Raw genomic sequence first — 576,716 nt, 5'->3', positions numbered from 1 at the left:
GTTGCTGTGCTCAGAGGTTCAATGTCAGCTGCAGAGATTGCTACAGGAACCCTTGTGGTTAAAGACACCACAAAAATAGAAACCTTTTGTTGTTTGTAAGCATAGATATGAGCAGCTGCACAAATTGCCAGAAAAGGCAAATTTAACTCTGAGAATAATTGGGATCAGAAAAGATCTTGTTGCTTTGCATTTAGAAGGACAAACAGAAAAGGCTGCAGCTTAAGGCTCCCTTTACGTGAAGGCAGCATCATCAGCAATGAAGGCATTGCCAGGTTCAGCTCATTAACTGCTTGATTCTTAACTAAACACACAGCTCAATTCAAATGGACAACTCACGCTGCAGGAGTTTGGGAGCCTCTGGCGAAGTGTCACCAAGTACATGGTATATGGGGTTGTTCTCTCTTCCCTGACACCCTGCCCTGAGTTCAGGCAGCTCCCCTGAGTCAGGTCCTTCTTCCTCCAGTCTTACTGCAGAAGGGGAAGATTCCTTGAAGCCTCTGAGATGGACAGGCTGTGCTTTGTTTTGTCCCTCTCAAGGCAGTCTGTGGCCACTTAGGACAGTGGGGTGCCAGTTCCCTGCTGGGTAGCAATGTGTTTCCCATTGACAGCACCTCAGGTTTGTTGGGAAGGATGGCATTCTGGGGCATAGGGACTCCAGCAGATTTAATGTATTACAGACATTGTGTTTTTTGACAGTAGAAGTATGAGTATTCCTATTGTTACCTGTGCACATAAACCTGGAAAGTGAGCAAAAAGGCTTCAACCCACCCCAAAGTGGAATTTTTTTATGCCATAATATATTGACTGAGCCTTCTGGAAGTGTTCTGTCTTGTTGTGGTCAGCCTATCCTACCTGTTGACTTCCTTGCAGTGAATTTATTAAGGAAGGAAAGAATCCTACCCAATTAGATGTAGCAATACATTTGGAGACCTGAAATCTGCCTTTCTGCTGTTTTTCAGGATCTCTTCAGGAGGGAAGACAAAAACCATTCTGGATTTCTTGATGTATCTGAACTGAAGAGTGCAATACAGGCAGCAGGTATGTCCAGGTGCGCTGAGCAGCTCCTGTCCCTGCAAAAAAGGGTGAAAAGAAGAAAGGGCTTCAGGACTAAAGCAGTTTGGAGTGCACAGAAGTGCCAGTTAGATTCCCCCTGCTTACAATACTGCGTTGTTGCAGGGCACTGAGACAGAAAGCTCATTTTGCACAGAAATCTTTGCTGCATGTCTCTGTGCCCACCTGCCCCCACCCACACAGGAGCATTCGCCCTTCAAATCACAGCAAAGGAAACAGCAGAGATGCAGAGAAGCACAGCCTGCAGGGTCTCTCTAAGTCATAGACCAAACACACAGGCGGGGAAAGGAGCAGGGAGCTCACACATAATCCAATTCCTGCAGTTTCTCACGGAGGCAGTGACTAAGTCTATTATGGAAAGCCACAGTGACAGGCATTTATTTAGTTTGCACTGACCTCTGTTGGCTACTCAAATGCTGAAACTTGCAGTGAGTGCATAGTGCCCCTTTGCACAAAGAAGGCGTTACTGCTGGCTTATCTCTCCAGAGACTTTGTGCATAAAATATAACTCACAGACAGCAAACCTGCTGGTACAGCAGAGAAGCTCCCATTTGTGTACTTGGGAGCTTGGAGTGGGTGCAGTCCCTGGGAGGAACACAGTGAAGAAGCACTGTCCATTGGAATCATCAGATCCTAATGGATGCATAACTTTTTTGTTGCTGTTGGGTAAGCAGAGCATTTGCTAAGTCTGAGCAGTGCAGCACTAATGTGCCAAATGTCAGTGAAGAAGCTGCCCGGTCACTTCTGCTAGAGCATGAACTGGGAGAAGTGGTAGCCAAAATGGTGCAGCTATTGGAAGGGATAAGCACAAGTGTATTTCCATTACGTAACTATTGGACATTGTATGTGCGATTCCTGCTGGAGACCTCCAGCAAAACAGGGTTTGTCATCATTCTACCCATCTCCATCAGTTGCATCACCCCCCATAAAGCTGTGGAGAAACCATCCCCTTCTTCTCTGCCTGCTCAGCTAATTTGGCTTCATTACAAGTTCATCTGAAACCAAAAAGTCTAGAATTGGTTGGTAAAAGGGGGAAAGGCACTTGCTACTGAGATGGTAAAAAAAAACATGGGGGTGAGCAAATGAGACTTTCTGGAGTCACAAAGAACACATTAACCTGAAGCTATCAGTGCATAACATTTTTATTTAGTAAATCAGCTTTTAAACCAAAAAAATATTTAAATCATGTCTTAGGTAGCCAGCATGTTTAGGGCGGTTTTATTTAACTTACAAAAGAATCATTCTAATAGGCAACTTCTGTTCATTCAGTTGAATACTGATTTCCATCCAAATAGACTGTGACACAAATACTGAATAATCAGCTAATAATAAAAAAAAAATGAAATGCACCTTTCACCATTTTCTGATATAAGAGAAAATGTAAAAATTAAGAATCCTGGGCATGCTGTACTTAATAATAGCAGTACGCCCTATTCCAGCTTAGCAGGAAATGCCGGTGGTATTGTGAGTGCTACGCTCCGACTTGAGCAGTTATGCACCGTAGAAAAGAAAATCACCATTTATTAAAGAAAATAGAAGCTAAAAATGCAAAGCAAGACAACCCTAGAATCTTTAATTCTGCAATAACCACAATTGGTGTGATGAGAAGGGCTTGGATTCCCCACCGCCCTGCCCCAGTTCTTGGTACCACAGCTGGGGGAAGGCATGTTGCTGTGCGGCGGCCCAAAGGGCACCCAGTCTGACAGAGAGGAGGGTTTATCTGTGGGAGCACGAGGCCAACGGGGCCAATCTGTCACCCTCACATGCTGTCCTGCTCTCCCCCACAGGCCTGCCCGTCAATGAGCAGATCCTGCGCCTGATGACCCTGCGCTACGGCGACGTGTACAGGAGAATGGGCTTTGCTGACTTTGTGAGCTGCATGCTGCGCCTCGAAACCATGACCTGTGAGTCCTGGAGCTTTATCACAGGGTGCCTGCAAAGCCAGGCTGACAGCAAGAGGCAAGGGGGAAACTGCCAGACGCCATAATACAGGTTTCTGGAACTCCATGGGCCAAAAGACTAGGCCCAGCCATCCCTTTGGGCTTAGGCTTATCCTGAGAACTCCCGTGCATGAAGGCAGACTAAGTTTGCATTACAGCTTCCTCCAGGTGGCATTGCCCATATGCCAGGAGGGAGACTGCATTCATTCATGCCCAATGAGGAGAAATGAGGGAACTGTTCAGGTTGGAAAGACCTCTAAGATCATCTGGTCCAACCATCAACCCATGCCTGTGACCACTCTAGACCATATGTGCCACGGTTCTTGAACACCTCCAGGGATGATGACTCCACCACCACCCTGGGCAGCCCATGTCCCACTGCCTCACTTTCTGAGAAATTTGTTCCTAATACCCAACTTGAACATCCCCTGCTGCAACTTGAGGCCACTATCTCTCATGCTATCACTCTTACCTGGGAGAAGAGACCAGATCCTGCCTTCCTACAACCTCATGTCAGGCAGCTGTGGAGAGCCATAAGATCTCCTCTGAGCCTCCTCTGAAATGGAAGGCTTTCTCTCTTTTACATTTCTATTCTTTTAACTAGAGACAGATTTCCTCTGTCTTCAGCACAGTTCTCCCAAAGTTTTGGTAAGGAGAAGGTGTGAGACCCTTCTCAGTGGAAAAACAAATGCATTTCCTCTGTTGTGTCTTTGTATTGTCTGGCAAGGAAGGGAGTGACTGTAAACAAAAGTGCCTACAATTAAAGGATATTCTGTTTTATAAAAGCATAGTTTTTACTGCTATAATTATAAGCATTTTGACTGGGAAATAGCAGTAGTTAAAGGAATCCAGCAATTGTAACCCATGTGCTAGAACACCGCTACAGCAATTTAGTTCATCTTTGGAGCGAGCTGTGTTTCAGCAGCATGTGGAGATAGGGGGTTAATTTTTCACCCATGTTTAGCACTGATCCGTCAGCAGATCTGCCTGGGTGATGACACCGCCTAAAATTCCTTTTCAGCAGAACACAGAAGCAGCTCAGATAGTCGGAGCATGTCCCGATCGTAATGCTTCCACTGCAAACACACCTCTTAAACATCTTTATTTCTACGATTATGTCACTTACTGTAGCTGGGAATTCTTATGCCTATTGCAGAACCGTAGCAATTTCTTTTTCATCATAAAAGATGTCCTTTTAAATTTTAAGTGCCAGTGTAAAGACAACTCCTTTAAATCCATTTGGACGAGAACCTTTAAAATTTTCATTGCCTCCTGTAATGAGTGTCTAAAGATGCTCTCGAGCCTTTCAGTTATCACTTTACAGAGGGTTTAATGTGTAATGCATATTCCAAATCTTTTCAATTCACTGTAAGATTTTGAGAGGAGTGGATACAGGAGCCAAGTGGAATGGATATGGGAGCCAAGTGGAAAGAAAAGACGTTCCACCTTTATGGGGATGTGAATGCAGCAGTGGAGACAAATCTGTCTCACTGAATCATTACTCATCCTTTCAGGATCGTCAGAGATGAGACCCAAACCAAAAGCAACAGCTTCTTTGCAAATTCTATTTAACTGGAGGTAATGAAGCAGAAAAGGGGCGCTTCTGCTCAGAGAAGGCAACTTCAGCACTGCATTTTTTTTTCCTAGAAAGACTGCTGAACATAAGCTGCCCTGCAAACACAGCGTTGCCAAGGAGCTGGGTGCGATATGGGCATTTCTTTGTTCTATGTACTTTCTTCAAAGCAGTAAAGGATGGCTGTTCTATGTTATGCCGGCTTTCCTCCCTCCCTTCTTTCTGCTCTGGGTTGTATAGGTAGCTCTAGTTGTCTGTGAGCCCAAGATGCCTTCTTGTCCTGAGGGGCTGATGAGCAGTGGGGCCCTGTGCCCTGTTCCTATGCTCTCCCAGCAACCTTCCATTTCTCTAAAGCTGGGTATGTTTTGAAGTAGGCTCCTAGAGCAATGTTTCATTCAAGCACAGGCAAGCTTAGATTTGTTTTAACTTTTCATTCCTGTTTATAACAGCGAATTTCTAAGAGAAAAGTAATCTCGAAATAAATAGGGGCTCATAATGCCGTGTTTTCGTTTCATCCAAACACTTGGGTTTGCAAACGCTGCTCGTAGACAAACTGAAATAGAAATGCGCTTTTAGAACATCAGTGTTTGAATGAATTCAAATTTTCTGATGGCAAAGGGTTCTGTCAGAAAACTTTAAGCAACGTTAATTTCAAACTCGAGATGAATAACAGCAGCATCTGCATTTCTATTCCCTGGAAGAACCTCGTAAGGCATACTAATGACATCAAGAGAATCGTTTTCCTCGGGGTACATTGTAATCACTCACTGAAAGGGAGGATGGAAAAGGACCAACGCAAGTTTCCCTGGGGGGAGATGTTTCATTAGTCTGCTGTTCTCTGTCATCCTTCAGGCAGGAGGTTCTACTGAAACAAAACACGGGAGGAGATGAAGCAGTCACATGGAGCGCTCCTGTTCCTATATTTCTGCTTAATTCTGGACGTGTGGTTAAGATGCTTTCCTTGCTGTGATGCAAGGGCTGAGGAAGAGGGGGTACCCAGCACAGAAATATGGCATGGCCAGACAGGACAGTGCATGTGGACACCTGAGCAAAGCAGAGTATTCCAACAAGAGGACCACAGCTCTGCTCCAGGCCTTATTTTGCAGTTTGTGTTGCGTTCTTGCTTCCTCCTCCTGAAATAAGATTTTCTTTGTTCTACTCCTAGATGCATTTCAAAACTTAGCCAAAGATGGACCGCAAGTTTTGATGACGATGATGGAGGTAAGGGTGCTCCTTCCTTCTCTCCAGCTCCACAGCAGGACCATAGAGTTAAGTTAGCAGGAGGATGATACTAAGGGTGCTGTGTCAGTGCCGTGGGTGTTGCCAGGAGCTTTGCTGTGGCATGGGTTTTAGTTGGCTGGGTGTGCATGATGGAACCCAAAAGGTATTACCTGGGGCTCTCTATTCACACAGCCTTAGTGGTATGAGGACAGCTCAGTGGTGGCCATCCACATCCAAAACACTGTGCCTTCCTGTGCGCTCCCAGCTCTGTCATTGGTGGAAATAATACTTGTAGTGGCTTTGAGGGAATGACAAAAACAAAAACAGAATCCATGCCTCGTTTCATGCTGCCCCATCTGTTAGTTCTGGACTGCAAAACATCTTGCTTTTATGAAAGAAAGATCAGACAAATGCTTGCTGCTGCTGTTTGTCTTACAAAGCGCAGCCTAGATAGCTAGCTGAATGGGGATATATTGAGCTTTTCATCAGCCAATCTGAAGCAAAAATCCCGCTGTGCTCTATAGTGATGTGCCTGAGTGCTGCATTTTATCAGTCTGGAAGCTATTTTTTTCTGACAAAACAGTGTTTAAAAGGTTTTATTAAAAGGATAACCACATTCCTGGAGCCTGCTACCTCTTCTGCTTGCAGCCATGCAGGTGCCATCCTTTCCCAGCAATTGCTCCCACTGCAGCTGCTGCAGTAATTTGTCATGGAAAGTAACATATGGAAGGTGTTTCTGGGTCTGAATTGTAGCAAGAGAAAAAGACAGCTTTATAACCCCTTAACTGTTCAGTGCAGGACAAAAGGACCACAGTGGCTGGGTGTGAAGGTACTGAGACAGAAGACTTAGTGCAACATCACTATCTAAAAGTGCCTTTTCCTTTTTACAGTGGCTGACTCTTGTCATGTACATCTGAAGAGTTGTCAGAGCTCAATGCACTGGTGAGAAATCTCCTTAGTACTGTACACACTGAGAAGAAAGGGGTAGGTGCCCTTACTTTGGCCATAGGGAACACGAGTGGGGGGGCTTTACAGACAGCTCATCCTGGGCTATGGTTGGATTTGAGAGGAAGGAGAAAGGTGAGAGCTGCAGTTTGAGGGTGCTGGGGGAGGAACTGCGATGGCATCTGAGGGCTGCAAAGGGAACTGGATGGCAATTGGACGTATGGCATTTTTCCTTGGGGAATTGCTGATGGCACTATAGGTTGCTCAGACTGCCAATGGCTCAGTTAACCACAAGACCTCTCTCTCCACCTGAGGTGACACGTTCACAATAGATCAATTAGTAAAACTTAGCTTTTTTGTCTGCCTCTGAGGCGTGAAATTGCTCCCTCTTATTCCTCTTGCCTAGAAGTGGCAAATTTAAAACCAACTAGAGTGTAGGAATGTGATCTTTTAGTCAGTTTGATAGCCTGTTTTTAACTGTGTTACATAATTTAGTTTACTTTTGAATGACAATCTCCAGCTTGACGCTTCCTCCCTCCACGTCAGGCCTGTAGAGAAGCATTAAGTGCCCTCAAAGTTTGTTTAAATCTTCTGGCTTTGCTAGTTGGTTCTAGAGAAGGGCTGTTCCTTTCCTACACAACTTGCCCCATCAATAAACCACCTTAGCCATCATACTTTAGCTAATCCACTGGGATGCAGCTGTTCCCAATTGCAATGGTAAAGCGTTAGTGCTTGTTCCAAACAGCTAGCACTGAGGAGAAAACAGATGAAAATCAATCTATAGAGAAAGAGCACAGTGAAGAACCAGAAGTGCCTGGCTGATGTGCTGAGGTTGGACCCAGAAAATAAACTGTTCACCTTTGGACAAAGTCACACACTTGCCTTATCAACCCTGTTCAAAATCTGAATGGAAAAAAAACCAACAACCAAAACCAAACCCAGGATCTTCATTGGAATTCAGAGACTGCATCCGTGTGAGGCTTTCTATAGACAGATTTTGTGATCATAAATAATACATAAACAGAACGTCTGGTATCTTACATCCTGTTTCTGAAGGCAGTTGACTTTGGATGCTAGCTTCAATGAGAAATTAGAAGGGGAAATACATAATAAATCCCAGTCCCTGGGGAGGCAGAGAGGTGGATTCAGACCCGAGGCTCTGTGCCTTTCACTCTTGGCTCCAGGACAATGTCCATGTCCAGCTGCTCCCCTGCCTTGGCTGCTAATTGCAGCTGCTGTGCTCAGCTGCAGCAGGAGCTGGGCCTCACTGCTCAGCGCTGTGATGCTTTCATCCCTCAAGTGTGCTTGTAGTTATTTACCTGAAGGTTTGCCCTTTGCAGACTTGCCTCGGACAGCACACCGTCCCTTTGTCAACAAAGCTGTATTTTGGTGCATTCATGCTGGGTAGAAACAGGTTATTAACAACACAGAACCCACCCCTTGCACCACACGGTGCTATTAGGTAAATCTGAGACTAGAAGGATCTCACTTTGGGGATTAAGTTGCTTAAATTACTGTCTGCAAATGATATTCATAGTCTATTTAGTCTCCTTTTCTCCTTTCATGAATCATTCATAAACCGATCAAAACTTCTGCAAATAGATCATTAATCATAATTTTCACTTACCAGTTTTGAATGAAATTCTGCCTGTAGGGTGTTTGTAAGCTTTCACTTCAGCAGTTCCCCTCTTGCTTGCAAATGGTGATTGGGCAGCAACAGCACGAGCCCCTCAGAGGACAGAAACTCTTCCAACTACAGCTGGATAAATCATGAGTACTGCAGAACAACACATGTGGATTGTGTCATTAAAATTCTGATGTGCAAAATAATCCCTATGATTCCCAAGGCCTGACCTCCAGCTGCCTGTGTTCTGAGTCTCTTTACCTCTCTTTCAGGTGGCTTTTCTCCTCTTCGGTACGAGGCACGTCCAGGTCATCCCATTCAACATCCATCCACCGGGCTCTAGAAGAAGCAAGCACTGGAAGCGTGAAGCTGTGTTTTCTTATTTGCTTATGTGTCACAGTACTTAAAACTGAAAGATAACTGTAACTTATGGGTAACCCCCACACAAACTTCACCTCCATTCCTTTAGCACAATGGTAAAAGTGATCTGGTGTTCCATTCTGCTCATTACTGGGGCCATCCTGGCATTTTTCAGGCAGTGGGGATATCCCCTTTTGTAGCACCCTGAGGAAATGTTATAGAGCCTTCCCAGCTCCCTTCCCCATAGGACAAACTGTGCCACGTGAGGCTGATGCTCATTAAACAAGGAACATAGCCGTTCACTTTAGGAAATAGCATTTCCTTGTTTTATACGTCATATATTAGATTCAGTGCTATTCAGCACCAAATGCCAAGCTGCTGCAGAAACACCTCTGAATTGAAGCCGGTTGTGTGAGAAGAAAGATCACTGTGCAAATAACAATGTGTGTTTGAAAGGAATGCATTTTGGAAAGGAGATGGGGGATCTCTTTTAATGTGCATTTAATAGAAGTGAGTGCTAAGGAAGGCAGACGTCAGCACTCATCTCAGCTGCTCGGAGGTGGAAGCATGACATTGCGGACACTTCTTCATAGATGGCAGATGTTTTCTAAAGCCCAAGTTCAGAGTATGGGATAGAGGAATTCAATTTCCATTAAATCACAACAGGAAAAAAATCACTTCTGCTTTTCTGGTGCAATTTCACTTGTTCCAGCTGGGAGGGGGGATGTGCTGTTGGGCACTGAATGGCTCAAGACAGTTTGTTGTCCATGCAGGCACCCCAGGATGTGCCCACAGTGCTGCTGGGCCAACAGTGGCCACATTCCCAGTGACCAGTGTTAGAAACATTCAAGAGTTGCTCATAAAAGTATAATTTTCCATATGAATAGACTGAGGTGGTGATTTTGTGAGAGACGTGAAGCACAAACATCTGGATGTTTCAGTATAATAATGTGTTTCTGCCATACCACTAATGAAGAAGAGCTGCCATTAGGCACCTGTGGCTTTCAAGACACTGTGGGTGAATTGGTTCTGTTGTCTCGGTGGGGGAGCTGAGGTGTAGAAGAGTTATTTCTTTTTCTTTGTCGATAGCAGAGCAAAAAAAGGGTAGGATTGCTGGAATCCCCATTTAATTTTGACTGAACAACTGGAGAGCCTGTAGGAAGGCCTAAGGCTCAACCGTATTGATAGGGAGGGACAAGGTTAGTGGGGATGGTGGTTGGACGCTGTGATCTCAGAGGTCTTTTCCAGCCTTAATATTCTATGATCCACTGTCTGGAGAAACAAGCGAGCTCCTTAAGGTCTTCCTGGACAAAACCCCACAACCAAAGACATACAGGCCCTCAGCCAGTTGGAGTTTCTGGACCAAAGCACCTGAATGAAACTTTTTCTCCTTTTCAAGGGCTGGGTTGGAGAAGAACCCTTGAGAAAGAGCACAGCTGTAAACCCCCCTCCACTCCTGATAGGGAAGCCCTCCCATGAGCGTAATCTCACGTCAACTTGTGATTTAAGGCGTGTGTTTTAACGACTCAATTATTAGGGAAATATCTTTCATTTAATCTCTTCATTCCTCTTCAAAACTCGTTTATCCTGTTCTCACCTCTGGGACGTTTAAGCACGTGCAGTTCAGCTGAGCAGGAAGGGGCTGTTAAAGGAAGGGGCTGCTTGCCCACCCCTGCTGTTGGCACGCAGCGGAGCCTCCCGCAGTCCCAGGCACGGGCTGCAGGTGGCACGCTTGATCTGCAGACTCTTTTCGAGGTTTTCCGAAGCAGCAAAGCCGAGGCATCTCCGTGGAGCATCCAGCAGGTGGGCCTCGAGATGCGGGGTGTGGAGAACAGCACTGAAAAGCTTCAGCTGAGGACTAACCTCGAGGCTTCCACCATCCCTCAGGTACCTCTTAGGAACGAAAGCATTTGATGCGGTGCCTTTCTCAAAACCTCTCTTCCCTTTGAGGAAAAGCATTTATTTTCCCCTTTTTAATGGCTTAGATGGCAGCTTGGAAACAGCCCTAATTTGTAGCCTTGATGTGGCAATGCTAGATTTTCCCTTTCCCTGTTTTAAATACCAGCCCATTCTCTGCCATCAGCATAGCAAGAGTGAGGAGAGCATCTGCTGCTAAAGCCAGAAGAGGAGGCAGCAGAGGATCTCATACTGCACTGAGAAGTGCTGAGAGATGAAGGGGAGCTTTTGGCTGTTGCCCATGGAGAAGGGCAGCTTGGCCCAGGACAGGGTCCATGCAAACGCTCTGATAGATGACAAGGATACCAGGACTGTTCCTTCAGCAGCAGGCACTGGCCCTTCTCCAGATCCTTTGTAATTTCACGTCTAGTGTCTGATGTCTGTTTATCTTAAATTTGCTCAAATCCTGGGTATAATTCTGCACTGGGGTAGAGGTGTGTAATTCTAGTCATTGAACTACTTCTCCCTAATTGCATTTGCCCACAGCTAGCTCTTTAATCTGCCTCTCCCTAAATCCCTACCAATCCTGCTGGAATCCACTTATAGCTGCATATGCATGAAGGGATCAAATCCGCAGGACTGGGGGTGGGGCAGGGCACAGGGATGCTTGTGTCCCAGCTGTCTCATCCCATTCCACTGCAACAGAGTGAATGGCATCAGCAGGAACCATCTGCTTGCTGCAACACCAGCATCATACCTACGAGGCACTCGTGTTACACCTTGCCCCCCTTTTTCAGCAGAGGGAGCTGAATCACAACCTTTGTTGCAGGTTTTTTTAACATGTTCTGCTGCACGAAGAAGTTCAGATAAGGAAGCAGGATTTTGGCTTCTCACTTGTCTCCAGTTGGCAAGTCCAGGAGTGAGACTCCATCCTGGAGGTGTTCAAGAACCACAGAGATGTGGCACTGAGGGGCATGGTTAGTGGGTGTGGTAGGGATGGATTGGTGGTTGGACATGATGATCTTAGTGGTTCTTTCCAACCTTCCTGGTTCTGTGGTTCTGCAGACAAGAGCTGTGCTTTACAGGGAGCTCACTCTCACAGCTCCTCCATGTTGCCCCTTTCTCAGTGCAGGAAGCCATCAGCAGCACCTGCGGGCTGCCAGCTCTTCCTGCTTTGTTTCAAGCACAGCTCAAAGGCTCTTCAAATGAAGTAATCTTCATTTTTGACAGCCACAACCCAGCAGGAAAAGACACACAGCAGCTCTCCTTGAATTGCACAGCTGCTCTTCTGCATTTTTGAGTTTGGTACCCAGGGAATTAGAAATGTCAGTAGTTCCATTTAGTTTTTCCTATGGTAATATTAAAGTATTCCAGCTGTGGGGGTAATTTCACGTCAAAAACAAACAAACTAAAGAGTTGAATCACAGTTTTGTGATCCTGTGATCCCCCTATAGGATAAACCAAACCTGGTCTACACTAAAACATTCAAGGTGTTTCAAGGATATTGTTAGAATAACTTGCATTGCAGGATCAGGCATCTCCCTGGGCACGGGAGGAAGAGGTGTTCTAGCTGATCCAAAGCTGAGGTCTGCTCAATACACATCATTTTCATACTCCTTCATCAGTCCATTTTCCTTTTCAGCACCACCCTTTTGTTGCTTTTCCCTTATAACTGCTCCAGACTGTGGGGAACCAGCCACAAGCACTGCCCCTTCCTGCTCAGACACTCAGATGGGAGTGAGGTTGGAGGTGTGAGTGGGGTTGATGCAGGGGTAGAAGATGAGTGCTGGGACAGAAACTGCAGAGAAATGTGAAATCTGGAGCTCTGAAGACTCTGCCTGCTATTATCAAGGGGAATCCAGGGCGGTGAGCCTGCATCACGGTGGGCAACAGCAAGAGTGAGGGAGCATGTTGGTTTTCTTAAAGGAAAAAGTGAGCAAGAATGACCTCAATGGAAAAGTATTTTCTCTCCCTCTCTTCCTGCCTTGCAGACAAATATAGGGCTCCGTGTTATGCAGAGGCAGTTTTCAAGCACGGTTGGAATGAACAACTTTGGAGGCAAATTGCTACCGCTCATTTTTGCCTTTGGTTTTGTGTTTTTATTTCCTTATTTCTTCTTGCGGCATGACACATCTCTGACAGCTGTTGCATCTCTGAGCCATGATAGCTCACACAGCATCTGCCCTGACACTGGCCCTGTCCTCAGAGCTGTGTCAGGCAGCCACCAGAGCATCACTGCACTGCAAAGGGCTGGAGCTCAATGTGGTGCCCATCCTGAAACCTGTATGAGGTAAAATCCTCTTGGGAGCACCTGGCACATGATACCTAGGCTGTGGTGGAGCTCAGTGTAGAGCCAGCAGCCCAGCAAAGGGTCGTGGGCTTCCCTGGACTAAGATAAGAGGTAGGACCTTGGGCAGGGTCCTACCAGCAAGTGCTGCCCATTGTGGGGCAATGAGAATAACCATGGCTCTTCCAAATGTGACCAGTGGGGAAAGATAATCTCTAGGAGTTGGTTCGACAATACCTGTCCACAAAGACATGTAACACGGGCAATTCTCTCTCTTGGCAGACTGACTGTCTTACATCAGCCCAGATGCATTTCTTGCTACATAATGTATGCATTGGGAAGTGCAATGAAAGCGCCAGTATGAAAGTCACAAAACATTTTTGCCTGCAGTCAAAAGGCTGCAAGGACACGGAGCTGCTCAGAAAAAGAAATCATTTTCCTTTGTTTCCTGAACAAGCCGTGGTGCCAAACGCATGGAAGAGCATTCTTCTCCACCAAACCACTCAGGTCTGACTTCCAGAAAATCAATCGAATGAGACAAAACTGAAGCAAACAGATCAATCTATAAACAGAGTGGCTGTGTTTGATAAGATAAATAAATAAATATAAAATGCAACAATTGCCTTCCCTGAAAAGTAACAGCGAGCGCCATCCACCAGCACTGCTGTTCGCACTCCTGCTGGGGAAGCAAACTCAGTGCTCCCAGTTTTCCCGTGAATGGGCTGCAATGCAAAACAATCAGGCAGACAAGGACTAGTGGTTCATCCAAGCACAACAGCCAGCAGTTGTAAGCAAGGTCAGTGCTCCCACTTCTGCGGGGCTTTGATTGTTCAGCTCATCTGACAGCAGCGCCAAGGCTGTGAGCAGGACGATGTTCCGCGCATCCACCTGCCCCTCTGTTCAGAGCTGAGATTTAGTTCCCAGGAATAAGTGTGGCAACAATGGGGCATTCAAAAAATATTTGTGTTTGCAAAGATTGTTCAATATTCATCAGAATTCCCCGAGTTTCATTACAAAGTCTGCTGCCTGTCCTTGCCCCTGTAGTCTGGGTTTGGCTGACAAGAGCTTGGCTGGAGTGGTGGCTCTTGGTTGCTCCAGATGTGCCACCAAAGGTCCCATGCACATTGGAGCAGCTGCATAATTGTAACAGCTGTTACCTTTGACTCAGTTTTCAGTCCAAGACATTGCATCAGGAGGAAATGCTGAGCAGTCCAAATGGCGCTGCTTGGTCCATACCACCATGGGACTGTATCAGTTCTGCAAGCTGAGCAGAGGCATCGCTGCAGATGCAGTTCCTCCAAGAGGAAATAAGATGGCCAGATGGGTTGGGATGGGACAGGAAAGAAATCATAAATGCAATTTGTTAATGCCCCTACAGAGGTAGAAGAAATTTGGAAGAAGAAATGAGAGAGATTCTCTGTTCATTACAGAGAGGTGAAGGGCATGGGGAGAGAGAGCTGTGCTAGCCAGTTAGTCATCTAGGTGACACTGAAGAGGTCTTTTAAAGGCTGCCACAGCCTCTCCCAAGCGCATGTCAAGAGCCAACAATAACTTTTGGTTCTGAGCACTCACAGCCTCCCACAGATTTTGTCAAAGTATTTTTCTTCTTTGAGCAAACGTATGGTTGTGCTGGAGGAGCCCAAAGCCAAACAGTGACAGATGATTTTCTGTTGCCATCAGTCATGTGGAAGAGCTGTTTGGAGGCTGCTATGGCTAAATAACACCCCACACATTTGAGAACTGATTATACGGAGATTCAGCCTGTCTTTGGCATGATAAATGATCAATATCTCCTTTCAGATTTCTCCATCTTCCACTGATCTACGTGGACAAACTTTTCTTCTGCTTCAATATAAAGAAACACAGTCTTCAGCAAGAAGGACATTGCAGATTTTTATCATTTCCTGGTGCAAAAATTCAATGTGATGACTGTAAACAAGGATTCAATACTCTTCCTCTACTGCAGATGCCCCACAAAACAGCAAACCCAGCCAACTCTGCACAAAGATCAGACCTGCAGCTTCCCTACGGCACTGAGCTGTGATGCCATGAAAGGCAGACCTGATATTGAATATATATCAAGGATATCCAATATCAAGGATATAGGGCATTTGGAAAAGACTATGCAAAATCAAGAGGGAAGGCTGAGACAAAATCACTTAAAGGTGCCTTCTGGTTTCCTCTAGTCTGTATTACACAAAACAATGACAAGATTGAACACTATCGAGCCTCTAAAAACGAGCTGTGTATCTTAATGCCCTGAGGAGGGCGTTTGAAGGAGATAAGCTTTATCTCTTTTCCTGTGTGCACACACACAGCATCACGCTGATGTCACAACATGTCCAGAAAATGAAAGAAAATAGACCAAAACAAGCCCGAATCTCGTAGGCGCATCAAAGGAGTGCAGCCAGCAGAGGAAACAAGCACAACTCTTACATCAGCCTGCATCAGGTTGCTATGCAACAGGGAAGTCAACACGTGTTGCCATGACGATGTCACTTTATCGTCATTCAGTGCACAGCTCAATGGAGGGCCGCAGTGGAGCCAATGCGCACATGCCAGGACAGCAAAATGTGGCCTCAAAGGGGAGTGTGTAGGCTGGCAGTGTCCTTTCTCCTCTTGCTGTTTGGAAGGAAGGGCAGCATCTGGGGAAGATTGCGAGGGAGAGTGGATGTGAGGGCAGCAAAACCCCAAACCAACCCCATACTGCAGCACACAGATGGGGATACCATTGATCCATCACCAGTGGTCACCAGAGCCCCAAGGAAAACAGCCATTGTGGCCAACAACCGCTTATCAGTATCCTCCTCCACCTTTGGCTTTTGCCACACAGACTACTGCTCATGTGCAAAAATGAAAATAAATCAGCGGTCAGAAAATGTTTAGGTTGGGGAAATCTATCAATTCCAGCTGTTGCTCTGCTGCTCTGTATTTTGACAACGTACCCAGCATAACATTTGTAAATCTTTCTCCTTACTTTTTTCCCCCCTAAGGTCACTGTGCCTGCCTATGTGGTAAACAAATCCCTAGAAGTAATATTAAGTGGAAAAATGCAGATTGCTCGCCAGTCTGCTGATGCTTGGAGCAGCACCCTGCATTTGGGTTCAAAAACAACCTTTACATTTCATTTGAAAACTGCTATCCAAATGCTGGCTGAATTCTGGCAAATCTTTTTCCTTCTTCCCGCTCGCTACACGTGTTGAGCCTGCAGGAGGAATGACAAAACACGGTCATTCTGGACCATAGTGCACATCACATGAAAGCCCAGAGCTTACAGAGGTTCCTGGCTTTGAAATATCCCACTATGGTGGCTGCTATTACCTGTGTAAATTAAATTATATGTTTTATATACACCAGTGTTCCTGGCATACCTATATTCCCTGTAGTGAGCTCATATGTTAATTCATCCCCGTATGGGCCAAGCCTATCAAGTTGCTAATGCAGACCAATGGCTGATAAAGAAGGAAATATTCATTTCCATTTTCTGGCAGCAAACAGATGTAGCCAAGTGAGTCTGACATTTCAAGTAACTACTGAGATCACATTACCAAGATGATATTTAATATGGACGGCCAAATCCTTCAAACAAAATCAATGTTCTTTTACTTAATAATACCCTCGCCACATCTTAATGACGGCTCCTCCAGCACGAGGCCCCTATTTTTCTGCAGTCATTTCATTCTGTGACATCGCTGACTGCATCAGATGGCGCATAATGCTGTTTTCCTCCCTTTCAATTGGATTTTGAATTCCCATTCTCTATTTGTCAGTTGCGACATCAATTAATCAAGGGGTTCTTAGGGGAGAAATGTTTTGATTGCTGAGAAGGAAAGGGAATTTATTTAAATTCTGATCTTCCTACAGCATCCAGTGTATTTTATCCAGTCTCCCCACCAAACATGGACAGGAGGACAATGAGAGACTTACAGATCAGTCCTTTTCCACCTCTGGAGCATGAGGAGTGGTTGCAGCAGCTGTGGGTGAGAAGAGGAAGATGTTTATCATCCCAATAGATTCACTTTCATTAGCAGCGCCTGGAGAAATCGAGTCAAGACGTGCTAAGCACTTGTGCAATTAGAGAACCTGCTGTAAGCCTCTTCAGAAAGCTGGGGGGAAAATGTGCATTTCTGTATCAGCTGGTGCCTGTCTCAGGGTGAAGGATCACTCAGTTGGGCACATTTAGCATCCTGGGCATTTCTGGCAAGGTTTTTGCAGCAGACGTGGCTGTAGTACCAAAAGCACATTCCTGGCTCCAAAATGAGTACTGGCTGCAGCATATTTTCTCCCAGTCACCACAGCACAGCACCATTCCTTCCCATGAGCAGGCTCCCATCACTTCCCATATCTTTACATGTACCATGGCAAATTCCTCTTTGCTTGTGCTTGGCTTTGCGCTTCAGAAATGCTGTGGAGAGCTCAGGAGCCCTCCAGGTTTAACTTCACCTTTCAGCCTGAGGAGTAAGGGAAGGCTTGCCAAAGTGCCTTTGCATTTGGAGACTCTACAGTGAATCTGGGAGCTCAATAAGCCACCTGGGAGCAGGTGCCACCAAAACTCAAGCCCAGAACACTAAGTTCAACACTTCTGAATGGCTGGGTTCTTATAGCCAAGCCTGAGTGCAGTGGTCTGGTTTTCTCTCTTGACTGAGGCTTCACTAATATCCTTCCTTGCATGATGGCCTGTGGGCCCATATCTTCCTTAGCAATATCCCTGCTTTGGGCAGGGGTAGGGGGGTGGGGTGTCAGGCTTCCTCTCAGTCCAATTTATCATATGCATCTCCTTGCACACAGCCAACTGATAGATGAGAGTCTGCTGGGGTGGGCTGAAGGATTTTAAAATAAAAAGGTTATTTAAATTGTGTCCCAAACCAGGGAAATAACATCACAAAGCCCATAATCTAGTTTACCATCCCATTAACTCATTCTAAAGGGCCCTCTTTGTTGCCAGCAGAAAATCTGGCAGGGTTTATGTGAGCCCAGCCCCTTGCAGTCCTCGCTTAGAGGAGCAGCTGTGGACACGCTGGGCAGCCATCTCCATTTGGTTACCATTACTGGCTAAATGAGGATGTGTGAAGCTACTGGGGCCACAGGTGGATGATCAAGGTCAGGTATTTGTGGCACAGGGCTTAAAAATGAACAGCAATTGCAGCAGCTCCTGCAGGATAGAGACTCACAGCCAGGGCAGGAGAGAGGAGCTTGGAACAGCACAGCGATCTGCATGGAGGATGGAGGAGAGCAGAAAATGTGCATGAGGAACGCTGCCAGAACTTGCTCTCTTCCAAATAAATTACCTTGCTTAAGAAATATGCAGTGCGCAGAGCAGCTCCATAGTTAATTTTGGATCAGTGCCTTTCCTTGGTTGCTGTGCAACAGAGCTTCATTTCCCAGGGCTGACCAGTGCATCTATGCTGGTGGTAGGGTGGACAAGTCACAGCCAGGAGTGGCAAGGAGCTGCCCCCAGGTGCTTGGAGCAGTCGTTCAGGTAGACTAGTCTAGTGCCACCAATGGGTGTCCAGGTCACTGGGGTGGGCTGAGCAGCGACCACAGGAACCCCACAGGCAAGCATCCAGGTGTAGCTCATACAAGGAGTGCATATAGACATCAGTGCATAGCATAAACAGATGGCAGCCTGTCCCTCCATCCTGGGGAAGACCCTGAGCTGCTGCACCTCCTGTCTTCACTCTGCTCATTGCTTCCACTGTCCCCAAGACTCTGCTTCTTCTCATAGCACACAGCTCAGCAGTATCCCTCTTTCAGGGCTAAATTAATGCTGCCTGCAGCAGTCGGGAAGCTCTACAGCTCATTTAGGTAACCTCAACCCTGACATTCACAGGAGAGAGCTGTTCTTTGGAAGCATGTAACAATAGCAGCGAGAGAACACTTTCTGATGAAGCTTTTCCAAACCATAACAAAATGCGGAGGCTCCAGATGGGTCAGAGTGAGCCCTGGGGATTATTTTACTTGAATAAGAATGACTGCTCTGTGGATGCTACCGAGAGGCACATTGACCATGGTTGTGATGGGTCACTAATTCACTGGCTTGGCACAGTTTAACCTCACTATCATTGTGTTGCATTTCAAGTGGATTCACTGTATGTGTGAACTGCACGTTCTCCTTTTGTGCCACCTTTAGCAAACACACACGCTGTATGGAGCAGGATTCTAAACTAGGTGATGCTGGGGACCAAAGGCACTGCAAGGAGGTGAAGGTGAGGAAACATTACCACTTATAGTGGTAAAAAACAATCAAGAGACTATCCATTATTCTCCTCCAGCTGTTCTACTTGCCTAGGATATCTCTCCTTAACCACTTCTGTTCATACACAACAGAAGAAACACCCCTCAGGCTGTCTGACCACCTTGCTGTCTCCAGCCACATGCGGCAGGATCTCCAAGCAAAGCTGAATCTGTGTTGACTTCCACTTTCAAGATGAAGCAGCAATAGTGGTCCTCAAAACATCTTCAGCAGACCCCTGTGTGGGTCAGGAGTCTTCTTCTTTTGCTCAACACTGGCTCAACATCAAACACCACAGCAGAAGTAAGAAATGAGGATCCAGCAGAGGTCCTGCTCTCTCGCAGGCAATGAGTTTCTGAATGTAGCATCCCGATTACAGCCAGTGCCTTTGGCTCCCTGAGCTCCAAGACATGTCCTCTTAGAGCTCAGTCATACTTGTAGGTTCTTCTCCCTGATGATTCATTACGAAAGCTAATGTTTTCCAAATTGCTGGGCATCCAACCCTTGAGGTGGGCACTCCATGCACTTCTGATAAATATAGACCACTTCAATTATATAAAAGCCTCTAATAGGCAGCATCTTCTCTGGAGTACTTTGTCTATAAAAGAAGAGGCTCAGGGGAGACCTTATTGCCCTCTACAACTGCCTGACAGGAGGCTGTGGTGAGGTGGGGGTCGGTTTCTTCTCCCATGTAACAGTGATAGGATGAGAGGGAATGGCTTTAAGTTGTGCCAGGGGAGGTTTAGGTTGGCTGTTAGGGAAAACTGCCCTGAAAGAGTGGCCGGGCACTGGAATGGGCTGCCCAGGGAGGTGGTGGAGTTACTGTCCCTGGAGATGTTCAAGTAATGTGTGTATGTAGTACTAAGGGACACGGTTCAGTGGGCAACATTGGTGCTATGTAGATGGTTGGACTAGACGACCTTAGCGGTCATTTCCAGCCTTAATGATGAATGTCTCCAGTGTCTCTGACTTGTTGCACCCACTTGTATTGGGCAAAGTTTTAGTTAGACATATTTTAAAGTCTGAAATGGAGTTGATCTGCAGTTAGAGGCTAAGAAGCAAGAAGGCTGGGAAGTTTTGGTGTTAGAGTGGTGTTAGCAAAGGAAGCACGCAATTAACAGACATGAGAAACACTTACATAAATGATGTTTTTACACAGCAATTTAGCCCTTGGCCTCTGTCTCCTTGTGGCACGTGGAGCAAGAGCCCCGTGGACCAGAGAAGGCCTGCTTCATGTCAGTGGGCTTGTCTTGATGTCTCTCCTCAAGGAACATCCAGGGACCTGCTAATCATAAAACAATGAAAGCCCCAGGGGACGGAACATGTTTGCACATATTGTTTAGAAAGAGGAGGAGCTGCGGCCATTAAATGCACTCAGTGCTGGCTGTTTGTTTGGCACTCCTCAACCAAGCTGGCCATGAGCTGCATAATGATGGCAGGGAGGTCTGCTGCGGCAGATTGAGGGATATTTATGACAAGGACTGTTCTGCCTATATTTGTTGTTCTTACTGTGCAAGCATACATTATGTCCTGTTGTAACTTTAATAGCTTTTATGCAACAGCTTAGAACAACGAAGCTAATTAAAGATTATTTTACCTCCCCAGCGTTCTCCTTGTCTTTACCTAACAGTCAGTGATCCAACCTCTTCCAGTCACCTGTGCTCCTTGCTGGCAGCTTCATCTCTGAAAGGAAAGGAGGCACAGTCCCACAATAAAACAAAGAACTCTGCTTTTGTTCCTGGACCAGCCCTCTCCTGACATGCCACGGCCTGCAACCAGGCTAAGAAAAAGGAATGTGTGTGCCAAAGCACAAGGGCATGCCGCTGTCATTGGAACCCCTTTGACCCTCACATAGGTTCTACAAAGTAATGTAGTGTCCCCATGCTGACAAATCCACAGGATCACAGGTCTGTGGTCTGCCAGAGCCTGCAGTGGGGGATGCTGAGCACTGCTCCCTCCTCCACCTCTGGGCCTGCTAAGGATTTTCCTTCTATGAGGACTCAGCAGGAAGCAGCTAATGCAAGCTCTCCTGCTCATCCACAGAGCTCATAGCCAAGAGATAATAAAACCACAGGCTCCTTTCTCATTAATCCCTAATTAGGCACTCTTCACTTACATTGCATTTTCCATCATTAGCTGAGGTAGAAAGCTGAGAGACTGCCTTTAACCTTCATACCTCACGTAGAGGCAGACCTAAGCCCTTGCTGTGATCATACCCACACACTTCCTTATGTTTGCTTTTTGGGGACCCTGGCAAAGATCCTCCTCTTTCCACATGGAAAGATATAAAAGCAAAACCTTCCTGGGAGGTCAGCATCCATCCTGAGGAGGCTGGAGAAGGCACACACTCCGTGGATATACCACCATCGAGCGACTGCAAGGTCAGGTTTGCCCTCACCCAGTGTCAGGGCCCAAGCAGCTCTGCTGGAGCCCTGAAACAGCCGCTCTGCAGATAACCTCAGTGTGGAAATGAAGGCAACAGATGATATGCTTCTGGCTGGGCTCCCGTCTCCATCACAGCAGGAAAAGCTTGTTGAGTGCCCCAGTGGGCTTTTAAGCTGCTGTACAGTCGTGTGGTTGGAGTGTAGATCGAGACACCTTGAGATGAGAGTCCTGAGAGGTCCAGCAAGGACAGACACGAGCCCTCTCTGCCTCTGCCGTGCCTCAGCACGACCGTTCCCTTCCAACTGCACTCTAGGACCAGAGAGTCACTCCAGCACATTACAAGCACCGACTGTGCCAATAATTTCTGGTCAAGGTAACTTGCCATCTGATTCACAGTCCTCAGGAAGTAAAAGTGAACCTTCTGCCAGTTGTACTGAACCACACGGAGCGCTGAGGGCAGACAGAAGGTGAAAGCTTTAGTCTTCTTTACAATCATTTTCTTTAGTGCCAGGTAAGACAGGCAGTATTTTGTTCAATGCATATTTGAGCCCCGAGGAAACAAAAAGGAAGTGACAACAGCCTTTTGAGAGACAAGCCACTGAGTACAGCGTAGGGCACACTTCCACTTCTGGGGACTGATTAGATTGCTCAGAGCATACACAGCAATCCCCAATATCATCTCCAGCTGTAAAAACAACTGCCAGAGTCTCTGTTTATTAAGCTCCTTCTGACCACACTGAGGCAGTCCCATCAAAGGACTTACCCTTGTTACTCTGTTTGGTAAAAGGGCCACAGCAGCTCCTAAGAAACACAGTTCTTACTACACCAAATTAGTTTCCAGACAACGAAGAGACAAATCACACAGCCTGCAAAGTCATATAAAAACAAGTCCTGTAAGTAGGTGAACCTTGCCACAGACCACTCTTCGTGACAGTAATTACACTGGTGGTAACAGGTGAGCAATTACCTGCATATCAATACCTAACATGCTTCTACAAGCCAATTCTTGAGCAATACTGGCTAAGAACCCAAGCAAGTCTAATACTGAGCCATAGTTCCGGCCTGCCCAAAGGCTTCTGCATCACTTTATGGGAACAGGCTGGCAGGGAGTGTACAGTCTTTTCAACTTCCTAGAAACAGAAGGGAAGTGCCACCTCAACAACCATAACAGCCATAAACCACCAAGCAGTAGCTGCAGGGACACCACCTGTACCAAGTTAAGAAAGCAGTGAGAGTGAAGACAGGGTTCCTTAAGGATGCACACAGAGTATGTCACACAGTAAAATGAAAACAGTGAAACTGAACACATGCAATGCTTCAAGACTTTATTGTTGCTGTAGAGTAATTGATACATGGTTAAAATACCCTAATATAATCAATGAACTTTGAAAACTAAGGCTTTCTGTAGGTTTGTAGTATCCTGGCATTTTCTTTCAAACAATGTACATATAAAATCAAGTTATAAAAACACTCATCTTTTTAAACAACAGAGATGTATGCAATGCACAGAGCTAGAAACTACATTTCATATGATCAAGACAACACCTCACAGACCAGCTTGGAGCCCTGCAGCTTTAAACACAAGAGAAACGTCTTGGCTTGATGTTCTGTTAGCCAGATGAGTTTCAGGACGAACATAGATTGGAGGACTTCTACTCTCAGCTTGGAGCAAAGAGAAAGAAACCCACAGCGCAGATGAGGAAACATCAAGAAAAGCAAGTCATGTTTCTCAAACAACATCAGCAAGACAGCAGAGATGGAGGCCCAATAGCAGGAGCAGTTGTGGCTGAACAACACGCTCTGTCTACTGGGACTGTGAGAGGACATAAGCCATGAGAAACTGGGCTAATCAGTAAGATAAGCCTTGGTGCCAATATGAGGCCCACAAAAGGTAGGTGTGTTTGATTCCTGGTGTACTAGCACCTTTAATCTGACAGCATTGAAAACACTTCAAGTGATTTACCCAGCATGTCTTACTAAGTGGAGTCTGAATATGGAAACAGTGAATAAGAACAAAGTATTCTCCTCGAAATACGCGCATTAAAACCTTTTGAGTAAAAGCTCATTTTGACCAAATAGGAATAGAGCACACACAGAAGGATCTTCCTCATCACTTTAACGACTTCTTAAACACAAAAGCTGTGCTTTTTGTCTTGCATTTCTACTTCAAAACTCCTGCCTGGCTCAAAGTCAACATCCTTCCCTGTGAGGAAGATTCCTTGCTGACCATGGGCTCCCTTACTTTATGCAGCCACTTCTAAGGCTGTTGGTGTGGCCCAACCATGGCTACTCCTGGTGCAAAAGCACAGCCACAGCCACAGCCTCAAAGCCTTTGAGTCTCCTCTGCTTATCTATGAATGCTGATTTTATTTTTTCCCTTGTGGTGACTGTTATGTGGACATATGCACCAAAGCAGAGCATTAAGGGAAAAACATCAGCTATGCAGATCTAGGCTTTGTGTAAACGCCTTTGATATCACAAAATTACATGAAGGAACGTCGCCGTGCCACAGAAGAACTGCAACAAAACAACAGTTTTTAGGGACTCCAATATAAATATGAAAAATCATTTAGAAACATAACCCTAAATATAAATCTGCTTTTATTTAAGAAAAAAAGGATTAAAAAAATTAGAATAAAACCGATGGCTTCAAGTACTTTCCGCATAATAAAACAGTTATTATAAGCACGGGTTAAAAAATACTTGTCACCTTGTGAGGGACAGTCGGATAGAGGCTGGTGATTCATTCAGAGAATGGCCTTTGATACCAACACATGAGACAACATGTGTGGAGTTGGAGAAGAAACTAATGTAGCTACAGTGCCGACCCAGTGCTTCAGATAGGCAGCTCCCGTGTCACAGCAGAACAGCTCAGCTTACAGTCAGGCTGTTTTGGTTTAGCTCAATTAAGCCTCTGTGCAATTAACAACAAATGTTCAGTAAGTCCAGAAAGTTTTGTAGCAATGCATTTGACCAAGTGATCGAACATTTCTGAGGCTGAACAAGCCTAACCTGAAGTGTCTCCTAGGTGCTGGCAATGCTTGTACCTTCTACCATGGATATTACATTCATTACAATTGCAAAGTGCATTGTCAGAGTTTAATTCAGATGTTGTGATATTCAGAAACCCTCACTATCATAAAGAGAAGGAAATGTGTTACAGTGGGAGCCTCCCAGGACAATACAGAATTGTAAAGAAGTACGGAATAAGATTGATGCAGTCAGGCAATGCGAGATAATTCTGCAAAAAGAAAAAGAGGCTGAAACTCAATTTCCCTGTGCTGCAATAGCCTGAAACCCATCTCTTCTGAATACTCATACAAAGACAACCATTGCATCGGATACATTCCAGAAGGTCTGGCTGGCTTGCACAGAGGAGGCAACCTTTGTGCATTTGGACAACTGAAATGTCTGAAGAAGCAATGTGAGAGCAAACCAAAAATCCTTCCAAAAATAGTTACGTTGCCTTCTAAAAAAAAAAAACAAAAAAAACCAGCAAATAATGTCTATAATGAGACCTCTTTGTAAAACCATTTACCAGCCACTCGAGAGCCAGACACATATTATTGCCTCTACTAGAAAAACAAACCGAACAATAAAGCAACAAAACCCAGCACCCCTACCCTGCAGCTCTATGTACTACAGTAGGAACACGTCTCCCACAGCTGAGAGAGACACCAAACCAGTATGAACAGTGAGAACTCACATCTTAGCTGCATAGATCTATTAAATAATCAGTTTAGACTTAACTGGAGGCAAAGCCAGCACTGTTTCTTGTACCACAACAAAACACCAGCAGGCCTAAAAATCCTTTAAGTTCTGACTGACTGCGGTAGAACAGGGTGAATAGCAGGGTAGGTTGAGTAGTGTTTGAAGAAGCTCAAGACAAAGTATTTTGAAGTGTGTGTGACTACCTGAAATAGCAAAAAAAAGAAACGGAATGTCCTCCTCCAGCTTCCACCTACCATCAAACCACTGTTAATCATAGCGGCTCTTCAAATCCGGTGCTTTATGACAATATGATTATACAGAAGTAACACATCTGTCTTTCTTATCTGGACAGTTGGGATTTGTACATGAACTTTCAGTGCACGTCGTATTTATTAACACCCCTTTGATTGTTCAATAATCCAGCAACGTGTTTCTTAATTACAGCAGAATGCAGTCACTAGGCTGCTTGCAAGAGCAATGTTGAAATTACATTCAGAGATAAAAACTACCATTTTCACGCGCAGTGATAACTGTTTTCTTTCTTCTCACAGAATTAAGTGCAAATGTCTAGCAAACAATGACAATAGTAAAAGACAATTCTCATGCAAAACTTCTTTTCTGTTCATAAAATGTGCAGTATGTCCCAAGGCCACACGTTACGATGCCCTTCTTTACGCAAGAACTACTTTGTTTTAATTTCTGCATCGTTATGTTTTTGTCGCCTTTTAAAATATTGATGACAAGCGAGTTCAATTAGTTCCAGCCCACCGAATATCTTTTGCTGCACCACAAAAATGACTATCATGGCTACAAAATACCATCGTGCAAAGCTGTACAGGTACAGCAGTGCAAACGTACCCATTGGGAACACTGTCCAATACAGGAGTGAGATGCATTTGACTGCGAGGACCCTGAGCTCAGATTTACACGGGGGAATGATGCTTTGCCTCGTCTCATCAAAGCACTTTCCACCTTCATAGAAGCATCGAAGTCTCTCCTCTTTCTCTTCCCAACGCTTCTGGCACCAAAGCTGCAACTCCTCCTTAGCAGCGGGCACTGTCTCTATGGGGTATCTCTGGACGTGAAAGTGAATCTCCTTTGGGAAGTTTCCACTCAAAAGGTGCTTCTCCGTCTGAGGAATGTTTTGGGGGTACGCCACAGTTATGTCATGGATAGCATCAAGATTGTTACCTGGAAGAAAGATGTGGGGAAAAAGATCAATACAGACCATATGACAACTAGAACACTAATTCAATTCAAGGCACACCAAAAACTGCCGAGATTGTGGAAGGAATCCCTAAGAAGTGTTAGCAACATAGAGATTATTTTATATTCTGGAATCCAAAGGCTGAGAGGTCAGAGATTTCCCATTCATTACCTCTTCTGAACCTAAGCAAAAACATTTGGAAACAAAATGACACTCCCTTCCACAAACTAATGTAGAATTACAACACAGGGAGTAAGAGGATAAAGTCAAACCAGAAGGAGAGAAGATGCAAAACTGATATTGGAGGAAGAACAGAGTCTGCACAACTAATCCACTGATGCACATTTCCAAAACAGTCATATGTGTGTTGCAAACTTATCCTGAACTCATCAAACATTACCTACTATGTACTCCTGTGAGCAGAGCAAAATATTTTGTCTGAACAGTGATCTGGAGCAAACAGCACACACAGCCCTAATTTACCAAAGATCAATGAGGACATACATGAAGCACACACCAGGTAAATACCACTAGGCTCATTAAAGTCTAGGGTGCCTGACAAAGGCTGAGGAGCCTCTCTGTAGCTTGGCCAGCTTTGCAGAGCACTCCATCTAACACAGTTCTTTACATTGGACCAGCTGGTAATCTAATGGGGTGAGCTGCATCTTGCTTTGTTCCAGAGCTGGTAAACACAAAGCGCAGTACAAACAGTGGAGAAGCTGAACTTTATGTAAACCACATACCACTATCTGGCCAGAGTTAGCCATTTAAAAAGCAACTGCAGATTAGAAATTCAAAGTAACACTGATGAAAAAACAGATCTTCATTACCATGCCTGATCAAGCCAACGCTCTCAAATGGACAGCACTATTGCCAAAGTTGGTTTTACGACCGTATCTTTATGCTAACCATTTTTACATGGATGCTCTTCTAAATATCTTCCTTGCCCTCAGCCTTTGACTAGACATTCTTTTCAGATTTCATAATCTAAATTCTGCTAGTATAAAACTGATCTAAAAATAGGTGCTTGGTGCGCTGGACATTGCATAACTGTTAAGTTCTGCCAGCAGTGATTTATCCTGTGTTGCTGTTTCTATTTTGCTGGCTGTCTCAGGGCAAAATAGAATTGGAGACTAAATGCTGTCTGTAATTGCAGTATATGGAGACTTTTTTTTTTCCTCATAGATGATGATAATTCTTGCAAAAACAACCACAACCTTCTTCTCAGCTCTGTTCTCCCTGTCCTTTTGCTCTCCTTCTTCACAGCTCCAAAAATGACAGGAACAGACCAGAGACTTTCAATGGCCATGTTCAAAATGATTTATCTAAAGTTCAACTCCAACTATCACAAGAGGGGAGGAAAAAAAAAAACCTATGCTGTCCTTACATTCTCATTGTTTTCATTCTGCAGAGTTAGACCTAAGAACAGTATTTTGTCCTACACTTTACGGAAGTGCTTCAGAAAAAGAAAGCTTACTACTGTGCTCAAGAACGATTATACAATTCATCTGTAATTATTGTTAAGCAGCTATAAATACAAGGTGAATGATTAATACATGTTGCAATCTCTATGGCACAAAAGCACTGTTATTTTTCTATTTAAATGCTCTGTCCTCCAGTCAAAGTGATTGATATTTCAGGATATGTTGATACACAACGTTAGCTTACGCAACCACAATGCATACTTGGTTGCTTTGGGCACCGCAGCTATAGGTGGCATAGGAAGAATTTAGCAGGATCACAGCCAAGAGAAAAACCAACATCAGAGAATGATTCCTTCCTTAAAAAAGAAATGGAAAATTTAGGACATATTCTCTCACCACACCAGCTTTTCCATCAGAATTTTTCTTCTGTGTTACAGTGTCGGGTGTAGTGGTCCAATAGATGTGAGGTTGCCCTCTTTTCCACCTTTTTTATGCAGAGACAGGCATACATACAGCCTGGTCTCAGCTGACCCCAGATCCTATGCTGCTGGGATGGACTCAGCCGTGCTGGACCTTTTGGTCCTTCTAGTAGCCATCTTGTCACCATCTGATCTTTCCAGCATCTAACTCATATCTACAGCAGTTTCAATAGCTGGATCCTGAACATCCTACAAATCCTGTATAATCCCCAAACGATCCCCTCTGCATCCCACAATGATCCCTAAAGTCTTGCAAGGATTAAACCCCCTTGGTCTGTAAGGTGATGGGCAGGAGCCTCCCCCATTGACACGCTGTGATGGATGTTCACCCCAGCTCATGGCTGATGGCTGCCCCATGACAACCCTAGGAAGAGCTGGGACAGGGCTCTGTTTCTCTGTCTGCATTTTGGGATTTCCCTACTTGCTATTACATCCCTGCACTCATTTGTGTGTGCACAGATCAGCTTTTTATCTCACAATCCAATATTATAAAACATTATAACCAAGAGCCTCTTATTAGGTTCAAAGTAAAGATATCACAGGTAAATTTAGAATTCATTTAATGATGTGTCTTAAAAAACCCAATGCCAGCACAATACTTCATTTCTAGGGGAAAAAGGTAGCTTGAATAAAAAGCCAGGATTAAACTAATTTAAGCTTCTTTCAAATACATTTGAAACTGCAGTTGGTGAAAATTGCCAGAACTGGTGCTCAGCCCAAGAACATAGTCCCAAATAAGAGGGCTGGTTGCACACCCTTATCCCTGCAATGTACGGATTGCTCCGCAGCTCCAGCACTGCTCATTCCTCAGCAATGATTCACATCAGTGACAAAGACATTTTCTTGCTCATACCTGGGACGGAGCAATGCTGAGCAAGCTCACTGTGAGATGTATATAAGCAGTAACTTGAGGGCCAAAATGATGATTCAGAGCAGCAGCTCTTAAAAACTAAAATGACCATCGTTGTGCCAAAAATGAGGTAAATTCATGTAATGCACTACTCAGGCTTTCAACAGTCTGGAAGGTGAACAGGTAGCTGAGTCTCCTCAACATTAATAGTGGTGGCTATTATCCATTTCCACTCCTAGTGAGGATCTAAGCAGCTGGACTTTGTCCCACTTTACTTACAGCTGACACTACCTTAAATCGCACAAAGATTATATGGTCACTTCACTTGCATTAATTCAGTAGAGAAGATGCTATTCTTAACTGGTATATCACAGAGCAGTGAGCTGATGAGTGGTGGAGTCAGAACAGGGAGAGGTATGCTAAGGTGCTTTCACAACAAAATAGTGACGATAAACTTAAGCCGCTCTGTGAAGAGTCTGGCCAATACACAAGGACCCTTGTCCCTCCACCACAGTGTAACTGCACCTTTCTCCTGCAGAGCAGCACACCTATCCCATAATCACACAATTCTGAATGCTTCACACATCTTCAGACTTCCATAAATATCACCTGTAGCAATTTTAACCTCCCTTCACTGTCACAGAATAGTTTGAGTTGGAAGGGATCCTTAAAGACCATCTGGTCCAGCTCTCCTGCAATGAACAGGGATACCTACAGGTCCATCAGGTGATCCGAGCCCCATCCAGCCTGACTTAGTGTCTCCAAGGATAGGGCATCTGGCATCTCTCTGGGCAACCTGTGTAAAAAACTTCATCCGGAATATATTTATATATATTTCCTTAGGAAAGTAGGCAGGAGGAGCTCAGCATCTGTAAACAAACATAATCAAAGCAGAGCTAGAAATGAGAAGAACAGATTGCCTGTGTTGCTCAGTACCTGACTGTTTTACGCTAGGAGACAAAGATACATTTTTGGACATTAAAACAAAAGCTACCTAAAACAGCTTACTCTGAAATATTACTGTGTGGGCTCCTGAGATTTCAGTCATTTTTCTTTGAGAAAAATAGATTCCAGTGTATCGAAATGGAGCAGATTCAACAATTTACAGCTACTCCTGGGAAGCATCATCCTTGCTGAGATTTAAAACTTCAGGCAGCCCTCTCTAAAGCAGCAGTGTCAACCACGGCTCACCTAAATCACTTTCAACTCACGAACTATTGGAAATCTCTTTTGGCAATCAAATAAGCAAACAAAAAAAGACAGAAGGATAATGATGACCTTGATTAACAGAGAACAGTGATCCTGCATACCAATTCTTACTCCAGTCATCCCTTTTTCTATTGGTGCTGTGATAAAGGAAGATACAGAGGCCTTCCCCCAGAGAAGATGGAGATCAGGCATCAGCACCTCTTGTCCCTGAAGCTGGAAGCCAAGGGAAGGGATCGTGCTGGGTTTTCTGGTCAGCAGCAGGAAGAGGCAGTGCTCTGGGTGCTGTGCATGGGAACAGAGGTCTGCTGGGAACCGTCCCAAAGTACCTTTCACTTGATAGTACAGAGATTAAGAGGTCTAAGGACATCCTCCAAAATGTCAGCATACATTACACAAGCTTAAGTGTTTTGTTCAATACATTCAAACCACAGTTTTGCAGTCCGATGCCACGTGTCAGAATTGTGCAAGAAAACATCATTAACTGAAGATGTCTGGGGAGGGAACTGTCTTTACCTCTTGACCACACAGTTCTGTTAAATGAAATAGGTCGTGCAGTGCTAGTCTGATCTACCAGCCTTGTACATTGCTCTAGAATCATCTAGATATATCTCTGGCACTGAGATATGATTTAGCAGAGAGATCTTAGAGTTAGGGAACTATGGTTAGGCTGTGGTTGGACTTGATGATCTTTGAGGTCTTTTCCAACCTGAGTAATTCTATGATTCTATGAACGAGAGGTGTGCAGGGGAAGCGAAGGACCCAGCTATCATGACAGGGAATGCACTGACCACAAAGCTCCATCTGCAAGGCTGCCAGATGGCGGCTGCCCTTCGGTCTTCTCTCCCAGGATCCGGAGGGTTATTTAGGAATTGCAAAGCAAAAGCTTCTTGAGCTATTAATAAAATACAAAATATGTGGAGAGGAGGGAGGAAAGGGATAAAAGGGTTGGAATAATAAGTTATTTTCAGTCAGTAGGGATGACCAGCCATAACTGACTCACCACTTTTTACTCTATCATTCCTGAACTATATTTATCAAATCCAGATAACAAATATGCCATATTTATTCCCCTGCCTGCCCAGCTTCCCACACTTCATGTCTTCTCCGCATACACAACATGAAATTCAGTTTCCAAAGGCATTTTACATGTTAGAAAGGAGAAAGCATAGTGTTTCTAGGCTTATTGTACACTATTACTTAGTTGTAGAGTAAATGATGTTTCATGTAAGAGACAGACACTGATGCCCTGGTACGCAACTCATCAGCTCCACTGAGCTTTAACATGAATTTCCTGGCAAACGGACACGAAAATCACAATTATGTTTGAAATAGAGATAATTTACTGTACTGCAGTGAAATCCTTCTAGAAGCATCACATACAGTCTGCCTTGTCATAGGGGATTTTTGCAGAAAGACAAGTTTACATTCATCAGGAAAACAGCTGAACAGCTGTCTGCCTGTTTGTTAAAACCAAAGAAGTTCAATTAGTCGTACAAGTACTTCAGTAAAGCTAAGCATCGTAACAATTAAGCAAGAGTAAGGTAACATATATCCTTAAAATACATCCCATCTATGTATAATGCATGAACAAACAACTCAAGCTGATTCTTATCTTGTAACACAACAGGCTATCCACCTAATTTCTCTGTTATTTAGTAGGCATTTGAAATCCCTGAGAATCTGAGCAAGAGGCAATCCATCCACGTGCATTTCTTTGCTCTCAGCCTAGATGAACAATCTCTCTGCAGTACCGATGGAATTCAGCATCAATCTCTACAACCAAAACCATATCCTTACTGGAGGCAATCCAGTCCTGCTACAGTTCAGCTGCTGCATCTGAAATTTCCACTGTCATGCCGACTGGCCTCACTGAGTTAACAGTCAAACAAAACACTCTGGAACAGTTTACATACACAACTGCCATACCAATGATGTTCAGAATTGCAGGACATCACTGATAGGTAAACAATGCAGCTGGCTTAAAGTCTGGGAAACAGGGAATAAAAAGCGATACGTTCCTAAAGCTGTCAAAAACAGCAGTATGTATGAAGTGTCACGTTGTAGCTTTCAGCATCCTAACTCAAATACAAGCATTAAATGGGCTGCCCTTCCCCATCTCACTGTTCAAGTTATTTATTTCCTCTACATCTTCCAAAGCCTTTGCTTATATTCTTTTCAAAACACTTATTTTTTTTTTAATAATTCTGGGGTTAGCCAGGATATAGAGCAGGAATTTCTCATGATTTTCTCACAGCTTTTAATCTTTTATCCTTATTGTTTTACATGCAGGAACATTAGACTCCAGTTGACCTGCAGACTGACCTAGAGTTCTGAGTCTTGCCCTTTGTGAAGTCGTTGCAATATCAGCACGAGATGGAGTGTGAGGTTTAGAGCAAAATAATTCACCGCAGATATCCAGAAGAAAGCATATGTGGCAGCTGCTGCACAGTAATGATGGATCAAAGCGTATCCTGTCTTTTTAGGAAAGCCATGGAGTGGTCAGACCCTTGGTTCGTGCCAATGGAACGATGACACTGAGTAGCATAACGTCATCCAACTGTATTGCAATGGGAGCAATAAATAAACAAACAAGGGCTTCTACCAAATTACATTCAATCTCTCCTATTATCAAGATAAAGGTTCAGCTTAATTGCCTTCCTTTACTTCTCCCTTCTTAATTGCTACAATCTGTTAATTCAGTGCATGCTGCTGTCTGCTCTTATCACTACCCAGAACCAGCCGCTAGAGAGTACTCTTTAGCTGCTCAGTGACCTCCTGCTTTTAGACAATACCCTCTTTAAACTGTCCTCAGCATCACTCATGGTCACTGAGCCTCCAGAAGCCCCAGTTGGAGCAACCTGGCATTAGAAATAAACTTCAATTTGAAGCAAGGCTACAGGTAGGCTAGATGACACATCCAGAGCCGCTGTATCTGGGATACAGGAGAAGAAACTCAAAACACATTCAAACTTGTGAGAGATTCAGCATTACAGATACGGCTCATACCAATCCAAAATAATTGATGAAAATGTACCCTGCCACAGAAATAGAATATAAACTAGATGCTGAAAAAACACCTGCTAGCAGCCACCTCAAATATTTGAACGGAGTGTTTCTACAGACATCCTGAGCCAATTTCTCCCATTTCATGCCTCACCGGTCTGTGCTATTGCCATTCTTGGTCACAGTGGTTTGTTTTCCTTTCAGCGCACAAAGCAAAAGGAATGCAGAACAGCACCAGCAGTCTGACAAGAAGATACAATTTCAGTACAGAGAAAATCGTTAGGCTTATAACTTCATTCTGATTGATACATACACAATAAGGCCACATTATCCACGTGCTCCACCCTGTTTAAAATCCAGGGCAAGGATTTTGCTCTGAAAACATTTCACACACTTCCTTTAGAGGAACTTCTGCCAAGAATGTGTGTTTTATGATCTAAATGTGCAGCTGAGGTATATTTACAAACAAGCTCACCTATACACCACAATAGGTGGAACCAGTCTAGGGCAGAGGGGCACTTGGGCTTCAATTAACCAGCGCAGCCTCTTGAATTAATCGACAAAACGCAGACTCTAACCTTATACGTTCAGTTATTTAATGGAATGTAACCCCTTGAGATTCAACTCTAATACCACTAATTCCATTTCCACGCTTTTTTTCCCCTGCTGACCAACAAAACAAAACATAGACCCCTAACACAACAGCATATGGCACTGCAAATAACAGGCATGCAGGCCCATGGCAGCGCGCACTGAGAGATATGGATGTATTGTTCCCAATCCCCTGGTGCTAAAACAGTTTCCACCAGACCACAACACACAAGTGGACAAATCTCATTAAATTTAATCAGCCCAGTACTTGGGGGAGCCATCTTAATCAGTAAGGGATTTAATGAAAAGCCGCAACTCCTATGAATAGTCTTTAATTACGACTGACTAATATTTATCCACAAAGAAGAATTTGTTTCAGGATTAGTCTGAGGACCTGGAAGAAGCCAAAGACATCAATTTAATAATGGAATGCCTAATTAAAGTATAATGGAAACCTAATTGTGATATGCTGCTTTGTAGCGCACATGATTTATTTAGAACAATTGCTTTTCACTGGGCTCATTAGGGAAAGTTAAACAAAACACAATGGTAAAAAAGAAAAGGAAAAAAACAGACAAACTGGAACTTCGATGATGATTATAATCAGCTGATGAAAGATAGTGACATGCTCGTCAGATAAAGCACAGCCATGCCTTCGCAGGCTGTGGTTAAAAATGTTTTAGAAGGGTAATAATGATTATACAGTTCCTTTTCTTCCTAACGACGTGGGATCAGACCCAAGCCCTACTGCAGCAGCTTGGTGGAGTTCTGCTGGTGGAAAGAAGCCATCAGGTTGAAGGGTCTTTGGATTCTCTGCAGTCAGAGTAACCTCATGTAACACAGACACCGCCTCATAGAATCATAGAATGGCTTGGAAGGGATCTCAAGGATCATGAAGCTCCAACACCACTGCTGCAGGCAGGGCTGCCAACTTCCATATCTAATTCTAGACCAGGCTTCCCAGGGCTCTACCCAACCTGGCCTTGGACACCTACAGTAATGAGGCATCCTCAACCTCTCTGGGCAGCATGTTCCAGCACCTCACCACTCTCTCAGTAAAAACTTCCCCCTGATATCCAACTGAAATCTTCCCTTCTGCTAGAGCTGAAATAAGATTAGCTTATGGTTTTGTTCCAATTACTGTTGTTCATAGGGATGCTTTGGAAAATTATGCCACTCAGTCCTCCAAACGAAAATGAGCAAAGACTACAGAGTGCTGTCACAGACATTCCCATGTCTAGATGGGTGCTGACTTCTTAATACCCATCTTTGTACTTACATGTATATGATGCTGTCAGTCTGCCAGTCTGAGAAGTAAAACCCAATTTTTATCTCAAGCAGAAGTGGGGCCAGTGGTTCATCTTCAGATCTCATTATTTCCACAGCAAAGCATCCCAGTTCGCAATGACCCAAGTATTGAGCCAAATGTAGTATTCTGCCCAAGGCAAGAATGAACAGGTTGAGGTTCATAATCAGTATGTTCGACTTTCTTGGTAAAGCCATGGGTGACAGTGGTCTGCTCCTTTTTAATGCAGATCAGAAAGTAGCTGTAGAATAACCCAAGTTGGAAGAGACCAATACAGACCACTGAGTGCAACTCCTGGCTCTACACAGCACCACCCAAAGCTCACTGACCACAGGAGCTGTTTTGCAAGGCAGAAGACCATGGTGTGCCTTGCAATGAGTCCACAAGATGACCTACAGCCTGTCTGTAGGCAGTGCAATTACATTTGGTCTCTCTGTCACCACAGTTGTGATATTTTCTTCACAGGTGGGTTGAGAACATCACATTTCAGTGCTGCCTGTCCTGGAAGCAAGAAGTGTGGGAAAAGCAAAGAGCTATGGTCATGTAATGCCATGCTGGTAAGTGAAAGCAGTTGTCCCTAACATTCTGAATATTGATTTTTTGACACAAATATGGGTATGTACATAACTAATTCACTAAGAACAAATCAAGGCAGTTCGGTTTATTTCATAGGATATTCAGAAAGAAAGTCCACTGTTGTCGACAGGCAATTGTTATTCTTCAGCATTTTAATTCAGAGAAAAATGAAGGCCCCCAAGCTTCATGCATTGAGAGGACAATGCTTAATTAAGGGAAGAATATTTGCCATCGCAGGAAATTCCTTTGTGCTATGTTTTCCCTAAAGACACTTCGCTATAGGAAACAAATAGATCTAACACACTGGAGTTCAGAAACACTCTCCCTGAAGGTTTCCTGAACAATTTCTCACCACTTTGCTTACCACTGCAAGCACAAAAGGCATCACGTAGTTCTTACTCCACTACTTCTTCCACTCTAAGATCCAGGTACAACTGGATGTCTCCCTTTTCCCAGCCCAATGGGAAGGAAAAAGACTATGCTTACAAATGGGAACAAAAGTTGCCACAGCTTCTCATGACACATCAGCAAAGGTGGGAGAAAAGTCTGATTTAATCTGAAGAGCACCAACCATCTGAGGAACAGCCTACATTAAACTTTTCAAGGGTTCCAAAATGATAGAGCACAAGTTGGTCTTTTGCAAATAAATGATGGGGTGAGGAAAAATCCATTGCAATTTAACTGAGTTCACAGACAGCTTAACTGTAAGAGCTACTTGGTAGAAACTGAGCTTGCCCAGCAAGACAAAAGAACTTCAGCTGCGTTGCTGTATATGGAAATCATGACAAATGAATGCTGAAACCCAAAGTCAATCCGTCTCAGTATGTTTTCTGCCTAAGCAACAGTGACAAAAACAAACTCCCAACAACTCTTCCAAACACACTACCTTCCGAAAGCAAACAAAAGAAACAATAAGCAATCACAACATGAATACCTCTGCAAAAACACAGTTAGTGACCAAGACAAAAGAAATGCAAAACAAAGCGAGACCTAATATTTTTCTTCTCCCAAAGCAATGTCAACCTACAGTCACAGTTTTGTTCAGTGATGAAAGCAATTTTAACTGTGGTGGTTTATGGTAGAAATGGCATTTCAAATATCAAAGCTGACAACAAAGTTCATTCAGCAAGCTGACAATTTCTGTTCAAACACCTGCAGTGACACATGTTTAAGTGCAGTGCATACCAGAATTGAAGCATTCTTTGGTTAGTTTATAAGATATACTGCATGTCAAATTAAATATCAGTGTTAGAAGAGCGAACACGCTGCTGTAATAATAGCTGATATCACAGAATGACTATAAAACGGAGTATTTTTCTAGGTCAACCTGCAATCTGAGAAGTCATCATAATATCACTTCATTCTCACCAACTGCAGACATGAATGAATAATTCCATTGATAGAGTAAGACTCTGGCACACACTGGCAATTTCAATGGACTGGTACAGTGAGTTATGCTGCTTTCTGTGATGAAACAACTTTGTCGACAATAGCCCCAGATGGAAATGAATTGGCTTTTGTCCATTGGTCTTTGTTGACTTTCTAAAGCTTCTTCCTTGATGTGAGTGATAAACTAGATACCAAGATGTTTTTAAGACGCATTGGTAAAATTATTTCACCTAATCTCAAATGCGAAACTGATGAAGGTCCTGAAAGTTAATTTTGCTGTGTTCCAGTCTTTTCTTTAAAGTTATGTTGGTAGCTTCTCAGTCAGAATTACAGGGCACGTCCTTATGTCCCTCCCTAAGCCATACGCCTTCAAAGACAGACACCGCAGCCATCTAACACAGCCGTATCTACACTCCTCCCCAGCCATGAGTGTGCCATGAGCGCTACCTGACTGCACACTGGCATTCCTGAGATGGGCAACTCAATCGCCAGCGGCTCCTGAGAAGTCTAGACCCCGCACTTCAGTTTCAACATCTGCAATAGGAATATAAATTACATCTATCTATAAATAGCATCGGCATACTAAAGCAGAATTAGCTTGTGTAACACGTTGAGGAGCCTAAGGTTGCTCAGACTACAACGAGGAGGGATCTGAAAGCTAATGAAAAGTCTGTCATTTTGTCCTGACAGAAGCCTGAAAGAATGATGACACCACAGCAGATCTATGTAAGAAATTCTGATTTACTTCACCACACTCAGGATCTTTTATCTGAGATGGTAAGCCAGTAACAATACCTGCCTCCTTCCCGAATACCAACAAAGGGAACGGCATAACAAACGCCACTAAACACACCATGCCCTGAATTCTTAAGTATACATTCTCAAAAGGCTGTTTTAAGAAAATATTTACTTTTTTGGTTGTTATGGTGATCTTTTAACGGCAGTTTATAAAAATAGAAATGGCTAAAAATAATTAAAAAAAAAATAAATCCAAAGAAACCTAAGGAACTAAAAAGGGAATATGGCATGCAGATTTGTTTGGTTCCGAATAAATCTGCATATAGTGTCTTGCAGCAGCACGCTTTACAAAGGGAATTAAAGCCATGAAATTAACATTTTAATGAAGTAGAGAGACCATTGACGTCAGGACTACTCACTGATTGCTGCTTCCAGGTGGCCTAATGAGATGAAAATGAAGTTTATATCTTCAGCTAGACTAAGCCAGGCTTGTTTTGTGACTGTGATTGAATTTAAATGAGAAGATACTGCTGTGTACAAACAAGTCTAGGCTGGTAAGTAGCCTTATCAAATCTAGGCATAATAAATGCTTGATTTGAAATATTTTATGTTAAGAAAAGAGATTTCATTATTACTTTTGCAATTCAAAATAAATACAAAGCCAAAGTTTTCCCATTAATTCTATAGCAAGCCACCACAGCTTTTGTATTGGCTGCTCCAGGAACCCACATACAGAATTTTTACAGCAGGATGTGCTTGTTTATCTATCAAGAAGAAGAAAACATTCTGGATTCCGATGGTGAAGCAGGAAATCATAAATCCAGTGTAGTCTGTGGATAACTCATACTGTGACTTTTTCTTTTTTGGCACCAGAGGCAGTTAGACATTGAGGTCAATCAATGGAAATGCAAGACCACCATATATTGTGAAACACTCCTGAAAAGGAATTAGTGCATACCATTAATTCCATGTTTCTAAGTGTCACCGAAAGAGTGCATTTTATTTTCTGCCTTCACTGTAAGCAGTGAATAGACATGCATAAATATTGTCCATTATTTCCCATTAGAGTAATGAAGCAACACTGGTTTTGCTTTAAATATTGTATTTCTACTTAGAGAATGAGATAACCATAATGATGGGGACATTCTCTCAGAATGTCTGTGAAATCCTATGAAGAAGTTCAGTATCTTCCACTTTCTACCATCGTTTCAATATTGAAAAACAAATACAAATAAATAAAATAAATCTAATTCTCACTCCACTCATGTGTTCGTACATCTGTAAATTAGACTTCCACAGTCCAAGTTCTCATTTCATAAGGTGTCCTGACATAAAGCCTGCTGCAGATGGTATAATTGCTCAGTACTAGAGAATGGAGCAGGGCAGAAGAAATGCAGAAAACACAGAACTGATCCTCCAAACTCAGCTCTTCCCCTGAGCCTTTAACCTAGAGCTGAAGAACAGCAAGGAGAGGACGTGTTTTATTTCCCTTGCTTGGAAGGATATCAAGGACCACGCACCATGCCCTGCCATGGGAATGCTGGAGCAGGAGGAACAACTGACAAACACAGCTTTGTGATGTCCATGTGCCACCAGCAGAATGACCCATGTTCTTGTGGGAAAGTAAACACCCCTGATCAGAACTGCCACCTGGCCTCTGGGACAGCCTTGGATATGGAGCCTCCAGATTTGCTGCTTGCATTATTCATAATATTGAGCTGACTGACCTGGACAAAGGGCTGGGTACCAACCTGCATGTTCAGTATGCAACCTGTTAAGCATGGCAGCAAACATCTTTCTATACTAAAGCTGTCTGTAAACCACTTTTATTCTTAAGATGCTGATGACATGGCTAAACCAAACCAGTAGAAAACCATCTCACAAGAAGTGAGCTGGCTTGACCAGTGCCTCCGAGTGGGTGCTCCCAACACTCCCTGGTGAGCCCTTGTAGCAGGTGGAGCCAGCAGAAGCTAGTCCTGCCAAAGACATGCTGGTACTGGTGCTGCTGGGGGATGTGAACCCTGACTGCTGAAGGAAACGAGACACTGGTGTTCCTGCTGCTAGTTCAATTGGGAAAGCTCATCAGGCTATACTGGATGCACCAAACCTTCATTCATTAAATAGGATCGGCACTCTCTGCTTCCCCTCCACCCAAGAGGTGGGTGTAGGCATGTCTTCTTGGGGCAGGAGACCCAACCTGTAGATCACAGCTGTTATGTTGGTGAGATACAAAAACAAGATTACTCAGAACACAGCGTCCCTCCTGTAATTTGTATGAATTCTGGGCCAAGGGTTGGAACATTTTTTCTTCATTATTCTACCGTTGCCTAGTGCGGCATTTTCCTCTGTTAGTTGCTATTACCTCGAACAGCATCTGGAAAAAGTTAGGTAGCCAGAAGAAAGTAACAGACATGAGCTCAGCGTGTTCCCAAGACCTGATTTTCAGAGATACAACACACCTGCAGCTTTCAGCAAATTCAATGCAGAGTTAAAGGGCTCAAAGCTTTCTGAAAACAAAACAAAACAAAAAACCAAGCCCATGATGATTAAACCCACTCAGCAAGTATGTCCCTGCTTTCTACACACGAGCTAAATGCTCTTGAGGCTTGTGAACGTTTGCTCCAAGCATGGATTGCAGTACTTCATTCTAGGAGGTGACAAAGATGTGAATAACCTCAGTAACATCTACATCTGAGAAGGATGCTCACAAATTCCTGGCTAGAAACAGATGGAAAAAACAAAGGCATGGAACCACAGCTGCTCCTTCTTTGAAACGTGAAGGACCCAGGAGAACCTCTGAGCTGCAAACTCCAGCAGAAGCAAGCAACACAGCCTCCCGACTCTCTGGAAGAGCAGGCACTAACCAAGCTTTGCCAGTTAAACGATCTCCGTCCATCAGCTGGACACACTGCTGCCATTCAGACCCAAATTTCTTCATCGCTAACAAAGCACAAAATTACCTAGATTATGGAAGAGGTAGGTGCCTTGCATGCTTTAGCACAGACAACTTCAAGGAAGGTGAGAATAAAACAATTGTGTTGTATACAAACTGAAGTGAAATTGCGGTTTTCAGCACTTCTTAAGTCTCTCCCTCAGTACCCTGATGCATTTATTTATCTAGAACAGCAACAACTTCAACAGACTGCTGAAACTACAAACTCCCAGGCAACCACACTGTGTGTCACTCTCCACCATCAGCTGGTGCTTGACATCCTCACACACTTAAGAAATTAGGCAGTACCTCAGGAGAAGAACAGAAGGAAGCCACGACTACACAACCTCCTCCAGCTGTGCAGACTTCAACATCTGGATACCCACATTTGAGCTCATCTTGAAAACAGAATCATAAGTAGAGGCACTCCTTAAGTTTCTCACTCCTCTGAACTACCAAAAGAAGTCAGAAATGGCTTCAGTTTATAATTTATTATTATTATTATTATTATTATTATTATTATTATTATTATTATTATTATTATTATTATTATTATTATTTTGAGAGGGGAGGTTCTTTGTTTTCTTTCTTAAAGTTGAGTTCCTGTGTTTTTCAAGATGTTTCCTGCCTGCTAACAGTCACCCAGCTCTTTCAGGATGATTTTAAGTGATGAGGAGCTCACAAACACCTACCCTTCTTATTTCCATATGAGATCCATAAAGCCACTTTGATGACACACTATTAGGCAGTATTGTCTTTAGTAAATACTGCATTTCAAGCTTCCAGTGCTTTTCAGTTTCCAACGAAGAATTTCTACTGAATGCTTAATGCACCCATTTGTAAACTGACAGATCAAACAGTGCTAAAATTTGACGCAACGTAATTACTTCTGTTAGAGGAAATGCTGTTGAAACAGAGTAAACACTTTCATTGAGAAAATTAAAAATAGCCCACAGTACATCAACTACTGCATCTCAGACAAGACTTCGCATCATTCTTTAGTCTTGCTTCCCTGACTTTATACTGCCTTACAAATGGTAAAGTGCTCGACCAGAGAAATAATTGCAGACAAAAATAATACTGAATCCCATCATGGGCTGTTGATAAGAAACCATGTCAGGTACCTATTCCATATTGAAGCTCTGAGTAAATGTCCCTGAAAAGGAACTGGTTCAGTTAAAGAAAGATTTGCCATCAAAATGGCATAAAAATAACAGCCTTCAACAAGACGGGGCACTTTCCTCTATGACTCTTGCTGCAGTAAAAGGATTTATAAATAGTAGCTAACATATTTTTCCAAAACAAAGTTGCAGTTTGTTCATTTAATGTCTGGAATTCACAAGATATTTTAGGAGATCAGTGCATGTTCTCCATACATAACAAGCACAAAACCCATGCATGCTTAAACCTGTCTAATTATCTTTTCTACCTTTATGAAACGCATCTAGAATTTCCATCCTAAATTACACATGAGATTCTTTATTATAAACGACGTGACTCACCCATGTAAATGTAATCTGCCGAGAACTGCTTACCGTAGTCAACTGTATGGCAGGCACATTACTGGCAACACCGTATGTCGATGACCTCAGTCCCTCCTCTGCCACCCACCACCCTGCTCTCCAAAGCGGTAAAGCTGAAAGACGTTGTTATACTGCGTTTTGGGAATGCTTGAGCACAGCACAGAAAAATTCTGTATGGAAAAGATCATCTTCTAGCAAGGATTTGTATCACTTTGTGAAGTTGTTGTGTATTCACTGTGTTCGGCAGATACGAATCAAACGCGTCAGTCCTGGTTGAGACCCGTACAAAGTTATTACAGCGCCATCCTTTACAATGACTTTAAGTTTTACGAATGCATCTCGAGACTGCCCAAATGGATTCCAAGGATTCCTCTTACTAAGGTAGAGGACATCATTTACCTTAAAAAATATCCATGCTGGCTGCTGAAAAAGCTTCCTTCAGACATTTAAAGAGTTCCTGTGGTGTTTCGCTGATTGCTTATGAACATTAGCTTCTTGGTGTAGTAGATCCACTTATTTCTGTTGCTTAACTAAGGTAATCAACAGTTTAAAGATGTCATATTCAAGCAAATCCTTAGCTTGTATTTTTCCATTTCTTAAGTGGAAACACTGTCACAAAATGACAGGTTCACTTCTTGTTTCACGCACAGAATTGCAATTAAATGTTAACCTCATACAGTTATAGGTGAAATCATCCAAGTTCTACATTTCACTCCAAAACATAAAGGGAGTATTAAAAAAAAAAAAAAAAAAAAAAAAAAAAAAGAGTAAAATAAAATGCAGACATTCTGAAATGAGGCTGATAAGAGTATAAAATGTACTGCATTTGGTTGGGTGCAAGTCTTTGTTCCGTTCTCACATGACAGCATTGAACACCCTGTGCATGAAGGAGACCTCCAGCCAGGCACTGCACAACAAGATGTCTGATTTTGGTTTAGAGAAAAAAGCACTGACACATTCAAAGTCCTTGGGCAATCTGAAAATAATTTTTCCATACAGCAAAAGCTACGAAATTAGAGCCTAAAAAAGCATTAAGTCAAGTATTTGAGGTTTACCATTAACAGTATCATTCTCTGATGTGATACTGTACATATATGTATGTGTGTACATACATACATATATATATTGCTGTACCTTTATTCATGCATGTTTTTAAAAAGCAGGTTTTAGGCTTTTCCTGTTGTTTTCAAGTAAGAAATGATTCAAATTGGAGAGAAAGTGGCTGCCAACAGCAGTCTATTAAATCTGCAAAATCCATTTGGTGGAAAAATATGATAAAGCAAAAATCAAGCATGTTTGTTTTAGTGCACTGGGTAAGTAATAAAAATATATTGTGCTTCAACATGTTTGAAAGAAAGAAGATGCCTGCAGAAGATGTATTACATAAAGAACGCTGTTTGGATTTCATCTAAATTACTTATTTTCAGAAACCTAATGCACTAACAGTGCTGCAATCAGATTTGCATAGCTTACCCTGTGTATTTGTGCAGTCCCTTGACCACAAATGAAATTGTTAGATTAGGATCTAAAAGTTAAAGGACCTTCTTTAACCTCTTATGCCCACATATTCATATATACAGGCACCAGTGCCTTGAACAATTTACAGCCCCACTGTGCATGCTTACTCATTTTCACTGAGCCACCAATACCTTTCATTTCTCCTTATTTCCTGCAATCCACAAATCACATTCTGTGCAAGCAAAGGAAGCCATAAAGTGGCCAAATAAGATTGCTGAGACAGTAAGTGAATAAGAGAAGCACCACATTATACAACAGAATATTATATAACATGTTATTCTCTTCTCACAAATATCACTTGATTTTCTGAGGCACACTAATACACAATGAGGAATACAGATCCAATGGCACTTTTTGTTTGTACATGCTACTGCTGTATCTGGATGCAAGGCAGCTGAGTGCACAAATCCAAGCCCATTATGAAAAATACATCTTCGTATACCTACCTACATCAAGCTGGACCCCCACAACAACTCCAGGCAACGCTACTGGCTTGGAGCAGAGTGTCTGGAAGAGTGTGCAGAGGTAAAGGACCTGGGGGTCAATGCTTGGCCAGCATTGTGCCCAGGTGGCCAAGAAGGCTAATGGCATCCTGGCTTGTATCAGCAACAGTGCAGCCAGCAGGTGATTTAGGTTGTATCTTTCAGTCTGCCTTTAAGCTCTCACTAAAAAGTGATCATATCACATTTCCATGCTATTTGATGCTGATATACAGATCCTGAATTTTATTCATGGAATTTAGTGCGATCAAAATCCCAGTAGGGTACGCTGACATTACTGTCCCTCCACCCAAAACGCTCTCTAGTCAATAAACAGGAAAAACTACTGAAAAGCTGACACCATCATATGCTGTGGACACATATATCCTTGCAAACTTCTAGCTTATAATACCAACAGCTGCATGGAAGAAAGAAGAAGGAACATTTCATAATAAGATTAAGAAAACCTCACCCTTACGAATTCAACAGTTTCTGGTTGAGAAGCATAAATTCCTCAACATCCATATACAAAACTATCAGAAACAAAGATGCCGAAAGATGGATGTAACGCTGCAGATGGTGCGACATGCAGAAAACATCCATCTTCATGTCAACCCAAATACTACTGAGGGTGTGCAGGAGGCGTCATCCTCTTGCCAAGTGGATAGGGAAGAATTTCAATATGGGATGTGTCCAGAGATAGAGGTCAGAGAGAAGAAAAAGGAGAAAAGGTCATATTGAAGCTTTTAATAGACAATAATATTTCCTGGAGGATATAATTCCAAAACTATTTGGCAAAACCTCAGGACATCCATCAGCACAAGCAAAAACGAGGGTCAGTTGGTTATTCTGTGAAATATTGAGCATTTTATGAGTCATAAATTTAAAAAATGTGGATATGCTAAATTTACTTCACTCCCAAGTCACACCCTTTTTTGGTAACCTCTGTCCATGATATTCTTTAATACATCAATAATAGGAATCCAAAAAAACTAAACTGAAAGGAATTAAGACTGAATAAAACCAGACAATACACCAATACTGAAGTCCCATTTAAGGTAACAAAAGAATAGAGAAAAAACTCCAAACACAGATACCACAAAAGGTTTCAAGTATTTGTTTCTTTATGCAATTCACAGTTGGGCTGGATATTACATAATTTCCTCGAATCCTTCCCTGAAGCAGCTGCTGCAGAACACACTCGATGCACCGACTGTCAAGGTTTGCCTACCAGGTTACTTCCCTATTAAAAAGATGCTCAGCAGTACTCTCTAATGCCTTCTCAAACCTGATCCTCTGCTTGGATTTCAGTCTAAACTGAAGCAGTTTCAGCAGGCAGTGCTCTGCTTCCCAAAGTCTTCATACTGAGTATAGGAGACACCCTGTTACCCCATCTCTTCATGCTATTCTGTTTGATGCCTCATCTTTTTATTTTGACTGTGAGCTACATTTAACACTGAAGCAGAATGGAGGAAAAACCACCACCAGATAAAGAACAGTGTAATGGCCCCCAAACGCATCATGCTTTCCATGACTTATTAAGATGAGGAGTGGGAAGATCAACCAGTTTTCAAAGGGCTTCACAGATACGTTTCACTGCAGTTTGAAATCAGACCTCGACAAAAGACAGTGGAGAACAATCTGTAGAGTCCAATGCTTTTAGAAGGTAAAAATTAGCTTGAAGAAAACAGCTGGGTGGAGTAGCAGGGCAGGGGAAGCAAGATCTAGTTCAAGAAACCACTAAATACATGCTCTATCTTAACCAAACGCTTATATGTTCCCTTTCCTAGAGAATAAGAGAGAAAAAGGAGGAAAGAATGATAATCAGAACTGAAACTGGCAAAAAGCCATTTTCCCAAGCAAAATCTCCACGTAAGAAATAGCACCAAAACTTTGATGGATTAACGGACTTTACAAGACATTGTTCTGAGGAGGCCCTTCTGCGGCCCGGGCTTTGCATTTTAAGTTTCTTCAAAGAAACAAAAGCAGTGGCTGTTTTGAAATTGCAGAGGAAGACAAGGGTTGTCACTCTTCTTCAAGGATGAGTTAGCTTCTCTTTTGTTGTACTGCAAAAACTGCAACTGCTGGTGAAGCTACCAAACAACCTCACTAACAGTACATGAGGTTATGTCATTTCTCTCCAAGGAGTTTTGTTTTTCTGGTAATATTTGTAAATGAAATCACATACACGAAACAAGTGATGATTCTTTGCAATGTTGCTAAGTATCTTTTAGTATTACTAGCACAGTCATTTTCAAAGAGAAACAACCTGGAAATGCAGACTAGAGGTATTTTACCCAATTTATTTCATGCTAAGAACACTGCTTTAGTTAAGCATATGGATTTACTGATTTATTTTGCAGCCCAGAGGATGTGTCATACAAGGATGGGGTGCTGAGGAGGCCTGGACTTGCCAGATGCCTGCCTCCCACTAGGCCTCAGACCCTTCAGGTATGCCAGACAGAGTCAAGTATCCACTTACATCCATAAGGTTTAATTATTTTTCTTTTGTCACCTGGCCCAATTGCCCTGCTGCCTACTTTAAGCTGTAGTAATTAGTCTGACACTGGCATTAAAATGAAATGGCTCCCTGACTCTGGCATGCCATGACTCCTTCTTCCCCCGCTACCACTGCTGTGACACAAGCATTTGCAGGCCAAATAGTGAATCATATAAATATATATCTATACATTGCTTGGGAAAAAAAAAAAAAAAAAAGGAATTCTTTTCCTGTATTTTTTTCCCTGGTGGCAATGCTGCTTTCAAAAGGCATAAATCTGCAGCGCAGGTTACAGAGACTGCGTGGAATAAAATTGCCTTCCATCATCTCTCCCTGAGTTGTGCAACTGGTTAAGAAGCAAACTAACTTGAGAAATGCTTCCTGCTTTGTTTTACTGAAGTTCAGCTGGAAAATCAAATCCTGAACTTCCACAGTGCAAACCCAAACATTCTGGTTAAAATAAATGCATCCTCAGTTATGTGAAAATACTTGACTGGATGTAAATCAGCAAAGCTTTATGTACTTCTACTGAGCATCCAGCTAAGGAACCGGTCTTAAAGCAGGCAAACAGAAAAGCAGCAGATCTTCCCTTGAGTTGGTGACAGCTGCATTCATCTCAGAAAGGAGCAAAATAACTTCACCCACAAAGGGTAAGATGTTATTAGTAATAAAATTCCTCACATTCTTTTCACAAAAAGACATTTCATATTGCAAGATGATATCCTAACAAACTAGCCTTAGATGGTTGGATTGAGTCTGCACAGCGTAATGTCAACATATCGTACATTCTCCTGATCAAGCAAAAATCAAAGTAGGACAAGTTGTCCATTCCAAATTGGGTTATTTGGTCTAAAAATAAAGTCCTTGAACACCAATTTTATGTTATTATGAAACAACTCAGACAGCAACAGCCAATTGCTTTTCCTGCAAAGCAGAGTTAGTACCTCCACATTACAATTTACCATGTCTCTCATTACAATACGCTACTGTAATTGTTATGTAGAACATGGTGTTTAAACCACTTGGACTGAAGTGGTTTAAATTTCCAGGCTCTTTGAGCCTCAGATTAATTTAGCTGATGGGAAGAAAGGATACCACAATCACGGCTAAGCAATTCAGCTCTATTAAAGACTAAGGCTATGGAAAAGATGGCCTTGTAACTTAGAAATAAAATAATAAAATCAGATGGTTTCTTCTTTGGAGAGGACAAGCATCCCCAAACCCTAGAACTGGGCCTTAAAGCTTGGCAGGAGATGCTATTTTTGTTAGTAATATGCTTTTTGCCAACTTCCAAGAAAACATCCCAAATTTGGCCAACAACTACGAGCCTTTGAAGTATCTTAATTTTGCACAGACTTCAGCAAACATTTTTGTATAGTCTATAGCTGAAATTAAGAAGAATCTGCCCTTATCAAGTATTCCCAACTTCCAGACTTCAGTTCATGCACCTCTCCCTGCAAGTCAAAAAACACGCTACAACCCCGTATCTTCCTGTGTGACCACCCATGCAGCTTGGAGGAGGAGACAGCCTGATTCAAACACAAAAGGGACAACTGTTTAATAGCTCTTGGAAGAGAATTTGGTAATCAAAGAAGAAACACAGACTGAGGAAGGACGGCAGCAGTGTCTGTTGTGTGACCATCTGTTGATTTAGCATTCAGAAATACTTTAGAATAACACAAACCATAGCAGTAGGAAAGAACATTAGGTTGTAAAGTTCAATGCTGAGATGTCGGAAAACACCAAATCTAAGGTCATCTCCAACTGCACAGTGGACATTATCTTTTGCTCCATGATGATACACTACTTTGCCCCGAGATCTGAACTTGCAGTGAGTCAGGGTTATGTAACAACAGACTGCAGGAGCTTTGCTTCAGCTGCTGCATAACCAGAAAAGTCTGCAGTGAACAAAACAGAGTTGGGGGGGGGGGAACAGAACAAGTCAACACAATCTCAGCACTAAATGATGCCCTGAAGAAGTGCATACTATTACTGCTTATTTCATAAATAGCCTTTATTCTAATCTTCTGATTTGACTAACTGGAAGTTCCTAAGGTCAGTTTTACGGTGCTGCTGACCATTCCCAGATGCAGCCAGGGGAAGCACCATGGCTGAAAAATAAGCTCATAGGTGTCTAAACCTTTTTTTCATATACTAAAACCAGGTAGCAGATTGACCTTAGCCTTGCTGGACTTCCATTTCCCACATGTATGAGATAAATACAGACACACTGAAAATAAATTCCTTTAAGAATGTGAAGCACTTTTGTACTGGAGCAGCAAGCAGCAGAGATGCTTATAAGGAAATTCTGTTTTCATAGAAGAGCTTGAATCTTGCAGCACTGGGGCCACACACTGAAGATGAGAACAAAATATTTTGAAGTTGTTCCTTCAGTGAGTGCTCAGTGGGGCAAAGAGCCCATGTGGGGAGAGAATGACACACAGTCATTTAGTTAAAGACCAAGTTCATCTCATATATACATGTAAGGAAGCCAAATTAAGATTCCACAAACAACTTTATGATGTTAGTAGCCTTCAGAATGCCAAATTTTCCAAGCATTCTGCTTTTATTATTATTTTTTTTTTCCTTTCTCCTTTGAATTTTGCTCTTGTGGTTGGTTTCATCAGAATAAATCTAACAGTGCTCTAACAAATGGAATAAATCAGTTCTTTACCATTTAATGAGCCAGCAATGTGCTCAGGTGGCCAAGAAAGGCCAACAGCATCTTGGTTTGTATCCAGAATAGTGCAGCCAGCAGGAGCAGTGAGGTGATTGTCACCCTGTACTCAGCTCTGGTGAGGCTGCATCTTGAGTACTGCGTTCAGTGTTGGGCCCCTCTTGTTCAATTTCAAGACGTATATCTAAAATCAGTGATGAAAATATTCAATTGAACTGCTTCTAAAATACAGCCCTGTGTGGCCCCACACTGTCCACCAGCCTGATGTAACCCCAATTATTACAACCCCTTGGGTCTGACCCATCAGCCAGCTGCTCACCCATCGCATCATGCCTTTGCCTACCTGTATGCTGGGTATCCAGAAGGATACTGTGAGAAACAGCATCAGAACAGTTGCTGAAATCAGAGATCATATCAACTGACTTCCCTTGGTCAACCAGGTAAGTTATCTTGTCACAAAAGGAGACTGAGTTGGTCATACAGGACTTTCCCTTGTGAATCTGTGTTTGGCTGTGAACAATTGACTGCATTAACTCCTTATCACACTGATTCAATCCTAGCCCCACTAATCGCTGCAAGGGATAAATGGTGACATGACACCCAACACAGAATTAAATTAGCTTTTAAAAGGTGTACCTGTCTGCTTCTGTAAAAGACTATACTTTTGAAGACCACAAATTTAATATGTATAGAACAACTAATATACATATATAAAATATATATAAAACCTACTCATGGGAAGAAGGCTTAAGAAGAAAGGATCTATTTCAAGCATAAGTTTGCTAGTTTGTTCTATTCAAATGGAAAACAGTTCTGCTGCTTATTATGTTGCCACTGTAAAAACTGCTTAATTAACATAAAAACTAGGCTCTTCCTCTGCAAGCATCAAGCATTCATGGTTAGCAATTTATGTATATTTAATATATTTCCATGTCACTATTAATTGCTAGATAATTATTCATGCAACTCTTACCATGTTTCAAACAGTGAAACAGAAAACGACTTTATTCAACATCAAATTTCCATTCAACAGATGAATAGCAACTTCCCACCCATCTTCACCTCTTCCGTGTTTTGATACTTTCTCCTGATGTTTTACACATGAAGGCTATGCACATTTCATTTACTGAAGATACAGCTCTTAGGCATCCAGTCTATTGAAGTTAAGCCAGCAATTCAACACAAGTGATGAATTGCTGACCTTCTCTCACCCCTTTTATACTACCTTTTAATCCAAATCATACTACCTGTTACAACACACTGACATATAAACCAGCTGCACTTACGAAGTCTCACTGAGATTAAGAATTAAAGCAGCTGTTTGAAACACCAGGATTTCAAACATTTGGGGGTAAAAACATGACACTACCATAGGGCAGTGGTAACCCATACCACTACCCCATTCAAAACAGTCAGTATTCCATTTCCAACAAGCGATGGATGTAGCCAGAACTGAACAACAACAGAGACACTTAGAATTATCTTAATGTAACCTTGCACCAAAGGCTGCAGAGATTCTTGCAAAGGAATTCTGACCTAAAACGTGAAACAAGACAGAACTGTTGTATTTTCAAAACAAACAAACACCTCCGCCCTGCACATGCCTGTTCTTTGCACGCTAAGATAAAGCAGTACTGAGATACTGCAACAACCAGGGAGCCAAGCACAGGTTTGAAAGCAACAACTTTACCATTTCTGCCCATTAGGATACTTAGAGGTTACAGCTTTGAGGTTAAGTTCTGCTCATTTCTGCTGCTCTCAGGCTACATGCTTGCGAAGTTGCTGTTGTTTTCTTTCTTTCTTTTTTGATAACCGGGATTAATTTATATTTCTATTCTAGACTTGCTGTTACAACCATTTATTTTCAAGTCCAAGCTACAGCGGCATGCACAGCTAGGGCCGATCAGCCCAGCTCTCTGCACTCCACTCTGCGTGTAGATCTGGTGTAGATCTTCCTGTCCCTCATAATTCCTTTGGCAACTTCCCTCAGCACTGACCTGCCTTCAGATCTGACGGATGTGATCATCTGAGCCCATAACCCACTAGAAACAAACTGCTTTGAGAGCCACCAGCTGGCCCAATGTCATCCAGGCTGCAAGTTTGGCAGTCAGGTCATTATTATTCATGACTGTTTATTAAATAGAAAACAGCAATTCCAAACTGGCTCTACTATGTAATCTTGACCGTCCTCTGTTGGTAAACAACAGGAAACAACTGAACTCAACCAACCCCACTTATTAGCATTTTTGCTAATTGAATTTCAATCAAAACGCCACACAGGCTTGAAGTACAGGGTTGTATAATTTCTTCTGGACAATGAAGGGCAAGAGAAGGATCCAAATATATCTGGTGGGCAAAGCAGCCAAGTAAGAAAGCCCTCAGTAACGCTGAGTTGGAAATACTGCTAAGATAAAGGCACAGTGACCATGAGATGGTAAGAGTTCTCAAATCCCTGGTGAAGCAAGTGGGGTGGTCAGCAGAATGGCCACTGTGGATTTTCACAGGGCAGTTTTTGGCTTATTTATAGAGACTCAGTCGACAGATAGTCTTGAGAGGGAGCTCTAAAGGGTAACGAGCCCAGTAAGGCCGGACACTCACGGGAGAAGGTCATCACTATGTGCTCAAAGACAAGCAAGTAGAGAAGACAAGCCTGGCTGAGCAGACAGCTTCTTCTGGAACCTGGGGAAAGAAAAATGATGAAGAAGGGGCAAAAAACACAGAACAATCACAAAGACGGTCTGAGGTTTTGCAGGGAGGAAATTAGATGGGCCAAAGCCCAGCTAGAACTTAACTCACCAACTGCAGTAGAAGACAATTTAAAATGCTTTCATAAATATGCAAATAACAAAAGGAGGACTATGGAGAAGCTCCATCCTTTATGGAATGCAGGATGGAAACATAACGCTGAGAGATGACAAAAAGGCTGAGGTACTTAATGTCTTTGCCTCAGTCTTTATTAGTAACACTAATTGTTCCCAGGGTGCTCAGCCTGCTGAGCTGGAAGACAGAAACAGGGAATAATCCAAGGTGAAATGGTTGATGATATAATACATCACTTGAACATACACAGATCTATGGGGCCGGACAAGATTAACCCAAGAGTACTGAAGGACTGGCAGAAGTGTTCTCTAAGACACTTTCAAAGACAGAAAGTGCATAAGGAAGAGACATACATGGAAGAAATGTCCAGAAGACAAGTTGATGAAGGCTTGGAGTCTTCTTTCTTCTCTTGGACATCAGAATGGAAAGTTTCCCCCTTCAACTCTCAGACAAAGACAAAAACAAGCACAGAGTGGCACAGCAGAGAAGGAACCTGAAGAACTGACTTTGGCTTCTGGAGAATTGGTGAGGCAACTTATGACACACAGAGGATAAAACTGCAATAATTTAGCAAAGGAGGAAATGAAGTGCATTTTGAATGCATACTGAGGGGATGTGTACAAGGAAATCCTTCAAAAAGTCAGAAAGGTGGAAAAGACTGAATTGGATGATCCTGAGTGTGATACTGCAAACAGTAATTCACCAAGAAGAAATTGTAGGCTGATAAAGATGTAGCTGGACATCAAGCTAGAATCTAAGCACAGAACTCTGGATGGGGTACAGCAGTAAACGCAGTGAGTTCTAAAATTACCGTAGGCTGCCAGATGGTCATCTCCATTTCAGCAGAACGGCACACACTGTTTTGAAGGCTGGACTAATTTGACTGTTCTGATAACACAAGTGCTCCAATGTCTGAAGTGACAAAAATTACAACAAGGCATACTGCTTTCTCATCTATCCATTCATTAACTTGCACCTCGTAGCTTCCAATTAACCTCTCTCAACTCCAAGGTTCCGCTGATAAGCACCACGTCCTCCAAATGTATCTCATTTTATCTTGGGTGATAAATCAGAATGTTTGTGATCTTCATCTATACGTGACCACAGGTATATCAGCATGCTGGTTAACTGCTCATTGGTTTTAACTAACGTAGACTATCATGGAAAAAACAACAGAAAGGGCAGTTTATTATAATCTATGCCAGTATTTTAGTTCTCTCGTAACTTTAATTAACTTCTGGCTTATTCCTGTTTAACCAGACTCTCTGCTGTATTTATTTGCTTCCGAACATCCTGCTGTATAATAAACCAATCTGAACGTAGCATCTGAAGAATTACAACGACATCCTAAGAAAGGTATTTTATACCTACACTGTACATAAAAACAATGTGGGTGTTTTCTGAAATTCAAAGGACATTTTCAAACATGAAATTTGCTTCCCCACAGTCGTTGGTTTTTTTTTCTAATGGGCAAGCATACCCAGTTCTCAGAGTTCACTGGAATGTTAATGCAACCCCCTTTTCACGCTGACTTAGTTGAAGGATATCCTGTCCTTCTGCTGCATTATTAATACCACCAAACCACTGGAAAACTAAGTGCAAATGCCAATTCACTTAGTGCTATCATTCAGCTCTACAGAACTTTCCATTTCAGCTACAGTGTGTGCTGAATATCAGACAAAATATACCTTACATGCAGTTTTCAACAGCTTTTGTTTGTCTCATGACCAAAAACTGACCGGCACATTGCTCACATTCTTACTTGTTTATAATTCATTTGTCAATGCGTTTATTTTTCTAAGAGAAAAAATTCTGTCAAGTGTTGTACTTATGGGATTGCAACCACACTGATGTTCCTTTTCAAGATAACCGCTCTTTTATTTCTCCACACCAGATATGCATGGCAAGTTCCATGGGGAAAATGACAACATGATGTTTTTGTTCCATAAAGTAGAAGTGCCATTTGGAAAAGTGGGAACTATATATATATATATATATATATATATATATATATATATATATATATAAGAAGATGAAATTTGAGAGATGGACAACACTTATTGTGTAACCTATTCAAATATCCCATCTAATAATACAGCACTGCTTTGCTAAGTTTACTGTGGATTACATATAGATATGAAACATTACATTTATAAGATCAGGGTTTGAGAATCTCCTGCCACAGTACACATCCTCAAACCCCTCCTGCTCCTTTCAGCTATTTATCTCCACAACTTCCATCCTTTTGTAATTGCCACAACTTTTCTACTAATATAATGCAGTTACTAGGCTGGCAAAAGCACGCTTGCCCTCCCGTTCTAAAGCATACACCACAAGAGGGCTGCATTCATTCTTACTTATTGAAATTCCTGTTTCTGGGCATTTCAGCATGCAATCTGAGCATTCAACGCTTCTCTGCTATTTCACTCTGCAATGCCTTATGAAGCCATTTAACTTATAGGTCAGGAAACATCATCTAGATAGTGAATCCTAGAATCTTTTCAAGCCAAGTATACCTACTGAGTTCCTCTGTCATCTATGAGGAAGCAATGGAGCAAGAAGTCAGTGAAATTCCTTCTGAAAAACAGCTCTGATATTCTGGCTTGAGGACGCCCCAAGATATTTTGCAGATGGAGTGACTTCACTTTGCTTGCATTCTGGGCTATCTGAAATCTACATTGGCCTCATTACCACAATCTTTTAGCTTCGAGTGTAAAGCTGCCCTGATCTTGTGATGGAGCTTTCAGTCAGCTCAGATTCTTACTGCATAAAAACACAAAGAGTTGCTGTTCTAACAAGATTTTAAAATGCAATCTTCATCCTAGGCAGTTTGCCAAGTAAGACAGAAAACAGCCACCAAAGCCCCTACATATATGTATACACATCTCTCTCTATATACAGTTTTATAGGTACATTATATAGTCTACCTTACACACAAAATATGCCATGCACGTCATGGACTCATTATATTCTATCAGCATTTGTCTGTTCTATTTTCATGAGTTCTGTACTGTTCACTGCTACACAAACGAAGATATTAATAAGAATATGCCACAAAATGTGTCAGATAACACTGAAAGGCGCGAGACTGTAAGTCAAGACAATTCATCCCTGCAAGGAGGTGAATAAGCCTTCAGAATGTTCCTTCCTAATGTACAGCGGTCCTACTATAAATCAGGAATTGTGTATGTATTTCAAAATTGACTGTATGCTTATGAGCAAGTCTTAGTGTGTAATGTCAAATGAATTAATTAGCACCACAGGTAGCAGAAATCCTAATAAACCTCTGTGGCTTCTCAGCATTGTTAACAGGTTTGTTAAGTATTTGCAATGCTGTGGACATGCAGAATGCACTGTTCACAGCAGCTGCAGCTTAACTGGTAGATGCTTCAACAATACTAACGTACCTGTGTGATGGTTGTTTCAGACACAGTCTGAACAGATATGTGAAGAATGAGAAGAAAAGAAGGAGCCACATAGCCGCTGAGCATATATTTCATTTCATTCTCTGATTCACGCTGCAAGAAGAGCAAAGCAAAGAGTTCACGGAGAAAGTCAAGGAGCTTTCAGGGCTTTTGGAAGGCATACTTTCTTGGGTAAGTAAAGACAGAACAAAAAAAGGACCGGTTAAATCGCAATGGTGCTGCTGACAGGATGAACCTGGAGAGCACTTAGGCCAAAAATCCTTTTGAGGAAGGCTTTTTTAAAAGCATCCGAACAGATTTAAAGAACAGTCTTTCTTACAGGATTTTAAATGGGACTTATGTCCCTAAGGTCTGCTCTCTGTGTGTTTGGCTTTTCAACATCAGTACCCATAGCAACTTCCAGGCAACACAAACGCGCCATTGCTCACAAATTCCAAAGAGTCTGAAGCATTTCTGAAAATGTCTCTTTTTATTTATGGTGCGTGTTATGCTTTCCTCCTAATAGATGTGCTTACTGTCCGTGCGATGCCTTAAACCATCACGACAGGCCAGCTCCTTTCAGAGCAATGAAGGACTGGTTATCAGAGCAAGCCAACCAGAAGGATGCTCAGGTCCCTGCTTCTGCAACTGCTTTATGACAACTAAGAGCACTCACTTTTATTGCTGTACTACAAGGTCAACAACGACGAGCAATGCAAACAAAACCAAAGACTTGCATTCGTCTAAATGCGGATGATAAGCATTTCAGAGAGGCTTTTTCTAAGATATGTGAAGTAGCTTTTAACAGTATGAAATGGGACTGGGGAGAAAGATTGCTCCAGAGAATGTATATCAAACAGTTCTGCAGTTCCCAGCTGGCAGCCGTTCCACAGGAAAATGAAACGATGGGAAAATCCATTCTTACTTGAATCTGTCCATGTTATAACTAACTGTATATACTTCAGCTAATTCACATTGTATAGTTCTTCAAATAACTGGCACAGAACATACACATTGCGGGGAAACCCTTCCTATATCTATCAATGTTTTGTGAGAACACTGACAGCAACGCCCTCCAGAAAGACAACAGTATTTCAGATTACATACAAGGTGATGAATGAAGCAGAGAGTTGAGTTTATGCTGAAGTTTGTGTCTTGATAAAAATCTATTTTAAAAAGCATTTGTACTCTACTACAATTTTTCCCAAGCTCCTCTGCCCTCTTATGTTTTTCAGTTTTCAGTATCAGTACCATAGCAACATCCAGGGCTCATGAATGTGGCACTGCTTTCAGTCTCTGGAGTAGAGCCTGACAAGTGCCTGCCAAACTCAGGGATACGAGTCAGCCCGGAGAAGTAAGATGCTGGGCTAATTTTTGTATACCCTCAAAACAGTGACAGGGGATTGGGAGGAGAATAAAAGGAAGGAGTTAAAGCTGCAACAGCAGAGAGGAATGAAATAATAAAATCTGTTCATAGTTTAAAAATATATAAGCAGCAAATTTCATAACTAGAGGAGATGTAAAGTTTCATTACTGTCTTACAGATTTGGTGAATGCATCAACACTGTAAGGACTCCAACATTTTCAGTAACTGAAGTGACTCCACGGATCTTCTCCCCTGCCAGTAATTACTCATATAGAAATGTGATATCAGAAATACACAAAATACATTTGCAGCAACTTTAACGCAGCTGGAAGTGAAAAGAGCCAGAATCTGCATAAAGTGGAAGAGTGGGGAATCCATTAAACATGATTAAGAATCTCCTCTACAATGGAACACTGATTTGGGATTAGTCTATTCAGCCTGTAGATGCTGCTATTTTTCTAATATAACACATCAGGAAACATCATCTCCTAACTGAAACTAAAGCCATATTTTGTCCTGGGAAAGAATGCACTCAAGACTGCTTGAAGATAGTATTCTCCTTACTAATAAACAGAGCTGAGAGAGATTGTATGGTATGTACAGAATCTGGTAAGGCCCTGTGAAATAAATAGGTAACAATTACATTCTTCTGTTTCAGGGGAATTAATTTTAACTTCAGCAATGATTAAGTACGCTACTAACCCAACCAACATCACCTGCAAAATCATGGGTCATGAACTGACAAAAACAAGTAGTAACTAATAAACCCGACCTTCATCTGAGGCTCACCTACAGTCTGCCCTGCCGCCACAAGTCTTTTAACACAAGCAAAACATTCCACACACAGAGCCACAAGAGGGACTGCTTTTTGTTTTGTGCAGACTCAGTGGAGCATCAGAAGTATGTCAAGGCTCTGCGCTGCGCTGACCTTACTGCACTGCTGTGAAGGATGTTACAGGAAAAAAAAAAACCAAACCAATTAAATGCTCCAAGCAGATGACTGACCTTTTTGAAACCTACGCCCAGAGAGATGCTGACCAAGCGTAGACCAGTAGATATACCTTACTTCACACATTCAGTCCTCCATCGAGCTAAAAAGCATTTATAACCAGAATAACCTTTCTTTAGAGTATCCTGAAGAGATGACAAACATTAGATAAGGGATATCAAGAATGTGTTTAATTCTGAAGCTTTAGTTTGCATTTAGTCATTTTTTCTGATCTATGGACAAACAAGAGCTTCAGCTCTGTGCATGTGATGTGATGGTCTAACATTATTCCATGCCTGCAATTGGAGAAATTAAAATGTTCACCTTCATTAAACGTTAACACAGAGTTACCACAGATACTGTGTATCCCGAGGTAATGGAAAACGCTGGAAACTTCTAATACCACTGTGGGTTAACTTCTGGCAAATAATAACTTTTTAATATAGTTTCTACAGCAACTCCTAATAACCTGCAAGGACACAAATGGAAAACAATCTGCCACATGTTATATCTGCTTGTCACAAGCCACAACTCACATATAGGAGTGTTTAAGAAGATTGCTGCAGTTGATGGGTCTTGATAGGCTCAGGGTCATAAAACCTGAAATATTTCCAATTAGCTGCGGGGATGTGCAGGTAACAAAAATTTGTCAAGCTGCAAACACCACAGATAGTGACTCCGGTACAAATCTACTGTAAATACTGCAATGAAATACTGCACTTGATTCTCAAAAGCAATGGAAGATGAAAAGAATGGCACCTGAGAGAAGAGCGTGGCTTGGAAACAGCCAACTCCTTCTGAGGACGACTGAGAGAATGGGCTGCCTGCCACACAGGTGAGGTGAATACCGCTCCAGCAATACAAGAAAGAAGAGAGAGTATCATTTAACAACTACAGAATCACCACAGCGGTCTGTAGCTTACTGTATGATCTGTGCATAGTGAGGACATCTGGATGCCACTTTGCTGTGTAATTGCTTGGCTGTATTGAATACCTGAATATAATTTTCCTGCCCTAGCAATGAAATACATTGGGATGTCTGCAATTACTGAAATGCTGTAGCTCTGTACAACTCAGATTTAAACAATGTTTTATGCATAAACATTTACTTTGGGGCAAAACTATCAATTTTGAATGAATAATGGAAAAAAAAGATGAGAATTAATGCTTATTTCTGTCACTAAGAATACACAATGAAGGCAAGCATGTTGCATTTTTCTCTCTTTCTATTTTAGGATGCCGAAGTTGGCAGCTCTGTTCTGCAGTATTCTCTTCTGTTGGCTAATTTACGACCCCAAAATAAATCTGGAGCTGAATGAAGTAGTATAATAATCCGAATACTTCTGACTCTGTCATACTGTAAAACCAGTGAAATGCAAACCCTGTTATAGGAACACACAGCCCACTGTATCCAGGTATTAAAGGCTGTTGATGGATATATAGAAAGTGTCAAAAAGAGGTCAGTTCAAACTTAGTGTTGACAGAAATTACTGCCTCCAAGAGTATGAACAGTCTTCTAATGACACTTTAAAACCTCGGTTCTGTCTTCACATGTACCGTTTATACAGTCCTGAGACAACGCTTTAAAGCCAAGAAGCAATTTGAAGAAAACATTTATCAATGGCTATTTTCTCCTGACAGATTATTTGACTTCAACTGCAGATATTATGTCAAGATAAGATGATACGTAATTCAATGGATTCATACCACATTGAATCAAATCAACTGGGATTATTTTTCCCACCCTTCTGAAAATGAACATTTGAGCCATTTGAACTTTCAATGTCATTTGGCACATCAGGAAAACTTTATAAAATGCAACCAGGCCTGAAAGCCTACACTCAATTTCTGAGTAACTTCCTGCCCTTCCAGATCTCTGATCTCTGACAAACCAGATCATCAAGAGCACTATATAAAGTAGCAATGTTTTTCATTAACTTTGCTAAAGGAATGCTTTATAAATGCCTTCTTTAAATTCCTGCGTATTTCTGTCATTTTCGAGATTGCACAGGTTATAAAAGGGGATGATTTCCATTAAGCCGAGTCCTGCCAAAAATGACTCCACACATGGCATCTATTCCAAGGCTCAAGCTTGAAAGGATCTGATATGAATTAAGGTGACCGTTAAAGAGTGGTATGTAATGATTATTTATTTTATTATATAAAATTATGACCAATATTCATTTTGATGTACAGAGTTCATTTTCCACTGCTTATTCATATCAAAACATACTTTGACTGTCTTTCCAAAAATGCTCCCCTTTGTTATCCAAGGAAATGTAGTGAAAAGTACCAATAATTTTTCACCACGTGCTGACTGATACTAGGATTTGTAGCAGCTGAGGCAAGACTAATGATACACTTAATCATGTGAAAAGAGTTGGAAAGCAGCAAATCAACTATTTCATTTCTCTTTGCTTTCTATCAATAGCCAACTAAGCTGATGTGAATAAAGTATATGGGATTGCAAAAGTCACTTTGGTCAACCAAGCTCTGGTCTTCCACAGGATAATTCTTATGGCGGTCATGACAACCAAACTAATGGGCTTCAGCGCTGACAACGTGTAGAATTCAGCAAGTTCATACACTTGCAGTATTTTGATAGACAAATGACAGAGAAGCGTAGAAGGAAAAAAATGCTGGTACTATTCTAAGCAACACGCATCAGTAGAGATTAATAAGAAGCTCACAAACCTGCAAATAGAAATTCAATAACTGTTCCCACAAAGGAACACCTTACAAGGGTGAAAGATGTATATATTTTGTTAATCTATATTTAGCCTAGGTGTATTTAATGCCTCTCCATCTATATTAGTCCTTGCTGAGATTTCTTTTCTGCTCTTATTGACCTCCTACATCCTCAGGTAACACACCACTATCCTGCATTATTAGGTAGCAACAACCACGTGGTCTTTTACTCTTCATCTTCACATGTCCATACTGCAGTTTCTCTTACCACACACAAGCAACACCATGCTAAACCATCCCATTTAAATTTACTGCTGAGCCAAAGGAACACACTTCTCAAAAAATAAAATCAATGCCAAATCAAAATTATGTCTTTCTCTTGCTTAAAAAACAGCAACAACTGCAGTCCTTGTTCTACTCTGTATATTATTGATTACCCATCTAAAGCACGCTCGTAACCTGTGCTCACTCTTGGGTGGTTCTTTGGTTTATAGCAGTGAAAAACTGTAATTTGAACACTACCTGCACGTATTTTCATTATTGTGGCACCTGAGCACAACCAAAGGAAAACACAGTCAGCTTTTATCTGGGTTTCTATTTAGAAGAGTTAGCTCAGGGGGGTAAGCACTACCACTCACAGTGAGCCAGGATATGGGGGGAAGCAAATAAATTAAAAAGAGGGAGTCAAAAGCCAAGGGAGAAATGTACTGCCTGAACTATTTTTATTACCAGCCTGTTTGGGGGAAGCTAAATAGATTTTATTATTTTTTAAGCTTCTTTAATCTTAGAAATAATTTGACAACCACCTTTGCAGCATCTCTGGGCAAAAGAGATCAAGTAGTTGAACTAAAGGCCGCATGAGTGAGAAGGTGGTCACCAGAATTTGTGTGCTGATCATCACTGGCCGAAATCCATTCAGGTGGTTCAGGAGGTTGTGCTACCTATGGAAAGCCAAGGACTGGTAACTGCTAGGATTACTGTCAGCGTGCAGATAGTGCCTCCTCCAGGAAGAAACCCTCCCAAAAAGATACAAGCAACATTGCGCTGAAGGTCATTTTTTCATTTCCTATTCAGATGGGTCACTTCTGTAATAACAGGTAATTCTTTCATGCTATAGCTCGTGATGCATATTAATCAGTGTTCTTGCATAATTACAGTTTCTTTCAACATTCAAAATGCAGTTAAACTACTAATGACATTTTCCCCCCTCGCTTCAGCAGCCTATTTTGGGAGTTAAGGCCTGAAGTAAACACTTGAGCTTTGGGAATGGAAAACAGCCAGGAGCCAGAATGTATTCACAGTAGAGCTGCAGGGCAATAAGGTTGTCATCTACGCACAAAGATGCTTCCAAACATGTAAATATGATGTTAAAGTCACCACCACTCCCTCCTCAGTGTTAAAGCCACATAAACCATCATCTGCTGGCTGTTACAACCGGTAAAAAGGAAACGACACTGCCTTTATGATTACTGGTACTACTGTAGCACAAGGACATTCCTGAGACACGGACACAGTGCGGACATGTTATCCTTACCACTCCTGTTGTGTTTGTTTTTATTACTGCTGGTATCAGAAATTAGTATTGTAAGAAAACAGTACAAATGAGCTGCATGATAATGCTAGGTATCGAATGTGCCATTTGTATCTGAAAATCCACCCGGACATCAACATTTTGCATACGAAATGATGAAGCCATGCAGATATATAATACTCTGCAGTGCTCTAATGTAAAGCAGCAGCAGCTTGGTTGTCTGTAAAAATATTTCCACACACGTTCTGTATTTGGCACCCTTGCAACAACAGAAAAAGTCTTACATGAGGAAGTAATAATCCAGCATTTGAAGATGCTTGTTGAACCACCTTCTCACACTTACAATACTATATAATAGACTACATTCATCACATACGTAGCGTACAATGCCTAGCAATGTACCAAATTCTAGTGGGACATTTATATTTCATATAACGTTTGCTTGCCATAAATAAAAGCAAGACTTAAAACATTTGAAAGCTTTAAGTAAAACGTGTTTTGAAATTTCATGTATGATTTTCTACTGCAGCCAAATGAATAATAAACTTTCAAGATATGTGAGAAAATCTAAGATGTCCACCACACAATATTGGATAAATATAGATATAAGTATTGGTCATATAGATATACAATCCTTCCCGAAGATATCAAGTTGGACAAAATATCAAAGTGTTAACAGTGATTTTAGTGCTTCAGCTCAAGTAGGAATCCGGCAAAATGCAAGTCAGCTCTGCTTCTAAAATCCAAGCAAGGATTCCAGAAAGGAAAAAAGAACTAGCATCAGGATCTCATTCTTTTTAGTAATCTCAAACTTCTCCCTTTGGCAGACAGAATAACCAGCATGTGCTGAAGATCTGGAATTGCTTATCCCAGAAGAACTAGCCTATAAATAAGTCACTTTACATTCACTGTACACGTTTATTTTCTTCAATCATACATTCATACATCCTGAGAACATGATCTCATTTGCATTTGAATCACTGCCATATCAGTACTATTACAACAATTACACCATTATGGCCTAAAGCCTGGCAGAAATCTCATCAAAATGCCCATTTCCAAAACATCCCCCAGATGTTTCATTCTAACAAGCAATCGCATCTCTATACCATGTTCCCCTGACAATATGGAATCAGCCTCTTAACACCAGATTAATACAGGAATGGAAGACCATTTCTAGTTTAAAAGCGAGCATCACATGTTCTCTCACCCACTGACATGCCAAGCAACATAACTCATGTTTTACACAGTTTCTCCACATCAGCACTGCCTGGAAAAGCTGACAACACTGGGCAGCCTATTTGCTGCATATACATGTTGCTCAGCATTTCCCATGTCCACTGAATGCAGCAGTTTTTTCACTGATGAATGTGGAAGCTTTTGAGAGAGGGCAGTAATACATGTCTGCGTGTTCAGTGTCAACCCCATGAAGGTTAAGGACTGGTACAGAAAATAAGGTTGAAATTCCTTGGGATCTTTTCCACTGTTATCCTGAAATAAACTGCCAAACAAGCTATACTATTTGACAAAAAATGTAAAAACATTGTTCTCATCCATTACGCCTCTACAGTATCCAATATCGACTCTCAAATCTATCCATGTTACAATCATTTTAAGTACAACGGCAAGCAATGGTCATCAGTATACGTGCCATTTTGGGAAGAGCAGGTATATTCAAGACAAAAATGTATGTAGAAATGGAAGCAGGATTACCTTTCCTTAGACATTCCACCACAAAAGTGAATCCTGTAGTCCGTGGATGTAAGACGTACTCATACTTTCGAAGTCCGTTCTTTTCAGCAAAGTCATTACTGCGAGCTTTGGTATTGGCTGCAGGAGATAATAAAAAGCACAGTTTCCTATGAGAGTGCAAGTAGGCCAAGAATATGACAGGAAAACAAGTAGAAAAACAATTCACACAGAACAAATGTGCAACAGCTTTTCAGATGGGGGCCAACTGCAAGATGCTTTTGATTTTTTATATATATATATAAAAATATAAATATATATATACACATATATACATATATATGCAGTATATGTGTGTGTGTGTGTATATATATATATATATATATATATATATATAACGATAAAGAGGAATATGTATTGCAAGAACAGCCTTTCGACTCGCTCGTTTCATCTAAGAAAATACTTAGCAAATCCTTCCTATTATCAAATGCAACTTGAAATCTAGAAACTGATATTTAATGGTTCTTCAGACACTTCAAAACCCATTTTTAAAGTGGAATGTATTGATGAGCTCACTGGTGTATTTTTAAATTAAGAAAAAAAACCATAATGTATAGTAACACAGGTTTGATTTTATGTCAGTTTAACCACATAAAACTTATTTTGGAAAGAAAGCATTAAGCAGAAGAAAACAATTAATCAAATACAATGAAGCAGTACTCTAGTTCCTCATTTTGAACACGGTACATGTTATTCATCACCCAGCTCTACACATACACTCCCCATTTAAAATTTTCTGACCTAGTGTGCAATATCACAACACATGCTTGTTGCCAGACACAAAGAACTGGCGAGGACCTGGAAGGCCACCAGGCCAAGCCTCACAACACATGGATTTCACAGAATCATAAAGGTTGGAAAATACCATTAAGATCATTAATTCCAACCTCCAACCCATCCCCACCATGTCTACTGACCACGTCTCTCAGTGCCACATCTCCATGGTTTTTGAATACCTCCATGGACAGTGACTCCACCACCTCCCTGGGCAGCCTGTTCCTCGCTTCCCTTTTTGAGAAGAAATGTTTCCTATTAACCAATCATCTGAGCCTCCCCTGGAGTAACTCACAGCCATTATCACTCATCTCATTTCTATTACCTGGGAAAAGAGATCAACCCAACGTAGCCACATCCTCCCTTCAGACTGTTGCAGAGAGTGATAAGGTCTCCCCTGAGACTCCTCTTCCAAAGACCAGACAATCCCAGTTCCCTCTGCTGCTCCCCGTAAGACTTGAGCTCCAGACCCTTCACAGGTCTTTACAGGACTTTGCTGTTCTTTCAACACACTCCAGGGCTTCAATGTCTTTCTTGTAGTGACAGGCCCAAAACTGAACACAATATCAAGAGCTGGTGCAGCTTCACCACCTATTCAAAACTCTGGCAGTGAGAATTCTATCCAGAGCAAACCAAAACAAAGTTTTTAAGAACCAATTGCTAACAGAGCCCACTAAGGGAGGGAGATGTAGACAGAGTGGAAACTTCTCACAACAAGTGTAGAAGATGCAGTTTGTTCTCTCCTACACATAGGGAACTTGAAAGCATAAGTCAAACAGCCCTGGGGGCTGTGCTTATCCTTTGCTGAGGGTATGTCTGCGCCTCATCGTGGGCCAAAAGGCAAAGGACTCATACAGTGATCCCAGGGCAACAAGAAATCATTTTACATAACTAACGTATTAAATAACTAGTATTTATAGAGTCCCACATGGCGTTTTAGAAGATGAAATCCTAGCACACATCTGTGGAAGAAAATCATTGCCTAAGCAATTCGTAATCTCTCTCAAGCAGAAACAGCTCTTTTTTTCTAAGTGCCCACAGTTAACCTTACCAGAGATGAGAGATAAACTATTGGAAAATCATACCACTGCTTAATAATTCAACAGAACTGCTACACACAGCCAAGTTCTTTCCCTTACACTCAAAATTTCACCCTATAGAGGGGCAACAGAACATGGTGACAAATCAGCAACAGTAATACCAGATGCCTTTTTTGCATGAATGCATCTTTCTAACTCCTAAACTGTACGAGCTCATTGTTTATCAGCAAATGTGGGTCTCTCTTTTATTGGAAAAGCTATCCATTAGTAAGTGCTACATCACATCAGTATAATGAGGTATTTTTCCACTGTAACCTATTGTTACCTGTATAAGGTAACACGCTACCTATAGGCCTTACAACAGACGTGTACTCCTCAAGGTTTGCTGCACAAGATCTCCTGATCTTGTGACTTGGAGGAAGGGGAAAAAAAACTACTGCACTGTAGCCAAGTGGTTCAACAGAGAACAGCCACAGATTTAATTCCTGCCAAGCTGTCAAAATCTACAGAAACTTGAAAATATTACATCTTATAAAAGCACTGCAAAAAATACAGAATGTGTGAAATTCTAAAATTACAGTTGGCTACATAACTTAAACTCATCTTTCCTTGAGCGTATGTATTATGTCTCTTGTGACTGGAGAGCCTATTTTTGTCTGCTAGACTGCTATTTCAGTGTTGAAAACAGACTATTGTGAATCAGTGAAGGGAACTTGCCTGTAGGATCCTTGCCTCTGTTGTGGCAAAACTTGAAAAATGAGCCATAAGCGAGGCTTCAAATGGCAGAGAAGGAAAGAATTACCCCCTAAGTATTAAATGTTCATCTGAAAAGCTGGATTCTATCTTGCAGCCATAACTGTATTGTACTATTAGGACAACGATCGCTAGTTTTGCTCTGAAAAATACACAAGTCCAAAGCTCTAAAGCTCTTCTCCAGATTCTGTGGTGATTCAAGGAAGGTGCTTAAAAATAATTTATCAGAAGGTTTTTAAGCAACTGTGCTGTTTCTTCCAAAAGACACTGTAAGTTTCTACTTCATTTTCTGCATGTGTAAATTAAGACTGCAAATCTGCAAATTGAGCTAGTCAAAGCTTTGAGACAAAAGTGCTGTGCAATTCCACATTCGCTTAGCAGTTTAAAACAATCAACACCTTAAGCATCTCAAACTGCACACAGCTCATGTGCACCCAGAAACAACTCTATATGCCTGCTCAGTGCACTTCTGTTATAGAGGGCAGCATGAAAACAAATTCTGTGTGCTGAACACTTCTACCTGAACCACATCTGAAACAATGAGTAAATGGGCAGCTTATTTTTCTGAGCAAGAGCTACTTTACATTGTAAAAAACAGTCAGAACCTCTGCTGCTCATTGCATTGAAGTAAACCTCACACTCACCTCCTTGTACTTGGAAAGATATCATTGTAAACATCTGCAAAGCATCTTCCTCATTTCCACTTACTACAATGCCTTTCTAAAAATGTGAACAGCTGGACACTGGTGCTCCAGCCAACAGCTGTCAGCTATTTCCTGATATTCCAATTGTTTGTGCCCCTCTTGTCTCTGGACTGTAAGTTCTATATTGTTCCATCCTCCTTTTCATGAGCGTAGTGTAATGGGATTTTAGAAGCAAAGTGACACTCACAGCTAATGCAGTGATCACTGTCATGTGGAACAACTATTTCCCTCTTCAATTTGTAACATCTATCAAATCATGGGGCTTTCTGCATTAAATTTATGATTAGAATATTGTACCACAGAAAGTTAATAAGGTCAAAGGGTTTTTGATGCTATCCTGAAAGCACAGGACGTACTTCGCATCACATTCTTCCTCCCCATCCTGCCTCTCTTGGCATTTCTTTAAAAAAAATAGTATGTTCTTTTGATATTATTCCTGCATAAATGCACTGACTACTCCATTATCTGATGCAACAACCTTGGTGTGTGCTGCTGCTTGCGATCCCTGCATGAAACGCTCATGCTTAAACATTCTGAGCAAAATTCAGAAGACTCCTGCTTAGTACAAAGTTCAAACAAAAGACAGAAAATTGGACGCTCTGTATTGCATGAAACCTGGAGGTCAGAATTGTTTTGATGCAGGAAATTAAAAATACATTTGTTTTATATCCTCTCCAGCCTAAGTGAATTTACACAACAGTCACCTCTTAAAAAATCCCTTAGTCAGCAGACACTGTCAACACTATGGTACTTGTGTAGATGATTCATTATTCTGCAGCCAAACCTGTAACACTTGTAGGTGGATGCAAGAAAAAGAAATTAAATTGTAGGATGCCTTTGCAAGCCTGTTAATGAAAACACTTCCTTAAGAACGGGAAATGTTCTGTGGTTTGCTTCCAACCAAGCATAATGCGAACCGCATAAAGGAGCTCTTGGAGCAGGGACTGGAACTGAACCTGGCTTAGGTCTTCCCAGTCCCAAAAGGCCACTCACATCATCTGGTAAAAGGTAATGCTCCATTTTGCTCACTCACAAGCAAAAAAAAAAAAAATAATAAATGAATAAGTATTGCTTTTTACAAACAAATATTTCTCTTTTTCTCACTGCAATTAAGAATTGAGCCAAAGTAAATCTACCTCAGAAGTTCTCACTCATCATTCCTATTAGCTGAACTTTGCATTTTATTTTAACTCTTTGGTTCCAATAAGAAGGAATAAGGAAAATAATCTATTTTTATGAAAAAAACTTCATATATGCGTTTCAAAAGGAGTGCAAATTATAAAGGCAATATAGTCTGGTCTGATCTATTTCCTTTGAAATGATCTATTCCCTGATAGATCAGGAAATATTGCTTTTTACCCACGAAATCCAGAGGAGTAAAAGCGAACAAACTCCTTTTGAAATCAAATTATAATTTATGGTGTAGTTTTGAATTAAAACAATAACCTCTAGAATTTGACTCTGAAAGGAGCCGTAACGCAGTAATGAACTGTGCTTGCTAATGTAAAGAGTATCTGGAACTACAGCTCCATAATCTGTGCCAAAGAAGGAGGTACCTCTGCGCTTCCCAGAAAGCATGTAAGCAGCATGAATTCACCTCAAAAGAACAAGCTCACATGCTTTTACTTCCAACATTTTCCAGGCTGATGTGTTTTGCTGGACATCACCCAAAAGAACGATGCATTGCCCTCATCATCCTACTGGAATGCTAAGTCAGACAACTTCAATACAGTTGCTTCTGATCGACTCTCAATTCTTTTCTTCCTTTTTCACTAGCACTGAAATCTGAATATCACTAACTTCCTTTTCTTTTAATTGGGCTTGTGATAAAAGCACACACGTACTACTATGGCTTCAAGTACTCTCAAAGGACACCGGTACCGGACAGTGAGAGAAGAATTGGGTAGTCCAAAGATCTCTTTCTTAAGCAATTGCTCATTCATCTATTCATCAGAAGTTTGCATAGAGAGCATAATGGCTATATTAGCTCACAGTTATTATTTTAACAAAAAGTTAAGCAGTTGTTCTTGCTTGCACTGTTTTCAAACCATTATCTGTTAAACTCTACCAGTGCTTCTGAATAATAGTTTGTGCATCACCATAGCACATGACATTTACTACCAAGGAGAAAATCCAACTGCAGCACTATGCTACCTTCTAGATAAAAATACTGCTTCACATCACAACTGCCTAAACATTGGCATCGCCAAACTCTGTAGAGTCACAGTTTGGCATAGAGAAGAGATTCACAGACAGTTAAGCCCAAAGGAGTTTTTAGAAAAAGAAATGGCAGAACAAAGAGGAACTGCCAACAGTAGAGATCTTAGTCATGGGAAAAGCTGGCATCAACTCCACAGGCAGTAGTGGGCCTGCTGGGGCTTTCAGCACAGCATGCAGCACTTAACACAACTACTGGTAAGGAGAAGCCACAGCACACAATGCCTCCTGCAGAGACAGCAGCAATAAGGATTTGTGGGAAAGTCACGTGAAAGGAAACCCAAGAAAAAGGAAAGATTGGAGTAAAGTAGAAACCATGTTTAGGGATACAGACAAGTCCATAGGCAATGGGTTCTACTGAACAGGCCCGGAGCAATAAGGCAACTTATTTTGTTCTCTTACTGCTCTGTAGAAAATTACTTCAAGAGTCTTACACAGAACACTAATAAAAACAAAACAATAAGCAAAACCGTGGGCTGCATCAGCTGTTTGTTTTCTTCAAGTCTTCAGAAAGTTTGACTTTTTAAACAATTACAACAAAATGCCTTTGGTGCATTTAGCTTTAAGCTTCAAGCATCCCAGAGTGAAAAGATGACCAACCTACTGGAAATAATGATCAACTCCATACACAGTCTGTAAATACCTTGTTCAGAGTTCAATGACATCACTGCTTTTTAAACTTACTCAAGTAGCATCTTCCAATGCAAAGTATTTCAACAACTTGAGCTCAGGCAGCGGACCACATATACTTTGTGTTTCTTTTAGATCTTTCATTCTTGAATACTTGAAAACGTTATACAGGAACAGTAAATCTGTCTCTGCCATGTGGTTTGAGAGGATAAGAATTACAGTAGCAAAGACCTGCACAACAATACTACTCTCTAGCGAAGTAGTACCACACAGATGACAGGTAGTCAAGAATTCAAAGGAAGAAAAAAAAAGATATAGTTTCCATCCCTCTTCCTAATTTTAGATATACAATTACTAATTCAGAGATATCATGTGATGCAGGCCAAGAATGTTTAATGATCTATCCTCCTGTAGGAAGGAGGATCGAGTGACAACAACTCCCCACAGTGTGATACCATCTGAACATTACATATCCGTGTTTAAGGAACACGAAGAAGAAAATAGCAGTTTACATTATTTATTTTCACACTGTGCCCAGTATTTACGATCTGGCATTGCGATAAGGCATGACTTCAGAATATCTGCCAAGGAAAGTATAGTAAAAATCTAAAATAAGCTAAAAGGTGAAAGTCTAGTTGTCACTGGTTTCCTGTTTTAAAAATGATGCTTATCAAATAATGCTGCAAGCAGAAAGAACACTCATAAAATCCTTTCTGTTACTGGAATTTAAGCCTTTTTCAACAGCGGTTAGCAGCTTGCTATGGATGCTGTACAAAACACCTGCATTAAGGCAGGTATCTAACTAAGAAGTAAGCAAACGCTGTAGAAGTAACTCATTAAATTTACTACAACGACAACACTGACATTTGTTTTCAAGAAACATTTTTTCTTTCAGATACAGACTAAGACAGCTCATGTGGCCTAATGATGAAGCATATCCATTTTCTCCTCTTAAAACATTAAGCAAGAAATGTAATAGAATCGGTAGCTCTTATCTACAACTGCCTTGCACAATTTTGCACCATTCATCCCCATCACATGGAAAATAAGAACATAAAAGTAATTTATTCCAGGTCTTGCAAACTATTTTTCCAATACAATACAAAGGTAGAAATGACTGATGTTAAACTCTTCCAATTATAAGATGCTTTTGAAACTTAACAGTTAAACCTCTTAGTGTGTTTCTTCGGTATATTAACACATCAAAACTGTTAACTACAATTTCTGCTGTCTGAGAGAATGCAGTATTGCTCCTAGCTTAGACATTTCTTCAATTATTTCCATAAGCAGCAAGGAATTTCCATATCCATCACTGCACAAGACAACAACAAATTCATCCTACCTGTGAGATCAGTTCCTTCTGGAAAGATGAGGAGTTGTAGTGGCTCATGAATGTCACAGAAATAATGCAGCATTTTCTCAAAGTGACTCCTGTCGTCTTCCCATTTCCTCTGAATGAAAATAAAGGCAGCAACCTGCATGGCCCAGCCTGCAGTTTAAAAACACACCTTTAGTAATACATCACGCTCATGCTTCCACAGTGTCTGTTATCCCAAAATACTGCACAGATTGTGTCAGGAACAACATTTTATCTAAAATCAGCTAAGCAGATGGAGCCCACACAGCCAACATGTCTTCTGCAATCTGGACCTAATGAGTCTCAGATACTCACATTATGAATGATATCCAGAATAGCTGAATCCTGCAAAGGGTTATGCGAACTAAGAAAGGAAATGCTTGGGATGCAGACTCAGCAAATCTTGGCAAATTTCTAGACTGCACTCGTTAGAAAACCTTTGTACGCAAAGCAGGATGTTTACCACCAAATCTGACGAGCAGTTCTGCACATATTGTGAGCCCATATCTGTAAGCAACCGTCCATACAGCTTTTTCAGTATATGCCATCCATATTTGAACAAATCATTTGCAGGAAAAAAAAATAAAGATCAATTTCAAAGTAATGAAAATGTGACTTTTGTTGTCAGTATTCCACATCAGAACCACAAGAATATAAAGCATGGGTAAACACCGGAGCCCAGTGCACTCTGATGCCCTTGATTTATAAAGGGACAGCACTGATTTATATCTCTGGAGTGACTGGGCTGTGTTGGAGGCAGAAATAAGCCACACTGGTAAAAACATCCTACTGTGAGTGGGTAGGGGGCTCCATGCATACTTGGTATGAATCATCATAGAAAGGGAGCATTCCAAGGATCCCAAGGGATACTGATGGGCTTTTGGAATAGCTGCTCTAGATACAAACAGCATTAAGCAGCTGTCGGTCTTGTCTGGCCTGTCAGAAGAGCTGTCTGTTGTGGGGTTACTACAGGTAAAAGAGCAGCAGGTACCAATCACTAGGAAAATGGTGCACAGACAGCAGTACTGCACCAACAGGGATGCCTTGCTCCCCATCCACAAGCTGATTTGTCAGCTAGAGGAGTCAGGGGGTGACCAGCAGAACCCACTCACCATTTAACAGCCCCATATGGCCAGAGGGTAAAGCCAGTGGAGAATGGAGGCTAATGGTGGATAACCATGGTCTGAATGAGGTCACACCCCCAACTGAGCGCTGCTGTGCCAGACATGTTAGAGCTCCAGGACAAACTGGAGTCAAAAGCAGCCAAATAGTATGCAACCATTAACACTGCCAATGCATTCTTCTCCGTTCTGCTGGCCATAGAATGCGGTTTGCTTTAACTTGGAGGGGTGTTCAGTACACATGGAACCGTTTGCTCCAGGGGTGGAAACACAGCCTGACCATTTGCCATGGGCAGATCCAAAACACTCTGGAACAGGGCAATGCTCCTGAGCACCTGCAGTACATCGATGACGTTGTGTGGGGTGATACAGCAGCTTTCTATAGAAGTTGAACAGTCTTCCTCATTTGTTCAGCACTAAAGCCTCCAGTGGAGTGTGACATGAATGTGAATTCCTGACTTCAGTCAGAGCCCTGGTCCATTCAATGGTGATGGCGATGTCTGTTTGCATGGCTCACCATTCTACTAGATTCAAGAGAGGAAATGTGGCACAGGCTGGCAGACAAATGTCTTTAAACAGAATGAAAACAGGCTCCTGCTTTGATTTCCATGCCACAGTCTGTCTGCATCGTGCTGCTGGAAAAACAACGCATAACCAGTCTGAGACATGATGTGAGGTCCAAACAGGAGGACAAAGGAAGGTAGAGGAATTCAATATAGCACTGAACAAAAGGAAAGCTTTTGCCAGTAAGCAAGATTTAAAAACGAGCAGAAGGAAGTACCTTCTCATGTGCTGCCTGCAGGGAGAGATGCTGTTCACCTGATTAAGCTTAGGACAAGATATTGTCTGATGCAAGTAATTACACTGTGCTTGTTTGCACATTGGTTTTCATCATCCAGAAGGTGCTGGGTAACAGGAATTTTCCAACCAAAGGCAGCATTTACTTGAATGGGGAAGAGCCATTCTCTTTTTGGTGGCAGATTTTTGATAAATGCTGGATTAGGAAACTATCTTGTAACACTCAACATTTATGATAAGCAGCACAGCTTGGAAAAGCATACAAAAGGAGATCTCTTAATGAAATCTGCAAAATGGTAAGCGGCACAAAAATTTTCCTAGGTAGAATACCTAACCACAGTGACATTTAAATGCTCTTTTTGAGCTGAAAGCAAAATAAAAGATGCACCTTCAAATCTCTAAACAAGAGAAGTAAGATGCACCTAAGAGTTTCCTTACTACCTTGTGGATACAGCAAATTATAGCTTATACGGCTTGTGTGTTTGCAGCACTGTATTAAAAATGCTAGCAGTAACTGTGAATTGTTTTTATTCTAAGACTCTACACTTCTATTTCCCCCAAACCTTGGTCTGCTGGGGGACACTGCTGGCTCACATTCAACTTGCCATCAACCAGAACCATCCATTGTAATTCGCCAGTCACAGGACTCTTCCCAGTAGGTTTCAGTTACGCCAAGGATGTAGTAGCTCTGGGACTGAGCCAAGACTTGTAGCTGTTCTTGCATGTTCCTCATGTTGAGTACACTGGTATAATAACATTTCCTATGTGCTTCATGGTAACCAGCAACAGTATCCATTTAATTCCTACAGCAGAGCAACTGCTAAACTAAACCACACACACACAAAGTTAATCAATGATTCAGAACTATTAAAAAAAGCAGGAAAGTGTAAGGCCTAACTATGGGGTCTCCTCACTATACCCATTCATCTTCCCTCTTTTCTTACATCATATTTTCCCACTATTTTTCATATCAAAAGTTCTCTTGGTCAAATGAAAGCATTATTCAGTGAGTATATTCAGCAGAGATGTGGCCTTGCTTGGCTTCTGACATAACAGTGAACCTCATGTCTAGGCTTAGTAAGAGAAATCACCTGAAGTTCGTGATCATGCTGCATACAAATCACAGGGTGCAATCTGTTACTCCAAGTGTTTCACTGCATAAAATACAAGGCAGCTACCAAGCAATTCCAAGTACTCCTTATTGTGCAGATCTGTCGGTACTGAAAAGATGTCAGCACACAGCAAATTCCACTGGAAGACAGGGTTAGTGTTATTGTATACACAAGGTTAAGTTTTGATCTTCACAGCGCTGAACAGGTTTCTGAAAGTTCAATCGGGCTCATTCATTTCACTGCATTTCTCTGGATAGTTTTATGTCTAATAGCTGAAAACAAATTAAAAAGAGCTTTTTTCATATGATGGTTTAAGTGCATAAACTAGGAAAGTAATTAAAGAAATGCTTCTTGAAATAACCTTGCAATGCACAATTTCCTCTCCTTGCAATTGTTTTTAACAACGCTCATTAACAGTAACGTAGTTAATAGGGGTGTGAATTGAACTGCCATCTGATTTGGTGCATTCTTTGAGCAAATTAGAACTATAAAGCTAGCTAAAAGATAAAATTCACAGATACCCATTCATGATAACGCTCCCAGCTCCATAGTGAAAGAGCTGATTGAGTTGTGTTAGTGTCTATTTAACACTGGTATGCTTTCACTATTACCTTGCCCTTTCAGATTCTGTATATCAGTATCCTACTTATTACGTGGGCCAAATAACAATCCATTACAACACGTGTGAAACAAGCATTTCACAACTGAGTGAACAAACGGTGATGCTCAAAATGCAGAATTTAATACAATTAAAAACAGGATCCAAATAGATGCACAGCATACTTATACAAGGGCTTATTTCAATATTCATTCCCTTCAACATGGCTCAGAAATATCCCATTTGGACACTTAATACTCAAATATTCACTCTATATTTGCTAAATTATTTTTACTTAATACAGACAATCAGGTAACCTATTAAATCTACTACTACATTTGTGCTACTTCCAAATGATCCCTGCACTAAAATGAGATAGCTACTGTTAAGGAACATTAAACCTATTCAGTTACAACATCTATCTTAAAATAACATTTAAAATTTGATTTGATGATCTGTATGAAGTCATAATAACATGGTGTTATTTGCAACTAAAGCAAGGGGTTAGTATCTGGAATGGCAGAAAGGCTGCTTTTTCTAATGCTGTATAAAAATACAGTGATACCGTGAAATAGGGCATGAAAACTTAAGTATTCAAAAGGATGAGAGAGATTTTCCTCTTCACAATTCAATGCCTTTTCCTTTGGCTGGCATCTTCTTCAGATGCTCTACTTCCCTATGGGAAAACTGCAAAAGTAAAGACTACAGAAAGTACTGGCTGCCTAACCAGAAAGCAGAAAAGGGCATAAGGAACTTCTCAAGCTGCATCTCTGCACTGTGGTCCCACAAAGGTGAGTTTTCTCAGCCCATGTTCACAGTCAGGCTGGTATCTATTGCTGCCAGGTGGGGGTAGAGCCAGCCAAGCTGAGAAACGATGGGCAGAGAAAGACCTTACCCTCAAGTAACTGAGCCTGAAGAGATGATCCATACAGGTGGAGCAGCATAACCTAAAAGGAATGTAAATCAGGATAACAAGCCATGCAATTTTGTGCTGTATTTATTAGGCGAGCTCAGACAAAGTAAACACTCTCTCCACCAACTGCCATTTGTACAATAGAGAGAATGAGAGAGGTTATAATCTGATCTCAGTCTTTTGATGTTTGTCTGGGAGAGGCAAAGGTGGCAGAGAGAGACCGGAATATTTATTAAAGGATAAGGAAAGTTTTAATGGAAATAGAACAGCATGTATTTTGCCTGATAGAGTTGGGAGAATTTCTGTTGCATACAGCTGAAAATATTCCTATGATTTCTTCCCTGAGTAATCCAGTAAAAACCAGATCCAACTGTGGATAGGACACCTAAGGCTTTTTTTCTCCCACATGAGAAAAAAAGGCATGCAGAGTTGAAAGCAAATTAAGCTACATTTTTGCTTTAGCTCCCTCACTCCTAATAATGCTGCTTCTTCAATAAAGTTTTCCATATTTGTATTTTTAGTGAATAAATCACAGGATCATAGGGCTTGGCAGGAACCTCTAGAGATTATCAACTCCAACCTCTGCTACAGCATCTTCCTACAGCAGGTTGCACAGGAAAGAGTCCAGGCAGGTTTTGAGTATCCTCAGAGAAGGGGACTCCACAGCCTCTCTCGACAGCCTGTTCCAGTGCTCTGTCACCCTCACAGGAAAGAAGTGTTTCCTCATGTTCATATGGAACTTCCTCTGTTCTAGTCTGTGCCTGCTGCCCTGTCACTGGGTACTACTGAAAAGCACCTGGTCCCATTTGCTTGACTCCTGTCCATTAAGTATTTATAAGATCTCCCAGTCTTTTTCAGGCTGAACAGATCCACGTCTCTAAGGCTGTCCTCATAAGGGAGACGCTCTGGGCCCCTAACCATCTTCGTGGCCCTCCACCAGACCTTCTCTAGAATTCCTCATCTTTCTTGACTTATGGAGTCCAAAACACAGTACTCCAGATGTAGCCTCACCAGGGCTCTGCAGATAAGCAGGATCGCCTCCCTCAATCTGCTGGTCATGCTCTGTTTAATACACCCCAGGCCAACCTGTTGTCCACAGAGCTCATCTCCAGCAGGTCATAATAAAGAGCAACTCCACTGCAATGTCCCACCATGTCTCTATGACTGCAATGAGATCATGAACTTCCAGCTGCACACCAAGCTCTAATTCTTCCTGTTTATTTCCCCTGCTGCATGCAGTGCCTCCCGGTCATTTCAGAGAAGAAAAGAGAGTAGAGGTTGCAGGTAGCTCTAGCGGAATGCAAGAGGATCCCCATTGCCACACTCACCCTTGAATAACAGCTATGCTATCCTTTAGATAGCATACTCTCTAACTTCCACTTTTATCAAACCACCTAGGATAAAAACTAGAAAGTAATTAAGTCTGGCAACTCATAATTGAATTGCCACAAGATAAAAATGTCACAACTCTAATTTCAGTCTATATTATCATAACAAAGATATCTGAAACATGAGCTATACTAGAAAGTTCAATAGGTTATAGTTTTAATTTTTAAAACCAGTATGCTCTATTGATAAGAATTTGAATGCCAATCCACTGCAGCCTGAACAAACATGTTTTATGCTGAAGTTTTTACACTCTCACCTACAGAAGCAGCTGCAAGTAGCACAAGCACCTTGGTGCCAATATAAATGTGTAGAGATTCCCTGCAGTGTTCTGCTTTATCTATGTTTTGGGTTAAGTAACATTTTCTAAGCTTACATACACCAATATTTTACTTCATGAGAGCTGATCCATCACAGCTGACTGTGTGTATGCTCGTAGCCCGTGGCAAAGGCAGGATAATTGGAGTTGTTTTGTCCTGCTTCATTGAAAACTAAGACGGCTCAAATTACTTTGAATTTGCTTCCGGCTAAGCTCACACACATGGACAGCAATAATGGATCCACAGACGTGAAGCAGAATACTGGTGGGGCTAAGCCTGGTGTTGAAATAGATCACAAATCCTCTTCTTCTCTGATACTTAAAAAACAAGAGCCAAATCTAACTAGTCATACCATACTCGCATACGAAGATGGAGATCTGTGCAGAGTTAGTCAGTTAACTCTGATCCTAATTACTCCAGGTTTATCAGTTTTGCTTATTTTGTTGCTTTGTTTTGTTTTTTTCCCCTATCACCTTGACCTTTCCTGTCCCAATACACTCCAGCTGTAGCTCGCTGGCTTATCAGCTTCAGCAAATATTTTTTCAAATGGCAAGTCTTCAAGATCTGTCCATCGACAGTGCTTAAAGCACCTTTGTACTTTACATTTCTGCATTCAGGTACTTATCTTTTCCATCCTGTTAAGCAAAACCAGGACGAACATTATCTCACATAACAACCATGAACTGTTATGTTACCTCAAGTTACCCTCTCATTTTTCCACCCATTTATCTGAGAGTGATCAAATCTAATGAAAAAAATAATTGATTTTTGTTGGACAAATGCTGAGGCACATTTAGGCACTAGAATGATGTATTACTGCAAGCCCACTAAGAGTTAAAAATCCGAGTTGAAACAATGAGCGCATCCAAATTGCCAATCACTGAAATACATCTCCAGTTCCATTGAAATTCATATCAAATCAAGACTTCTACCAATGAAACCATTAAGAAAATATGAAAGGATGCAACTAGCCCATCACTTTGTCATTACCTGGTCATCTGACATTACTGTGTACGTCCCTTGGTATCTACTTGGACATTATGTATTCCGTAACGTATGTTGAGCACAAGAGCATCACAACCTCTATCACTTCCTCTGCTATTCTTTTTTTAATGGAAAATATAAATTGCATGTATCTATAATTGTAGGAAGGTCCTATCTTGTCAGCTGTGCAGGAAACTGACAACGCTATTAGAAATTCTCCTTGAAAACTGACACTGCAGAATGTATCAGTAATTGCTGATGATGTCATATGAGAAACTGCAGCAACAGCTCAGCGCTCTCCTGAGACTCCATCCTGGGCAAGTTGTACAGAAATGCTGCAAGAATGTTTCTGCAATTTAATACCACTTTTCAAAAACTTTACTGCACACAATTTATCAAGCCAAAGGTACAGTTCCAGGAAGAAAGGACCATCTGTTTTTCTGCTGGGTTTCTTTAAGGCTCGCATTTAATCAAGTTAAAGTTTTTGGATATATTGGAATGCAAAGAATTAATAATTTAACAACTAGATAAGTGACTCAATGCTTCTCCTTGAAATACTTTCTCTTCTGATTTTAATTATAACTAACTGGAAATAATTGCCTACTTGTAACATAGGCTTATTAAATATGATACCTTTACACTTTTCACCTACAAAGGAGGTGATGAGGACTCTGGATCTATTTCCATTCACAGCCTTGCTTTACCTACCATATACACCACTTGGAGCAGCATAATCTTATACATACCTTAATGATCAATACCTAACGTACAAATCATAGCTGCAGTGCACTGAAACTGTCCACTTGATTTTCAAGCTATGTTCTGGCCTTAAAACTTTTAAGATGAGCAAAACGTTTATGCAAAAACCAAACCACAGAACACGCTTCAACAAACAACATCTGACAAATGCCTACTGAAAGTCTATCACATAACACAGCAGTGTCATTAGGGCTAAGTAGGAGAAACTCTTACTGATTTGATGCAGGGTTGTTCTTTATGGACACCACTTTCTGCATCAGCATCCACCCCAAACACCTTTTTCATGATGACATCTTCTTTGGTCAAACTTAATTTAACCCAAGAGTCTCACCCCTTCCAGTTGCCTCTATTGGGAATACTTCATTTTTGTAAGAATCTGCTACCCAAAATACAGGCTGACAGAACAGGGAGACTTGAATTTCTAAGGCCTCTTTTTAGATATACTGCAGTTGATAGATGCTTATCATTCCTGACTTAGACTATCAAATTATGGCTTGAGTTAAGGATGCGGTTTGGATGAAATTCCTCCTGTGATAAATGAGGTTAATAGTTTACTAAAAATTAAGCTAAAATACTCAACACTACAAGCAAAATTACTCAAAGCACATGTTCTGCAGAGGATATTTAGGGATTTGGCATGTAACTAGCAGTTACAACAGATCCAGGCACCCACTCTACTGCCAGAAACTGTCATCCCACAACAAGAACAACAGAAGTATCTATTTGTACCACCCCAACCACTGCACTTAACAGTATGGAGTATGAATCCAGAATGCCACTGGAGGCTTAAGCACCTAAGGCAGACTTTGAACCAAGAAGTTATTGTGAGCAGGTAACATTGATCTGCCGAAACTGTGTTTTCCAGAGCTCATTCATCACATCTCTTAGATATGCGAAGTTTATGTACTGAGGATTGAAAAACTTGAATGCAACTTGATGCATTTTCAGGAGCCGAATTTTGCCAGGCATACATAACATCCCAAACTCTTGAGCTGACCTTCAAACTTTATTAAAGGCATTCTAATACTAAGCAGGCACACACATGCTTAGTTACAAAAAATAGAGAGAGAGAGAAAAACACGCTTCTTTTGAAGAGATTAATCCATCAAACTTGCAGAGTATTATCCTGCATTCCATCTTCCAACATTTCTTTTAAAAGTTGCCTATGCAGCCGATTCCAAGACTTCAAAACATCTCCACTGTGTTATAAAAACATTTATCTAAACACATATTTTCTCATTTCCTGCAATGCTAGAGGAGATGTCTTTTGTCAAATAAAACTGACCACGTTTGAATATTAGGAAAAAAAAAGTAGGTTACCTAGTTGCAGCTCTTACTTAGGACTAAATACCCAGCAAGTGAATGCAGTATCAGCACAACAGTACAAGAGTTCCTCCTTATGGAATCCTGCCAGAATTATCTGTTCAGATAAATGGCCTGACAAAAGGGAACCATAAATAAGGTTACTCGTTCAACATCATAAAGTTGATGCATGTCCTGCCCAAGCTGGTTTTGCATAAAATAGCAAATAAATCTAAGAGAGAAATAAAATGCAAAAGGGATGTTTTTATTTCAGATAAGTCTGTCGATTTGTTCAGAAACCATTTAGGCAGCGATTTTTGGCTTAAAATGGTTTCCCTGAGCATGTGCAACTCAGATCCGTTCCCATCCTATGCCACTATAAATACTGATCATTTCATGTCCTGCACAGGGTATTTTAGGCAATCAAGTTCATTTTAAAATTACAGCTACTGAAATTAGTATCAACGTTGCAGTTGCTTGTGGGGCTTTTCCTTTCTATTTTCTAATCTTCTCCATAGTATAAACTGGTTAATGAAGAAAGAAGACTACAGTGAGAGAACGTGCAGTATGGGATGATTGGGAGGATATACCACCAAAGCCAAAGTGTTGAAGAAGACCTTGAAAAGAATTTTAAAATCTTTTCTCATAACTCTGAAATCATCAAGTTTACAATGCGAAATTTACTTTCAGTAAGTAAAGTTGCAATACTCTGACAAATAAATGCTTGAGCATGCAGTCCAAGGATCCTTCTAGGAGACTTCGGATTTTGTATACTATTTAAAAGGAGATCTGAAAAAAATAACACTGAAATAGAATTCAAACTTGGGTATAAACAATGCTGTGCAAAAGCATTTCTGAACAGATCTTCCCATTAAAGGATTTAGTAACCTACCAAATCCTGGAATGCTTTTGAGACTGGATTTGAGACAGATTTTTTCAAGTCTGAGGTAGCTGTATCGCAGCAGGCAGTTCCACAGGAACATCCAGTCCATCCGTGTGCGATGGTTCATAATAATGACACTTCTTTCTCCAGGAATAAATCCATCACCGGTGACAACCACCTTGGCACCAAACACCATTTCCAGCAACGCCTACAAATAATACATCTCATTTTATGACTTTACTCACAGAAGAAAAGCAACAGTCTATCACCAAGGCAAATTAATCTCAGTGACATCACTTCATTTGATCACATGTGCTATCGTTGGTAAACAAATTTGTTTCCTAATGAAAAAAAACAGCTTTTCAACAAGGATCAAGCTTGTGACACTATCAGTACATCACATCAATACATCACAGCAAGAAATAACATTCCCTAGATTGTCTTCACTGATAATTGTTGCTTACCTCTTACTTTCATTGCATTTAGTAAAGGAGATAAGGACAAAATTGTAGAAGATGAAGCACCTCACAGCCCTTCAAAACACACAGAACAGAAACAGAAAAAACCCACAATCTGATATGTAATAAACCTTCATTTATGTCACAAGATACGTACTTCTGAGTACCAATATAGTATCTTACTTCAGAAAAACAAATCTTAAAAGGCAGAGGAACAAAGTCCCTTGATTTCTGGAGAACAGATGAAGAGAGAGACCTTATGCATGTCACCTTTCTACAGGAAGAGTTCAAAGAAGAGACCCCCAGCTGAAAACCTGAAACCGTTTGTCTCTAATACAAGCAGATGAACTAAATTCTATGAGGATTAAGTAAGAGAACAGTGAAGGTCAGCAACGGCATACCAGACAGTAAATAATTTCTGTAATTAGATAGCTGGAACACAGTTGGAAGCAGAAGTTTATAAGAAGAATCCTTTAGGAATCTCTGCAATTTAAAAGAACCTTTTGCTTGTTTGTGTTTCACCCACCTTTCTCAGATCAGTATCAGACAGTGGATAGAGACAACGTGAAAAGGCCTTTTCAAGAGCACAATCAACACATAGCGGTAATTTACTTATACATTAAACTGCAAAAGAGAGGGACCGTATGCAGGAATACAGCCAACATCCACTGAGCTAAGGTATTACCCTTCATAGACTGTTAAGAAAGTTATGGTCTGTTTAAAATAATATATATATATCTTAAAAAACATTAGTAAGCAAGATGAACAGTTGCTCAGAACTCGGTTCACACTGTAACTTACCACTGGAAGCGTGAGCCATGTTGCCACAATGCGGTCAGTGATCCAGCGATACCAGGCCGGGGAGATAAACATCAAAGGTAGAAAAGGACCGAGCATGAAAATACTTCCAAAAAAACTTCCCAAAAACAGTGCAGCTACAAAGTATATTCCTTTCCATGACACCATGGCTCTGAAAAAGAAAGTTGGCATTGTGTTATAGGGGCGAAGTAATTATATAACTCTCCAGACCCGTAGGTTCAGTTTGAGGTAGTATTCCTCCTTCTTTTCATAACTAACAACACAAAACGACAGTAAAAGCAAACTAAGTGTTCTGCCTCACAAGTAGCTTTTGGAGAACAACTACATAAACACAGTAATCTGTAAGACACACTAACATAGGGGTCAAACATAATTTCTACCACTTAATGCAACACGCAGTTCCATTCTGAAATCTTAAGAAGGGTACTTTTTTAACATGGAAAGGCATAGAAAGGTGATCTTACTGCAGAATAGTTTAGGTTAGAAGGGTCCTTTAAAGCCCACCCAGCCCCTACTTCTGCCCAGGGCAAGGTTACACCCAGCCATGGACCATCCAGACTGGTCTTGGGCACCTCCAGGGATGGGGCACCCACAGCTCTCTGGGCAACCACCACCCTCTAATAATTTCCACCTAATATCCAATCTAAATCTTCCCTTCTGGCTTAAAGCCATTCTCCCTTATCCTGTCACTATCAGGCCATGTAACAAGTTGGTCCTCCTCCTGTTCCTAAGTTTCCCTCACATACTGGAAGGCTGCAATGAGGGCTCCCCAGAGTGTTCTCTAGGCAGAACAAGACCTCAGCCTTTAAGCACAAGAGAGGCACACCAACTCTTCAGTCATTTTCATAGCCTCCGTTCCAACTGTTCCTAGTCCTTCCTGCACTGGAGATTCTAGAGCTGAATGCAGTGCTGCAGATAGGCTCTCAAGGGAATGAAGTAGAGGGGAACTTCCCTTGCTCTTCTTTTAGGATACAGATGGCTTTCTGAGCTGCAAGCACACGCTGCCAGCCCATGTGCCATTTTTCATCAGCAAACATCTCCAACTCCATCTCCTCAGAGATGTTCTCAGTTCACTTTCCAACCGGCCTGTATCTGTGCTTGGGATTACCCTGAGCAAGGTGCAGCACTTCACACTTGGCTTAGCTGGACTTCATGAAGTTAATATGGGCCAACCTCTCCAGTCTATCCAGGTCCCTTGGGATAGCATCCCTCCTCTCCATTGTGCTGACTACATCACAAAGCCTGGTGCTGACAGCAGACTTGCTGAGGGTACACCCAGTCCCACTGTTTGCATCACCAAAGATGTTGTATGGTATCAGCCCCAATACCAACCAGTGAGATATCTGACATTAGTGAAGTACATACATTACCATTTTCTGAAAATAAGGAACTTTTTTTACTTCTCCGTCTTGTTTCTTCTTGTTAAGCCCATAATTACAGAAGTTTGCCTTACTGTAGAACCAGGGTCAATGTCTGACCCCCTTCAATGCCTGATCAGTCGTTTTGAACAAGATTTTCCCTTTCATCACAACAAAGCAGGCAAGCAGCATCTGCAGTCACCCAGCTCACTCTTAGTGCATTTGTGACTTCTTGAAGTCTGCTGTACTTCCACTGTCCTTCTCAGTTATTTTCCAAAAAGCCAATAGCTTTGTCTTGAGACAGTCGCTGAGACTTGAAGTAATTCAGTGCCTATGCTAGCAGCTAGACTGCCTTATTATAAATGTACAATGCATATTGCTTCTGAATGCATTATGGTAAAACATGCAGCGATCCTCCGAGCAGCTGCAATAGCTACGAGCTTTCATAATTTAGCAACTACTACCACTTATGACAAAGCAAATGTGGAAATATCAGTTCTTTAAATTAGGGCCTAAATATAGACTGTTTTCAACTATTTGTGGCTCAGCCAATTGTTTATAAAATGAAAGGTTAAGTAGAAGTCACTTTCCAGTCACTTCACTGAATTCTTGTTTTGACAGGCTATTTTAGAGATCCTAAGAGCTCAGATGGACAGGACTTCAGAAGAAGAAAAACAGGAAGCTGGTGTTCTTAACTGAAAATCAGCAATGGAAAAGTAATCCATTAAGACTTGTGTACTCTAACATACAAGATTTATCTCAAGCTTGCTTTGAGCCACGTCTGTAGCGATACTGTTTCCACAGCAAAGTATTCTGAAGTCAAAAATTGCAACCCAACAGTTGCTAGCACAGAAGGGGGGAAGACTGAAACAAAGGTAGCTCTTCGAAAGGGCTGACAATAGCAGGACATGGGGAAATGGTTTTAAGTTAAAAGAGGGAAGATTTAGGTTGGATGTTAGGGGGAAGTTCTTTACTAGGAGAGTGGTTAGGCCCTGGAACAGGCTGCTCAGGGAGGTTGTGGATGCCCCGTCCTTGGAGGTGTTCAAGACCAGGTTGGACGGGGCCCTGGGCAACCTGATCTAGTAAAGGTGTATGTTTGGTGGCCCTGCCAGGCAGGGGGGTTGGAACTACATGATCCTTGAGGTCCATTCCAACCCGGGTCATTCTGTGATCTGTGTGATTCTGTAGCTGAGGGCAAAAGAAATCCAGAGAATAAAAGTGGGATGCAAAGGAAAGCACTCATTGCATTAGGACTAGAAACACTCTTCCTAACATACCAAGACTTGAGGCCTGCAAAAGGGAATTGATAGCATTAAAATTCATTGTCACGGGTCTAATCAGGCACGTACACTTTCTGAGGAACAAACATAGCAAAACAACTGGAAACAGCTTTCCAACCCACTTGCAGCACAAGCACAGCACTTGATCAGCTTCAGCCAGCTGCAGTGGCTCTCTTGGAGGCACCGCTCAGCACAGCAGGTGTACACAGATCTGTCTGGCACCCCGGCCCCAGGACACTGCAGAACAGCACACACATACCCACAGCTTTCCTAAGAGGAGACGCTGCTCTGCCACTCTCCCCAGCTCTTTTCAAAAGCAATCTAGGTCACTCGCTTGCAGGCTGAGCTTTTCAGTTTACATTAGTCCTTCCCTCAAATTTACAGCACGGAGCCAAATATTTAAGAAAAATCCTTTCTGTATTTTATATAAAAGACTGACTTGTAAACAGACTTTGTTGTTTCTTTTTTTCCAAGATTGAAGTATGTGAGCTATGGTAAAGACTTGGGAAGCTCTGAAGTTTCTCTTCTTTAACCTGCTCTGTAGCAGCACTTTGTTCATTATACATGGCATACAAATACATGTCATATTGCACCCCACTGGGCTAAATGCTGCCATGCTTATTCCTAGACACAGAATATCACAGAAACCACAGAATCATTTGAGTGAGAAGGAGCTTTTAAATATCATCTAGTCCGACTCCCCTGCAATGAACATAAGAGAATAACCATCCAGCTGGCCTCCTGAATGCAGCAGTCAGCAAGACCATTTTAGTATCCAGGTGACATTGTTAACAGTCTCAATTCATTTGATCTTGTTTGTGGGTACACATGATGGAGTTACAGCCTGGACAACAGGTTACATGATTAAAAATGCACCTGACTGCATGTGTCAGTTGAGAAACATTTCTACTTATTCTCATTCAATACATTGAATGGGTATTCATCACACAAACTTCTGGGCATGCTGGCTGCCAACAGCACGTGTGCTTGACTAGCACAGAGGTCAGCAAGAGAGCTCTGCAGATGTTTATGGCAGGGAGTGAAGAGGGTAAAGAACCCAACTGGATTTGACATGCTCAGCAGGGAAATGTCTGTATTATCACAGAATGGTTTGGGTTGGAAGGACCCTTAAGATCATCTTGTTCCAACCTCCTGCTATCTGCAGGGGCATCCCACTCTAGACCAGGTTGCTCACAGCCCCATCCAGCCGGGCCTTGAATGCCTCCAGGGAGGAGGCATCCACAACTTCTCTGGGCAACCTGTTCCAGTGTCTCACCACCTTCATAGAGATGAATTTCTTCCTAATATCTAGATTGGATCTACCCTCTTCCAGTTCAAAGCCATTTTCCCTCACCCTATTACTACCTGCCCTTATAAAAAGTCCCTCCTCAGCTTTTCTATAGGTCCCCTTCAGGTACTGGAAGGCCACTGTAATGTCCCACCAGAGCTTTCTCTTTTCCAGGCTGAAGAGCCCCAACTCTCTCAGCCTGTTCTTGTATGGGAGGTGCTCCAACCCTCTGATCATCTTCATGGCCCTCCTCCAGATCCACTCCAACTGCTCCACGCCCTTCTTGTTCTTGAGGCTCAGAATAAGAGCAGAGCAGAAGGGCAGAATCACCTCCCTCGACCTGGTCACACTTCTCTGTGTATCCAAGAACACAGTTGGCCTGGGCTGCGAGTGCACACTGCTGCCTCATGTTGAGCCTTTCATCAACCGACACCCCCAAATCCTTCTCCTCAAGGCTTCCTTCAAGCCATTCTCTGCCCAGTTTGTATTTGTGCTTGAGATTGCCCCCACCCAGGTCCAGAGTCATCATACTACTATCTCACACCTAGCTCAGAACCATGTTGTTCTCATACACACACATCACCCACCCTACATCTAGCATACACATTTAAAGAAGAATGCAAAAAATATATACATCAAGAGTTTTCAAAACATAATTAAAAAAGCAACCACACCGGAAAGGTGCACCTAATGAGAACCCGTACAAATGCCCTAATGCAAAAGTGAAAATCCGAAAACAAAGAAAACCCACAGCTGATTCATTCAACAGATGAGATACCCAAGAAATGAATCAAACCATTACACGGAAAGCCTGAGCAACAGACACCAAGCATTGTCAAAGTACACAAGTACTTCCTTATTGCTGTTGACAACTCTGTCTTCCTATAGCAGTAATTAATGCTGGATTTGGAATACATAAAGACTTTTGCGCATTTAAAAGCCACTCTCTGTTGGCTGCGTGTTTCAGAGCTACAGGGAGATGGTCAAAACTATTTTAAGAGTTGGGCTCAAAACTGCAAACAGAAAGACAGCATCCACATACTGGGTTTGGAGCTCTTCATCTGCTTTGTGGCAGAACTCCAAGTTATCGAGATACTCTTTGCGTGCCCTTGTTGCCATAGCAGAAGGAAAACACGCTCTGTCTCCAGGTAACAGGAAACAGTAATTCTTAAAATACAATTTTTGTTTTACATTTCAGTTAATTCTAAAAATTCTTGGCTACGATGGGATAAATTATTTTGCAAAGCAGTTGCATTTCTGTCCACCTCATCTCTATTAAAATATTTCCTTGAAAATATTTCGCTATTCCGTGCAGTTTATGGAAAGTAACATAAAGCAGAAGCATCCTTCCTGTCATTGTATTTTGGTTCGATTTATTTATCATCTTTGTGATTTTAGTCAAGATACAGATGGAAAGGAAGGCAAACCATGGCTTGTTATGATGCTTTCAAAAGGCCTTAAACAGGAGCTGTGAATTTGCTGTAGAGATCAGGCTTTTAAATTCTTTTTTTCCCCAACTCTTTCTATGGCTTGGAAGAGTGCAAAAGATGCGCACAAGTAAACCTGGTTAGAAACAAGCAGGTTCCTCTAAAATTAAAGCTTGAAGTTTCACAATAGTAGAGACTCACCACATGCTTCACATTTCCTGAACAGTTTCAGGACAATTTGAATTTCCTGTACACTTCAGTTGTCTTCCAAATCCAATTAGAAAAACCAACAAGATTTAGCCTACACTACTCAACTGGAATCTTAGAGTCAGTGGTCACTTAAGGCCATTCTCTCTTGTCCTGTCACTGCTACTGGGATAAGAGGCCGACCCCCACCTCACTGCAATCTCCTTAAACAATAGCACAGGATACTACCCGGCAGAGCCAGCTGCCTGATAACTGGAGCAATTTTCAAGTGTTTAGTATTACACAGTCAACAAATCAGGGTTTATTACACCACCAAAATAAATGGCAAATAAAACAATGCTGTGTGGTTTCTCGTCAGGACAATCCCATTCAATAGCCACAGGCAATAAAGTTGCTTGTTCAGTAGTCTTTATGAGCTGAATGAGGAATACCAGGCATTCGGTTTAATTTTTTTTCAGTCAATTACCAGTGGAAAAGGTAAACATGACTTTCAATTAAAATCAAGCAGAACCTCATACAGACGGCCTTTATCCAATGCTCTCACAAAGGAAAATACTCCCAAGTCAGAAGATAGGTTTTTAAAACCTTTCATCTAAGTGAAGTGAATTGGTCTTCTTAATGACTCAAGTTGTCCATATCCTTAAACCAGTGAATGCACAAACAGAACTGCCTGGGAAGGAGAGCACGCAGACAGAAAACCCTTCTCAGCTTGCAAGGCAAACAACACGGGTGCTGGCAGCCCCTGCCCAGGTGGGTCAAGTGACAGACCACCGGGTAGGCGGAGAAGCTGGAATGGAAATGACACATCCTAGCACAATGCTCCTGCCCAACAGATTGCCTTTTCTAGTTCAGCATTTTACAGTTTTTCTCATACCAGTTCAGTGGAAATTTTCACCAATTCTTGCACTCTGAACAAGAAATTAGTTCCTAGATAATGCTATTTTAAAAAGAAAATTGCTTACAGTGACCTGTTACAGATTGACTCAGTCTTATTTTCCAGATCTCCAACTCACCCCATCTCTGACCGCATAATTTCTCACTCATCCCTCAGTTAAAAGAACTTCAGAAACAACACAAGTTGCAAGGGAAGAAGCTGAATTATCATTTGGATAGATATCCACCCTAATTAGTAGTGCATAAGATACACATAAGAAGACCCATCAGTTTTCACACACCCATTTATGAACTACATTTTATTTCTCATGCCTCCCTTGTGTACTTCAGTACTGAAAGGAGCATGCACATATGGCACAGATCAACACCATATGTGAGGGAATGGGCACTTGACTGTTAAAACTATTTCCCTTTCAGTTCCTGCCTTTAAAAAACCTTCAGGAGATTTAATATATGTGTCATAAAATGATATAGAAGAGGACAATAAAAGATAATTACAATCACAAACCACATCCCTGACTCTCTCCAACAATAACATGCACAAATAAAAAGCACAATAATTAATCGGTAATTTCCATAAATATTATCAGCAAAATATGACTGCTGGTGCACACCTTACCATTCACTATCTCTTTGAATTGCCCAGACTTAATCTGACTATTACACTTCAATAAAAGATGTAATGGAGTCTTTTATTTGCTCTCCCAAGTAGTAATCGTGCCTCTCCAAATGCAAAAAAGCCTGGCTGAAATTCTCTGCAGAACAGTTCTCAGATGCTGTAAGCAGGTAATTGAGTCAGGGTACAGACAGCAAATCAGGCTGATGATTTTTCACTGTAGTTACCTGTGCTATTACTTCCATTGTTGCTGTAGACAACCACAAAGCCAGCGAAGCTTGAATGAGAACACCAGCAAAGGTGCTTATAAATGCTTTGTAAGAGGGTATCAAGTGACAGCTATGGTTATTTCCAGAAAATACATACATAATATATAACAGTATCCCACCATTTCCTTCTCTCTATGCATACATCCTTAACTCAAGGCAGAACTTTCTCATTGGGTTAACAACACAGAAGAGAAACAGGAGACAAATATGTGAGCAAAATCCAAAGAGCCTCTTTCACAAGCTGTGTAAACTACCAGCCATCACCGGGTTAATAACAGCACAACAAAAAACCCACACCAATCCATATTGTTCTGAACAGATTGGTTCTGGGAACAAAGGGGAAATGTAAAGGCAAGCTTTCAGGCCTTCTGCAAGACACCCAGCTTGGAGAAGGTTCCAGTGAGAGGTATGTTTTGCAGCCATCCTCCGTAAGACCTTTCTGCTTTAGAACATTATGTATTAACTCAATTCCTGCTTTTCCAGTTATCGTGTGTGCTACAAACACACATTGCAAAAAGTGAACTTCATTCTGATGCACACTTAGCATTCTTTATGCTGTGAGAGCCACCACCTATAAAACAACTGCCAAACTACTTCATTTCCTGGCAGCATGTTACAGGCTACAAAACTTCAGCAGGGCCAGCCCCAGCCATTCCAGTGGCAAGCACCAAAGCAGTGAGGCCTCACCTAGACTCAGCTGTAAAATCAGCACCACTGGAGCCTTACCTTCATTTCCCTACCCTTTAAAAGTGCCAAAATTGACAAAACAGAATGGTCACAGAGAATGTTTTGGGTTGGAAGGGACCCTGAAGACAACCCAGCCCCAACCCCAGCCATGGGCAGGGCTGCCCCCCACCAGCTCAGGCTGCCCAGGGTCCATCCAGCCTGGCCTTGGGAACCTCCAGGGATGGGGCACCCACAGCTCTGGGCAGCAGTGCCAGGGTATCACTAACCTGAGTGAAGAATTTCTTCCTAACATCTAACCTAAACCTCCCCTGCTTTAGTTTAAAGCCATTCCCTCTTATCACTATCTCCCCATGTAAAAAGTTGTTCTCCCTTCTGACTATAAACACCTTTTAAGTACTATAAGGACGTTAAGTCCTTAAGTAAGAGATGGAGAACTGTGCCTACAAATGGATTTATGCCTTCCCCTTTCTTTTTTTTAATAATAAATTACTATTATCAATCACAGAGAACTCTGCCAAATCTTTCAGTCTGTGCTACTGCCTCTGGCTTTTCTTTTTTTTAATATACTTCCAAGACAAATATCAACAAAAAAACACATTCATAATCAATGTTAATGATGTTCTAGTCACATCATTGGAAAATTCCATGCAAAAGAGAACTTAAAATTTAGCAGTGCCACCTTTGTATCAAGAATACGTAGCACTTGGGAGCATACACAAGCATCAGCAAATACTACATGTTTCTAATAACTTTAAGAGCCACGTAAATAGTAATTTTCTGTTCTGTTTGCTTACAGGCTGGCTGCTTTGCAAGGTAAGCATAGCAGAATAAACAGATCAGTTACCTGGCAGGCTTGAAAGCAAAAGAGGAAAAACGCAGTAGTTCTGCAGCCAAAAAATTACCATTCCATTCCCACCAGAAGCAGCAGAAACTGCCTATTTACATTTGATCCATTTCTGGACATGAAATCCTGCTCTCCATTTGTTATGTTTTGGTGAAGATGGAATATCCAAAAAACACCCAGCCAAGACACACAATGCCAAACTACCACCCCACCATTAGTTAACATCGTTTCCAATTCAGGACTTGACAGCAAGAGGGGAGGTTCTGCTGTGCTTTCCAGAGCTCTTTGCATGTACACTTAGCAAGGTCATCCTATCCCATAACAAATTACCAGTGCAGGATGCTGAACACAGAATTCACTGCTGAAGCAACAGAGGAAGCAAACTGCCAGTGCTTATGCACTGTTTTACCAAGCATCTAGAAGATAAATGGAAAAAAGCAACATCTAAGACTAAGAGCCATAGATGAAGAGCCTCCCAACACACAAATTGGGCACTGCTAAAGAACAGCTGGCCGATTCCAGCCTCTGTCTCAGCACCGTTGATGTTGCTATGAAAGTGCCTTAAAAGCTTCAAAGTGATTGGGAAAGGAACAAAGTGAAAGGACAACTTTTAAAAAGGCAGCGACTGCTGAAGCAAAAACTCTGGATGGTTAAGAAAATTATGCTGCTTTTAACTTGGCCAGGAAATGCAAAATACCCAGAGCTGGGATTGTTCAGCCTGGCTAACGGGAGACCTCATTGCTCTCTATAAGTACCTGAAGGGATGTTGAAGTGAGCTGGGGGTCAGCCTCTTCTCTCATGTAACTGGTGATAGGACTAGAGGGAATGGCTTCAGGCTGCACCAGGGGAGGTTAAGGCTGGATGTCAGGAAATACTATTGCACTGAAAGAGTGGTCAGGCAGTGGGATGGGCTGCCCAGGGAGGTGGTGGAGTTGCTGACCCTGGAGGTGTTCAAGGAACATTTGGATGTTGCGTTGAGGGACACAGTTTAGTGAGAACTACTGGTGATAGATGTTGTAGGTCTCCTCCAACCTGGGTGATTCTGTGAACATGATATACATAGTATAGAAAAGGTTATAAGTCCATCATGCAACCAGAAATATTTAAACCAGGGATTTCCCCTATCAGTCTCTGTAGTTGTGGAACATGGTTAATATCAGCTCTACCTGGAGTAGAATACCTACATTTAACCCCCTAGCAATTCATTATTTTCTTTAGAAGAGTTTCTCTTCCAAGAAAATCTAGAATTCTTATTTCCAAGTGGGAACACAATCTGACACAACTGTGTTTCAATCTGCACCAAGTGCCCCGGCCTTTCATTAAAACATTTACACAAAGAACACAGAATTCCTGGAAAGGATCTGTTCTTTTCGATTAGCATAGTAATACCTCTGAAACAGAACTCAGAAGAGCTTATCTTGAAGCGACAAAATAAGCTCATTAGTAAGGATATGCACAGAAAAACATGTACATTTTTTGAGCCGTGTTTGCAGAAGAATTCCCAGATGCAGTCACGGATCTCTTTAAGGGCTTGAGATGCCTCCAATAAGCGCCATGGAGGTGATGCTTTCATTTGGGAAATTAGGATTTCTGGACTTGTCAAAAAACAGACACTAATGACGTTCCATTTCCCTCTCTTTCTCATCACTTTGATGCTTCTCTCTGCGTCTAATGAAAGTGAACACACTGCTGAAACACTTGCTACTCCTAAATAACCAAAGCAGGGTACATCTTTTCATACTGAGACGTTTTCCTTTTACGTATTATGGCCTGAAGAGAGATGATACAGAAATTAGTCTGTACTGCAAGGGATGCTAAGTTAGGAAAAAACATCACAAGCATAGCCACAAAGTAGAGCACAGAAGCAAGAGAATTAAAAACAACAGAAGTGACTGTGAAATATTCTTGTATCCCAGAGCTAAGTGACGTTTTTCAGATGTATGTGGAGCAGACAGTTACATTACCCTCAGGCTGCGTCACCACCAAAGATGTTAAACAGTGCTGGTTCCAATACCACTCATCACTGGACATTAAGCCACTGACCACAACTCTTTGTGATCATTCAGACACCCATACACCCATGAAATCCACATAACACCCTTGTCTTAAAGATGGAGATATGTGGGATGAAATACATAATTTAGATTAGGATGGTAAGCAACATCATTTTTAGTTTTATGCAAGTCTGCCTAATATCCAAAACTTTCTTCTCACACACAAATCATTTTCACTTCCTCCTGCTGCTGTCACAGAGTGGACAGGAGGCACCAAAACAACACAACAGTGGGAACACTGGAACACATTCTGTCACAGTGAAAGCTCATGGCTACTTGAAAGCACTGCATTACAGCTAAGGAAGGCCAAACAACATGCCTTCTAACACAGACAACAGCAGCTCCCTACAGCAGGTGGCAGAGGAAAGCATCCAAATGGGTTCCAAGTATCTGAAACAGCAGGGACACAGAACCTCACTAGGCAACCAGCTCCAGTGTTCCCTCACCCCTCACAGGTAAGTTCTTCCAGCTGGTGCCCCTTGTCCTGTCACTGGTTATCTCTGGAAAGAGCCTGCCCTATCCTCTTGACACTCAACCTGTGGATACTTAGAAGCACTCATGAGTTTCTCTCTCAGGTTTCTCTCATCTATGCTCCTCCAATGCCAGTAACAGGAATCAATCACTGGACTACGTGATGTCAAGAATTGCAGAGCACTTAAAGCTTATTACTAATTCTGATATATTGATGAGAACATCAGAACATTTAGCTCCTTTTTTATTCTTTTTAGTTAAAAAAAGCAAGAAAAACCACCACTTCATAAAATCATCAGCAATTTTCCTTGGTGGGACAGAGTAAGAAATTCACACAAAAAGCACTCATCAAGGAGAGGATGATTACATGCCTTGTTAAATATGCATTTTCTCACCTTAAAGATATTTCACTGGAACATTGTGAGCGTAAGAGGAAGAAGCTATGGGCTCTTGGCAGCACATACAAGCTGCCATTACTGTGATGAAACATCAAACCACAAGCAGCTCCCAGCTCAGGGCATTCTTATGGAAAGGAACATGTTCCCTCAAATATTTTAGCTTAAAAAGCCAGAAGAAGTAATTTTAAGAATCATCCTCTAAATCAGCTTCCACCTCTTTGTACATATATTACAATTACATTGCCATGGTTCCAGACGAGCAGTTTGGCTGCATTCCCCCCGTCCCCCTATTCTCCTGTCCCAAGTCTCTCCATTCATTAAAACTGATCCTGTAATCACATCTAAGAAAAGAAATCTCCACTTTCCCTTTGTGTGAAGCACCAAATACATACACAGCTTATTTTTGTGGTCACCTGATCTTAATATTAAGAACTTCTGTGCAAAACAGGCGAGCACAATAGGAAAAGCTAAAGAGACGCTTGGCCTCAGGGACTCTCCTTGTGCCTTCATGAGACACAACATCCTTCCATATGTACAACTCTATAGATTTTCCTCTGAGAAAAGGGAAGAAAGGAAAGGTGTACAGGATGCCCTGGAAGAGTTCCCACTAATGAATGAAGGTTTTCCTACAAAACACATCACTACTTCTGTCCCACAGAGCTTGTTGTCTTCAAACAGCTGCAAAAAAATGCACCTTAGCTCTGTCAAGTTGTTTTTGAGATCAGATCAAGATCAGAATTGAATCAGAACCACAGATACTCATATATGAATAATGGCAATGAAAACTACTGTTTCTTTTTGCATACAAGAAACAACTACACATATGAAGAATAATAAAAGGCTTCAGTAATTTAAAAACCTGTTCAAAAATGAAGCGCTTTTGCAAACTTTCCCACCCAAGCAGTTTTCTTTCAGTTTGTTCCTGTTGACTTTTATATAAATAAGAAAATTCTTCTGTCAGTTTCACCAGAAAACATTTAGCAAAGCTGTACTTTTCAATTCAGACTATATTTTAGTCACCACGGGCTTTGCCTTCTCTAAAGTATAAAAGGATGATACCAACAGATCCTCTGAACAAGTGTTCAAGGAAGGCTCTCAGGTGTATCCAATCAGTCAACAATAATTTGTTTGGAATAATCCCCTGAAAAGTGGTCCTGCTTGAAAATACCTGCACATGGATATCTAACATCTCCCACCGTTATACTACTGACCTTTCTTCTAATTTAAGAATTGTTTCCTGAAATAAAACTATATTAACCACAAAAACTCAGCCTTCATTTAGATGAAAGGGACAAACATAACACTACATCATGAACAGCTAAGTGAAACACATTACAAATGCCACCCAATTCCATCAACCAATCCTGCTCTTCTATACAGTTGTATATTCAAAGGCTATTCAAAGGCTACCTTAGGTGCCCTTAGACTGTTATGCAGATGCACGCTGGGCCAATATCACCACGACCACCAGGACTTCTCTCAGCTAGTTCTCTTTACAAAAAAGAGCCTGTAAATTTAGAAGAGCAGCCTGCAGATTATAAAACATACATTGGACAGAAAGATTCCCTGCACACAACAGTTAACTTGTTATCCTCCAGAACTCCTAAGAGCGTAATTTATTTCTAATGCCATGAATATCTCAACTGTTACGTATTTAATGCGTTAGAAATAGGACACCGATCCTTAATAACAAACTATGCAGTACCACCAGTCATTACAGCAGTAACATTGTCCAGTAAGACTTTGAGTCTAGTCATGTTCTTTGTTCAAACACATTCACGAAATTATTTCCCCCCCAATTCAGAAACAGCGTCATCTGTCTGCAGGCAAATTAATTCTCACTTGAAAGAGCAAACAGCAACCAAACTGGGAACTTGTCTAGTTTATGTGGGGACTTTCCAAGCACGTATCTAACTTACAAGAACTTGGCCCTCCAAAATCTGCCTGTCATTATTCCTACATTCAAAGACAAGAGTACAAGAATAGGATTGTAAAAAACACAGTAACGAGTTTTTGCTCAGGGTTCCTACCTGGTTGAACAAACTGTCAAATATCTCACATGCAGAATATGTGAACTCCAGAACAAGCCAAGCATTTACACTTCATACGTGGAGATGCACAAACGTGCTTACATAGAAAGCAAGCTGCACATCTACCTAATCCTGTATGGAAAACTCCCTCTATCTCTGAAAGGGGAACTAAGTCAGTACTGTCATAGCTGAGGAAACTGCCACTTCCTCCAAGATCTGAAAGGTTACTCATGATGTAACAGCTGTAAGTTAACATAGAGAAGATTGCTCCAGTTATATTCCATGATGATGTTGGTTTCGTTTTATTTTGTTTTTGGGGTTGTTTTTTTTTAGGTTTTGGTATAATTTCTCTACAAGCACGTGTTCATACAAATCAAAGACACTAACAGTCCATAAGTAGATCTGAATTGAATTAATCTGTGCATGGAATTTCACTCCTAGCATTAAGTTTCGTTTTTCAACAAATGAATCATTTATAAATTAAATGGTTTCATTAGGGAGACCCTGCGTGGTTTTTCAAAATAGTGGATGGTTTTGTAAATAACAGCATATCTGAACTCTGGAGGTGAGAGCAGTATCAGGTTTGCATGGCAGTTGCGGTGTGTATTCATTTCTCTTTTCCCCACAAGAAGAAATCAGTCATGCAGTGGTGAAGCCAGAAGGCAGCTACCCTCACTCTGTAAAAGACATCAGCTGGCACTTCAGGGAGTGAATTCTAGAGATGTCTGTATCCCAGCAGAAACAGAAATCAGTACGAACTGAAAACTTAAGTCAGAAGCCACAAAATCCTAACAAATACTGCCCCTCTGTCAATACCAGACTTCTACAACCATCAAAGAACACCTGCTAAAATAAAGCCTCCTACTTCCCCCACAGCTATTCCCTCACACAATACACCTCTGATTAATAACAGTTTTCCTTCTGAAGTCAATTCCTTACTTCCGATCTTTGTCCACAGGATAAGAAAGGCTATAAAAAAAAGTGAGCATCTGTCCCTATGGAGACCAGACTACAATGCCTGATCACTCAGACGATATGGAATAACACCAAACATCCACACCTTTGCAAAATCTGGGCAGGAAAAAAAACCTACCTACTTGTCTAAAATCAGCCCAAACCATGGACTTAAAAGGAATCATGAAGGATGTGAGTCATGGGGAAAATTTCAGGGAAATTTCACATGAAAAGGAAACCCACAAGCCATTTCGTAGAATTTTCCATGCTCGCGGCCCTCCCCCCACACTCTGCTTTTTCTTCCTCCTCCTTCCTAGAGGCTCGATGGCAGAGGATAGGCCTTCAAATGCTTTTATTCATCCTGCTGCTAAAGAGAGTGAAATAGAAAATAGACCACTCTGATGTCCTGAAGATTTGTCGGTTGCATATTTTCATTCAAGGAATTAAAAAATAAAAATAACACCAAAAATAACCCCATAATGTTTAACAAACTGGTAGTGACAAGTATTCAAAAACCATGATTCAGACTGTCAGAATTCTAAACACATTAAGTAACCATTCTACTTTCTGTTTTCAGACACATCAAGAAATGAACATCCAGTTTGCCTATATATTCTTTCCCATCCTACATAAGTGGGCCGGTTAAAAATTTCCCATACACATTCTTCTTGCAGCAGTGTTTCCAACCAGTTGTAAAGCAAACATGTCAAAGTCCCAATAAGGTCATTTGGAAGTGATGCCAGTTCACTCCCTGAACCTTTGAGTCAGCCTTCTACCTTTGCTCCAGTTTAAGAGTGGCTTAGCCTCAGCTGGGGCAGAATTCCCACTGAGATTGGGGTGGGAGCATAGTCCTATATGTGAATGGAGGTCCAAAGCATCCCTTCTACCAACAGGCTTTATTCAAGCAAATTAGCCTCCTTCTGCTCTCAATATGTCAGCACTTAATTAGAGAAAGAGAAAAGCAAACTGCTTCACTGTTCCAGGTCAGCATAGCTTTATTCCAGATAGCGCAGCACAGTGGAACTTCCAAGAAGACCAAGTCACAGTGCTCTCTGCTTGATACAATTCCTGGCATACACACTTTCAGTCTCTGCAGCTTCTGAACATCCAGCCAGATTCGGTCTGGATTCTGATTAGGGTTCCATTTCCCAGTAAAGTTTAACACAAAGAACGTTTGCAGGGTAATTTGTCTGAATGCGTTCAGAGCAAGAAAAATTGAGCTGCCATGCAAAACATCTGTTTCTAGTAGGCTCATAAAAGGATTCAGCTACCAAAATGATATCATGTTTGTCTCTAGAACAAGCATGTTTTCCAAGAGCCTTCCACTGAGACCTTCCATGGACTTTACCAGATTTTTTTAGCTGTTACTCCCTTCATAAAGCAAAGGATGTGCACATCTAAGGCTGCAACACTGAAGACTGCACTCTTGATGGAAAAAGATCAGGTTAGGGAATACTTATGCAGGCTGGGCTCTGATGGGATGCACTCACAAGTGCTAAGGGGAGTTAGCAGAAGTGATTGCAAGACAACCTATAATCTCTGATCAATCACAATGACTGGGAGAACTGCCCAAAGATGAGAGAACATCTTTGTCACACCTATTTCCGAGAATGGGCAAGGAGGACCTATGGAATTACATGGAATTACAGACAGGTCAGCCTCTCCCCAAACCGTGGGAAGGTGAAGGGGCAAATAATCCCAGACACTATTTCCAGGCACAAACTGAAGGACAAAAAACATCATCAGGAGTAACCAGCATGGTTTCACTGAAGGGAAGTCACACTTGACCAACCAGATAAGCTTCTACAATAAAAATGACCAGCTTGATGGAGCTGGAAAGCAGCCCTGCAGAACAGGAACTTTGAGTTTGGAGAACACCAAAACTGAAAATGAGCCAGATGTGCCCTTGCCACAAGGAAGCCTAATAGTACCCTGGTCCACATTAAGCAAAATTATTGGTAGCAGGTGAAGGGAGATGGTACTTCTCTTTTCAGCACCAGTACTGCTACACCTGGAATGGTGAGCAGTTCTGGACTTCCCAAGAGAAGACACAGATATATACTGGAGAGAGTCCAATGAATGGCCATGAAAGTGATGACAGGAGTGGAGCATCTTCCCTGTGAGGAAAGGCTGAGAAAGTTGGAACCCTGTAGCCTAGAAAAGAGATGGCCTGGGGGCCATCAGTGTCTATAAATACCTTAAGAAGGGACACAAGGGGTACAGAGCAAGGCTCTTTTCAGTAGATCCCAAACAAGACAAGCAGCAATGACTTGTTGATATAAAGCACCTTTTGGAAAAAAATAAAAATAAAAAATAAAAAAATCCTCTCTCTAAACTTTCATAATACTGAATTCATTGTAACTCCAAGAATGTAAGCTAAGAAAATAAAAATAAAGACCTGTAGAAAACAGCAACACGTTTCATCTGAGCAAAGCTGCAGCCAGCATTCCCAGAGTCAGCTGTCCTTGTGGCTGCCATTAATGGTTGCCACACACATCTGGTGTAGAAGAAACTCAAACAGCTATGCCGTAATTGCAGAAAACATCCAGGTTATTGCTCTAAAAACCTGCCTCCTGTCCCTCTGGCTATTGTTCAGCTTTGGTTTCTGATCCTACTCCTCAGCAGCAGCCCTCAGCACTTCAGTCCTATCAACTCTTCCCACCTGCTCTAAGCCCTGTCTCTTGTCCACTACTCAACACCACCTCATCCATCTCACTCCAAACCACACCCAGTCACTCCAGCTTCTTACTTCCTCTCACATCACTGAAACCAGATAAGAAACAAGCAGTTGTAGATCACAGGCTCTCCAGACAGAGGTTCCTGGAGCTTCTATCTCTCTTTTTTCCAGTTCTTCATCACAGTATTTCATTCCAGTCTTCCCATAAATTACAGGGTTTGCTCATTCAAGCCCCCATTAAGGTTCCTCTCAATCAATTAGAAGAAAAGCACTGAGCATCTAACTGATGCTCTAGCAGCAAGAGTAATGGATGAGCATCAAAGAGCAAGCATATGCCCTAAGATTTCCTGCAGCCTTAATAGTGAGATCAGGTACATGTTCTTGCTCCCTGGCATTTTTGTCATTGCACCTACTGTGAATTCAATCAGACCTGAAAGAGAGTCTGGTTTGTTCTAAGAATTCTTTGGGAAGCTTTGTTGTTATTCTGGGATGGGGAGAGCAACACTTACACAAAACATGGAGAGAAGTGGCAACTCTCTCTTTTCATTTGTTAGTTTGGCCCCCACTGCTGATACTTGTGGATTTTTATTCTGGAAAAAGGATAAAGATGAGGAATTGTCTGTGGGAGTGTTTGCTGGGCTTCCTGCCCTCTGTAAATTGGAAGATTGCCCACGCTAAAGAAAGGACAGATTCTGTAAATCCTGATCTAATCTGTGCTTAACAGAATAACATTTATAGAAAATGAATATTTACAGTGCCTTGACCCAAGATACCTTGTATCTTGTATATGATGCTGAAAAAGAATTACCAGTGGAAGAAGCACAAGAACTGCCCAACTGAATAACAGCAACAACAGCAGCCCACCCAGTGGTCTGCCTGCCTGGGTCTTGAACCATCTCCTTCAGAAGAAGGGGCAGGAAGAAAGCCTGCAGTAGGCAGTTATGGCATGTTTGTTCTTAGTCTGTTGACATTAGTCTTTAACCATAAAATACACGTTCTTATATCCCTCCCAACATTACTCATTCATTAGCAGATGGATCTCGTTTTCCATAAGAACAAAGGGATTATGTCTGCTTAAGCAGTATACTTTGAAGCCTTTTTCTTTGTTGCTGAGCACCCAAATCTACAAACCTAAGTGACTGACAGCAGGCAGACAACTTGCCCATTCTGGCAACTAAGGTACAAATCCCACCCAGTCTTACTCAACTACCACTAACAAACAGGTAGGAAGAAGTGAGGAGAGACCCGTGTTAGCTGTGAGCAGTACCTCAAATTATGTAAAACAACTTAAAGGCTTAAAGGGAACAAACTATTAGAGAAGAGAAAAGTAGAAAGGAAATAATTAGACCTTACTTCTAAGATTGGATAGTTATAATAGAGCAAGGGGTGCTCATGAGAAGCAGCCTCTCCAGGCCAGGAAGATCTTGTTCAGCCTGCCAGCAGTTCTACGTGCCAAGATTTAATCATCCTTGAACTGCTGGAAGAAGCTTCCAACCAACAACACTGAAATAAGAATTGCAACTATCAATCATTATTTTATACAAGAACAACGTATATATACTATGACTCACTTGCACTAAGACAACATATATCACTACCTTTAAACAGAAAATGAACACAATAATTTAAAACCAGAAATAGAAATACATGGATGTGATGTACCGACTGTGATTTTCTCCTCGTTTAAATACACTTATTTTACCTTTCATAGAACGGCCTGGGTTCAAAAGGACCATAATGATCATTCATTTCAAGCCCCCTGCCACAGGCAGGGTCACCAATAACCAGACCAGGCTGCCCAGAGAAACTGTTTTTGCAGGTGCTCACCAATTTTGCTGCTCCATTCTTTTGCATTCACACTTGCTTTATTTTTCTTTTGTTACTGACAAGCATGTGTCCAGAATTTTATACAAAATAGGACTGCATCAGTACCGCAATAAGCACACTGATATGAAATGGAGGTGCCAATGTAGCTGAAGGAAAGCAAATGACAAAGAAGATGACAATGAAATGCACGGTAGAAAATACCTGAATAAACCCTTTATAATGAAAGAAACTAGTACTAAAAGTCTTCTAAAAATGTCAGCCAGTGGAACTCAATAAAGGTCAGGACACTTTGAAAAGGAGAAGAGAGAAGATCGTCTGTATTTACATTCCTTTGTTCCATAATTCAGTACAATGTATTCTAGGTTACTTTAATCTAAGATGTGACCTTTATTGCCAACATTCACTGTTCATTATCCAAGAAGACTCAAATTTGCCTGAGGAAGCCAAACTTGTTGATATGTAAGCTGTCTAAACCTGCATCTTCCAGGATACTTACTGATGTCAGCCTTCAGACTCACTACTTAGATGCCGGAACTTCACCATCAGAATTAATTTTCACTATTCTCGCATAAATCAATATAAACAACAGCTGGGAAATGACTTCACATATTTTACAAAGCCTGTTACGTTACTGATCCCACCACTAACAAGTGAAAACAGGTGAGGAAAGTGCTTTTGTGCCAACAGAAATCTTTCGTTTAACCACAAGAACGTGCCAAGACAGTCAAATAAAATACACAGGCACGTTTTGAAGTCACTGAATTTACAGGCACAACAAAATTGTGAAAATAAGTGAGCAGTTCAAAACAGGGAGCACCTGTCATTACTAAAAAGGTCGCGCAGATTTCCTTCAGCTAATAGAAAGTCACGCTCTCATCGTTTTTAGAACTGTCACTCCCAAAACAAAAGCAAAATCAGGAATGATAAATTGTTTCTGATACCACACATGCTCCTGAAACCTTTCTGTTGGCGGTGGTTTAATAACCACATTTTCCTGTGTTTTAAGTGCATCTGTGCTTTCTTACAGTGCAATACCATTACACAAACAAGAGTACATAGCAAGTGCTTCTCTTTCCTTCCTCCCCCAGGAAGGAACATTATTTCCTCTGGAAGCCCAGTTACAACACACAGAAACTGCTCTAACAGCAACAGACTTAAAAACACCACTGTGGTTCTCAATTCACAACCTGCCAAAGACTTGAAAGAAGAAAGGCACCTTCTTCCAAAACAACATCCCTTACTTTGCAGCTTACTTTAAGCTGAGTATTTAAATCCTCCAATGCAGATGAAAGCTTTAAAGGAATTAAAGTAAGTTACCTTTTATTTTAATGAGAATCACCTTCCCTCAAGGAGCACCTGTGGGTGATCTCATATCAATAGACAGTCTGGGTAGCCTGTTCCAGTGCACCAGCACTCTGACAGTGAAGAATTTCTTCCTTGTGTCAATATGGAACTTCCCATGTTTCAGTTTCTGCTCATTGCCCCTCATTTTATTGTTGCTCACCTCTGAAAAGAGCCAAACCCCATCAACCTGACTCCCTCTCTTTAGATATTTACAAACAGTGATGAGATCCACTCTCAGCCTTCTCTTCTCCAGACTCAAGAATCCGAGGTCTCTCAGCCTCTCCTCATAAGGGAGATGCTCCAGGTCCTTTATCATCTTCATGTCCCTCCACTGCACTCCTTCTAGAAGAAATAAGAAATGTAAAGTGATCTAAAACCTCTAACACCATCACTGCAAGCCTTTCGTACTGCTAACGGATTCGAAGCTTCAAGTCATGTTTGACTCTATCAGTCACTGAGCAAAAAATGTACTATTTCCTGATACTTAACTGAAATTCTTCAACCCATCTATAACAAAAATAAATTACAATCCCTTTTAGAAAGAATGTCCTAAAAGAAATCTCTAACAGTTGCTCAGGAACCGCATACATTTAAAATACTTTAAATTTTCTGGCTGCAATTCAAAACAATGCAGCTGGGAATCATCTTATCAATTGTCCCATAATACTTAATGTAGATGAATCATTTCTCCTTGCAACTTTCCATCTGCTGATTCTCAGATAAAGATATGAAGCACATATATGGAAAGTTACATCAAGATATGTCATAACTAACCCTTTCAAACTGAAAGCAGGTTTTGCTGTTTGTTAAGTATAAGAACCAAATCTCGAATTCCAATTACTTCAGCATGGCTGCTGGATGGTCTGTCAAAGAATCATCATGTGTACAGCGATGCATAGTAACAATAATGCAAAGATGATACAAGAGAGGTGATGATAAGTATCCAAAAGGTTATTTAAAGGAAAGACTCACCCAACAGAGGCCTTCAGTCTGCTGGTGAGTGCCAGAGCAAACTCCACCAAGGAGCAAACTCCACCAAGGAGCAAACTCCACCAAGGAGCAAACTCCACCAAGGAGCAAACTCCACCAAGGAGCAAACTCAAAGAGATGCTGCTTCAGTGGTGGTCATCCCTTAAATGAGGTCTAGAGGAGGTGGACTCAAGCTCCACCCCTTCCAGGAGCACAGCTGAATTACCCTCACCTGTGCTCCCACAGCGGACCCAAAACTTGCCTCAGCAGATTAATGAGAGGTTCAGGCTGTGATTACCAATTTCCCATACATCATAGAATCACAGGGTTGGAAAGGTCCTACAAGACCATCCAGTCCAACTGTCATCCCATAGCCGCTGCATTCAGGTGATAGCCATCAATCCCTTATTCAATTCATTGTTCAATATCAAGCACATACAACTGGTAAAATGGGTTCTATGGCTCATATGCTAATCCTATGATTATACGAGTTTGTTCTTCCTGGATTTCCAGCAAATTGTTATAATGAAAAGGTTGGACATTGTCAACAGAGAAAGACAGACCATCTCCATGTGCAATATTTATGTTTTTCTAAGTCAAAACTCAACACTTAGTTAGGTCATATAACTGTAATACCAAAGCATCCTCTCCAAAGTCTTAGTATAAATGACTGAAGCCTGATCTGAAGAGGTAACAGGCGTAAGTTTTCCTGCATTTATTATTTCTGAAAGGGAAAATCTGTTATCAACAGATCAATGAGAATAAGAACAAAGCTCTGAATTTAATTACCACTTACAATTCAAACCATTACAGTAAGTCTGTACAACTCCTTAAAGCCAGCAGGCTACCCTGGATTAAAGAGTAAATCCTATCCCATTTAAGACTCCACATGCCTGATTCAGGTTTCTTTTACACATGCTTCACTACTTCCCTCTGGAGAAGCAAAACAATGCCTCCTACTGCTATTAATTGCTCATAAAAGAGCTATTTTTTTTTTTTAAATAAAAATTTAATATGATAATTCTGAAATGCAGTCTATTTTCTTTTCCATATAAATCACATCCATTAAGGAGTATCTATGAAAGCGAATTTTAACAATTTGAAGATAATAAAGCATAATGTCTGTAAAATTTTTTCCCCCCCACACTAATTAAATTGAAGTTAGAAGACTTCTTTATTCTACATTAGGGAACAACTTAGGGAACTTTACTCTGAAAAAAGTAGATGTGGTTTTGAAAAAGAGATTTAGTTTCAAATAGGTACATATGGAACTTCCCTGACTCTATTCCAGAGCAAAAATAGCTTAAAATGTTTTAATTAATCCACTTCTCCTTGACAAACAGCTCCTTCACAATGTTTCTAATACAACTCAACATTGGCTGCATCTTTCCTGACAGCTGGTATTTCCTTAGCAGAGAATGTCTCAAATGGCTTATGTATAACATTCCTTCTAAAATTCATTTCCTTTCTGTGTAAGATGTTAATACAGCAGGAAAAAAAAAAAAATAGCAGGAATGTTTCATGCCATGTGGGACATAACAGTTCTAGAGTTTTGCTTTAAATTAGCCCAATAACTTTTTCTCGGTAGAAATATTATTAATGTGGCTGTAACTTAACATTTGGTAAAAGGAAAAATTCCTGCCCACAACTTTGCTTCTTTCCAGATCATATTCCAACATGAACTTCATTATTATGTTCTAGCTCTTCAGTACATGCTTGGTGGAAGTCTGACAGGACCTTAAAGAGGTAAGAATGAAACAACTGTCTTGTTCAGAATCAAGAGACTGATAGTTCCATATCAAATAGTTTCCTAACCAGAAAAGAAAGCTCTCAATAACTTTGCTCTAAACATTAAAATCATTCAAGCTGTTGGAATGAGAAGAAAAAAACACCACAGCCACTCTCAAGAGAAGGACACAAACTACAGTCTGACAAAAGAAGATGCGACTCCCATGGGTGGGCCGCTCCTCTGTATTAACAACAGATCTGCTGTCCTTAAGAGCTGGGAGACTCACAAGAATTGCACGCAGAAGAACTAAGGTCTCACATGCACAGAGCCCTGGAAATGCTCCTACAAGGATACTGCACACAAACAGAGGCGTTTAGTCTCAAGTCAGTGCCTACACCATTGAGAGGTAGTAAAACCTTACCTGAATGCCTGTCACTGCTGTAGCTCTCCAGAAGTCTTCAAGTGATTAAGAAATACATCTTGATAATTTCCTTCTTCCATCACGCTATAAAGCCATATATTGCTATAAATCACAATACTATTCTGGCAAATCAGATCGTTTTCAGTACCACAGACAATTTTCATTCTTCAATACTCTGCAGCCCATACAGACAGATGCACAATGGTATTTTTGCAGCTACTCTCCATTTGAGGGAGGTACCTCCTAGCCAACGTGTCCTTTTGTGATCATCCCTGGTAATAACTGCACACATAGAATGCTGAAATTCAGTCACCAGGAAGCTCCCCTAGAAGTTAAGGTTTGCTTATCTTACATTTATGAACTGGCACGTTTCTAAACTTAAGCAAAAGCCTGTCCAAAATATTCCCTCTTCAACTAATTCTATATTTCAAGTTACAGTGAGAGAGGATGGATTCAGGAAACATTCTCTTTCTTTCTAACAGGAAAACTCATTTTAGCACCCTGTTCACAAAAGTAATACCTTTAGTTCTGAAAGCAAGATTAATTCTGCATGCCTCAGCACTCATATCAAAGCCATGAATAAGACCTGCAATGCTCATTTGCTTAACTGAGTTTATGGATGCCTCACGCAAAGCTAAAGCAAGAAGAAAAAGCCAAACTTACCACTTCTCTCTGCCACCACCTACACGTAAGAAGGACAAGTATCTGAACACTTTGGGGGCCACAGGAAACAAAGGCATCATTGAATAGCTTAGAGCTTTTATCCTTATGAAAGTATTTGCTGCAGCCACTTCAGAGGCATAATGCCGTTCCACAAGAGCAACGGTTGGCAAAGCTGCGAAGGCAAAGAGAAGGGACAGGCCCTAAGGAAATCATGCTAACATGTGACTGATGCAATCAAAGATTGCTAAATCCTCTCAATTTTTCATAATGTTTCTTTTATTGGTTCAAAATAACTGCCATTCGTGTCTTTTCAGGCATGGTTTGCTGCACAAGGGGCTGTGTCTCACACGGTGTTGTTCTGCAGATTTGCCTACTGCAATTACTTGAAAAATAATTTTATTTATTTGTCCTGTAAGGAAGAGATAATATAGATTTTGGCAGTATTTAAATGAGATATATTACTTACTTCAAGCACTGACTTAAATTTGGGGTGTTTTTCTTGCTTATTAGAGCCAAAACTGCTCAATTTGTAGTGCTGTATCCAGTGGAAAGTTGCAAAACCAACTGTATTTCAACATTTAAGAGACCAAGATCCTTCCTTCAGAGTAGTACCGAGATACACAAAGTACAACCACCTGCACTGTAACAGAAGTGGAAACATTTCTCAGTGAACAAAGTCACACACATGACTACCCCAAGTAAATCATGAAAATGGATCTCAAAGATACAACCATATATGACAAAATAGCGAAGCATTCATTTTGTAATGTACAGCAGACCAATGCAAACACTGAAAATAGTGGAAACTGACAGGGTTATATTTAAAACTTGGTATTTGAGTGAGAAAATTTAAACCTGATGTTCCCAATAAAAGAACCCATTGCTCTGAGAGGAGCCGTAACTCTGGGACACACTGTCACTTCAAATGGTCAGAAAGAGATGGATGAGTCTGCAGAACACTTCCTGTAAATCACAGTGACACAGGAGGATTTTTCTAAGGAAGCTACAGTGCAAAACCTGCCTGTCTCCTGGAGAAAGCACCAACTGCAGCGAGTCTGAACTTTCTGCATTCCCTTTTCCTAAAGCAGTCCATCCCAAACTGCAGAAGGATCAAACACTCCCAGAACACTACACTCCATCTGCCCAGATATTTGAGATTAAACCAGTTCAAACACCCTCTTTCCAAATATGAGATGTCTGTCAGTTCCCAGAACATTACTTGTTACCACTGTCTAATGACGGATTACAGCTAAGAAGTTCCTTGGCGATATATTTACTTGTTGCAAAGACAAACCTGGGCAAAAAACCTTGGAAGAAATGCCTAAAACTGTTTCCTGTTTAAAGCAAATCACTGCTCGAGCTGACAGATTTACTGATGTTCTCACACTGAAGAGGGAAATGTGAAAGAAAGGTCCTGTCAAGGCAGGTCACTACGAGGAAACAACTCACCTTACTTATAACTGCTCCATATAAATTCTGAGTAACAGTCCTGGTTATGAGAAAAACCACAGAATGAAATCCAAAAATATTTATTCCATCTACGTTTAATAGGACTCAGTGTAGCAGTACAAGCTGCAGCCATAAATATGATAAAGTTGTTCTTGCTTACTATTCTTGTAATATTATCAGCTTTCTCAACAAAGCACATTCATTACATTCTAGTAGAGTGTAAGTTGCAGGAACAAAAGTGACGTGACAGCAAATGGAATGAACCATCTGAGCAAACCTACACTTGTTCTAAAATTAACTACTAGGAAGTAGAAGCAAACTGAAGACCATACAGTAAAACATCTGAACAACCAAGTTTTACACTTCCATGTCCAAACCCGGACAGTATTTCACATCTAAATCATTCTCAAAGGAACTGCAGGTCAAAGTTAACCAGCAAGTCTCAGAAAAGCACTGCACTCCCTATAATGGACATCCATGCTACTCCCATCTCCCTGTCATGACATTTGCCTTCACCGTTCTCTATGAGAGCACATCACCCTGAGTGCGAGCACTGACAAGGGTTAACCTGAAACGATGGCTGCTGGCAGATCAATGCCCTTCATCTCCATACACACCTCCTTCTCCACATCCCCCATAACACCTTCTTAAACTATATTTGGGTAAATACAAGGGGTATAAGGTTGGCAGCAGGTTGTAGTTTTAAATACTTCTCTAGAGAAGAACCTACCAAATTTCTAGCAGCAGTTCATGGAGCTGCAATAACCACCTTAAAGTCAATTTTGGCACCAGACTCTTTCTGTACATACTCAGAAACAGCAGCAATGTTGTGTACTTCCAACACAAAGACTAACATCTGCTAGAAACCCATTTACACCTTCAGCACATCACCACAACGTGGTAGTGACACCTGGTCCAACGAGGTACAAGACAACCCACCCCCAAAACAATGCCTGCATTACACTCTGTTTTGACACCATAACGTGGCTGTGTGTTGAGTCAAATTTACAAGGCATTTCTAAACAGCCACCTTTCAACCTTCAGAAACTCAGCATCAAGTGCTTTCAGTGGTATTAATTACATGAAGAGTACCAGTATCGAGTCATATTTAGACAGTCCATAAATGTCTTTAAGTTATAAAAACACTTCAAAAGCATTCATCAGCTTAAAAACATTCATTGCCGCATACATCTCCCTACATATGTTCAGTCACATTAGGAGAACACATCTTTTGCAATATGGCTCAAGCTAATTTTAAGCATGGTTGGAAAAGTTTGGCCTGTGTTGATTAAAACCTATATTTAAATGAAAGGAAAATTTAACCACAGAAACTGTGCTCAGTTTAGAAAAATAAGCGTATCACTGCCAAAGCGCTGTCCTAAGTTTAGATTGCTGCATAAGTGAAACATTGCGAGAAACTAAAATGGATTTTTAAACGTTTCAAGATGAAACACCCGTTGTGTAATCTGCAAGATATCCAATTATCTTCTGAATTCAAACATGGAATGCTAATGCTTGATGGGAACAAATGCAGTGTGTAGTTTGCTGCTTGTGAGGAAAACGAGCAAATAGATGTTAAAAAAGAAATCAATAACGGCACTAGATTAAGGTAAACCATAATGAAACACAGGAGTAAAATTACCAAGTGATGCGGAATTAATTACTCAAATACAGAATACTGTTTGAGGGGAGGGGAAGGAGCGTTTTGATCTTCATCTCTTGCTTCTATCTCTCAGAGAGCTCAACAAAATCACAGAATCACAGAGTGACCCGGGTTGGAAGGGACCTCAAGGATCATGTAGTTCCAACCCCCCTGCCTGGCAGGGCCACCAAACATACACCTTTACTAGATCAGGTTGCCCAGGGCCCCGTCCAACCTGGCCTTGAACACCTCCAAGGACGGGGCATCCACAACCTCCCTGGGCAGCCTGTTCCAGGGCCTAACCACTCTCTTAGTAAAAAACTTCCCCCTAACATCCAACCTAAATCTTCCCTCTTTTAACTTAAAACCATTTCTCCTAGTCCTGCTATTATCAGCCCTTTCGAAGAGTTTACTCCCCTCCTGGGAGTAAGTTCCCTTCAGGTACTGAAAGGACCTGAATATGAAAAAATGAATAAAGGCTGCTCAGGTTTTCCCCACTTTTAAAACCGCATCAGTGCCATGTGAAGTATTTCATTCAAACTCCCATGTGTAGCAGGGCAGAAGTGCTTTCACCTTTGAACACCAGTGAGGGTCTTTCTAACATATCTGAGAATACCAGGGAGGGTCTTTCTAACATATCTGAGAGATCACCTGGCATACTCTTTTCCCTTCCAATTCCTATCTGTGTCTGGGTGAAATCGTTAACATACCATCCACATAAGAAGTTAAAGGAAATAATAAAAAACAACACTCCACACACTAACCTCAGATCTGCACGTTTATTTTATGTACAATCACAATTCCAAGTACCTTGAACAGCTATCTAAATCTTCACCTGCGACAACCGCTGCTAGACTGATTCTCAATCAAGATTCCAGGCAATGAAAGTAACTCCAAACCTATTTAGAACTGATCAGGACTACGTGTACACATCAGAACCCACACTGCTTACTATTGGTTCTGGTTGGATTAGCAAGACATATGAAGTGTTTGCTTTTACTACTCGCTTTCCTGTAGAAGCCTGGGTGTTCTGTTGCTTTTTGACTCTTGTAGTTACAACCACCTCAGCCTGATGTTACAATCACATCAGACTGATGTGATGAAGGAGCACAAAACAGTCCGTAAGCACGTCTGTGGACACAGCAGTTTGTAGGATGCTGCCACAGTTCAAAGACTTAACCACATCCTCAAAGACTTAACATGATCCTTAATGGTGCTTTTCAACCCAGACCATTCAATGATTCCATTCTATGATATAGATTCATCAGGCAGTCTGTTCATTTAGTGCTAGAGCAAATAGATACGCATTTATTTTACAACAAAATGAATTAAAGATAAATATATGTATATATTAATAGTAGAACAAGTTCACGAGGAAATGAGCTCAACTTGAAAGAAAGAAATATCTAGAAGAAGAGATTATATCTAGGCTTAAAGAAGTCTGCTCGTGTTTCTCGCTAGCATCTCACTGTGCCTGCAGCAGCAACAAGGGCCGTTACATAGCAGAACTGTCTACAGGGGTGGTTAACTTTTCAGACAGAACAACCAAAAGGCACATAAAAACAAACTGCAGGCCTTCTCACGCACTCAGAAGGGATCTGTTACAAAAATCAATTCTCTATAGATTTCATTTTCCCACTTAATAGCTCTAAGCGTTGACAAACACGCACAGGGCAAACAAGCCTGCTGCCTCCAGTCCATAACTAATAAAACATCAAACCAAATTTCACAACTCGGTATCAGATACAGACAGTGGGGAATCTTACCTGCCTGTTCTCAACGCCACAACCTGAAGAAGCAAACGAACAGTGGGTAACCTAGAGCATGAATTTAGAGAAAAGGACGAGGGAAAGCAAAGATCACCTGTACACAATCAGCACAAGCTGGGACAAGTATCCTGTGTGTCCCAAGGAGTTACAGTGGAAGAAAGCATAAGCAATGAAGTGCGTGTTCTGGCAACGCAAGACGATGTGTGGGGCAAGGGAGATGACAGCCTGCCAGCCAAAGGACACAACAACTGTCAGGGAAGAAAGAAAATAAATTAAGACTGATAAAGCAAAAATTAGGAAGTGAAATTCCACCAGGAGAAAACTTGGACAGAATCAAATCAGAAGCCAGCAGAAGAAGAACAGGATTTGTGCTTAGGACAGCTCAGGTGATAAAGAATTTAGTTTGGCATCATTAGAAATATCAGCTGAGGAAGCAGACTCTACAGAAACAGATGAAATACATGCCAATCTCCCACATACAAGACTGGAAAAAAGATTTGCTGGATCAAGTAACCTTAATGCTGCTAAAACTCCACATAGAAGTGTTATGAGACATCTTCACGTTCAATTTTCTTTCTGGATTACTTTAGTGAAAAGAGCAGAGAACTCCACTGTAGCTAAAACTAGCTAAGACTGAAAAGTCAGAATGTACCTGAATCAAGGTGTCCGCTGTGTAACTTCACAGTGTATTCATGCTTAACCGTACCTTAACTTGCCAAGGAGCTAAAAAGGTGCAGCTGCCACTGAAGCTTATTCCCAGAGCATTAATAAAATACAATGAAATATGACAAAAATGTCAGCCAATGTCTTTCAGCTTTCTGTGTTCAACTTAAGACACGCTTTTTAATCCCAGTTTCCCCATTTGTACGGTAAGAAAAACATTTCAATCTGTGTTAAAGCAGAATTAATTTGTACTTTAATAAAGGTTAAAACCCTGCTGTGATAATGACTACTGAAAAGTCCATAGTTCCAAAAGCAGTGCATAGGTGGTGTTTCTGAAATGAGAAACACCTACTACAAAGTAAATGAGTTGTGGAGACACTTAGCAATCAATAAGCTGCCCGTTACATAAGCACGCTCTACTCCATGAATTAGCATAAGTATAACACGAAAATGATCGGGGGCTGGAGCACCTCCCCTATGAGGACAGGCTGAGGGAGTTGGGTTTGTTCAGCCTGGAGAAGAGAAGGTTGCGGGGTGACCTCATTGCAGCCTTTCAATACCTGAAGGGAACTTACTCCCAGGAGGGGAGTAAACTCTTCGAAAGGGCTGACAATAGCAGGACTAGGGGAAATGGTTTTAAGTTAAAAGAGGGAAGATTTAGGTTGGATGTTAGGGGGAAGTTCTTCACTAGGAGAGTGGTTAGGCCCTGGAACAGGCTGCCCAGGGAGGTTGTGGATGCCCCGTCCTTGGAGGTGTTCAAGGCCAGGTTGGACGGGGCCCTGGGCAACCTGATCTAGTAAAGGTGTATGTTTGGTGGCCCTGCCAGGCAGGGGGTTGGAACTACATGATCCTTGAGGTCCCTTCCAACCCGGGTCATTCTGTGATTCTGTGATAAGTACAGCTTAAAAATAGACCAGTTACATCCAAGCACTGTATCACAATCAATACACACAAGCAGCAAAATGAGCCAGCACACACAGCTTAACTCCAGGACTCAGGTCTCAGCAGGCAGTTACGTTGCACATCATCTGACTGCCACAGCCTTGTTCTGATCCCTATCATACACTTCTTACATTAGAGCCCGTTCAGGTCAAAGTTGAGCTTTGCTACAGAGCAAACACAACTGAGACAGCAACACAGGAGCCAGCAGAGACAACAGGCTCAGTAACCACAGCACAGCACTCAGTTACAGTTGGCAAAACCGCACTTTCTCCAAGAGAAAAAGCACCAAGGATCAGATTCCACCAGTAACCACCAGTTTATTCCTCTAGGTGTAACGAGCAATACCGAAGGAAGCCTTCTCACACACACACAACGCATTTACACACCAACTCAAGCCCTTCCCTTGAGCCCCGTCCCGCCTGGCACCTCCTACAGCGCGCCGGCCCCACCTGCGGGGAAACGGGGGGCAGCTGAGACGGCGGCACGTCGCACCTCGGCCATAAGGAGCCGGCCTGCCCGCTGCTGGAGCAATAACCGAGGCCCACAGCTCCGGCACGCCCCGACCGAAGGCTCCCCGGAGCCCCCCCCTCACCTCAAAAGGGGCAGCGCCGCGGCGGGCGGCTCCCGCCTCGTTCACGGAACCGCCGCCCCGCCGAGCGCGGCCACTACAGCGCCCAGCGCCGCCATGGCCGCCGCCGCCGCCGCCGCCGCCGCCGCCATGTTCCCGATGCCACCGGCTGTCAAGCCGTTGTTATGGCGGCGCTCCCAGCCTCAGCCAGCCTTAAAGGGGCAGCGCTGCTAATGGCAGTTTTTATCATCAAATAATCTGCCAAGAGCCACAGCAGCAGCAACTTCACTGCTGCTCAGTTAGTCATTTCATACCCTTTCTACGCGTGTGTTTTTATAAGGTAAACGGATCTGGTGAGACACCCCCACCCCCCCAATCACAGAATCACAGAGACTGGAAGGGACCTCAGGAGATCACTGAATCCAGCCCAAGCCAAGAAGGAAAACTCCAGGAGTCTCCAAGTGAAGTTTTATGCTGTGTTAGACCAAAGGGAACCTGTGTGTGACTCCATGGATGTGCTGCATTAGGGCCAGCGTGACCCCCTAGGGCTCTATCTGACCCCCTCAGCCATTTTGTGTGCACACCAAACAAATCCCATGGAAAACCTTGTACAAAGAACAAGTGCCAGGGCAAAACCTGACCCTGTAATCAACATCCAGCTCTTGGTATTTGTAGAAGAGAAGCCGGGGCTCTTCATGAGCTTGATAAACTAGTAATGGGCAAAAATGCCTGTGATTTAATGTCATAGGATGAAGTTCTCTGTGAATAAACAGATGCTAAAATGGGTTAAATACAATTTTGTAGTTAAGTGACTCTTTTTCACACAGCAGCGTTTAATTCGGGGCCCAGACACTTAGCGTCTCACTTTGTCATTGTGGCCCTGGACAAATGGCTCCTTCTGCCTCTTGTACAGGAGGAACAGTAACACTTTCTTCTGGGAGTGCTATGGGAAGATACTAGTTAATACTCATAACTTGATAAAATGGGAAACATTATGCAGTTTTTCTTGTTACAGTGCGAAACACTTAGCTCTACAAACTTCCAGGTAAGACATTTTACTTAGGCCTGTGGAGAAAACAATTTGTTGGCACAGATTATAACACGCAATTGCATTCCTGTTTTCCTCAAGGACACCAAAGCCATTCAGTGCAGTTTTTAGAGGCATCATTTTGTCATTGAAGTGCAGTCTCCTGTGAGGAAGAACATTGCTCTTTTCAGCTATTCACCGCAGCACTCCACTAGAAAATGCATGGAATTGCATTTTCAGCCACAGCTACACAGGCATTGTATATAAGCCCTTGAACTTCTCTGAGGTGACTTAACATAGCCATTTTGTTAGAAAGCAAAGAGTCTACTTGAATCTATGCATGCAGTCATAATGCCCCTACAGTTTTTGTGAAAGTGGAAAGTGCGATTTCTGCAGCCAAAGACAACAGTGAGGGGAAGAAAAGAATGTTCAGTATTCAGCAAAAAGAAAGGCTCTGGCTGACTGGAAATGTACGTACATTTTAAAAGGCCTTGTTAAAATAATATTAGGTGGCTTTACCTCCACAAAAATAATGCAGTTTAAAGCTGTAGTCAAGCTTTTGACATGTTTGAAATAAAACAACTTAGATTTAATTTAGGCCCCAAACAATTCCTGTGTGGACAGCTGGAAGCAAGGAGGCCTGATTTCTGACATATTTATTCCCTGCATCCCTCGGCTCACCTCCTTCCCTACTACACTGATTTAAACTCCTCCCCACACTGATCAACAGCCCCGCTAGGTAAGAAGTGGTAGGTGTAGGTTACCCAGAGTGTACCAGCTGCCAAGAACAATAATGATGTTTTCTCACCAAGAGCACAAGTTTATTTCTTTCTCCTCTGGGATGCTGGTGGCATTAACAAATCTTCTAGGAAGGTAATTGTTTCTGAAACCCACCGCCCTTCCATCAAACCTGGCAGACATTTGTCACTCAACTATTGGAGGAGGACTTGCAGCCAGACTTAAAGCCAGCATGGCTGCATGATGAATATTTGTGTGGAAAAACAATAGGAAAGAAACGAGAGAGAGAGAGAGAAAGAGAGAAATTAACTGTGGGATAAATTAAAATCTTTTTGGATGGGTTTGAAATTAAAAATGATTCAGGCTTTGTAGTTGGGCAACACCTAAAAAGTAGAAAGTGAAAAGAGATGAGTCAAACTATCATACATCCACTGAAAGGGCTTGGAAACGTATAGATGAAAGAGGTAAGAATTTAAGACCTCAATACTAACACAGCAAAAGGATGTTTGGGGGCTGTAGCCAGGGCAGGCTTTGTAAAAGGTTTGCAGTGATATGATTTGCTGTGTGCCCCTTCAGTCTGTCATGTGATAGCACAACTCACCAGAGGTTTACAAGTAGCATCACGGAGCTCATAAAAAAACACTAAGAAAGTGATGACAGAGAGGAGGAGAAGCTTGAAGCTGGCTTCTCTAACAACAGCAACAGACCTATAACATTCTGCATTTTAATCATTACTGCCTAGTTCTGTCTTTTACTTGCAGATAAAGCCCCCTTGGGGCCTCTATCAGTGCCCAGGGAAATGACAGACCATGTGGCACACAAGAAATAAAAAGGAACAAAAGATAAGCAGTGTGGAAAATATCTTTATGCAGCCAGTCACACCTCCCTAGAACTGCCAATAAACAGCAGATAAAAACAAACTCATGTTGTCCCATTCCTTGCAAATGCTTCAGTGACTTGATTGAGAAAACACTCTAGCAGCTTGTGCTGTATATGGGCTATGCTGGCATCAAAATGTCTCCAAATTGTGACCCACAAGCACCTTATGTGTCTGGCAAGAACCTGCTGTTCACATCACAGAATCACAGAATCACAGAATTACCCGGGTTGGAAGGGACCTCAAGGATCATGTAGTTCCAACCCCCCTGCCTAGCAGGGCCACCAAACATACACATTTACTAGATCAGGTTGCCCAGGGCCCCGTCCAACCTGGTCTTGAACACCTCCAAGGACGGGGCATCCACAACCTCCCTGGGCAGCCTGTTCCAGGACCTAACCACCCTTCTAGTAAAGAACTTTCCCCTAACATCCAACCTAAATCTTCCCTCCTTCAACTTAAAAGGAGTTAACATGGAAACATGTTATTTATGTTAACATGGAAACATGGTTATTTCCACCTGCTAAATAAGATCAGAATGTATTAAATGTTTTCCTAATTATCTTTTGCCATGTAATCAACTGCAAAGTTAGACCCGAGTTATAAAATGGTAAAATGAAGAAGTGGGAAGAAGCAGAAGAGGAAAGGACTGTGTGATAGAAAGGGAAGGATGAGGAGGGATCATAAATGCAACAGGTGAAGGGCCATGAGATGCTCTCCCCAAAGACTTCCACTCCAGAGAGCAGTGGAGATACTGCCACCAAGGCTTCCATGCACTCTGTCACCCCTTTAGGATGGCTCAGTGCCGATCCCTGTGATGTGCCCTAACACAACTCATGTGGCTCATTTGCAAAAACTTCAGTACTCCACCTGGATTTTTCCTCTGTCTTGAGCTTCTATGCAAATTTAACTGCTTGTAAGGAGAGCTGAGTTACTGGATATCTGGTTCACTCACCTTCTTGCCTTCGTTTTCCTGCTTTTCTGGAGAGCTAGAGATAAGGAATTGACAAGCCAACATAAGGACTTCCACTTCTCCATCTGCTTATAAAGGAAACCAGATACCAGAGCCCACATACCCTCTTAGGTGTGGAAATTCATTAGCTGCTCATAACATGCCTAAGCTGCACTTGTTAAATTTTTCAAGAAGGGGCCCTGACTCAAAGGGTATCAGCACAGCAGTGAGCATCGAAACGAGAGGCAGTGACAGCATGGAAAGACTGCACTGATTTAAGCTAGTACAATATTTCTGGTGCCAGTAAGGTAGGCGTATATCTCTGGAGACAGACTAAACTTGTTCTTTTGCACAGTCCCACAATCAGCAAACAACAAAGGCCGCTATTTACTGCCCTACAAATATAGTAACGGGCACAGGTGATATAGTGAATTTAAGTGATTTGTGGAACACCGTGAGTTTAAATGCTTTTTGCTCTCAAATTCAAAAGGCATCTGCAGGCGTAACCATGAAAGGTAATTCAATAAAGTACTGGTTTTGTGGGCTCTGTGTGTGTGTGTGTGTATTTTTTTTTAACTCCTCAGAGCCTAAGAGAAGATGGATTTAATTCAGAAATATTTGTTTGATTTATTGACTGTTTGGTTCACTGGAGACATCCCACAAGGGCAGTAAAAAGCAAGACTGCCTTTTTACAGTACAAAGATTTTACACTGCAGCCCTCTCAGTCTTTTTAAACATGCCTCCCTCTTGTTTAAAATACTAAAATATTCCATTCATCATGACTCAGAAACTTCAGAGATGGAAATGATCTATTAAGTCTTACGTTCCATCCCCTGCACACTGCAGAACGGCTCTGTGCATTGCCTTTGTATTTTTAACGTTGTCCATCAATTTAGAAGGTCACATTACCAAAGTGTTTTGAATCACATTTCATGTCTATGTAAACATATACACGTTTGCTGTATTTCGGTGTGGTCTTACAGACGTGCCGTAGAAAGAAGGCAAGAAGTAGCCAGGATAAATGGCAGGGGTCAGTATTAGTGGTTTGTTTTGATGTTAAATGTGATCGGTGCTGTGTGCAGAGGGCATCCAACTATTCCCCTTTGGAAAGCAGTCACTCTAATGTCAGTCACTAGCAATTTACTGCTGGTCAGTTGGGAACGGCATGCTTTCTACAAATACCTTCCATTAGTCACTGGTTCTGGTCAAAATAGCTGGTTAGATGGGAGAGCGATCCTGTGTGACACAGGAGTTAACAGGATGGCAGAATGTATGGGTACGTTATCATAAGACACATACTTAACGTGTTTTGAATGCCAAAAGTTAGCCAAACAGGCTCCAGTCTCTTTTATGTTGAGGTCAGGCTGGAGCTGCACCACTGACATCCAATGGAGCCTTTTGAAAAACCAAGGCTAATGCACATGAGATCACTGTCTGGCAGCAGTACAGAAGTACATTTTCTTGTCTCTGAAATGCAGTCACCTCTGGCTTGAAACATGGCAGCTGTTTAACATCAAATGGTAAGGATGTTGACCGGTATGTTTCAGAAACAGAGAAAGAGATGGAGGGGGAAGAGCATGGAGGAGTCGCACTAGTTTTGCATTCCTGTCACCAGCCTGTTTAGTAGAAGCTCCTATGACAACTACGTGTGCTGTCAGTTCAAACACTTTCTGTTTTGACAACCTTTTGTCTCACTGAAAATAAGCGTTTGGGTATGATAGAAAACAAATGGAACAAAAAATTATAGCTGTGTTCTAAAGAGAAAAATGATGCGGCAGGGAAAACATGTCAGAGTAAGCGGCATTCACCTCAGTCATTCTTATCAGGGTCTTCAGTTTTCCCGTCATACAGAAGGTTGCTTTAAGATCATACAAGTCATTTTGGAGCCTCTGAAAACATATACTGGGACTCACGCGTGGGCATGTTCAGTAGCAGAACAGAAAGAGAAGCAGTAACTTTTGAATACAAAGCTGCTTGTTTCTGGAGCAACACAGAGGGGACTGGGTGGTTGTTCCCCAGGGACTGGGTAGGAGCCTGAGGGTGTTACTGGGAAACTGGGGGTGGATTACTGCTGTCCCTGGAGGAGACAGCAGAACCCAAACAATGGATGGGGATCAGAAAGGGGACAGAGGAGCCTAAGTCATTTCTCAAAGTTACACAATGGAGAATAATACTAATGCGCTTTTATAATGCATTCCTACAGAGATTTAAAATGCTTTGAAAAGGTAAGTAAATATTATATCATAAGATGACAGATGGACAATCTGGAGCGATGCAGAAGTAACTGACTTCCTTGTAGGTGTATGGAGAGTCAGAAGGGTGGTGGGGAGCAGAAGTAATGTCTCTGGAGCCCTCGGAGAGCTCATGTCTGCTGGATAGAAGAAAAACTGGCAAGTTGTGAAGAAATTTCCCCTAAATCAGGAAGCAAATCAGAAGAAGCACATTTTTCAAGATGGGAAAAGATGTTTGGTGAAAACATCCCTAGGATTTTATTATCTTTTTCTAATGTGAGCCAAAAAATCGTATCCAAGTTTCCAGGATTGATTCTTCACAGGAAAAGCAGAGGCTAATAAAAAGCATAGCAATTGCACAGTAAAAACAACAGCAGTTACAAAAAAAGATGCCTTTTGTTTAACCACCTGTCCAGATCCAGCATGATGCAACGTGCATACATTTTGTCCTCATCTTTCATATATACAGCTGTGACCTTCCTATCTATGCTACCTTCTGGGTAGAATGGGGTGCCTGACTCCGTATCATGACTGCATGATGTACACACCCCTCACATTTCTCATTTTGCTAAGCAGAATTTCTCCCTGTTTTCACTTTCCAATCATCCTGTTCACTGTTTGGAGGGGCAGAGCAAAGCAAACACTCAGGTGCTGTATTCAGGCCTCCTCCCAGTTATAATCCCTCCAAAGCATTATTGTTGCCAGGGCAAGACCCCAGGAATGCCCCTGGTCTGTCTCAAACTGCTGTTTTCCTCTGCTCTGTCTCATTGCAAACAGCTGAGGCTGGCACAGAGGGGACCAAGCTGGCTGCAGGAAAAGCATGTGGCTCTCCAAACATCTTGCAGAAAAAGCAAAACCAGCAGTTCTGACATGCTGTGAGCAATAAACAATGAGTTTTGTCAGCATGTCTAGAGGAAATGGTAATTCTTAGAGTGTGAATGATGAAATGTGAACCAAGGTGGAGGATTTGGACTGCACTGAAGTTAGAAATGCATATGTGCATCACTGTGGAAGAGCTGACACTAAGGCAAAGAGCTCTTAACTAAATCATTACATCTTCATGGCTTCTCAACCTACTCTCCAGTGGTGGTTTCTTCTGCTCCCTGTGTCAGGGGTAAAGCATGTCTTCTGCAGGAAGGGACACCTGTATCCAGCACCTGAATCTGCCTCCCTCCCCACATGGATCTTTGTCACCAAGCACTCCTGTCATTCTGACCTCTGAGACACACAAGTCTTGGTTCAAGTCAATTTACTATTGAATACGCATTACAAGATTGGCTAACTCTCTTACCCATTCTTTGTAATGACACACAACTCTGATTGCTCTGGTCTTTCCTCCTAAAGGTAAAGCCTACTTAATCAGTGGGAGATTTTTTATAGGTGACTGTAGCCTTGTCAGATACCTGGTAGCCCAGGATAGTTTCAGGACCAATAAGAGTATTTGTCCCCTATGCTCAGAGGAGATTAGAACTAACCACTGCAAACCATTTGACATGTTTCCAATCACTCCAGCAGCAGATACCACCAGCGTGCATGTATTAGAAGAAAGCAAGAGTAAGAACAACTGAAATCAGAGACAATAACACAATTATTCAAACTAATAATACTGATTTCATTATGTCATTATTGTAATGGCAAAAATAACCGCAAGATTTATTCTAGTGTGTGGGATGGAGGACTTATATGTACCTGGGTGTACATGATCTGATTAGGCAATAACTTGCTCCCAGTGTACCCTAGGAAACATAGATCTTTGATCTCTCTCTCCAAGCACCCATCTTGGGGTTAAGAAAAATGACAGCTGTCCCCGTTATTCAATGCTCAAGGGAAAAAAAAAAAAGAAAAGAAAAGAAAAGAAAAGAAAAAAAGAAAGAAAGCAAAATAAGGCAAAGCCCCAAGTGTTCTGCTATGGCTGGTGTTACCCTCAGGCATTTCTGGTATGTTTCTGTTATAAATTAATTTTATATGTGGCCAGGAAGCACAACATCTTATTGCATCATGTAAGAAAATACCCTATTTCTTCCCTGTTACTCATTTCCAGCCTCTATAAGCATCTGGTGGGAGCGTGTCAGAAGATCTGTCATTAAGAGTTTTGTCTCTCAATGCAGTTTTATGCCTGGGCCTCATCTTGAAAGAATAAAATCAAATCATACTTTGGTTTTCTCCCTTTTTAACTGTGTCTTTTTGTTGTGCTTCACTCTTTTAAGTGTGACATCCATTTTCTTTCCTACCAGTAACAGCTTTTGCCACTTCTATCTCTGGGCAAATTAACCCTGCTGCTTTCCAGGAGAATCCTAGCACTGTCCATTACCACCAAAGGCTGGTCAACAGTTTAACATCTCCGAGTTTTGAGGCACCCTTAGGATAAAAAGAAGAAAAAAGCCCAAAACACAAAAGAAGGAAAAGCATTAAAAGACCACACAGTCCAGCTCGTATGAGTGATAATACAAGGCCTGAGATGATGGCTTAGCAATACTACAGTATTCACCGGAGGAGGGCAGATTTCTTAGAGAATGCAAAGGCTCATCTGTAGTATGATGAACATGGCTTCTCTCCCACTTTTCATTCTCATTTTATTTCCCCTATCTCCTGATCAAGCCAACATTTGCTCCGCTGCTTCCGTCCTCTTCCCAATGACAACTCCAAAACATGTCTGCTAAGCATTAGGGGAAAGATAGCAAGCCACTTGCACAGCACAGAAAAGACTTTCATTGTTCCTACAAAGCCAAGGTCCATGCTGCAGTCTGGAGCACTGTCTACTAGCATAGGGCCTGTCAACTCACTACCCCACACACACAGAGATTGAGCACTGCAGCAACAGCGTTGGATCAGTTCTGCCCTGCTCTAGTCTTTCATCATATAAAGCCACAAGCTGCCCATTTCTGTCACTGTGCCTTGTCTCCCATAAGTGTCTCTTTGTCACCTAGTTAATTTGGGAACTAAGATATAGATAGGAGAAGTTATGTTTCCTTGTGGTCAGAATAGTCCCTCTGACATAAGCCTCACAACTCATAATGGAAGCAGGAAAATGTGACAGAATGCATCTGATGTAATTAGTGTAACCTTTCTGCCAGGTGGTTAACAGCAGAGAAAATGTCTGGATTTAATATACCCATGGCTCCCCTTGATAAAGGACCAAGTTCCAATCTCCACTTAGAAACCTGAGAAAACTAAACATACCCTCCCTAAGAGCTCTTAAAGAGATGGATTTCCACCACTCATATGCATTCCCAGCTCTTTATTAGGCTCAGGGGAGCACAGTCATAAAGCCAGGCAGAACCAGCAATGGCAATATATATCCAGATAATGAGTAGAAGACCTCTCTTTCTTGGTTTAGTTGGCAAGGGTCCACCTGCCTCCACTCCTTCCCTCTAGTGAAGGTGCCCCAGGAGAGCTCCATAGCTCCAGCAGCATGCCAAAGGTCAGGACTGGGGAGCAGTTTCACTACAGGCCATGGTGGAGGACCCCAATTTCACTGCCTCTGTTACTGATAAAAGAGTGGCTGCTCAACCACTAACTGACCACGTACACTGAGGTGCCACAACATCCTTGGGACGCATCAGTCCTTGTGTGGTGCAGAGCTGCGGAGTGGGGGTTTAGGCAGCAGAACGCCATCAACCCCCATCCCGTTATCAGCAAAATAGTGTTGGAGTCACTATCATAAACGTGTCCACATTAGTATGCCCTGGGGACAAAAGTCTCTGAGGCTTCCTGGTCTTAGGTGGCTGGAAAGAAATAGCTGTGGTTTCCAAAAGTGATTTATTTCCTTAGTTGTGCAGGACTGGGAAGTTGCATCATCCCAGCTTCAAGACTGGACCTTCACTTTTCAAAATACCTTCCCCAGATATGAGAAAAAGAGGAGGCTCTTTCTCCTTTCCTTAAATCCCTCACTAAAACAATACAAGGCCTCAGCTCCAGAAAACAAAGGAGCTGAACAATAGTCAGGACCAAGGAAGGAGACAACAGGGAAAAGACAGAGATCATCCTTGAGAAATAGTCCAACCAGTAGCAAAGAAACAACAGGAGTTGCCCACAGGCAGTTCTCCAGACAGATCCGCTCATCCCTCCATCCACACACCCAGATGAGGAGAGCTGGGACAAGTCAGTGCTAACAGCAGGGCTGTGCAGAGTGTTTGGATAATGCAGCCAGCCAACCTCCTGACTGTCCAAACACATCTTGTGACGTGGGCTGAGGCAAGAGGGGCTGTCTGGACAGTTTCAGAGAGGACTCATCTTTCCCATCTGCATTGAAACAACTCCATTTAGTTCTGTTCTTTGCTCTCTTTCCCCCTACCAATTCTTTCCATCTCTTTTTTCTTTCCGGAAGGCCCATCCCCATGGCCATCTGCAGCATAGCAGTTTTGCACTGAGCAGCATCAACCCGCAGCAGGGGAGCTCAGCGAGGGAAGCTGACGTGAGCAATCCAGTGCAGAGTTTGTCTAATGCTGTGGGAACTCCTGGAATGAGCAAGAGTTCTGTAAAGGGGAGATATTCCTGGGGTCATTACACATGGTGGGATGATCCTCAATCCCATGAATTGCTTTCATTCATCTCAGCTGATGTCAACAGTCCAAAGCAATTTTAAGCACTTGGACCATACAGAATATATCACAATCCGATGATAAGTATGGCTCCCCGGTGAACGAACAGGATATCACAGACTTGTTTCATCATCCGGATGAGTTGGAGTTGATTCCTTCTCTGGGTTTTCACACATTTTCTCACAGTAGGTTAGTTTTTTCATGGAGAAAGCATTGCTACAATACTCAGGGTCATCATAAGCGCACAAACACCTCCGGATCTTCTGAAGATACTTAAGCTGAACTTTTTATGACCTGCAATTCATTTTCTCTTTCTGATGAACACTTTCATTTTTATAGACAGGGATCATTTTGGCTCATGCACTCAGCCCATATTGCACATCTGTGCAACCAGTAACCTTGAATCATTACGTATCCTCTCACACTTCTCTACAGTGAATCAACTTTCAGAGACAATCTTGGCCTTTCCCATGGTATTCCTATTAGAGTACCAATTCTCTTAACTACTGACACTGTATTCCTTGTTTCAAATAGACCATTTACAATACCAAAATAGCCTTCGTAGGAGACAATAAAAAATGCCTACATTATTGTACAAGAGGAGCAATTTTGTATTTTTTAAATGATTCTATTCTACATTTTTTGTTTTAAATTTCACTTGCAAATGCTGCAATTCTCATCTGGCAGCTGCTTACAGAGAATGAAAACCACTGAACTGAGCTCAAGAGTCAGATTATTTTGGCTGTGTGTGTGCGTGTATTTCTTTAGGCCTTAAAAATAAGACAGTGAGAGAAAACAAGCTCCAATCTTAGCTTGGAGAGTCTAATATGGGTTGTATTTTCATTCACATGGACTATATTGTCAGAACTAGGTGATGTTTAAGCTCCCTTCCAACCCAAGCCATTCTATGATGCTGTTTGGACTTGGAAGGACATGTGTGCAAATACACACGTGCTTGTACATATACATAAATCTAGACCTAAATCTGTGATTACAGAATGCATCATTTGTGCTGATATTGTAAGTGATGCCATGGTGAAGACTTCCAGTCAAAGATCTGAATCTGTTCTGAAGTCATTCAAGAACCACAGAGTCAATGGGTGTAGCCATGTGCTACAGGTTGCCTTGAAGCACTCTCATTAAAGCAGACTGCTTGTCAGAGAACCAAGTACGGTGCTCAGCAGCTGGGTAAGCCCCAGCAGAGGACCACAAGGTTTCTGTGAGAGGCTTTGAAGAGCAGGGCACAAAGCAATCAGCATCCCGGATCTGCTCTGAGCACTACGGGAAGGAAAACAAAGTTCTAAATTAACAACAAAAATAAAAGAAATCCTGTCAAGGTTAATCTTCCAAAAGCATTAGTTCAGCTGGGTGCCCTGCTCCTCAATATTAATTATGAAGACTCTCCCTGCAATCCATAAAAATGAAATACGAGTGAAACGTAAGCTCACTGCATTTAATATTTTGCTTGCTAAATCCACCATGAGCAGGAGTTCATCAACTCTCAGGGGCTGCCTAAAACACACAATCCCATTCAACGAGTGCTAATCTCCTCTGCTGAATCTTCAAGCTCATGAAGCGATGCTAAAGGCTCATTTGCTCCCAGGGTTGGAAGGGCCGACTCCAGGTGCAGCAGTGAGCACGGCTCTGAGATAAGTGCATCCAAAGGAGCCGATTCCAGGCAGTTTGATGTTGGAGGCACAGAGCACTGGGCTGAGTTTGTCAGCTGTGGGAATGCTGGCATAAAGAGCCCCCGCTAACAGTCTTGAGCAGTGAGATCAATAATCATTTCCACAAACGGCGCTGTTTGCAGAGCTCCTTTCACATCCCCGTGGGACACACAGCTGGGCTCTGGGCTGACATTTTGCAGATGGGGCTCCGGGAGCAGCGGTGGAGGCAGTGGGAGAAGGACACAGGAGGGGGAGAAGCGGCTGAAATTCATTACTTGGAGAGGTCGCTGGGGTCAGTGACAGTGGCACTGAATGGATTTTTCCAGTCATTTTGAGCTGAGATTTGCGCTCTGTAATCTGAATGCTTTTATCTATTTCTGAAAATAGACAGGAATTTTTTCCACAGGCTGCTCCAATCTGGCCATGGAGATGCAGGGAAGGATTACAGGGATAAATTCAGGTTTTGTTAAGCAAGCAATGCTTTTCCAAACCAAACATAGACAGCTTCCTTGCAGCATAAACACACGTACAAGAGCCCCCTGTGAAACAGATGCACTGCCGGGTGCCCTGCACTGCCCTGCAGTCCCTACCTCCTGCTTTGCACACTGTTGGTGCCCCTGGGCCAGCTGTGCTGGAACCAGAGAGAGCTCTCCAAGGCTGCAGAAAATGCTCTGCATTTGTTTCCCCTGCTGAATGGACGAGTTTACTCAGTGATTATTTTCTGTTTCACTTGCCTTACGCTGCATCTAAGCTTCCTCTCTTGCTTAGTCATGTCCTCTTCTGGCAGAGGTTTCTTTGAAAAGAGAGCTGGTGTTAGAAATCACGGCAAAAACTATTCTGGAGGGGGGGGGGGAGGTATAACACAGCAGTCTCAGGGGTGAGGAACTGATAAGAAGCCAGCTCTATTCACTAAGTAAGTCTTTTCTATCTATCTGGAACAGACAGTACAATGCTAGGGCCTAGTTCTGGTGTTACTAAAGGACTTTGAGCTGGAAACTAGAACATGTACTTGGGTATCTGCATGCCAATACTTTGGGGTAAAATACTGTGGAACAGCACAACCTGCAACCTCACAGCATCAATTCTTCTCATGAGATTTTACCTCTTGGCTCACCAGCCCTGTCCTTGTGCAACTCACCTACCACCAAGGTCTGGGCTCCTTCCAAGCACCAGTGATGAACAAGCTATATTTTCTTCTTCCTTGTCTTTTAGCCACCTCTCTTTACACACACAAACAAAAAAAAGTGTTTATAATCCATTGAGATGCCCTTTTTGTGTGGCAAGAGTTAAGGACTGAGGTATGACACTGCTGTCTCTGTCTGCAGGCTGGGCAGCAGATCCAGACTTGTGTTTCCCATGCTGCCATCGGGTGGCTCTGCCTAGCCATACCCACAAAGGAAACACCCTTGAGCAGTAATTACAGGGTGAAGTATAAAACAAAAGGTAATTCCATTAAGCATTGCAATTATTAATGACTTTAATTAAAAAAAAAAAAGCTTTCAAGTGAGGAGGTATAGATCTGCAGAGAAAACAGCGTATGTGGTTATGCTCATCAGGGCCACATCAGGGCAAGCAAGAGTTGGAAGGCCATGCCAAGAGCTGCTAAAGCATCCTGACAGCTCTGAAAGATGGTGATGGCAAGGGACTGTCTCCTGGGAGTCTCCTCAGCTGGAGATTCAGAGCAGGGAAAGGGTCTCCTAGGAGGCAGCCAGAGCCTCTGAGCTTCAGCTGGTTGACAATAGAGGTTTAGATCAGCACTTCTCTATGCTATCCAGCATGCCCATCAAAACAAAGCAAACACACACACACAAAAATCCACAGCAAGTGCAAAAACCCACTGACATTCATCCATGTCATTAACATTTACACATTTACAGGCGGTCTCTAGCCACTCTCCTGTCTGTGCACCCTGCCATTTGCCTGAGATCAGAGCATTCTCATCTCAAGCCAACAGCGAACACTGTCCTGGGAGCCAAATGCCTTCAGACACAGCCATTCTCTGGCACTGAGGAAGATACGTCAACCATTTCTCCCAGCCAGCTAATGCTGACAGTAAAATTACTTGAATACATTATTTGGAAATTAAGTTTCTGCGATTTCCCGATCTGGCCAGATTGGAACTTTTGAGATCCCCTTCTCCTGGGCAAGGAAAGGGTCTGAAAACAAGCTTTGAGGAAGCATTCAAGGGAATCTGCGTGTGGGGCAGGAGGTCTGTGCAGAAAACACCCCAGTGCCAAGAATATTAGCACAGTGCTTGGGCTCAGAGGACTTTGCACTTGCTCCCAGGGATCCCACCAGGTAGGGTGCCCCACACATCAGCCTCCCCACACCAACATGGATGGGCTCCGTGCTATTGGAACTCCAGCTGCTCTTCTGCCTTTCTCTCTACCCTCCCCAGTAAACAAATAACAGCAGACTCCTGTTTAGCCTTGTCTATTTTGGGATCTCTAACAGCCCTAGTGATAATCACTGATATAAATGTTTACACTGATAGGAGACTGGCCCGTATTGTGCAGAGATAATAACAGCACAATTTGATATTCAGGAGGTGCTGATGATCTCCAAATATAGAAACTGAGTAATTATTGGTGGCGTTGCAGGCTGGAATTCAAAAAGCAGATAAATGGAGAAATGGATATGCTGTTTTTCGCAGCTTCGACAGTTCACAACAGGAAAGCTGTCTTGATTAGGCAAGGGCCAGACTGCAGAAGGCAGAGCAGAGGGGTGAAGCACTGTGATACTCAATCAATGGGAGAGAAAAACACAAAAAAGCTGAAAATACACCTAATGCCAAACTCGCTCTTTTGTGCATGACTGTGCAAGGCAGTGACAAAGCAGCTTGACAGTTCCATGAAAATCTATTGAGTAACTGAATGGGAAAAGCATTGCAGCCTTTACTACCAAGCCCACTTCAGGCAAGGCAAAGCCTTTGGCCACCACATTCATGTCTGCAGCGAGAGCAGCCAACAAGGCTGTGGTGAGGACATGCTCAGCACCAACCCTGACCACCTGCACCACAGGCTGTGGTCAGTGGGCAGGTACAATAGCATAATGAAATCTCTGGTTTTGGATAAAGCAACACAGTTCTTTTCTCAGTGAGGTCTTAGGAGAAAATGGTCCTGTGATCTTTTCCCTTCACATAGTGAACCACACACATTATGTCCAGTAAGAAAAGGTCAGTGTTTCAGAGACAGTCATATCATGGCTGATAACGGCAGGAAAACAAACAAACCAACCAAAAAATACCACATGGGTTCCTAGTCTGTCATCCTTAGATCCACTATAAGGGTATTTATCTCTTACTGACAACAACAAAAATAATGGGTGCTCGGGGCTTTTATTATACAGGCTGCTGGCTGACTACAGAGTCCTTACACACAGGTGTGAGCACTCAGCTTCACACTTGTAGACTGAAACCACTGAATGACTTCCTGGCAGAAGCCCTCCTTTGTCAGAAGTTGTGTGTTTGTGCATTTGAGAGTGTGCGTGTTTGGGGCTGTGCCCTCCTCCCATTCTCAAAAGGGTCCTGTAGTATTAGTTACCTAAAGACTGGAAAGATATCCCTCTGTCTGTCCTTTGGAGTTTCCATGCAGCAGTGGTACCCACAGGGCTGAATGCTGTGCTGTCTGGACTGCCAAAGTCGCTCAGGATATAAAGCTATTTTGTGCAGCCCTTCCCTGCCACACAGACAAAGCCGGATCCACTTTGACTTTGACCTTTATTGCTGCTGCTGAAGACAGCACTCACAAGCTTCTGTTGCTAGAGAAGAGGACATAGAGACCATAGCCCGCCTGTTCTGCAGTCCTAAGAGTTAAGCAGCAAACTGGAATTGGTGCTTGTGAACTTCACTTGAATGAAGAACTAAAGTTTTTCACATGCCCTGCTGCTCTGCCCATCCTGTATCTTCTTTGTGAGTAGCCAAAGAGGGAGAGAAAGAGAAAGAAGGAGAAAAAAAGTGACTAGAGTTTTAAGTGAGGAATAAATAGACATAATGTTCCATAGCATGTATGTGGCATTTAGTATGTTGTTACAGGCTTATTAGTGTTGGCCAACTTCTGAACTGTACTATAGACTATGGAAGTGGGTTATTCTGTACTGTTGGAGCAGTGAGGATGAAAGTCCCCAGGGCTTGTACAGCTTTCTGTCAGACAACACTAGAGGATCTTTACCCAGATTTTACAGTCAGATAAACAAAAGTGATGAGAAGTTGCATGTCTTGGCCAGGGACCCACAGCAAGTCACTGGCATGATTTCCCTGGGCACTCAGCCTTGCTCTTGGTTAACAGCAATCTCAGACAAGAAGCGTTTTGGTTCAAGTGGACAGGCGTGGGGTTTCACACTAGATCTCCCCAGCAGCATGAACTACATGTGTCTGGGGATACTTTCATGTGTTTTGCTTGGCTCTGTATCAGTGATGAAGAAGGACGAGAGACTGCAACTGGCTCCGTGTCAGTGCCCAGAGGTCACAATGACTTGTCCAACGGACCCTGACCTCTCCAACCAGGTCCAGACTTGTCTGCAACCAAGTCAAGTCCCACACTGACAGATTCATCAGGCATTTTGCTCAAAAAAAAACTGGCAGGGGATGTTCTTCTTGTTGAACATGTGTTTCAGTTGGACAGAGATTGCTCAGCCTGTAGGGAATCTGTGCTGCGGCAGAGGCAGATGAGAATGGTATTTTTTAATTAAAACAAAAAACAAAACAAAACAAAAACATTTCAAACATAGTTCCTACTCTGCTCCGGGAGGAGCTCTCTGCCCTCAGGGAGTTTTCAAGATGCTGAGCTGTGACAGCAGCTGTAGTTCTCCACTTCCTCTCTTAAACAATATATTGCTCTCCCAGGCAGGTGATGACAGAGGCAGAGCAACACCTTCCAATAGAATTGGAAGCTCCTAGTAACTATTTATGTCTGAAGACCACCAGAGCCCTACAGCAAGAGGCAGGGTTTCTCACCAAAATCAGTTATCTTCACCTGAGACCTCCTCTGCCCTTGCATAGTAAAATCATAGAATCATTTGAATTGAAAGGAACACTTAAGGACCATCTATTCCAACCCCCCTGCAATGAACAGGGACACCCACAGCTCCATCAGGTGCTCAGAGCCCCATCCAGCCTGACCTTGGATATTTCCAAGGATGGGGCATTCAGCACCTCCCTGGGCAACCTGTGCCAGTGCCTTACCACCATTACTGTAAAAAACTTCTTTCTTATATCCAACCTAAATCAATCTTCCCTCTTTTAGTTTGAAACCATTTCCCCTCGTCCTATCTCAACAGACCCTGCTAAAGAGTGTCCCCTCCTTTCTCACAGCCTCCCTTTGCACACTGAAAGGCCGCTCTCAGGTCTCCTTCTCCAGGTTGCACAGCCCCAGCTCTCACTGCCTGTCCTTGTAGTGGAAGTGTTCTCTCCTCTGGGTGCACTCCAACAGGTCCATGTCCCGCCTTTGCTGAGGACTCTATATCTAGACACAGTACTCCAGATGAGGCCTCACAGTGCAGAGCAGAGGGGCAAGATCACCTCCCTTGCCCTGCTGACTGCTCTGCTTTGGATGCAGCCCAGGATCCAGTTGGCTTTCTAGGCTGTGAGGACACATTGCTGGCTTATGTCCATATTGCCATCCACCAACACCCCCGGGTCCCTTACAGCAGGGCTGTGCTCTGTCCTTAAATCCCCTAGCTTGTACTGATCAGTCCTGTTACCTGAAACCAAGGGATTAAATAGAAGTGAAATAGGATTGGAATGAGTATAACAGGCCCCGAGAGCTACTTTAGCTGTGTTTTACTTGTTGTATTTCCTCTGCTTCATAGTTGAGGCTAAGAGATGGTAACTTCTAGGGCTTGAAGTAACTCATCATTTTTTAAACATCATAACCATGTAACTCCTTTGAAGCACAATGCAGAGAAGTCAAGGCATGTACAGGAGATGAGAAGGGAATTCAGAAAATAGGAGAGAGTTGGGAAGAAGAAGGTGGAAATCCCAAATCTTCAGTTCTAACTAATTACAGAAAAATACATCAAAAGCATGTCTTCACACGCAGCAGAAAGTCAGTTTGCTGTTTGGGACAATGAGGGTGGGAAATGGAAATAATCATTGTTTTTTAGCTCAGACTACACATCCAAACCAAACCTCCACAGCTATCTTTCCTCATAACTTTTTCCACTTCCGCTACCTGCAACCCTCACTTTGGAATGAATGGTGGAAACAGTCCTTGTGGGTCATGAGAAAGGATCAGACCTCTAAACATGTTGTAATTCCTGTTTTCCAGCTCTCAGCAACCACCAAAACAGACGATCAGATAGAGTAGGTAGCAGTCAACTGATCCAGCTCTCCCAGCAGGTAAAGAGCATTTTCTGCCAAGAACAAAACCACTGGAGTCAACATTCTCCCTGTTGAAAATTTCTTTATGACCAAATCCATGCACATGCTGCAAAGAAGCATCAACAAACTCATGAGCGAATTAGCATCTCTCTTGCTCAAACAGGGCAGGGTTGTGGAGTTCTTTTTAAGACAAGGCTCTTTCTTACATCTGTACAGGAGCTACATTGCATACATCTAAGCTTACATTTTACAGAAGCCTTGTCTTTGATCCACATTTCTGTCCAAAATAATAAGAATCACTAGTAACCACACACCTGTTATCTAGTACTGGCATTTCTGAATTTACTGCAGTCTTACCCCTTACAGAAAAAGAACCAATAAAGACCGTAAGTCTATGTCATTCCTCTCACAGAACCTTGGAGTCTATTGGATACCAATGCCAGAGCCCATTTCCTGTTGATGCACCATCCTCCTCCTCAGTAAGCTGACTTCTATGGTACTTTTAACATTTAGACCTTTCACAGCAGTGCTGTTTGCAAAACATACTTGTGTTGAATGGAAAAATAAACACTCAATGGGCATTAGATTACCCTGTTGCTCATCATAACTTCATCTGTTGAGTAAGTTCCCTGGCATCTGCTGGGACAGGGGATGAAGTCACTTATGAGGCCAGGCCAGGGAGAGGACTCAAAGGCCTTTCCTAGCGGAGCCCTCTCCATGGGAGAGTCTGAAAAAGATGGAGAGGTTTCAGAACAAATCAGTCAACTTTCAAATTAAGAATTGCTTAGGAAGTCCTGAAGATAAATTCCTGCTCTGTTGGGATACACCCAAGTGGCCAGGAGAGCCTTTAAAGAGACCTAATACAGCCTCCTCTCCACTGAGCACCATCTGCTCCCCTGAAATGGAGTCACAGAACTATGAATTATATATATAGCAATTCCAGCTCCACAACTGCCTCAGTCACCAAGCCTGGAGTAGAAGGTTCAGCAGAGGGTGTTCTGGTGCTAAGGTGGGGCAGAAACCAGGGCAGACATGTAGGACATCGGTCTCACACTCTGGCAACACCTCCAAACCAACAGTATGGAAAATGAATTATACCAGCCCTTAGAGATGAAGCCTGGAGGACAGTCTAGAGGTTTCCAAGCAGAAGTACATCCCATGATGACTCCACTCCCACTACACTGCCTCAATACTCTGTTACCCCCACCTTGGACACAAAATACCTCCCAGCCACTGTGAGTGGCTGGCAGTGAAATTTGGCTGATATGAAATGCATGGCCAGCCCATGAGACATGTTCTTTTACTTCAGAAATACCAATGGTGTTCTCAGGGGGCCAAAGCCATCCCAGCCCTTAGGTATGCACCCCTATGGTGGCTCACTGGGGCCACCAGACCAGCTGATATAGGAGAGGTGGCCTTGCTCAGGCCCCCACCTACAAACACTTCAGTACAGTCATTTCCTTGCACTACCTGGATAGAAAGCCAAGGTCTGGCAGCCATGGGAGATGAGCAGTCAGGATCACTCCACAAACAGTGCTGCAAATACAACAGCCCTGGTTCCAGAGGGGCCTAACTAGTGGCAGCGTTGCTCATGTACATATACAGCTGGGAATCATCCCTCTACAATGGGAGAGTTAAAAAAAGCCAGACGTTTTCCCTTTGTCCTTCATTTTTCTGCAGTGACACGATGCAAAGGGCGATGTTACACAGATGGTCAACAATGAAGCCATGTCACAAAAGAGAAAAGGAATTGGCCTAAATATTTCACAGGGAGCCATCACAATTAATCAAGGAGCAGAAATAAAAGTGACCCACGCAGCACTGGTAGGGATAGCTGGGATTTGACTCCCCAGTGTGACTTCTACACCATACCGAAAGTCTACCTGAAAATCTCTCACTGGAGTCAGCCAAATTATTCAGACATATTCAGGGACCTCGGCCAACTCATGTAGCTTCTGGTTTATGAGCTTTGTGGACATGTTCAGTGTTCCTATACACTGCAATGGATTCAGACTGGCTCTCTGCTATCTATATTTATCATGATCCCCTCAGGAAGTGCTTTGGCAGGGTTTTGTAATGAAAACCCTGCCCAGAGCACTCTTTGGCATGCAGTGAGCAACCTTAAAATAGTGCAGTGACATACTGCAATAATTACTCATATTAACACTCTTTATTTTGCAGCGTGCTGCTTTGTTCCCGTTGCCTGGCTTGTTCCGCTGCCCGGCGCCTGGTAGGAAGGCAGGGAAGAGCTGGCCCTTCCTAAAAGGCAAAGTTCAGTGCCAGGCTCTGACCCAAAGTCCTGAGAATGACGCCAACCCAACCACGCTCTCCTCCATTACACGAAAATAGCCAATGACAACACTGCAGTTTTCTTCCAGATCCAAAGCTCGCAGGTGTTCAGACAGGATATCTTGGCTCCTCCGCTATTTAAGGAGAACATTAAAAAAAAATAAGCATAAAAACCAAACCAGAGAATGACTGCAAATCCACATTGTAGGAGCTGGTTCCTTGCTGGTTACTGCTTTTAGCCTAGCCCACATGTTCAGGTTCTATAGCTTTACAAGTCATTTTCACTGCACTGTGCTAACTATACACCTCATTTTGCCTTAAAAGGTTGAAGAGAAAAAACAAAATTCAAACTGCTTGCATTGTGCATCTTGAACATCTGCAGTGTGTCTTTTTTCCCCCCACTGATGACAAAATGAGCTTCCAGGAAACAACTTGTCACTCATGAGTATATGCCTAAATTTACTAGATATCATGAAATCAATCTAAAACTCATCCAAGTCAGTACAAAGAGTCCTAAAGACTTAAACGAGCTTTGATTAACATCTCAAGGCCTATACAATTGCTCAAAGTTCCCAGGGTCATGGGACAAATGTTTCAAGAACACACAGCCCTATAATTACATGGGCCAGGATCTCTGAGCAGATACCACTAACTGCTTAATTGCTGCTTCACTAGGACAGATAATACCGCGGTCTCTTCAATATGCTCTGATACACAGAAAGATAAGTTACGGCATGACAGCAGCCATTCCTTTAAGTTTTTAATTATCAGCAAGTCTACTGTCATTCTGGGGAAGATTAGCACCTGATAATACACATTGCTTGATTTGCTGGCACGTGATGCAGTCAGTATGGAAAGACACGCCACATATTCTATTTGTGTACAGACTTTCATAATGTTATCTAAGGATCTCTAAGCACTTCCTGAATCTTATTCGTGCTTACATAGCAGGTTGCTGTCACACTAACACTTCCAGTCAGCCCCCTTTTTAAGATATAATAATATCAAAGATGCGGAGATGGAGCAGTTGCTCAACATCTCAGAAGATCCCAGAGGCTGAAGTTAAAATGCATAAGTGGGGCCCAGGCTGAAACCTCATGTGTCTGTATAGGATCCTTCTGCTGTCAACAGGGAATGGCAGGAAACCCACAGCAACAAGACCAGAAGATAACTGCAAGAAATGTTACTGTGGGACGTAGTCAACAACAGACTGAGACCTGAATTACATGCACCAGGCAGCAGTCATCCCAGGATCTGTTTCTTGGTTCCACACTCAAGGTCGCAGTTCTGCTTCCTGGTTGACTCACTGAAACCTCCTAAGGAGAAATGAATAACAAATGGCCCCAGCGAGCAAAGCGCTGGGGATAAGCAGAAGGGGCAGTTCCTTTCCTGGCCACCTCCCGAATGTTTTATTGGCTGAGCATCTTTCAGCATATTTATGAACAGCAAAACACACCTGAAGGGACAACAGCAAACTGAATCAACACTCAAGGCCATTTTCTTCACAAAGAAAACTAATTCAGGTAACGTGAGTGAGTGAAAGTTCTCACAACCACTTCTGTAGCTATGATGCCATGGAAGAAATGCTATTCCGAGAAAGCATCTGGCTAAACACAACAGGCTTCCATTAAGCGTTCCGACACTTTTGCCAAACTGCAGAACATCTTTCAGAACACATCCAAGGACATTTTCCAAAGCTGCCATTCTCTAGCGTGTCGTCAGATCTACCCGTAAAGCGCAGCCTGGCAATGAACTCAGGATCTGAATTTGTAATGGCATAGGTATCTGCCAAACATATCGTCACCACTGAATAATGCACTCGTCATATGGATTTTTTTTTTTCCCATGCACCAGCCTTTATTTAAACTTTTCTCATTAATTCCATGGTCTCTGGGACCTTCTGCCAAGGTCACCATTCATGGCTGAAAGTGCTCCTCACTGAGTAATGAACACTAACTTCTCTGGAGACTCTTTTGCAAGACGTAATTGAACGCAGTCTTCTGTTAATTGCTTACACATATTTGGTGCATTAACAAGAGCATTAACATACTAACAATGTATATATACACCCTAACACAACTGAGGAAGGCAAGGCTTAGATATTAGCACCATAAGAGGATCTTGTTGATGACTTTTCTATTAAAGCCGGATCTGATTAGTGACACGGGGGAAATATTTTATTTGGAATAAAACCTTTGTTTCAAAGACTATCTCACAAATGCAGTGCTGGGTGGCTAGTGCTGTTCTAGCATAAATTCTAGCCTGTGGGAAGAGCTTAACAATGGACTCTTGTCCTAATTACTGCTCTAGGACAAGCTGTCAGCTGAAAATTCACTCCTGACCATCTGGAGTGAACCTGAACAACACTGGGTTGGTTAGTCACAAAGACATCTCCTTTCATTTCTGACTCCTTAGGGCACAGCCTGCCTCCCACTCAAAAAAATAAGAGGCCTGAGGAAGTGCTGCCATGAGCAAACAGGGTCTGATCAAACCAAAGCCACCCACTCACCCAACATCCCACCCATCCATACCACAGGGCTATTCAAGCTCGTGAGAATGGTATTACTTAAAAGTCATCAGCCAGCTTGGCCATGACCAGGGATGGCTCAGCCCTTTCTCAGCACAGCCTCTGGTAGAACAGAAGCTGATCAACCAGAGGCTGATGGCGCAGCTGATGAACCTGTTCTTGAGCTAAGTCACAAGAGATCTCCTCTCCCCAAAACCCTCCTCAGCCTGACTGTTGACCCAAAGGAAATAATAACCCCTACCAAAACACGGAGCAGAGCAGGACACCATCACAGAGAGCTGTAGGTATTAGCAGAGCTCAGCAGGAATCAAGGAAGGGTCAGTGGGCAGCCAAATGCCTGTCCTGATCTCCTAAATGTCCAACTGACAGGAGGGGGCTTGCACAATGCCTGCTTCCTATTAAGTGTGCAGTGAGGCAGTCTCTGGTCCTCAGGAGGAAACTGGACAGTATAGTGACAGATGACTATCAGAGCCTACTAAAGACATGTATCTTGGTCTCTTTATCACTCTTTTCCTTTTAGGCAATGGCACATGAGACCTTTACTCTCCAGAGAGTAATTTCAACAGGTAATACAGCTCAGAAAATCCTGGAGAAGCATGAATTTGATCTCTAGGCCTCTTCTTGCTTTTATTATCCTTGTGCAGGTTAACATGTTTTTCTAGGTATGCCACAATTCATATTGCGTTATTTTTCCATTGCTAGTTTCAAATTATACTGCTTCTCCCTCTAAGCCCATAAAATTCTTTTTAAAAGCTCATAAAATTTCACCTGCATTTGTTTATGGCTCTCAGGATATGAACTAAACTCAATTGATTTAGCTATATTTACCATTGCTGAAGTTCACTCTGTATTTTACTGCACTACCTTGTCAGGTGCCACTTCCCCTTCCTTTCCTCTCACTGAATTCTCCCAGCATGGCCATTGAATCCAATTCTATTTTTCCTTTTGTTGGAAACTCACTGATACAATTCTGGCTTAGAACATAAATAAGCATGTCTACACTGACAGATAGTTTAATAATTTCCCACCTCTCTCCTGCACCGTAAGTTTATGATCATCCAGAGGACACATTCACTAGTTGGCTCAAAGTATTTCCTTCCAGAAAAAGCCATAGCAGAACTCATGGGACCATTACTCCAGTTTTGCCATGGCACTAGGACTGTAGGTGTAGAAGACTCTACTTCTGGTTCCTTCATCTGAGATGAGCCTGCAGTGCTCATATGAGACCCTTTACACTGACCTGCTCTGAATATTCTCATGATATCCCAGAGCAGGCAACACATTCTATTAGTAACATGTTAGAAAAGCACCAACCTACCTGCTTGCAACATGTTTCTTCACGATTTCCAAACAAAAATCAGAGAAAAGTACAAGTGATGAGTCAAGCACATCACCTGTGGCCCAGGAAAGACCAAAGCCAGGCTGCTCCAGAGGGAGTAACCTGCAGCAGCATTGACACCAACCACTACATACCCCTCTGGTCTTGGGACAAAGGATTGCCTTTACAGGTGTCCGCCTTCAGCAGAACAGATACAGCACCTGAGAAAGTTCAAACATGAAGCCTAGATCTTATAAGAGCAATGGCAGTGTTACACAGATCTCAGCTTGGAAAAGCCTCAGTTCTGGAAAGCCTAGGTCTTGTCAAGGTTAGGCAAAGAGGCTTTATCCAGCAGGAGTCCAACAACAACTTTGCCCCTCATGCTGACAGAAATTAACACCCATACAGTAACGTGGTAACCAGACATAAACCCAAAACTGGAGGCAAAGTTTATCTAAACACATCTGAGTTGCCATGATTTCTTTTCCCATTTTAGACAGGACCGTGAAAACAGTTTTGATCTCTAGCCCTTTATTTCCTTTATGGCTGGAACATGAAGTGAATCAACATTTCAGGACCACCAAAATATTTTGATTTGCTTTCGGTATTTGCTTGTAAAAATGATTGGATTTTATCAAAGGGAGTGGAAGAGCGGGGTTATTTTTTGCTACATGGGGAAGGAAGGAATTTGCAAAGGGTACAACAGGAACTGGCTCCAGCCTTTCCAAGTCTGTGAGTTTGTGGCTCATTCTCTTTCTTAGTTTCAAAGTAAATTGTTTCAATGGGCTTGAATGATCCAGCCCCCCTATTTCTCACAGCCTGGGACATTGAAGTAATCATTCAACTCTGATAGCCTCACTCCTTGACAGAGGTCATCGCTACCCTTCTCCTGCATGGACCTCATGAAGAAAATGCATGCAGAGATGTGGGAGGGCAGATGGCAAATGTCTCCAGCAAGCAGAAGCGCACCTGGAAAAACTTACAAGCACACAGACCTGGCACCATCCCCTCCCCTTTCTTCCTTCCACTGGAAACTTCTTTGACACATTTAAATTAATAAAGTCTGCTTGATAGATCACTTACCACTCATGTTCCTGTCCCCTAATCACTTCCATGTCTCATTGCCACCCTGGCTGAAGACTGATGACCGTTCTCACTCACTGCCATTGCTGAAAGTGCCAGACACCTGGTGCCAAGGCTCTGTGAGCTCCATCCGTCGAGCACCCGTGTACCAAAACTCAACTGAAAATGGCTCATTCTCCTGGGAGATGGATGGTGGACGTTTTCACCTTAAAATAGCCTTGTATTTTTAGAGCAGTGGAGAAAATCAACAGTGAGGCTTCACAAAGACTGGCTTTTTTAGAGCAGTGCCAGGCTGCTCCATGGGATAGGTGAGGAGCATCCTGCTCCCACCACTGGCCTCTGAGGCTTGGAAGTTTAGAATCATGCAATATCCAGAGTTGGTAGGGACCCATAAGGATCACTGATTCCAACTTCTGACTTGACACAGGACCACCCAAATCACCTAGAGCATCTAGGCAGGGCCAGGACAAGAGTGTGCAGGCCATCCCTGGGTGCTCTGGGTGCCCACCTGGGTTGCAAAGCACCCATTGGTGGCTGGCAGAACTTCTGCAGAGGAAGCATCGAGCCATGACCTGACTTGCAGCCACCGTTAGTGGGGTGAGCTGGCCCTGCCTGGGGGAAAGCATTTGAATCTCTGCCCAGTGAGTGTTTGCACGTTGTTGCTGCTATGGTGGATGGTTGCTACAAAGGTGGGGTTGGTGCCCCACCATGAGGCATGCAGCCTGCCTCCCTCATCCTGCAGGTTCCTGTTAGGGCAATGCAGTTCCTCACCACACCCTGCCAAGGATGTGATTTCATGCACATTTTCCATCTCAGCAGCCCCCTGATATCAAAGGGAAGAAGCAGAACTGAAGAAAAATCTGATCTGGTGGGGATGGTGCTCTGCTCTATTAAAGACCATCTGGCAGTGGACAACATGAATGGGGAAGCACTAGGAGGTTCCTATGTGCTGTAGTGGCAGTGCAGATTCTATGCAGAAACATTTTCTTGCATGGGAGCTTGAAAATTAGAGCTGCTGGAGACCCATCCGAACCTGCATGCATCTGAACTCTGCAACATGATTTGTTTACTTGCAGCACTTATTAAGCCAGAGACAGAATCTTCTTATTTCAAGCAACTCATCATATATCATGCCCTGCTAAACCTGTTCTGGCATCGAGATGGGAGTCTCAGAAATCAGAGTTTCCAAACAGTGGGTCCAGTTCATAGGGGCTGTATTTGCCTCCCCACCTGCACACATGGGCCAAGACAGAGACAGAGCAGTTCCTGCAGAACATGGCTCTGCTGCAGTTCCTCTCCTCTAGCCAAGCACCTGCACCTGTATCACTCTTCACTTCAGTTTTTCTGTCCCGCTTCCCCTACTTAGATGAGCACACTTCAGCTGTGGCCAGTTTGGTAAAAGCTCGTGTGCACAGGTGACCCCAGCCATTAAGTTTTCTTAAGTCATGTGGAGGGAAGGACAGTGTTAATCTCCCAGACCTCTACTCTTTCTCACCTAAACGCAACTGTTGTTTCTCTTTCCCTCCTCTTATTTTAGTCCATTCTCTTTTAAAACATCTTTCCCACCAGCCAGGAGCTGCTGGTTGCAGCATAGGGAAGGGCTGCTGGGAGAGACTCCTGCAAACATCCCAAGGCAATGCCTGGTACCACTACCTGCTTTTCTAAGGTCACCCTGCATGCATGCTGCTGGAGAATCACCACGCTGTCCTGCTGCTTGCATTTGGAGAGGTGTTGCCATGGCACCGAAGGACAATTTGCTTCTGAACTTCACTGCAAGTCCTTCCCAGCGGAGATGGGCTCGGACCCGCGAGCTCAGCTATTTTTAGCCACATGCTACATAATGCACAAGTTGATGAAGATCTGCACATCTTCATCAGTCAGCTGTTCCAAGGTGCCTGCAGATAGGAGCAGGGAGCTGGAGAGTAGAGGAAGGCAGGAATCAAACACAGAGATGGCAGCTGCTTGCTGGGCCTTTGGGGGAAAAGCTTGGTCTTGATTTCACCTCCAGTCCACCAGAACAGAGATTGATGGGAAGGAACCTTTGCTTCCCACAAGCCTGAGGACCATAGACATATCAGCTTCTTCCCTGAGCTGCCCGAGACACCTGAGCACAGTATCCATATGCTGGCATCCCCCCTACCTTCCCCCATTCCAAAACCTGCTTGCAAGTCCACCTGCTGCTTGCAGCCCTGGCAGGGGTGGACCCGGACAAGAGATCCTGGGAACCAAATGAGGCCCTTGGGCAGGGAATGTTCCCAGTCCTACTGATTTTCTGTCCCTGCACATGCCTCAGGCACACCCAGGGCACATCACTCTGAGCCAGCCAATAACTGGGTGACAGCACAAACCACTACAGGTGTCTGAGGCTGCAGTGAAAGCGACAGCACTCTAAGTGCCCTTAGGAAAGGGTCACATGTCGGTCTTCAGGAAACAAATCAGAGATGATCAAATGCAGTAAGCTCAGATACCTGCTCCCCAGCAGCTCTGGGACACAGACTGCCAAGTAACAAGAAAACCTTGCTATTAATATAAGGACAGGCATCAGCTGCAAGTCACTGTCAGAAAGAAGGCACTGAGACTGGAGCTGCTCCAGCAGGTTAATACCTCCCAATGCCTCCCAGCCATCACACAGCCTAAAGGCAGCACAGTGGCATTTGCATTGCCTGAGACAGATGTGCTCCTCATGCTCACCCTGTTCCTGCTTTGCTGAGCATGGCCAGCTCACAAGGAAAGCGGAGCAGAGGCCAGGCAGAGTGCCTGCAAAATTAAACATTGCTGGCTGGGTCCTTGCACGAGGTCTGACAGTAGGAGAGAGGTTTTAGACCAACCTTTTGCACATGGTGGGGTTGAGGGGGAAGAAAAGGGGTCACAGCACTTCTGGCTTTTAAGGTGCAACTGCTGAAACCAAGGGAGCTGTGCTGATTTATACCAGCTACAGATTTGATTACTGAGGAGCAGCGCTGCCTCACTCCATGCTTTTCCTATTTTATGTAATGTTAGGGGGTAAATCAAAGCCACATTAGGCTCTGCTCTAAGTCACTCGCTGCACTTTGGGCAGGGATACATAGGCATGTGCAACTGTACTGAGGGACCAGTGGGACTCTGAACAGGGTCAGTGGGTCAAAGATGGTATCCAAAAACATAAATCACAATCACAAACAAAACCAAGCAGAACATCCAGGTGCTGCAGTGTGGCCACATCCAGCTTGGTGACCCCACCAGCAGCAGGACTTCCTACCCACAGGAGATTCCCATTCCCAAGGACGCTCCTTTCAACAAGGCAGAATTGCAGCACATCACTGCCCCAGCCCTGATAAACCACAGCTGTATCAGTGCCCCGAGGAGGAGAAGCAGCACCCCTCCTGTTCAGAGAAGGGGACCTGATGACCAAAGAGCATCTGGTTGCTGAGCTTAGGCAGCTAAAAAATGTTGGAGCGCAGCTTTCACCACTGCGTGTTGGAATTGTTTATCTTCCTGCTTCCTCTGAAAAACAACTCATCCCAGCTGGGTCATAAGGAAAGGAACAATAGCCATATATTTTTAGGCTCTATCTGTGAATCACTGGTGACCAGTTTTTCCATTTTGTCATCCAGAGCATTTTGTTTGAGCAAGAAGCCTTGTGAAGCATCTCAAGGCAGGAGCAGACAAGGCTGCAGCGGGGGAACATGGTCTTACTAGTCTCTATTAAAAAGGCAAGAGTGTCTCTTCTCTATTTCAAGCCCAAACACCTGGGCTAAACTTGCCTATTTCCCTTCCCCTCCTGCAGCCTCATTGACTATACAGCACAGAGAAACTCCAAAGCAGCTGCAGCCCACACTCCACTCAACAAGTAATTCACCTGCTCATTGAGCAGCAAGTTAATGGTGCAAATCTACAGCCTAAATATAGCACGCAGCTGAGCCTCAGCCCAAATGCAGCCATGTGGCACCTCAGGCAGTAACAGCCTGGCCATGATGCATGAGCAAAAGGACACAGAGCACCTTGTTGGCATGACCATCCCCTGGGCTCAGAGTTCCTATGCACTGCTAGGCAGTGTTTGTGCTGCTGCAAGCTCTCCAGCCAACTTCACGCTTCTCCTCCACAATGTTGTTCTCTGCTTCTGCTAAGCAGCGTTTTTGGAGGAGGCTATGGGTGGATTTAAAAAGCCCTTCATGAGCTTTGAGCAGAAGTTCTGCTGCCTGTGAATCAGTAAATAGTGTGGGAATCATTTCTGCCTAAAACAGAAGGGAAAATGGAAATGACTCAACATCAGATTGCCAATCACAGGCTGCCTCGCACCCCGATCTCTTCCCCCCATCTCCTTCAAAGCGTTAGCTCCCTGTGAACTGCAGTTAGCCCACAAGGCTCCCTTCCAGCAGCAATTCCCTTTCTCATGTTCATAGATGAGGTAGTGTAGGTGCAAAAAGGGCAAGATTTGTTTTGGCTTGTATGGAAAACCATGGGAAATTCTTCCTCCTTGTCCTTAATCATAAGCCTATATCAGCAGTCATCCAGACTCCTCATGTTGCTTTCTCATTAGCCCTGGGGACTCTTCAACCTGTGTTTTTCCCAGGTCTCATACATAGCATTAGTGCCTCCTCCCCAGGCCTATAATAAAGGTTTTTTATCTTTTCCATGCACAGGGGCAGGTCTTGAGTTCTCATCTCACACAGACTTCTCTCCCTTTGCATAAGCACTGATTCATGTGAAACACAGATACCTGTATTTTATATGAATACTTCCCTCTCTAGCTCACGTTCATAACAATGGTGTTTTTGTGGAGCAGTTTTGTTATATTAGCCCACTAAAAGCCCCATTACTCAAGCCTTCCACCATTCATCTAGCATGTTTCTCTAGGAAGCTTTTCCACTGTGCTGCCTGGTAATAAATTCTTTCCATGCAGAAGAAATGTTTCTGTCAGTAAATGGATGGGCTCGTGCAGTCATTTCCCAACACCCTATGCTCAATATTTCTGAGGATGCATATATGGATAAGAGCAAGTAGAACAGACAAAGCCCATAAACGCATGTTTCTTTCTTCCTGTATACATGCCAGTGCAGCAAACAGCATTCATCTGTGCAGTTTGATATGTATGCACACCTGCACACATGCATACAGATACACAGATGAGACCAGCCACAGCCCTGCTCATCCTCCCCACCTGTCCCACAGGTATGCACAAGCAATGTCACACAGGCTGTCATGTCAACTTGTGCCTCTCCAGACATGTATATCCTATAGCAGCCCTGCAAAGAGTGGGAGAGAATACGCACCCTCCTCAAATGGGCTTCTGGATGAGACCTGTTTCTTGGACAGAGCTGGATTGAAATGAAGAGGATCAAAGCAATGTCACTTGCTGGTTTTACTATGCCCAAGAGAGGAGCCTGGTTTTATCCAAATGATAGGAAACCACATGTTCCCTAGAGCATAGGCAGCCAAGCCATGTGGCCAGAGTGCTCTCAGGATGCCAGGACAACCTGCTGTGCTCAGCAGTATAAACAGGGAACATGCTCAGAAGCTACTGCAGGGCAGGTTGCACATCACGAGATAAAAGTTTTGCCATGGAATGAAGCAGACCTCAGCCTTTTGTCCCACCCCTCCTCTTCTCCAAGCTGGAAGCATTTCCCCACTGATGCTGGGTCTCCCACCCCACTGGTGTGGTGGGCAGCCCAAGCGCAAGCTCCAAGGTAAGGCCCACCTTGGCATCCCATAATACCACCCCCTCCAGCAAATCTTCCAGTTCTTTATGCCCTTCTAGGAGAAGGAGCTCTCACCTTAGGGCCATCTTTCCACATATTAAATTGAGACGTACTGGGTTTCTTTCATCCTCTCCCAACACCACATCCTCTTCCCCATCCCCACTAAGAAAAAAACCAACTATTTATGAGCTTTTTTCCAAGGTCATAAAACAATGATTTAAAGGACTATAAATTCACTACAAGGTACACTTTGAAAGAAGCTTTTCTTCAAGCAGAATATATATATATATATAATAGACATAAGAAGAGGAAAAAACTCTCTCCCTCCCCATCTTGGAAATACCCTTCCCTGTATTGACACACATTAAGGAAGGATATGGGCCTCTACATGCTGCCTTGTCTCCTCAACCTAAAGCAAGTTCCTGCAGCTCCAGAACTGCAGGTACAAGTTAGCTGCAGCCAGGCCTTGAGCTCATCTCAGGACTGGTGCTCTTCAACATTTTCATCAATGATCACGTGCATGGCACTACCACTGCACCCCTATCTACATCTTACAGCCTTTATTCAGGCAAGTCTTCTACTGATAGATATTTCTATTCTGCAGCCTTAATTGGTTTATTTGAAGTTAACTAGGCCAGCTGAACTGGCCAGCTGAGTCAGCAAGAAAGAACGGGGTTGGTTTTGTTTCCCCCTAGCCTTCAAACAGGCTGTGAAGGGAACAAGTCTCATCTGCTCCCAAGGCCATGCAAGCCTTGACTAGGCTCCAGATTAAACAAAGCCTGCTGATGGGACGGGAGCATGGCTGACTAATTCTGAAGCTGCAGCCACACCACTTGTAAAATGCCTCAGTGCTGCTGCAGGCTCTGGGTCATCTGCTCCAGCATGAGATCAGCTGCTGACCCCAAGCATATGCTCTGCTCTTCCACACTGTCCCCACCGCCTCGTGCATGTGTTACTCCCTCCCCACAGATCGAAGAGGGGATTTATGAATTGCAGGGCTGAGGGCAAAATTTCTGCAAGGCAGCTCCATTGCCTTCCTATTATCACTGTTGCTTTTAAAAGCAACAATTGTGCACAAGGAGGAGGAGGAGGTCACTTGAAGGATGCCTGAAATTCTTTCCAAACCACAGCCATTTCTGACCCATCACAAATTTCCCCGCTTGCTCTGGCCTGTGAACTCTCTAAAATGCAATTAAAACAGAAAAAGCAGAGGCCTGAAACCTCTGATTCAGGCAGTCTCTTTGACATTCATTAATGAGGACAGCCATGTGCAGTGCTGATTCAATAGGATTGACTGTCTGCTTCCAGCCCCAGTTCATCAAAAGTTCATTAGATCTCCCATCCAGCAGGAACCCACATGAAATTAATGCCACATTCCCAGAAGCGAAGGGAGCAGCTTATTTAATGGAGGCAACTCACTCTCTTGCTCAAACCCTGCCCTCACGGCTGGAGCATCCAAGCAGTGTGAGATGTATGAGGCTCAGTTAGGGAACCACTCCCTGTCGCAGCACCTTCTGTCTATAACCACACACTCTATGTGCCCCAAAACCCTGCTGCCCTGGTGAGGGGGTGACAGTCAGACACAGAAAGCAACATGAGCTTGAAGAGTGTTCATGATGAGTATTAAAGGTTTAATCACATTCAGCCCCAGGGGAAGTTGGCCCAAGGCCCATTGTCTGGGCACCGTGTAACTGAGCTAGCATGAAATGAAACCTTTGAGTTGAAGGAGAAAGGATGCACACCTAGGAACAATTGGGTTTAACAGTGAGCAGTGCATGCCTTCCCCCTATGGGGCTTCAGCCTCCTTCCCCAGTAAATCTCCTACTGGGTCCCCTCAACACGTAAGGCCATCTGTACAAAGCTCACAACCTGATCCCTGCAGTAACATTATCTTCTGCTGTTTAATAACAGTAGATAGAACCACCTGCATTGGGCCACCTGGGTAACTTGAGAAGCTCCAGGAGGTCCCCTTCCAGCCACCCAACAAGGACTGTCCTGGGAATAAACTCCCCATTGGTTGGGGCTGCTCCAGTTGTTGGCAAAGCAGAATCCAGCTCCATCTGCCCAGGGTCTGCACTTGGCTATAGTGACCTCAGACAGAATCACAGAATGGTTTGGGTTGGAAGGGACCGCAAAGCCCACCCAGCTCCAACCCCTGTCATGGGCAGGGCTGCCCCCAGCAGCTCAGGCTGCCCAGGGCCCATCCAACTTGGCCTTGAGCACCTCCAGGGATGGGGCACACACAGCTCTGGGCAGCAGTGCCAGGGCCTCACCATCTCCTGAGTGAAGAATTTCTTCCTAACATTTAACCTAAATCTCCTCTCTTTTTATTTAAAGCCCACATTTCCTCTCGTCCTATCACTATCGGTCCATGTAAAAAGTCATTTCCCCTCCTGCTTGTAAGCGTGCTTTAAGTACTTGAAGGGCACATTGAGCCTTCTCTTCTCCAGGCTGAACAAGCCCAGCTCCCTCATCATGTCTCCATAGGAGAGGTGGTCCAGCTATCTGAACATCTTTGTGGCCTTCAACAGCTCCACATAGTTCCTATGCTGGATGCCCCATGCTTGGACCTTGTTTCTTTCTTCATTGCAGCCTCACGAAATACTCAAAGCACATCTTGATAAAGATGTTGAAGAGCTCAGGTCCCAAGATGGATCTGTGTGGGACACCGCTCATTACTGGCCTCCACCTGTGCATAGAGCTGTTAACAACAACTCTCCTGCTATGATCATCCAACAAAGTCCTTATCTTCCTGATAGCCCTGCCTCCTAATTGTCCAGGCTTCCAATCCATCTCTATCCAATTTAGAGATGAGGACGTGGTGTGGGACCACGTCAAAGGCCTTGCAGAAGTCGAGGTAGATGACATCAGTTGCCCTTCCTTTTCCACCAATGCCGTCCATCATGGCAGGCCACCAGATTGGTCACACCTGGCCTTCCCTTAGTAATAGTAATAGTCTCGTGCGGGTTGGAAGACTTGGTGAAGCCATACTGACTGTCTTCGATCACCTCCTTGTCTCACATGCACCTCTTTGTGTCTATTGTAGTTTCCATGAAAATAAATAGGAGGCGTTACTTTCAGAGTGACATACACACACGGTCTCATGAGGTGATCTCAGACTTGCTCTTCTCTTACAGTGGGAGGGATTTTGTTCCCCCCATCCCTGCCTGGAGGCTCAAGGACTTGAGAGATCTGGGAAGGCTGACTGACAGTGAACACTGAGGTACATCTAACACCAATAGTTGGTATCCACAGCAAAGAAATCCTGAGTCCTGACAATTACAATCAGCAGGAATATTCTGCCCTTCAAGATTTCATCCAGTGCAGGGCTAAACTGCTGTGGGAAGAGTTTATTTTTTAAGTTTGCACCGGTCCAAAATTATATAGCTTTTAAAAAACCACCTCCTGCCTTCTTCCCCTTCCCAGCCCTCCTCCCCCCACACAAGAAAAGTGGAACATTTTCATGCTTCTCTACTTCAAAGCACAGAATTACAAAAAGGCTGCCATGGATTTGAAAAATACACTCTCACTCAATGTGGAGCCAGACCACTGCCTGGTTTTTACCCTGAGCTCTCAAAGCTTGTCTTAAAAGAGATTAAGCATCAAAGTCCATTTTACAGATGGGGGAACTGAGTCATATCTTGGATAAGCATCTCAAAGCTGTAGTTAGGAGCAACATTGGAAAAGCCATCTGGGGCTCCTGACTTCTGTACTGGTTTGTCATGCAGTGACAGAATGAGCAAAATACCCTTCAAACCTGTCATAAGGAAAAGCAAGAACTGCAGATGAAATGCGCATTAAAAAGATATTAATTTGTACCCTCCTCCAACTGCAGTTAAAGTGATAAATTCCTTCAACGGACTGTGAGAAACCATTTTGAAACCTGTGTGTTTAATGGCAGATTCTTTCCTGTGACTTGCAATGAGAAAACACATCAAAGACATCATTGCCACCTCAGATGAGGGTGGCTTACCGTGGCTTTGCATGGCAGCAGGCATGGAAAACCATAACTCACCCACCCCACATCCAGGCCTAAATGCAGTCTAGATGTGTGTGGCTCCACATGCTTCCTCAGTGATTTCTAGACAGATTCCCTCAGCTCTGAGCTGGCCAGGATGCACTGCAGCAACGAGGATGACCACTGCATGGATGCTTGGCTCCGAACCAGCCTCAGAACAGACCCATGGAACAAAACACACTGGCAACCATCAGAGGAGAGGAGGTGGGATCTGAGGAGGGTCCTGCCATCCTTGCCATGGAAGAGCTCTCATCATAGAAGAGCCCACTGATGGGGATTCTAGCACCTCCCTGGGGAGATTATTCCAGTGATGGATTGTTCTCAGTGCAATATCTCTCCCTGTGCAGCTTTTTCCCATTGCCCTTTGTCTTCTACTGAGGGCTTCTTGCTCGTGGCTAAGTGCTACTCTCATTTAATACATCCCAGATCAAGAAAAAGGCAAAGCATGCACCTATAACATGAAAATCAATATGTAGTTGACATTTGGGACTGCACGGAACAAACTCCAACAATTCTAAAGGACCTGGTAGTATTTTAAGTTACACAAGCTTGACTTTTTTTCCCCCAGATATCTGTCTGTGGCCATAATTAGATTTGCTGGATATAACAGCTGAGTGACAATCATGTTTCCAGGGAGAAAACAGTAGGTACAGCTCATCCTCTAATGTGCTCTTATCTCCAGCATCCTCAGAGGCTGCTGCTGCCTGAGAAGCTCCCTCCTGGTGAAGACGGAGCCTGAGGAAATAACTGTGAACACAGAGACATGGCACTCTGCATCCCAACAGCCTCACACAGGGGGCTGAGGAGTCAGCTCCATGCCACATCCCTGCTCCTCAGGGGCTGGAGGGAAGATGCAGAGGGTGTAATCAATGGCAAGCAAGACACACTCTAATTACCCTTTTTATAATGCAAACGTGACTGGATTAATAAGCCCTGCAAACCACAGGACTGCCTTACACAACTTCTAATTACTCAGGGAACTCAGAATTTCTGTTGTAGGATGGTTGGCTATAAGCTTGTATTATCTTGACGGTACATCAGGCCCTGCAACGTTAAGAGAAATACTTTCTGTCTGAAAGCTTTGTACCGACTCCAAGATCTTCATGTTTCCCTGGCCGTTGTTTCCTCAGGCCAGACAGCCAGAACATCACCCAAACACACTGTTATTGGGAAGCAAACATGCACGGAGCCGATATAAAAAGAAATAAATAAATGAAAAGTCCTCTGTGTTGAAGGGCTATTTCCAAGGAGCTGTCTATGTTACACAGATAAAAGATGAGACTAAAGGGCGTTCAACATGTTGTATGGAGCCTGACCCTGAAAAGCACTTAAGAAAGTGAATAAAGCTCTTAAGCACATGTTCTCGATGACTGGAGCTTACGTTTTATTAAGCACTAACATGAGTAAATGGGTGTTTGCAGAAAGGGGAATTAGGCTCTGACCTGCAATCCTGGATCAATCAGATTTTTTCCAGTGGCTTTAGCAGTAGCCAGCTAAAAATCTACTCATCAGCCACAACCAAGTGTCCTCATTTGATGGGACTGGCATGCCAAAAGTTCTACACGGGACCAGAAGCAGAACTCCTCTGTCCCCTCACACTTCATGCCATCAGTAGCACATCAGTAGCACTCCTTAAGTTTCATTGTTCCCCAGGTCCTGGAGGGTAAGCCTCACTGCATGTCATTCCCCTTCTCCTCAAAGCAAAATCTATGGGCCACTGATTTTATGGGCCTCAGGATAACACTGGTTTAGCACAGCACAGATCTCATCAGCATTACAGCTGGTATGTTATCTGCAGAACCACAACCAGAATCAAGCACAAATAAATAAAAAAATAAATAACAATAAAAGAAGCAAAATTTGGTATTTAAGGCATTTGTGGATTCCTCCCATTTCACCGCTCTTGGGCTTTTATGTGCAATTAGCTCTCCAAAGGTCCCGACTGGGGACCATCGCATTAAATAATAACGCTGAATTACAGAAATGGCTCTATAAAATCTTACAAGGCACGTTAAATGATGCATGAAAAGGTCAGCTGGGGAATAGGGATTTCTGTTCTCTGAGGTCACGAGGGAGATTACAGCAAGCACAGCTATGCTCAGCCTGCCCTGCTGGCCCAGCCTGGTGGCATTTGCCCTGGCCCAGCAATTACAATACCAGGAACACAGGGAAAAATATACAAGGTAACTGTGGACGGACACAAGAGGTATGGTGGCACGTAGTGTTAACAGATCCCTATGTATGTTTGGTTCAAAACCACAACATCGTGGTGCCCATGGTCACAAAAAGACACAGTAAAAACAAGAGGGCAGAAACAGCCCACAGAAGTTGCTTTAGAGATGGAGAAGGCACCTATAGGGAGGCATCTGAGAGCAGTGTCTTATTGGGAAGGTGGATGTGATTACAGTGCACGAGTCAGGCACCAAAAGGCTCTATCTACAAAAAGGGGAACAAAAAGCAAAAGCTTCAGACCGAAGCTGGCCAAACTAAGTCAGAACACAAACAGCACAAGCGCAGGAGTCAAAGACCAAGCACCAAAGGAAACAAAAAGCTGGGACTTCATCTTTTGAGACGGTCAAAGTAAGCTTGGAGAGCTGCCTAGAGGAAAAGATTTAGCCAGACAAACAGTCCAGCTGACTCAGTGCAGGGTTTGTGAGGTGAGGTTGTACAGACTTACATGAGGAGAAGGTCAGGCTGTCAGTGTCTTTTAAACTTGTGGACAGTGTAAATCAGGCCATACTGTACAGTCTAAATTATTTCCAAAAATACCACATCTTTTCTAATAGACTTCAGTGATATAAAAGCCTACAGCCATCAGACCTCCCTGAGGTCCCATGCTGTCACTGCAGCCCATGTCCCTGCCTTGCTGACACAGGCACCAGGGTCCTCAGAAATGCTAAGGATGCAAAAGACTGTATTTGTTCAAGGATGCAGAGAAGAAAAGTCACCACTCAGCCCTGACCCCTGTGCGGACAAACCAGGGAAGCACAAGTGAATTTCTCCTTTAGTTAGTTTTAGGCATTAAAATAGTTTCCTGCTTCCATCGGCTTCTCCTGATATAGTAATTAGTGTGCCTTCCTGCAGAAGGAATCCCAATAGAGATGAAGCCATGACCTGGAGAGAGCTGGGCTTCCAAGGAAGTGCTAATTAGTTCTCATCTGAGAACTACAGTTAAGGCAAGTGAGGAGGTGTTGCTAGAAACTGGAAATAATCTGTACAAACATGTTCTTCCCTATGTGACAGCCCAACTAATTACACCTCCTTGAGTTTGCTCCATTCTACAGAATCTCACTCTGTCCGAAGTGTATTGCTGCCAGGTCCACAACTTTAACGCACTGTGTCAGTGCTGGATTAACCTTTTCATCACTGCTTGAGAGGACAGATGTTGCTATCAAACAGTCTCACTCCAGGGACAGCAAAAAAAACTCTTCCAGGGCAGGTGGTCAAAAACAGAGACCAGTCTGGGAAAGCCAGTATAGCTCCATGTTCAGTGTCCAACTGATGAAAACTCCATAGAACCTCTTCCTCTGCTATCTACCTGGTGGCCAAACTCATAATCAGGCCAGAAGCATTCAGGACACTTGGCCCTGCCACCACCCATCAGGCCGAGGTGCTCTGCAGGACATAATCCTGTGCCTGCTGTAAATTCTCCAGCCTATTTGTCTCACCTGATGTCAACACTAGAGTGGTTTATTCACGTTTACCACATTCCACTTCCATGGCATGCAATCAAAGCTTTGCACCCTCCTGGAAAATTAAAATGTCCCCTGAGGGAAGATGGTAATTAATACACTGAAAAAGGATGATTCCACAGCAGTAATCAGAAAGCTAATTATTTTTTATATAAACTGTTCTGTGTGCAGGCTTTCACAGGTACAACGGTCTCATTCCATTGGGTTGACTGGGGGCCACTGTGATGTGTGCATACAATCTGAGAGCTGAAACTGGGAAAAAAATGGAAAGCACAAGCTAACATAGGAGGGGAGCAGCCAGCTGTGTCTTCCTTTGACAAGGAAGAGTTTTCTAAATGAGAGTTTTCTAAATGAGAAGAGCACCCTCCCCAAACCAAGCATTTGCATTATTAAGTCTGCATTATTAAGCAGCCATCCCACAGTCTTAATTCCTGGTTCGCATCTCTATGAGGAGACAGAGGCCAATGCATCTAACAGGCAGTCAGCATGATCTTCCAGGTCTTCTCCAACCTTAGTGTTTCTCTTATCCTAAGTATACATTTATTGTAGGGCTCATAGTAAGCTGCCACTACCGGCAGCTACTTTATAGCCCAGTGCAAGGAATGAATGGTCACCATACATGACTCACTGAAGCCTTGAGGCCCTACTTTATCCATAAGTCATGGAGCAACCCTTACCATGAGGTAGAAACCTGGCCAACAGCAAGCAGCTGATGCTCAGCATGACTTTCTGGGCACCCTGCCTTTGTTACATGGGACAACAGTGGCCAATATCAGTCTGAATTAGTTGTGCTTATGAGACAAAGGGTACAGAACAGGCTTAGCAAACTTGATGTGAAGTGTGGTTTCAGGCAAGCCTTGTGATCTAGCTGTTGGTGTGTGCATGAAATCTTTACCAGCATTTCTTGCTCCTTGGTCCTGACAGCTCCTATCTGGGTTGCACGGCATCTGGCAAAGAGCTGGGAGGCAGATAGGACTGGAACTTGGGACTGGCCTCTCAGGCAGGAGAAGATCAAGGAGCAATCCCTCTGCCTCTCAGGACTGCAGAGGCAGATAAAATAAAAGCACCCTTTCTATTGGGCAGACGCCTTCCAGCTGTGGAGAAGTGCACTTTTCTCCTGCAAACAGAATCTATTCTGCCACCTCTGATGCTGTTTTAGTTTGCAGAAAAAAAGCTGCTAATGTACGTGCCTGTTGACAGAGCAGATTTGCACGATAGTTTATGACACCTACTGTACTCTCAGAGATGTAAAACAATATCCACTGCAGCTACTGAAAAGGCTTGGCTAGAACAGCCACATCCAGAAGTAACTCAGAAAGAAAAAAAAAACAACACAAAGCTATTAAAAACACTCACACACAAGCCAGGAAACATCTTATTATAGATCTGAGGAAGGGAAATTAAAAACCCAAACCCACACTCAGCATATGCCCAGCTATATTTGTTTGATCCATTTATTATCTTTGCCAGTACCACTTAAAAGCTGCACTACTCCAGAGTTTCAAGCTAAAAAAAAAACAACAAACCAAAAACCCAGCACACAAGATGACATTGCTGGCTTACAGCTGAGGCCTATCCTGTTTCCCTGAACATTTGCTGATCTGGCATCAGCACAACACCAGGGGAAGCAGGGGGTGGGGGCTGTGATCTGACTGGAAGATGCAGATCACAGAAAAACAGACTCTTTCTGTATTTATAGCATTGCTCTGCTGGAAGGGCAGCAAGTGGTGATCTTTAAAGCTGTGGTGGAGAATGTGCTGCTTTGAATGGGCTCCTTTGCTGACGATGTGCCTCCTGTCTGCACTTCTAGGTCTTCTGTATTTAAAATAAAAACCCTGGGAGTGCTACACCACACATACAAAGAGAAATGTGAAACAGAAAACATTACAACTAGCTGAGTTATTGCTCCCATAGTGTAAAGTCTGGAAATCAGCACTATAAGTTCTTCATTAAGAAGCACAGCTGCTGATGGATGGTAGGCCAAGCTGACCTGCAGCTGGGAGGGCTTCTGTCCTCGGAGCAACCAGCCACCCCAGGATCACAGAATCTGGAAAAGAGCTGCAAGATCATCCCATCCAACCGTCCACCTACCACCAATATTTCAACACTGAACCATGTCCCTCAGTACAACATCTAAATGTTTCTTGAACACATCCATGGATAGTGACCCCACCTCCCTGAGTAGCCCATTCCAGTGCCTGACCACTCTTTTGGAAGATGAATGTTTCCTAATGTCCAACCTGAATCTGCCCTGGCGCAGCTTGAGGCCATTCCCTCTAGTCTTATCTCTGGTTATGCAGGAGAAGAGGCTGACCCCCACCAGGGTGGGGCCCAAGGTATCATTCCCCTTAACTTAGAAGAAATTTGGCGCCTAGGTGGACAGGGAGCTACTTATGTGTCCCTGATACAGCAAGCTTACACAGGGCTCTGAAACACTCACTTTTATTAATAGCCTGGATGTCCCAGGCATTTTTCCTCTTTGGTTCTCATGAGTTATTTTCACTGCACAGCCTCCCATGATCACTCAATTTTGGGAGTTGATTAGACCAACTGGCGGGATAAATCCCCACATTTGGAAGGAGGAAAAAAAAAGACCCAGAGAATCAAGGGTGATTCTATAAAAAGAGAGGAACACAGGCACGGCATTGTGGGTACAAACAAGACTCAAGCATGTATCTGCCTTTCCGCTGCCAAGAAAAGCTCATTCAGTCACATGGAGTTTTAAATGAAGAATATGTTGGTTGAGCATCTTGTGCCACTTCTCACTTTTGATGGCACCTGGTCCTCAAGAAGCTCTCTTGGGCAAGCACACAAGGTATTACTCAATGGGGAGAGCTACATTTTAGTTCTAGAACTGCTCAACAGCAGCACCTTTGTCTTGGGAAAATCAATAGCAAAGGTCTTCTGGATCCTGAACTCCATCCAGATTGTGGAAATGGCAAATAGTGCAGGTATGAGCTACAGGAGTCAGCACTCAACATGACCTCCCAATGGCCTTTGAGGTTATTTCCTCCAACAAGGTATAAAAGGAGCTGGTAGAAAGGTTTTAAACAGCTTAAGCGAAAATTGTACAACAAATGAGTCTTCATAAAGGTCCAACACAGACTGCTTAGAGGTACGGGGACATGTGCATTGAATTCACACATAACGCTATCTCTTGCACACATACCTGCAGGACCAGCTTTTATAAATACATACCCATGTTTGCACATGTAAAAGATTCCTGTATCTACTGAAATATAGGGTCCAGCTGTACAAATCTCGGGGGGACGTGCATGCCAGGTAAATCATCCCAGCCCACACTGAAACACAACCTTTTTGCTGAGTCTATAACGTGAAATACTATGAAACTTGCTCCTTAACTCATTGTGTAGGCAGTACAGCATAATCACCAATTGCATGATTACAGACTATTTCCCCCCTCCCACATTCAGTTCCTACTCTGGATGGTGATTACTCACTGAATGAAAGTTTAATCTTTATGCCCCCTCCTTTGTCTTTTTACTGTACAAGCCTTGTTCTGAAGGTACATCTATCAACATTCTCAGGGCTTTCTGTTTGATCTTGGCTGTGGTCTGTGCAGTAACAGATAGAACACTAATGACACAGGAAGAAAACCTTCCTGCTTCCATCTCAGGTGTCTGGATCTAGACTTGGTTTGGGCTTGCTATGGGAATATAAAATCTTCTGACAATTTCCCTGTAAAACCTGCATGAGCATATGCAAATCGCTTTGGGTTTTTGTTTGTTTTCCAAAACTTTACCATAGCGAAACCTAGATTGACCAGGCTGGAAGATAGACCAGGCTCCATCAAATTTTGTAATTCCCAGAAGAATGAATATTAGAGCTGCTACTACAAAATTTGCTAGAATTTTTACTGGGGGAAAAAAAAAAAAAAAAAAAAAAACACTGAGTTTTCACCATCTTTATTTTCAGCAACGTTGGAATATCTCTAAATAAGAAAATTTTAGCTGGAGGTAGGAGCTGTCAGTGCGAGATATGTCAGACTGGTGGCTGAGTCTAAAGCAAGTGGAAAGTGAGTAATGGTACCTACACACACCAGCATTCAGCCTTGCAGTATGAGACGGTGCCTCCAAAGCAGCAATGGATCCTCTCATCACAGCCCCTGTGGGACAGGCTCTCCACACCTCGGTGACAGAGCATTAAGGGAATCTTGGGAAGTGGTGTACCTGGTCTGATGGACTGAAGAACAGTAACACACAAAGCAAATCTGTCTAGTGCCCAATCTGCTGGACTGTGCTCTCTCCATGACATATATGACCATAGACATACATGTGCTTTACATGGGTTGTGTATGCATCTCTGTGAGAAAGGCAGGAGAAACTTCATCTGCAACAACGTTCAAAGCTGATGCTTTTGCAAATGGAAAATGTGAAGATACTCTTTTCACAGTCACTAACAATGCGAATGTTTTAGCAACTCCCTCCACATAGCTGAGTTAAAAAATAATCTTTCTATAAAAGCACCACTGTATTCTAAGGTCAAATAAGTCACTCCAAGGCGTTCAGAAAACAATTTGCTATTTATCTTGCTGAAGAAAACAGCTCCCTATTTTTTCCTCCTCTTCTCTTTCCAGGGTTCTAAAACCCCCTGGAGGATAACTATTTTGATAAATTGCATAACAAAATTGTATTTCAGGGCTGCACATCTCCGTCACAGAGTATGGAATCAGTGTAAGGCAGCCTGTTTTCATGAGCTATTTTGAGACACGATGGCCAACACTGGCTTTCTCAGAATCCATCAGCACTGCAGGACATGTTTTTTTCCCAGGCACGCACATGTACACGCATCGCTGCATGTCTCCCATTGAACCAATAGTTCCCACATACCCCCACTCCAAACAGAAGTTTCTGCTCAAAGAAGAGGACAGCTGAGGAGACACTCAGCTCTAGAAGGCCCAGTAGCCAAAGAGGAAAAAACAAAATCAGCTTGCCCTATGATGGTTCTCCTAGCTTTGATCTTGATAACTACTGCATGTAGTGACCATCTATGGTCAGGAAGAAACTAGGTTTACCCTGGGGAGGTCATTTATTATTAACCGAAACCTTTTCCACCTTGGTGTCTGAGAAAACAAGCGTATTCAGCAGAACTGGTCCTTGAGAGTCAAAGCGTGCTATCATAACCCCATGTTACTTTTGGCAAACAGACCGGTATCACCTACTAGCCCAGGCTCGTCTGTGTAACAGCGCGGCTGCCAAAAACAGGATGAAGAAAAGGATGACACACTGCTAATCTGTAATCATGCTTGTTCAAAGTGCGAATGGAAAGAATGGGCACCCTTGACCCTGCAGTCCCCTGTTTATCACTGGAGTAAGTGAAGCCATGGCTGTGGCCAGATAACTTCCATAGCATGAATATGTCTCAGTCCCAGGCAGAGGGCCAAGGAGAGAGCTGTCACTCCTACCTCTATCAGCTCCAGAGCTTCTCGGCTGGGACTGCTGATGACAGCAGCAGCGGCAGGGATGCAGGGACACTGAAAATGGGCTGCACCAGATGACCAAACAGCTCCTGCTGCAAGAGAACAGAGAGCAAGAACTCACTGTCTGGACTCTGTCTATGGCTCAAGAAGACCTAAAAGAAGTAAAACCCAGGAAACGATAGGAAAAATAAAATAAAATCTTTCCCACATCCTTTCCTCCCCCTGCTCAGTCTGGAGAAGTGGAAAGAAGTGGGGAGCACTGCCTTGCCTCCTTTCCCCACCTGCACCTCTGTGCTCTGGTAATCACTCCGCTTTGTCTTTGAGATGGCAGAGCTCAGATGCTGCCCTGCATCTGCTGCCACATGCCTTGTGCAGAGCGGCCTGTGCAAACAGTGCACATCTTGACTGTACATCGAGAAGATGTGCGTAAATGTCTGAGTCATGGCTCTGGTGTGATTGACAGCACTCTGCTCCAGAAGACTGCAGAGTGCTTAAGCGGTGGGAACTTGGTAGGCAAGGATGTTATGTAAGCGCGTGGTTATTTTTGTTCAAAGTTTAGTTTTGTGCTCTCAGAGACTAAAAATATATGCATACAAAGCTAAAGGACGTGTTTCCAAAACTCATTAAACAGTCATGCCCTTTCTCTAATCGTCCTCTTCCTATTGTCAGCAACTGCCAACTGCTGAAAGCAAGGCTTCTCCTTTATAACCAGCCTCCTCTGCTTTCTTCCTTCTTCAAGACTACAGATACATTTGGGAGAACACGGAGAAATACAACAGCAGTACTGGTACAGAGAATAAGAAAACTTACTTTACGGTGGCCACACATTACCATTGCAGATCTAAAAGCAGCTCTCAAACCAGACCATGCCCAGGGTCTGGGGCAGCCCCTGTCTGTGAAGACTTCTGCTAAGTGATATCACTTGTGACCCAGATGACAAGGATGAAGGCTATTCTGCCAGACAGCTAAGGGCAGCACTAGAGGTTGTGAGCTACCAGGAGAGTAAAGGCAGATTCACAGCTCACAGCTGCCTTGTTTTAGCATAAGTCCTTGTTCAGTGCAAGAAGGAAGCAAGTCTCATACAGGTCCAAACCCTGGTCTCAGGGCAGCACGTAGAGATGGCTTGGAAATGTAGCACTGTCACTTTCCTGCTCTGCTCACAGTTTTCTAAGTAATCTCGGGTCAGTGCCTTAAGCGTAAGTCCTCAGATGTCTACTAAAAGTCCTTTCTCATGTACCAAACAGCAAAAGTCAGGTCCCCTCTGTGGGGATTTAGTCTTTCTGTGGGCCTTGCTTCTTTCCTCTGTAAAATTTAGAGAAGCAAGGCCCTATCTCCCTAAAAATCAGCGCTGTACACACTGGGAAGGGACTCAGGGGCTGGGAGGTGATCGAGAGGGTGGGAGCAGGAGCCCAAGTGAAAGGCACGAGCTGAGCCTGAGCTTCTGCCCTGTGGAACTTTTCAGATTGAATAAACTGGGTCTGTTATCATTTAGAAGCTTTGAAGGAGAACACTGAACTTCTAGAAGACTGCCTGCTGCTAGTTTAAACTTCAGACAGTTAAATGACACAGGCTAATTCTGGTGCTCTGCTACACCCAGACATCTATCCCTGCTGGCAGGTCTAATGAGGACTTCAATCTGCACAAGAAATGGTTATTCATCATCACCTCTCCTTGCCCCTTATGTAAATGTTCTGCTTTGTCTCAGAAGAAAGAAAAAGTCTATAAATAAAGCCTAAGCAGCTATTTTCGGAAAAGAATTTTCTTCCTGGTGTACGTGTCCGTGTGTAAACAGTCATCTTCCACATTTCTGTCAGCTCATCTAATCTCTTAAATACTGAAGTTGGTTATTTTTTCCACTGCCTTGCTGTCTTCTTCCATCTCTGCCAGGGATTCTTTCAGGGGTCAGGTTCTTCAAACCCAACTGTGTATCCTAGCAGTGCCCATCATGGCAAGTGGTCTGCAATCAATGCATGAGGCAAAGTCTGGCCCTCAGAGCCATCCCATGACCCCATGTCCTGTAAAGACCTGAATCCTCATCTGCCCAAGTATTTATGCCTGCATATTGCATATGCTTTGATTTCACTTATCATTGTGTTGAAGGAGTATAGAAAATGGAGCTGTAGTTTGGGAAGGGTGAGTACCTTGGGGAAGGAACAGGATAAAAGGGAAAGCAGCTTTATGAGCAGAAAGAAGCTGTTAACAGCAATGGCAAAGCTCCCCACAAGAGACAGCAGCCTCATGTGTGCTGATAAGAGACAGGGTTAAGTGAGTGGAACATCACATGCCTGGACTGTTCAAAACTCCTTCCTACGCAAGCAACAAGAGCTTGAGGTGGATAACACAGGAATGTCAATGAAGAGCTAAAAAAAACCCCTTTCCTGTATGTGGTTTTAAATATTCCCAGGAACTCAGAGCTTGTTCTGAAAGCATCCAATTCAAAGCATGGGAGGGCTTTTCACTCCCCTGCTTGTGATAGCTCGACTTATCATGCTGAAAGGCAGGCAACAGTGAGGAGGCTGGAAACATTGAACCGGACTTGCTGCTTGTCAAATAACTTTCACCAGAAGCAAAGGACCAAAGGAAGAGACAGAGAGAACAGACTCAAATGACAGGTTAGCTAAGAAGGAAGCAAGCACATCACAGAAAAAATAAAATAAAAAGCAAGTGTCTGACATGTGCTCTGTTCCTTCTGCCTTTATCCCAAACTGCTCTCTGCTGCCCAATGGCACAGACAAGCTCAGACAGACCTTGAGTCCAACAAGAAGTGCTGGTTCCTAGGAGGAAATAGGCATGGGAAACTCAGGTGGTCTAAGACCACCTGATTGCTCTAAGGCTTCCTTACAAGTAATTTGCCCCCTTTCAGCCATCTGAAGTTTTGCCTTGGGAACTTTCTCTTCAGTCCCAGCACTTCTCTGTGCTTATTAGCACTGAGTACAGGCAGAACATCCTGTGGGCAAAACATAGTCCAGACTGGCCCCCATCCAAAGCTTTCACTGGTTTCTTACTGAAAGAGCCAATTTTACCTGGGTCACGACATGGGGCTTGCAGAAAGTTCAAACCAGCGTGTGGGTTTCTCATGTGAGAGAAATTCAAAGGTCAGAGTTTCTAATTTCCTTGAAACAGCTTTGAAGTCTTCCACACCAAAAGACCTGTCCTTTGATGTGATGTCTGCTGGAAGCTTCCTCATTGCCTGACTGGATAGAGCAGTGACAGCTAACTTGCCAAGACCATCAGGATTTCTTTCCCTGCTTCCTGTGAACCTTAGGCAAGTCTGTGGGTTGATTAGCAGATTTTTGGGTCTTGAGGATGCTCAGAGCACTGTCATAGGGCTGGTATTAAGACTGTTTTCAGAGAGAGAAGGATGGCCTGGCTACAACTTCCCTTTATTTTCCTCTTTCCACTCCTCTGCATTCTCTCCTGCTGCTGTGCCTCAAAGGAAAAGTGCCTCTGATGGCCTTGCTTTCCCCCAGCTGCTTGGGGCCATCTGAGAGCCAGTCCAAAGGCTGCTTTTGTCATAAGGAAAGCTTCTTCCAGACAGAGGAAGGCGATGCCTGGGGCTTCTATATTCACAGCCTTTCTATTTCTGGCTCTCCCTTTTCACAGGGCTTTGTTCACTAAACCCTACTCTCCCCAGAGGGGTTATTAGTGAGGATACTTACCTCAGAAGCAGAGTGAATTTGGGGAGAACAGGATGCACGCAACACCACCAGTGCCACCCTTAGATCAACCCCCAGCCATCAAAATCCAACTCTGGCACAATCTACCCCCCCAATGAAGGGCACTTTTGCATCTCACTGATCTGCCTTTCCCACTTCCAGGGAGTTTGCTAGAAAGGAGGTTCATTAATAGGGATGTCTCGAAGGCTTATATGTTGCTCTGCAGGCTCCCATTTTCCTCTTGTGGTGGAAAGCAGAGAGTAATCTTATTTTCAATATATAGAGTGGTAGGCTGTGTAGATACCAAGTCCAAAGCATTTTCAGAAAGGTCACTGGAATAACACAATGCATGAGGTCAGAAAGCCTTGAGGAGCTCCAGGGAAACGACATGAGTTGTGAAGGTTACTGCAGCAGCTCCAGCCACTCCTCTGATCCCCAGCACTATGATCTCAGCCCATGGGATCAGCTCAGAGCAGATCTCCCAACCTGGGATTGCTGCTGATTCCACACTGCAAGTTGGGTGCCCCTTCCCTTTTCTCCTACCTTACCCCATGTGGCAGCTGCCTGCCCTGTTCCCAGCGCTTCATTTTGGCTACAGACCTTCACTCCCTTAATCCTGACCCCCATATGCATCACCACTGATAGTGCTACCAGTCCAGGCAAGGGGTGATTCGCCATCTCTTGTCTTTCTGATATGGAGAAACTCTGAACATCAGGTTTACCCCATGTTATAAGTATCCCAAACCAGGCACCCGCAGTTTTACCTGTTTTTAATTGTGACAGACTCCAGAAGTAGATAACCATTTTCCCACCCACTGAGACCACAGCTCACCCTTCCATAGATTTTCACCAGTGGCTCTTCCAAACACACCTTTCTATTGCCTCCTGAAACCATACAAGGCTGGAACACAAGCTTGTCTGACACACACACATCCTAAGGTCAAACCAATTATCACACTCCTTGCCCACAGGCACCAAGGCACGTTTTGTGCCAACCTTACAGCATTCTGCCTGATTCCAGTCAACCACAGCCTTATCCAGGGAGGTTTGTTGTTATTAAACTCAACTAAAATACAAAAAAAAAAATAAATAAATAAAAAGAAACCACCCAAACCCAATACCAAAACACATTTGCTGCCTTCCCAGCACTTTCCAGCACTCACCTGAGTAGAGAATGTTTACTATATGGCTCCCTTTCCAAGCTTAAAGCCAACTGGTCACACAGCTAGAAAATCCTCTACATTGAATACAGTTTTCTCCAATATTTGGCATAGCAACACTTTGATAAGGTGCTGATAATGAGAGCACATGGTGGTTTCCGTCAACACATGAAGTCACACTTTTCCCAGAAAGATACAGTCAGGGACTTAGCTGTAATATTGGTCAAATCCTCAGGCTTCCAACTAACACAGACAAGGTCTGAGCCACCCAAGTGAGCTTTAATCCTTGTCTGTTATCCCATCCAGTTACTGCTGTTTAACATCCAGCCCGTCTCTTCAGTCCTTCTGATTTAAGCACACACCCATTTCCTCCTCTGGCACCAAGCAGATTAGAAAACACCTGTGTGCTCAGATCACAAATGTGCACCAGTATCAGCTGGTCTAATCAGAGTTAGTTCTTCCAGAAATTTCTAATAGGGTAATAACAGTCTTGTTCCCTAAGTACTTGCTAGGAGGCATAGCAAGAACTGGGCTTTCTAGAGCAACTTCTTTCATTCTCACAGAAGCATCTGGCAGAAGTCATTGAGGATTAATCTATGGATTAGAACTCAGCCTCTCCCACAGACAGCATGAGGGCAGATACGACATTTTAAAGCAAATGAGACACACATACAAAACTTGGTCTGTAAGAAAGATCCAGCCTCCAAACTATGACAGTTATCTGCAGAAGAACCAGAATTTCACTTATCTATCTGCTGACCTACCAAGCAATCACATAACGCTCTGTTGAATGAGAACTTCTGCTTCTTTACACCTCTGACATGGTTTTCTACATGATGTTTTAATTTCTTTTTTGTTGTTGTTGTTTCCTTTCCTCATTTCATTTCCTCTTTAAATTCCAAGACAGCTGCCTGTGTGCAAGGATAGCAGCTGTTTTATTCCTGGAGTTAGTGTGCAGCCACAGGACAGATAAACACTGGGCTTTCTGCAGGAAGCCCAGCTTTCCTTCTTCCCTGATTTGTTGTTGTTTTCCTCAGGCTGAAGCTAACATCTACTTAGAGAAAAACAGGCGTTTGGGGTTTTGTCTATGGAAAGAAAGAGCTGACTCTGTCAGGAGCAACGCGTGTCCTTTCAGAAACAGAAATATTTTCACTCTTGGATTTCAGTAGGATATTTTTGCCGTGTTATGAATCCAAACATTTTGTAGAATCACGCAGGCACCGAAACAAGAGAAAGGCTTCTCTGAAACACAGAAGAGCAAATGGGATCACAGCTAGGCTCTGCACGAACAGCACAGCTTCCAAAGAGAAACCTTTTCTGCAAAGCCCGCTGTGCCCACAGATCCCGTTGGCACAAGAGGAGCACAGAAAGGGACTGGATTGCAGTACATGTTTTGGCATCAAAGAGTACCCTCACATCACAGCTGCTGAAGCTTATTAAGTCACTTGCAGAACCGCAGCACTTCCTATTTCCACACATAAAAAGAACAAAATCCTTTCTCAGAATTAAGGGTTTGTATTTTGGGCCAGCAGAACTGCAGGGTATGGAGCTTCCACACGCAGCAGGGCTCTTGGTGAACCCAAGGGCTGTTTCACAGCAGCACTGGAAAGCAGCGTTGAGCTTTTGCTGCCACAGGCCTACTCAAAGCAGAACAGATGCTGTGCCAAAGCTCATCTTTTTTGCAACCAGGAGCCTCAGTTAAATCCAAACATACACAGAAGAAGTGCTGAAACCTCAGACTGTGGATCCAATCTTGAGTTAAGCTTCTAAAACTGTGAAGTCCCCCAGCTCTGGCTACATTTACCTGCAGCCTTGCTCCACAGACTGCTGAGGAAGGGAAGGCAGACTCAGCTGTGCTGCTGAGGCCCACATGGCTGCTCAGGGTGCTGTGGGAGACTCGTGCTGCAACTGAAAGGTGCCATACAGACTCGCAGCCCCTAACAGAGCATCCCTCTGCCTTCTTCTGTATGCAGAGGGGTACTGCTTAAATAAAGGGTAGTCTCTCCCCTTCAGCTCTGGCAAACCTCTCCCCTGTCCCACCTCAGGTTTCTGCAACCACCATCCTAGGAGAGGCAGGTAAGAGAATGTCCTCCAGTCAAGGAGGACAAAAAAACTGTCCATGCCAGCATCAGCAGCCTGCTCTACCCCTACCAAAGCACCTTCAAGCCACCCCTTCAAACAGCTACTGAAAGGCTAATGCTTCTCAAGTGTCAGCAGCTCTGGTGGACCTAACCATGGCCTACACTGGCAGGGCCTGTTGTGCCATGCAGCAAGGTACCTCTGCAGGAACTGCCCAAAAGACAATATACAAGCAGTTGGCATGGCCGATAGCAAAGCAGCAAGCACTCATGTTCAGGCATGCACTTTGGGCTAATAGAGACTTGAAGAAATAAAAGTCCAAGGTGAAAATGGGGAGAAAAGAAAGAAGAGCAAGGGTGGAACCTCAGCATCCACCCTGCTCCACCCTGCAACCAGCGAGTGCTGCCCGCTCCTCTGCAGGGCGAGAGCCCAACGCTGGGCCTGCCGAGCCCAAAGGCTGGAAATGTTCCTTTCCAAGCAGAAGGCAGCTGAGACTCTTTGACAAAGATGAATCCAGCTGCTGGGCTTCTGGGGACACTCTAGAAATGACGAATCTCCCAATAAAACCATCAGAACTGGCAAATCCATACTACCCCCAAACAACTATGATTTCTTTGCCTGTGGGAATCGCTGTGTTGAAATGACTATGAAATTCCTGCCATGTCATTGAATTTGCATGCGTTTCTTTTTGGTTCCTTCCTCCTTCAGCCTTCTTCCCCTGCCAGAGTGCAGACATTCCTGAAAATCAGCTAACCACACTCCCATGCTTTACAGCCTGAAGACCTTGAAACAAATGAGCCTTGAAGAGTAATTGTAGCATTACGGGCACCAAATGAAGCTGAATTATGCAGCGTTTAGTGGATGCTGCTTAGTGGATTGGTTTGGGGGAAAGTGTTATATAATTGAATTTTAAAAGGTTCAAAAAGAATTCAGCTGACACTGCCTGATGGAAAATGGTGTAAAGGTGCAGAATACAGCCCTCTCTGTGCAGAGGCCAGGTTGGGAAGGGTCTGCCACCGTAACATGAGCTATAGATGGTGAGTGAAGCAGCGGGTTGAGTTTCTCATGGGTTTGATGGTGCTGTTTGTGTGGCAGAAGCCTTTTCTCCTCTGACAATTATTGCTGTGGCAATTTCTTTTCTTTTCCATGGCCATGCATTTGTCTAGTTCTTATGTAGCATCCAAAAGAAAAGCAGCAGTATTAGAAATGATGAACCCCACACAACTGCTCCACAACGTGGTACACATTCAGCAGTCACTAGAGGTGTGTGTTCAGCAATCACTGACCATCCCTGCATGCATTCACATGCAGTGCACGTCTGCACATCTTACAGAAGGAATTCAGTGTTATTATCTCTGTTCTTCACAAGTAGAAATTAAGCTGAAATTAATCATTAATTAAGAAATGAATGTAGAAGGTAAGCAGCTTGCTCAAGCTCACACAGGAAATGGGTAAGGAATGAAGAATGGGAAACAGGTGTTGTCCTGACTGTGCCATCACATGGCTGTGGCTTCCTACCAACACTTCAGTATTGCACAGGTCCTGGAAAACAAAATGTTTGGAAGTCCTTCTTCCTCATATTCTGGTGTTTGTTTGTGGACAGTACCTTGAGAGAAGGTAGGAAGAGTGCAGAGGAAAGCTGAATTAGGACCTCACCCATGCTTTGCCATGCTTTTCAGTCTCCTTGCTGTAAGGCTGGAGGACCGGCAGTGGGAGTGATGGGAGAGTGAGAAGCAGGAGCTTTGCTGGGCTGATCAAGAAATGCCTGTGCAGCAATACCATGTCAGCAGCACATGAAGGGCCTGGCATTCCCAGCAGGGAAAGGTGCTCACTCCTCACAACACACTGCAGGTGAGCCTTCATGTGCCTGCTGAGAAGCACTGGCACAAACCCAGCAGGATGCTGCTCTGACACTGACTCACCCCACAGGTTTGGGCAACTCGTTTCTTCCTCCTTCCTGACTCCCCACGCAGGCAGAGCACCGAGCACCAGGGCTTGTTCCATGTCAGAATGAAGCAAGAGTCTGGGGGAGGCAGGGGCCAGGAGGGAGGCAGGGTGACAGTCTGACCGAGGAATGCGTGACCATGCCCTACAAGGCTGCAGGCATTTCCTGACCCACAGATTCTGCCAGCCTCACCCCTGCTGAACTCTCATTGCAGAACACAGGCACCGGCCCCACCATCCCTGGAGAAAGAGATGGGGGGTGCCCAGAGGAGGCAGCCACCCGCAAACCTGCCTGGGTGCAGCTGAGGCTTTTGGTTACCTTTTGGCTTGCGACTCGCTGCTCGGTGTTTAAACACAGGTGTCCGCTGCTGTTGACACTGAGTAATAAATGGACATTTTTTCCATTGGAAAGAATCTCAAGAATTTCCCAGTTCTCTTTTTATTCCTTTTTCCTCATGCGTCTTCCTAAGGAGGCTGTTAATGCAGGGAGCAGGGCAGCCAATGTGGATGTGACAGCACTCAGCTTTGGTCTTATTTTTAAATAAGACCCTTTGGTCTTATTTTTAAATCAGCCCCTGCACTCCTTCCTCAGGACACAGCCATCCTTTCAACTGAAGCCTTCCTTCCTTTCCACACTTCCAGCTTGTGTTTGATGATTTCTGCTCCATTCCCTGGACTGCAAATCAGTACCCCAAAATGGAGGTAGCAGACACCTCCAGGGCTCAATTACCCTTCCTCTTTTCTATGGCGCTCAAACCAGTTAGTCTATTTCCCTAAGATAAACCAGACTGCCATATTCTGGTATGTCCCAGAGAACATAGGGCAGACCCCACAAACCCCCAGACCCTGCCAGCACCATGCTCTATGAGGAAATCCTTGCCAGGTGGCAGGGTAGCCCAACAACCCCAAATACACCTCAGGGTATATCTTGTGCAAAGACAAGATGCTGAGGTGTTTCTACACACCAATTCGTCCCTGCATGTGCATTTGCTGTATCATCTTCTCCTTGTTCTTCTAGGACTTGGTTGGAAAGCACAAACACATCTCCAGCCCTCCTGCTTGTGCTCATGCCTGAGGGCTTCCCAGAGGGCAGCAGCAGGGCAGGTGAGTATGAACCAGCCCTACCATTCAAAAGACATGAATGTGGTATTTTCCTACAAGATTACATGGAAAAATGAAACAACAAACAATCAAACACACAAAAAACCAAGCAACAAGCCCTCATTGCAATACAGCGTTGTCCTCTTTGGACAGCTCTGCTTGTGGGTTGCAGGAATTTTGGTGGCATGCCCAGCACAGCAGGAGAGTTTGAGGTCTGTCTGGGAGGACACAAGCCTCCATGCTGGAAACCTGCGGTCCAAAAGTCATAAATTATCCTCTTTCCTCCTGGGTATGTTCTGATGACTTCCCTCAGCCCCCTGACTGCTCCATCCACACCCCCAGGGAACACAGGACCGTCCCTCTCATCCCCAAGGAGGGAACAATGGGAGGAGGTGAAGGGAGGGGACAGGTTCTGAACAAAAGAAGAACAAGGTCAAACCACAGGTGAGACATTACCATTTCACCAGGAAAGAAACAGGTAATGACATCAGTTAGCACCCAGCGAATGAGCTGTGGCATTCACCCTCCTCAGCCTGCGGAGGCTATAAGCAGCCTTTCATCTATGCCCTGCTCCTCCTCCTCTGCCACCGCCTCCCCCCACTCCCGCCCATTTATGATACAGGCTTATGACAAAACAACTTATTAAAGGAATTACGCAGCTGAGCTTCTAACCCTTTCCATGCTGGATTTTTCCAGAGCTTTACGCTTATCAAGTAATCGTGCTCAATACATGAGCTACCTGTCACAAGCTCAGCATTTATTTTTCTAATGAGGCCTCAGCTCTTAAAATTGCTTGCATGTTTGGTTGAGAAAGCTCAGTCACATGGGTGCAAAGGTAATCCAGGAAAAGTATTGTCAGCACACTTCATCCTGGGGGCTGCCACCGCCTCAGGACCAGCACCTCGGGAGGTCACTTGGTGGCAGGACACCATTATGCTTTTCTGTGCAGACGACTGCACCCATGTGCCATGTGGGAGTCCATGTGCTTGGTGCTCTGGGATTGTCAGGGGAGCCCACATGATGGTCAAAGAGCCTGTGCAGCCCTGCTGCCTTCTGAGATGCCCCTGGGCACTGGAGTGGGAGACGGGGCCAGGAGCCACTGGATCTCTTGTGTACACTGCCCGAACTTGGACTGGGAAGATGAGTCTGAAAATATGAAGGGGTACAGCTGTGTGTAGGTTCGTGCAAGGCGGGCTGGCCCCTTCGTAAGCAAATGGGATCAGGCAGAGGATGCAAACCAGCCTGGAGCTAAGTGCCAGGTCCTGCTGGGGCTTCACCGTGAGCTTACACTCATCTCTGAAGAGTCCTGATCTGTTCATGCTTCTCTGAAAGGAAGAAGCACCTTGAATTCTCTTTCACTTTCCCTCAACCACGCTGCCACTGTTTACCTTGGTCTTGCAGTTGCTGCTCTGCCCACCCTTGAGTGGGCATGGATGGCAGGCATGGGCTCACCCTGCAGAGAGAGCATCCTCTTGGCATCACCTATGGGAAAAATAAAATTAAAACAAAAAAGAAACCAGAAAAACACACAAAAAAATTGACCCTCTGCAGCAGCCCACCGGATCATGTCACCCAGCCTCAAATCTTCTGGCAGGCAGCACCCCCAGCAATAGCCAGCGGGCTCCTCCAAGCATCTGCACACACTGGTGATACGTACCACAGCGTATAAAAATGTATATCTCCTTATAATTAGGAGTGTTCAGGGTGGTGACTCAGACATTCCAGTCAGCTTTTTTCTCATCGTTGGTGTGTGAACTGTAACTTTAGTCATTTTTTCCAATGACTTTGGACTTTAAAAACAGTAATTAGCCAAGTTAGCTTGTTATCAGCTCCTGCCAATAACCCATCCTTGCCACGGTCCTTCACTCTGTTTCGGTCACAGATGAAACTTTAGCGCTCAGATTTCAAGGCCGATGTTTGTCTGGAGGAGTGAGGCAGCTGAGCAAGGAAAATGAGCTCTAACCCTGCAAACACTTCCACCTGCATCCCCACGTTAAGAATTCAAATAGTTTCACTGAAGTAGCTCCAGGCTGGGTCTTTATATAGCATAGTAAATAGCAGGCAAGACATGAAATAAAACTTTAGAGGCATCATTTTCTCACTTCTCTTTCTATTAATGGCTACGCAGGCATCAACTTACACACAGTGAAAACACCATCCATGCTAATAATGCTTATCCCACTGTGTTTTCACAGCGCCTTCCATCCGCTCTGCTCATCGAGCATTTCACTGCACAAGGATCAGCACATACTGCCGCATCTGCAGCTGGCTGCAAAGCAAGTGGCAATCTGTTACCAATGCTCACAGCTCTTTATCCTACAAAATGCTTCAAGAGGTGTTACACCGCCTGCATTCAGGGAGGAAACAAGGGAAACTGCTGTTTCCTTTGCTATGCTGCTGGTCCCCGTGTATTCTTCCCTGGTGGAACATCTGCTACCATACCAGTTGCAAGGTTCTGGCAAAGGAGAAATCATGGAGAGATTCAGATGTAGGCAGCCTGCACAGGTGAGCCATCACTGACAGCATCTGGGCTGGATTGTGTGGGAACAGAAAAATGCTCATAAGAAATACTCAAGCCAGCCACATTTTCATGTGAGAAATTAGAATGGAAAGAGCAGCTCTTCCTGAATCATGCAGACCATGAATTCCTGGTAAATAGATGGTGTTTGTCTGTCATTTGTTACAATGTGCACGGAAAGACAATGGTGTGGTCAAAGGCACATCTATAGTGGAGGATTCCCTGAAAGGAAACCCATGTGTGGAAACAAAGGAGAAACCAGAATCAGACCATCCAGCAGTGCCAAAGCCAAAAGACAGGTAAAGTTCAATGCAGAAATCATAGAATGGCTTGGGTTGGAAGGGACCTCAAGGAGCATCGAGTTCCAACCCCCCTGCCACAGGCAGGGCTGCCAATTGCTAGATCAAGTACTAAGCACTCAGCACGGGGTTGTGTCTCCCTGAAGTCAATGGGATCTACTGCAGCTTTCAGTATGACTGTGCTCTTACCATCTTCTTTCCACATTCTTACCATCTTCCTCTCACTCTTCCCAGTCCTCGTTTTGTTGTTGTTTTTCTTTTTACTCCGTTTCATCTTATTTCACAAACACTCTGTTGGTTTGTGTGGGGTTTTTCTTTTGTGGCGATCAAGGATCGTGAAGTTTACGTGGCTGAGCTCAACACACAGTGCACAGCTCAAGATCTTCATGCCACAGAAACAGAGGCCTGGACACATGAAGACACAAATCCTGTGAGGCGGGAGCACAAGGGAAATGAGGGGTGAGGTTCAGCTTCAGTTACCTGAGAGCCAGGCATGCAAACTACCTGGTTATCTAAATCTCTTTACTTAAAGCCGGAGGACCTCCAAGAAGTCATTCTTTCCAGATAGGCTGTTAACATGAATCATCTTCTGGAGATGTTTACCTCCTCCGTGGAGTACAGGAAGAGACAAAACAATTATCTCAGGCTAGACTCTCAGGCTTTAATTAAGATGAAGGCAGCTGTGCGTGATGAGCCCAGTGCCAGGACATGAGGCGCTGTTGGTGCTTGCAGCTGGGAGCTTTTCTCTGTCCTCCTATGCAAAACTCAAAGAAAGTATCTTTCCAGAGCAACTCTTGATATGTTTTTCTTACCGAGCGTCCTCAAACTTGACAGCAATTGATTTCATCCAGATTCTTCTGCAGACAAGTGCCTGATGTTTTGCTGGGAGAGAAAGATGCAGAAATCTTCTAGAAAGCACACTGTGAGAACATGGTCTTACCGAAATACATGGGGCAATGCAGAAAGGCCCTGGGAAGGGCCAGGACACGCTGTGTGTACTCAGTGGTACACAGCAAGGCTGTCTGCACCCCATAAAAACACCTGCAAGCCCCGGCCTTCGCTGCAAACACGTACCCAGAGCAGGCCCCCGCTGGGAACTGATATCTTCCTGCTGCACATTTTGGCAAACCCTGTTTTAGCTCAGCTCCCACAGGGAGACAGGTCACAAGATTCAGAACTACAAAGCTCCCTTGTCTTGGTGCAGAGGATCATAATCCCGGTGTAGGTCAGCAAAACCCTCACTCCCACCTGCAGAGTGGGTTTGTGCACAAAAAAAAAGCCCTTCTCCAGCACCTGCTGCAACCCCCACACCTCACCCCTCCTGCAAAGGTGTCAATGCTGGAGCATTAAGGGATTAAAGCAATTGCTTAGAAGGTGGTGTAGATGGTGACAAGCTTCTCAGGAATGGGAGGAGGGGAGAGGGGGCTGAGTGGCAAATCTTGCGAGCACACTACACTCTGCATGCTGCAAAGGGTTTTCCCACACAAGGTAGTTTGCGAGGGTGTTTACTGCTTGCAAGTGCTGCAGCTTCCGTGGATGCCTGGCTCCAGCCAGCTCACCCTCACACCACAGGACACTGGGAGGGCACCATCCCATCCCCAACCAGGCGCTGTTTGGAAGGGGTCTGTCATCACCCCACTGGCAGCACCCAAGGCAGAGCCTCCAGCCACAGCACTAGCAGCCACCCCCATGGAAAAGAGCAGTCAAACACTGTGCAGGAAGGCCTACGCTTGGCAAATATTTGTCAAGCTGATTGCAGCCTGCCTGGCTCAGGCTGCTGGATGCAGACGACCTGTGGGGAAGATTTTCAAACACCTGAAATTCCTCCACCCTCTTTTCTTCCATGAGCGCAGCTTGCAGCCAACTCCACCTTTGCAGAACTGACAGCATCGGCCTGTGGAGCCTGCAGGAGCAGCAGCTTGCAGCAGAGCCGTGGGTCTGGCCGTGCAGCTCCCAGCAAACCCAACAGCCATGCAGAAACCCAGAGCATGGGATGTCTGGGAAAGCGGTGCTTGCTGCCGGGAGTGCCGTGGGAAATACCTGCCCACCAAGCTCACTGGCTGCAGGGAAAAAGAAGGAAGTATTGAAAATAAAAGCAAGGCTGCTGTGACATTTTCATGAGTGGCTTCTGACATCCTCTCCCTCTCATACACTTGACTTCCTTGCTTATTTTTATCTGATGAATCTGATGGTCGATGCTACAGTAACAGTGTGGTTACAGTGCTGGCAGCGAACAAGAGCTCAGTGCATGTTTCCTTTGTGGCTTCCCTCCCTGCTCAGTGCTCCCAGCCCTCAAGCCTCTCAAAATAGAGTGTCTGCCATCGTGCCTCACTTGTGACTGCAGCCTGCTGTGACAGCCAGGTTGCACATCCCAGCTCCTGCTCACCCTGCTCGTGTGCCCTGGGCTGAGTGTGAAACACAGGTCTCAGTAAGGAGCTGCAATGGATAGTCATTACCTGCCACATGCCCTAGTGACAGCAAATTATCTTTGTTGCAGAGCAGTAATTTCACCTACCCGCACCCAGATACCAAAAGTTCACCTACTGAGCGTGTCTCAGGTGAGTATGTGTTCCAATAAAACCAAAGAAGTGGATACACACCAAAAATAACAAGTGTCTGGGAGAGGGACTAGACTGAGCTAAGCAGGACAGCAGTACACAGCTTGCTGTATCACCGCTAGCAATCGTAGGGCAAAGTTGTGAGGAGAACAAACACATGCAGTTCAAATGACAGCCAAAGGTATTGCTTTTGGTGGGAGGGATGAAGGTAAGAACAGAAATAAATTGCTCTATATGCAAAGAAAAATAATTACACCACCCACAACAGTGCCCTTAGGGAGGCTCAGGGCCACCCATTGCTTCTTCTAGATCTTCCTCTGACAGCACTGCAAACTGAAGCATATAACTACAGGCAGACTGAAAAGCATAACTGATTGCTCCAGAGCTGCCCTCTAGACCCAAAAGGGCCAAAGCAGACAATGCACATAGGTTGGCTGAAGCACTGACAGCATACAAGGCAAGACATCCTCACACTTGTTGCTCAGGGGAGGTAAGATGCACAGGTACCATACTACTACTAAGCACGGCTAAGAATAGTTGCAGCTCTTCATGAGCGTGACTTCATGCTTCACCCATCCAAACCCATCCAATATTAAGAACAAAGGCAGTATGTTTGGAAAGCATTTTCAAACTTTATTTACAACTGTCACAGTGACAAAAATGTAGTTTGAAAAAAATGCTAGCTTCTCCCTGAGGCTCAAAAAGAATTACAGAAATAGAGAATGTATATCCTACAACAGGAGTAGTTTTACTGGAGTGCTTTGTTCTTTAGATGCGTTCAACAAATAGAAATATACACGATACTTCCACAAAAGGATGCAGACAGAAATACACGAGTCTTTAGGGCAGACAGCAGGTCTTGAGTCCATGGATTGCCATCTCATTGCTGCCAGATGATAGTATCTTTGATATACAGCTTTGACTTGGTGGTACAGACTGAGAGTAACACTTAGAGATAGGACAACTGGCTGGTATACAGGTGTATAAGCTCATTCGGGTAAGACAGCAAGATTAGAACAAGTGTTACAGATACAACAGCCGAACCCATCAGAGAAAGCAGTATCACTACATGATGACCATTAAGTGATAAACCATCCACCCAGACAGGCAGGGAGAATATAACCAGGCCTGCAAGGCTGGAGACCAGCTGCAGTGTGGGAACACTGAATTTCTCCTGCTTCACACAAGCTCACCTCCAAACTCCCACCTGCCTTAAACAGTTATGTAGAGCTGAAAAGTTATTGCCATTATGTTTAAAACACAAGCAAGACGAGACTAAAATGATCCTGCTAATATGTTAAAAGCAGTTCCCGACCCCTGCCAGCGTTCAACTACTCATGAGGTATTAAAAATACAAATACACATGTTCAAATAGATCTTAAAAATGGAACCTGTTACAAGCAAACGAGGGTGGCATTGGGATTATTATGAAAGTTTGGTTAAGGCCTTGACATTTCTTTTACTCTTCTGTGACCCCGGATTTGGTTTAGGTAGTAACTGTTCTCATCCTATTCCAAGAGCAACTGGCTCCCTGAGCTGGCCCACACTAAGCCACAAGAGCATCACCCAGGAAAATGGTGAGTTACCCCACGTGGCAGCAGACTTCCCTCCTACCCAAACAGAGACAGACTGCTCCTCACTGGAGCACGATATGGTGAGAAGGACCCAAACACAGACTTCATAGAACAGTCTGCACTCCATTAAACACCCACGAACAGCTATTTCATCCTTGCCACAAAACAGACATCTTGTCTCAGGATGCTCAGGCTAACACTCCCTAGAGAGCTCCCCTCCACCTCCTCACTGATAATCCACACTGTCTGGTGTTTAGTCTTTGTATTACCTCCAGTCTGGCAGCATTCCCCTTCTGCAGGTCCCTGCAGGAGCAGCTAAGCCTGTCCCCAACCCTCTCAAGCCCACTGGCCAGAAAGTTGAGATATGAAACCCTACAGCCTCAAAGACATTGAGGCAAGTAGGTGCAATCCCCATCCTTCGGCTTTGGGCACTGGAACAAGACAAAACCAACCACAGAAGCCTTGGCAAATAGGAGAGAAAAATCCACGTGTTCAAATCTACATTAGTTCATGCTGCAAACGGATGTCTTTTACATCAAATTTGCACTACCTCAAGCTAACCGCCTGCAAGATCAGCTAGGGCCTTGCAGCAGTAGAGATGACAAGCAGCAGCCTAACATTACCCTGCAAATACAGCTGTTCAGCATTGAAAGGTCTAAAGGCAAACAGAGGGTGAAAAGACAGCTTTGGGAAAGTGACTGGTACAGGCTCAAGAGCAAGAGCAAGAAGCCCACTACTCCTAAGGATGCTCACTTAACCCTAGGAGGTGCTGAACTGGGGAAAGCTACAGGTCCCTCAGCACTAGAGCGTTTCGTGATGCTTTGCTACAGACCCTTCCACCTCCAGACACAGAAAATGGAAGCTTTAGGAAAAGCAAATCTGAGATGACCGCTCTGTTCTCAGGCTCCTGGTCAAAGGCAGCTCCCAGCTGAACACTGCTCTGCTTGGCTTCCCTCTGCATTCCCCATCCCCAAGCTCCCCCCTCCAGCATCCCTCAGGTGGTCACCCTCCATCACGTGCTTGGAACTTCACTGCTGCCTCCACCTCAGAAAAATACAGATAGTGATCTCGAGAACAGCAAACATTTCTCTGCGTTACTTCCTTCCTCCCTCAGAAGGTCTGGTGACACCAAGGGCTTCAGTTCTCAATACAGAGAATACAAAAAAACTAAAATCTTGCAGGTGCAAAGTTGAACTTGTCCTTTCTCTTTAAAAAGACTTTCAAAAAAGGTGTGGCTCTTCCTTCAGAAGGGTGCAGTCCCTTGCCTCTACTCAGATGCCATTTATTGCTCCTTGTTGTCCTCCTTTGCATCTTCACAGCTTTCCTCCTCTTCCTCCTCCTGGACTAGGAACTCCTCAGGCGGCCATCTCAGCTCCCCGCTCTCCACATCACCCTCCGTTGGCTCCACCACGATTGAGGGGAGGCGGTCCTTCAGCTTGCAGTAACAGTCAAAGTCAGAGGGATCAGGGAAAATCTGAAAGAGCCAAGAAACAGCCTGTGAGAGGAGCTGCTCTCAAGCAGTCTTAGCTAACATCCAACTCTCCAAACTTGGTTTTCAGGGTGGACTAGTCTGGACACAGAGAACGCAACTGGGTGATGGGAAAAACCCCTCAGCTTCTACATAATCTCTGAGAACTTGAAATCAGCACAGCCCAAGAGGCTTTCAAAGCATATACGTTTGCTCATCAAATAGGCACCCGCTTTTGGATATTTACCCAAAAGCCTCACCCCCCTCCCACCACAGCTTTTGCATGAATGCTCATGAGTTTGCAAACTGAGCTATCTCAATCTGCAAATCTGATCTTGTTTCCTGCTGTCAGTCAAGATACACTCGTGCTCCAGGCACTGCTGCCAGAAGGGGAATGAAGCACAAGGTAGCACAGCACCAGAGCAGTCCTCACCCTCACAGCAAGGGTCTGTGCCTGGCATCATTCCCAGGCAGCAGGAACAGTCTGCATGAGAAGTTCAGCTGCATTCTGGTTGTGTTCTGCATGCTACATCTACTATCCATCAGCAGTGAAATTCAGTAGGAAGATGATCTCTTCACAGTTCCATAAACTGAACCAAGGGTCAAAAATGGGACCACATTTCTTAGGGCTGGAGGTACCTATGGCATAGCTAAGAATGATACACCACAGTGCAAAGTACAAGGACCTCCTTATCCCCAGCCCCTCAAAATGCAAAGCAATACCTAACCCCACCCCCACACAGCAGCAGCATCAGAGCCTATACCCACAGGTAGTGCCATTGGGCTACAGGCTTTGATCCTTCCAGAAACTAATGCAAAAACACAGGTATGGGAAAAGCTGCAATCAGCCATGCTGGAATGTTAGCAGTTGCTCTGCCATTTAGTTATGCAGACCTAAGAGAACAGGAATGCCCTGCTAGGGGAACAGCTACAAGCCCCACCTCATCCTGAGAAAAACTGTTCAGTGACAAGAACCAGTTCCCATATCAGATCCCCCCTGTTGGTATCCAGAAGATTAAACAGCTCTATTTCAGAACATTTTATCTGCATATGCATTTTCCATCATGGTTGCATTAAAACAGCCTGAAGAGGCTTATCACCAAATGCCTTTTCCTGGAGGTGTAGATGACATGAGGAGCCATGTGCTACACTTTCTCTAAACACCATCTGAATTCATCCAAGCCACAAGAGCATCCCTGCAGAGAGCATCATGGCAAACCTCACATTGCAGCACTGCACTTGGATGCTCAGTTGGGAGCAAGAATCCATCTCTTCTGACCTTCGTGGTTCCAGCTCCAAAGCAGGTTCCTGGCCCAGAAGCCTTGAGTATGAAACACCTGACTCCTCATGCCAACCGTGCAGGTATCCCACCACCCTGGGAAAGCCTTACCCAAATCCCACTCCATCAACATGTTCTTCGGCCTAGAAACTATTAACCACACTGATACCTCTTGACAGTGTCCAGTTTCTTGTATTTAGCTACATTTCTCCCTTGAATTCAAAGCTTTGTAGGAACTAGGTTATCAACTAGAAAAAGCCAGGCTGCTACTTAGTGTAGTCAGGCAGGGTAACTTTGGGAACAGATGCTCATGAAAGTGAACTGATGCACAAGTTCCCCTCACACAGTGCTACTCTCAGGATGAGACCAGAACCATTTCTTGGAGCTTGACGGCTTTGCAGCCAAACAAAGGCAGTTTCAGTCACCCTGTGCATTACTGGAAGTACAGTCAACAGCTCTAAAGCATCAACCCCATATCTCAACTCAGGACAGGAAGGAAAAAAAAAAGTACCCTTGACATTACATTGTTTGCAATGGAAAAAGAAGTGTGGTTCAGGAGGTTATATAAGCTGATAGTGTCATGAAAATAACCTCCTGTGCAAGAAAAATAGCAGTCTAATAATTAAACTAACCTTTGGCTGCTATCATTTCAAGCACATTGGGTCAAATTGGAGCAGTTTCTTTGAGAACAGTCTGACAGGTTTTATATTTCCCCCTTTCCAGAAGCTAAGCAGTCATTTCCTTATTAAAAAGATCCCTGAAACGCCGTGTACAGCTTTTTTTTTTTTTTAATGAAAAATAACCTAGCACAATCTTATCTCAGATAGCTGCAGGACAGACCAAACCCAAGAAGGTCAAGATTTTTTCCACTAAGTCATGTCTTTTAATCGTAGAGGCAGCATGAAGCAAGATGTTGCAACTCCATTTTCGAGGGGTGTGGACCATCAATGGAAAAATGATACAAAGGCAAATTTCCTTGCATGTGACAAGCAGGGCAGCGCTGCCAGCCAAGTGCAGGGACTGAAGGGAAGTGGTTTTCAGATTAAGACTTTGTTTGCACATCCAGGGAAATGGGATGGAAAAGTCTCCTGGGTCACCCCCAAAATAAGCTGAGTTGCAAGGCTCTTTTTACATAGATTAGCAAGCACCAGCTTTCCATTAATCCACACTGGCCATGCCGCGTTGCGTTTGTCACTCCCATGAGCAGAATCCGCTCCCTCTCCAGGCTTAGACAACGGGAAGAAAAACCTCTGGAAAACACTTGCAGTGAGCTCCCCCCAGGAGTGCAGCAGGCTCAGAGCCAACCTGCCAGCTCTGTACCCTCCCGCACAGCAGCCAAGACAGCCTGGCTGTGGAAACCTGCTTACGAGCTTCTCCTCTTGCATTACCCAGCTCACCCACATGGAAAGACAGATCTGCATTTCCCCAGCACACAAAGAACACAACCTCTCCTGTACTTATCAGTGTGAGCCTACTGCTGACCTATCTGTCCCCAGATGACAGCCACCAACCAGCTGTTTGGGAAGGCCAGCCAAAAGCAAGGTCAGAAGTAACTCAAAGATGCTTCCTCCCTCCCTCACCCCCTAACACAGCATATGACAGACTGCAAGGCTTGCAGGTTTCCCCAGCTCTGTGGCATGTCACAGCTCCCAGCCCATTGCAAGAGGTACCTGACAGCTTTACAACATAAGCAGCAATACGCACTCGTGCTCTGCTCAACACTGCTTCTCATTTACAGCAGCAAGACTGGTTTTCATGGGCCTCCCCAGATGATGTTCTGGGAACTCCGGTCTTTCAATACAGTAAGAGCAGTGAGAAGCAGTACTTGAAACAAAAGCTTGAAATGATCTGCAGAAAGTCATGTTTGCCTCCGTTTCAGATGATCTCGCTCCGCTATCCTCAAATGAAGTCTTGGCAACAAGAATGGAAAGTTCCCTTGGCCCTGGGGAGGCTCATAGCCTCTCTGAGCATTTGCAGGGAGAGAAACACCAAAAGCAGGAGAGACGTCAGACAGCTAAGGAGATTAGTTCAGAGCTACCGTAATCCAATGGACACCTGTACACCCAAAACAACACCCACCTGTGTCCTCTGTTCCACACCAAGAGTTAAAGTGCCCATCTCCCCTCCCAGAGAGGCTGAAAGCTATTTCAGTTATATTGCAGGGAAACTAAGGTAAGAAGATCTTTCCAGATTATGTTACTGTTTGGGGGGAAAGTTTTACCTCATTGTGGTATTACTAATACAAGACACAAAGGTCTGCACTGAGATGCATACCACTTCAGGGACAGGATATACCCTGAGGTACACACACCACCTCCCCTCCCAGCACTAAAACATGAGTTTTAGGCCTCTCCAGCAGTATCAAGTTAAACTTCTGGTTTCTGATTTGAAGTATAAGTTCTTGAAACTAAACTCTGCTGTCACCAATAGGTATGGCAGGCTCCTTCCAGGAAGTATTTAAATCATCTCGGTGCCTTCTGCAGAGGAATTTTCCAGCTACAAAAAGCAGCGCTGCTAAGTTTCACTCATACAGTAGTCATGACTTGAAACCGAGCTCCATCTAGTTATGCACACAGCGTGACTCAGGTTTATGAACTATGACAACTCCTCAGTCACAAGCACGTCTTGGGGGACGGAGGCAGGGAAACTTCAGCAGCATAACACCGTAACAATTTTCCATCAGAGTAATGAGACATCAAGTAGGGAGGGGAAAAAAACACACTGAAACGTTAGGACGAGCTGTTTGTCCTCAGTTGGAATTTCAGCAGAGCACTTCTTCCTGCATAGGATAGCTGGGAAGGTATTAATTTGAGCTCTGATCTTTCCATACACTGCTTGTGTCTTCAGAAAAAGGTGCAAGACCCTGGAATAAGCATTAGCTCAACCTGAAGTAATTGAGCTAACTGATCTTGTAACTGTGTTATGTGGAATCTGAACAGGTAAAAGTTATCCTAAATTCAGTCATCCTAAGTTCCACAGCCCAGACTCAAGGCCTCCCAGCAGTGGCGAGCACCAGCTCCCACACAGGACTTCTCTTGGAGAAATCAAGGTGTAGGAGCACCTCACAAGCAAACAAGACGAATCAGCCTCCATCCTGCACCACCCAACCCCAGGCCAGCCCATGTTGCTCCCTTGCAGGCCCCCAACCCACTGCACTACTGCTGTTTATTTCCCCACTTGTTTGGGAAGTGAAATGCTGAGAGACACTCCACACTGATGCATCTCAGGCCCCTCAGCACTGCGGCTCCTCAGGGGCTAGCAAAGAAGTTGCACTCACTGACACGAATTCCCCCAGCAACACTGATGTCCCAGGCCCTTGCCTGGAGCACCGGATGGGGCAGTAAGCCTATTCACCTAGTTTCAGTCAGTCTGACGTCATTCGCAGCTAACTGTGGCTGTGATTAACCCAGACAGATCCCAGAGTGATGCGATCATGACTTAAAGAGCTCAAGTTCCCCATGACAACCAAACCCCAGCTGATGGCATGAGGCAAGCTCAGCCTCTTCATGCCAGTCTCCCAAAAGGCAGCCCAAGGCCCAACAGGACCAGCCAGTCAGGCTGCAGCAAAGTAGCACGCTCAGCTTAGGACACGATATTTGCTTAAAACAAACACTTCAGGCAAACTGCTTTCAGCTGTGCTCAGATCCACTCTCAAGAAACAAGGCAAGATCCTGCATCGCTGTTTTGACAACGTCAAGTCAGCCTTCAATCGGGCAGCAACACCCACACTGCTGCAAGATGGCATTAGAGGACAAGGGGGCGTAGAGAACAGGTCTACCTGGTGCTGGAACTGCAAGCAACACATCAGCTCCAAGGGGCAGGGAAAAAGACTGGCTCTGCAGGGACCACCAGGCAGGAGGGGCACAGAGCCCTCCATAGGCACATCTGCTCATAGCAGGGGCATCTTGAGCCATCGGCTGCATTTCAATGAGGTTTTTTTGTTTAGCAGTCCCATGGGAATTATGGGATGTCTATTAAAGATCCAGAAATAGCTCTCCACTGCAGGCACAAGACCCAGCATGACATCACCTCCTCAGCTGCATCTTCTGTTTTGTCTGTGCCTCCCTGCTCCGAGACTCGCATCCAGATTTCCCCATTCACTTCCACCACCTTCAGTGGGCTCACAGCAGCTTTACTTCACAGATGCAGGAATAAAAGCCGCTCCGTACTAAAAGGCTTTGAAGTTTGCACATCAGCTTGCAAGCATTTGGCACGCTAACTGGAAAAAGGTATCTGTGCTGAGAAAGCACATTGTGCAAATGAAACCACATACAAATTACTAAGCCTACACAGACAGCTCAGTTATCATAGGTATGAGACTTCTGCAGCTCAGGTTTTCACATCATCACAGTCGTGTCCAGCCTAAAAAACACCAGGAAACATGGCTGGGGGATGCACACCTCATGGGGACATATAAGCACACTCTGGAGTGTGATATGAGACATGGAGAGGGTAGAAGAAAGGCTGACGAGCCACAAGTTCCATCAGAAGGTAACCAGTGAGACAGGCAGGAGACCTGATGTTCAGTGAGTATCATGGGGTGAAAGAACCCAACTGCTTGTTTACGCTCTGGAGGTGTTGGTTTCCTCAGTTTACTTCCAAGGCTTTACTAGGAAAACAAAAGTACTTCAGAACAGTAATTGATGAGGTAGGTCACAGATCCTTTACCGCACAGCCCCAAGGGCAGCACAATGGACCCCAGCTTTATGTCATCTGTGCAGGAGAACATATCCAAGTTCTACTACATAAGAAGCTTTGGAAACTAGAAGCTCAGCTCTCACAGCTCTGGATCCACTGTTTCTTTTCCTGTAGCCAAGAGTGGTCACACTCACTGTGAGCACGCTGCTCTGCAGGTGGGTGAGGGAGGATGCTGCAGCTTAGCTCAAGCCTCAGAGCCAGAGCAGTCATGCTCTGTTAGCTCTGCCTGGTTTTAAGTTATTGCACTACAGCTCTCAGAGCAGCATACCATTTCACACATACCCAACGCCCTCCATCAGCAGGATGAAGCAAGAAGTTCCAAACCCCAAGACAGAACAGGTTTGTGATACTATTTGCACTTGATTTGTCCTTGCTATTTTAACTTCAATTTTCAGCTGCTTAAGGATGATTTGAACTTCTCACTTTGCACAGCCACATTTTCAGCCATGCAGTTAAAAGGAAGAAGGTTGCAACCTACTCTCAATCTTATTTGCACTAACCTGATTTAGAGGCAGACCTCATCCCCAGCCCACACACTGCTCAGCAGCAGCTGCCCTCTCAATACTCCAGGCCTTTCTGCCATCAGTTCAGCTTACAAGGAAGCCAAAGTCTAGCAGGCAGTTAGCAGCTCCTATGGGCACTGAGAACCCTGTGACCAGATCACTACAGAGAACAGATCCAAGATAGACAAGTCCTGCATAGATGTGAGTCGTTGCATTTACAGCACCCTCAGGTTCAGATGATCCACTCAAAGCTGCAGGTTTGCTCTCCAGTTCACTCAGACTCACTGAGGTCATCAGCACTAGGGGTAAAACCTCACTGAAGCTATCAGTCACGAAGAAGTGGGGCATCCAGTCTGCCTCCCACTGTTTAGATAAGCAAACCAATACCAGACCTGAGTGGGCCTGCATACAGTGCCCCATTTAAGACACTTGTTTGAACATCTGGCAAAGACTAGTGCAACAGCTTCAACTCTCACAGCCATTCCCACTGCAGTTACACATTCTCTATAGCAGAGGAAAGCGAGGCCATATGCTTTCCACTAACTCAAGCACTAAAACAAAACAGCTATTTCCACAAACAGGCAATAAACCAAATTATTTGCACTGTTCAGATGGAGAATTCTGACCAAAAAAAGCAATGCAACCCTATTTATCCTCCCCTCCACCCCCCCTGCAGCTTTGGCTTCTGCCCGAGCCACGGCCCAAAGTTCTGTTGATTTCATGCTTCAGAGCACTGTCACAGGCTCCTAGCTCATTTTTCAGACATAAATATGCAAGTGTACAACAGCACACCTAATATCTGAATGCCCACATAGAGCAAGTGCCTCCGTATGGGCTGTGTCACATCTGCAAAGGAAGAACTCTGTACTGCAATCTGCCATGAAGAGTCACCCTGTGCAGAGTAACACAAGAGCTGTGCATGTGTTAAACCTCACCAACAAGTCTCCTGCCAGAGTAGGGAAACTTGGATCTAATAGGCAAAGATACACAGCTCACCCTGTGATTGACTGGAAGCAGAGGCTGAAGGATAGAGGCTGGAGATTGAAAGCACCCCTTTGCCTCAGCTATTGACTAAGAGGTTAAAAGCTAATTACATTATTCACCAGTTGCAGAATGGATGCAGCTCATGCCTTCAGGTAATGTGTTTGCACGCACACCTCAAGGCTCGTCAGCGCTGCACCCAGCCTCTCTGTACCTTACAATAGACTTAACCCTTTCAAACAGGCGGAAAACCAAGGAATAGCTTGGAAGATTTAAGCGCTGTACAGACAAGTCCCTTCCGCTTCAGACAACTCATTTGCAAGCCATGGTTGCAGAGACCCCAGCAGCCTCTCAGCCTGGTGCCTGACACGGACCTTTCCGCAGGGCATCTCCTCTCCCACTGAGCCTCTGTGCACACCCAACAAGCCGGGATTTGGGCACTTCAGGAACAAAGCACTCTGCTAAGTACTCGGAGCAGATAACTATGCCGTATTTTACACAGATTCTACTAGCCAAGCAAGCGTCTCAGCTCACTGACCAGCCCTTACTGCAGGACTTGCTATAATATTCACCACAGTCCAGCCCAGGCAGCTCCGCAGGGAATCGAATACTCACTTGATACGAGAGCCCGTCCTTACGGGGGCTGAGTCCGATCTCATCCATAGCCGGGCTGCTCATCATCACTTCGGTCATCTCGGCTGATCTCAGGTAATCGGGGCTAGAAACAAAGAACATCATTCAGACCAACGTCAGGGCTCCGGGGAGGACCGAGGGTCGCCGCTCCCTCCGTGCCCCCACCCCAACCAACTCCTGCGGGCAGGAGACGGAACAACGGGGCTCAGCACCGCCGCACGACCCCCGGATAGGGCAGCAGCAGCGCCCACTCACCAGGGCAGGGGACAAAGCACAGACATGAAGTCCCTGCGGAGGCTGCCCACGCCCTCGGGGTGGCGGCAGGGCACCGAGGCACACGAGGCTGATGTTGGACGGGACCACACGGAGAACCCAAACGCCGCAGCAGCTCTGAGCCCCGGCGGCAGCGCCGAGCCGCCTTAAATAGCTGAGGGGGCATGGCCTCATCAGTGCCCGCCCCTCCGAATGACGGCAGCATTTCATGAATGGCTTCGGAGCGCCGCTCCGGGGGGCAGAGCTCGGAGGTGGCTGCGAGGTTCAGTGGTTGCCCTCGGTTGTGCTCCGTACACGTGTGCATGCGGGCATAGGTGTGTGTGATTCCTCCGGCCGGATATTGTAAGCTTCTTAGTTTGATATTATATAATGATGGCGTATGTGGGTGTTTGACATCAGGCATCTCCTCCCCTGTGTCACATTACTGCCAGTCCCAAGGAGCTGACCCAGCTCATGGGAGCTCAGGTGGGTACAGGTGAGCCCTGAGGGTCCCTCACTGCTCTGCTGATGGAATCTGTCCTAAGGCTGGTGGGCTCTGTCCTAAGGCTGCTGTGCTCTGTCCTAAGGCTGGTGGGCTCTGTCCTAAGGCTGCTGGGCTCTGTCCTAAGGCTGGTGGGCTCTGTCATAAGGCTGGACGAGGCTCAGCCTGCAAAGCACGTTTCTGAGGCTGAACAATTGACGTCTGGGCTGGGGGTGCTCAGCTCCCTCCAATGCCACCAGGAACAAACCTGGCTCAGGCTCAGCACGGGAGCTTGAGGGTTGTTGCTGTTAGTGCTCTCTTTGGCAGGAAGCCGCTGTGAGACTCATCCATATAATTAGCCATAGGTACATTAATTGTCCTTTTGGAGAAGGGCTGAAGCACGAGAATAGAGATCTGCCCTGGCTGAGGTGTGCACTGGCAGCACTGCAGCTCTGTCCCACCTTTAAGAAGTCCTCAGGGGCTTCTCATTGCATTTACATTCACTTGCATGAAGGTGGACAGCTCTGAGGTTGATGGTGTGGTAGCTGTGGGGTCCACGGCATCTCTGCCATCTCAGATCCCCTGCATCCACACACACCGCAGTGTCCTTCTGGCCAAGGGATGGGTCGGGCTGCTCAAGCAGCCATCACTGGTGCCATGACACCCATGTTGTCGCCTCCATCCGGCTCACAGGAGCTCACAGCCCCCTGTGTCCTTCAGGGAAAGTATCTAAGCAAATAAAATAAACTCCTCACTTGGAACTGACCACTGGAACATAAGACCTGCATGCTGCCCCACCTGGCACTGACCCCTTCCTCCTGACGCTGGCTAAAGGACATGGCCTATTTATTTCCTCATGTAAAAAAAAAAAAATAGAAATAAAAGGCTGTCACTCTTTCCTTCCAGCCATTTTCTGCACAGTGTTGCCTTTTGCAGTGACTACTGGCCAGTGCTTGAAAGAAAAAGGGAGCAGAAGGCCTAGAGGGGCTGGTGGGTGAGTGGTCCTGTGTGCCAGAGCCCTCGGGCTTGTCCTGATCAATAGGTGTGTACTGTAGAGCTTTGCTGGTTTGGGACCTTTGCTGGCCCAGCTGTGGTGGGTGAGCAAAGGAGAGCAGAAGGGAGGATGGGATGGAGGTCACGGACATACCACTGGTTCAGGAACCCAGAAGTAGCCATGCAACAAGCCCATTTTCCACCTGACTTTCTTTTCTTCTCTGTTGCTAATGATGATGCATCACGTGAACACTCTGTCCCTGCTGGCCAGTGTCTCACCCAGCACCCTGGGCTTGGATGCATTCAAGTGTGTGCTGAGCAAGGCAGGATCAGGCCTGAAAGCAGAGCTTGGTGCTCAGAGAGCCCTCACTTGGCTCACATGTGTCCCGCTAGCACCTCCTTCTGGTGCCTACTGCAAGAGGCATCACATCTGTTCTGCCAAACCTGGCCCTGCTGACACCTAGCACGGTATTTCTGTGTTACACACACAGATGATATATCTAAAATGTCATTTCACTGCAGCACTTGGCCTTCTGAACCTGCAGAGCTTGCTCTGTGCTCACACCAGCCACCAGTGCTGAGGAACACGGACAGCTGCCCTCCCCTGCCCAGCACAGCCCCAGCAAAGAGGCAGCAGACGTGTAGCAAGGCCTGGATGCAGCAGGAACACAGAAGGGCAAATTGGGAACAAAGTGTGTCTGTGTTGGTATTTATATCCTGTCAGCGTAAATGAAATGCGTTTTGGCCAGAATCGGTGTATGGAAAATATCTTCATTTGAAAAATTGGATCCTTCACTGAATCACCACCCTCCCCCTTTTTGTTGCACTCAGGTTTTATTTATTAACGGATGTATTTCATTCCCAGCGTGTCCCACTGGTGCTTGGCTCCCTGCTTGCAGGCAGGTGAGGCCCTGTGAGGAGGGCTGGTGCTGCAGGCCTGGTAGCATGTCACCTCACATGGCAGCAGGGCCTGACAGACATCTCTATGCCCCTGGGGAATGAGGCAGGGCCTGAACCAAGTGTTGGGAAGGCATCAAAACAGGGGAGCTGAGTATTGCTCCTATAAGGAGCCTTGTTTCTTCTTTCTGCATGAAGAGGAGACTCAGTGCAAGTCTCCATGGCCATGGTGTGCCCGGATTCAGCATTGCCCATCACCCTGCTTTGCACGTGCACATGTGCAAGAGGTAGCACGTTCCTCATGTGCGGGGCTCCATCCCAGGTCTGATGCAAGTCTCTTACTGATGCCTATTAAGTCAAGCCATGATGCTCAGCTCTGACCTTAAGTCTGACCTACATCTGTCAAGGAGCAAGAATTAATCCCATGAAATCCTCAGCTTCCTACTTATGCACGGAGGCCAGTCATCCTGTGCCTTCTGCCCCAAGGGCCTTCTAAGGCAGATCAATTCACTAGCTGCTTCTTGAGGGACACCAGGAATGAAGAGCCAAAGTGTTTGTGCTCTGCAGCCTCTAAGGATGCTCTTTCCTCTCTTTAGGCTTAAACTGACCCCAAGCGGAGATGATGTTGGTGTGAAGGACACTGTCACAACCTGGCCCAGGCAGGGGGAATGTATGTAAATGTGTATTTTGATGTACAGAACAAAGTCCCGCCATGCGAAAGCAGTGAGAAGAAGAGCAGATTTCTCTACGGAGAAATCCCCTGTGTTATTTTAGTGGAAAAGACTCCCACCGAGTGCTTGGTGCCAGCAGGTTCGTGGGTGGGCAGGAGTCTCCCCAGACAGAGCCTCAGCCAGCACCAGCTTTGTCTTGCAGTCGGGGTGTTTCTGCAATACAGAGAACTATTGCTGTGGCTCCCTTCCCTGCCTAAAACAAGCACCCTGCTGTGAGGACATAAATTGCAAACACAGCTTCAACCAATGCTGTGACAAGTGGTGCTCATCCTACTAACCACCCCTTTGCAGCACTCTGTGCCCCCTCCATGGGCACTGCCAATGCCTCAATGCACATCTTTTTCTGGGCTGTTTGCCCATCAGTGTGTGCCAGCCTGTAGCAGCTTATTGGGCACAGGTGAGGGCAGAGACTGCTTTCTCCTCTGGAAATTAAAGGTCTCATCACCATGGGACACAGCGGTGCCAAGCTGGTTCAACAAACTGAGCCAACAGATTCAAGAGGGTCAGTATCTGTGGTGATGTGGACTCCACCAGGAATGATTTCCTTTATGGTAGTCCCAGCTACTGGACCACCACCACCATCTCACTTGAAGCACGATGCTCCCAGCACCACGGTGCACCCTGCTTCCTGTGGAGAGCCTCGTCCAGCAGATACCTGCCATGAGGGTGCAGCAGATCCACACAAGCCGCTCAATAGAAAAGCAGTCACTCACACTCCATCTAAAAGCGTGTGATTTAATCCTGGGGGACCAACAAGGGGAGATCCAAAATAAACAACATCTGTGCATTCACAAATAGGAAATGGAGTTGCTTTCATGTCCCGAGCCTGTTGATTAACCAGTGCTATTGTTTGGCTTGGCTCTCACTGCCTGGTAACTTGGAAGGAAGGTAACTAAAAGGGATCGTTTGGTTACACTCCCTAAATCTGAGTGTCTTTAAATAGTGCATGAGTTTGCAGTTTGGCTACAGAGGACTGATGGGAAAAGGTAGCAGAAGAGTACAGATGGCTATCAGAAGGGAACCTGTGTTTAGTCTGCTTGTGCCAGATGGGAATGGAAAGTTCGCTCCCTTGCCAAGTGTTTAAAAGAGGAAATGGGATGTGATTTTGTGCCTCCCACTCCTTTCTCTCCCCCGAAACCAGCATGCTGCTCTACTTCCACTTGGTGTAAAAAAGAAAGAATGCAGCTTGGACCACTTCAAGCCTGGGAGACTGCAGAGATGTCCTGTCCTGTCTCTGGCCAGCAGGAGATGGTCCTCTGCCACAGCCCCACAGCAAGACCCATGTCGAATAACACCTTGACTGAGAAAGCCACCTGTGAGACAGACCACAGTCTCTCTCCTTGGACTCCTATGATTTCTTCTGGCTCATAGAACTCTGTCCTTCTGGAGGAGGTGGAGGCTGAGATAATAATGGGGTGGGGGCTCAGCAGGTGGTTTTAGGACATGCTGGGGCTGACCCCAAACCTGTCCCACTAATTTGGGCCCTGCAGCAACCTCAGTGATTCAGTGCATCAGTAAACACTCAGGTTAACCTCAGAAACAGCTCATGGTACTGAATGCCATGAATCACTACTAAAAGCTTGGAGATCTCTTGTGCAGCTCGTGCTCAGAGCAGGCTGACCTGCCAGGGAGGCACAGTTGCAGAGGGTGGTGGAGCTGAGTTCGGAACATTTCCAGAGCACAGACCCCTCAGCCTCCCCCAACACCTCTTCCACTGCCTCACCACACCAAAATGAACATTTTTTCTTTCAGTCTAAACAGAATTTCTATCCTGTATCTCCTGCCTGTTGCCTTTTGGCCACTCGATATGTACCTGAAAGAGCGTGGTTCCTTCTCTTCATTAAGCCTCCATTTTAGGTGGTGGATGAAGAGAGTTAGACCCCCTTTTTTACTTTTTCTTCTCCACACAGAGCAGACCAGCCTCCAAGTAACTTTAAACAATGTCCTTGCTGGTTAAGGAGAGCTCTTGAGAGCTGTTTGCCAAGCCTGAGTAGAAATGCAGAGAGCAGCAGCATCACTGCTGGGTACAGCTGTGTATGGGCTGAAGAGCAGGGTGGGATGCAGGGGTGGGATTCAGTCTCACTGATGCAGAGACTTCTTCACCCAAACCAGCTTGCAGAGCTGTGACCTGTGCTGCGTGCCCTGTGGTCACCTGCCAGCCCACATTACCGAAGCTGTCAGCCCTCTGAGACATGAGTGTGGGGTCACAGGGGCTTAGGCTCAGCAGTCCCCTCCCCCTTCATTTCTCAGCCACTCCACAAGCTGGAAGAGAACAGCCCTTCCCAGTGCCTCATGACAGTCAGGATGATCAAGTCCCAGTAAAAAGCATCTGCCAGTGTGACTTGCTGTGGGCTTTGGAAGGAGATCAAAAGCATGGCAGCAATGGCACTGAAGTGTTTTGAGTACAGTGACACTCATTTTCCAAACCTCTCATCTCCCGACAGCAATGGGGCAGTGCCATCAGCTGGTGGTGTGCTCAGTGGTCGCACTGAGAAGCAACAGCACAGAAACTTGGGAGGACAATTCTGACTTTTTGGAGGTGAAAAGTGAGGTGTTTGAGCTGGGAAGGAAGACAGGTTCAGCTCCGAAAGCCAAGCTCTGGGTACGGCACAGGGCACAGCTAATAGGCAGCAAGGAGAAAAGCATGGAGATGCCTGTGTTTTTTGCTTTCTCCTTCTGCATTCATTTGTCTTTCTATTACCGCAAAGTCTCCAAGCAATAATTAGGAGTGGACACGTTGCGAGAGTTCTCAGATCTAATTGAGCTCTGTTGAAAGTAGACCATTTATAAAAGCCTTCTGCAGGAAGAAAACACAATGTACTCTACGTTGGTAGAGCCAAGAATATGCTGTCCTTTGGCCTGTCCACCTGCAGCACACCAGTGATGAGCAGCAGCACAGAGCCTTTTGCTGCAGTAGACGAAGGGTTAAGTGGTTGGTTTGGACTAAAGCTGCCAATCTAAATCAGCAGTAAGTCATAGCAGGATTTCAGACAGCAGGGTTAAAACTGAGTACAATGAAGCTCTTGTGGCTGGCTTCACACAAGGTCTTTGGGGGAAGATTCTTCATCCGGCCTTGACAACCAAACCACCAGCGGTATTCACTTCGGATGAATCTAAAATGAACCAAGCTGACCTTATCGGTTTGATTAATGCAATGAAGAATTTCATTATTTATAAATAATAAGCTGAGCTGTGCTGGGTGCCAGCCTGACCTGCTGCTGCTGCATCCCCAGCCCAGCTCAGCTCCCCAGGTTCTCCTGCACCCCAGTGTCTGAGCCCCACAGCTCACAGAGCGGAGGCACATGGATGGCATTGGCCAAAATGCCCCATTTGCAGCTTTACAGGAAGGAGCAAAGTCAGCCTGGAGCATCCAGAGTGGGGATGGAGGGAAGAAAGAACCACAGTTGGGTTTTATTAAGGTTATTATAAAATGCTGAAAAGACCAGGGAATGGCCCTCGGGAAGATTTTAGACCCTAAGGCCTAAAACATTCAAAAGCTTCAAAGCGAACCATTTGACAGAGCCTTCTGCAATGGTGGCTGCTGACAGCAGAGGGGGTCCTTGGGCTGTTTTTCCTCCACCTCCGCGACGGAGCCCGGCGTCCGTGCTTGGGAAGCGGTTGAAGTGATGGAGCCGCGGAGCAGCTCTGCCTGCCATCACATCCCCTGTCCCCTTGAAGACGGTGGCCTCCATGACAAGAGGCAGAGCTGGTAACCGTGCACCTTTTATAAATGGCTTTAGCTCCTGGGGATGGAAGGCATTCTGTGAAGCTAAAATATTAAAACTGCCCTGGATTATTCATTAAACATTGGTGATCATCATCACATTTGCTGTCAGATGTTTCAGCGTTGCTGTTCTGCTCTGGGAGAGAAGGTATCTTTAGGCCCTGGGGTCACGCAGTCAGTCTGTCTGTCTGTCTATCCAAGCCGACCTGGGAGCCTCTTGGCTCACTCAGGCTGAAGTTTGCATGGCCCTGGGAGCAGCAAGTGTTGGCTGAAGGACAGCATTTCCCTCATCTGCAAAACAGGATGTTCCATAACCAGATCTGATTTTCCACCGTGAGAACCTCGGGCAAACGTAAATTGATATTAACTGGAAAAGCAAACACAAACACAGGCTTATTATTTATCATTAAAACATCTCAAGAAGGCTCTCGAGCCCTAAAAGCAAAACTTTGATGCTGTATAAAAGAATTATGTTCCTGAGATATATCAGCTCAATAATTAAAACGGCATCTATGAAATATAAATGTAATATATTAATAAATTAAATTAAATTAAAGCCACCGAAAGCCAATTATCTTGTAAAAGATCTCTGATAGCTAAACTAATGAGATATAGAGAGATTAATTTAGATCCCCATTTTAGGAGGTGATATAAATTGCTGTAATGCCACATCCAGTTACTGGGTTGATATTGAGACTTGTGAGATACATTTGGAAGGGCTTTTAAATATTCAGGATGAAGTACATATTAGAATGGCATTAGAAATAATTAAAATTGAGCTGTATTGTCACATCTTGTGATCCAATTACATCTTCTAATTTACAAAGCTTCAGCTGCCTCTCAAGATATCAGTCTGCAGGGGCTGGGGGGTTTACAAACAGGGGCTTGTGTGTTTTAATAGCCACAGTACACTAAATATGTATCCTCATTGCACATATGTGGGGAATTCTTTCTTTTTAGGATGGCTGTGCTTGCTGGGGTATCGCCTAATAGGTTTATTTGGCCACAAGGATGGTCAGTCATAACCTGACCATAGTCATAGTCCACCTTCCAAAACATGTCACTGTCCAAATCACAGCTGCTGGCAGACAGCAGAGAGGAGGAGGGAAGTACTGCATGGGTTGGGGCCTGCAGGACATCAGGCAGCTAGTAGAGGAAATGCCAGCCACTTGCTGCTTCTGCCAGTGTGGAACCACTGGAAACATAGCCTTTACTGTTCTGTTTCTGCTCAGATCAAAGCGCCAGGCTTCTGGAGGGGAAACAGAAGGATCATGGTGGCACAACATGCCTAAAGCCCCCCCCCCAAAGTAGTCTTGTTGCCCCAGAAGCAGGTCTTCAGCGCTGGGTGAGGTCTCAGCTTGGAGGTCCATCATCCCAGGATGTTCCCAAGGCCAGGTTGGATGGGCCCTGGGCAGCCTGAGCTGGTGGGTCAGCCCTGCCCATAGCAGTGGTTGGGTCTGGGTGGATTTTAGGGTCCTTTTCTGTCCAAACCATCCTGTGATATTATGGTTTTACTATCAGCGCTTAGGCTAGAACTTGCTTGCGGAGAGCTTTGCACGAACCTGCATAGCTGTAAGAGCAACTAAAGGCCCCATGGCCCTCCCCTACCTTCACTCAGGTCTGCTGCACCTTGCACTTCCCTCAGTGAGCACAGCAAGCTTTCCCTGACCTGCAGGAGAAACACAGCATGGGGGTGTGGGCAGGGAGGATCACGGGGCCTTGAAACCTCCAGCACAAGGCGATACCAACGGCCCTGGTGCTGTGAGCAGCTCCCCGTGGAGCACAATGACCTTGGGGCCGTAAACGCTCTGGGTGCAGCAAGGAACAAGCCTGGGAGGTGTAGACGGCCCTGCTAGGACAGTTGGGATGGATGTGCCTGGATCCTGGAGCACGGCACAAGGAGAACCTCGGGACCAGGTCTGAGCACAGCCCCAGGTGGGCTCCAGCACAGGGGAGCAGGAACCCAAGCACCACCACACCGGCAAGGAGGACAGAGGGTCCCCACCGTCAGCCTGGGCAGCGCTACAGAGGGGTGAGTGCAGCTAAGGGCAGGGGGATTGGGTTTCATGCCAATAAGAGCGTTTTTCTTTTAACCCTTTTCTCTCTAATATTCTCTTGTTGCTTGTGCAGCTGCAGTCGGGTTAACTTTGGCCGGGTTGTTAAAACCTTTAAGCAGACAAACAGCACGTTCGCCTCTGTCCTTGTTTCTTGTAGTTTTGAAGCAGAAGGGTACCCGCTCTGCTCCCCAAACTCACCTCTCCCTACGGAATGGCAGAGCTGGCTAATTGGGTTATTCAGTGGGGTCCCAACCCCTGGGGTCCCAACTCATGCAGAAGCATCCAGCAAGCAGACCTGGAGTTTGGCAGGTTAAAAGAAATGGCCAAGTCGAAACTTTTCTCCCGAAAATCCCTAAAATGTGCGGGAGCGTGGGCTGTGTGGTTAGCGGCCAACAGTCAGGCTGAGGAGAAGGAGGCGGCCCAAGCAGAGATCCAGAGGCTGAAGGAGGAGAATGGCAAGCTGAAAGCAGAGATAAAGGCCCAGAGGCTGAAACTGGAGGAGGGCAAGACTAGGGAAAGCATTGCGGCTGTGGAACAGGTGAGAAGCGTCCTGCAGTACCAGGAGGTGTGCGAGCAGAAAAAGGCCATTATGAGTGAGAACGTGGCGCTGAAAGACAAACTGGCTGTCAGCACCAGGGCCATCGAGGAGTTTCAGGGAGCAATCCGAGCACTGGTGCAGAAAATACAGGCCCTGAAAGAGAAAGGCGCAGACCACAGAGCTTGTGAGGCCAGGGTGGAGAAGTTAAAGGCAGCGTTAGGGGCAAAGCACAGCACAGCCACCACGGCCCTTGCCAAAACAAGCTGCCAGGAAGGTGGTGAGCCTTGGGATGGAGCTGCAGGGCTCGATCCAGAGGGCAGCCCCTGTGAGGAGAAGTGTGGGGCTGTGAGCCAGGGTCTGCCAGCTTATGAGGGGGGGCAGGGGGGTCAGGCAGGCCCCGCTGTGCTGCCTGGTGCCCAGGATGCTGTGAAAAAGGAAAGTGGGGGGATGGAGGACGGGGAGAGCAGGGGAGATGGGCAGCTGCAGGCAGATGGAGGAACCGGGGGGGAACCAAGCGGTGCCCCGGCCCTGCAGCAGCACAAGGCAGCGAGCAGCCGGGCCGCAGGGCCCGCCTGGGCGAGGGAGGATGGAGGGGGCAGTGGCAAAGGGCGAGGTGGCAAAGGGTGGAGAAACCCCGAGAACAAAAAGGGCTGGGGAGCGCTGCACAGCCCCGGCATGGCCGCAGCACCGCCCCTGCTCCCATCCGGAGGGAGGTGGCCGGGCAGGAGGCCGTGGCAGAGCGGCACGGGGCCCAGGCTGGGGGCCAGGAGTAACGTGGCCAGGAGGGAGCTGGGCACCATGCGCGTGGATATATGGCGGCAGCTGAGGCAGCACGGGGAGGACATGGCCCGCTGGGATAACGCCCCGACCAGGGCGCTGCTCGAACGGCTGCTGGAGCTCAGCGGGAGCAGGGACGGGGGCAGGGCTGCGGCCCCAGCCCTCCCCGTGGTGGTGTAGGGAGCAGAACGGGGCGTGGGGGAACCAGGGAGCATGGAGAGCGGGTGTGGGATGAGACTGCTGCGATCTGAGCGGGCATCGCTGGGGGAGAGGATGTGGGAGAATGAGACGTTGAATTGGGGTGGTTGGTTATGGGGGCTCGTGGGGTGGGAGGTCAGTTTGTTTTTAGAGGAGGGAAGATGACTCTTCCAGCAGAAGAGAGCAGGCCTTGCTGTGTTTGCTGCCTGCTGGGCCGCAGGGAGTGAAGGCAGCGGCACCAAACCTTGCTTGGGCCAAGGGAGCAGGGCTACTCCTAGGGGCAAAACCATATGAGTTCCAGGGATGTCCGTATACAGGAGTGAGCCCGGGCTGTGGGACTGGCTGCAGCATTTATTCTAATGTTAACAGCAGTGTCACTGTTATTATTATTTTAATGAAGAATTAAAAGAAAGAAGAGAGGGAGGGATGTGTTAGAGCTTTTGTGTTAATGTCATAACCGCTCTCTTAAACAGCAGAGTTCTTCTGTTACAGAGAAGGATGGAACAAACAGATAACAAACGCGGATGGAGGATTTGCAAGCAGCTGTCTGAGAACAAGAGCTAATAAACTGCTTAAAAATATGCAAGCAAAATGCAGCTTCGCTGCCCAGTGAGGTTGTGGATACCCCGTCCTTGGAGGTGTTCAAGACCAGGTTGGACGGGGCCCTGGGCAACCTGATCTAGTAAAGGTGTATGTTTGGTGGCCCTGCCAGGCAGGGGGTTGGAACTACATGATCCTTGAGGTCCCTTCCAACCCAGGTCATTCTGTGATTCTGTGTGTGATCTTTAGTTTCACCAGAAAGCCCTCTGGCTATAAATGTTTTGCATTGGGTAACAGAGGTAACAGCAATAACAATGTTTGCTCTTCTTGCATTCTTCTTCATGGGTAGCACAGAAAAATAAGTATCCATTCCTAACTATGAATGTTACTAGTTGCATGTTCCTTAGCTTTCTCTTCCCAGATGTTATGTTGCTTTGTTATCAGACTGGCACAGATGTAACCCTTCACTTCTTCCAGATCAGTTGCTGCAGTTCAAAAAGGAGAAGAAGGGGAAGAAATGCATCCAATCTAAAGGGGTCTCCACCTCCAAGCAGGGGGAATTCTGTTTCCCTTGATGAGGATGAACACACCTCCTGATAGGGATGGTGACTGTGATTAACAGACTAATATTGCATGCGATGCAATGCCTTTATACGTAACACAAGAAGCATGGAGCTGTGGCTGTGACTTTGTGAATCTGTAAGACATTGTAATGTGAGTACTGTGAGAAGCTGAGAAGAAAAGGTGAGTACATTCTGTCTAGACATCTAGTGTACAATAAATCACATTAAAGTATATACATGTCATTAATGTAGCTTTACAATACCAGAATGCATCTTCACGTAGCATGGCTTTAAGTATATTTTAGAGCACCGATTATACATCGGTGGCACTGGGATGGGTAGAAAATTAAAGGTCCTCTAGTGATGTGGATGTCAAGATGCTACATGAGTGTTATTATGTATTGCTCTGCTGAAATATTTTGTTTCGTTAAGGAGGAGACGACGAGGTGACTTCAGCAGCTTACACTGGAGCTTGGGATGAGAGCTGTACGCCAGTGCTGATGAGAAGGGTAACAGCAAGCAAGAAGCACCTAAGCACATTAATTGCATATGAGAAGGTAGTGGGTTGCAGTCATCTGTTTAGAACAGTTTATCCTGTTTTCCGGTGGATCCATAATCATCTGTATGGGATGCAGCTGTGTTTGTGTGCACACCCAATGCCCAGAAATCACCTCTGCACAACTAAGCTGTCTGATCATACATGCATATGTAAAATGGCTTGAATTGAAATGTGTGGTTTTAATCAAACAGTGTTTTTTAGAAGTGATACTGAAATCACTAGAAACGTTTTAACTCTGTACTAAATGAATTCTATTAGTGCTTGGTATGGGTTTGAGCTATTATTGCAAATAATAGAGCATCCAGTTTGCACATTTGTGGTCCCACAGGCAGTAAAACAAGCCACCAAAGCAAGGTTTGCAGTGCACAACAAGAATGAGAAAGTTGCTGTTATTACAGCCACACAAAGAAAGATGCTGAGTGTCACTCATGGTCTAAATCCCTCCTCAGCAAGACTCCATCAGCGACTGAAATGTTAATCTAGTACTCTGGGAGTGTAATCTTGGATATTGGGAGAGCTTGGTTAATTGTGCCCATTATCCAGGCTATTAAAATCAAATATTAAGTAAATTGTGTGGCGGCTACACAGCAAAGCCAAGAGCTACAGACCCCTCATCAGACCCACATGAGGCAAGACCAGATAGGAAAGAGCAAATGCCTCCAAGAAGATCAATTGCTCGGTCCTGGCCAGGAGCCTTGAGCCACTGGAGGGTTTGCAGAGCCCTTGCTGGACTCGTGTGTGACAGCTCATGTTCACTGGCTGTCAGAAGGGGTCTGTCTGTAGGCTTTACAGCCCATGAGGCATGGTGCTGCCATTGCCAAGAACACAGCATGGGCTGTGTTCTAGCCCTGTAAAACATTGAGATGGAGGTTTGTCAGCCTTGCTTCGGTTGGAATTTGCTGTGCAGGGAACTTTGTGTGAACTTGCATGGTTATAACAGCTATCATCTAATGATCCCCTGGCCATCACCTACCAGTGCAGCAAGCAGTCCTGGAGCTGCAGGAGAAACGCAGCACAGGGAAGCACGCGCGTATGGCTGTGGGGCCTTGAAACCTACAGGGACACGGCAAGTAATAAACTCACGAGGTGTGCACGTACACAGCTCCATGAACATGGTGGGGAGAGCCTCAGAACCGGGTGTGAGCAGCCCCATGTGGGCTCCAGCAGAGGGGAGGCTGGAACCCAAGACCAGCACACTGACGAGGAGGATGGAGGAGCCCCACCATCATCACACACTGCTGGGGTGAAGGTCTTGGGGCCATGATGCGTGCAGCCCACCCTGATGGCAGAGGGGGGAGCACAACGCAGAGGAAGCTGCAGCTAAAGATGCCTGTGTGTGTGTGCTTTGACACTGATATTGATAAGGTGTTTTTTATTGTATCCCCTAATATTCTCTCTAATATTTTAGATAATACAATTTGTGATGGTTAGAACTATTATAAGTGCGTGAGTGAACACTCTTTGATCAGACTGTTAAGAGTTGTAAGTAGGCTGCCAATAAATTGTGTGCCTTCTAGCATGAGTCGTATTTCTGTGGCCCACATAAGCAGCTCAAGTTGTGGTAAAACAACCCTGACTTCAGCAAAGGCAGCTCTGGGCAGCAATGCCAGGGCCTCACCAACATCTGAGTGAAGAATTTCTTCTTAACATCTAACCGAAACCTCCCTTCTTCAAGTTTAAAGCCATCCCCCCTTGTCCCATCACTACCACATCACACAAAAGGCCAGTCCTCCTATTTGTAAGCTCCACACAGCACTTTTGTTCACTGTATCGCAATTTAACTGGTCCGGTAAGTTAATCAGTCTAGCAGGAACATGCATAGCAATAACAAAGGTGGGGAGACTGTTTCACAGCTGTCTTATTACTCCAGTGGTTTTTCTTCTCCCCTTATCTGATATTCCCCCTTCCCTCCTCCTATTTTGGGGTATTTTCACAACTCCTTCAATGTACACCGACTCTGGTAGGAAAGTCTATTTTAGCCAACTCCACAGATGTTTCAAAGGCAGTTGCTGACTCAAGCTTGTCTTGTGATAGAAACAGCGTTGTAGCCTTATGTTGCCACAGTTTCTTTAGTCTACAAAATAATACTTTCAAGAATAGTTCTTGGTCTTCCTTAGCCCTCTTATTTCACATGGGAAAGAACGTGTGTAGAACATACCTCCCAACTTTTCCAGCCAAGACACTGGCCCTTAATCTTCCTGTGTTCTTAAAATACTCTTTTAAATAATAATAATAAAGTAAGGAAGAAGAAATCAGTCAAAATATATCAGCTACCACCTCCCTCTGCATTGTTTCTCAGCCTCATTATGTCACCTGAACAATAGGAGTTCTCTGTCTATTTTAAGGCACCAGCTGCCTCAGAGTTCCAAATCCAACACCCTCAGTGCAAAGCACAGGAAAGATAAAGCTGCATAAGGTTTCCTTCAAGTCTCTCTCTAACCTAACATGGTTAACAAGGGTTGGCCTGACGCACGGCAATAGTGTAATGGTGCTGCTGCATAGTTTTGAGAAGAGCTTGACTCTATTTCAGAAGGAAACAAACACAGCCATCAACTATTGCAATCAGTGCACTGCAGCTCAGGGCTAATTCTGCCACCTCCATCACACCACACCAGCTGCACTGGGTCAGCTTAGGATTCTGCTAAAGGTAAGCTGGCGTTGGTCTGTTTCAAAACAAGGTGGAATGTCAGACAAGGACTCGTTGTTTGGGTCTCTGGCAAAAATGCATTTTCCCATCCTTCTGCCCAAGCTGTGCTCGTGTTGACAAGCTGAGCTCAGCCCATCTTTTCTAGCAACTAAAAGGTCTGTGCAAAGAGCGACTACAACATTAAAGCTGCTTGGCATTTTTCAACATACAACTCTGTTTTCAGCTGTTTATAATTTTACCAAGCATTACTTGGATTGACATTTCTTATGCTGGCAATCTGACATGAGATGGGCTATTATGTCTTAAAATAGTCCATCTCGGATGCAGGGACAGGGTAACCATATGCTGCCCGATCCATTGGAAAGCTGGCATTTTGAGTGTTCTACTTTAGTGACCTAAATCACCACTCTCTGAAGTACTTTTGGCTTCAGTAGAAAACATATTAAGAAACCTCATCCCAAGAGTGGAGGCTTATTGAGCACATCACTCAGTTAATGCTCCCTCAGCAGGCAGACATGGGACAGACAACACGCTGATCCCTCCTGAAACCAAGTGACTAATCTGTTATGCTGGTATAGTAATACTAGAATTGACTCTTAACGTTGGCAAAAGCAGGCACTGCCCCAGATCCTTACACTGTTCTGGTTTTGCCCCACCTGTCTGACCCTCTCACATACTTAGGAAATGTAAATAAATACCACAGTTTGTTCCTTGTCTTTTGTTTGTGTAAGGAATGGGTATTTCTGATAGCACTGAATGCTTCAGACAATAAGAACAAAACCAGGCCTGCTTTGAAGCTCCATTCACACAAACACAAAGGACAGTCACTCCACTCTGGTTCTTCTGTCCTTCCTGTTATGGGTGTCTTACAGTGAGGACCTTCAATGAGGTTTGAAGAGAAATAGAACTTAAATTCAGCATCATCCACTGCTTTTCAGGGGACCTTGGGATCTCTACAGTGCCCCAGGTTCACTTCCCCTGAATCCCAAACCCTAGCATTCCCCTTCCTCTTTTATCCAGAGATCCTTTGTTATCTGTACTCATACACTAAGCATCTCAAGGAAGAAGTATCAACATTTATGAAGGGAAACGCTCCCAGAGCCAGCCAGGTGACACAGAGGAGAACATCACATAGGTGGAGGGCAATCCAAAGCCTCTCAGATTCCATTTTAACACTGCAATGGACTTAAGCCTCATATGCTTTAATGAGCTCACCTCTACTGTATTCTTCATATCATAGACTTTGGGAAAAGTCATCTTTAACATCTTAGCTTAACACTGCACCGAAGTGAAGAAGAAGCCTTGTTCTAAATGTGAATAAGCCCAAGGCTGCTCTGCACCACCGCAGTGATCTCTCACCTTAGTTCTTCAGCTAGTTTCTGAATTGGAACAACTGCAAACACAGAAAGCTTCTCCCTAACATCTGCACACATGCACAAACAATTTCAGATGCACACACATCCAATTATTCAATTCCTAAGCCAATTAGTAAAGGAAAGCTCCACATTTCTTGCAGAAGTTGGACTTATGCTTAGCTTGCTGTCTTTCCAAAGACAGAAACAGAAGGCACCACCCAGAATCCATTAAACAATAGATTTCTTGCTTTTTCTTCTTTAACAGAAATAAACTGCAGGCTTTCTAGTGCCCAAATGATATGCCTGAAGCACTACTCAGCACTTCCAAAACCCAACCACATGCTCTTTTGCCACCCATTCAGAGAGATGCTCATCTACAGCTTATCACCACGCTGCAGAAACTCAATTAATCAACTGAGGGAAACCAAGGCGGGTTATAACATTCATTTGACAGACTCCGTGCAAATAAAACAACTGAAGAAGAGTAGCAAATACCAAGTCAGGACAAAACATACTTTATTGTACTGTAAGGTCAGAAGTACAAGAAAAGTACTGCAGAGAACCATGCTAATGGGGCTTCTGGGGTTTGTGAAAGAAAAAAAACCAAGATAACGGGGTACTATGGTACTCAGTGCAAAAACTGATTTGAGGCACAAGTACACTACTGCTAAAGCAGCTTGATTCAAGCACAGCTCTGGTATGTGATCTGCTCTGTTGTCCTTCTATATAACATTTCTATAATAAAGCTACTCTTACATCAAGTAGGCAGCAAATTCGAGTCAGGGGTGTCCAAATTGCCACTAAGCAACCCAAAAACAAAATTAAGAAAAATACTCCGCATAGTCAGCCTCTGCATTTTAGTTTCAGATACGGAGCTGCAGCTACTGAAGAAGTTACTCTGAAAGGTAAGAGGCCAGATCTATTTGTTTCTCCTTGTACACCTGTGGGTAACTTATTTCACCGTGACCACAATTTATCCAATATGAAAAAAAACAAAACAAAACAAAACATCTTTGATAATAAATCATATGTATCTAACATTCAGAGTAATTGCAGCCCTTGAGATCTCAACTAATGGCTTAAGACAATGAAAATGTTTGGGCACCCTTGAACTACGTCAACAGAGAGCATTTTTTGCTACCAGGCAAGCAAGATCACCGTTTTAAACAGAGCTGATCTCTACAAGAAAGCAGGAACCCAAGTCACTAAGTACTACCAGGCGACACGGACTGCTGCCCAGAAAGAGAAAAACGTTAACACCACAAAGAAAAAGTTCAACTAAGTTGAAAGAGTTTCAACACCAGAAGCGGCATTTGAAAACAAGCTGTTCAGTTAATCTTTGCACAAGATGCAGATTGTATAACTGGATGCATGAACAAACATGCTGGCAGTCTTCTCCTTTTACGCAGCAGCTGTGTTTAACGTAGGAAGTTGTGGGTTTGAAGAAAGCCACTTGAAGAATTAAGGTTTGCAATTGCCCGTCTACTTAAAGAGATTAGTAGAGAAACAAAACATTTACTGCCGAAACAGGAGTTTCTCAGTGGATCCTTATCATTACAAACACAGCTTTCATTTTGTAAGCAATGCAAGACTAAACAGACAACTATATTATTATTATTATTATTATTATGGGTATAAGTTACATCTGTTAAAACTAAAAAAAAGAAAGCCAAGCAGTTTTGCCCTATTTCAAAGAATAGTTTCCAATCAACACCAGTTTATGGTGACTGGGACTTCACAAATAAACAAGGAATGGTGACATCTTTGGGTCTTAAATGACGAGAAATAATGGGCTCTGTGCTACCAATCAACCTCAACAAGAATATGGCACAAGGGCCAGCCCAAGCTGTACCAACACTGAACCTTTAGCACTCGGCACAAATTCGGATCTCTTTTCTTTAGCTAGCAAATCAGGTGAAAAGACTGAGTAGAAAAAACAAAAAAAGAGCTAAAATCTTATGCCAAAAATCGGAATCTACTTTAAAAAAAAACACCTGTAATTTTAAAATAACTTTACACTGACATCAGTTTGTGCAAACTAAAAAAAGAAACCAAAAGAACAACCATTGATCTCTCTCTAACAACAGAAAAAGTCTCCCAACATTTTCCTTTTAGCTCATCGTATCTGCAGATACTGTCTCGGATCTGAGAGATGGAAATGCAAGAGAGAAAAACTTACAGCAACTGCAAAACAATCTTTCTACAAACAGCTGCTGGAGGGAAAAGTAAAATATGAAGGACCAAAGTAAGGAAGGTTCCGTCTGAAATACTCTCACAATCTTTCCTGCTCTGTAGTCCATGAATCCGACTCTGATGCTAAGGTGACAGTGTATGTAAGCAGATTTTTTTTTGTTGATTTTATTACTTTAGGTTTCAAACGAAGAGAACCTGATGGAGGATTCAGGCCTCTTCAGGAATTGTCAGATGGAACGTGCTCCTCAAATCCTTCGCTCTCTCGGACCAAAGCTCTTTCCAGGATAACACGGCCTTCCTTGTAGCGCTGGCTGTCTTCAGTGGCAAATTCATAGATCCAGCCCAGTTTGCTGTTGCAGTTCTTGCAGCTCACGTCTCGAACCATGTGGCGGCCAGTGAGCATGACCCGATCCTGAACTTCACTGTACTGCAGATTTACCACCTGGTATGGATGTACAGAAAATAAGGAGTAGAAAGAATTAGTTTGCCTGGAGCGAAGCTTGAAAGCAATAGGCATGACTCTCAGTGCTTTAAAAGTAAAGAGTTTGTGGCACTTGAAAGCTCAAGTGTAATAGTCTGTAGCCCTGAAGATCTCCTGCCTAGAGGAGGTAATGCTTCTGAAGATGTATTTCTCAAGGTTGTGCAACCATCACTGTTTAACTAAGAGGCATCAAATTCTTTCCTAATGAGTACATAAGTGCAGGGTACCACGTTCAGCTTTGGGTGAGAGGGCCATAATGAACTCAACCAACCGAGACCAAACCACTTGTACATCTACCCTATCTATAGTAACTGATGCCACCACCTACTTCCACAAACCAGAATTAAAATAGAAAGGTGCACTTATTAAATACCTTGGGATGCTTTTGAAATCCAAGCAAAAGGAAGGCTCTGTGGCTGAGGATATAGACACACTATACTTTTTTGTGCGTGTGCACTATCCAGGCAGTTTAAAATACACTTTTAACTTGCTTGGGTAGCAGCACCACAGAGCCAGGATGCGTAATTCTCTGAAGAGGTTTGTCAGAACTACATCCAAATTGACAGCACATGGCAGGACTCTAAAATATGGGGCTGCACTGCTTTCTACATTTTCTATCTGATTGTACCTGCTCCCCCTGCTTTAGATCATAGAACGGCTTGGGTTGGAAGGGGCCCCGAGGCTCATCAAGTTCCATCCCCAACAGGCAGGGTTGCCAGTTGCTAGATCAAGAACTAGAGCAGGTTACCCAGGGCTCCATCCAATCTGGCCTTGAACACCTCTGGGGGTATCCATAGCACCTCTCAGCAGTCTGTTCCAGCACCTCACCGCTCTCTCAGTAAAAAACTTCCCCCTGACATCCCATTTAAATCTTCCTTCCTTTCATTTGAAACTGTTCCCCCTTGCCCTGTCGCTAGGAGATGTAAGGCTCCTGTCTGCAAGAATATGAAAACACAAAACTCAAACTCTTCCTGTGAGATGCTTTTAAAGTATCATCTAGATTTGTTTTCTTTTAAACCCAATAAAGGAGCAAACATCTCTGAAACTCTAATAGACAAAAGATACTCTTGCAATGAGATTGAGCTTCACATTACAGAACTTCTGGCATGACGCCACACGTATTCACAATCCTCTTTTTAAGGCAAACTAATTTAGATAGATAGCCATTAAGAGTCGTTGCCAACCGATGACACATTCATTTCCCAGACAGTCATTTTTCTAAAGCAAACAGCTCACCCTCAGCTTCTTACCAACCTTGTTAAAAAGAAAGGCTCTCCCTGTGGCCCCCGTAAAGCGAGTGGAGATGAGCTCGGAACGATTGGTCAGAATGGTGTCGCAGTTTGCACAGGAGAACAGGCGAGTGCCGCCAATGTGATCCAGAAAAATTCTTCCCATTTTTAGAGCTTATGTAAGTGACTAAGTCAGGACCTGAAAGCAAGAAGAAAGATCACATACTTTAAAGAAAGCACTGCAGCAGGCAAAATCAAAAGGAGCCCCACACACACTGCTGAATGTTCTGCATATCACAACTACAGACTGCCGCCATCCCTTCTCACCAGCTTAAGAAACATCAAACTTAACCAAAACAATCCTCTCTTCTCTACAAGTCACCTTCTAACCAGTAAGATGGCACACACGGATACAAATTACATTAAATAAACGTGAACCGAAACCCCTTAATACAGCAGAGATGTTTGCAGCCCAGTCCCCTACAGGACCATACAGTTCTTAAAACAGAAAGCTTCTACTTTTTCCCTGCTTCCTTTTCCTCTAATATGATGCTGAAATTCCATTCCAGTACACGTTCCCAACTACTCATGTACCTTAGTCAGCACTGGGAAATGAAGCACAGACAAGGACGCTGAGTCACCAAAACAATTATAGTGTAATCATCTCAAATCACTCCGCCCCCCGCCTTTTATAAATACATTTCTCCTATACTTTGCATATTTGTCATATGCAGCCACATGCTACCACCATCCAGGAGGTTTCTGTCTCCTGCTGGAGCAGACTGGGCTCCTGTACTTGCTGCTATCAGCCATCTGAGCTTTCACACCAGGCAGGTTTAGGAACAAACGTTTAAAGCTGTCTAATCGAAACACAAAACACTGCCATTTACCCAAGCACCTTCCAAAACATCATCCCTAAAATATGTGAGCAACTCCTCCAATTAGAGAAAGAGCTTTAGAAAGTAACACAGATCTGCAGCCCTTTGTAGGCAGTGAATATTAAAGCACCGTGGCAACTTATCAGGCAGTCAAAAACTCAAATAACGAAGGGTGAGATAACACTATCAAGGAACTAGATTAAGATGATAGTTTCATTTCAATTGCATCAAGGTTTAAGGACCAAACAAGTGAATTATGTCTCCTTTTGTGCTTCAGATGTGGAATCAGGAAATAGGGCTTTGTGTGGCTGTGCAACAAAAAAACAGTGTAAGTAAACCTGACACACTGCAATATGAACACCATTGGGGTTTGACATTTCAGAGCAGGAAAATAGGTGCCATTTATTAGGAAATTCATCAGATGCGCCCATCAAGTTGAGTATTTTATGCCATATGCCCTGAGAAGCACAAATACCTAAATTAAATCTATTTCAAGTTTAAGGGGTTAGCACTGGAGGAGTGAGAACGGCTGTTTACAAGGATGGATAGTGATAGGACGAGGGGGAATGGTCTTAAACTGAGACAGGGGAGGTTTAGGTTGGATATTAGGAGGAAGTTTTTCACCCAGAGGGTGGTGACGCACTGCAACAGGTTGCCCAAGGAGGCTGTGGATGCCCCATCCCTGCAGGCATTCAAGGCCAGGCTGGATGTGGCTCTGGGCAGCCTGGTCTGCTGGTTGGTGACCCTGCACACAGCAGGGGGTTGAAGCTGGATGATCATTGTGGTCCTTTGCAACCCAGGCCATTCTATGATAACATAGCATTCTATATCTCATCTGAAGGATACATGAACATTCAAAGCAATGGAAGGACACTTGTCTTTATGGGTGATACAATGCCCATGGCTCTTCTTAGAAGAACAAATAGAAAAAGTTTTAAGTTTGATGAAGTGTTTTAGAGGTGCATGTGAATGTAACGATGCAACTCCTTGTGACTGCACTCAAAACATGGTGTTTGCCTTCCATTTATCAAAGTGTCAAGCTTTTCTAATGTGCCTTTATCTTCCACAGCAAGGGAGAGAAAACCATAAATTTGAGCAGTGACAGCATGGTTCAAAATCAACAGACAATAAAGTGTAACTGGTTATGTAGGTATCAAAGTCTCCAGCCAGAAGGAACCACAAACACAAGCAGAAAGATCAAGGATGACAGACAGAACCTCTTTAATCTGCATCACAACAAAGCGGTCTCTTAGAAACACACTCAAAATTTCATGTAATCCTGCCAGAATTTCTAACATTTAAAATACCCATTGGACTCATCCACCATTCCACAGATTTCATTTGAAAGAGCCAAAAACCCGCTAATTACCCCTCCATTTTGATTGGTACACAACCTGAGCGACCTGATAAGGATCCAGATGAAGACTAGTCACCTTGCATTACTCTTTACGTTACTGCTCACAGCTGTAAGAGGTAGAAAAGTTAAAAGATGACTGCTAGTGAGGAACTCAAGGAACCACTTTTCCCTCCCATATAATTTAGAGAAGAGAATTTTAACTCAGGCTTATTACCCCCACATTTTCTTTATGACAGTATGTGTGTGTATATATATAGCATATGACAGTATTCACTTGTAACACCAGCAAAGGTGGTACATGATGAGTATGCAGCTCTCCCCTTATGTAAAGCTCCTGAATTCTGGGGCATCTGCTCTCTTTATACTGGAGAAAACAGCAGCAGCACAGCTGACCAAAGGAAAGCAATTTGCAGGTGGGAAAACAGAAACAGAGCGCGTGGAATCATACTGAGAATGGAACTGGGACTCATATATACAAGCTGTGTACAAAGTCACCCAAGAGAAGCGTGATTTTCTTTCTCCTATAGTTTTCAATTTCCATATGAAAGGTGTCAGCATCTACTAAGGATTATACGTACATTAATGATTTAGGGGGGAAAATATCACTACAGACAGTGGAAGGTTCTCTTAAAGAAAAAAAAAACAAAAAAAAAACAAAAGGAATTAGGATACATTAAAACTTGAGTTCCTGCAATCAAGGGAAGAGCAAACACATAGCAAGCACACTGACCCACTCATCTGCACTTTGTATTTACAGATAGGGGAAATAATGCCCATCTGTGCAGAGCTACCCAATTTCCATTGCTGCTCACAACCTCAGAAAGCAGCATTGCTGTATCACACCTGTGCTACTATGCCAACCAGCAGAACTGATTCTACGATGCTAAGAAATAATAGATGCTTTTTGGCCTGTGTTCCCTTCTTTAAAATCAAACTAACCATTCTTCATTGGATACGCGTCTGTGATGAAGCCATTGCCATCCTGCCCTCATACGAATGACCAAAGACAAGTCGTAACATTAAATTACTGGATCCACAATAAACGTGGCAGATTTATTTACTTTATATCCCATCAGAACCTGCCAAATCCACACAATTCAAAGAGGCGGGTACTTCTATGAAGCGACAGCTCAAGCTCATGCTTAATGTGCTAAGTCAGCACTCAGAACACCACCATCAGCTTGAAAGCACCTTTAGAAAAAGACTCAGCGTAACAGACAGCCTTACCTAGCTAGTAAGGCTTGTTGACAGTGCACTGCTGTGACAGTACAAACCTTGATACATATCCTTAGTCATAACATAAAACATTTCCTGGCTGCATGCTTCTCCCAGTAAGTTCATGGGCAGGCAGGAAACAGGAGCACTGTGGCTGTGTGCTATATGCATCCCTATTGCAGCGTGCTCCCGCACTTCCACCTGTTTTTAAGTGCTGATTTTGACAGCACTGAGCAACAGCTGGCAAAGAGCTGACACTTAACAACTGAAATTTCACCACTATCTGCACGCTGAGCTCCAAACACTGGAAGCACCATGCGGCCGGTATTTGCAGTACCTGATCTGTATGCCTTCATAAATAATAGAGGAGTAATGGAGAGAGTATTTTATTAACGTTTATAAAACTAACAGTCAGCGTTTTCTCATTTCAGAGCGCATCTCTTGAAGTCACGGGACCATCAGTGTTTGGGAGAGCCAGCAGGCACACACTGGACTGCAGATACTGCAGAAGCCTCAGTGCTGCTTCAGCACCATCTACCGCATCTCAGATCTGCAACAGAGAACAGCTGCTAGTTAGACCAAGCTATGACAGCCCCTCTTTCTTCATTTCTCTTAACTAATACCATTTGCCTTTGTATGATGAGCCAATAAGCACTCTACCCTCCTTGAGGAATGATGATGCATTCCCCTAGGCACATTAAAACCTTCTGAAGAGTTACTTACTCTGGAATCAGGTTTAAACTTCATCTTCTCATCTCAGGAACAGGCCTTAAGCTTCCTCTTCTCATCTCAAACACCAACAATAGAGGAGGAAAAAAAAAAAAAAACTTAGCACAGCTACACAAGACTGCACACAAAAGAACCCCTTGGTAAGGGAGAGAAGAATAGAACCTGTTCTTTACCTTCCCAAGTTTCTGCTGCTCACACACGAAGTTGCATCTGAAAACAGTCTCCCAGCAGGTCTGAGGTTTGGCAGTCCTCCAATGCAGCTTTGGTGACTGTTAAATCAAGCAGGGCCCAGCCTCTGCCTATATGCACAATTAGTTATCAGAAAGCACCGCGTGCAGCCGAAAGCAAAGTAAGAGAAGCAAACTCAGTGTGCTACGTTTGTCAGAACCATCTTGTGACTCTAGAAAACCGTACAAGGAAGTTGACAGTGTGACTGTTAAAGAGGCTTTGGCAACAGAATGAACACTGTGCCCAGATACAGTGCATGGCATCCACCCCCATCAAGGCACCTTGCCCCATGAAACTGCACCGGGCAAGTTATGGCAGTGTATATTCCTACTGCAAACTGGCTCATTCAGGTAAAGGGAAAGCTCCTCATGCATACACTGCACTTGAATACGCTAACATACATGACGCTGGTGTATGCAAACATTAAGACAAGATTTTGTTTCAAGTTTACAGATAGCAGAGGCACACAGATGGGTGCTGGTTCCTAACACAGCCCCCGTACCCCAGCGTCTCCCCCACACTAACTGACATCATCACGGCACTCTTGCCAGATAACATATATTGTATTATTTTACACGTGGTATCAGACAAGACCAGGTTGGACAGGGCCCTGGGCAACCTGATGTAGTAAAGGTGTATGTTTGGTGGCCCTGCCAGGCAGGGGGGTTGGAACTACATGATCCTTGAGGTCCCTTCCAACCCGGGTCATTCTGTGATTCTGTGACTCAGGCCAAGCAGGTACACGGAACAACCATTTGTCACTTGATCTATTCCACAGCTTTCCAAAAATCCATCTCATTCAGATGTTTTCCTAATTCTCAGCACGGTACAAACCTTCACCACAAGGCAGCAATGGTTAAAATGAGTCATACAAACAAGAATCACATATACAGCATTCCACGGTGAGCAGACAACCACCACCACATCCATTGGCTGGAAGGTTGTCAGTACTTTAAGGGCATCTCACCAACAAACTCTCATGCTCTCTAAGCGCAGGTAGAGGCTCTGAAATGAAGATAGCCTTGATACTAAATACCGACAGCATTTATTTGTATGTTTTATAGCATATTTTTTTCTTTAAGAGAAGCCTTTCCTGAGGGGGTTGTACAACTCAGCAAAAGCCGAGTGACTCAAGATTTCAACATAGGTCAAACGACAGTAAACAAACATGAACCCATGACCTCAGCTTGGACAACAACGTGTGATGCCTACCAGCAGAGGGGAAGCTAAAAATATAAATATATAGAAGCCCAGCTTGTCTGTCAGATGACAAGTGACAAATCCGGCCTGTTGTTGTTGTTGCCTTCTCAGCTGGCCTTTAAGATGCAGTTTCTTCTATGCCAGCCTGAAACTTATTTACCAACAGCACTAAAAGCCACCTAGCAAGGATCCCACCTGCAGTCTCAAAGCTGAACGCTTGGATTGGGGCAGAGAGGTGAAAGCAGGAGCTGACAGAAGGCTTCAAAATGGTGTTTTTTACAATATAGACGAACGGAGCAGGTTAACCCCCCCACACACACACCCCGTGGTTCCATGGCCGCGCTGTGGGGCCGTTACCCCGCTGCACACACAGCCCCTCAACGGGGCGGGCCCGGCCGCCAAGCCGAAGCGTCTTGTGACGACGCGGAGCCAATCGCCGCCGCCGGGCGCAGCCGGCAGCGCAGGCAGCTCGACAACAACCGGAGCCAACAGCTGACGGGAGGGGCCGGCCCACACGGCCAAGGGCAGGAACCGGCCCCGGAAAGTTGCTGCCGCCGCCCCGATGCTAAAGGGAGAGAAATGGAGCCGGGCACAAAGTTGTATATGCGGCGGGGCGGTGCTCGGTGCCGGCCTCGGCCGCAGGGCCGGGAACGGGGCCCGGCGCTTTGTGGAGGCACGGGCAGGGCCGGGGCCGTCCACGATCGCCGCCACCGCCGCCACCTCCTCGTCCGCCCGCCCCGGGCTCCCCGAGCAGCTGCCGGCGCTGCCCCCCGGCCCCGCTTACCTGACGGAGGGGAGCGGTGCGGCTCCGTGCCCGGTGTCTGCCTTCCCCCTCCCCTCACGGCTCCGACGCTCCGCCGCCTGGACACGCCCCCTCCCCTATATCCACGCCCCCTCCCCTATATCCACGCCCCTCCCGCCGCGTCCATCCGCAGCACCGCCCCGCGGCGGGGCCTGCGCTGTGAGGGAGCGGGCGCTGTGGGGATGGGCTGAGGGCTGGGAGTGTTTTGTGACGTTAGTGATTGTGTGAGGCGATTTCTCCACGGAAGGTTGTTAGAGCTTGTGTTCCTCCTCATTGTCCGGATTCATGGACGGAGATCTGAAGGTTGGGATCTGAGATGAGGATTTCTCTCCGTTCCCACTGTAAAGCCAGAGCTACTTTACTTATCCCATCACCCTCAGTTTTAAGATTCTTAGGTATGACGATCCTTAGGTATGACTCGATGTCCAAAGAGGGACTTGGAATTCATGTGTGGTTATTAAGATGCCAGGAGCAGAGGCGCCAGGGAATGCATACAGCTCCTGCAGGAACGAAGAGGCATTGCTGGGAACATCACAGCTCAGGGAGAGCAACACAGGGCAAAAACTCAACCTGCAACCAGCTTCTACTGCAACCGGCTACTACCAGATGGTCAGGGCTGTCGCTATTGTTTGTGAGAGCTGGATGAGAACAATGACAGACTGGGCTAGAAAGAGCCCTACACCAGGGAGGTTGAGAGCACATACACAATAGGATACATTTTAATGGCTATCCAGCTAAAGGATGCTAAAGTCAAAGGAAACGGCTCCCATGTAATAGTCCTTGCACAGGGCCAGCTCAGAGATGGAGTAGAAGGGGGATTTGTAAAGGTAGCCTGCATTACTGCAATGTCAGAGCGCTGCCAGCATCTGAGTGTGGAGCTGAGCTGCAGCAATGACAGCTTGATGTGGGGCAGGCATACCCAACACAGAAAGGTGGAGGGCACCACAGGCTCTGTACTGAAAGAGAAAAGCTTCAAAGGAAGATGTGGACATGCCATGCTTTGAAGAGGACAAGAAGCAGGGACACAGCAAACAGGAAAAAATAGTGATTTGCCAACAAAGCATGAGAAAGTATTCCATTATCATTGCTGCGTTGTTATTACTCAAGCTTCTGGGCATCTGCTAATGTGACAGCTAATTTTTGTTAATAATGTGATTTGACAGGTTTTCTAAAAGGCCTCTTATAAGTGCCTCACTCACATACAGCACCTTACAAGTGCTTAGGCAAGAGGGGCTTGCTCATAGTCCAGCCTGCCTGGAACGTGGGAGGCTAGTTGAAGCAATTGTTCCTTCTTAGATGCAAAAATACTCTCAGAGGTGCCCTGTTAAAATCCAGAGTGCACTGAAAAGGCTCATTAGACTGGACTAACTGACCAGTCTAATTATTGCATTTTAGCCCTTGAAAGCCACAATGTGAAAAGAGCAGCAAACACCTCATGCTCAAGTCTGGAAGAAGCACACCTGCACAGGTATATTATGCCTGTTTTTCTTGTGTTCAGATGCATTAATCAGACGGAACTGCAAGGAGAGAAGATAATCAGCACGGCAAACTGGAGACTTTACAGGCCAATTAGTGAAACTATGAGTTCCTTGTAAACATGCAGCATAAGGGTATCTGTTCCTCTGCATGTCCAAGCACATCCCATGTTTTAGTGCAGCTCAGAAAACAGTCAGGCTTATAATGCACACCACGAAGAGAGGTGACAAATGCATAGCCCATGTTTGCTCACACACTGTTTGCCACTCTCCGCCTCTGCTAACTCAACAGCATTCAAAAAGCAAACTCCAGACGTGAGAAGATAGAGCTGAAGAAACCTTTAGCAGACTAAATAAATAAACAGGACTGTCATCTTTCATGAACCCCACCCTAAGATAGAAAGAGGAACTGTGTGCTATAAGTAGACAACATATTCCTCATGAGGCCCTGTATCTGCAAGTGCATGTGGATAGCTCTGCTTGAGTGAATATAAAGTGAAGCGCCAAAAATAGCTGGAAACCCCTACAAAGATTACTAGCTTGTTCTCTTAAATGAGAGCAAGTTTGCCTCCAAAATATTTGTCAGGGATTAGCAACAGGCCACTGTTCCCAAAGGGCACACAAACCAGGAGCCAAGGGAATTCTCAGCACAAGCAATCCCACAAGATCTGAAAATAGCTAGCAGAAAGAAATAGTGGTGACAGGGCCCATCATCTGCCCCAGAGGATGCAAACAACAAACCAGGCTCAGGTTCTATCCAGGAATGAAAGGAAACAGAGCCAGAATTGGTCATTAGCTGCATCAAATACCTGATGGGGTTCTTTCAGGAGGAGGGCTACCTGCAGAGGGATGCTGTGGCCTACCCAAAAGGCCATGCTAAAAGCAGACCCACTTGCAGCATAGCTTAGCAGGAACTGAGCAAAGTGATAACGGAGAGCTGAAATGAAGCCCCCAGGCCACCAGGCACGGGGTGTGGGTGCTGGCCCCAGGTGAGGATGCTCAGGGCAATTCAGTGACAAGCTCAGTGAGCCCTTCCATACTTTTCATTTCCAGACAGCTCAAATCTGGTCGTCAAACCTACTGGGGTCCAGGGTTTGCCTGTTGTTTTTATCTTTTTATCTCATGCTAAGAAGCAAAGTTGTAAACTGACATTGTACAGACAGTGCAGAAGCCACTTGTGAGCCAAGGGAGGTGACTTCTCCAGTTCATGTAAGTCCTGAGTAGAAGTATTTCTATGTGGAAGATTTCACAGAGGAGCAGAGGAGAGCAGGGCACTTTCTCCCAAAATAGTAAGCAAGAAGATTAATCCAGAGATGCCTACACAGAAAAACTGCGAGCTGCTGAAACAAAAGGAACAGCTCAGGATTAAGGACAGCAAAGCAAAATGACGAATCCAAGTGATGGATTAAAAATAAATAGGTCAACAGCAGAAAGCTGGAGAGAGAGCAGACTGGAACCATTTGTCATGCAGGTGAGTTTCCTGTGCCTGTTAATCACCCCCAATTTCTGCAGACACCCTTGGTGGTCACTGATAGCTGTTGAAGCGTCTCACTTCTGCCTGCCTGCCTAACTCCTAGGACAGCAGTGCACCCACAAGCCATTCTGCACTGCCATGCTGCCTTCCACTGGCTGCCCATGTACTCCTATCTGTGCTAGCTCGTGGTTACTAATAGTTGTCATTAGCTGTTGAGAAATGAAGATGATGGCTCTCGGCTTGGGGGAGGCTGGTGTGCAGTGACTCACCATGGACGTCCATGAGCAACACATCAGCAAACACAACTGGGAGTGAACTCACTCTTATGGTTGCTAAATGATCAATTAAGATTAATCAAGACATCACTGTTTATGGTGGGGATTTTTTTATTCATTATTTTTATTCAGGGTAACCTGGGAGGTTTTCTTTTGTGTGGTGTAGCTCTGTCTAGGTTGACTCATTGCACTTGAGGGCAAATGATCCTTGGACCTAAATCTAAGCTGTTGAATTTACTGGTAGGCAGCTTGTTTGTTCTATCTGTTCCTGCTCTATTCCTTGGCCTACACCCACAATCTGATCTTTTGTGTGCATGTAGGCAGTGGCAAGCCCCAGTTCTGAGTTAGTTGTTGAATGCAAAAGTTGAGGTAATGTTGTGAGAGAGATGAGAAACACTAATTAAATTGGAACTCAGATAAAGTTTTCCAGTAGCACTGCTTAAAGGAAGCCTACTGAGCAAACAATGAGCTGCAGTGGCCTTGTGTGTAAGCCATTTAGAAATAGCCTTAGAAATCACTTTAGGATGGAAAGCCTTGTTTCTCACGTCTCTGAAGCCCGCTGTGGATGTGCACTCTCAGGCTTGCACTTTAGCAGGCATAAAGGAAATCGATTCCAAGCTTCATTCATAGGCATGTTCCACATCTTCTCTGTTGTGAGCCTTGACCCTGCCCTCTGAGGCCCTCACTGGGAGCTGAAGGCTAAACATTTCAGGTTACAGGTGAGCAGATACTTGAATGTAGCCTTTAGACCAGCAGTGATGCTAGTGAGAAAGGGGTTAACCTGCTCCTGGGAGGCAGTGGCTGCAGTCTGCAGGCAGAGATTTGCAAGGCACCAGGGGCTGTATCAGATGTGGGGGAACTGATTAACTCACCACGTGCCCCATGTGACAGAGGAGCTGCACGTATAATTGGTACCTTATTTTAGCAGGGATCGGTTTTTAGAACGAGGTCTGTAATTAAGGGCTTAGATTAAATCCTCCCTGATTGGGGAGAGAGAAACAGAGAAAGCAGCTGGGTCTGTCTGGGATGGCAGCAGTCTGTGCTTTATTCTTTCTTGAAGCTGAGGGAAGAGAATTGTGAGGAAGCCAGACATTTATGTCACAGTTAGCTTGGTTTTACTAGAGGCAAACAGGAGGTATTCCTGCCTGTTTCCACCCTGAAGCAGTGTTTCAGTAAACAGAATGCCGAGAAGCACTTATTTTTAAAAGGAGTGATTCACAGATACACATTTTTATTTAAAGTCAGATTGTTTTCCGGTGGTTTTAAATCATCCCTGACAGCATTTATAACTCGAAATGCCACCAAGCAGGGCTGGCACGTAGCAATTGGTGGAGAATATTGCCTAGAAGAGAAACTGGCTATTCTTCGTTTTGCTGTGTGGATGGGATGGAGCTGCAGCCAGCAGAGCCACTGAAACGCTGCTTCAAGAAGCTCAGCAGGTCACTGCTGTTGCTAGGCAGGGTTGGCCAGCACGAGCAGCAAAAAAAGTAATTTCAGCTTTAATAATTCAGCGTGGTACTGACAGGTGCAGGTTTAATCTTCAGACACTGATTTACACCAGAGATGTGACTGTCCCCCTTTCTTTTTTCCCCTAGCCCAATTTGCTTGGAATGGGGAATGATTCCTGGCATAGGCTCGTGGTTAGCATCATTCAGAGGTAGCACACCGATACCAGTAGCCCCGGCAGTGTTTCCACCCATGCAACCAAACCACACGGCAAATCTGGGCCAAAAAGCCGTGTGTGGACAGCCCTGCAGGGAGACAGCGTGTTTTAATTAACTGGCAGAAAACCCTGGTACCCAGTGACTGCCACTTGTACCTGGGGCAGCGATCCTGGCTGCCCTCTGTAAGTTCTGCTACCTGCATAGCAGACAAACCCCGTGGTGTTAGACTTTTCCTTCTTTTTTCCTCTGAGGAGCTAAAAATACGCTCTCTGAAAAACAGAAAGCGATACTGGTTTGGAAGGGAGGGAGCAAAGAAAGCTGGGACATACACAGAGGGCATGCTGACAAATCTGCAAAGCATTTTCACTCACAGCAGTTCATGGGGGAATATTGGGTTATGAAAATCATCGTCATCTGTCCCATAAGTAATTATCTGAGTGGATTAGTCACTGCCGGCTTTGGCAGAGCTTTTCATTTTATTTCCAACAAGAGACTGCAATCTCTAGTCCTGTCAGAGCTGTGTGTGGCCAAAAACATGTCCATGAGGACAATGTGGTGCAGTATGTCCAGCTTGTTTTCTATGCACTGGGGAGCAGGAGAATACTGAGCTGCATTTTGGGGGGTATGAAAGGAGTGCTGTATGCTCACATGAGGCTGTTTGGGCTGAAGATGCGAGACTGGCTGGGCAGAGCACTGAAGACTCCAGAGAGGAAAGAAATGAGGAGAAAACAAACTGCGAAGGATTTCAGCTGTGATTTCACTCCTTCTGGATGTGTCAGGTGGTTGAAATAGAAATGTCCTCCAAAGCCTTCCCTTGAGTTAGGTGGGGATGTGATTAGCATTCTCACCAGGCTGAAAGTGCCAGCAGGGCTATTATCCGGCATGGCTTGAAGAAATGTCATCAGCAGCAATGATAGGAGAGAGCTGTGGTCTCAAGGGCATTTGATAATACATATTTTCAAACCCCAAAGAAGTCTTGCACTCATATACAAACCTACAGGTTCTCGGTCGCGCTTTCAGCAGGTGTTTATCCATTGCACGAGCATCATCAGCTGCTGTTTGTAAAGCTGTCAGAGAGGACAGGAGTCACTGAGGCAGGGTTGCATTTTAGCCATTTTAAAGTGTAGGCACAACTTGCACCATACAGCTTCCAATTTTCTGAAAGATGATCTGCAGATCCTCCAAATGCAGTGAAATATTCTGGCACATTTAATCAGCACTGATTCCCTGAAAAAGTCCTGGGAATCAAGGTTTAGAGATGAGAGCCAAGCGTGCTGCATTTACTGGCCATATGTTGGTATGTTTTCTTTCAGACTGGGCTCCAGCAGTAGCTAGTATTTGCAGGCACAGAAATAGAAACAACACAGACTGGGAATAAACAGCATTCCAGAATCGTATTGTGCTGTAGCATCTTTATTTCAGAGAGGGAAGCAAAAAGGAAGAAAAAAGAATGAGAGGCAGAGCTCATCAGAGGTCATTGGGCCAGCACTTCAGGGGATCATTTCTTGTTGGTATCACGGTGAAGAGGAGTATTTTTTAATGAGAGGTGATAGGACAAAGGGGAATGGTCTTAAGATGGTCTGAGACAGAGGAGGTTTAGGTTAGATATTAGGAGGAAGTTTTTCATCCAGAGGGTGGTGACACACTGGAACAGGTTGCCCAAGGAGGCTGTGGGTGCCCCACCCCTGCAGGCATTCAAGGCCAGGCTGGATGTGGCTCTGGGCAGCCTGGTCTGGTGGTTGGTGACCCTGCACATAGCAGGGGGGGTTGAGGCTGGATGATCATTGTGGTCCTTTTCAACCCAGGCCATTCTGTGACTACATTCTCTCAGAGGTGTTCCCTTTGTGTGATAGAGAAGTAGAGCAGCAACAGTTCTTCAGGGCTGGAGATTGCTCCAGTGCTGATGGTGGAGGAGATGAGGATGCATGACAAAATAATCCCTTGAGCAGAGCTCTGGAAATACAACCCGAGTTTGCAGAGGAGGGCAGTTCAGTTTCAGGACAACAGATATTGGAGCATTTCACAGAGCCTTTGTGGCTCTGAACCCAAGGGAGACACAAAGCTGTAGGAAGGTGCTGCTATTTAGCTTGCTCTACTGGGGAAACAAAGCTCATGCTGTCGAAATACTAGTCCATCTGTCTCTCCTTTGGTGGCTTCCCAGCACATTTGGAACACATCAGCCAAGGTCAGCCACATTTAACAGCAAGACAGGGCTGTTCTTTCTGTCCTGTCAGTCCATGCCCAGCTATGAGTCCACCAAGCTTGTGCCCACCCAGAGAGTGGGTGCTGACTGCATCTGGTGGGGAGAGCTCCCTTCCTAACCAATGCACTAACCAGCTTAAACCCTGCCAGATGACATCTAATTAGCTCAGGTTCTCTAAGAAGCTCTCTCACAGCTATTTTATATTTGGGTGATTAGAAGTACCACAATAGGCTGTGATGCATACCTAAAACTGGTATTTTAGCTTGACACTGTTTTATAGAAACCTTTTGAATGTTGTATTTTTGCAAAGCAATTGCAATTATTATTCGTAAACAAATTCCCCCATCGCTCCCTTGACCTCACACCATCAGCTAAACAGGCTTAGCTTTCAGATGTCTGTAGGGATTACTTTATATCTGTCCATAGCGGTGACTAGGATTAAGTGATCTTTTCTGCAAATACAGTTTAGCCTTTAGGAAGTGACTGCTTACTTGTGTGTTACCTTCAGAATTGAGCAGATGACCGAAGATAGGCAGACTGCTGCTTGCCTGCACTAGGGAGCTATAAATAAAGAGGAACCTGCAGCTAGAGTTGCCTGTGTTCCCCTGCAGGTGAACATTTGTCCACGCAGCTCAGGAAAAAGCAGCTAGCAATCAAATGGCTGACCATGAATCCTCACAATAGAATAGTCTGCAATCATAATGCTTTGGTAGCATCACCTGACACAGGTGCTATCAAGAACCCCATGAAAAATATAAAAGTCCAGTTGGTCTTCTCAATGACATGTTGTTGACACAGAGTTCCTACTTGGTATCAGAGACTTGGAGAACAAATGGACTGTGCTAATTCTTCACCATCAGCACCCAGTGGGTCTACCAAGTTGGGTAGAGCAGAGTGGAGGAGTGTCAGTCGTTTTCTCATCAGAGAGCTCTTGAAGCTTTGTTAATAGGATGTCAGTAGTATTCTTTTTGAAACAGTCCTGTTGAACCAAGATGACCCACCAGACTTTCCCTACCTCTAATTTTAGTATGATTTTATAAAATTGATACTTGTGACATGTCAGCTGGAAACATTGAGCAGGGAGGTGAAAGGGCTGAATGTCTTGAGTTTAAATCATCCATTTTGTGGATAGAAAAATGAGTTGACTAAGTGCTAGTACATTTGTCATAGGGCTGTTATGTCTGAATTTTCTTCTGAGATAGTTACAAGCCGTGGGTGAACGGGGTAGAATTAGATCTTTGCAGAACGCTGTGCAGATAACTTTCTTGGAAATTTCCTTTTGTCGGAAGAACCTGCCTGTCCAAAGTGTGTGATGTGATATTTCACTGCTGTCTGATTGATTGCTCCTCAAACAGCAGGACTGCTGCTGGAAGTGGTATCCTGTGACTCCTTCATTAAAGTTTCTGTGCCGCTACAGGAGAGCTATGATAAAAAGAAATGGTGCAAGAACATGTGAACAAGTTCAAAGAGCTCAGCTCTGAGCATCGCTGGAAGTGAAGGAAATCTGTGTTTGATCTAGAGCAGGGTTACTGCCTGGGAATTGCAGGTCCAGAATCATCGTGTCTTCAAATTCTAAGCGCAGTCTTCTTAACTTGGACTCATCCATCTTCATGTGATGCATCCAAATTAAGACTAATACCAAAGACACTCCCTTTCAACAGGATCTCAGAGCCAAAACAGAATCATCTAAAACTATAATAATACTAAACACTGTAAAATCTACTGTTATTGAATGTGACAAAAGCTGTTTTGCTCTGATTTGGGCAGAAATGGGGAGGGGTTTCCCCTTTCAGCGTCTAAAGAAGAGATTCTTCAGCAGGGTCTGTTGTGACAGGACAAGGGGAAATGGTTTCAAACGAAAAGAGGAGAGACTTAGATTGGATATAAGGGAGAAGATTTTTACACTAAGGGTGTTGAGGCACTGGCACAGGTTGCCCAGGGAAATGATGGATTCCCTGTCCCTGGAGACATAAAAGGTCAGGCTGGATGGGGCTCTGAGCACCTGATGGAGCTGGGTGTCCCTGTTCATTGCACCAGAGTTAAGAGTAGTTGACCTTTTAGAGTCCCTTCCAACTCAAATGATTCTATGATTCTACAGTTTCCTCCATTTTCCCATAAATACTTACCTTTGAAAATCTCCCTGCCTTTCCTATATTCTAAGTTCCTTTTCAGCCTGAGAAAAGTACATGAGGAAAGCTCTGGGTTGTTCCAAAGGTACGAAGCATTTTGTCTGTAGGATGCTGTTATCTGAAGTCAGCTGAGACACTGCAGACAGAAATCATGCATAACCCGACAGACGGTGACAGGAACATATGATATCTTCTAGTTGCTAATTGACACAAGTCTACCAAGAAGTTACAGAAGAGCTTTTTTTTAGCCCTAGAAGTGAGGCAAAGGAATAGACAAGACAGAAATATTCTACAGAAGGTAAGGGGCAAATTCCTATATTTATACATAACAGAGCCTATTTGCCACAGCAAGATGTCTGTGGGAGGGTAGTGTTATCCCTTCTATACATAGACATACATATCTCTGTTGATGTTCTCTTTTATATCAAACAAAAATGGTTTTCTCTTTCCACTTTCTGTCTCTGATCCAAACATGCGTTGAGCTCCATTAAGTCTGGTGCTGTGACTGCTGCCTTTGGGGAACATCAGATGAGGCTGAGACAACTTGCACCTTGCTTCCTACTTGGGGCTCATTCATTTCCCATGCAACTACTGTGGAGGCCAGCGCCTGTTTATTGGAACACCGTGTGACTGTCTCATTTCTGTTAAAATTCAAAGAATAGTGTCATCTCAGCAACACTGAGATTGGCCTTTTAATCAGGGTGCATGAATACAAAGCCTGAACCAATGGAGGAGACCCGCTGTTGCTGATGCCAGTGTTGAAACGTGCCACCCACCACTTCACTGTGCTCACATCCACATTTGGTCTCCATAAGCATTCAGCGAATGTTGATGACTGTCATTGGGTGCAATTTTTCTTACATGAAGGAATCCAATGACAACCCTTTGCTCCTATGCACTTCCATGTCAGACACCACAGTGTCAGACTGCCTGTCTGCTGCCATCTATTACACAGCAATAGCACGTAATGGGATATTGGTGGGAAGGTTCAACCTCTGCTGCCATCCCACCAACATCTGCCCCTGATGTTGTGGATCTATGTAATAAAATAGGAGGCATTATTTTGGAGCAGCCCTCATAAAATATGTATTTAATGTATGTAAGCAACAAAACATTTTAATTGTCAATAGTTTTTATTAAAACACACACAAAAAAGGAGAGCAACAAACCCATAAAACTAATGGGCAAACTTGTCATTATGGAACTAACACAGCAGCCTGGTTTGGTGGCAGCGGCTGCAATTCTTAATGAGGTCTCAAGGTGTGAATTTTTGATGAAATTTCATTTATACTGTGCTTCATCCTTGGAAATAGTTTTTGCAAATACACGTAACTGCCAAAAAGCCATGATGTGAATGAAGCGTGACTGTGAAGTGAGAGATATTTCTCTTTGTTAAGATAGAGCTTATGAAAGCCCAGTAGAGTGACATTATCAGAATTCTGATCATTCTGACTCTCCCAAACTGCAAACTGTGGTCATTGCCTCTTCTGCCATCTACTGCTGGGAAGAATCTGGCTCTGTGATCTTCGTGACTCTGCACTGGGTGGTTGTAGGCAACCACCAGCTCTCCTCTCAACTACCTCTTTCCATCCTATGCAAGGTTAGCTCCCCCCCACAGGCTGGTTTTCAAATTGCCCCACAGGCTGCTCAGACTCCCTCAGCTCTTAGATGAGATTGATGAGAAGGTGGTGCCTAAAGCCAGACCTAAAATCAAGGTGATGTACATCCCCTGCCCCTATCTTGCTCCCCCAGCCAGTCATTTGACACATAAAGCCATCAAGTTGGTGAATTCTCCTTCATGAATCCATGCTGTTCCCAACTATCTTCTTGTCCTTCATCTATCTGGGAACAGAGTACAGGTGTACTTGGCAAGGATGTCACTATGTCAGTTGCTTTTCCAGTCTGTGCAAATATTTGCATCTACTATCTGCCAAAATCAGGGAGTTTTGCAGGTATCTGGCATGGTGTGTGGAGAGCCATTTCCTTCTGTTTGTTCAGAACTTGCTAATTTAGTTTCTTCTTCTCATACAAGAAAGCACAATGAACAATTAAATAATATATATCCTTCCCTTGTTCTTCATGATTTTATGCTACTCTGTAGGAGTAATAACAAGAGATGAAAAATATGTAAGACAAATGCTCAGTTCTGTTTTTCTGCCCCTTTGTTCCATGCAGCATCACTCCTTGCACTGCATTTGAATGTCTCCTTTCTTCTGTATTCTTCCCTTTTGTCCTTCTGGTACTGCAGTAAACAGCAGGAATAACAGGATATCAGTAACCAGTTCTGTTTGTTTACCTGTAGTGTTCTTGAAACCACTTAGTGGTAAACATAAGATTTAAAGACGCATTTTAGATGGCGGTATTCACAAGTTTCATTCATTGTCCTTGAAAGTCAGGATAATAGAATTTTCCTTTACATTCCTCCAGGTCAGAGACAGGAACTGCTACAGGCAGAAGTGCTGTCATGACCCCCAGCTGCATTATTATCTGAATTTGGTTAGAATTCTGAATAGTGCTGCAGATGAGGTTGCCCAGGGGAAAAAGGGGGAAAAAATCAAAAAGAAAAAAGCATCCAGAAAAGCCTTAATTTGGTAAAGATCTGTAAGAGATTTTTTCTTTAATTCTTTCCTTAAGATTGCTTTGACTCCTTGCTCTGCTCATCTGGTGTTTGTGTTTATGAGGACAGTCAGTACACATCCTCAAGCAAATGTTTTAATGTTTGGTCAACATATGCTGTTCTCATGCCTTAGAAGCTACTGATCTTGCACGTGAATTGGCATTCAGCAAAGAACAGGGCACCAAGGGAAGAAGATAATGTGCAAGTTAGTAACAGCCAGCTGGACCCTATGGAAACTCACCCTGATCTGTAGAGGAACTTTGCTAGATTGAGCGATTCAGGGTGGATGTGAGGGAGTCTGAATTTGACTGAGGCAGGAAGCTCCCAAGTTCTCAGAATCTTCCTTTCATTTAAGGCCTTCCAGAAAATAACCTGACCAACTCCACAGGAGTGGGAAAGCTGATGTGGAGTACAGCTGATGGTGTCTTGCTAATACTGGAACAACAGGTTTGCACCTGATGCAGAAAAGTCTTTGTATGGGAAGTGGAATCATCACCGTGCTTACAGTTACCCTCCCCAAGAGACACTTCCCATGCTTACTAACCTATTCCAAAGCAAATTAAATTGCCCTTTTGAGAGCCTTCAGGTTAAGGGTGACCTCTAGTAAATCCAGCACAGAGATGTTGTGATAGGCAGGCAGTCTTGACTCAGATTCATGATGCTGCAGAGCCATCTCAAAAGAATTCTGCATGGAGGTGGGCACAACCCTGCAACAGGGAACAAGCTGGAGGAGATGCAAAATAGCAACCAGAAAACCATCGTGTGCTCCTTTGGACTGACTGAGCGTGAGTTGTTATTGGGGTGATGCTTGTCCTGTTATTTAGAAAAGAAAACCAGCAATTGTTCATGCAGTAGGTGGTAATCCATAAAGGCAGCTGTGTCTTAGCTTCTCTTCTGCAATGCATCAGTGGAGTTTCTCCTCCTAAAATTATTGCATTGCACCACCTTGTGGGTATTCGAAGGTGATATTTTTCCTCCTTTGTTCCACGCACTAGAATGTGCAGTATTCCACTTGAACAGTGAGGCGTCTTTGTAGGAGATGGGAGTAGTTGATTCATTCTCATACCACTTATCAAAGATTAGGCAGCCATGAAGAAGTGATTTCCTGCTTGTTTTCTGCCAGCTGACAGAAACAGATCTTAGCCCTTCGTGGATGATTTGCTGATTTTGCCTTTGCTGGTGAACTTACTGGAAAGCTGTAAACACAGATTCTCCATAATCAAAATGTTTCAATTGTAGAGTAAATACAGGGAGGAAAAAAAAAAAACAAACAACCTGAAATATGCACTGAAGAAAAGGTTATCTACACTGCGCACAGCATATTTCCTCTTCTAAGTTGTAAATTTCATGTGGCAGCCAATCCATGCATCGCAAATTCATCATAGACCCATGAAACTAAGGTGTAATTGAAGAATATTCCATATATAGTATTGTGTTTGCCTGTAGGGATTACCCAAGCAATGAGGGCACACATCCTGTATTACACACGTGCTTTCTGTGAAGCATCAGACATATGTTCATAGAATCATAGAATTACTCAGGTTGGAAAAGACCTCAAAGATCATCAAGTCCAACCGCAGCCAAACCATAGTACCCTAACTAACAACCCTCTGCTCAATCCTATCTCTGAGCACCACATCCAAACAGCTCTTAAACACATCCAGGGATGGCGATTCAACCACCTTGTTCATGGACAGAACAACAGCCTGCATACAGTGAGACCAACACTTTCCAGAAAGCACTGGTTGTCAGATGGGCATTTTTTATAGCAACAGAATGAATGTTATCACGGATATTCAGGATTCCATGGTGTAAAGTAGCCAATGATGAGGGAGTCAATTTGAATGTATGCAAATGGAGTATCTTTTTATTCCTTTTGTTATTTTTCTGTCAAGTGTAGGATTACTGCACATCTGTGAATCCCTGACAAACAGAACAGCTCCTCGAAATCTGCCCAGTTAAGGTTTTGCAGAGAGAAAGAGATGATGTCCTAGAAAGAAAGATAAACTACCAATAGGAGATGGAAGAATCTCATAAGTAGATAATAAGTAGGTAAGCATAAAATATCTCCTGCTTTTATTGTGCATAGTGAGAAACCCAATAAAAACATAAGCAAATGTTCAGTGCCAATTCAGTTCTTCAAACCTGCTTTCTTAAAACCCATTCTGGCTTTGGAAATGGGCTGGGAAAGCATGGATGGGGATCACACAGGTATTGGTTGAAGGGCAGTGGTGGGATGGGTGGAGATTCAGAGGCTGAGGAGATGAGCAATGAATGTTTGACATCTTGGAGGGAGCTGTGCAGCCCCTCTAGTGGGAGTTCTCCTACTAAGAAAGGCAGTCACAGCTGGGAGAACACTCTGCAGCAGCATTCAGGATGGTCACAAATAGAGCAGGATGGAGTCCGTCACAGCTAAAAGCACGATATTAATAGCGGTTGCTTGAGCGTCTCATGAACCTGGACCCCTGTAGACCTCTACAAATCCTGTTAAAACCCTCAAGTGGAGCCTCTCTCCCACCACAAAACACCAGCAACTCCCAGAGAAAAATGTTCAATGTGTAAGAAGTGAACAGATACAGCTTATCACGGAGATAAAGCAGGAAAGAGAAAGGACATTTTTGCAGTTTAGTGAGTGATGATTGTCCCAAGAAAAGGACAGCATAGCAAAATACAAAAATACTGTATCAATTTCTGGGTAGAATTTGGCCCCCTCAGTTACACCGATATCTTACAGTTTGCAGATTCTGTTTTAGCACCAAGCTGTCAAACTGGACTGATGAGCAGCAGGGCAGTGCAGGGAGAGGACAGCTTCAGCTGCTGAGCAGATAGGCAGGTAGCAGCTCAGCTCTCCTGTGGGAGCCGTGACTGCAGGGACAGCAGGGCCTCTCTCAGGTGCAAAGAAGTCCCCATGTCACAGGTGAGGAAGATAATGCATATTGCATAGTCTCAATTTTATGATGCAGCAGCATATTCAGTATTTCCACCTATAAATGTAGTGGTTTTAGGGCTTTGTTTGACAGGCTTTAATGCAAACATAGCATTGCTGGCACAATGCTTTTCTCTTGGTTTTTTTTTGGCATTGTTTTCACATTGTTTCTGCGTAGATTGAGTTGATGTGTGACACATAAATTCAGGCTTCTAACAGCTGCGGCCGCTCAGTGCAAGGCTGAGAGCAGCTGGGGTGTTACTGGGAAGTTAGTTACAAACCTCCCAGTCATGATCTAGTTTAAAGTCAGGTGTGTGCATCCATGATAGATGGCCTCATTTTCAGGAGTGTGTCTCAACAACTGGAGCCAGCCAGGAGAGCGAATTTCTGCTTCTCAAGGATGATTCTTTTGTAAGGATATTCTCAGATCAAGATCTAAATCAAAGTCGGGGTAGTTCTGACAGAGAACAGGACCAAATCTCTTAATTCTCCTTTAGTTTTCAGTTCAACAGCTGTTGGCTGGGATCTCACTAAAGGCTGTTGTGCACTAACAGCTGTTCCGGAGTTTCTGACAGTTGCAGTATTTGTATTTTCAGGCACCTCAGAAGTGCCCAGGGTTATATCTTCCTGGGTGCTGATGGAAGAGGGCTGACAGCTCTCTCGCAGAAGGCTGACTGTTGAAGCAAATGCTGTATCTCAATGGAATTAATGGGAATTAATTAATGGGAAACTGCCATGCCCTGTAGCATCTCCTCTAAGCAGCCACATGGAATTTTCCTTCTTATTTTGCTAGTAATCCAGCAGATATTGAGTCAGTTCTCACTGGCCAACTTCCCTTTTACATGAAACCATACAGAAGATGATGTGATGGCCTACTGCAGGTTAGCAGAATCTGAACTTGTTAAATGTGATGACAGAAACAATTTGGCATTAGTTGAGTCGCCACAAGTTCCTTGTTCAGAGAAACAATTATTCCAGTACAGTTCTTTGAACAAGGAGTTTGAGACAGTGTAAGGATACACTGGGATTCACAGTGCTCTCAAACGGCACATAGTTCACTTGTTCCTACAGCTGCTCCAGCTGAGCTTACGTTGGATATTTTGTTTCTTGGCCCTAGAGTGGGAAATCTGTCAGGGTTCTGAAAACCCTCAGCAGCTGGCAGGAGGTGACCTTCCTCCCTTGGGCCTGGTGGTCCTTTGGGGCCACGGGTTTTGTCAAAGGATGTCATGAAATGGATACATTCTGCAAAGCAGCTCAGTTTTGTAGGCCTTACATCTCTCACGGCTATTAACTTTCTGACCAGCTCTTGTTTATATTGCTGACACAGCACTGAACCACTAAGAAGGTTCAGACAAATTTGCCATCATTGCTTGAAGAATGGTACTACTGTAATTTTCTTATTTGTCCATCTGCATGGTGGCAGAACCTTAGAGCCGCAGCTTTGGGGTAGTGCCAGTGGCTGCATAAGCAGAGAACAAAAACCTTAATGCTCAGAGAAAAGAGGTTTTACTTTGGAGACTGCCAAGCATTTAACCTTGTTGATATCACGTAGCACTGAATTCTCCCGGTTAATTATGGGTTGTATAAAAAAAGCATTGCTTTTCAAAAGTTTTGAAAATGAAATGTATTCATGCCTTCCTGCCTGCTTTCTCAGTAGTTGTCAGCCTTGACATTTACATAGAGAGATGGTAAAACAGGGCATCGATACCCATAATCATCACACACTCAAAAAAAAAAGTCCAGCGTTATAAGACCTTATCACAGTCTCATCCATTACATCAACTTCTGTCTTTGCTGGCTGCATTTCATTCACCAAGCACTATGTACTCTGAGCTTAAAAGGGGAGGGCAGAGTAAGCAAAGGTACACTTGGCCCCCTTAATTCGTGTATTTTCTTGTACTCGTTGCACTTGGAAAGTGAAGCATCAAGTGACACTTGGATGTAGCAGGATGTTTCACAGGCCTGACCCATGCAGGCTGGAGAACAGTAGTCTGCAGGGAAACATTATGCGGTCCTGGCTCCCCTGCTTCTTTTGGTGGATCCAGGTCTGCTGGTGTGCAGATGAAGGTCTGAATATAGCAGTGTGAACACTATGTGTGTCTGGATCACAGCAGTGCTCAACAGTCAGCGTGGACATAATCTGAGCATCCTCTATTTGTTTCTACATGACTCTTATATGACTGTTACATTTTATGCCGTTATCTTTCACTTCCAAACTTCTGCAAGTAAATAACTATCTGGGGATTGATTTGTTCTGCATACAGTGCATCAATGGATCCCATTACATGTATTTCGAATGCTTTCCAAACTAGTAAAGCTTCGCGTATTTTCATTTCCACACTCTGTCATATTGTCAGAGATTCTTTCTTTTGCTATTTGAATTCTGCAAGCAGAAGTGAAACATTCAGCAATTCAGGACAGGTCTGTTTGTAGATGTTTCCAATGCCTCAAAGCCTTGTTTAGTCAGCTCACTGAATTGGTGCTGGTTCATTCTAGTACAGACTATAAAAGAACCCCTTCATACACAGTAAAAGCAGTGCATTCTAGCTGTACTCTTCCACTTTCTTGACACAGACAAAGTTCTCCATTGCTTTCTGTGTAACTGAGCAAGAAACATGCCACTGAAGCTTTTGACAGATGTAGGTTGTTGGCTGGAGGTGATCCCAGTCTTCCTCAAAGACTTTTCTTCTCCTATACCCCAAGCAGCTTCTTCATTGCAGGATGAAATGTAGCAGGAAGGAACTGAGCTGAACTCAAATTGTCCACTAGACTGTTGGGGCCCTATGATGTGCCCACTCTTCTCTTGAAGTAAGAAACTGCTTCATTTCTATCAGCTAGTGAAAAGAAATGCAGATATGGTGCTGGACAAAATTTCTTTTAGGGACAGCAAAGAGGATAAAGAATAGTATCTTACATGTCCCTTTTTTCCAGTGGCTTTAAACTAAAAAGGGTGGGTTTGGATAAGATATAAGGAAGCAGTTTCTCACTATGATGATGGTGAGGCACTGGCCCAGGCTGCCCAGAGAAGCTGTGTATGCCTCATCCCTGGAAGTGTTCAAAGCTGGGTGGAATGGGGATTTGGGCAGCCTGATGTGGTGGGAGGTGTCCTTACTCAAGGAGGAGTGTAGGAATTAGACCAGTGTTCCTTGCACCACAAACCATTATATAATTCCATGATTCTATGATTCTACTCACCATATGTAGCAAATTTAGATGTAAAATGAAGTTTCGGTCCAGTGAAGAAAAAAACAAGGTGTAAAAGCATGTCAGTGATTATCAAAATGACTCCAGGAATATTCCAGAGGGAGAGGAAACCATCATCATCAATCTCACATTCCTCACTGTGAACAACTCCAGACCTTTACAATTTGCTGTAACACCCACCACCACCAGAGTGAGGCCACCAGGGTAAGCATAACTAGGAACAGAGATAGAAACTAAGAAGGGTGTGTGTAATGATTTTAAATGTATTGTTTCCTGCATAGAACTATACTTTGTTTTTCTGTAGTAACGACCTGCACTAATAATGATTTTTTTTTTTGTTCAAGTGCTAAGATTTCAGTTATAGAAACAGTAAGTTATTATTTTTATGTGTCAAGTGTCTTCTTGACTCTTCTGCCCAGAAACAATATTTTGAGCATAACACTATCAGAAGGTTCCCAAATATCTTGGTAGCATGCTGTATTTCTCATAGGGTCACAATAGCAAATCATTCTAGGAGCTGAAATTGCCATGAAAATATGAAAAATGCATCTCCCCAAGAGAGATCTAGAGAGTCTTTTGTTCTCAGCCAGAATGATAAATGGTGTTCTGGGTAAAATCAGCTTTTTTTTTTTTCTCCTTTTCTTTTTGTTTTACCCTTCAAACTTGTTTCTGCTCTCTTGCACTTCCTTTCCTCATTCAAAATTGATTCTGCTCACCTACTAAACTACAGTTTGTCCAAGAGGAAAGCCACAACAAATACCTTTGCATTATTTTTAGCCACAGATCAAAATTCTAAGAATAGAACTCCCAAACTCTAATCTTCTCCTTCCTCAGTAAACCCTTCCATGTTAATGTCTTCCATTTCTAATGGATCGATATTGTCACACAGGTACATTATGTTTGCAATACAATTCAGAAGAGATGCATTGGCATCAAACATCAGCAGAACCAGCTGTCCTAAACTGCTGGAAAAAGCCAAATTCAGGAGTCTGTATGGCAGGCAGTAGTCTGTCATGGCAGGGCGTTGTGCCTTTGACATCATACGGCGGTCAGCAAAATGTATTAATGTCTCTGGTAGTTTTTTGCTGGGCTTACTGGGCAGAATTACAGAGTAACTTGTACCATTACCAATGTGATTTGTATTTACAAGGTGACCTGTAATTGCAGCTGGTTTTATGTTTTTTTCACATCATGGTATATAATTGGTTTCCCAATAGCTATTTCTGATTCTGGCATTTCAGCACCTCTGTTCGTTGGAGCTCTTCACAGAATGTTTTCCCCTTGACTTCTCTGTATTTCTGCACCTGATACCAACGTCTGTATCAGGTCTGACTTGAGAGACACTCCATTGTGACCTGCAGTGTCCTGGCTTGATCATGTCTGCTGTCCTGGCTGAAGACTCCTGCACTGTCTCTTGTGCCAGACCTGGTCACCCTGCAGCCACAGAGTGAGCTGGGTCAGTAGCCAGAGCCAATGCCAAATTGCCCCTCTCCAAAAATACGGTCAACTTTGTGGTCAAACACAGTGGTGGCCTGGCAGTGGCACCACAAAGGTCACTGTGCTTGGTCATCACCCTGCCATAGACAGAAAGAGCTGGAGCACTAGCAAAACAACTTTCATAGAGTTATAGAATCACAGAAATCTTGGAATGATAGAATGGCTTGGGTTGGAAGAGACATTAAAGATGATCTAATTCCAAGCCCTCTGCCATGGGCAGGGTTGCCAACCATCAGACCATTCAGCTCAGGAATCCACCCAACTTGGTCCTGAGCACCTCCAGGGATGGGGCATCCACAGCTTCTCCGGACAGTCTGTGCCATTGCCTCACCATCCTGTGAGCAAACAGTTTCTAACACCTAACCCAAACCTCTCTTCTTTCTGTTTAAATCCATTCTCCCTTCTCTCATGACTATCTACCTGCATAAAAAGTTGGTTCCCCTCCTGCTTGTGAGCTCCTTTCAAGTACTGAACCTCATTGGGTTTCTTTGGCCCCCTATTCAGGCCTGTCTAGTCAATCGGGACTTCCCTGTGCTTTTTGTTACTCTTTGGATCTGCCCTTGATCATACACATGGTTTATTGCTACCATGGATACAAGATGGGTAATAGTATGCTGAAATAACTATATAGCAGTATTTCCAAGAATAACTGCAATAACAATGGACTAAAACTGTACATATATTCCTTTATTCTGACTATATGAAAACTCACCCTAAAACAAAATGTTTAGAACATGGAATTGAACATCCAGGACTTTGGAAGATGGGACAATGTGTTAGATGTAAACCCAGATTGGTGATGGTTTTCTCCTTGAATGACCCCAGGCATCATTTGGAGATGTTCAGACTTTATGCTTGAACACTCTGGTTTGAATATACTGACTATGCTGTTGTTTCCTTGCTAAATGAAAAAGAGAAGTACTCAATTTGTTGCATTTTTTCCTGTTCTCATAACATGATGATGAGATACCGTCTTACTGCAGTTTGTTGATTTATAAAATGCATGGAATTCCTCCTATTTAGGAGGTGTTTGTTTCTTTTCTATGAAGGTAATTTTGGTCAGGTCATTTTGCCTCATCCTATAGGTTGCACCCCTCAAGCCTGTGGGCCTTGGTTATCTTACCAGGGCACTTCACAGATCAGATTGCTTAAGTCCATTTCCCCCTATTAGAGCTCACTCTGACCCCAGCCCTGGAACGTTACATTTGAGAAATGCTTAGATCAAAGCTCTCCATCTGCAATTGTGGTTTGGCCTTTAAATTTGTTTATGTACCTGCTGTGCAAAACAGAGGCACTTCAGATATTTCCTTGCTAAACAAAGGCAGGCATTTAAATGGAGCAAAATGTTTTATGACTCCAGACACGGTCACTCCACATCCTGTTTGACTCTTTTTTCTGCAGAGATTAATGTTGGGATCTTAAATATCACTAATGCCTTGCAGACAATCCATTAACATCAGTGTCTCCTAATTGGCCAGCCATACCATTATTTATAAAATAGGGAGCCCCTCCTAATAGTACAGCTACCATTCCCTTGATTTCACGAGTAGATCATCCTCTATATTACCAGCCATGGAGCATTTTATGCTGCAACATATATTTTTATTGTTAACCAAGCTGTGTGTGTGAGCTACATGCAAAAAATAGATGAAAATTACTATCACACGTACTGCGATGTATGAGCTGATCTGGTTAGACATGAAACGCAGACAGAAAACTACCTCACCTCTCAAGCTAATTTTAGTCTCTCCCTGCCTTCTCAGTAGCTGCGTGTGTATAAAATCGCTTGCAGTCTGACAGCGTTCCAGTAACCCACACCATGCAGGCAGCACGATATACTTATTAACCAGCTGCTTGCATGGCATGGGTTAACTGAGCCTGTGGGATTGTGCTTACCTAAACAAAACCACTGCAGTGAGGGGAAAAAACAATGAATGGGTGGAGATGATCAGCCCATGCATTCGAGCTAGTGCAGTCCAGGCAGCAATGACAGCCTGAAGGTTGCAGCAGCATCGGGATCTGCATTCCAAGTGTACAGATCGTACAGTCTGGAGAGATTTTACGTGGAGCTGCTCTTTATTTGCTGAGCCATGGCCAGCAACCAGGCCAGCATGCAGGATGATCAGAGCAGGCACTGCAAGTTCTTATCCTGTATGTTCTACCAGGCTGTGAGAGATCACAAGCCTGTGTGGATGCTGGAAGACATGAGAACTATGGAGTATTTTTACTGGGAGGAGAATGCCAGCCTAAGAACGTACTCACCTTCAGAAGCCCTTCTCTACGCAGTAGTGCATAACCACCTGCCTTATGCTCAGTATCTGCTGTCTCATTTTCCAGAGGAGGCTCTCAAGGTACCCGGAGAACACTTCTGCTATTGTCCATCCTCTGCTCCTCACTTGGCCATGGCGGTCACATACGACAGGAGAGATATCTTGGGGCTGATCATCAAAATTGCGCACAAGCTCCCCAGCTTAAACTCGTACATCAACAGGACTGGTTGCTTTCATCTGGAAGATGGGAAAACCCCCTTGCACCTCGCCTGTGAACTGCTGAGGTCAGAGACAGTCCTCATCCTCCTCGGCAACGGAGCTTCTCCCAGGATAGAGGACAGTAAAGGGCTTACCCCCCTGGATGTCATCCTGGAACAGATGTGGGACTCCAAAGTCAACATGGCAACAAAGAAGCTCTGCCTTGACTACCTCTTGCTCTTCATGCCCAACCCACAATTTAAGATGCAGAAAGTTCTACAGGATCATCCGGAACACTGGACAGCTTTGCTGGGGGAAGAGAAATTCAACAGCCTGGTGGGGAACACGCCTGCTTCTTTATATCTGCAAGCTATGCAAACTATTCTCCAGACTCTGCCTCCATCCCACTTTCCTAAAAGCATCCAGGAACTACCTATACCTCAGGCACTAAAGCCCTTACCATCCTATGGCAAAAAGCAATCGACAAAAAATGTGGTAAATGTTTTTCCTTGACTTTACTCGCTGGGTCTTGGATTTTTAAAGGCAACTTAGGAGACACGGGCAGCCACCACTCTGTGTATTTGATTGTGATTTTAATACTTATCCTACTAGGCTATGCTGGGAAATCCAATATTTTGTGACAAGATTTTAAATGTTGAGGTGTTTGTTTTTTTTCTAATTGATTGCAGGCACGGCACTTTTAAAGGCAGAAGCCTTCCTTGTTTTCTGTTTCGTTATGCATGTGAAGAGTTAAATGTAGCTGAGGCTGCATTATGTTTGGGTTTTTTTAGCTCTCAGATGGTACCAATGCATCTGAATTCCCAACATAACTGTATCCTGTGTAATGTACCTGAGTAAAAAGAAACAACTTACACAGTAGGATTTTCCAAGGGTGTAACTGTGGAACTGTGTTCTACCAGAGCTAGGAAAAATACCACCTTGTATGAACAGGGTTGAAATATCAGGTTTCCTTTCTAAAAATGAGTCAGAATCTAGTAATAACCAAAAAGTCCAAGGCTGATACTACAGAGATGTAGAGGCAGTGCTACAGAGTACATGATTTTAAGGAGTTACTTAGCACTGGGTCGTGGTGCGGAGTGTGTATATTTAGATAAGACCACCTAGTGTATATTTCTATGTGGAAACTGTGACAGACAGAGGAAATAATGGAAAGCATCTTATCTCACTCAGAAGTGAAGGGGTTAAAGGCAGCTCCAGCCCAGCCGCCTCCACAGAGGTGTGTAATGGGGAGGGTAATATTTTCCTTGCTGTCCAGTAGAAAACTACAAATAAGAGCAAGGCCACTGGCAGCCCCATCCTTCATGAGCGACATTATCGTTGACGTGTGTTTTAGGGATGAATGTGTCTCCAAAAGAGATGAAGCTCATTAACTCTATTTACAAGTGGATCTCAGAGTGACTCATGTTTGCCATTTACCCTAAGCTGGGGTATAACATTGTGCAGTAGAAGTCGCCACTTGTTGTGTTTTTGCCGCTCAGGTCCAGCCAGAAGGCCTGCTCCTGGGACAGAAGGTCCTAAGAATTCCCCAGGAACTGCAGGCAGGCTGTGTTTGCAGCTTTCCAAGAGTAGCTCTCTGCAGGGCTGGGGATGCACTGCCCAGGCAGAGTCCTGTCTGTTCCAGGTGCTGGCCTTGCCCTCCTGGCTATGCTCAGCATCAGCAGAGCAGCGGCAGAATCCCAACTCCTTCATGGGGAGCATCTCTTATTTTGGACCAAACATCTTTTTCCCTTTGTAAGTGCAACCCTCTGCTCTAATGAAGCAGCGTTACACATTTCCCCGGATCTGTTCTGAACAGCAGTGGATAAATGGCTGATCTCTTTAAATAAATTTGGTGCAAAATGCCACGTGACACAAACCCCATTTTGAAAGGCTCTGGCTATGAAAGGATGTGCAACAGACGCGTGCATTCAAATCTTGCTGCACAGAGAAGATCCTTCCACACATTATCCGTTTGTGCCAGGACCGCTGTATCAGAGCTACACCCTTCTGTATCAGCTCACAGAGTACTTCTGCATGGTTTCCCTCTGTTCAGTGCACCCCACTGTGTGTCAGGCTACTGATGATGCTGCAGGGCCAGGGGGAGATTTCTTGCAGGGCTGGACAAGAGCCATCTGGGAGATACTTTGGGAGACACTGGGACGTTCCCCTCAGACACCCCTCCCCAGGTGCTGGGAAGCAGTGCTGTGCCAGTGCCTGCTGTGCTGTGCTGTGCTGTGCTAGGTGACGATGCAGACTTGCTGGCGAGACAAAGAAAATGCCAGCCCAGCCCTAAGAGTAGTGAGCAGGCCAGAAAAGGGTTAACTCTTCCCTTACAATCCCACCTCCCCCATGGTGTCCTCCCAGCCCTGCCTGCTCTCCTTGTCTGAGTCTACTCTGCCTTGTGCAAGGGGGAGGGCATGAATGGTGGCAGAGGATTTCAGCATAAATCTTGGACAGGTTTTTTTGCAGAGAGGCCCGGGGCGCACACTAGCATGTGGAGGCTGTCACAGCTTCACAAAGCAAAGCAGAACCAAGGGCAGATTTGCATAATAAACAGTGGCTGAGCCACTTCTGCCCTGGCAGCCCCCAGAAAGGCAGCGCTGGGGGCAGAAGACAGAGCAGACACTCTCTGCCTGAGGCTGCTGAGAGCAACTGTGCAGTGCTCCTCACCCCAGAGGAGTGAGATTGGGATTGGGCATGTCCCCATGCAGTACCTCATCTCAGCAGGCGAGAGGCCGTGTAGGCTGGAGATGGATATTATTAGAATAGTAATTAGGCTCCGGGAGCAGAGTTGCCGGCAAAGGAGAGAAGGTAAATCATCAATCACCGGCTTGATTCTATGAGAGCTGTGTTGCTAAGAATTTCAGTAAGGACAGGAAGGAGAGGAAGGTTGTTCGTCTTACAAGTCAAATGATGCAGGTGGGAATTCTTGGTGTTACTGACACTGGCACTTTCTAAATAAGGCAAAGGGCAATTCAGTGGGAGCATGAGCATCTAAAATGGTGCAAGAATTACTTGTTGACTGTAATAGCCAGGGATCATCACAAAGGTCAGAGTTCAGACATTTTGGCTCTCTGGTGGCTTTGTGGCACACAGAATGCTTTGTGAGCATGCACGAGGTTACCCTCTATCCATTAGCCAAGACGGAGGATAAGAGCATATCTGTGTCTGTTATCACAGCCTAGAAGAAGGCTGCTGGCTGTTTGTTGGGCAGCACATAAAAGCTCGGATGTTCTCAGGCTAGCAACAGGCAGCTGTCCACACTGGAAAGATCACACCAGAGCCCTGTCATTTCTGTCCTCCTGATCATTTTAACAAGAGCTCAAGCACTCACTGGGCCTCAGCCTTCACCTACCTTCTGACCTTGAAGTACAGTTCCACTGGGCAAGAGTTGAGGGCCATTAGAGTTCTGCTGCTTCTGCTACAGAATGACTTCTTCCATCACCTGTAGTGCCAAGAGTGCAGAGTGGGGTGTCCTTCTGCAGGATTTATCTTGCAGTGAGCTGCCTGTTAGTTGGATATCCCATTTATCTCCCTACCTGTACAGTGACATTACATCTGATACAGCCAAATCTACCTCAGTCCTGTCTGCGTTGATTTTATTCTCTCCGAGCCAGGTTATTAGCAAAAATAAATCCTATATCTTTTCCACTATTCCTGCAACTGATGGTCAGAAGTCGTCAAAAATCCCAGTATTTGCATGACAAATATGTCAGTGACTTTCTTAATCAGAAAAGGTGCTACGTAGCGATGTTTACATTTTCCATATAAACATACCAAGTAAGGGTGGCTAAGGCCATTAATTCAGAGCTTGGCAAAAAGAGAAAAGAACACAGTCTGTGTTCACCTTTGGGTTACAGGCTGGCTCTGCAGGTTACATTCTTAAATCTCAGTCTTTAAAGGTAGCAGTGTAAAGATCTGATGTGATATGTGTGTGTGTTTTCCTTCCGTATCAATGAGTATCATTTCAGTTTGCTCCATGGGTCTTTGGCTGTGGATGTGTGTGTGTGTACATGCACACACGTGTGTCTGTGTCTGCCCTCTTCTGGTACAGCTCCCAACTGACACACAATACTTAAGACTTATCATGTACTCAACGGTGGCAATGCCTTAAGAAAGCAGCCTTCTGATGTTTTGTGTCCTAAGCATGGTGCTGCTAACAGGTAAGGATATTTCTGCTCTGGCAAAGAGGCAGCAGCTGTGCTTTTGAAACAGATGTTTCATCACTAAGCACCAAGCATGAGGGCTTCTGCATGCCAACAGTCATCCAGCGAAGGGTCTGTGATGTTGGACATGTCTTATTGAATTGCTTTTTAAAATAAAATATATTAAACGTGTATCTCCATCTTTTTCTTTGGGCTGACAGCAGAATTTGGCCACCTATGACTTCTTAATCGTATGCTTCTGTCTGTTTCTGCAGCACCATTAGCAGGGAGGACAGGCCAGAATCTGACCTCAGTTGCATCTCTTTACACCCGACTTTTTAAGTCAATTGCACCACTGCTGATGTTTGCTGGTATAAAAGAAAACAGAATCTGTGCACGTGTTCTTCAAGACTCCATTAACTCTGACTTCAGCTTACAAACAAAAGTGATACTTAATCCCCGAAAGCATTTTTTAACATTTTTCATACTTTGAATGTATACAGATACAGACATTCTCTAACACTGATGGGCACTTTCCTCTTCCCTGTTCCCTTGGCTTTCGTTGGCTTTAGCATGACAGGGACTGACGCTGTTGTTTACTGATTACAACTGAATGTTCCATGCCCGAGTACAAATGAATGTTCATGATACAAATCAACTTTCTTACAAAGCCATACTTTTGTAATTTTGGTTTCTCTTTTTTTTTTAGGGAAAAAAAAATCTTCCATATAATTGTATATACGTTACTCACCGCATGATTAAAGAGAAACAGACTGCAATGTGTGCTGGGAATAATATATACATATTTATATATATATATACCCCAAAATAACAGCTGTGACAATTATTTAATTTGATTGTATTACTGTAATAAACTTGCAGTATAAACTTGATGTGTCTTTTATTAGACAGCTGGTCAAAAGTACCACCAGCTGCTTTTGCTTTGGTTCATTTTGGTGTTTGGTGACTCCAGTGTGACTGCTGAGCCAGGACCTCCAAAAATGGGAGCAGAAGAACATAACATTTTCCAAGCCCGCAATATCGAGCTGAGCTGACAGAGGATGGCCCAAGTGATGAAGTGAGCCTGTATTCCACAGACCTGCTGCAAGGGGGAGCTGAAGATCCCTTGATCTTGTATTCATAGTGGGAGATCTAACTACTCCACCGTCAAGAATGTGGTCCCCAGAGATGTAAGCTTTCTGGCTTATTGATTTCAGCCTTCCCTGCCTTTGAGAATGGAAAGCTGATTCAGCATCTCTTGTCCCCTGGCAACTCTGCCAAGGCTGACCACCAGGACAGTAGTGAGTGGCTCTGGCAGCTGACAGAGAGCTGGGCTGATAGATCCATTGGAGACAGACTCATCTGGCTATCAGTCTTTTTACAGCTGCAGTTAGTTGTAGCCCACACAGCAGCAAGCAGTAAGACAGGAATTCAAAAAGAGATAAATACAAAGTGTACATTCCCTTGTTCTGGGGAAGCATTTTCAGCATCACACAATGCAATGACTGAAGTCCTGCCCACACCTCAGTTAACCTCCCTGGGTGAGTTACCCGAAGGCTTGATGCATCCCATACAAGCCAGCAGCTGTCTGTCCTTCTGGGAACATATGCTGCATTTTGTTATACCACAACACTCATAGAATAATAGGGACAACTGCATGCAGCCTGCAAGGGATCCAGCTCCCAAGCCACCCACAGTTGTCTCTAGCACTTGGGAAACTGCACAGAAAAGAAGCCAGGTTTCTCCCGGGGTGTCTCCAAAAGGCTGCTTGTGTCATAAAATCAATGGTAGCTTTCCAGACTAAGTTCCAGTTCCAGCCCTCATAAAGTGTATTCATATTCTGCTCTAGAGAAGTTTATTGCTCGTGGGGAAGCTGTGGCTGAATCTCATGAATACACGCAGAGAGAAGGTACCTATGTTCCATACACTGGCTATGCCCACGCACACGATCAGATGGGCAGATTCTCATGCAGAGCTGTGAGAAGGTGATATGGTTATTCTGGAATTGTCAGACTGACAAAAGAGGAAAAAAGGAGAAAAAAGGTGTGAGAGAGGCAGTAGAGCAAGATTCCTAGAGCTGGGTTTCTGGTCACAGTGTCAGATATCAGTCTCAAACCCAGGCCAATACAAGCCCTTTCCATCCACATTCTGCCCGGTATAGAGGTCAGATGGTCTGTGTCTCAAATGGAGAGTTGTCTTTATGAAGACACTCTTAGATCTTGTTCTTGTTTACCTGCTCCTTACCCCTGCCCTTCACTGAGCAAGATGTGTCATAATGCTGTCACACCAGGGCAGAGATAGGGGTAGGGCCACTTTTTTACCTCCCCAAGAGGTGAAGCGCCACTTGGGATAGAATGGAAGCCAATGGAGCAGATCAATACCTCACCACAATATTATACTAGTCTTGCTGGTCTTTCCACTGAAGATTTGACAACTTAGATTTTAAGTTTAAAAAACACAGCAGTACATACAAAGACCTGAAATCCTTATTCTAGATAGATCTGTCTGTGGCACTGGGACAAACAAAAGTTGGACAGCCTGTCCTACTTCATATCAAAACTGTCCGGATGAAGAACATTATCATATCTTTTTAGGCCCCTCTTATTAGTGTTTAGATTTAGAAGGTGCCTCCCATCATGGCATGAGCCTCCACTGCCCCATTATCCCTCAATGGACATAATGCAAAAACCTCTTTCCCTGCTTGTTGGCTGCCAAAGCTGCAGCACAGTTAGTAAAATCACCGCCATCCTTACATCTATGGAAGCGCTACTGATGATTATGGCTATTTTATTTATTTATTCTTCCATCCATTCATTCATTTGGTGCTGCACACCAAGCAAAATCAAAGCTGGACAAGATGGCGTCGGAGCGGCCACAAGATGGCGTCGTTGCCTTTCGGCGGGGACGCGCGGCCATGTTGGCACTCGCCGCAGCCGCTCTGCCTCGCGGCCCCGTACAGCATGACTGTCACATAAAGAAAAAGTACTGCTGAGGAAGCTGATAGCCATCAGGAGCAAGGAAAGGTATTGCCGAAGACGCATTTATTTGTGTTTCTGGCACATTTGATTAAATCTCAAATGGTTCCCTAGGCAGTGGCAGCAAGCCTTACTGCTTGATAGCTAACAAAAATCAGTATAGCTTTCTGGAGCTACAGCCATCTGATCTGAGGGTCTAAACCCTTTATCTTTGCTTCTGTCTGCCACCAACCTAATCAGCAGACCTCCCAAACCAATAACAAATAAGTTAAAAATCAACTTTATATGCAAAGCTTAGAATAAAACATCTGTATACATCTTGGAAGTCTTCACAACCTCCTGTTTTATTAGTATCTCTAAAATAACTTTTCTTTCCTGCCTAATTCAGCCAGAAGCACTCAGATAATCCTCATAGGACTGTTATGTGTATTTCCAATTAAGCAATTTATAAGCACTGGCTGCAAAGAGCTTTTTGTTCTTAAGAAAATTATTTCTTCATTAAGAACAAAACAAGTCTTTTTTTAACCCTGCTTTATCTGAAAGCCCTTGTGCCCCCTTCACATATGGTTTAAGTACTGAGCTATGTAGGAGGAGATTAATCATCTTGTATCCCAACAAGCAGGCAAGACATGGCAGCTGGGTCAGCCTCACAGGGAATAGGCTTTTCTGTGTTTGTTTTCAGAGAGAAGTCAGGCAGACAGACACTTACTTTCAAGCTACTGCCTTTGCCAGAGGCAACCCACACAATTGTGAACCCTTCTGGAGTCTGAGTCATGTAGAACTGCCATAGATAAAATGAAGACAGGCAAGAGGGAAAAAAAAAAAATCTCATTGACATCCAGCTAATGAGTAGAATTTCCAAATTGCCTCCTGTTTTACAGGCCGTGTACCTTAATTAGATGAATCACAGAGGATAGAAAACACAGGCCAAAGAGCTCATAAGAGTCCACTTCATTCTTTTACACTAGCAGCATTATCTACCTCCCCATGAGGAAAGAATGTCCCTCCATCTTCTCAGACAACAAAGTCTTCTGGCCAGAGGCATGAGCTAGTGTAGAAAAGAAGAGCAGAAATGATGCATGATTGACTTGAGCTATCTGCACATGCACTTTGTTCCTATTCCTCGCCTGAAGTCTTTACCATGAACATCACTTTCTGTAAAGACACATAACAGCCTGCTTTCTGGTTGAGGTCAGGTCTGTGACAACGACATGAGTGGCACTGAGCAGCAGCAAAGAGAACTAAGCTCAAAGATGGCCACCTGCATGTAGTAGGAATCGACTCACCAGAAATCTCTCTGATGTGATAACAGGAAGATAATATCAGCCTTGGGCATCCCAGGGACTCTTGAGAAGAACTCCATGTTAGTGTAATGGATAGGCTGTATATCTTTCTCCAAGACAGATTAGAATGAGGCAGGCTAACAGACCCTGAATACTTGAGATTGATACCTGGTGTCAATTTGCAATATACAGACATGGAATAACAAATAAAACATAGTTGGTACTGTTAGTAAGCGGATAACCTGTACAAGTAGATAAGAAACCAACACATAGTGTCAGGTAAAACTGTATCCAGCAGCACTGTCTGTTTCTCCCACAACTGGGGAGATAGCAGTGGTGGTTCAGTGAGTAGCTCAGTGAAGTGTTTTCACAGTGAATTTCAAACTTAGTGATTCCTTTCTCAGTCTCCATATATCATGATACGCTCACAAAGACATATTACTGTATGTTTCCTTTACTGAGTAGAAAAATAAGGAAGTTGATTAAGGGACTGTGGGAGGCAGAGGTGTAGAAATAATGCCATAGTCGTAAATCAAGGATGAGGTGTGAAAAGTATTTGTCAGTGATATGAACATAATGCAAGGTGTGAGGTTGATCTAGAAACCGTGTTTTGTGTTGGCTGCAGTGTCCAGAGGCCAGAAAGGGGAAAATAATGTTAGGCAGGAGATAAAGTGGAAAAGAGTATGATCAGCCCTGAGTCTTGGAAACAGTGCAAAAGGAGAATCGTTGGTGTTTAGATATTTAGTGCAAAGAGAGTATAGACAGCAGTCAGAACTGCCTGGTTATTTACCTGAAGGAAAGGGGATGTGGCAGAATCTCAGCTGTAACAAAATAAAGGGAATAAATAAGAGGACACAGGGAGAAAGTTCAGGATTTAATTTTGTTTGGTGTTCAGTCAGCAAGAGATGCGGGGGTGGCAATATTGCCAAAGAAAAGTGAAGTTGAAGGAAATAGATTAGGAGCAGTGAGTCAGCTATGTGAGTTCATGGTTGCACAACTGATAATTGAAGCTGCAGAAGAGTAAGAATTGTCTGAAGTTCCAAGGGGGCATTTCTTTCTGGGTTTTACAGCTCAGAGTCCCATAGAACATACAAAGTTCAACAACACTTCATCGTCAGAGTCCTGCATGAGGAGAAGGGAGCAGCAGTGGGCAGGAGATGACAGAATGTTCTTGGGATAGGGACATAGACTGGAGAGAAAATCCCTCTTGAATTTAATCATGGGAGACATCACCTCGCAGGGGGATCTTCTGTGAGTACAAGTTTAGGACTTGTGCATCAGCTGCTGTCAAACATTCTGTAGCCAATCTATGAATTACCTGTCTGGGTGATATATAACAACACATGAACTATGAAGGCAGTAGTCATATTTCTATGTCTATAACTGAACTGATTATAATATATGTGTATATATATATTTTTTTAAAAGCTTATCTTTGCTTTCCTCCAGTACTACTACAAATCCCATGTGGTATCCAAATACATTTTTCTCCTCTTATTCAAGCTTTTGTGGGAGGGGAACCGATTTGTGGCATCTGATTCTTACGTACCTGCCTTCGTATCTGAGATAGCAAACATGCTCCTCTGTTGCTCTGGAAACTAGCTTTACATGCACTGTTTCATCTACCCCTTAATTCTTCCACTGGGGCACTAAATCTGGACTAAGCTGAAATACTAGGACAATAATTCTTAATCCACTGTGGAACATTAACTGAGTGTTAAGACAGCTATTTGCTGTATATTATGAACGTGGCTCCATTTCATTTCCTCTCTAGAGATGCTGATTCACTGATGGAGTGATGTTCTCCCAGGCAGGAAAGGATTAAATAGAGACAACAGACTCAAAGGTAATAAATAAGGCTGTAGAAGTAAAATTGCCTGATATTGTATTAGTTTAGAAGTGCTATGTAATCTTATCATCAGACATGTGCTGTGATGCACACATGCAAGGGAGCAGAGTTGAGGCTGTGTCCTTAACTTTGTACTATGGTGGTCTGTGAGGCTGCAGAGTTTACAGCTGGGTATTTTACACTGCAGCACTGGGAAGGAGGTAGACATCTAGTTAGCTACGGCAGCAGCGTCTCAGTTTCATTCTCACTTAACTCTTATTACAGTAAAAATGTTCTTGAAAGGAACATCCCAAGTGCAAAACTGAGGTGCTGGAGAAGAATATGGTCCTTTCCTGTCCTTTCCATCAACAGTACGTGCAGCAGAAAGCAAATACGTTTCCTGGTTGCAGCTTGTGAATGCAGTACAAGGTCACCCAATCTCCTTACTAGTGTGCTTGTGCAGAAGGGTTAGATGGCTGAAACTTCAACTCAGTGCTTCTCTAATGCACACACAAGTGGCACACATTTCAGCAGGTTTCTGAGCATACTAATCTACTCCAGGGCCAAAAACTGATCCACGGGAATTGTGAAAACTAGGCAGCTTCAAGGTGCAGACAAACATCTGAGCTTGTTGGTTCCTTATAAGAAGCCACGTTGCTGCGGGATGCACTGTTAACAAAGAAGCATGCTTGTCTCTTTTCTCTGAGCAAACAAATATAGAAAGCTGTGATTGCTGGCAAGTTATGAGTAGGTTTGAGTCTGAGTTTTCTGTATGTGCAGAACTCCACAAAAATCCTCTGCCTCCATGTCTGGGATCGACCATCTACTTCATCTAATCCAAACTGTTAACTGCTAAATAAGACTGAAAAGTGGAGTTAATCTTTATTCCTGTACAAAATCAGTGAGGCAGAGTGCTCAGTTTGCTTTTCATAGTACATTGAGCAGCTGTGAAAGAGAGATCACACCTCCAAAACAGTAACCTGCCCTCTGTGGCAGGTGAGGGTGTCCTCCCAGGCCTGGAGCACACTTCTCCATGCCTTGCTCTTTTCTTCCTCTGTGTGTGCTGGTACCTCACAGCACAGCTGCCCTTGCTGCACACTTTGGGGATCCAGTGTTTTACAGCAGGGTCATAGTTGACATTCTTAGCACATTCTTTTCATTTCTTCCCCCTGGCACAGCAATTGATATTCCACACACTGCTGCCTTATTTCTGGTCAGGCTGTTCTTTACAATCTATTTTTAAGGTTTCCCCCTAAAACTTGCCTAGTAAGAGCTTTTATATAATTGCTCATCGGGTTTTGCATTTCGGCACAGTATTAGGTCTTGGGTCTGGCTGCAGTCTCACCTCACCTGAGCTAATTTAAACTGAATGAGCTAATCAGAGGAACACACTAGTTTTAATTCTCAGAATGTTGTCATTCTCGATCGATTTGTTCCATTGTATTTTATTTCCACTTCTAGAAATTCTGTGGCTTCTGTTGTAGGCCTTCAGAGCTCTCCTCCTCATTGAAGGGGGACACAGGATCTGTCAGAAAAATTTTTGGTGTATTTTTTAATTACTTGTCATGTTTTCCAAGTTTTGGAGGTCTGACTTCTTTGTGACTGGTGGTGCCAGCTGGATGCTTCTCATTTTCTTTCCTCCTTTGTTGCCTGCTTTAAATTTTCCTCTGTGATTGATAAGCTTGTGTATCTTCCCCTCACAAGGTGTCAGTTCCACCTATATCATCGGATTTAGGTAGAAATGGCGACAGTCTGAACCCTATTTGCTTTCCAAAAATCAAGCTTTAAAGTTTTTCTCTGGACTTGAACCTTGAATGGCCTGACTGAAGTCTTTTCTTCACTCCTCCCCCTGGGTAAATAATATTTTTTTCCTTTATTTCTCTTTTCTGTGAGGATTATCTATCTGTAAAGATGTCCCTTGTTGCTCTGTTGCTCTTCCCCAGGTCTTTAGAAGGCTTCTGTTTCTAAGTACTGCTCACATTATGATGTCTGCGCACAATCGATAAACATCTGCTATCATTCTTTCCTATGGAGTCCTAATTTGGCCAGGCAAATCTGTTCTTTTTAGTTTTTCCCCACTTGCTCCAAAAGGTTTATTTGAATCTGGCAGGTACTGTTCCTCAAGCTCAAGCTCTTCTGATCCTGTCTGCCCGTCTGCCAGCATCCATAACCTTTCTGTACAGTTGTAATTGTACAGCTGTAAAGTTGACAGATGACCAGAGGTTATGCAGAAGATAAACAAACACTCACTGATGTTGAAGCTCACAGTAAGGACAGATTCTCAACAATATCAAGGCTCCCTGCAAAACTTCACATGGAAGCAACATCTCCAATATCAAGTAAGCCCCTTGTGCTATATCCAGGAATACATGGATTGAGCAAGACGTAAGCTCTGGCTGATTTTAATTTGGACACCCTTAGCAAGGTCTCGTTAGTATTTGGCTGCTAATTTCCTGGCTGAGACACATGCTGCAAACCTTCTCCAGTCCTCCAGCATCTCAGTGACAGCTCATCTGCCGGAGTGTGTGCAGCTCCATCCACCCACAGCAGGCAACTGCTGCCAAGCAGGGCAGAGCACTGTTATGTGAGGAGTGGGGAGCAGGGCCAGCAGGCAGATGAAGCAGATAAAGAGGGCAAAAGCTGAAGACTGTTCTAGGGCTTGGTGTTACAGGAAAGAAGGAACTGCAGGAAGGGAGAAAAAGCAGGGAGAAAGCAGAACCAGCAATTATACAGCCCCTTGCCTGTACTTTCTTCTCCATCATAGAAGCAGTTCAAGGCTTTTCTGACAAATATCTGCATTATCTAGTGATTAAGTATGTATCCTATATCCTTCAAGTGTGCTCATTGGGTTTCTCCCTTGTGTGATTGATCCCTAAGGGTGATAACAGACATCTACTGCTCCCAGTTACTTATTAGCACACAGTACAGAGGTTTGTACTGGGGACCTAAAAGGTTTCAGTTCCATTTGGAGGTCACTAGGGTTGCATATAATGTCATTTATTTTCTATTAATGTCGGAAGTAACTGAATTTCAGTGAAATGCTAGGTACATAAATTAAACCTGGCCAGAAATACAAGTGTCTGTCCATCTGAAAATGTTAACAATTTCCATCTGCCTTGAGATGAAAGAAGAAAAACTGACTGTATTTTTGTGGGAGTGTGATAGAACGAGCTGCCCTTCTCTTAACTTTTCCCTGTGAACTATCTGTCACAATTTGTGAGCTATGTGTCATCAAAGGGTTAACAGTTATAAAGAAAATGAGGTGAGTGAAGCTTATATGGGAGGATGAGTTTGATCTTTGAGCTTAATTGTAACCAATGGTTGTGTGTTCTTAGGCTGATAAACCTCCCTGAGACTTTCTACTGAGTAGAAGTTCAGATAAAAGGAATCTCTGAAAGCAAATACTTCTTGAAATTGTAAAAATATAAAATGTAAAAAACTATATTGTGTTTATAAATCATGACATCATCATATTATTATTATTCTCTTGGAGCAGTTTATGGAGCAGTAAAGCCAGAATTCTGTATAGAGATGGAAGTCAATATCTATCTCCATCCCTGCACCAGCATTAGAAGGAAATATTGCTAGATGTTGCAAGCTAGGAGGGAGAGGTGGAATATTAACTAGAGTCTTTTTCCATATTATAGTCTCATGTTGCAGAACAAAGAACTATATAGTCCGTCTTTGTGTTCTGATAGGATTTTTATGGAGTAATAAAAAGGTAGGCATTCCTAAATATGTGGGAGGACAGCGCTGGAGAAGTCTTTAGAGTCAGTGCTCTTCCTCTGCAAGGTGAGAAACTACAATAAAACTCATTTGAATAAAAAGCAAGGGTAGGAAGAATACCAATGTTTTCATTTCCATTTTAAAATGCACACGTAGAGAGCAGCACAAGGTCAGCAAACCTTTTCTTATTTATTTATTATGTGTCCATTCATTCTGCATAGATTTTCCAGGGCTGACTTGAAACTTGATGATCTTAGTGAACTTCATTCAGGCCCATGACCTGAATTGGAATAAGATATGAAGGAGGCTGTTTAGCATATTACATTTGTTCAGTGTCTGGTACAGCCAGGAGGTGGCACTGGAAGTCTGGTTTACTGCCTCTGAATCTCAGGTTCTAGGTATTTGATATATATAGGTATATACAGGTATATATGAATATATAGGTGTAATAGATATATATGAATTCCTATTCAGTGTCTTTATAATCAATATCATAATGCATGATTCTATAAGTTACCCACACTTAAAGCAGAGAAAAACCATGGGAGAATGCAGCAGAAATGAACAAAGTGAGAGGAAGAAGCAAGAGAATAGCAAACCCAGTTACTAACAGCTAGAGTACTTTCTGTATCAGCTTGGGCTTGCAGTCTGTCTTCTAAAATGAACAGCTTTGGTTAGATAGAAGGTGTGGTATCTTCTCCATAATCCTGTATCTCAGAATAGTTATTCCTAGAACTGGTCAGAGGAGGGAGAGAAACTGTGTTTCTTCCAATCCTTCTGCTAACAGTTCCACTGACCTTAAAAATTCTAAGAAAAGGCTAACAATAAATCGGGAAGAAATCATGAAAATATCACTGATATTTCCCTCAAACTTCCTAAGTTTCAGTCCATTACAGATTACACGTATACCCTGAAGGCTAATGCAGGCTGTGCACCCAAGACGGATAACAACTCAGATCTGGACAGAACTGCTTGGGTGAGAGAAGTCACCTGCCTCATCCCTTCTTGTCCCTGACTGCTAACACCAGTTGCAGAGATGGCATTTGAAAGGCCAGCTTGTGCCCAAAGATAATTCAAAATGAGGGCAAGAAGAACAAGTATCCGGACTGCAGAGATTCTTGTAACTTCCCACTGCTCTTGACAAGATTGGAGTTCAACTGTTAACTATCTCTGAAGGGCTCCATATCTTATGTGGTCCCTTCTCTGAGTTCTCTGAGCTTTGGAAACACATCTGTGCATGGTGCTGAGTCCCTTCACATCAGACTGAGGACTGCAGCTGCCAGGTGGTCTTGCATTGCTCTAAGCATCTGGGTCCAAACCTCTTATCAAAAACAATGACATTTGGATTGGAAATGCTATTTTGACTCTTCTTTTTTTTTTTCAGATACCACATCCTTGAGGATGATGGCTTATAATAGCTGGAATAAGTCAAATTTGCACCAAGTTCTGTGCTGACAAAACAGGAGTTTGTATGTGCTCAGTACTTCTGGCTAATCTCAGCATAGAGTTCACATGCTGAATGAATCTTTTCTTTCATCATTCATTGTATTAACTTGAGGTCATGCTCCACTGATGCTTGCAAACAGCACCCGTCTCTGTCAGTCACAGTCATGCACAAAAAAGCCTTGAAAGGAATTAATTATGTCTAATAGACACACTCAGCTCACACGCAGCCCCTCAGGATGGACATGAGAGCATTAGGATTTGAAATGGCAGGAGGAGGGAATAGGGGTAAGCCTACAAAAATAGGTTAGTGTTTGAAATGGTGTCACACATACATAGTGCACAGATATTTAATTTTAGGCTTTTTCTGAGAGATCTACAAAACCTGGTAGTTATGGTAAAGCCAACTTACTTTATTTTGTGTGGCTACAGTTAAGAAAGATGAAGTGACAGTTTTCAGTCCTGTGAACTGAGCACAGCCCGGATCCCCTCAAGAGAAAAAAGTGGTAACTGGATCTAGTTCAAAGCTGTAAGAAAACTGAGATCAGACCAATAACACAAGCAATAAAAGAGCTTTGCTTCTTGATGGAAAATGAATATGACGGCAATGAAGGTGCTAATCACAAGGAGTCACATCGTTGATGAGCAAGGTCACGCAAATGTGATAAAGAAAGTGAGAATTAAGGTCATTTGTGCAACTGATATCAAAGCAGAAATCCATCCTTTCTTCTTCTTTCTTTCTTTTCTTTTTCATTCCAAAAGCTTCAGCAGACCTCTTCACTGGTGTAATTATTTTGGGATAGGGAGCAGTTCTACATCTGATTAGCAGGAATGTGTATAAATTAGCAACATCTAATCCTCCATTTATCTTCTCATCCCAGGATCGCTAAGTGCTTTACTGTACGTTTGATAAATCCTTGCTGCATTTGTGCTGTAGAAAAAAAGGTTATTTTGATTTCATGGACCAACAAGTTGAGGCTGTGGGAGAAACTACTGAAGATCACTACAGGCAATGCTCGACCTGAGATAGGAACTCGGTTCTTCCAGCTTTCATGTACAGCTCCCTGAATAATGCTTTTTCTTGCTAATGAGAAAATCTGTCCATTTCAAAGAGAATATCTGGATGCTCTGACTTTTGCTTTGCCTCCCAGAATAGGCATCAAGGCTGACTGACTTTTCTGTGTTACTAATTTTACTCATCTGTCCACAGAATGATGAAGAACCGCTTTATAAAAATATTAGTGCTGAGTCATATACCAATAAAACAAACAAATTCACTCTGGCAGCTACAATAGTAAATTTAACTTGGTCTTGCTGTGCCTAGGCATAGTGTGGCCTGTGGTACTGTGGTGGTTTCATTTCAGGGTTTCTTTTTGACGTATCATTAAGTTTCATCATCTCTCAAATAGAGTTACTGGAAGAGCAAATATAAGTCTTTCAATTTTCTTCAAACAAGGGACTGTGTGCGTCTTCTTGACATGTAAGTCTGCCTGTGAGCACAGATAGAAAAATGAACAGGCGTTGTGAACTTCTAAATTCAATCTATGTGAAGATCTCTGCATCTCTAATGTGTAAAGGCGAGCAAGCAATGTTCTGCAGAGGTTGACGCAGATGTGTGTGGATCTCCTACTGACTCTCTAGTTTGAGACTGTGTTGAGAGTCTTTAAAGCACAGGTGCTACCTCGGTCTTCCCATACATTCAGCAAAATGCAGCCTTTTCACTGACAATAAGTTTTAAGTGATATGTTAAACAGGAGATAGGATTGTTTTACTTATTTATATCACAAAAGACTATAATTTCTTCTAAGAAACATGCCAAGTTTTTAAATTGCAGACAGCAAAGTGAATGGTCATTTTTACAGGCTGGAATGCTGAGTACTGCCTATTGTGTGATATTACTATGAATTCTGGAAAACCAAGGTACTTGGTGTTGTAGCACGAGAGCTGCACTGACTATCTGACCATCAGTAAGTTGGTAGTGCTCAGATGGTGTGTTATTCACAGTATTATGGATCTTGTTCATGTCTGACTCATATCTCCTGCATTTTCATAGAATCACAGAACCATTGTGGCTGGAACTGACCTGTAAGATCATGTAGCCTGACCATCAACTCATCGTCAGAGATTTGCATGGCTTATCCTTCTGGACCCCAAAGTACTGAGCTTCCTGTATGTTGCTCTGCATGGGGCATCTGAGATCAAACATCAGGGAGCAGCAGCAGTCAGTGCTGGAGCTTCCGGACATCCATATGTCAGAGAGTGCTCAGCTCATGGAATACAAGGTGGGTTTTTCTTCTTCCAGCTGTTAAAAGAAAAGGGAAAGGGAAGGGAAGAGGGAAAGGAAAGGAATGGCAGGAAAGAATGGAATGGCAGGAAAGAAAAGGAAAGTAAGGTGAGGAAGATGAGGAAAGAGAGAAAGGGGAGAAATGAGAGGAAGGAGAGGTAAGAGAGGAAAGTGAGGAAAGGGGAAGGTGAGGTAGATGAAGTAGATAAAGTAGATACTGTGATAGATGAAGGAGAGAAAAGGAGGAAACAAATCCCCAGAATGTGAGTCAGAGTAAGAAAAGTGAAAAGCTGTAGCTTGAGAAGAATGGGCTTTTCATTTCATCTCGTCATTATTTTTAACCACCCTGCATCCTATTTCATATTTTATGACTTGTAATCTTTAAATCATCCTAGGGAAACAGCCATACTCTGAACTGAGGATGACAGAAAGCTGATGCCAGAGAAAGTGAAGTGAGTAGACTTTCACTAGACAATGTTCTTGAGGCTCGATGTGAAGAATTATTTTTATTTACACCAGAATAGCATGGTATTTCCTGAATATGTATTTGGATAGATTTGGACAATAATCCAGCCAAAATCTCCAAGGTCTGCAGGGCAAGTGTCCTCCAAAGAGCAGTGATTCCCCACAGAAACACAAAGTAAGCATTAGACAGTGAAATCTGCCTCACGGTGTCAGACCAGAACCTTAAAAACTCTGTCATTAATGGGCAGGTTCCCTTACTTACAGCTTTTGCTGATATGAAGTGGCATCTTAACATTAGGATAATTCTGCTGACATTTCCAGACCTGCTTCTGGAGATGGGATTGAAGTGCTTAGAGTGGAGCCAGTAAAACAAAGGTCAGGTTTTAGGAGGTGTGAGAGAAAAATGTGACACCAGAGTACTGCAGGTTAAACAAGTATCGTGGTTTTGACTGAGATAATGTTCTTCATGGTACTCGGTATGGTGTTGCGTTCTGGATTTGGAATGCAAATGATGTTGATCCAGATCCAATGAAGAATTTCAAACAACCACCAGGTGGATCAGGCTGCTAGAACTGAAGTGGCCCAGCTGATAAATCTCTAGACAGACTAGGAATGGATGGCTAGATTATTGTCTTATTGTACCTACATATGTTATCAGTAGAAACTTACTTTGTTCTTTTAATTAGGCAAAAATTTGTCAGAGTGTGTGAAATATTGCTTATCCCCCTGAAAACAGAGTTATATGCTAAGGGCTCACAGCCCTTTCTTCAACTTTTACGTAAATACTTGTCTTAGTTATAAGTGTATTCATGGGAATGTATTCTGGTTGTACACGCTCTGCCTGTCAAAACTACCTGCTTCTTGAGCAAGTTAAATGTGGAAGCGTGTTCTAATGGTTGAGCTGACCTTTATTTTCTCTTTTGCAACTGTATGGGTAAAGCAGGAAAAATTGCATCCAGCTGAGTTGGCCCAGAGGGAAACCAGACCAAGAGACTTTAATTTTGGGTTTCAATTGTGTATTGCAGAGAAACTTGTTTGTCTTAACTTCTGAAAAGTGTGACTGAATTTAGCCTTAAAAGATCCCATAGGGATAAGGAGGAAAGTGATTTCTATTAGAAAATGTCAAAATATTTGCATTTTTTCTTTCTTTCTTTTTTTTTTTTTTCCTTTTTGCTACTCATCAGTGACTGCCCCAGATGCATTCAGACTTTACTAATAACCCAGGTTATCACAGTATCAGTCTGGTGTGGGTTGGAAGGGACCTTAGAGATCATTGAGTCCAACCCCCGGGATTCGAACCCCTGTGTAGCAGAGCGGCACTTCTAGCACTTGCACCACAGGGTTGGCTTGGTTGAAGAGTTAAGATTTTCCATTTATCACAGCATACCACAGATTGGAGATAGGGCATCTGCAAGAGAGAAGCTATGAAGATCCTGTACCTCTAACTGTGTGGCCCTGCAACCTTGCAGGGGAGGGAGAGAGGAAGGTCTAACACTGGCAGCAGTGGGATTAAACTTTGTGGAAACCCTCTGCTATGGATTGCCTTGTTACCCAGCTGTTTGTAAAGCAAACAGGCTTGTCTAATTAATTAGGAAAAAGTTGATCAACTAATTGGACTTAAATCTTTGGATGTTTAATATTGACTTAAGCCTCCAGATGTCTGTGCAACAGCTCTCCTTTCTGCAGGAGATATACAAAGCAGTGCCACATTTTCTCACTTCCAAAAGCCTTGCAGAGTTCCACGTTTATCCTGAACGAGCCCATGTTATGAACATGGCTAGTCTGTGCTATGATTAATTCTTTCTAGCCCAGCAAAAAAACAGTACCACATATTTGAAGTTCCTTTGCTTTTGAGGGTCTTATATTGTAAGGCTGTGCTAGCTCAGAGGAGGGGGAGCATTGGTTGGGAAGCTGCATCTGTTCATCAGAGGGCAATATGCTGATGGAGGATCCACTGAAGCAGTGGCTGAATGCCGCAGCACCTCATTTCCTCAGGGTGATCTCAGGGAAGAAACTCTTTACAACAATGGACAAGCTTTGAATAAGTCTTGATGTAATGTATGCAAAATGAACCTAAATTCCCTTCTTCTCACATACTTATTCACACTCACTTCAGACTTTTCCCCAATTCCCTTCTGTCGCAGTGGAATTCCTTCTGAAAAGGAGAACGATAGTTCATTCTCAGTTGTCTTGGTACTGTGAGAATTTCATTCATGATTTTCTGGACAAATGAGCCCTTGGATTATGTGAAAGCCACCATTTCATGTCTGGCTCAGTTTTTTGTAACTGTAAGATCATAGAGAAAGTGTTAGATCGTGTCCTACACAGGTGTGTAGTCATTCCCCACTTGACCATGGGGCAGTTTTTTCATGTGCCGAATTTACTGCTCAGTGCTGTTGCTGGGGGAGAAGTTGGAGCTGCTCCAGTTCTCAGCTGTTCACAGAAAAACATGCTTTCAGTTCTGAAAAAAATAAAACTAAAAATAAAGGCATAAATACACAAACACACCAGCAGTAAATATCACCAAAAAAAAAAAAAAAAAAAATCAAGGTCACCATTTATAACCAACTGATCAAACTGATCAAATAAGTCACCGAGAACACTTCTTTTGAAAGTATCTTGTCCTCACACCAACCAAATGCAACACATCTGATTGAACCTGGTGTGACAGCTCCCTTGTGACAGCTGGGTGCAGCTCTGGCAGTAACCTCTAGGAAGCATGTAATGCATGGGCACATTGGAAAACAGCACCATACAGGGGGGCACTCTGGTGGAACACAGACATTTGGGAAAGGCTCCCATCACTACCCACGGCTTCAAGTCTCTACAGAATCTTCCTTTAATGCGTGAGCTGAAAACATACTTCAAACATGCATCAGCATCTTTCCATTCTTTAAGGTCTTTGTGGAGAAGTAGGATCTGCACTTGATGTACCTTGAGGGTGTAATTGTGTGTTGCTAATGTAATGGCTAGAGCTGGTGATCCAAATGGCAGCATATGAAAGGTCAGTATGCTGAATACAAGGTTGTGTGGGGCAACTGGAGGAAAAATGGAGTCTGACTGAACAGTCAGAAGGAAAAGGGAGGGCAAGGGCAGTGAATGGGGGAGTGACAAGATGACTTTTAAAAACAGACCCTGCAGAGATGAAAACAAAACCTTTAAGGAACTCCATCAACTGAAAGCAACTAACATCTTAAAAAGAAAGATAATAGATAAAGGAAGAAAAAGATGAAAGCCGGACAGAATCAGAGCCAGACATTTAAGAGATGTTACTAGGTGCAAATATCAGAGGAGCAGTTTCTGTTTGTACTAGCATGGAAACATCCTGTGTGTACATCATGAATGCTCTTAAAACATCATAGGCAATGACACACAAGTCGTAGTACATTATTCAAACCTCAGATACCCCAGTGAACTCCCAAAGTAGTTTGTACTATGAGTCCTCTGACGGTGTGCTGTACACATGAAAGCAGGGCTTAATTCATACTTTCCCATCATTTTTTGCCGCTGTGATTTGTATTTTCTCCCAAACCATTTGACAAATCTGTGTGACTCCGGGTTCTATCGACAGTCAGAAAAAGCTGGAGAACCCAGTGGAGCAATATTGTAAGGATTTATTTGAAACCCCACGTAAACTTAAAATAGTTTGATATCTTCACAAAATAAATCAGGCTAGTTTTCTTCCCTTGAAACTGCTTTGTGGTCATGTCTATCCTTCTATCATTGCTTCGAGGTGATGTCATTCACTGCTTGGTCTGTTTTACTCATGTAAGGTTCATTTCTATACTTGATTACATATTACAGTTGCTTCATAACTCTCAGTTTTGGGACAAATGCATCGCTTCATTAAGCCCAAATTTAGTAAAAATAAGAATTTAAATCTTAGTAGAGTTATGCAACAAAAAGAAAACATAGATCTTTTGGTGTCTTTACTGCCTCTTGCTTCTCTGCACATGTGAAAATGAAAGGTATCTTTTTGGAAAAGGAAAACAACCCAACGATATCAAACTGGTTATTTCTCTCTTTAGATGGTGTCATTACAGCTGGTATCATATCATAAGCTAATGCATTGTGCACTGCAAATTGATTCAAGGTTTTTTATTCTTCTAGTGAGATAGACAGGAGTGTGAAAGGTTTATGACACTGGTAATAAAGTAACAAAGGAAATGGACAGGAAAAGGAAACAGAAGAATGAGAGGCTTGAAGACCATGGTTCTGTACTGATTTATGTCACCTAAAGATCTGCTCTAGTGTATTATCATTCATTTCAGTGTTGGTATATTCTGCTGAGGCCTCGGAAGGGCTGGCAGGTTGTGGTTTTTGTGCCCATGGCATTTTGTGAAGTGCTCTCTCAGGTCACAATGTTAACTGCTGCTACGTCAACCTATACCTCAAGAGGGAGACAATTTACAGCAGTTACAGAGGATCCCAGCTAAATATTTTTTATGTCTGGGTCACATGAATAGTTCTCAGAAAGCCCTTATTTCATACATAGTTCCAGTCTTGAGGTTGCCTCTTACGGAATTTGATCTCAGGGATGACTGTAGCCACAGAGATCCCAAAGCAGAAATACAAGCTGCAGGGATATTCAGAAATGTCCCAGGACACTGTAGGGATCCACCTGTCCATTCAGAGTCAGAGGCCTGCTGTTCTGGTCAGTCTGTTTATTGTACTTGTTTATATCTGCTTCATCTGGTGGGCAAACCTTAATAAAATCTCTGTTACTGGCCATTCCTAACACAAAGCAAAAGTGCAGATCTGCAGGTCTATTCCAAGGTGCACAAACAGTTTTACATGTGAGAACAGTTTCTTACTGTAGGTGAGCCTCATAGCTCTTCATTTCCAAAGGGGTACACCTACCCCCCTGAGTGTATCAGAATATTCTTTATGGGTCAGGCAGAAGCACAAAAAGGCATTTTCAAGATAAACGAAACAAAACCTGACTGGTTCTTTTATCCTTTAGAAGACTTTTCTTATAGAGGAATCTCATGCAACAAGAGAGTAGTATCTGTGGCACCAAGAGCAAAGCAGTAAGCCATCTCCTGTATTTTTGTCTTCCCCATTTCCAACAAGTGGACAGTGACTAATTGCAGGGGAGACTTTTGGGAGCTGTAAAGATGTTCCCCTGGAGCACATTACCAATCACCTGAACCAATGCACAGCAAGGGGTAAGTAAGTGCCGGTTAAAGGATCACCCCAGCTGAAACAGCACAGAGGACTTTATGCGTGGCCAGCCCTTGAGTGCTGTGTGGTGGGAACAGACTGAATCATGCCCAGAACGCCAGAGCGTGAGTAAGAAAGCCCTCCATCCCTGGAAGCTTGGTCATCAGCTCCTGTTCCCAGCCTTGCTCCCCTGAGTTTTCTCTGCATGACTTCCTCTGTGCTCATCCTCTGCCCAAACAGGCAGTCTTATCCACTTGCAGCAAGGGCCAGCTGGATCAACCTGCCCTCATGACTCAAAGGCAACCGTCATGAGTTTGGCATGACTAAGCATTAGCGGTAATAACACCAAAAAATAGCAAGGGAAGAAGCCTGCAAGAGATTCTGCCTCATCTTCTCATAGTGTTGCTGTAATGCATCGGTAATGACTTCATGAGCAGTGAGTGAAGAAGGCTAAACCTTACGTGTGTGTGATTGGCACGCTGGACTTTTACAGCTGATTGAGGTCCTACATGTCAGAAGCCCAGTGCTGGATGAGAGACAGGTTCATTTAACTTGTGAATTGCCATGATATAAAAGATGCTTTTAGAGCTGGAATTCTCAAAGGAGGAGATTGCTGCTGAAGAACAAAGGGACCTGGGAAGTGAGTACCATGCGTTCATTGCAGGTTACACATTGGCTGGAGGGAGGAGGTGGAATCTTGCCCCAAACTCTGGGGTTTCGTACCAAACATTGGTTGGTGTTGTTCTGAACACAGTGGCTCTGCCCGTGTGGAAAGCACTAAGAGCACTTTACTTAAGGAAACTACACCTTCAAAACACATTGGAGAAAGCAAGCTTTGATTCATTTGCTGGTGCTTCCATTAAGAAGGTGACATTTTTTACTCAGAGTGTTAGCATTACAGTCAGCGTAGGAAGCAGACCACCTGTCTAGTCTGCGCTGATTTACACTGCTGTAGTACTCAGCATGACTTTTGTCAACAAATTCCACTGGGAGAGAATAACAAATGGAGCATGTTCAGTGAGTAGTTTAGAAAAACAGCGAGAAGAGATTGCAAGATTCACGAACCAAAAACAGGGCAGCATCTCTTGAATAGCTTATTCACTTGGGTTTATTTGCTCAGTGAGTTGAGAGTAAATATAGAGCCAGTGAAAGGTGCTGAGGCCAAATAGGAAGAGTGCCAGACGGATGTCAACGGGGACTGCAGGGCACTCATCCAGTTCATTTGACAGCTGCGGGGCTTAAACAAAGGGTCCCTGGAGTAAGAACAGCATTGCCTACAGACCATGAAAATCTCTCCATCCGTTTTACCAGTGCATGGAAGAGCACTTCCTTGTTCTAGAGGTAAATTCTTTTTCAACGCTTCATGTAGCCTCCTGTCTTTTCACCAGTGTTGCTGGGGAAGATAACAGACTTGCAAGAAAGGAGTTTGGGCAAAACTGTCTTTGACACCATCCCCTTTTGCCAACACTCTAAGTTAAAAAAATATTTTAAGATGACAGTGGAGGAGCACAAAATGTTGGTGGTACCTCGAAGCCATTCCATCCCATCTTCTTTATGGGATACCTGAATGAGTGAGGGGAATGATTTTGATGCACTGACAATATCTTTGAACTGATGACCCTCTAGGAAATGTTCCCTAAGCTTCCCTAAGCTGCACTGCTTATGAGGATAACTGAAAAAAGACACATGGCTTTACCTGTAGCTCTCCCTTCTGTGGTGCTTTCCTTGCTTCCATGCAACTCCTTTATGCCAAAATCTGGGCTAGGACTTCACAGAGAACATTTAGAAGTTTAGAAGTGCCCTTTAGAAGTTCAACAGCACGTGATGCCAGTTTCCTCATGTGAGCTTTTATTTCTTCACTGTCACTTGTCCAGCACAGAATGAAAGTCAGGTGAATACTCACCTGCCCTGGAACACTGCTTATTTATATGCAGTTTCAACCAAATAGAAGGCTCTTCATTTCTTGGCCAAATCATTCCACAGTCACTTGCTCTGCAGCTGCTGCATCCTACCGCTCCTACATGGCAGCACTACAGCAGTAACTGCGAGGGAAGCATCTGTCTGTTGTAGCATTACACAGAGATTCGGGATTCTCCTAAGTGGCAGCCATTATATCCCTGTGCAGCAATATTAGTAGCATATTTTCATCCAGTAACAGTCAATGTCAGATGAACGGTGTTCAACAGGCATCAACTTTTCCAAAAACATCGGACAAATGTCTTTTGACTTGACCTGTTTAATGCAATGCCATTGATCATTTCCATGTTCAACAACTCAAAACATTGATGTGTGTACGCTTACAAAATGGATATGTTCTCACTCTTTTTTTTCCTCCTTCAAGTGCCATGAGAAATTATTTAAGGAAGTTTTAATGAAATGCATCTGTCACTTATGAAGATAAATAGCCATAGTATGGCTTTCCATTACTGGAAATGGCAGAATTAAATTAGAAAATTACAGTCCTCAGCATCCTCCCTGACTTGTTTTTGCATAATGTGTTAAAAAATATGCCCACATAGGCAGAATGCTGCAGTACCAATGGAGCATGTCATAAAACAAGGCCTCTTTTTATGGTTGTTTTGTTCGTTTGTGTTGGGAAGTTTTCTCCTATTTTCAGTCCCATTTCTTGTTAAGGAGGCCCAATTAGTAAGCAGAACACAACTAGAGTGTTGAATAGACAAAATCCTCCCTCCCTTCCGAAACCTAAGTTATGGACTTTTCTCTCTATTATTGTACATCTCCCAAGACAGCTGAGAATACCAAGGCAGAGGATATCATCCAGATTTCTTAGTTCTTCTAGAGTAGATCCTCTTTTCCATTTCATGGGATAAAAACAGTATTTCTGTTGAAATCCTTGGGGCCGCAGTTTGGACAGTAAGTAGAAACACTGTATTCTGAATCTTAAATAAAAGTACATCTGTTAAAGGAGACATTTAAATTGACAGTGAGATGGTGTGAAACTGGCTTAAGATGGAATAGGTTCCTGTTAGACCTTCATTAGCAAGATGGTCTTTTTGTCTGCAGAAGCAGATTGTTTGGAATTGGTTTTGTCTTTTTAAGTGAAGAGTTAGAATCTACAGAGTCTGGCTCAGGAAGAGTAAACCGGAATGTGATTTGTAGCCTTTCTGCCTACTCCCTCTCTGTGGAAAGAGACAGCAATTGAAATGAGCACACAGTGGGAAGTCTCTTGTGCTCCTCACCTGTGCTTTCAGCTGGTAATGCAGGATGCATGCAGCGTACTTGTGTCTCATAGCTATTGTGCCTACCATACACCAGCAGCACAACCTCTGTCACCTTCATCTGGTATTCTTCCATTCATTTTCACGGTGTTTCTCTCTTATTCTCTTTTATGACCTATTTATTTATTTTTTTAATTTGTTTTCATGGGAAATAGTTGCAGAAGGTGTTGGAGTGTTTGAACCCTGTTTGCTGACTACATTCGTGGTTCTTTCTAGGCACGTTCCTAATGAATCCTTATCCATCACTTTCTGAATAAATACTTTAACTGCTATGCTTTTATTCAAAGCTGCTCACCAGCCATAGTGCCCCTTACCAGCTGGCACACAGCTGCTGTGCTGCAGTTCATGCTGAGCCCAGCGCTGTCTGTGCATGTCAGGAGTGTTCAGCCAGGAATCCTGCCGAAATGAGGAAGGACTGCTTGAATCGCTTGCATCAAATCTTGTGGGTAGGCAAATGCAGATGCAGTTTGATGTGAGCAGAGGATATTTGTGTAACTAATGAACACAGCTGGTTTAAAAAGGAAGGAAGGAATTTCCTTGTCATGTCTTTAAAAAAAAAAAAAAAAAAAAAAAAAGCTTTTATTTTCCAAAATGAAATTAATGTAACTTTTGTTGTTCCATTTATTCGTACTACTAAATTCCTAAAACATCCTTGAAACCTCTGTGAGGAGAAAGAACACTGAATACAATTTTAGGAATCCCAGGGCTCTTTGAGCCCAGGAGGCGTGGGATATGAAGAAGGGTTTGTTGAGAGATGAGAGCTTTTAAAGCCCCATCAGCTTTTCTTTCAGCCTCATCTTAATTGAACTGTTAAGATAACAGCAGCCGTACATGAAGCAAGCAAGCACTGGTTGTCCTAGCTTTGACCTTCAGCAGTCTTCCAGGATTATGGATAAGGATGCACATCACTTCAGCGTTTCCCTGACTATACAAAGGAAGAAGTGCTCAGATTTGAATATCCAGAGGAATTGGAACAGCAAATTGATGAGCAAGAATAGCACCAAGGTCACAGAGGAACAGCAGAAGTGGTGGTCAGCATAAGTGCCTGGGTCTCCAAGCAAAAATCAGTATTTGGTTCTATACCAAATACTTCTCTATGCCTTATGCCATGTGGAGAAGGCATGTCTGTTTTTCTCTGCTTCATCGGTGTTCCATCTCATTTAAAATCTCAGCTGAAAATGTATCCCTTCCCCCTTCCTTTTGTCTTTCTGCTTTTATTTATCTCTCAAATATGCTACTGGTTTCTGAGTTTAGATGCAGAATTTGCATGACAGACAGAACTCAAAGACTTAATCCTTTTACCCTTACTTACAAAGACAAATACCTGTATTGGGCACAGCAGACTACTGATGTAAGAACAGTTTGCAGGACCAAGTGAATCTGGAGACCAAGTTTCATTTTGTTCTGGAATACATAAAGGAAAGAGAAATTTAGAGTGTTCCTAATTGTAAATGCTACCATCAGCTTTAAAGTGCGTGGAGCTCTGGGAATGCTGTAGCAGAGAATGCTATGCACTATGGGAATGCTGCCCCAACATGGACTGGGGACACAGGAGCCAACTGGCCCTTGAAATTAGTAGATCGAGAAGGACAAATGACTAGTGAGTGAGCTGCAGGAAGCTGCAGTAAATCACATACTAAGAGAAGATTAGCTACTGACGTCAATCTAGCAATCGGGGCAGATAAAGGTATGTGGGCAATAACATAAGCAAAGCTATCCAGAAGATAGTAAGGAATACCTGCGCACCTATCTCTTACTTCTGCTCTTCCCTGTGACTGATCCTTGCTACACCAGAGAAAGCAAAAAAAGGGAGAAAAAAAAAAGCAACAAAAAATTGACATTTTGGACCCATTGTTACTTCATTTGAAAGGCTACTCCAGAATTTCATCCTTCTAATGGTTGGGAACCTTTCCCAATTTCCAGTCTAACTCGTGACGAATTTATATCCATTTGATCTTGTTCCAACAGTATTCTTTAAGTTAAATAATCACTACTCCTTCTTGATATTTGCTCCTCAGTATATTTATGAAGAGTCATTATCTCCCCCTCTGTAGTCTGATTTCAATAGAATAAATAAGCCAAGCCTCTTGTTATCATTTTCTGTGAGACAGACCTTCTGTTTCTGAACTCATCCCAGAAAAACTTATTCTCTCAGAGAGTGGTCAGGCTCTGAAACGGCTGCCCAGGGAGGTGGTGGAATCACCATCCCTGGCAGTGTTCAATAGGTGTCTGGATAAGGAGATCTGAGATCTGGTTTAGTGGCTTGTGGTAGCAAAGGTAATGGGAAGACAGTTGGACTAGATGGTCTTGTAGGTACTTTCCAGCCTTGTGATTCTATGGTTCTATGATATATTAGGAAGATGGAAGTTACACTTTCTTCTATGGCAAATTTGTTCTTTTATGCAAAGCAGTTTCCAAAAGAAATATTCTGGAGAATATTTATGGAGAAGCGGAAATTTCCATTCTCCCTTTACATGAATACAGCGCGCTTCTAAATAGGAGGCCTAGCTCCTAAGAGGACCCAGTAAGCAAACACAAAGAGACAAGGCTAATTTGGATTTTGCTCTGATGAAATGTGGGATTTTCTGACGTGTTTTGTTTTAATTAAAAATCACTTTAGAGAAAGATGAAAAACAGAGACTTGCAAATCTGAAGTTAATGGAAATGAAACAGTCTCAGAAGTCCTAATCTCCAGTCTTGACTTCAGGGGGGCTGAGCTCACTCTGCACCTCTCTAGATTTTGGCCCGAAGGAAGCAAACAATTTTTCTTGCCAAGGGCAATAACTTTATGGGCTCTTTTGTGCCAAGTGCAAAAGGCAACAGCACTTCAATAACTTTTAAAGAGGCAAGTACTGAAGAAAAGTGTATTATATAGGGAAAAACAATTCCTGTTTGTTTTGATTTGTTTCGAAGATTATGAAGCAATCAGGAAAGAGCGCACTCAAACAGTGCAATTAAAAACCTGTTTCATAAATAGTTTTAATGGGGTTTCCTTGATTTCTTGCTCAAATGTCAGTACAAGCATTAAGTAACGTCAAGCTGAACAGTTGTTTAGTTCAGGAAACCCCAACACTCTGTGAACATTCTGTTTAGCCAGAACCTGTGGCTGGTTTTGAAAATAACCTTCAGGCTGGTTGTAATGAAGTCTGTGGCAGATAATGATGACATACTTTTCAGGCTTAGAATTTTATCACTTCTTTAAGTCACACATTTGGAGAAAGAAGAACAAATCTCATCCCTTGGTAAGCTGTACACCAGAGAGTGGCTGCACTAGGTTAACAGTTAGATTAGTTTGAGTTTGGACACTTTTCTGTTTGAATATTGTCCTTATTGACAAATGCAGGTTTAAGTCCATCAGAATCTGATTATGAAAATATGCTGACCTTAAATTGGTTAGCAACAAACATTTCTGAGTGAAGGCCAAACTTCTTTGTTTCTCAAAAGAGAATGTTTCATTAAAACGTTTACGCTTAAGTTTTGAAGTAGGAGGACAAATAAAATAGTGTAAAAAAAAACAACACCAAAAACACAAAAAAACCCATGTTTTATTTGATTGAAAATGATTTGTAGGATGGAATGAATGAGGAGAACAAGGGTGTATTTCATGCTGGAAAACTGTTGTCCTTTGTTTGCCTGTTTGCTTCAGGTCTGAAGAAATCAAACTTCTCTTTGCTAATGCCCTTGATCCTCAGGGCTGCCCAGAAGTCTCAGAAGAACCAGAAGACCCTACTTGGATCATACTTAACTTGCCCTCAGTGTGATGTCAAAGGTTTTAAGGGGAAGGCACAACTTCCTTTTTAGTGGATCTTCCTGCATTTTTCTGGCATCCACTTCTTTCATTGTTCTTTGGACCCAGTAAAGCATTCTAGTATCAGAAAGCAGTCTGGACAAAGCGCTTGCTGCATTCTAAATGATACTAGATTAATTTGTGGAAGGAAAAAACATCCATTCTCACTGATACACTTTCATGCTACCTCAGTAGATTTAGTCTTTGCAAAGTACAACACAAATTAGTGTTTGCATTAGTCTCTCAGCTTTATACCAGGTATGTAAAAATGATCAGCTCATTTTCAAGACAGAGAATTCAGTAAGATTCAATGACTGACCCATTGTTACTTAAGAATTCATTTGTGAAGTGGAATTGATTAATTGGAAGCTCTTGTCTTCCTTTCCTGGGGCCAGCATGTTTCAGTCACAGTAGGAACAGACCACCAACAAGCCTCTCCATCAGAAATCTGTAATCCTTTACTGATGACTTACTTGGCAGGCTCTAATGGGTACTCTGGGACATAATCCAAGAAAGACCCACAGAAATTAATTGTCTCCTATCCTTTTCTGAAATATAGGTCAGCCTTTCATGGCTGTGCTAAAGCAAAGACAAACTTAATTGCTTAGAACAGCCAGTAAAACCTGGAAAACATGAAGGTTTTCGGGATCTCCCACTGAAGATCTTCCAAGAAAAAAAATAACATTCTGACTGGCCTGGAGGTGGCTTTAGCTTAAAAGAAAGAAATAAAGAAACAAGGAAAACAACTGTCTTGGAGTCTGCTCGTAAGCTCATGGATTTGTGTGGATTCTCTTTCCTCAGCTTCTTCTACTCTTTCAGCCTTTCTTCCAATCTGCCTTTCAATTCCCAGAGTATGAAGCCAATTAGAAACAAAAACAAACAAAAAATAACAAACAAAAAACCCAAAAGCCAGAACCGATGGAGAAATGTTAAGTGACGTCAGAGAAAATCTAACACAGAATTCAGGAACTCCAGACTTTATCTCCAACATTTCAGATCACCCGATAGCCCCTTTCTGAAATGAGTCAATCACCGTATGGGAACAATGCAGACAGCAACACTGAGGTGCTACTGGTGTGGTTCTGACAATTTTTGCTCTTTAAGCCATTATGAGACTATTGGTTCTTCTGGGCCCAGTCTGCAGGCTTTGCAGGCAAAGCAAAGCCCCCCTGCTGGGACACATTATTCTTCTACTAAGTCCTTACAGAGCTGACTGGCAATAGTCCATAGGTATTATTTAATACTAGCTTTTCCACCTTAGCCAGTCACTTTGTGTGAACATGAACCCACATCTGCTTGGCTTATTTGTAGAGAATTCTGAAGTCCATCTTCTTCTTAAAATACGTTATTCATCACACTGGGGAAACAATACATTATTATTTAACCTTCCCCCACTGAGATATTTAGTTGGTTTCTATCTCCGTGATGCAAATTCACAATATATGGATCAGAAAACATGATCATCAGCAGTCATCTCCTGGACAAATTCAGAATTATCAAGACAAACTGCACTTACTTAAGGCACGTTTCTTAATGCTCTCAAGCTTTCCCGCTGGCTTAACATCATCAGCCACTTAACCACTCTATAAGCTTTCAGTATTTTTCCTAACTTGGTGTAACTAAATATTGATCATGACTAAGATAGTAATTGAGTTCATTCATGATAATAGATGGCCCATTGGCTGCATCCATTAAAGACTCTTTAAAATAATGGAAAAAAAAACAACTTTAATTGCCTGGAGAGGCGCGGGCTGATGTTGCAGCAGATCGGAACCTATTAATAACAGTAAATTCAATCACAAGCCTACCTTGCTTATGCTTGTTATATTAATGATTCACAGGGAATACAAAGCTGACAAAAATGGATATTCTAGATAGAATACGAGCCTGCTTATGCAGTTATTATAAAACATCCTCTTTCATTACTAAATGCATTTTCATACAGAGCTGCAGAATATGTATGAAAAGAGCTCATTTGTCGGTGGGTTGTTTTTCATTCACCATGTGAAAGATCACGAAATTTGGTATTTGTTTTACGCCCTGTCACTTGCCATATGAACAGAGGGATCACTGTATTACTATAAGTTAGTTCAAAGGAAGGATGCAAACAGTGTATGAGCTTCTGATGTATGTGTCTGCTTGAAAACTGGAAGCAATTACAAATATATCTGCATATTTGTGTGAAAGATTTCAGGGGCTTTTTAAGCCGTGACCTTCAGTATATTAACAAAAAGCTGCTTCGGGCTGATAATAGTGGCTGGCAGACTTATCTCAGTACCTTGCAAATTTCAGTAAATGGTCACCTTGGAACACAGGTAATGAATTTAGTTTTTGTGAAGTTTGCTAAGAAGAGAGTGTATCGTGAATGTAGGGATGGGAGGATGGTACCTCTGTCATCTCATCATTGCTGTCAGGAAGGGAACAGCTAAGCTTCCTTAGCTTTCTGCCTTGGAGCTCTGTGACCCTGAATGCATTGCTGCTGCTTTATCTATCCCAAAGCATCTGTGAAGCGGTAATAATTCAGGGTGGTGCACCAAGAGAAATGGTGAAACAGATCTCTGGTTTCTTCAACCTGCTATCTGCACCATGTATTATCTGAAGCCAGCTGCTTCATTGAAACTGGCAGGCACGTGAAGGTGACTCTTGAAGACGTTTCCATCACCCTCAGTAATATACAGAACTTTGTTGTTTTTTTTTTCTTTGGGTTACAATGAAATGAAATATATCTACTATGAGGTTGTTCCAATTATTCCAGTGAAAAAAAAAACAACCACAACCCAAACCTTCTGTGGTTGGCAGCGTTGCTTAAAGGTGGCATCAGCAACATCTGGGAGCACAGTTTCACCTCGTAGATGCTGAGCAACAATCTCACTGAAGCTGATGGGGAAGCCGTTAGTTCTTTGCATTTGAAAATTAGGCCCCCAGCCAACATTATCCCATTTAAAACTAGGCGCTGCAATCGCTGCTATCACAAATGTGTTCCAAATGTGCATGCAGCAGCACTACATTTTTCATATATGAAAGAAAGCCTTTTGCAGTTAAGCGTTTATTGTCCTTTTCATCCAACCTGAAAAGTTCAGAGCAAAGTCAAATGGATATTTGACTGACTTGTCACGCAGGAAGGCAATATCCCCATTGCTCCCTGCTGGAATTCCTGACACTCAGCCCCCTGAAACAGCTGCAGGAGACCTTATAGCTATTCGCTGTTGGACAGTCATTGAGTTTGGGGAAGTATTACTTTAGGAACTTAATGGGAAAAGCACCCCCTGAGTGCTATGGGTTCATCTTCATTAAGCAGCTTGCTGATTCTGCTGTCAGCCCTAAAGATCTGCTTACCAGTGGACTGAGAAGCCCACTTCCTAAAGTCTCTCCCGGATGTGCTTACTGTTTGTTATTACTCTTGCAGTGCTTGACTCAGCATTAAATTAACTTCACAGACAGAAGGTCAATACCTGTGACTATTCTTTTACTTCAGAAAATAGGAAAAAATTATGGTTCTGTGATAACACAACAAAAATCATGCAAAATGATCAGATATATTCACCTGTCTGAATTTAAGGTCGTTGTACACCTCTCAGAGAAGGTCATTTTCACTCCATTTGCAACAAGATGGACCATTTGCAACAAGGTGACCTGGTGATTCTAACACACTGATCCAAAGACCCTCAGTGAACTCGTTCCACTTCCAAAGAATGAGATTTAGTAGCTTTACTTCCCACAATAAATTCAGAAATCATTTCAGAAGCCACTGATGTGCCAAGCCTTAATCCTCGAAAGCAGACCTAGATCATTTTATTCATAGCGACAGTATGGAGAATATGCCTGTGTATTAAGGAGGTAGTCTGGCTGATGCCCTGAAACAGCAAAACCACAAATGCTTGGGTTTTATGTGAAACGTTTTCAGGTGTAGCTTGGCTGCAGAGCCTGGTGTTCAGCAAGTCAAGAGACCCCAGACAGAAAGACCGTGTGTCAGGAGGAACCTTGACAGTCATAGAGCATGACAACCTGGGCAGAACTCAGAAGGATGTCAGGCATGTGAAGTTTCAGGTAGGACAGAGGAAGGCAGTACATCTCCGTTAAGAGGTGAGGGATATGGCTACACAAGGGAGACAGGTTCTGTGCGTCAGAAGAAAAGGCAGTACCCAAGAGGATGTCTGAAAACCTCAAAGCTTGAGAACCTATGGCAGCAGTAAGGAAATGGAGTCAGAGAAATGTACACAGTGTTTTATTTTCTCACGTGGATCAACCTCCAGCATAAAAAAAGTCAGTGCTAGTAAATCTTTTATAAGCACATCTGTATGTTTTAGCCATGTGCTTAACTAAAAGCCTGAAGAATTGAACTGTAAAACCAGCACACCCGAAAGCAAAGTCTTTTAAACTGTAAACTGACTTGCACCAGAGCTGCGACTCAGGCAACCTGAGCTACATGTTGATCCTCCTCTGCAAAGTTCAGAGACAGGGAAGCTGTGCCCAAAACATCACTGGTTCTGCTGTCTATTCAGATAAACACATTTAGGAGATGGCAAGACCCAACTGAGAGCTGCCTATTGAGTACTGCCTATTGAGTACTGCCTAGTGAGTACTGCTTAGCAGTGAGGGCTCTTGCTGATGCGAAACTAAACCACACCAACTGCTTTACAGTGTTTTGGGGAAACTGTGGTTTCTATCAGTTGGTACAGGAGGAGGCTTAGCATCAGGCACGCTCTGCTGAAATGTTTTTGACTTCATGGTATTGCTCTGTTGAATTCATGTGGCCAATTGAGCTCTCTTGGAGAATCTGCTTTCCAGAGTCCAGCAGGGTCTTTCAGTACCCGTGAAACAGGAGTGTTGGCAGTAGCTTGACTGGTGTTCAACCATCAAATGCCATAAAATCAGCTTCTTCCCTCTCGTAAACGCAATTCACTTGAGGAAACTGAAGCAAGGCAAGTTCGTATTTGTGTCTGTATATTGCTCATCCATGTGATTAGGGAAGAAATCCCATTTGATTGGTGATGTGTTTATACTACACGGTAGGAAAAGCCACAACACAGACTGCACAAACATGGTGCTTACCAGCTTACACCCTGCTCTGTTCTTACACTCCATTCCACATGCTTTATAACCTTGCTTTTGCACGTCAGCATCTGAATAGACATAAATTCTGCTGGAGATTTAAAAGCAGACTCCTGCATTTATGCAAGGTGAGGCAAACAGATTTACAGGAGAGGTAATTCAGTCAAATGTCCCTGTGCTATTTTACATAGCACTGAAAGTAAGATGAGACCACATCCCTTTCTCTCTCTCTCCCTCTCTTTTAAGAAATGAGATTTTCCCCCTATAATAAGTACAGTAATTCATCTTACTCCGTTCTTATCCCAGAACCTGCTTTATGGGCTGTTTTTCTCCATTTCATAGACTGACGTGTTTTCAGCATTGATTTGTTTGTTTCCTTTAATGGGCAAAACTGTTGTACTGATGCACCCTGGTGTTGGGTGATATTAGCCATCAGGGGTTCAGGGCTGACTCTTGAAAGTGCGGGCATTAAATGATGGATTAAACTTGTCATTCAAAAGCTCCATCCTGCTTATATCTGTGGCGTGTTCTGTCCTTGATAAACATTCCAACCAAATAAGAAAAAATGCTTGGAGTAATCAAGAAGAAAAGAGGAGAGATGAAACTGTCTGAAGGTTAGGAAATATTTCCTGTAAGTGATGACTCATCTCTTTTTATTTTCCATATGTAATCCCAGGGATGTGTGAAAAGCTGTGACTGGGGGATACCCCGTGAAGAAGAAACAGCTTGGCTGGAATTGAGCGCCCAATTTGTAATCAGGCTCTCAATTAGAACACAAACGCTGTCAAACAGTAACATTATCACCTATAATTGGTCCAACAGGAAGAAACACTAATTGTGACATTAGCAGCCAGAATGGTTCCAGGCAGCATCTCTGTTAAAATGCAAACACGCTAATTGACATGATGAGGAAGATGGAAAAAAAAAAGAATGTAATAAAATTAGTTGTTGTGCTTTATCTCAGCAAATGGAAGGCTACTTGAGAAACACTCAACAGCCAAAGGAAGGGCAGGTAGCTTTAAGCAAAGCTGTGAATGAAGTAATTAGCATCGTTGATTCACTGCCTTTGTCTCAGGGAGCCAAAGTAACTACAAAGTGATGAGTGAAGGCCAGAATCTGCTTTCTGCCTCATTAGTGTGAATTCGAAGAAGCTTCCCTGAAGTCAGTACGGTTGAGATTTATAGGATTTCTTATCTGGCCTCTCAATTACAAGCTCCGAATCGAATTCTTCCTCTTCTCAGGACTCAGGGTAGCAAGGCAGACAGTAAGAACCACTGCCTTTCAAAAATCAGATGCAAATTGATGAGCAACTGTACTGCCAAAGCCTAGTGAGGAAAGATCTACCTAAGTCAAGGTTGGGCTGTCACCTGAACCCTGCTGGTCTGACACACCTCAGGCAGTTCAACTCAGCATGATAATAAAAGATACCACACAGAGGGACATGGAAAACGCTCTCTGTTCCTGCACAGTCCCAAGCAAGATGTACATTACCATATCCCACTGCAGGGTCTTCCCACTAACCTGACATGTCTAGACACAGTCTCAGCTCTCTCCTTGTTATTGTGTACAGACCTTTAGTTTTGGTGTTACACTTTAGATCTAATATATCCCCAGAATACAGATAACCAACATTTTGGGTTGGGAACTCTGTGGTAGGAGGGAGACAATGAAGGTGTCTGGATGGCACCAGGAGTGCTTATACTCGGTAGTAGCTGCTTCTTCCCAGACTCTAGCTGAAACACACTGTTCTTCTTGTTGCTTCCTTGTTGCCTTACCTTAGTTCCTCCACAACATTTCTCTCCTGTTTCTTCAACATTTCAGTGGTCCTGTCCAAATTGCTGTCCCCATTTTTTTTTTTGCTATGGGTGAAGCCTTTTCCAAGGCAGCACTACCTGGAATTGACACTGTTTGTGTTACCAGTGAAGTATTAGCAGAAAGCTTAGAACTAAACAATTGCTGATGCTTGCTCAGTCTACTATATACCCACCTTACACTCATAGCGCTGCAGTTTCCAGTAGTCTTCTACTTATTTCTAAGGCCAAATGATATTGTCCGGCTGTAGTATTACCCTACTAATATTTCACATGAAGTTCTGGCAAAGGTTTGTTAGCAAGTGGATGTATTAATTTTTTCTGGGTCTTTTCCAATATCTACACAGATACAATTAGAGCCCCAAGAAGTAATATCGTTATCTTGGTTCTAATTTGCAATGTTTGAGGTTTTTGAGTCTTTTCCTGGCAGATCTGCCTTCCAAGAGTGTAACACACTGGGCTCACACACCCCTATGCTCCCACTGAAGTACCTGTCTGGCTTAAGTCTCTTCCGTTGTTTTGCTGGTGCTGAAATACAGACATCTGCCAACGTGACTCTTTTCCTCCATTGTAAAGGTTAGAACTGTATTTCATCTCGCCCCACCCTCGTCCTTCGAGACATCCTGAGATCTCTTCTGCTTTTCAAAATTAATTGCCAGTGACACAGTCAATTCATTAGCTAAATTAAAAACCTGGGAAGCATATTGTCCAGATCTGCTGATCACAGCCTATCACTGAGTTGTACAAAGTATTTCCTTACCTGTCCCTCATTAACAGCTCTATTGACCAGGCTTCAGTTCTTTCCCAAATATCCATACCACTCTTCTCCTTAAAGAGCAATCAAAAAGGGAGATAAAAATGCAGCTTGGCAACTCAACCACTGGAAATCCCGTATTGATTTCTTTGCCTCTCTTCATTAATGGGTCCATTTTCTCTTTCTCCCTTTCAATGTATTAACATCTGTTTCTGTTTCATTTAGTACCTATTAATAAATATACCTTTTCACTTCAGTTTTCAGCTGTAACCTCCTTGTGATTCGTGGCAGTAAAACAAGGTAATACGGTGGAAATATCACACATCTATGTACTTTTATGTGCTACCTGGTTTCTTTGGGACTATTAGGTAACAGCCTGCTGGCTGCTAACACAGTCTCTGGACCAAGGTTTGTTTGTTTGTTTTCCAAGCACATGCAGATACTTCCACTGAGAGCAATGTGTTGCAGGAAGGCAGGGCTGTACCCCAACCCACGTACACTGTCCCCAGGCATCTCAGGGCTTTTTCTGTATAGTCCCCTAGGGAACATCCCCCAAACAGATGGCAGAGCCACTCGGGTCCATACAGCGCTCGCATTGCTTACACTGATGCAAATCCCATTTGTCCTAGCTCAACCACATCACAAAACTTCCAGCCGCTCAGCAGCTTTCTCAGTGAATGGAGCAGGGAAGGTGTTCTGAAGAGGGAGCGACTGACTCAACTGAAGGGAGAGCACCTGGAGGCACTGACACGGCTCTGTCTCATTCAGAGGAGAGCAAAGTTTCTAGTCATGCTGGTGTGACTCATCGCTGGGGCCAACTATGGCTTCCTGGTGAGAGGAAGGTCAGTGAAATGCCTTTATAATCACTGCAGAAAAGGATAATTGGGGAAGGTGTGCCCTGTCTCTGCAGGATGTTGGGGATAAAGGAATTGATCCAGTTACTCCGTTCCTAGTAGCTGAGTTAGAGATTGGAACTGTGACCTGTGTGAAGACTGTTAAGGGCCATGGAAGACTTACCTTTCATTCACATGAGCCGAGCATTCAGCTCAAGCTGGCTGAATCCAAGAGGAAAATGCCAAGAACTGAAAACTGCAGAAGTCCGACGGTACTGCCTTCACATAACAGAAATCAGATCTGTGAAAGCAGGAAAATAACCTACAATAAACCATGTGAGGGAGCTTCTAGAACATTTTCTGTGCCTAACACACCGCTTTCCTGCAGTAATTGCCATCCCTCTTTGTGGAAGACTCACTGGCAGGTGCTGCTCAAGCAGAGGAGGACAGCAGTCCAGCAGAATTTGAGGAAGGCAGGTTTGAGGACTGGGCTCCCAACCCACAGATTTACATGTTCATGGAGTAAAAGAAGAGGCTGAATGGAAAGTCCAGTGGGCCACTTGCGTGTGTGTATTCCAGTATTCTTCTAGCCTTGCTCACCTAAGAAGAGGGAACCCAAACCCCAGAGTATTACTGAAGGCTCCAAGTGAACGACTGGGGTTCACACGTTTAGCAAGTGAATCTAATGGACTGCAAAGCAAGAAGAGGAAAGAGGGCATATACTCAGCCCAACATCGGTTGGGAAAACACTGTCACAGAATGGCCTGGCTTGAAAAGGACCACAGTGACCATCCAGCTTCAACCCCCTGCTGTGTGCAGGGTCGCCAGCCACCAGACCAGGCTGCCCAGAGCCACATCCAGCCTGGCCTTCAATGCCTGCAGGGTTGGGGCACCCACAGCCTCCTTGGGCAAAGGCTTTGAGTTTGCACACCTGTATGGGGCTGAATGCAGCATTAAGTGCCCTTCTGTATGGAATGCATTATGGAACCCTTCACATGACAGCTGCCCTCAAGTTCCTTCTTCAGCTCCTGTGTGCAGAAGGATCTTGTTTCCCTTCCAGCATCGTGCCCGCAATTACACTCTTTAGTGCTACAATTATAGGGGAATTACTCGGTGGTTCTGCTCCAGAGTATCTGTATATTAACATTAATTTGATATAAGCATAAGAATAACCACATGACAGAATAATTGCACCCTAATGATTATATAGTCGAAGTACCTAGATTATAAAAATATACACGCATTAAGTATCAAACTAAAGAGATAATAAGAAGTCATTAATTCACGCAGGCAACTTCCAGAAGTATGAATGAGCTGTGATTAGCCATCCTAAGGCACAGCACTAACGCAATTACAGCCATTTTACTGTCTTTAATATAGGTAAAAATAAGGGAAATCGGTCTATGAACCTTTCTTAAGGCTGTTGTTTCCATTCTGAATCGGAATGGTTCCGTTCGATTCTTCACAATGACTTTTGCGCTCAGATTCCTCCCCGTCAATCGTCTCAGTGTTTCCTCAACACAGGGATCATACCCGGGGCTGCCGGGGGGGACCTCGGCTCCTATGGAGGGAAGGAGGGAAGGCAGGAAGGATGGGAGCAAAGAGGGAAGGGAGACAAACGGGCAGCGCTACCATCACTGCGTGGGTAAAAACGCCTCCCACCGTCACCCGCGGGTTGAGGCCCACGCGGGGCTGGGCTGGGCTGGGCTCGGCTCGGCTCGGCTGGGCTCGGCTCGGCTCGGCTCGGCTCGGCTCGGCTCGGCTCGGCTCGGCTCGGTCCCGTGTGGCTGCCTCCCGCCCGAACATTTTCTATCAATGGGCTCCGGTCGCGCCTCCGCCCCCCCGTCCCCGCCCCGTTTATTTGCCCGAGCGTCCATTGGCTGCTGGCGGGCGGGCTGGAGCGTGATGTCAGCGCTGTGCGGGTAATGCCCGCGTTGTGGCGGGTAGTTGGAGCCGGCAAAGCCCGCACAGCAGCGGGACCGGCGCTGCCGGGCGGGCGATGGCGGGGAGCCGGCTGTCCGCCCGACTGTCCGCCCGGCTCCTGGCCGCCGCCTGCCTCGCCCTCAGCCTGGCCCCAGTGTTGGCGGTGCCGCGGGACGGCCCCGGCTTGTCGCGGCTGCAGAGGAGGAGTCTGGCGGTGGACTTCGTCGTGCCCTCGCTGTTCCGCTCCTACGTGCGGGACCTGCTGCTGGTGCCGCCGGGCCGCTCCTCCTCGGCGACGTGCCGCCTGCTGCTGGACTGCGCTCCCCTGCTCCGCTCCGCCCGAGTTGCGCCCTCCCGGCCGCCGCCGGCCGCTCCGCTCGTCCTCCCCGTCGGCCCCTCCGCGGGCGGGCGGCGGCTGCGGCGCGCCAAGCAGCTGGTGCTGGAGGTGGGCGAGGGCAGCGTGCGGGACGGCTGCGACGCCGGGCCGAGCCTGGAGTTCGACCTCAGCGAGCCGTTCGCCGGCTGGCTCCGCGCCGGAGACGGGCGGCTGCGGGTGCGGGTGATGCCCGAGCGCCGCGGAGCCGTTCCGGGCGGCGAGAGAGGGCTCTCGGCGGCCATCAGAGCCGCTCGCCCGCGCCTCCTCCTCCACGTCTCGGCGGCAGGTGAGCCGGGCGCTGCATGCCGGGCGCTGCCAGCTCGTCCTCGCCTCCCAACGTAGCCACGGGCTGGGGGAGCCAGGAGGGATGCTTAGGGAGCGCCGAGGGGGTTGTGTGCGGTGCGGGCGGTGCGCCAGGCGGCCGCAAACGAGACCCGAAGGTGGAAGTGTCGTTAGCCTCAGGAGAGCGAGGTCGGGCTGTCCGACCCTCCCCATCCTTTTTTAGGGTGTGTTCTTAATGGGCTGCGAGGGATTCCCAAGGTTATGTGCGGAAGCGTTCCGGAGCTCGGTCTGACGGTCAGAGTGACACACGAATGCTATTGGGCATTGCTATCAGCGTTATGGCCCTTCTCTAAACGTACGATGTGTGACAGGCAAACGTGAGAGAAAGCGCTTTTCTCCCAGCTTCTTTTTTTTTTCTTCCAGCTGGGAGAGAGTTAATTTTCTTGCTAGTAGCTGGGACGGTGCCGTGCTTTGGAGGTAGGATGAGAATAACGCAACACACGGATGTTTCAGTGATTGCTGAGCAGCGCTGCATAGAGCCGAGGACTTCCCAGTTTGTCGTGCTGCCCTGCAGGGCAGGGGCTGGGGAGCACGGGGAGCCGGGAGGGGATAACACCAGCACAGCTCACTAGTGCCGGTCCCAGGGATGTCCTTACCTTGTGGTGTGACGCTGAGCAATAACCGCGGGGTAACGCTGGGGGGCTGCTGCTGCTCAGGGACTGGCTGGGCATCGGTTGGCTGCTGGTGAGCAATTGTGCTGTGCATCACTCGTTCGGTGTATTCCTTGCTATTTTCAATCATTGTTTCGTTGTTACTAAGCTGTCGTTATCTCAACCCGTCAGTGGCTGAGCTTTTCAGTTTTCTCCCCCACCCTGCTGTGCGTGGACGGCAATCAAGTGTTGAGCTGTCGGTCAGGTTCAGCCACAGTGAGCTGGCACCGAGTTGATTCCTGTCCCTTTTAATGCCGTACATGGGACGTGGTGGGCTGTATCAGAGAGAAGCCGTGTATCAGAGGGGGTTCGCATGGCATTGGCATCTCTCTGAAGAGACCCTGTCTCATATTTTTGGTCCTGGATGGTAGGGATGTGAAGTCGGGGTAGGGGGTAGCTCCTTGATCCAATGTAAATCCTCAAATCCAATCTGTAACTTGTGCCACATAAGGAGAGGTTTCCATCCTGCTCGTTCCTGGTACCTTTCGCACAAGCTCTGGTTCAGTCTGTCATACCAAGGCTGTAATAGCAAGGGGCTGCAGGATCGAAGAACTTGTCACCGTGAGCTCCGTTTGGGAGCTTCTATGAAGCTGGTGGTGTGTCCCTGAGTAGCCACTGAATGGACCACAGAACAAACCTAGGCACGTTTGCATGTGGTGAGAGAAGTCAGTTCTGGGCTTTGAGTGCAAAGTTGGTGCAACTTATTATTACTTTTTTAAAATCCAGAGTTCATCTGTAAAGCTGGGCCAGCAATGTGAGTAATTGCCAATGGAACTCATCTCATTCCTTGCTACCTGCAGCTAAAATCAAAGCAGACCATCAGAACGGTTTCTATGTGAATCAGTTTTATGCTTGGGGATAAAGTGAGATCCCTGGGCCAGTGTTGGCAGAGGTGAGGCAGAGAGATCACCTGCTGTAAGGTGTCTGTATGGAAACACAGTCTTAAAATAATATTAAAGATGTCCAAACCTACCACACCTGCTCTTTTTCTCTTTGGAAATTCTTTATGAGCATCAGTTCCTTTGCTTCAAGGATCTCCTTTGGCAGCGGAGATGCAGCCTTAGCTTTTAATGCTAGTTCAGCTCTGGTGCCTTTAGCGGTGAGGGAGCTGCAGGGCATGCAGCAGCTGTCGTCTTTGAGGATGAAGGTGTGGTTTTTAACCTGGGTGAAGGATATCCTCGTGAATGAACAGGTGCTGTGATGCCGTGAGTGCTGCACGAAGCCTTAAGCAAAGTTTGTCAGGCTCTGGGTGTTGTCCTCGCTGCTGAGAAATCCATGTTTTTGCTGAAGGATGAGCAGCAGTTGGCTCTGCCCAGTGAAATCACGCTGAAGGGAAGGCTCTGCTGCTTTTACTGCAATACAGCCTTGCAGAGTCCATTGCAGGGATGCAGGAATAGGAGGAGCAGAAGGAATGCAGAGCTCGGCTACCTATTTCACAGCAGTACCTTCTCCTAGCAGCTGTTCCTGACCTCCTGTAACAATTCCAGTTTCCACTGATGTTCGTGAGGTGTGACATTGCTGTTAAATTCTGTCTGCTTTGCCTGTAATTAAGCCGTGGTGTATTTATACCACGGCATGGCTTTGCTCGTAGCGTTTTAGCGTGGAGTTGGGGATGTTAAGCACCCATTCTTTTTGCATTGTGAAGGTGCTGCCTTTACGAACACCAGCACACATCACAGCCAGCCTGAAATTTGCACCACGTAGCCCTGCTGACAGCAGGATGTGCTGACACAGTGATAGCAGCACGAGCTGCATCCACCAGCCCAGAAGTGTGCAGATTCCAGCAATTATTATCACCATTGCAGCTAATTTGATCAGGGTTTAACTAAAGCCCTTCCTAAGGCAACTGAGCCTTTCTTACATTGCTTAAGCTAATTGGAAATGGATTTCAAACAACACAATCCTCCCATCAACAGTGTAAAGAGGCTTTACTGATGTTGACACACTAAGTGGGGTTTTTTGTTGTTTCTTTTTCCTTTCTCTTCCCAAAAAGCGTTGGAGATGCCCAGGATTGCAGCACTTCCCAGGAAAAAAAGGAATGTAATTACCTTGCTTAATTACTTGCACAAAATGATCCTCCCTGGGAATGGAGATTGAATCGTACCTCAGGATGAGGAAAAACCTGCAAGGAGCCGAATTCAATTCCCATTGAGTTTAAGGTTACAGAAGAGTCCTGTGAATAACGCTGTATTCTGTTTAGCGCTCTGATGCTGGCTGAGAGGTATTGCACTGAAGTGAAGCCCTTCCCTTTTTAATAGTGTTTGGGGTGTGAAGCAATTTGTCTCAGCGTGTGACCAAACACAGTTAGTGAAAGTTGTTCTTACTGGGGTGCTGTTGTTTAACAGTCAAGCCATTGAGTTCACAGGAATTTGTGCACTGCTGTCCTGCAGATGATCTCAGTGCCTGATTGCTCCACACTTGCTTGGGCTCCATAGGGACGCAGAGCCCATCTGTGCTGGCCCTGCAGAGGCATTTGTATTTCATCATGTTAATGCCACAGGTAACCAAATCTCTTACTGTAGGGTACCTGGACCACCAGTGTTGCTAAATACATCTTTAAGTTTACACAGGAAGTTTAATAAGCTGAAATGCCCGTAAGATAACTTTCCATGAGAACATATTGCTGCTTACGTATGCAAAGGCGGGAAGCATGCCTTAAAAAGGGGCATATGGGGATGAAAATGAGTCATTCCTCCCTCTAAGGGTCAGTGTACTTTAATTCATGAATTAGATTTAACATTCCAGTTTTGTTTCTTCAGTAGCCATGGATAACTTCTTATCCTCTGGTTAGGGGAAATATTACTGCTGCACAGTGGCCTTCATCTCTAATTTTATTAACTTGCCACATATACTCTCCCCGAAACTGCATTCATTGCATACCGCCACTATTCCAACACTGAGACAATTTGGCTTTGTGTCTTTAAGGTAGCGCTGCTGCGCACCTGAGCTCATCTGCAGGAGGAATTTCTTACGTGAGCTTAGAAAGAACTTCAGAGCAGAGGAAAACATGTTTTTGAAAGCCAGCGTTTTGGAAATGAAAATCAGAGCTGGGAGCTGAAAGCTGACTGTAGTGAAGTCCCCGGTGTTTTCCACATATTTCTGAGGTAGTAACATTTGATCGGGGGCTTGTTGTATTTTTCTTTGCTTTTTGTTGCTTTGGTGTTTTTTTGTTTCCAAAGAACAAAGTTTGGAGCTCTTCATGGTGCAATGGAAGGCTGTAAAAAGCTTCAGACACTTTCCAGTTGTTCTCCATCGTTCTGTCATATACAGCCAAGGGATTGGATCTGGGATGTGAGATGTGATCTTCCTCTTCTAGTAAATCAGAACTCAGGGAATAAGTCTGAATCACTGCAGTAGGGCTTCTGAATGGCTCCCATTTTAGTCCAAGTAGTTTTCGTCTGTTCTGCTGGAGTTTTATGCCTTTCTTAGACATACATTAGTGCAAACTGAGGTTTCCTTCTACGCTTGGGTTGTTCTAGGTGTTAGGACACCTAGGTCTACAAATGACGATGCCTTCTGAAGAGGAAGGAAGCCAATAGCGCTGGGTTTGGCTGGGCTGGTGGGCAGGACAGTCCCAAATCTCTGTGCTGTCCTGGCCAAGGCACGCACCTACACCATCAATGCCAGAGCAAACTCACAGCACATGATTCACTTAATGATGGGGCCTTGTTCGCTGCGTACCCGCTGCCCACAAATCACTCAGGGCTTTGCACATTTGTCAGCGATGAGTTGGCCGATGATGTTAGTGATGCTGCTGAGTCCTTTAAGTATTTCATGGAAAACGTTTTGTGATTGCAGTACCATATGGTTCTGTTGGGAGTTGTGTGGTGCTGCCCTCTTCAGTGGGAGTGGAGATTATGGCACAATATGGCTGGGATTTCTAGGTCTTTTTTTAATCTGCAAATTTCATTTGCTCTTAGGCATAACACGTTATTCTTATAGATATTTCTATTTGTAAGTTTATTTGGTAAAAGATCCATAAACGAACACCCAAAGGAGCGCAGCAATCAGGTTAAGCAGTATACCTGGACACTTCACAAGTATCTGCTTGGGCTACCCAAAACCTGGAGCAGAGAGACGAGGGGCATTGATGAGGGATACGTCTAGCAGCAAACAGTCCAAGTTGCCTTCCTTCCACATCTCTTTCTGCCCTCTGAGCCATAGCAGCTGTTTGCCGAGGAGCTGCTCAGCAGGGCTGCAGTGCTGAGCCAAGAAAGGTCTGTTCTGAAATGTGCCACATTTGTCTTGCTCCTCTAACTCAAAAAAAACTTGGTCGGAGAAAAATGTCATGGAAGCATAAATGCAGATTTGATAAGTCTGACCTTTCTTTTCCTCTGAACAATGAATGTCAGAAAGCTTAAAATGACAAGCCGGAATTGCTGGAAGTTATTTATGTGTTTAAATATTTAGGCAAGAAACACATTCTGAGACTAAAGTCTAATTTACATGGGTGCTCTGATTTATGACTGAGGCAGCCGAGTAGTTTCTTGGTTGTCACTATACTGCTTAGCGTGGCTACTCAGAAATACACTGTGACAACACAGATAGGACGTAGATATCTCTGCTCTCAGAAGCTATAAACTATGTCAGTGTTAGCGACAGAGAATCATCTTCATTTGTCCCTCCTGTAGGATGTGACACGTGGTTGAATTGTTCTATCTGGATCACAGAATGTTGGAAGGGACCTCAAGGATCATGTAGTTCCAACCCCCCTGCCTGGCAGGGCCACCAAACATACACCTTTACTAGATCAGGTTGCCCAGGGCCCCATCCAACCTGGTCTTGAACACCTCCAAGGACGGGGCATCCACAACCTCACTGGGCAGCCTGTTCCAGGGCCTGACCGCTCTCTTAATGAAGAACTTCCCCCTAACATCCAACCTGAATTTTCCCTCTTTTAACTTAAAACCATTTCCCCGTGTCCTGCTATTGTCAGCCCTTTCAAAGAGTTTACTCCCCTCCTGGGAGTAAGTTCCCTTCAGGTATTGAAAGGCTGCAATGAGGTCACCCCGCAACCTTCTCTTCTCTAGGCTGAAAGGATCCTGCAGGTAGAGCTGGTAACTTGCTACGCAGACTCCAGGCTTCTTTCTACCAACAGACATTCTAAAGAAGATGGTATGTTGTTACACAAAGATAGGAGCAAGCATGGAAAAATAGGTGCTGAACACAAAGTGATCCCTACAGTGTGAGAATATTCTATCAGTTGGTATTTTGCATTTATTTTTACTTTTGCCACCAACCTTTAGTATTTAGTACAAAGAGCTGTAGAGTAGCTGCAGGATTCGGGTTCTGCTCTGACTCTTTAATGCTGATTTTACTGTCGTGCAGTATTGGGTCTGCCAGTGGTGAATATGGCAGTGAGTGAGCGTGGAGGAAGAGAGCATCTCACAAGGAATTGGAGCCAGCAGAGAGCTTTAACATGAAAATCATGCCAATTCCATCATTCTGTGGCACACGCTTTGCGTAACAAGGGTAGTATTTCTACAAGGCTTCTACACTCCATTGGGTGGAAGATGCCATTTTTCACAGGTTACTCTTACTTTCTAAAAACTTCTGTAAAGGCAGTAAGAAACAGTTTGAACTCTTGAGATTTCTGAGGGAAAACTACAACAACCTGCCGTATTGATTTACTTCCACATCTGCAGAGCTAATCATAGTGCTGCTATTTCCTTCCTGCTAAGGGAAAGCCAGCTTCTGAAACTTCAAATGACAATGCTTTTGCACTGTAAAGGAAGATGTGTGGGCTCTTTCTTTCAGCCTTCTCACCATCTTCTTACAAGCAGCTCTTTCCAGTCTCCTGTCTTATAAAACAATGTCTTGAAAGAAAACCGCAGCTCTTTCTCTGAGTTATGAGCTGGGTCAAGGGAGAGATGATGGCTCCGTGGTGAGATTATCAGGTGAAGAAAAGACAGACACTTGGTGGTGAGTGTGGGGAATGACATGGTTGTGTTTGGCAACTTGTACATGTATATTTTGATGTCTGTTAGGAAGAGGTAATACCCATCTATATACATACTCAGTGATGTGCCTCAATAGGCGTTTTGGAAGGGTTTATATTTTCACATCATGCTCTTTCCTGGACTTTTATGTCATTGGAGATTTCTTTCTAGCTGGTTTTTGAAAGCTTGCGTGAGCTTTTGAGTGCAGTCTTTGTAGTGCCTGTGATACGCTGCTGAATACCTGTGATTTCACCTGTTGGAAACCATAGAGCTCTACAAGATGCGACAGACTTCTAGTTTCAGGATGCACGCTGGCATTCTCATGCTGTTTCTACTGGCTCTTTAAGTACCAAGCTATCTCAGATGCATCAGAATGTCTGGGCTATTTATAGCCCCTTTCATCTTCTCAAAATTCCTTAAGCCTTATCACCCTATTGACATCTCAAAGCATTATTATATTTATTTTACAGAGAGACCGCAGAAGCCAAAGGTGGAAAAAGCAGTATTTGATTATGTTAGAATGCAAGTGTTGAATGCAATTTTCTCATTTGGAATGTACCAAATAGTGCTGCTCCTTTCTGCTTCCCACAAAAGGCCGAGAAAGAGCAAGAAATTAGAGCCGAGTGTCTTACTGGAAATGCTGCAGCAATTATTGGCAGAGCTACTTGGAATCTTCTTTGCTTCGAACTGTTTGCAACATTTGTCTTTCAAATAAATTTATTGGGTTGTGGGTTTTTGTTTCATTCTGTTGTTGTTTTTAAATGATTTTTTGAGAGCTTCCTTGATCTGCTGAGTAGCTCCCTGCCTTCAGAAATTGCCCTCTGGCCTTTCCACTTGTAGGACAGTGTGTGTCAGCATTAGGGAGCATGATGCAGGGCTTATTTCTGAGGGACAAATCATTATTGACGCTAATTAAACTCGAAGCTAATGAGAAGGAATTACTTTTCAAGAGTGAAGAGGAGGCCAGAATAGTTATTATAGCTTAATAATTCTTCTAAAAGACTTGGTTTAAATAACAATTTGTTTTATCAACTTCTTTTTGTTTTACATCATGCTAGTGGCTTGTTTGAAGAGGCCTCAAAGTATAATTACTGCATTGACCTCATCTAGCCTTCGATCAGTGATCTCCTTTCATCAGCAAAAGGTTAATAAGGTCTTTAAGAAAATAATTCCTTGGCTTCTCTTTATGTAGACATTTCAAGATAGGTTTCCCTGTATGTATTTTCTATTACCCTTCCGTGTGGTTTCCTTGGAGTATTTGCTATATTTTTGAAAAATTGAACTATTTCATAAAGCATTCCTAATCTAATGGTTACCTTGCTAAATATGTGCATTACAGGGATGGAGAGTGGATCTGTAGTCAAAGCTGGCCTGAGTTTTGGCCCTGAAGTCAGATCTTCTCTTCGTTTGTAAAGCACTAGAGGTTCACTTGGGTGATATCTCAGCTAGCAGGGCAATGAGGTGCCCATGTAATGGTTATTTAGTTTAGCAACCAAGGAAGGGAGGAGATGAAGCTTGCTTTACTCAGGAGCTCTTGCTGGGAAGCACGATGGCTTTTTGGTAGAGGAGGGCATACATTGGGCCACTTTGCTTCTTCCCTGCTCTCTTGTCATTGTGTTCCTCTTATCATATGTTTGGAGAGATGAGATTCTTGCAGTTGTGTACAAAAAAAGGAAGAAGATAACTGGATTATTGATGATATTCTGATTGCAAAAAGTCAAATAAAATGTTTGTGGGCAGGGAGAATATCAGTCTTAATCAGCTGTAAGCGTTAGGGCAGCCCAAGTGCTCCATTAAGCAGCTGCCTGATGCATTCTGGCCAGGGAACTGCTTTGCAGATGGGGAGCTCGTGCATTAGCATGTGAGCTGGAAAGGCAAGTGACTGTTTGGAGCTGATCAAGGTGCTGTGCACAGAGCACAAGGGCTCAGATAAATGGAGGGAGGCTGCAGTTTAGAGGAGCCCCTCAGTGTTGAGGTGGTTTGACTGCTAATTACAGATTACAATCTGAGATGTGTCCCAGCATCTCCAAGGAGCAATGTTCACCAGTCCTCAACTCAAGAGCTGTGTCTTCCATCTGGGCGGTTGTATCATGTTCTCAAATAAGAACATCTCCTGAATATCTGTTTGTGCCACTAGGTTCTGTAAAGGAGACAAAATCCAGCTCATCGGATTTTGGATGACATTGAAGTGCCCGGTCCCTTTTGTACTTAGAGTCTGAAACCACATGAAACACAGCTTTTGATCAACTTTCTTTCTCTGCTTTGCCAGCCGTATACTGAGCTTTATCTCCTGAAACAAGGCAGTGTTAAGTTTTAAGATTTGATTCAATAACATTTTATGGATAATAATTATGGTCGATATTAAGCCTTCAGCAACCAGTCTGTATGGAGACTTAATATATTGAAGTTTATTACTTTTTTTTTTAACGTCAATTGTAAAGCAGCGTCAACTATATGAAAAGAGGGAAAAGAAATATCAATGAACTCTGCTTCTCTGCAGGGTGTTTGTGTGCTCACCACTTAATATTGCCAGCACAGTGGGAGTTTGCTGGTGAAAAGATTTTGTTTACAGACTCTGTTTGCGCAGCTGCAGAGATGTGATGAATGAATGAGTAAATGAGTGAGTACAGCAATCCTGTGCTGGGAAAGGGAATCCATTAATAGATAGACCCTGGAAATCAATTGATCCTCCTTTTCATATGTGTGTGAAGTGCAGCTTTTTCAGATCTGCTGTTTAAAGAAGAGCTACGCAACTTCCTCTGAGACTTATGGAAGTTGTGGATGAAAATTCTTTAGGTATCCCATATTAACGAGTTCGGCGAGTTGTTTCATTTGTTTTCCAGAAGTTTACCAGATCTTCTCAGGATGCAGCTGTATGTCATGACTGTTTATAGAGATGGTCCCAGACCCAAACCGATGACCATGTTGAGCAGAAGGCATCTCTAATAGCTTAAGTTCTGAAATGCCATTGGGTTATGTAATATAAATTACAGTACGACAGAAGGGAAACTTGTGTTAGTTCCCATACAGGGTTAAGTTGTTCTGTTGTACTGGCACTGAAAAAGTCACCTGGAGGACTCAGATTCTTGCTCAGTTGAGCTTTGTGATGTCAGTTAATGCATCATACACTGTGAATGTACTGTGCTTCATTGTTGCTTTTATTTGCCTTGCTCCTCCTTATAACCTTCTATGTAAGGAAATCTTCCTTCCTGCTAAGTTCAAATAAGATTCTGTTTGTGTCCTTTTTGCCTCTTTGATGGGAAAGCAGAAGGGAATTCTAAACTGCTTTGGGAGCTACATGGAGGCCTTTCTTTGACATCCCTAAATATATGAGTAACGGGGTGCTTAGAAACAATTTTATGTGTGATGGATGCTCAACAATAAGGAATCGCAAATTGTGGGCAGCAGAGCTTGGAGAGGAGAGCAGCTAAACAAGATTAATAGGAAGGGAGACCTTTAGTATAATGAAAGACACAGCTCAGGCTTGAAAACAGACAATGACACACTGGATAGAGTCTTAAGGAGCTGGGCAGTCAGGTTTCCTCTGCAGGCGGTTATGCTAGAGCCTCTTCCTAGATAACAGAATAGCCATGAAACAAATGCATTGTAATTCCCAATTCTGCCACAGGAACCCACACCTGTACACCAGGGGATCAGATTATCTAAGGGACTGCCTGTCAAGCTGGTCGTAGGGATGTCAAAGGAAACCTTGAAATTTCTTTTGATGTAAGAAATGCAAGCAAATAAGGAGAGACAGGATGAGTCTAGAGTAGAATATAGATGAGCTTGAGCACTGTAGGATTTATTTTATAACCAAAATAAAATTATTTTAAGTGCCTTACTGACTGTTTGGTATAAGACCGAAGGCAGTGAGAGCCTCCTTGGATCTTATCTGGCCAAATGTTCCTGCAAGGGCAAAAGCTCATGACCTTAGGCAAACTATGCAAATTAAAGGTAGTTAGAAGCTAGGTCCCTCTTTAATTAATAATAAAATACACCTTTATACTTGTATTTACTTCTGGAAATAGCGTCAAGCTTAAAAGAGAACAAATGGATCAGTGTTAGGATAGGTGATAATAGCCCCCCCCCCTTCCCCCCCCCCGCCCCACACACACAAAGCTTGTTTTTCATTTCCAGCTCACTGTAGGCTGCAAGCAGTCAGTAATCGAGTATCACGACTAACGGGGTATGACTGTGAAGCAGAGTTGGTAAACTGTTACTGGAACTGGCCACAGGATCATTGTTACACCTGCCACTTCTATGATCTTTCTCTGACAAGGATAATAGTGTGTGGAAATGAAGCCAGCAAACATGCAAAATACATCTAAATATAGAGGACAAAACAAGTAATAACTGGGCCGGTAATCAGATGCAGAATGCCTTATCTGTAACTACAGTGGCTTGAAATATGGCTGGTAGATAAACATTAAGAGGACCATGAAGCTGTGAATAAATAGAGCAATATCCTCTAAATGGTAAAGAGCTGAAGCATGATACCCTGGAAAGACATTCAGGACATAGTGCATAAGGAAGATCTCTAAAATTTGTCAAGCAGATGTGCAGCTGGTGAGTAGATGAGTCACTGGGACACTGACTGAAATGCTGGGAGAAAGAAATTACAGAGGGTTGCATTAGTGTAACTGAAGGCAGTACATTACTTTGCATTGAAGTGTAGCATTCTGTGGAGAAAGCAATGACCGTCATCCTATAGAGTCACAGAATGGGCGAGGTTGGAAGGGACCTTAAAGGTCATCCCTTTGGGCCACTGTTGCTTATGGGTGTTAGCAGTTAAACACTTGCTGCTGTAGCCAGCTCTCAGCTTGTGGCATCCTCTGTCTGGGTTCTGAGTTGAATGAAGGCAAGAGAGGTATCATCCCAATAAGGGGAATGAAGGACTAAAGCATCCTAGTGAATGCAAAGTAAAAAACATCAGCTCTCCAGAGCCCAGGAGGAAAGTACTTGTCTGTCTTATCACAATATGCCTAAATTAAAAGAAATGGAAAGTTCTGATAATCACCTTCTAAAAACTTTATATCCTCTGTTCATTAAGTGCTATCTCTCTGAAGACTTTAGTCTCAAATTTTTCTTACCTTTACTTAATATAAAATTATGTTCAGTTTGTCCCAAGGTGCCGCACAGTGCAAACAGACCATTTGTATCTCCTGGCTGAGGTTAAGCACCCTTCCCCTTTCCTACCCTGACTGTGCTGCTGCAGTCATGCCTTCTTGATAGTTTTACATGGTATTCCAGACCTCAATCTAAAAAGGTCAGTAAATTTACCCTTTTATGCCTCACGGTAAAAGTTCGAAGTATCTGATACTGACATTATTTCCAGTAACCTTTTGTCACTGAAAAGTGTGGAAATCATAGAATCGTTGGAGTTGGAAGGGAATCTTAAAGGCCATCTAGTCCAGTGCAATGAACAGCTCCATCAGGTGCTCAGAGCCCCATCCAGCCTGACCTTGAATGTCTCCAAAGGTGAGGCATCCACCTCTTATAGTTTGAAGCCATTTCCCCCGTCCTCTCACAACAGACCCTGCTAAAGAGTGCTGCCTTCTGCTATCCCTTTAGATTCTGGAAGGCCATTCTCAGGTCTTCTCAGAGTCTTCTCTTGTCTAGTATGAACAGCTCCAGCTCTCTTAGCCTGGCTTAATAGGGAGGTGTTCCATCCCTGGGATCATACTTGTGTCCCTCCTCTGGATGCACTCTAGCAGGTTCATTTCTCTCATGTACTGAGGACTCCACATCTGGACATGGTAGTTCAGGTGAGGTCTCATCACAGAGCAGAGGGGCAGGATCACCTCCCTCACATTGGTGGCCACACTGCTTTGGATGTGGCCTAGGATACATGTGTCTTTCCAGGCTGTGAGGACACAATACTGACTCATGTCTAGATTGTCATCCAGCAGTACTCCCAAGTCCATTCTGGTAGGGCTGTACTCCATTCTTTCATCCCTCAGCTCATGTTGATAGTGAGAGTGCCAGACTTTGCACTTTGTTTGTTGGCTTTAAGAAGAAAAACTTTTATACAGTGAGCTTTGAGCTGCTTCAGGCATGTCCCTGGGCCAGCAGTGAAAGCCTGGCTTTCAAGTTAGCTTTGGGAATGTGGCTTTTTATCTAGAGCTTCATCACTTACCTGTGGTCACTGCTTGACTAAATCCTGCTTCCAAATTCTTATGGATGTTTTCCTTATGCTGGAGTGATTAGGGCATCTTTAGGACAGAATCCTGCAAGGGCTGGAAGCTCTGCTGTTTTCCCCTGGGTAAAGCACAGGTGTCTCTTGTCTCACTGTAGTGTCCGTTATTGTTCTTAAGATTGCTAGGGTCACAAATAGGGAATTTCAGCTCTGCCTAAGAACAAGGAGGTGCTGTGTGGAACCCAGGGTTAGGCTGAGTTGAGTAATCCTTGTGGGTCCCTTCCAGCTCAGGATATGTGATCCAGCTCATGATTCTGTGATTGGGCCCATACAGATCTTCCCTGATGTGTTTTTCTCCTAAGGTTTCTTCCCAAGTCCTGTATTTTATATTGCTTTTCTGAACATGTAACTCTTCTCTCAGAGGCGCTCCATAAAAGCAGAGCGCTGCTGTTTCTCTGAGTAGCATTAGAGTTGTGACAGAGCTAAGGGAGGCTCACAGCACGGCGATAAACTACTGTCTTGCCAAGTTTTTTGCTGGCTAAATGGAAAATGAATCAGGCATCTTTACGCTTCAGAATGGAGAGAGATAAGGGCAGCTTCAGTGTTTCAGACACGGCCACGAATGTCCATGAAGTGAAGAGTTATTGGGTTTTTTAGCTGGTGTCTTTGCAGTGAGGAACTCTGCTTTTCTACAGTTTTCACGTGTATTTTTGTGTTGTTGTTGTTGTTTTCTTTTAAATATGCATTTAGTAATGCATTAAAAAAATAAGATTCCATCTGTTAACAGTATTCCTTGAAATGCATTTTTAATACTCTGATAACCTTAAGCTCAAGTTGAGCTATTTCATCAAAAACAGGTCAGACTGCCACTCAATAAAATAACAAATTGCTGTATTTAAGTGTGTTGAGAAGTTGTTTTGTAAGCAGTTCCAGAGCCTTGCATGATTATACTCTTTTCAGCAAAGTGACAACATCAGTGAATCTTGCTGTCTTACTGAAATGGGAGGGAATTAGAAGTGAATTTGGCTGTCTCCCAAGGTTGTTAACACTGAATAGGTTGTGTTCTGATGTGTCATGTGGGAGTATCTCTGATACTGCCAGGAAGATAAGAAACTCTGACCTAACGTTTGTTCTTTAGTCTGTATTTGAACACTTTGCTTAGTTCTCTTTGTAAGAACAAAGAGATCTTGCAGGGATCTCATATGATTTCTGGTTAGGGCTGATAACTGGGGTAGTGGCATACATTCCAAACCAGTTTGGTGTATCTGTCGAGTCAGCGATGGGCAGCGATAGGTTGCACTGTCAGCTGTGACCTGTGCTTTTCCTCTTCGCTCCTATGAGTCTCTTCTGCCCCAACTGAAACTGTATGTAATGGATCATCAGCTGAGAGGTACCTGGAGATCATGGATTTGCTTTCTACCAGGTGGAGGTATATGGAGTGTAAACATCTAGGCTGTTAGTGTTTGTCTCAGGAGGTGGAGATCTGCTTTCTACCACACCAAAAGCTCCAATGAGTTTGCCTTTGCAGTTCCCATGTCAGTTTTGGTCCGGCTTCTTTAGGGCAGCTTGAGCTGTGGTGTGTTGCTGTTACTTGTTATTAAACTCTCTTTTCAGTGAATGTCATCAGTATGAACATCTCTGCTGCTTGGAACACTGCATTCAGATTTATGATGCTTTGCGTACATGGCTGTTCACCATGCACATCAGCAGAGTAAAGTGGTACGCAAAGCAAGGGACTCATTAGGAGAGTGACAAATTTTTGACAAGATCATTGAATCCCGAGTCACGCATGAGTTCTCTAAGTACCTTAGGGCATGACTTGGATATCTGTTTGTCACACAGGACTAGTGTTTGGTTTGCTCTCAGAGACAGCGCTTCACGGCACTGACACCATCCTGCTCTGTGAATAGATCAGTGACCCTATTGCTGTTTAATGTTTGTATGGCAATACAGCATGGCTGAGAACGGAGTCATACAATGCAGGTCACTGGATACGAGTGGCAGTTGGTGAGGGAGCACAAGGTGACAATGAAACTACTCAGATTAGCAAGCGGGGGCATTGCAGCTGTTTGTGCTCTAATTGCATCTCTCCAGATGTTCCTGTGATGTGCAGTAGAAGCCAAGCAGTCTGTAGACATCATGTATTTCCGTGTTCATCCTTCTGAACATTTTTCTCTGAGCTCTGTTGTTCTGAAGTTACATTTCCTGTTTTTTCTTTTTTTTTGTTGTTTTTTTTTTGTTGTTGTTGTTCTTTTTTTCCCTTTGCATTTTCTTTTCACATTAAGATCAGCAAAAGCTCTTTCTGGGAAGCCTGATTAAAATGCAGTTCCTCCCAGGAAAGAAAAGAAAATAGTATTTTCAGCATCAAAAGAGATCACAAAATTATCATGGAAAAAATGAAATGAATTTTAAAGATTATGCATTGCAGGAAAGTAGGTAAGAGCGACCTCAGGGCTTTCTTCTGATAGTAAAGTAGTTTGGGTTGTTTTGAACAGACATCTGCTAAGAGGTAAGTGACAAGGCATGTAAGAAACAAAAAGTGTCTTTTATTGGAATTAGCTTCAAGAGAGCAATGAAGATAACTAACTTATTTGTGAAAAATATCCTTTTCTGTATATTAACAAACACAAAACACCACCAACAAAAACCCAATAGCAAATAAATGCTGTAAGAAGCCATAACTGCTATTTCTCTTCAGCTACGTTCTGTTAGTGTTGCTGGGAACACAGAGGTGGGTTCCAGCTCTGCTGCAACTCTTTGTCTCCTAGGATTGTATTGGGGCATTGTCAGCTCAGGCTGTGGAAGTACAAACTCTACTCTCCTGTTTTGCTCTTCTGAGCTTTGTGTTCTTTTGTAGTGGTGTAATTAATCATCCAGTGCCCAAATTACACTTGAGCCTTAGCTCTGTTTTTAGAAGAAAAAAAAAAACAACAAACAAAACAGAATTCAGGAAAATATTACTTCTAAGCCCCAGAGTTGGCCTTTTTGACAGTGCAGAAGGTGTAGAAGAGAGGATTCCAGTGGTATCTTTTGTGTTGCATATGGCCACAATCTTGTTGAGTAATGAATTTCGAATAGTGACCTTTTTGTAGTCCTGATCTGGAGACTTGTTGAATTCATTTTTTCTTACAAGCAAGATATCACTATTTTGTTTTGACATTCTGAGAACTCCATGAGACCTCAGTCCTGAAGGCTTTTCCAGCTCTACTCTAACCCTCATCTGTAACCAACTCTTCTGTTTTGCTCAAAGGTGTATTTCAGGTACATAAGCATTTCACAGGAATGGAAAATCTTGCTTATATTTTTGCTAACAATTATAATGTTTCCCAAGGGCCCATGTTTTGTCAACAACTGTAATAAAAGTGTTTTGCATTCTAGAGTGTCTCTAACAGTTCAGCTTGGAGCAATGTAATGCGTACCTTGAAAGCGATAGTGACTGTCTTTCCAGGGTCTTTCATTAGTCATTTAAGATAAGTTGTGCAAAATCCAACTGGCCTGTCTATAATAACTAGAGGCAAATAGCTTTGAATTGTCATTTTGATAAATTTTGGAGTATTGGCAGCGTTATAGCCTACAGAGCCAGGTATCCAAGCGTTTCATCTATCAGTGTCATTATGAAATACCTTAATAGAACATGGGGAATGTCTCCTAGCCATCTCATCAATCTCATTTACATGACTGACTGGATCTTGTGTGGTTTCATAATCTACTAAACTCTAATAGTTAATATCCTTTGCTTCAAATGTAGCTGTTAGAACCAGGTGTTTAATAGGTCTGTGTATTGTTTTTCCTGCCCTCTTAGGTTTTTATGCCATTGAATGAATTCTTACGGTGAATGCCATAGCATTGATCAACCTACATGGTGTGTGCATGACTTTAACAGTTTGAGTGATCAAAAATGCTCTTAAACTTCACATGGTTGGTGACTGCCCAGCCCTCAGATTTGCTGAGATTTCTCTGCCTTTGAAGGATTCTCCCAGTTTAGTGTTGTCTGCAAACTTACTTTAACATTCTCATCAGTGATGTCTAAGAAAACTATCCCCAAATAGGAGCCCTGTGGGACTCGCTAGTCACTGGCTGTCAACCTGATTTATTATAACCCTTTGGGCCCAACCTGTCAGACAGTTCCTCACCCACTGCATCATGCCTTTTCCTAGCTGTATGCTGGATATGTTGTCCATAAGGGTACTATGAGAAACAGCACGATTGCTGAAATCCAAAAGGATTGCATCAACTGTCTTCCCTTGGTCAATTAGGTGGATAACCATGTGGTAAAAGGGGATAAAGTTTGTTAAACAGGGCGTTATTTTGTCACGTGGAAGCTGCAGGAATTGAGCAGAGGACAGCAGACTGCACAGGCATCCATGTAACCAGATTTGTGAGCTGTTGGGGTAGTGCTGGAGTGATCTGTCAGATTGCCTAGTAGAAATGAGAGTTTCTACCTCAGGTTTTTTGCTTCATTTCAGTTCTGTAGTGATAGAAGAGCCAGTTCTCATTAGTAATGTTTAGATTTGCTGTGCTTCTGTCTTATGGTCGTGGTCTGTGTGGTCTTGCAATTGGCAGTTGGACTAGATGATCTTTTTAGGTCCCTTCCAATGGCAATTATTCTATTCTAAAAAATCCCGAGTGTACCTATATAGCACTGCTGCAGTAGGATTAATATTTTCTATCAAAGGTAAGGTTCCCATGTGCTCTGAAAGCTGGACAAACAGCTCTTCCTACTATTTACATAGGTACATACTGAACTTCCATAGGTAAAGCAATGTTACTTGAGAGGAGATCAAAGTTGAATTTGACTTCGCCTCATCTTCAATCAATACTAATGTAAACAAGACAGAGTACTTTTGTATGTGTGTGTGTTATTTCAACTTACTTTCTTTAACTGACAGCTTAGATTTGTGTGATCCGTGTCTGTCTTTAAGGCTGCTTAGTTTGGGAGCGAACGAGAAGTTTATGGAGTAACTTAAGAGGAAATTGACTTGTTATTTTGAAAAGTGTACCAAAAAGGTTTGACACGAGAGAAATATGAAGAGGCTCTGGCAGTAATCTGACAAAGCTGATGAATGGCGGGTGGCCGCAAGCCTGACTGCTTGCTCTGATTTGCTACTAGTGATTCTCAAGCAAGTGGGTGAGAATGTTAAGGGCCTGACACATGGAGTGACAGATACCCTTAGTGCCTGAGTGTGCATTGCGGTAGTGCATCTTAAAATAGAGCCAGCTGTATGCATAATTAAGGAGATATAATTGCAATGCACTTATGTAAATTATCTTGTGCTTCCTTTTTTATTTCTCCCTTCAGCTTTTTCCATCAGGAAGGTCCCCTAGTCAAAGACTCACTTGATCAGTGAGAAACATTAAAGTATATAGTATATAGTATGGGAAACCTTCATGTGAATTTAGTGATTCTGTGATTTTTTTCTCACTATCTTGGTAATTAAGATAAACATGCAGTATTTCCAGCTGGCTGAAATTCTTCCTGCATAAGCTTTTCTTCATTCAGTGAGAATCTTTCTGACAACATGCAAGTGTGAATTTAACCTTGTTTCTGTTTGTAGTAATTTATAAATTGTATTTTTACTTCCTTTGGGAGCAGTACAAAAAACGCTGTTCTGTACGTCAGGGTTTTATGTCTCCCACGTGACTGCTGTAGGTGAATCTGGATTGTATTGCTTTCAATATTCACTCCGCTCATCTTCCCCTTTCCTTATCAATTGTACAAAACTCTGTGCGGAGCTCCAACAGATTTACTGTGTTTCCAGATCACCAGTGGCTGCACGTATTGTATCTGAAGAACAACAGTCAAGAAGCTGGTGATAAACTTTCACTGACTGTGTAAAATGTTTCACTAACCTTGCACTGTTATTACTACGTGATTAATCGTGTAGCACAAAACATAATTTCAAGAGCTCTGAAATCAGGGACTGCTCTGGAGGAGCTGCACACAATGGCAAGACCAGCTTCTGCCTCTGAGATCTCGTCCTTGCTTTTATAGGGCTGTTTTTGAGGAGTGAGAAGGAATTGAATGGCTCCTGGCTCATGCAGTCTTTGGACTTTGGTACAGAGTGCAAGCTGTAGTATTGGTGCTTCTGGGGAGGGAACAGTTGTCTGTTACACTTCTCACTCAGCCTCGTATTAAATAGTGGAAACATACAGCGACTATCAAAAGTCAACAGTTCATAGGTTTTCCAGGCTGGATTTAAGCTTGAACTGTGCCGTTAATTTCCTGTCAATTAGTACTTTTCTAGAATGAGGGAGGGGTGCACGTACTGTTTATGTCCAACAAGAGAGAAATACAGTGACTGCATCATCTTCCTGCAGAAATTCATCCACGTTCCACAAGGATGCTGTGCAACAGGGCAAGGGCCTGGGAAGGCAATAAAGCAAGAGATGCACATCTGCTTATTCTGCGCTAGGTTTTGTAATCAAAGTAATCAGAAATATAAAAATGTCAGTTAATATATGAAGCGTGAGCATTGATTTCTATTTAAATAGTCTCCTACTACATTCTAACTTTAGGAAAGTCTCCCTGCTCCTGTGTTTAAGTGTCCTAAAATGCAGAGCTGAAACAGGAAGACGGAAGATGTGGCAGGGCCATGACGTGAAAGTGGGACAAGTTGCTAGCAATTATCTGGAACATCTGTTCAGTGGTTCATTGACCTCGCTTTAGAGTTGATTCTCTCCCTTTTGAGCAGTTACTGTTGATCTGTACATGCAGCTTTTTTTGAGCAATGAGCCTCGGGAAGAAAGATTTCCCTCCAAAGCTGCCAATAAATTACAGTAATTGAGCCAATGTATATGTGCAATGTATTGTGGATATCGAGTAGTAACTCCTGAATGAATACAGCATGGAACAGCTAATGTAATATTGTAGTATGTGGTGTAAAATTTACTGAAATGATTCATTTAAATGCAGTCATTCAGAGGCATCACAGCACTCTCTGATATAGGTTTTGTCTGCTCATTTTGAAGTCTGGCTTATCTTTCATCCTCCACTTTACACAGATGGTCTAATAGATTAGTTTTTATGAGTGAAACATCAGAAAGTTTGTCCTTTTTGTCCAATTGCTTCTTCATGTGCCGAATTTGTCTTATAAAAAAACTGGAGCCCTAAGCTAGCTACTAGTAAACTAACCCAGTTTCTAATCTTCCTACATGCTTTTAAATAATATATTAGCCCAGAAATTATTTGGGCTGAAGTATTTGGCATTAATGTATAAATTCAGTGTATAATTCATAAATCAGATGAATAATTTCTAAGTATCAGCAGAAATAAAGTGAGCCTTAAGGGATGCATGTTTTTATGCATATGGATATTGTGATATATAAAAGTATCACACTGATAGTCCACTGTGACTTGTTTGATACAAATACTGCATGATGTGCAACTGAACATTTGCATCTCTCTTCTCCCCCCTCCCCTTCTTCTCAATTGAAGCACGTATACATGAGTTAGAACAATTAGAGATTGGGAATTATCAGCCAAGTAGGATAAACTTTTATAGAGGTTCTTGAAGTTAAAGCTATGCCTCTCTTCCAGGAGGAGAAGTTTCCTTTTGTGTATATTAGTTTTACATATTTTATTGAGGTCTGCTTTGCGTAACTATATCCTTAGTTGGCATCTTTGTCCTGAACTCTGAAACGTTCTTTGTTTGTGAACAAGTTGTACATCATCCTCACATGGTGGGTGTGTGGACATCCTGAGTGTGCTTTGTGACCACCTACGTGCAGACAGACCATTATATCACACTTCTTTTCCTCCTCCTTTGATGCAATAATGGCTCCCAAATACTCCTTTTATCTGGATAAAGATGTGAAAGTGCATATTCAGGATTACATACGGTTAGCCAAATGGTTGTAAAATTCCCCAGTAGAGGAAAAATCCATAGGGGTACTGCAAGAAAAGCTTCAATCTGAATAATAAAATTGGAACCTCTGGCTTCTCCCATTCTCCTCTGTAAACTATTCAGCATTCAGCATAGTATATTAAATGACATCACTGCATTCTGTGAGAATAAAAAAAGCCACGCTGATTTCCCACTTCTACATCTACACTGTGGTCCTAATCTTGACTGGGATTGAGTAGACATAAGGAACTTGGTTATGTATGCATATATTAAAAATGATGAATGAACTTGCATCGGTGAAGGATGTGAGTTTAGCTCAGGCTACTTGTGTGTGCGAAGATAAGCAATAACATATACAAGTGCTTGAATGTGCATTCTTCTGTGAGCACTGCAGGTTTTACTCTTTGCAAGCTGCTCAGAATGCATTATATCCTTCCAAAGTCTCTTGCTCTAGGAAGTGTAACTCTCCCATGAGGAACTTAGGCTTTTTCTGGGCAGCCAATTACATTTTTAATTTTTTCATTATTTGCCCATGGCTTGAGATTTAGGTTAGGAGATTATCAGAAAAAGGGGTATTATTGTGTCAACGGGATGAGGGGAAATGATTTAATCTGGAAGAGGGTGGATTTAGAATATAAATCAGGAAGAAATTCTTCGCTGTGAGGTGGTGAGGTCCAGGAACAGGTTGACAAGCGAGGTTTTGGATGTTCTGCTGTGGAGGCGTTCCAGGCCAGGCTGGCTGGGGCTGTGAGCAGCCTGGTCTAGAGGGGGGTGTCCCTACCTATAGCAGGGGGTTGGAACTACATCGTCTGAAAGGTCCCTTCCAACCCAAGCCATTCTGTGATTCCGTAACTTTTGTTTGCTACACGATGGACCTTGAACACACAATCTTCATAAGTGCTTTTCTGATTGTATATCAAAAGCTAGTTCAACTACACAGATGTATTTGTTAGTTGAAGATTACTCTGTCATGATCACTGTTTTCATCCCTACTGTTCATAAGAAACAAAGTACTTGTCCTCCACATCGCCCGCTTGAGGAATACAATAAATGTTAGGCCAGCCTTTAAAACTGGGCTTCTCTTAAGCATTTGTGGAAATGAAAGACCATTTTGAAGACACTGTGCTCACACACACACACATATGAATAGCTTGATCACGTACTCCCTGAAAATACTGCAGCATATACTCTGTATCGGGCTTTCTGTCGTCAGCAGGTTGCAGCATCTGCAATGAGCTGCGTGGAGTTTTATTTTTCAGTTGTTCTATTTCTGTGCCAGTTGTGCTTAGCAGCTCAGAGCCTTGCTAATGCACCATTGATAAATGGCTCTCTTTGAAAGGAGGCTGTATTACATACATTCATTTACATTGTATATTTTAGTTTGGAAGAGAAACACAGAAGAGAGAAATCAGTGCTTTTCAAATTAAATACGGCAAATTCACCAGCAGAAGATCACTTATTCCAGTTTCTAAAAAGCAGATATTTACCATTCTGGTGTATTTTGTTTTATACTTAGAAGGACTAAGATATATCCCAGAGCTGACTTTGTTGTATTTGATTTTGCAAATGTCGTTTGGCTCGGTTGAGTTTGGATTTGCACAGCTGAATTTTCAGCACCTTAATTGAAATGCAACAACTTTGATGTCTCTTGCGTGGTTGTAATAAGAGAAGAAGGAAAGAAAGAGCTGAGTGGACAAGCCCAGAAACAATAATTCTCTTATTTTATTATTAGTTTCTGTTGATAATTTATCAATTTCCTGGGCTCAGATCCACAAGGAAGGGTTTCTGGGCTCCTACGTAAATCCCTCTGATGCAATTCATTTGAAGTCCAAGAACCCCAGAACCACAGTATGGTTTATTGCGAACCATCCGCACAGCACCATGTCACATCACGTTGAGCTGTTTGAAATGGCTTCAAATGAGGTAGTTAAGCACAAGCAGGCACAGCGTGGAGATCCCAGCCATACGAGTTCTCTGTGCATGTAAGCTGTCCTGATTGCATTCTAGTGGCAGCTGGAATATCAGGGGTTCGGTTTACAATAAGGACCAGTGCACCATCATTGAAGAAGAGTAGCTCAGCCACTCGGGGGGGGGGGGGGAAGGGAAGGACAAAAAAACCCACAAAATGGAGTAATTTGGACTAGTTGATACATGGAATTTATCATTGGATCCAACAACCGGTGCTGACGCGTTGAATTGCGTATTGCTGGGAAGTGTCTGACTGGGTAAAAATGAGCACTGAGAGCCCGTGTTTAGCTGCAAAGTGGGGAAAACTCAGATTGTTTGTGTTGTTATGGCTCAGAGCAGGCAGCACAGTGCTGGCTCCATGCCTATGGGTGTGCTGCTGTTTTGGAATCTGACGCTGTGGTTTAATATCAGCAACAAACGCTATGTTGTTAGGAGGTTTACAAACACACACTTTTCAAGCTCTGACCAAAAGATGCAAACTCTTTTTCTAAAGAGAAAATCCCTTCTAGGGCCATTAAAATAAAAGTAAGTAATTGAAGCCTCCCTGTGACCATCCCAGAGGGCTGCAGTGCTGCATCTTCTGGTGCCTCACTGAAGTGCTGCTTTGAGCGCTGCTGCTGAGCCCAGGGGTGCCTGCAATGTGTTTGCTGCAGTGTGTGCATCCTGCATCACCACATCCTGCTTGAGAGGGCCCCTCAGCCACAGCAGCAGCAGCTGTGTGAGGGGTGGTCAGACCAAGTGACCATAAATAGAGCATTTCTGTCAGAGAGAGGACCAGAAAAGTAGTATGTCGATGGAAAAACATGTGGAATGAAGGACGGTTTACTTCTTCTGCCTGAACTCTGATCTGAAATGTGGAGTGAGTCTGTAAGGCATATAGACAGTGACATGAATCCACTGGAGGGTCCAAATGCATCACTTTTCTGACGAGCTTTGTTTATCCCAGATCCTCTAGTTGGAGACATCCACCTCTGGGACGGTCCCGCTCCAGCTGTGTATCTCAGCAAGCTGGTCCTCAGATCATCATTTAAACTCAGAGTCCCTTCACGCTAAGCAGAACTATTTTCTGCAGTGTTCTTGTTGTTCATTTGTTTTCCTCTGTTCCTGATGATTTGCCACAAAGCAATTCATGCTGCTAAGCCAAGGCATGATGCGATTCTTCTCCAGATCCTCCTCTGAAGCTTGCTGCTTACAGCACTTTCATCTCTTTAAGCATCAGGTGGTTCTGTAAAAATCCATTTCGATCGAAGTGGCATGGTCTTTTATGTATCTTACGTCTCATGATATACAGCATGAATGCTTTACTTGTAGGGACAAAATGATTTTGGAGAGACAATTTATTGAAATAAAAGCATGTTCCGTAGCTTATTGATACCTCTGAGCCCAGAAACAGCTTCAAAACACTTGTCAAGAGAGAGAAAGACTGGTGGAATGCAAACAGTGTTAACTGACATAGAAATTACTGCTCTGATTAATATTAAGATGGCTCAGAGACCATCATTTGACTGGAGCAGGCTTTTCTCTTGAGATGTAGAACCTATTTTTTCTTGTTGTCTGCACACTCAGACCTCGTTGTTGCTGCTTTAAGCACAGAAAGGGTTGCGTAAACATTTTAATATTTCATGAGGCTTCTGTAAGCCTGAATGATCTTATGAATGCTAAAACCACGACATGTTACAAGCACAAATGAAAGCCAGCAGCAAAGATTGCACAGTCTTATCATCTGGATGAACCCAGAGATAAACCAGTACACTGTGGTGACTTGTCATGGTTTGATTTCTCTCCTGGGATAACTTGGCCACGAGTCTTAAAAATGCTCTGCCTCCAATTATAATTCTCAGCCTTCACTTAATACTGAGCCTCAGCTAACAGGCCTGTTATGCATCTTAAGATTCAGCTATGCATTCTGGCTTAAGGAATTACCTTGTGTGAATGGCGTCTTTTGTTTGGATGAATCTCACGGCAGTTTTTGTGTTTATTAACTGTACAAATATTGCTGAAGAGTTCCTCAGCTGTTCTCACTGATAAAAGACATAACTGCATGTCTGAGTAATGCAAATGCAGAAAAGAGATAAGGTAAAGATTTGGAATGGTAACCATTTGGAACAAAAGTCTGTGTAGTTATAACTATTACATCATTTGCAGTCATGTAACTAGGTACACCATGGAGCAGCACAAATCTGAGATGGATGTAGAAATTCAATGATGCTATTCTGTAATCTTCACTGTTTTCTGTAGTGGCTTCCAAAAGCAGCTGATGCCATTTGAACACAGAATGATTGTACTGGATAAGATCAGAAACCTATAATGTCTGCCAATGGCCGTAACTCACTAAACACTAAGCACTGGAACAGGTTGCCCAGGGTGGCTGTGGAGTCTCCTTCTCAGGAGATGATCAAAACCAGGATGCCTTCCTGTGCAGCCGACTGCAGGGAACTGCTTTAGCAGAGGATTGGGCTGGATGATCTCCAGAGGTGTCTCCCAGCCCTGGTGGTTCTGTGATGACAATCTCTTCTTCCAATAATTTGTCTGATTGCTTTTGGAGTTCTTTGTTCTTTCATGAAACGTGTGGACAGGAGCCTCGCAATTTAGTAATTGTATCATTTGAAAAGTGATAGTGTTTTAGAAGTTGTCAGATGACCTTACTGTGCACTTCTAACTTTTGGCATATAAGAAATAATTGCCATCCTCTCCTTGCAATTCATCATTTCGTATTTTCTTATTAAAACCCACTTCAGTCACCTCTTTTCTCGTCTGAAGAATTCCAGCCTATACAAGTTCTCTGATTCTGCCACTTGGTTGATCTTTTTTATTTTTGCCATTTTCATCAAACTTTTCTAACTTTTTCATATGCATATTGATAATGAGGGCAGAGGTAGGCATCTCAAATGGGAAAACGGGACCAAAATTAAATCGTAATTACATTTCCTGCTTTTCTCGATTTCTTGTCTAATAATCTGGTCCTTGTCTAATAAAACGTTGCCTTTTTGACTCCTGTTGAGTGGTGATATTTTCAGAGAACTACAAGCAAGAAGTCCACAAACTCTTTTCATAGCAGTGGCTAATTTCATCATCCCTAGATAAGTATCCTAGGGCTGCTGATCACAACTGAGTTACATTTTGCAGCATGGAGTGCTGACTCTTGAGCTATCCTATTCTCCCTAATAAAACCCAGCCTTCAGTGTTCTTTGTTGAAGAGCTTAATGAACCTCTCTGCTTCTTGTCAGTATTTCTCATTCATCAGCCTGTTCTTCACTGCCGCTCCGATGGAGATACAAATAGGGGCTATGTGGCTGAAATCTTGTTTATTTCCTGTGCTGATAACTGCCTGGGAAAGCAGGAGTTGGTAATGGGAGGATGGGAGGTACTAAATAGAAATAGAGATAATTAGGGTAGATTAGTATGCTTCAATTACTGCAAAGACTTAACATTTCCAACAGAAATGAAGGGACCTCGTGTAGATCCTTCAGTTACCTACAAATTATCAGGGTTATGTTAAAATGGATGACAGACTTCTGTCAGTCTGTTACTAATATTGTAATAGCCGGGTACCTTTCAATCATTTCAAGTACTTGAACTTTGCAGCAAGCTAGTAGAGGAGAATACAGCACACACACATGCACATGCAAAGTATGTTACCCTTCAGGGCTCTCTGCTTTGCAGAGATCTGTGCACCACCTTCACTAACAAACCTCACATGTGCTTCTGATGACAGCAGGAGCTTGAGCAGCCCTAGTCACCCTGTGTGGGCCATTTGCCCTTGGACCTTCCCATCCACTGTACTGGAGACCAAGTAGACACAAGTGTTCTCTCTTCGCACTACTTGGCAGATCTCTGTGCATTCACTGGACTTGCTGCTTTCCAGCAGCTTATCTAGGGCACCTCCACCCTTCCTTCACAGAAGACCTGAACAGATCTTGGGGTGACATCATCTTTGGTTGTGATTTTACTGTGATGTTGAATGCAGTCTGGATTCCCCATTGCAGCAGCAGTGATGCTCAGAGTCTGATGTGCAGCTCTCTGTTGAGCTGATAGCTGTGGGCTCTTCTGTTGCGCAGGCAGATCTGCATTGCTTCTGGTTGCTGTGAATGTATTCTCCATGCAGTGTAAGAAGAATAGCTCTTCCCAGCTTGTCATGATAATTAAAAAGAAAAATAGGTATGGAGCTGTAGGTGCGTCCCCTTGACAGGGAGCTGGACCGGATGGTCTTTATGGGTCCCTTCCAACTTAAACAGTTCTATGACGCCGTGACATACCAGGTGATCTTGTTCATCTCTCTGCATTTTCAGCTGTAATTCCATTTCAAATGTAAATTCCTTCTGAAAGTAGCTGAGACTCCCTTCCTGCTTCCCATTACTTCTGCAGAACTGCTGCTCAGCCTCATTCCTCTGCTGTACAGAAACTTTGTTCTCATTTCCAGGTGTACTTTCCTTCTGTTCACACTCATTCTGGGCATGGGATCCTGTTTAGTCTCATGCTGCTGGAACACACCAGAGGTCTGTGCTCAGAGTGACAGCTTGGGTGTATCTTGTATCATTTTGGCTGATAACTGCTGCTAATTAGCAGGTGTATGACAATGCAGGCACTTCCTCTGTGGAACTGGATTTTCATCCAGTGCTCCTCCTCCTCTTCCCAGAAGGGTGAGCTGCTGTCACTGTGAATCTCACTGAAATTGTCTGTCTCTGTTTGGTGGCAACTTCCTCAACACTTCCCACAGCTCTGTATATCATTGCTTCAGTTCAGTCTGGAAAGCAGCTACAGTGTTTATATCCTGCAATGTTTGTAAGAACATTCTGAAGACCTCTCTTTGTGGGTTCCCCTTCCAGCACAGCCAGTTACTGCTGCTTTGCTTTTAGCTGCTTCCTTATTTCTCTCCCAGCTTCTCTGCTGTCCTTCAGCTTTCCCAGTCTCACAGATTATCCCCATGCGCTCCATCAAATTGTTTCTCCATGCAGGTAAAATACTGGGCAACTGCCCTTGCTTAGAAAATCAATTACCTTAGAAATACAGATGTTAGATCTGTAGGCATAAGATGCTTTCCAAAGCTGTTCCATTCATCTCCAGTCTTTTACAGTTCAGAACCTGCTCAGCCCTGTGTTCTGCTGGCACCAGGCTATCAGGCCTGTATGTCCCCATTGGCCACTAAATTCATCATTAAATATAGACACTTTATCTCTGGTCTTATGTTACCATCACTGCCTTGATAGGTTTATTTAAAAAAATATCTTTGCTACTGGCTTGCAATTACACGTGCCTTATGGCAGAGGGCACATAGAAGTAGGCTGTAATGAATATAGAGGAGACTTTAAGCTGTGAGACTGCTGGACAGAAACAAGATTCTGTTTTATTTCCAGTCTGAGACTGAAACAGCCTATAGCACCTAATAAAATAATTTAGATCTATTGGCAAAATCTGCGTGAAGAGCAGCAATTTGCTTTTGTTAGCAAAGCAGTGCTGAAAACATTGACTCCAAAAAAACCCCTTACCTTGTCAGAGTTTAAAAGCAAGAAACAAACAAGCAAACAGGCAAACAAACAAAACCCCAAACAAATCAGAACGCTTTCATTTTGCTCTCTGGAAGCTTGTGATAAATGATAATGTACGCTTAGGAATGGATGATGGGAAGACTGGATTGTAACTACACACTGACGTTTCTGATGGTCACTTAAAAAGCTTTTTGGTTTTTCTTTGTTCTGCCTAATTTCTTTACTGTCCGTGAAGCAGACAGAAGCAGTAATGGTGGGATCTGAGAAAGCAGTGAAGGAAAGGGAAACGTCATTCAAGGTAGTTCTGGCTCTGTGCTTTGTTAGTAAGGGTGCAGATTACGGCCTGGTGTACATGGACAAGTTTGCCTGACACCTTTGCCTGTAATTTGGGACTGCGATAAAACCTACCCTGGTTAATAAAGCACTTAAAAATCCTTTGAAAAGTGCTAAGCATTAAAAATGCATCATCCTTCCATTGAAGTCTGAATATGCAGGTCCTGTACCTGGCTCTTGAAGACACGGCAAAAAGTGTGGGAAGACTTGGGTGGGCTTAAGGGGCAGAGATAGGCAGGAGGTATCTCTGGTTGTTTCTAAGTTGTTTATTAGCTCTTTGTGGCTGTAATCCTGCAGCACTGGCTCGGAGCTCCTGTGTGGGACATGTAATGGAAGTGGCATCTCTCTAGCACCTCAGCAGGTGTGCAAAAATGGCAGTGTCCATCCACATGAAAACATCACATCTAATATATTCTATAGTATTCCATCAGTTGCTGTTTGTTGTGTAAGTTCAGTGAGTTTTCTCTCTCTGAGATGGAAATATTACATGATTTCCTTTCTGCAGGTGTGAAAGAGATTATTTGTGCATCCAGTGGCAATTCTGAGTTTGCAGTGTCAGAAGCTGTTTTGACTGTTTCCCCAGGTACTGTGCTTTAGCCTAGTGGCTTTAGCCCACTTTGCACCCAGTTTTAGTCTTTATGGACAAAAGACATCAAAAATAAGGTAATCATTTCCAAAACCCCAATCTGCAGCTACCATACTTCCCTGTTTAACTTATTTAGGACTGATTGACTATTTCTACATCTTTCTACGTGTGACTTCACCTAACTATATAACTATATGAAATTAAGTATTATATATCTAGCTCATTCTGCTCTTACAAAAATCAAGTTGTGGGCTGGTTGTTGGGTTTGTTGTTGTTGTTGCTTTCCCATTCTATGCATCATTGTTGCTGCCTATGGAGAAGAGTTTAGAATCTGGGCTGGACTGACTGGCTATTTTTCTTAAGAGCTGCATGAGGCAAAGCAGCACACAGTTTGCTCATCCAAACCTATTCAGAGTGTGAAGTTATTCTGTGATGCAAATTTAGTGAGCAGATAAGAAAACCTGGATAGCGCGAATGGAGCTGATAAGGATGGCTGCAAAACCCCATGGATTCTTTCAGAATTGGTTTGAGACTTTTTGGTGTTTCGTTTTGTTTTCATCTCCTGGCATTGGTGCAGCGCATTTTGATAAGCCTCAGCAGTTTCTGAAAAGCATTCAGAAGTTTGTGATGCTCATCTGAACCAATTCCATCTAATCAGAACAAGAGCTGAATGTTACCGTTCGCGGGAATCAATTGGATTCATTGAATTTCATCTCTTCTGATGTCCTCAGTTTATTCTCTGACAGAAGCAACTTTTATTAATCTGTCATTTAACAGTTATTGGTTGACTGCTTATTATGCCGATGCATCCAGCCTATGTTTATACATAAGCTGTTCATTACGTCTAGTTGACAGTCATAATTTCAAGCTCTCACAGTCCCCAGTGAAAGCACTATTGTATTCCTGTTGCCTGCTGTATTCCAGCTCTCAGGGCTAACAGCATAGCTTTCCAATGGAAATTCTTCTGACTGCCAATGTTTAGGGCTCCTTTGGTTGTCTGAGCATTCCCCTCACACAGTGCTTCAGGAGCTCCACATCATGGCACTGTGGAGCTCAGGGCAGGGCTGTGCACCTTGCCCTTTAGATGGGTGCTTGTATGCTGAGTGCCAATATGTATCTGCATTAGCCTGTGGCCATTGCCTGTCTGTAGCATCATGGTTTTGGGTGGTGCTCGGTGGAGCCCAGAGATGATCCCTTCCAATTCAGGATGTTCTTTGATTCTCAATTGTTTCTTAGCACTTATGGGATGGGCTGGAAGAAGGGTACATTGATATCACAAGCCCTCACCACAAAAAAATGATAGCAAAAACTCATACACGTTGCATGCATTTAGATAATAGAGGATTTCCTCTTCTGGAGTCTGCACTTGCAAGGTTGCTTGCCGAAAGGTTACCTGCGGGGCCTACTGACAGCTCCTGAGAGGCCAACAAATTGATTCATTGTATGCTAATCTCAGAGCAGCTACTTGCAAAGCAAAGCACTAATCAGCAAGGGAGTAGTTGGCTGCATTGTGCTCCTTAGTTGAAGAAGAAAATAAGATATGCAAAATATTCTCTCCTGTAGCCCCAGGAATAATTCCCCATGTATTTCTGGGCTGGCTCTATTAGCTGGGATTGGACCTGTGGGGAACTGCTAAATGAGTCCTGAAGGTGACTTATTAATTCTGTCTTCATTGAATTCTTTTTCTTCTTCTTTTTTAACTGAAACCAAATTGTAGGAGAGGAAGCAGGAAGATGGGTTAGGGTCATTATATGCAACAGATGTGGTAAACCTGGAAGGTGTGAGGCTGCCTCATATCTGAGCATTTCTAGGATGCAGATAGCATTCTAGCAGCTGCAAATAGCCTTGCTGTGGAATCAAGGAGAGGGGGTGCTTTATTATCCTTATTAGCCAGTGGTGATCCTGTTAGTCCCTAAAGCACACTGGGCATGTCTCCATTTCCTTCTTTTGGTTAGCTCCCCAGTACGCCTTGTCTAAGTCCTATTATTACAGCCAGAGGCAGAAGACAGGCAGTGATTATTCTGCCTGAAAAATACATTTTGAATAATGCTGCATATATTTTACAGATTTTATATCCATTTTGTAATATTCTAAGTGCCTCCTTCACTGATCTACAGCCTCTAGATTTGGTTCTGTAGTAATGGGGAAAAGTGCTGTATTCATTCCTGGCTCTTCTCTCCTCATTTTCCAATTCTTTTTTTTTTTTTTTTCCCCTTGAAATATGATCAATTTTGTTCTTTCTATTTCTGCTCCAAATATATTATGAGCCCTGATGCAGATATGCACTTCCTATTACTGCCTGTTACCTAACTCGGGATTGTTTGATTTTCCTAAATTAAGATATCTAGCCCGCTGTGTCCCCCTTTCTCTCCTTTCCTCTCTCTTTCTCTCTCACTTTCTGTTCATCTGTCTTTGCCTCCCTAATTTATTTGCATTGTTAGTGAAAGGCTCTCAAGATAAAAAATAGCATATCAGTGTAAAAAGCAGCCTTTCAGAATCACTAGAACAACGCTACAAATTATCAGTTGTACGAGTGTTTTGAAAATCTAGTTTCCATTTTTGAAAGGAAGGAAGAAAACATATGCCTTAAAGCATCGTGCTTATGTAAGTATAATTACTTTTAAACATCTCTTGTTTTTCACTTCGTCATTTATTTCCCCAATGAAATGAGACAAGCGAGTTTGGCTCTTGTTTTTATCCTTTCTTGTCAGTCTTGGTTTGTGCACTGATCTCTTGGTTCGATGCTGAGTTTCCCATTGCTTCAAAGAATACTTGATCTCTTTGCCCTTTTTTATTAGGAAGAGCAATAGGTAAAACCCTAAAAAGGTGGGAGTCCTTTCAGGGACTGAAAGGGAGTCCCTTCAGGGAGTCCTGAAGTCCACATCTTAAGTGGGAGTGGGAGGCAATAAAGACACAGTCCAGCCCCTTTTCATGGCAAGAAACCAGCATGATACTGGTCACTGCAGGGAGCTCAGGTGGCCAGCCTGCTCATAGAATGGCTTGAGTTGGAAGAGACCTCAAGGATCATCAAGCTCCAGCCCTGCTCCTCAAGGTCGGCCTCAAAGAGGGACTCACCACACAACTGCCTCTGTTTTCCTTTTCCTGTCTGCAATACCCTTAAAGATGATGCTCTTCAGATTCTGCTGCTGCAGATGCTGGCTTCTGTGTAAGTTCCTTCTTTCTCAGGCAGCTGTTTTAAATGCAATACAAATTGTCAAGTCCTGCCAGCTTTGTTTCTTACTACTCAAAAATGCAGCAGGGAGTTTCTGGGATCTGGTTCTGTCACTCCTCAGTCAAACTCTCCATGTCCCCTTTCTAGAAGGTCATTTCTGCCCTTTGTAACGTGACCGGAAAACCTGCAGTCATCTCTTAGAGGGATCCGAGTGCCTGCAGGTAGACATCTTATCCCAGACAAATGCTGCCTGCCTCAGGGTCTTTGATAAGCTTTTTAAAAGCAATATCCGTCTCCTTCAAAAGGGCTGATCTGTCCCATTTGTGATGTATTTTCACTTCCCTACAACCTGCTGAAGCAGTAATCAGCCTTTTTAACATTCTACTCTCTGCTCACTTCTAAACCAGTTCAATGTTTTCCTCCATCCGGGATTGAGTAGCATGCTCCCATGTTTGCTTTCATTATTAAAAGCAATCCAAAGGTTGGCATGAGCAATGAGTTCACAGAAGTGGTGAACTACGTAGTTGAAGATTCTTATCAATCCCTGGACAGAGAATATTACAGATTATCTGCTGGGCAATCTGAGTGTAATTGGGAGAAATGTCTGACTTCTCTGGCTTCTCTACTGCATCTCATGTGAGCGAGATGGTCCCACTCCCACAGGTGTTGCTTTTACCCTCATGTCAGCCAGCATTTGGCTCAGCTGATGCACTGCTTCAGCTGCCCTCCTCAGCTGTGTTTCATGGAATCATTATCTTAAGCAGTGGCTGGGTAAGAATTGATACTTCCTGGTTCAGATCTTCTGGAACAAATATTCCGGGTCATTTTGTTCCCATTTCAAATGTATACATCTCTGACCTGCTGTCGTAGATGAGTTCAGAGGTAGAGGCTTGTCCTGGTGGTTATTCTCCAAGAGGGTTTCTTTAAGAGCTGCCCTCAGTTGGCCAAGACTAAGCCATGCTGACAGAGTGATACCACACAAATTCTAAGGATAAAGCATTAGTCTTACAAGGGTTTTCCTTTTAGTCTCTTGCCTGTTACCGATCCAAGCTTTCTTTTCAACTGGACCTTAGGCATGTGATGCTGACAATAGTATTGATTTAATTCTTATCTCATGCTGGGATTTACTAACATGTAGTGCTGTTGGAGCAAAACAGGGAAACAGAGAGGATTTGTGGGAAGGAAAAGCTTGTATTGCTATTTCTTGTGTGTTTCTAAAGGTGTTTATTTCCTGAGAGATTGCTTTATTGAACTGAGGGACAAATGAAGGTGTAAATTGTCAAGACTGTCAAGGAAACTGCACAGTGCAAGACATTAGACTTATGCCCATGGTGGGACTGGTTCTGTGTTCAGTCTGTGCAGGCTCAGTTCTCTGAGCCTGATCAGCTGATAGAAATATTGGAAAGGTTGTGAGCAGTGTTGTGGGTAATATGCCTCCAAATCCAAGCATCTCTTCTAGGGAACGTTTTATTAGAGTTCAGATTCTGGCCTTTCAAGCCAGTCCTATGGGGTTTTCTCTGGATTATGAGGGCTGCGATAGCCTGACTTAATTTACAATTTGATAACAGTGTGATAGCTTCCTCCCAGTACGTGCGTGCTGGGGATATAAAGCAATCGGAACTGCTGAATAAATATAAATGTCAGAATCCAAAATAGGAGTGCATACAGCAACATTTGGAAGATGGGTGTCTCAGACTTTCACTCTGAGTGGCTGCTTTGGTAGGAGCCTATCACAGCTCAGTCATGCATGCAGTCACCACAGCTTTCATCAGCCTATGTGCAGCTGCTGCTTCACAGGTATTAGTCCCTGCCTTCTTCACCATGACAGAAAAATGCTCATATGACTAAACTGCACAGGACTGTGAGTTCTGCAAAATGTAACTATCAAGCAGTTCCACGGGCCTGAATACACCTACCATGTAGAGGATGGCTATCCTTTCATAAAAGTCCCATGTCTATAGAATCTCAGCCAAGATCACAGCCTGTTCTTCCTTTAAGAGAATCATTTTCCTTCTACAATGCCTTGCAATATTGCTATTAACAATAGCTGGTCTTACTCCTTTCTTTTGGTACATCCTGACCAAACTGAGGAAAAACTGAACTGAATGGTTACAGAGACAAAATAGAGGTGTATTACATAGTTCTTTACATAGTGTTTTATCAATGCACAAGCAAAATGTAACTCCCAATAACTCATGACAAAGGAAAAAAGGAATCTGTATATAATAGTTGTTCCAAAAATAATGTCTCCTATTTTATTACAGAATCACAGAGTGGTTTGGGTTGGAAGGGATCTCAAAGCCCACGTCAGCCCTTGCTGTGGGCAGGGCTGTCCCCCAGCAGCTCAGGCTGCTCAGGGCCCATCCAACCTGACCTTGTGCACCTCCAGGGATGGGGTATCACAGCTCTGGGCAGCAGTGCCAGGGCCTCACCAACCTCCGAGTGAATGTTTTTTTCCTAATTTCTAACCTAAAGCAGTCTGGCAGAATGGTGTCGGATGTGGAAATGCACGTGAAGTGAAGGGGTGGAACTGAATTCCTCCTTGTGGAAAAAATGGCCCCCACTGACATTCATTTATGCTTTGCTGAATGTTTATGGAGACTAGATGGTGGATGTGAGCAGCATGAGGTGGTAGGTGGTGAGTTTCAGCAGCAGCAACAGCATCACCTCCATTGGAGCAGACTTGTATGAGCACAGCATGCAGGCTCTTGGTCATCTCTGGTGAATGTGTGCAGCTAATGGTGGTGAATATGCTGAGGAAGTGTTTTGTAGCTGAGAATTTGCTGTATTGGTGTTATTGCAGTCTTTTTATCTATTATGGTTTTCATGGGCGTAAATAGGTATTACTTTCAGAGTGACCTATGGAGTATGCGTGGGTGCTCAGCACAGCTGAGCCTCAGGGCATTTGTAAAGACCTTGGTATGGATGGAGTTGTCTGACTTTTCAGTCATTGACTTTGAAGAGTTTGACTTCTTGCAGTGCTGAAGTCACTGTAAGGAGCCAAGTGCAAGCAAGGCGTATTGCTGACACTGCTTCTGTGAACAGGAGGAGTTGGCCAAATTGTAACGTGCATATTTATTTTGCTCATTTAACATGCAGCAAATAATTTAAATAAATTAAAACGTTAACGCCTTAATAGCAAATCAATGAATCACTTAATGATTCTCCTGTACCTTTTTGTTTCTGCATTAATGCTGCGTTTGATCAGATGACTTTTATTGAATAGAGTAGAATAGATTAGGTCAGTTGGAAGGGATCTTCAAAGACCATTGAGTCCAGCAACCTGACCTCTTCAGGGCTAATGGAAAGTTAAAGCATTTTTACTGAGGGTGTTTTCCAAATGCTTTTAGAACACTGACAAGCATGGGACATCAGTCACCTCACTAGGAAGACTGTTGCAGTGTCTGACCACCATTGTGGCAAATAAATTATCCCAATGCCCATTATGACCATGCTGTGGCACAGCTCTGTGCCATCCCCTCCTGCCATCAGTTCCCAGGAGCAGAGCTCTGCACCACCCTCTGAAGCTGCATACAGCATCTGAGGTGAGGCCACATGCTGAATATAGCAAGAGAATCAGCTATTTTGACCAGCTGGTCATTCTGTGCTTAATGCACCCTAACATCTAGTTTGTCCTTATGGCTATCACCGGGTCTCTTTATGCTGAGCTGCTCCCCAGCCACTCATCTTTTAAGGCTGTGCCTTTGTCCAGCAGTGCTCTGTCCCAGGTGCAATACTCAGCACTTCCTTGTCCCAAAGATCATGCTGTTAATGTGCTCCACCATATCTCATCCCTCTAGAGAGTCATCAGCACCTCCCAGTGCAGTGTCATCAGCAAACTTGCTAAGGATGGAGTCCACTCCTGCATCCAGCTCACTGATAGAAATGTTGAACAGGCCTGGCCCTAGAACTGGGAAGCCCTGAGAAGTGCTGCTAGTGAATATTCACCAGCTAGATGTTACCCCATTCATTATAACACTTGGAGCTCTACAGTCAAGCCAGTTCATCACTCAGTATGGTGTGAACCTGTGTGTCTCACCATTGGACAGTTTGTCCAGTAGCAGGTAGTGAGGGTCAGTATCAAAGGTCTTTCTAAAACTAAGAAGTATTACATCCACGTCCTTCCCTTCATCCATCAAGTGGGGTGACCTTATCTTGAAATGAAATGAAATTAGAAAGGTAGGGATTTCCTTTGATGAACTCACGCTGACTGTGCCTGTCAATTAGTTTGTTCTTTAACTGCCTTTCATTGGCCCCCAGGACAATCTGCTCTGTGACTTCTCCAGGCACTTAGGCTAAATTAAGCTGCCTTCATTTTCTATCTTGCCCTTTCTGTAGATGGGTGCAGCAGTAACTAACCTTGAATCATCTGGGACCCCTCTGGACTCCCACAGCCTTTGGTGATCTCTTGAGAGGAATCCAGATATGGCATCTGCTAACTCCTTTGTAGGATTATGATGGATATGAGCTGAACTCATTTAGCAGCAGCAGAACTAGTTATTTCTTAGTGTGAGTAACTCACACTAAGGGGACAGCTGCTCTTTAACGTCTTTATCAATGACAGATGCTAGGAAGAAATTCTTCACTCAGAGGGTGTTGAGGCCAGCACCTTTGGTGCGCGGAGCTGTAGGTGCCCCATCCCTGGAGGTGCTCAAGGCCAGGCTGGATGGGCCCTGTGCAGCCTGAGCTGCTGTGGGACAGCCCTGCCTATAGCAGGGGTTGGGGCTGGGTGGGCTGTAGGGACCCTTCCAACCCAAACCATTCTGTGATTCAAGGGTAGCACCTGAGTTTCTAAACTTCAGGTTTACATGGAAGTACTTTTTAGAGGAGAGCTGAGGTTAACTTTGTGCCCAAGATGTAGAGAGCTACAGGAAATGGAACCTCTGAACCTCTGATTAACCACCTGTGGCAAGCAATGAGTCAGCTGTGGGAGCACAGGTGAAGGTAATTCAGCTGTGCTACCAGAAGGGCTGGAGCTTGGCTGCACATCTCCCAGATCTCATTTAAGGGCGGAATGCCACTAAGGCAGCATCTCTTTCTCTGGAGATTGCACCTGTGTGGAGTTTACTGTGAACCTTCAACATTTGTGAGCATTTTTCATTTATCATAGATTATCTTTCTGTTGTGATAATCTTTCATACAAAACATCTGTTTAACCTCTACCTATTGACTGTACAATTGTGTAACTGTTGGTCTGTGTGCTAGTTTGTCTAGCCATGATATGGCTGTTCAGTGAGACCCTGCATGAGGTCCTACATGAACATCAGAGCAAGTCTATTTGTATCTGAATCCTTATGAAGAGGCCCATTCCTGCTTTCAGATAGGCTGATACTTACAGAGCTTGCTTTTCATGAGTCTCTTGCACACTGCCCTTGTATGGGAAATTGGTAATCACAGCCTGAACCTCTGATTAATCAGCTGAGGTGAGTGTTGGGTCAGCTGTGGGAGCACAGGTGAGAGTAATTTAGCTGTGCTCCTGGAAGGGGTGGGGCTCGACTCCATCTTCTCTAGACCTCGTTTAAGGGCTGACCACCACTAAGGCAGCATCTCTTTGAGATTGCTCCTCGGTGGAGATTGCCTCAGTGGTTTCCAGCAGACTGAAGGCTTCCATATGGGTGAGTTTTTCCTGTAAATAACCTTTTGGATATTTGCTACTGTCTTTATGTTATTGTTACTGTACAGCCCTTTAAAAGACATTTTGTGTGCTTTCCTGAGCAAAGGAATGAATGCAGTGGTGTCCTGTGGCACTGAAGAGTGTGGTCTTAGCCCATATGATATGGTAGAGATCCCAGTAATCTGGAGATGCAAGCCTTTTATATGCACACAGAGAAGTCAAAAATGAGATTTTGTAGACGTGGAAGGGTGAAAGGACTGAAAGGAAATTAAGAATGCAAGTAAAATCCTGTGCTTATGCTAAAATCGCATCATTTTTACTGGGAGAGCATCAGACAAAAACACTGGGGTTTTGGAAGTCTGAGTGACCTCCAAGCCCCTTTCTGTGGTGATCTCGGCCAGCCGAGCCTTCTGCCTCTCTCGGTTCCTTCTCTATAGGATATTTTGCTCTGTGCAACTACTGAATATTCTTTGAAGCAGAGCCTCAGTATTCCATTTCCTGGTTGAATGCTCTCACCTGAAGGTCATCCCGAGTCATCCATTCCCTTCACGTGGCCTGTATCATAGTGAAGAATAGCATAGGAAGTTATTTAACAATGAAGAAAACACTTTAGTGGGAGAGAATTGAAGGGCTTGGCCTGTTTAGACGATCAGGAAGAGATTCATGGGTCGCTTTCTGAGTTCCCACGTCCTGTCTGCTCTTCTGAGAGGAGCTCTGGCTGTTAATCCAACAGATGAGGTGCAGGAAGGATGTGCAAATGTAGCCTTCTCTGGGTTTGTGCTAACACAAGTATCATTGCAGATGCTCTTCAGCCTTTGGTCTGTTTGTCTTCACATGTATTAATGCTAATTGGGCCTGGAAAAATGTAATCTGCGTGCACGCTGTTGTATATCTATAAAATATTCATGCCTAGAGTGGGGAGTTGGTGCTGTTGGGACTGAAGTTAAGCTGGTAATACCATTTGAAGACTCTAAGTATACTGCTGGCTTCTTTTGTCCATCTTGTTTTTTCAGGTGTTCTGCATAGATGAGGTGAGTAAGCCAGACTTCTGTAGGCTTCTGTTTAACAGATACTAAATTATTTCTATGAATCTTCTAGTGTGTTGACCACTGTAATTATTATGAGCTGGCACTAAAGGCTGTGCACTACAATGAAACGAGTTCATATTTTCTGCCTTGATGAATTTAAATGGTGACAGGATCCTTTCTTTTCTGTATCTTGCTTTTTTTTTCCCTTGCAGTGCTCCTCTGTGGGTATTCACAGCTGGGCTAATAATGATAGCTAGGGCTGCCTATTTGTCACTCTGCCACGGGTTGTCAGATATTCTTTATTTGCGCCATTAAAAACACACAAACAAAAAGCACCTTAGAGCTGTTCGATGGCCCTCCTTGACGGCCTATTTAGTTTTTAGAGAGCAATTGAAAAATCAACTTTTTAATCTTTATAAAGGATGAGGAAGAAACTTTCCTTCTTAATTGTAACTGATCTGAGCCTGCTTCCTTCATCCCGCTGGCACGTACCTCTTGAGCAATGTTTTCTTGCTTTAGCTTATGTAGCAAGTGAGGGAAGTTTGGCTTGTAACCAAGCAGGGAAGAATAAGCAGCATGGTATGTTACCAGCTTGGCAGTAACTTTGTGTCACTTATGTGTTGCAGGTATTTTTTTTCTTGTTTTGAGAATAGCACAGTTTGTTCTTTTGTCAGCAAAGTGTCCTTTATTTTTTCCCACCTTGTATTCTTTGAGCAATTTGTCTCCCACCTCCGGTATCAGAACATAACCACCTGCAGGTCATAATACGGTAGCTATTTCCCAGCATAGGGGAACATGTATCCAGCAGTTGCAAGGTGTAATGGTACAGGAGGGCAGATTTAATGGGGATATGAGGAAGAAATCATCCAAAGTGTGAGTGCTGGACAGGGCTTTGGGCAGCCCAGCCTGGGGACAGATGTCCCTTCTCACAGCAGGGGAGGTAGACCAGCTGATTTTTAAAAGTCCCAATCCATTTGTGGTTTTTAAGCTCTGGAGTCGGAGGGAAAAGCAATTCCCTCATGTAGGTCTTTCCTGGCAGTCTGTACTTCACATCCCGGCTTGGTCAAAAGCACCCTGACTGGTTTTCAGTGGTTAGGAATTACAAGAACCTTGCTCTCCTACCCAAGCTTGTACCCAGATGCAAGCCAGGATGTTACCTATCATGTGTTCCTAAAGGAACCTGTGCTCCTGTGTCCCTCTCCTTCCTACCAGTACATGTTTCTTGTGTGGCTCAGGAGCACAAAGTTCTTATGTCAGGGAACAGATTTCTCTTTGATGTGCAAACAGTGCATGGAAGCATGAAGCTGATATTGACTGGAGATGATGGGTCGGGTTGTAACAGAGATAGTAAATGTTTGCAGTGGCAGCCAATGTAATTTTCTTCTGCTGTGGCAGGACTTTATACAAAGCTCCAGTTTTTCCACAGTGTTGCCTTCTAGGACCCTGATAAATTGTGCACACTTGTTGGGGCTAATATATGAAACTGTCCCTTGTGCTGTCTGTTAGGAAATGACTGCCTCTGGGAGCTTCTAGTAATGGAAGAAATAGCCAAGATGGAGTGGGAGCCAAGCTAATTGGTAGATTTAGGCTACCCAAGCATTAAGTAAAATATTCCTGCTTCGTGCCACTTTTCTCAGATCTCATTTCTGTCATCTAAACTTGTTGCCAAGTCCATAGCTGAAAAGCAGAGCTTAGCCTAATGAAGATACACTTCTGCATTTGAAAGTCAATCCCTCGTTATAGTAAATATATACAGAAAATTTTCAGGGTTCTGTCCCTTTTACCATCTGCTCTCTGCACTCGCATGACTGTGTCCTCTTGGCTGTGGGTTTGTTGTGCACAAGGAATGAGGACCATTAATATTTCCCTGGAGTTGCAGTTGACAGCATCTTTCATAATCTGCATGTCCCGTATTAGCATTGGCTGACTTGAAGTTTGGGACAGGCGTTTCTTCAGCTCTCTTCAAGAGGCGTAATATTAATGATTCTAAACAGTATTTTGCTAAATATATAATGCCACCAAAGGGGCTCCTTGGAGCTGAGAATCTACTGAGTTATAAAATCTGATTACCAGTCAGGGATGTCAGCCCTGAAAAACAAAAGAAGTCAAAAGGGTAGTCAGCACCCATCATCTTACAAACAAGAGAGCAAGGAAGCAAATATGGGATTCAGTCTTGAAGTTTCCATTCTAAAGTATTTCTCTTTCCTACTGCTGAAGGACTGCAGAGCAGCTGCTTGGTGCCAGCTGAGTTCTGCCTGCACATCAGGGAGTGCATCCAGCAGATTGTGGCTTATTCTGAACCTCATGCAGACCATAAGCTGTCCTGATGTAAGGTCTTGATTGTGATATTTTAGAAGTGCCATAACAGACGCTATATTTTTTTTTCACTCTCTTCTGCTGTATTCTGACACCTCAGCAGCCCTCGAAAATGATGGTGGCTTGTCCTTCAAGGACCAAAAACCTGGGGTTTTTTATAGCTGTTAGTCACGCTTGTTCTGCTGAACATGGTTAATAAGTTCAGTAATAACAGGCAAACTACTAATGAGTCCTATGGTCGTTATCTTTGGTTTATATTTGCTTTTGACATTGAAGATGATATTAAGTGGGCTTTAAATCTTATGAGGTTGCACAGAAATCCAGGATAGTTTTTCTACAGTGTAACTGTTTTAGTAATTTCACGTACTTTCATCCTACTGTAATCTTTTTCTTTCCTCACCTTACCCTGCTTTTCTGACCATCGGGAATCATCTTTGCTCAGCATTAGATCATTAATACATGACATATCAGGTTTTGGCATTGCTTATGAGCTGCCCCAAGTGGGCACAGTGCATGTGTTTTGTCTGTGGGCTGCTCTAGCTCATGGAGACATTCAAATGCAAATAACATGGTGGTCATCTTGTGGTGAAGGTTGCAGAACTGTATGGGCTGACACAGGCCTATTTGTGCGGCTCCCATGAATTAGCATCACTGAAGAGATGCTAACTGCAGGGCAGGATTTACCACATAGCTGAAAACCTGCATCCCATCCTCTCTGGGTGTGTAGGAAGCCTGGGGGCAATAGTGGTGTGTGGGAAAGAGGAGTTATGCTTTGGAAGCCGGAGGGAGGAAGGGAACTTTGGACACTGCAGTCACAGACATGTTGCAAGCAGTGAGTCCAAGCCTTCAGCAGGATCAGATTCTCTTGAAGAGCGAGAGAGGATTGAATTGTCCTGTAGCAACCCCAAAACTCACACCCCAAAGACCTGGTGAAGTTGTGCTGCTTGGTGGAGGCGCAGTCCAATCCTGTGCATGGGTCTGGTGCTATCACTGAGAACTGGATGGCCTTGTGTTCAACCCAGTAGTTATTTTTCATTGTGGTTTGCATCCCGTGTTCAGAGCAGCTTACCAAGGGAGGATGTTTTCTTGGAGTATCGTTGCTTTTTAGGGAACAAGACAGAATTTCTCAGCCTTTTCTGCATCAGAGTGTTTCTAGTATAGGTAGTGAAGGAAATACCCGGGAGATGCTGTTATGCTTACCTTCCAGATGATGGATTGGCTATTCTGGCCATAAGGCCCATTGAAGGGAGATTGGAAGATAATTGACTACCAAGCTTTTGAGTAATGCTAAGGTCAATTGCTGCAGAGATCCATTTATTTGAATAATGGGCCTGTTTACAAAGGGTTACAGAAAGCTGCCAGTCCTGCTTCTAGGGAAATAATGGAAAGGACTGATTTTTGGCTTCTGTAGCTGCTGAGCCTCTGTACCTTTCATAACAGTGGGACAGTGGGAGCTTTTGAAGAGGGTGTCTCTTTCCTTCCACAAATATTAGTCTTTTTTTTTGATATCTTTCAGTGTGCGTGTGGAATGCCGTATTGGTGGGAATTGCTGTGTGCTTCATCCTTCTTCTGTCTTTACATGAAGAATCCCATATGTTTTTAATGTTTAACAAGTCAAACAATGGGGAAAAACAAATTCAAGATGGCTTGATTTCTGCTTTTGGGCTTTACGCAGGTTGCAGTAGAAAGCCAGGTGTCCACATACCAACTGCCCACATCCCAATAGTTCCCACTAAACCACATCCTGAGGTACAACAACTAAGCGACATGGTTTCATGGGGAAATGTTGGAAGATGGACTGTTGGAGTATGGATGATCTTGGTCTTCTCCAACCTTGGTGATTCAATGATCTACAGTTCTAAGGTAGATTTAGGGGCCTTTAAGAAGGGTGTCCCAACAGGATTGCAAGGGTACACCTCATACTCTCCTGGTTAATGGTCTGAGTTTCCCAGCCTGACTTTTATCCAGGCACTGCTGAGAATATGCACGCAGATAAAATATTTTACAGATCTTCTAATGACTTTTGAACACGGGAGGAAAAGAGGGAAAAGAGAAAGGAATGACAGGAGTGGTTTAGAACTGAGAGGGATTCAAATAAGCAAAAATGGGAATCATGTGCTTTTTTTCTTATTTCTCAACTAGAAGCAACTGCTAGAGAATGTAGGTACCAGCAATAGCTGCAAAACACCATTGAACATCTTGGTAAGGTTAGTGATTGGACTTGTTGATCTCAAGAGTCTTTTCCAATTGAAGCAATACTGTGACTGTATGCTTGCAGGCTGGGAACCCCATCAAACCCAAGAGCAACCCACATATAGGCACCCTCTGGGTGCCCACTTCTTCACTTGGCAGTTGGTGACACCTTTTGACACTCTGGCACCTCTCTCTTTCTGCAGATGAGTCACAGGCGCTTCTGAAAATTCCATTCTTCAAGACTGAAGACCAGGAAACTGTTTTAAATCTATATATTATAAATTATAAATCTATATATTTATTTTCCTGGTTGGTAAAGAGAAGCTGTGAAAGAGACTCAAGAGTGAAATAGAATAATCAAGCAACTCATTGATCTAAAGCTAATCTGCTGACTGCCTCAGCAACTGCTAAAAATGGTCTCTTTTCCTTCTTTCAATAAGTGAGGAAACAGCTTCTGCCAATATCCCTCTCACACCAGCAGCTCTTGGTGCTTTTGTCAAACACATTGTGTTTGAACAGATCAAAGGAAACTCGTTTGTTGTTATTGTTAAAGATTAAGCTGCACTTATAGAATTACTGTTGTGTTATTAGGCCAGTTTCCTAAAACACAAATAGAATGAAAAAGGGGGGAGGAGGGGGGAAAAAAAAGAGGAAATGTTGTTTATTTATGTTCTAAAGTTCAGTGCTGAGATTGAAGTCTTCCTAGCAGTGAAGTACACAGAACTGTACTCTGCAAAGAAACACCAACAAGCTGTCTTACAAACATTGTGATCATTACACTAAGGTTTGCTGCAGAACACATAGCCTGTGTGCTCAGCCCATAGCGCTGTATGGGATTCATCCTCTGGAAGTGTGGGGTTGGCATTTGCCCTTGCTGTGTATCAGGAGGTTCCTGTTGCCTTTGTGGTTTTAGGAAGAAGTGCTGCCCTCTGTCCTGTCAGCTGCACCGCTGACCTCTCCTTGTCATTGGTTTTTAAGACAAAACTAGAGTCTGAACTGAAAAATAAGTGGCCCTATAAGTGTTGGGCTCTATTCATTACAGAACATCTTGAGTTTGAAGGGACCTTGAGGATCATTCAGTTTCACACCCCAACATGTGAGCAAGGGTGCCTGTGATTTCTCTTTTCTCTACATGTAATTTCTCTATTTTTTGCTGAATTTAGCAAGAAATTTCATTAGAGTTGTTCACTTTCAAGCAACTCGCTGATCTGAAAGCCTTTCCTGCCTTTGTTTTCACCCATGACTGAGCGTGCCCCTCCAGCTCTTTCACATCCATATGTACCTGCAGGGTCAAAAGTTTCTGTGGGTAAAAACAGAAAAGCAAACAAATACTCCATTGGTCCCTACCATCGCCATTTCAGGATGAATTTAAGCTTAAAAACAAAACAAAAAAAAACACAGCGTTTTTTGAAAATTGAGCCAAGTCTGGAAAAATCAATACATTGACAGAGGAAGCTTTGCTTCTCTGATTCAGCCTGGGGGTGTGGGTATTGGGCTGTATCCCACCTAGATTTAGCTTTTTAACTAGTTCTATATTGCCTGGAGCGCAGGCCCTTGTAAAACACTGGTACAGACACTGCTGGAACCGCAGGAAGGATTTTTTTTAAAAAATGTATTAAATAAAATATATCCTTGATTTTAGCCAGCACATTGAAGCTCCGTATAATAGCAAAAGCTTTGGCTTTCAACCCAATAATAGCCCTGGATTGTGTTGAATTTTGCTTTTGCCTCAACCCAACCTTACGGGCAGATGTTGGTTGGTTTGCTCTTACTGCAAGACTGCAGCATGCCAAAATTGTGAATGCCACAGAATCCTGATGAACTCACTAAATGATTGTAATTCACTACCGATCTCAAAATGCCATTCTACTCTAGAGAATGACTATTTTTAAAAGTCCTTATTGAGTCCATAGCATCGCTCTATGGCTACAGTCAGCTCATACTGAGTTTCATTCACCACTACCCCCAGGTCTTTCTTTGCAGGGCTGCTCTGGGCCTACTCATCACCAGGCACATGTAAACTTGGTCTGTGGCAACATGATGGGTTTTATTCTGTTAGCACTGCAGAACCGATTCAGCTTTGAGCAAGTTGGAATCTCTACCTTCCTATATTATAATCCACCAAAAATAAGAGCTGGCACAGCTCAGAGACTCTTAGTCACCAGAGAGCTATGAATAACAGCACTGTTAACCCAGGTTCTGGTGAGTAACCCCTCTTGGCCACTGAAATCACTGGGACTGCACAGCTTTTACTGAGACCATCATTTCATTTGACAGAATTTTTACCGCTGTGTGTACAAGGACAGTAGAAGCCCATCTTAACTCTGTCCTTACCTTGTGTTTGCAGATTAGGAGAGTGCTGCACTCATTGCCCAACTGAGCACCACAGAATGGAATCATAGGGTACTGTTGGTGCATTCATACGAAGTCCTATTACAATATCTTTGAACAGCTGATTTCCTTGGAATAGAATTTTACTCAAAATTTGGAAGTGTCATTCAGTTTGGTTAAAGAAAGGTTTGTTTTGATTCTTACCACCAGCTCCTGCAAAACTGGCCAAAGGAAGGCAAGAGAACCTGTCTTCATGTGTGTTCTGATCTGTTTCTGTGGCTGGTAAAGACATGGCTTGTATCTACACTTCTGGAAAGGCAGCATAACCTAGAAAATAGGGAATTCAAGAAAAAAAAAGAGATGTTAAACAGATTATCCTAAAGGATGAAATTTTGAGCAATCTTGCTTATTTCATCCCTTATCAGTTCTGATTGTCTGGTGTCAAGGTTTCATAAAAATAGGCTTGAAAGTAGTAGTTTGGGTTTTGATTACAGCACTATGGACTGTGATTGACCCACCCATAGAGATAGGTATGCACTGAATCTCTTTTTTCAGATTAAAATAGTGGCATCATTCTCTGTAGTGGTAGAAGGTGAGCTGATACAGGTCACTCCAAGCCAGGGTTCCAGTCTGGAGTTTGGTTTTGCACACCTCAGAATTCAGGAGGGTTTGACTGAAGGGGTTGACTTGTTTTTGCTTTTAGCAGATGTCTTGCAGAAGCATCCAGCTCTGGCTTGTCCTCTTGCAATGACAGCTTAGGGGGCACAGAGGGCAGTGCCTTGGGAAGAGTTTCATGTTATGAAACAGAGAGGAAGTAGGGGAAATTCTTGTCTTTCCTACAAGCAGCCCCCCAGGCTGCAGTGGTCAGGAAGCAGAACTACTGATGGATTGAAGCTCAGAGCTGGTGAAGTGACTTTGTAGCTCAGGCAGTCTGCACGAGGAGATAGGGACATTAATTCCTGCGAGTAGTGAGCTGGGTTCTGATCAACCTTGTGTAAGCAGGTGCACTCCAGAGATAGCACAAAATACAAAAACAGGTTGATGACTATTTTTAGCAGTGCAGTAAGAGCATAAGGGACAAGTTTGCACCATTTCCCTGATAAATGTTAGGTCGTGGGGGTCAGGGAGCACAAGCATCTGAGATTAATATGAATCTAAAACCTCATAAGCCAGACAGATGCTGGTCTTTTGTTGTGTGCTCAAGCTTTCTTGACAGATTTAAGACAACCTGCTTGAAGTCCTTTCCTGAGATAAAGTTATCAGGAGAGAGAAGCGTGTTTCCTGGTTTTCTTGCCCAGGTTGCTGTTAGAAAGTGGGATGGATAAAAGGTTACTTACCTTCATGTGTGAGATCAGTGGCACGTCAGGTGTGTGGGTTGGCTCTGATGTGACTTTTGTCATGTTCAAAGCAAGATAGTTTCAGTATGTGTCCAGAGCCCATCAAGTCATCTCTATAGCATGTGGGTTATGAGCGGGGAAGATGTTCCAAGACAGCATTAAGGCATGCAGCAGAAAGCTTCAGTGTGAGACAACTCTCTGCAAGCATTTTAACTGGCAGTTTCTTAATACAATTACTTATGTTTCATGCAATTATTTGGATTTTCTCAGGATGCCTCAAACTGTTGCCATGGGTAATTCAAAGTCTGTTCATTTATGAATCCTGCTGGGCTGGCTGCTAAGGTGAAATGAGCTCCTGTTTATTTCTGCTTGCTAAACCACATGAAAAGAGCTTCTACAAAGAAGAAGAGCAGTTAGTGGAACTGTTTCAAGCAGCTTGTGAACAAAAAGGCTGACTGACTTTACAAAAGAAGGGAAGGCTTGTGGTTTTAATTCTGAAACTGCCTGCCAATGGTATCAAGGAAGGGTGTAGATGTAAGGAGCATTGGTCCTGGTCTAGCAGGGCCTCAGTCTTAATTCTTCTCAGTTCTTAATTCCTCAGTTTTAATTCTCATTCCAACACATGGAAAGGAAAGAGAGAGAAATCCTGGAGTTTTCTGCACAATAGAAATTTGGGTACATGCTCGATTCTATCACCTATTCAGTACCACGAGCATTTTAAAAGGCCTACTGGTGCATAGCAGGAGCACCACACAAACCAACCAACCAAAGAACCCCAAGGGCTGAAATCTGTTCCTAGTGAATATTTGAGTAATTTCAAAGTAGTCATCAACTGGGCTCTGTCTGTGAACAATCTGAAATCAGCCAACACGTGCCAGGTTTCACAGACGTAGTGTTTGTGGTAAATGGTTTACCTCTTCACTGTGACCAGTGGAGCCAACTGCTCTTTGTAATGAGCCTCTTGCCCTTGGCATAGTGAAAACTGCGTTTCAGGAGCAGGCAATAGATTGGAAGGGAAATGGTATTTTGAAAAGCTTGTTCCTATTTACTTCTTTTTATCCCAGGATTCCCAAGCACACTGAGCACCATTAGTTCCATTTTACTTGTAGGAAAACAAGAAATCCAAGGCAAAAGGAGGCACTGCACAATTTGTCTTAGATCCCATTGCAGACAAGGAGAGCTGGGAATGGAATTACCTCTCTCGAGTTCCAGTTCATGAAACGCTATCTGTGGAACACTGTTTGTTGGCTTTTATTTATACCAGGCTTTGCTGCAGAGCTTGTTGCAGAAGGTTCTGTGTGACTCAAAACATTCGGCTTATCAGTTTCTACAGCAGGTTTGTAATGCAGATCTGTACGCTCATCCTTATCCAGATGAGGAGAACAATGTATGGATTGCAAATTGCTGTACAGCATTTGCGGGTGGCAGTGAAAAAGCAGCACGAGGTGAGCACTGCTGCCTCAGCCCTTTCTGGCCTTCTCACTCTTAATTTGCCTCTCTCCTCAGCAGCTCGAAAATCACCTTTAAAGCAACTGCTGAAAATACATTGATTCCAAGATGTGTGTGCAGATAAAACATTCCGCACTCAGAGAATAAAGGTTAAAAAAAAAAAAAAAAGGCCCTAACATTGAATCAGCTCAGTGAAGGCAGCTGGCAATGATTCCTCCTTGATTATTGCTTAAGGACCATTATTTGCAAGCACCTTATCCCAGGGGGACTTTTTTGGGGAAAAGCCACAGGAGGAAGCCTCCTTAAGGAGGTGTCATCTGTCATGACAAGCTGCCTGTCCTGGTGAGTCTCGTGCTGAGACTGCGTTATGATGACTGATGAGGCCATCCAAAGCAGTTAACTTGGCCATTTGTAATCATTTCTCTTACAGGCTTTTTGGTAATCACTTTAGGAAGTTCTTTTTGAACAGTGCAGGATCTGAGTGGAAAGAAGCAAGGCTGCTTTGCTTCTTACAAGTGAGGATTTAGACAGCCATAAACATGGGGGAAAATGAGAAGCAAAAATCACGCGTGAAATTTTCTGCCATCCTTCTGAATATTCCTACCAGTGCTCCATTTTGTTTTGGTTTTGTGCAGATGAAAGCCTTTCTATGTGCTGGCTCTGTTCCATATGTGCAGGATTTCTCTTTGTAAAGGCAGAGCAAAGTCATTTGGCAGAGCCAGGGCTGGACTGGCAGAAGTGGGGACCTCTGGGAAGAGGGAAACAGTGATGTTTTCTAACCTTTGCTACCAATTTGCACTGTGAATTTGGGCAGATACTTTAATTCTATGGCTTCCTAATACTCTTACAAGAAAAAGGTAGACAATTCTGCAACAAATCATATTGATTTTTATTTTTATTTTCCTCTGGTTCATCATCCATTCACTATTAGCTGTTACAGGGCTCCTAATGTTTCAGCAAAGAGACAGTTCTTCAGCCCAGCCCTTCAACCCAGCTTTTCTACATCTTTCCTTGGCTGTAGAGATATCTTGGCAAATGAAGCTGAGAAAATGGACTCCACTTGGGCTGGAGCACTAGTGTTTATGTTGCATAACTGAACCATTCTGGTGTTGTCTGGTAGGGGATAGTGGTAGCTGTTGTATCAGCTGCTTTACAGCATCACTTACCATTCTTATGTGAGTGACAAGGGTTAGTTAACTTCTAGGCTCTTTGGAGAAGAGCTGTAGAGTGCAAAATTGTGCTGCAATGAAGGGGAAGAAATAAATCGGGTAATATCTAGAGACGTAGCTTCTCATTTTTCTTTTGCAACTGAAAAACAAAATGACAAGTGATTTTCCCCTCTTACTACTTAATAGTCAATTTGGAGATGTCTATGTGGGTGAGCATAGGAGTTTCTCATGCCTCACTCAGGTGCCTTATGGCTTTGTAAGCAGAGATATGTCCTTTACCTCGAGCAAAATTAAGCATTGCAATGAATATAGACAATGTAAGCATCTTTTCCAGTAATGGGAATATGAACTAATTTTTATTGTTACTGCCAAATTTTAGATGGAAATAGTCATCACCCTCTTTTGCTATTCATAGAAACAATGCAGCTTGTATGCTGATAACAAATGTCTGGTACTTTCTCTACTACAGAAACACCCCACATGCTTGTTGCTATTCCACAAGCCTACATCTCAACAGAGACGTCTCATGCAGCAAATACATTGGGTTTAGTCATACAGATGGTAGGAAGTTCATTGCTGTCACTGACTCATAGCTTGTGTCTGTTGTATGTATGTATTCAAGTAATTCCGTGGTGTTAACTTCGTTTTGATACAGCAGGAGTCTTTAAAAAATTTCTTCTTCAAAAACACCAGCTTTGGGCTGCAGGGTTTCAGAATTATGTGTGTGTTAAACCTGGGCAAAGCCTCTCATGCTCCAGTAACATTTAAGAGGGTCTTACATGCTCAGGTTGTAGATGGGTTAGAATTGGAAGGGGGCCTTTAATTGCATCCATGTTAAGATGACAGTGGTTTTGAAGAGTAATTCTGTGTGTATGTTCTGTTTTAGTGTACGTTCAGTGCAGTATGAAAGAGGATTTGAAGTGTATGTAGGGCAGGAGGTTGCTGCTGGGTTTGTTTTTCTTTTCTCTTAATCTGACTACTTAAAATGATGCAGGAAGAAGTGTACACATCTGATGAGAGTCTCCAGCTGGGTGTATGTGTTAAATATGAAAGTAGCTATGCATAAATCAGAGGTGAGGGCACTATATGGTTTGAAGTCAGTATGTGTAATGAATTATTAAACCTCTGTCAAGACAACCACTATTTTTTTCATTTGAAAATACAGGCTCCTGTACTTTGTAGGGGTTATGGAATAAGGGAAAATGCATGTAGAGGAGTAATCCAAGCCATGTGGATAGATGGCCATTGGGAATATATGGGATCAGGACCCTGGCTGTGAGAGATGAGAACCATACTGGTCTCAAGTATGCCATGGTTCTCAAGTCCCTTGGATGAACAACGTGGTATTGGGGAGCCCCAGGCCAGCAAGCACTGTGAAAGCTCATGGTGACTACTGATGTCTACACATGTGGACCAAATGTTAATACTGGTTTTCAGTTGTCTTTTTGGAGGTTGATTTTTTTTTTTTTATTTTTTATTTTTAAGCTACAGTAGATAAATACCAAAGAGAACAGTGGAAAGATCACTTTATATGTGCCTTAAGTAAGTCAGAACATCTGCAATATGAAGTACGTCTGCAGTTCAGCAGTGAGGTGACTAGTTCCACAGGCTTTAACTTGTATTTTCCTGAGTCTGCAGTGTCTGGAGGTCTGTCTGTGCCACAGGAAACAGTTGCATGTAATGACTCCTGGATTTCAGTGCCCACCTGGTCAGTAATTTGGGCATACTGGTTATGAGCACAAATAAAGATTACCCTGTGCATAAATGCAGCAGCCTCAGAAAGTGATACCATGTACCAGCACCCAAAAGTTTAGGGCATATATTTGTTCATGGAGTTCTGCTGCTAAAGGGCATTTCCCCTTTTGTGTGTAAAAGAGGCAGGGAAAATGCTGTGTTGCCTACAGTGATGCTTAATTGTGCATAATTATTAACAAAATATCAGTATGCTGGTGTGTTTTTCTTTTTAAAAGGATTGTTGTACACTCACAGATGAGGAACAGCCTTAAGCCATTCCAAGTCTGGCCTGTAACTGAGACCCCGAGCTCCTTATCAGTGATTCATTGCCCTTTTGCGGTGTGTTAGTGGGGAGGTCTTCAGCAGCAGCAAAGCACTCGAGATGCCATAATATGCTCTAGATGGCAGTATATTTTTAAGCTATATTAGTTGAGGTGTGTGGAGTATCAGCTTTGTCATTGTAATTGTTTCTGATGATCTCTGCATGCCAGTAGCTTTCAGAGCAGAGGCTAAAAAACTTATTAGGCTTCATGATACGCATAAAAGTGCTAAGAAGAATTTACAGAAATCAGCAAAGAAACCCAAATTGTTATTTTCACCTACATTCTCTCAGGAAAACCAATTTTTTCCCTGTAATGAGCAGCCAGACGTGATACTTCGGTTCTGTTTCCCTGTCACAGTATCTTTATGGAATTGCATTTGGGGTGTTTCGTGCTCCTCTCCTTCCACAGTCAGTATCTGCTGAGCCAACCACATCTCCCAGACTTGGTATGGACTCTCCTGGAATTGAGCAGTGTCTATGAGATGTGGTTGGTAAAGGCACTGCCTGGCTGGTAGATGTTGAGGCCATGAGACACCTGTCTTCTCATTCAGTCACTTTTGAGACATTTATTTCTTCTATCAAAATGAGCTGTTTGCTGTGAAAGGAAAACCTAATAGGAGTTAACAGAAGGTTTTAAACGAGTCTTGCAAAAGGCAAAGTAAAAGAAAGTCATGGCCAGAATGATTTAAACTCAGCTTTTAAATACAGTTTTATTCATGACACACGTTCCACATGCAGGAAGCGCTTGCTATTCCCCAGCTTGCTCATCAGGCTCTGCCTGTCAGTGCAGTTGATCACTTCTGTGCCTCTCGCAGTGTGTCTGACTGAGCTCAGTGTCCCCATAGAGCAGCACAGCCTGCTGAATGCGGATATTTTTCTCCACAGCATTCCAGAGCGCATTTGGTGACACACACACTATGGTTTATTTGTGCTCATCAGGCTCGCCACGTGACATAAAATCATTGCAACAGAATGCATTATTAAATATATTTCCCATCTGAAAAAGATAAACTTGACAGACTGTCAGTGAGCGTTTTCTTATCTTAGAAGAGGTCTATAAAAATAAACCCTGGCGTACATCCACCCATTAGTGTAAGCAAAGCTCAGCAGCCATTCAAAGCCGTCAGCTGTGAGCACAGGGGTTGCCCTTTGCCTCCTTCTCTGCCATAACTGGAGACAGAGTTTGACTTTTGCCTCTGAGTGTCATTTAGTAGCTTTTATGAGCATAGCCGAGTCCGTGGGTCCTTCACCAAGTGCTTCCTTCAGTTACTTGTTGGCTTCGATGCTATTGGAGCCTGAACATCCTGCTGGTCTTATGCAGGGCTGCAGAAATGACCAGGATACTTTTCAAGAAGGAGATGTTGGTTCCAGAGCCCCACAGGCTTTGGAGCTGCCTCTTCTGAGGGTGTCTTGGGGCTTCCCTCCCCCTTCGCTCTGAAACAAAGTTGACAGCTAAATATTAGTTTGTCACCTCAGGTTCATAAACAGAAGAACATATCCCCCTGCAAATGTAGATACAAAGGCAGCTATGCACTCACCAAGCATGAAGATACTGGGTTGCCTGCATTGGTTCTCAATATATTCTTAGTGTTTTTCTTGGAAAAAAGCTTTCCATTCGGCTTTGCTGCTACAGTGTAACTCTGATGAGGATTAGCTGTGAGAAACTGGGAATAACGCAGCACAGCAATGTGAGAAAGCTTACCCACGAGGCAGTATCCAAAGGTAGCAATAAGCAAAGGACATGTGCTAAAATATTCTGAAACATGAAGGTGCTCTTTCTAGTTGAAGATAGCACGGGTGTTTTGATTAAATATTCCATTCCATTTCTGCACTACACAGAACATTAGAGAGCTGTGTATGTTAATTATGGGGTATACGCCTGCCTTCGTCCAGAAAAGCTGATGGAGGAAGAAATCCAGTTTATTAGAAAGAACCTGGGTAAAAAGCTTTTCTTCTATGCCTGTTTTTTTCCTTTTTTTTTTCTGAGAACATGCAAGCTTATTCTATTAAAGAGCTATTTTTCATTAAAATAATACCTAAATATTTTATTTAATAAATCTGTGGCTGGGAGGATTGACTTCAGTACATATGAAACCTTTTTTTTTTCTTGTTATTAAACAAAATCTTGGTGAGCAGAATGAATTTCACATCCCCTAAGGAAACTCCTTTGTACAAGTTTAAAACCAGAAATGTCAAATGCTCTCTTCAGGTGCATGTTTCTAGCTGTGATTGAGTGCCCTGGGTCAGAATTTGGCCCTGGATATTCCTTTAGGCAAGAATATCAAAGAAACATCTGTTATAGCTTGCCAAATGTCTGGCTACTAAAAATTGGGCTGTCAGCTTTTAGTTGCTAATCCATTTATTCATTTTTAAAGGTTAGGGTTACTGTTGACAAGTGATAGAGCACCATGGCACGGACGGCCAGCATGGGAGGTTAGCATATTTAAAAACAAGTCATTCTTGGTTTCAATATTAATTGTATTGGAGAAGGGATAATCCTTTATCTGTTGAGATGACTACAGTGTAGTCAAGGTTTGCATTACCCTTGCTGCACAAGGAGCATTTGTTTAGCTGATATACAGGTCTTCTATAATTACCTTTCTGATCATAAAACGCCCTGGAGGTAGAAGAGGAGAGGTCTTTTCCTTTTCCTAACCTATAGCTCACTCTGAAATCTAATAATTCCTCACTGTGAAGAGTAGCCTCTTGGCTAGACGGAACCTTTTACACAGCATCTTTCCCTAAAGATAACTTAATTGGGAAGGATTCATAACTTCTGATACAATCTTCTTGTCTTCAAGTTCAGCCCAGTAGCCCAGCCAAATCATTTGAGATGAAGTTACCAGATTAATCCTATGGAGTACGAGGGGGAAAAAAAAGAGTTATTAGGTTTAAATGAATTGTACTAAATCCATTTTGTTATTTAAGAAAGAGAAGAGAGAGGCAAAAAGTTTTAATTTTTGATGCTATCTTTTCTGCACCTCTTGCTGCTGATCGAGGAGAAGTTCATGTGTCAGGGCTATCTTCTCAGGTGCCCAGCTTTGTTTTTTATCTCAGTGTACTGCATAAATGGGTGGCAGTGGGAACACAAACATAGCTGAGGCTGAAGGTAGGAATGAATTCTGAAGAATGAGATGTGTATTGCATTAGAGTTGTCAGAGGCTTATTTCTGAAAGTGCCAGGGGACTTGGGGATCCCTTGACCCTTGTGGTGCTGAATGCCAGGTGAGGTTGGTGAGGATCTTAGAGGTGATTTAATTCTGAGTGCTGTGGCTGCTGCATTAGGGAGAGGAAAGCAGCCGTGTGACCTCCTCTCAGATTGCTTTTCCTTGGGAGCAAGTAGGCTGCCAGGTCTGTAATAAGTATTGACAGGATTCCGAACCCAAGACTTATCTCCCTATCAGTACTCTGTATGACATGTATGCTCCTTTGGGTCCTTCAGGGCTAAGGAGGCCTAAAAGTTCTTGTTTTGTGAAGTTCTTTAATCTTTCCCCATTTTGGAGAGGCATTCAATGGAGCTATTATATAACAAGGGTATGGATACCGGTCGGACATCTCACATCAAGGAAAACATGTGTAATGATATGTCTATTGGTATTAAAACTAGCTTATTACAGGAGCTAAATTTTTATGATTTTATAAAAATGTATTATTTTATATTAGCATCAAATTTAAGCACATTTGTAGGACAGAAACTGTTTTAGTAACAGCTATATTTACTGTAATGAAACTGACATTATTTGCCACATCTACACATATCAGTCTATATCTGGCTATTAAAAGAGGTCTAAACTACAACTTCACATTAAGGAAGGAGAATCCAATATAAAGGTTATACCCTAGTTACTTATTACTTTGTTATTCACAGTTGAGGACAGGACACCATGCTGATACCTGTACTCATAAATAACTGTCATGAATTTCTCTCTTCTAAGTTTCAGTCAATAATAGGGAATATCTACTTACTGTACTTAATACAGAGGCCAGATTTCTCTGAGCCATTAGGGATGTTAATTTTTTGCTACTTCAGAATGACTTACAAAACAGCGTGAAATCCGTTCTTATCATGAAGATTATTGCTTAAAGCAATGAGCTAGAGTTACAGTGCTCGTTTAAAAGTAGTTATATTTCTCTTCTTTTTGCTGCCATTACTCAGTGACAGGGCTCCTATAAATGAGATTACACTGAAAATGAGGTAGGGCTCAACCAACACTTGGTATTTTGATGTTTTTCCTCAGTGGAAGAGGTAAGTGGCACTAAGCAGAGCACTGGCAGAATTAAAGCAGTGCTTTTGCCAAGGCTTCAGTCATTTACCTTGCTTACTATTATCCACGTTGGGGATTTTTATTATCCATTATTACTTATCTATTGTGGAAGACAAGCCTTCAACACTCTGAATTAATTATCACTCAAATTAGTTAGTTCCCTTTGCTACAGAAAGATTTACCAAACTTTCACTGGGAGCTGTTACCATTTTGTTTTGCATTATTACAGCAAACCTTAGCGATGCACCTGAAGGAACTCACACCAGCATCTGTAATATTCTTAATTGGCAAGAATATGAACAGATCAGAAATGCACTTCTTGTTTTTCCTTTCTGAACTACAGTTCCTTCGTGGCTTCTCTGAGAAATCAGTAAGCCAGAGATGTATTTTATTGCATCAAACTTCCACAACCCAAGTTTTGCCTGTCGGTACCTCTACAAAGTTAAATCCTACCTTTCCCCTGAGGTCCTCAAAAAACGAGAGCAGAGTACTGAAGATTTCACAATCTTCAGAAAAACCAACTTAAACATTCCCAGGAAAAATCTGTGCTGTTGAAGCCCATAGAATTCTGTTCATTAACCGTGGGTTCTGTCTCAGATTCTTTTTGCACCTCCAATATTGCCTTGGTTTTGCAGAGGTAATGTAGTTTTGTACAGACACTCTCCATTTCTGAGATATATAGAATCATTGAACAGAAACTGCACACGTTCACCTCTTCCATGTGCAGGATCCCAAAATGCTAGCAAAACTTTAAGAATAAATAAATAGAGGGACTGAAAGGTCAAAGAGAACTTAGAATCTGTAAGATTGAAGCTGGTGCTTTTTCTAGGTGATGATAATGCTATTACATAGAGGAATTTATGTCCAGTTTCCCTCTACAGACATATATCTGTCAGGAAAAACTGACTGAACAGTTTAATATTGGTGCTCAGTGCGCTTAGTCTATAAAGCTGATACTTGCATTTAATGCATGGCATACATAATGTTGGTCTTTCTTTTTACTAATGACAGGTCTGAGCAGTTTGGATCTCCCAACAAGCAGTCCTTCTCTTCCTCCTGGTCTCTCTTCTTGGAACTTGACCTGGATCATGAGTGACACATCTCCTTTCTTCTCCCATAGAGGACGACATAGTAAGTACTGTTTTTGAGTTCTTCTCAAGAGTCTGTAACTAACTGCTGAAGGATATGGATATAATCACAGAGCAAAACTATCAAAAGCCAAAGATAGAATATCCATGTTGTCAGCCCCTGAGGGCACTAATTTGCCTTAATGTCCCTATCAGCCTCCCCTGGGCCCTTCTGTCTCCCTGCCCATCAGCCCAGGAGCTCCATATCCTGAGATAGACTTGGCCTATTGCCATCCCCATAGGTGCCTAATGACCCGGGCTGCCCCAGCCCGTTGTTCTCCCTCCAAAACAGGGTCCTGAACTGAACTATCTGAGTGCTATGTTTGAATCCAGTGATGTAAATAGAGGTGCTGCGTACCAAACTCAGTTTTGCTTGCCATCTTCTTTCATAACTTCCACTCTTTCCAAAATTAGTGAGACTGTTTTAGTCTGTTTTCTGGTACAAAATATTTCCTGACAAACCACAGCGATTGAAGTAGTATGTGCCTACTATATATCTACTAGCAGTCTATGAGAGGAGTTAAGGTGCTGAGAGGCTAATAAGATTTACTCACCCCAAGTCTGTAATTATCTGCTTGAGGGAGAAGTTTGACCTACCTATATGAAGGAGGCCCATATTTCTTCAAATTTATGTTGCAGCCTTTTATGTGTGCAATATATATTCTTCCTGCTGGCATACAATATCAGCTCTTAGCTGTTGTACCTGCTTGAACAATGAGGACACACCAGTTTCATTCTGGAAGGGACAGTAGTGCAATCTTTTTTCTCCACTTGGCTTTCTTAGAAGTCGCAAGAATGATTTTTAATTTCTTCTTTATTACTTCTTCCTCAATTCAATTTTTCAGAAAGAGAAACCATTCTAAGGGAAGACTTTGTTCTTAAAACCTAATAGCATTGATTCTATCTGATAGCATTACATAGAGATAAATGCATTGCATCTAGGCAGAAATTATTTATTATGTTTGTATCTGGTTGGATGAGACCAAATTCTACCTTACTTTAATCATCTGTTTTGCAAGGAAAGGCAGAAATTTGTTGATGTGTCACAAAGAATTGGATGAGCAGATTACTCTGCCCTATGATCCATTTTAAAAAGTGCCCAAAACTTTACCTGGTTTGTTTCTTACTACAGAAAGCACCAGTCTGTAAGCTGCTTTCTTCTTCAGAAGGCGTAATTCGGGAGAGGTATCTTGAAATCTGTTGGGAATTGTAAAGAGGGGCAGGAGTCATTTGTTTTTTTTTTCTAGCTTTGCAACTTAATTTTTCCAAAGGTTGGCAGAGTCTTCTCTATATCAAATGGGGCAGCAATGGACCTCAGAGTCATGGTTTTAGACTGGGATGCCTTGTATCACTGCCACTTCAGATATGCAGTGTATGGAAGACTGATAGGTGAATGTGGAGCGCATCATCATTGAAGCCTAAAAGAGCAATTCATAAAACTTCCTTCAAGTCCTCTGAATGCCTTTAGGCACCTGTTAGTAGATTTTCCAGGTATTTTTGTCCAGAACTGGTATTAGCACAAGAGGGATGTGGTCAGAGCCTTTCTGCAGTTGCTCTGCTTCTAAGCAGTTCAGCAAAGGTTGCACAGGTAGTCAGCAGAGCAATGTTAGAGATAGTGTCAGACCATCCCACCCCTAGGCTAGTAAACTCATCCCAGGACTACCTCTGCCTTCTGATTAAGTGCTTAATCCAAATTCACACAGTACATCCATTAGCAGAAATAAAACCCAACAGTCCTTTACTCAGAGTTTTCTTATTCTGGCAGAAGCTTTCCTCAGTGTTCCCAGCATGAGAGAGATTACAAAACAAGTGCTCCGGAAAACATCTATTAAAACTTTTTTTGTCTAATCATCTGATGGGACCCATCTAATTAGTTGATTGACATTGCTGAAGTGGGAAATGTAAGTTGTCTTAATTACTTTTGTCCCATGTTCCACTACTGGATACGTTTCTTTGATTGAAAGGCTGTGTAAATTGAAATGTAGGGTCCCTCTTCTTCCACTCAGAATTAAACGTTCTGATGGACTGCCACCAGGAGTTCTGACAGGAACAGTGCTTGATGTTATCTCTGGAGCTATGTGCAGCAGTCTCAGAAGATAATCGCTGGTGCAACACAATGCACTGAGTGAAGCATTTACAAGGCTCCTTCCCATCTTGTCTTGACATTTCTAGATTTGTCTCTATCCAAGCACTGATTAATCTTCCACTATCTTAGAGATGTGTAATCCACCTACCTTGCAGAACGCAAAGACTTAAAGAAAACAGTGATTTAAAGACTCCTCCTGCCTTTCAGGATAAATTTCCAGCTCATTTGGACTTCATGTGTTGTCTTTTTTTGTTTGCTTGTTTGTTTTGTTCTTTTAATGCATTCTGCATATGCGGACTCACTGTAGCATATTAATCTCCCATTTGCAGCACTGATGAAACTTTGTCCTTAAGCTTACATGATCAACTGCACGCATACTTTATTTCTTGTCTTGGTTGGTTGAATATTAATTTTCTCTTCTGCATGGGTATTGCTTAAGAAACTGTCACTCCATAAAAACCATTATGTTTCTCTACCAGTGGTTCCAGGGGTGGGTACCCATTAAAGCCTGGAAGGCTTCATGGCATTAGAACACCCTTCTCTGCCCCATCCTCTACACACCCCCAGCTAACCTGCAGCACTGGACTTTGTACACGACTCTGACATAAGCACAGTGGCAAATGCATGAAATAGAAAAAGAAAAAAATCAAAGTTTGCCCCATCTAAATTCTATTTGGAAAGAAGAGCATGTTGTTGTGAGGATAACAGGCTTAAGGACAGCCCCTCCCCATGTTGAAAGCTGGCAATGGTTTTAGCTTTCTAACTCTTTTATTACACAGTTGTGTGGTCTGAACGTCTCTTGGTCAGATCCTGCAGCAGCAACTGAACTCCCCTTCCTGTTCTGAATTAGTTTTGCTCTTAGGCTGTGTCAGCACAGCTTTGACTTAATAGCTACTAAAAGCATCATCTAAAAGATGCCCTCTATTAATAACTTATTAATAATTTTACTCAGCTCTATGTCTTCTGAAAAATAATTTGACAGGGTGAGGGCTTATGTTTTTAATTTTTCTGGTTTTGTTTTTACACTTTCTAATGGAGTCTCATCTGTGAAGAGATCACGATTCTCTGAATTGGGTTTGGGTAAAGAACCACATCTGACTGATTTAACTGTGAAATAATTTGGGGTCATTCTGTTTGCCGAGATGATGCTCAGCAGCTGTTCACAGAGGTGCTGGATGATTAATTTTTCTTCTCTGTTACACTGAGTGCAGCTCACTGAATTTGAGTACTCATGCATGCATTCAAAACACTGTTTCATTCACGTGAGTTGAATACCAGCTAAACACCGCTGACAGGAAATTCAATGAATTTTACTGTCAAACAAGAGGGAAGACAGTGAGAAAGAGGGCACCAGCTTGACAAATGCATGTTACAGTTATGTTCCCATGGCCACTTGTCCATATTGTTCTGATTTGATATATAGAACATTTTCAGAAAGATAAACATATAATGACCTGACATGCTTGTCTCAGCATGGCATAGTGAGAAGCATGGATGTGAACTAATTGTTACACTGAATTCCAGTTTGGAAGGTGAGATAAAATCAGGAGAGGAATACGCAGAATAATACTTTGTCTCGGGGACAAAAATGAATCAATGCTGTGTTATTAATGATAATGCAGAAATGATGTACCACCTTAATTCAAACATACCCTAACTTTCCAAAGAAGCATTTTGCAATTTTAAGGTATTCTAATATAATTTTAGGAATAGTGGTATAAATATAATAGAGCAAGACTTCAATCAACATTAAATTAATGGAATTGCTTCATATAAAATAGCAGATGCTGTGACCCCATATACATGCATATAAATTCTTGTTTAACGACTAGATCATCCTTTTGCTGTGTGTAATGGTGCTGAAATCCATGGGGAGGAAAATCACAGGCAAAGGAGCATTTGCCTAACAAAGCTGAAAGCTCTGCTAATCAAGGAAGAAGGAAAAAACTCTTTTAGTTACTCTTTTCCTTATAACTTCTTTTCATCTGCAGATAATATGTAATGACAGTTCAACATTTTTTCAGTAATAGGGTAACATGCAGCAAGACAACAAATGTCTTTTCCCCTTGTCTCTCAAGTATTGATTTTCTCCAGAGATGTCTCAAACTTCATGCAAGAGGTCCCTTGTATGAGTTGTCAAAATATGACAGTTCATCCAGCTACTGTTCTGTGCCAACTGGAGCATGTTTTCTAACAACCACTGTTAGCCTGTACTTTGGTCTTTGGGTCAGGACTGGCGCTGGAAGTGCACTTTCACTTATCGTCCTTGCTGCATGCAGGGGAGACTTGCTGGGCAAATATTTCTCATGTGGAGGATGAGCTGTGTCACTTTTATTGCGGGAGGAATGAAAATGAGAGCTGTTGTTGGCTGTGCTTCTACCCACGCTCCCTCCTTGCTCTTTTCTCTGTAGCTGTCTTGAAAGACTGTGCTTATAATTGATTGATAAAGGAGTCCTGGCCCTCTTCTTTGTACCTTGATTTCCGCCAAAGAAAGCAGCTGTCACAGATATTGGTGATTCAGTCCCTGATGCACACTGAGGAATTGGGTGGATATAAAGTATGTGCTGTCATTTTGAGATTCTCAGAGCTAATAAACGAATAGTTGATTATTGTAATTTTCTCTAAGATGTGGCCCATCCAGCTGTAGCTCTCCCCTACCAAGGGGGAGTTAATTTGAAAGCTCCCAGTGCTAGGAGAGCTCTGGTTTCCTGAGGAGGAAAGCAGCGTATCCCAGACTTGACTCAAAAATCTCCAGTAGCTGTCTCTTGTTGCACTGGTGGTCACTGCCAGTGCAGGTATCTGCTAGGGGTGGCTAAGGCCTCAGGTGCCCAAACACAACACTAATCAGCCTGACCCAGTGCATCACCACCCTCACTGTAAAAGACCCTTTTATATCCAACCTCTCTCCTCTGAGCCTGAAGCCGTTGTTCCCTTGTTCTGTCACCACAGACCCTGCTAAAGAGTCTGCCCCCTTCTTTCCTGTAGTTCCTCTTTAGATACTGAAAGGCTGCTATCAGGTAACCTCGCAGCCTGCAGGCTTCCTTGCATCACCTCATCATACCTGTACCTCTGTATTGGTGGATAGAAATGGCTTGATGGGGAAATCAAAGCTAGATTGAATGCCTTTTGCTCTTTTCTACTCAGAGGGAATAGGAAAGGCTTAAGGAACTGGCTTTGTCCCTAGGATTAATAACTGGAAAATCAATTTGTCATTTCCTTGTCATAAATTAAAAGCTTATAGTCATCATAACATGAGTATAATAGAGGTTAGTGAGTATTGATGGAGGTCTCAAAGCTCACTCAGCAGAGCGCATCTCTACTATACAATTTAAATTATGTCTCCTCCACAAGGAATATCTGTCAATATTTGTATAAAGAGACATTCCTTGCAAGAATATTTTATCCGTTTCTATACTGCTGGTGCTGTGATTGCCGGTGTTTGGTGTAGTGTGCCCAGGAGAAACGTTTTGGCCCCATTTTGATTGGTATAAGTGACCTCCACATTGCGCACTTCTATCTGTAGGTGTAGGATAAATTAGTGGTGTTTAAGCTGATTACTTGCCAGTTAGGATATACATCTTTGAGCTCGTCCTTTTGAGAACAGAGCAGCTCTGCTCTCTCCCTTGTCTGTCTCATTGAGGTAAGAAAGCAAACACTGTCTCAAAAGGGTGATCAGCTGAGAGTAATAGCTATTTGTGAGGCTGAGAAGGCTGGGGGTGAAAAGGACATTAAGCTCAAAAGGAGAAGCTTATGAGGAAAGTACTTGCAGGTAATATTTTGGTGTTTGAAAGAGGACTTGGTTTGAAACAAGTTAATTTAGTCTGTTATTGAGCAGCCAAAGAAAGAACAACCAGAATAGTTTCTTTAGAAGTACAGGCACTTTATGTTTCTCTTTAAAATGATTTTTATCCTAAATAAGGCACGCTTCTGTGATACACGCTTACACAAAGGATCTAAGAGCATCTAAAGAGCAAATGATCCATAATTTGACCTGCAGCAACATAGAAGGATTTCTGCAGATTATTCTATTTTGCAAAATTGCTTATACTGCTATTTTAAATTGTTTGTTTATCAGAAAACTTCAGTTTGTTTAATTAAAACAGATGTAGTTGCCAGATATTTTAGTTGTTTGTGCCCCAATTATTGCTGATAGCTACTTTGATTAATATAAATTGAATTGCTCACAAGACTCTTAACATCATCTGTCATGCACAGATTCCACTGGCTTTTCAATTGGTTTGTAGCTTAATTTACTTTTCAGACTATGATTGGTGTCCTGTATCTTCCTGTATACCAGAAACTAAGGTAATTTATGCCTACCACTCTTCTTAAACAGGTGTTTACCTTGATTTGATTATAAGCATCACACATTGTCTCCTCTTTAAAAGTATAACAATGGTAAAATTGACTTTAGCAAGTTAAACTGTTCTCCAGCATCTGGTGAAAATGGATGGAAATGAAAAGATTCTTGGACCAGGAATTGTTTTCACGTGGTGTTATTTCAAAAGCTGCTATTCAGCTTCTAGAGGTAAATGACTACTTTGTGAGTTTAGCCAGGCATTTGGTGTTGCATTTAAACCTGTTAAGAAGAAAGTCACGAAGGAAGGTGAAAGACCTTTCTTAGTCAGAGGCATAAAAAATGACAGGTAATTGGTGCAAGTAACTGAAGCATTGTGATGATTCTGTATTTAGGGCTGTGGTTTATGTGGGCTCGCTGCAGCTACTACACCAAGAGCAGCTGATCATGGAAAAATATATATCACACGTAATGCTTTTTTCATATAAAGTATATTACACTGTCTGCAGTGGATGATATTATGTGAGATGGAAAGCCTAGTAGTGGGAAGTTGACTAATGTTAGGCTTGTAAGATTGAATTCTATTTGCATAGGCTTTGCTGTGTTGCATCAGATAGCATTTCTTTGTCATCGTTTCCTCGTACTGAATAGGACAATAGAACTGAAATTTTGGTCCGATATGAGACTAATTTAAATAAGAGCTTATGAAGAGAGCAGCTATTCTGGTGGTGTAGGGAGGGGAGTGGGAGGACTATCAAGTTCTTTGAAAGATGCAAGTATGTTTTCATTAAATAGAGCGCACTCTTCAGATGTACAAACCAAGCAGTTTCCTCTTCTATCAAAGAATAATGTGTTTTAAAGGCCATTTAGCTGGATCACAGTGACCGGGTGAGCTTAGCGGTCCCTTCCAACCCAAGGTATTCTGCAGCTCTACAAACAATGTTTTCTGTAACTTGTAGCTTGGTGTTTGATGGCTCTTTTGCCCATTTGGGCTTTAGTGCAAAATTTAATAGAGACTTAATACTTCGCAGATTTAAAACAAATGTTAGTTTTGTTTTATGTTTATAAAGAGCAACTAGGGGATGAGAGATAAAAGCCACCTGCAGTTTGGGTACAATATTATGGTAGCAAACCCTATAGCATGAACGTATCCACTTCTCCCTGCTGCCTAAACTGACTGAAGTATGCTTCATGTATCATGAAATTTATATGGAAAAGATGAGACCTAAAGCGAGTAACAACACATGCATTCAAATTTAAATACGTGTAAGATCCTTGTGTATGAATTCCTTACACTGGAGGGTTTCCATGGTGTTCCAAAGCAGTAAAAATGCTGCATGAATGCAAAACAGCTGTGCACAATGAGGAGCACCTGGGTGCTGCTGACCCACCCCAGTGCTGAGCAGAGTGGGCAGTGCTAGTAGCAATGATGGCTCGGAGCATGGCACCTCAGGTAGGGGGTGGCAGGGGCTCTGGGAGGACAAAAGGGGGCAAAATGCATATGTCCAACAGCTGGGAGCTACTCTGTAGCTGTTTGCACTGGTGAAGGATCTTCATCCTACTGGATCCAGGAGGCAACGTGATGAGTGCTCATCTTAGAGCGGGAGCTGGAGTTCCAGTTGGGAAGGAAGGAGAGAAGGTGGTGGAACTGTACCATCTGCCCAATGCCTTCACTTGACCAGAGTTACAGACCCTCTGGGAGCATTGTGTTCAGTGATGGGGCCCCCAACATCAGAAGGACATGGAGATGTTGGAGCAGGTCCAGAGGAAGATATGAAGATGCTCAAAGGGCTGGGGTGCCTCTCCTATGAAGAACGTCTAAGGGAGCTGGGCTTGTTTAGCTTGGAGAAGGCTCAGGGAGACCTCATTGCTGCCTTTGAGTTCTTGAGGGAAGCTTATAAACAGAAGGGAGGTTTGCTATCAGACCATGTAAAGAAGTCACAGGACAAGGACTAAAAGAAGGGAGGTTTAGGTTAGATGTTAGGAAGGAATTCTTTACTGAAAGGGCACTGAGGTCCTGGCACTGTTACCCAGAGCTGTGGATGCCCCATTGCTGGAGGTGCCCAAGGCCAGGCTGGATAGGCCGTGGGTAGTTTGAGCTGGAAGGGAGCAGCCCTTCTGATTCAGACCATCTTGTGATTAAAAAACTATCAAATGTAAACTGGAGAAATAGATTTTTCTCCTTCCAGTTTGCTATTAAAAAGATGAATTAGCAGAAAAAATTATATTGAGGGCAATGGTATTAACCTCCAGATTACAATATGTTGTATCACGAGGAGAATAGCCCGAAGTACAAAAATGTGTGTACACGAAGAGATCAGATGTTTAATAGAGGGTGTAATTAAAGTTTTAAAATATTGGTTAATTTAAGTAATGTGGATTCAGATTATTTGTTCCACTTCTACAGTGGACATTGTAGAAGGCTCTTGTACAATCAATAAGAAAACAGGGGTTAAACAGATGTTTGGTTAAGTAAGATTATTATGAAAATAATCAATAATAAATGGAAATGCTCACCAATATTGAAGGCTCACAGCAAAACTCCACAAAGGAGCAAGCTTCAGATACAGATCCTGCCTTAGTGGCAGTCAGCCCTTCAATGGGGTCTATGATATATATATATATATGGTTTTACAAATGCATTTTCAGGAACATTGAGGTCATAAATAGTTCCTGTTGGTTACTGAGCATTGTGTTTAGTGCTGACCAGAAAAGTAGACTGGTCAATCTAGGAAATTCAGCAGTCTTGTCACCTAGAAGTACGTAAATTTCAAGCTATCAATATCTGTTGTGTATAGCAACTTGTATTATGGTTTGACAGTAGATTGGACATGAGAAAATGATTCACAGCTACAGCAACAGGGTAATTCTTTACTAAAAGAGAAACGTCTCCAAAAGAAATGTCTGTAGGAGATGAACGTTGGCGGTACTGCCTGGAGGCTGAAGTTTGCAGCAGCAGATGGAGCTTCTGACACTGCACAGAAGCTTTACAAACCTGGGGAGACAGAAAGGCAATTCACAGGATGAAGTCCCTGCAACTGCCAACCTGTCCCATGTGCCTAGGATGTGTAAAGTTACCGGCTTTTGGGTTCTTCTCAAAAAATGTGTGCATGCATACTTACCTTCCAGCACAGAGGAACCTTAACTGAATAAACCTGGTATGTTCTGTGTCTGCTTTCTTTTTCCAGTATTTGATTGCAATTTTGAGACTCCTTGTGAACTGGAATATTCCTTTTCCTCGAAAGATCAGGAAAGCCCCAACAAAGCCTGGCTAAGAGTGAGTGCAGAGGAGATCTCACAGCTGAACATCCCGGATGGACCAGAAAGAGACCACTCTGAGAATACACCAAAAGGTAAAGTGAACACAGCTGTGTTATGCCTCCATTGGAGTGGCTGAAGCTAAGCTGCTAAACCAGCCAGCCAAACATTTCCTCTTAAGATACTTTAGGCAGCTTTAATTCTTTTGCTGCAGCAGACAGTGAATTCAAACAGCGTGAGAAACAAATGCAGTGTGATGAACAAAGAGAGTCATCTTGTGTATGAAGTGTCTGCTTTTGTCTGCGTGACATATAAGGGAAGCAGAATATCAGATGTAGTAGTATGTAAAGGTTGAATCAGGTTGATGTATGCGGCAAACAGTATTTGGATGAGGATAGTCCAAGTGCTTAAGGTCATCCAGCTGTTGAAAGAGATGAATTCCATCATTGAGTCTGCTTTTACCTTTACTCTAAGTGCAGTTTACAGTGAATTTGCAAATAGTTGCAGATAATGTTTTTGTGTCCAGGGCTTAAGTTTTCTGTTTGGTGAGGAAAATAAAAGATAGATCTTGTCTTTAACATATATGGATATTTGCCTTTAAGGAGAGCTAGGAAGCATTAAAAGAAATAAATTTAACAGATTTTTCTTCTTGGAAGAAAACATTGTTGTTTTTTTTAAATTATTTTTCCTGCTTATAATCATATCCATGAACAGCAGTGTAGTTTGGTATTATTTTAAATTCTAAAAATGTTGTTAGGTGTATTTTTATCCTCCTAGGCCTAGAAAAACAGAAAGTTATTAAGACTTCTGCTGTTAGCAGAGCCAGCTTGAAACCTCTCCTTCTAAAGCTGGGGTGTTGTTGATAAGAGTGGAGCTAGAGTGGAAAGGAGGGAGAGTTAGGGCTACAAGCTTTATCCAGGGACATGGAACAGAGAGGTACGGGGAAGGATAACAAAGATTATCAAAGTTAGGGAACAGATTCTGTACTAAAAAAAACTTTATTCTGTCTGCAGTGGTAGAACTTTGAGCTCTTGCACCAAAGAGCAGTTAGGAAGAAGCCATGAAGTTAAAAGTGCTAGATATAGAACAAGCCAGAGGAGCTATTTTTTAATGTAACATCTGAATAAATTGTGATAGTAAGATGCATAAATTAATATAATAGAGCCCAGAAATATGCGTAAGATTGAAGAAGGGTTGGATGAGTTCTTTCAGAATACATTCATTAGTGTTTGTTTACATCCTTGGACTCAATAAGCCTCTCTCCCAGTGATCTGCAAGTGACAGATCCTTTCATTACTAGCCAGCACCAGGATGTCATTTGCCTTTGCAGACTCTTAGTCTGACAGCTTATAACAGGCTTTACATTCAGGCAAATACTAAGGAGAAGTTCCAGTGCAGCCTTTGTTCCTGTTCTTGGATTCTGTTTTCTCATCTCTATCAAGAGGACAGTACTTCTCCCAAAAAGCTATTACAAATTAATTTTCAAGGTGTCACAGTCAATTGTTTGAATGCTGATTCAACATCAAACTGAGTCATTTTGGTGGGTTCTGTGGGTGGACCATATTTGTGCCACATGCAAATATATTCCACTCTTCACATCAGAGAACAGACATACACATAATAAATACATAATACAAAGATACAGTTAAGTAAAAGTTTGAGGTAAATCAATGTCTGCTGCTGAGAAGGTATTTTCCTTTTTTCTTTTTAATTCTCATGCAAAGCTGTCTGCGAATGAAATTTAGAAATTAAAACGGGTTTGTTTTGGATTGAAAATAGCCATTGTTGCTTTCATGGAATGGGAAAAAATAGGACAAACAGTAAATGATGATGTTATCATCCCTGGTGAAGGGCCTGGCCAGGTCATTGTGGTGCTGCATGTTGATGATGCGTCAGCAGTGTTATACCTTTGTATTTATCCTCTTAGCTTTTCTTGTTGTTGGAGTTTTTTTTATCCCCTTCCTTTCTCAATCTGGAATATAGGCAGAAGTTTGTATTCTGCTTTTTGCCCTCATTCCACATACCCAACATCACATCGGTCTGGCGGATTTAGGTTGATGAGGTGCTGGGATGAAGTCTTTGGGATGGGTGGTGGGGTTTTTTGTATGTGTTGTGGTGTTTCTTTTAATAATTGTCAAGTATGTTGAACATTGGTAATTTTCTCTTGAGCCTCTCTATAGAACAGTAGGTCTGCAACTCATAGATGACTGAAGTCTTTGCATATAAAACCTTGTTTGAAAAATCAACACTTGGAGCTAGCATCCCTCTATTTTAAATCACTTTAATTACAGCTGCTTGGCACAGATAGTTGTGCGGTCTGTTTCATTCTGAAATAATTAAGCACAAGTAATTCCAACCCCTACTGGTTCCTGCAAATTGCACTTCCAATTATCTCAATCTCATTTCATCTGCCTCGCAGACAGTAACACACAGTGATAAGCAGATAAGCTAACTAGCTTTTGAGATGGCTTAGGTTATCCCCATCACCTGGCTATCAAGCCATGTTATGACACTGATAAGACAAATGTCTTCAGTATGATTCATCGTGCTTCATATACCTTTTATGCAAAAGGTTTGGCAGGAAACCATTGATGGATCTCCTGAAGAGAGACGGTGGAAGGAGTTTTGTGTTACCTTTAGTTTTGTTTGTTTTTGTGGGGTTGTTTTGTTTGTTTTGCTCTCTGCAGCATGGTATGGCTCAGTGTCTAGGAATCACAACGCGTCATCGTGAATTGAGCAAGGAAGAACAAGTTTTAAATGTCTCAACATTTGGTTACGGTCATATACGAATTGGTAGGCTAAAAACAGTCTGATTTTGGTATATAGAGGAGTATATTCTGATGTGGTTGCAATCACTCAAGCTGATTGTGGCGTAAGAATAAACCTGTGACTGCTAATGAGTTGGTTCTCATTAAGTAAATGTCATGTTGGAATTTACTGGGAAGGGAGTAGAAAGTAGAAAATAATACTCTTGTATAAATGTTTGGGTCACTTACGTCTAGAACAAATCCTTATTTTCTGGATCCCATACGTCAAAATGTAATTTATCACATCTGGGAAAGTTGTTGAAGGAATGAAAACAAGGATGATCTGAAGTATGTAATGGCTTTCTTTAGGAGAGCTTAAATTGACAAGTGCTGCTCAGCCTGGAAGAGATGCTGAATGGACTGCATGGATTTTGCCATAAAATCTTTATGAAAGATGTGGAGAAGTTTAAAATCTCCCAAAACTTCATAAAACACAGAAAGGATGAGTGCAGAAGGAATATTCCTTATTCCTATTCTAAAACAGAATTGAACAGCATCAGGTAAAATTAGGAGATGTCAGGTTCAAAACCAAACCAAGCAAGATCCTTCAGTATGTAACGCTGAGGAGAACCGTGGAACTGTTTCCCAGAGGCAACTGATGGTGCTAAAAGCCTTCTGTGTATACACAAATGGACAGGGTATGTGCAGGGAAGAAAAAGAGTTAATGGCTATGAAATTCCTTTTCTGGCTTGTAGTCTTTGTGCAGTATATCCCCAAAGGGCCAGAGATTAGTCTGGAGAAGTAAAACTGTGTTTGTTCTCCTTTTTTGTTCTCCTTGCCCGTTTGTTCTTTCCTATGTATCTACACCTGTCTGTTTTCAGAGCCAAACGTCTGAAGTTGATGGATATTGAGTCTGAGCTGGCAGAGTTGGAGTGGTGTTGTGTTCCTCCCCGGTCCCCTGCCCAGTTCCTTCTTCCTGTTTGAAACAGCAGAGAGATGCACCGTTTCAGAAATCTGTAGAGTTGGAGAGAAAACGTTATTTAAGTGCTTAATAATATTTTTTGCTATTTTGTTAGAGCCTTGCAAATAGCGCTAAACCATGTGCACGTGTGTCGATGTGCTGAATTTGAGCCCGTCTGGAAACTGGCATTTCTTTGTGCTGTTCTTCAGGTGCTCTCCCACTGGCCTCTGCTCTCCCTCTGACGTTGCTGCCTTCAGCATTTTCCTTCCCCAGCAGCCTTAGTCTTAAAGTTGAAATGCAACTGATATGCTAAAGACTGACAAGAAAACCTCTACTGAATCAAGTCTGTATGTATTGTAATGAGCAGTCCATTGTGAGGCTTTCAAACTTTTTATTCATGAATAAGCAGAAAGATGCTATAAAAAATTCATGCATTCTGTATCACTGAATGCATTTATTTACTTTGACAAGTGTGATTAATTCTTAATTATTTATGATCCCTCGTAGTATATTATACCAGCAAACATACTGCGGTCTATTGTAATGAAGTGTGAGGAACTGCAGATCTTGCAACTGTGGCAATATTTCCAAGGGAGGCAAGTTAGAACTGTGCTGTTTGTGCTAAGAGTGACTGAGGTAGTGGACTGGAGAAGCTGCACTTCACAGCAGTATGGTTGTAGGTGTTTATCATGAAAAACTTGTCTGCTTCTGTGAGAGGGCTGGCCGCTCCTCATTTAAGTCTTGTGGTACTAGATAACTTAATTGCAGATTCTATTATCTGAATACTTTGTTGCTTCATAGAATAGTTTGGGTTGAAAGGGACCTTTCAGATGATGTAGTTCCAACCCCTGCTATAGGCAGGCACACCTCGCTGTAGACCAGGTTGCTCACAGCCTCATCCAGCCTGGCTTCCAGGGAGGGGGCATTCACAGCCTCACTGGGCAGCCTGTTCTAGTGTCTCACCACCCTCACTGTGAAGAATTTCTTCCAACTATCCAGTTTAGATCTACTCTCTTCAAGATTAAAACCATTTCCTCTCCTCTTGTCACTACCTGCCCTTATAAAAAGTCCCTCTCCATCTTTCCTGTAGGCCCCCTTAATGCCCATTTAAATATGCGGTTACTTGATAAAAATTTCAGGTAAAAATTAGCTGGGGAGGTATGACAACAGTGTCAAATATGAAGAAAGAAAGAAAGAAGCCAGCCTGAGTATGTGAACATGAGCTGAAGCAACTTTTTAATGGGAAATGCATGTTAAAAGTTTCATGATGGAGGACAGGGGAAGTGGCGGTGATGATGGCAGTGTCCCAGTCAGCCCCTGATTCACTGCAAAGCTCTTATGTAAGTTCTAAAACGTGTATATGCACATTACGTTAATTTGGTTTTGATTTTTATAATTATTACTAAAGTAGAGCAAGGCTGAGGCTCTGAGCTTGTTACTCAAAGGGAGATAATGAACTGCGGGATTATAAAATGGCTGTTGACTTAATTTATGATTACTCAGACAAAGAAAAATGAGGAAGATAACATAATGAATAATATTTTCTTTCAGAATATCACTTTATTTACAAAAGAGTATAAATCAATGTGGGCTTGCAAGAAGCAATTAGTTGAACTTATTTATTGTGTGAGACTCTTTAGTAGAGAAAAAAACCAATTTTCTAACACAATTCCACCAAAAATTGAAAAAAAAACCTATATATCTGAAGAAGGTATTGTGTGTGTTTTCCCCTGGTGAACAGCTGAACAGAGTAGCTGGGCTCATATCAGACAGAATGCTTTCCTTTGCATCAATTCTGAGACTGGTTTCAGGATATGCCTTGATCTCCTAGAACTGATCTATCTTATGTGTCTTCTAAGCAAGATTTCAGAGCATTTCTTACACTTCTTTACTTCTTAAAACAGAATTTTCTTCTCAGAATAATATCAATTTTATTGGAAGAAAAAAAATATATATAACGAATTTTGGGAAAAAAAACCTTGAGGATGTGAATGTTTACTGCATATTCCTTTTTATTGTTGGATGAGAATGAAGCTCATTCTAGTCAATAAAGACTCAATCCAGATGTTCAAATAGTCCTTAGAAAGAAGATGCTGTAGAATGAAGTCATCCTATTGTTTATGCACATTCAGATAAACTGCAGATATCCTATGAAGATTTTTAAAGTTCTGTACTTTTGTATGATCAGAGAGGAATACAGTTTTCTGTTATTACCCTCATTAAGGTTTAGCTATTGAATCAGTGGAAATAGCTGTTGTGGTACACAGCCGATCTTTTACCTTGCACACAAGTGAAATACTGGGAGAATTAAGTGAGATCTGGAAGTAATGCACAGGCTCAAAATTGTTCATAGACCATGTTGCAGATGAGAGAGATTTGGGTTTATAGAGGTCACTGTCAAGCTCACTGTCAACAGAGAGGGGTTTTCAAATCATAACTTATAGTGAATAATTCTGGCTGCTCTGCTTGATATTTAGATTTTGATACTTGGCCACATACACGTTAGAAGTGTTACAACACAGCCCCATAGGAATTTGTGACTTCAATACACGAGGCAAGCTTGCTTCAGAGTCCATTGAGCTGTGAAGAGAAAAACAGGACTTTTTTTTATGATGGTCAGTTTCCAACTCATGCTCTGTCAGAACAAGAAACAGACCAGATGTTCTTAGCATTTTGCAGCATGTTCTTCTCATTAGTACCACACTTGTGCTTTGTTATTGCAATGTTATTTCTCTTTAATGAGCCTGCTCTAAAGAGGCAAATTATCATCTCGCTGCAGGACAGTGTGTTTGTTTATACAGTAGGTATGTATTTTTACAGGCCGTGGATAACTGCGTAGGCTTGTTGATTCTGGAAATCTTGTTTGCTCATTTCTTGACTAAGTGAAGACTTGCCTGAAACTCATTGTGAAATATTTTGTTCCCCATAACTAAGAAATAAAAACCTATTTCATAGTGTTTCAGCTGTTAGTATGCTCTGAAGACAACCTGTGTACCTGTAACTACTGTACTTCAACAACTATATGCAGAAAAGACATAAACAGTGAAGAACATATGGCTGGTAAAATGGCCTTTCTTGTTCTTTCTCCTTGGCCTTAACACACGTTGGTGTTGTTTTTCCAGTGTAGCAGGAGCGGTGTTGCCTCTTCCTGAGTTCTCATGTACATGGACATCCATGTGCAGGTTGTTTGTTTTTATGGTATGCTTCAACTATAGAAAACACATATTTTTGCAAAGGTGAATTAACACATTATATGTGTTTTAATTTATTTCTAGCCTGCCCCCTGCCTTACTTTTCTCTGTACTTTATTTTCTTGCCACACTAATGACAGCTGACACACGTATAAACGTGTAATGTAATGGTGGGGTATCAGCAAGATGCTGTAAGCTTTGCAGGCTGGCTGTTTCCACTGCTTACCAAACATGGCTGTAAGTGCATTACCAGTTAGTCCATTAAGCTGCACTTCTCTAGCACTTTACCTGACTCTCTAAGAATGCTTTTTGACATTAGCCACTTCATGCAGTTTTAAAGAGACTTGGAGAAGTTTCCATGTCATCAAAGCAAATCTAAAGCACGGTGTTAACTAAATGAGTAGGCCAAGGTGAGTTGTGTTCCTGTCTCCTCCAGACTTCTTGTATTCCTTACACCTTGATAGCAATAACAGATAGATGCCTATTGCTCTGCATTATTTTTGGTGTAAAGTTGGCACAATCCGCTTTTAATAAATAGGTTTCATCATGTGGGATTTTCTGCAGGCAAAGATTTTCAGTGAGATGATGTTAGAAGCACTGAAACTGACAAGAATTACAAGTTTTTGCTGCTGTTCTTGACATCGGTGATAACATTTCTGAAGTTGTTTTGCAGTAGGTATCATACATCTCTGCTTGAGTGAAGACATCAAAAGAGAGTCAAAGAACTCTTGAAAGCTGGGATGTTTTACTGTTGCATCTCTTGCCAAGGACAAAACATAGCAAATGAAACAAATGAAAAATGATTCATTTGAAAGTGTAGTAGAGAAAAGACTGTGATTCAGTCAGGATCTTAGGAAAGCTAAGCTAAATCCAAGTATGATTTGATTATTTTGCCTAATATTGCGTGTAAATGTGGTAAAGAATGACGCGTTTCTCCAGTGTTTCTGATTTTGATATCAGTCCTTGGTTTTCTGATGAAACTTGTTTGGGTGCGGATCTGTAAGGGATTTTTTGTTCATAATAATGTTTGCATAATATTTCATCTTTGTAAAGGCGTAATTTAATGTACTGCTTCAGAGATGCTGCAAGGAGTATTTCCTCAGATGTGCCTTCAGCTGTTAAATCTTAGAGAACTTTAGTGTTAGTGCTGACCAAAGTGGCTTCATTTATCTTTACCTCGAGTTACCTCAAGGGGAAGAGGAATCTGTTAGCTTTAACTGTGTATATTTAGAGTGTTCTCTTTAACAGCTTAAACAGAGGATGTTTATTTTATTCTTCTCAAAGTAATCAGCAAAGGTTGCTATGTTGAAGGTAGAATACTGAGCAGGAGTTCTGTTTTATATCTTTTAAGATTTTTTTTTTTCTTAATACCACACAGTGGCCATTTATGTGGCCCTTAGCGACTTGCATAGATCCTAATGAATAATCTTCTCTTCAATTATGAGTTAGAAGCTATCCCTGAAGTTTCATCTGTTTTCTTTGTTTGCTTGTGTTGAGAGCACAGTAATTAAACAGATTCTATAACGTTACCACACAAGAATGGCCATAGTGGGAGTGCAGGAGGGGGAAGCAAACCTACAGCCCAAACTTCCCCCAGTATCCTCCCAGTTTCAGACGCGCTTGCATTGGAGGCTTAGGGAAGCTGTACCGTATAGCACTTCCACACTGTATAGCAAATCTGCTGGGGTATGTGCAATGACGTGTTGTTGTTGATTGTTATTGCAGTCCTAGAGGCTGGCCCTGTATGCTGAGCATCCTTGCCTTTCTGTGTAGCCAATTGTATTTTGAGTGCCTCTTGGTAAAGAAATCACTTCTCTAAGCCCCTTTAGACTCAATGGCACAGTCTGTCTAGTCTGTAAGTCAGCCAGTCTAGAAATGCTTGACATTTGTCTTTTGTCTTCCACACCTAAACAGAATTTAAAAGAAGATAAATGCAAGTGACTGTCTTTTGTTAAAGTACCCTTTCCTCATTGTAACAATCAATTGACTTGATAATAATGGGTTTGTATTACTTGTATACCAGATAAAAGTGGTTTTTGTTAGTTGAATACTCAGGTATCGCAACAGGGATGAGAGAAGCAAGCACCACTTAATGCTAAATTGCATTTCCCTAAGTATTCAAGAAATGTAATAGTGGGATTTTAGCCACTGTTTTGCATTTCTCCTTTCTGTTGTGTGGCTCTGAGCAGATCTTCCCACTCTGAGAGACTGTCCTTCTAAATTACCTGGTGTAAACATGAATAAATAAGATGACGAGTAGACTGCTCCAGATTTGAAGAGGCATTCAAACAGCCAAGTGGTTGCCTATGCCAGAAGAATAAATCTGATTTAGACCAGAGCTACAGTAATTTGTGCGCTGCTTTTAGACTGGGTCATCTTATTGCTTTTGTGCATTTCCAGTGGGGGAGTGGAAAGGTCATGCGCTGAAGGGAAGCATTTGGCTGAGTACCACAGATAGTCATCACTGACAGTCATCTGGAGCCCTGCAAAGCACTAAACAGCATCACAAAGGTTAGATCAGAACTCCTCTTCACCTGTCATAGTAATTTTGTTTATCAGAGACGAGCCCGAGCTGCAAACCTCTCATATTGATTTTTGAACAGATGAACATTCAAAGATGTTCAGGTTTCAAGGTGTTGAATCAGAGCACTGCAGAAATAAAGGACTGTGCTAAAACAACCGTGTGGTGCAGGTTGAATTCTACTCTGATTTTCTTTTTGAAAGGTGTGGAACTACGCGGAGAGGAAGCAGAGAATGATTTATGTTCAACCATCATAACAAATTACAGCTTTTCAGGCTGCTGACTGTGCATAGGGCAGGCTTTGCAGCAAAAGGGTTACGTTATTACAACTGAAAGTTGTACAGAACATGGAATTTTCTGTACTGAACTTAAGATTAACTTTCCAATTACTGATCAAGTCAGCGCAGTCTGTTGTGTCAGAGCAGATTCTAAAAAGTAATAAAGATGCCAAGCAAATCTGCAGATGAGCTGCAACATCTGGATGAACAGCAACAGCTGCCTTTTAAAAAGCTTAAGATTAAATTAGTATTTATTTCAGTATAAATGCTAGTGTAGGATAGATATCTTGTTGTCTTTTGCCATCTATGGACAAAAATACTCAAGAGGCATAGATGGAAGCTCAGTTTTTCTGAAGAAATTGGTTACCCATGTAGAGAAAATCTGCTTCTGTTACCTGTGAACCTCCTGAAGAAAGGAGTGATTGTTGTCATGACTTCAGAATGACTGCAGTGTAGTCCGGGCTTGCCTGAGGCTGGTGTGTGTCCTGCTGCAAGCATTCTGCCTGCGTGAGCAACGTGCAGAGCAGGTGGTTAATGGCCATGTTTGCTGTCCAAGGGGCTCGTGTGATTCCAGGCTTGAGTAAAGCTGGGCAGGATGTGAACTTGTGTAAAATTTGAGATGCTCGGATTCTGCAAACATGTGAGTTCTTAATGACCTTAAAGTCAAGAGATACTCCAGAAATGGAAGTTCACGTGTTTATTATTTAAAAATCGAATCTGTGCTTCCAGTAACCCCAACCCCTCCCTCTCTGTTGTACAGTGGAAATTTGCCTGGCTGGGATTAAGGGGTATTTCACTGCAGATGAAACATCTGGGAACAACATTTGTGTTCTCCTTGTACAAGTGAGAAATTGCACTGTGAAATCAAACTAGAGCTAATGCACTTCCATAGTGTGGGTATTGTGTGCTCGCTTGTGTTTAGCTGAGATGTATTAGAGCTACAGATCGATTGTTGTGTGCGTTTCTTAATGTTACATCCATTAACCATCAGAGTATGGGGCACCAAGGACTGACCGTGTATGAAATATGCCCACTGCAGTAAGAATGACCCGAATGACTTGTGAAAATGAACTGACTTACCAGTTGCTTGGTTCTTTACCTATTGTGCTGCTTTTACATGCGGCCAAGCTTCTTTTTTGGTAGAGCTGAGTTGTTGAGTTCTTTGTAACTAAGAGTACTATTCATAAAATAGGCTGCCCAAACTTTAAAGGACTGCAAATCACTCTTATTTCTTTAATATGGGCACAGTACTTTCTCACTTTTGAGTTTGTTTGGTAGTGTTCTGTACTTCTGGGAAATCTGTGCTTGTTATGTACACTGATGTTGGGCTTTTTCGGCGTGGGGCAGAGGAATAGGATGGACAGAGGTTCATTTAATTCTTGCTGTGGCTCATTTAATCAGTTCACTACAGACTCAGTATTAAACCAGAAACTGAAACAAGCAACAGGTTGATAACAAATATGGCAGGCTTGTAAGACAAGATCAAGAGGGAAAAGACTTTGTATTCTGGGACTACTTTTGGAAAGTTGTCAGTGGGGTTAACCTCTATAATCTCAGGATGAAAACCTATGATAATACCACATAGCTCAAGAGAGGGGAAAAAGAAAAACTCTAAGAGAGCAGCATAGTGCATGCATCATGTAGAAATAGTAACACATCTAGTTACTGGAAAAACTCAGTCCTACCAAGAATCAGTATCTGCTGTATGACAGTTATTTGTATTACCAAATAAAAAGAAAACCCTCAGTAGTCTCCATTTCTTATGACTACTCGAACATTTAAAGTACATTTTGCAGGATTGGGTTCACAGAATGTTTGATAGCTTGTCATCTCTCCTACTGAGGCCCATGCTGTCATCGCTATCAAATATATTTAAAGGAGATTGACTTGTCATTTGCCCCAGCATAATGCAATTTTCACTCCTTTTCAGGCAGAGAATTTCTCCTCTGCATCACCTCTTGTCCAGAAAGTAGCAGCAGAACTATTCTCTACTGCTAGTACTGGAGAACAGGAGGTAAATTATCAGCTTTTCCATATTACCAGATGTTTCTTCAATTGAAGGGAATCTTTTTACAATCACTTAAAATAATTGCTTTTGAGGGTGGTGTTGTTTTTTTCCCCCCAATTGACAGAATGTTAATGAGGGATTGTGACTTTTTAATCAGTGTTAATTATTGTGTCGCTGGCAGTACTAAAAATAACAATTTTAACTTTGATATTGGGTGATTGATTTGTGAAGCTGCTTGTAAATAATTGATCTTTTGTCCCATAGAAGTTTTAATGTTAACGCTTCTTAAAAAACCAAAAATATAATCAGGCCAGCTTTTCAATAGCCAAAGCACAGGTAAACCAGTCTGTTACAGTATTCAGAAACCCAGCAAGGGCAGCACTGGTTATTAAGAGGGTGTATATTTTAATTATTAAGCCATAAAATGAAGTCAGCATTTCTAGGTCTTTCCCATTCCGTGACTGTCTCAGTATGAGTACGTTCATATATAGCAGCCATTGTGTCCCTCAGTTTGCCAGCAAGTGAGACTTAAAATAATCAGCAGTCTCTTTCAAATGCTGTAATGGTAATAAAGTTCAGTTCTGATAAGGTTATTTTATGAAGAGAATGAAGAAACCTGCATCAAGCTGTTATTTTAAGAATAAATTTGCTTAGTTTACAGGTGACAAGATGGCTTTTTTTTTTTTTCTTTCCTTCACTCTTGACTATAAACTCAAAAGTCAAACCAATTTCTTCGGGATTTTTTCTGGTTGTCAACACTGCTATGAGCTCTCTGGCTGCCCTTCACGCAGCCTTTTCTTCTGTTCTTGATTCTGAGAATTCTGCTTCCAGTACTTGCTGTAGAGGAGCACCCTCCTGTATTCCCAGAAGTTGTCAGGCTCACAGCACCAGGGATTTAAATTAAGTTAGTGCAGGCCTATTCACTTGCAAGTGTATTAAATAAGATGAGAAAGAACAAACTCTTTTTAGATCACAGTTGTTAAGATTTGGATTGTGTCTTGTATGTTTGCGAAGTACTTTGAGTTCCTTCAGAGGAAGGTGCTATAAGTTAATATTGCTGGTCTGTGTGTAAGTGATAGCGGGTCATTCTGTTCCTTGGCAGTAATGGTGCAGTGAAAATGGATTATCATTAATGCCAGCAAATACAGTTGTAACGATGTTAAACCCCCGTGTCTTTGTGAAACTAAATGAGATTTCTCCCAACACAGCTACTTATCTGTATTCACTCTGCATTGCACAGACTACCTCGCTATTCTTAAAGCAACTACCAATCACCACAAGGAGTCAAGCAGACGCTACATTTTACATAATTACTAGCAATTTTCCAATTGAATTATTCCATGATTTAATTCCTTAGCTTGCATCTGGAGAGCATCACCAATGTGCAGCTGTTTTGGCTTTGAAAATTAATTGCTGCTAACTGCATTAAGTGTGGCCTTGCTGCAATGATTTCAGAAAAGAGTTAAATCCCAGCTCACTTTGAGATGAAATGTTTGTTTCTTACTTTCTATTCTCTTGGCTCACATCAGGATACAGACCATAGTTTTAGTGGGATTTGTCTTGAATAGTTGTGAATCTTAAAGTAAATTACTGAATTGAAACCACATTATCGTGAAATACAAATTGAAATAGAGTCACACCAGTCAGTAAGGTAGATGAATCATAGGATGGCTTGTGTTGGAAGGGACCATTAAAGACCATCTGGTTCCAACTCCCTTTCCATGGGCAAGGACATCTCCCAGTAAATCAGGCTGCCCAGTGCCCCATACAACCTGGCCTTTAACATCTCCAGGGATGGGGCATCCACAGCCTTTCTAGGGACCTTGTTTGAGTGGCTTCTCACCTCTGGGTAAAGAATTTCTTACAAATAACTAATTTAAATCTGCGGCCCCCCCCCCCCCCCCCCCCCTTCTTTTTTTAGTTTAAAACTACTGCCCCTTATGTTCTGTCTCTACACATCACCCCCCAGTTTAGCAATAAGTGACTTCAGATTTTACTGCTGTTGTTAGTGCATAGCTACAGCTTGCAAAAGACTACTCACAGGAACTTCATAAAGTACCAAGGATCTGGTGAGACAGGTATGACTTCTCACATCAAGGGGTTCTTTACACAGACCAAGTACTTCAAATATATGAATAGCATTTTATGTATAGCTTGTCCCTGAGGGAAGGGCTGTCAAGTAGTTGTGCTGCAAGTAGTGGATGTTTTCCTTCTAGAATTAGAAAAAGAAATAGAAGGAGTATTGAAAGCTTTGTGAAGCTGAGGTTATTATCAGGGCTTTCCAGTCCGGTAGATTTCAGTGAGAACAGATTTTTTTAATTGAAAGTCTCAAGTTCTTTCTGCTAAGGACAAAGACTGTAGCAATGAGTCTTAAGAATCCTATAATGTGCTGGTATATTGTCATACCTCCTGTTAGCTTTAGCTAGTGGAAGGTTGGAACTTGATGATGTTTGAGGTCTCTTGAATCCAAATTGTTCTATGATTCTAATGGGAATGCTCTTGAACTGTGCTTAGTTAACTAAATGCTGTTATTACAAAGCACATTTTCTAAACTAATGTTGTTAGACTAGCTCAGATGGCAAGCAATTTCTGGATTTTTATCAAGAAAATGCTCATGTTAAATGAATACGGTTTAAAAGTTATCAATCCCTCTTATGGTGATTTCCTTTATCCAAAACCCTGGAGCCCATTTTTGGCTGAATGTGGAAAAAGTAGCTGATTTAAAGAATCTGAGGTCCTGCAAGTCCTATTCCTATTCAAGATGGGATGTGCACAGTTAACTTCTCTGAAAGCTTGGTTGTTTACATCCAGATATTTGGACAAGATTGGGCTGTCCTATGTACGAAGATAAATTAGCTTCTGGGTAGCTTCCTAAGCCATCTTAAGGTAACACAGCCCTATTGAAATTCAGTGTTTTGTCTTTTTTATCAAGAGACCGATCCTTCATTAGTGTAGCTGTTTATGAAGAAAATTAATTAAAGGGAATTATTTACTTAATATCTACAGGATATTTGATCTTCCACTGTGGCATAAGGCTTCTAACTATATGAATGATGGTGCATTTCTATGAACCTGGAAGTTCTGATTATGTTACTGTTTGTTTTCAATACATCTGAAAGATGAAGGTGTGTGTTTCAGAGCATGTAACACTGTTTATAACAATTTTGGATCCAACTCATTTTCTCCAAGGTAATATGTGTTTGCCTTATAATAAATATACATGTGCTTCATTTATTAGGCTGTAGCTAATAAGGAATTTCTGTTATGCTGACTTGAGTCTATGAAGAAAGGAGTAAGTCAGTATCTTATCTTCTGTAGCCTCTCAATATAACAGGAATGGCAAGTCCTCCCACTATAAACATCTGTGCAATTCGGATGTATTACATTGGTAAGGATACGTAGGTGCTGTTTGTATCTGAATAACATAAAGGTGATTGAATTTGCTTAATGATTATGTCTGGCTCATGAGTGAGAATCATATTGTAAAGGCTTAATATAACCAGGATGCTAGGCACCAAACAACTGAATTAGCTGCTGCTTGTGAAAGTTTTCTTTGTTTTTACCCAGAAAACAACTTTCTATATGACAAGTCTGCTTCAGAATTTCACACTGTTAACACAGTGATTTTTTATTCCTTGAAGGAGGCCTTAATTTTGGAACATGACCTCAATTAATAACTTTTTCATCTTAAAAAACAAATTATATCCCTTCTGTTCTATGGCTGGAGATGCTTTATTCTTTTCTGATACAAACAAAGTGCTTTAGTTGTTTTTGGAAAGCCTGTGTGGGCAATTGCAGGTTCTTCACAAGCAGAGGAGAAATTCCTGAAGGAGTACTGAGGAAGGTAAAATCTTGTATTGGTCAATCCAATAATCCTACACAAGTCATTGTGTATAGATGGAGAGCACAGAAGTAGTGGTATAAACGTAGCCGCATAGGATCAAGAGAGATTGCCAATTTAGTAGTGCAGTAAACCAAGGAAGAACTCGATGCCTCCAGGACTGTGATTCTGGGGGTGAAAACTGAAACATAAATTAAAAAAAAATAAAAAATGAAAAAAATAAAAGCCAGGTACATGGAGCATAGTAAGAATTTCCACTCCAAACAGCAGTTTGGTCAGCTGGAGATGGAAGTAGGTAAGAGAATTGAGAGTTTCTGCAGACTGTCATAAACAGGTTGTGGGAACTGGGCTTGTTTAGCTTGGAGAAGGCTCCGGGGAGACCTTGTTGTAGTTTTCCAATACTTGAAGGGAGCTTATAACCAGGAAGGAGAATGGCTGTTTACAAGGGTGTATAGTGATAGGACAAGGGGGAAAGGTTTTAAACAGAGGCAGAGAAGGTTTAGCTTAGATATTAGAAGGAAGTTTTTCACCCAGAGGCTGGTGACGCACTGGAACAGGTTGCCCAAGGAGGCTGTGGATGCCCCAATCCTGTAAGCATTCAAGGCCAGGCTGGATGTGGCTCTGGGCAGCCTGGTCTGGTGGTTGGTGACCCTGCGCTGGAAACTGGATGAGCACTGTGATCCTTTTTAACCCAGGCCATTCTGTGATACTACAATAAACCATTCAGCTGAGGGTCTGTTGAAGGCTTTCTGAAAGAGCTGAGGACATGCTATTGCTGCTGTATAAAACAGTATCAGTGCCTAATGTGGCATAATGCATAGCAGTCTGGGCAACTGCATTTGAAGGTGACCTAAGGTTGGCTTTGTGGTAGAAAAGGTATTCTAGGATGGTTTTTGAAGAGCAGAGATCATGCTAAACCTGGTGAAAGTACAAAGCAGTCCTTTTTAGTCTACTGGCATGTGTAGTAAATACTAACATTTATAAATACACTGTGGGGAAGAAAAGCAGGTGCTGAATTACAGAGAAGAGCCAACTGAGGGATAAGGAAGCGTTAAGTAGAGAACAAAGGCAGGCTGTGAATTCATATAGCATGGAAAAGAGGGGAAAAAAAATTGAAATATCAGAACAGTGGGTTAGCTTTAGAGTGATGGGCTCCAGTAGTCAACTTTAATGTAGCACTTGATTCTGTCCATCAAGACATGAAACAGCTGCCTTTTCTGGGATTATACGTAGTTGTACAAAGTTGTTTTAAATACCTACTGTGGCAGTATCTGAATTGTCAGCAAAGCAATTCCTAGAGCTCAGGATTGATCTTCACAGCCTCTGGAGAAGCACTGTCAATTTTAAAAGCGGTGCTGCTTGATGTGAGTGTATCAGGCTCTGCCTCACCATTTCTGTCAGGATGCTGGGATTTCCCTGCTTCAGATAAAAAAAAAACAGGGGGGTTGTTTTCATGTAGATTTGAATGTCCTGATGTACAGACAATTTGCTGGATTTTGTTTCACGGCACAGAATGAAATGGCTTCTATGCCACTTCACAGGAGACCAGGGTGGCAGGAAGCCATCAGCGTTGTTTGCTTAGCTGTGCTGTGGAGAGGTGAAAATGGGAATTTGGCAGCTGAATGGTTCCCTCACGTCCTCCACCAATCGTGCACTGTGTGCAGCATTGTTTGCGTTTGGTAAATGTGCAATTAAGGATTTTGTATTCTAATTACCTGGCCAATTACATGCAATGCAAAATTCTGCGGTAGTATTGCTGTGATAGCCTGAACTGCAGATATTCTTGTGATTAAACTGTCCCTTGATGATAAAGTGGATAATTAATGAGAAGACATTTTGCTGAATAGTGAGCAAAGTCAAAGAATGAATAGAATTGAGTTTTCACTGCTGTAATACGGTTTTAATAGTGCTCTTCTTGGGGAAAAGAGTTGTCTCCAACCTCTCCTGAAATGAAAAATGCAAAACGGTGTGTAAAATCAAACAGTGGACCAAATTTCTTTAAACAGAACATAATTTTAACTGAGTGAAATGCTTTGCCAACTCCTATTTCTACGATGGTTTAATCCCAATGAAAACCCAAGGCAACCCTTGCCAGCTCTCTTGTATTGTAGCTGAATGTCTTTGTCCTTTGTGTTCTGTACTTTCAGCCCTGAAAATCTGAGTGTTGGTGTCCTGTGATGACTAAAGATGTGCTGTGTTGCTATTGCTCATTTGTTCTGTAGTCCCAAAGTAAGAATTAGGCACCTTAATCCTCAAACTATGTTTTCTTCTGCAGAAAAATATTAACAGAAGGAACTATCCTTATTAAGTGCTACAAGGACAAGTGGCTCTTAATCTTGTTGGTATAATTATGTTATGGTAACTAGTTTGAAAGAACTGAACCTGGAATTTTTATTCTTGCTGAAAGTTGGAGACAACCTAAAGATACATGAATTTATTTTTTTCTCTTGCCCTGCTAAAACTCGTATGTTGTGCAGTCTACTTGTTAACTTCCAGCAAAGATCATTTGACAGCAAGAACAAGTTAGATCGAGAACTCTATATAGTTCACAAACCCAACAATCATCATTTGGTAAATTAGAGCCTGAAAATGGGTTGAAAAACAAATGAAGTATAATGCAGTAATTTTGTGAGGTCTGTGGGTACAGGGCTATTACGGCATAAAGATTATCACCTAAATTAAATTTGATCTGTTTTATATGTTTTTAAAAGTATATGCTTGGATTTTGAAAATGCTGATCGTAGCGGAGCATGATAGTGTTTTCTCTAGCAGAAGAACATCTTCAGTTATTGAGCTGCCCTTGTCCTTAGAACAAGTACTTTAACTGTTCTTGTGAGTAGCACCCTCTGCTTTGATATATTAGTTATAGCTGTGAAGGATTAGGCAGTTCAGATTGCTTATAGACCTCCGAGGTCCTTAGAGACCTTCTGAAGCTGCCTGGCTCTGGGTGTCCCTGTTGGAGTAGAGGGACCCAGGGGTGCCTTCTCACCTGAGCCATTCTGGGTTTCTGTAATGTCATACAAACATCAAAACTAAATTGAGCTTTTAAAAAAGGATGCTTTGCATGAAATTTCCTCTATCAAATCTAGCTGAACATGTTCAAGTGAGATAAATTCTTGTATAATTTCATTTGCCTTTAATTTCAATGAATATGAAGTATATTAGCTCAGTTCTTCAGGCTTTTTTTTTTTTTTTTTCCTTCTTCTTTTTCTAAATGCAGAGATGTATGGAAATGCGGGGGAAGAATTAGTGTTTCTTAATGTGCAGGAAGTTTCTCTTATAATCCTAAAGATTTTCATCAAAGCACAAAAAATCCACTGTCCTTTAGATTTGCATCTGTTATTGTTGCTGCAGTGACAGAGTTGTTTCAGTTGGAAAGGACCCTGTCCAGGTCTCTGGATGGCATCTCATCCCTCAGGTGTGTCAACCACACCACACAGGTGTGGTTGTCATCTGCAGACTTGCTGAGGGTGCACTCAATCCCATATTGATATTGCTGATGAAGATATTAAAGAGAATCAATGTTTAAAGAGCATATTTTTAGATACCTCTGGGTTGTACTGTGAAAGAAGCTTCATAAAATCTCATCTGCCCCTATAAATTGTTAGAAGTGCAACCAGTATCTCTTACAGATAGATGCTCATTTGTAAGAGACTGGGACTTAATGTTGACTTCAGTGAACTGAGCCTTGAGTAGACTCTAATTTGGGAAAGACAATGACAACATTTCTTGTTATTTTAATTCTGACAGTGAGAGCTCTCACATCATGAAACCAGCATTTCATCATATCTCAGCTGTTGTTGCAGGCACTACTATACTTCATCATACTCTTTGAGGGACTGTTGCAAGAAACACCTCAATCAGTCTCCACTGGGGTTGGCTGACATTGTCATAATGAAGCGTTCATATCTTGCTAGTGCTGTGAATGTTCTTATCTCTATAAAAAGCTATTCTTTTAAATGTTCTTGGCTCCAGTACTTCATTGTAGTGAGCTCCAGAAGCTAACAGCACATTGTATAAGAGGTTCTTACTTTATCAGTTATCAACCTGATAAATTTCAATGGGCAGACTTTTATTTTCCCCCCAAAGTGTTAGTAGAGGTCTATTTAACATACAGGAAATTAAGTTGTTCTTGATTTATAAATAAAATGAAATCTGACCCAATAATGATTCAGTGCAACCACTGCTATTTTAAATAAAAGCTTTCGGTAGCCAACTCTCCTTTATTTCCATGGCATTCAGATACTCGTGCACTGCTAGGCACTTAAAAACCTGTATAAAATATATCCCTTTGTCTCTTGCAGATGCGTCCTATTTACTTGTGCTTTTTTCTTTATGCCTGCCAAACTATAATTAGAATGTTTTATACAAATGTTTCCATATGTGGACAAAGCATTTCACTGATTTGATAGAGTTCTCCCATAGTCTGCAAAGTGATTTGTGCTTCCACTTTGACTTAGGCTTAGCAAATCCGCTCAAATGCATTGTTGTCACATTTCAATGCATGTAAGTGCTTTAAGGGCTTATCCTGTGGAGCTTTCTATGGAAACAGCGTGATTTAATTCAGTTTTCAGTTAAAGCAACAAATTATTCTTAGATCTTTATTAAGCAACTTTAAAATATAGATGAAGAGCGTTGATTTCTGTTTATCAACATAGTTTTTACTGGTTGCACTGGTCACATAGCAGTTTGTCATTTTATAATTGGCAGTTTATTCCTAACGACCACACGAAACTAAGCTGTAATTGATAGACATCAGAGGCAAAGACAAGGGGTTTTCAAGTTACAGAACAGCTTGGGAAAGCAGGAACTCCTAGAAAGTCAAGCAGTTGTCTCTCTTCTAAACGAAAGGTACTGGTGAGAGCAGCAAGGAGCTACATGACAAGTGTAAGTAGCTTTAGGCAGACTCCCACTTGTGCAGTAATTCTGGCTTCACAACTTAAGGGCTATTCCATGGCTTTAGAAAACACGGAGTTGGGAGGAGGACTGAGAGAAGATGATGATTTTGGTCTGTATATCTTGTTTTGAGCTTAACATCTTTTGTGTGGCCTTTCAATCACTGAGGGTTGTTCCTTAAACTGAAACCAAGGCCTCTCATGTTGTGAGGATACAGCTATGTCCTGTGGCTTGCATTCAGGTATACTTCAACTTATCAGAAGATGAAAACTCCTAAAAAAGCAGCTTTCTGTTGCTATTACACTTACTGGTGGTTTGGAGCGTACTCATTACGCTGAGGCCACAGAGAAGAATGAATCGGCTCATAAGCCTTGGAGAAGATGAGTAACTAAGTTGCTGGGGAAACTGGGAATTGTTCCTAGTAATCTTGTTTACTAGTAAATACTGTAGTCTGTAAAAGCAGCATTTTCCTCTGCCAATACAAATCCATTAGTTTGCGATTTACAGTGTAAATTGGTACCAAGCCGAATTCTACAAGAGTAAAGTTTATTTGCAAAGAGATTGTGCTGTTGATATGGTAGTTAACAGACTCGAAAGAATTTCAGTTTTTTTCTATTTTAATTCTTTCTGAAATCATAAATTACAGCATGCAAATCTGTACTTAAATAATAGGCTTTGTAAATGGTATACAGCAGATTCCCATGCTCTGAAGTGAATGCAAATTATATTTGTCAAAAACCCCCGAAAAACAAGGAAGGAAGCCTGGAGAGTGAGTGGAGGAGGAGGTTGGTTTGAAGCACAAGATGTGCACAGTTCTATCTGCTTCTGCCCTACAGTGTGGAGTGGCAACAGCAGGATAATGATCACAAATGAATTACGGTAACTCCTTTCTAGAAGCTTTCTCTGGGTTACATGCATTTAGACAAACAAAACTTTGGACAAAGGTCCTTTCTACTTAAACGTCTGAAGAAATAAGTGTTTCATGATGTCACAGTTTGGAGTTGCAGTGAAAAGTCGCAGAAAACTGTTGATTCTAAAATCAGAAGTAAAAGCAGCTACCTTTGAAATCGCTATTTTGGGGAATCAGTAGAAAAGAATCATTATAAATAACTGAAGGTGCTGAGGTTCTGTACTTAGAACAGAAGTGTTGAAAAGTTACAGGCAAAAGTTTTAATACCTTCTGTGTCTGTGGTATCTCTTAAACTGTTCTGGACTAAAGAAATGTGTGATTAAACTGTCCCAAAAGCAAAGAGAAGAACACATCTCCTGTTTTTTTTCCAACTTCCCCTGTTAGAGAGGATTTTCTAGTGAAACATTTCTCTAATGGCTCAAGAAGCATCCTGCTTACAAAAAGACTGCACGTAGAATCATAGAATATCTGGAGCTGGAAAGCACCTACAAGGAACACTGAGTCCAAATCCTGGCTAAGTTTAGTTGGGCTGAGCTGTTTCATCGAGTATCTGTGGATCAGTCCTGCTTTGCGTTGCCCTGGGGTGTGCTGGGCACTCCTCATTTGATCCCTGCCGCAGGAGAATTGGCTGTTCCTGTATCCGCAGCCAGTTGTTTCTGTCATGCATTGTCCTTGTAATGCGTATAATGGCAATCATCTGTTCACAAGTTGGCCAAAATCCGCTGCTTAATGAAAATTTATAATGGGCTTTGATAGTTTAGATGGCTTCATAGCTTTCTGAGTAAAAGGACAGTAAAATACCTGATATCGTATTGTTTTTATGAAAGAAAATGTCTTTTCTTAAAGGAGACTGTGTAGTTTACAGTACAAAGTGCCATTAAAGGAAATGATTGGACAGCTTTTTATTAATAATTCATGAAGATACAATCCACCTTTTAATTATAGTGCTGCCTCGCAAATCACAATGCAGATGTTCACAATTCCATGCTTTAGCTCACTGTCTGTAAAATAAGAGTGTATGTACTGGCATGACTGGAATATTACAAGACTAAATAACTTGGAAAAAATGAAGAACTCTTCTCATGCCCATTGCTTCTAGTAGGAGAGAGCTCATGTAATATTAACTGTATTCCTGGGTATAGCTGCATCTTAATTTTCTTCATCTTTTCCAGCTACTTATTTTCAGTCTTTAAGTTGTGCAACTGCGTTGTCTTTGCACACATAGAAATCTGGACAGCAATGCTTCAAGGTCTTCTTATCGTGTGCTTGGCCATTTACTCTTACGCTATTGAGATATATGATATATTGAGATATTGAGATATTACGCTATATTATCTCAGTGTCCAGGCTCACATCATGGAGTTGGTGTTACTGTATAGAATTCTTTTTAAAGGCTGAATATTAGTGGAGATTTCTGGTCTTTTCCCTATGCAGTGCTGCTGCAGATGACATAGAGAAACGGAGCCAGCAGCTGTGGTTTAAATACACTTTAATCATAGAGCCAGCAGGGTGAGGAGAGATCTCTAAGACCATTTAGTGCAACCACCAACCATTCCTGCCATGTTCTGCTGCCTCATCTCCATGTTTCTGGAACACCTCCAGGGACAGAGACTCCACTGCTAACCTGGGCAGCCTGTGCCACTGCATTACCACTCCTTCTAAAAAATTTTCCTAAAATTCAACTTGAACCTCCCTTGGAGCAACTAAAGGCCGTTACTGCTCATCCTATCACTGCTACCAAGGAGAAGGAGGCTGACCCCCAGCTCACCACAACCTCTCTTCAGGGAGTTTTAAGAGCAATAAGGTCTCCCCTGAACCTTCCCAGACTGAACAATCCCAGTTCCCAAAGTCACTCCCCATCTGACTTGTGCTCCAGACCCTTTATGGCTTTGTTGCCTTTCTTTGGACACACTGCAGTGTCCTCCTTGCAGTGAGGGGCCCAAAAGTTATTGCAGCACTTGAGATGCAGCCTCACCAGTGCCAGGTACAAAGGGACAACCACTTCCCTGCTCTTGCTGGCCGAGCTTCTTCTTGATACGAGCCAGGATACCATTGGCCTTCCTTCCCACCTGGACACACTGCCTGCTCGTGTTCAGCTGGCTGTCAGCTAACACCCCCAGGTCCTTTTCCTTTCTGTAGCTTTTTGGATGCTCAGTAGTGTTTTCTTAATGTTGTTCTTCAAAGCTTCTTGCAGGGAGATTGCTTTCTGTGGTTCTGTTTGTTTTACCCCAGAATGTTGGCTTAGCAATCACTTGCCTTTGTCTACAAATTTCCTCATTGTAGGTTAGGGTGTTCTTACTGTCTGTATATTACAGTAGGAGTTTTATTCATTGTAAAGCAGAGTGCTCGCATTATGTTCGAAGCAGCCTCTGGACAAAAGTGCGTTTTGCAGAGTGCTTGGGAAAAGCTTTTGAATGACATGATTGTCCTGACATCAGATTTAATGTGTGAGGTTCTTAGAAGTGTTGTTAAACAGTTAAAGATGATGGATATAATAAAAGTAAATGAATACCATCGCATCCAGCGCTAGCAGGATAGCTGGTGTAGTAACAAACCGTTAAAGTGGTTGAATTCAGATGAAAGGCTCTACCTTGTGTATTTCAATCACGGTTCACGTTCTCTAAACCTTCTGCTGATTAAGGTTACTGTTAGCAATAATACAACACAGTAGCCTTCTGGGTAAGTGACATTAATAAGCGATTATTTCTCATGGCTAGTGATCTACTGTTGGACTCATACAAGGCAGGCACTTTGCTTTTATTTTTTATCTGCCACAGATGGTGCTGCAAAGGAGCTAGTCCAGTCATCGCATTGTGTGTTGTAAAGACAGGTTCCTATTTTAATCAGATTTGCTTTAGGTTTCTTTGCCTTTTCTTTAAGCCTCTTTCCACTGAACAGCATCTACTGTGGAGACTGAGGGCCATCACATATTTGTAGTTCTTGATTTCAAAAACCAAAGCATTAAAGCTAAGTATCAGTTCTGCTAATGTGCTTGTCTGGGAGTTCCTCCTAGGTCTCTAAATGATCACTCACTTTTTCAGTAATTCATTTCTCTTGCTGGTTATATCCCAACTTACACCTAACATGAAGGTCTAACTTCAGAATTAACTTACTCTATTAAAAACACTTTCCTACCAAGGTGGCTGCCCCATGCCCTTTTTTTGTCCAAGGTGATGGACTGTGAATCCCGTCCTTCTTGGAGTCGTGTTTGTTTGTCAGTGGAAAATAAATTAATTGATTATAAGGTCACAAGAGACCATTATCTTACCTCCTGTGCACACAGCGCGTATAAATGGATCTAGTAATCCCTGTGTATTGATTCCAGGAAGGTATTTACTATATGCACTGTGGTAAGAGACTTCTTTCTTTTGTTTTGCTTGCTGCGTTGAGTGGCACTTTGAGAAGAAAACGGAGGTGTCAAAGTCTTGCTCAGTTTCAGTTGTTTGGAAAGAGAGAGGGTGAGAATCATTGTTTTATCATTTACATGGGGATCTCAACAGATTGAAAGAATGGAAGAAGACTGTGATGAGTAGAAGGGTAAAATCCAGGCTACCCTTTGTAAAGCAGGTATCTTGAAAACTAATTCACTGCTAGGCTAAAAATGCTACTTTTGCCTTAAAAATAACATTAAAAAGAAATGTCAAATTCAGTAGCTTTTCATGTGGAAGAGTTTTGCTGATAGTAATTAAACTTCTTCTAAGCTTTGCTTCTTCCCATTGCCTGGCCTGAAAGTGTGATGGTTATCCTCAGAACTACAGTCAGACACCAGTTTATGACACGCTTCTGCATGGCTGTACTCGGAGCCATTTCAGCCATCATGTCAGGACAGCACAGACTGGGCCTGTCCTCGAAGCTCAGCTGATTGTCTCATGTTATGACTGTTTCCTTTATGGTGCCACTGCTCCCCAGGATGGGTATCTTCATATTGCCATGTTTTTATCTTTGCATGCCATTTGCCATGTAGTTGGCTTGTACTGGTTTCCTTTTTATCAAAGATTTGACCTTTCTTATATGATTATCCTGTCTTTATCTAGATGTAGAGTTTATTGCCAGTTGTACTCTTTTTAAAGGCAGTTATATAGCAGGATCCTTTCCTTTCTCCCTTGCGAAAGTTATCTTTCCCTAACAATGATCTCCTGTCTATCACACTGTAGAACTTGTCAGTTCTGAAGCCATTTAACCTGTCCCGTTTTGATTCTTTGCTGTCTTTTTAATCAAAATACCACATGGAATTAAGTCAGTTGTTCTGTAGAACAAAAACAAACCTGCCAGTTTTCTGTAGGAAGCTTGTAATATTTTCGGAACACTTAGAAGTTAAGCTGTGGTTCTTTTTAAGAACATGTAGATTAGAAGAAAATGTATTGATGAAGTAATTAATATGAGGCTGTATATCAGATTAAAAGGTTGAATCACCTCTTTGAAACTGTTTTAGAAATACTACTCTAGTGCTGAATTTCTCTTGGAAATTTCCTGTTACTGTTAAATTTATTTAAACATCATAGAATCATAGAATTGCTTTGGTTGAAAAGGACCACAATGATCATGTAGTTTCAACCCCCTGCTATGTGCAGGGTCACCAACCACTAAAATCTAGCAATGACCGAACAGTGATTTACTCAAAACTGTGCAGTGTAATAAGTATTGTCTTAATTACTAATAAAATACTGTGAGTAAGAAGAAACTGGTGCTAGTTGATATCAAATATTGACATTTAGTATGCTTCGTACTGACTTTGGTACCTTAAAAAAGAATCTGTAATTGCTGTTGCTAAACGGCACTCCTGAATCAGTACTGAATATGTTGGTTTTAGAGTGGGAAATTGCTTTGCAGAATGGACTGTTCTAACAGTTTTTGGCATATGAACGTTCAAGTCAGTCAGCTGAACAGAAACTTGGCAAGGGACTTCTATTTTGAATTTATTTAAGATTGTGATCAGGAAGTCCAGCTGTGACAGCCTGAAAAGCGATCTGGATCCCTGTCCATTACTCTGAAGTAGCTCAAAAATAGTTCAGCTATGTGCTTGAATTGAATCTATTTTAATAATATATTCCAATTTTAAAACACTATACGGCATTTAACCTCTTTAACCACGATAGGTTTTGATACAGAGCTCAGCAGAAACGTACCTGTACACACACTGCTGTGCCTTTCCTGCTGGGAGATGCTCATGGTTTTAGGTGATTACACAGCACTTCGTTAGTCGTGAAGATGGATCTTCTCTTTGAGTTCTTGAGGGCATTAGACATTTATGTAAGTCTGTATCATAAATAGTGAATGTGGAGTTTTAGGGTTTTGGTTTTTTGTTGTTTTTTTTTTAATACTGTGATTATGTCTGCATTAAGTTCATGTATGTCCCTAAAAAGTACATTATTTTCATTGATACATCAGTGAAGCATAAGAACAGAATTCTTATATTTTCGCAGCTATTTATGCTATTTCTTTCCTTTATAAAGCATCTGTTTCACTAATATAATGCTGTGAAATTCTTTTCATATTTGTCTAGGCATTTCACACTGTGTATGTCATAGGTTGCTAAGCCAATGAGTGGTCTTGTACTTATTATGATACAGTTATTCCTTTTCTCCCTGTTCTGCTCACTTTCTCCTACTGCTTCCAGATCCATGGTTAAGAGTTGGATACTTCACTATTTCATCAGATGGAGTGAAATGAATACTTTCTGGAAGCTTTCAACATTTTAATTAAACATGCAGATAGCTGAGGAACAGTACATATTAAATTTTTTATTAAAAGCGTGGATAAGGTACAACATTAATCAGCGAAAAAGATCTCGCCCTTGCTTTTCTTAATGGATTATATTAGTCATTAGATCATTAGAATGAGTTCAAAGTGCTCCCTCTTTGTCTCATACTGTCACTTTGTTAATACCACTCTCTTATGAGTCACCTTCCCTTTTAGGCAGTAATAAATTTTACCCCCTCCTCCCTTTCTTCTTACTTCCCCAGCACCCACCTACTTGATTTGTTATGCAACTTTCAGGGAATGTACCTGGATAGGGAGACTGAAAAAGACACAATTGAAACAAGGGAGCTAAGCAGCAAGCTACTTTCATCAGTTCATGTTCTTGCTTTGATTTATATTCTTTCAAATGCTTTTGAAGCACAAAAGTTGTACTGATGTCTGGAAGGAACACTTACTATTATCCTTGCCTCCCCAAGGTTGACATTAGCTCCTTAAGTGACATCCAATCTATGCAGCTGGCTGGGACTTCTATTGGAATCTCTGTCACTTTCCAAGTGTAGAACATGAAATGAAAAAAAAAAAAACACTCTGAGAAGAGCTCTGTGCTTACTTAATGGTACAGCTGTGTGCTCGGGTACAGAATGGCAAACTGGTAGGAGCAGCTTCCTATCTTCATAGCAATTAAATTATCTGAAATACAAGGAGAGTCACTGGCTCAAATTCAGTCAGCCACAGGGTGCTAGAAGTCATTGAAGGGTGTTTGATAGTGGGAGCTGTGTTGAAGGAGCTCTGTCTCTTTACCTTGAAAAAGCTGTCCATATGAACTTGCACTAATTGTCCATCTCTGCTAATAGCTTCAACAGAGAAGCCAAAAGTTTATGGGGTCGTACTCTTTGAGCTACCCTTTCAGTGTGAGATGAAAGTAGGTTCATACTGTGGTATCATGATAATATATCTGCCTTCCACAATACTCTCCTTGAGAAGCTAGAAACCCGTGGCTTGGATGGTGTACTCTGCTGGGTAAAAAACTGGCTGGATGGCTGGGCTCAATGAGTGGTGGTAGATGGAGTTAAATCTGGCTGGTGACCAGTCACTAGTGGTGTTCGCCAGGTGTTGATGCTGAGGCCTACCCTGTCTAGTGTCTTTACTGATGATCATGTAGTGAAAACTCACGTAGAGAAAATCATGCAGTGAGCCATCTCTCTTGCCTGGAGAACACAGAACTGAATGCTTTTCTAAATACTATTTTAAGCCCACTGGTTGCTAATTTAGAGATTTCTGTTTGAAATACCTTGTCTGTATTGTGGCTGCATCTTATCCTCCCGTTTAACTCTTTTCAGAGTCACACAAGTGTTGCATTCCAGCCCTAGAGAGGAGCAGTTGCTTCGTAAGAGTTAATAGTTATCCAATCAGAGGGTGTGTTTGCATTGCACTGCAAACATAAAAGTTCAAACAGTGAATTAAGAATATTGAATTCTCTAAGTCTCATACTTTCTAAGCAGTTCAAGAGCGATCTTGTGTGCACACAAAGCACTCATCAAATAATTTCATCAAATATTTGTAAAAACTTCTCATCTGTTTACAGATGATCCACGAGTCTGTAGAAATTCCTGTGTAATTCAGTTATAGCAGTGTGTACCTTAAAGATGAGCAGGTAAGATGTGTTACAAAGACAAGCTGTATTTAAAACAAAACTCAATAGATCCAATGATAGACCGGAGGTGTGTTTAATGATTTATATTATTTGTAATGCAGTGGTTTTCAGAACCTGTATTCTTGGATGGGGAAGCCCAAAACTCATTTTGGAAAACACACACCTCTTGTAGAAGATGATGTGAAAAAGGTTATTTCAAAGCTCCCCAAAGCCAATGAAACAACTTCAAATCCCTGATGTTTCAGTGGGATATATTTCAAATAATTTCAATGCCCTTTGGATCAGGGCCCGAATTTACAATTTCTAATACAAGATTGCATTTACTTATTGGGAACTATTTCTTATTTTCTCCTCGGGATTACGTGTCAAATCACTCTCAAGTTATAAAAATGTATAATTCTAATTTTTACAAACTTAAGTATTTTTACAAACTTAAGTGGGGAAAATGGCTTTTTGAGCACTCGTGCTTTTGCAACTGTTGCTGTGATACCAGCACCTTCCTAAGTAAGTTCTATGGGAGAGAGACCAACTTGTTCCAGCATGCCTGTAGATTTGCGCATTATGATTACCTGTCTACCAAACTGCAGGGATCAAATGTAGTTGGGAATGAGTGTTCTTCTCTGCTCGGGAAGAGGGAGGGCTGGGACAATATTGTAGGATTTATAAGCTTTTCTAAATACTTAAAAAATAAACAGTCTTCTGAGCCTTGGGACATGCAAGCATTCAGCTGACATTATTAGCTTGATGGAGCAACGCACAAACAGCAGCCTTTTCACTTGCTTCTCTGTCATGGTCGTGTTTCTTATCACCTTCCTTAGGACTTGACAAAATTATATAGCTTGTCCTCAGTTCCACAAAGTGGGGAGGAAAAATCTAGCCAAAGGCCTCAAACTATGGTTCAGAATGGAGATTCGAACTGCATTAATACACAAACTATGGTTCAGAATGGAGATTCGAACTGCATTAATACACAAACTATGGTTCAGAATGGAGATTTGAACTGCGTTAATAGTTGTGCTTTCTCAAAGACGATCCTTGCTGCTGGGTTCACTGTGCTGCAAGCCAGATTACAGTTGAGTAATAACCTTGGTTTCTACATAAGATATTAAGCAGTTATTAGACTGCATGCCCCTTCTAACTAAACTTGGTCACAAATGTGAATGATTATCAGGTGTTTCATAGTGTTTTTGCTTTTTTGTTTTTCCTTTGGTTTCACTCATTGCAGTCTAAGGAGGAACATGTAGCTGTAATAAACCTGATCTGCTGACACTATGTGTATCTGATTGATTTCATGGAATATCAAAGATGTGTGAGAGAAGGGAATTATTAGAGGATACTGGTGGCAAGCAGGATATAGAAACTGACAGAAATGATGAAGCATCTGCAATACTACTTGGAGCAGAGAAGGTAATAGCTGAAGAGAAGCATGCAAGATGAAAAAATAACACAGAGATAGGAAAAATGTAAAACAAATATCAGTGGGTTAATGCTGTGAGTGTAGAACCATCAGGAAAGCTGCTCTGTACGGTCAGCTGTTACACAGAGAGATGAATATGAGATGTGATAGTAATTACAGGGATTTGTAGTTTGCAACTAATCCATTTGCGTCAACAAAGTTCATTCCATCACCCCCTTTACCTCTCCTAGACCACTTCAGAGAGTGCAAGTAACTTCGCTGCTGCCATTTGCTGAACGCCACATAAGTTAATTCTCTGATAGAAAATTAAAAATAAATAGGCAAACTCATTTATCCTCTGGAATTCAGAAGGATAATGAGGTTTGGCTGGAGGCAATGTGGTGTCCTGGAAGCACACTGCTGTTCAGCCTGTCTACAATCTCAATATGCTTAATGCTAATTTGATTTAAGTCATTCTTTTGTTTAAGTTTTGAAAATTAAGCTTAAGGAAATACAGAGTAATAATATAGGGCAAAATGTGTCAGTCTGCAAGCTGATGTATTACATGTGTGCCATTGTGAGGACACCAGGTAATGAGTTTGATTGTTCTCAGCAGCAAGATGACAAAGTGTAAAGGTATTTCTCCTTTTTGAGGATTTACCTTCCAATGTGTGTTTATGAGATTGCAAGGGAGTCTTACTTCCTTCACCTAAGCAGCAGACAGGTGTGTTTTGGTAAAAGAGGGTCGAAGATGATAGCTGAAGTCTTAATGATGGGGGCATTCCTCTCTCTAAATCTTACCTGATTGGGTATGACCATCTTCATTCCTTACCGTATTTCATAGTACTACTTGACACTTGCTGGTCTTTTATCAAAATGCAATGCTTTTCTCGGTGAGCAAATTAAATCACGGTATGACATTTGCTTACATCAGGGAGGTGCGGTGAATTAATGCGTTGTGAATCAAATGTTAAAGCTCAGATGAAAAGTGCTATGGAAATGCAAATTATTTATTACAGATTTTATGTACAATTCTCCCCTAATGTATGCACATTCACTGCTAATTCATATTGGCATTTATTCAAAAACATACAGACTAATTTTTTTTGCTGTTAGTGTAGTATGTTGTCACGGGTTACTTAGATTTACCTATGACCGTGACAGGGGGGAGCCACCCCATAGGGCCCCCAGGGCCCGGAAAGGAGGGGGAAAAGGGAAATGGGATAAAAACAGCGGCAGTCTAAGGAGGAAAAACTTATTTTACTAAATATGATATCGGAATACAAGATAACACAATATAATATAATTGAGTCTAATAAATCGAACGAAACAGAGAGAGAGAGTCCTCGAAAACCGAGAGGCCTACTGTGAACTCTAGGCGACACAGCTGGAACGCTTCCCACTCTCCGAGAGTCTGAAAGAGAGAGCACTCCTGCCTGGGAACAAGATTATATAGAGTCCTGGTCCCGTGACTCATCCTGACCGTGATGTTCTCTGGGATATGTAGTCTTCTTCTGTGGACTGCACATTCGATAAAAGTATCCATGCTTTACATGATGTTATGATGTGGATGATGTGGAATACTGATAGCAAAATTACAAAATTACCAAACCATGACATATGTGCAATTCACAGCAGTAGCAGAATCTCTGCCTTTATTTCCTCTAATTGAATTTAGCAATTATGAAGTGATGGCACCTATGTAAGCTACCATATTTATCTTTCTTATTGTTCTCAATTAGGGTGTTGTCTGGTATGATGTGGGGCTTTTTGTCTGTTTCTCCAGCAGTGATTAATATAATAGAGTTATAATCTCACTTATAATCAAACTTTCAGGAAAGCTTGTTGGATTTGAGGTGACTTGCATGCAAGCAATTTCCTGACAGCCAAATGAGATGCTTGCAATTTATGGGGATGTCAAACCTTTATCATTCCATGGTCAGACACTAGTACCTCCAATAGCCAAGTTTCCGGATTGTTGTGTTTTGGTTTTGGGTTTTATTTTCCATTTTTAGGAGCATTATCTATGTTTCATTAACCACACTGTTTTATAGGAGATTGTTTTTTCAAATGCTTTATAATTGGCTTATTATCAAGGTAAGGCAAAGAAATCATCTGTCACCACGAGTGTTCCAGACAGAGAGAGGCAGAGAGAGCTGACCTGGAAGCATGACTTGCTTTAGTCAAAAAGCACACATTCATTTTTTTCTTCACATTGTATATCTTCTCAGTATGCAAGTAATATGGAATTCATGTTTAGAAGTTGCCTTTGGATAGAACTGGAAGAGCAATACTAAGCTATAAGTCATCATTGACGTAGTACAGAACTGTGTAGTCGATAGGCTTAGTACATTGTTTATGAGAATAAACGCTCAAAGAGGGAGTGGGAAAGCATGGAATAGTTAATATAATTGGAAGATTGATTGTGCTTGGGGCAGAAGAAGGTAAGTAGGGTAATTCTCAAGCTGTAGAAGAAAAAAGATTGGGCTAAACATGTTTGTTTTCTCACTATATGAAGGCTTTAGTTTCAAATGGACACTTATATTAAGGAACAACAATAGGCCATGAGTGTATTTTTCCAGTAAAACAGATGTTCTCCTATAATTGATCCTTATAAGTCTTCTGCATGATGACAGTAAGACAGGTGCTGTATTAAAAGTATCTGGATCTTAACAAAATTTGCCAACTCTGAAGGTTGCAGGATTGTCTATGTGAAATAAATAGCAACTGCCGTGCAGTTTCTGACCAGATAAGTATCCACATGGCAGAAACCCTATGTCATTGTTACTGGAAATCTAGAGAGAGGCCAAGGAACAAATTGTCCCTGTTATTTCTGGAAAACCAAGATTATTCTGCATGCTGTAATGTGCGTGGTGCTAACCTCACCTGTTATTTAAACTCTTTAGACATTATAAAATACTTGTGTTCTTATGAGTACTGTTATATTTCAGAGTGTTTTCTGTTTTACGTCTTTAGGAAACGTGACTTGATTAAGCTACATCTCCCTGCAACAAGATATTTTGTTATTAGCAAGTTGATGTCAAACACCTAAATATCCTTTAGTATTTCCAGCCACAGTATCAAATTGAATTTGCTCTGGTCCTCTTAGTTTGAGTACAGGGCTGCAAAAAATGGCTTTTATGGCATTGTATATCATTTCACCCTGTTTGGAGTGGGCTTTTGGTCCTATATACTTTAAGATGATGGTTTTACTATAATATAAGATATCACCTTACTTCTATCTATCTGTACCAAGCTGGTATTTTCTCAGTTTTCTTGGCTTTGCTATTGTATGCTGTTTCCAATGAGGATGTTTCTCCACTTAAAGGCATTATGCAATTTATATTTGAAATCTTTTTTTTTGTACTTGGAACCTGACAATATTTTAAAGATGGAATATTTTAAAGTAGAAACGATTCATAGGGCATCATTCTTTGTTTGTTTCATACTATCCCTGAAAGCATTTTCATTAGTTTCTTTGCAAAATTGGTCAAATGTACAATGTTGATATTTTTGCAAGTAATGCCTGTTGCAATCACTAAACAAGTGTAGGTCATGAAGCAGTAAAATGAAACTTAATTTACTATCCTGCTTCAAACTTGACTTTAGAAACCATTCTTAAAGTATCGCCAGCCTTTTTCTTAGACACAGGGATAGAAGGGGTACCAGCAAACGGCTACTGAAAAAGAACTGTTGGAATCAGCTCATTTTATTCAAACTCTCCACTTTCAAAGTATGATACCCAGTACTCATGCTGCCCATAATATTATTAAATTACTGGGCGAACTGTAAAAATGACTCAAGACTTACGGACTTTATGTCTTAGCGTTCAATTTGCTTTGCAATGTGGAAGGTGCCTGCATCTACAGAATAGCCAGAGTTGGTCTCTGTAAGTCAGATGTGCTACTTCTGACTGGTGTTTAGGGGTGCTCAGCTTCAAGCAGTGGCTTTAAATATCAGATGTCTCAAACTCCGTGGGTTCTAAATTCTTCTTCTCATCTGCCTGTGGTCAAATCTGGATGTAGCACTGAAGAGAGGATGCTGACGTTATACCTTTTACCAGCATTCTTTTTGTCTACATCTGCGGGTATTCAGAATTCCTATTTAGCTGATTTACACAAAAAATGCGAACTGGAAGTGATATCTGTTCCTTCTTTCATGATACAAGTGGGTGGTTCAGCGTTTTGACTGTCAAAAGATGAAAGGTGTTTTCCTTTAGGACAAATATTTAAAAGGAAGCCAATAGAACTGCTGAAATGGGAAAGAAAATGAGGGGGAAAAAAAGCTATCAACTGTATCCAGAAAAAGGACTGAGACTTAACCAAATTAACTGCCTCAATAGCTCATCTTCAAAGACAGAAATGGTTTGAAAGCTTCCTTGATCTGGAGGGCTCTGCAGTGTGCTTTCCATGATCAGTTATACATTTGTAATGGGCATTAAAGCTTATTGTTTAATGTTATTCCTTTTTCTTTAAAAAAAAAAAAAAAAGTTTAATAAAACACATTTAAACCTTGCCAGATGGGATGAGGACCCCTGCCTGCAGGAACAGTAAAAATACTTGCTGTCAAATATGACATATATGCAAAAACACCTCTGGGCTTATTATGTGCCTCTGTAGTGATGTGCTATCAGCAGTGTATTTATACAGCGTATGACCTTGCAATATTTATATCTATCTGAAAAGAAAGAGAGAGGGAGTTGCTCAGTGAAGCTTAGATATCTCCTGTAACCTTTATGCGCTCTGTGTAACAGTCCATAGCACATATACTCTAAGTGGAAATCAGGTTGTAGAAAAGCAATCATGGTGAATCCTATGTGGCTGGATGTCACAAAAAAAGGAGAACTCACTGTTTGCTCTTCAGAGCTGTATTTCAGTTTACAATGTCTGCTGCTTCCACCACATTATTCCTAGGGGAGTTTATTTTCCGTCCTTAAAAGAAGACTGTCAGTTTGATTTCAGGTCAGAATTTAAGCTTTCAGATGCTTTCAAAAAAACCCCAAAACCTCAGTTTTACTGAACATCGGATCATTCTACAGGTGGTCATAAGGTTTTGTGCTAAGCCAAAGAAGGCAGAATCTTGTCTGGATTTAAGTAGCTTATGCCTTAGCACTACTTTTGGCAGCCTTGTGTCAGTGCATCCAATTAGGAAAGAAAGACAGCATAGTCATGCAAATAAAACTGACCTGTAGGTGAAATGCAGAATGTAAGCAAATTATGTGAATGGCGTGAAAGTGAATTAACAGGTAAGATCTCTCCTCCCGTAATAATATGGTGATTTACAGTGTGGGCTTTTAGAATCACCTCAGCCTCATTAAAAGTAACCCCTAAGTGTCTGTCTTCATCTCTCTCTAGATTCTAGGTGACCTTTGTGAGTTTGAAGAGGACGTGGGTGGTTTCCCACTAGTACCTTAAAATCACTCTACTTACTTTTGACTTTCATGTATCCCATATTGCATAAAATGCCACAGCAGTTTACCATAATGCATCAGTTTGTAAGAATTTCTACTGGTTCTTCTCTAAGTCATTTATGGACAGACTGAAAATCTGAGGGCATGAATAGCTGTCTTAAGGTAAGTCATTTCCATTTGTGGGTGAGAGCTCTTGAGGCTCCCAGATCCCTCTGTCCCTGTTCATTTAAAAAGTAATATTCACTGGGGTCTTGCTTCACAGGGATAAGCACTAGGAGACATCTGGGCTTCAATGCAGATAGAACCTGACAGCACTGAGATCAAAATACACTGTGTGCCTGCAGTACAGTAACCACACAAGTTTCATTTGCACCACCTTACCAAAGTATCTTGCTTTGGTACAAATAATGGTAATGACTTTCCACTGAGGACTCAAATGGAACCATTCTGTCAGGGGAAGATGGCTTCCAGACTTGGAACATTGTCCTGGGCTGTGTCAGATCCACTTTCTGAGCCACAATTCATTTCAGATCCACACTGCCATCCAGTCCTTGTTCACTTTTCTGTTGGCTAGAACTGGAGTTAATCTTTTAATAAGACAGCAGCTTTCTCAGTCATCAGTCAACAGAAAACAAATAGAATGTCTTGTTTATGCTGTATCTTAGGGAAGGGAAAAGAGGATGAAGTAATTGTAACCAAGCAAGACAGATGCACAAGTTGTAACTTGCTTAGTATAATTATACCTATTTCTATGAAATTAGAATGTCAGTAAGTTAAAGATAATTTGTTCAGGATGCTACAGACTGAGTCTGGATATTTGGTTCTTCATCTCCTTAAGTACTTTCAGTAAGAATGAAAAGTGAGCTTGGCACCCCGGTGATTGTAAGGCAGAAATTCTGATAGGTTGGGATGATGTTTCAGAGAAGTTTTAGTATTCTTTCCTGGGAGTTCCATGAAGAAGAAAACTTCTATGTTACATAATTCTGAGTGCAGTTTAGTTGACTTCCTTGCAGTACCTTTTAAAATGAATTTGTGTTGCAGCTGGGCTTTGTGCCATCCAAATTTGCTGCTCTAAAGGTAAATATATTTTTGTTCCGAGAAGTGGAATTGTTTTCAAAGGCAAACTGATGTTAGAATTACAACACATGAACTGATTGGCATGCCCTGCTCAGTGGACAGATCCCCTGTGGCTGTGTTTTTTGAGTTTTAGAGCGAAAGAGCTGTAGAGTCTTTCATCCGTAGTGCTCAATGAGAGCTTTAACTTCTACAGTTTGTACTCATGCGAAACCTCCATTGAAACCCCATAGGTATTTGCTCACAATAAGAGCAGAGGGCTTGTTGTTCTTTCTGGAAAATGCAATGTCCTTGTTATTCCAGTCCATTCATTGTATTCACACCCCAAAAGCATGATAGTCGGTTTGTAGAATAAGTAGAGAAATTACTTGTTTTCAGCAGAGATGTAGTTTGGAAGTTGGTCACAATGCAATCACAGTAAGAAAAGCGTGCTGTAAAGAGGTCAGGCACTGGAATTACGATTGGTATTGTGGTCAAAATGTTGTGTGTTGAGATATGTTCCTTAATGGTCATTGATGATAATTGAAGCTCCTCTTTGTTTCCTTGTCTGACAGTTTATAGCAGCCAGCTCTCTTTTGGACTCAGGTGTACAAACTTTCTTAGGTGCTACCCATCTCAATGCCTTTCAACAAGACCCTGTCAAAAATATGTATAAAAATCACCTATTGGTCTGCTTTGATGTACATTAAAGCACTTTTAGGAGTTGACAACATGACTTGGTGACAGATGATACTTGAAAGGTGGCAGTACTCAGTGCCTTTCTTTTGTATTTACAGGCCAAGACTGCTGCCAGATCTTGGCGTGTAACAGCATGGCGTCAGGAAAGGGGCAGCCAGCTCAAGGAAAGCACCAAGCTAGGGACTACTTAGAGGATCGGGATGTATTTAGATTCCTAGGACAGTGTACACTCAAGGATATTGTAAAAGTAATCTGAAATCGGTGTTTAACATTTATAAGAAACCACTGCAGTTGAGGGAGGTCCCTGGCAACCAAAAAGAAATACAGTGTTCATTTCTAAGAAGGGCAAGAAGGGGGAACTACAGGTCATCTTTTATCTTCCTTGAAAAGAGCATGCATTATGTCTTCTTGGATTCCATTCCCCAGCAGGTGAATATGTCAAATGACTGGCTGAGGGAGCAAGATAGGGGCAGGGGATGTACATCACCTTCACTTTAGGTCTGGCTTTGGGCACCATCTTATCCAGCATTCTCACTTGGGAGCTGATGAGATCTGAGCAGCAGTGGGACTGTTTGTCTCAAGCTAACTAACAGTGCTCAATGGCTTTATGCCCAGTGGTAGCTGGAACTGAGCAGAGTTGACCCCAGGGGTCAGTACTGGGGCTGGTAGTGCTCAGTATCTTCATGTATGTTATATGGCTCTGAGCAGATTTGTAAATGGTGCTCTGAACAAGGGAGCTTTGCTTCTGAGAAGACCAGACCTTGGTTAACTGGAGGACTAGGCTAAGAGGAGCCTCGTGCAGCCACAGGGAGTAGTGTGAAGCTCTGCCCCTGAGGCAAGACTTGCTGGTGCATCATCCTGAGCTGGGAGGCGGTGGTATATGTTATTCTGCTGAAGAGGATGTGAAGAGAGAACCCAGTCCATCACAGATAGGGTAGGTAGTCCAGTAGGCAATGGTGCAAGGAAAGCATTGTTGCTTATGAGTCCAGAGTACACAGCCCCCATGGAGAGGCTGTGGTGGGCTGGCTTTACTTAGAATGGAAAGAAGCAGTTGAGAGGCAAGCTGGCAGCAGCCTACAACTGTCTTATTATCTCTAAGGATTGTAGGCATGAATGTACATATAAGTATGTAGAGGAGAGACTGACAAGGACAGATTAAACTGTATGAGACATTAAAATACACTATCTTCTTGAGATTTATGCTTCTTATATTATCTTTGGACCAAGGTCATGATTCTCGGAGCATCTGAGATATGACACTTGCTTACTTAACACTGATATTGCAGTAGCTCTTATATGATAAGCTTAATCCTGGCACAGAAGGAGAAGCAAAAAGAACTATACCAACAATGCCTTTTTTTCAGTGTTTTTCTAGTTTTTCAGGGGAATAGCTCACAAACTCGTTCCTTGTTTAATGTTGTCTCTGATGTTACTGAACAGCGAGTTGTTGCAGTACCTATTCTGTTCCAGGCATGTTTCTATTCTTGAGTATCAGATTATTGCCAGACTTCTTAATTTTTAAGCTTTTAGCCTCCTGAGTGTAATCAAATAAGCACACTCAAGCAAAGTAGTAACTAGAAGAACAGCAATTCAGCTTCCTTTCTCACCTTCCCTTTAGCTACTGTGCACACTGGAGAGTATTGAAAAGACATTCTGCCTATTGTTATTGACAGAAGCAGTGTCATCTTGGCTTTCCCTTTAAGGTATGTCTGTCTTGCTCACAACATGGAAAATTCTCCCATCTTCTTGTCTCAGAACAGAGATCTCAAAAATAACATGCCATTTACCTTTGTCAGCAGTAGATGAGGAGATGCATGTTGGTTAATCAGCAGCGCAAGGCTGAAGTATTTGAACACTTCTGTCATTCTCTAGGAAATATTTTAATCTCAGCATTGAATTTCAAGTTTTTAATTAACTACTTTTTTCGGTTCAATGCTCTTCAGCTAGGAGCAAACACTGAGTCATTTAGGAAATGGGATGTAACAGCATCTGGCTCTAGCTCCCATTACAGAAGGCAATACCTGGAGCATTTACTTGTTGTTTTCCATTTGAAAAACTAACCATAAAATTCTTGGTGAGGAAGAACAGACTTCAGGTAGGCAACAATAAAATAAGTAGAATGATGGAATTCAGCTTTCCATATGGGCATACCAGAGATTATCAGAATTTAAACTGATTAATAATAATAACACGACCTTTTTCTGAGTCTAATGGTGTTCCTCCAGACTCCAGCTCACACACTGTGTTCTAAGGAAGCTGCAGTGAGCATCAAAAGAGCTGCAAGAAGGTCACTGCTTGAGGCTGCTGCCTCTGTGTGTAAGACTTCAGAGCTGCTCTAACAGAATAAGTAAATTAGTAGAGAATATTTCAGGTACTGGAGTATGAGAAAAGGGAATGACTCCCCTTCTAAAGCTTCAAGTTATGTTTCTATAAAATTGCTGTTGTTTCTAAGGATCATAGTAAATATTGGTTATTTGAGGGGCATGGTTTTATATGAGTGAAATCTTTGACCTTAAGAGAAATTAAATTTGCCTGGTGCTTTGCTATGAGAACAAAATTGGTCTTTATTTTGCTTTATCAGTTCTTAGCTCTCCCTATTTATGTTTAGGGAATTAAAAGTACCTGAATAGATGATTTTAAAGATCTTTGACTTGCACATTTCTGCTCTGAGACCAATTTCCTGCAGTTGCTTTTACTAAATGCTGAACTTCTGTTATGAGCATTCTACTGGAATAGTTAATTTGGAAGCTGATGGTAAATGAGGATCTGAAGACCAGCTCTGTGGAATGTTTTGTGATATCAATGGAAATGCTCTTTCCAGTCAGCATCTCCAAAGAACATAAACCTTGATTCATTTATTTTTCTACTGTATAGTCCCTGACAGACGTTGACTGTTAATAGTTTTTACAGCTCTAATTTAATCTGGTGGGGTATTGAACTTGTATGTGAAAGATAATAAAATCCTCTTAGTACAAAGATGGAGTTTATGTTCAGAATAACAATCTATCAGTTTTGCAAAGGGCTGTTAAATTTCTGCTTTATAACTGTAATCAGATTAAGTTGGTCTGACATTGTTCTGAGCCCTGCTTTTCCAGAAAATATGTTAAACTTACAAAAGTCTGATCTTTGGGAAGATATCTCCTTAAACTCTTCAATTTGGGTAAGAAATTAAACACTTAACACTTTAATGGGGACACATCAATTTGTATCAGGTATCAACACGTCCACTGTGTATTATTAGCTTGGATATGTTAGAAATTCTATTTTCAAGTACTGTGAACTTCCCACTTCATGAATTCTAATGTGTGCCACTTTGTAATTGATTTTTATGTCCCATTTCCTCGTTTGATGCCATTTCCTTAGGATCTTACTTGCATGTGTGGTATCTGGTATACATGGACGGTTACCTGTGTGTTTGACCCAGAAGAGTTGGTTGCCATTTTTCTGCAGTGAATACTTCCCTGGAAACCCTTATCTTCCTCTGTAACTTCTCTAGCTGCTGTCTTTTTGGTCTGCAGACATCTTTGCTTGGCAGCTGCTTCAGAAGAGACAAATGACGTGTTATAGCAAACTGACCTCACTTAGCATCATGGGGTTATTTAGCAAAAGGAATTGACCTGGCTCTGTGCTGCATTTGCCCTAAAGTTGGTCAAGGAAGGCTTTAGTATAGAAGCAGATAGCAGGCTGCATTCAGAGCTGTTTAGGCAATAACTAGTTTTGGAAGAGTCTAGCAACACAATGCTAAGTTCTCCAGTTCCAAGGGTCTACTGGTGGCTCTCTCTTTTGAGTATCTATCTGCTCATCATCTGTGAAACGTCCTGCTTCTAAGCCAATGATCCATCCTTCCTCTTTTTGTCATGAATGTTAAAGTGTTAGAAACAAGCTTTCAAAAGATCAACAGCAATTTTTCGTGTGAGCTATATTAATTTGTCTTATTACATTCTTTTTATGTCCACTGCAATAAATTCCCCTGCTTAAGTATAAATATGTTTTCATTTGTGTTTATCTGAAGTGACAGCAAACAGCCAGAGACATTATCCAATACAAATGGCAGGATGAGGAAAGCTCACACTATGGTAGTCACTGAAACACTGCAAAGCCGTATCAGCCAGTTGGGTTTATGTCACATAATGCAAATACAGATGTTTGTTTCATGTGCTGCTGTCCCCCCTGCAGCCACATGGTTCTGCATGATGGTGATGAATGAGCTCATGACTCAGGAAGTGATAAGTGGCTGGGTCTGTGGCTGTATATCTAGTTACAATGTGATTATTTTAACTGCATCTCTTTAATATCAGCACTGCACCGTGCAGCCAGAGTCCAATTTAAAACCTGTAACAGAAGACTCCTGAAATGACTCATTGGTGAATATCTTTCTGAAAATGAATAGACCATTCAGAGTCCTGATTTTAGAAATTAAAAGGTCCACGCTGTGCCATATACTGTCAAATACAGGTCCCTTCAACACATCCATGTTGATTTAGTTAGGACAAAGTGGAGAGGGAAGAGCTTGATTTTTGTATTGTGGTTTTCTGTGTTTAGCTACTCATTCTCATGAGCAGTACAACACATCACTGACGTGAGCCATGAAGGGACCTTCAGCTCAGTTTATATCCTCTTGCATCAAAATAGCAGCAGAAGTTGGAAGCTACTGTGATTTTTCTAGCTATTCACCAAGTAAGATCTCAAGAGCCTTATTAGAGCTGTGAGCTAATAAAGGAAAATAAGTGCAAGGAAATTATAGTTGGAATCTTTCAGTCTTAAGGGTCTATGTGGTGATGTCAGATAGTGTTTGCCACGTAGATTCTCTCCCACCAGAGGGAAATAGGGAAGTAATGAACAGGTGGGGGCATACCTCCTGATTTTGCCAGATAGTTGGTGTGAAACAGAATATTCTTCTCTCTTTCTGCGTGGATGGGGAATTGATTTCTGTATGTTCTTTAATTCTTTTGAAGTACTGTTTCTAATCTGGTCTTCGAGATGGTGCTGGTATTGATCCCATGGGAGGCTGTCCTGTGAAACAGTGGCAAGCAATGACTGAGGTATTGTGCTTTAGAGGGAAGGAAAGAGTATGAGGATTTGTGTTCAAAATGTATCATTTCTCACTTCAGACACTTCAATTACTCCTTTGTGGGTTTGACACCATTGATTGCAGTAGCATAAGTCCTGTCAACTGCAATGAAATACGATTTGGGCCTCTATCAGCAATTTGTTTTGTGTATGTGTATGTAGGTGATTGACTGACAGTTACATTGCTTATGCTTCAGAGACAGCAAATTCATGGAACTTGGTTTGTCTGAATTGCGGTTTTGAGTCTAATGCTTAAGTGGAAAAGAATATGTTTAATGTTAATGTACCTTGTTTTGTTCCAAGTCTGGTTACTATAGGAAATCACTGGTCTGCTCTGTCCTAGCTTTAATACTTACCTCTGCAGAAGGATACACTTGGCAGGATGTTTCTGACTGTGTACAGTTTGCGTGGCCAATGCTGCTGAATAGCTCTGTCTTTCAGAGTGATTTTCTAGGCATCACTCCACAGCAGGGTAGTTTGGGGCTATTCCCAACATCCTATGCATGCGTGGCTGGGTGACCTTCCACTGTGGCAGATCTGTATTCCTTTTAGCAACATAAATCAGCACACAGACTTGTCCTTGTGATGGTTAATAAGCCAAAATTGTGCAAGGTGAACCCTGTAAGTATAGCCAAGACGTAGGAGGTTAGCAACTAAGGTATTTTCTATAGCAGCTAGTTGTGTTTACTATTAGGCCTCATGCTTACCATTAGGCCTCATGCTTACTATTAGGCCTCATGTTTACTATTAGGCCTCTCTGATGTTTCAAATCTGGTCCCAGGTCTGGACGAAAAGAGTGTACTTTGTTTATTTACTCACTACAACGGAAAAAAGAAAAAAAAAAAAAAAGAAGAAGAAGAAAAAGGAATGAGAGCTTTCTGTTTCTTTTCTTTGTTATGTTAAAAATCTTACTCCCTGTTGCAAGACAGTAAGATAAGCAAATGGTTCTTGCACCTGTCACATTACCATCAGCAATTACTGCAGCGCTTAGTGCTTTTCTGCCACCAGCAGCAGTCTTTTTGATCTTTGTCATGTCGGGGATTACAGTGTTCTTATGTGCATGATACAATTAAAGCCACAAGATTTAGTGCTCTAATTCTATTTTGTTGGCAATAAAAGGGAGAGACGTATGATATGTATGGTTGAGTTTCTGTTTTTATTTTACTGACCAGCAAAAATATTGTGTATATAAAACTAATAATGACAGAGTTTGTTTAAACTCCTCAAGCCATTCCTTTAGTAAATGGATTAAAGGCTCCTATTTCCTATATATGAATCTTAATAATAAATAAGTAGCAAATATATTTCACTTCTTCATTTAGAAGCCCTGACATCTGAAAAGGCCATTCCTTATCTATCTCTGCTTGTTTCTTTCAGTACAAATATTTTCTAGTTTTAGATATGTCATTAATGTGATGGAATATCAGAAACAGTCTTCTTGACAAGTGTGTCAAAAATGCTCTTTATGATAAGTGTGAGCATGGGATGAAATATAGTGGTTGATAAGAGTCTGAATTTCATTTTTAGCCTTCCTGGTATTACTCTATTGAACCTTAGATGAATTGCCAAATTGGATTTTTTCAAAGTGGGGGACATTTGTGAGCGTAAGCACAATTCCCAAGTTCTAAACTGGCATGTGACAGCGAGATTAAAATCTGAGCTCGTGACTCAGCTCAATGGAGAGAAGTGGGACCTGCTGAAGGGTGATTAATCAGATCCTTTTAGGATGAGACAAACTGTCATTGGAGCTCAGAATGGCTGGTAGACATCAGTATGAAGGTGAGCATCATGCATTTGTGGCTCCACAGGATTTCTAACGCAATCTGAGTCTCAGCAGAGCTTTAGGCAGTATCTACTAAGCCACCTGGATAATGATTCCTCTGAAAATTCAGCCTCGATAGTTTAAAAATATAAGCTACTGCTCCTACAAAAAGCTATAGATAAAAACTGTTTTAATTACAGCCCTGTTGGACCTTAATTTCTCTCTCTATGAAATTAAAGGGTTTTTGAGGTCTGTATGTTTTAAGTACTAACAAACATGGTTTTTTTGGTGGACAATGCAGGAAGCAAGACCTTGTTTTCTGATTATCAAATCAGTCTTGCTACAATCTGTGGAATTTAACAATTTTTCTTGCTTCAAGTATTGGCCCCTTCCATTTACCTGACTGACCTTTCATTTACCTGACTACACACCTCAATGTGCTTGCTCTGTGGGAAAATTGGTAAATTGGTCAACTATGAAAAGAGAGTAATTTGATTTACCTGAAATGCGCAACAGTGTAATAAAAAATGCATTACTTCTGTCCAACTGGATGAGCCTCAAATGGTACTGAAATTATGGAGAAGATTATTCTGGGAGTTATTGAAAAACACCTAAAAGGCGATGCAATTATTTGTCACAACCAACATGGGTTCGAAAGGGGAAAGTCTTGCTTAACAAACGTAGTCTCCTTTTGAGACAAGACTACCCACTTAGTTGACCAAGGTGACTGGTTGTTGTAATCTTTTTGGATTTCAGCAAATCTTTCAATACTGTTTCTTACAGTATTCTGGACAAAATGCCCAGCATACAGCTAGGCAAAGGCATGCAATGGGTGAGCAGTTGGTTGATGCGTCAGGCCCAAAGGGTTGTAATAAACAGGGTTACATCAGTATGGCCGCTAGTCACTATTGAGATGATGCAGGGCTAGTTTTCTTCCATGTTTTCATCAATGACTTGGATAAAGGACTATCCTAAGTAAGTCTGTTAACAGTGATGAACTGGGAGGGCAGAAGGGTCTTGGCAAATCAGAGGGCTGGGTAATCACCAGGCCAGCAGGGGCAGGGAGGTGACTGTCCCTCTCTACTTTGCCCATGTGAGGTCCCATGTGGAGTACCGTGTCCAGGTCTGGAGCCCCCATTGCAAGAAAGACAGGGAGCTGCTGGAGGGGGGAGGTCCAGAGGAGGGCCACAAAGATGATCAGGGGGCTGGAACACCTCCCCTGTGAAGACAGGTTGACGCAGCTGGGCTTGTTCAGCCTGGAGAAGAGAGGGCTGCAGGGTGACCTCATTGCAGCCTTCCAGTACCTAAAGGGAGCCTATAAACAGGAGGGGAGTCTACTATTTGAAAGGGTAAATAATGGCAGGACAAGGGGAAATGGTTTCAAGTTGAAGGATGATTTAGGTTGGATATCAGGGAGAAGTTCTTTACTATGAGAGTGGTGAGGTGCTGGAACACTGCGCATGGCACAGGCTGCCCAGGGCAGTGGGCACAGCCCCAGTGCTGGAGCTAAGAGTGACATTTACAGCTAATTCATGTAAAATACAAAATTAATACATTAGAAAGAATTGCTGAAGAAATAAATTGTCAGGGTTTTAACCTGACTCTAATGACTTAAGAATGTTGATCTCTTCTGTTTTTGAAGAGCAAACATAGAGCTTTTAAATGCGTTCTTTATTGTTTTATATGTGTTCTTTAAGATCTGGTATAATACTTGCCCTTATCAAATCAGGATGCCACTGGACCAAGGCCGTAATGTTTGGCTCTGGACCACACTTGGGAAGTAGCAGAGGTGGGGATGAAGTCCAGGCAATAATAAGTACACAAAAACAAGAATCCAGACATTAACTAATTTAGTTGCTTGTCTAGGCTTAAATCTGGAAGTCTCTGTAGGAAAATTAGGTTGACTGATTTTTCTTTTTGCTGTTTCTTGTTTTACCCTCTAATATTATTTATGGGTTTATTTTTTCTTTATGCCTTTTCTTCTCAGAGTTAAACCTAGATATTATCTTTGTTTTGAACCATGAGACTGTGAATTGAAATGTTGCTTGCCTTTGAAGATCATAAAGGGTTTAACACCCCTTAAAGGACATGCTTTCCAAAGTAGGTGGCAGCAATAATAACAGAATGACTGAGAATGCTGAATGAGTTGTGGCATAAAAATGGCATGTATTAATTGTGCACTGTAATTTTTATTTTGTCTTTTTTTTTTTTTTTTTTTCCTTGAAGCTTCATTATTGCCTTATCTGTCCTAGGTTCTTTCCTGTTCCTTAATGCGTCTGAGAGCCCTGTCATCTTGAGCCCCTGGCTGAGAAGCAGCAGTGACCAATGTGTAGTTCAGGTGGCTGTTTATAAGTCTTTCCGGCAAAGCGGAGAATATATTGTTCGGATCCTTCCTATTGGAGAAAGCAGCAGTGAAATTTTGTCAGAGCAGAATCCAGAAAAACGTGGGTAAGTCTCATCCTCTCAATTGACTCACAGCGTGATTGAAAAGGGACATATGATTGTGTAGTGCTAAAGCCACAAAATGCACGCTACATATCTACTAAGGAGAGCAGGACAGCACAGTGAGTAGATGCAGTGTGAGTCTAAGTCACTGTAGAAAATGGAGTTGTTTATTTAATTATGCAAAGCATCAGTAAACTCCGGGATCCACGTAATGAGTCTCTGTTGACATAATCTTTATTCTCAGTGTTTGCAAGTAATAATTTCATTTGATTTCTTTTTACTTCTCCTTTACCCAAGTGTACTGTTAGGCCTAGAATATTAGAGTCTTTGCAATTTTGTGCATCTGCATGAGTTTTACCTTGCATTTGTATTTTCTCAATGGCACCTCTTGTCAGTAAAGCAGGTCAGAGCTACTGCCAGCAGAGGAAAGTTTTCAAGGCTGCAACTGTTTGAAATGTTTCATCATCTTTGTGCAATTAAGATCAATTGTTGATGATGTCTTAATTTGTCAGGCTTTCCATTTATCCTTTTAGATTTTAGTTAGCAGAAGCTGTAGCTGAACAAAGTACATATTTTTAACCACTAGAATAATGGAGTAATTTAGAATTGAATTTGGATTTATATGAGGTTAACGTTGTCCCTGTTGTATACAGGTTTTTTTGTTGTTGTTAAGGAATGTGTTAAGAAGCATAATTTTTACCAAGCATTCTGAATGTTTTTTAGTTGTGATGTGATAAATTAGAGAGTTTCAAGTAGCAAATCCTGCTGGCTTCTGCTTGAAACAAGATGTGATTATCTGATTACTGTCTACAGCAAATTCTATCTTTTCCAGTAGCAAAAGAAGAATGTGCAGTAAAAAACCTGACAGAAGATAACCTAAGCCATAGAAACAGTTTGAATAGCAGTAATTTTCATATAACACATGGCCTATAAAAGTGAGGAGGAGAGCTTGTGTGTGGATCTAAATTGTACTTAGTTCCAGCAATATCATCCAAATTGTAAATTACTGTTGACGTCTGGGGAAAGGTAATTAGGGAAACTGCAGCAGCTGTCTTTTTCCTTAGCTCTTCGAAAATGCTGTGCTGTATGTCACAGCTAATAAACGTACTTTGTGCAAAGTTCCTCCTGCATTGGCAACGGCACCGCTCCTTGGCATTTGCAGTGGTACTGCTGTGTGTTAAGTGCTTTGCTGTGCTGAACGGAGGAACTCTTGCTCACATCTGTGGGCAGGCAGAGCCCACCAGGAGCACAGGCAAGTGCCAAATGTGAGGAGCCCTAAAGGGAAGAGAAAGATCGCTTTAACTACTATAGCAAATGCATACCTTTGCCATCTGCTGCAGACAATACAGGCTATTCAGCTGCGCATTGCAGATGGCAGGCAGAGATTGTCACCGCAGCAAAAGGAGTCTGTGCTTTTAAAGACGGTGATCTTGGTTATTACTGTCCCATACTTTTAGAGACATACAGTTCGTTCCACAGCAGAGTTTCCAGGGCACATAGGGTGGTATAGTTGTAGGGTAGGATTTGCCTATGGCTTTCACCATGCTGTATTTCACCATGTATTTCACCATGCATGTGTGATTCATTGGTACTCTGGTGCTATAAAACTTTGCAAGTAGAGCAACTGGCCATTTCTTTTTTTTCTCTCCACTCTCGTCTCTTCACTGCAAGAATAATAGCTCTGCCCCTGCTCAGCAAGGCAGAAAGGCTCTGCTACTATGCTCACATAAAGGTCATGTAATGATAGTTAAGTATCTGCCCATCAAACTGCAGCCACAGATTACAGGCTAACATTGTTATCATTTGCCCTTAACCTTAATTCTAGAATTGATAAGTGCTCCTGTGCCCTCTATTTGGAGTGATAATAGTTGGTTATCTCTGATTGAAATAAAGCATGCAAATATTACTTCTGCAAAAACATTTTCTTTAAGTAGGAAACAAGAATAGCTCATCAGAAGTCAATAATAATTCAACAAAGTTGTTAGATTAACTATCAATCCTATAGTGGGTATTCCTTGTAATATTTTAATTTGTGTTGGAAATTGCAAAAATAACCCCAAATCATACTGTCTGGTAATCAATTCTTTGACTATTCTATCAACTATTTTAAAGCTCTAAATGGAAGATGGTTGGTTTCGTAAGTGATGAGCTTGTGCTATAGATGGAAACAGCTTAAGGTTTTACAGGTGACAATTCTTTGCTTCAATGCACTTTACGAACTGTTTTGCAAATAAGAGATGGAAAGTATTTGCAGTTCTGGGTAACCTGTATCAGCAGTTGTGACTCTATGCCATTGCTCAAAATCAGGCTTATAGCAGAAAAAAGAATGTTTTATTGAAACAAATGCACTTAAAGAATGCAGTGTATTAATTCCAGGGTGGATTTTCTCATCTCTTGAGCTATACCAGGTGTCAGTACCTTTTTTCCCTTCTTTTTTTTTTTCTTCCAAACTCCATAACCCAAATTACATGTATTAATATCTTATAAGGTGTTCACGATTCATGTACATTCACAAGAGAAAAATGTAGATGCTTTCAGGTAATACTCTTTCATTTGGCATGAAAACAGCCAAGCAAAGGTTTTGGTTGGCAGCATGTGAAACTAATTTGAAGTAAAATATGTGTACAGCCATGAAAATTTATTAGCAACAGTATAGCACCAAATATTTATTTGTTACCAGGATTCAGTCATGCTGTGCTTTTGAGCAAAAGACGTGTTTTCATCTGAGTGGATACTCAGAATACATTAATAGTCCAAGGCAGAGCTAGTAATGTTCTGTTTGTTCCTATGGTCTCATTCAGCATAGAAAAAAGGTAGCCTGGACCCATGGACTACAGAAGTATTCATTCCTTATAAATCCTAGGCCTTGCAGAAATTGTTATTTAGAAGGTGCATAATTGCTTTCTTTTCTTTCTTGACATATTTCACTGCCTCTGATATATTCTGCATAGGAAGAAAACTGGGTAATTTAAGACACGTTACATAGCAGTAAGATAGGGCAGATGGAGCAGACACCAGGAACAGTATGCCAGAAGTGATAACTGCAAATGGTTCCTGACTGATGGAATACCAGAGGCTGGCAAGGGGATTCTTGGTTTGTATTATACAGAAACTTTGCCAAATAGAATAACAACATATTTCTACATAATATTTGTAACAATGATTACCACTGAAAGATAATTATCTCTGTGTATCAGAACAGCAGAATAACGGAGCTGTTTTGATTTTGAGTTTTCTTTAAAGATAAAAAAAAATATCTTACTCTCTATTTAATCTTACTGGTTTGGGAGTACCTTTGGATAGACCTTTGCCAAGCAATCTGTAGGACTGATGAGGAATAATGTGTTGCTATATTCAGTTAGATTTGTTGCATGGTAGAGTTTCTAGATGATCTGAGTTGATGCTTTTGATATGGTTAGTCTCTTCTGCCTTCCTAAGAGATCTGTTATCTTTCACAAGCCACCCGCAAATGATGAATCCATTCATTGCAATCAATTCTTTGTAATGGCAAAAAGGTTGTTATAATTTCTGACATGGAACACAGCACCTTCTGATTTATCCCAAATGTCACTAGATGCAGGTATGCTTTTTTGCTATTTTCCTGCTCCCGCGTTCATTCCTTATTGCTATTCAATAGATTGCATTTTTGTGTTACTGTCGTTGGGGAGACAGAAGGTGTATATGTGTACATATAGGTTATTTAGGAAAGCAGAGTTAAAATGGCAATTTGAATGTAGACCAGGAGCTCCTTGGTGCTTGTCAAACTGTCGCTGTGGCCACTGATCTCATTTCACCTGTTAATTATTTTTCCCATCTGTTAAATCTGTAATTATGAAGTTACTGCAATTGTAAATGTACCTAATGGAGTGGTGAAAACACAGAAGGAATCTTTTCAACAAGGTCAGAGTTTGTAACACAGGATTAATTTTTATTTATTTTGATCTGTTTATTTCAGATAAACTTGAGCTGGGCAGTTTACAAAAATAGCATCATATATTTTAATTACCGTTGTTATTTTACATCTCTACTGTACTCTTAGTGGTAAATTGAAAGAACAAATTATATTACATACTGTACATCAAATAGAACTTCTTAGTAATTACATAGCAAATGAAAACATAGCTTCAATTTGGTCTTTCATTACAGAAAATTATTACATGTTTTTGCCCCTAATATTAGATAACACACAGATCTTGATACTGTTCCTATGAAGGTAATCTATGCCTTCCTGAAAAGTAGAGAGAGTGAAGATCCTCAGATCAGCTATCTGACTAGGAGTACTGGGATGTTATACTTGTTGAAACCTTATCTTTTGAATTGAGTTGAGGTGAGCTAGATAGTTACATGACACCTATGAGGGATCAGTTCAGGGACAGCATTCTGTGGGAGAGTCCTTGCTCTGGAGCTCTTGGAGTGACCAAGATGGAGTGGCAGAGGTGGAGCATTAGGGACTGAGCACAACCTTCATTCCAATAGCCCACTTGGAGGGAAGAAGTAGGAAGGGTGTGGGAGGGAGGAGATAAAAGAGGATGGACGAAGGGTGAAGGTGTTTTAGTTTGCTTGTAGTTTCTCATTGCTCTAGTCTATTAGTAACAGGCAATAAATTATACTAATCTCCCTGAGCTGTGCATTTTGTTCGTGACAGTGACTGGTAAATGATCTCCCTGTCCTTATCTCAACTCTTGAGCACTTTTCTATTGTATTTTCTCTCCTGCTTTTCCTTTGTGGAAAGGGAATGAGAGAGCAGTTCAGGTGCAGTGTCACTGTCCATCAGGGTGAAACCACAGCAATACTGAACTATATGTCTTTTGACTTAAGGAGACTTAACAGAAGTTGTCTGTGATTTTTGAGCTGAGTAGGATCTCCACCCTAGTCTAGAGCCTTAACCATTTTTAAGACTCACCTGAAGACTTCTTTGTAAATAGATGTAGTAAAAGATGTCTCTGAAATGAAGACTGAAATCTGAACGTGCACATATGAACAAGGAAGCCAGAAAATACTGTTTCTCCATACGGGCAGTACTTTACTAGATATATATATATTTCTGCACAGAGAACTTTCCACAAAGAAAGAGCATCTAGTTTTGAAGGTTACTACAAATCATGATAGGCTATTCCCTTTCTGGCATATACAACTTCACTCAGGATTGACTGCATGGATAGATGTCAAAAAAAATAAATGAAGGATTCGCTATCATCTGTCACACTTGACCTTGGATCTTGAAGTCTGAAGGTTATTCCTCTACTACTTCTTGTTCTCTTATTCTTTTTTTTTTCTTTTTTCCCCCCCTCATAGTTTCTTTTGCTAGTCTGTCTCACAAATCCACTGGCTTAGTAGAAGTAATTTACTTTCTTGGAACCCTTTAGCCTTGAAAGTGCCTTTTTCAAGTTAGCGGCATGATGAATTTGCTTTTTTTTTTCTTGTATTATTATTATTTTCTCCCTGAAAACACGTTACTAGCTTATGGAAGGGGAAAAAAAAAACGACTGACATTGTTTTGCAGATATCTGTACTAAAAAATAAGAAGACCAAAGACTAAAATATTTATGTTTGAGGTACTTCACATAAGCACTTTAGAATTTTGAATTTAGAATTCTATGAGAGAAAAATGTGCTGTAAATTTTCAGAGATGTATTTTGATGCCTAAAATTGAGTTTAAATCATCCAGTCTGAACTACTCATTTGTGAAGTTCAGTTAATACAGAAAATAATCTGGATGTATGGATTCATTAGAAACCTAGCTCTCCAACAGTAGTGGCCAGGCACCACTAACCCTCACTTTAGAAGATGGACCTTCAACTATTCTAGGCAGAAAATTAGTCCTTAAGCTTTTCCCATGCTGTTATCCACTAGCCAACTGTTGGTCCATTTCAGTCTGGCAAACTGAATGCAAAGAAAATGTGTCACTTCCCTTTCCCTTCCTTTTTCAAAAGGCACCATACTTGATAACCTCAATGTATCAGTCCTTTTCACAATAAGTGCTTGGTTTTGGAAACATGTTTTTTTTTCTCTGCCTAACAAAATCTTGATTCTCTCAGTATCTCAACCCTAGGTCTGAAGAAAGCTTTAACTCTTTTGACTGTGGCAACCTGAGGAATTAAATTCTAGTTTATTTTCAGGGTATAGAAAGATTCACATCAAAGACCTTCAGACAATTTCAGGTGAAGTGGAACCCTTCAGAGTTTTATGAAACATTAGAAACCTGACCTACAATTGTCTTCAGCTGTGCAAAGATTGTTTTCTCATTCCACTTAAGCTCTAGATTATGTAGATTGTCATTTTAGTACTGGAGGTAGGTAAATGTCTCTACATGTCTCCCTTAAACTTAGTGGTTTTGCTGCTGAGGAAGTGCTATGTAATTTCTTGAGAGAGGCTTTGTTCCTTTTCGTAGATTTTGTGCAGCGTTATTAAGCCTTTGAATGCGCCTTATTTTTGCGTTTCAACTCAAGTACACCAAAGCAGTAACACTTCAAGCTGCTCCAGACAGATTTACGGTACTGTCAATTGAGACTGGACTGTACCAGTTTGCTGTCAGACGTATATATATGGAAGTAAACTATCTTAAAGAATGATATATTAATATTGCCAGAAACTAAATTTGGAGTGCCATTCATTTTTGTGGCATGTCACATAGTGAAGAGGCAGTATTATATGACCTCTTGTGCCAACCAAAATGAACCAAAGTAAGTTCAAAAATGAGTAATTTTTTTATTTTTTTTTTATTTTATTTTTTTTTTTTTGCTGTTCATTACAGTCTCAATAAAACTAATCAGAAATCAGTTTGGGTCTGTTACAACACCTGTTAGTGAGCTGCCTGGGTTATGGAAGGTGATTCTGTGCTTGAAGCTCCAGAGATTATCACATCTGACCTCATAGGAAGGACGCCAGTTTGGTCATGGTAACAAATTTGAAACGTCCTTGAAAGTGGCTGTTTTGGCTATTTGTTCTTTTGAACCTAAATAAGCTTTAATAAAATTTATTTCATATATGGCTGAAACATTTTCTACAGGCCACCCTGAGCAATGTAATCTCACTTTATACTATCCAAGGCGTAAAAATCTGTCTTCATAAACTTTTATGTTGTGTCCTTCAGAATTGCAGGTTCCTCTTTGCTGGTTATCTCAATTTCCAAGTCTTTTTTTTTTTTTTTTCTTTTCTTTTTTACTCTTTCTTTCCCTCATTCCTTTAATGTGTCTCCCCTGTTATATGATCTCGTGTTTTCCCTTCTTCCCAAGGCTTCTACTCCAACTTTTAAAAGCCATTCTGAGCTAATTTTTACTGCCCCATATTGCCAGTAGCCCATTTTGTGCTTCATCTCTGTGCAGACAAGCCTGCACAAACATCAACTGAGTTTGCTTTCCTCGCAGTTACAACACTTGCAACGCTTGTTTCTGGAGCCTAGGCACCATGCCTCATTAATATCGACAGCCTTGTTTCTAGTTCTGCTTCCCTCTAGCCTTGTTCTCTGTCATTCTGCTCTTGGCAAACTTTTATAGTTTGCAGCATAATTGCTTTCTCAACTTCTTACTTATTTTTGAACTTAAAGGGAAATAAGTAAATTTCTAGTTCTATGAAAGCTCCTCTGCAGCTGTTGCGCTATGCACTGTGGTTTTGTTGCCATGTTAATTCTTAAGAATCTACTTCTGCCCAGAGAGTTGGTGGATGCCTGTTTGGACCCTAACTTAGCTTACTTGTGAATATATTACATGGCTTGCTCTGAAAGCAATGCCTCTTATTGCTGTGGAAACTACAGCAGATACTAAGAGCACAATAACATTATTTGATAGACCAAATTCTTAACTACCAAACGCTATTATTCAACATAGTTGCCATTTTCCTGTCATTTTTTTCCTATCGAATAGCTACTTTTGTTTTCTCATTCTTTTCTGGTACAGTACAAATGATATTTCTCTAATGAAGTACTGTGAGGGCTCTGTCGTACTGGCAGTAACAAACCGTTAGTGTCAGTGATTAGTATGGCAAAAAAGTAGTTTTGGGTTGACATCAACACCTAAAGCACAGTTTTCAGAGAAGACTGTCAGATACTTTGCACACTGCTATACTACAACAGACTTCTTGACTTCTATAGCAGAAATTTTGTTCCACAAACTGTGCTGTATAACATTTGTTCTTAAAATGAACCAAGTTGGAATTACTTGCCTCCTCTCTACCTTTTTGCAAGGGCTGTGTTCATCTGGTTTTCTTTGTGAGCATTGAGTTCTCTGAGTACAACTGAGTACAGTTGCCAGCTCTTCATAAAAGTCAGCCAATAACCTCGTGACATTTCTTATCTCTTATATTGGGTTGACTAAACATGATTTTCAACTGGAAATAGCAGCAGTGAAGTTTGTTTACTGATTATAATTGGTGCCTTTTCTGATCATCCCTAGCCTGGTGTGCCATTCGTGCTGATGGACTGAGGCCACAAAGATGCATAATAGAGTTCCTTTTGACAAGACAAAACTATTCTATTCTGGGACTTGAACCAGCAGCACCATCTGCCATCCTTGATGAACTTTGCGTAAGGATAAAACGGCAGAAATTAAGCGCAAGGCTAAGTCTTTTGTGAGGCAATGAAGAATTTATGATTTCGCTTCATCTAGCAAGGAATATGAGCAATGGAATCATTAAGTAGAGAGAATGAGACAAATTTAGCTGTCTTTCATATTCAAAATCAGTGACCGGTTTTTACGATTCCTTTACAGTAGAATAAAATTAGACTGAGGGGGAGATTTTATCAAAATATTTATATCAAAATACTTTGTTAGAAAGAAACTAAATAATTTGATTTTGTTCAGCAAAAGACAAATGCAAAATGTAGGAAAAATGTTATCCTCAGCAGTGTCCTTGCTCAGGTATGTTAAGATAACATCAGTTAGAAGACTGCTATCAGTACATTAAGTGCAGTGGGTGACCTGAATATTTTTAGGGTGTCAAACATCTGCAGATTTTCTTGCTAAGTGTACTGCCCTCCCAGAAAATAAGAACATGAGTTGATCCACTTGGATGCTGTCTTAGCTTGAAAGGAAATACTATTTTCAAGTCTAGCAGCTATATATGCATCTCTGCTCCTTTTCGTTCAAAGTTCCTGGCTTTCAAGAGGCCATGATGTGGGGAATGTGTGCTAATGCTTTTGATGATGTAGATTGATATCAAAGCCATGATGATTATAGTTTGTTATTATTTCATGCTAGATGACCAATTCAGGTACTTGTTTCTTAGAGTACTAGATAACATCTGGCAAGAGTAGATAACTTGATTTCCTCTTTTTTCTTTAGTTTAGTTTAGTTTTGTATTGTTTTGTTTTATTCGGGAATTTGGTTCTCTTTTTGTTCCTATAGGCAGTTTCTCCAGGTCAAGATTAGGTTTGCAAAAGAACCAACTCTGCTATTACTACTGCTTTAGATAAGGGATTTTGATTGCCAGTATCAAGGCAGTGGATGTTGGCAGTACCATCAACCTCAATGTTTGCGAGCAGACTGCTATCAGTTTTTAAATGCATTTTTTAGTGAACATCCTGCTTTCTTTTCCTTTCTTGCTTCCCACTGGCTTCTAGTACAAAAGGGGGAAAAAATTCTGTATAATTTTAATGACTTCTTTCCTTAACAACTTGAAAAGAGACAGAGGGGCGCCATCTTGGAAAGCAGATTTTCCGTCTTTCCCTCACTTATCACTTGTTTTGTCTCCGCTCACTTGCTCCTGCTCCCTCTATTTCATTGTGGCCTTGTCTTGTAGTTTGTTGTTCCAAACATTTCTCCTAAGCAGTCTTTCCATCTCCGCAGTAGATCTCATTCTCTCTCTCCCTTTTCATCCTCACTCTTTGCCTCTAGCTTGTTCTCTTTGATTTGGATATTTTTCTTCTTAAACTACTCTAGGTCTGAAGGTGGGAGTCTGCACAAAGCAGCTATTTGTGTACTGAGGTCTAGTACTGCTTGCTGCAGTCCATTGTGAGCTTTGGACGCCTTCTCTTGTGTAGAACCCAGCTGCCACTTATGCAGGAAAACCTTTGCCAAATGTATACAAACATCAGCCTGTTAGAGCCTTGTAAACTGGCCTCATTGAGGTGAATGTTCTCAGGAAGAGCCTCCAAAGTGAAGCAAGTGATGCTGCAGCTGTCCTACAGCAGCTTTCATGGAGCGATCTCAAGGACTCTTAAAGCATTAAGACATGGCTGAAGTAGGTAGTACTATGCTGATGTACACTATTGAGCATTAAAGAGATCTCCTAACATATCATTAGTGTTTGTATTCAGTAGAAGTGCAGCAGAGTGGCACTTTGTTTACATTGTTATTTGTACTAGAAGAGTGCAGGTTTTAGTGGAGAGATAGAATGTTGAAGTCTGGGTTTTCAGATCCGAGGGGATTGATTTCAGCAGAGAGAGTGAAGTGTGTCCCCTTCACCTCAAGTGAGTGGCCAAGCCCTGTTTGTGGAGAAGGCATTCATCCCTAGAATTTCAGCATATGCACAAAACCCGAATGCTGTACCTGTTGCACTGTAGGACCAATTGCAGGGCCAATGTAAAGGGGAAAAAAATTACACACAAGTTAGGAAAGCTGTAAGTCTGTATCCGCTCCTGGATTCTTTGCCTCATCATAAGCACCTCGTGGCAGACACATTTTCACCCCATGGAGGACAGGCTTTGTACATACTCATTCAGTGCTCTTTTCCCTGTGCCCTCCCAACATTTCTCATCACATTAATTCTCCCCACTCCTATGACACTGATGTCTTTTCCTAACTGAACTAACTAAAATAGGAACACAACTTCTTTTTCAAATTAATCACTACTCAATCCCAATTTCATGTGCCTTTGATGCCTGGTTTTAATTGCCTTACAGTAGAAAGCTTCAATGAGCAGAGAAATTAAAACTGCAGAAATCCTGATTATTTTTTTAGCAGTTATTTGCCTCTGCAGTCAACTCTCTCTCTCTCTTTCTCTCTCTCACATGTTGTATTCGTTTTCCTTTCCTGACAGAGTCACAGGTTTAACGGGAACCACCAGACAATGCTTCAGCTCCAGAACATGGGAAAAGTGCTACAAGCCATGAAACAAACCTTGCCTCTCTTTTGAAGCTAGGCTTTATTTCAGAAACAAGCAGCCATTTCCAAAGTAACCCCAAGTATGTAATAGAGTCTCAAGGATGTTAAGAAGGGGGCAAAACTCAAAATGAAGCACATCATATCCAATTGAAACGCCACATCTGCACAATTTCTTTTACCCAGAAATTGTCTTCCGTGAAATCAGATGTTTTCATGGGAAAAGATTAGCTTTGATCAAGTGCTTTGCCTTAGGACAAGGATGAAGTACTGGTTTCTTGAACTGGCCCCAGCCAAACACTTTCCAGCTATCTCTTCAGCATTACTGTGGGCATCTTTTTGCTGCCTGGGTGTCCTTTTCCATATGGATGTGCATGGTGTCTGTGATCAGACTGCATGTCTCCTCCAGCCAGGATGTGGCATGCCAAGGCAGTTGTGTAAGTGCATGAGTGCTGATGGGAAACTGAGTATGTGAGGAATAATAGCACTGCATGAGTTGCTGTGCTGTACAGCACTATGGCATCATAAAAGTGCATTATAGTGATGAACTGAGCCTGGCAGAAATACTGCAGGTCAGCTCAGGAAAGTGAAGTAAGACATGCTGATAAATGAATCTGAATATTTTGCTTTAAAATTGCAGGAACAAACGTCAAATTCATTATTGACAATTTTTTTATTATTTTTTTTTTTTTAAATTCATTAGTATCCAATTGAGGAACATTTTCCCTCTGATTTTTAGATAAAATACATCAAAAATATCTCTATTTCTCTGAGATGGGAATACTGATTTGTTCTTATAAGCTGTGGTAATTACTTTGATTAAAGTTCAGATGAGACACTGGGAGTTATCACATCTGTACTACACGAGAATTGTATTGGGATCTCTAGTATTCATAATTACACGGATTTTCCTCTCCTTAAAGAAAAGCACATGGCATGGACTGAATCTAAAGGCATTATTTTAAAACCATACAGCGTGTGTGTGTGTCACGGGGCCAACCAGAACAGTCCAACAGGGACTGAGACAAGAATTTTCATTTCCAAAACTGTAAGGCTGAATAATTTCAGCACACCCTATTCGCTTCTACCATCTTTAACCTCTTGTGATGAGAACTGTGGCAGTGCTCAGACTTCAAAATAATGTTACTTTGTGAAGAAAAACCACTCTGTTGCAGGATGACTTTACGAATAGTTTAGACAAAAAGAAATTGCAAATCTTAAATTCAACAACTTGTTCTGTTTCAAGTGATGATGTGGCAGCATTTTAACTTTCCTGATGTTTTCTTAATGAGTTCTGCTCGTAGTCGGCTGTAATAATTTATGCCTTGATTGTGTTCAGTTATCTTCTGACTGATAACACAGTTGGTTTTACAAACAGCATCCACTGTAATGTAGCTGCTTGGTGCTGGCACAGCGAGCCGCAGTAATAACTTCAGCGGGTTAATGTCATCCTTTACTCTGCTGTTGCTCAATTATAGATCAGAAAGTATTGTGTTTTCTATTCATTGCCTGTGACAGCCCTAGGTTACCTACTGGAAGTGATGTGTACTATTTTTTCTCAGTGTTTATGTGAAAAATGGATTTGATGCCCTTTTTATCCACTCAGAAGCATTTCAAACATTCTCTTAGGAAGTTCAGAATATCCTCAGGGGACAAAGACATACCATTCTAACAGTCTTTTATACTGTTGTACTTTCCACCAGAGTAGTTATTCCAAGTTCAGGATTCACAGGTTGTCTTTGTAAATAGGAAAAGTGGTTGATAGGAGTTTGTTGTTCACAGTTTGCTTGGCCCAGATCCTTCTCTAGTCTTTCCTCTGTAGCACCCTGAGTACTTTCTGGGATATGTTTGATCCTTCGCTCATTCCTGTATTTGACATGCCTACTTCCATTCTTCTTAAAGTCTCCCGCACAGTGTGTTACACTCTGTGCAGGAACTGGCCTTTTCTTTCTCATTCCTCAGATGGTTATCACTATGTTGTGTCATCATCACTCCTCTCCTGTCTCACATCTGGTTTTATTTGGTGTGAGAGGGCTATGATGCACTGTTCAGTGCTGATGTATCTAGCAAGAGAGACAGAGAAACATATATATGCTTTACTTGCTGAGTGTTTTAACAGTCTGGTACTATACCTTCATACATCCTTCATCCTGAAGGGTGACATTGCTGATCCTTATTTCCCTTTGGAAAACCTATCAGTGTTACACAAGTCTTATCCATCTGCATGGAAATGCAACTCTAAAATTATTTTTAATGGTGTAGAAGAATCATAAGCTCAGTATGTTTTCAGCCACAGAAGTGGAAAGAAGGGAGGGTGTGTTCCTCCAGCTCATTAATCAGAATGAGAAATGAAAACAGCTTCCTAGTCATTTACTATTTGCTCCAAAGTAAATCTATCTAAATATTAGTGCACTGATGATAGTAAAAAGGGGAGGGGGGAAGAGAGGCAGGAAAAAGCCTTGCCATTAGCTTGTCACGCTCTGTAGCAAGGTACATGAGAGACCAAAGATATATGTACTATGGCATTTCTGTAATGAAAACTTGAGCAATAAAAGTGGTTTCTGCTATGTTCTGGAAAAAGAACTCTCAGAGGAAACACATTAACAGTATTTCACATTACAAATTATTATTGCATATTCAGCTATTGTTTCAGATGAGAATTGTGTGTACTGCAGGGTGAGAAAAGAGAGATACAGTTAGTATTTCTTTGGTAAGCGTAATTAAGATTTTATGCATCTGGCCATATAAGTTCTAGACTATAAATTTAAGTTAATACTTTCACAGAATGATGAATTGGTTGTGCCTAGGATACTTGATGGGCTTACACATGTAGTTCAGATTACAGTTATAATGGCTGAATACATCTCTCTTCTCTTTCACTGGTCTTAAATGGAAGAAGGTATTCCAGTGTGAAAACAAGACTTACTGGATGTATATATTAAGTAACGATCTTCCCTGTGGTATGAAGAGAGTTTCTGTATTAATATGTTGCTAGTGGGAAGTAACTGTGTTATTAGAATGCTGATTTTTTCCTTACTCCTTTTTCCTCTGTCCTAGAAGAAGCATCCATACTTCATGCCTTCTTCATGGCCCCCAAAAATGTCCTTCCAACTCTTATCTCTGAACTGTGTTTAGCTGGCATTGACCAATTACCTCAATTTCCATTTTCTGACTAGCCAAGGATCAGTGAACAAAATTACTGATTTTTTTTTTTTTTAACTTGTGCTTTTGAATTTGTCTTCAAATATGTATGAAAGGAAGAGAGAGAAATGATTTTCTTAGTGCATTAATTTCTGGGTGTATAATTGGAAAAATCTTGGAGGGAACCAGAAAAAGAAAGTGGCACGCCACTGTAAATCATGGTTATTTGCCTTCTAAGCTGCAGAATAACAGAGCTAAGGGACAACTATTTCCAATTTCTGCAATAGCTTACATAAGAGGCAGGAAGAACGAATGGTATTTTACCTTAAGATCCTTCAGTTTTGCATGATCTCCTTTATTTCTTTCAATATAGCTATAGATTTTCCTGTGGTGCTTATCATGATCATTTGTAGCAAAATATATGCTTATAATTCTGTGCACAATCTGAATCAAAGCAAACTTACCTTAAAAGATAGTCACTGAAAACATACTTTCAGCTTTATTCCATTTGTCAAGCGATGTGTATAAAACACATAAGTCTGGCAACTGGAAGAGTGACATCAACTATGTGTGTAGAACCAGGTAAACAGAGCATGAGATTTTCAGTGTCCCAAAACAGGCATCTTCTGATGACAGTCTTCTGCAGAGTAGCTTCAAGTCTTTCCACTGCCAACTTCTAGCCCTTTTGATTATGAATATGCCCATAGAGGTTAACAGTCTTTCAGGCAAATCTTAAGACATCAACCAGGAGTGCAGCCGTGTTCGATGCCTTTCACTTTTCTGATTTGTTTTGAAATATGTGGAATTAGAGAATGCGCCTATGGAGTATTTTTATGTCATTCTGTTTTAATGTGTACAACGTTTGGCAGATAAGCTTGGTGAAAGAAAGGCAACATCTCAATAGAATGTCAACCCCTGGTTGTTTGGTTTGTTTTGATTTTTCTGTTGTTGCCGTTCTTTTTTGGTTTGGTTTGTTTTAAGCAATATGGGAAGTTCTGTCCAGATCTCCCTGCCAGTTTTATCTTCAAAATAACATTCCAGAAAGTAAATTTTAATATGTGAATTCCAAGCAGCAACAGTGAGACAAGTAAATTGTAGATATAATGTTGATTTTCAGCTATTGCCAATGCTGGCTGCTAGCAAGCTTCCCCTGGAGGAGATGGTGTGAGATGTTCATTAAGATGGAAAGACAAAGTAGAGGAACAAAGAACTGATACTGATGCATGACAGAGTTTAGCTATGCACAGATTAATGCGTTACACTCCAGCAACACCTTTCAGGTAAAAATCTGTAGGGTTTTATCAAATACTAAGCTTTTTTAATGGCAACTTTACTGCTACCCTGCAGATAACGCATCAGAAGATCAGAAATATCAAGGGGCTGTTCACAACTCTGTATTCGAAGTGCAGAAGTCATGTATCATGGTCCTGTGTGGTGTTGTGAGACTTATTCATTCTTGAGCTGCTGTCCTTCTGAACTCCTGTTCTGTACAATTTTGCTGAACTTTGAAGAAGTTTGGTCATCACACTGTTTATACTACCTTCTTGTTTTTTCTCTGTGAGTGTATTTTTCCATCATACAGCTGTAATCGGGATCTCAACCTTCAGCTCTCTAAGCAATAAAAGCAAATTCTGTAATTAGAGGTTTTATGGCTTTGGACTGATAAAATAGAACAACAGATGAAATCACTTCATTGTTCAGGATAATCTGTAGCCCAGAGCAGGTATGATATCTTGAAGTATCTTCCAGAGTTCATTGGGAGATAAGAACCAACATATTTGTCTGCATGAAATGAAATCTGCCCTAAATATGAATATTGGGCTAAATATGACATTTATAGGGATTAAAAAACATCTGATTTCAGAGATAGTATTACCCCAGCTCTGATGTCAGAAGTGTTTTGTGCCTTCAGTTGGACTAGAAGAGTCCAAATACACATCTATGACAATTCTGTATTAATTCTGCAAATTTATGACTACTGTAATAGCAGCCAAACCTAATAAATTCTTCCTTTAATGGCTATATAGTTTGTGATCAGTTTCTATCACCGTGATGAGAGTAATCCCTTCCACAAACTATTGGTGTTGGTGGTGCACATTTGTATAGTGGCATGGATAGAGTGTTTTTCTATTAGTTGAAAACTTGACCTGCTGGGATCTGCTTTTCTTAGCGTTATTTGTAACGTTTGTTATTGCTTTTCATGATAGTAGGTGGTCTGTTGTCTTCATTTGCTGTCATAATTTTCCAGCATAGATAAGGACAGGTCAAACTTGTACTGGCTCAACCTTGGTCCATGTTGGTTGTTCCCTTTGTATTCCTTTTCTTAGCACAGGGAAGTTTTTTTTTTCCCTTAAAAAAAAATTATATATATATATATATATATATATATACACACACATATATATATATATCTGTTGTTATGAAGACTATAAGGTTAAGCCAAATCTCTGCACATTACGACAACATTCCTGTCTCTTGGAAATTGGTGGTATAGATGTCAGGGCAATCCAGGTTTCTTTGAGTGGGATGAGTGGCAGCAAAGCTCACTTCTGGGAAAATAGTCAGTACTGGTGGTGCAGAGGTACAGTTAGCTGTAAAGAATTAGATTTTCAAGTTTTATCATCAAAACTCTTTGGCTCTTTCTCAGATACTTGCTACATACCACCTTTGTAGTTCAGCATGATACTTAATTATAAAATGAATCTTCAAGTTCAGAATGCCAATAATGAAAACTTCCACGTCCTTAAGTTGAACACAGCTTGTTCAAATCTGGAATGATCTTTGGGAATTCAGTCATTTGTTGCTTCTGGTGAGTCATTATAGATATGTCCACCTGTAAACTGCTAAATTGTGTGCCTCTTCTTTCTATTTCCCTTTAGTTTTGTGCATACAGCATTCACAAGCTCTCATGTAGCATTCAATCAGAAATGCAAACTGCAATTTTGGAGGGCATAAAACTTCCTGCATTACCTTCAGCTGCCAAACTCTTGTGATGGATCCAAGCACACAGTTGGTAGGATTGTGTTGATATGCAATATGATTTGCCCTGTTTTCCCATGTCGACTTCGACTGAAAATGGTCGACCATACATGGGAATTGGACCAAAAACTGAAAGCTGAGATTTGGCAGTGAAACTTATAAGGAACACAGGCTAGATCAGATCTTTCTTGGTCTAATTCTGTGTATTCAGAAGTGGAATAGGCATTTCAGAAAACTATGCACTAAATGAATACTGGATTATCAGCTTTTCTGCATCTTAGATTTTATCCTAGTTTTTTATCCTAGTGTTTTCTACAGCTGGAAACTGCCCTAAGCTTAGAAAAAAATAAGGTTACATCTTAGGAGAGTTTTTGTTTCGCAGTAAATTGTTGTTGTTTGTTTGTTTTGTTTGTTTGTTTGTTTTACGTTGCTCTGTTTTTACTTTGTAAAAGAGCCAACACCTTTCCAAGAGTCACGCATACATTTGCTTACTCTTTCCTTCTCTTCTGTCCTGGTGCACACAATAGATCCATTCCCCTCCCATGAGTACGAGCCTTGAGATACTGCTCTGTACACCTCTTAGCCAGGATTTATCTATTCTATTGGTGTTTGAGATGAGGTATTGATCCCCTCTTTCTGCTAACAGTAAATCCCACTCTGAGATGAAGAAGTTTTTTGAGGCAGAAGTATAATTGAGATAGCTGTATTTCTATCAAAACTTTTGTTCTATTGCATTTTTATTTTCAGACACAAAGTATTTAGGCAGGAAATTCCCTTAAGCGTCATCTTAACAAATTCTTTTTTTTTTTTTTAAAAAAAGAAATTTAACATTAAATGCTGTTTCAAAGTTCTAATCTTTTTCTGACATAGCAGTTTTGATGCTGTGTTTTACAGCTGGCAGCTTGTCATTTATATTATTTTTGTCCCAGATTCTGATGTTGGGAAGTATGAATAATGGTTGTTACTTTGGTAGGAGGCTTTAAGTTGTGACAACCGTTATAGCTGTTCTGGTTTTATGAGCGAGTAAACAGCTGTGTAAGTGAGTTAACAACTTAATCTGCTCACTTTCTCCCAGTATGACTCACTAAAGCATTTCTGTACAAATTGCTGTTACACCTTTCTTCCCCATTGCTTCATGATTGACATTAGTCTGTTTGAACCTTCCACAAATGCATCATCCTCTACGTAGCTCACACACCAAGAATCTTCAGCCCATCCTCACAGGACACGCCTTCAGCCCTGTTGCCAGCCTTGCTGCCCTCCTCTGGATGCTTTCATGGACTTCAACATCCATTTTGTATTGTGCAGCAGAAAATCACCTCTTTTCCTCTTTTGACCAGCTGGTTTATGAGGCTAATGTTGAATTTCTGTGAAAAGATTTAGAGATGGGGAAGGAAATAGAAAAATTTCTGATGGTTGAAAGTGTTATGTCAGAGTTCTGGTAAGGAAAGAATGTGGAGGGACCTTATTCCCACCCCTGGAAAGGGGCTGATGCAGTATCATCTCGGAGCCTATTGACCAGATGGCTTCCAACCAACAGATCTATGATTCTGCTGCCTGAAAACTGAACCCAGATCTTTGATTCTCATCTTTTCATTTCAGCTGAAGTTCTGTTTTGTTTACTCAGCTGTCTTCTATTCGTGATAAGCCTCAAACATGTTCACAGACGGATTTCCTGTGAACTCACAGAAGATTTAGGTCATGTCTGAAGCTACGTGTTACAGCTTCTGGTAGTTGGTATTTGGTTTTTACTATCCATAGCAAATATATTCAAAATTGAACTCCTTTCTTTTTATGATATCACTGAGTTCAGGTTCTTCCAGTACTTGAGAAGAGAACAAGTGCTGGGAATTTAAACTGCTATCTTGTGAAGGTCAGGAAGGATTGATCTCTTCTCAGTGTATCATGCTGTAGCAACAGGATTGCGGTTGGTTTTTTGTTTGTTGTTTTTTTTTTCTGTTAAAAATCCCATCACTACTATTGTGTAGTGGCTGTAAGCTAAAGGCAGACTGCAGAACTAGTGAAATCCATGGTCTGGTACACTTGATACACAGGTGCTGTGTATTCAGATAGCCCTCTTAGCAGTTGAGTGAGTTCAACTCTTCTTTCTGTCTGACTATTGTCTTACCTGTGAGTATGTTGCCTGGTATCACCAAGAACCTGTTAGAAGCAATTCTGCTTCTTTGTGAGCATAACAACAATAACTTGTGTCTTCCTAATCCAGTGAATAAATTTGAGAGATTGTATCTGTGAATTGCCTGTGTTCTCAGCTATGAGAAGCCAGTGTAATCGTGCTAAAGGGTATATTTCATGTGCAGGAGCTGTTTCCATAAATGCTAGGCTCCTGCATGGCAATCTTATGCCCTAGCTCAGTAGAACCCTTTTTCTTACCTGTCATATGGGAAGCCAAGGGATGCTGTGAGGTCAGGGTTCCTTTCTTACCTGATAGAACTAACTATTTATCCTTGTATGTGAAATGGAAGTAATTAATGCTGTCATGCTGAGATTCGCTTCCAAACTTGGTGCCAAGTCTGATTTTCATTCTTAAGCTTCATGCAGACTGTGCCTTGTTGTGGAATGAGGGAAGGCAATGATGTTGCCTTCTACCAGGATATAAATATGCTTGCAAAGGTATTCATCAAGATATTGTTCAGAAGCTGATATGGGAAAAAGTGGCTTACTCTTTCCGAAGGTTGGTTAAGTCTTCTGAAGGGGGTGACCTCCACATAGAGATCCTGCTCCCTTGGCTGCTAACCCTTAAATCATAGAATCGTAGAATCATTCAGATTGGAAACAACCTTTAAGATCATCGAGTTCAACCATGACCCAACTATTCTACCCTAACTAAAAACCCTCTGCTAAATCATGTCCCTGAGCACCACATCCAAAGGGTTTTTGAACACATCCAGGGATAGTGACTCAACTGCCTCCATAGGGAGCCTATTCCAGTGCTAAATGAACATGAGAAGGTTGCCTGGGTCCATTGCTTGCATCCATGCACCCTGGGTTAGCTACACCTTCTCACCTAGTACTCAATCACTGGTTCAGGCCACAACTTAGCAATCCCCATATTCATACTGAGTGTCTTTCTTGTCTCCTGCTTTAATATAGTACTCAATACAAACTGAGAAAAGTTTAGACTCCTGTGCTGGCAGGATCTGCTATTGCATGTCAGTGCTGCCACCGCTCTGGGCCAACAGGCTTCAGACTGGTTTGGGTCTGCACATCATGAACTGTGCAGTCATGCAGTATGGGGGCTGAGTCTCATTAAATGCAGCTGAGTGGGCAGAACTGCAGCAAGGGCTTGCAAGGTGTGGAAATCAGCATGTGCTGTGGCAATATCACAGAACAGATGAAACTGTTACTCTTCAGTCTGTGTCTGAACATATAGGTGCGTTTGCTATGTGAGATGGCAGCTCAGGGTCTGTGCCACTTCTTGGCTGGGAATCATAAAAACTTACTTTAGAAACAGATGTACTGCAGGATAGGAGAGGAGGGAAAAAGGAGAGGAGCTCTTTCTTTGCTTTCTGTACAGTCCATTGAGAGTATGTCTGTTTTTGGAGGGAAAAAAACACAAACCAACCACAAGCTCTATGCTATTTCTAATTAGCATCAGTAGAATACTTCTGTTACTGGGTCTGTATGCTCCTTTCTACCCTTGCAGTTCTATCAAGAAGTGTGATCTGTCAAGATGCACACATGGTAGAAAGTAATCATTGTGTCAGCTTGTTATGGTGGAGAGAGAATCAGTGTTGTGTTTTATCAAATCTTCAACAGCTTGCTCTGCTGTGTATAAATGTTCTTGCCATTACCTGGAATCCTGGTATTCTTCATCCGGCACGATCCTGTGGGGTGCAATTGAATTGAGAATCATATGGTGTGGATTGTCATCACAAAAGTGTGATGACAAAAGCTGAGGGGAGAAGTCCATAGGAGATAAATACTTTCTTTAGTCTTACTTTTGAAGGTAACTCAGAGCTGGTGGAGACAGGCGACCTCACAGTCCATCACTACTTGTATTTGGGCCGACATCAGGTGCTGTGAGGGCTGTAATGAACTCACAGGAGGTGGCATGACAGCATAAAGGCATGAAAAAAAGTGTTAGACTTCCAAATCTTAATCCCAAGTGTCTGGCATTATGCTGAGGAGGAAGAGTGCCTTAATAAAGTGCCATGGCTTGTAGGTGTCATGGCAATACAAATACTAGAGAGTAAGTAGTAATTTGAATGATTCAGAGATTAGCTAAAGCTTTGCATTCATTCTGTGGGCTGCGTAAGGACTTTTAAGGACAATTTTCATTTTGTTTCCCAGCTGTATGTTCATTTCTGTGGTTCTTAGTTTAAGGAAAAGTTGGAAAAGTGACTTCTGTCAGGGAGATGCAGCTGCTTGTTAAACTGAGTTGACTTGTTTTCTGTTAGTGGCTCAGAAAAGCAAAGTTAGCTTCATTTCCTTAATCTTAGTTCTCTGCAGTGTTTACTGTTTGCAGCTGTACTATGTTCTACACTTCTTATAATTAACTTTGGCTTTAAAAAAAAAAAAAGCATTAGGCAAAAAAAAAAGAAAAAAAAAATCAATATAAATATTATTCCAACGAGGAACATGTAATGTATGAAACACATCATTGATATCCTTGTAAGTCTTCGCTTATTGATTTGAATGTGGTGTTTGGCAACACAATCGGCAAAATGTTTGCTTTTTATTCTGCGCAGTGTCTCCTGTCTCATAGTGCAGTTTCAAGCTGTAATGTGTTAGCGTGCTAAAAATGTACTGACTCTGCTTGCAAACAAAAGAGTATGTAATTTAAAACTACCAGTAAGAGCCTGACTTTCTGTCCATTCAAGTAATCATTGAAACAGAATGCTTTTTGCCTAAGTACAGAACAGTATACAGCTTACAAGCATTTAAGACAATTTCTGCAAGTGCCAGAAGCCAAACAGTAGGAATTACGTGAGTCCCCATGCACATGAATGAGAGCACTAGAGATGAAGGTAGATTTTTATTTATATTCCTCTAACAAAACTGGTTCTCCTTTCATAACTCTCTGCTTAGTTATGTCTGTGTTTTACCTCGTTTTCAGCGTCAACTTCCTTCTGAAATTCTGAAGGGACTGATTAAGGTCACCAAATCTTGGACCCATCCACTTTCAAACACGACTAAATCAGAATATTGAATCCCTCGTTATTTTCCTTTAGTGAGCCAAACCTGCTCCCTCAGTGTGTACATCTGAAACTCCATGATTGCTTTTCAGCTTGCATTCAGATCCAATTGCTCACCATTTGGATCTATCTCCATTTAAAGCTGAACTGGAACAAATACCAACTTTATCCAATTAATCATCAGCATCATTCTTTTCAGACTTGCTAAAATCCACTGACTGCATTCAGTGCAGAACAGTGGTCTCTGTGGTTTAGACACATACCACAACAGGGCAGAGAAGTGAATACAGCTTCCCCTGGTCCTGAGCATTGGTGCGCTCAAAATGATGGCTCTTGACCTGTCTGTGGTCAGCTTAAGAGTAACATAGGCAGTATTTCTCATTTCTCCCACGCTTTCCTGTTGTAACCCCATCCTGTTAGTGTGGGGGTCTTTCCTACCTGCATTAAATTGTTAACTTTATGGACTGTGTACATCCCAGGTGCTACAGTGAAATTGGTAGCTAATTTTGGTTGTTATTTCAACAGACTCTTCTCACTGCTTTCTTACAATCATGAGTGCTAAGCAGCTTCTCAGGAAAGCATTCCAAAAATGCTTTTTGAAATAAATGTTTTCTGTGTAGAGTGGATGATGTGAATAAAGTCATGCTAATATGAACCAAGCTCTTAGCCTGGAGGGGAGGACTGAAAACTGCTGCGATCTGTGCTAACCTGAGAGTGTGACAGAGAAAAATAATGCCTTCACACTTTCTTACTGCGTATTTGTTGCATATATTCATGTTCTTACCCATATCCTATTAATTATGAAAAAAAAAACCCACCAGATTTCCAGAAAAATCATACTGCCAGCAAAAAACTGTTGAGTCGGTGGCAATGTTGTCATGTTCATCGTCAGCTAAAAGAGGGAACCTGGTCAGAACAAAGCCCTGTAATGTTTTCTTCTGTCCTTTTCTTGGCATTCCATCATGACTGTTGAGCACGTAGTACACTTCTCTAGAACATGTAGGTTACAGGGGCTGCTTAGAAGAAGAAACTACCTGGCAATCTGCAAGTGAAAGGCTCTGGTTCATTCTAGTTCTTATAAACAGTATTTTATCCAATATAAAAAGTGGAAGGAGAAATCTTAGTCATCCTCAGTTTTTTCACCAGCATGCTAAAGACAGCAAACAGGGCTGAGAAATATGTAAACTGCCTTCTAATTAAACTAGTTCCATATACAAAGGCTTGCTAGTGCTGTAACTTTTAGGTACAATATGCATTTAATTGTCACCAAGGCAAAAATGTCTCTCAGAGTGCTGTAATTCTCCACATATGTAAACAAATATGCTTTACTGAACAAGAGCAGAGTTTAATAAGACCTGCAACAGCAGTAATTTTAATGGCTCCACAGAGATTACAAAGTAAACATTTCAAAATCTCAGCTATAGGAAATGCATTATCATGTTTTTGGTCAAGCCTAATTTATTGTCAGCAAATTTTGTTAAAGAAATAGAAATTTAGGAGCATTCCTACTGGGTGTTAAATATTTGTTATGTATCTTCTGCTTCCAGTAGTGCTGATGTAAATGTGAAGTAGTCATTTCACTACCATATATAGGTGTGTAATACTCTCATGAGAATAACACGTGCCTCTTCAACTCAGCATAAATGACATACTCTATCTGAAAGTAGCCCACATCTTCAGTGTAATTTCTCTTACCTTGAAATTAACACTAAACAAGGTGTGATTGTGTAAAACTGTGCATATATGTGCAGCCATTATTGGATCAATTTTTGTGACTGCTGTGAAGTCATGAATTTTTGAAATCATTTGAATTTCTTTCTGCACGTGGTTCTTAATAATGACATCAAGATCTTTTCAGTGACAGCATCTAAGCTGATTCAGAAACTTCAGAGCAGGCTTTGGCTTTAGTTTTGAATTTAATGTCAAAATCTAGATCTGGATCTAGTTAGAAGCCTCCTGCTCTCTATTTCTGGATTTTTTTCTCTTGTAAAGTGACCTACCAAGGCTTATCAGCAGAAGTTGTGCCAGGTGTGCACCAAATACAGCATTTTGAAGCATCTTCGTACTGTCATTAAATGACCAATAGATCTCTTGGAGATCATCAAAATATTCCACGTTGTATTACTCTCTTAATGCTTTCAATTTGAATAAGGGAGAAATCTCTGATTCTGCAGTTCCATGTAGGTACTGGGGTTATTGGAATACATAGCTGCTGCTCAAGTTTCTAACTTATCATAGTGTTTTAATCCTGTCTGCTGGGATGATGGGAGAGGTAACCATACATGAACAGTAGCTGTGACCTGTGGCTGGTGCAGATCTGATCAAATGTTATTGTTAAGAAACATCACTGCAAATTAAACCCTGTACTGGTACAAGTTCAGGACTCATTAAGAACCTCTTTCAAGAGAAAGTGAAGTTTTATTTTGGGGTATGTTGTTCCTTCTGTGACCAGAAATTGAAGAACTCTGAGCTACGATTCAGAACAGCCTCTAAAAAAGAATAAATCCATCTCCGCTTTGCAAACTCAGGTACTTGAAAAGGGTTTCACGCTTCTCAGAAGTCTTTGCTTTAAACCCAAAGCTATGAGGTATTTAAATCTACTGATGTTGTAGTGAATGCTTTGGAGGTCAAGCCAATCTGCGGGAAGTTTTGTGCTGTGCAAAATTTGTTTTCAGAAGTGTTTTCTCAGACTTTGTGGAAGTTGACCACAAGTTCATCTCTGACTGTTCTTTGGAGATGCTTAGTAAATAACAGGCTACATTGGGTAGTGAGGGTTTTCTCTTTGTCTCGGCTTCCTTCTGAAAGTTTGTGGAGTTAATATGGTGCTACCTGTTGCTTCAAAAGGAAAACAGTTGGAACTCCTTTTTACTGTGTTTGTCATTCGAATTCATACCAGACATATTCAGATATAGAACTCCAGAGAAATCCCCCACCTGATAGCTGGGTTCTCCCTTTGGTTCTTCATGTTTATTGACATGGAACTAAGAGTTTATCTTCAATAACTTGAAACCCAGTAAACTATGGTAAGCACACAGCCACCTTTCTTCCTGAGAGGAGGAAAACAGCAACAAAGCCTTCAGGCACTTATCCTGATATTAAAACCAGAATTTTGTCATCTATTTAAACTGAGAATTATTTGCAAGTCTGCAGAACATTTTAGTAACACATTTACCTCTGATTGTGTTCATGTTTTAAATTCTACAAGGGTGAATTTGTCAGCTCTCTTAAATCAATTAATCATCACTGGGTGGTGCTGGACTCAATGATCCTTATTGGTTCCCTTCCAACCTGGGATATCCCATCATTGTACGATCAGTTGTGGAAAATTATCCATAGAGCTCTGATGGTTCCATTTTTATTTTCTATTTTTTAACGTATATAAATTTCCTCTTGCACCAGGAGGGACGTATATGCACACATAGACAAGCAAAAGGATGAAGTGTGTATGTTGCTTTTGTTTGTTTGTTTCTGTTAAATGTTCAGGCTTATGGGCTGCGAGGTGCAACTCCCTCTTTGTATCTGATGCTCAACTAAATAGAGGGGATTTTTAACCCAGCACCTACCCTATGGAATAAGTGCCATCTCTTCAAAGCCCTCAAAAGACAGGTGTAATCCACAGAACACCACTGATTGTTTGAGAGCTGTTTTAACTGATCTTGTAAAGAGACTATCTAATGCACATCGAAATAGCCTCCAGGCAGGGTTTCAGAAAGTGGCTATCCTTTAGAAAGTAAAATGGTTTTTCACCAAGGAATGAAGCCCTGCAAGCTTCACTCAGGCTTTCTTGCAGCTGTGGCTTATTAAAACAACAGCAGATACATGACTGTTTTGCCTGCTTACAACTCACAGCCCTCCTGATGTGCGGTTGCCCTGCCTTTCTGGGTTATGTCACAGTGCAGGCATCACCTCCTGATGGGTCGGTTCTGTTTGGCAGCAGTCAGATTTGGTTCTTGAGATCTGATGAACTCCCTTGCCTTGAACCTCTATATACCTTAGTGTACAGAGGAACAAAAAGCCTCTGAACATTCATCTGCTGAAAGAAAGAGATAACTCTGATGATTTCCTGATAGTTCCCCCTTTAGTTCCCCCCTTTCCTCCCCACCTCTCCCTTTTATTTTTTTTGAAGGGAGACAGATTCTAGACAACTAAAACCTTTTTTGTTGTTGTTGTTTTTAGAGCAGCCTATAAACTTTTGTATTGCAAGTTTCTGTGAAATATTTGGTTTTGACAGAAAAAAATAGAGAATTTGTGAAAGCTTTAAAAAAAAATACATACTTTTTTGTTAGCTGTAGTTTGTGTTTAGACTAATACAGTTCATCTTCTTTATCTTTCCATCTTTTGTAGCTCTAAGCATTTGGAGTTATGAAGTGATAAAATTATATAAACATGCCTAGAAGATAAAGGACTGAAAGTAATGAGATATCTAGTCTTGCTTTTTGAACAGACAGCTTTGGTACCAGTAGTGATGGGGATAAGGAGACATACTGAGTAATTATTGGATCAATGTTAGTGAGAAGAAAGTGGTGCAAGATACAGGAGTGAAAGAAAATCAGGTAGGTAGTGGACATACTTAAATGGTGATATTTAATAACATGAGGTCTCTTGCTTGTGGGAGGCTTGCCTTGCTGCAGTGAGCCCAGCTTTGGCAGAACATGCTGGAGGTACCCCTGGGAATCTGGAAGTGTTGTGTCTTTTGGGGTGGAGAAAAGAATGATTTCAGAGGTTTGGTTTAGAGGCTATTTTTTCCTCATGTGTGCCATGTATTTGGTTTTTACCTTTCAAGTCTTAAATTATGTAGCAAAACTAGAGCTCCTGAGCCTGTTAAAGTACCAGGACTTGCATATTTCAGATCCCATGGGCTCAGTCAGTTGGTTACTTCTGATTCCGCCTGAGCACAGCTGAGGCAGGACAGGGGTACTACTTTAGTATTCAGAAACCAAGATATAAAGCTGTTTTCATCCACTTCTAGCTTAAGATGGTGATATGCAAAAGGTAACTGCTATTTTGACCAAAGCCACCATGAGCCTTCACAACCTGTAATGTGGTCTTACTGTCCAAATCTTGTAATTAAAAATCAAATTGATGTGAATTCATTTTTTCTGAATATTAAGCTCTGACACTGCTGTACGTCTCTGACATCCTGCTTACTCTACTCCTACATATATGTACACATTCAGAGAATATTACTGAAGGATAAAATCAAGTGTTCAGAATATGAAATAGCTAAATGTTTTCCTGCCCAAGCTTAATTCTACCTCTTATAATTATATTCATTATGATACAGTCTTTAATTATGTAAATCATAGTATTTTTAGTACAAGATACGTGCTTGATAAAGCACAGAATATAGATGATTCTTACATAATCAGTGGCTGTGCAGTTCCTTTTTTTTCCTTTTCATTGTTCAGCCAATGCCTCTGTGGTTTATTTACTGAAGTTATTTAAGCCACACTCCGAAGACAAATTCGGTCATTTTCTTACCATCTTTTTCTTATCACACTCATGACTGGAATTTAAAATACTTCTGATGCTGATTTGTTTTCACATCTAGCCTGCTCAGGTGGGGAGATTAACTTTATTATGAGCTTATTATTAAAGTCTGGTTATAAAACCTGTGCAGGTTGCAATTTTCCATTGGTGAGCTGAGGAAAAAAAAAAAAAAAAAAGGTTTGAAAGTACTCACTGGTTTCTAAAAGCCCAATTTGAGAAACGAATGAGCAGGTTTTCATTATGTGACGCAAAATATTCTAACATTATCTTGCATGTATTTCACTGGGGCAGTGAAAATCCATTGGCGAGGCCATCTTTCTGAGTAGTTCCAAGTTTCCTTCTATTTAAAAAAACAAAACAAACAAACCAAAAAATCCCACAAAAGTCTAACAAACAAACAAAAAAACCACAATAAAAATAATTACCCTGGGAAATTTTGCTTTAGTGCTTGATAAACCTGCCTGTGGGAAGGTGGCTTGGACATCTGTGGTCTTTGAAATCCCTTCCAACTCAAGCCATTCTATGGTGCTATATGTTTTTGTGCCTGCCCTTTTAGGCATACCTGACCTAATTTGGCCAGTTTCAAGAGTCTTTGGTTGACACGGCTGCTCACCTTGAGAAAACTGAAGCTTAATGGGAGCCTATCCACTAGATGACCCAAAATTGAAATTCAAGTTTATGAAAACAATTAGAAAATAAAGTCAATTTGGTATCTCGATTCATAGCTATTGTAAACATTTTAATAATAGTTGCTGATCAATACAGCCTTATGGAAATGTAGCATATCATTCTCTTTCTCTGCTCTTATCCAATGGCTTTATCATTTCACAAATTCATTTTGTTGCCTCAGATTTTTGTTGGGTTTTTTTTTGTGTCTGTGTATGTGACTTTCTCTCTCCTTCAAAAAAGATCTTCCAGAAACCAGAAAATATCCCAGATGAATTTTTGTAGTCTTTGAAGAGTGCTGGTTTGAAATGGGCCAGCATTCCTTGAAAAGAGATTAATTCTTTGAATGAAAGCAGACTTTCTCATGTTTCCAACCTGGAAGCCTTACTTCAATGTTGAGGTTGTCTTCTGTTTCCATTGCTGAAATATTGAACTTGAGTTTAACTTTAGATTGGATTAAATCTCTGTCTACATATAATGTTGCAAAATTAGAGTAATTTTGGTATAGTCCCGAATTTTTCTTCTCTGATCAAGGCACATCTATTTTTATTTATTTTTTTCCTTCTTCCTGTGCTGTAATCAAACACTTGTACCCTTCAAATACGGTCAACAAGTAACACTTGTACCCTTCAAATACAGTCAACAATTAACAATTAATGTTAACAATTTTTGCCTCTGTTTTCCAAAATGAATAGTTCTGATCACCAAAGCAATTACCCGAATGTTATCCTGTAATCCTAATGTTCTGCTCTTTGAGAAATCTTTCTGACTCTTTCTGCTCTTTCAGAAAAAGAAGGACAGGCAAAGCTCAGCATTTGTCCAGAATTATGGCTTCGTTTGCATCAAACAATTTCTGTCATTCAGAAAAGGTCGATATTGGAGGGAGTGCATAAGATAATAGACCTCTGTGGAGTCCTTCAATGTGTGTAACTGGATAGAGATTAATGGTGTATGTGCAAAGGAGCAGAAATTTATGAAGGTCTAACCTGTGGCAGAGGACAGACTGCTTTGACATAACCGTAGCAATCCCCCCAGTGCTCTTTTCCTTGTGTTCTTCTGCTCCTTGTTATATTCCTTCTACTAGCTGGTAATGTTTTCTTTGTGGAGATTTAATTATGATACCAAAGAGTCACAGACATTAAGGTAGAACATACCATGTTTGAGAATCTGCTGATTTAAATGTCATCATGTTCAGGACAAGGTCAAGTGGTGGTGTGAACTGTACTGATTCAGACACCTTGTGGACTTTCTTCATTTTTAGAACAGTTTCTGGTTTTGTCAGTGCTGCCAATGGAAACTCTTCTTTCCTGGTACTCAAGTCCAACATGCAGAAAGAACTTGATTTTAACGATATTGTAAGAGAAGCCTGTTCATACATTCTAGCAACCTGTGTTTCCCAGACAGCTTGGCACAGTGGTTGAAACAGCTGAGAGGCTTCACTTCTATTAGGGCTAGATGCGAAATAATTTTCTCAGGAGTTGAAAAGTTCAGGAAGAGAATGAAATAAGATCATTTTCCCTCTCTAACTTACAAAATCCTATAACGTTAAGATAGATCTTTTTGCTCTTCTGTCATTATGTACAGAGAAAGTTTAGGTTTTCATTGCAGACTTGCTCAAGGCATCTATGTGAACTCCAGGAGAGTGAATGCTTGAAATTGTCCTGCACGATTTTTGGGAGCAAACAGCAAGAACAACATGAAAGTAATACCAACTTGAGCAAATGCTGAAATAATGTGTCGTTCTGTGTTTAAAAGCCCAGAAGCAGATTAAAGTCATCAATTTCTGCTTCACAGCCTCAGTACAAAGTGTATCCTCATTCTACCTCCATGTGCACAGTGATATGTGATGCTAGAGGAAAGGACATTAGAAGAGAAAGGAGAGCTCTGATAAAATGAAATGTCGGGTATGTATTTGAGCTGATCCTCTTCAGAGCTACAGAACTGCAGTTGGGTGCAAAATGAGCAGAAAGCAAGCACTGGGTATCATGCAAACTCTGAGATGTTGCAGGGGTAAGCCAGGGCTCCCCTGGCAGCTGGTCATCCTTTCCAGGGCCTCCTTGGCTTTGCCTGCAGATCACAGTGTCATAGAAGCCTCCCCCCAGTTTGGCTCTAGGCCTTGTTTCTGTTTACTAATCATGATCTGCCTCCTTTGCCTTCATTCTGTCACCCAGAGATTGCAGTGGGTGTTGAGTCTTGAGCCTTCAGATGAATGGCAAGACAGCTTTTGCAAGATGGTTTTTTGTTTGCTTGTGGGTTGTTGTTGTTTTTCCCCTTTTTTTCCCCTAAACCCCTTGTTTCTCAGGAGTTGAAATAGAACTTGAGTCTTCCTGATTTAATATTCTCCATGGGCTGCTTGTATAGCAAGGTTATAGCTTTTGTGAAGTCATAACCTACCAGCTAACAAGCCTTCCAGCACAAGCCTGCTTCTCTTACAATAAAAGAAAAAAGAAAGGTGTGAAAAGAGAGAAGGGTAGAAAACAACAAACAAACCCGCCCTGAATTCAAGCCTTTTATAGTTTATCTGTTACTCAAAGAGAGATGAGTCAGTGGACAAAGTTTCCTTTTGCTTTCAACCTTTTGGCTGTTTCAAAAAGAACATTGACAAAGGCAATGCCGTAGTTATCTTTTAATATTAAAAAAAAAAAAAAAAGAAAAGAAAAAAGACAACTTTATTGCCTCATCTTATTGAAATACTGATCTGCTTCTTTCTCCATCATCCACATGGCAGGAAGAGGAGAAAGAAGGAAAATGCTGAAAAAGGGAGATCATCAATGAAAATGTTGAGCAAGACTGGACCCAGCTCCAGCCCCTGGGGAACACCAGTTTTTACAGGCTTCCAACCAGACTCTGTGCCACTGATGGCAACCCTCTGAGCTTTGCTAGTACGCCAGTCACCAATCTACCTTGCTCTTCTATCCCATACTTTCTAAGTTTCATACTAATATAACAAGGATGTTGTGGCAGATGTCAAATGCCTTGCTGAATTCAGAGTATGCAACATGCCCTGCTCTTCCCCTATTCTACTCAGCCAGTGGTGACATAACAGAAAGCTGTCAGGTTGATTGAACATGATTTCCTGTTGATGAATCCATGTTAACTACTCCTGATAACCTTCTCTTCCAATTGTGTGAAGAGGGTGACCAGAATAAGTCATTCCATTGCCTTTCCAGGGATGGAGGTGAGATGCTCTTCTGATGTCAGGGTAGGAATCCTGCTTTCCTTCTTCCACAAGTGGCATGGAACAGACCTGACTGTGTCTTCACTGTAGAGCTTCACTCTATGCCTGTTTTAACATGAATATGAGAAAACTAGTTTGGCCTCCCATGACCAGCTCAGTGAAAACACTGATCATTCTTGTTAAAGCTCACTACAGTAGTAGATTGAATAATGAGAGCTATTTACAATTACTGTTAATTTAACTTTTTATCTTACTCTGTTTTTTTTTCTATGAAGAAGCATAGATAATAGAAATCTAGTTACTGTATGCATTTCTATTTATCTATATTAATCTAAGGGTTTATTTGTGATCTGTGATCTTCTAGAGTAGTCTCCCTTAGCTATTTAATTAGAATGGCATGTTGGGTTTTTTTTTCCAGCTCTTCCTTGGTAGAATAGGTTAGGACTAGAGGGTTAGAGTCCTGGTTAGGACTAGAGGGAATGGCTTCAAGCTGTGCCAGGGGAGATTTAGGCTGGACGTTAGGAAATATTACTTCTCTGAAAGAGTGGTCAGGCTGTGGAATGGACTGCCCAGGGAGGTGGTGGAGTCACCGACCTTGGAGGTGTTCAAGGAATGTCTGGACGTTGTGTTGAGGGACATGGTTTAGTGGGAACTATTGGTGATGGGTGGATGGTTGGACTGGGTGATCTTGTGGGTCTTTTCCATCCTTGGTGATTCTGTGATTCTGTGAATGTAACATACCAGTTGAGTGTTTGGCTTTTTGGCTTTATGGCTTCTAGCAGACTTGGGAAAGACAGTAAACGTACAATCCCATAATCATGTTCCCAAAATGTCAAACTCCATTAACAAACACTTTGTTTTTTATGTTATGTTCTTGCTGTACCATTTGAGGCTTTGCTCTTAAAACCACAGTACAATTTCTGCACAAAATTTCTCAGTGCATTTTTCCTTTTTTAAAATACAACTAAAGGAAACAGTAAATGTTTGCTGAAAGGAAGTAAGTTTCCCTAGAGGGAAAAATGATTTTGTAAAGAATTCCTCAACATTTTCCATTCATTCTGAGGGAAGAATGAATGTAAAAATTTCATGAAGCAATCAAAACTTTAACAGAGAAGCATCATCCAATCAATGGTTATGAGAGCTGTGCTTGCCAGCATATTCACTCTCTGAGTTTGATACTGATAGTTCTAAATTTCTGTTTTTAGGACACAGCCCTAAGGATTTAAGCAAAAGTGAAATGTTAAAATAAGTTTCATTCTGGTGCTTTGTAGAGAGACAAAATATGCTTTCATTCTATCAAATTATAGTACTTTGAGCATTAACTGACTTCATTGGTGCTTAACAGTGGATCCATGAGAATCAGAAATCAGAGTTATGGTCAGGACCTTTACTGGAACTTTGTATGTCTCCCAGAGCTGTGTTTTGCAGCATGGTACACAAATTACAAACAAGGAGTCTGATAACCAGTGCTAATTAACAACAAAAATCTTTTCAAAGACAGAAGCGTGCAAAGGGAGATGCCCAAGCAGCTGCCTTCTCTAACAATAAATTGTAACAAAATCTGTTGGAGAGAGGTGTTTAAAGGACTGGCTGTGTATTACCTGCAAGGTTATTTCTTACATAAGAGTTTTAAATGGAAGGATGCAATGGTGTCAGATAAAGGTTAAAACATTATCCCAATTAGAGCTAATTTATATAGTAGAAGTGTCTGCTCTTTCAGCCACTCTGCACAGCATCACATATGGTACTTCCCTGCAGAATAACTTTTTTGCTGTGAGCTGCAAGGATCTGACTGTAAAGTGCCATAAACTGAAGAACTCCACAATACTTCTACCATAAGCCATAGTTTGAAAATGATCTTTGAGGGCCGTAGAAGGTGCCAAAGATGGCTGTGACTTATGTTGGTTTTCTGGTGTATGGATGGGCACTGAAACACTATGTAGATATGTTAGATATTGAAATTAATGGATGGTTTTGATTGGTCATGGCAGTTTGGTGAATTCAGTATCAGCTAGCATGTTGTTCCCCGATTGTCTAGATTAGAGATGCTGAAAGTATAAATATTTGTCTGACTCTTGTCTGAGTGGAGCAATCATAGTATAGTTCCACTAAGCCTAAGTGTCTATTTTTGAGGAGGCTGTGCTTTCTTATGTCTGACTTTACTTGGCACTCTTGTTTGCAGTGTGTGTGGATAGCTCAAGGAATAAAGAGATCCTGGGTACTGACCTTGCTTTCAGCTTCTAAATAAAAGCTGCTGTTAATGTCATAGCTGGAGCAGACTGGAGGGTAGTGACCAAATACTTGTAATGCTGCCACTAGTATATAATTGCTTTGAAGACAGTAGCCAGGTTGAGACTTGTCAGTCCAACGCAACTAAGACAAAGAAGATAGAAGTAGACTGAGAGCTGACACAAAACTATTTTGAAGTTAGTTTCTTCTTTCAAATAAAATCTGGTGAAATTGCATCGGATTGAATGGATTTTCTCTGATTTTCAAATTGAAACAGATGACCTGATGAAAATTTGGGAAGCAGCAGTGCCAATTCTTTCCAACTGATTGTGAGAGAAAAAGAAACATGCCTCCTTTTCACAGCACCTGGATTGCATTGGGACAGGGGTATCTTTAGTCTCTTCAATGTTTTGTATACAAAGATGCCTCAGACTTTGTTAGAGCATTAAGGTCTTACTGCAGTCTTAGCAGAAATTAATTCTCTTGACACTCTTCCTCTTTCTTCCTTATTTTGAGGACCACTTTAAGATGCCTTTTGAGGTAGCAGTAAAATCAGTATCTTTGACTTGCTGTATGTATTTGAAGCCATGCCAGAAGTGATGCTTTGATAAATGCATATTTAATACTCCTTTAACTTATATCTGTTCCTTTTTGGAAGTTTTGAATCTCATTATTATCATTCCCAAGATTAGTGTCCCAGAAGATAGCACATACGCATTTAAGCTTGAGTTACTGATGTATTTGCATAACTGCAGTTTTCAGTACTTACACATTTCTATGTATAATGCAAAAACTAAAACACCTTAAAACAAAGTTTAAGTTATCATCATATCAAGGTTTCAGTCAATTAAATAATCAAACATCTGTACTCTGTTCAGCTCAGCTTTCCTTTGTCTTCCCCAGAAAAGAAGGATTCGTTTGCAGCTGATGCTTATAATGTATTTTCTTGACTGAATCCTGTTAGTAATGGCAACTACATCTCTAATTCCCCACCAGACTACAAGATTGAGTAATTCTGTTGAGAGCCTTTCTCCAGTAATTGGCCATTGGAATCCCTACTGGTTTATTGGTAGGCTTGTTAAAGGAGCAGTTTTCAAATGCATTTCCAGCCAAAACTACCAGCAGCTGAACTTAAGTTCTAGCACCTACTATGTGCTGGATACAGCTGTTGTGTATTGTCAGCTTGCACTCACTTTTGTAGCAGACTGAACTGAAGGAACATCTAAAGGTATTTTTCTGGCCACCTGTTGCTTTCATACATCATGCCTAAAGAAACTTACCTCTGCTGAGTATAAATGATTCAGCTGTAGTTCTTTGCTGTATGCAGCTGGAGAAAGATGAAGAACGTATGGATATAAAAAAAATACTTGGAAGAGAACTCTGTTACAGCACACCAAAAGCCCCATCAAGAAACTTTCTTTGGATTAGGGCTAGGATTAAGTAAATACGTTCAGATCAGAAAAAAAGAATTTAGATAGGGGTCTGAATCTTCAAAGGAAACTTATGCTAATACATGCAGTTTGTTATTGCCCAAGTTGTGGTGGTTTGCTGCAGTAGATTGTAGCTGGCTGTAAACCTAAATCTGCTCAGAAGCAGAATCATGGCCATTTTCATTACTTTTCAGACACGACTCTAAGGACTGCAGACATTCAGCATGCATCTGACATTTTTGACTCTTTTTAATGTATTAAGTGGATTTATCCACTTCTGAGACTGTGTTCCATTTATTCAGGGATGTCTTCCTGCAGTGCCAATATGTTTAGATGGTAAATGACAGGAGTAATTTTTAATGGTAAGCAAAAAAACCTAGTCTTGATATCTGCTTGCTTCTCAAATGAGCCTCACCCTGAAATGGAGGAGTTGTAGTCAGGGTGAGAATATTAATCTTCACCTTCTGTACTTCATCAGACATCATGTAAATATGAATCCATGTCTATAGGAATTAAGTTTCTGCATGCCATTTGTTCATGTTTCTAGATTTTTTTCCATCTCTGCTTTACCAGTCTCCTTCTTATTGATGTTTCAGCTGCCCTGGCTCTGTCTGTGTGTTTCTGTTGACACTTTGCCTTCATTGCTGGCACATAACATAACCTAGAGTCATCCTTTTCTTCAAGATAAGTTTAAAAATGAAGGATTACTGAACTCTCCAGTAAATTTTGTAGTTCTTATAATCTAAAGTATTTATGTTGAAATTGAGCAGATTTTTTAGTAGAATTTAGAGAGCTGAACCTATGGTCTGATGTCCAAGCATAGTTTGTCCTCAGAGAGTAAAAAACCTGTTGGTAAGTGAGATTTGGCAGTTCTGTTGTATTCATTTTGTTTTTAAAAAGCTGTGTTATTCAACCTTGCAGTCTGGTCACCATCACTAACAGAATTTAGCCTTTCAAGCAAATACATTAAAAGTGTGCAGAAAAGGCTCTGACCCTGTTGCACTGCTAAAGTCAAACAGCTTTTGATCACCAGCAGCTTATGGCTGACTTAAAACATATGACTTAAGTTTAGGAACAGAAGGTGGGGAACAATCACTAGCAGGAGCTGGGGCGTTAGTTAGTCTATGGCATTCTGGTCTTCCACTGTAATGGGATTGGTTTTTTCACCCACTTCAGGTGATCTAAAGCTCAGTAGTCTCACCCAGCTCTACAGATTTCTTTATTTTAAGAGTCTATATCCTGTGCCCCTAATCTGCTATCTTCACCTTTTCTCCATTCTTTTTCCTTTTTCTTCATACTGTCCCTACCTCCTGTTTCCCAGAATAAGTGATGATGTTGAAATTCGCTATTATGATTCCCTTTGACGTAGCAGTGTCTGTTTAGAGGTGATTTCTGATCCATGCCTGTAAGTTTCAGTTGTGTTATTTCTGATGTTATCAAATACATCTGTGAAGGTTATTCGTAGAGATATCTAAGCCAAAAGCAAATGATGGACAATGGAGTTTTCCTGTGGGCTATAATTTGTGCGGCTTAGTTTTCCACTCTAGCAAAATATCACTCTACCCTCTTTTTTCAATTTTTTTTTTTATTATTATTTTAGTGAAATGCTGTAGAAATTTTCTCATTCCTTTTAAGGAATGCTAAGTACTGTGCGTTGTTTCTTACTCTTAACTCGTGACTGCACCCTGACGTCCCAGAGCTAGAGGAAAGGAATTAAATAGGAGGCCAAGGCAGAAGAATTTTACACAAGAAGTCAGTCCATGCTGAGCTTGAGCTATTTAAATTCACTGCTTTTGTTTGTCTGGTGCTAGGCTATTGTTTTCACCAAGTGTTCAAAGAACACCCATTTTCTCACTGTGTTTTAGTTACACATCAGTACCACGATGTGAATGTTGTTGTAGGCTTAGCTACCTCTGGTGTATCATGAAGCACCATCACTCAGCACACAGCTAGGGCTCTTATGTGTCATATGTTCTTGCAGGCTCTGACTCTTTCCGTAGATCTCCAGCTCTCCCACAGTCTTCTCCGTATCTTCTTGCTTGTGTTGGCTCTTTGACAGATGAAATTCTGGCCTACATATGATCCACCCTTGCAGTGCCCTGTTCACACAGATGTATAAATTTTTCTGTTTTGAATGTTACCCTTTGCAAACACAAAACAACAAGAAAAAATAAACTGTTCTCCTCCTCCTCTCGTTTCTATTCACGGAGAAGAGAGACTGGGAAACAAAGTACAAAATAAAACATGCACAGGCCAGATGTATAAAGGGCAAAGGCTGTTGGATACTTAGTATTGCACACTTAAGAATAAAATGGTTCTGTCACTCTGAAATAAATTTAAAGGGGAGCAATGTTCAAAATATTCAATTGAAGTTTCAGGAATAACTTGTTGCTTTTCTGGCTCTTTTCATTTTCAAGGCCTACATCAAGAGAAGCAAAGCTTACTTCAGTAAGTCATTGATAATGTGCATTTTCTTATTTGTGTATCCTGTTACAGTGCAAATGAGGCTCATAGCACTGAAGATCTGAGCATATAGCAGGAAGAGAAAAATAGACACGGTGGCTTCTATTGAGCCTAAAGTGTCGTTGATCATTGGATCAACACAATAGTGTCAGCAAGTCAGCATGCTTTGTTAAAGAAAACAGCAGTGAAGACCTATCTTTAGCCAATGAAGCATCTATTACATGTGCAGAATGATTGAGGTAGAAAGGCATATCAGGGAACTACCTAGTCCAACACCCCTGCTCCAAGCAGAGTACTTCTCCAGGTTAAGCAATCCTATGTCTGGCAACCTGGTCTCACGTGTCACATGTTCCAGCTTGTTACGCATATATTACACAAGCTATTCCTATAACTTAGCAACTTGTCTGGAAGCTGTTTCTCCTCCTGTTACTGGAGGACTGATGAATGTTTCTTCTACTGGTAGGAGTTACGTCTGAATTACAAGAAGGATGGAGGCTGTGTTCAGGGCTTCTAGCAAAGACGGCCTGCCCTCTCTTCTAGAAAGTAATGCAGTTCACAGAGGTTGCCAAATCTACAGCTTTGCCCACAGGCTGCAGTTTCTGTGAGCCTTTAGCAGTGTCTTTTGTGATGTGCTCCTGTGTTGCATCTCTGATTCTCCACCTTCATATCAACCAAACATCATTCAGCATTGCATGTTGAGGACTGCAACGTGTTCCCCGGCATCTCATTTTCAAGTTCTGGGCACAGCATGCTGTAGTGCTCTGTTAAAATTCTGATAGAACTCAGTCCAGATGTAACTACATTATGTTGGTGCTTCGTTATGGTGGGGGAAATAGACCTGATTTTTTAGTTGGCATTTAGTAAAAATCAGTTTGGTTTATTTGTCCATTTTTACTGTATGTGGTTGAACAGAAATTCCCACAAGGAGGAAGGAATCTCTTGTGTGTGTCTTTGAGCCAACACTATTAATTTCTGTATAACGGTTGCTGTTTGAGAAATGAATGTCCAACTAACAGGCGTTTTAAGGCAAATTCTTGTTCACATTAGCAGGCATGAAACATAATATGTAGATTCAACATTTCTTTTTTCTTTTGCAAAGGAGTGATGATTTACAAGGAGCATTCTGGATCCACCAAGTGCTTCAGGATTGAAACTTGTGTCTTTAAAAGAAGGAGAGGAGAAGAGAATATGTTAGGGTTTTATTTCCTAGTGAAGTAAAATTGAAAACCAGATAAGCAGCAGGGTGGGAGTGCCACAGGAGTTTGTTCACATTTGCAAAGCAAAAACAAAAATGTGGAAGGCTGAAACAGAAAATGATCAACTGCAACCAAAGCATTTGCTGCCTGTTTGCTCTGAACATAATGTGCAATTGGCCTTGGTCTTTTAATTATAATCCATAAAGATGGCTCTGTTCCCCACCCTTCCTTGAGCTTCCCAGAGTACCAAGTGCTCAGGGCCTGGGCTGCTAATGCTCTAATTGAAACAGCTGCTCTGCTCTCTGAGTACTTTATTCATTCACCTTCCGAAATGTTGATGGATCTGTGGCACGTTCTGTGCCTTTACTTAGATGTGAATCTCAAACGTGGGCACTTACTAGATACTGCTAATGCGGAGAATTTCTTATGGCTTTTAGTGCACTGTTGTAATCTTGGCTTTTAATGGTAGAAGGAAAAGGGAAGGGGTAGGGAAATGGCTTCTCTTACATTCTAAAACTATTTGGACTAAATTCATTTTTTCCTACATGATCAGGCATCTTAATTCTCAGTTATTCTCAATGACTTCAACTTCAAGTGAATATAAAATATTACTAGACCAAAAGGTCATTATTCTTATATTCTATACTGATTTTTGTTCTGAGCTCTTTTCTGCATACAGAGAAAAATCTTTGTGAATTGTGCTGTAATTGAGCAGAGCATTAGGAGGGGTCCATGGGAATTCATTAAGGCTCCAGTCTTATAGTTGTTCTTCAGCCATTTCTCTTTGCCTTCCTAATGCAGCTAAACTGCTGTTATAGGTTTTGTTGAAGCCTGGAGACTTGAAACCAACGGAAGGTTTCAAGTATACAAGTAGTATAGTTTCCCAGCATATCTTCCTTTAACTGTTGCATTTCTTTATCTTTGTGTTTGGCTCATTTTTGAATTGCTGTCCAGGAAAGAAGAGTTTCTCTCGTGTCAGATGAATGCACTTAATTGGTCGAAAGTCATCCTTGTGTGAGCTAATGACAAAGCTGGGAGTAACATGGATGTACTGGGTAGTGCTGTGGTTTAGATGCAATTACTGACTAAAATACAATTGCTTGAATACTCTGATGGGATTTTTGCCTAATAGCCAGGGTTCAGTATGTCCTGAGACAGTTTACCCATACAAAAAGGGTTGTTTAGAAGCTTCTGAACTCTTAATTACCCAGAAGCTGGTTCACCCAGGAACAACTTGGAAATGCATAAAACCTTTGAGCTAGTTAAAGGTGAGAGCCACTGTGGTCTAAAAGGTTAGTTTTTATTCAGCAGTATTGATTGCTCATGTCAGATACAGAGACTAAGAGCTTTGTGGTTATGTTTGTTAAGGAAAATTAGAGGTCATTGGGAGATGCTGAGAATCAATAGATCTAAATTTTGGTGAAAGAGGCAAAATCTTACTCTGAAGCAAGTACTCAGACAGAACATGTGGGAGTTTTGCAGAACAAAAGGGCTGAAAAATTTATCATGTCTTCCAGGTCAGCCTGCAGCTTTCAGGTTATGGTTCTGTTCTGTTCAGGAGAGGAGGAATAGCAAGGGAACAGTCCTAGGGGGTAGTGCATGGAGAAATCCTCTTGATGTGAAGTGAAACAAATGATTAATGTCAAGTAACCCTAGTATTGGTGTTTCTTCCCAGTTTATTTTACCTGTTGGTGAGATGACAGTATATCAGCTGCATGGATGCTTTGCATGTCTTCAGCCTTTGCTGTCTGAAGTGCACAAAGGTTGTTGCACCTTCGTATAGTAAATCTCATCCGTGTTCAGAATTAATATATGAAAAATAGGGCTTAAGTCAGACCTAGAAATGACACCTAGGTTAATCTGGCCTTTTTCTGTTGGGCTGGATCTTTTTAACTTAGCCCAGCCTTACAATATCCTCAGCTACCAAATATATAGTTTTATAAACAACCAACAGCATTGGAAGGACTTGCTGTATTTTGAGAATCCTTAACAAGACCTGTTTTTGTTATTGTCAGACACTAAAGACAGACATGACCTTCATGCTCCTTTGAAATCACTTAAAACACCTTCAGTTTCTCTGGTCATTTTAATCCAAGGAAGAAAGCTTCTTGGTTTAGGTACCTTTTGTTTGACAGTGAGAAGCCTGTAAGTTATGCTAAAACATCTCGTGGAGTCTGTCTCCTAGGCATGTTTCTTGTCAAGAGTTCTTATTTATGCCAAGAGGAAGTGTACGTGCCAAAAGTTGAGACTTAACAGGCAAATGTGTGCCATGCTAAATAAAACATCCCTGTGCTCCAACTTCTGGGAAGCTGATATCCCAGAGAGAGACTTAAACATGTATTTCTAGGCAGTGGCAGATGTGGAAAGCTACTCTTGGCTTCCCTTTGGGGCATTCTTCACAGCCTCTTAGGATTCTGTTTCTTGGAATTGTCCAGTACTAAAAGGGAGATTCGATCTATGGGGCAGAACAAGCTGAGTGTGTGTGGCAAAAGCTTGTTTTGTCCTTAGTTTCTTATATTTGAACCTATACAGCAAATAGTAATCTCACATACATTCCAAATCCGGTAATGTAGTGAGCACATTGTTATCAATTAGGATAGTAGTGTAGTGGTTGCAGCAGTGCTGAATGGAAGCTGTGCATTTCTCTCACTTCAAAATTGAAATTTCAGCGTTTAAGTAGTACAGTCTAGTCAGCCTCTGATGTACCATTTGCTCTGATAAGCAGATTCCATTTCTATGAATACAGTGATAAAGTAATTGTTTTATTTGCTCTTTTTTTTTTTTAATTAAGATTTTTCCCCATTAAAATTTCACTCATACAATTCAGAGAACCCCTCTCCTGCCCAGTAACATAACTGCTGTAATACCTTCTATATATGCAATAATAGCTGTGACTTTTCTGTGCTCCACTCCTCATCTTTTTCGATTCAGGTCCTTCTTAATGAGTCATTTCTTTGGAAAGTCTCTTTGAAGGAGGTAAATTAAGTTGAAAAAGGAGGCTGTTTATCCAGAAGTCCACCTTCCTTCTTCACTCCTGCAATTTCCTCTCATGCTACCCTTCATGTTGCCTGTTTATAAGCTGTCTGTATTGCATAGATTTATGTGATGTTTATTTTCCAGTCTTTGTTTGTGGAAATGTCTGATATATTTCCTTTTTTGCCTTATTTTCTTTTTTTCCTTATTATTATTATTATTATTATTATTATTATTATTATTATTATTATTATTATTATTATTATTATTATTATTATTATTATTATTATTATTATCTTAAGTTTTCTGTGGGTTTTAGGAGCCTCTTACAGAAAGCTGGGTACTGTCTTGCTGTGGGTGAGAATGCCTGGAGTAGACACTCAATAAACCTTTCTGAACTTTCTGAATTTTATCATCCAAGAGTTCTTTCTTGATCTTTCTTTGGGTGTACTGATACTTAAGTTTGAAGTCCAGGCTATTAAAGCTTGTAGATAACTGCAGCATATCTCTAAAGGATACAGAGTTGAGCACGGCTGTTCTCTCAAGTAGAAACTTTCCTTTCATCCACTCTTTTGGCCTTTGAACCTAACGTTTTCCAAGTGTTAATTCCAGTTTGCAGATGTTGAACAGCCACACTATCTGTACTTTCCTTTAGTTGCGTTATGAAAAGTCATTGCTGAGAGCAGAGGAAAGGATTCCTATTTAATTGGTCTCCTACATGCAGCTATTGAGAACTCAGTTATTTCAGAATACCTTAGTGCTGTACTCTTCTCTTTGAAGAGACCTCCTGTCTTCCTGAAGCAGTAGCCACATTTGGCTGTAATTAACATCAATAATGTTTCACTTTTACTATTTAAATTTAAAAAAGGAACTACTTTTTGGTATACCTAAAATGAAAAATTGCAATGATGTACATTGGGTTGAAAGAATGGAATTTCCCTATGATCCTCAAAGACAATTAAATTACTCTCTGAAGCATGGGATTTAATTACTGTCACTAGAAGCAGCATGATGCAGTGGATTAGAACGTGGGAATAAGTATCATAAATTTTTATCTCTGATCTTCATTCTGCCATCTATTTATTGAGTGACTGAGTGAGTCATATAGCCTTTCTATGCCTTCTTTTCATCCACCTGAAAAATGAAGTGTTTGATTTCTTTGCAAAGGAGCTGTGGGATCTGTGTAAGAATTTAAATTTGTAATATGGTTATAAGGTAATATGGTTAAAAGGCTATATGAAAGCTAAGTCTAGCCTTCTGTAAGGAAAAAAGCAAAACTTAAGTGTGTTTACATGTCAGAACGCCACTTGACTCTGCTGGAAAGAAGCTGGTCCTCTGCTGAGCAGCCTAATCTCGTTGCCCTTCTTTACATCCCCCTGAGTTTCTGTGCTGTTTCTTTCAGGGCCTCTGTATTCAACGCTGTTAAAAGAATCTCATTTGTAAACACACAAATTAGATTGAATTATGAGGCTGGCTGCAGTTCTGAACAGATACTTACCTGATTCAGTTTATTGCAGCATTCATATATAAGTTTTTAAAGAGAAGGAAATTTGCTTTAACCAGGTTAGTAAAAACAACAAAAAAAAAAATCCCCTTTGAAACACTGACCTTTCCACAAGGCAGAAAAGAGGTTAAGAAAACACTAATATTTTAATTCTATAACAGTTAACTGGATAACATAATTTTTCATAGCTTTTCTATCAAAAATAAAAATCTATTTAAAAAAAAAAATCTATGTGCAGTCATTGTATTGTGGTCTTGTAGCGTGCTCTAAGTACAGGACAAGTTCCTAATAATAATGAAACTCTAATAGCTTGCTTGCAAACTTTCAGTGTTACCTAAGTATGACTTAAAGGTATCTCGTGTGGGTTACTCGTCTCACTGAAACCTAAAGCATCTTTTGCCCCGATATCTCTAAAAGGTCTGGTTGTACAAAGGGACCCAGCAGTGCAATCCTAAAAGGGTAGAGTTGACTTCCTCCCCAGTATGAGGGAGGCTGTATCATTGCATTTTGGAGCCAGAATCATCTTGTTCTGGTAAGGTAATTATGTGTTTGTCTGACCCATCAGCAAGACCTAGAAGAACTACATAGTATTTTCTTGTATGGAAGTCACTAGTTTTATACATCAAAACCCATGTGTGTATTTTTTCTTTGAGACATTGAAAGGAATAGAAAATGATTGCAATTAATTCCATCTTTTTTCACGGCAAAACTTTTGTTAATACAACTTCAAAATGCAGTTTGAGGGAACAACTGAAAAGCATTATGGAAACCGGTAGAATGGGGCTATTAAAGGTCTGATCCAGAGGTACTAATAGAAGTTTTAACTGCATATAACCTATCCCTAACCATTCCTTATTTCATATGCATGAGGCCATAGCAAGGGGCAGGTAGACAATTGTCATTAAATCAATAGAGGAAATCGCATACCATTTTTCTTCCTCTTAAGCAGAGTGCCCTGAGATAAGACGACTTTGCATTGTAGACTTTCTGCATTGCACATCGAGAGTTTTCTCCTTTAATGCTAAATGTCTTGTATTACTATACACTGACTTAATTTGTTGTCGTATTAGGAACTAGATCCTTTTTAAGATTAAGTATATCATCATCCATCAAATTCTGACTCTGTTGTCTTTTAAGTAATTTTAGGATCTGTAAACTGAAGTTGATTTAAAATTGATCATTAAAAGCAATTACAGAGCGGTGTGTTGTATCGTTTGGACTAAACAACAACAACAACAAACTATAGTTAGTGTTATTTTTTTTTCTCTGTCTCGGAATTATAATGGCATCTTCTGAAAAAAAAAATAAAAAAAAATCCTGTTTTCTGCAGCCTAAAAAATCTAGTCTGGTTCTTTGTTTATGCAGTACCCATTTGTTCCTATGGGGCAAGTAAGTCTGGAGTAGCGTGAAGGCAAGGTTAGTGCCTGCTGTAAACTTGTTTATAATTATGCAGTGGCATGTAGAAGGGAGCAAGTTATGTTCTTTCATCAATTCATTTGGTAAAGGGGGAAAAATCTATTTCGGATTCCTAGGAACATATACACATATATGTTTATATATATATGTGTGTGTGTGTCTATATATATATATATGTGTGTGTATATATATATATATATATATATATATATTTCATTTAATCCTGTCCTTAACAAGGTTTCATTCTCAAAAGGCAGCTTTCAATATTTCACTTCCTTTATCATGCCACGTGTGAATTTTGCCTTGAAATACATATGGGTAACTACAACTTCAACTACATATGAAATGGAGGGGAGCGTAACCAGCAAACAGAATTATGAACTGAAGGTCAGAGGTAACACTAAGAAGAAGGTGAGGTCAGTGAGAAACAGTTCATGTTCTTCAGGACTGCTGTGGTCTGTTTGATCACATAACTCTTTCAGGGCTGTGGAAGTTCTATGTTTCCAGCATACCTTCACTTTCCAGAGTGTGAATGAGTCCATAGATGGATACTTGGAAATTCAGATCTTGTACTGTGGTTAGTTTCTGACAGCAGCATTTTGTGGTTTGGGGAACAACAATACAGCCTTATAAGAGAAACAATGAGTTTAGTCCAGACTTCCTTTAAGCAACAAATTCTCTCTATTTAATATATAAGTCTGAGCTTGTCCAAAATCTAAAAATACATGGTTCTGCGATTCTGAGCTATTCTGTCACTGAAGACAAAGCTGCTGTATGTTTGCCTACATCTGTGCTAATTCCAGATTTTAGATATCTGAGCCAACTTCTTTCTTGCCATAACTTCAGTGAAAGTTTTGTTGGGTGGCTTTCACCTGTTGAAACAAGACTGAGAGGTGTCTAATCAATTCATTATGGTCTGTTGCTTTACAGCCTAAAACACTGCATTAAGATGTTAAACTGTGGTCTTGTTGAACTATTGCTTGTGGTAGAGAGATCTTCATGGCTGTTATGGCTGATGCTGTGGTAAAAACAGGCTTTGCTGTTGAAGGCTATGTGGAGATTATAACTATATGCACTACAACTGATGCACTTGTCCTCGCAGTTGTCAGCTTCCCAGTCCAATTCATCATTCTGTATACTGCTTGGAGGTTATGCAGAGGCTAACAGGAACGATCTGTTATCTGCTATAGCTTTCTTTTGAGAGTGAGGTTTCACAGAATCACAGGATAATTAAGGCTGGAAGGTACCTCTGGAGTTGACTTGTCCAACTTTGCTGCTCAATGCAGGGTCAGAAAGAAGGGGTTACCCAGAGCCATATCCAGTCAGGTTTTGAATATGTCCAAGGACAGAGACTCTAACATTTCTGAGCACCCTCTTCAATTGCTAAATTACCCTTAGATTAAGCAATATTTTTCTTGTCTTTAAATGGGACCTCTTGAATTCCAATCTGTGCACATCGCCTGTTGTCCTTTCATTAGATATCACTGTCTGCCTCTCTTGAATTGATACCCTTCCACAACATAAAAGCACTGACAAAATCCTCTGTGAGCTTTCCCTTCCACAAGCTAACCAATCCCAGTTTTCTCAGCCTCCCCTCATACATCAGATGTACCAGCACCTTAATAATCTCTGTGGCTGTTTGCAGGACTCACTTTGGTAAGCTCATGTTTTTCTTGTGTTGCAAAGTACTTTTGGTGAAAAGGCATAGCTAATGGTTGTGTTGAAAAACTGGTTTGTAGCTGAGATTCTTCTTTATCAAATAGTGTTATTATGTTCTTTCTATCTGTTGTACTTTCCATGGAAATAAATAGGAGATGTTGCTTTCAGAGTGACCTACATAGATCTTGCTGCTGTCAGAAAGCCTGTATTAAAAGATCTTCAAGTGACCGCGTTTCTGTTACATTCAGGGTGTTGTATGGAAAGATGTGGAGATCAGAGTCTCCATTGTGTCATGAAACAACAGCAGAATTGATTCTTATCTTCATTTGACCAGGGGTCTCTGTATACTCTGATCCAGTAGCTGTTTCAGTGTCCCTAATAAATCTACCAGTTAGTGTCATGTTCAGGTCATTTATTTTTGTGTCCATGAAGAAACGGTCTAATACTTGGGAATTCATTTCACGTGAATCTTTGAGTCTTAGGCAGTCTATTGTAGAAATTGGTTTGAATATATTTTTTTATGAATCTGGACTTAAGTGAATCTGCCTCTTCCAGCCTTGTGTTGCAGTGAAATAAAATACCTGCTTGGCAACAGCTCTGGGAGTTAATAAAGTTTCCGTGGTAAACTATGAGAAGCCTGAGAATTTCAAACTAAAGTTATTGCGCCAGTAACTCAGAAAAGCAATTCCTAAAACTCCTGGCACATTTATCCAGAGGGTTAGTGGTAGCACAGAAATGGAAATCATTGTTGAGAGCCACTGCGTACTTGGAATTAAAATCCATCAGTCTTCTGAAACTGAGGAGAACAATTTTTGTGACATATAGATGCTTCTGTAGTTCATAACAAAAATTAGATCTATGGCTGTTTTCTATCCTATTTGTAGGGAAATTCATACCCTTAATCCTTGTAATATACCTAACTTGTGATGACATCAAAAGAAATAATGCATTCATAGAGAAGCTAGGCATTTAAGCCACATTCAGTGCTTCATTTTATTTAATTTCAGTAAAAATTGAGTTATCTATTTGGATGAGGGGAATTGAAAAGGAGAGGATGCTAAGCATCACCTTCTGAAGCTGGAACTTCAGGCATAGGAGTCAGAAGAATGTGGAAGATGAAAGATTCGTAAAACTTAGCAGTCTTGATGTTGGGATTGGAAGGGAGTGGAGAAAGAAATATGGTAAACCACAGGGAGAAAGGAAATCAGATTTTCTCAGATAAGAACTGAACAGTTAGCTATTGTCAGAACTTCTTTGCAGCCCTTGCTTAGGGCTTTTATTTAGGTCCATACATACCTGTTGGCACCTTCCTTGCCTGATGGGAATTTTGTTTTATTGGACAGGGTGTAGTGACACTGCTGTGTTTCTGCTGAGGAAAAAAAATGTGTCTACTACTGCTGGGACAAAGAAAAGTCTCCTATCTACTAGTGGGATAAGGTTAAAGATTTTGTATTGATCCTTGCTTGTAGCAGGCACAAATAGCTGTTGGTGCAAATGGTGCAGTGAGGGAAGCACAGGGAGAGACACACACATGAACATGCATAACCCAGTACGTACTGGGATGATAGGAGGTACTTGATAAGGAAACATTTATGTTTCAAGAGGATGGTGTGAAAGAGCAGTAAAAAATTTGTTGTTCTGACCAATTATGTTAACAAAAAACAGTATTCCTCAAAAAGGACTCAATACTGAGTCCTTGAAATCAACTGAAAGAAATATAGTAAGTTTTCCTTCTCATCTTAAAATTTGCAGCTGAAGCAATAAAAGATGTTTTGTAGTAGGCTTTATAATTACCTGTTGTCTTGTTTATCTCCATTTCCAGTATGCTGAAAAGAATGGGGTTTTTTTTTTGCTTGGTGCTGCTTTTTTTGTATAACAAAAAAGAAAAATGAAGAAGTAGATTAGTAATGACCTGAATGGATTCGCAGAGAGTTTCTCATCTCTGTGTTTATGGTGAGTGACCAGGCAGCAAGCAAAACAGCGTGAAATGGATGATGGTCATTCTGTAGCTGCTGAAGCTTCCTGTTGGAAGGCATCCCTTCACAAATGGTGTCATTAAGTGTTTTTACTGGCAGCCTATGCACAGTTTAAAATGAATAAATAAATAAATAAGTGGACCAGAGAGCATTACCACTGTTATTTTATTCCTAGAAATTGTCAAATTTCAGGTTGGAAGGGTTGTCAGGTTGGATGGGACACAAGGATTGAGCCCAAATCCTGGCTCCACATGGCAACACCCAAACCCTATGGCTGAGAGCGCTGCCCCAATGCTCCCTGAGCTCTGCCATTGGCTCTGCTGGCTGTGACCTTTGACTGCAATATCTTTCAGGTGTTTTTCAGTAACTCCTAGAATAATCTTCTCTATAGCATTGCCAGGCACTGAAGTGAGACTTGCAGGCAGATAAGTGCTACAGCACATTCAGGAAAAGGCAGATACTTATATTTTTACTACCTGGATATAGACATGTCTTGCTGGACACCAGTGTAATCAGATGTTAAATCAGAGGTGATGTGTCAGAACTGGTAACTGAGCATCTGGGTGCAGTTCTTATGCTAGCTGGCAAGATGTCTCAGGTGTAGCAGCTGATTTAGTAGAAAATTAGCTGATTAGAAAAAGCTGATTAGTAGAAAATGGACATTGAAGAAAGCAAGCCCATTCTATCCTCTCACATCTCAGAGAGTAAATTAAGCCAGGAGAAATGGTATGTTTTAGTAGTTGTGCTTCCTGTATGTTACATGAACCAGCAGTGCAGTGCAAGCCTTTGAGACTGACTCATTGCCTTAGTCTGACTGTAACAGCCTTTGCCAGCAAGAAGCAGGAGGAGTGATACTTAGAGGGGGTATGCATGTGTGCTACAGATTTCACAGCTTGCTTTGCAGTGAAAATAAAGCTCCCTTGAAACAGCAGGCTGACATTTGCAAGAAGTCCAGGAGCAAAATGTGACAGAAGAGCCACTATTTAGCTGGGTTTTCCACATTTAGCTTTTTGGAAATCTTGGTGATTAGAAGCTTGGTTTTACAAAATCCTTGGAAGTCTCTGACTGAGAGCACTGTGAGAGGATGGTGGTGGGGCTGTAGTATGAGCGGCTACATGTGGAGCTGCTTCTGTGGAGGCTTTGGCCTTTGTAATGTAGCCTTTCTTATCTCTCTTTTCCTTTGTTGTTTCCTCTTGCTATACGGTGAGAGCAGATGGGTGCTGCTACAAAGAAGAGTTGGACGTATGGAGAAACCATTTCGGATCTCACTGGAGTACATTGCTAATGGGAACAGGAGCATTGCAGCTGTGGATTCCTTTGCAATGAAGAACTGCACAACAGGTAATGTACCTTATTTTATTGTTTCTGTCTTACAACGTTTTTTGTGGTTTTTTGGAGAGGAGGATAATTTCTGGCTGTTAAAGAACCTTCACGGAATTAAAGTTTCTTGTTGGATCAGTCATTTAAACAAAAAGTAGGATACTAGGGAATAATTTTGTTAATGATGTATTAGAAGTTTTTAACCTCTTGAAAGAACCAAGACATTTTTTTTTCCTGTTTTGGAAAGAAATTCTAGAGAAATTCTATTTTGGAAAGCACAGATGAGTGCTCTTCCTTGCTTGCCAAGATGCACATCCTGACAACTTCACTTTATGCAGCAGAAGACAGAACAGATGAGTGGTGCCTAGAAAGATAACTTGCAAGCCATCTTATGGATGTTCCTGGTAATAATTTGAGTCGTTGTGTTGGTTTTTTTTAAACAACTATCATGAATTTGGTTTTTTAAAATGCACGCTTCATTGGAAACGTTCCAAAGGAGATACTGCAGTTGCCCCTAAAATAGCTCAATATAGGGCATGAAATTTAAGTAATGGACAACCTTAATGGGAGTTACCTTTTTAAATACAAGCTTAGTTATCAATTTAAGTATGTGAATTTAGTGCTTTGTGTCAGAAGCACCTGCGTTTTAGTTCTGCCATCATTATGGAGCTTGTGAATCATACTGAAATCTTTAGGTGGTGTGTCAGTGAAGAATGTTATTACTTCTAGTACTTAACACATTACCTTTTGTCATTTTTATTTACTTGGAATACTGCAGAGCTACACGTCCACCTTTTCAGCCTTCTAGATCAGGGAGACTTGTTGGAGAGTCTATGTGATTTTGGTTATTTACATTGCTCTTCACAAAGTCAAGTTGTATTAAGATGTTTATTGCACTGTCCATACATAAAGATGATATCTGGGCTCCAACAGTGAGCGGCTTGGCTTTGTACTGAAAGTGCAAGGCATATTCAGATAGAATGCACCTGCTTTTCTACTTACATACAAAACACATCTTGATATCTCTGTGAGGATGAAAATGAAGCATTTCAACTCTGCAAAACAAAGTAAATAGGAAAGAAATCATTGAAATCCATAGTGTTTGGGAATGTGTTGCAGTGAGTGATGGGAGATGTTCAGCTGCTGTGAAAGTACATAGATTTTTTGCTTGGCAATGCCTGAAGGAGAGCCATCAGCGATGGTTAGGTGAAGGACAGGCACTGTTAGCTGAGTGAAAGGTTGATGTTTTAGTGAGACTTTTGTTAGAAGCTCACACCAATACAGGACACACAATCATAGAATCACAAAATAGTTTAGAAAGATCATCTAGTTTCAAATCCTGCCATGGGCTGGTGTTGTGGTTTAAACCAGCAGGTGGCTAAACACCTCACAGTCATTCACTTGTTTCCCCCACTTCCCAGTGGGGAAGTAGGACACAAGGGTTGAGATAAAACTATTTACTAAGACAGAGAAAAGGAAAAGAATAATTGTTATGACAAATATATATGTGTGTGAATAGATATATATATATATATATATATGAATGTATTTGACAAACGATGTTCAAACAATTGCTCACCACCTACTAACTGAAGCCCAGCTAGCCCTCAGACAGTGGAAATAGAGGGAGAACTCCCACTCCCTACAAAACTTTGCTTCTGCATGATGTCATATGGTATGGAATACCCCTCTGGCCAATCTAAATCAGCTGTCCCAATTCTTTCCCCTCTGAGTTCCTTGCCCTGCCACCCACCCCCAGCCCCTCGCTAGTAAAAGCTGAGAAACTGGAATGGCCTTGACTCTGTACAATACTGCTCAGCAGCAATTTGAAACATCAGTGCACTATCAATATTATTTTTCTACTAAAACAAAACATAACATTATACCAAGCGCTATGAAGAAAAACAAAGCTGTCCCAGCTGAAACAAAGACTAACATTTGGGTTGCAAATATCATCTAATTCCAAATCCCTGCCAAGGACTGAGAAACCTTCCGCTATATCAGGTTGCTCAAAGCCCCTTCCAGTCTGTACTAGAAAATTTCGAGGGATGAGGTGTTTCCAACTTCTCTGGGGAACTTGGTACAGTGTCTCATCAGCTCACAATGAACAATTTCTTCCTAATATCTAAACCTACTTTGTTTTAGTTTGAAACCATTACTCCTTATCCTTGCTGCACTCTCTGTCTTTCCTGTAAATCCACTTTAAGTGCTGGGAGACATATGTAAGGTCTCCTTGGAACCACCTCTTGAGCAAATAAATCCAGCTCTCTCAGCCTGTTTTCATAGGAGGGATGCTCCAGCCCCCAGAGCTGAACTCAGTACTCCAGGTGGATTCTCTCAAGAGCAGAGGGATTGAATTGCTGCCTTAGATCATTTAGATACACTTCTTATGATGCAGCCCAGGATATAACTGACTCTCTGGGCTGCAAGAGCATTTTGACAGCTCATATTCAGCTTTTTGTCTAGCAGTACCCTCCAAATCCTCTGCAGGAGAAGAAGCAGTTCTGAAGATGGCAGAATTCAGTTGTTGAGGTTGTTAAAGTAAATTGTGAGCACAGAAGGACCAAGTGTCCTTTTTTGTCCACTGATTTTTAGCAGTTGGCTATTCTTCTACAGTACAAGCTATACAAATTATACTACAAGGGAATAAACTCACATTATTTTTTCTGTTAGCTGAAGCTGTTAATTGTTATGCGTGCAAGTAAATATGTGGTACTATGCACACATTAGAAAGGAAGTAGTAATGGGCAAGCAAGTTAGCACCTGAGGCTTGGGAAATAGGGAAAGCTACCTGAAAAGATTCATCTACATCTAATTTTTCTTAAGCTGTTTGAGGCCTGTAGGCAGTTTAGGCAATAGGATACCTTAATGCCACTGAAGAGTCTAAAACATACATGATGAATTTGGGAAAGAAACATCTGAGAAACAGAAATAACCCTTCACCCTGACTTTACTAAGCCTTTTAAAGACCTTGTGCACAGTTCAGAAACAAATTAAGGGGCATTTTCTTAGGAAATTAAACTGCTGTTTCCATGGCTGAATATGGATTTGAATCTAAATTAGATGCTAATAGGCATATGAATAAGGTGGAGGTTTGGGGTTAGAGTTTGCTTTAAAACACAGAGAATTCCATTTTGTCAATTCATTTATCAAAGAAAAAATAGGATTTTTGCATCTGAAGTGAAAAAATAGATATATATTTGGAATTAAAGTTAACAAATTAAAATTCTGGTGCTGATCCTGAAGTTTTCTCTAATTCTGAAGTTAAAAATTCAAGATTGAAATCTCATCTAGCTAAAAAAGTATTGATTAGAAATAGATTTCTATCTAATTCCCTGTGCTTCCCTTTCTTTTTCTTTCAACAGATGAGAAAATCAAAGTTATCAGTTACTTGAATATCTTCACATTATCCAGTTCCTATATACAATCAGTCTTGATCAGGTTAGGCTGATAGGAATAATGAAAACCCATGCAAATTGAGAGGTTTTATTTCATTGTTGGTTTAATGCTCAGGGTGAGCAGCAACTGTGTTTGGTGCAACTCTTCCCATTGCTGCACGTCATCATCACTGTTATTCTCATGCACTTGATCAAGTATCTTTCTTTTTTACATAAAGCTTTCCTGGGGCATGGGATTAGATTCTGATTAGGAAGCTCCTATTATCAATAAGAATGCTGCTTGAAATCATACAGGTTTGGGATCAGGACAATTAACAGATAGCATTGCCCATAGTCCTACATCCAGATGACTTTCAATTATTGTCTTAAATGCAGATTGTGTTTGTCAGTGTCTGAAACCCAAACTATTGGTTGTCTCGTTTTTTCTTACAACTTACTATTTAAATAAGCAAAAAATAAAATAAAATGTCAGGGAAGAAATATACCTATTTAATATAAGTTACACATTTGCTCTTTCTACAAGTAAAGTAACTGGTACAGTGGCATTTGATAGTTGACGGTAATTTCTAGTAATAAAAATAGAGCTAATTTCCTAAGTAATGTATCGACTTATTAATGATATTTAATGGGTTTCTTTCTATTTTTTATTGCTGTTGTAAATTAATTGGTTTTCTAACTTATTTCCAAAAGTCTTAATTAAAGTACTTAATAGTAAGCAGAAGTAAATTACAAGACATTGTTTTACTTAGCAGTGTTTGATTTACCAATTCTAAGTAACTTTTTAAGCAAGGAGCATGAAGTTCAAATGCTTTTAAAACATGTTAAAGGTTTAATGATGCTCTGAGGCTGTTAGAGTAGTTATTTTAGACACTCACCACATCCAAGAGAAAGCACTTAGCTTTCAGGTTTTCAAGCTTAGTAGGCAACATAAAAAACATTTATTTTGAAGTGGGGAGAGAATGTGTGTTGTTGATTTCTTAAGTTAATGCTTCTGTCCATTCAGCAATAGCTTTTTCAAGAGATAGTAAAAGTACATAGAAATACACTCATTACCTTCAGAGCCGGTAAGTAGTTCTGTAATGATCCTGTCGCCATAATACTCATGCAAATTTCTGAAAGTTGAAGTGAAGGTTATACTAAAAGCAAAAGCATTGATCCAAAGCAAAGAAATGGTCAAAAGAGAGAGGTTCTGAAGTCCTGAAGGTGATTTTACCTGGAAGAGATAGTGAGCGAAGAGTAAAGATTGCAGGCTTGAAACATGTATGAAGAACTATGGGCAACTGCCAGATAGAATTTTCCATGACTCCTTTTGATAAATAGTATAGCAACAGACTTATGAATTGACTTAGGAAATCAATAAGGATGTTTGGTGTATCTAAAACATTACTAAAACTAATTACACATTTGTGTATTCATACAGCACCTGAATATTTATCATTTTCCCATATATACTTGCTTTCTGCATTTTGTCTTATAAATTAATTGTCAGGGTGTTGTGGTTAGCTGAACTCAGGGAGATACCAGTGAGAATCTTTCCAAAATGAGTTCTTGATGCTTTCTACTGGAATACTACCTAGAAAAGTTAACCTCTTCTAGACCAAAGAAACAGTATCAGAAAATCATCGAGTATGAAGAATACTTTCAGCACCATCTAGTCTACACATTAACCTGAGCTACGACATTCCATTGCTAAACCATATCCCCTTGTCATGACACACAGCTAGTATAGATGTTAATAATGCATATTTTTTCATAGTTCTTAAGTAAAACTCAGTAAAAATGCTTGCAGAAAATGTATGAGGCAACTAAGTTATGAATTATTTGCTTAGTTGTAATTATGGGACCTGTACTTCCCGGAGGAACCAAACATGTAATTTTCTTTGGTTTGGAGTTCCACCACTGGTCAGAATAGTAAACAAAACAATGAGCACAGTCAATATGGGTCCATTGTTATAAAAACTGAAAAGTACACAGTAAAACTTTGTGTTTCATTTCATAAGTAGCTGTCTCTTTTTGAGGCTCAGGACCAACCTGTACCATCTTTATCAATTACAGTGCAATTGAGTGCACCCTCTGCAAGTTTGCTGATGGTACTAAGCTGAGCAATGCAGCTGATATATGAAGGATATATGCAGCTGATGACAAAAGGAGGGGATGTCATCCAAAGTGACCTGAGCAAGCTTGAGAAATGGGCCCATGAGATCCTAATGAGGTTCAGCAAGGCCAAGTGCAGGGTGTTGCACTTTGGGTTGAGCCAATTGCAAATATGTATACAGGCTGGAAGAAGGACTCATTGGAAGCAGCCCTGAGGGGAAGGACGTGGGGGTACTGGTGGACAGAAAACTTCACATGAGGCAGCAATGTGCGCTTGCGAATGGTATCCTGGGCTGCATCAGAAGAGGAGTCACTATGGCATTCTAGTACTTGAAGGGAGCTTATAAGCAGGAAAGAGACCAAACTGTACACGGTCTGATGATAGCAATAGGACACGGGGAATGACTTTAAATTGAAAGAGGGATGATTTAGATTAGATTTTAGAAGGAATTTTTTAACTTGGAGTGGTGAGGCACTGGCACTGGCCCAGAGAAGCTGTGGATTCCTCATCCCTGGAGATGTTCAAGGCCAGGCTGGATGGAGCCCTGGGCAGCCTGAGAGGTGGTCTGTGGCAGCCATGCCCACAGCAGGGAGTTGGAACTGGATGGGATTTAATGTCCCTTCCAGTATGAGCCATTCTATGATTCAGTGGTTCCATAGTACTAATGTAACCTGCTCAGATCATTTTTGTGAAACTGGAGATGTGTCTTTGTTGTTAATGTTGCAGTTAAGGAACTCAACAAGACAGAGAATAGATCCAGAGTAAAATGAAGTCAATGGGAATTAGTCCATGTGTTTGACTTAAGTCCTGAGTATCCCTCATTTTTTAAAGAAATAACAATCAAGCAGATTGGCTGCATTTTCCTCAGAGTGGACTATGCTGTTAATGCATTTTGACTGAGCTTGTTTTCCTTTGGATCTAATCTCACTAAGTAGGCATTTGGAAAAGATATACAAAGATGAAAGTATTTGTCTCCAACTGCATTGGCAACCGCCTTCTTCCCCATTCACCTCTTCCTCTCATAAGGGAGATTATTCTGACTTCAGGCAGTTTACAAAATACACCTCTAGCCTGGTAGCATTTTAATCCTTCAGGGATCTCATGTTGGAGGAATACTGATTTACAGATGAGTATAGTGGCTGTAGTGAAGTTAAATCATTTGAAGTTCATTCTGAAGTTATAATTATTTCACTAATGGGTTTGTGCCCATATAAGTAAAATAGTCTGAAGCAGTTGTTATGGGCCTTACCTTTGGTTTCATTTTTTGTTTTCATCTTTTTGAAATTCAGTGATAGTATCTAGGAATAAAAAATAAAGCAATTTAAGTCTTACTCTGCCTTTTCTAGGAACAATATCAATTATATTAGTAGAGTAGATTCTGGTAGTAATGAATCAGTGATTACATATTTCTGTTGCTGACTGTGAGAACCTACTTATTGTAGAACCACATTTGGACAGTTCTGATTATGTTGATTTGATGTATATAAAACATCAGTTTACCTGCCAAAGAGAGGAAGGTGAACCTGAATATCTAAAGGATTTGATTTTCATAGGTTAGTCATGTCACCATGTTGGCAAATGAGACCCAGGGTTCTGTTGTTTTACTCAGTAATCCCGATTATGTGTTTCTTTCTCCAAGATGAGGAAGAAGGTATTAAGAAATGTTTTAAATGGTGTCATAATGCTCATAAAACAGGTATTTAAAATTTATGTGCTCATATAGGAGGTCAGAAGAATTTGACACAGAAAGACTGAATGTGGATGTTTCTCACACGGCGTTACTGTCTTAACCAGAGCAGACAGGTTCCACTGATTAAGAATGTTAGGTTATTTGTGTTAGGAAACAAAACTGAGAAATCTCAACCTGCAAAATTCTGATCTTTAATTATTCAAGAAGAAGGGCCTGTTCTTATGAGGTACTGGGAGCTGCTTGAGAGACACTGTAAATCCATCATTGCCTCCTGCAAATGTTGGCAGTTGTGGGTACTAAGTACTTTTTAACACCTTGAAAAATTGGCCAATACATTATCTTTTTAATGATGTATATGATTTTTATCCTGACCTTCTCCCTTAATTAAGGCTTATTTCAACAGAGGAGCCATTGATTCAGTGAAGGAAAATGAACTCTGTAATCTGCTTTCCCCAAATTGAACTTTTTTTTTATTACTATTAATTGCTGCCACTTAGTTCTTGTGATGTTTTAATTGCTTGGATTTATTGAAACAATCATAGGATTCTCAGTACTCACCTGAGAAATTAGTACAATTATGATTTCTGGATGAGCCAATGATTTTAAAACAGTGTTACTCCAGATTCAAAGATTTCTGAGAGCCAATCTATTGTGTAAGTAGATTATAGTCTATTTCTCCCTTTCTCCTTCTTTAATAAACTCCTTTATTTTCAAAGGACTGCTAGGTTGTAACAGAGGGCATGCAGAACCCTGATTTTCTTATAGTCAAGGGTAGGTTTGCATAGGGTTTTGTTTTAAATAGATTTATGAAAATTTCTGCCAGCTATAGAATCATGGAATACTTTGGTTGGAAATCCAAATCCTTCTCCTCAGAGCTGCTCTCAGGCCATTCTCTGCCCAGTCTGTATTTGTGCTTGGGATTACCCCAACCCACATGCAGGATCTTGTACTTGGCTTTGTTGAACTTCATGAGTTTGGCATGATCCCACCTCTCAAGCCTATTCAGGTCCCTCTGGATAGCATCCCTTCCCTTTAGCATGTCAACTGCTCCACTCAGCTTGGTGTCGTTTTCAAACTTGCTGAGGTTACACTCCATCCCTGTTGTCCGTGTTGCCTACAAAGATGTAAACAGCACCAATCCCTGAGGAATGTCACTCATCACTGGTCTCCACTTGGACACTGAGCCATTGATCACAACTCTGAGTGTGACTATCCAGCCAATCCCTTATCCAATAAGTGGTCCATCCATCAAATTCGCTTTTCTCCAATTTAGTGATGGAGATGCTATGTGGAAAAATATCAAGTGCTTTGCACTAATCCAGGTAGATGACACCAATTGCTCTTAGTTTACCTGCTGTCATTGTAACTCCATCACAAAAGACCACTAAGTTTGTAAGGCACAATTTGCCCATGGTAAAGCCATCTTCACCATGTCAGCTCATCTGCATTTTCCAAGTGCCTTCAGGAGGATCTGCTCCATGATCTTGCCAGGCACAGAAGCAAGACTGGCTGGCCCGTAGTTTCCTGGATTTCCTAGGAAAGGTTATGGAGCATGCTTGAAGATGGCTACACAACTTCATTTGTGTTAGTGAAGAATTACGGTGTTCTTTGAGAAGAAATGATCATCAGCAGAGAGGTTTAGGAAGTCAGGACAGAAGAGAGAGATGATCAGGTAGGGAGTTGAACTAAGTAAGCAAAAGAATGAGCAAGATGGAAAGAAGCAAGGAAAGAAAAGCTGGTTATAAACCAGTAACTGAAAACAAATGACACACTGATGGGAAGGAAGAACTGATTTAGCTGGTGAAAATGATTAAAGGTTTGACCAGTTCGAAAATGACTGGGAAAGACAATCCAATTAATTAATAGAGCAGTCAGATTTGATCAGTTAGTCAACCAGGCTGAACTAACTAGATAGATAATATGTTAAACAGGGAGAGAGACCAAGTGAGACTGAAGGTGTTTCAGTGAACTGTGAACATTGATTAAATGCAAAAAAAAATTAATCAACATTTTAAATGTTCATATGCAGAGATAAATGCATGGGATGTTCAGGTAGAAGTTAGTTTTTTTCTGTGGCTCACTGGAAGCACTGGTGAACAAAATTGTTTTTGAAAGGTGAAGAACAAGAATGAGAAGATAATGGGACAAGGAGAAAAGATTGTCTGTATATGAGGTACCAGACTGTAGAAGACAAGATCATGTCAGCAACATGTACCTTTTTTTTAAAGGCCTGCATGAGTATAACATGCCAGCGCTGAATTCTAAAGTACCACTGCTCTGTAGTGATGTAGTGCATATAGAATTGAAGAACAGGGTAACTCCTCCACTTTCTGTACTGCAGTGAAATGTTCCTTAGATTTTGGCTCAGGGCACTTCTGCACCTTGGGGTTTGTCTTCTGAAGTATTTGTATTCAGTTTGTTTTCTGTCTGCAAGGTCTCATTACTTATCTGCCCCAGTCTTGTTAAAAAAGCCTACCTGGCTCTTGTCTAGTTCTAAACCTTTCTCTTTTTGCCTCAGGGAGTCCTGCTCGCTTTGTGCAGCTATTCTGTTTCTGCATGGGTTACTTCAAGCAGCATTCTTAGCAAACCAGTTGCTGCACCAAGCCACAGAGAAACTGTTTAATAGTTTGGGACTGTATCTAGTGTGGGAGAGATGTGACCCGTTGGTCTTAGCAGCGACTGATACAGTGAAGAAGGCACTCTGCCTTAGAACAGCTGAAGCTAAAAAGCGCCGTCCTTTTAATTCCAAATCGAATTCATAACATGTAACTAGAAATGCCAGCTGACAAAAAAAAGACCACCAAAAACCCAGATGCAACAGGTGACTTTTCTTTTCTTGTAAATGTAACAATCTAATTGGGGACTGAACTTTTCTGAAGAGGACCACATTCCCTTTCAGCAAAGGAGACTTCTTTATGCTGTATTTGGAAACTCACAACCAGTAGCTGCACATCAGAATCTGGGTCAGTTCATTAAATTCACACGTTGTGATCCTTTGCTTTGAAGTAATGGAAAAAGTTGGAAAAAGAAAGAACTTTCAGAAGCTGCTAAGTGACTTAGGAGCACAAATTAATGGGAACTATGCTCCTTAGTCCCCCAGGAGTTTTCAAAAATCCTATCATTATTGAATTGCACTGAGGCTTGCCTTCCACCTGTGAGGATGAGAAAAGAAAGACTATACGCCATAGAGGCAGTTTTAAGGGGTATCTCTGTAAATGAAGCATACATTGCTTTTATGAATTGAGCCTTTGAAAGCCTTGGTACTAAGGCATATTGATCGAGAGGTCACACACAGATGGCGAGATCTTAAATTACCAGTTAGGCTTTATTACATAAAAGAAATTTGAAGAACACTTCCCCTCCTGCTTAAATAAATGCCAACTGAAGTGCACAAGTTTTGTACCACTGGGAGATTGCAAGCACTTAAATGAGCCAGCTGGATTCTGGGTCTCATTCCAGGCTGAAGTGTATTGTCTATGGGGCATATCTGATGGAGTAGCAGCAAATCTGTAAGCAGAACAAGAGGCTCGGAAATGTTTTCCAGATGTATAAGGAAGTACAGTCTAGTCAGCTCTTACAGAGAGATTTGGCATGTTGTTCCAAAAATGATGCAAGTGTTGGATTATTAATTGGTTATAAATCCAAACAGAGCAACTATTATGATACCTTAAATTTTTGAAGGTAAAAGCAATTGAGCCATTTTTGTGAGATAACAGTTTGTGGCACACTGAGATCTGAGATGTTTTAAGTACCTAAAGCATTTGCTGTATGTAAACTATTTCATGGAGTAAAGAAAGTGAAGTGAGTAACTCTGAAGTTACTTGGGTAGGTCTTCTGTTAGCGAAAGCTGTTAAGAAGATTGCTCAATGGTCATTGTTGGAACTTTGAAAAGGAGAAACCTAAGAGATTTGATAGGGCCAGTGCTGTTTTGGATTTCAGTCTTGTTGTCATTGCTTATTTCTTCACAGCCAACATGAGAGTTTGGTTCATGTTATAGCTGGCATTGTTTTTGTTGGTAAAGGAGACTAGAGCTGATGCTTAGTGTTTGTAGTTATTGTATCCCTTTAAAGTTACATTTATAAAAAATTAGATTGCAAAATACGTTTTGTACCAAGTGTATTTTCTTATAGATTGCAACTAATCAAGACAAATGAGAAATCCAAAGTAATAGTTTCAGTGTTGTGTTAGAAAAATGTTCTACTTCAATACATGTTTAATCTGCTCTTTGCTCGGAGTGCTTTAGTGTGGTCCTCCCCACTTACACTGTCTGTCTTCAGTTCTCCTCTAATTTTATCTTAACAGCATCTCCAACTTGCTCTTCTCCCAAGTGGAATCAAGCAATTTCTCTCATTTGGGCAAGGCTATTCCTTCATTTTTCCCCTCAGTCATAAAACATTCCTTCCAATCTAATCTCATCATGTAACTGTTAGGGCAGTTATTACTCCATCATAAGTGTACATTATAGCATGTAGTCTTCATCTTCTTTGTTGATTTGTAGAATGTCATCTAGTTTGTGGCTTCATGTAGCTCATCATAAATTATAATAAAAGGACTTTTACTTGCTTCTTCTGTTACTAGCAGTTACAGTTATCAGCAATGTCTTAAGAATAATAGCAGCCAGAGCTTCCTTTAGTTCATATTATTTTTCAGCATTTTAAGTAAAGAGTGCTTTCCTTTCCTGTACCAGTAGTGTAATTATCATGTCATGACCAGGCAGGATGCCACCAAATGAAAGTCAGGTTTGCAAATTTACTCTTCTTTCACTGCAACCCTACAGTGATACTGTTCTGCCAATACTACAGAGGAGTTAATTACTATTTTTGATACTCCTATTGCTGTGCCTTCTCAGACCAGTACTCTCAGGTGTCTCCAGCCTGTGTGTTACATTGATTGTAAATACCTTAGCACAAACAGAAAGACAAGTTGCAAGAGATGAGTAAAGATGAGCCCTTTGCAGTGAGACACAGTGAGTGAATAGTAGATAAGTCAACACCTGGGTGGAATCAGGTGGGTGGAAATAGAAGCTATTTTAAATGGCCCTTCCATAGATCTTAGAAGTGAGAGTGATGCAGTGAACAGAATCAGGCCATTAGTAGCAATAACAATAACCAACAATTTACTGGAGCATCTGTAACAAGTCTAAATAGAAGTACTTGGCTGTTGAAACAGGAAAGAGGTGCCTTGCTGTTAGCTTTGACTTTTTAGTTAATGCTAGGCATTGCTTAAGCTGAACTGTGTTGGTGTAATTGAGAGGTGTCGCTGGGGACTCCTCTTTAGAAAATTGCACTTATTTTGGAAGTTACTCAGGCAGAGAGGCTGTTCATGGCAGAGCTTCAGTGTATGTTTGAGTAATCTTGCTGTGCTTGTGTGAGTTTTATACAGTGCCAAGTGTTCTTCAAGAAAGCATAGAAAAAGCAATGAATTTGTCCCCTCAACCTTTGGGGTTGGTTTTTGTTGTTTTGTTTTGTTTTGTTTTTTGATTTGGTCTAAATTTTGTTGATGTTGGCTGCTTTGAACAAAGGCCAGGAAATATTTTCAGCGGAGACCAAAAAGTGCTCTCCTTGACTCCTGTTTGCAAAGCTTTTTCCCAAGCAGTTCAGCGTGACTTTCAGTCTAGACCATAACTGTATGGTCAGGGAGTGAAGTTTGTATGTTCAACCAGTCATCTAATTCACAGCGTCACAAGATTCGATCTCCCTATGCAAGATTTAGTTCAGACATTCAGATGCTTTGTTGTATTATGTTAGACAAGATGATATTCATCTTCTGTGACTTCAGCTATCTGAAAGTTAGGTGCCACGTCAAAGCTTGTCTCTTGGGTCTGTCTATAATCAACAGAGAGAAAAAGAGGCACTTCAGAGAGCAATTCGTTCTACCTCTAGCATCATAGCATCGTCAGTGTCAGAAAAGGTACAATGCTTTACTTGAAGAATTGTAGCTTGGAATTTCTAACAGAACTCCTAGCAGAACTCTGATTCCTCACTTTTGAATGAATTGTGTCAGGTAATGAATCTTTACCAAATGGATTTTCCTCAAAGCTCACTGCTTAGTATGCTGGATAGGTCTTTTTATAGTAATTATTTTGCAGCAGTTTGTTCAAAGGCTCTTAGGATAAATCCTGAAAAAGCTAAATGGCTGCTGTGTACAAGACTATCAGCGCTATCCAGGAATACTGTGTAGTACTGGCATTACTAATAAAAGCATTGACAAGATGCTTCCAGTCATAGCTAGAATGCTCTCTAGGCTTGAAAAAAACAACAAATATAAATAAATAAATAAATAAAAGACCAGTTTTCCTGGGAAGCCTGTATAGATGAGAGATATAAAGCCAGAAATCAAACTTGGGCTTTTTACTGTAATACTGTCTATAGATAATTTATGAGTGGGTCTGGAAGAGCGGGTGTGTTTCTGAACAGAACAGTCACGCAGAAGAGGGTGCAGATACAGAAGCAGCTTGTTGTAAGTAAACTGGTTCTTGATAGAACCATAGCCACACCAAACGTCTTCTTATGGAGTCCTATAGATCATATTGCTTCTCTGTATCCATATACAATCGTTAACATAGAAGCTTTGATTTTTGTTCAGACATTCCTTTATGAGAGGCCTCACACTGAAGGATGTTTGAAACATCTGCCCAAACTGCGTTGTATTTGGACACTAGATCGGTTGCTGCTTTCCCATAGAGTGGTAATAGAAGATCCACATTATTTTTTTTCAATCACTTCTTTTCCACGAGATGCAGTTCCCTCTCTTGCTCTATCTTGCTTGTTTTTATTACCCTTGTGAATGACTGTCACTTACACTTAAGCAGAAGTGGTAACTCAACCCCTTAATAAAGCCTTAAATGTTACTTCTAAATGAGGTTAAAGTCTGTATTATGTGAAGCATTTGCCTTGAACCGTAATCCATCTTGCTACTTGATGAATATCTGGTTACGCACAGGAATTAGTCATTTCAAATCCGTTTCAAGATCACCAAGTTGTAGCCTAAATTTCAACTGACAGGATATCTTTGCATAATATACCATTAGGAGTCATGTCAGGGAATTAATATTCCATTACATTTGTATTATCAACGTGTGTGCTTTACTAGGAAAATCTAAAACAAAAAACAAAAAAACGTCTGTTCTGGATATAAAACTGTAGCAAGTTCCTGTGTTCATTTGTTTGAATGCTCATTATGTTTTCATAATTTTAAATACTCTCTGAGAAAGCTGCTGTGATTTCCTGTACATGCTTTTTTATTTAATTTTTTCTTTTTATCCCCGTCTTTGATTTAAGGAAAGGTCCCTCTTGTGCATTTCTCATGTGGAGACAGAATTTCCTCTGAATGTGAGGATAATTTAAGCTGTTTGGATGGTTTTTTGTTTGTTTGTTTTACCATTCTTCTGGTTGTAGAAACAGATCTGAGCTGAGTATCTCCACTGAAGACCGAGCTCTGCTAACAAATCTTCTCAAAGCCATTAAGGTAATGGCAGTTAGGAGTCTGATGTTCCTCCGCTTGCTCTTTTGTAAAAATAAAGGAAAAGAAAAATATTCCTCCATAAATTGCCTTGAATGGAATAATAACAATAATATTATGTATTAGAACTATTTCATGTAATACAATGGCATCTTTTTAATAGTGACTAGAGCACAGCCACTGAGGTGCTCCTCTGCCTTGTTGCAGCACTGCCTCATGGCCTTGCTCCTCTAGTCCTTAAGCAGGCAACAGGAGTGTGTAAGACATCCAAATGCTGCTCCATGTGTAGATTGGACAGGTTAACATAAAATCCTTGAGTTGGTAAGAGCTGTTGTTCTGGAGTCCCCTGTCTGAAATTAGTTAGGGAGTACTTGCATATGGCTCTTCCTTGGGGGTCAGTAAGGAAAGCAGTCCTTAATAGATGGAGGCAATAATCTGTCCTGCCAGTGCAGCTGGAGGTGTATATCTGCCTGTAACCAAAGGAACTTACCTGTGCCACAGGTACAAATAACTCCAAGTTACAGTCAAATTTAACTCATTAGCACTGACAAAGATGAACTATGTGCTATGGCTAAAGCCAGAGCCTTGCACTGCTTGAGATTTGTAGAGGGAAGTATCTTCGCCTGGTGAATTTGTGACTATGTATTTGAAAGAAGTTGGGGTCTATTGACTGAGTATCTGTAGAATACTGAGAGGGACAATGCCTTGCTTCCTGTAGTTGGTCCAAATATTTGTTCAGGATTTCAGGCCTCTTCTGTGACACTCCTTCCTGCAATTTCTTCAAGCATCAGATCTGTATTGTACGAAGGATCAAAGCAGAGCTTGGAGATGGGAGCTTTTGAGAACACCTTTTTAGAGAAATATGTCACATTTATAAAGCATCCATCTGCCTTCAAACACATGTCCACTAAAAAGCTTGGATTCAGACTCAGTGCTGGTGAGTTTCTATTAGAGTTTTCTACCACAATAAAAAGCAATTTTCACTTGAATTTTGGAAATCTTATATTAGTACCAGACTCCACCGATAATCTGGAAGTCACTCTGCTCCGAAATTGAAAGTCTGTGTTCATAATTTCATCTTAAGACCGTAATAGGCACTCAGTGCTTCACCTACAGAAAATTTAATAACTAAGCATCAAAAATTGACACCATCTATATATATTGCTGAGCGAAGTTTGTGATTTACATCACTGCATGTAAGATTTGTTATTACCCAATTTACCGCATTAATCAGCGAATGCCAGACTGGTTTGCAGATTGAATGTAGATCACTTTGATCTGTCACCTTAATTGTCGGTGAAATTTTTAATGTTGAGTTCTGCATTAACTATTTTCCATACTGCTACTCAGTGAAAAAGCAATAGCAGCATAATATGCCCTCAGTGCTCATGTGAAGCAGTATGAAGCATCAGTGGTCATTTTTCACTGCTGTGCAAGTTTGAATTTCCTGGTAATGCCTGTATTTTGCTAGTACTTGCATTATTAATATTTGCCAAATGGAGAGAATGTTTTCAGTTATGTCAGGGCTAGCCCTGAACTGAAAATATGTTAAAAGGCACAGATGAAAGATTTAATATCCAAAATAAAGCAAATTTTGAGCATTTCTAAAAATGAAACTAAGCAGTGTTATTTTTCAGGTCAAGTGAGGTCTTTTGAACTAATGCCTAGAAAATATTTTCCTTTTACGAAGGTCATTTTCATTTTAGATAAGCTCTTAAAAATGAGATGTTCTTCTGAGCAAGAAAAAGCACACTGTTCACATAGCTCTACTTCTAAATAATAAGGAGATCATGTAACCCCAACAGGATGTATTTCTTTCTGGTGCGGGCAATGAAATGGATGCTTGAGGAAGTGAAGAGACATTGCCAAGGTCTTACCCTAAGAGCCAGTTTAAGAGTAATGATGGTCAGATTCTGTATTTAGTAGGCAGCATTTTTGAAGGTGGTTGGCTAGCAATTTTAGGCTCCTACACACCCAAATAGAGTGGTAGTTTGAAATACCTAAAAAAAAAAAAAGATGTTGGATTGCTGTATTTTGACTGTTTTGAGTGCAGTTCTTGGTTATTTGATTCTTTCTTGCGTGTTGTAACTAGAATGCTAAGCTTTTTATTTCTGAGGTTATGCTCCATATGGATGAAGTCATAATTTAGGTATGATCTACCTGGAAGATGCTTGATGGCTGCTGTAATACACTTTTCAATTGACAAAGACTAAGTTGTCCATAGACCTTCCCAGCAGATTTGTCATTGGATTAAACTGGAGAGAGTGCTAAAATGGAAGTAGGATGAATGAGTTCCTGCAGCATGGAAAAAACATCAGCTGCTATTGCTGGTATGGAAGCTTCTTCACATATAGAGGGATGTTAATCTGGATTTGCCACCTTGTTTTTGCCAACTCTTAGTTTGCCTGGTTTTCTTACTTTTCTGCTGAAAACTTTTCAGAGACTGCAGGGACTGTTAGCCATAAAGACCTGGCTGCCGTGAATGCAGAGGTCTCTGACCTTCTTGGCAGTGTTACTGCCCATGGGCAGTGGATCATTGATTTTATCCATTTTAGAGGCAAGAGTAAGGCACTTCTATCATCTCTGTGATAACAGAGACAGACTGTTTAAAATTACATTACCTACTAAAATAGCAGTAGTAATTACATGTGGAATGGAAAAAGGAGCATGGTAGAAGTAAAGTTGAGAGCCTTTACTGTAACTACTGCTACATAGAAGTCCAGTTGCTTTACCAAGAAATCCTTGCTATGGAGCCATGACATTTTTTTTCCTGACTTAAATGCAGATTCCAGAGCAGTTTGTTGGTATTATTTCTCTAATCTTTCTGAGTGTAGATTCCCTACGTGTTAAAAGTTATGTCCTAGTGTTGCAGCAATGAGAATTAATTGTATGGTGACATTCATTATAACTGTGTCTGCATCCTAGTAAAGGAAAGCCACAGGAGGGCTGGAAGTCAGGTATTTTAACTGCTCTCTTTGTAAATACACACACACACATATATATCTATATATATCTGGTGTGTAGCACCTTTGAACTCAGTATAATTTAAGACACCATGGAGGGGACTGTGTGCAGCTAAAGGTGAATGTTTAGAACAAACTGCGGACCAAAGAGAAAAAATAGGAAGAATTAGTGTCCCCTAAGATGACTGACCTCACAAAGATGACCACTGCTCTGAAGTAACACTTCATGTAATGCATACGAAAATTACTGTAATCCATCATTGGGTCTTTTAAATTGATACCTCAAGACCAAATTATTTTTTAAGTTAAGACACGTGTAAAATACCTTTTAGGTCTTGCTTGGTCATCTTTGTGGCCAAAAGAAAATTTGATGAGAAATGTACAAATAGCTGTCATTTCTCAGTAGTTGTGTAAAATTCCGAGAGTTGTTTGACTGCACAGTTTACTTATTGAAGGACAAAGGTCTTAAAGAAAACCTAGAGTCATAGAGCCAGATCTACTTGATCTGTTTTTGCACATAGCAGTTATTTTTATTAAAATTCATGTTATTATATTAAATTTTTTTTAAAAAAAGTTCTTTTTACAGTGCTTAATATTTGCCTAGTTTTTTCACTATGGTTAGCAACCTATAGGCATCTTGTCCTCAGGGCATCATAATTCTGAGTAATAATATTGGTCAACTCTTACCACTCTCTCTGCACTTCAGTCTGTGTTTGGGAAACAACTCTTGATGGAAAGCATTAACCAAACCGTGTTTCACTGTGCAACAAGTAGGGAGAGTACCTGAAACCCAGGTTGTCTTGGAATTGCAGTGTCATATCTTGTGTTTTTCAATGATGTCTTCAGTGTTTATTGCTTGCATAGAGCCATTCACTGCATTATTCTCTGACATCTGTGGGTCATTTTGTTCTTGCTTTTCTATAATCCTTCCCAATTCATAAGTCTTCCACATGTTTATGGGTTAGCAGATAGCCTCTGGCAGAGCCATAGATTCCAGAAAGGAGTTCTTCTTCAGGCTCTGTTTGATGTCCAGTGCCACTGACCTTCAGCAGCCTTGCTCCTGGGATGTTGTCATTGAAGTTTAGCAAGGCTTCAAGCATAGCCTAGTACATATGAGAAAGGAACTGCTTCTTCTTCATCCCCTTGGACTGGCTTCAAAGCACTGAAGTGTAGGCAGTCTTCAGTGCACTCAACTGGAAAAGTCACCAATGAGTCATAGCATCCACCAACAAACTGATGTTCAAGGACATGCTAAGATAGGATAACACTGCACTGATGTCCTTTTACTTGCATTGAACTGAAAGCTGGATTGCCTCTATCCACATTAGGTCCCCCTCTTGGGAGATCTGTTATGAGTGGCCAATGTTATTGCTCTCCCTCACAGCAAGCGATTGTGTGCAATTACATTTTGCTTATACTTAGAGTTTTTGAGCTATTGCTTCTCTGGTTTTGAACAAGGGAAATTATCTCCTTGACAACAATCAGCTGCACTTGTACAATTGCAGTGTCAGAGGGGTTGGCACAGTAAAGAGTGGCGTGACATAAAACTTTCTTCCCTGGCAAGCTCCTGCTTCTACCTGTAGTAATTATTGATTTCCTATTATGGAGCTCCTGCTTTGCACAGAAGAGCATTTGGCTGTGATATTAGTGTGCATCACTGCACCCTGCTGAAAGAAACCACATAAGCTTGTTTGTGAGTGTGTAGATTTGCAATATTCCACTCATCTCCCCCAGCAACTGGTCTGCAGTAAGGCTGTAAACCTTAATTTAATACTGCTGACAGCTAGAGGAGAGGTGCTACTTTGAACAGTTATAGAAGCAAAATTACATTTTAGAAATGAAAAATATTTCCTTTTAAATCTAAAGTGATGTTTGAACACAGCAAGTGTCATCATGCTTCTATGTTTTTCATGACAAGGAAGACTGTTGTGCCTATTTACTTGTATGGCAGAGCCTTGGAGATTGCTGAGATGTGACTGTTGCAGAGTTCAGTTCTTGATGATCTAAGCAGTCTTCTCCACTCTTGCTTCTTTTCCTTTTTTCTTGCATTTGGGAAACATCACAGCAGCTGGAGGCTGGGATGGAAATCAGTTAGACTGGTTTTGGCGCTTCTCTGCCTCATTTTGTTATTTGAAATGGGTTGCTGCATGCCTTAGTTTCATCATCTTTAAATTTTTATCAATGCTTTACTCGATGTAGCGCTTTGGAGAACAAATCCAATATTGGGTTGTGCCTGGAACTGGGGAGTCTCGACGGACAAAGATAAACCTTAATAATTCAAGTGGATTTGAACGTAGCCTTCTGGGAAGAAAAATGTGAAACGTTACGCACGTTTTCTACCTAATTAACTCAAAACCCAAAAAAGTATGCACTATTTTTATATCCTATTTCAGTAGCTCATTTTATCTCGAAGCAGTTCTGTGTCTGATGCTGGGAGTAGAGCAGTGTTAAATCTGCTGCTATTGTCTACAGATAAACTTTGAGATCTTAACCACCTCATGATTCTGTTGGATTCCATCACCTGTGGCAAGCAGCATTGATCTTCCACTGAGCTAGCCATCAGTCCAGCCAGCTTTTCCCACAGGGAAAGTACAATTGGCTGATAGGAGCTGGTATCTGAACCCATTCAGATCCAGAGGGGTCTGATGGGAATGGCAGAGAGAAGTTGTACTGGGTAATTTTTCTTCTCCAAGGTTTATATTTTATAAAATTCATAGAAAATCACAGAAAATATTTTGGTGTTTTTTGAGTTTTGTTGAAGCTTTATTTTTTTTGTTGTTGCTTGTTTGTTTACCACTTGCTCACTGTTAGAGTAATCACCACTTTTAGGATAGGGATGAAAGCTGGGATGTTGGGTTTTTTAATCTCATGAAGATACGGTGGGAGCTTATGAAAAAAGGGAATCAAATAGCAAATGTGGTCTGATATTGAAGCACTGACAACAACAAAAACAAAAGAAATGGCATTTGGGATTTCAAAACAAATTATCCCATTACGTTGTTGGAAGTCTGGATGTTAATATCAAAGGAAGAAAACTTGAAAAATCTGCTGCGTGAGTTGTAATAATAAAAAATATCCAGTGACTGCACCGTGTTTCATAGATATTTGGAAACAAGGATTTATTTTCTATCCTTTTTGGCCACTTTCAACTTTGTAGGTACTCCAGAATATGTTGCATGCTAGAAAATCACGCTTTCTTTATGAAATCCTGTGCTGCTTCTCTTTACTTCCTTTTAATGTTTTGATGTTCTGTTGAAATTGTTCATTGGAAAGAAAATCAGAGGAAGAAATACTTTGTTAAGGTGAGACCCAACAAAATGATGGCTATATTTTGTGCAAGATTAATAGCAAAAAATATTATCATGGTTTTTATACTCAGCAATTATTTGCTGTCTTGGGAGCAATGAAGATAAATATTAGACCTTCAGCCAAGTTCCTTAATTAAAGAAACAAGGAAGTGTGAAATGCAGCTAACTTGGCATTCTGTATTAGTTCTAAGGAAGCTGGTTGTTGCTGTAGCCTTAGGAAGGCTACATCACATAAACAGTAATGTGGAAAATTGATTCAGTTAGAAGTTAGGAAAAGTAAGTTGACCTGATCAAAAGCATTTCCAAGAGAATGCAGAGGACATGAATGCTGGCTCATAGTACTGAAATGCATTGCTGGGTAAGTGCCTGCTCCTAGGGTGTGCTTTTAAGCTCTTTGGTGTAAGCAATCATGTTGACATTAGGCAAGGCAAAATGAGCAGGCACTTTAAGCACTGAGTACTAAACATAACAATCCCACTTTGAAATAGCAGCAGCAGAGAGTGTGTTAGAGCTGAGCTGGCTGAATTATTGACTTGAGTGAGTAGCGTTGCACTTAAGTTTCTTGGCAAAAGGCATTATCTTGGTTTGAATTCAAGTGTTTTCAGATTTCTTGGTTTTATGATGTTTAGGTACATGTTGCGATCTCTAAAGTCAGTATTTCCAACCCAGAATTGTGAAGTTTTTGTTCCCTGAGAAAGTTTGGCATCTTTTACTTTAGCACAGAGTATGTTTTTTTGGCCTGTCTTCATCATGTGCATGGCCCTGTTCATTTTGTACTGTATGTTACTCAAATTGCACCCCAAAGATGGAAAATTATTTCTTTACAGGTTTTCTCAAGGCTCTGCTATCGTAACATCTTAGTTCTTTGCAAGTGTTAATGAGCCTCGCAGAGCTCCTATAATGAGTTTGTCCCATTTTAAAGGTAGAAAGTGAAATACAAAGATTAAAGTCAGTTTATGTGACTAGAAAGATGGGCAAGCTTTCAGGCATGTGAACATTGGCTGTTCTTTCTGCCTGTAACAGGCAATGTAATAGAAAGAAATCACCTCTCCATAAAAATGTGACTTCAGTTACAGCCTTAGACAACAGCAGCAACAGTAATGATGCTGTAACACATATTAAAGTTAGAAATTATAAACTGTTGATTAATTTTGGCTGTTTGTCCTTAGAAATCTGAAATCCAATCCTTTGTTGAAGCATTTTTTTAGGCCATTGTAGTTACCAAGCATATATCTCTCTGGTCTTATTTGTAGCTGCAACTGCTTGGCTCTTCTGCAGATCTGAATACAGGTATCCTGGGGTTGGGTGGCTGGAGCATGAGGGCAGTCTAGTTAGCTGTAGGAATTCATGTGTCTCCCATATATCATGTTGGATTTCAAAGGCCATTTACCAAGGACGGTGTCAGTTTCCTTAAGCATGAGCTCCCCTTTCTCTTCATTCTCTTTCTTACCTCCTTTGTTTTATATCTACCAACTCCTCCAGTAGTGGAATTAGGGGTATTATAGTCTCATTATCAGTGGAAAATTTACTTTGTCCTATAGTATGGGTCTCCTCAGCACCAGGACAGGATGTCTGCACTGCTATAAGGCTGATGGTTTTGAGATGAGCAATGAGAAAATGATGTGCCCATGAGGAATGGACAATTCGTAACAAAATTGATGATCAAAAAACACTAAATTCTCACTATCCTTTTATTATAGCTAAGCAACAGTTTTTATTTATTCCCTGCAACCTTCAAATCCCCAAGAATTCTTTTTTCAAATATCTCTGAGTCACAGCCTGGAACTCCAACCAAAGGAGTAGCAAATGTATTTGGGAAGTTAATGGTGGATACTTGTATCAAGTAAGCAATAACAATAATGTTCTACAATGCATGGTTTTCAGTGGCAATTCATGGCTGGAGGGAAGAGCATGAAACTGCAGCACTAGCATGTGAAACTATTTTCAAAGGGTAATAACTATCATAGAATCATAGAACGGTTTGGGTGGGAAGGGACCTTTCAGATGATGCAGTTCCAACTGAGATAGCCAAGTGAGCCCTTTCTTGTCAATGGAAACTACACAGGGGTGCAGGTGCATCCCAAACTGCTGCAAGGTCTGTTCTTCTATTCTACAAAGCACATGTGACAGTCATTTCACAGCAAGCAAGGAAATATCCCATTAATCTGTCTTGTTTCTCTGTGCACTGAGTGGAAGCGCTTTACCTGACTGTGTTGGTCCCAGAAGCTTTCAGTAGCATTGGAAATTACAGCCTGAGAGGTTTCATGTAAACTTGAAGGTATAATTATGTTCAGCTTGATTGATCCCGCATGGTAATGAGTAGTGCAAGACTGTAAGAGTTTCAGTCTTCAATCCCACTTTTCTGTGTGGTGGCTGTGAGTTGAAGGTTCCTATCCTGCAGTCGTCTGTTGAGCAACCGTCATGAGCAAATGCCACGTTTAGCCACATTCCTCAGGGACTGATTTGCCAGAGCTTGCCAACACATTTTGATTTCTCTGCTGATCAAGGAGGAATGGAGGAGAGAAGAGGCAGCCTAACCCGGAGCAACATCTGCTGCAGAGTAAATTACGTCCCCCCTTGGCCTCACAATCTGAGCTGTTTATCCTGTGTTAGACTATGCCATGTCATTTTTGCCTTTCATGTTGATCATGCTGCAGAGAAACTAACTCTAAAAGTAAGTCAAGAGTCCAGACTTTTCATTTATTTCCCAGGTTTGGTACTGGATTTGAACATTTCCAGTTCTGGACTGTGGTCAGAAGCAGGGCATGCAAGGTCCTCAAGGAGCTATTTGTTTCTCCTTTCGATTTAGAGTCTGAAATACCATTTGTTTAATGTTGCTGTTTAAATAATGATTTGTAAGGCTCTAAGCCAGCCATGGTACAGCTTAATGACTGCTGTAATTTATGGATGCCCCTGACTACATACATAAACATTGCTGTAAATATAAAGGATGTCTCCCACAAATTTTCCTTTGGTACTCATTTGATACAGTTCATTTTCCTCTCCTTGAACATCTTCTGTATGAGTTGAGACCTCCTGATTTAGTGATGAAGGTCCTTCTGGCTCCACTGGCCAGAAATGATGGGGGCTGGGAAATGAAAAATCAGATCAAATGTCTGTTACAAAATATTTTAGTTGAAAATTAAGTTTCCTTGAACTTGGACACAGACACCTCTATAAAGTGGCCTAGTAAAAGGGTCACTTGTATTTGGGCTTCTTTTGATTAGTTGTTTGTCTTACTTACATCTTCAGTTCATTTTGCTTTTGTGCTCATTGTAAGCAAGCAAATGGGAGAGAGGAAAACATCGTGCACTGTCACAGAGCCCAGCCATTCCCTCAGCTGCAGCTTTGCTATTTGTGATCTCTAAGCTATACCAGGAGCATGTATATGTGCATCTAATGCAAATTCAAGCCAATTCAAGTGCTATCTCTGCAGAGATGAATAAGCATGTAAATCTGCTGTTTTGTTTTGGAAGACAAGCTCCTGGAATTGCTTAATGTCTAGTTGTAACTGATTGCTTTTAATACTGCAGTCAGTTGACTTCAAGAGATTTGTGGGTTTTTGGGGCTATAACAAAGACATCTGGGAAGATGGTAGGTGCTCCTGAATGCCTTGGCTCCATTAAAAATAGGGTTAATGCACTCGTGCTTGGAAAACTGCCTTTACAAAGTTTTAATGAATTGAGTGAACAGAACAACTCCATTGCCTACAACAGCCTCCACTCTGAATGTCTGCATGTGACCTTGAAATAAAACAGTTTCTGGGCTAAAACATAGACAGTGCTGAAAAGATTGCAGATAAATCAGATGGGACATGAGAACTGGTAATAAATGTGGGAGTTCCTTTAAAAGCATACATGGGGTAATTCAAAGACAAAAATACTTCTGAATTTAACTAGGACTCCAACATTTTTAAGAACATCCTGATATTTCTAACCTTATGGAAGTTGTCTGCTTAAGTTTTCATTAGTTGGTACTTGAAGCGCTGTGGTGCGCCATGGGTTTGTTGCATACCCCAAGGAGAAAGGATTATTTCCTAAGGCACCAGAGCCACTTCTTACAGCTTTGTGGTCATCTATTTGTGCACTGAGACTGGTTTGAGGCAAGCAAAGAGCTTTGCTTCTAGCATAGGAAAGTCTCCTGGCAGTGTCTCGGAGAGTTCATTTCTGCAAAGAGCATTGCAAGGGCAAGGAGGGTATCTTCTCATTGCCATGAAGCCTTATAAAAGGACCCACAGAAACTGTCAGCAACCAGCTGAGTTGTGTTGGTGTGTTGTTTTTTTTTCTGCAAAGCTCTCCTCTGTAGTCATGCCTTGACCCTGACTGAAATACGAGGGCAGCGTGCAGCTTGAATGCAGCAAGCCAGAATGACTCTAAGGCAGTCAAAAAAAAATTGAGCTGACAGTAAGGCAGATCACCCTTTTCAGGAGCCCAGGTCCTTTATTAAAAAGGTTTGACATGTATTCCCCCCACTCCTGAATTGATTTGCACCATAAAATAAGCTTGAAGAGAAGTAGTGGTTGTTTTCCTACATGCTTCATTAATTTTAATTTTGGCAGGCAATATAAATAAAAGTATCAAGTGCACATCTAATTGAATCACCAATGATTCCCAGCTCCCTGTAGTACCAGAGAACATGATGTAGCTGCTCTGTTTAGCAAGCGTGGATGAGTTAGCCAAACAATGGCTCACTCTGCCCAGAGGCTTTGGTTTAATCTTTAGTACTTACCCATTTAATACGAGACAGGGCAGGAGTTTTTGCACTGAGGGATTCACAGCACAGACCTCTTTATCCTTGTAGACTTGTCTGTGCAGACTGTCAGGAAGGTTTCAGTGTGTTGGGTCTACACCCAGAATTTTGTGGAATGGACTCTTGTACTTAGCAGGCTTGGTCTCCTCCAGTGTACTGTCTGGAGGCTGTTTCTGAGCTAATTCCTACTTTCCGTACACGACTAACCATTAAAAATGAAGTATTCTAATCAGTCCTTGCCATAATGAAAGGATTCAGGTTGAGAGAAGTCTTACTACACTCATCACATTGAATGGTCTCCAACTATTCAACTGACAGCAAAATCAAGTGTCTCCAGAAAAGGACTGTGCCAAGAGACAAGTTCTCCAGATCATTTCTGAATGGATGGTATGGACTTCTAATAGTATTTTTCAGTGGCTATATGTCACAAGCGTTGGCTCCTTTCCATGTTGCTTGCTGCTTTTTGCTGCTTGGCATAAGGAAAATGAATCAGTGATATTTGTATCTTAATAGATGTAAACTGCAGCAGGACTCCATGATTCATAGGGACAGGAGTACAGAAGCAGAAGGGGATCCAGAAGAGAAAGAAAACTATCAAGAGAGGTCAAACTGTTTTCTTTCTTGCAGAAGGGATATGAAGATGTAATATACCCAATTCATAGGTAATACATGTTGACAGGAGAGTGTGATGAAAGCTTATGTTCTTTGCAGGCAGTGTAGATGTTATTCCTGATCTAAAGAGGGAGCATGTCAGTCTTCAGGACCGTCAGACTAGCAGCAATTCACACGCAATTAAAAATCCATCATGCATATCATGTTGTTTTTGATAAGCACCGCAGAGCAGATTGTAGAATTTCAACCCACTTTTCAAGGTTCAAAGCTGCCTTCCAAGTTAAAATAACAGACGTGCCTGGGAATCTTAGTTCTGCATTAGGTAGGCTATTTGGTGTTTGGAAAGATCTGGTCAAACAAAATAAAATAACTACTTTCTCAGGTAACTATTGGACTGAGGGATTTTTATAACATCTTTCTCCCCTTTGTTGTTACCCATGGCTGTGTTGGATGGGAGGAAGAGCATTCAGTAACCTGAAGTAGCTTTTTTTTCTCTAGGAGCTGCTTCTGTCTCAAAAATGGCTCTGGAAGGTTCCTTCAGCTGCTGGAATGGCACGTCAATCAGGCTGGGCCAGGCGTGTGACTTCATCAGAGACTGCACTGAGGGAGAAGACGAGGGAGCAATGTGTAGTGAGTAAATCCAAACCCCCAGGCTGTCCTCCTTTTCCTTCTGGGACATGGAAGCTGAGCAGCTCCTTCTAAAAGCATAAATTGTTTTGAATTTTAATGCCTGAGACTTCAATAGTAATGAATTCAGCAATGTCAAAAGTCCAATGTCTTCCGTTATACATGCACTTTCTCTGTAGTGTACCATTTGATATGTTTCTGTACTAGCCTTCATTAGTTCTGCAGCAGGTTTTTAAGATGCTCTCACTGCCTCATCTAACAAAATCCTGATTAAAAATGCATTTAAAGTATAGTTTAAGTAGCTAGATGCTTTACAGAATTATGAAATGTGTGGTCTGCTAGTGTTTTTAATCCAAATGTACTACAGCATGTGGCAGAAGGCGGAAGAAGGAGGGGAGTTCTAAGGTATGAAAAGTGAGTGCAGCCAGGAGCTTGTCATAGACCAGCTCCTACTCTTGTGTCCTACTCTCGTTTTCTATCCTTTCTTCAGCAGTCTTCAGTGCCTGATCTTCGTCACTCTGTAGATCAGAAGATAGATAGCAGTTTGAGTGTTCGGAAACTTTCTATGCCTAACTATTCCTGTAATTGTGTTACTTTAGATATTTTACGGCATTTCTTTAAGCATCTAAAATACCTCCATTGTGTTTCCCTTTGTCATTATACAGATATTGAGGAGTAGTGGTTTGTTACGTTTGCTAATAGATCTAACCTGTGGATTCCTGTTGACAGGGCTGGTTTAGTATTCAAAATTACATTACATTCCCTGGCCAAAATACCTGTACTGCCAGAAGCCTTTGGAATAGAAGTGATAATTATTCTCAGTTTAGTTTTCATGTGTGACAGCTAGATCAAGGGTCAACCTTGGGGAATTAATTCAAACAAGCTGTGGGTATGGGTGACATCCAGACTAAAAGACCTTCTGGCATAAACTTAACACAACTCCTAGCAAATTTCACACTTGTTCTTTGCTGCTGACAAAGAAATAAACAAGTAAGTATCAGTGTGGAGAACAGTGGTTTGGCTTGGCACCATCTAGGAAATCAATAAGCTTGAAGTGATAGGACCCTACTTTGTGTCCTGAATTGTTAGCATTTGAAATACTTGTTATTGGCACATGTTGAGTGAGTTAAATTCACCTCCATAGGAATAGTGACATTACTGCTGACTTGTAGCTGCTTAGGACCAATAATGCTTTGTATTACTGGTATCAAATTCTTCTTTTAACCTAAGAGCTTTAACACAGAATCATAGAGTAGTTAGAGTTAGAAGAGACTTCTGTGTCCCTCTGATCCAAGCCCTGCTTAACCCCAGAGCTGGTTGCCCCTGTCCTTGTCCATGAGCTTCTGAACGAAGAGACTCTACAACATCTATGGGCAACCTTTGCCAGTGTTCCAGCACCTGCACAACACAGAAGTGCTTTCTGATGTTTGGATAGGAGAACTTCCTGCATTCCAGATTGTCCCCACTGCCTCTTATCCCAGCACTAGGCACCATTGAAGAGCCTGTCTCCATCTTCTTTGCAGCCTCCCTTCAGGGATTTATAAACACTGATGAGATCCTCCCTTAACTACTTCTCCAGACTGAACAGCCCCAACTTTCTCATCCTCTCCTTGTAGGAGAGGTGATCCAGCCCCTTAATCATTTTGATACTCAGATCTGATAATGATATTTCTATTTTCTACACTTTAATTGAAAAGACTTACAAAATTATGATAATTGTGGAATCATAAAATGGTTTAGGTTAGAGGAGACCTTGAAGATTATCTAGTTCCAATGAGTAATGTCCAGGTATAATGCGTTTTCATGTCACATAAGTACAGAGACATATTATTTACACTTATTTAAAGTGGATTAGTTATACGTCCAGATAGACTGTTGTGTTCATAAATGGTTTTGCCTAGTGAGAGTAATCCTATCTATATCAGTGGGAACATTAGAGCTCCTTCTGTGGAGTAGTGCTAGTCATGGATGCAAACTAAATACCATCATTGTGTAGGGGAGACCTAAAGGAACGTGACTCTACGTTTGCTATTCATGAGGATTTGTTTGGCTGCCTTTTAGCCATATGCGCAGCATTCATCCATAGCTATTAGCATAAAGCAGTATAGTACATTTATGTCAGCAAAAAAGTTTTTCAAAACTGAGGCACATTGCTCCCAGCCAGAAATGGCCCAAAAACACCATTTTCCACTACAGGCAACAAAAAAGAAAGGCCTGCAAGAGCTTGGGTTGTGCTTATATGCTTAAAGCCTGCTCAGTTTTGTTGCAGATTGCTCTGCTTCTGTCTGTTGTGTTGAATATCATCACAGAATGTCGGGGATTGGAAGGGACCTGGAAAGATCTTCTGTTCCAATCCCCCTGCCAGAGCAGGAGCACCTAAGTTTTACTGGCTTAAAACTTCTCAAACAAAACAGAGAAATGATCAAATGTTTTAGATGTCAGTTACACCTTCATGGCAGCCCAACACATTATCTACGTCAATTTTCAGCATTACAGTTGTTCTTTTAGTCCTGAGTAGCATGATATTTTCATCAGCTTTCTGTAGTTGTGGCAATAAGCGATTCGGATATATAGAGAAGGGAAAGGGGTTTCCCAAGAACTTCTGCTTACAAGAAAGAGCTGTCAGAAGAATGTGTAGCCATGCATGCAGCTGAAAAGGGAGCTTTTCAAATTACCCTTAACCAAAGGCTTCTAACTTTGAGCTTTTAGTTGTTTTTTTTTTTCCCTTTCACAGCCTTTTAGCTGCTTGGAATAAGTCTTTTTTCCATTTCCTCTTTTTTTCTTTTTTTTCTTTTTTTCTTGCCGTCTTATCATTTGATTCTTATTCCTTTCTTAACTGGAAAAAGCTCCCTGAACCTGCTATTTGTTAACATCTCTTTAATTATCAGTGGCCAATGAAAAGTTACGGTGCTTGTTCTGCAAGCAACCAATTAGTCTTTGTAGAAAGCATAAAATCAGACAGAGATGACCCCTGGAGAAAAGCATGTTGCTGTCTTGCTGTTTGAGTCATAATCAAATAGGCTCGCAGGGGGAAAAGGCGGCTTCAAAGAGGCAGATGTAGAGATAGATGCTGAACCATGTTGATTTGGGATCAGACTTACAGATCTAACAGACTGATAGAAATGCCCCAGTGGAGATTATTTTGCAGAAGCATGCTTTGCTGATGTATGTTAAGACTTCAGATAGTGGTGGTCTTATGGCTTTGCTAGTAAATTCCTGATTATTAATTGAAACTTAGTGAAAAGAAAAGAAAAATAGTGATTCTTTAGTAATGCAGATTGGCAGGGCTCTGCCTTTACCAAAAAGGGAAAATTGTTTTAGCAGTTTCTTACTTCTCTTATTAGGTAATAATATCTTAGATTTTGGTTCAAGGATCTTTTGTTGCATGGCAGTAAGTCTAGTGAAGAAAAGTTCTACCGAAACAAAAGTGCATATACTTTGTTTAGTCTAAAACTATCACAGAATCACCAAGGTTGGAAAAGGCTTCCAAGATCATCCAGTCCAACCAATTACCTACCACCAGTATTTCCCACTAAACCATGTCCCTTGAATACCTCTATAGTCATGACATTCTTAGTTTCTGGGACAGGTTCACCAGGAACATTCAGCCTGGGAAAATATTGGTTGATAAAGCAGAGCATGTAGGAAATTTATGTATGTATTTAATAAATATATATAGTGAAATTCTTCTGTCTAAATGAATTTCAACCCATATTTCTGATATCCATGGAAAGTTTCCAAAGCAATGTGGTCTGGAATATACAGTTAGGAAGAGAAAGGGTTGTTCAGTCCCTCCTGGTCTTGCTCTTCCACACTATATACACGTTACCTGTAGAAGAATTGAGAGTAATATATGTTGAGGAACATGGTTTAGTGAGAACTATTGGTGATGGGTGGATGGTTGGACTGGGTGATCCTGTGCGTCTTTTCCAACCTTGGTGATTCTGTGATCCTCTGCCTTTGTGGATGAATTGCATAACTGCTGGGTTATAGAGTAACTTTCACTCTTTGCCTTACTTAATATTTGAGAATGTTAAACAAGTTGGATTAATGCAAATAGATGAGGTAAGAAAGAGTAGTATCTGGTTCACATTAGTAGTGACTCAAACTGTTCTGTGTAGTCAGATAAGTGCATACACAAAGCTGTCAAGCATCAGATGACAGGTAGAATTGGAACTTGTAAGGTTTGAATTTGAGATAGCACAAGCAATTGGCAAAAAAATAAAATAAAATAAATAAAATAAAATATAAAATAAAATAAAATGCACAGATAAATAATTCTAGTGGAGCCAGTTTAATTTCTGGCCAACAACAACAACAACAACAACAACAAAAAACAGAACAACAACAGTGGATTCATATATGTCTTGCAGATAGATACAGGCAGCAGAATCCCCCTGCAAACCAAATGAAAAGGCAGCCTTGTTGCATTGCAGTCCTCTCAAGGTTCCTGTCTTGCATGTACAATTCCTTTTGCTCCTTTCTTGATCAGAAGCTGCAACTCTAGCAATGAATTTTAATTTCTGGCAGTTCTCAACTTAGAAATGCTTTCTATTATTAAAGGAAAACTCTTGTTGACTGTATGGAAATGTATTTTCCCTTTCTTTACTTCATTTCTGATAGAATTTGGTAGACAACTTTGGTAGCACAGAGAATGCCATTGTAAACAAGCTCACATTTAAGATTCTTGTGAACTTGTCTGACTAAATGCCTTCTGAGATTTTCTCCTACATTTGGGAAAGGTCTGTAAAAAAAAAAAAGAGATTAATCTTTTATGTTTTTGTCCTTTAAAATACAGGTCTGGATCTTTACTCAAAACTTTAAACTGTAGTAGACCCTTATTGATTTGCACCTGGTTTTGAGTCAAGAGCCAGCCAATAATGAACCTGCTCCATCTGCCTCATGAATTATTCCAGTTTCTAGTTTGTTTTAATGCTGTTAAAGGATGAAAAAACTGGGGGTGAAGGTTGGTGGCGGTGGTTTTGTTTTTTTAAAACAAACAATCAAAGCCACTTGAGTTTAACCACCTCTCAGGTAAAATCATTCAGAAGGCTTGAAGACATTTGGTTAAAAAAATGTTAACACCCTTCAGCGTCTCTGTTTCTCAATGAAAAGCAGAGACTTGCATTCTCACAGTACTCAGGGTCTTGATTGGATTACTTTATTCTCTGTCCCATATCCCACAAGCTGCCTCTAGATTTTAGGGAGTTCTAAACCTTTTGAAGTTTCTTTCACCGGTGGTAATACCCAACATGACCTACTGTTTCAGTAGGCATAATGACTGCTCCATTTTACTTGTTTTAACAATAAAATCAGGTCAGCTTTCCTTCATCAGTGCAGTGTGAACACTAATGCGAGTTGGAAGTATAAGCATTCAGAACATTGTGAAGTAGATGCTGACAGAGGAGTGCTGGCCAAAGTGCTCTTTGTGAAGCAGCTATACATACAGCACTTATGATTCCATGTATTTGAAGTAAGAAAGAGCAACAAAGAACATTGCACTGGTGCACAAGACATCTGAAAATTCATAAAAGATTAATTGTTCAGGAGCAATCAAATTTCTGAGGAAGTAATAGCTTCTTATTTATACCCTTACTTGTTGATCTACAGTGAGCTTTTTCTGGCTTCCAAGCAGGGATTACTACTTAGACTCCTCCTGCTGCTCTGACTTCTTTACATCAACCTAGATAACATGGGGCTGTGAAATGGATTCAGCTGGACATCAAGCCAAGTTGTTTCAGTAGGAATTCAGGACACATCATAATTTGTCATTTTGTTTGGATCTCAGCCTCAGGCAGCACAATGCAATATAATCAAATTCTGTAGATGGGTAAAGCACAGGGAAGCAACTTTCAGCTTAACAGCTCTACATTTAAAGAGTAGGCAGAATGAATTGGGAGATGCTTGGTTTTTTTTAAAGGCAAGACTTGAAAAAGTCTCAGCTTTCAGTTTTTCTTAACAAATTTGGGAGACTGTGGGAAATGAAAGCGATAAAATATACCTGTATGTAGTATGTCAGGTTCTGGGTTCAAATTTGGACCTTCCACTTTTACTGCTCCCATGAGAACACACTTGCAGTGCTCTGCTCAGCTCTGGAGTTCGCAGCACATGGAGGACACAGAGCTGTTGAAGCAGGTCCAGAGAAGGCCACAAAGATGCTCAGAGAGCTTGTTCATCCTCGAGGAGGAGAAGCTGTGGGAAGACCACATTGTGACCTTCCAGTACTTAGAAGGGGCTAACAGGAAAGGTGGGGAGGGATTCTTTATGAGGGAATGTAGTGGCAGGACAAGAGATAACGATTTAGGTTTAGATGTTAGGAGGAAAAATTCTTGACATTCATGAATTCAGGAGCCTTCTCTTCCCATAGGGAAGCTAATGAAATTCCTGGTATCGTCTCACCAGCAGATTCTCTTGCTTTAGGAGCCTGTAGTTTATCCTACTTTGCGTAAGTCAAGAATTTTTTACTCTGACTTTGACAAACAGTTGAAAGGAAAAACTAATTTCCCGGATATGTGGTTTTATAATGTGTTTACACATTAGATTTATTTTTATCTGGCAATTTCAAACAGACTTCTGGTCTCATTTTCTTTCAAGAAAAAATAAAAAAAAACAACAAAGACATTTTTAGGGATATTTAGGGGTACAGAGAAGGAGGAATAAATGGAGGCTAAACTGCTAGCACAGATTAGGGTGTATAACTGTAAAAGCTGTAAGAAGTCAGGAATATCATCATCCCTTTTATAGCTACATCTGAACATCCCAGTACTTTTTCTGTCTTACTGGAAGAAAGAACAGCCCCTCTGAGCCCCTGTGTTCAGGGGCTTTGTGCTGCCACACCTTAGGACTGGTTTGTCTATATTTGAAGGATAAAAGCAGTCTTCACGTTTCTTTTATGTCTCTTCTGGCATCTTTGATGCGTAATGGAACTCCATATTTAAAGTGCACCTTATTTTTCCCAGGCAAGCTTTTCCCCTAATAGCTAGTTTGTGCCCTCTTTACTGCTGAGAAGCTTCCCTTCCCCATACCTGGCAGAGTTGTCAGTTACACCCTAGGCACAAAGTCTGTGTTATATATCATGAGTTATTCACTGAAAGTCAAATTCACGTTCTAATGCTGGTGATTATTACATGACATTTTACAAAGCTCGTTTTCTCTGAGGTTACTTAATAAGGTCAGAATCTGCCATCGTGCTGAAGAAGAGAAATGCAAAGGTAGAGCCTATCAGCAGTAGGAATGAGGCAATGTGTTTTTATTAAAGATGATGGGAAATGTGATTTTTTAAGTTTTCAAGGGATTGAGTGAATTGTGGCACAGTTTTTACCTGTGGCATTATAAGTGTATGGCTATGATGTGTTTTACACATTCTGTAAGAATTTGGAACGTAGACAGTGGAGATTGAGAAAGTATGAAGTCATGTGCTGCTCTGAACACGACGATTATTACTTTAAAACTCGTTAATTTAAAGGCAAAAAGCTAACATGTCTTTATTGTTTGGAGCTGGAAACTTGCCTGAAATCCTAAGCCAGTGACAGAATGAGTGGGCTTCAAATCCTGAAAGTATAGCTTAAAATAAACTATTTTCTCCCATTCATCTCACTGAACAGATCCACAGATGCAGAAACTGAAGCACAAAAGGGTTTAGTGCTTTATCTCATTAGAGGCACTTCTCACAGAGGGGGGAGATCACTTTGCTGAGCTGGGCTGGCTATAGGCACAAAAGGGGAAGCATGTTAGTAATTATCACTGTCCAAGATTTCCCCAGCATTAGAGGCCAGATAAATACCTGAATACCCCATGGTGCATACTGAAATATATCATCTTCCTTTACTTTGTCTGGAGGGAGACAATCACAGTCCTGGGCTTGCCTCCCTAACCACTGTCTCTATGGTCAGGCACATGCATGACTCCACATAAAAAGCAGCTGTGTGGTTGTCTATATGTCCTGGGCAGCTCTGTAAGAATAGTCAGCTTCTGTGTGTGCCCAGGTGTCTCATCCACAGCTCATCCGTGTTATTCTGGATGTGTGTTTCTCTCCATCTTTAGGACAACTTCCCTCTGGCTTTTACTGTTCATTTGAAGAAGGGGACTGTGGCTGGATGGAGGGCTCATCAGCATCCCGTGCTTCTCCATGGCGAATTGGGAGCCTGGAGTACAACCATTTTCCTTCAGTAGAAGGTACGTAAAAGTAAATAGTGCGGAAAGCAGACAGCAAAAAAAAAGATAAGCAAATGGTGGGGAGGTTTCTTGTGTGCTTACAGATTCAGCCTTCAGTGAAACATCTTCCTGCTACCTGTGCTATGAGCAGGACTATCCTGCTCACTTCCCTTCTTTAGGAAGAGGCTGATACCTCAGGTTTCCAATACTGACACCAGAGAACAGTCCAGCCTCCCTCTAGACAACTTCCCATGAAGCATTCATCTGTGTGCCCCTCCATCACACTGAACTGGTTTTTATTTCTGATTTACTTTTTCTGTGTCTGTTTTGCTTCTTTTTTCCCTTCATGCTTCCAAATTTTCCTTCTCTTTGCTCTCTTGTCCCTTGAGTTCCACTTCTATATATGTATATATATATGCATGTATATATACTTTTATATTTATATATATACATTTCTACATATATATATATGTAAAACTACTGCATACTTGCTTCCTCTACCCAAATCCCAGAATTCCTCATCCTTCTCATACGAACCATTGAAGGTTTATACCGTGGGCACTGAACTGCTGCTGGTTGAGTTTTGGTCTGCAGGCTGCCTGGCACGATAAGACTTTTCCTAATGCAATAATATAAATCATTGAAGGCATTTATTGTTGAGGCACAGAGGTTCTTAATAGGATGCAATAACAGCAGAGTTAATGGTGTATAATCCCAACATTGGTTTACTAAGTTACATCCTTTGTTAAACATAAAGAGTGAGATTCTCTGCTTTCGAGTGAACTGATACAGACTACAGTGCAGCTACTCTGATTTATGCCACTTGACGGCTCAGCCCACAGTGCTGCAGACCACAAATGAATTGAAGCATAGGTAAACAAAAAATCGAAGGCCCAGAAAGAGGTTACTATGGAGAGATGACAATAAAATGATGATGATTCATGATCTATCTATGCTGTAGAGGCAATTTCATTGTAAGCTCAAATAACTGAGATCCAGGTAGTGGTACCTTCCTGAACTGCAGGGCAGAACTGAAATATTGTAATATATACTTTTCAGTCTAGAGCTGTCAAGGAAGAACTCTAGTGTTACTACTGCCCTTGTTCCTCTGGTTACAGCTAATGTTTAAGGTAGCAGAAGTACTTCAAGCTGCATTAATATTGCTCCCTTGTTATTTTGTTGCCATTGTTTGGTTTTGTTTTGATGAAGGTTTGTTTCCAGATTTGTTTGTTTTTGTTTTTTGTGGGGTTTTTTTTGTGTTGAAAAAGGTGCTAAATCACCCTTTCAAGAAAGATAAATTGGAAGTTATGAAGGAATAGAAGATAACTGTATGTAGTCAGGCTGCCCAGTGAGAATGTGAAGCTGCTTCCTTATGAAACTGGAAAATACATTTTCCTGTCTGATATCCTGCTGTAGGAGGAACCAACTTACACGGGCCTTAAGGAAGTTTCATAAAACCAGAAGATGGGTTCTGCAGTTTGACCTTTTTCCTGCTCTTTTATCTAGATTATGCGCTGATCCTTGACACCAGCAAAGCACCAGCAGGAGCGAGCACTGTAATGACCAGCGCTACATTTCCAATCCCTTTGAGGAACTCCCCCTGTGAGGCAAGTCATAATGTTTTTTTTTTCTCTTTTGCACTTTAAAAAGCTTTTTACTCTGCCTGACTCTGGTTTTCAAATATAGGCACTAGATCAGTAGCCCAGCAGCCACTTTCCCTGTGGTTTGTCTTTGAAATATACTTATTTAATGTTCCAGTGTGCAAAGAAAAGAGGTAGTTGTCTGCTCAAAATGCCACTAAAGGTATACTGAGAAGTTTGGCATGTCTTGCCCTGATTGTGTGATCTCACGTGATATAGCAACAGTTTTCATAATTGGATGTATGAGCTAAGGTAGGACAGCCAGCACAGCGTAAATACAAAGAGGAAGAGGCTGGCTGCTTTGTATTTTCAAACTCCAAGAAAATCCACTCTGAAAATACAGTGCATGCTTCCTCTAATTCAGCTGGGATTCAAGCTGGCAGGTCTTCATCAAGTTGCACCTCAAACTTATCACTCCTCACAGAGGCCATGCTCTGAGGAGTACCTGAGTTGCCAGCAGTGGAGATAAATTCATACAAAAGCAGCCAGATTCGTACTCAAGCAGAAAATCTTTAGTCATAATACATTAACTTAAGCAAGTATATCAATGCTTGCTAGATAGTTGTGCACAAGTAGTTGTCATTTCTAAATCAGTTGTATTTGACCCTGAAACTTCTGCTTAGAGAAAGATATCGTCTCTGTCTTTTTATCTGGTTTATAGCTTCACAGATTATATTATCACTGATTGTATTTATGGCTTATGATTTTGTCACACATCTTGATTGCTCATCCTGAGCTTCTGGATCCTGGATCAGGATTGCTTGGGGAAATTGATTCTTACAACAGACAAAAAACAATCAGGCCTTCCCTCTTCCACTGATCTAAAATTGCAGAAAGGATAAAAAGGGATACATAAGAAAATCCTCTGCAATTAAAATACTTGAGTGTTTCTCTTCCTTAAAGTTTGGTTTGGTTCTCTTCTGTTATGTATCTCGGTGCATACAGCAAAGCGCATCTGTCTTTGCCCTCTTGATATATTCATGTCCTCCTTCTTTAGGAAATACATTCTACCTTGTTTTTCCTCCCTTCTGTGTCAAAGGCATATGCAGGTTCTGAATATTTTAAGACCTTGTTCTGCTGTGGACCAGCAAGAGCAAGTGTTTTTCATCATCTACCTGACACAGGAAGCAGAGTGAATGATTTCCCAATATTTTTATATTTTTGCCTTGTATATACAACAGTGCAAATAATTAAACTTGCCATCAGGGGAGAAGCTGTCATGTATTCCATCTGCTCACATGCCATCCCACCTCCGTCACTCCCCTTGGCACTTAAAAGGCATCCGGACACATCCAACATTGCAGCTGTTGGTAATATAGAGTAAAGGAGTTTGGCAAGGGTTTTTGTCTCTTGTCTTTTCATATAGTGTAAAAGCTTCTCTTCTCAATGAGCCCCCGATGGCTGCAAATTCTATTTTACTGGAACAATCTTTCTGTGAGCAGAATAATTTGATTCCACTTTTCAACTCAAGAGGAGAAAAGAGATACTCCCGCACACACTTATTCTTCCAGTAGGTGCCAACAAGCTCCTGTGCAGTGAAGTAAAGGTCAAAAAAGAGGCTGTGGAAATACCACAGACGTATCCTGTATTTTTTCACCCTCAATCACTTCCCAACTGAACTGACTTGAGGAAGGGCACTAAAAGCTGAGTTTTGTTCTACCTGTCAGTGCTGACAGCTCCAACTGGCATATCACAAACAGGACAAGATCTCTGGCAACTGAAATCCCACTGACAAAGTTCACTCATTATTCGTGTGATAAAGGGATTGATCTGAGCAGGTGCGTGCAGATTAGATCCATTTATTCTTCTGCAATCAGGTCAAGTCATAAACCTGCTCTCCCTCTTGTATTTGATACAGCTTACGTGCTCCTTTAGGTATCTGCCTGCTCTCCTTGCATGTTCAGTTTCATAGTGGTTAGTTCTGACAGCTTGTTTCAGTCCAGCCAGATAGATTTTTCCCGTATTCACAGGCAGCACCAACACATGTACATGCTGGAGGCTTTCCTCAGGCTGGTCATTTCCTACCCCTCCTCCTCCTTGTATCTGATGTCTACCCCAGTGTCAGCTCAGCCAGTTCAGTTGAACTCCTGCTGGTGGTGTTGCATGCACGGCCCCACCTGCACAGTTTGCTCACCTCTCTTGGGTGCACAGAGCTCACCTGCCTTGGGCACTTATGGCCATATGCAGAAAGTGTGAGAGCGGCAATGATGCCAGCAGATGTCCAGAGTTTGCTCATTTTTTACTCCCCTATTTCCTTGCTGCACAGAAGCACTACCCTCACTGTTTCCCCAAGCTCCTATTTTTTCTCAAATCTCTTAATTTGCCTGTATTGTGTTGAGCTATGTTAGACAATTACATCCAATTATCTGGCCAAAATGTCCATGGAACCAGCACTCAGTGCTGATAAGGAAACAGTCAACCAGTCTATGGTGGTTGCCAGCTACAAAGAGTCTGAGACCCAGTACCTACTGAGACTCTGTATGGATGTTTGCAGCAGTAGTGACATAAAGCACTGACAGACTCCAGATCCTGAATGATCTTTGGTTTAGGTTGCTGCTGAGCACAGAATAGGTATATCCCTTCATCTTCGTGTTCTACCATGATGTGCTTTCCTCTGCTTGAGCTCAGTCACTAGGAACATGCTGGGCTGCTTGTGTGCTGTATTCCTCTAGCATTTCCCATGCCCTGCACAAGGCTTCTGTAATTCACTAAGGGAAAAATCAGCCTGATCTACTCTGTGCTGTCCTATATGCATCAAAGGATGAGAACAGAGTCCATGCAGGAGACAGAGTCATAAACATAGCCTGTACTTTCCCACACATTTGGGATTGGACCCGATGTGCCCTGCACTTTGTATATAGCTTCATAACGCACTTTGCTCCTGTTTGTTTTGAGCAGCTTTGTATTTTCACAGTGTCATAGTCTCGTGCAGGTTGGAAGGGACCTCAGAGATCACTGAGTCCAACTCCTGGACTCCTGTGTAGCAGAGAGGCACTGCGCCACGGAGGCACACATTTTCACTGTCTTTGTTCCGCAGTGCTTTTGGCAGGTCAGAGCTGTTAGTTTGTGATGCTGCCCTTTGTTCCTGGTTCAGTTAGTTTTTCTTTTTTTGTTACTTTATTAGATCTTGGCCAGAGTATCCTGACTTCAAAGAATCTCCCTTGTTTGCTGTCCAGACAGTCTTTGTTATCTTTTTCATGTTGTGCATTCAATAGAGCCCTTTGCCTGTTGACCCATTAACAGTGTACTTACTGCCCAGTTTAAATGGAAGAGGGAAACAGGCAATTCTAGTAAATCTTGGAAGAGTGCAGGAAATGGTACGTGTAGTTTACAAAGAGATGCTCTGAGGTGACCAGCAAGGGTGAACACAGTGAAAGAAAAAAAGAAACAGAAAATGATTCAGAAACCAGACTGAGACACAGTAATTAAATGGAAAACATTTTTAACTCACATCTAAAAGTTCATCAGAAAGAAAAGCAAGCGTAACTGAGCACAGGAATGCACATAAACTCTGAAGAATTAATCCAAATATTGGCCTGATTTGAAGATAAGTTTTATAAAGGTTGAACAATAGAGAAAAGCTTTATTCTCTCTTTCTCTTCATTGTGTCATTCCCTTCCTCAGAGTAGGAATCGGTTGGCCAGCACAGGGCTGAAAGAGCAGAGGCTCACAGGATGGTTGGACATTTCCTCATTTTAAAGAAGCAGTCCATGAGCCTGTCATCAGTAACTGCATTACAGACTTGGAATCAGGAAACCACATTGTAATTCAAGTCCAAAGGAAGTGCTGTCATCTCAGACACCACCCATAGCAAAACTAAATTACTTTGCCACAGCTGTTATCTCTTAGGTGTACACAGTTCCAGATTGTCATGGCCACCTGCTTCTCAATACTTATGCAAAGATGTCAGAGAGCTGACAAAAGAGCTTTGCAGATGTCAAGGGAGCACTTGTCCATTGTGTGGAAGTTACGAACTGCATTCTGGCCTCCCACATCTGGACAATGTGGCAGTCCCATCTCCTTCAGTACCAGCATTGTTGCTAGGCAGATGCAGAGTCACTGCACTGACTTTGCTTTTTATTCCATTTTTCAGAGATGATCCCCGACATCTGCAGCCTTAGGCATCAAAGGATGCCGTGGTGCTTGTTAATCATTAGTTGTGCACTGCATTTTCCCCAAGTGTTTGGGCTGCTGTCATAAAGAGATATAAGACCAGGCCCAAGAGTACTGCATTCTTAAGGGCTTGGTGCAATGTGTACCTGGCTGGACAGCAGAAGTTATAACCATTCTGAGAGGTCTCATTTTGTTGTGGATCGTGGCTATTACTGCTGTTTGAAAGTCACTGCAGACACATGAGCTGTCTGGAAACTGTTTATAGACAGGCTGCACTTTGCTCAGCACAAGAGAATCTGATGGACCTCAGTGCCATATCTGAAATTTAAAACCTGTGCAAGAGGTTTTGGTGTGGGCTATAACACAGGAGGAGAATAACAATAGAGATGGTGTTTCCTAGTTTGTGTTGAACTTAAAATTAGCTTTAAATGTCATCATACCCATAGAAGAGAAGCTCGCTCTTTGCAAGTGAGACTCTGCTGTAATTGGTAACGAGATGATTTCATCAGATCCTGCTTCAAACATTTTAAAGGGTATAGCTGGGCTGCAAAACAATGAAAAGAGATCCCTGTAAAAGAGCTTTGTGCCTTTGGCCATGTTTAAAATAATGACTTTTTTTTTTTTCCTGATGCAGTTTTGACATTTCAACCAGCTATTTTGTGTAAGCCTCCATTATGTTACAGAAAGAAGTGCCAAACTGAGCCAGAGTTTTTTGTTTTTTAACCCAAAATTACTTTCTGAATGTAAACCCAGTCTCTCTAGAAGATGAACATAATATGTAAAACAGCGTAGTTGAAGTTTGCTCTCTCATTTGGGTTATGAAAGATGGTTTCATGCTCTGTGGTTATTAACTCAGTTTTCTCTCCTATGGAAAAGTGTTGTATTTTTAAAGCATGTAAATCAATAATTGAAATAATTCCTTGAGCATGTTCTGAGCCCCATGCTGGCAGCAGCAAGGCATGTCTCTTTTTCTCCTCTGTTCTTTGCGTCTAAAACCACTTAGAAGTGTACATGCTAATAACATTGATTCACAACATTTATGAGCATGAAAAATGCAACATAGATATGGCTCCAGCGTATCCTTTCATGTGCTTTATTTTGCAAAATGTTGTTAGCGTCCTTTTTATTTTAAGTGCTGGTTTTCATATTTGTGCAGTTCATATGCTGTTTCTCTTCTTTCCGAAGCTGTTTCTTCAGTTGACACCTTGCTGTTGTGTTGCTGAATGATGTATGAGATCTGAAATTTCTCAGAGACCCGAGCACCCCACAGTATTTTAGCAGCAAAATGACCAACTCTTTCTTTCTCTCTCGCTGCTGTTTCTTATTTTTGGTTGTTTGTTACCAGAAATTAATGTGTTTTTATTCAGTTCTTGATTTTATAAAAGCATCGATAAGAAAGAACATGTGAAGAAGTGACATAAGAATCTCTTCATATAAAATACAAGCTTCCCTTTCCTGTGTAGGTATTTTAAAGCCACACGATCAGATCAGCTGAGTTATCGGTCTGTCATTTCCAGAAGGTTTTTGCTTGTGTATATCCTAAGCAAATGCAAAACTCAGTTGACTGCAAGAGAGACGGGTTGTGTGCAGTTGTTGATCTCACAGAACAAAAGGAGTAAGAAGTTTGGCTCATCTTTCTTATTCTTAAGCCTTAATTGTTGAGCAGTCAAAACAGATGACTCTACATATGCTCAAGAATGTCTCGTTTCTAATGAGAAAAACAATATTGCCAAAGCGATAAACTTCGTGTTCCTGTACATTTGGGACTTGCCAAAGGTCTCTGCAGATATTGTTTAATTGTGCGTGAACTCCATATATTCAAACTTCACGCAGAAGGGTCTCAGTATTTTACTTCTTTTGCGCATACAGAAATAAAATGCAAGTCTTGCTTAGTTCTCAGATAGTTTTGGAGCTGTGTATCTGGTGCCCTTATTGTTTGTCTTCACCTCTAAACCTGCCAAGTCCTGTTGATACTGATGAAGATTAGTGTTCTTTTGTGGATGAATTGAGTCTCCTGCTTGTCAGCTCAGATATTCCACAAATTCAAAGGCTAAGAATATTCTTAGGAAAACATCTTTACAGGTGCTGTTTGCAGTACAGTGCATTTGGCCACCTGACCAAAGTTTTGCTTCAGTATGCTATGTCTTAACAGTGGGTTCTCTCTCCCTTTGATTTTGTGCAAATCAGTGTAGACCTTTTCATTTACAGAGTCAGTGAGTTTCATGCAAGCTGCTAATCATCAGTTACAGTGGGTTCTAAAGCCAGAAAGAAAGGCAATATTGTGCCAGCGTCTACCTGTGGTGCTTAATTAATTTCTAAATGATGTTTCTAGCTCCTGACTCTTTTGCTGCTGGTTTAACAAAGAGGAAGATATTTGATATATAATGTCAGGGATATGCCACCAACAGCCCCAATTCAGATTTTTCTAAGCATTGCCCTGCACTATTTACAGGAACTCATAATGTGTGTGGTACCACCTGCCATCATTGATGGTGTATTCTGTAGAATGAATGCCAGCCCCATTTGGAAGTCTTTACTATGGCATCCAGCTCATCATCTGCTCTGGTTCACTTCAGCAGGTGTGAAAAGACCTGGACTGCCCTGCTGTGAAGATTAGAAATGACAGAAAATGTAGCCAAAAATGCCCATTTGGACACAGTGACAGTCAATTCACTCAGCCAGTTGATTAGAGTCTGCACATTGCAGATCAGCCTTTGCCAGTGAGCTGATCTCCCACATCTAATGCCAGCTATGCCTTTCCCTCAAACAGCTGACATGTGTGCCTCCATTCCAATTCATCAGTTGCTTCAGCTTGTACTATAGTGTTACATTAATAGCTATCAAAGGCTTGCTCTTTTCTCACTTCTGACAATGTAGACGCTGCCTCTTATTGTCTGGCAGGTCTCCAGAAGAGACAGAGGTCTGAAATCCTGTGTGTATTAAGGTGTTCAAGGCTTTACCTCCTCAATTTTGAATTGTGAATATGGCACAGTGAAGTTGTTCCAACTTATCTGTCTTAGAGATTTCACATAGGGCATTACAGTACAATTGGCCTTAGTCTTCTGAAACTGTTTCACATGGAGGTTGTTAGAGGATTTGTTTTTTCCTGCAATAAGTTGAATTTGTTGCATGTCCACCTGTTTGTTGTCTGGTTTTGGAAGTTTCAAGCAAAAGTTTAGTCCTGATAAACTTCCTTACAAGAAAGGACTTGGAGTCCCCTTCTCTGTAGTTATTCAAGATCCATCTGGATGCTTTCCTATGCAACCTGCTGTAGGGAACCTGCTTTAGCAGGGCAGTGTACTTGATCATCCCCAGAGGTCCATTCCAACCCCTGCAAGTCTGTGATTCTGAGACTTCAGTGGATCTGAAATATCTTCCAGTGGTACTGAAGGGAAAGCAATTTTCACTGTAATTTCAGTCTCACTTTATAGGTGCTCAAGAACATTAAATGCTCACCTGGTCCTTTAGATTGTTGCCTGACATTGATGTCATGTAGGCAGTAACAGGAATAGCCATGCAGTTGTCTGAAGTTCGCTGAGATCAGCCTCCTAAACCACAAACCTATGTCAGCAGCCTCTTTCACTAGTGTTGGTGAACTTGTGTGTATGAATTCAGTCCTTGCCTACCTGTGTCACAAAGTGACTCCAAACATTCCATGGCCAAGGAGGAAACAAGACGAAAGGGTGGATTACTGACTTCTCACTAAAGTTTAGTCCTAATCATAATATGACTCCTCCATTGGGAAAATGAGAGAGGGAGCCCACCATAGAAATTTGCTGCCCTTGTAAACCAAGCAACAAAATGCAATGCAAACACACCCAATCATACACACCAATCCTGACTCCACGAATCATCTTCCCTCATTTCCCTGCGCAGCAGGATGAGTGTAGCCTTAGGTTGGCTCCAGTCCACTCTTTTTGTCCCCCTGAGACTTTGTTCTCCCAGAGATGAAGCTTTGTCAAAACCAAATTTCTGGTATTTTGTCACATAATTGGTTTCTCACTCCTATTACACTCTGCGAAAGAGCTCAGGCCAGAGTTTGCAGCTTCTGTTTTATGCTAAGAAATGGATATAAGTATTTTATTCTGTGAAATCAAGCAAGAAAGGAATAGTATCAGATATTCCTTTGCAAAATATCAATTCAATTTGTCACTCCCTAACTTAGTTGTTGGTTTTGAAGTGTTAAAATTGAGGGCCATTTTTTAACATGCTTTGCACTGTGCTGAACACCTTTCTGTGTCCAAAAATCAATCATTAATGTAGCTTTAATAAACTTTTAATAAACTATCATTTCTTCAACATCCTCACTTCCACTGGTTATTGAGATGTCTATAGAGACCCATGTAATATTTACTTATATTTTATTAACAAAGTGCTAACTTTTCTTCTTTCCTAGAAAGTCAGGCAGCTGTACTCATACAAGATTCTGCAACTAACCTGATAGAGAAGGGCTTCTTTTCAAAGAACGAGGGAGGGAAATAGTAAAATGTGAAATCTGCATGAAATAGTTTTCTATGAATAGGAATAAGTACATAGGAAGGGACTTCATTACATTTAATGTAACAACAAAAAGTAGAAACCAGGTTCCTTAAAGTATTTTAATTAATTTAAAAGAAAGAAAAAAAAACCTACCTAATTATTACTGAATCTTAATTAGAAAGTCTGTAGAAGCAAGAAGGTAAGGACTTAATTTTTGAAAGGAGTAAGTGAGGGATGAGAGTATAATTATTATACTTAATGCTCCCCATGATTTTGCTGCTGCCTTCCTTTTAAAAAAAAAAATGGTTGCTGAAAAGTTTATTCTGAACTTGAATCTCTTCAGTGGCATCTAAGGGGAGAGAGGTGTTTCTTCTGCAATAATAGATTATTAGCTCGTCCATTTAAAATTACAGGCACATATGTAATAGCAAAAACAGATGTTTTTGGACTCAACCTTAACAACAGGAAAGGGCAGTAGAACCAGTAGGAAACAGAATATACTCAGTCTTAGAGGCTTTCGTACATATGGTGAAACTGGAGTTTTTTACATGGTCATAAAGGAGAGAGAATTGACTTCTTGGTGATAAGAAAACAGCTAAATGAAGAGTTAGGAATTTTTTGACTTTGGGATAATGTTTGCAATGTTTGCTATGTTTAATCTCTTACGTTCTCTTTCTTCTAGCTACGAATGTCATGGCTGATCCGTGGTGTCTTGCTGGGAAATATATCCTTGGTGCTGGTTGAGAACAAGACAGGGAAGGAGCTGAGCAGGACATTCTGGCATTCAGCTAACAGCGAAGGTTTGGGAATATGGCAGTGGTTGATCTTACCTCTCCCAGATATACTGGACAGGTATGAGTCTCTCCCCATCGTTCTCCTTCTCACTTCACCACTAGCTACTTGGCAATGAATATGGCCAACATCACTCCTGGAAGTAGATCCCTCAGGGAGAGGGAAGTGCTTTGTCCCTGGAGGTGTCTTCTGAGAAGGGTAATGAAAATAGCTTGAGTGGTTAGCACCCAGTTTTAGAACTAAATGGTGTTTTTTGGTTCACCAGTTCTGGTGACTGGGTCACTGGTTGTGCAAGGTGTAACTTCTTTCTCTCCATCACTGGAAATAATCATTCTCCTCACACACTAATTTGTGTAGCATGTCTCAGTTCTCTTGTGATTTGCTAGAGTTGATGTAAGCTTTACAGTCAGCTGTTTGTTTGTTTTTTCTTTTGGATAACAAAGTCCTTAACTTCTGATGCCTCCAAATCTGTGGAGGTAAGACATGGGAGAGGCACCTACTGCCAAATCAGACAAGGATAGTTATGAGCACTTTCGTGTTAGCTGTAGCGGGAGGATCAGCATTATAAATGGCTGTCTCAGTTACGACTGTAGTCTGGCTTTAAGCATAAAAGGTTTATCTGGTAGCATATGCTTAATCTGGTGGCATATGCTTATTTACAGTGTTGTTTTAGCTGCTTCTTACAAGTTAGCTTTAAGGGAATACTCTGTTGCTCCTTGTTTATTTTTGTGCGTAATCTGGCCGATGCTGTTTGAGAGAAGACACAAACATACTTCACCTCCTGCTGCCCTGCCTTTAGGCAGTATGATGCATCTGCAGGCTGTGTCATGATCACTGGTGTCCTTTGTCTTTTGGGGAATCTGTGCCCTAGAAATAATGGATTTCATTAAGGATTTGCCTCATAAGAAGTTTGAACAAACATTGTATGAATATGTCTTTTATCTTGCTGTCTCCGGGGGTTGCATGTAGGCTGGAAATACAACAAGGACACTACCAATGCTTTAGTCTTGAATGTATAATTAATATGTGTGCGTCAAAGATTTAAAAAATATATGCATTAGGCTTGTTGTGCAGTCACTGCTGAAGCACCATTTGTAAAAGTACCTGGTTGCTTCATTCTCTTCAGCTGTGTTTACTTTCAAGACTGCTGTATTTTGCCATTATTATTTATGTTATTTATTTTCTAATGTTGCCATGGGAGTGTTTTGTATCTGAATCATTCTGTATTCTTATACTTTTGCTTTCCTTTAATTTCTCTCTTGTTGCACTGTCAGACAAAGAATACTTTGATGTTAGGAACCAGGCTAGAAATGCTTCATGTGGAACTGCAGGTCCAACTGATATGCAATGCTGACTATTATTTATAAGGTTATGACACCCTTGCTTCCCTATTACTTTCAGACAAAGACAGCTGGGTTCGCTGAGAGAAGAGCTTGTTGGATGTTAAGACTTAAGAAAGGAGAACTTCGAAGTTTTGTTGTCCCTTGGAAAGTTTTTAATCCTTATTTATTCACATAAATTGTGCTGTTTTAAAAACTTTTTTTAAAGTCTGGTTTAGTTGAAACCAGTCCTTCCTGTGAGATGTGGAAATACTGCAGGCATCTTTCTCACCATTAAGTCTGCTTCTTAGGAAATCCAATTTGATGTATGCATTAGGAACACCATGGAAGTGACACGCCAAAGTGATGCTGGGGAGACTGCAGTATTGCATTTGTTCTATTTCATTTATCTTTGGAGATAACTGACAGGTAGTTTTATTGAACTGTAAGAATTATTTAATTGATGTGAAGTCTGTGCTGGGACTGCAGAGCGTTCACTGTTTATGGCTGTTTTCTGATTGGTGCCGGTGTCAGTAACTACGAGGGTCTGCATTAGACAAAAGGAGACAGGTTATTGTAGATATTCCTGCAGGAGGAGCTGAAACTTTAAATCATCCCACAGCACTAAAGCTCTTGAATAGAGCATACTAATGTACCACTTCCACACAAAATTAAAGCGTCATCCATTTTGACTGGGGAGCTGAGTGGAAAGTGTTATTAATAACAAGATAATATGCCCTAAAACTGCCCAAAAGAATGCTTGTTCAAAAACTGCTTAGCCATTATTTCTGTGCTTGGCTTTTTGCCCTTCGAAGAATCATTATCATAGAATCATAGAATGGGTTGGGTTGGAAGGGACCTTTAAGATTAGGAAGATTTCCAAAACTATTAGACTACTTCTGTCTTTAGAAGCACACATTTCTTAAATGTTTTATACCCCCTCAAGTTCCTGGGGGGAAAATTATATTTTGGCAGAAAAGCACAGCTAGAACATTTCAGGTGAATTGGCAGGAAGAGGAAGAATGGAGGAGCATGACAAAGAAGCTAAATTGGGACGGAGGGACATTGAATTTCCAGCATTAGCCTGGGGAACCCTGGACACATCCTTAATTTCAGAGAATACAATGGGCAGAGGATTGAGGATTGTCCTTCCTGCCATTTGTTCCTTTGGAACACAACCAGTTGACATTTCACTCAGCGCAAGGTCTTACCTTTACTTTGGGATATGTAAAGATGCTCAAGTCCTGGCTTTTTACATCCTCCCTTGTTCTGGGGGGTGTTGGCAAAAAAGTCTTGAGGATCAGCTCCTGCAGCTTATGTGGGTTAACAGAAATGAAATATCATTCCAAATGATGGGCATCTTCTGAGCACAGGTGAAGAAGGGAAATGGCTCAGCTACTCTTCCTCCCTGAAGGACTGCTCATCTGCAAATCAGATCAAATGCAGAGTAGAGAAAGTTAGAAAATGGGTTATTTTTGTGCACTGATGCAACACTAAATATTTGAGAATAGCGTGGAGAACTACGTTATCCAAGAATTGTTTATTCTCAAAGGAAAAATTCCGCCTCTTTTCCGATGGTAAATGATCAGCCTCCTGCATGGAAATGCAAGTAGGGAACGTAGCCCTGAAAGCTCTGTGATAGTTAGGGCTTGATTCTTTGTACAATTGCTTTTAGTTAGTATACGTGAGCTTAAATTTTAATAGTGGTATCATCATGGGAGTGTGACAGCAAGAGCAAACAGAAGCCTGATGTAATTGCAGATGAGTGATTTGTATAGCTAACAATTAGACGTGTTGCTCTCTAAACTGTATGGCTAAGGCATATCTCAGAAAAAAATATCTCTTGTAGATTAAACACTAGCATGTGTAAAGAAGTGACACTCCAGCACTTACTGCAGGCTAATGCTGATTATCACCCGTCTACAAACTATACTGCTAGGCAGAGTAAAGGCTAAAGAGAATTAGCTCTAATAGACTGATGCCTGACTGGAAAAGTAGTGCTCTGATTAAGAAACAGATTCTAATTTTCTTGATTACTGCTCCCTTAGTGAAGCTGAGGTAGGCATGTGGAAGGACACACAATGAATGTTCTGTGTGTCTGTCTGCCCTCTGGCCAAAGCTGCCTGGAAGTGGATGCTATGTGAGCCCAGCCAGTTGGACTGGTCCAACTCTGGCTTCTTCGTACATTTCTTCTCCCCTACAGCTGTCATTCACTTTAAATGTTTCAGAATAAATTCTGTGAGAGGAACCTGGTAAAAATAGCAAGTATTAATGGCCATCTGTCCGAACTCAGTACAGTCTTCTCTTCAACAAAATTGAAATGCAGAGTATAACAGGTCAGTCGGAAAGGACTTCAGATATCATCTAGTTAACCGCCTGGCCATTTTAGTGCTAACAACAAGTTAAGGCATTATCTAAATCTCTTGAACACTGACGGGCATGGGGCATCAAGCAGCTCTCTAGCAAACCTGCTTCAGTATTAGATGACCCTCACAGTAAAGAAATTTTTCCTTACATGCAGTCTGAACCTCCCCGGTGCAACTTTGTGCCACTCCTTTTATTCTATCATTGGTTCCCAAAGAGAAGAGATTGGCACATCCCTCTCCATTTTCCCTGCTCAGGAAGTTGTAGAGGTCATTGAGGTCACCTCTGAGCCTCCTTTACTGCAAACTACACAGACCAAGTGTTCTCAGCATGGATAGGCTCTGTGTTCTTTTAATGTGGAAGCACATCCAGCAAGTAAAAAATAATATTCTTCTGCTTCCATTCTACTGACAAGTTTCAAAGCTTTGTTCCTGTCAATGACATTTTCCTGAGCCTGGGCTGAGGAGTTTTACTACATTGGAAGAGAAAAATGTGGTTTAAACTGTCAGGCTAGATAAGGATTTGACCTTCCTAAGGATTGAATTAAAAAATAATACTAATAATTAAAAAACTAACAGACTTCAGTTACCCTAGAAGGAAATGCTCTGCTGCAGCAAGTCAGAATTGGTGTCCAGATGATTCTTCTTTATTTAAACTGCTATCTTTACCCATTCTTCCAATCTTGCTGGCTCACTGGTTTTGTCTGAACTGCAACGGGGCTCATCAGCTTTTCATGGTTATATTAAAGCAGGATTCCCTTTTGGTCCTCAGGAATGAGATCTTTTGTTCTGTCTGTCTCCTTCAGCAACTCTGATCTCAGTGGCAGCCAAAGCAGCTGGGGAACCTCTGGCTCATTGCTGCAGTATAAAGAAGTCATCTCACAGCCATACCACTCTGCTATATTTTGCCAGCTGTGCCAAAGCACTCTTCTTGTCTGATGATTTCTTCTTGCATTGCTTTCTCATCTTACTCCTTTCAGATTTAATTTCTGGTAAATTTCAGGAGGCCAGGTTTCTCACTGAGGAAAAAAAGAAAAGTTCTTGGCGATATTTTATGCCCAGAGTCACAATTGTCTTGTGTTATTCCTGAAGTTTCTTCCCACTCTGCCACAAAGAACCAAGGATCCCTCATAGAAGCTAGACTCCTTATATGTTACCACGACTGTATTTATTGGTTGTGTGTGTTCTACACCCAGAATCCTTTATTCTTTCTTCCTCTATGGATCCGGTGAGTAGTCCCACATTACTTGGTTAAAAACAGAATAAGTCTTTAATACCTGTATCACTGCCCTTCAGTTCTGTAGCATTAACTATGTCTGCTGCTGTTCTCTTGAAATAGAGTTATTCTGGTGATGGCTGTTCTGTTCTGAAAAAGTGGGCTTTGGTGACAGTGAGTCCCTGTGATGGATTTTGTCCAAGTATATATTGTGTGGTTGCTCTTAATAACATCTTTGAAACCTAACCTTTTATTACTGGCTAATTCTGTCTCTGTAACTGGGGCTCTGTAACTGTTAATATGCTTATAGTTCTCCAAATAATCCCATTCCACCTGAATATGTCTTTTATCCCAAATAGTAAGTTCTTTGTGAAGTAACAATATATCATTTTTAACAGAGGAGTTAATGGGAATCTGTATGTAATAAGGGTTACTGACCCGGAACGTTTCTCTTCTCTAAGAACCTCAATCTCAAGCGGGTTCAGCTGTAATTATTTCAGCTAGGTAGGGAGAGAAATTGGTTCCATTGGAGGCAAAACAGTACAGACACACTGTGATTGCATCACTGCATGGGGGGCTGACTGCAGAGGAGATTAACATTCAATCTTGATCAATAATCCCTGTCTTTATGGTAAGATGAAGACATAATTATTGCTATGAGACACTGTAAAATAATAGCAGATAGATAGCTACCTGGACACCTAACTGGCTATATGAACCAGAGAGAACATTTAGGTGGAATTCAGAGTAGCTGCTGTCGGGAGGGAGCCGCAGAGAATTCATACAAAATTTGCTGAGGTTCTCAATATAAGGAGAATGATTTTTCTCCTCTACGTAGCAGAGGACATAGTACACCTGAAAGCTAACATTTCTGTGCAGTGAAGACCTAAGGATAGGTGTCATAAGCACAATATTTGGTCTTCATGGAAGCTGTGTAGATGTATTTTCAGAATTCTGGCTCTTTATTTCCCGTTGTAGATGAGCCCTGGATTTTGGGAAGGGCACAAGGAGAACAAGTCCTCTGTTAGTAGCAAGAAAAACGTAAGGAAACAAAAAGAGGCAACTGAATGAAAACACCAAATGATACCATTAGTCTCAAATACTGAAATAGGATTTAAAGAGAAGTAGGGAAGACTACAATACAGAAGGTTCAGTGCTGTCCTGTTTCTGTGTCAATTTTAACTTATTTGGAATGTACTTGGTGTTACCTTCCAAAGAACAGCTCATCTGGATTCTGATTTCATGGGCTGGGCCAAAGAAACAAACCAAATGAGAATAATTTGCTATGCCTTTGGTGCCATTTCTGACTCCGAAGTATTGATCAGTAGTCAACCCTGAGTGGTTTTTGAATTGATGTGAAATTTGAATTCTTCAGAAAGCTGAGTTGATGCTCCCCAATGGGAGATTTGAATTAATTCTTTTTTGTCCACCTGGTACAACATTTTTCATCTGCCTCAAACAGATTATAAAAAAAAAACAAAAAATACTATATGTTCTGTTCACAGTTCAGCTGATGCTCAGCTTTGCCTTATGTAACATGTACGTCCCAATTGTCAGACATCTAAGGAACGTATTTTTTTCCTAGCTGTGTTGATCCAAGTAGGGCAAAGGAAGAGACAGAAATGTCCATCAGCCCTCAAGCAGCAATTTTTCTAGAATCACAGTCATTAAAACCCTTCATAACAGCCATATTTTCATTCTAATGAAGAAATGTAGCTTGCAAGCACTGCTATATGGTCAGGACTTGGATTCCACGTGAGGATGTTGCAGGAATTTAGTAAGCAACAAAACTGTAACAAAACTATGAACACTGATTTTGTTGCTTCTTTGTAATAGCCTTCATGAATGGTCTTTCATGGCCATCTGCCATGTCCACAAAGTCTGGTAGACCAGCATCTGTGCTACATGGATGCTCAATCAGGTACGGTATGCACAGTCAGTGTAGCCCACTTAGAGCTTTGTAGAAATAACAGTGAGTCACGGCCACCCACTGCATTACAGTAAGTCACCACTGTAGCGTGTGCGTCTGGTATTTCAGTATCAGCTTCCAGCAACGCCAAGGGGAGTTGTTTCATTGATTTCAGTAAGCACGGATCAAACAGAAAGAAGAAAAAGGAGGGGGCAAGGGAATGAGATCGTCTGTCGGTTTTTTTTTTCCCTTTTCACTGATGTGTGACATTTCCATCTTCAGTTTTGATTAAATTTCCCTTAATTAGCCCATTAAGCTAAAACCACCACAGCTAATGATTGAAGTGTTGGTTAACTGATGATCTTGTTTCAATGGAATTTGAAAGACATCATATTTCTAAATTAATAGTGGCATTAAATTGGAGAAGAGAAAAAGATGAACTATTTGTTGCAGTAACGCTGATCTCAAGGGAAGGCTTGTACTGAATCTGCATTCATGTTAGAAAATTAAAGAAAAAACATAGATTAGTAGGCAACCAGAGCAACACTGGTGGTCCTGATAGTGTTTGATATCCGCACAATTCTTCTATATTGGGGGCTCTTCCATCTTTTTCATCACTGGTGAACATTGGGAAACACGAAAGGCATAGGGTCCCCAAAGTACCTCTGAGCAGAAATGCATCATTTGGGTGTTGTTTTGTGAGGTTAATTCATTGGTGAAGGAGAGGTAGGTTTTAAAACTGCTGGAGGCAACAAGTCTAATATGTGAACACTAATAGCCTCCAAAACAAGGAGAGAAAATGTTTTAGATGAGTAACTGTTTATAAGGGATGAGAAGAAGATTCTTGCTGGTGTCTTGATTCTTGCAGTAGTAGTAGGGAAACAGGATTTCTACAGGCTTTTTAAGTAAACAGGAATGCTACTAAGAAAAACTACGTTAAGGAGACCCATAAATGGGTCTCATTCTGCCCAGGGAGGTTGTGGATGCCCCGTCCTTGGAGGTGTTTAAGGCCAGGTTGGACGGGGCCCTGGGCAACCTGATCTAGTAAAGGTGTATGTTTGGTGGCCCTGCCAGGCAGGGGGTTGGAACTACATGATCCTTGAGGTCCCTTCCAACCCAGGTCATTCTGTGATTCTGTGAAATGGCTTCAAATTCTGGTGTAAAACATTAAGATACAAAAGTGAATGCTGTTTAAAGAACATCTCGTATTCTCTTGCAGATTGCATCATGAAGCTTGCTGTCTTCATATTTTTATAAGTCTTGATACAACCTCTTGGCTTTGTATCTGACTTCCATGTCACTGACAGTTGCTTTTATAATTGATTTCTGGTCCGAAGCACAGTGTTATAATATAATGTTGCAGATACACATCTGGAGAACATAGTTTCATAGAATGCCGTGGGTTGGAATGGACCTTAAAGTCCATCCATTTCCAACCCTCACACATGGGCAGGGTTGCCAACCACTAAATTAATCAACACCCAACATGGCCTCGTACAGTTCCAGGTAACACGAACTTCTTAAGCTGAAAAAAAATACAAATCAATGTGTGCCTTATAATAAATAATGAAATAAAAAATCATATTGCCAATGAGAATGAGGATGAGTTTACAGCAGTCTTTCTTTTGGTAACATAGGAGTGGCAAAAGCCTATTTTCTGCAAAATCCAGATGAAAATGAGGGTACAGCTTCTACTGGGGAAGGGATTGATGAGATCTGCTGTTCCTATGGTCTCTAGCCAATGTCAGTTCTCCATTGTCTTTTTTTGACTGCCAGGACTGTTGGATATCTTTTGTTTCCTTGAAGGTGGGTCAACACCAAATACATGAATTGATTTCAGCCTTTGACTGCTAGATTGTTTTCAGAGCTCCTAAATGGCTTCAGGAGACCCAGCTTACTTACTTTCCTTAACACTTCAGGGTATAAATCGCTTATGAGAATAAAATCAGTTTAATGGCTTTTTTTTTTTCTTTTTTTGGGTTTTTTTTTTTTGTGCCGTGAGTCAGGGAATTTTAACTTCAATCCTGAACCCACCACCCAACAAGTACTGGCACCTTGTGTTCTTCTCAAAGGACATGTATCCATGTACAGCTCCCCTCCTCAGATCATCTTTGCTTGTTTGGGAGTTAGGGTTCGTTCTTTGTCAATTTAGTATTTTTGTACGTGAAAAGAAAACCTTTTTCTTCCATTCTAAAACTGCTTTAATTTTGAATAGCTTGGTTTCATCCCCCTGCCAGAGAGATTTTTAATCCCTGTTCTTCCAATCTCTGCAGGTTTTGGTTTCGGATCATCGCTTCATGGGAAAGAGGATCCAATGCTGTTATTGCATTTGACAATATCTCCCTTAGTCTGGACTGTTTTTTAACAAGTAAGTTTTCCTTCTGTCTGCAGGTGATGGTTTGTCTTTTATTTGCCATGCAGCTGAAATTTGGAGAGGAATGGAAACTGTGGGGAAGGGATTGTGTGTTGCTGTCTTCAAAAGACTCTTGAAAAGAAGTGTGTGTCTGAAATATTTGTGCTCAGATAAAGGAGACCATTCAGACACATATCTTATTAGTGGAACTGACTGGTTCCAGGTTTGGCAGTAAGTGGATAGTAAGACATATGGTGTCGGAGAGTCAGCTTGCAGCTAGAGTAGTAGCATCACCTATCCACACAAACTGATACAGAAGCCAGTCTGTAATTGTGGAGGTTGACATGACCTGGTTTGTAGTGTGACAGTTATCAGAATGAATGACAGTTTGACTCTGTCTCAGAAAAGACAGGCAGTCTGTGATTGACGCTAACTTTGTGGTAACATTCAGCACAATTAATTATTTAAATTAGAACAATTTTGTTTTGTTGGGTTTTTTTATGGTTTTGGTTTTCGTTGATTTGGACTGATATGCATTTCAGTCTGAATCAGAAACTAAGATCCCCACTTATACCCTTGGGGAAAATTTGGACTTAGATCCAGCCTTTGTGATTGATGAGTCTCTAAAATAGGTTCAGCCTACACCTCCACTGCCAGATTCACCCCATTTAGATTTTTATTGAGCAGTTGTGTCTAGTTTATAACCTTATGCATACCGAGATGCTTAAATTATAATGCACTTAATTATCTGTTGCTCCTGTCTTTGAAACAAAAACTTGCATGAGGACGGCTGCTCACGACGCATGAAACGTCTGCCTTGAGTTGAACAGCAGAACTCAAATACTTGTTCATCTCTTTGGCTCAAGGCTATAACCTCTGTCATTTTCAGTGGATCGAAAACCTTGAATCCACTTCCTCATTCAACAGAATGTTTCATTTGCTTTCTGTTAGTTGTTTTTATTTGTTCATTTGTCACAGTTTCCATAATAGCAATTGAAAGTCAGTCTGCCCATTCCTTTTAATGCTGGTATATCCTGTATCTGCAGGCTCTAATTCTCAGCAGGGAAGTCTCCAACCCTTAATCCAGCTAGTTCTGGATTACATGCTGACTCAGCACAGTGGTGAATTAGTCTGTGACTTCTTGTTTTCTAGTCAATGGAGAGAAGATACCTCGAAGTACTACTCCACACTCAAGCAATTTGCTCACCAGTAGAAGAGGCCTGAATAATTTTGGCTGGGAACAAAAGCTTCTGGGAAATCTCCAACTTGGCACTGCCCCCATTTCTGGTCCAGCAGGTAATGTTCTGAACAGAGAATTATTTTCAGACAGAAGGTTTCCAACAAGTGCAGGTTTTAGTTAAATGTGGCTAAAGGCAATGACTCCCCTCTCCCTCCTTTCCTCTCCTCTCCCCTCTTCCCTGCCCTTCCCTAAGGCTTTCTTCCAAACTTTTCCTAAGTTTGTTCTAAACAAACAACAAACCCAACTCTATACAAAGCAATTACCTTTAGCTTTTAAAACTCTAACTGTAATTTTGATTGCAATTTTGTGGCAAAAAAAGAAACAACCAAAACACAAACGAATTGCAAGACAGATTTATCTGATCTCATGATTTCAAAATAGGAAGGAATCAAAGCAAAGTAACCAAGTCCAGAATGTGGTAACCTGAGCACTCGTCTCTAATTAATATAGGCTTGATTTGAAATAACATAGTTACTCCTCCTTTTCTGTAATATCTTCATTTTCATTTTCATTGAAAAAGTATAACAAGGGATTTGATGTTAGAAACATCATTTTCAGATAGTCAGAAATACCAATCCTGTATACCTGGTTCTCTCCCGTTCCCCTGTTCCCCTTTGCAGCTTAGCTGTAGTGGCATGGTACAAATTGTTACAGGGTTTCCCATCTCTCCTCATCACATCACTGTGTCCCAAGGATTTGTCTCTTCCCTCTCTCATGCTTGCCCACACATTCTCAATATCTGTGCTGTACCCATGCATTTGTATTTCAGTCTATTCCTTTTACCTCTTCCTTGCTGGTTTTTCATACTAAATCAATTCAGGTAGTCACCACCAACCTGGGGGTGCACCACAGACCTACCTGGAGGAGGGGGACTGACCATGGAAGTACAGGATAAGTACAGGAAAGAAGCATTGGCTACAAGTGCCACCTTTAGCACTGTGTGCAGCTGTTCCTCCTCACACAGGGTTAAAGTTGACAATTGACCAAACAATCCGAAATACCACTCTTAAGTTAGAGAACAGGAGTATGGTTGGTACATGCCTACTTTATGAGTAAGCCCAGGATTTTGTTTATGCTGTCTCCTTCTCTCCCATTCCTTTATCTTGAAAGGACTTCTTTAAATCTGTTCTATTCTGCGTTATGTTTCACTTTGCTACCTGCAGCGTACTACATGCACTACCGTTAAGTCAGTTCTGATACCAACAACAGTTTAGCCAGTGTAATCAAAAGCTTCAATATAGTCTTGCAAGCCTGCTTGAAAAGCTGGACATATTAGCCCCTGCAGAGCAGCTGCTGGTACATGAACCAGCAAGTTCTGGTAAAGTGACCTCCAACAGTGGAAAATCTCTGCAGTGTCTGCCAAGTGTTGCATCAAGTGGAGTTTATTGATATTTTCTGTACTGTGTCAGACAGCAAGAAAAACACAGGAGCAAAGGATTAGGTAGGGAGAATGAGCCTTTATGAGAGGATGCTGGGCTGAGTGGACCTGTGTTCTTTCATGTTTTTCTAAATGATCTCGATACAGGACATAAGTGCCTGCTACATAAGTTTGCAGATGATAGTAAACTAGGAGCTGCTGACTTCCTTAAGGATACAGAGGCCTTGCAGAGAGCTGGTCAGTAACCAAACACATGAAGTTTCATAAGAGCAAATTACAGGTTCTGCACTGCTGGGACAAGGTAGTCTCTATAGCACAGAATCACCTTTTACCTTTGTTTCCTGTTCCCTGCTCTCAGTAAACAGTGCAGATGCTTGGTTAGTCCCTGGGCTATGCATTTTACCCAGGTTTAATCTTGTTACTTTCTGCATCCTGTAATGCATTTAAGAAACCTCAGGCAGAGTCTGCCAAGGCCATTGCTTTCATGGTCTCATATTTACTACTGTGTGAGTGAAACAACAGCATCATCACCACCCTGAAGTCCCAAAGACTGCATTGACCAATATGAGCACAGCCAGAAGTAATTACAGCTAATGTGATCCTTGGCTCATGTGGTGCTTCACAGGCTGTAATACTTCCTTCTTAAGAAATCATATTGAAACTAAGAAAAAAACTCTGCTTCTGTAGCTAAGGAGACAACAGAATAATAAAATGCCTTCCTCAAGTCTATGAGCCAGCTCAGCCTACGCAGCTAGGAGTACAATCTGAAAGGCAGGTACTGCTTCGGTTACCTGACCATATATCCAAATGAGATCCATTGCTGTTAAGGGTGAGGAGCTGGATTTGCTCCTGTGTAATTGAGAACAGCCTCTTACAGACACTGCCTGTGCTAGGATATCCAGTTCCAGCAGAAGAAATAAATTGTCATCACTGCCAGTGTCACTGCCCTCTCTATTCTCAGGCCCTGTACTGAGTGAATTACTTCAGCTCTGCCATTGCTTGACAAGGCTTGGCACATCTCCGTGATCCATACGCAGGAAGCCAGCAAAAGGTTTGAAGCATATAACACAGCCACGCCATAAAGTATCTTGAAGCTTCTAGAGATCTATTAACCACTGTCACTTATAAAGGACAGGCCAATGAATGTGCTGTGTGGAGAACAGGACCCCAAACTGCTACAACAGTGATGTTGTTCTCTCAAGTTTCTTGATGATGAGCAGGAACAACACACAAAAAATCCATGTAGTTCTGAATTTGCCCACTTGGTTCCGGAAGAAGCTTACCAAAAAGTTGCAAGAAAGCCTGTTTATACCAGTGTGTTGAAGCAACCAGGTTTGTAACTAGAATTTGGGATTTAATTTTCAGATTAAATCTGCACAGAGCTTGTACAGATGTAAAGCATGCTTACTTCAGCTTAGTTTTTAATTTTGTTCGCTATTAGTTTAAGTAAAACTGACAACTGCTCAAAGCACAGCATCTCTCTACAGGGAGTTTAACAACCAATTAAAAAGCCAATTTAAATCAAACCAATGCAGTTTCCTTTTATAGACAAGACCAGAATATGGAAAATTCAGGCACAGAGAGATACAGAGAGCACTAATGAGGAATTCTAGGTAAACAAATGACTATCATGGATATGCAAGGGGAGAAAATAGGATTCTCAGTAGGCAAAAGGAGATAACAAGAAATGGAGCGCTCAAGCTTTAATTAAAGATTTCCGATGCTTCTGAGGAGGCCCTAAACACCATGAGGATGGCCTCTCTTTTGGTGTTTCAGCTTGTCATCAGCCTGCTGACAACTTCCTTGTGTCAGGGCACATGGTGCCAAAGTGATGGGCTGTAAAATGAACAAAAAAAATGTTAAGCTTTTTCCCCTCAAATCTTGCACTGTTCTGTGCTGTCCGATCTATTGGAGACCATGGTTTCCCACATGGAAGCTGTCACCACTGGACTGAGTGACCATTTTCTTCAGCTCCGGTTTCTTCCCCACACACTTGGTGGTTGCAAAGACTTTGGGTTTTTGCATTAGAGAGTGTCCTGTTGCAAGTACTTACATGGTTGTTTCTCGGAAGAACTCTGAGTCACATCAGTTAATCAGATGAAGGAGCTGAAAGGAACAGCAAAGCGAGTATTAAGCAGAAGAAAATTACATTTGGTTGCTTTTTGTGCGCAATTATACTAACTGAACTGTTGGCGTAATGCAATAAAGGTATCTGCAGAATTGTATTTTTGCATTAAGCATCAGTTAACACAGTGAACAAATGGCTCATTACCCTCCTCCTCAGCAAAAGGAGCATTCTGAATAGTGATAGAAAACGTTCAGAGATGGATGGGTAGAGGGATCTCAGATTATGTAGGCATGAATTTCTTTATTGCAGTGTTTGCACTGGCTTCCTCTAGAGGATTAAAAATGGCAAAGGTACAATACTGAGAACCAACACAGCAAAGTTAATTTGGAATTCCTGCTCTCTAGAGTTAAACAAGCCATTGAAATAAACAGATTTTAGGCCTAAAATTTAAAGCTGCCTTTACTCTTTAAAAACAACAGCTTAAACTGTGCAGAAACTGCTATAAATCCAAGGAAAGGTTTTGAAATAATTTTGCTGCCTCCTCCTGACCTGGTCTCTGTTTTCCAACTTGTGTTTCTATTATTACTCTTTGTAACTCCACAAAGTTAATAGCATCTCCCACTAAGCAGCCTTTATGGAAATTAATTTTCTTCATGCTGCTTTGCTAGCTACTGCTTCCTGAACGTAGCAAGAAACAAACCGTTCTCGTCATTGTTCAAAGCCAGCTCCTTGCCCTGCTATACTGACCACAGATAATTCCCTCAAAGGATGCCCTAATGGTGTTCCCTTTATCTAGATGGAAATGTAAGAAAATTCTAAATCAAGAAAGTTTTGTGCATTTATTTGACATGGCACTGAGCTGTGATCTGATATACATTTGTAATTACTGCAGGATGTATTTGGAAGATACTTCCAAATCTTCCATTGCTTTCATCAATGGCATCTAGATGTCACTGGTCTCCTGTCAGGATCATAGAATGGCCTGGGTTGAAAAGGACCACAATGATCATCCAGTTTCAGCCCTCCTGCTATGTGCAGGGTCGCCAACCACCAGACCAGGCTGCCCAGAGCCACATCCAGCCTCGCCTTGAATCAGCTTCTGACTTCCCTTATGGGTCAGATGTTTCAAAGGAGTTTGTGAATGCTTTTACAAATAGATGAAGGAAGTGTTCTGCTTGTCCGTGGCGTTGTGTTCATTCACAGCTACCTCAGTGCAATGAAGTCCCTGAGGGACAATTAACAGAATTAATTGCTTCCATAATTTTAGCCACTAGGGTTTTTGTGTTCCTAAAATCCTACGCTTTATAACTCTTATGAACTCTATTATTATTAATTTAGCGGAAGTGAGACAGCCTCTGCCTGAATAGAGGTTGTGGCAATGTGCCCCGTATAGCGCCTATACGTAGTTATGTTGCACTGATGCATTTTGCTACTGCTTTACTTTAAGAGAAGCCCAGCACCATGGTGCTTAGTTTATGATTTCCTCAAATCACAGGAAAGCTTTGCTTTGGAACAAGTTGAGCCTTGGTTCAAACCAGCTTAATTTAACAAATGCCATTTAATACATTTAGGCCCTTGAGGTATAGCTAAAATGCCAGTGGCTGTTTTGTGATGTGGGGTTCATATGCTGTATGTGACAGTCAAATTGCTTTCTACGTTAGCTATACGAATGGGCTTTAGGCTTTGTGCCTCTGTTTTCTTTGCTGTTTGTTGTTATTTGCGGCAGCGCTGCCTTGGGCTGTGAGTTGTATCAGAGCCTCAAAATAATTAATCATTTCAAGTCTTGTGGGCTTTTGTTCTTTTTCTTTTGCAAGAGCCGGGCATCCATCCCCTTTGCTGCAGCTGAAATCCAGCGCTGTTAATTGCTGTGCATTTTATGTACTCAGCCAAGCAGCGCAGAAACAAGAATTTTTGCTTCTAAAGAAGAAAATAATTGTCGATGTGTGTAAAGATGTCAGTAAATCAAATTGGGAAGAAAACTTGGGAAGAAGGATTTTTTATATATATATATATATATATAATATATATATATATATATATATATTAGCAGGGGCTAAATGGCACTTCTTGCACAGTATTTTTTCTGGGACCTCAGGAGTGTGTTAGGAAGCCTGCCAGGCTTTAGAGGAGGGCAGGTGTGTGGCTGAGCGGGCAGCAGACCAAATAGGTCTTTGCCAAATTTCCCATGAAAGTGGGCATTCTATCAAGATATAAATTATTCACTGAAATGCAATACCCCAATTCTGAATCTCAGTTCACTTATTTTCTTTCCCCTAACCTAAACAGGCATTTCCAGTTCTTAAATCCAGTTAGCATCTTCCAACTGCCCATGGCAAGAACCTATTAGGGACCCTGCATTTGGCTTCCTTTTAATTTTCGTCATGGGAATTCTCAGCTGTTTCTTGAAATCAGGCATCTGTATCTTGTATGAAGTCAGGCAGAATTCCAAGGCAGTGCCATCAGTGCTCCCCGCCACACACTGCAGATTGAAGAAGAGGCAATGCCACGCACCGTGCGACACATCGCAGTTGTACACCAGTGGAAAAACATCGGTGCTTCTCACCTGGCTGCTTAAGGAGTTTGGGATCGGGGCTGTTGCTTTAGTCTTTGGAGATGAAAATAATGCTTCAAATGGAATAAGTGTGAGCTGCTGTGGCAGGCAGCAACCTGTTGAAGTGCTGAGCTTGAGAGACATGCTGCAGTCATTTTGAGACTCAGGAGGAAACCTATACATTACAGAGAATGAATGAATGGTTGTTCATGCTCTAAAAAAGAAAGAAGATTCTTACTTTGAAAAGAAATGGTGGGTTATCTGAGGCAGGGAGTACTTTGAGTCTCTTTTAATACCAATTTATGATTTTCAGCTACTGTTGTTTCTGCAGATCGAGGATGAGTTTTGTGAAACTGATGAGAGAAATGGAAGGGAAGTGCAAGGTTTTTCATCTGTATCCAAAATTGTAATTGAGACCTATCTGTGCTACTTATGTTGAAATGAGGGGCAACTTCTTGCCATGCCGTATTCTATTCCATTTAATTCTGCAGCAAAGCTGTTAAATGTTGGAATGGCTTTTGGTATAAAAATAAAAGTGGAAATAAACAGGAGAAAAACAACTGTTTGGTCTTGCCCTGTTACCGCCTGTGCTCTTGAAATGAGCACCTTACAGGCTATTGAAGAAGCAGAAAATGCCAAACACTTTCAGTTCAAGATTTAGAGGTGTGATGTTTACAGTAGGAGGGCATTTTTCTTCTGTTCTATTGGGGTGTTGAGCTGGTTAAGGAAACAGAGGGTCATTACAAAGCAGCTTAGAATGAGATGTAGTTGGTAGAATCAAAGAACTGCTCAGGTTGGAAAAGACCTTAAAGATATGCTGTGGTCTGTATTGGGTTTTATCTCTTTCCATTTTCCATTTCATTCTCTCTTGTTTTGGGCACATCGTCCTCTTGAAGGTCACCTGCTTCTACCTTTGGGAACATTTTTGATGTTTCACCAGAGACATCCAAATGGCTCCTTATTGTTCCAAGCAAAGACATTTACCTGTCTGCTTTACTAAACATATGTTTCAGTGCAGGTGGCTGAGCCCACTGGGATGCCGCAATGTTAAATTGCTGTGATAGCTGACAGAAGGATCTCATCTTTCATTTTGTGTGAAATTTTGATGTTGGTTTTTTTTTCACAGGTTTTTTTTTTTCTTTTTATTTTTCCCCAATAAAAATAATAAAGCTAAGTAACTTCAGGTATAAGACTACAAGTATTTGCAGAATCAGAGCTACTGAAGCATTTTGCATAGGAACCTTTAGGCCCGTTTGCTTGCTTAGGTGCTTTCTCCTTATTCCTGTTGTTCATGGAGAGGAGTGTAATGGTGTCTGAGGAGGAGAGGGGAATTAATCCATTTGCTATCTACTAATTTTAAGACTATACAGCCATTCATTGCTGAAGGATTTGAAAAATAAGTAAAATGAGTGTATCTGTATGCAATAGTAGCAAAGTGCCTAGAAGGTCCTTGGAGGGAGGTCTGAAGGAGAGGTGATATAGATTTTGCAATAAGACATAAGAGCTTATTCTCTCAGTAATGCTTAGATAGGGAAGCTTTCCTAGAGCAGTTTTGCATTACTTCAGGAGCAGCCAAGGCTCTGTTATGAAGGTTTTTCAGAAGTACCAGCCACTTTATTTCTTGCAGTACTATCAAATTGATCCGTTTCACACATTGAAGAATGAATTTAGCCCATCTCCGGGATTAGTTTGTGAAAACTTGTGGTTGGCTTTACTACCGTTTCCCTTATTTCTTACAGGTGAGCAGCTGCTACAGCAGCAGTTATGGTAGAAGTGCTTGCCTGTCTTGTCCAGACATTTGTTCATTATCAGTTCTGGACCAGCGCTGCTCAGAAAATAGCTTCAGGTGCCAAGAAGCAGAATCTAGCTAATGTTCTCACTTTCTGAGCTAGTTAGTTCTGAAAAAGCCCACATATGTTGTACTGCAGTAGAGAAAGCTGGGTAGCAAAACACTGCCCTTTGCCAATGAGATAAGGAGAACCGGCTGGCCCAACATCATTTATAGAAATAACATTTTCTTTAGACATGTTTCAAGTCTTTCGTCTTTAGTGGCAGTTTATAATACTCATGTTCTCAGCCAGTAGGATGAATAATAGAGTTCATTGGATTGTGTGTGTTAGCTTGTTAACAAATGTGGATGATAAATCGCATAATGTGCACCAAAAACTGCCCAGTCTGTTTGTTTTCCATCTAGATGTTAGTTTTGATTACGTAGGCAATATTTCCTTATTTACGAGCCAATATGTAGAGGTGGGTATTATAGGAGCATTGTGATCTAGCAGCATGCTGGAATCATGTATTCAAATTAAAATTCAGGTTTGTGAGGCACAAATCATCAAAGCCACGTTCTAGAAAGCTATTTGTACTGAGCTGGTCTCTCCATTTGATGAGAAAGGCTGCAATAGAGGTGCATTGATTTACACCCAAAGATCTGAACTATAACATGAAGAGCTGAATGCTTGTTCTACAGACCAGGTAGGTGTTTCACCTTTTGAGATTTCACTTGAACCTCATCAAAATCATTATTCAAACAGTTACCAGTTTCCTGTTATGTTGTACTCACTGAGATCGTGATGTATTTATAGGTTTTTGTCTGATTAACAGCTAGCTTCCCATACGAAATAGGTTCAATATAAATATGAGCTGAAATGGCTACAGTGCACAGTCTCGAGGTTACACAGCATACTGTGTAACAGCCTAGTGAGCAAAGCCAGAGGCTGAGTGGTCTGTGCTGCGTTTTATTTCTGCTCTACTCTGCCGTCTTTGTTTTTCTGAGCCTTAGAAGAAGTAAAGCCGTGCTCGTGGTTGTAGCAGTTTTGAGAAGTTTTAGATGAAAAACTGTCAAAGCCGTACAGTGTTATGAGTCATTTGAAAGAACTGTGTGAATATTTGTTCTGGCTAAAACCTCGAGGGCCAAATTCTTCTCTTGATACTGCAGTAACAGAGAGTGGATGAAGAGCAGAGTAGCTACTTGATCTTTGCATGCTCAGAGCATGGTTTGTCTACGCTCTCATTTCAGATCACTGGCTGTTCACAACATGTGGTGCTAGCGGAGCCTATGGCCCCACACAGAGCCAATGCAATGATGCCTACAGGAACTCCAACCTCAGTGTGATTGTTGGAGCTGAGGGGATTCTCCAAGGTATTCAGATTTGGAGAGTACCAGCAACCAACACATACAGGTAAGGGAAACATCTGTTATTCCCATAAGATGCTTTGTGTTAAATTTTTTCCAAGCTGTGGATACGTGCTAGACATGTATGTGTTGTATTCACAAATCGAGGAAGATATACTTCTCCTTGATTTTGTGATTTACAGTCTTTCCAGTTGTAGATTTGTTGTCCTGCAGATGCAGTTATTTGGTGAAATGGAGAAGATAAGAAACAACTGTCCTGAGGCACATAAATATTCAGCCTGAATAACTTACAGGATGGGAGAGCTTTATAAGTAACTGAAAACTGGGTATTTTGACCTCCCCGAGCCGAGGTCAATGCATCCTATATGCCATCCATTGAACTCTGGGATCAGAATCAGTTTTTCCCTCTCTTCCTCTGATGTAGGAGGTACAACTTCATCAGCTTTTCTTACAGGACAGATTGCATCAGCCTCTGCAATGTTTTGGAAGCAGATATAGTAGGTTGAGTCTGTGCGCCTGTCACTACTGTAGAACTGATTTTGTAAGCCAGCCACCTAAGTGTTGGGCTTTGACACTGAGAGTTAAAATGCTTAAATCCTCCTATAGAGTTGTCCTTAAAGGGAGATGATCAGGTACAATTTAATGCAACTTAAGCTGATTTTTACCACTTTTCCTTTTTTTTTTTGCTTCTGCTGTGGGGAAAAGTGCAAAGTTTAGCCCACTGTATCTGAATAGTAGCAACAAGCCATAACATGCACCACTTTGTCTCAATGAATCAATGATTATCTAGTGTATTTTTAATGCAGCATTGGAACTAAGGATAGTGTCATGGATTTTGAAGCAGAAAATTCTAGTGTAGCCTTTGGCCAAATTTCAGTTAAAACTTACTGGCACCTTATTTGCTGTTGTTTTTGTGGATTTTTTGGTCTTACAGAGAATATATGTATATACTGGGGATAGATAGCCAGTCTCTAACAGAAGTCTGCTGCAAAGCATTTATGAGAAACTGGCTAGGCCAGGCTTGGCTTGAGCTCTGCCGGAGTGCCTGTTACCAGAAGGATTGATGATAATGAAGAAAGTATTCATGACATTTTACTCAACTATCAAAAATAAGTTGCATGAGGTGAAGAGAATTTTTCAGGACCAGCATTCAGTAAATAAGGATATAAAGTATAGCCCAAAAGAGAAGAGGCAATAAACTTACAGTATTGTCGTTCCTTTCATATCATAGGCCAAGAAAGAGCCAAAATTTTAGTGCAACTGCAGGCTGATTTTTGCTACACAATACAAACCACAGGTGAAATGAGGCTCCTGCAGGAAGGTCGTAAATATTTAAGTCCTATAAATGACCTAACAGGCTTTTAGTTCAGTATAGATAATAAATGGCATTAACTAGATGACATTCTCTTCTGTGCTTCCTAAGGCTGCTGTAAAGAATTCACAGCCTGAGGAAAGGAGGCAGCAACTGTGGACCTAAATTATCTTGGCATATTCCTGATACTGCTAGAGGAGCAGAAGGGACCCCCCAGTACAGCATAGCTCTAGGAAAACATCAAGTTGCAGTATCAGCATTAGGCTTTCCAGAGGCTGGATCCACAGCCTGTACTTAGCTCTCCCTTGCAGGCCTGCAGCACTGCAAATCCTATAGGTCCATCTGATACCCATCTCCAATATATCTGACCCAGAGATAAAATCCTCCAGCTGGCTGTTGGGCTGTTTAGAAAGCTGGTTTGGTTCATCAGTGCATCTTACACTGTGTAATGCAGCACAGTGAGTTATATACCTAGTAATTGAATAAGGCAAATATAGGTCATGTGAACACAGGGCAAAATATGCTTTATTAACTCACAAAGACAGGAAGCTTAACTTTTCACAGAACTCTGCTACCATAAACTTACCCCACCAGCTGTGGAGGCCACTCACTGTACGTTGCTTCATTTGAATTTTGCATTCTTATATGCTCCAGTGCTGATGCGGAAAAAATAAGCTGGTTCAATTCCATGAGGTGCACATTGTATAATAATAATAAAGTTAGGCAGTATAAAAGAGTATTTTTTTTTTCTAGATTGTCTTCAAAGCATCCAGAAGGCTTTGTCATCCCACATCTAGGCCTGTGATCCAATATGATTTAAGTGTATCCCTCCCATAAAAGAAAGTCTTGCCTAAAGAAAGGGATCCTGCTCCAACCTGAAGTCAAGATAACCCATCTGTTTAAATAGCAATACACATTTTAGATATGAAATGACTGTCTCCCAAACCTGCCATTTATTATTTGTTTGCAGCCCATGAATGAGGCAGGAACGGGCTTTCTCAATTTTTGTGATATCATTGCTTATATGCAAAATCTGTTTATGCACAGAAAAATATGGCCCCTAATTGCAGCCGATTAGCCACGCCAGCTTGCTGTGCCTGACAGCGCACTTCATTAAGCATTCCAAAATTCTACAGTAAATTTAGCTCAGTCTTCAGGTTCATGCAACGTCTGCTCAGGGGAGCCCAGTACTGTGTGTTTATCACTTCTTCTGCTGGCTCCAGTGCAGCCTTACTGAGAAATGATTGCTTTGGTTACTGAGAGTGGCATGAACACAGTTGTGTCACTTTGCAAGGATCTAATCTGCTTTATGAGGCACTTGAATCTCCATGTTTGCTATGACATCGAAATTGCTCTAGGCTGGCTGCCTCAGAGTGGTATCACAGGGTGAGTTCCTTTCAGGGCAAGGAATTAGCTGAGAGTGACCTGGTTGTTCCCTGAGGGAAGGAGCTGCCCGCTTGACCTGGTCAGAGTGCTTATACACACTGAGCTCTGCTGGTTTGCTCTGCTTTCAGCCAGTAGGACTGTGCTGGGCAAAGACCCCACCATATACTAAAGGGTGGGAGTTAAAGAGAGTGTCTTTACTGGAATAGGTAGGAAGACGAGGAAATAATTTCTGTCTTCAGCCTTGCAGTCACTGTTTACACACTCCAGGTTGAATTTTACTCTCACAGAAATAGCTGTAGAGCTATGAAAGTCAGTGGGAAATCACCTACTTATTTCAGATCTAAACTGAGCTGGCTTGGTTTGCCACCATTCACTTGCTGATGAAGTCACAGAAGTAATGTTTCATGATATTTATGACATGCTTTGCAGTCTCATGGTAAAAACTGCTTCAAATATGTAAAGAGGGCAACACAGCACTGCAGCGCTCACTGCTCACCTCTCAAGGACTTGCCTTCTGGGAAACAAGATATGCTACATATACTAAAATGTGAAACTGCAGGGACTTGTACAGTGTGTCCTCAGCAATGTGAAAGAAGCTGTTTTGTAGCTACCCAAGTTCATCAACTCGCATAGAAGACCTCAGTCTTCAAGCTTTGGCTTTATATGTATTTGGAGCGTCAGGTCTTTGGGGCAAGGCCCTGTGATGCTGTGTACAGTTTAGGTGTACTGAGCACTCAGTGCCCACAAGTCACTTATTTTATCTTCCTCTTGTCTGGAACAACTCAGCTACCACATTCTTTCCTGCAGCATCTCAGGTTATGGAGCTGCTGGTGGGAAAGGAGGGAAGAACACCATGGTGAGATCCCACGGCGTGTCCGTACTGGGAATTTTTGACCTCCAGAAGGATGATACGTTGTATATCTTGGTGGGACAGCAAGGAGAAGATGCCTGCCCTAGTGTAAGAGACTGTCCTTTTTGCTTTGCCGTAATACCTACAGATCGGTGGAGTTTTGTCTGTTTACTGAGAAAATCATTGAATGTGTGAGATTTGGGTTTATAGGTTTCAAGGGACATGTGCAGTTTTACTGAGAGGGTTGGAATGTCCAAAGATAAAGTGCCATATCAGTGGGCTCTCTTCCTCTTATAAATTCCGGCCCCACTGATAATACCACAGGCTTCTGATTCATCTGCATATCTCGGAGTGTCTGTGTGGGTTTGCAGATGGAGCAGTCAACTCTGCTTTCCTTTCCTTTGACTTCACAGAGCTCTGGCTTTGCTCTGCTGTTTAGTCCAGCCCTACAACTGGCACAATATATTGCACTGGGAGATGCCCACCTCACTGTGCCCATTTGTTTATCTCTGTGTGGGATTGGAGAGACAAATGAATTTCTGCTGAGACAGCCCTGATTTTTGTGTTACTATCTAAACACTGCTGCAAATATCTAGATGGAAAGGAGCAACTTCTGCCATTTGCAGACGCAGTAATCTGTTAATCTTTTAGTATTCTTTGGAGGATCTGGGATTAGGAGATTGTTATGATCAGAACTAAGCCTTATCTGCTGGAATTTCACCTACAGATCTGAGATGGGCATTAAATGCTGTGCATTTCTCAGCTTTTAGATGGCTGGCATCCAGGAAGTGAAAGTTTGACCGTCTGTTAGAGCAGAGAAGGTTTGAAAGATGCAGACAACAAAGTGGGGTTTTCAAGGCCATGTGCTGAAATAAATAACGTTAAACCTGGAATTACACACATCTACAAACAAACCGTAAATATGAAGCCTCTCTGAAATAAGAAGTGCCCTAACTCAAACTTCCATCTAATGTCTATAACTAGGACATTCCAGCTCAGGGTAATATATGGAGTCATTAAATTTCAGGTCTCTGTAATCTCAGTGAGAATTTATTGAGTGCTAATGTAATTCTTTCATTGAAGCAGAGAGATTGTATTGACTTGTAGAGTGGACCTTTACTAGATTGGATTGTAATCAGTTATGTCTTCGCTATGAAGGATTTTTTTAATTCAGTTGTAATCTAGTGGCTCCTCTGAGTCACTGACTTTGTCATCATATTAATCATCCCCACCCAACTTCTGGTCAATTAAGGAGAGGGTAAAGGAGAGGCTTGTTTTGCTCCATAGACAAGTCCACAAACTCTAAGTAGATGCCATTCATTTTTCTGGCACATGGTTTTGTGGTCAACAGAATAGTTTGTAACTTGAGGAAGATGCTTTTATCAGGTCTCCCTTCCAAAAGAAAACACGTATGTGAAAGTAGGTGGAAACACAGCAGTTCTACTGTACAACTGGTTGTGCCTTTTTTCCTTAAAATGCCATTAGCTCAGTGAGTACGGTGTATATAACAAGACAGTTTCTAGTTAAGTATTTTCTTTAATGTTGTGTCAACCTTGCAGTCAAAGCTGGGATAGCGGTTGTTTTCATAGGCTTTGAACATCCTAGCTCTGGTAATTACAATATTAGTGCTGCTGGATTAATCTGCACTGAGCTCATGGCTACTGTGCATGCTGTGACTATTTAGGTGAGATCTGCTACATCTGTGTGAGCCTCCAATACACTTTAGCTCTTGATAGACATGGTTTGAGAGGGCAGAGGGACCACAAAGCTTGTGTATGTACTAGAACATAGAAATTTATTTTCAGAGTTCAGCCCTTCTCTTCTGTTTGCAGAATAATGACGTTATACAGAAAGTCTGCATTGGAGAGAACAACGTGATTGAAGAGGAGATACGTGTGAACAGAAGTGTCAATGAATGGGCAGGAGGAGGTGGAGGCGGGGGAGGTGCAACTTATATATTTAAGGTATGGAAACATAGTCTTTGTGCACCTTCAGCATGAATACATCCTGCCACTTGCCTCCAGTAACACACCCTGAAATATTTATTTTGTACACCTGTGAGAAATGGGCCACAAAGTGAGCTCTGGGTGTCCTTCATGTCCAGCTGATAGTTGGAGAGAGCAGAGATGGCTCTTCACATGTTTTAAAATGGCTTCACAGTATCGCCATGCTTGCTTTAGTGGCTTGGAAATGACTTTGCAGCAGTTTGATATTCACCCTGGTGAATAATATGTTTGAACAACCTGACTTCTACATGATTTTACAGAGCTCTGCGTGTTCAGACAGTTTCCAGTGTAGCCGTCCTTTACAGTCCTTTAACGTCCTTTTTGCAGACGTCATATTGCTCTGTGAAGTGCCTTACACCTTTTAGCTGTTTTGCTTGATGAAGCTTATAACACGATAACATTGCAAGATTTGTAATTCACAGAGCTGCCAATTGCCTCTGCTCCTTGTTGCAGAATTCGGTAGAACTAGTGCTATTCGTTAATCTTTTGGATGTTGGTGCATAAATAATGCAGTGGTGATTTGTAATGTTCAGCAGTTCTAAATGCCTGCTTAGTGCAATGTGCAGTAACAAGCATGTGGTTGAATTTCCATTTGTGTGTGTGACTCAGTCTGAATACCGCCTTTACTTCTGAACTTAAGATGGAGAATGGAGAACCAGTCCCCTTGATAATTGCAGCAGGAGGTGGTGGCAGGGCCTACAGGGCCAAAACAGACACATTTCATCCAGAAAGGCTGGAGAATGATTCCTCTGTTCCAGGGCTGAATGGAAATTCAGGAGCTGCAGGTAAGAAAAATGTATTCTTTTTAAGAAAACCATCATGAATATTTGATTCTCCCAGATTCTGTGGAGCTGAAGTGAAGCTTCTGAAAACATTCTGAGGAGTTGGAAATACATCAGATACATGTAGGATGTACCCACTTGGCCTAAATAAGGATATCAGGAACAGTGGAATGCTGTTAAAATAGTCAGACCTCTGATAAGCAACGTATGTTATTTTGATAATGAATTCATAATTGCTCAGGTTGGGAAAGACCTTAAAGATCATCAAGTCCAACCGTAACGTAACCACACTAACTCTAACAACCCTCCGCTCAGTCATGATTGACAAGGGAATTTGCTGCAATGATAAGACCATACAGCTCCTTGCACTATTTTAGACATACTCATAGTTTCTTTGGCTTATTGGACGGAGAATAATTGCATGCTGGCAAGGAGTCTCTGTGAAGAGACCTTGTACTGAGCAATCTGCAAAGCTGGAAGTGAGTCACAGGTGACTCTGTTGTATTTAGAGCAGAGTGGGACGTTTTTGCATCCCTTCCACTGAATTCCTTTTGTTCCAGATTAGAAACAGCACTGGAATTTATTATTTTATTTTTTGCAAAGAGGAAGAGAAGGCTCTGCAAGCTTAGAAGCAAGTGGTTGGAGAGTAGGTAGGGATATCTTTTGGCATTTTCCATTGGAAACACTAGTCCTCATGTGATAGGTGAAAAGAGGTGCAGATAATTAACATAATTAAAGCCCTAAAATCAGGTCACTGTAGGACTGTGTAGAAAGGACATCTCTTCTAACCACAGAATGAAATCTGTACTTTCAGCCGAGGTGCTTTGAACGAGTGCTCATTCAGTGGATCCCTACGGTGTTTGTTTGTTCTTTAACAAAAAAAATAACCTTTGCTTATGCCTTTTCTCTTCTGTTAACCACAGGTGGTGGAGGTGGCTGGAATGATAACACTTCCTTCCTGTGGTCAGGAAAATCCTTGCTGGAAGGTGCTACTGGAGGAAGATCCTGCCCCCAGGCCATGAAGAAGTGGGGGTGGGAGACAAGAGGGGGTTTCGGAGGGGGTGGAGGGGGGTGCTCCTCAGGTGGAGGAGGCGGAGGATATATAGGTAAAGTGGCTTCGTGTTCAAGGTGTCCCTTCCCCTCCTTTAGTGCTAATGGTCAGCAAAAGGCTGATAGATAATTCTCCTGTAGCTAGCATATTTGACTGTTACCTAATAGTATGTCTGTGTGTTGCCTTTTTAGCAATGGATGAACGTATGGCATTTAGTCCTAGAGCACAGCCAGATGTCAGTCCTTCAGCTGTGATCCTGGCTTTGCACTCTGGAAAATGTGCCATCGAGATTGTTCCGTGATTCTCGAGCCATCCATTTTTGGGTTATAATGCTGAAGAAGCGGGAGCCATAGGCTGTGTGCTCCACTGCCAGCTCCAGTATTTGGAGTACTTTGGTCCTGGAGACTGGATGCCAGATTTTATGCTGGGCGAAGGGTGCAGCTGCTTCCACCCTGCCCTGCTATGGGTAGGCCTCAGTCCTACACAGGTGGTCTCTGGGGGCAGAGCGGCTCCACTGCCCTATGGTTCCTGCGCTCAGGCTGCCAGCCAGGACCCCTCTTAATAATGATGGTGGTGTTGACTTCAGGCAACAGGGAACTAATTTCATGTGGGTCTCAGGACAGCTGTCAGATGGCATTATGTTGATTATAACTGGTGTGGACCAGATTCAAGATCTCTACTAATCCTTAATCTCCTGGGCCTCATAGTTTCTTCAGCCATCTGCACTGTGGTGGACTTTTTAACCCCTGGTTCTCCACAGCTTAAATCAAGTCCATGTTAGACTTGAAATTCTGAGAGGAAGTAATGAGTTTAAATAAGTGCATGTTTTGTACCAATGTTTCTGTGTAATGCTTCTTTTCCCAACAGAATGCCTCACATGATATAATTTTGCTTTGCACTGAAGATGGTTAAAGAGGAAAAGCCATTTTTGGTGGGGGTTGGGAGGTTCCTTGCATGCTTCTGTGAAATACACGGACCTTACTATGCTTCTGACTTGTTCATGGATTGCTCATACTTAGCTCCTAGAATGTTTTATATGCGCAAGCACAAATGAGCAACTGAAGAGCAAATTCCTCCAGTCCCCATTCCTGGTGGACCACCCTGTTTTCAGGGTGCAAAGGAGAAGAAGGTTTCTCAGATCACTCATTCCCTCTGCTGACACATACCTGGATCAGCAAGGATACTGAACTGAGCACTGGTGTTTTCCAGTCTCTTGGCCACATTGATACTGAGAAGGCCTCATGTGTTTTCACAGCATCCAAATGGTTAAAGATGAAATTCATACCTTAGTTTGCAACAGTTCGCCTAAAAACAGAGCTAAGGCTGTAATAATCCGCTGCTATAAATTGAAGTTCTAGACCCGAAAGACCAGTGTTTCATACTGAAACTCACTAGGTGATCCCTATGTTTTAAATACTTTGATGTATTCTCTTTTCTCATTTGGATGTCTCCCTAAATACACTGAAGCCGTGCATGTTGCAATGCTTATCTGTATTTTAGTGCTAATGCGCCTTGGTCTGTTAAGGTAACTTCTGGTTTGACGTAGGTGGCAATGCTGCAGAGGACAATGACCCAGAGGTGGATGGGGAGGATGGTGTGTCCTTTATTAATCCGATTGGTACTTTATACACTCCAGCACTTAAAGGTATTCATGTTGGTCTGCAGTCTCCTCTAGTGGCTTTCTTTCCATGTTAAGACTAGTTTGCATCTGTAAGACCCTTCAGAAAGCTTTGGATACGTGTTATTGTCAGTCTTAACAAGAGGGAGAAAAATGCTTGGCCAATGCAGTGGTGTATAAATGCTCCCCAGAAATACTGCCACTCCAGCTATCTCTATGCCGGTGTTTGCCCAGATGTCACTGTTTGGGTGTTTTCACTGCGTTTAGAAAATATCTACGTGATAGATATTTTCTGAGAGCACCTCAGCTGCAGTGACGTTAATGTAGCTGGGCATTATTTTCTATGTGAGAACAGCAACCATGAAAAGTGGGGAGAAAACAGTTCCTTAGATGGGGCTTTTCTCCACCACAGTCAGCAACTGTGGCCATAGTGCCTCCTTTTCTGTCAGTGCCCGAGGGAATGATATGAACGATGTTGCCAGTATTTAACTTTGCTTCTTTCATCCATTCCCTAGTGACAGAGGGGCATGGAGAGGTGGATATTAGGCTGCACCTTAACTGCAGTCACTGTGAGATGGACGAGTGCCGTGTTGATCTTGAGACTCAAAAAGTCATTTGCTTTTGTGAGCCAGGCACAGACTTGGCTGAGGATGGTGTGTCTTGCATAGGTAAGTAGATGATAGGCTGGTAAGGTGTGAAACAGGGAAAACACATGGTCAGAATCTATAGCTTGGACTGTAAGACATCTGGAAATCTTATCTTGTCTCTCTCTTAAAAATGGCTCCTGTTGTATGTTATCTATCTTCTTTTCTGCTGCTATTGGCTGTACAGTTATTTTGCTAGAACACAGACATATCAGTGCAGGGGTATGGTGCAAAGAGCAGCATCTCTGGTTTGCTTTGTAGTATATCAACCACATACTGGGCACTGAGGATTGTGAGCCAAGTTTTATCCGCAAGAGGCAAAGGGCAGCAGGTCTGGTTGCAAGAACAGTCACATTTTGCTTTGAAATCATGAAAGTTTTCTCAGAAAAGGAGTTTTTCAGCTAAATTTCCAGGTTATTTCTCTTAAGAACCCTGAGGTAATGTACAAGTAAAGGGGAGTGCGGTTCCTGTGGGCTTGGATACAAGGTGTATATGCAGGATCTGTAAAAAATTCTGCATGAGAGGAAAATAAAAGGCAGTGCCTGTACTTGCCTTGCTTAAGAAACCGAATGCTTAGAACTGCATTACAAGGTTTTATTTCATATTCTTGCCCGGCAGTGTAGCAAGTGACCCCAGGCTTTTGGGATCCTGCTCTCAGCTTTGTCACTGACACGGAAAAATTGTTCTGTATTTTTACCACGGGCACCTGCAAAGTGAGTAAAAGCGTGGTCATTTTGCAGGGTGAAGTAAACCTTAATAGGTGGTCATTGAGTGGCTTGTGATCCAAGTGAGGGTGCAGCTAGGGAATACTTCGCAGTGCATATGTTATCAGTTTTGTGTGCCTGGACTAGATGCATTTAGGAGATGATATATTGCAGTCCTCCTTCTGCTCTGATCTGGCATTGATAGCGGCACTCTAGACCAGGCTATTTAATGTTCTTTCCATCTCCCCAGCCTCCTACCCCCAGCTTTTATGGTCTTGTTTTCATATACAGGGAGTGCACATGTTAATTCCTTGATAGCAAACCATCTGTTTTAATGGTTTGGTATTAATTGAGGAAAGTAAAACAATGAGATATTTGAGTTCATCGATCCTGAGAGCCGATCGCATCAGAGGTTGCTCCTACACTATAGAAGCAGCAGATGAGTAAATGGGAGGAAAAGCAGACAAATCTAGCTGCAAAAAACAAAGCTTCTGCTGGAAGATCGTGTCAAATGTAATTCCTTTTCCTCTTGTCTCTGTTGCAGCTGAGCCAACGGTTCATCTCCCCCTCTCTTTGGTTTTGTCAGTAGTGACTTCAGCATTGGTTGCTGCCTTAATTTTGGCTTTTTCAGGAATCATGATAGGTGAGTGTTTCTCTGCAATGACTTCTTCATGTGATGGCTGGATCTGAGACAAGAATAATCGGGCCCTGGGAGGCAAAAAGGTGCGGTTTTTAGCTGCTGCTGTATTGAATGGCACCTTCCCACACGCACTCTTTAACTTGAGATTTCTGCAGCTGTTTCTAATTACGCTGACCAATTTGAGGAAGTTTCATATCTAAAAGCTAACCTCGTTATTTGTGTGCCTATAGACAGATTTAGCCCCTTAATGTATGACATTTAAGCTTGAAATTCCCACAAAGTTCACCTTACACAGCCTGCTGATTTGTGGAGCGTGGATGTGCTTGGCACCTTTATTTGAAAATCAAAAAGGCATTTTTAACCCTTGCATTTTCTTATCTTAAACTGTGCTTTTCTTGCATTTGGTTGCCAGCAGAACAGATCCGAATCAGTGAGAATCAGCCAGTGATTCAAACCACAGCTCTGCCACCTTTCTTTGTCCACAGTGTAGAAGTGAGAGGAGGGAAATGACATACCCAGAGTAGCAAGTGGCAACTGGTCAATTAGATTTGCACAGCTGTTTCAGTGTTAAGAGTTTTGGGAATTATCAGTTGCACACACATGATATGTGTGATATGTGATTTCTGGATATGTGATTTCTAGCCTGACAGTGCCCCTTTAAAAGTGACTAATTATATCTCAGAATGTGTAAGAATAACCCGCTCTCTGTCCAACCAGGCCATCATTCTCATCTCAGGAAAAAGCAGCAATTTTAAAAAGATCAAAGCAAAAGCAATGAGGAGGAAAATGGAGGACAGGGAGGGCTTATGGATAGGTCGTTACATCCATCTGCCTTTGCCAGTGAGTGCTTATGACTCAAATTCTTCCTCTGAGGAACATTGCTGGAGTGGATGCAGTAGTTGTTACAGTCACAGTGTTTGGGCCCCATCCAGCTCCCATAGAAAGGTAAAGGTAACACTGATTTAACCTGTACCAGATTGGCATCTTGCTTTGAAAAAAGAACGTGCAATATCAATTACTATTCCAAGGAATATCCACAGGATGTCTTCTTTCTAAGTGCAATTTCCAGTGAGGTTTCAAAGGTAGCAGTGAAGTGTTTCAAGAGATAAATTTAGCCCAACTCTGTTGTTTAGAAACAGGAAGTGCTGCAAAATAGATTTATGTACAGTGTGTTATTCTGATGTAACAGTTTTGTCTATCCACAACTGCCTTCATCTCCCAAAGGCAATCTGCATTGCTGGTTTACCATGTTCTCTATATTTAGTGTATCGTCGGAAGCACCAGGAGCTACAAGCCATGCAGATGGAGTTACAGAGCCCAGAATATAAGCTGAGCAAGCTGCGTACCTCCACTATTATGACAGACTACAATCCCAACTACTGCTTTGCAGGAAAGACCACATCCATTAGTGACCTCAAAGAGGTGCCTCGCAAAAACATCTCCCTCATCCGGTAAATTCATCTTTGCCTTCCCCGTGCTCCACATTATTGTGGCATCACTTTATACAAAAATCCCAAAAGGAATCAGGAGAGCTTAGAAAACATAGGTGCTGATAAAGATGATGCTCAGAGCTGTCCATGCAGCCTGCACTGCCCTGTAGCTTTATTGCATTGTTAACACATTTCTCCTTTGCATACGTATCTTGCTGGACTGCATCTGGAAGTTTCTAGTGTACCCTGTGCTGCTGCTGCCTTTGTCACTTGGGCTCTGAAATGAGATCTGAAGTGTGGCAAGCTGCAGAGAGCAGAGGATGCAGCTGGGAACTGATAGGGGTAGGGAAAGTGAATTATGAGCAGTAGACTTCTAATTTGTAAGACGGTGATCAGGCACAGCAGAGCTGATACCTACAAAATGGTATTACAGAAGTGGTTGTGTTACAGACAGTCCTCACTGCGGTTTCACTGCTGAGACTACTCTCACCAGAGCACACTGCCCACACAAAAGCAGAGAACACTCAGTGCAGCTCTGAGGTCAGCCCTGGCACTACCAGAAAAGTGCCTGTTGTGGAAGTAAACGCCTCTTATCCCAGACTGAGGTGCAGAAATGTCTCTGGGAGTCTCAAGCTTCTGCTACACTCATGCAATGTTAAGAGGGTTCCAGGATCTGGGATGTAGTCTCATTGTCTAAGAGAGTTCACTGTGTTGTTAGATGTCACCCATATGGTATCATTGTTGTAGCACCAGTTGGCTTAATACTCAGTGAGCAAAGACTGAATAGGCAGGTGTGCAAAATCTGTATCACAAGGACATAGGACAGGATGTGGTGTGTGATTATTTTTTCTTTCCTGTATCCTCCTTATTAGACATAAAACCATAAGCTTCATAGTCTGTTCTTGTTACAATTCTCAGCATGAATTCCTGGAGCCAAGTGCTTTACGAAACACTGTTATCACCATTTCCTTGCTGAGGTATTTACCTGGAGTCACAGAGCAAACCAGGAAAATATAATTGGTTTGTAATCTAGGTACTCTGAGAACCATTTTGCTTCCTAGTTTCTTGTTCGTTATCTTCTCCACTGGCAATGCATAAACATGGGAACTATTAATTAGGGTGTGGAAACTGTCTTTATTGACCTGCTTTGGAGAACCCACCACTAGAGCACTGGCACCAAAGCAGTAGAAAATGCTGTCCATTGCACTTTGCAGTACCAGCAGTTTGATTTCACTGGGGCAGTTGAGGATTGCTTTCCCTACCAATCACATACGTTTTAGGTCCAGGAACAATTATACAAAGGTTCAGTCTGCTGCATAGCGTGAGGTGCGTTGTTATCAGTGCCAACATCCAGATCTCCCTGTTTCACTGCCATGAAAACTGCGAGCCCATTCTGTGAGCTGTGACCACAGTGTTATAATGTATGTTCTCTGTAGTAAAACCTTCTTGTCTTCTCTGGTCTGTCCAGGGGTTTGGGCCACGGAGCCTTTGGTGAGGTATATGAAGGTCAGGTGGCAGGGATCCCCAGCGACCCCACTCCCTTGCAGGTGGCTGTGAAAGTAAGTGACAGCGTATAAGTTATCATGATGGTTTCATGCACTTTTCACCCAAGAGTCCCAATGCATTATAAAAATAGAGATGATTTAAGCATTACCATAGGATGTGCATAGAAAGGTTGCTGTTCTGTTGCAGCACTTCCATTCATCACAGTGGTGGTACAGCTTGTTGTCACATATGGGCTTGTAAGACTTAAAAGAAGTTGTTTGTAAGTAGTAAAAAGACAAACATTTCCCATATAGCTGCAGTAGACAGCAGGAATGAGACATAAGTCTGCCCTCTGTCCGTCCTGTGCATGCTACTCCTGGTGTGGCAACCTGTTCAAAGCCTTTGAGTGAGAGGGACAGAAGTCTCCATGTAGCTAAGGGCAGCTGGCACATACATCACAAAGCCTGTAGGCAGGAGGTGGACTTCCATGCACAGGCAGATCTTAAGGGAATCTGGTAGGGTTCTTCAGCAGCTTGGCTACCTTGTTTTCTCCTAGAGGTTACGTAGCAGTGTAGTCTTAAATAGTTTTGATAGGAGGTAGTGGTATTGCACTGTCTGAGAGCTCAGGAGCTATTATCTCATTCCTCTTTCTGAACACAGTGGAGTCTCATATATTAGCACTGTTCCCTGTGTGCTCTGGGGTGCTTCCTTTACTAGGAGGAGAATGATAGTGGCTTTTATGTGTCCTGATCTGTACCTCTCAGCAAGCTTCACAGTCTATTTTTGTAATGCTCTAGCTATTATTGGAACAAGGGCTCTTTCGAGAGAAACAAGGATGGCTGCAGACAATAATAGTGCTTTTCATTGTGTCAGATGTTCGACATCTGTCAGTCTTCTCCTTGTCAACCTGTTTTTTCTTTTCCAGACATTGCCTGAAGTGTGTTCAGAGCAAGATGAGCTGGACTTCCTCATGGAAGCTCTCATTATTAGGTGTGTATGGATAAGATTAACAAGGACTTGTGTAGAACCAGCACTGTAAGCAAAAATGTTCCAAATGAATAGATGCCAATAACCCAATGCTGTTGTCACATCACCTGTCAGAGACTGAGTCCTGGAATCCAAGGAAATAGTTCCCCATCACATTAAGGCCTGGAGAAATAAAGAAGTACTAGAGACTTGGCCTTGAGGAATATGCCTCTATGTAAGCTTAAGCTGATCCCTGTGTCAGCATGTAGTTTGGAACAACTCTGCCCTGGCCCAGCTTGTGCCCTGGGACACAGAAAGTAGGAGCAGACTCTTAACAGACATTCTGTGCTTCATATGACCCACAAGTCTTGCTGTTGCACAGAGAACACAGCATATAGGGAACTGAAAAGCAGCTAAAAGCCATTCCTTCCCAACTTCCACTGTCTGGTTCTGCACTGTACAGAGTGCAAGGGTACTATTTGGCTTAATCCAGTTCCCCTGACTTTAAGGTTTGTTACTTATTCTGCGGGGGGGGGGGAACAAAAAAAGAGGGAAAAAAAAAGACACATTGCCCACAGCAGAATATTTTGATTCTTTCCTATAATCGCGCTTCTTTGGATCAAAGCTCACCCACTATTGAGCCTCCCTCTCTCCACAGCAAGTTCAATCACCAGAATATTGTGCGTTGTATCGGAGTGAGCTTGCAGGCGCTGCCCCGTTTCATCCTGTTAGAGCTCATGGCTGGAGGTGACCTGAAATCGTTTCTGAGGGAGACGCGGCCCAGACCGGTAAGGAAATAGAAAATGGAACTGTGTTTAGTAAGCTGCTGCCACAAGGCAAATGTGTAACTATAGAAGGGCTGATCCACACGGCTACCCATTCCCAGCGTTTTAGAGTCAGAGCTTTCCATTGCCAGAAAGCCGCTCTTGAGGCCAGGACATAAATGTATATGCAATGAATGCTGCTGGGGTTATGCAGGGGAGCATTATCGCTGGACTTCGCTGTATAGGATTGCAGATCCTACCTAATGAAACAAAAACATGTTGAACAAGTAATGATAAAGCTGATGTTTAAGCTGTCAATCGAGTGCATTTCTGTGGATATCTGCTGAAATGTTTTGCATAGGCAAGTAGATTATCTGGCTCGGAGCCGTTGAATTAATAGCTAGATCAAGTTTTTAAGATTTTTCCTGAAATCAGCATTAATGTGGAAAGAGAGACTGATAGAAATGCATGAGAAATATGTTATGACTTCTAGAGAGGAATCAGTACTTCAGAAGAATAAAGTTTGCTCAGAGCGACTGGATTAGAAAGGCACCCAGTTGAAGTTTAGTGCCTGGGCCAAGCTTCATGCTTTGTCTCTACATTTACTTGACAGAGGGAAAAATGCCTGACTTTATCAGCACAAAAAGACATGCACTGGCTCTGACAGATTTAAGTAAGAGTCTTACTTGACACATCTGGAAAGAGATGAATTTGATTTTTTCCTCGCAGTCTGGTTTTCAGGCATATAAAATGGGATGTGTTGCCCCAGACCGCTGCGATCTTGGATAGGGTGCAGTACAGTGACTTCTGCCTGGGTAAAAAAAGGCTGAACACACAGAAATTCAAGGTGCTGGAAGTCTGAATCTGAGCAAGTAGTCTCTGTAAAGAGAGGCTGGATTTCTGTAGCACTAAGGGGTTCTCTTGTAAGCTCATGTAGATGGACTTGGTGGCTGCTGAATGGGGAAATTCATGTATTGCAAAGTGGACTCTGCTTTCAGTAGGTGCAGATTAAATTGGCATGGGCCAAGGTGTGCTGCCTGGTAGGTGCATTTCTCAAAACTGCCAGGACAGAGTGTGCTGTGTGTATGAAGTAGCAAGTGAAACAGAGAGATGTGGGGCAAGGGCATCCATCATTTTGTAATGGAAGCCTCTTTTTGGCTCTTTAGAAGCCATTTTATTAATTATCAGGGTCTTGTGAGGAAGCACCAAGACCATTAGTCCTGAGCAGCAGGAATTTTGACCTACTTGCAGTAAAATGAAACTATAGGATCATTATAGGATGCAGTCATGGGAGCCTTTGCATCTGAGGGGTTTCTTTCTGTCCACACGTACTCCAGCCATGAGTTCCTCCTTGCCTGTCTGGGCTTTCACCAATAGTGGTAGCTCTGTGCTACACCTGTGAAAGCTAATGTCAGAAGAGTGCATGTACTTGAAGTGTGACAGTACCCATGTACATACATCACATGTGTCGTGTTTGAGTGTAGCTCTGTACTGCTGATTGTATCTGTGCTCTGATCTGAATGAGCCCCGAGCTCCTTTCTTCTTCATTTTGCTCATTCAGGACAGGCATAGAGTAGGCACAGGAAACTGGGGTTCTGGTTTTCTGAGAAAGGAGGAAGGGAAGGGAGGGAAAGGGAGAACAGTGCAGTCAACAGGTTTCCATGAGCTTTGCTTCCAACAGGAGTTAAGTGAACGCACAAGACCCAGCTGACTGATTCAGTAGCAAAGGTGCAGTGCTTACTGAGCTTTATCCTTGCATTACTCTTATCGTTTCCCCTTGCTTTAGTCAGTTTTGTATTTTCCAGCTGCTTTACTTTCTTTTACCTTTGCTTTCCGCATGTGTTCTGCAGCCTGTTGCACAGGGCAGTGATTACACTGAACAATTCATTCCCCTTTAGCAAGATCCAGCCTCACCCAGGGAGGTGTCACATTAGTGCTTGTAGCATGTCTGCTGCTGTGAGCAGTGGTGCTTGGCAGCTGGCATTGTTCATTCATCCTGGGAGCAAAAGCTGTGAACAGCTGTGAAGTGAATTCTTTGGAGTCTCAAGGCTCCTTCTCCTGCAAAATGAATCCAAACCATCCATTTCTCAAACAAATCGCGTGGCTAAAGTGTCCTTGGCTGGGCAGTCACATCTGTTTTGGGACTGCATTTAGACAAATAAAAGGTGGAAGAAATTCATCCAAGGAGTGGGAGGGAAAAAAAAAACAAAAAACCAAAACAAAACAAAACAAAAACGGGAGAGAAAAGCTACATTGTTCAATTTAGCTTCTTGTGGCTTCGTTGTACTGACTTGTACTATAGCTCAGGTCTGGAGTCAGTTGCACAGTAAAGAATGGGGCTTTTGACTCAGTTTTCACAACAAGTTTTTGAGCCTTGCTCAAAACTGATAAGAATGGGGAGGCTGCAGTCCATTCTCATTGATCGTGTCCTGAAATGTGGGGAAAAGGGGCAGCTGCATCCTGTTGCTGTGGCCATCTTGTGGTCTTGTAGCTGGTGAGTCACTTTATCTTGGAGAAATGAAGATGAATCCCCCCTCCCCACAAATGTTGCTGGAGGCAGGAGGAAAAGTTTGAATGGTTTTAGGAAATGGTTACTCTGCAAAACAGAAGGTTCAGGGGGAGACTCAGTCCAGGCTTTCAAAAAATGAATTAAATCCATAGGCAATGTAGTGAGTGAATAAAATACAGGCAGGTGAGAGGTAGTCAGAAATGGTTTTGTTTTATAACACCACAATGGAAAAAATAGGCTTTGTTCACACGGAGAGTACATTTCCATCATTGCATTAGTCAGTGATGGAGGCTTTCCTAGCATCTTAAGAAGACATGAGGACTTGTTTAGGCTTAGACAATGTCCAGTATTTAACCACTAGCTGCAAAGCATAGACTTATTTTCAGTCCCACTCAGAGGTGCTTTAGAGCCAGTGATCAGGCCAACACAGCATCACATCAGTCTAAGCAGTGTTTCATTACAACAGACAGGTTGGCACAGGCAGCAGTTCCCATCACTAGAGACTGTGCTAGTTGGTGTGCCATGGGAGAAAAACCCACACACAGGTGTGGTTTCTGGGCACTGGGCAGGTGGGGAGGTGTCAGCAGGGAGAACTGGAGAGTGGGATAGGGTTGCTTAGTCAAATAGCTAAGGCCACAGATAAACACTAAACCAGCAAACGGCTGCTGTGGAATAAGCAATCAGTGCCACCTAGTTGTTTGTCATCAGCCCTGTCATCAGCAGGAGTAATTTCCTCCTCCCCTGCAGGACTAGTGCGGGGTCACTAATTCACACCTCAGTGCAGAAGCTGATGGTCTGGTTTCAGAAGCCCACAAGCAGGAGCTGTTGCTCAGCTTGCCCTTTCCACAAAGGCATCTGGCTTCTGCTGGCTAAGGCGGTAGACTTCATCAGAGGGGCTGAAGAAAGGAGTTGGCAGCTCTCATCTTCTGTAGCCACTGGCTAAGCAAACCTGTGTCAGTGCTCTGAGGGGCAAAATAAAACCTACACAGATGTGGAGGAGGAAAAGGGCAAATGTGACTCATGCCATTACACAAAATGTCATTCTCATTGTTCAAGGTGACTGCAGAGAAGGGCAAGAAATATTATAAAGAAATTGATGGTGGATCAGGTCAGGCTACATATCTCCTTCAATAACAATATGCTAAAAATTCAGAAACGAGAACTGGGGGAAATCCATTTCTGTCATGCAAAACAGAAGGAGATTCTTACAGGGGAGGAGCTGGAAAGTCAGATCCAGCAGTTCTGACTCTGTCTCTAGGATTGGTATGACGTCCTCCCTGCACAAGCTTTCCATAGTTCATGGATATGAACTCTCTCTTGTGTGATTATTGTTTATTTTTACCCTTTTGAATACTAACATGTGAGCTACATCACTTGATGGATAGTTTCCAGTGTTCTATCAGTCATGAATCATGCCGTGTTCTTGCTTTTCACCCACGTTCTCCTTTTGTCTTGTGGCAGAATCAGCTTTCCTCTCTCTCCATGCTGGACTTGCTCCATGTGGCTCATGACATTGCTTGTGGCTGTCAGTACCTGGAGGAGAACCACTTCATTCACAGGTAGGTGAATGCATCTGTGTCAAGATGGGCATGACTTGCAACACAGGCCAGAATTACTCATAATGCCCTGATTGATATGTTTATGTCCTGCTGCACTCTAGTGGCTGGAAAATTTTAAACAAGGTAGATAAAACCAGAGTAACAGAGGCAACTGACAGAAATGCTGCTGTTGATCAAGTTGCAGAGGTCTGTAGATTTATCAGAGGTCCTCAGCTCTTTTTTCAGTGCTTGTACAGCCAGTTTGTGTTTCCCTTTGCTGTGTAACCAGTTGTGTGACAGACATCTTCAACACTCCTTCCCATTGAGAATTGTGCTTAGTGTCTCCCTGCTCATTCTGGAACTCTTCTCCCTCCTCAGCTGTTGTTCATGATGAATGTGTACAGCCACTCTGCCTACGTCAGAAGAGCCCAGTGCTATCACATGGCTTTGTCAGGAGCTGTGAAGCTGCTGTAGCCAGATCGCAGCTCACTTTTCAGAGTTGCTCATGAGGGGCGCAAATTATTCTGATCTCAGTGTTTATTTCAGCTCAGTAGAGGTAGAGCTTTACCTGCATCCACAGATTCAAGTTCTGCATGTTGTTATTCTTCTTGTCTCAGATAGTTTAATATCTGTTGGACACTATTTGAACAAGCATGCTAGGAACAAATCGATGGGTCATTCCCTAGACAGATTGATGCTACCACTGATGTACTGCTGAAATCAGCCCCACTGCTTGTTACTCCCTAGAAAAATTAATAGCTCCTGGGCAACAAGAGGCTTGTAGGAGGCCATCCTGTCTAAGAGATGTTAAATGAAGTTTCAGGAGGAAGTTTTTTAAGAGAAGAATGTTTTCTGCTATTGGAGTAGATTGGAATGTGGGTCATCACTAGTAACCTGTGAACACTGGCTTTCTGGGTGGTGGGAGTTCTCTGCGCTTCAGGGAAATAGATTCTATTCTTTGTTTTCTTTTTGCTTTGAAGAGTTGTGGAATGATTAAGTGATTCTTCTCTCTCTTTTGCTTTTCTTGCCTTTCCTTGCAGGGATATTGCTGCTAGGAACTGCCTCCTTACCTGTCGAGGGCCTGGAAGAGTGGCTAAAATTGGAGACTTCGGCATGGCCCGGGATATATACAGGTAGCAGATCTAAAGCCAGGTTATCCATAAGTGGAAACTCGCTAAAATGAGAAAGAAGTCTCTCTGTAGAACAGCAAGCTCATGTGCTGCTCTGTGTAACTCTAGCAAGGCAAAAGCGGAGACATCCAACCCCAATGAATGATGTTTTTGTTGGTTTTTGCCTTCCCTTATGCTTCAGGTGTGCTTTGGAGACTTTTCTCACTCCTGAGAGCCTATTTCTGAGTAATGAATTCTGATGGCAATGGAAGGGTTTTTTTCCCTCTTGTACTCTATCCACAAATTCTTGCCTTTCTGCTGTCTGCACTGATGTGCCCTTCTGTTTTGTGGTCCCCAGCGTTTCTGAGTTTAATCTTTCTGCCTGATACTACCTGTGCCCCTTTGGCTTGGTGTCATCCTCAATTTACTGCAGGTAATGGAGGGGGGTGCAGATGACAGTTAGGAAAATGCAATCACCAAAACTGGAATTCAGTCAGGACGCAGAGTTAACTATTCTGCTCTTGCAAGAAGTGTCAGGACGTCTTTAATGACCACAAGCAGTCAGGGCAGCACTCTGAGATCTCATCTTCTGAACAGCACCCCTAGAAGCACATCACCACATCCTGCTGTGCTGAGGAATTGATTTGCCTCTGACTTGGAGGAAGGAAAGCCTTATAGTCAGTCGTCTGCACTGATTATTCCAGAGCCTCAGCTTCTTTTTTTTTTCCTGGTTGGGGATTCTCCTGTGCAATTACTAAGCCAGCCTGGCTCTGCTTAACTTGAGGCCTGACACTATCACAGCCTGAGGTGATGTGAACAGTGTTACTTTCAAAAACAAAACCACCACAACTGTATCAGAAATGCTTTTTTTCTTCTCCCCCTCTCCCCTTATCTCCCTTTTCTCAAAGAGCTCCTGCTCAGCCCCACTGTCAGATGGGACTCTGGGGCAAAGTAATATCTGTCACACTCACACCATCAGTTGAACCAACTGCCAAGATGAATGCTTTGGTGCTGGGTTTTCAGAGCTGCCTTTGAAGTTTGCCTGTGTTTTAGTGTCTAGGAGTATCCTTTGGGTGCTCAGGCTGTTTAGTTATGAATATTAATACTGGCAGGCAGGAGAAACATACTGTAGCTGCCAGCACAGGATTTGGGGATTCTGGGTTTTATTTTAAACAAAAACAACATAAAGACTGTCATACTTCCTGTCATGGGAGCATGGGAAGCCATTTTCTATCTGCTGCCCCAGCTATACCGGCTAACCATCCTTGCTGCACCTAGGTCCTACTAAGGGTTTTGGATCCCTCTTGCAGTGCTTTAGACTGGCTACATTTGGGACAGGTTTTATGGTAGCTGGGGATGCTTGAGGCCATCACCTGTGAGATGCTGTGGAAGTCTTGCTGGGGCTGAAGGGAAGGATACTCAAGTCACTCAAGTATACGCACAGTTAAGAATAACTCAGGTTAACTGGATTGGGCCTAAAGTGAGGGAGATTGCAGAGCAGTCCTTATGTGGCCCATTGACACCAATTTTGTGAGAAGAAACACATCTCTTCAGCATTTTCTCTACCGTGCTCTTTGCCTGGAATTAATCCTGCCTTCAGATGATAATTTTAATATTCCTCATTATAAAAATTCAGAGTTGAGGACATCTTCTTGAATCCCTGGCTGACTGTTTTGCTTGTTCTCTGCAGAGCCAGCTACTATCGGAAGGGAGGGTGTGCAATGCTGCCTGTCAAATGGATGCCTCCCGAGGCTTTCATGGAAGGGATATTTACATCAAAAACAGACACATGGTGAGCTTCCTTTACCGCTCCATCTGTGTGTATGTGCGTGTGTCTGTCTGGTGTAATCCAGTGGGTAAAGTGTGAATGTTTTTGTTCATTTCCCCCTTAGAGGTAAGACAAGCAAAGTCCTTCAGAGCCAGTAATCCTGTAGGACATGAGGGAACAGGCAGGCAGTAAAGGCAGGTGCTGCTGGGGCAGCAAGCAGGCAGGGAAGGGAGATTGAGGCAGATGGAAGTGCTGCTTTTTTGCTGCAGGGTGGTATGCATTAGCTCCAAACTATTGACAGCAGTACACATGTAATAGGAGACTGCAGGCAGGATCCATCCTCCCTGTTAGGGAGAAGGGTGTAACATTCAGCAGCTTTCACGTTTCTCCTGTCCCAGAGCAATACTGTGAGCTCTTGAATTTCCAGCAGCTGGAGGAGGTGGAGAGAAATTGATTTCACTTCTGAAGTGAAAGCAGAGGGCTTGTCCAGAAGAATCAAGTCCCTGGTGCAGTTACTTCTGCTGCTTATAATGCATCTTGGCCTCACCTCACCTGCTGTAGTGCTGAAATGAAGCCAGGGGTGAAAGGGGAAGGTTGCTGGGGGGGATGGGGGGGGATCCCAGGCTGTGCCTGGAGGGAAAGGGGCTGCTGGTCAGGGTGCAGCTCCTCAGCAAGCCCACGAAGAGGAGAGGATGGAGGCACCCTCTCTGACAGCTGAGCTGCTGCCTGAGTTACTGCTTATTGCTCTTGTGCAGTTTCACTTAAGATGGTATTTCCAAGCAGCCAGACAGACGAATGCTCTAGAGGAGGGTTGTGTTGCAGATGATGGTGGTCATTCCTGTATCCTTCACTTTCATCTCTTCTCTATTCAGGTCCTTTGGCGTGTTGCTGTGGGAGATATTCTCATTGGGATACATGCCTTACCCTAGCAAAAGTAACCAGGAGGTTCTGGAGTTCGTAACCAATGGAGGAAGGATGGATCCACCTAAAAACTGCCCTGGCCCTGTGTATGAGATTCTAACTTTGGTTTATTCATGCAAATAGGTTTCTGTTTTGAATGCTATTCTCTGTTCAAAAGCTAATGACTTTTTAGATCATTTGTGGTTGATCTGCCTCACTGAACTTGAGTGCCGGTGCCACAGAGTGGCAATGTGTATTTATGGTTTCTAGGTCACAGTGGCCAGCTGTTACACACCAACAGAATCTACCATTTAAGAGATCTCTTGTTCTGCTCTTTCAGGTACCGCATTATGACCCAGTGCTGGCAGCACCAGCCGGAAGACAGGCCAAACTTTGCCATAATCCTGGAGAGGATCGAGTACTGCACTCAGGTATCAGTGTTCATTCATCTCCTGTGAGGCGGGCGAGGATGTTTCTAGTTTTGCAAGCCAGAGTGTAAGATGAGGAGGTGGCACTGCATTTCTGCAGTCAGCAGTTTAGAAAGACTGATGCCATAGGCTTACACAGCTCTAGAAATAGCAGACCAAATAGCACTGCTTACACTTATGAAGGCACAGATGACTAACAAACAAAAGAGAAGACAAGCCAGCACCTGCACATACTTTACATGCTTCATGTCAGCTGCTTCATCCTAATATTTACCTTTAAGACATGGTCAGTGCTGAGCAGAAATGGTCCTGGCTCTGAGCACCTTTTCCAAGTGGGCAGCTGTGGGCAATTTTTTCACTCTTACTGCACTGGAGAAGACAGATGGGGACAGCCATGATGAGTTGGGGTTCCATGGCTGGGCAACAGGGAAAGGGTATGTCTGGTTTTCCATCCTGAAATCTGAGCTTTGCCAATTTTTAACCACCATTTTCAGTTCACAAGGAGTGGAGTAGTTTGGAAAATGTTTTGCTGCCTGCCTCGGTGTATGCAGTTATTTGCTTCAGACAGCTTTTTTTCCCTCAATATCTAGGAGCCTTGATCAGTTTTTCATGCGAGTCTGGATCCTGGCATTGGAAGGCATTGTTTTCTGCTATATGTAGATTGCCTTGGTGTCCAGCAGTAGTTATGAGTTGCCCAGATCACCACGTTTCTCTCCGTTTAATTTTCAAAATTGCTTAAATAGTTCAAAACGTCTCTCTCTATGGATTTGGGCTTCAAGGAGTCTGCCAGTATTGTCTTCTATACACCTTCCCACTCCTCCCCTGTTAAGTGCAGGCAATACTTCCATGACTGAAACTTTCTCAGTATTGTCTGAGAACGTTATGAACTTGGAGATGATACAGATTGCAAAATAACATTCCCACAGGAAATTTGGCTGGACATAAAAAAAATGTTTTTTCATTGTTTTTGTGCCCTCTGCTCTTCTGTGTGAGGTTTTAGGGTTGCTTTTTATTTTTATTTTTTTTTTCTGAGAGTTCAATCTTATAGGTATCTCATTGCCTCTCATGGCTAACTGTATTTTGTCAGCATCCTTTACATGCTGGTTATGGACCTTAGCTGATGGGAAAGATGCTTTCTGATCACAGCATGGCAATGGTCAGCTATCTCTGGTTTTTAGTTGAATATAAGTGTGTGCATCATGGCAGCAGACTTGGAGACATTCTCATTCTTCTCTCCTGCAGGACCCAGACGTCATCAACACTGCTTTGCCAGTAGAATATGGCCCATCGGTTGAAGAGGAAGAGAAGGTAGCAGTACGCCCAGAAGATGCAGAAGGAATTCCTCCTCTCTTGGTTTCCTCACACCAAGATAGAAAGGATGACAAGCAAACCCTGCCATCTCCACCACCCCTACCATCAGCCATCACTGCAGGAAAAGCTCTGGGGAAAGCGGGATCCTTGGAGCCATCAGTCCCTGGGAAGGTGCAGGCAGCCTCAGGTGGGGGACATATCAACATGGCCTACACCCAGTCCAACCCCCCTTCTGAGCTGCACAAAGGCCGGGGCTCTAGAAATAAGCCTACCAACCTCTGGAATCCAACCTATGGTTCCTGGTTTGCCGAGAAGCAGGCCAGCAAAAACAAACCTCTGCTGGAGAAAGAGATGCCTGAGAGGGAGAACCTGGGACACGAAGTAAACTGTACTGTGGGGCCCAACATAGTGACTGGCAGGCTACCAGGCTCTTCCCTGCTATTAGAGCCATCTTCCCTAACAGCAAGCGTTAAAGAAGTGCCTCTCTTTAGGCTCCGCCACTTCCCCTGTGGGAATGTCAACTATGGATACCAACAGCAGGGCTTACCTTTGGAAGCCTCCACGCCACCTTGTGCTAGCGGTTACGAGGACCCCACCCTTAGAAACAAGAGCCACATATCCCAGCAGGGGCCCTGAGAGCCCTCTACACTCTTGACTTTCCCCCCTGTAGTCCCAAGCCTTGAAGAAATATCCTGTTACCCAGTACACCACGAGCAAGTGATGTGACGGCATTACCTTCTATTTGTGCCAACTTGCTCTAGAAGTGCCACCTTCAAAGCTGTAACTTCAAGTAACCCAAGAGGCTTCAAACCACCAGAGCCCCAGTACAGTACAATAAACAAGGGGGAGGGAGGGAGGGTACAGGAAACAAATGTTAACTGCAAGGCCCGGCTTCCTGTTGCATTAACTCATCTGCATGGTTGTTGTCATGCCCTTCCTGTGAGCTTTTCTCAGTTCTGCGTTCTCTGCTTAAGCGTCAAGCCACGGCTCACTGCCTTGAGTGTTTCACGCCTGGGATTTTCCATGCCAAACGTGTGGTTGCTGAAGGACACTTGGAGAGCATCTGCAACTGGCAGAGGCCGGAGCGGGTTTGCGGAGAGGGTCCTTTGTCCAAACTGAAAAAGGAGATGACAACTTTGAATGGTGACACAATGGTACGTTCCCAAGCTGTGTTCCAGCTACAGTCTTGTCTTTGAAATTCCTTGAATGCACAATGGTTATGGTGTCACTGGCAGGGCAATAGGAAGACTGGTCAGATTACATCACTTGCAAGAGACAGCAGGAAGCACAGAGGATGAGTATGGATTCTGTGAGGCATTCTGGCTTGGTGCAGGGGTGTTGTTTTTCTCTGTGTTTTTTGTTGTTGTTTGTTTTTCTCTTGTACTTAAATACTAAAATGGAGTAAAACCCATAAAATTCCTTCTGTTCTACAAATGAATGTCCTTCATCACAAACTTGTGCGTGTCAAGTGCAACCAAAGTGAAGCTTTAAAGGACCGTGGATGTGAGAGAAACTTTAACTGTGCCCTGAAGATGGACAGCCACCTGCATAGCTCAGAGGTTTAAAGTAGCCTTCAGTATACCCTGTACAAGCAAGAACAAGATAAAGGCAGAAGATGACATCGTGCCACAATCTAGATACCAGATACTGTCTGTAATTGAAGGGCCGAGAGCCCTTGTTTCTTTAACGAAATATGTGTATGATAGTGGTTTAAAAACAAGCACTGCATTGACTCATTTTGTACACCTTGTGCATGACAAATATTCCAGTGTGTACTGTCAAACCATAGATGTAGGCAATTATTCATGTGTAAAGATATGCATTAGTAACTTCAACTTACAGCTGTAAGGAGCTGTTTTTAGCATCAGTGCTGTCTGAAAAGGGGGTGCCTATCTCCATAGAAACGAGTCTCCTGAAGCATCAGCAAAGGACTACGGAGGTGTTCTTCAGTCCAAGAAATTTCATTTCAGTAAAGTGATTCTTAATCTGGCTCTGGTTCCAAACACTGAGGTAAGACACTTCCCATCTACATAAGGAAATGCTATTTTTTCACATGTAAGAGCTGTCTTCATTTAAATGTCCAGGGAGTGAGCCTACCCTGTGTGCTGATGAGCATTATTAAAGAGCTGAGTAATTACTTGTTAGTGATGAGTCGATGTCTTAAATTTTGTACAGGGTCTTCAATAGCATTTACATTAGCATTTCTGACAGCAGTAGTCAGTGTTCGTGTCAGTGTTCCAGTTTCTACCAGTTTCATCCCAGCAAATTTCTTTGACATGTACACCATGAGCAGAAACATTTTGTCCAGTTAGGAACTGTGAATTTTTAATGTCTGGAAAGATGGCACCTGTCCAGACCTGAAGCCCCAGAAGTGGCTTAAGCCACTGTGAGCTTACCTGACCAAAGAGAACTCAGCGCATGTAAATCCCAAATTCCTTATTAGGCCCCTCCACACAAGGCTTAGAGCTGAAGTTGATCTCTTGCAAGTTATTGTCTAACACTCACTTTTTCCTCTTTTTTCCCTTCCTTCAAATGTTGGTATAATTTTTTTTGACGTAGATAACACAGATTTTTAAAGTGTGGTACAGGTTGCTTTCAGACTGTTTCTCCTCTTCACTGGCAATATCTATATTCCTGTTTTATGTGTTTTTCCTACTCTGCAGTGGAAAAGCAGGAAGCAGCATGATCTACAGGACGTACAGCATGAACGGGAAAACCCTGTGCCACCACTCTCAGGCTCTGCAAAGTACTTATTTCCCTGTGGATGTTATCAGTGTCCTATAGGCAGTAGGTAGTCTTTCTGATCCTGTGCTGATATGTAAACTGCTGAAGGTCAAGTAGGTTTGGGCTGCCTGTTTATCTGCCTTTCACATTGTACTTCCATCTTTTTGCTACTGACCTTTGTTTCTTCATTGTGCCTGGAAACAAAGCAATGCATTGGGGTGGTTCTGCTTCCAGAGGGGTGGAGGATGGAATGGTGGTGGGAGAGGGTACACAGAGGTGTCTTAGGGCCTCCCCTCCAGGCGTGAGGTCTGTGCTAGGACATGAAAGATTGAACTGTGCTTGTTTGCTCCTCGTACTGAGCATGTCTGCTTGGTGACAAGAACCTTGATGTAGGTATTGCATAGAACTGCCTCTCACAGCTGCAAAGACATCACAAAGTGTCTGTCCCAGAGTTAAACCTGTCATGAGAAAATGTCTGAATTGTCTGCATCTGGCTTCTTTTAGTAACAGAGCTTCATTAGAGGAATGTCTGTCTCACATACAGCAGCTTATGCAATTTATAAAGGAAGGGCCTGTGCACTTCAGGGATACTATGAAGAAAAAATATTAATATATGGTCATTGAGTATTTTGTATTGAATAGTGTCTTTGTATTGTAAACAAGTGTAGTGAACCAAAAGGCATGAAGACCAATAAAATGGCTGTAACTGGCTCCCTGCGTGCTGGGTTCTGTAGCGACCACACCACCCTCAGTGCAGTGCTGATGGCTCCTGTGGCAGAGCTAGGAGACATCAGACCGTCCAGGTGGTATTCCATAGCTGCTGCTTCACACCATATCTGCCTGTGTAATTTGTACATAGGAACAGAGGTAAGAGAATATATGTGCTATAACAATCCCAGGAAGCTTCTCTCCACCATACCATTCACCAGGCTTTCATTTTACTAATACACCAACAAACAGATATTGGACAAAGTCATGTTCAGTACAGCACTGAGTTTTGTATATCTTCAAATATAGAGAACTAATTCCTTTTTTACAATCAAAATTTACAACTTATATTCAATTTAAAATGCTCCATAAGCTAAAATACAATACGCAGTATTTTAAATACAGCCAAGGAAAAATAGCTACAGTAGTATTTAAAATAACATTAATAGCAGCAGAATTCTGTCTAAAAATAGGATCCTAACTTCATTTAAAGTGTCTCTTCTTTCAAGTAGGTAAAAGCAAGCAGATCATTTAAAAATAAAACCATCATCTGAAACACAGAACCACCCTGATAACAGTGAGATAATGCTGAGCAATTAGAACACATTACATGTTTAAAACATGGACAAGTACGAGCTGTTTTTAAAAAGGCTGATATGCAAGTGATGTCACATCAACTTCTGCTACAGTCCTGTACCTAAAATTATCCTTAATTTATCCTACGAGTCTTACAAGAAATCTACACTGGAAACTGTACCAAAGAAAGCAAAAGGAAACAGAAGTAACTGAAGTGTTAATAGCTTGCTTGAAAACCCAGCCCATAACCCATACTGCTGGCAGGAATGGCCATGCTGTGTCTGTACAGACTACTGGACAGTTTATGTGCATTTAAAAACTATGATACCCATAGCCTGCAGCACAACAAACAAAGCAATACCTTTATAAACGAGGGAGAGTTCTCCAGGAGAGTGTAAAGTGCATTATTTTAAAGAGTGCTTCTTCTATATACAGTACATTTACTGCCTGACATACACTACGGTTGTGCTTTTTAAAGGCTTTTTACTTATTAGCTGTTTGCTAGGATCGCTGCAAATACCTGCACTTATTTATCAGCCCTTTTGGATTCACGAGGAGATAATGGCAGGGGAAAAAGAAGAAGAGGGATCCAATGACAAAATGCAATAAAATGCAGAAATACCTCAAAACTGCTTGGGAAAAAAAAAAAGGTCTTTTTATTTTTTGCTTTTTTATTGCTAGCAGCTGGTATTGAAATTGACATACTGTCTGGTGAACAGACTAATGTCACTCATTAACCACCCCCTCTGTTCAAAAGCAGGCAATGCACAAAGCATTATCAGTTCATTACTACAGAGGAAAAATCGTTTAAATACCACATGAATCACAAAGCAACTCTAGAGAATGTTGGGTATACTCCAGCTGGAGCATAACACAGCATCTCAGAGCCAAGAAGCTCTTGGAATTACCTTCCCAGGTAAGAGCTGTTTCATTAAGAGAAACAGTGCAGTGGTTTGACATCTTAAGGTCACCAAAGTTTTGTTTGTTTATATATATATCTCTCTATATACTTAGTGTATCTGTGTATGTGTGTGTATATATATATATGTATGTATATACAAATATATATAATCAGATATATCTATCTATACGTAAAATATAAATGCAGGTTTAATAATTTAAAAATAAGTTGGCATTCTGTATGGGGATCCTGTATGCTCTAAATGTTTCCTATCATCCGAGCATCTTTTGTCTCAGCAGATATCATCTACAAGTTTTGCCCCATTGATCCCCCTGTAGGTTACTCTGCTAGGTCGAACCAGGACCCCATGGTTCTGCTTGCAGGTGAAGTAACGCTTCTCCCCCACAGAGCCATCATTCTTTCCCTTGGCACTTCGTAGCTCAAGGCCAAGCCACATCCCTGGTGCAAAGTCCGTCGGACCAATGTACCTGATGGTGCCCATTTCATTGGAGCTGGTCAGAAGAACCTGCGAGCCTTCGTGCAGCTTCACCAGTCCCTCCATGGTAGCTGTGCTGGGATGGCTCCAGCTGTGCCGTGACGCAGAACTCTTGGACCTAGTTTTAAAAGGGGGGTGGGAAAAAAAAGCATCGGTGTCTTTCCATGAAACATCCAGGACATATTTTTAACTTAGTGCAGTGCATGACAAAACTGGGTTTGAACTCATATTGCTAGCAAAACATGTAACAACTTCAGTGTGTTACAACAGAGGGCAGTTTGAAATACTTGGAGAATCCATCTGCTCTCTCACTCAATGCCAGGATTTGAGATGTCTGTGGTAGGTGGTACAGTAAGCAGGACAAAGTGCAGTCCTTTACCAAGGCCTGCTGCATTCAAACAGCTGAATGAAAATACAAGAATTTGCAAAATACACAGTGATGGGCAATTGGAAAACCATTTTGATGCCATCTTGAACCCAAGGACTGTATCTTAGGATGCCCACAGAAAAAACAGTAGGCTACTGCTTAATTCTGGAGGAAAAAGAGTGAGTATATATAATAACCTCTAGCACTTCATAAACATAAAGATCTTGTCTGCCTCACCCAGACATCTTAAAACCCAAATACTCACCTAACAAAGGAGTTTCTTCTGCTTATCTCTCTTTGTGAAGATGCAGAAGTTGTGCTTAAACTGCGTCTAAAACCTAAAGGAGGAGGTTAATGAGCTATGTGGGATTTACAAAGATTTTTGGCTTTGAGCCCATTATCTCTGTGTCTTCTTTTATACTGCTCCCACTATCTTTGCTACACATTCTCCCTGTTTGGAAACTGATGAGACTTTTCATGAACATAAGTGTCCATAACATGTTTTACATGTCCTGAGACAAAAGAAATTAAATAAAACAAATTGAAGAGGAGTAAATGAAAGCAGGCTTTTCACAAAATAACCTTTCTTACTGTCATGTATACCACTCCTTCCACTGACAACCTCATTAGGCTCAGTTTAGATGAAGGACCAAGTTAAACTTATGGTTAAGTATGTTTAAAGAAGTATGAAATAGGAGTGACAAGGGTCTTAATTCTGATGGAATTAATTTTCACGAGGATAAAGTTACTATCAACATTGTACTCCAAACAGTTCATTCTGCAGACAGGAACTGCAGGTTTCCTTTTTAGGATGGGAACAGTCAGCCAGTTTGCTGACATCCTTGAAAACCTCATGTGCTTTCAGAGCTGTGACCTTAGTGCTGCAGGTCCCATTTAAAGAATGGTAGCCTACAGCAGGCTACATAAGCCACATGGTAAACAGCATCTTACACACCTACCTGGAAAAGTGTGATTTATCTTACTCGAAGTCTCTGCAAGAGAATCCATTGAACCTGTCAATCTGAAAAGCAATAACACAAAGACACAGTTTCAGCTCAATTTTTAGTGGGAAAAAAATAAAATAGTACTGCTGGAGTACTTCTTGTCAAACACTGGTTAAGTTCTAATTGTTTTCCTCCCCCAACCCTACCCAAAAGACACTAACACTTTGTTGTAAGAAGGCTGGTGTGTAAGAGATGCACATGGTTCATAGTTATACACAAGTTACTTTATTCAGAGCATTTATCATTTAGAGGCAACGTTATCCCAAATTCTTGGGACTTCCATACAGTTAGCTGGAATGAAAATAGCAACTTCATTTCAGAACTGAACTTTGCTCAGAGCATCAGGACTAGGTCAGAAAGGTAAGGCTGAATGAATACTGACTGTCCTGGAGATAGAGGCCATGAAATGAAAATACTTGGAAGTGGCAGCGAGAGAAATGGGAGAGCATTGTTTATATTTTGCTTTCAGGAAGCTGATCTAAAACCCAGGAGGTTTTTTTAAATGGAGGTTACAGGCTTCCACTAGCAGAAGAAAATAAAGATTATTTCTTCCATATCTGCTTCAAAACTGTTTTCCATGGGAAATGCACAAAGAAAGCACTTGACAAACAAAAACAGGACACCTGCTTCAGTGCTTACCTCTGAACTCGAGAAGGAGGTGCAAATATTCCATAGCGAGGAAGGCAGCTGAAGTACTGGACACCACCCACAGAGCCATCATTCTTACCATGAGGCTTGTCCAGTTCAATTCCACACCAGAATCCTACCAGATTTAAAACAAACCAAAGAAACCTCTTAGCAAAACACTACTGGCTGTCCTTTGTCTAGACCCCTGGTATTTATTTGCATTAAGGAAACAGAAATTGTCTAGCTATATAAAAACGATATAGAGTATAGATCTAAAAGGTATAGATCTAAAACTATGTAATACAAAATAACTATGCAAAAAGCTGCATCAGAATAAGTTTCTCAGCATTTTCATATGCTTTCAGGAAAAAAAAAAATGATATTTTACTTAATATAGAGAAAGTAAAACATTTGGTGTGTAAACTAAAGTTGAATGGAATGTTACTGAATGTAACAGTGGCTACTTGGACAAAACAGAGACGTGAAAGAACAGCAGTGGATATTCAAGTTTCCCTCCCCAGACATCTGATCACGTGCTTTCATCTGAGATCATCAGCACTAAAATTCCAGTTCTGATAACAATTTCTTCATTCTCTCCATTTATCAAGTTCTAATTAATACAAATTGCACGGAGAGAAGGGCGTGATTCAGAAATGGCCAGCAGAACACTGAGCAGGCATTAGGACGTTCATAAGCCTGATCATTCGTAACAAGTGATAAATGTGAGCTAATTATGTAAATGCACTAAATTTCATACTCCATTAGCAGGCCTTATGCTATCCATCCCCAAAAGACTCAAAAATTTAATTCAAGTCACTTGGTACTAAGGCTTGGGATAAAATGCTAATTCTAATTATCAGCTCACAGAGCACAGGAATGACAACTCATGAATTAGAAAGTCTCAATTTGTCAGATACTCTCCCATTCTTGTTTCCAGATATAAAGATCTGCATTGCAGCAAAAAGAATGAGAGGGAAAGTACTAATGCTACCAAATGCCAAAATAAATATTACTGATTAGTAACAGTCCGACAGACATAGGTACTTACATCCATACGTACTGCTTTTGCATTAATCTTGCAATAATAAAATTACAATTATTACTTTTACACATATATATAATAACTATCTTACTTATATTCAGTGAAACACAATACAGACAGACCTCGACATTTAAAGTATTTTGGAGGTACTGAAGATGGAGTTCTCAATGTCCCCGTTCTCACATACAACCTATTCCAAACAATTCTACAACATACACAAAGAGCACTGCAATTACCCGGTGCAAATTTTGTTGTCCCACAAAACCTAACAGTGCCCGTCCTCTGTCCTACTACCAGTACTCTGTCTCCAACCTGAATTCCTCTCTCATCATGAGGGGTTTTCCTTGGAGCTGGAGAAGAACTGTACAAGCCTGTTAACAGAAGAACAAGATTTGGCACTGTTAGCTTTACATCTTTAAGAAGTTCTTGCAAGAATTTGTAAAGCTTAACATGTACAGACGAACTACTTCAATTCTGAAACCACACATGTAAGTTCTACATAAGCATTCACTACGACAGTAACATTCCTTCCTATTTTACAAAGAAACATCATACCGGCACTAATTCTAGAGGAAGCAGAAGACACTCTAGTCAGTGGCTTTTTATTGCTGCCAGTCGAGTTCCACTTCTTAGCGTAATTCTGTTTGCCTTCTAAGGACGTAGTAGAAGAGGAAGAGCTGCTGTATTCAGGAAAACCTTGAACAGACAAATAAATAGAAACAGTCCCTCAGAAATATGTTTGGAAAAGAACAGAGTAAGCAGAAGGGAAAGGTTTTGAAAGAACAAAGTTGTTTGTTGTCCATCGAGTGGGCAGAATAGAAAGCAAAGGGTCAAAAAAAGAGGGTTTTTTTAGCAGTAGTTATACAGCCACCTACGAGAAATGACACAGGTACATCTGATGCTCCCTTGGCAGAAAGGTGCTAGTTTAGTGGTGGAAGAGGTCTCCAAAAGGCTCTTCTTTCTTACTTTATGGAAGTTCTTGCAGACAGCCTCAAACAGATTTCTTATAGTATGAAAGCCTTAATAATAAGTGATCATATCACCCTTCTTCCAGCATCCAGCCTATTAAAGACTCAATGAGAAGCATAAGGAAGGTGATACCACATGAATGAATTATTATCTGGATTAAAGCCTACTCTATCCCGTTCCATACTATATTAATATTAAGCACGCTCTATAAAATAAGAATGGATCATAAATCATTTTTTATATCCTTCTGCAAAACCTTGACATCTAAGCTGTCTGGTAAGACTTACATTCAGCTTTCATCCCTCCCTTTCAAGACTCTCCCTTTGTTCTCTCCTGCTCCTACCACCTTCTGCACAAAGTGAGGCACAGTACAGCCAGTCTCATCTGTACTTTAATTTATTAATGTCATAATTAAGATAATCCTGCATATCAAACACCCCAGAAAATTGAGTGGCCAACAACAATCATTTTTTGCAGTGCACCTCAAGATAAACATGGGGTTACTGTATTCAATAAGATTTAACTCTTCTATTTGGCAAAAACTTTAATAACTGCAGTAAGACAAACACAGGGGGATGAGTCAAAGCAAAAGCTTTGGTACCCAGGGGCAGAGGACAGAAGTCTGAAGACTCCTGAGGTACAGCCTGCAGCTATGCTGCACTAAAGAAATGGAAATGCATATTATTAAATGAATGATGACAGAACAGTATAAAAAAATGCGTGCATTTGCAATCTCATGCTACAAGTCTGTACTTAGATTAGATGGAGGTCAAACCACTCAGTGTTTTCACATGAACGCAACAAGAACCTTTGCTTGAAAAATCCACCTGTTAGGGAGATCTCATTGCTTCCTCAACAACTTATTTCACCATATAATTACTACTGCTGGAGGATGTTTTTCCTCATAATATAATGCCTAAATTACCAGACTTCTAGCTCAAGATTTCTTAATCTCAAATATCTTATATTTTTTTTTTACATTTGAAAGTCTCTTGTTTTATTCCTACAGTCTTTTGGGTTTTTTTATTCACCCAATCACAAATTATAGTGGTTTTATCTTAAGTCACATTTTATACATCTCCAGTTATTGTACTGTCTTCTCTGAATTCACTCTCATACCTAAAAATTGGCATTTTGAGTATTTTAATGAAGATTACCATGGAATGTGAGTAGCACAGGGCAAGAGGTCTCCCTCAGAAACACAAGGAGGTACACCTGCAGATACTCTGTAAGATCATTTAGTAGGAGACTAGGGTTAAAAACAGAAGAAAAAAACACAACATTAATTTAGTTACCTCCTTTTGCAGGTACAGTTTTTCCCCTGTTAACAGTTGTGAACTTGTTTTCAGAACCACTGAGTTTTCTTGACTTATTTATGCCTGGAATAAATATATATGCATATATAAATATACAATTAAATACATGTGTGCTAACAGCAAACAGCAGCTTTGAGTGGAGTCATGTACAAACTCAATCCAAAACACCTGCAGATTAGCATATGCACAGAAAAAATGGTTCAAGCCATAAAGTTCCTCAGACTCTTGCTAAGTAGGTAAAGCAAGGCTGCAGAATTGCTCTCATGGATGTCAGACACCTTAACACATTTAAAAACAGTGCAAACTATCTCATCAGATGACAGAATCACCTGTGAGATATTCACGTTTACACTGCAGGAGTTACATTTATTACATCTATTGAATAAACATAAAGACTTTACACATACTTCACGTGTATTATTCACTGGTATTCATTTCACAGTTTCTACACTGAAGACTATAGAAAGTTTGAGACCAAGTCTTCAGTCTACAAATAGTGAAGCAAATATGCCAATGCCATTTTTATGGCCTAAAAGAGCCTAACTCATACAGCAGCAATGGTGTGGTACACACAAACGGGAACTGCAACCTGCTACAGCTACAGCTGTTGTGCATTTCTGCCCATTCCCTACCTTACATGAAGGAGAAAAAGCTGATACCAGATGTACCCCCTTCCCTATTACAAAAAAGGGAACATCTTTTTTATTTAACTGCACGTCAGCTTCATTCAGCTTCAACCTCTATACAGCATTATTTTACTTTTCAGCTTATAACTGCCTCTACAAAAGCATATTATTTTTTTCTTGGATCTTTACAAACTAGTGATAAGCAGGCATGGAGTTTAAAGGAAAGAAGAAATCTAATCTGGTGATGCACATGAGCACAGCCAAGGTTATGCGTTATGCAGCTTCATCCTCCCACTGCAGCCAGTGAATCAGTCAGGCATGTTCATTCTAGTGGACCTTTCAATACATGAACATCCTAAAAGTGACAGCTTGAAGATTACTGCTTGTGGATGTAAGCACCACTGGGCAAATGATGCATAACTCACTCTGATTTTCACCTAAAGGAGTTGTCAAATGTTTTATAAAGACAGCCATGCACCTTTGTGACAAAAGAAACAGCTCATGACTAACCTGTTTTGAGCACTGTGTCTGTGACAAAGGCCACTCTGCTCTCCGTCATAGTCTAACAAGTTCTGAACTATTCACAACAAACTGAATCAGTCACTGAAGAACACTTGACAAAGTCAACACAGACATGCTCCTGAGCAGTACCGCAACCACAATATTGATAGAAGTGTGTTATCATTGAATCATAGAATGGTTTGGGTTGGAAGAGATCTCTAAGATCATCTAGTTCCAACTCCCTGCTATAGACAGGGACACCTCCCACTAAACCAGCTTGCTTACCACCCAACCCAGTTTGGCTTTGAGGGCTCCAGGACAGGAGCATTATCAACCACTCTGGGCAACCTGTCATGCAGGACATCAGTTTAGAAACAGCTTAAATCTTTGCTGACTGTAAATACACATAATTAGGGCTTACTTTCCTCTAATGTTGGGTTACATGAATCATCTATAATGCTCCTAAAACACTGCTCTTACCAGCCCGCACATTGTTTTAGAGCCTATATGTTGCTAGTAAAGAGGGGAAGCTTAAGGCCACTTGAACACGGCAATGTGAGAGTATTCTTCTATACTTGAAGCTGAGCTGCCCTTAGTAAGGATCACCTTAGTAAGGATTCAAAAGGCAAAAGACATCCTAATGTAATGTAATTAACACAAGGATATCCATTCTCTTCTCATCTGCCTCTGGATTTACTCAGAAAATTTAATCAGCAAATAAAGCATAATCAGTTAAATAGCTCCATGATCATTTTGCCAGAAAATATATGTATTCAATTTATACAAACGAAGTTGTATTTAGATTTATTTCCAGATTTTCACTGGTTTCAGCAAGGTGTTCCAAATTACCCAAGAAGACTTCAGGAAATGAAATCACATTGTGTTTAGACATGTCATTGACATCACTGCCACTAAGATATCACTTTGAACACTTGAGAATAAATGTACTGGTGAGTCCCTATAGAGTTTATATTAAAGACGGTAACTTCTGAGCACATCAGATCATTGTAATCACTGAACAGCTACACTCAGTGTCTCACCAGTACCAGGCCAGAGGACATCAAGTAAGAGGAACACGAAGTCCATTATCACCTTTTCTTCCCAACGAATTAATTCCCAACAGCTACATCCATAATAAGATTTACAGTACTGGTGCTCATTCTTGATCTCTCTATCCAATCTCAACGTAAGAGAAAATACTCACCAGAATTCACTTTAGAAGTTATGTGCGTCACATCTATTTTCTTGGATTTGATCGAAGGTGAAGATCGTGTGGAAGAACTTCGTACAGAGCTTTTCTTGTGATCATAAGCCTTGCTTATTTTAGAGAGAGGTGCAAAGATACCTGGGAAAGAGGGTTGTATGAGCCAAAAAGAACCATGGACAACATTAACATTATACTTTTTTGCTGTCTCTTAGAGCCATTAATTTAAGTATTCTTTTAGCCACAATCATGGCTTGTTATGCTGCTGAAGCACTTATAGAGTGCAAGGATTAGCTCAAATAGAGCAATGAAACCACACCCAGATCTATTTATTCCCCCAAAAGGTTTGCACCTTCCAATAGTCTGTTTAGCCTTGAGAAAAGAAGACTGAGAGGGGATTTGATCCAGGTTTATAAATACTTGAGGTGTGGGGGCCATAGTGGTGAGGCTGGTCTCTTTTCAGTACTGTGTGGGGACAGGACTAAGGGTAATGGGATGAAACTTCAGCATAGGAAGTTCCACACGAATGTGGAACTTCTTTACAGTGAGGGTGACAGAGCACTGGAACAGGCTGCCCAGGAGGTGGTGGAGTCTCCTTCTCTGAAGATATTCAAGACCCGACTGGACGTCTACCTGTGCGACGTGGTGTAGGAAACCTGCTTTGACAGGGGGGTTGGACTCGATGATCTCTAGAGGTCCCTTCCAACCCCTACGATTCTGTGATTCTGTGATTTTTTTTTTTTTTCTTTAAATTCATGCTTTAAGAGAATTTCAGAAATGAAAGTAAAGGTTATACCACGTTTCGGTGCACACTTGAAGTACTGGACTTTTCCAACACTCCCATTGTTCTTTCCCTCTGCTTCATCCAGCTCTATGCCAGCCCACTGCCCACTTGCAAATTCCGTTGTGCCACAAAATCTTAATGTACCAACCTAAAGCATTAAGCAACAACATAGAAACATAGTGTTAAAAATGCATGGCTCACAACAATAGCTTATGAAGGAGAGAGCTGGTAATTACCAAGCTTTTATCAGAACAGATACAGAAATACAAACACAATGATCCCCCTCCATGACTGACATTCCTATCTTTCAATGCCAGCCACTGCATTTTCCAGTACATATCAGTCCTGTGTGTCCACTGAGCATTAGCAGTTGTTATTGACAGATCAATTAACAGATAGGAATTCAACAGCAAGCACTATTGCACAATACAACTCAAATCCAGTAAGGTACATGCCTACCTAGCTCTACTTTCAGTGCCTTTCACAAGAACAGTACTAGAAACCTGGCTGGATAGCTTGCTGAATTGAAGAGTCCATTGAAATACTAGATTTATAGTTCCTTTATTTATTTTTCCATATTTCATATATACACACATACACAAACACAACATTTTGCTCACAAATACCTTCAACATTTACCAGAAAAAATATTTCAAATCTTTGAAAAAGAATACTGATATCTTCAATCATTTCAGAGCTGTCAATATCAGAATAACAAGTATGAACATGAACTTCAAAGTTCAATTTTTCAAATTCATTTTTAAATGGCATCTAACAAGCTTCTTAAAAGCTATTCAAATGTGAGCTAGATCAGTATCAAATGTGAGCTACATTAGTATCAGCTACGTTGTTCTACTGCTTCCACAGAACAACATACCAATCCCTTCAGAGAAGCACTGCTTCAAAGATTTCAGCTGCACTGCACCAGTTGAATTGGTTACCTACCCTAGCATAAGCAGAACTGATGGCGTTTTTTTACTGCCTTCTGGAATCTAATAGGGTAAATTCACAAATGAATGCTAATCAATAAATATTACTATCATTGTGACGTGACTCCAGAAACGTTAATAAATAATGAACTGGGCTGATGTACTACAGGGGATTTCAAAAACTGTTCATAAATGCAGACATTTCATGTCAAAACAGCCTTCCAGTTACATTCAACTCATTACTTTCTGTAACCAGATCCTTACTGCCATCCAGAGTTCATACCTTTCAGAAGGGGTTTCAGACACTCAAATCTGAAATATGTCTCCAAAGGAATAAATAAATCGACTGTCCATGAGTTATGAGAATAGTACAGAGTCACAGAAAGGCTTAGGTCACAAGGGCAACCCCTTCCCCACAAGGCTGCCCCCAATCCACCCATTGGCCATGCTGACCTAGGTGCAGGACCATGCACTTGGCTTTGTTGGACTTAATGAGGCTTATTTGGGCCAAGCCCTCAAGACATCCCAGTTCCCTAGAGGACATCCCATCAGCACACCACACAGCTCAGTGTCATCCGCACACTTACCAAGTTACTCATCATACCTTCTGTCCTGCAATAACAACACGATCTCCCAGCTTCAGGCCAAGTGATAAAAGCATGGCCTTGCCTGTGATATGATCGTAGTTTGTAATCATGGCTTTTGAGATGTCGCATGACAGAGGCATCGCATCCAGCAATATCTGCTTGATTTCTTTCGCACTAGCTGCTGCATCTGCCATTTCCAGTGGCATATCTACTGGATCGGGAACCACATCCACTGGGATCTGCCCTTTATCATTCTATAAAAGCATAATATAGCACAGCATTTAATAGCATAATAAATTCATAAGAACATTATCAGTACTGTGGACACATGAGGAATAAAGAAAAAGCACCTGCATATGAAAAAGCATTTTCAAAGATACCTAGTCTGCATATCACATAGAACTTGCTGAACAATGATGTCTTAAAAGACTTCATGCCATCAGATGTTATATCATGCAATGACTTTTGAGTAGCATTAGGACATTTACAATGTCCCATAAAAATGAATTTGAAAATGGAGAACTGAAATACCAGCTACACAATACACACAGAATTGGTGGCCTTCATGTAGTAGTTTTACACTTCATCAGGCCTACTGTAAGGTTAGTAAGCAGAACAGCTGTTTGTTATTAGTTATTCGTGCTATGACCAAGTAAACTACTAAGTAATACAGTGAGTTTCCAGAAGCTGTGCACTTCACCTCTGTATTTCTAAGATCCACCTCTGCCATCACAACTGATGCAAGACACAAATGGGAGTGAAAGCATCAAAAATGGAACTCTACTTAATTACTGAACTACCCATGGACATGAAAAACCAAACTTCAACACACAAATATGACAAAGCATACAAAAATCATCCACTACAAGTTATAAATAAGTGGTGCTCTCTCCTCACATAATAGATGTTTAACCAAACCTGGTTCCATTTTTCCAGCTATATTTCCCCAGATAATCAAATAATTACTGAGGTATAATGTAAACCTAAGACCTTACCCTAAAGGCAGGATTTGCTCCGTGTTCAAGCAAACATTTGACAGCTCCTGTACATAGGTTAAAGGCAGCAATATGCAAAGCTGTTCCAAAATCGAAATCACTGCATGTAGCATCCACATCTGCAATTAAATGCCACATGAGGTATGTAAGTACATTACTTGCACTTTCCAACCTATAGATTTCCTGAGAGGGCACAGTTTTATAATTTATATTAACATCTACAGAAAAACAAAATAAGCTACATACTGAATGTATATGAGAAGCAATTCTACAGAGCATCAACTTTATCTGCAAATTTTGATTCAGACCATGAGTTAATTTGGAAGACAAGTCATTACTTTCATTCATTTTGCAAGTCTGAAGACTTAAGTGCAAAACTGTTGGTATCTGAGATACTCGACCTACAGCAACAAGATTAGCAAGTAAACATCAGGTTTGCACGTACATTCACATTTCTCTAACACTTCTATATTTTACTTGATTTGAAATATTTAAACAAGATGCATCTTCAACCAGGTGCATTCCTTTGTGAGCAGGTAAGAGGACAATGGAAAACTACCCCTACTTTACACAAACAAATTTACACTGGCCAAGAATTAAGTGTGAGCTAATGATTTTTGTAATTCCTGTTTCCAAAGAACTGCACTCAGAAGACTCAGCTCAGAAAACACAGCACTGTAGCAGATGAAGTTCACAATACACATTGGCATTAATTGTTCCCTGTATAGCTTTTGATGTGCCGTAAGTTAGTCTTGGGCACTTCTCCTGAACTATACAGGAGAGACATCAATTTAAGTCAGTTATGCATATAACCACTTATTTAAAATGCCAGCTGATTTCATCCACAAACCAAGACAAGAATATCCGCAACAACGATCCAATCTGAAATACTGAAGAAGGACCCAAAACCTTCCTCCTAAGGGCTGTGGGAAACTTAGTTTTCTACAGCTGCAGTCTGTCCCCAAAAACCACTAACCCTTTCCATAAACTAACAAACAAAATCCACCCTAATTTTATCAACATCCTAATATATTCATACTAAATTAGTATTTTCAGGGCACACAAGATGTAAATATCGGCATACTTATACATATTTAAATTATCTGTATGTAAATATGATACATCCTAGTAAATATTGACCGACTTTAAAGAGATGAAAGGTATTAAAGTTTAACAGTCTTACAAATGCTCCAAATTTAATTTGCACATGCATGAAAAAAGACTGCATTCCTTTTTGCAGTCATAACGACAGCTATGTATGTAAAGCTGCCTTTTATCTGTCAAATATTAAATTACCACAAGTTTAAAGTTTGGTAGAAGCTGTGTAGTAGCATCCAAATGGTGAAGCTTCCGTGTTTGATAAGGCCACCAAAGAGGCATTTTATCTTCTTAATAAGTACGTATTTATTTATGCTAAACACTGAAGTCTAGCTGTTCCTTAAACTTCTACATAGTTGAGATACTGGGAAAAATGAGCAAGTCAAAGCTGCTTCAATCACCATTTTGTCACAGCTTGTCATAAGACCTCCACCTTGTCCTTTACCATTCTCCCAATGCTTCAAACACATTTCCCAGTGAGTAAGGCACTTTAAAAACCCCAGGGACCTGCTACAACAGCCACACCTTCCATTTTCTGTGTCCATTCTCTTATTTCTCTAACAACTTAGAATCATAGAGTGGCTCAGGTTGGGAGGGATCTCAAGGCTCATGAAGGTCCAACCCCCCTGCCACAAGCAGGACTGCCAACATCCACATTTAATATTAGATCAGGCTGCCCAGGGCCCCATCCAACCTGGCCTTGAACACCTGTCATGGTTTTGTAATTTTTGCTATTGGTATTCCACATCGTAACATCCTGTGGAGTACGGAGAAGATCATCTACACATCCCAGAGGACCTCATGGTAAGAGAGGGAAATGCATCATAGAAGTGATGCTCGCTCTCTCTCTCACTGCCTGGCAGCAGGTGTGGGTGTGCTTTCAAGCCACACGCCTTCAATTTCAAAGTAGGCTTTTTGGTCTTCAGAAAATTCTCTCTCTCTCACTGTATTTTATTATCCTCAATTTCAATTAGATTGTATTACATAAAATATAGTTTTCCTCCTTAGATCATTTCTGCTGCAATATTTGTTTCCTTGAGTCCATCTCCCAACCTTTTTCCCTTCCCACTTTCAGGGTCAGGGGGCCCACGGGACTACTGCCCCTCTGTCACGTACACAGATTGATCTACATAACCCCATGACAACACCTCCACAGATGGGGCATTCACAGCCTCTCTGGGCAGCCTGTTCCAGCACCTCACCGCTCGCATAGTAAAGAGCTTCTCCCTGACATCCAAACTAAATCTTCCCTCCCTCAACTTGAAACCATTTACCCTTGTCTTGCTATTATCTACCCTTTCAAAGTGTTGACTCCCCTCCTGTTTATAAGCTCCCTTTAGGTACTGGAAGGCAGCAATGAGGTCACCCCGCAGCCTTCTCTTCTCCAGGCTGAACGAGCCCAGCTCCCTCAGCCTGTCTTCATAGGGGAGATGCTCCAGTCCTTCATGGCCCTCCTCTGAACCCTCTCCAAAACAGCTCCATGTCTTTCTTGTATTGGGGGCCCCAGATCTGGATGCAGTACTCCACATGGGGCCACAAGGTCAGAGTAGAGAGAGACACACAATCACCTCCCTGTCTCTGCTGGCCACCCCTTATTCTGATGGAGCCCACGATACCATTTGCTTTCCAAGCTGCAAGAGCACACTGCTGGCTTGTGAAGTTTTTAGAATCAACCTGTTTGCTTTTGTTTCTTAGATACTTCTCTATCACTTCATACAAAGCACAAGTGAACAAAATACAAACAACTACATGAAACAGCAGTAATAACACCTACCTTTTGGCTTTGCATTTTTCAAAATAACACTAATAAGTTCTGGAACATCAAAGTAAGCAGCATAATGCAAGGCATTCATATTTGTCCAGCGGCTGCGTAAGCTGCTATCAGCACCCAGATCAATAAGCTGCATTGCAAATTTTACCGCGGTTTCAACATCACCTGCAAGGCAATTGTTTTGAAACATGCATTAGATTTGCTTCCAGGCCCTCAAAAATATGTGCATACTTATGTGTGAAACAAAACATAGCTTAGCTCACAGTTTGTACCTCAGCCTGAAACCTCGTTTGCTATATTAAAAAGATTTTTGACTAGCACTGCTGTTTGAAATACCTATACCACTGTCACAACCATAACCCCACTGCAGTTCTTTATCTTCCTTTCTGACAGCCATCAGAAGCCAAAACTAAGCACTACAGTTTACAGCAGAAAAACATTCTGCAATATTAAGTGGTAGAAACCATTCTGGATTCATTAGGCTGGTACATCTATAATGACATTTCTTTACTCACCAATACCATGAGCCCCTGATTTGCAAGTGTAATGCAGAAGAGTCATATCAGTCAGTCCATCTCTATCATTCACATTGCAACCTCTTTTAATGATCTGAGGGATGAGAGGAAAACATTACTTAGCAAGTTAATTCAGATATGGGTTCTTTTTATTTGCTGCTAAGAAGCTTCCTAGACTACACTGTAAGTGCAGAACTGAGCAATGTGCAGAAATACAAAAGATAGCATTATTTGAACATTGATAACTTTCATTATTGAACATTCGTAACATTTTCTTATGCTATTACTAATGATATATATGACACGTGCTGGAAAGTTAACAATTTTACTGAACAACAGGAAAACTACAGCATCTAAGAAGTTTCTCCCTCCTATTACTTGGCTTCTCAATACTTTTTCTCCCCTAGAAAACTTGTTATATTAAGGTAGGAAGAATTTTTCCATGCCTTCCCACCTACCCACATTAAAGCCTATAATCCAGAAGAAAAATATGAATGTAGGATAGAATACAAACAGCAGGTCCTATGAAAGCAGCCTATTGCAAGTCTCAAAAATATTTTGGATTCTACCTCATTTTGGCCTCGGAAACATTGCCCTTAAGGTCAGGCTTCAGTGAAACTTCACGTATCAATTTTTTGATTACTCTTAAATAAGAAAAAGAAGCACCAAGGTTGAAGGCCTCTAAGTAATAACCATTTTGAGAAGAAACATTCATTTTCTACCATCTATCCAAACATGCTAAATTATCAACCAATCCTTTCCTTCTTTCCAACTGAAAACAGCCACACAATGCACTAGCCAGTAACTATGACAAGGCATTTAGGAACAGTCCTGCTTTTGAATGAGCTGTTATAAATGCATGTCACTAAAGTGTATGTTTAATGCTTGACTTTCATTTATACCTCACCTCGTTGCCAATAATATCAATGTTCTGCTGGACTTGTGGAACCCACTGCCTTAAGATAGCAAACAATTCAGAAACAGACGTTTTGGGGTTGAACAGTATCTCCTGGCACGCAGCATCATTGGGATCAAAGAAGGAAAACTCTGCTTTAAAAAAAAGCAAATATAAAAAAGGGTTTAGGTACAAGTTCTAATATTCTCCAAGAATATGTATAGTTTTCAGTCTCAGAGGCAAAGAACACAAGAGATGTTACTTCAATAATAACCACTAGAAAATTAGAATGTCTGATTAATTCAGATAAGGTTCTTTAATGTGGTCTATTTATACTCAAGTCTTGCTTATCAGCCAAAAAAAGTTTTGAACTGGGACCAAGTACAATGGTACTACAAGGTTGATGATAAGTTTAGCAGAGATGGGCAGTGGTTATGCCAATAAAGGCTCAGCCTTGTTTCAAGCTAGGCAATGCTGCTGATATCAAGCTGCACCTAAAGCACAGGCCAGGCTCTCGATGGTAAAGTGATGAAATATACACACAATGTTTTACAGCATATGGAAGAATCTTTCCTTCTCCTTCCATCTCAATTCACATAAAACATAGCAAAACATACACACACAAATTAGGAAGGCATTAGTGGCCTCCATTTTTTTCCTGTCATGAACATATCCATCCCACCACATAGCAACTACAGGTTAACAAATAAAATAAGCTATCAAATCAAAGTGAGAGGAAAAACAAAAAAAGCCCTTTAAGATTTTAAGCCTCGCATTGCTTCAGGCAACCCAAAAATTCAGCTATGAGAAACATCTTATTATTCAAGTATGGTATTTTGCATTACTTACACGTGTATATCTATGCATATACACAAACTGTACTGTTTTAAACTGATGGAATTTCTTCCAACTCAGAATGTGGACAGCAGTAGCTACTGGGAGAAGGAAGGGAAGCAGAACCTACTATCATAGGCAAATGATAGAATAATGGAAAACACTGAACTTTCATCCCTGCTGCAGTTGTCATAGAGTTGCCTTCCAAAAAGGTTTCAAGTTAACATACATCAGCTTGCACCAACTACAGACAAAACACTCTCAGAATGGATAATTAACAAAGGGTAATTAACATACAGTATCACTGACCAGAAATAGGACTGGGTATACAACACATTGTAAGCTACCTTCTGGATGAACCATCCTAACTTTTCTTCAAAGAAAGCACACCACAGTTCTAGATTGGATTAACAAATAAGAGCACATATGTAGCTCGCTTCCTGAGTACCTAGTGCTCCCCTAACAGCACTTCCTTGATTCAGCAAGAATGAATAAGGAAGACACTGTCACCAATTTACCATGACTTTTTATGGCTTCTCATGAAATAAAATTCCCCACACTACAGAAAGCGTGCTTCTTAACTAATGTCCTATGCATTGACACAGATCTGATTTCTTGTTTAATATTTAGCCCCTGTGTAGACCTGTTATCTCATGCTGAAAGCTACGAAGGAAACATGACCAGCCAACGAGATTAATCATCTTATGTGACATACAAAACGCTTATTCTGACAAGTTTCCCAGCTACTAACCCAAACCAAACCATACCCGTAATCAAATCTAACAGCCTGCAATGCAAAAAAGAGTAAGAATATATCAACAGCAACCATCATAAGCGCTTAACAGCCAATCAGCTGCAGTGCTTGCAAGAGGAAACCAACATCATCATGCAGAAAAATCTTTTAAAAGTTCTACAGTATGATGATAACAGCATCTAGATGCCTTAAAGCTTTACTTTTTAAAGGTACACAAATGCCATTTTGAAAACATTACAATTGTAGCTACCTATGAAGATCCTTAGCCAAAAGGACGTTTCAATCTATCATATTTCTTGTTTTAATTATTAAAAACACATGAAGACAATGACATTTTTTCCAAAAGCCAGTCACCAGAAGGTGCTATGGTCTCCTGTAAACAGCCATTCCACAGCCCTCACCCCTACAAACATCCTACCCTTCCAACAGAAACATTCAGTTTAAGTACTGAAAGCCCAGTGTGGAAAGTGTGATGCACACACAACTAGGGCTGAATTTAATTAATGCAATTTTGCACCTCAATACAATATCCAATTCTACACCTAGACCTACAAACATCCAACCACACATAGAGAAGAAACAGTAAAAGTTAAAAGAATTAAAAGTATATGCAATAAGAAAAATAAGAGAAGCATGAGTTTTCATTTTTCATCTCCCTTTAAAATAACAGAATCCATTTACAGTATTTACTAAGCAGTATTTTCTTTTTCTGAAATGAGAGTGTAAGGAACCAGTAGTTTTTCTTAATATTTATCACTCAAATTTAATCCCTGCTCACCACAAACTCGTATCCTGTTAACATACGTACCGCAGTCTGAAGGCATTGGTGCTGCAGCAACAGAAAAAGTAACAGAGGTTTCAGAGCTTGGAAACAGAAATCGATCTCTTGCAGGGAAAGAATCTCCTTCAAAGGAAGGTTCTGGGATACCCTCTATGGTCATCTTCCAGAAAGCTCCTTTAGATGGAGGGAAAAAAGACCAGCACTGATAGAAGTTCTTTGGATTAGTTCTATTTGCACTAAAATGCAACATAAAAATATCACCTTCTAGCAAACTAATAAAATGCATTAATTCTTAGGAGTGGAGCATGGTGTCAAGGATACCCAGCTACTAGATTTGATTTCACCACCAAACTCACACGTAATTAACGGAGAGCATAAAATTTCACCACTGTTTCCCACTCAGGCAGTGTGAAAATTACACTGTAATTAGGAACTACAAGAAATAACAAATTTATATGCTTTATATCTTCACGAAAAGGTGAAGCAGCAGATACTTTACCTCACACTTGGCACATATCTTTATCCACACTATCAGCAAGAACATGCTCCCAGCTACTGCTTTCCCCCTTCTAATTCTCATGACTTGAACTGTATGCAGCTTTATGCAGCAAGATTAATCACTGAGTGATTCACTCCTGGATGCACGATTCTATCATCTCCTTTCTCAGCTTCTCCTCTCTGTGTATTAAAATAGCACACTTACCGCCGTGTTGGAGCACCCACCCAGCTGTTGTTTCCAGCCAAGTTTTCAAGCCTTACAGCAACCTAGGAGAGAGAAGAAAAATGAAACAGCCACCCAAAGCTCTAGCGACGTGTTCCAACCAGGCCATGCTGCATTCTGCTTACTGCCTTCCTGCTAAGAGAAGAGAAGAGCTGGCTACCAATAATAACACACCTACTTGGGAAAACCCAGTAATAAATGAAGGAAAAAAAAAAAAAAATTATTATTAAATGAAACAGAAATTGCATCTCCTAGCTGAAAAACCTGAAATTCTGCATGTTGAAACTTCATGGCTAAGTAAAGCAATGGCAGCACTTCTACGAAATAAGCCTGTGTTTTCATTTTGGAGAACGCCATGCCAGACCTCTTAGGCTCCAGAACTTGTTTAAGCACTTTGACCGAAAGAAAGGCTTAATGGAGATTCAAAGCGTGCCTGACTTTATTACACTTCATCCACACACAAGTGAATGAGAAGGAAAAAAGTGCGTTTTGTTATTTTGATTTTAAAGACTGGTTTTGTTTTGTCTCTTCTACACACAACAAGTGAATGGATTTATTCCAGCATTTTCCCAAATAAATTCCTCACACAATCCACACTCTAACACAGAAAACATTTTAGCAATGGATTGCAGCTGCCAATCTTGAAGGAAATAAAACCTCTTTCCCTTCTTCCACATCACGCACAGTTCACCTCCAAGTTTCCTCACCTTGGAAAAGAGATCCAGATGACAATTAAGCTAGTTGGAGAAAAATGATTATTTCCTCAGTGTTCTACAGCTGTACAGATAAATGCATGTGTTGGCACAAAAGAAAGATCCAGAGGGAGGTCACTGAGAATGAAAGGACTATTTCTTCCAGCTACATTATTAAATTGCATTGGCTTCAGCAGTCAATTCAACAGGGCCAAAATTATCACTAATTATTTCAGTTGGTGTTTTCATCTAGCAACGCAGAGTTTATATTTTGAATGACTTCATTATTGTCATAAACATTGACAGCAATTACTTCCTTGTACAACGGACTAGGAAGTCTTCTAAAACACAAGATGGTAATTTCATCTTGTTTGTAAGGAACAGTGAAATACACTTGCTGTCCTGTAATATTTGTTCAGAGGCTGTGGTCATAGCAAAGCTGTACAAATCCACATCATTTTTCCATGGGAAGCACATACAACACTCTCACAGAGCATATAATTAATACACATGCATATAGAAGACAACCGAAACCATTAAGCCAGAAAATAAAAGGAAGGAATTACAAAGTTTCCACACAGCACTGCCAGTACAACAGTGAAAAAACAAAAGCAACACTACCAAAAGTAGCCACACCTGACTGAGCAGCTCCTAACAGGTGAGATGCATAAGGTTTGATTGCAAAATCAGCTGGAACTACAGATCAGCAGAGATATCTGAAAGGTAGTACAAGCAGTGCTGTGTACTGCATACAGACAAACAGACCAAACAGAACTGGCGGTTTTGCAAGTGGCCAAGTCAGCTTTTACATGGAAAGGCCATAGGGAAAAACACAATCCATCCCACATGAATGAAACAAACTGAGTAAAACAGGCTGGGGTGCAATTGGGGCTGCTGGTCAGATGGCACTAAGACCCAAACACCACGATGAACACGCCAACACAACAGCACTAAGAATGACTTCATATGCTCACACTAGTGCCAACACCTCCTGGTCTACATCTTTATACTGTGAGATTTTCATTATGATCTTGAAGTATATTACCATTTTATGACACAGAACTGAACCATGAAAGATCAAGGAAACAAGTTCTGTACCCACAACTACCTCCAGAGATTGCAAGCTCAAGTACATGAGCACCACAACAGTTAGTGTGGCATACACACACCTGGAAATGCAGAAGGAAAGCAAAAGCTTGACAACAATTTCTAATAAGTGGAAGAAGTAGAAAAATACCATCTTCTAGGAAGCACAGCATTGAGATACTAATAACAGCCAAGATATACTGACTCAGATGGGAAGAGGAATGAAATAGCTTCCAGAAATCAAAGCATGGACAAGTCAGACAGGTCAGAAGTCCAGAAAGAAATGATTAGAGAAGCTCAATGAAAAGAAAAATGCTAGTTTTCCTTTTCACAGCATTATTAAATACTTCTTAGTGTAGCTTAGCGCAGCAGAGAGCACCATACTTACTATCTGCCAGCCATACGTTGCTGTGATCCAAATGCAACCTGAAAACGAAAAAGAAACATGACTGGGAAAGAAAGAATTAAGTAAGTTTGATAGCCATCATCTGTACCCACAGTGCTGCTGCCAAGGCTGAGAACAAGCACAGGTTTCCTAACACCCACATCTTACACAGGACATCCACGGTTAAAAATAAATAAATAAACAGGAAGTTGTATAACCCAGGATCCACTTTTTTGCATGGATTGTACAATTTCCAACCTTAGTGCAAAGCATCAGCGAACACCTGCAAGCGCTGAAGGACTTTAAGTGATGGCACGCACCTGCGCTGGGGGTCGGGCAGCAGGCCTGCTCACCAGCTAGGTGCCATTTTAGACAACCACTACAAATAACGAACTGCTTATATCGGTGCGAACAAGAAGAAAACCTCAGCCCGGGTCGCCGGGCCCTCCGCAATGCAATGCACTGCCAGCCCGCGCATGGCGGCGCCCGGCTACTCCCACAGAGGGCACGCGGAGAAGTCGGAAGGAAGCCCCACACCAAGCTGTCCCGCAATGCCCACCACAGCTGACCGAGCAGCGGCAGCAGGCGAACCCCCGGCCCGTCACCCTACCGCCCCATACCTGCCGGGCCCGGCCGACCCGCGCCCGCTGGGAGCCGAGCGAGGCCCCGAACCCGTCGCAGCGTTGTGCTCCGCCCGCTCCCGCCCCGTGCTCCTATCGGCTCCAGCGCCGCCCCCCTCGGCCCGCCCCGGCACTCCTCCTCACAGCCGCCGGGCTGCACGTTGCTTCAAGCGGCGTAGGCAGTTTTCCACAGCCCTGCGTGAGTGCGGAGTGAAATGCACAGCCTTAAATACAGGTTGAAAACCGGTTTCACCCGGAAGCAGCTTGCAGTGGAGGTGGGAGCTCTCATCGCTGCTTAATGTGCTGCTCCTGCCCTGCTCGCCCAGCCTTGCGCATTTTGTGTGGTGCATGATGTTAGAGTCATAGAATCCTTATGGTTGGAAGGGAGCTCTGAGGGCCATCTAGTCCAATTCCCTTCCCTTCCCCTGCAATAAAGCAGAGACACCACAGCTAGGTCAGGTTGCCCGGGGTCTGATCCAGGCTCACCTTGTAAAGTCTTCAGGAACAGGGCATCAACCATATCACTAGACAACTTTACAGCACATATCAAATAATGGACAGCAGTTTGATAGGGAAATTATGAGCAATTCTGGAGCAGATTTGAATTCAAGACATCGACAACCCGTGGGTATGAATACTTTTCTGTGAGAAAGTGAAAAAAGGCAGCACCTAAACATCTCAGGTTCATCAGAACCTTCTGATTGTAGCAATGAAGACAAAACCCAAACATTTTAACTTGGAATAAATCCTTATGTGGGAAGATCAGATACCATTGCTTGGCAAAATACCTGCACGTCCCAAGTTGCACTTGCCAGCCCCACAATGGAAATGAAAAATAAATAAACCCTAGTTCCATGCCTTTTCACAATATCAGGATATGAGTCTAAATAAAATCCTGTCCGGCCTATTCGGTCTGACTCATTCTGTGATGCCAAGGGCAGTACAGTTGCTGAGCACCTGGAGAACAGTAATGTCTCAAACAATGAGCTGCAGCCCTTGTGACCACATCAGGAAGATGATGAAGAACAAAGCTTGTGAGCAACAAAACTTCTTTTTTTTTTCTTTAATGTAAAGTACTATTGTGTTTTTATTTCTCTTCTTGAGCAGAAATAGGGCATTACTAACCACTTCCTTCATTTTCTCAACTGTTCTTATCAGAGGAAAAGGGTTATTTAAATAGCTTTGGAAGACTTGAGCTTCAAGCAGAGCTACTTTGGACAAGATCAGAATAACAGTGAGAACAGAAGTACAATTTACATACCACTTTCTATGCAGCTTTGGAGCAGCAAGAATGTTTGTAAGACGCTGGAAGGAGCTGCCCTCAATTAGGTGTGTAACAGGAAAGCTGTGTATACACACGGGGCTCACACTTTGAGGCACCCTACAGGAGTAAGCCAGTAGGAGCGCTGTGTTTATCATGATGTTCAGAGAACACCCGAGATGCTTTAGATAAGGAAACCTGCTGTGGAGGGGCACAAAGCTTAACAGCTACACTGTTTTCTACAGTGCCCTGGATTATTTTTTCAGGAATACAATATAAGAGTGCCATGCAACCAAGCAGCAGTGGAAATATTGCCAATTTTAACAGAAGGAAGAAAGAGTATGAAAGGAGCAAAGGCATTTTAAACTAAATCCACATTCAAGGGAAAGTCTCTGTTAATCTTTAATGATCTTACCATGCTTCTCCCCTAGTCTGTGTTCCTCAAACATAGTCCTGTGTTCACATGGGGCACCTGTAAAATGGCTCAAGTCAGCATGTTCACAGGTAACAACATAGACTCAGACCAACTATTTCCCTTTTGATTTTTGTTCTTTAAATTGTAGCACTGTAAGCCAAAGTATTACTGTGGTAACTACCAAGAATTAAATCAACATATAGCACTCATAAACAACAGATGGCAAATTCATCGCATTACTTGACTGTCAGAATTCTCTTCTACCACTGTTTTCACTTGCCACCTCTTTTGTTAAATTGTCACGAGGCAAAGCATTTTCTTTTGTATTTTCCATGTGGTAAAGCTTTTTGTTTTCCTGCTTTAAATACCTCAGACTTTCAACACAACATACATTTACTTAGTAACAAGAACGTCAATGACAAATGTAGTTTCATACGTGGTTGGAAACTTTGAGAGCTTCTCTCTCTCGCACAAGCTAATAAGTTTGACAGCTCATTAAGTAGTTGCACTACATAGAAATGCAGGCAACAGAATTAGGACAAAACACATGCCTTGTTCAAACATGTTTTCTATGACTCAGAATCTCTAAAAAAATAAATAAAACAGCAGAAGTAATATTAGTTAATATTAACTGTGGGGTAATAAATACATAACCATCATAAATCAGCCGCTCTGGATAAGCCACATGGTGGTGGGATGCAGAAGCATTTGGAGAATTAGCTACATGACTTGGAAGAAGCAGAGCCAAGAAATAATTACCTGATGTTTTCCACAAAAGCACTGAAGAAAATGGCTGTGCTATCACATGCATTAAGTGTAACTAATACATCCCAGAAGAACAACCTGAGAGAAAGCAATAGAGTTTTAAACATTTTCTTAGGAGTCACTGGCATGCTTTCTCCCTTGTAAAGCAAGTTTAGTTTGCTGCTCCTGTTGAAGAGAAGAAATGTGAATAACAAGGCTACAGAAAATAATTATTTTCTAGGAGAAAGGTTTGCTACAGCTCCAAGGAATGTGTCATGTAAGCAGCTCATTCGAGTCAGAAAATGTTATAGAGGCTTGGCAGCATAGAAAGATTTTGGGGAAGCAGATGAGATACCTGCAATCATACAGAAATTGCTGGAGAAGAAGCAGTTGGCTTCTCCCCAGAATTAGGTTTAGTCACTCTTGTCTGCAGTTTTTTTCTGACACTGAGGAAGTGATAACTTTGGTAGAAAAGCTACTCTTTGAAATTAAAAGATGAATCCATCGAACGTGAGTAATGAAGAGGCAAACAGGGACCTGGTGCTATTAACATCCTCACCTACATACTGCCTTTCAAAAGTAAATACTTGGACAGTATAGAGACATAGAACTTCAGGCATAACAAGTACTTCTAGCCCATTTGATTCTCCCTGTATTCTCCAGCTGCTGTATGCTCCATCAAGGTCATCTTTTTCTTGGTTAAGAAATATCTAGTTGTATTTGTGCACACATTCAAGTAGTTTCTCTTCAAAAAGGCTTCAAAATGCAGTTTCCTCCTTTGAATCACTACATTCAATTATGTGTTACAGTTTTGTAACAAGGAAAAGAAGGAGGGACAAGTACCAAGTCCTCCTGCCACCCAATATAGTGCAGAAAAAAAATTGCCTTTATAAATACAACATGGATGCTGACTGGCTGGTGCCTGCTTACCCTAATGAGCTTAAAGTCTTACTTGTAGTGGACATCTGTCAAGACAGAAGTGAGGCACGCAAGTCCTCTTAATCCATTAGCTCTAAATCCAGCAGAGCTTTCACACTCTTTTTTTTTTTTTTTTTTTTTCTTTTTTCTTTAAATCAAAGAAGAAAACCTGTGTGGAAACATAGAGTGGGACAATGCATGACTGCAAGACCAGATCCTGGGCAGTGAACACATGAGATTTCAAGGCAAACTACATCAAGAACCTCCAACAAAACTAAGTTTGTGATGGAAAACTCGTGAGAAAAAGGCCAGTCTGCAGTTCGGGATGAGACAGTGAGTTTGATTCTTTGTTGTATTTTCCATAATTATCTAGATTTTAAATCAAAAGTACAGCTGAAGAAAAGATGGGCTGCACACCATCTCACAGCGAGATTGTTAATACTCTTGCAAGAAGTGGCCTTAAGGCTTTGAATAAGCCCAAAGGTGTTTTGCGTATTGATCCAACAGATAAAGGAATCCCACTGCTAGTTAAAGGTTCATCTTGCTATAGTATTGATGAACTTCACCAATATGAGGTCCAGAGGAATGACTGCCTGACAGAAACCAAGGAGAAAACGTCTGAGTGGGATAAGAGTGATCATTTGCAGTTTTCTTCCAACTTTCATCCAAACGTCCCCATTTCCAGGGAAGACAAAATAATTGAGAGGACAGCCACAGAGGCTGAAGTTATATCCAAACTGATTGAATCTCAAAAACACATTGCTGAGGCTATTCAGATCAGGAAGCAAAGCTCCTGTGAATCAGAAGCATCAACGTTCATTTCGGATAATAAGAATGAAAGCAACGCAAAGCAAATCCTAAAGAAAGGGAAGAAGCCAAAGAATCATAAGACAGCAAAGCAAGGTCGACATAGCAAAACTAAAGAAAAGTCTATTTTGTCCCCTTGTGAGACAGAGAAAAAGGTAGATTTCCCAGAACTGCTTGTTAAAGCTCATCAGAGTGCATACGCTTACTTAAATCCGAACCTCTCCAAGTATGAAGCAATACTTCATATGGCTGATCAGGCTGCCCAAACTCAGCTCTTCCTACAACAGATGGTAAGTTTCCTCGTGCTTCGCTTTGATGAAATCAACCAGCTCTTGGAAGAAATTGCTATTGATGGAGAAAATCTTCTCAAAGATGTGGGGGGGAATCTGGCATGGCCATTAGAAAAAGGCGATTTGAAGGAGCACCCTGATCTTCTGCAACAGCTACTGCAATACACAATCAATAAAATGCAGTTACTGAACGGAACGCTGGCCTCTCTCACCTCTGATGCCCTGCAGGAGACATGCAACTACCTGCAAACTGCTGCAAGCAACTTGGAAGGAAAACTGAAAGCAAAGCAAATGTTTGATGAGCGCCTGCTTCAGACAGTAAGGCTGCTTGAAGCCTCAACCATGGGGAACTCTCAGTTCCATGGTGATGACAGGACACTCTGTTCTGAGGACAGTGGCATTTGTGTGGACAATGAATCCCTCAAAGACTTCAGTCCTTTCAGCCAACTTGGAGCACAGGCAAGCTTTGATTCCTCTGCACATGGCCTTCTGTCCCAAAAGCACACCAGAATGATGGAGCATATCCAAAGTGGGAGAAGGCCACTAGGCACAGCCACGTCTCATAACTATGCACTTGAAATGAATTTTAAAGATGTGGTTCATTCATCTGTTCAAAGTAGGGAAGGAACTTCTTGTCAGGGAGGAGTACTGGAAGGTATTTCCACAGTGGCACAATATGCAAGCTTGAGCAAAAGCCATTCCTGTAACTCCTTCCAGTCTGACTCTACTCAAGAACATGAACATTTCCAAGTTGGTGAATCAATAGATTTTCCTTCAGATGATGATGATGATGAAGGGAGCACCCTGGGGGAGGATGATGACAACACAAGTTTATCAGAAATGGGGAAGGATGCCCTGCCAAAGAGGCCTCAGTCTTCACCTGCAGTCACTGATAACACACACAGGCAGTCCATCAAAAGGACAGAAAATGCAGAAGCAGAGGAAATGATTCTGAAGATGAAAGATGCTATCAGTGAAAAAATCAAGTTTGTCCCAACTATGTCTAGGCGTAAAGAATGGATGGAGGACGAGAGTGGAACAGCCATCTTAACAGCAAGGCCCAGTACAGCAACAGGCAGACAGAAAACCTTTGGTAAACAACGACGATCCCGGTCAGAGGAGTCCCTCAGAAGCCAGGCAGAGGACCCAACCCTCCTAGAGCTTCAGAGAACTCAAAAGGAGCTCAGTAAAAGGCTAGAAACGTTTTATGGAAAGAAGGAAACAGATCACAACAAAGAGCCTTGGAAACTGAGAACAACACGTCACTTGCAGGATGAGCAAGTTACTTCTAGGTCTTCTAGCAAACTGAAAGCATGCCTCTCAAAAAATTTCAGCATCCTGCCTAACCAGGATAAAGTCCCTACGTACATAGTTGATCAAAATCCTGCCCATCAGCTGGAGGAAAAAAGAGACACAAAGCCTTTGAAAGCTACTGTGCCCACCCTGGAGACATCATCAGGGAATGAAGAAAACAAGCCTTCTGGAACACAAATGCTCAGTGGCAGCAGTTGTGCCCCCCGCCAGTCTGTCAAAAAGCTCATTGAAACATTCAGTCCTACTGATGAGCTTGGAAAAGCCACATCTTTAAGGTCTTTAGGACCAGTAAAATGCATCAGAAAATTTGGACTTCCAGTCATCCCATCCACTAATCCCATTCAGAGAGGCCTAGCACCTTTAAACGTTAAGCATCGCATTTCGCCAGTAGAAGGCACAAACCTTTCAAACAACAGTGGAGTTTGTTCTAACGTTCCAAATGCCTTTCCTCCTATAGCAGCTGCAGAATTAAGCAAGGACACAAAGGAAGAGACAGATGAAGACATTGAAAACTTGCCACCACCACCCCCTGAAATGCTAATGGACAGTAATTTTGACTCCTCTGAAAGGGAAGAAACTGCAAGAATTGAAGGAAGCTTGTCAGAAGATACCAAAAAGCCTGCCAAAACAGAACTCCAAGCTACTAAGAGAGCACAAGTCTCCCCAAAAATGAGGGCCTCCCTTCAATCCATTGACTTATTGCCAAGTAAAAATATAAGTGGCCCCAATGTGGCTGCTAACAAAGTCCTAAGGAACAGCGAACCAAGGGATGATAAACTGCAAATATATTCTCTGGAGTTGAACCCTACCAATGTGCACATCCCTAGCCAGGAAGAGATATTAGCAACCCAGAGAAAAGAGGCTGCAGATTTGTACAAGCAAACGCATAAAATTATTCCTCTTCAGAATCCCAGCGGTGTTTCAAAACAACACAGCAACAGCTCAGAGGGCATGGAAGCCAATTCACCCACAACTTCGGTGCCGTACCAGAAGCACAGCTCTCCTGACTCACTCAGGAGAAACGAAAAAGGCTCAGCGTTCTCCAGAAGGGTGTCCCCAGCGAGAACCCCTCCTTTTTCTCCGCCAACTGAGAAACGGCTTTTCAGCCCTCCAACACATCACAGACACTCTCTGCAAGCTTTTAGTAACCCACTGCCCAGCTCGCCCACCATCCAGAGGAAACCCAGCCCCCCAACCAGCCCCAGAGCACCCAGCCCCAGAGCACCCAGCCCTCCCTCACAGAAGAAGCTGCCCTCTCCACCAGCCCAGCGCAAACTGCTCAGCCCTCCTGCAGAGCATAAGCAGAGCTCATCAAGCCCACACCGGCCACCAGGCTCCCCAGCATCCCGCCGCGACACAGGCCCTGCTCCAGTTCCCATCACTTCATCCCCACCAACCTCCCCATCTTGCTCCTACAGAGGATCAAGAGCAGGTCTAGATGCTGGGGATGAGCCCCAGCCTTCCTCTTCCAGGAAGGGCAGCAATGTACATTCAATATTTTGCCCAGCCACCTCTTCCTTATTTGAAGCAAGACCTCCACCAGCACCCAGCAAACCCTCAGAGGATGTCACGAGTCAGCCTGAAGCTTCAAAACCCTCCCAAAAGAGCAGCCTGCTTTTTCAGCAGCTGGGAGCCCGAACCAGGAAGCTGTCCCTGAGTGCTGCCAGTCCTCAGCCATTTGTGAGGAGAAGTTTCTCAGACCGTCGTCCAGGGGTCCGGTTCTTCCTTCCAACTCCTGTGTCAGCTGCCAGTGAGCCTGCACTTAACCAAGCAAGGTAAGAAACTTTCTACATTTTTATCAGGAAAGCAGAAGTATTGTATTGTGTTGGCTCTATAAACTCCTGATGGGAATTTATTGTCATTAAGAGATTCCTCACTAAAGTATTCTGTTCCTATATGTGACAGATGGCTGGGGAAAGATAACATCATCTTGCCCCAGATTTACATAGAGTAAAGGGAATAGTTAACTTTGCACAGCTTGCTTAAGCCTTACACTGCAACCTGAGAAAGTTCAATGTAGGTTCCATGGTTTGAATTTCTCGTATTTGTCTGAGGACTAAGAACATCCACCTTCAATTCTTAAAAGCTATGGAATAGCCCTCAGCTAATAAACATCATTAAGTAACTGTGAGAAAATAGGCTGGCATGTCTTAACCAGCATCAACTTCTAAGCCATTAAACTGCTCAACAGAAATCTATGTTAAAATATTTCAGATCAACTGGCAAGAATAATGTGCAGATGAGAGGTAAAGAGCTGTGTGACTATAATTGTAGCTGAAACTTAGAGCTTGTTGAAGCTAGGCTTTCAGATCTAGGCACTAATGGTGGTTCCAAAGACCAAACTCAGTTTTCAAAGTGGAGAAATCACCCACAGCTGCCAGAAATTCATTGTTATCAAAGCATTAGTTACAAGAAATTCTATGTTTGCAACCACCAGTGGACATCTTTAAAATACTTGGGCTTGGCTTTACATTTTCTCTATCATTTAAAAACAAAAAGCTATAAAACACACTTGAGTATCTGGGAGTAGTTGAAGATCAGGGTAGCTGTCTGGAAGCACAAAGTGTTGTTATTCTCGTTTTGTAGCATCTTAGAATGTTTGAGTCCATTAAGGTTTAAGCTACACAAGAGGATTAAGACCCTTCCCAGACAGGCTTTCCTCACAAAAGGAATATTTTTACTCTAGTTGCTGAAGAGCTGAAATCACACAAATTGTCCCCATGAGCAGAGCTTGTAAGACCAGGCCCAACAGGAAATAAAACTGCACTTGTGAATGCACAACCATACCCTGCACTGACTGCAGAGACAATTAACTGCTCTGAAATCAAGTGTATAGGCATTCCCTTCCCAAAGACAGGACAAGAATCACACTCATACTAGAGGAATTGGCAAAACAAAATGAGCAGAAGCTGCTAAGGATCAGTTCTGCATTCTGGATTCTAATTTTGTGTTATATTCTGACATTTGAAGATCATCTGAAAGTTGTCTACATTGCTGTTGGGATTTCTGCTGTTATGTGTGGTGTGAAGCCAGCTTTGTCTACTCCAGTGCCCACTAGAATTAATTAATGTTTTTCCAAGGCAGCTTTGTGTCAAACACTGTAAGACAAAAGTCCTGGGAGTTTTATGGCTCAATTTTAAAAACACTCTATTATAAATCGTTAACTAATTTATGCTTCAGTGGCGTGTGTTATCTCTCTGTTGTTGTCTGTCACAGCACAGAGAGTAATATAAAGAAAAACCACTGTAAATAAAATCATCCCCCTTTCATGAAAAAATATGGTATCTAGTGTTATGATATACACCATTTCTAGTCATTTTAGAAGAAATATATCCTGAGCCAAATTCAGCTTATCACTTATACAAACAGAGATCAAACGTTGTCCTATTGAGTTAGCTCAAATTTATGTCATTGTAAACACGAGGGAAACTGAGCCCATTACCACAAGCACTGACTCAAGATTCAATATTCTGTCGTTTGCTTTCTTAGAGTTAACCTAGAATTGACTTTTACAGACCTTGCTTTGGCATAATACAGATATCACAGCAAATGTGCTGATGGGCAGAAAAGGGCTATTTTAGGAAGCAGCACATGGCAGAAGCTCCAAGAGCCCCTCACATCACTGCTGCCCATCTCCTCACTGAGCTCTGAGCAGCTGCCAAAGCTGTGAGCACCTCACACCATGTGCAGATGCTGATCCTTGCTGTTACAGCAGCTGCCATGCCAGAGGAAACACCACACTGATCTATCTTTCTCCTTCAGGTTTATTAGCCATACGAGGCTTTCTCTGCTTTGCAATTCACTCAGCTAACAGAGGAAGATTTTAAAACATCTCTGTCAAACAGATGTTATATTCCTAAAACTCTTAATTCTGGCAGTGTTTGCATCTGGTCTCACATTGCATGCCATTCCCACCCAACTCTCAGAGTCCTTTCCTTCTTTCCTTGCTCTCCCTCTCGTCTCTATGTATAACAGTGCCTCTGTGCATGTGAGTTTTTGTGTATGCTATGAGCAGCTTCAGGTTACAGGAGGGAGGGGAGTCAGGCAAGCCTGCAGTGGCATCATGCTTGTATATGTAAAGCAGTTTAAAAATTGGCAATGTAGCCATTTTCTCCCATACTTGTGCAGACTCTTGAATATATCACTCCGTTTTCCATGCCCAAGTAAAATATCCAATTTCTGGGAAAATACTAAATATAATCTGCCAGGAGCTTGTACAAACAACAGCTTTCAGTGAGCCATCAGGCAGCAGTATCCCCATTCTCACCTACTGCATTTTAGCAGCAGCAACAGAAGTGGCAGCAGCTTCCATTCAGCTGCATTGCCAGGCATTAGATATCACTGCTACACACAGATTTGCATCTGCCACATGCTTACTGCTCCTCTAGAAGGCAAACAGTGCTTCTTTCCCAAGTATGTCTGCCACCCATCTTATGCTGTAAGAAAAATCAGGACTTTACACATCACTAGCCTTAAAAGCTATAGCTTTTGTACTTGGTATTAGGGTACCTGGACCAGACTTTCAGTTTCAGATTTCAGGTTCTATGTTCAGCAACTACTAATTGAACAAATAAAGTAGAACATGCAGTTCCTGTTTGGACAGACTATGGATGGATTAAAGTGAGCTAAATTTGCCAGTTCCTATGCTTGGTTATTTGACAGTGATCAACAGTTATTGGTATATTATCAAGGCATAACATTTACAATTGTTCTGCTTATAGAAATCTGTTAACCCATATTACACAAAACTCAAATGCAATTAAAATAATATTTCATTAGACTGCTAATCTTCCAAGTGGTAGAGCAGAGATGGAAGAAATGCTATTGCCGTTATGATAATGTTCAAGAAGGTCTTGGCAAGGGACTTCGTTCATTGAATCAGGCCCAAAACAAGTAGTTGAGTGCAGCTTCTGCATCTGGGGGTCATCTGAACCTGGATTAGAGTTTTGTGACTGGAAATCTAGCACAAATCTCTTTCATCCAGCCCTTCAAATCTCTGAAGTCCTAGCAGATATGATAGGAAGGTAAGGCTGGTCTACAGTCAAAAATTAATTCAGTTTATCAGTTCATGTGCTTAAAATACAGTAATGATTTTGGATAACTCTGGGGTATTTCCTTATGTTTAGCTTAAACTCTTAATTAGTTAAAGCAAGATGGAACAAAGGCCTGCAGAGTGAGATATCCATCACCAGCTCTTTTGCTGTAGTCGCTCTTGATTCACAAAGCCTCTGTGCCTCTAGAGATTGCTTGTGTGACCTCAGGAACATCACTTGTGCTCTATGTCTCAGTTATCCTGTTTGTAATGGGGCAGATTTGTGCCATCAGAGCACATATCCTGTTGCCATGCTGGCATCCTCAGAAATCCCTATAACCGTGTAGATGTATAACAGAGCTAAGACCTTTTGTCCAGAAGAGTCTGAGTTTGGAAGAAAACTTCCCACTCAAATTAGTCTTCATCTGCAAGTGAATCTAAATTCATACTGATTCCCTGTTAAACATTTTAAACATTTGCTTCCCAAGGAAGTTTTGGAAGGGGAGAGAGAGTTACAGTGTGTTTGGCATCACAGAAGAGGGACTGTGAAGAAAAAAGCCTGTAGGGCACATATAGAAAGCGCGTACACAAAAGGAGACAGGCAGTTACCTAGTACTGTGCAGCATTTGTGCCTCATGGGTTAACATGGTCTGATAAGCGTTGTTTTGAAGAGTAACATTCATTAGCCTCTTAACTTAAGCATCTTTCCTTCTGCAGCATGGACGAGAGCCCTAGAAAAGCAGGCGACTCTTGGAGCAACCCTTCTGCCCCTGAAATCAAAGAGTCCAACAGATCTGCCTCCCACCCGGAGCTCTACGTCGTGGGCCAGGGGCTGCAGAGGGACTGACCGCAGAAGCACCCAGGAAGGCAGAGGCGTGAGCAAGGCCTGAGATCTGCAGGAGGGGAATATCCTTATCCAAGCCTCCAAAACACTGCTCCATTATTTTTGATCACAAGAAAACAATATGAAGGCATTGAACCCAAAACTCTCGACCTCCAGAGGAAATACCAGAGTGGTAACCTTCTCCTTCTGATTGCAATTCAAAGGTTTACTTTTAACAACAGAAATACTTTGCAGTTCTGAGGCAAACCGATTCAGTATTTTCATGCAGTAAATTCAGGCCCCTGGGCTTACTCAGCCCAGAGCAGAGGAGCTGAGGGGAGGCCTCATGGCACTTGCAGCTCCTCGCAGGGATCAGAGGGCAGCACTGAGCTCTACTGTCTGTGACAGCAAAAAGGCCCAAGCAGTTGTGAACCAATTGAGTTCTATTGCAAAATATAAATGGCTTCTGCAAAGTCACAACTTCACACTGGGTTAGTTATGAGGAAAAGGCCAAATGCAAGTTAAAGGAAAAAATAGCCCTTTTTTTTTCCCAAGGGATGTTAGGAATGCTATTTCCTCAAAAAGACTTTGATCTTCTAAAGCATCTTTGATTATCTTGTAATCTCATCATCTCTAGTTCTCAGGATACAAGGCTTAATCCTGATTAGAGTAGTTTTGTAACAGCCCAGTCAAACATCCTGAGGCACTTAAGGACATGTTAAAAGAAAAAAAGAGAGAATCTTCTTCTCTCAGAAAGAGGTTCATATTCTAGTTTACACAGTTCAAATGGATTTACTGTGATTTCTAGACATGTTCTTGCTAATGAAAACGCAAGGTACTGACAACTGGTTAATCATACTGTTACAACACCCACTAAAATACTTTCAGAACGTACTGGATTTTGCTCTAAGAACTAGTTTGTCATCAGACTTAAGATGCAACTTTGTAATTTACCCAACTTGACTAGGTTTTATATGTTACTTCAGTACAGAAAAAAAGGTCCAGAAAAGATACAACACATACAGAATTTACAGACATTCTACATACAGAATACAGAATCTACATACAGAATTTTTAACCCTTTCTGGTTACCTTCGTGACTGAGGAACTAAGGCTTACCTTAAGCTTTTCAAGGGACCCCCTTTGGTTACTGAACTCCTCTTGAGTTGTACTATAGTGCCTTCATCACGACCATCCATAAACTCAGTGCCATTTTATACCACACACACAAGAAAACCTTAATTGTAGTATTTAAGGTGAAGTATTGAACATAAAGAAATAACTCAGTACATCAGTGCTTTGGATCGTCAGGGGTTTGTGAGCTTGAGGTGACACAGTAGCCATACCCAGGGCATACAGGTAGGAGATGATAACAGATCCACATTGTAATCACTGGCAGATACATCATCCCCTATTAAATAGGGAAATCAACAAGAAGATACTGCAAAGGTCTTCAGCAGAGCAAACTCTGCAGGTCAGTTTTCGTCCTCATCAGAAGTTTTATCTACTCCCACTGCATTAAAATTACACATTTTGTATATATATTGGATTTGTCTATTCTGCTGTCATTAGCTGTCAGAACAGAAATAAACCAGAAACATAAGAGAAGAAATCTGGCACTTTGCATGCCAATATGTAGCTTTGAAGATGAGAATGCAAGAGTGGGGGCACAACTTCTGTTCAGTTACCATAATCATTTCACCCCTTCGTGGCTTAACACTGAAATTCCTCAGTATCCACAATGGATGGTAACTGAAATGTATATTTATGCCCTCCAAGCAGCAAATTCTTCTGTGGGGTAAGAGCTACAGCAGCACATAGAGAAACACTACAGCAACCAAGCTGAAAACCTGCTCACGCGTGCTGGCTGGATGTGAAATCAGCCAAGCCACCTTTCCCTGATTAAAATAATGCTCACCTGAAGACATGTCACACAAACCATCAACCCTGTATGGTATGTGTTCCAGTTTTGGCTAAGGTCATGTCCATCACAACCACAGTCCCACCTAAACACTGCAGCTGCTGAGGGATTCTAACATTGCCCTAAGGATGTTGCAGCAAACTGAGCATTATATTCAAGAAACAGAGCTTCTCCTGTGGTGATCTGTATCATGAACTCATGACTATGCATAGCTAAAAGATTTTCTTCAGTACAGGACCCTTGAAAATAAGGTGTTTAACTTCAGCTTATATTGCGAGCTGAGAGTAACTAGTACATAGAAAACAACAGAGGGATATAATGACTGATTGCTTTTTAATTGTTATTGTTTGTTTGTTGTTGCATTACAGATTTTTTGGATATCACTTCCATTTTTCCTGAATTCCATGTTTCTGAAATACGGTTGTTTTTAAGAACATGCTCAATTTCAAAATGTATTTTTTACTGATGTAAATTAAATCGGAGTTTTCTACACAGGTTCTGAGTTTGATCTCCCTTACATGCTGTCTGAAGTTAGCACAAATCTCAATGTTATGCTATCGATTCCTTACTCGGTGCACTAATGAGTGCCCTCTGCCTTAAAAAGTCCTTTTGCTTCATTCCTCCCCACCCAAGCACAAGTTTGTCTTGTTTTCACTGGTACACCAGATGAAACAGATTGCACTTTCATTCTGCAAATATGTATTTTTAGGACACCAACAGACTGGAACAGAGGTCAGCTGTGCTTCCACGTCCACTTCTCCTAATCTAAGCTTGAACTACCTGGCAATTCAGAAGCTCTCCATTCAGAGCTTCTACATACAACCACATCTAATCCAAGTAGCGGTTGTGTCCGAAGGGTTAAAGCCAAAGCCCACCTGTTGCACTGCAGTCTCATGCAGAAGGGCTGAGCACGCAGCAAAGCAGTATCAGTTTCCCAGCCAGGATTTCATAGCTGCAAAACCAGCAGCTAACAGCTCCACGCTATGCATCATCTGCAGACCTTTAACAAACTGACAGCTGCCTTTGCTTCCAGTGGCACTTCTCAAAGCCGAAGCCTTTAATGGACTCATCATTTCATACTCTTAGCATCTGTGGATGACCCAAAAGTACTATACACCTCCAGTTTTTTTATTTGACTTCAAGAGATATCCCAGATATTAGCAACACAGTTCAGAATTCTGTGCAGGCTATCAATAAAAACCAACATATTGCAGAATTTTCACTGCCACACTTCTTGATATCCAAAGCATTTTGCAAGAAGAAGACTTCATAAATAATTAAAGTGAATATTCCGAGAATTTATGCCTTTTGTTTCGGGAATAGAAGAAATCACAGCACAGAGATAAAGTAACCTGTCCTTATAATCACAGCTCATCACTGCGGAACTGCCAACACCTACTGAAGAGAGACTTTGCTAGATTAACGAGTCATGAAACCTCCCACATCAGATAAACTCAGTGTCATTGTGATTGCAGCATGCACGCTGCAGGCATGAACTTCTAACTGAGATTTAGCTGTTGCTGTGCAAGAAGACACTTGGTTTATCTTCACAATAGTGTATTGGGTTATCTGAAAACCCAGTGCAAAGGTAGCAAATGTGCGGTCCTTCCCACTGCCCACTTTGAATGGATAATAAAAATATTAGTCAAAGAAAGAAGATTTTCAGTTATGGTCAGTAACTGCTCAGCAGAGGAAGGTCATTTAAGAACCAGGATCATCTTATCCCTCTGATCCCTTTCCATTCATCTCACATACGCCTGCCCTGCAGTTGTCCTGTACCACCACTGCTTGCACCAGATCATCTGCAGCCTTCACAGCTCCAACTGCTGCACACTGCACCAGTGTTTTCTAAATCTCAAAAAACTCTTCATATTCTTTCCTTTTTCATTACCAGTACAAAACTCGGAGTGCATTAAGTAACCCTATGAGGATTTCTGGAGATAGACAATCTACAGTACACCCTTTAACAATGTTATTTTAAAGGAGAAAGAGGCAATAGGCCTATCTTGCTCTACACAAATCCCTCCTGCTTTAATAACATCTTCCTTAAGGAATAGATGAGCTGATTATATAGCAATTAAAAAGAAACCAAAAGCTTTTGATGCTTCAGATCGAGCCATTGGGTCCTGAGTATATGAAAGAATCAAAGCTGAAGCTTAAGGATGCTAACAGAGACCTGTCCCTCTCTACAGCGTAGCTGTAAAGCTATGAACAATACTTCCCAGACCTTCTACCACAAAGATAAGCACCAAGGCCGAGATCATTCTAGAGATAAAACCTAAACCAAGAAATTCACTAGCTGCTCAGTTTTTAAAAGCAAGTTTCAGCTAATCTAATAGCGCAGTTTCCATCCTGCAACCTTACTTCCCCCTAAGCCTTCTTAAATGGGACTTAAGTTCAATACCTCTTACTTCCTAACTGGAAATTAGACACAGGGGTCCTGGAGGGCAGTTTCCTATTCCTGAGCCTTAGACAAATTTCATATGACAGCAATCCATGTAGCTGATTAACAGCAACTGGTAGCGGAGAGCCCTAAGGTGCAAAATAAAGAAGTAACCTGGAAAATACTATGGACAATTAAAAAATGTAATAGCATATTCTTCAAGCTGAGAAACCTCCGCTCTTCATAAGTACTTGTCCTAGAAACAGCAGGGAGAGAAACCACTCGCTGCAACTCTAACCATTGCCAGCCCTGACAAGTCAAAGACTCTATTTCTACAGCGTTCTCTTATTCCCTTGACAGCCAAATAACCAGATTAGCTTTTACACAGAGGGGGGAGGGGAGAGGAATATGAAAATACTCCACCCCCTGCAAACATCACAGCACTAGGAATGCAGGAGGCATTTTGATGCTCAGTGCATTCCCAGTTACCCTCAGCAGACCAACAGCTCTGCATCTCTCTGCTCCCAACATATACAGCGAAGGTTGCCGTGACCTCTTCAAAGGCTGTTTACAGACCAGCAAAAATAGAAAGGCATTTCTCTAAATAAACAGCGAGCTAATAACTTTAAGAGTCATTTGATAGGTTTAATTTAGATTGCATTCAGCCAAAATGAGACCAGGACCTGCATGAGCCTCTCTAACCTTCCTGATACTTCTGATACGATCAGAAGTACGTAACGACAGTGCTGAGACTGACCCTCTCCATTCACCCATTTGTGCAAAACAAATCAGTTCTGTGAAAAGATGAGCAGCACTGAAAGCCAGTGAGGTGCCCAACGCATCCAAACAACTCAAATTTTCCTTTCCTCCAAAATTTGCATAGAACAGATCCAAGGCTGAAGCGACAACTGAATTTAGTTTGCAAGTCAAGCACATTATCAGTCCTCAGAAGCGTCAGGAGGACCCTGCGTCACCCACACTTGTTTGTGTGCATGTTTGAAGACTACAAAAGGCTCCTGGCATGAAAGAGCAATGACTTCAAAAACAAAATGCCGTCCTACAAACTGTTACCAACTAGACATCGAGTTTCACTACCTTTACTATTAAGTGTCATAAATTTTGGAGAGAATATTGGGCAGGTAATTTCCATCATTTTGTCTCCAGGGAAAAACCTTGAAAGGACACATTCACAGCGCTGGTAATGGCAGCTCTCTCTGCTCACAGGCTGAGGCAGGGATTTGATTCTTCCCTGTGATTTGTCTGCCTCTCCTGAGCTTTATGCAAAGGGCAGGATTAGATCCATAGTCAAACAAACACAGACACATGAAAGAGATTCTGTCCTTCAGAAAGCCTAATTAACACATCACACGTGTTTTCCTCTATAATAACAGAAACTGGCAACCAAGCAGAATATGCTGTCAAAACGTTACGGTTTGCGCTCAGCTGTGAAGGGTTTTTTCCCCCTCAGGCAGAGCAATCATGGCAACTACAAATAAAAATGTAAATTTCAAAGATTCAAGTGATTATGAAATGAAACAAATATTTATCTTATATTAAAGGCTGTGCTGTAACTGATCACTGCATCTACCAAGAGCTTGGGCTGAACACAGGAGTGCACGGTTCCAGCCTCACAGCGGTTTGTTACAAGGTGAAGAGTTGGCCCATGGCAATAAATTATCGCATAGCTCTCTGCTGAGCAGTTGCTCAGGCGTGGGCATGAGCATAAGCCACAGCAGTCAGGTGAAGTCTCCGGTGACTGGGAACAGAGAAACATCACACTTGGTTTTTTATTTATTTGTTTTTAAGAAACAGTAGAAAAGAGGACCCAGGGAACAACAAATGGGTGAGAATCACCTCAGTGCCTGGAAAGATCATGGAACAGATCCTCCTGGAAGTCATGCTGAGGCATAGGGAAGGCAGAGAGTTGGTTCAAGACAGCCACTATGGCTTCAGTAAGGGCAAATTATGATGGAGTGGCTTCTGCAAGGCCTTGGATGTGATCCCACACAATATCCTCGGCTCCAGTTGGAGAGCTGTGGGTTTGAGTGATGCTGTTCAGTGAGGATAGAACTGGCTGGATAGTGCGCGCTTGCAGCACAGAAGGCCAATTGCATCCCAAGCTGCAGCAAAGGAGGGGTTGCCAGCAGGTAGAGGGAGGTGATTGTCCCCCTCTGCTCTGCCCTCATGAGGACCCATCTGGAGTACCGTGTCCAACAGAGCTGTTGGAGAGGGTCCAGAGGAGGGCCGTAAAGATGTTAAGAGGGCTGGAGCACCTCTCCTAGAAAGAACGGTTGAGGGAGCTGGGCTTGTTCAGTCTGGAGAAGAGAAAGGTCCAAGGGAACCTAACTGCAGCCTTTCAATACTTAAAGGTGTCTTGTAAGAAAAATGAAGATAAACTTTTTGCAAGGTATATAGCAATAAGACAAGGGGTAATTGTTTTAGATGGAAAGAAAGTAGGTTTAGATGAGATACAATGAAGAAATTCTTTAATCAAAGGGCAGTGAAGCTCTGGCACTGCTGCCAAGAGAGCTGTGGGTGCACCATCCCTGGAGGTGCCCAAGGCCGGTTTGGATAGACCCTGGGCAGCCTGAGCTGCTGGTGGGCAGCCCTGCCCACAGCAGGGGTTGGGGCTGGGTAATCTTTAAGGTTCCATCCAACCAAACCATTCTATGATAAAAGTATTTGAGAAACCCTTCTCACATATCGTTGTTCTCATGGTCAACTCATCCTTAGGCAAGCAAATCACAAATAACTCTATTTGACTGCTGTTCCAGGTAAACATACATCTACATGCCTTCTAAAAAGCAGTTTACCTTTTCCCTGTAAAAGACATTTTCTCATGTATAAAACAGGACAAAAGACATCTATGATGTCTTGCAAATGTGCAAAGCTCTGAGATTTGGGTCATGTTGACTTTGTTCATATTCTTTATGAGCACAGAATACATCTACTTAGACATATGCATACAATACAGGACGTTTTGGGCACACTGTGTCCCAACCACATAAAAAAGTGATTCCATGCCATTGTTTAATATTAAACAGCAGTAACAGGAGGAACAAAGATATCTTGGCAAAAAAGAAAGAAATGGAGAGTGGACAGCAAGGAAACATTAAGGTGGGCGTATTCCTGATGAGAACTGCATTACAGAAGATTTGTTAGTCTGAAATAAAGATCTTCCTACAGGTGTGAAATGACCACTCTGGCCAGGAGCAGAGTGCAGGCACACCTGTCACCATTACTTTCACTGGGTCTCTTAATTGCAGGATCAATGGAGGATGAAAGAGCAGCTACCATAGACACAAGTAGATAAGGTGCATCTTCCTGCAGATGAACCAGCACCATATCTGGCTGTGTCCAAGAGTCTAGACATAACTCAGTACTAAGCACCTATGTTCTGCAACAGCCGTCATTGCAGCCTCCAGAACAGAGTTTTTGCTTTCTGCTTGTAAACGCAGCATAGGTGAAACGTGCTAAACAACTGTGAAAAGAAGTATAGCCTTCATTTACCTCAGACACAGCTATTAACACAGACAGAGAGATTAAGAGCTCTTTTAGCACTGCTGATTGCTTTTGGATACCCTTTGGGGGGGCTTTAAGGATACACAGGGGCAGTCTGTTGGCCCAGCACAGGCACTGTTCTTGTCAGCCACCGATACCAAGGCAGAGTGGAGGCTTAAAGGTTCAGGCCAGCTCTAATTTTAGCTGGAGTGGTTTTCTCACCTCTGCTTGCATCAAAGGCTTTATCCTGGGATCAGGATTCAGTGGCAGCTGGCAGGGATTTCTTAGCAATGCCAGCACTTTTATTCCCACCATCACTACTTAACAAGCATGAAAATAGCCACTTCAGTGCAACCCCTCTCCCTCCCCTTGACAGAAGGGCCCAGCAACTGGCTCCCAAGCCCACCCTTAACCTTGCCAAGAGCAAATTCTGTCACAGTTACTATAGTTATGCTCTGACACAACACCTCAGCACCAGCACTCCCTTCTGGTGGATTCTTTAATTCCCTGCCCCAGCTCTCTCAGCAATGCTGCAAGGCAGCATCAGCATTATTTACTACATTAACCTTCGGTCTCAGCATGGCAATTCAAGAACATCCTTCCTGGTCTTCCCTCCCCAACACCCCTTCTGTTTGCCATACCGACCCCATCCCCAAAGTATTCCTGGCACCAGCAAGATCATACGTTTACATTCACACAGGGTTTTCTGGTTGTATGGCTGCAGGGAACCTGGAGAGTTGAGGTATAATACATCACTGTAACACAAGTGCCCTGAATCCTAGACAAACTATGTCAGCACACACAGGCTTTGACTCTTCGTGAGAAGAAAATGCCAACATGAGTTTTGCAGAGTGGACTCAGAGCACATAGCGCTGGTCTCCAGCCATACAACTTCATCCTCCAAATCTCCTGTGCCCCTTACACTGGGAGATGGCACAAGGTCACTACCCAGTGTCTAGGGAAACATGAGCTTCCTGCAGTGCTTAATGGTACTCCTACTCATTACCCTTCCTCTCCCACCTTCCATTGATGACAGTGCTCTTACCTTCAGCTGGAGAAGACTACGTGTGTCAGCAGGGATTTCTCTTGGGGCTCTGACAGGCTGTAGGGTACAGGAAGCCAACAAACAGGATTGCCACATGTACTTCTTGCTATGCTATCTTCTGGGGTCTAGCAAGCTGTACTGAGCCACAACCAAATGAGTTAAACTGGCCCTGTAAGCACAGCTTGCAGTCTCATCTCTCATAAGATCTCTAGAATAATATTATAATAAAAATAAGTTAGAAAAAATAAAATAAACATTACAGTGTTTTACCAGACCTAGAGGAAAGTTCAACGCTGCCCTTTTCTTTGCTTCCAAATACTTTAGTGGCAGCACAGCAACTTCTCAAGTGCAATCAGCTGACAGGAGAGCTCACCTGAACTGCATTAATATGGACCATTTAACCCCTATTTCTCTCTACTTGCTGGAAACAGATACTTTAATGGCTAAATTTGATTTCTCTTTGGTAAGAAAGTGCCTCTGTGCTTCCAGCAGGCACTGAAGGATCTCCTGACACACCAGTGTCTCAGAGCCAAATTCCTGGCCTAGATCCCAT

The 576,716-nt window shown here is 42.1% G+C and overlaps 9 protein-coding genes and 3 long non-coding RNA genes across 48 annotated transcripts in view; 6 read left to right on the top strand and 6 right to left on the bottom strand.

The window, feature by feature from the left end:
• LOC107310852 (uncharacterized) overlaps window positions 1-8,763 on the bottom strand; it is a 15,171-nt gene extending 6,408 nt beyond the window's left edge. The window contains exons 1-3 of the long non-coding RNA XR_001553766.3: window positions 8,636-8,763; window positions 8,378-8,527; window positions 1-1,070 (exon numbers count right to left, since the gene is read on the bottom strand). The exon at window positions 1-1,070 is cut by the window's left edge and continues 6,408 nt beyond it. This is a non-coding gene — a long non-coding RNA (uncharacterized LOC107310852). The remainder of the gene's footprint in view (window positions 1,071-8,377; window positions 8,528-8,635) is intronic.
• Window positions 1-9,411, top strand: part of CAPN13 (calpain 13) — a 34,713-nt gene extending 25,302 nt beyond the window's left edge. For 5 of the 8 annotated variants that reach the window (XM_015856885.3, XM_015856884.3, XM_015856888.2 and 2 more), the window contains exons 17-22: window positions 314-382; window positions 960-1,038; window positions 2,859-2,975; window positions 5,750-5,805; window positions 6,696-6,747; window positions 8,647-9,411. In XM_015856885.3, coding sequence (XP_015712371.1) covers window positions 314-382; window positions 960-1,038; window positions 2,859-2,975; window positions 5,750-5,805; window positions 6,696-6,722 — 348 coding nt within the window. In that variant the 3' untranslated portion in view covers window positions 6,723-6,747; window positions 8,647-9,411. Of the gene's footprint in view, window positions 1-313; window positions 383-959; window positions 1,039-2,858; window positions 2,976-5,749; window positions 5,806-6,695; window positions 6,790-8,090; window positions 8,213-8,646 lie in introns of all 8 variants that reach the window. The other 3 variants (XR_001553763.3, XR_001553765.3, XR_001553764.3) reach the window with 3 other exon arrangements.
• A 7,326-nt stretch (window positions 9,412-16,737) lies between these two features.
• On the bottom strand, window positions 16,738-20,537 carry LOC146761284 (uncharacterized). Its single transcript, XR_014944470.1, has 2 exons — window positions 20,288-20,537; window positions 16,738-16,891 (listed from the first exon to the last, which is right to left on the bottom strand). It is a non-coding gene; the product is annotated as an uncharacterized LOC146761284 (long non-coding RNA).
• A 2,305-nt stretch (window positions 20,538-22,842) lies between these two features.
• Window positions 22,843-159,044, bottom strand: LCLAT1 (lysocardiolipin acyltransferase 1). 13 transcript variants are annotated; one of them, XM_085542702.1, is made up of 11 exons: window positions 114,585-114,734; window positions 112,385-112,435; window positions 107,994-108,167; window positions 107,528-107,699; window positions 106,865-106,948; window positions 103,959-104,087; window positions 83,103-83,271; window positions 81,853-82,051; window positions 71,653-71,799; window positions 64,157-64,273; window positions 22,843-26,436 (listed from the first exon to the last, which is right to left on the bottom strand). In XM_085542702.1, exons 7-11 carry the CDS (start codon window positions 83,265-83,267, stop codon window positions 25,928-25,930), a joined length of 1,137 nt encoding a protein of 378 aa, XP_085398828.1. In that variant the 5' UTR covers window positions 83,268-83,271; window positions 103,959-104,087; window positions 106,865-106,948; window positions 107,528-107,699; window positions 107,994-108,167; window positions 112,385-112,435; window positions 114,585-114,734; the 3' UTR covers window positions 22,843-25,927. The 13 variants fall into 13 exon arrangements, with proteins under 13 accessions (XP_085398828.1, XP_085398829.1, XP_085398830.1 ...); XM_085542703.1 differs by lacking the exon at window positions 103,959-104,087; XM_085542704.1 differs by lacking the exon at window positions 106,865-106,948.
• On the top strand, window positions 112,322-199,234 carry LOC146761283 (uncharacterized). The gene is made up of 2 exons (XR_014944469.1): window positions 112,322-113,846; window positions 196,740-199,234. It is a non-coding gene; the product is annotated as an uncharacterized LOC146761283 (long non-coding RNA).
• LBH (LBH regulator of Wnt signaling pathway) lies at window positions 174,885-185,805 on the bottom strand. The gene is made up of 3 exons (XM_015856942.3): window positions 185,664-185,805; window positions 185,391-185,493; window positions 174,885-177,320 (listed from the first exon to the last, which is right to left on the bottom strand). The coding sequence occupies exons 1-3, from the start codon at window positions 185,687-185,689 to the stop codon at window positions 177,129-177,131; spliced, it is 321 nt and encodes a 106-aa protein (XP_015712428.1). The 5' UTR covers window positions 185,690-185,805; the 3' UTR covers window positions 174,885-177,128.
• LOC107310886 (uncharacterized) lies at window positions 194,530-199,234 on the top strand. Of its 3 annotated transcripts, none has more exons than XR_014944468.1 (3): window positions 194,530-196,034; window positions 196,549-196,895; window positions 197,592-199,234. XR_014944468.1 is itself a non-coding variant. In XM_085542698.1 (2 exons), exons 1-2 carry the CDS (start codon window positions 194,755-194,757, stop codon window positions 196,667-196,669), a joined length of 1,401 nt encoding a protein of 466 aa, XP_085398824.1. In that variant the 5' UTR covers window positions 194,530-194,754; the 3' UTR covers window positions 196,670-199,234. The 3 variants fall into 3 exon arrangements, 1 of the variants encoding a protein (XP_085398824.1); XR_014944467.1 differs by having other exon boundaries at window positions 196,549-197,340; XM_085542698.1 differs by having other exon boundaries at window positions 196,549-199,234.
• A 2,985-nt stretch (window positions 199,235-202,219) lies between these two features.
• Window positions 202,220-212,085, bottom strand: YPEL5 (yippee like 5). 11 transcript variants are annotated; one of them, XM_085542715.1, is made up of 6 exons: window positions 212,015-212,085; window positions 209,976-210,202; window positions 209,797-209,861; window positions 209,411-209,623; window positions 205,649-205,822; window positions 202,220-204,355 (listed from the first exon to the last, which is right to left on the bottom strand). In XM_085542715.1, the coding sequence occupies exons 5-6, from the start codon at window positions 205,787-205,789 to the stop codon at window positions 204,131-204,133; spliced, it is 366 nt and encodes a 121-aa protein (XP_085398841.1). In that variant the 5' UTR covers window positions 205,790-205,822; window positions 209,411-209,623; window positions 209,797-209,861; window positions 209,976-210,202; window positions 212,015-212,085; the 3' UTR covers window positions 202,220-204,130. The 11 variants fall into 11 exon arrangements, with proteins under 11 accessions (XP_085398841.1, XP_085398839.1, XP_085398840.1 ...); XM_085542713.1 differs by having other exon boundaries at window positions 209,483-209,623; XM_085542714.1 differs by having other exon boundaries at window positions 209,976-210,101.
• A 21,196-nt stretch (window positions 212,086-233,281) lies between these two features.
• LOC107310887 (ankyrin repeat domain-containing protein 9-like) lies at window positions 233,282-238,997 on the top strand. Its single transcript, XM_015856958.3, has 2 exons — window positions 233,282-234,459; window positions 238,385-238,997. The coding sequence occupies exons 1-2, from the start codon at window positions 233,587-233,589 to the stop codon at window positions 238,391-238,393; spliced, it is 882 nt and encodes a 293-aa protein (XP_015712444.2). The 5' UTR covers window positions 233,282-233,586; the 3' UTR covers window positions 238,394-238,997.
• Window positions 238,998-274,668: 35,671 nt separating this feature from the next.
• On the top strand, window positions 274,669-532,636 carry ALK (ALK receptor tyrosine kinase). Of its 3 annotated transcripts, XM_015856919.3 has the most exons (31): window positions 274,669-275,337; window positions 332,276-332,395; window positions 341,963-342,127; window positions 388,382-388,577; window positions 438,280-438,407; window positions 465,161-465,292; window positions 473,333-473,464; window positions 474,950-475,050; window positions 484,358-484,527; window positions 493,548-493,642; window positions 494,780-494,923; window positions 503,884-504,046; window positions 507,506-507,656; window positions 509,381-509,512; window positions 510,195-510,339; window positions 511,260-511,442; window positions 512,934-513,032; window positions 513,521-513,673; window positions 514,898-514,996; window positions 516,258-516,444; window positions 517,892-517,982; window positions 518,834-518,898; window positions 519,533-519,662; window positions 523,609-523,706; window positions 524,726-524,818; window positions 526,485-526,586; window positions 527,435-527,569; window positions 527,803-527,893; window positions 529,133-530,355; window positions 531,103-531,211; window positions 531,865-532,636. In XM_015856919.3, exons 1-29 carry the CDS (start codon window positions 274,752-274,754, stop codon window positions 529,835-529,837), a joined length of 4,791 nt encoding a protein of 1,596 aa, XP_015712405.2. In that variant the 5' UTR covers window positions 274,669-274,751; the 3' UTR covers window positions 529,838-530,355; window positions 531,103-531,211; window positions 531,865-532,636. The 3 variants fall into 3 exon arrangements, with proteins under 3 accessions (XP_015712405.2, XP_015712404.2, XP_015712406.2); XM_015856918.3 differs by having other exon boundaries at window positions 529,133-531,211; XM_015856920.3 differs by having other exon boundaries at window positions 274,678-275,337; window positions 511,260-511,322; window positions 529,133-531,211.
• Window positions 532,637-532,841: 205 nt separating this feature from the next.
• CLIP4 (CAP-Gly domain containing linker protein family member 4) lies at window positions 532,842-555,826 on the bottom strand. 4 transcript variants are annotated; one of them, XM_015856924.3, is made up of 18 exons: window positions 555,710-555,826; window positions 555,093-555,130; window positions 552,909-552,970; window positions 552,233-552,379; window positions 549,849-549,991; window positions 548,942-549,035; window positions 548,430-548,591; window positions 545,558-545,676; window positions 544,580-544,816; window positions 543,059-543,194; window positions 542,263-542,403; window positions 539,911-539,994; window positions 538,202-538,342; window positions 537,883-538,017; window positions 536,617-536,740; window positions 535,933-535,994; window positions 535,239-535,311; window positions 532,842-534,724 (listed from the first exon to the last, which is right to left on the bottom strand). In XM_015856924.3, exons 4-18 carry the CDS (start codon window positions 552,363-552,365, stop codon window positions 534,403-534,405), a joined length of 2,106 nt encoding a protein of 701 aa, XP_015712410.2. In that variant the 5' UTR covers window positions 552,366-552,379; window positions 552,909-552,970; window positions 555,093-555,130; window positions 555,710-555,826; the 3' UTR covers window positions 532,842-534,402. The 4 variants fall into 4 exon arrangements, with proteins under 4 accessions (XP_015712410.2, XP_015712412.2, XP_085398793.1 ...); XM_015856926.3 differs by having other exon boundaries at window positions 549,849-549,988; XM_085542667.1 differs by lacking the exon at window positions 555,710-555,826 and adding an exon at window positions 555,410-555,429.
• Window positions 555,827-559,183: 3,357 nt separating this feature from the next.
• PCARE (photoreceptor cilium actin regulator) lies at window positions 559,184-569,718 on the top strand. The gene is made up of 2 exons (XM_015856922.3): window positions 559,184-563,233; window positions 567,208-569,718. Exons 1-2 carry the CDS (start codon window positions 559,452-559,454, stop codon window positions 567,335-567,337), a joined length of 3,912 nt encoding a protein of 1,303 aa, XP_015712408.2. The 5' UTR covers window positions 559,184-559,451; the 3' UTR covers window positions 567,338-569,718.
• The last annotated feature ends 6,998 nt before the right edge of the window (window positions 569,719-576,716 follow it).

The sequence above is a fragment of the Coturnix japonica genome, chromosome 3 (assembly GCF_054131305.1).
Source record: "Coturnix japonica strain WE chromosome 3, WE-NBRP24, whole genome shotgun sequence".
Classification (NCBI taxonomy): Eukaryota; Metazoa; Chordata; class Aves; order Galliformes; family Phasianidae; genus Coturnix; species Coturnix japonica.
This window is presented reverse-complemented; position numbering and strand designations above follow the sequence as displayed.

Excerpts from the sequence above, each read along its gene's own strand:
- LOC107310887 (XM_015856958.3), top strand. The coding sequence starts at position 233,587 with ATGGCCAGCAACCAGGCCAGCATGCAGGATGATCAGAGCAGGCACTGC.
- LBH (XM_015856942.3), bottom strand. The coding sequence starts at position 185,689 with ATGTCTGTGCTTTGTCCCCTGCCCTG. Across the intron at positions 185,494-185,663 it reads GTGCTTTGTCCCCTGCCCTG|CCCCGATTACCTGAGATCAG; the intron begins GTGAGTGGGCGC and ends CTTTGTTTCTAG. Across the intron at positions 177,321-185,390 it reads AGGACGGGCTCTCGTATCAA|ATTTTCCCTGATCCCTCTGA; the intron begins GTGAGTATTCGA and ends TGGCTCTTTCAG.
- LOC107310886 (XM_085542698.1), top strand. The coding sequence starts at position 194,755 with ATGGCAGAGCTGGCTAATTGGGTTATTCAGTGGGGTCCCAACCCCTGG. Across the intron at positions 196,035-196,548 it reads CCAGCCCTCCCCGTGGTGGT|AGAAGGATGGAACAAACAGA; the intron begins GTAGGGAGCAGA and ends CTTCTGTTACAG.
- PCARE (XM_015856922.3), top strand. The coding sequence starts at position 559,452 with ATGGGCTGCACACCATCTCACAGCGAGATTGTTAATACTCTTGCAAGA. Across the intron at positions 563,234-567,207 it reads CCTGCACTTAACCAAGCAAG|CATGGACGAGAGCCCTAGAA; the intron begins GTAAGAAACTTT and ends TTCCTTCTGCAG.
- ALK (XM_015856919.3), top strand. The coding sequence starts at position 274,752 with ATGGCGGGGAGCCGGCTGTCCGCCCGACTGTCCGCCCGGCTCCTGGCC. Across the intron at positions 507,657-509,380 it reads GAGAAGATGCCTGCCCTAGT|AATAATGACGTTATACAGAA; the intron begins GTAAGAGACTGT and ends TTCTGTTTGCAG. Across the intron at positions 513,674-514,897 it reads GGATGGTGTGTCTTGCATAG|CTGAGCCAACGGTTCATCTC; the intron begins GTAAGTAGATGA and ends TCTCTGTTGCAG.
- CLIP4 (XM_015856924.3), bottom strand. The coding sequence starts at position 552,365 with ATGACCATAGAGGGTATCCCAGAACCTTCCTTTGAAGGAGATTCTTTC. Across the intron at positions 545,677-548,429 it reads GAAAAATGCAAAGCCAAAAG|ATGTGGATGCTACATGCAGT; the intron begins GTAGGTGTTATT and ends ATTTAATTGCAG. Across the intron at positions 542,404-543,058 it reads CAAGTGTGCACCGAAACGTG|GTATCTTTGCACCTCTCTCT; the intron begins GTATAACCTTTA and ends CCTCTTTCCCAG.
- LCLAT1 (XM_085542708.1), bottom strand. The coding sequence starts at position 83,267 with ATGGTGTCATGGAAAGGAATATACTTTGTAGCTGCACTGTTTTTGGGA. Across the intron at positions 64,274-71,652 it reads AGAAGGAACTGATCTCACAG|CCAATACCAAAGCTCGCAGT; the intron begins GTAGGATGAATT and ends TATCTCCTGCAG. Across the intron at positions 26,437-64,156 it reads GGTGGAATGTCTAAGGAAAG|GTAACAATCTTGATGCTATC; the intron begins GTAATCCTGCTT and ends TCTTTCTTCCAG.
- YPEL5 (XM_085542715.1), bottom strand. The coding sequence starts at position 205,789 with ATGGGAAGAATTTTTCTGGATCACATTGGCGGCACTCGCCTGTTCTCC. Across the intron at positions 204,356-205,648 it reads GAGCCTTTCTTTTTAACAAG|GTGGTAAATCTGCAGTACAG; the intron begins GTTGGTAAGAAG and ends CATCCATACCAG.